This window comes from Hesperophylax consimilis, chromosome 6 (assembly GCF_061612785.1).
Source record: "Hesperophylax consimilis isolate HC1 chromosome 6, BYU_Hcon_1.0, whole genome shotgun sequence".
Classification (NCBI taxonomy): domain Eukaryota; kingdom Metazoa; phylum Arthropoda; class Insecta; order Trichoptera; family Limnephilidae; genus Hesperophylax; species Hesperophylax consimilis.
In genome coordinates this window covers 30,195,404-30,772,119 of record NC_142841.1, presented here as the reverse complement: position 1 = coordinate 30,772,119, position 576,716 = coordinate 30,195,404, and the positions used below count along the sequence as shown (strand labels likewise).

The following is a 576,716-nucleotide window of genomic DNA, read 5'->3' as shown; positions in this document are numbered from 1 at the left end:
AATAGGTGAAAAGCTTCCGTTAGTTGGGATAATTTATTGATTATATTATCCATGTCAATAGCGAATTTCTCGGAAAGATTTCAAAAACAACGATATAGAAATGAGCTACACCTAGTCTATAGGCCGGAAATCAACCAATATTACAGACACAACACGTGTACGAGGAAAAATAATCAAATAATTTTGCGCAATAATCTACATCGCCGAAAATCATTTACGGGAGGGCGCCCGAAAGTCAGGTCACCGAGTGCGGGCCTGTACCCGTCTCGGCAGGTTGGGAGGTGTTTACCTCAAATCGGGAGGCGGGAACCAAAAACCCTGAAACGGGATTATGCAATTCTAAACTTAACAGGAAGTGAAACCTCGAATTCATAAAGGCGAAAGTCGCACAAATTTTAAGTCGATTTATTCGAAAAAACATTATTAAATAGCGTTGTTTGGAGGAAATCGGGGCCTTTTTTCGTTTTAACTTGGTTGGAGTCGGTCTTCGAGAACTTTAAGTCGCGACAGTTTTGTGTGCTATCTTTAAACTAAACTGATAGAGTTTTAAATATAGTGAAGTTGTGGTTTTAATATTAATTGAAATAATTGAAGTGTTTTAAAATTTAATTAGATTCAACCAAAAAAAAGGGTAAACTCATAATTAGACGATACTAAATTCACGGGTTGGAGTCTCTTGGTTTAGACTAATAATGAAACGATGAAACTCGACTGCGGTAATGTTTAATAATAACGCGTGTGCCATTAGAGGAGGAAAAAATAGAGAACCATAATAATTATCAAATGACCAGACGAAAACGGCTAAGTCAGAGTTCCAAATTTATTGTGAAATTGAAGAGACAGTGTTTTTCCTTGCGAGCACGGGGAGGATTTTAACGGTTTACACGATATAATAATTTAGTGAAAAAATCGAAGTGAACGTGGCAAATAATATATGAAAGGTTCTAGGGAGGGGGAGGGGGTCGGTGACCCTCCATAGGAGATTGGCGCTGCACAAATTATCGATAGTTTGCAATAAAACACGGCTGAAGTTACTCCCGCGTTTTACACGCTCATACTCAAAGGGGTAACGAAATACTAGCTAATAACCTTCGAGAGTTGCTTACGGGAAATAAAAACAGGGTAGATCTCGGCAAATACTTACTTAGATACTCTGGGATAGTCGATAGGGAGGGACATCTAGACTAGGTACAGTGGAGGCCAACAAATACCTATGCATGTCAACTATCAATTTACAGTTAGAAAAGGAAGAGACCTCCTATTGAAAGAAAAAAACGCTTAAACATTCTGAAATCTAGTATCCGGTAATTTACGTGCTATCCACGGGGCGGCGTATGGAAGTAGGGATTTTAGCTAGAAAAATTAGATTCAATATGGTTATAGTTTCTACTGGCGAGTAGACGGGTGACATAGAAAATCGGTTTCGAATTTAATACGAACCCTTAATGGTTTAGGGGCTTTTACCCATTCCTACCTCATGAGTTCCTGGACGTGGATTAATGTACATGTCGTCGATATCCCGACTGGACTGGTAATATAACGACTTTGGGTAAGTGATCTTGCATGAATATATATTTCCAGAACGTTAAAATTGCGACGAAGATGGGGCTGCAACCAGCAGCTCGTACAGAGCTGCGATACTGATAAAATAGTATCACATTTAGAACTGTTGCTTGCTTCTAACAGCTGTGTTTAGCACGAGGCCAATGACCTACTTATTTGTAAGCAGTTAGTGGCGACACACGACCCAAAAGGAAGAAAAGGGACCCCCATAAATCACTTGACGTCCGTGTCTGACGACAAAAGTCGTACACTCTACCGAGTTGGCAGCCGCGCAGAGGCACCTCAAATCAACATGGAAGCAACTAGCTGCAACCAACTCATGCTCAAAACAAATAAAAAAATAAAATTAATAATATTTGTATAACCTTATATGTTCACTAACAAATTCCTAAATACCTTTGGCCTCGGCTTAGAACTCACCGTTGGAGTATGTTGTCCGTAAGCTGTCTTGGGAAAGCACACAACTTCCTCGGCTCAGAAGATTTTCTACTTTCCTCATCACGCGATTTCGGGGCGTCAACGTTGTATGGAGAATCACGAAGAGTTCGGAAGGTCATCCCTTTTCGCGGAGCCGGGTCGGGTGAGAGGACACGAGAGGCAGTATAAAAATTAATGTCGAGTTGGAATGTTTGGGCCTTGGTTCGCTGCGAAGGCGTTTAATTGAACGGGCTCCAAGTCTTTCAAAATCGCGTGGAGGGGACGTCGGCGTGATGAACGAGGGTTCAAAATCGGAGGACGAACACATACTAAAGCGGGGTTTACCCGGAGGTTGATGCAACTCGACTGGAAATCCCTCAAGATCCTTTGCAGCAGCCTTCGTGAGGTGGATAGTAGGTCTGGCGGCTAGTGGACGTTGAAAGCCCCACCAGAACAAACCTACTTGAAACATGCACGCGTTTAGCATCATGACAAGGGACCCAATGAAATCCCCCTTTTACAGTCAGTAACGTAGTCCGTCGGAGGAAGCGGGGCGGGGTGATTTGGGATATTCCAACAGGTGCATTACCTCTCCCTCTGACGTGAGCGGTCCGGAGGTGTCAAGGCGACTATAAGAAGAAGTTAGACCAGACCTCGGGGAAAGCCAGACAGTATTGGTTCTTGGGGTTGTGCATTTGGAAGAATAGCGACCATCTCATTTGGGGCAGTGAGGTGCCGACCCAGTTTGCAAAAAAAACCCTTTTCTCGTCATTCAATCCGTTCCCATCTCCTTTTCTCTCTCGTTTCCACTTCCATTCGCAACACCCAAAGTTTACTAACCACAGCTAAATCCATCTATCTAGTTTCAGTACACCATTACAGAGGTCGACGAGGGAGTCCCAGTACTTATGCGGAAACAACACCCCATTCAACGAAGGGTTTAACAGCACGTACACAAAGGGGGGGGGGTACGGTCCTATGTCACAATCTAGAATTTATAAACACGGGGACATTAGGTAAGGGCGGGGATACAAGGAAATTGTAGAGATATGACAGAAACAACTAGGTCAATTAGCAATAGGGTCCAGTATTCGAAAGTTAGGTGAGACACGTACTCGTTTCTTGTAGTACTCGCTGAGGGTCGATGGACGTTTTCCCCACACTTTGGCTAAAAAGAACCGGGAGTTACCATGGAAAGGAGACATTAAATACCTACCACCCCATAACGGTGGGCTTCGAATTAACAAATCACACAACGTGAAGTTAAGGGATTTATTGTAGATCAACCCTAAAGCGAAGGCCTTATTTTAATGTGTGCAATATCACAGGGGCGGGGGATATTCAGAGTTAGCTAGACTCAGCACGATATCATTTTGCAAAAGCGAACTGAACGCTGGGGAGAAAGAGGTATAAAAACCTCATTCAAGCGAGTTAGGACAATTAGGAGGTCGAGTCAACACAATCTCCAACCTTTAATAGTGCAGACTTGTAAACAGATTACAGATTTGCCGTGCCTACATTATGACTCCCCAACCTTTAATAGTGCAGACTTGTGAACAGATTACAGAATTGCCGTGCCTATGTTTTGACTCTAAAATCTTTAATGGTGTAGACTTGTGAATATATAATTGCCGTGTCTACGTTATGACTCTCCAACATTTAATAGTGCAGACTTGTGAACAGATTACAGAATTGCCGTGCCTACGTTATGACTTTCCAACCTTTAATTTTAGTAAAAGCTAATCTAAGCGAAGGAAATATGTTTTTGACAATGCCAAAGAATATTCATTTAATAAAATGTGATAAATTACATGTGGGCGGATTAACCCCTATTCAACCGGCGACGTTTTGCAAACACAGGAAGGCATGTAAATATGAGGCTGTATTTGCGTTTCGGACTACTAGTCAACAAACAATTTTAGGAAAACCCGCTTTTCTGAAGGGACCATTTTCTAATTAAAACATGTATGGCTTTATGTGAGAGCGTTTAGCGGTGGTAAATATTGTATTTTGTGATGTAAACAAAATTCTTCTGAAATCGTCATTACTTCGTATGCCATCATTCTGAGAAACTTTTGGTTTTTGTTCATAATATATGCAGTACAAACGGATAATAAGAGGATTTACACACTGTCAAAATAAAATAATATATCAACTGAGTAATCATTTTAAAGATACCCTTGTTTGTGTAGTGGTGTATATACAGGATGGTTACAAATGAATTGATTTAATAATAATAATAGTTTGATGCCCGTGTACGAATACCATGATACGGGCATGAGCCTAGTATCGTAGTCGAGAGTTGTTTGTTTTTGCTTGGAAAAATTATTTCATTCAAATTTCAAATAATTTGCCTGTATTAGTAACTATTTAGTCTCGATGGAATTTCAAAACTTTTTTCCATATTGAACAAATTAATGAAAGATAACTAACTAATTAACCGCTATGCCGTTTCTCCAGGGGTAAGTGGAGAGGACAGACCGCCAAAAAACTCAGTTTTGGTACGCACTTCTTTCTTCATTTACAACCATACATCGTCTCATATATACTCTTCTGTTTTTCTTACTCGTCACATGGCCCGATTCAAGTACCTGGTTCACTTGATCGTGTCGTTCACATTCGCATCATATATTCACCATACACTCCTTTCTCCGTTCATTTGCTCTATGTTTCTAAACTATCTGAGCGTCCCTATCTTAATCATAATCATTACGCTTATCAGCCTTGTATTTTTCACTAATTTCTCACACTTTCATACATGGTTTTACAATACATACGCCTCGGGGATATCAATTCTACAGCATTCAGTCTACTTTCGTTCTACTTCTGCCACTCCAATGCCTCACTGTCATACATCAGGGTGGGTACCAGCAGTCTATTGTGGACTGATAGTTTCGATAGTGAAAGATATGCATCAACAATATACAAAGAAAACGTTATTCATTAATACATACAGTAACTTCTAAATTCGAAAAATCTTTCTGCACTTCGACGGTAAGAGGTTAAATTTTATGTCGATAGAAAAATTTAAGTTAAACGTTTTTCAGAAAATCTATGTGCTGAAACGGAAACAAAAACTCTCAAACTGTAAGGCAATGTGCATATAAAAATATGACAATTTTCATCACTTAACCAGTCAAAAATAGTGGAAAATCCCTATTAATAATTCTATCCATATAAATAGTTCAATCAACATTGATCAAAATCTCTATTAACGTACCGATTTTGAGTATTAAATCTAACTTCTGTTATCGAGCTCAATTTGTAGAGCTCCATTTAAATATAACTTCATTAATGCTATATCCCCTTTTATATTAACTTTAACATTATATAAATCAATTCTGAGAAGTATTCTCGAATACGCATCAACAATTTGGTCTCCCAATTATGAGATTCATAATTATAGGATTGAATCCATACAAAGGAAACTAACCCGTGTAATTGCTTATCGTGAAGGTTTATCAGGTTAATTTGGAACATATAATGACCGAATTTTGCACTACAAACTACACTCACTGACGGTCAGACGTAAACTTTCTGACGTACTGCTCCTACACAAAATTATACATGCATCAGTTGATACACCAAACATTTTATCCCAAATTAACATCAATATTCCATCAAGAAAATCAACAAGGAGGATGAAAGACATTTTCTATATTAAAGCCTACCACACAAATACAGGATATTTTTCCCCTGTACCGCGAACATTAAGAAATTATAACATTATACATGGCTCTTATAATGAAATAGACATTTTTAATGACCAATTTAAACACTTCAAAATTTTTTATATTTTTGGTGTTTAAACTGACAGTTTGATAATGGCCTCAAAAGCCGAAACAGCTGTCACATTAAAAAACTGTAAAAAAAACAGAAATACTTGCAGAAATTAATAATTATTAAAACATTATTAAATTTGATTTATTTTAAATTTATAAAAATAAAAATAAAATGTATTACCTTTTATCATATTAAACCGATATTGTGATGAAGCCTTTATTTAAATGAAGATTTTTATTTAAAGAGAAGCAACATTGTACCTACCTAATAAGTGTCTCAACAGTACAGGTGCGACAATAACAAATCGTTTATGAACATATTTGTACGTACCTTTTACCCATTATTATTTGTTATTTACTTCTGCATATTTAGCTTATTCATTTTGTTACTATTTTTGTTATTATTATGTATTTAAACATCCATGTATGTAAATTCTTGGGTACCATGCCTGTTTTATGTACTTAAATAAAAAAAATAATAAAATATGTTGAGTGTTGTGTTGTCTGATTAAATATTTCATTTAATGTTTTCGTATTTATCATTTAAAATTATCTTCACTTTTCTTATCTCGATGTGTAGAATCTTTAACATCAAATTCGCGTTTGTGTGTCACCTTTCCTGTCATCTTTTCTATGTATTGCCTGTCTATGCTCCGTTTTATCTATGTATATTTATGTCAAAACAACTGTATTGGGTTAAAATGTGCAAATCATTGTGAAATTCTTGTATCATTACCTTTTACAAAATTCGCTTTCTTTGGAGATCTAAAAGCCTTTGAGTTAACATTCGACACCTTGAAGCCTCTGAGCTAACAACTAGAATTATTGCAAATTCATCTGAATTAAAACGCAATAAATCAATCTGTTAAAACAAAAGTGTTTTAATAACAACCATCTCTCAACCATCCATCTATCTCTGTGCGTATCCCTGCGCAAAGAAACGAAGGACTTCAAGAAAAGCAGCTCGCCTTACAACCGACGGTAGAAGTCCTGGAAACTATCGCAGGAGCGTAAAATATTTATTAAATTGTGATATATTGTCGTAAACCCCCTATAGACCAGTCAATTTGGTTGGTTCAACCATTGTTTATCAACCGTTGAGTGTTGCGTACGCACGACACGATGGATAGTTCAATTTCATCAGTCGCTCCTCTGGGAACACACTCAGTATGCCTCCTACTTTATAAAAAAAAACAAAAAAATTGCGAACGCTCTAGTAAAAAAACGACGCTTAAAAATAACTCATGGGTCAATGATGCTACTGATATAATAAAAAATAATCTTTTTACGGTTTCATTCACTGCATCATTTTCAAAACATTTGAACTACTCCAAGATAATCACACGAGTTTCGTTCCTGGTATCTTTATCAGAGTACATCTTGCTTGTACAGGGTTTTCCAATAACAGATGTTATTTTGAATAGCCCGCTATTTCGGTAGGTGTTACTTTTGAAGCTGTCATTTTTTGACATTTGACAATTAAAAACTACGCTATTAATAAAAATGGAACGATACATGCTTCAACAACGCATTAAAATTATTAAAATTCACTTGAGTGAATCAAATGCAAATCATATTGAGTGATGAGGCCCATTTCCACCTCGGTGGCTTCGTCAACAAGCAAAATTGTCTTATCTGGGGCTTGAAAAATCCAAGAATTATTGTTGAAAAACCTCTATATCCTCAACGTGTGACTGTTTGGTGCGGTTTATGGTCCGGCGGAGTCATTGAACCTTATTTTTTTGAAAATGAGGCTGGAGCAATAGTTACGGTGAATGGATTGCGCTATCGAGAGATGATTAATGATTTTTTATAGCTGGAATTGGATGGTATTGATCTAGACAACGTTTACTTTCAACAAACCGGCGCTACGTGCCACAAAAGCAACGATCCTTTACGATTGAATATCAAAATAACACCTCTTATTGGAAAACCCGTAGTATCCCAAAAGCAAGTTAAATCCATATATAATGTAAAATATCCGTCAAAACTTCACGATCATTATTCATGTTTGTCATTTTATTTATTTTTATTCCTTAAATATACGCTTACAAACAATTACACAATTACGGCTAACTTAGCAGACTGAGTAATGTTGATTTAACCACTCAACCATGCTACAAATGATTCAACTTGTTGGATTGGGTTGTTGGATGGTGGTTGGATGATCTATCGGTACAACCGTTCAACTCGATAGCCACGCCCCCTTATCGCATAGAACGCACACGGTTCAAATTTACGTTCAACTCAACCAAATTGAATGGTCTGTAGCGCCCATATGACATCTTCAATTACACCAGTATAAGCCCTATACAATAAATGTTTTGTTTACTTTTCACTCGCAATTTTTTGTTTTCATACAATTTTCTTAAACATTACTCTTTTACTAGAAGAAAAGTCACAAGGAGGAAATCCATAATTGGTTTTATTTTGGCTATACTACACAAGTACAAACTGGCTAAATGTCGATTTTACGATATTGAATAAATAAGTTAAGTTTTTTAATGATATACTGAGACAAATTAAACTTTTTTCACTTATTCTATTTATGACCATTACCGGTTTCACCAGTACCAGCAAAAAACAATTAATGTTTTTTTTTAATTAACAATGATATTATTTTATTTCCTGGTTGAGGAAAATACTCCTTTGACTTCTCCTGCCGGACTCTTTCGACGAATCGCCTTACACCGCAGTGAGAGGGATGGATTAAAACCTCCGTGACACATGGACACATTGACCCCCAGATTCCTACCCATCCCTAATACTTTCTCCTTCCCAGAACTTCCTGTCCTTCCTTTCCCTAAAAATACCCTCCACACAGCCACCCCAAAGTCATCTTTAGGGCCACACAGATTTTTTTCCTCGAGGCCTACAGTATATATATTCATGTATTAAAACTCATATGTTAAAACTGTGAACACAGTTTGAAATGGCCTTGAAAGCCGAAACAGCTGTAACAATAACATAAATCAAAAAATACTTGAAGAACTTAATAATTGTATTATTAAGTTTGATTCTATTTAAATTTAAAAAAAATTAAATGCAGTTCACAAAAAACACAAAAACAATAAATACTCGGGAAGATAATTATCATAAATAACACAAAATTTCCGTAATTTCTTGTTTATTCGAGTAAAATAGTGATTCATGGCTTATCAACATGTATTGTGCTTCTTTTTACTTCACAAATGTTAAAATCGTCATGATATAAGAAGCCATTTGCAAAAACAAGTGCATCTTCAGATAGCATGATGAATTTTGCACCACCTTTTAGTATGAATATTTGTTTTATTGAAGGCACTCAGCGTAAGTGATACATTGTTTGATGTGGCGTGCGGTGGTACCTCTACCCCGCGTTTAGTGCTAGTACTTACCTTCGGGGAAATTTTCCTAAGTTGATTATCTAATTAGTTGGGCGAGGAGTTGAGTTCCTATATAGGTGCATATTATGTAAGAGGCCTAGCCAATTATATATTACACAGGGTGTAACAGGATGTAACCGACATATTTCCAAAAGAGTAAGGAAGAATTAATCTAGATGACAGAAATTTTGATATCCGGTGACAATTTTTTTGCAATTTTAATAATAACATCCAACAAAATATTGACTGAGCATAGCAAAGTACTTTTTTTAAATCTCCATTTTTATATTTTATCTGTTTGTTCATAAATTAATTTGTTACGTTCTGGTTCCGGTTACATAATCGTCGCCGTTTTAACCGGTCTATTTGTTTGTCTACACCATAGACATATGAATATTAGTAGACCTGCCCTAAGTGATTAAAAGCGTATTATCCCCACTCCCCATACCGGTTCCATTGGAGCCGGCTGTGCTCGCGTATGGCCTCAAGTGAAATTTGAAAACGTGACGTCATCATTCTTGTGCGAACTATGGTCGAGGCATCATCGGTTCATTTTACGAAATAACACGGCAAAATGTTGACTTGTGCTATGAAAACTTGTAAAAATAGATGTGAAAAAGAGAACAAACCCAATTGTCGTATTACATTCCATATATAAGCATTATTTTACTTTATTTTAAGCATATTCACATCGTATAATATGGATCAGTTGTAGAAACATATACTATCACATCGAGAAACGTCTGGACGCGAAACACAAAGCTGGTTGGTTGCTGGGAAGTAAATTATGAACATTTATAAAAGTGTCTTAACTAAATACTTAAACGAAATATTCGACTCTGAAAATAGAAGAAATTTTTTGCCGAATTTGGACTTCGCAAATTTGTTCATAACGTGGCGAGTAATTTGCGCTCCCATGTAAAAATGTCTATTCATTCAAAAGCAGGTTTTACTTTTAAGAAGTAAATGGTGATATTATAATGCGAGATGCCTATTTACTGTCAGATTGATTTATTGACGAATCACAGTCAGCTTTACCCCCTTCGTTCTTCAACAGTTGATTTTACCCCTCGCCATTATCTTCTCGTCTATTAATTCCTATGTCTGTGGTCTACACTATTTTTAAGATAGATTGGATGCAAGCCACGAAATCACTAGTCACGTTACAACACTAATCACTGCACAAACACGGCGATCATCAAAGGTAATGATTATATTTTCCAACATTTAAGGCGGATTTTATTAGTAGTTACTTATATAGAACTTAAGATATTCAAAATGAAACTTTTTACTAGCGATACATTCGTTGGTAACTCTCGTGAAAAGAATGACAAAGTCCTTTGCTGACTCATTAATGCAGGCGGCGATTTATACAATAATGCTTAGACCCAACATATAGCTTGGGATTGGCGGGGAGCAGAACGAAGCTAGCATAATCCGATGGCGTCACGAAACATGGTAGAAATATATAAATAATTTGAAACCAAAATTTCTTCTGAAAACATTAGATTTGTGAGTGGATAATTAAATTCCTACGTACTTTATTATAAACCAAAAATGTTACTTTTTTTAAATTTTCAAATTCGGAATTATAATTATTTTCCATATAAATGGCACCTTTTCCATGACATTTTTTTTTCCAAACATTCGTCAGGCTAGTAGAAGGAAGCATGATAAAAAGATAGTATACAACACAGCCACCATATTGAACCGGAACCGAAACGTAAAAAAACAAATTTACAGTCAAACAAATTTCTAAATAGTCGAGTTGAAACAGGACTACTCTCAGTCAAAAATTTCTAGGTGACCAAAAACACGTGATTTTTCAATACTTCGCATTGGGTAGATACAATAAATGATATTATACTAAGACTAGAAACTACATACGACCCAATTGGCATAGTTTGTCGCACGTTTATTAAAGCATCTTACTTTTCAAAAATCATATTATATATAAATAAATGTTAACTATTTATTTATTCATTAACGTACAATTAAAGTAACACAAAATTAGCAGAAAAATGTAAATTGTGACTAAAGGACGGTACACGGAGGAAGCAATTTCAAAAAAACATAAGAAAAAAGTGACAAGTAAAGTCATCGCTAGAAGTTATACAATGAGGAACTGCAGTTCACGTTTTATTTTATTTTTATTAATAATAATTTAAATACCAGTACATTTTTTACTGTTATATTTAGTATAAATAGTTAAAAAAATTTACAAAGTGTTAATTTTTTATGTTTCCAAAAACGCATCAAATCTGTGGAAGTGAGTGTGACGTCCACTTCCACAGAAGACCAGTCAAAAAGCCTCCTACAAAATACATCCGGCGTTTTCTGAAGGGTTTTCCAATAAGAGGTGTTATTTTGAATAGCCCGCTATTTCGGTAGATGTTACTTTTGAAGCTGTCATTTTTAATTTATATACATAATAAATTTTTTTTTTTTTTTTTATTAAATATCAAAATAATATACAAAAAATCAAAAAGTCCCAATAAACTACTTTAAAGTAGTTTGTCATTGTCAATGAAAGAAGTAATAAGAAAGTGATAACAAGTGATGTGTAGTTTGTGGCAAGTGTGTGTTTGTGTATATAAAATAAATAAAAAATTAATTTATATACATAATAAAATAACACCTCTTATTGGAAAACCCTATATTTTGTACGCGAGTCGAGACGTTATTTATTCTTACCTGATAAACACTTTACCGGTGTTTAAAAGCCCGCATCTAAATATTTTTTATCGGTTTAAATATTAATATGGAACAAAGTTGTCAATGGATATGTTTTGAAATACACCCAAAAGATGAAGAGATTCAAATTCCCCACAAGTTCATCTACTATTCATTTTTGGATTTTCTCTCTCGTTCAGGCTTTAAATATAACTTTTAAAAATAAAAAATATAGTGCGTTCCCAAAATTATTTTTCCGCATAGTTGGACAGTTAAGAAAGGCCCAGAATTACCTCATTTTCCCCACAAACAGTTCTTCTCGCAAAAACCCAATTCTTGAAAAATCCCCGCTACTTTCCACGAATTTGCAACCCTGATGCAGAAAATTTACACCATAGATTTTTACGGACGTAGACTTGTTGTTATTAATCAATAGATCAGTCATACCAACCAAACGGTGTATTTTTCGTTTTCAAATGACGATTCGTAAATTCTAAAAATTATAAAATTATGTATTCAGAATCAGAGTTTATTGATCTATATTTCTTCGGATGAAAATAAGCACCGAATCAATCCAAATCCGTCAGACCGCATAGTAAGACGGTATATTTTTATTTATTGTTTTATTGATCTCGATTTTTTACAAACATATATTGTTATGTGTTTTGCAATGGCCAGTAATATTTATTTCAATTTAAACGGTTCTTGTGAAATAACTGTTTACATTAAAGTCCTTCTTGAAGTGTATTGGTCCCTATAAAGTAGAAACCATCCTTACCAACCACTCGCACCATTCAGACGTTCCTTCAAAGTGCAAGGTTGCACCACACGTAAGGAACGAGCTTCTCTCCAAAATACTGAAATACGTAGTGCGCTTTCAAACTTTAAGGCAAAATATGAGAGCCACTTTCTATGCCCACCACCTGGATGATACCCACCCAACCACAAAAAATAATTTGCTTTACCTCCTTTCTCCTTTTCATTTTTCACTTGAGGACAATAATTATAAAACTTTTTTTTTAAATTTCACCACGACGGAGAAAGAAGAAAAATAAGTTTCCAGCGTAAGTAAAATGTATTGTGTTGTATCTGATAAAACTGTAAAATACGTAAGCCCCCTGTGAGGCCTACATAATAAAAAAATGTTTTTTTTAAATACTGCTAATGATTCAGTAACAATAAATCAGGTTTAAGTACTTTGAGAAAATGGCTTTTTTATTAATCTTTATTATTAAGATTTTCATAAAATTATAAGTAATCTGGTTAAACGAATGAATTAACAGTTTTCCCAATAAAATTTTAGTAAATTTCTTAGAATACATTATCACGATGTCGGAATACGTGTTTGAACAGTGATAATATATTTTCTGTGCAGATATATACTCGGGAATGTAAACATTAAATATATAATCAGGTGTTCACTCTTTAAACGGTCCACTCTTCAAGACCCGTGAATAATCATGGGACTCGCGAAATTCCGGCTTTTTAAAAATGATAGACAATAAAAAAATTTAAAAAAGATTCCCGATCATCCGCTTGGAAGGCAACTATGCTGACCATTTTTAACACTACACACTATTGTAAGAACGGTGGCATAAATTCTTTATATGCCCTGAAAATTAAGAATAATGTATTTTAAAATTGCATGTTACGTACATATGAAATTACTTTGCTTACAATATAAAGGCCGTCGGCGGTACATCCATCGGTAGGTAGTGCAAGGGCGGGCCATTGATTTATTTATTTAAAATCATGCGGCACAACATGTGCCATTAAAATAGGTATAAACAACTACACTTTGAATATGTTTGAATTAAGAGTTTGCACCAACTATGTGGGTTTAATTTATGCATTAAATATTCTTATATAATATAATATATAATGTAAAATATATTATGTATTGTTAAATAATAAAAATAGAGTATACATTATTTAAATAAATCACGATATACATTTCTTACAAATCGCACGATCGATCTTATAATTGATTATATTGTTGCAACTGTGTGTTTTTCAAAATTTGATTAATTGGGTGAACGTAAACAGTTTGAAGTTATTATTATCGTAAAAAACTTTACCCTACTGAATGTTCTGAATTTAATTTAATTAAATGAATTGAATTGAAAATACCCACGCGGCACACGAATTTGTGATTTATTTTTAATTAAAAACATTGTAGACGAATTCGAATCAAAATACTTAGATTGTGCTTAACTCTAAGCAGAATTCTTGCCTGAACAGACTATGCAATAATTACAATAGCGTATTATCCAAGGTTGATATTTTCAGTTGCGAATTTACCAAATACAAGAGGTCCATAAAAGAATATTTCTCTGATGGTTTGTATTATTATTTGTTTATATCTCTATTATGATTTGATTTATATCTATAACCTCTCTCCATGGCTTGTTTTGTAAATTTTTCATTTAATAAAATCTTTGGTTTTGTATAATTTTTTAAATTCATATTCCTTTCTCACAAATTTAATTTACTTATTTCATATTATGCTGTCTCAGAAGAGGTAAAGTCACAAGGAGGAAATCCATAATTGGTTTTATTTAAGCTATATAATACGTATGTACAAACTGATTAAATGTTAGCTGTAGTTTTCCCGAAAATTAATAAATAAATGAATAATATAATAACATTCTCTCTGAAGTAAATATCTTCAATTGCAACGTAAATTAATGTAAAATATCTGTTAATAATTTATTCTTATCCCAAATAAACCAAAGTACAAGCATTATGGGGTAACTCTTGTTGTAATTTTACATAAAATGTACTGTAATGCATAATTATTGAATAAATAATGTGTTGGTAAAGTAGTGAAATTTATAATTAATTTCTCAGGTAAATAACACATGTACATATATAAACCAACAATATTATAAACTGTTGTTTACCAAATAAAAAAGAGATGGGTTGAGAGAAAGATTGGTGAATTGTGAGCTGATGACCTCTACGATGACCTCTGTATATAAAGATGACGTAATAGGTGTGAGCGAGAAAGTACTCAGGCTCTCGCGGTTTCGTCTTGTTACAAAACCAATCTAAAAACCTTTATCTAGCCTAACTGGGTCCTGCTGTTTTTCCCTCAAATAATCCATCTGTCAAAACCAACTGCTTCACTTTTGTTAAGTAAATTCTAAAAAAAGATTAAATTTAAATACGCGTACGAGGATATATTAGACTGGGTTGCATAAACATTAAAATTTTATTTTTTAAGCCTAAAGACATTTATATGCGATGCAATACATTTTTCATGAAAAATTACAATATAATATATTAATTGTAACAAAATATAAGTAACATAGAATAAAGCAGTTCTTCTTCTGGCGCTAGTAAACTTAGAAAGAATATTTATCGATATATTTTTAAACATAAGTATGTTAGTTGTATGTATTTATTTAAATATGTAAATTAAGACAGTGGTTATAGGCCTTAGTCGTAAGTCACTAGATATAAGTCTTAGACGTATGTCACTAGCTTTAAGTCAGTAGTTATAAACCTTAGTCGTAAGTCACTAGAAATAAGTCTCAGATGTTAGTAACTAGTTATTGTGAATACTAATTGTAAGCCAGCAGTATTTATTATTTAATAACTATATTTGTACAGCGCCCTTCAGGTGATTTTTCACGAAAAAATTATTAGTTAGCAAAATATAGGTTACATAAAATATCATAAAAGTTAACAAAGTATTGGTAGGTAACATAAAGTATGAATAAATAACATGAAATACAAATAATCTACCAATATGCTCCAAATAAGCGATAATTTTGATAAAAATGTACAAAGTGATTTATAATTTATGTTCATATAAAGCAGACACTTTGTGCTGTGACATTCTAATTTAAAATAAATAAATGACTTAATAAACACCACTTTTATTTTTTATACTAAATTAAGTACAAAAAATAAAAGTGGCGTTTACCAAATCATTGTTTTATTTTAAATGATTTATAAACTAGTAAGAAATATATATGATATGATATTTTCACAGCCAACAGTATTATAATGACTTATTTTGTTATTATTAATTTATTTTTGGAGTATGAAGATATGTTGTACTACCTCATTCTTTAGCCAACGTTTTAGACTGCATTACAGTGTCTATAATCAGATCATTACAATACACATAAGTAGTTCGCGGTGTTCGAAGTTTGAATTATTTTGAAATACATCCATAGCGTTTAAATATTTGCTACCAAGACTTTGCAATCTATAGGTGGAATTAGATTAGATAGAATTTGGGAAGTGGGTTTGGGTACCGCTGCCCTGGGAACCGTTTATTGGATAACTAACACCTCTGCCATAGGTCACCACGAGTGGTTCGCTACGACCGGTGATTTAGAAGGGGTGCTCGGGTTCATCGGGTCAGGTGTATTCAGGATGTGCCAGATCGGTAGAGGCTGGAGACCCTTTGACCTCTTCTACTGGTATCTCGACCTAGCGGCTTGCGCTGCAGCGGGAGGGATAGATTCATACGTCCGTAACTCTTGGACTCACTTATCCCTAGATTCCTACCCAACCCACATACTTTTTACCTTCCCAGGACATCTTCTCCTTCCTTGATGAAAGGAATGATGATGAGATTTGTGTTTTGAAGGTACGTAATCTATTAAATCTACTAAATGAACACTATTTTATTTGACGCAAGACAGCAGACAGAACCCAGGCTAATTTGGTAACAATATAATCTCCCACACACAGCATCCCCACTTCATCGCAGAGCTGCAGTATTCGCCGCGTACAGTAAACACTTGTGGTGGGTATTGTGACACCGCGCAATATTATTCACATTCAGCAGGTTTAAATTCAACATGAGGGGTGGGCGGCGCGGGCTTAGGGAGACGAGAGGCTTTGCTTGGTCGTGATACCACCGCCCGGTTGGCTGATACGAGTAGCAAGAATGAAGACGGGCATTGTGGCAGTTTGCTCGCTGGATCGGCGCCGGCGTTGTCACAACTCGCAGATTAAGATGTCCCAACTTCGGACGGGAACGCTGACTGTACAATCTGCGATTATACGAGTGTAGAGTTCGTGCATAGTCATTGAAGTGAGTTCATATCGTAAACATTCAAATTGATAGTTATTGTAATTAACCGTTTGAGTGCCAAAAAAAATCATACAGTTGCTTGTAAAATGCCACCAAAAAAACATTATTTTTTATGAAACTATATATTTTTTTAAAACCCCATAAATTCTTTGAATTTTCAAGGATTTCGATGATTTTTTCGGTGTTTTATTAAAGAATATTGGTTTAAAATCACGGGAGGAGGATCCCGAAGGCCAGGCGTTTCGAAAAAATGAGAATTTTACGTACAGACGTACGCGCGAATCAGAACACGACTGACGCAATCGACGGAAATCGACGATCGGCAATCTTCGTTAAAACACGAATCGACGAAAATCGACGATTGGCACCCAAACGGTTAAGTTGCCAGGAGCGGGGAGTTGCCGTCTCCTTTTTCATGATTTTTAATTAATTTATCTGACGGTTATTACGCTATTCGCGCTGTAATAATCACTATTTAGTCCAGGAAAAATAAACTATACTCACGAATTACTGACCCTCTTTACAATAGCGCCCAAATTACTGGCTTTTTAACAACAAATTTAACTACAAATCCCACATCGGGTAAACAAAGCTTCAGACTAGTTTCCAAAATTGAATATGTTTCTACATTATTTCGTTTACCCATCTCACTAATCTAGGCTCATCACTACGCTAGACTGTTCGAATAAAAGCAATCCTCCACCAAAAAGTCCCAAAATGGACTGAGCTTTTCTTTTCTGAGCAGGGTATAGTTATTTCACAATGTGCCCTCTTCGGCGGTCAACTTACGACTGATATTGTAGTTCAAAACACTCTCAAATCATCCTGATACCAAATATATTATCTTTGCCTCTAGCTCGTCGAAATGATACCTAAATTTCATGTCAGGGCAAGCCTATCAATTTGTATGTGTATGGTGCATACTCTTGAAAGAAACTATGCTGAGAGTTATGGTAACACGAGGCGGTTGCAGCAGCAAAAGATTCCAAGGAACACCTTTTGAATTCTTTTTGCAATTTTAAGATGAGAGCTAATAAATTTAGATCGCATGAATATGGATCATGGTTGAAGCCAGGTTATGCTAAACTCATATTTCGTACATCTCATCATTTGAAGTACATCTCATCATTTGGAATCGAAGATTAAGGACCTTTAAGGAGAAGGGAAGATATTCTACCTGCTCCACCTAAAATTTTTATAATACAAAAAAATATATAAAAAAATTGTCAAACTATCCAAGCGACAGGCAGACTAAACGATATTCTGCAAACTTATTTCCTGGATCAGATTCCTTGATTTATTCATATCAAATTACAAATAAATACAAATTGATATGTCGTTTTAGTTATTTGCAATTTTTTGTAAATTTAAAGTGTGATTAAGTGAGAATTCGAATATTTAAAATAATTAAATAAAACTTTATTGCAAAATTAAGCTATATAAATGAATATATCGTGGTAAGCCAAAAGTAAGTCAAAGCGAATGACTACTAAAATGATCAAATGAAAGAGCATATTCCCCAATATTAAGTTTATTAAAGAAACGGTAATATTTTTAAACATTTAATGATAAATGTTATCACAACAAATAAAATAGATTTTTCTTTGAGATATAAATTGTTGAAAGTACAAACATGTCAGGCATTCCTCTGCTTATTCAGTAATTTCAATTCATTAATTTATTGCTGCATCCAACAGAATAGTTTCCCAAAATTCAAAGATACTAATGAATTCAATGGCACAAGCCACAACCTCCAAAACTCCTTCATCATAATTGTTAAAGCGGCGCTTGGACGAACAATAGAAAATGTGGTTCGCGTTCATGTTGATATTATTAAATACTGTTCATGTTCATGCCATTCTGCTAAGTGTTCATGCCGCTATGTTCCCTGTTCAGTGCGGTGTTCGCACAGAAGTGCTGGTATCGGTGAAACCTGATTAAGTGTTTAGTTTGTAGTGTATTTGCGACAAACTGAATTGTTCCCAGCGTTGAACTATGTAACAAACTTGGGTATATTGTACCTACTGCCGTTTCAATAGTGTTTCCTGGGTTGATGAAATGGGCAATGTTCTCTTCCCCGGCCAACTTGTTGTGAATTTCCCTAATAGGGAGGGTTAACATAATATTTACTCGTAGAATATACACAGAACACATACCTGCATTGTGTAATTAGTTAGACGAAGACTAATCATTTCAACATTCTTGTAGTGGAAAATGTTTTTGATCCAAAGGTTTAATCTGAATAATGAACTAGAAAACGAGATTAAAAAGGTGTTTGTAAGTCGAGATTAAACCTTTTAATAAATGGCTATTAAGAAACACAAAATAATCTCAATTAAGATTTTCTCATAATATTTTAATTACTTTTGTCGTTCGGCTATTTACTTACACTATCACTTTGATTGATTTTTTTTTGTAATTAAAACTGTTAATTATTGTGCTACAAAATAGGATGGATGTTATGGATGGATGGAATTAACATAGAAAGTTACTATTGTTAATATTAAAATTAGATAGTGCTTATTAAGCCATAATTATACAGCGCCCTAGAGATGATTTTTCATAAAAACGATGCTTTTTATTATTATTACCGGCTTTACCTAGACTAACACTATTTTTAGAAACCTTTTTAGTTTATACACACTCGTAAGAAGAGATCATTCCATATGACGCCATGTAATATTTTTGATAGTAAAATGGAAATCCAATTAAGAGGAATTAGTGCTAAAAAAAAAATAATAATTTTTTGTCAGTTATTCAGGTACTCATTACTTTCATCTTTCATAATATTATGTGCCAGGACATCTGTCAAACGAAAAAATCTTACTGATATGAAATATTTTCAATTTATTAAAAATCTGGTCAAATTATTCGTTTTTCTGTTAAAAATGGTACTAGAGGCCTATAACGATTTGACAAATTTCATAACAAACTGTCGGTAAAGCACGAATATGTTATAAGCAGGTCGGAACACGTGCTCATCAAAATAATAATATTTTTGCATCTCATCCATTATCTTTATTTGGAAAAGGGCACCTGCGATATCACGCGTTCAGATTTATTCCGATTGCTAATATTTTTTAAGGAAATGGACGTGCAGATATTTTGATATTGATATAGCCGCACCTAATCATTTTTTCCGTGGTTATGCGTGTTATGCTAGAAAAACATCATGGCTTCTTCAACTATTACATATGCTAACATCTGTTGATGAGCGAAAAAACATTTATTTTTCTAACCATCGCAAAATGAGATAAACATCTTAACCGCAACCTCCTGTACTACAGAGAAGAATGGCGTAGTATATCGCTGTGAATTTAACAGAGTTAAACTGATACATGTACCTAACACCATTTGAAGGAGCCGCTCGCTTGTTTATGAAGTGTTTGCCAGTCTTCAGTCGGCTTTAACAGAGAGTCGGAGACAAATCTGTCTCTCAAAACGAATAGAGGATTAAACTGAGTATGATGCTATCCCCAGCTTGAGGTTGACGCGAGACGCGCTATTCATAATGTTATGAAGATAATGCCAACTTGCTACAACGCAGTGAATAATATTAGGACATGTTGATAATGAATTCGGGAGGTTAAGTACTACTAGCTGTCACATGCAAATATACGTCATAAGGCGAACACGTAATCAACAGGATTGGCGGTTTTAAAATTCTCCGAGAATCTTTGTGAAACGCTGATGATCAAATTTAAATAAAAAGGTTTGTTTTATTATTTATGTGTGTTCTCTCGATGACGGGAGATTTTTTAAATTAAAATCTCAATCAATTTCTTTTCTCATAAGAATCATCGTTTCATGAAATAAATAATAAACAATACCTCAAAAAATACAGAAGAGTAGTATGAGTAATTCACTCGTAAATACATATTACATATGGTTCCATGATAACGCAACACAGTGAAAATTCAACACACTTTTAAAAAGTGTTAAAAATTCATTGGAAACGATGAATTTTTTTTTAAATATAACCTTACCTAACCTAAACTAACCTACTTAACCCAGTTAATAAACTTTTTGTTTCATCACTTTTTATGACTTTATATAACTTTTTAAAGATGTGATGAATTATCATTTTGATGATTTATCCGGTCACCATTACATATATATATACTCGTAAATACATATTATATATATTCTCGTATATATAAAATTATTTTTAAATTGTGAATATTTTTTCACTCGCGGCATACAGCCAAGAACTCAAAAATGTTTTCAAAAAAGTCAATTTATTAAAAAGTATGTATCAAAATATGTGTAAAAAACCTTGGTCTTTTTCTGTAACTCTATGCAGTGTGGTATTGTTATGTTTTGAACTTTATATGTATGTTATATAGTTCTGCGACAAGATGCATTTAAGGGTTACCCAAGGCCTAAAATGAGGCCGTACGTACCTATTTATTTAATTTACACGCTCGCCTGATGAGATCTGTCATGATAAATATTTAATTATGAGAATTCTCAGAGGTGAAGGTAAACTATATGTAGTAGTGGTGTTATGGCGTATGGTAGAAGTACACTAGCTCTCTTGGCTGTGATGTGTAAAATCAGTCAACACGGAATTCCATTTCCACATCCCTTTTAGCATTCCCCTAGGGCGGATATTAATATACCGCATACCTGGACCCCCAGCCACCGGCTCTACGCAGACCTACCTCCCAGTAACTCCCGCCCTAGCCAGGGCATACCGCCCTCCAGCCGCCTTGCCAGCCGGCCCCAACCTTATCTCGGGGCGGGGAAGTGATGAAGAGATATAAATAAATGGATGTTTTAGATGAAGGTTCGGAGATGATGTGATGATGTTACAAGGAAACTATGATGAAAGGTTCTTACACAATGGAGAAAATTTCAATATTAAATATTTTTTTTCCTAAAAATTTTCTCTTATCATTAGCATAAGCGACCCTTAGGACTGGTTGTTTAACAAAATATGAACAATTCATCAAATTTGAAAGTTTATTTTCGAGTTTTGTGAAGGTTCTATTCATGTTCTATTATTATATCATCACTGGCCAGTTGCTTCACAAAACTGAAATAATAACAGAACTTGGATAGAACCTTCATAGAATGTGAAAATCCACTTAGAAATTTGATGAATTTTTCAAATTATATGAAACAACCCGCCCTAAGAGTTCATCAGAAGTTAAAATAATAAGTGGTCGATCAACGATAATGATGTATTTATTCCACCCTTGTTTAATAAAGGCTTTGAAGTTGGAACCTCGTCAAGTAAATATAATAATGCTGACTTTGCTTTCTTCATCATATTTTTATCGACTCATATAAAATAATATATTTTTTATTTAAATGTGTCAAACATTCGATTATTAAATTTTTTTTAAATATTTCTTCTTGAAAAATGATAACTAAAATCATTATTTGACAGAAAAAAAAACAACTTAAGTTTTTTTTAATTATTTGAATATCACACAAGATTCCCAACTGTCTGGATCCAGTTACTCGAATTTGAACATTAAACATGAATAACGCTGTTTCAAAGAATCTTTCTATTTTGAATTATGATCTTTCACCAAGATGACGTTATGTTCTGTCTGCTCTGCAACATCTTGAATACCGCACAAGAGTCCCAGCTGCTCCCAAACGTCTGGAGTCAGTGAGACTATGACATCCCAAATCGGGGTGTGTTATTTTTTTTTTTTTTTTTTTTTACAGTATTACCGCACAAGAGTCCCAACTGCTCCCGTCTGGAGCCAGTGAGACTATGGCATCCCCAATTGGGGTATGATGTGAGGCTGAGGGTATTGGGGAGGGGAGGGAGATGGGGAAGAGGAAGGTGGGGAAGTACCTGGCTATTCAGATCTGGTCACCAAACACGGCTAAAGCCATTTCAAGCAACGTTTCAATTCTGAATGGTGGTCTTACACCAGGGCGATACTGAGAGTATCTTCCACTCTGGAACGTGCCGCAAATATACTATATATTATTTTAAATTAATTAATTGTGAAATAACACAAATTAATCAAATAAAATTTATTTGCGCACGCCGGGTTCGAACCCGCGACCTTCGGATCTGTAGTCAAAAGCGTATACCACTAGACCACGCCGGCCGTCAATGAGACTGAAGGTAGTGGGGAGAGAAATTAGATGGAGTAGGGTACAGTGGAGAAGTACCGGGCTATTTAAATCTAGTAAAAAAACACCGCTAAAGTCATTACACCAGAGGTTACTGAAAGTATCTTCTACTCTGAAACTTGCCTCAAATGTACTGTATATTATTTCAAATCATTAAGTTGTGAAATAACATAAATAAATATAATCACTTTCGTACCACGGAGACCGCTATGGCTTATTTGTGCCTGTCCTAGGACAACCTAGTATGACAAGAAGAATGGTGCTATTGAAAGAATTTTTAAAATAATAGATTGATTACTCTTTAAATAACCTACCTTGTAACTTCCTAATAATTAAAAATGTTGCACTGTTAATGGAAAAATAATTTATCTTACCTTTAATAAATTAAATAAATAGTGAAATAAAAATTTTGTTTATGTTTAGACGGAATTTAATACTTGAAAGCACTATGGTTATTACTTCAATTGCGAAAGCCAAAGTCAGAGATGAAACTGATTCATCTACGTGATTGTAGTAGAAATGATAACTTTTTAAAGGTATTATTTGTTGACAATCCGGAACAAAGTTGGCTCATAGCCACAAAACATTGCCATGGTTTATTATTTACCCAAGAAAATCCATATCCAGCGGATATTGGATGTGATTCAATTTACCCGTAGACATTTCTATATTCAGCGATCCGTCAAAACCAAAACTATTCGAATTGAAAAACGGACGATTTAGGGATGGGGCCTAAAATTTGTCAATCTAAGGGCACTTGATTCAATTCTGGTAAATTCGGACGTTCAATACACGTAATATTATATTAAGGGGATGCCGACCCTATTACCAGGAGCCCAGAAGGCTGAGAGGAGTGAATATTGGGGTAGTGAATCCCACAATACGTAGTACTATCATTATATCGATTTGGCTACGTGATAAATAAAGAGGGATGTAAGATATATTTGAAATATTCACATAAATGTCATAGGTATTAATTATATTATGTATTGAATATTATAATTAATTAGGGTGGCGAAATGGGAACCGTTCGATCCAGGAACCACTTATTGGATAACTAACACCTCTGTTATAGGTAACCTCAAGTTATTCGCTACATTTGGTCACCAAGTAGGGTGTCCGAGTTCATGGAGATAAGGTTTGTTTTAACGGTGACCGGATAAATCAGCAAAATGATAATTCATCACATCTTTAGAAAGTTATAAAAAGTGTTGGAAAGTGATTGAAAAAAAACTTTATTAACTGGGTTAAGTAGGTTAGGTTACGTTAGGTTAGGTTAGGTTAAAAAAAATTTCATCGTTTCTAATGACTTTATATCACTTTTTAAAGGTGTGTTGAATTATCGATGTGTTGATTTATCATGGAACCGTTTTAACTGCGTTGCTGCCTTCATACTTCATACATTATATGTGAAATAAATAAATAAGTCACTTCTGAGCACACTGACCCCCAGATCCACCTTTCGTATATGTTTACTTCCCAGAAGTTCCTTTCCCTCCTTTTCCCAAAAATAATCTCCAAACAGTATCCTCAAAGATGACAAGAGCAACGAGGGAAATTTAAAAAAAAAGTAAATTTAACATGATAGAAAAATGTTAGAGTTATTCGAAAAACTATTCTAACCACTTCGACGACATCCGTGGCCGAGGGATTAGTTCCTCGGTTTAGGATTCAGAGGTAGGAAGTTCTAAAGCCTGCTTCCACAAAAAAAAATTATGTACGCAAGCTTATTTGGGTATATTACATAATAAATTACGTGCAGTTTAATTGTGGCACATTCCATTGTGGTAGATATTAAAGACATTGTTCTGATAAAACGTCACCATTCAGAATAGAAACGTTATTTGACGTATTTAGTGACTAGATCTGAATGGCCAGATACTTCCCCTCCCACCCAAACCAATGGCTGATTTAGACTTTTCTTAATACCAATAATTAAATTTAAGATCACATTTTTTACATTATTTCAAGAAAACCAGAGAAAAGAATACTCATCCCTCAAATATCTCCTAATTCAAAATAGAATTGCAATATTATACATCGAAATTTCGGAAAACAAATAACAATATTCAGTTCAGCTTCCAAATATTTTTCAATAAGTTTTACAAATTTTTAACCTTTCGTTTTATCGTCTCTAGTAGTTTTTATTATTTTGTAACTTGAAGGGTTTTACCAAACCACAGCAGATATGTAATTTCTTAATAATATTTGGATAATTTGTATAGCACCGCTTTTGTGCAAAAACACCTCAAGGGCGCTGTACAAATATATAATACATATCTACAGTGATCTATGTTATTACCAACTATATATGGGTTATAAATAATTTTTTAATCATTCGTTATCGTCTTCCTCGCATTTGCCTAAGTTTCCTTTCTTGGTTATACCCCCATTCATCGTTTACATGGATGGACCCAGCTGATACTGATTGAAGGCTTAAACCTATACTGGCCTTACATAATATTAACTGGTCCGTATAATCATAAACAATAGAAGTGTCCTCGTCAAATTAAGCCGGTCTTCATAGAATATTGCTGAGGTGTCACTGATTATATAATTATTGAAATCTTTCAGTACAAACATAAATATAAGACAAAATATGGATATAAAATTATGAAACCTTATAGAAGAAAGGAAAAAGAAAAAACGGTGAAAAAAAAAAAACGAGCGAAAACGGTCTTGTGATGGCAGCACTGCACTTCTGGCAGGGACCTATTTACAAGCGATGGAGCCAAATCCTGATGTCATAGATAAATATATATATATTTTTTTTTTTTTAAGATTTTTTCTTTAAAAAAAAAAAAAAAACTTTAATCTCATTATGTTTTTTTTTTGCATTATTATTATGGTCTTTTGTTTTCGTTTATTGTGTATGTATTATCTTACAATATTTCTTTATATTTACTTTATATATATTCTATGTATAATATGGAGCTCGTGGGATTGCACCACCCTCCCCGAGATCTGGAATAAAAATTTAAAAAAAAAATAAATAAAAAAAAATAGAAAAAAAATAATCAAAGGTACACTCAGTATTGTAAGAAGTCATGTAGGTATTTGATGAATTTTATTAAGGGTTACGATATAACGTAATATTATGCATGTAGGTACTAGTACCTACTTAAAAAAATAAATAATATTTACCTACTATTTACAAGCAATAATATTGTACCTTTGTTTTAATATTTTAGTAAATGGGCTCCCCAGTTAGACCGAGAGTATTTCTTTAGTAAATAGATTATTAAATTAGTTAAGACAAGACAATACTCTAAAAGAAAGTCAGAATCTTAACAAGGTAAGTGAAGCAGCCGTGTGTAAAAATGAGACGCACGGCCCTAGTGTATTGGACAAATCTGCGGTTGAATTTGACCAATCAAATCTCTAAAATAAATTGCAAATCTTAACGACATAAGTGATGAAGTCGTGTAAAAACGTTATACGGCGTAATGGACGGCCCTAAGGGCGACTTTGCCCTAGCAGGCCAAAAAAATCGTTTATTTTAATTGAACGTATAACTAAAATCTCAAACGTTTCTATAGGGATTTCTCGGGAAGTTACTGAATCATCGTCTAGAAAAATTATCATCAGGAGATTAGCGCTAATTTTATATTTGAAACCGTTCAAACCGTTTTACATAAAATATTTTATAGTAAGGTCCGGTTTTTATTAATTTTCGATAAAAATATCTTACACTTTAACAAATTATTAATTTTATCCTTTTAGTTTATAATTTAAATATTTATATTCATATTAATTATTATCAAAAATGAAATGTATAACATTGCATTTCCCCTGCAGACCTTCTGGAATATTTGATTTATTATTGAAAACTAATTATTAATCTTTATTTAATGCACTACTACAAAAGTGAAGTACTGAGCCCGTCTCCCCAGGAAATCTTGTGTTGCGAACAGGCGCAGTTCACAATGTTGAATGTCGTCCTATTTGTAATATTTAACTTCATTTCTTACCTGTCATTTTATATTTAAATTAATTTTGGTTAATTTCCGTCTATGGACTCTGTTACTGTAAATTTCATGTCTGTGTCACATTTTATGTTTAGTTTCATCCATAAAAAATTGTCTTTGTATTATTTTGTCTTAGCTTTTAAGAAGAGAAAGTGTCAAAAAAAAAAAAAATATGTCATCAATTATTGCCAAAACTCTTGCATTCCATTTGAAAAGGTCCCACAGAAAGCATCTAACATCATCCCACTTCTATTGCAAGTTCATCTGAACCATTTATACGCGATTTCAAATTATACAACTAATACTATTCATGGTTTTTTATTCGAATATTACCTACAAACTACTGTGTGAAAAACCCCTTGTTTGTAAGACGAAAGAAGTTACACCCGGAGCTCGATTTACACCCGACTCTCGATCGATCTCGATCTCCAGAGACCAACAAGGGACCGTATGCAAAACACTATGTAAGAATTAAAAAAGTCGATCAACATCGTACCTTTTAACATTACCTTCAATATGAAATAAATATCCCAACAATCAACATCGTACCATTGGTAATTTTTAAGGAGGTTTAAAAAAAATCTTGATGTTTTATCGGCTGGTGATCCAAAAATCGGTGTCCAATTTATATTTAGCGTAATTTGTATTCTGTCTAATGACCAGAGGGAATGCATGTTTAGTTTTGTTGCGAAGTATCTAAAATTTAGTAAAATGTTGTTTTAGTGAAATGGTTAAGTAAGAGACTATCCCTTTTGGATATTATGCAGTGTGCAAATTGTCAAATAGAGATCTTGTTCAAAGAGGTATGCTAATATGTTTTATAGTAAAGTTGCCTAAAATGCAATTCACATATTCAATTAAAGATTTTGACGGAACTGCTGGTGATTTTAGTTTATTAAATTACCCGCTTCTTCACCCAGCTTCACATTCTACAATTAGACAAGATTAAGAAATTACAATCCCTATCTCTTGAAATTTTTTTTTTTATTTAACAACGTCAGAACCAAAGATATTAGAAGAACGAGATGTGCTATGAGCAGTTCATACTGTGTGGAATTTTTTTGCCCAGTGTCGCCGGTTTTGTTCACTAATACTACTGCACACCTACGCTTACGCTAAGGTATCCGCACTAATACATAGAACAGATATCTGTGCGTACACGTCCCGATAGTATTCAAAGTACCCTAATAAGGTAGTACTCCGCCTAGGGTCCGGCGGCCAACATAGCATATCTCGTTCTTCTTATATCTTTGATTTTAACTAAGCGCGAACTGAGCTAAGACCACCGGTTCTTCTAATATCTTTGGTCAGAACTCATCGTTCGAGAGCTTTTGTTGATTAAGATAAACTTATACTTCATATTTTTGGTCCTGATTGAACCCATTGGTCGCTTTCAAATCCTTGTTAAATGATGCTAGTTGAAAAAGAGTTAGTCAACAACTAACCTACACTAATAAAAACGCCCGAAATAATGCATAATTTCCTTAAAATAGTCACTATTTCATCCCTAGTTTCCGTATGGGTCTAGTTACTAATGCCTTCGTATTAATTTGTTTTGTTGCATAATTAATATTAAAATATGACATCCCTTACGATTACGAGACACGCATAACACAGTCTCGTAGTTCCGTTAGAATATTTTACTTGGTACAACATGGCTTCCAGCTTCCCGGAGATGAAGTACCCCAATATTAAATCCGGTATTAGTGATTGCAGCGCCACCTGGCGGGATAATAAATAACTGTAATGGCTTCGTTGGCTTGTACTATTTATATTCCACATGATATAACATCTGCACGTCCAATTAAAGAATGGGACGATTAGTAACTGTAGTATGGAGAAATCTATGTTATTCCACATGGTTTTGCAGTTAAATTTACTACGTTTAACTAAATTAGCCATCTGGAATTTCTATATGTAGACCCTAGCGACTTTCTTGGGTAAAATAAATAAAAGATAATAATTAAATTTTATCAATACGTTCGCTTTTATCTTGGTGTAAGGATGAAATTAAATATATTTTGCATATATATATTTGCATTACTTATGCGGTGAAAATTATGTGTAGAGGATATTACACATGGAATGAATTACACGCGGTGAAAATTACACTCGTTGAAATTGATTAAAAGTTTGGATGTTGGATGTACTAAATATGTTTAACACGGGATAAACAAAAGGTTGGAAGTAAAGGATCATACGACGCAAAGGGTGTATAAAACAACTAAGGACATGCACTTTACAAAGTTTTAAACCGACGATCTCTAGGTACATAGCCCAGGATCTTACCACCAGGTCATCAATCTCTAAATAGTGTAAAATAAAGTCACTTTCATCGACTTAGTTCTTCTAAACAATGTAACGGATTTTGATAAAATTTTCATTATAATTTATAATTTTTTTCCAGAAGGTTTCCATATATAATAGATGCATATTATACTTATAGAAAGTAGAAAAAAATCGATGTTTAGTAAGCATGTCGTAAAAAAATATTTTAAACTCCTATCTCTTAAACCTTAGGAGATACATCATAATAATGTTCTACGGAATTCTATATCTTGAAAATGCCTACACGTCAGTTCAGGATAAAAAGAAGAAAAAAATTTTCAATATGTTTGTAAAGAAAAATATAATTTTCTTTAATTCAAGGCAATGCCGAGCTTGTCTCGTCATTTTGGCTGTGTGTGTCGTGGACTGTCACTGGCTGGATGTGCGCCACAGTACCTACACAGTCGACTCGATATTTCGTAATCTATGGTTTAAGACAAAGTAAAAATAGTCTACTTGTGACAAAGCAGCAGGGGCTTATAACTCTCGTCTGACCTTGTAACCCTGATGGGAGGAGTTATTCCGAACCCAAATTCTTATAGACAAAGCTGTTGTAGCTGAAAGCTCAGATCTCATTGGCTCAGAGCAAAAAATGTAGTTTGATCTCTCGCTCTCTACCATAGCGACTTGTGTAACAGAAAGAGAAGCTAAGCATGGGTTATGCTGTGACAAAAATTAACGGTAATTTCCAAGACGCCATTTCGGAAGTTGAAGCATGAAGTCAGTTGAAGTTTTTAGCGTAAATATTTTGAATTTACTCTCACCCATATAAAAATAATGTTGCGTGCTAAAATTCTTCAAGGTGATAAATTAATGCTGTGTTGTGTTATTCTGTCTATCTCCACCAATTGAAAGAAGGACCCGAACCCTTTGTTAAATACAGGTACTTACCTCTCGTTCTTTGATACAATGTTCCTAATTCCTGAATGTACTTCATTGGCTAATAATTTAATTAATTTTCCTTTTCAGACCTATCCGTATTCCGACGCTATACTATACCACGTATTAGGATGCTAAAACTGCTAAACAAAGCCACGATTACATCAAACAAGGTCATTTAAACCTATCCAGAATTGCATCATGTAAGTACCTTATCCAGCATTTTCCATAATGTTTGCTGACGACAAAGCTGTGGAAATTATATGAAACCCTTGCAGGAGAATTTGAATAACTTCTAGTGCTGTGAACTAAGCGCACCAAACAGACAGACGCTAATGTCACTTTATTTTATACTATTTACAGATATTCCACCACGAATTGTCAGTATCCAAATTAGAAATATTAATTACATATTCTTAACTTCTATTTCATAACATCTTTTGTTGTTTTACAAGCTATATTTCTCTACAAGCTTTTATTATGTACACGGTTTTTATTTCTTATATAATGGTTTATGTATTATGATTTAAATTATACCATGTAAAAGTCAAAAGGCGTTCCTATTACTTGACATAATGAATATCTTTCAACACGTTGAATGTGTATTTTGTGTATATATACTTGTATTTTTGTGCAAGGTCAAATTAAATCCTATTAAGTTGTTGCAGTAAGACAGATATCCTGGGTTCGATTCCTAGTTGAGACTGTTACTTTTTATTTTTCTGTGTCTTGTTCTGTTTCATGTTTTGTTTAGATGTATTAGTATTATCTTCTACTTCAATAATAAATCAATGCTCAATACATCGGTTGTACTGACCCTGTCTTGTATTACTGTCCATTGTCTTTTTGAAAATAAAAAATATTTTGATGTGTGCATAGCTGTGGGTTTTTTTTCCTGTTCCTGCATTCCAATATTTTTATTTTAAAAATATAACTTTTTTGGGCTAGTGAATGAACGATGTTAGCTGGGTGCAGTTATATTGTCTATGTTTGCACTTTTTTTAAATGGCCTTGAGATTTCTTTATGGTCCACGATATATTTACCTGTCTGGACCAATCGACCGTTTTATCTGTGGTCGTCTGTGGTTAAGGGGGTGACAAAATGGGGCCATACAAAAAGCCCGAAGATATCGATCTAGAGAGTGGTTTATTTATGCAAAGCAGATTGATGGGAATAATTTCAATAAATTGTAATTGCTATCGTGATTGTGATTAAGGAATTGACATAACAATTAATAACATTAAATGTCGTTTCTTTCCTTACAGGTAATGTTTTGTTATTGAATGCTTTTCTTTATGTAAATCTTGTGAGATTAACAAAATAAACCTTTTCTTTCCTTACAGAGAAACTCAATTGTGTTTTAATTGACTGTGTTGTTCAAATCACAAGGAAAATATCATTATATGTTTATTAAAAAGAAAGGTAATATTACACCATTTACAAAAATATATGACACAATGTAATAATAACTAAATATTATATACTCTTAATAAACGTTAGATGTACCCCCGTGATAAAGCTGAGCTAGGCTATATAGGGGACCAGGATAGTTATATTTTGAAAATAATTTTGAGATTCATAACTTATTTTTATTATTTGCTGGCTGCATATTCTAATTCACTCTGCGATTTAAGTCGATCCCAAAATAATTAGAAAAGCTATTTACCAAGAAGATTAAACTCAGGATTTCAAGTAGGGATTAAAATTCGCTGACGATGGCTTGAAACAAAATAAAATAAAAGTCCAGGATTACTGGGACTTTGGTCCTCTAAGTGTGAATGAAATTATTTAATTGAAAAGTGTCGACTCAAATTAACGAAGGATGATAAGTGAAGCCTCAATTAATAAACGTGGAAAAGAGATCAGTCTAGTGATAAAACACATTCGTGAGAGGGAGACGGGCATCAGATTATCCGGTGAATTAATTTGTACCCGGACGTCCGGAATATTGAAATTGATATTTGAATCGGACGTTTCCAAAAAGGACTTGGTCTGCTAACTTTTGAGGACTTTAATTACGTAAATTTTTCGATATTTATTTTGCAGAATAATTGGTTTGTTTTAATTAATATTTGTTTTGGATTTCATTCTGAGAATCTTTTCGTTTATAACGTTGTGTCCTTGGAACAGCTATAGACCATAATATAATTTAAGTTTTCAATTATTTATTTTTATTTGTAGGCACACCCATTAGAGAAGCATTAATTTATAATGATTCATTTCCACCTCGTTACAATCCATTTAAAAAAATCTATATATTCAATTCTGATAATGACCGGTCAGTGGTCAGGTGGTTTAGAGCGTCGGGTTTTAACATCGGCACATCACTGCAAAAGCAACAAAAAAAAACTAAAAAAATTAATGTCCGTTTTTATACAGAATGTAAAATGGAAACTTCAAAGGAACGTAATGTGTGCAAAAAGTTTTTTTACATTGCGATCAAAATTCATTAATTATTTATTGTTTCCTTAACTTTATGTTTTTATGTTTCATATCTGTTTCCTTCCCGGAACTTACTCTCCTTTATTTCCTTAAAAGACCCTCCACACAGCGTCCCCAGAGATTCCTTCCCCCCTAATGCGAGTTGATGTAAAATATATATTCTTAAATAATTTAATGAAAATAAAACACTTTGTGTACCTACACTACTATTTAATCAAGGTTCAATAAATAATCGACATGTTTCAAAACCTATGGTTTGTACGTCAGGATGTAAGTCAGAATGTGTTGTATCTTGACGAAGAAACCATTGGTTATGAAACATGTCGAATATTTTGATTAAATGGTGGTTTAGGTACACAAAGTGTTTTATTTTTTTAATCTATGCAAGTTATTTTTATGGTATAACTTAGTGAGTAAAATCCCAAATTGTAAATTGATTCGGTCGAATTAGCTCAGTGGTCACAGCACTTCACTGGCATGGAAGAATCTTTTTCCGTATTTTATGTTTCGCATTTATCGTTTGAGAGTCGTTAATATTGTTTTAAAATTTATTTTTACTATTTTAAAAATATATGTAATATTTTTTTATTTTAACTCCGCACAGGAGATCCTGGGGAAAATAATTTCCCTCAGGGCATATGTCATCTTTTGGGAATTATGTGTGGAGGGTCTTTTTAAGGAAAGAAAGGAGAGGAAGTTCTGGGAAGGTAAAAGGCGTGAGAGTTGGGTAGGAATCTAGGGATCAGTGTGTCCAGGAGTTCCAAAGTTCCCCAAACCAACCGCTCTCGATCTGGCACCTCACGCAGTTGGTGGGCAGGCGCATCCTGAACACACCTCACCCGATGAAGCCGGGCACTCCTGCAAAATCACCAAACGTAGCACGCCACTTGGGGTGACCTATGGCAGAGATGTTGGTTATCCAATAAATGTTTCCCAGGGCGGCGGTACCAAAAACCGCTTTCCAAATTAAAAAAATGATGGAAATACTCACATAATTAACACATTTAAGGCGATGCACTATGTCGTGTAATATTTTAAATTGAGCCGCTATCAATAACAACCCTTACGTAAATGGCGATAAGGTTTAAATTCCCGCTTAACACCATCCGCCTGTTTTGATTTATGCAAGAAAAAAACATGGCCAAAAAGTGCCTTTTATTTTATTTTGTGGATGTTCAGGCATAAATATTAATTTTTTTTTTCGATCATTTTATAAATAACTTAATTTGACACATTATACAATATAATGTGTCAAATTAAGTTATCATAACCGAAAATGGGTTCGTAAGTAGGAGATTTTGAACTTTAAAGCAGTTTTCATAGGCCTTTACATTATTTTTTTTATGGGTTTATAAAAATATATATCTAAAAAATACTCGATTATTTCAAAGGCCAAGATGTATTCTACTCGCAGTATTTAATTAAAGCATCTGAAACATTTCTAGGCGACCAGATTTTCAAACCAAAAACACATGATTTTGAATTACTACGTATGGCATCGCCTTAATAGTGAAATGTTGAAACTACGTTATAATAGGAATCAAAAACGGGTTACGAGAACCACGAAGTATAATTAGAGATTCACCAAATACTTAAAAAAAATATCTAATTCTCCTCGTTATATATAGCAGATAAATTTTACATAAATCCCAAAGTACCGGATATGGAGTTGGTCTTAATTCTCCTTTGTGGAATATCGATCCAGAAAACAAACGTTATAATCCGAAATTATTTATGCGTTGGGCCCCTCCCACCCCTTCGGTGGACTGTACGATGGCCGGGTTTACAACAATACTTGAATTTTACAATAGGGATAATAGTCTTCCAAAGAGGGAGCGTGGCACTAAACCTTCGGAACAATTATTATTTAATAATAATGTAAGGATGAAATTTATTAGTCTGGATTAATGGCAATTGAATAGACAATTCTGCTCTGGTTAGGTGTTGACGTTAACATGCGTATATTAGGTAGAAATCAGATAAATTCGAGTAAAAATTAATTGAAATTTACGAGTTTGTACTTTCCTTTGTTAAAATATTATGGTGATGTAATAATTAAGTGTAAGATGAGGTTTATGCTTTATTAAGAACGAGAGTGTTATTGTTATGAAATCTGGGCCTGGCTTGATTTCGATGAATTGTTTACTAATTCAATTAATGATTTTCAACATAACTTGCACTTACAAAATAAGGTAAGTACCTACCGTAACACTTTGGCCCAGTTGTTTTGCAGAGATTTACTTGTGACAAAGTTATTGAATGGCCACTCAGCGCCATTTTGAATTATTGACAAATGAAGGATTCCCGTTAATTGCTGACACTTATTAGCAGAAGAGGAAACTATCGTACAGGTAAGCTTGTCAGCTTATTACAATATGATAGAAAGCTGAAACTCATCTAGAATCGGCGTTTGACGGCGTGTAAAAAATTAGTACTGAATGATCATTTGATGATAACGTTTGTTTGTAATGTATGATTTTAAGCAAAGCAACTGGGCCATATGGTTACTTAAATTTAAAATTTGACGAAAAACACATACCTACTTAAGGGTGACCGGATAAATCATCAAAATGATAATTCATCACATCTTTAAAAATTTATATAAAGTCATGGAAAGGGATGAAACAAAACTTTATTAACTGGGTTAAGTAGGTTAGGTTAGGTTTAAAGAAAAAAAATTCAATCAGACTTTATATCACTTTTTAAAGGTGTGTTGAATTGTCGATATGTTGATTTATCATGGAACCCTACTTAAGATTGTGTATATTTGTGAAGTATACACCTGTTTTGCTTACGCCTACGTAATGTTAATAGCGAAATACTTTTCGATCATTGAATTTGATTATTAGAATTTTTATGGTTAGGTTGGGCTTAGTGAGAGGTTAGGTTACGTTAGATTGCAATTTTTAGTTGATTAACTTGTTACAAATAATTGAATACAAACAGTCTTCACAATATATATTTTATTTTATTTTGTGAACTTTCCGATGTGAATAAAATTGTGGGCGGTGAATTTTCCGCGAGGTAAATGTTCCACGGTGAATTATGGACGGTGAATGTTCCTAGAACCCAAAAGTAACTAGGTACCTACCGTGTATCTAATCTAAATAGTCGTAATATGCAACTTTTAAGACCCCTAAGGGAAAGAAATAAAAAATATTACGTATGATGACCAACCTTTTATCGTTGCGTCTTCGTTCAACAACATTAAAATTCAGAAAAATAGAAAAAATCGTTGTGCAATAACGTAATAGTTTATTTGAAATTAATTTTCTTTTATATTTCTAATAGGTTGGTGAGAAATAATCTAGAGTACAATTCGTCAATCTGGGTTCCGTTTTATGAGATTCATCAACTAAAAATTGTGAGAGTGCAGCCTAAGTTTCTGAGATTTATTCATTATAAATTAGGAATTACAATTGAAGATCTTAATTACACTTTTTTGGTGGTCTTACTAAACTTAACCAACTTATCATCAAGGTGCACAGTGAGTGACATATTCCTACTTTTATTTTTTAAATAGCGAGTTGCAGATCGGACGCAATGAATTTAACGATTCTTATTACCTTGCGTGTACCTAAGCATGACACACGACTGAATGCTCTGGATAATATTCCAAAGTCAGAAAATTCACCTATTCAAAGGTTACACAGACTTGTTGATAAATACAGTACAAACGATGTTTATATCTTGCTGTCATATATCGTTATTATATTACGTACATTATACACTTATTATTGTAGTCCTCAACAACTTACTTACGGTTCCATTATAACTCAACACAGTGACAATTCGACACACCTTTAAAAAGTGATATAAAGTCATTAGAAACGATGAAAAAAAAATTTAAACCTAACCTAACCTAACCGAACCTAACTAACATAACCCAGTTAATAATTTTTTTGTTTCATCACTTTCCATGACTTTATATAACTTTTTAAAAATGTGTTGAATTATCATTTTGATGATTTATCCGGTAACCTATTACCTCCGGTCATAAGCAAAATATAAATGCAAATAGTCTCGCTTATTTTAAAAAGCAAATTAGCAATAGATTTTGAAAGTTTGTTTGTTTTTTTATTTACTCTATTTGTTTTCTCTTTATTTATGCCTTTGTTCACGTTTTGCTGTTAATATTTTTTGTTAATACATAGTATATAATGATACTTAAACTGTGTATGATGTGGACATTTTTAAAAGGACTGTGGCATCTACGCTTTTTGCAGCGCTAATCGAATGACTTTTTCGTGTTAATAGTCATGTTCATAAACAATAAATAAACAATTTGCCTTTGGCAAAACCTCCAGGGCGTGAATAAATAGATAAATAAATAATGTATAACATATTTGTCATTTATCTCGTATCTCGTTTATCCAACGCCCTTTGACAGCGTAGGCCAATAGTTACAAATTGGTGCACTTTCAATAAACGCCGTTCAATTCAGTGCCGCCTCGCTGAAAGTGTTGTATGTTTAGACTACAATAATGCCGCCCCTGTTTGCTCGCCGCTCGCCGCCCCCGGGCCCCGGCAGATGGCGGTGGACGTCGTTTTATTGCAGCGGCACTATCGGTATTTGCTTGCTGCTCTTACGAGGAAATTGGGAATGCGAGTCGTCAATTGGCAACCTGATGAACTGTACCACGTTAGCTCAGTTAGCCAACTTAACTGATGTAACGATAAATAATAGGTAGGTACACGGAGAAAAATTAGTATCAAATTATTATTAATCCGGTTAAGAACGGGATTGTAGCTCTTACGAATAAATTAACAGGTTTTTCATCAAGATGTCCGAATCAGAAAAAAATATTTTAGCATTTTATTATGATATATTATCATCAATTCCGTTTTTAACTGGAATTACCAATAATTTGAAGAAATTCTTAATTTTTTTATGTGACACCTCACAAGAGCGCCCCTGTCGATACAGTGTTAATGCAGGGGATCTATGTCGCCACCCGGTTGGGCAGAGTTGTGAGGCGGATTAAGGTAGGGGCTGTAGGAAGGGATTATATAAAGGAGGAAAAACAAATGTCAGGAACTTGATAAATTAGCAATACTCATTTTTCTCCATGTATAAAAAAACCATTTTAAAGAGGAAATGTTTGAATGTATTTAAGGACACCGATATAATCACTCCCACCCACATTCTCTAGTCACCCTTTAAGTCAACACTAATATTTATGATGAAAAGTAAAAAAAAATCATTGTTAGTCTGCTTTATCTCAAAGATGGCTCCATTTTAACTCAACACACCGATGAAAACAACTATCCTGTAAAACTAACCAATTTAACATAATTTTTGTTTCATCACTTAATAACTTTACATCACTTTTTAAAGATGTATTGAGTTATCTGGTCATCCTCAAATACAATCCTCAAAAAAAACAAAATTACAAAATAAGTCAAGTGTCTCAATCACTTTACCCGAAGGCTATCGCAAAATGATGTTAAGTAAAAGATTCATTGATTTTCACCCTTAATAACATTATTTATTTCCTCGGCGAGTTGCCGCCAGCACCCCGACCTGGCCTAGTACCTCGCTGAACAAAGAACCCTGTTCCGGGAAATTGGGAGAGTATCGGATATAAAGAGGATAATGGGACAAGCATTTGTTATGCAGATTTATTGGCTCGAGAGCGACCAGTCTTTTAGATGGAAAATAGAAATAAACTACAAAAGATTTTATCACCTTTTTGAATTACTTAGGATGGGCTGTTTCTGAAAATTTGAACAATTCTTCAAATTTCATATTTAATTTTCAAGTTCTGTTATTATTTCAGTTCTGTCGAGCAACTAGCCTATAATGATATAATAACAGAACTTGAATAAGACTTTCATAGAACCCGAAAATGAACTTTGAAGTTTGATGAATTGTTAATAAACATTTGATAAAGTTTATGTGGATTTTCTGTTTAATGATAACATATTTTTGCTTCCAAATGTTTTGGTGTCTAAACGTCTTTGTTTTTTGCTATATTTTAGAATCAGTATGAAGATGGTAACCCAAAATTTAATTTATTTTATTTTTTATGTAAATCAGCACAAGACTCCCAACCGCTCCCAGTGAGACTATCGTATGCCCAATTGGGGTATGTTATGAGGCTGAAGGTAATGTTAAGGGGAAGACGAAGGCGGGAAAATACCTGCATATTCATATCTGGTCTTCAAACACGGCTAAAGCCAATTCACGCAAAGTTTATTTCTGAATGGTGTTCTTATATCAGGGGGATACTGATAGTAAAAATGAATAAATGAAGTATATCGAATCATTAAAATAATATTTACGGCCACCGGATTGCTAGTCAAAAGCTTTTGACCACGGACGCACGTGTATATATCATTTTGCTGAATTACTTTAAAACTTTGGTGTTACTTTAAAATATCAGTTCGTAGCGAGATGTTATATATAAAATCAAACACGTTATGGGAAAATTGCATATGAAAATGACATGTAAATTTCCTTGCCATAAAATGCGAAATGCCGTTCCTGTCAAAGTTAAATAAATTGAACGCAAATATTGGAATATTTTGCCATTTGGAATTACTCCTAGGGAAAATCTGAAAAAATATTTGTGTGTATCTATTTGCTTGAGTTTGTCTCAAATCAGCGCGCTGCTACATAAATTGGAAATATGTTCCAATTTGGAGATTTGTTTAAGGCACATCTCGTGCCGTGTTTGTACTTCGGCATTCGCTGGCATTTCTTCGAAAAAAATGCGTCTGAACTAATGCGAACTTGTGTTACACGGAGCAAAACAAATTAATTATCTAGTTAAGATTTAAGGCGTACTTTTTGAATTTATTAAGTTCTTCGTAGCTTTTTCTTTCACTTGACATTCTTTCAAAATGTAAAAGATATAATAGCTAATTTAAATATCCTATTTTAAAAAATAATGAAAATAATCTTTTGATAACGTGATTATGAAAGCTCCATAGCTCTCGATTATCATCATTTTTTTGTGGCAAATAGAGGATAATATAGTATAATAAAGTAATTATTGCTGTTTTTAATAGTTTTTTTTTTAAATAATTATAAATATACTATACGGTGTTTTTCGTTCAGTTGAGAGGTTTCGGTTTTAGTCTAAATGGTGTCAGTAAACATCTATTTCTGATAAAATTATCTGTTTTATATCCAGTTTTTTATTAGAGATTAAAATTTTACAATATTGTTATGAGTTTTGAATGAGAGTAGGATTTTGTTTTAGAGCTTAGTACCGTGGTAAAGAAAGATTTTTTACCGAAATGTTGTATTTGTAGTTGCTTGTTCGATATGTTTTTCATCCAGAGATCCAGTGTTTTCAATATAAGTCTTAGTCGTTATTTCTCGTGTTTTGTATTTATAAACGTAACTGAATATTGTTTAAGAATAGAGTTGTTTGACATGATCTTGAGTGTGTTGAAGATTTTGTCAATTCCAGTTCTTATATAATAAACTTTAGTCAATAAGTAATTTTAGGATAATGCCACTTGCACTGCCCCATCCGATAATATTCTACATTCTGATAATATTAGAACATAAAATGTGATTCAATTTTATGATGTCGTAACTCACTGTATAAAGGTTTTATTATTGGAACAGAGAATAGATTTTTTGGCACTTCCTAAACAGATAAAATTAATAAAATAATATCTTAAATATAATTATACTACATACTATGAAAAGTATGCAAATGACACAATCACGCAAATGTGAAAGGTAGAAGAAGTCCGAGGAAGACCTGGCAAGATCAAGTTAACCAGATACTTGAGTAGCTCATGTCAAGAGTGAGAATAATAGAAGACTATGTATGAGACCATACATGCATGTGATTGAGGCAGGGGTTTGTGACGAGAACGAGTTGTTTGGCGAAATATCTAACATTATTTCAAGTTAATTAATTTTTAATTTTCAAAATTGGAACCACTTATCTTATCCGAGTTACCAAAATTACCAAAATTGCTTTATAGATTGAAAATTCTTAATTCCAAATTCGTTATTGGTTTTGTTCGAATGCTTGACAGATGCTAAGATGAATCAAATACCCTGTAATATTAAAAATACGTCCAATTCCAGTAAAAATATTGGCAGTATCAACGCTGGCCGCTAGAGTCACTAATTGTGCATATTGACATTGAAATTCCTTTCAATGGCGGTAAATTGAATTTATTTAGTTTTGATGGCAGTATTTGACGTGGTATAATTTGTATTTGGTCAATATTGTAAAAAAGCAACATTTTCTGCTTACTGTAGTGGTTGTCAGGTTATTCGTAACCCGAAATGTTTGTCTTTCTTTAAAAAAAAAAACTTAAAAATAATACCGCAGCAGAAGGGATAGATTCATACTTCCGTCACTCCTCGACTCACTGATCCCTAGATTCTTACCCAACCTTCATACCTTTTACCTTCCTAGAACATTCTCTCCTTCCTGTCCTTAAAAACGACCCTACACACAGCATTCTAAAAGATGACATAGGCCTTGCGGGATATTATTTTCGTTAAAAAAAAAAAATGAAATCCAAATGTGTGAAACAAAACCAAGTTGAACATCTCATGCTGCTAGGAGACGCTAATATACCATGCTGCCATCAGAATCTATGGTAAATGTCAGATCTTGGATGTATTATTGATATTATAGGGTATTTGAAAAAATTAGTGACGATACGAAACTGAAACAACGCGCGTGGTTTCACTGAACTAGGTCCAGTGGACATACTTTAACGGCCTGTTCATATTCTTTGAACGGTTATCCTTTTCAAAGGCGGTGCTTCATTTTTTGTTCGATTAGTATGAATATAACGTATCATATATTTTTATAATGTCATTGGATAGGTGTCGTAATTTCTCAAATTAACTAACACTCGGTAGGTATTTTTTTCTTTTGAAAAATAATCAATCAAAGGCAAATAATTTCACACGGAGAAATCTTATTGATTTGTATGAATACTATTTATTGTTATTAAGTTTAATTTGTAGAACTCCATTTTAATTTTTTTTTATATATTTTCAATAATATTATTATTGGGTTTGTAAAAACAGTTTATTTTTAAACAAGTTCTGCTGTGTAATTATTATTACGCATGACAGCTGTTTCGCGCTCTGAAGGCATTATCAAACTGTATGAATAGTGTTAATTTATTAAAAATCTGGTAAAATGATTCGTTTTCCTTTTAAAAATGGGACTGCATGCCTTTAACAAATATTAAATAGAAAAAGTTCGTAACTAAGTATCAGAAAAGCGAGTATTTTATGAGGAAGGTGGAACACGTGTTCATACAAATACTGATGTTGATATACTGATTCCGTCATGACATTTCTTAGGAAAAGAACACGTGTTCTCGATATATTCTGATTACTTATTTTTTTTATTTTTGTTTATTACAAGCATCCGAGTAAATACTTTAAATGACTAATATTTTATCAGGAAATGGGCTTGTTATCGCTTTTTAACAGGTTCATTTTTCTCCGTCGATCCTCACAATTATAACTATTGTATTGTGTCTACAATTAAAATAACCCGTGAGTTAGCCATTCGTTCGGGTTTGCACTAGAACATATTATAATAACTTGAAATATGTTTTATTTCTCTTCAGCCGCAGTATGAAATATAATGAGACGAAAATAGCTATTCGCTCTCCGGATCTCTTCGCTCTTTCTTTTAAATTGTAGAAAACGCTCCCAATTGTATTTTACTATAATTGGACACACAATACCCTGCGATATACCTACCTATCATTAGTATTTTGATACTTTCTTCTGCAAATAATGTGGAGTAATTTTGCTAACGTTGATTTTTCACCAAGCGAAGCAAATGTTTTTTGACTTATTTTTCAGTTTGTAACTTTATCGCATTTTCGTTATTTTATCGATTTTTTTAAATGTGAATACCGCACAAGAGTGCCAACTGCTCCCAACCGTCCGGAGCCTGAGACACTAAGTCAACAAGAGTGGGGAGGGGAAGGAGATGGGGCAAATAAAGGTTAGAGACTATTTAGATCTGGTAACCAAACACGGCTAAACCCGTTTTAAGCCATGTTTCAATTCTGAATGATGGTCTTACACCAGAGCGAAACTGAGAGTATCTTCCACTGTGAAACACATCTTCAAAGATACATAAATGAGTTGTGAAATGACAAATTCATGAAATAAAATTTTACTTGCGCAGACCGGGATTTGAACTTTTTTGATTGATTTATCTGTGGAAGATACATGAATAAGTTGTGAAATGAGACAAATTCATAAAATTAAATTTTACTTGCGCACACCGGGTTTTGAACCCGCAACTTTCGAATTGCTAGTCGAGGGCCTAACCCTTCAACCACGGAGGCCATATATATAATGATTTAATCTATAATTATCATTTAAAATATAACATGATAATACAATGTTTTTGCTATATAAAATGATTGTACGGACAATAAAAAACTATAAAGGTATACACCTACAAGTATAAATACCTACTGAGAAAACCCCGCAAAAATGAGTTGTTATCTATTTTTTAAATATAAAACATATTTCGCTTTAATATACTAGACCACGCTATAGGCGCGCTATATTTTTTGTCGCTTAACCTATGTCAGCATATCGCTCGCCATTCATTTTCATCAGTAGTATATGGCGAGCCAAATGCTGAAATATGCTAAGCCATGATGCGTATAGCCATGTGTGTTGTCTACCTTAATCTTCCTCTGATTATTTTTCTCAAATCATTTCCATATATTTATTTAATTAAGTAATAACGGTATATTAAATACAAATAATAATGTTTGTAAAACATACACTACTTCCAATGAGTTAACAGGAAATTACTTTTACACAAGAATACGAATTTAAAGGGAGTTCAATGAAGAGTGTAGGTACATAGATTTTAAAACTACTAGACGGACAATTGATTCATATTTCATAAATTCACTAAGAAAAGGTATACAGAAGTTAGCGAGTTCCAAAGAGAGATTTAATCACTGGTGACATGAAGCTGCTGAAAAAATATATATTTAAGAGATATGATATTTAAGAGCTTTTGCTAATGTTTTTTGTTTGTAACTGTAAGTTTCAGGTTACTAGGTAATGCGTTGTATTGCATTTATGCGATGTAAGGAGTTGATTTCAAATTTACACCTTATGAATACAAGATGATAAGTGTATTTGAATTTCCGATTGTGTTTTGTACTGGTTTGTGTTGGAATTTAAGGCTGGTTTAGTGTTGGTGTATGAGTGTGGAATTATTTGTAAAAGGAAGTATTCGATGATGATTATTTAAAAAAATAAGTATTTACACTTCATAATTTCTACATATTTTATATATAAATGTTTACATATAGAAATATACACCATAGACGGGTTATTGTCTACAAATCAACATCGATACAGAACAGAAAATGAGTAAATAGTTCGTTGCCAATAATCCGTTTCAACGAATTTAAAAACAAGTAGGATTTTTTTTACAAGGCTTTCAACGAAATAAAAATAATAAAAAAAACAAGAAAATTGACATTTCAGAACTCCATAGCTCGTAATGGAAATGATTTTGAGAGCTCAAAGGAGTAACATTGTCCAAGACAATTCGATCCGAAAAAACTGTATCACTTCTGAAATAATCACGTTTCGCTTTATTGTTAAGAAAATATTGATAGGCCAAATAAATCAAAGTGAATTGAAGAAGCATTTTAAGATTTTAATTAAATTTCGAGAATTTAGAATTCAATCGGTTTGAAGAATTTTATTAAAATCTTTAAAACAAGCTTCGGAGAAAACAACTAACATTTCACTTCAATAATGACGGCCTCTAAACCATCTAGTAAATTAATGTTTTTTCTCTCGTTACAAAATTTTATCGCAATATTCACATTCAATTATGTTCAAATTGACAACACGTAATATGAAAAATTATAAACACATCAAATTTATAATAGAAACCACTTGAAAATGGTTGTGTTGCATTTTGTTATAGGGTAAATACGAGTAGGAAATAATAATTAATATCGGAAATTAAAAAAGCACACATCCCCGGAAATGGAATAGTTATTATTTCATTAATAAATTAATTGAATTGCGAGTTGATACTTCTCCTCAAGGACCCCAGAGTTTTAATAAATTATCTATTGGTTTCAATTAAGAGAGTGGGTTAAAAATATATCATTTTATTAGTTTTACAATTTTATTTGATTGGAATGGTGATTGGTTATTTAATAACTAGTCGATAGCTATTAGTGTGGGATAAGGGTACGAAAATATGGACAAAACTCACCCCAAGCACCTGAAGTTAACTATGGTACAGGTTTTGTTTCAGTTTCCACACCCAACTCCCAAATTGAACTGCTCGTTCTTTATCCGAAAGCTCTAGAGCTGTGGTTAGGTACATTGATTAAAACAATTATTTATTGATCATTGACTATGGAGTCTGTCACCGCACTTGCATGGTGAAAAACGAGTATGGCTGATTTATTGAAATCCTGTCATAAACGTGATTGCAATCTTTTTCCTGATAAAATCAGCCCATTCAGAATATATCGGAACACGTGTTCATGCAGGCGTCCTTAAAAAATATAATGACAAAATACCACAATATTAGAATTTGTACGAACACACGTTCCACCGTCCTCGTCGTTTTAATGATACTTTGTTAGGAATTCTGTCAATTCATTCGTTTCTGGCCTGCAGTCCCATTTTCAACAGGAATACGAATAATTTGATCATATTGCTGATTTATTAACAATAAGACGAAATGGGATAGATTTATTAACAAATTATCAATAAAAAGCAAATGAGTATGAAGATGTCGGAACACGTGTTTATAAAAATACTAATATTTTCCCATTTTGTTATTACATAGTAAAATAATAAGCTGCATACATGTGTTCCAATATATTATGAAACCACTAATAGTTTGTTGGGAAATGAAATAAAGAATTTTAATAAATCAGCCATAGTCATTTTTCTCCGTGTAATATTTTCTCCGAGTTTATTCGCCTGCATTACTCCAAAAGAGATATTATTCTATGGACTTGAAATATCTGTGCTTTATTGAATTTCATAGTCGGTTTTCCCCCCACTGAACAGAGCCAACCACTACATAATAATATTTTGCACGGGGAAGAAGATCCAAGCCAAGTTCCTTGGGGAACAGAACCGAGAGGAACTTTAACCACGAACATTATAATACAAAACAAATATTAAAAGAATATTAGCATTGTCTGATTCGGAGACTATTTACCTATAGTTAGTTACCTTTGAATATACAAGAATATTGCGAGTCTTCTGTAGGTAAATTACACTTAGTATTCGTTAAATTTTTAAGGGCTTTACATTTTCGGAGAGTTGAAACCAGGTAAACAGGTTACCTGTTTTAATATTTTTGCCACAAAGCACTCTTTTTGGGGTGAATTGCCGTATAATATTTTTTTTTCTGAATATTTCGAGCGAGATTTTTCTGAAATTCTTAGTATTTTTCTTATCACTATCTTGAACCATCTTAAATGATTGTATAGAATTTGGGACACTCTCCGAGCATTTTTTTAGCTGTACTGTATTCTATGCTTATATTTATATACTTAACCTATATCCTTGAAGATTTATAAAAGACAATAGAAGAAACCTTGATTTTTTGTTACATACATAAGTAGACATAGATTTTAAAAATTGATGCCGTGACTTTAGCGGTAAGTAGGTAAAGTGGAAATCAAAAAGTTAATAATTTTTCTTGTTAGATAGGTCCATTCCGCTGATATTCGACACAGAAATAGCAATACTATTTTTCAAATCGTTGCAGTAACGTGTGTTGTTTATATATTTATGATTTGTTGTTATTTATAAATGTTGCGAAAGTTAATTATTCAATCACATTTCTAGTCACTTCTTTACGCCACTGTCCCACATTCCAAACAGAATTGCTGTCAAGACTTCAAAATAAATCAACACGCTTTTATAAGATACTCTAACGTAATAAAATTAATCTTCTTGATAATAATTCGAGCATATTTGTAGGTGTTTACATGAAAACATTTCAGCGTAAAGCAACGTACCGAACGTGTTTGCGTGCGGCCCGAAAAGTCTGGAATAATACGAGAAAAATGCTGAAAAATACTCTTTTATTCGGTGGTTGCCGCATTCGCATTCATGTGAAATATTGTGTTCTGGGATAAATGTTATTGCATGCAAATTGAATGGCTATATAAGTCTGAGAAAATGAAAGCAGGAGAGAAACAGATGGAAGTTTAACAAATCTCTTTCGTGGAAAAAGAGTTGCATTCAAACCGAGGTTTGTGTTCAAGAAACACAAAGGAAATTGTGGTACCAAAATAGTTCTCAATACTATTACTATGAAAACACACTTTTAAAATAACTAATTCTACTTAAAACATAAGAAATTATTAATTCTGATGCAGAATCACATAATTAATACGCTTGCAATTGAATAATGTCGTTAAACAAACTTCCACTATTAATCAATGTTTTCCACGTTATTGTGATATAATTTGAAACGCTTATAGTACAATGCATAATGCAAGCATGAATATCATTATTGGATGCAGAAGTGAGACAAAATCACAACGAAAATATTAAAAACACGTTTAAAATACATGAGAAATTTGGTTATTTACAAAAAGTTATTGGGTAAATAAACTATGCTAAGCACTACACTATTATCAAATTTATTCACATTGGGTAGGCATAGAGATAGAGGATGGGAACAAGTAAGCTCATGTAAGCTCTGTATTATATTATTCCGACTCTTGACGTGAACTGCCTCAAGATATTGATCCATTTGATCATGCCGTGTGACGTTACTGACTACCACATGCCACTTGAAACATGCTTTAAACATTCCTTAGTAATTCTTCTTCTCGTTAAAAATGTGTCATTCCTAATCTTATTTACATGTCTTAAATTCTCGATTTACGTAATACGAGTACACCTCAGGGATATGATTGTTTGGCTAGTAACTAAAATGAGCATTGCTAATTTATTAATATTTTCCATTTGAACGAATTCATAGGTTTCCTGATAAACTTTTATTAAAATACGTTTAATTTATCACAATATCGAAACACGTGTTCAAATAAATCCTAACATATTTGCATTTGTCATTAAATATTATCAAAGCAAATGTAGATGCATTAACACATATTCTGAAATATTAGAAATTTACTAAAAAATTATCAGGATAAGGCCTGAAATCCCGTTTTTAACCGGATTACCAATAATTTTAAGAGATTCTTAATTTTTCTAAAGTTTTCTTCGTGTAAATTGATGTATTTTATCACTGATAACATCAATAAAGCATCTATCATCGTGGATCTAGAACTTCATTCGATGACAAAAACAACAATATTTTAAATAAATAAAGCAAATATTAATTAACCGTGCTGTAAATAATATATTTCTAAACTCAAACATTGACATTTTTTCGGACTCACTGCCCAAATTCAAACGTAGCATCATGTCAATAATATAAACTGTTTAAAGCGCATACATACATAAATTCACACATTTACACGCGCGTATGCACACACACACCTATAAACAATACACGTCACCTGGTAATTAAGGCCTATACATACCACTTACAAGACATTACAAGGAAACATATCATAGGTACCCAATAAGTAATATTTATATAAATATCACTATAACGCATGTACTGTTTGTTTCTTTAATATCAAATAAATAAAAACATGAGGGTGATAATTTCCGTCCATATTTATTACAACACTTTACAAATTACTTGATAGGTTTTAAAAACCTTTACTTTATTTAACCGCGATGAGTACCTATAGCATAGGTGAACTTTAGACAAATTGGACAAATGAGTTCAATCCACAAACCACAATAAATTACCGTTTGAATTGTGAATGTTGAACTGGGTAACGCAATAAATCAGAATCGAATGATTTTTTGAAATGAATTCACAATACAACTCTTGAACTTTTGAAACACGCCTATGCACGCCCAAACAATATTACCAAATGCAAATAAAATAAACCAAATGCAAAGCATTTCTGTACAGGAGCGTAGCGGAAACAAAGTTATTCAAAATATAATATAAATATATCCTTCTTCAGTTTCCAATTGACAAAGTTTTCGCTTGTGGGAACGGAAACGAGGAGAAGTCAATATGAAACAACATTTAAATATTTGCTGGAAAGACCGCAAAATTCTTCACTCGCTTTGTTCAGAGGGAACACTGAGAAAGACATAAGTCAAATAATCGACTGGCCAGACATATTTATTTTCATGGACGAATCTCTTATGGGTCCCACCCACGCGTCGTGAGTTCAATTCCTCGAGCTGGCTTTGCTCTCCATCACGACACAACTTACATTTTCCGCTTACTGTGGTGTTAGTTTAAATATTGTCAGGTAACACAGGAACTTTGGTCTTTCTTAAAAAAAAAAAACTTTCGATAACTCTAAAATCTCTCATAATACATAGGATTGCAATATTTCACATCAAAGTTTTAAGAACAAAATACCATTTTCATAAAATTTCAAGATTTAATTTAACTTAATTAGTTTTAGTATTTCATTAATAAATATTCGTTTTTATCGCCTCCTCTGAAGTTTAAAATTTTGGCTTAAAGGGTTTTACCAAACCACGGACAATGCGTAGGCCTACAGCGTGTACACCATAAAACACCATTAGATATAAAACAATCCTTTATTTTATTACTTTATAAATAACAACCTTCTTTCTTTTCTTTACCTTATTTATACTGTAATGGCACTACTCCCCGACTCAAACACGAGAAACATTTTTTCTCTATCGAATTGGGTTAGTTAAAAAGAAAACATTTTATTGTAATTAGTTTTTAGAACCATATGTTTTTCTTCGGTAAAGCTGTCATATGTATGTATTGCTGTAAATATATACATATAACAGATATGCGGTAAATCTGTCATATGTACTGCATTCTGCAAAAGGCTTTTTAGGTAATTATTAAAGCAGGCTATATCAGGAACAAAAATAATATAGTATTAAATAGAATAACAACTATGGAGCAATAAAATTCTGAAGAAAATGACCAGCACGAAAAATAAATATGTTTTCTCTCTTTATTACGCTATGGTGTATTTATATGATTTTTTATGTTGTTTGCTAATATTACACAACCTTTCGATTTGAAAGGAACCGGAAATCAAACAAGTAAACATATTTTGATATTTGTTGGTAGCTGGTAGAATCAATAAGAAATATAGTTTTATCTCACCTCGTAAATAAACTATTTGTCTCTTGGTGGGGTGGGTGCCTTCCGGTTTCCTTCAGAAGGTCTGTAAAAACAGAAAAAAAGATTATAAGCTTTTGTTTATTATATTTAAAAAAAACACTTGTATTTGTATTGATTACAGACCCCAAGGTCACGATTACAAATAAAAAATCTATCAATTTTTCTTTAGCTTCACAAGATTTCACCAGAAGTTTAGAACGTTTAGTTTCATTGGTTCCGGATGGTTGTGAATTTCGCCTTAGATTCAGGTATCTACCACAAAAGGCTGAATTAATCTCCACCTCATCTGATTGATGATTAAATTGACTGTTAGCGCCGTTTTGATTAATTTAACATTTTTATATGGTCCCCATTAAACACTGACTCTCGGTCCGTAAATATATGTTTTATAAACTTCCACGGTAATAATTGGACAGAAACTTTTCGAAAGCAACTGTATGTATTTCACTTATTTCAAAATGGTTAAAATACAACAAACTTGTCTTAAACTACAGCAAAACATTTTACTTACCTTTTTTATAAAAACATAAAAAACAAACCAAAAAATAACCTTAAAATTAGAATCTTGCAATCAAGAAATGTGCTTCCTGTGCAACGAACTCGCTAATGTCAAAAATATAAAATATTTAGGAGTATCAATAGATATTAATCTTAATTGGAAATCACATATTAATCAAACCACTTCTAAACTAAGATATCTTACATACATATTTTATAGACTCAAGGAAATTTTAAACGCTGAAAAATAGAAAATGATCCACTTCTCCCTAGTGCAATCTGCAATCACTTATGGCATAATAGGATGGGGTGGTGCACCTGATACATTTATTAAGCCCCTACAATTAATTAAAAAACACATAATTAAAGTCATATATAACAAAAATAAAACATTTCGACTGACCTATTATACAAAGAATCTAAATTATTTAACATTCGTAAATTATTTATATTACAAACTATGAAATATTTATTTAAAAACAAAAATAATTTCAAAATAAATGAAAACAGAATGAGCAAAAGAACAAATAATATATTTTACACCTCCCAAACAAACCCTAAATTAATGCAGACACATATCAGTTTCATTGGTCCTCGTACATTCAACCTTCTACCACTACAAACTCAAATGATAATTAAAACAATAGAATATGTTAAGGAGGTAAAATTATGGCTGAATGACGCGGATATTGAAACGCTTTTTATATACATTTATTGATCCTTTCTACAACTCACTTGCTGAAACTTTATAAACTATTGTACATAATTTTTTCTCTTTACTTTTATGATAACTATAAACAAACAAAAAAAAACTTTTTCTACTCATATATATCACACTTAGGTACTTGAAATATAGTAATGGTTTTATATTACCCACACTCAGGCAGTGCCTTAGTGGATTTTCATTTCTTGTGTATACAATTAGGTAATATATATTATGTTATTATTTACTGTCTATTAATATGTATAATATATGTAAGGAAATGAAAATAAATAAAGTAAAAAAAAAAAAAATGGTACACGGCTTTCCAGCTTATAACAATTTCATCAAAAGCAGACACATCGATAATCATTCAACTATCATAAAATCAAAATGAGGCAAATTGTCAAATATTTCAACCTTAGTAGTATACTTCGCAACACATTTTAGACCCAGCGAAAAATAAAATGTCCAAATACAAATAATATTTTTTGATAATTATTTTTTTTATTTCTTGCTAGAGACGGAAGGAACTTACACCACACAGGTGGGAATTAATTGGTACAATTTTACATTGGTATTTTGATATCCAAATTATATGTTTCACATACAAAACAGTACAAAAATAGAAAAAGGGAAGTTAGGTTGAACAAACAAGAAAAAAACAAAAAAAGAAACAAACAGGGATATACACATAAGCACAAAGCCTAGGTAGGAATTTACAAAAAGGTACTAAAGGTAACCCCTAATAAATTGGTAAAAATAGATTATGCTCGATTAGAAATACAGAGGATAGGAAAGGAGAGAGGATGAAACAACACGACAAGAATTACGTGTTTCAGTTTTTAAATTAAAAAAATATATATATTTAAAAAAATTTTGTACATGCTGGCTGTTTTTATGTATATCTGGAAGTGAGTTATAGAGTGTGTAGGCAATATAGTTAAGAGATTTTATCCCATATTTTGTAGTGTGTGTTAGAGGAATGCGGATTGTATTGTTATTCCGAGTATTGTGTTTGTCGATGTCTTGATTGTAAAGTAGCTTGATGTTAGTGTGGGTTGATTGTTGGGTAATTTGTAGGATGGTGCTCGGGAAGGACTGTGATTGGAAGGATACCGGAAATTGAATACATGTCCTTGACATGTGTGTCTCATGGAAGACCAGGAACATTTCTGAGAGCTTAGTTTAGGACCACCTGGAAATTAGCTATCAGTTTCTTTGAGGCAAAGCCCCAGATACAGCAGAGGTAGGATAGGTGTGAATGTATCATGGAATAATACAGTTAGTAAATGGGTTGTAATTCTTGAAGCTTATATAGTAAACCAGTTATGGGGGTAGTTTTCGCTTTCACCTACTTTATGCGGAGATTCCACGATAACTGGGAATCTACAATCAGGTCCAAATATCTTATACTGATTGATTATGTACACACCATAATTACACTTTATTTTAATATGATTTTAGTCAACCTTCGTTTAAGAATGTGAGAACGTTTATTGGCTGACGGTTAATATGATATTTGTATGCGCGACGAGTAAAATTGTAAGGTTATAACTATGTAATCCCTGTTGAACTCCAACTGATGCTAACGCCTTCCTGCCATACTGAAATTTGACCTGAATAATATTATGTTCCACGTGAAGTTAATAGTTAACGTATGTAACGAGAGCTTGAACCTCCCGTCTTCGAACTGTTGTTTTTTGTTAGTAGATTTAACTCGTTAACTCGTAACTAGGGTTTAAGCCCCTGATTGAAGCGGGTCTTCCAATAAAGTTTAAAAGTAATCTGGCGGGTGGGATTAGCAGTAGGGATCCTGAGCTATACTTTAAAACATATAGTTTGCTCAGTGATGTAGTTTGTGCATCGGGATATAATATATAATTACTCCTGGATCTATCATTGTTTGTTTTCAAGTTTTCTAACAAACTGTTTGTTTGGGATTATTAGTGAGAATCACTTTATACATTTTCACTAAAGGCAAGGTTTTGAATATTTTATTAAGACAGTGTATTTTTAGATATCTTATTAAAAATATATATTAAATATCTAACAAAATGAATTAAGAGGGGACAAACATAAATAGAACTTGAATAGAACCTTCACAAAACTTGAAAATCAACCTCGAGACTTGATGAATTGTTAAAATTCTCTGAAACAACCCGTCCTTATTGAATCATAAAGATATTTCAAAATATTAGTCCCTTACGGAGAAAAATGACTATTGCTAATTTATTTTAAATATCTTCTAATTAATTTTAATTCCGGTTAAAAATGGGATTGCAGGCCTTATGAATGGAAACTTTTAGTAAATTACGAATATATTATATAAGACGTGTTCATAAAAATGCGAATATTTTTGCGTTACAGCGAAAAATCTTTGTATCGTCACGATATCTTATCAAGGCAAATCGATAAAGCATTGTCAAATTGATGTTTCATTAATAAGGCCTGTTAATTTATCGCGAGTCACGCATTGATTTCGTTGCGTGTACAACTCGAATTCAGTGGGACTATGACCTCTGATTGAGAAGTGTTGCAGGTCACTTCTGATACACTGATCCCTAGATTCCTACCTACCTCTCATACATTTTACCTTCCCAGAACTTCCTCTCCTTCCTTTCATTAAAAGAGGCCCTACACACAACATCAAAAAAAAAAAATAGGCCCTGAGGGACACTATTTTCCTCAGGGAGAGGTTAATGTAAAAAAGGATGAAAATATCTCTTTAGACAATAGACATGTATTAAGATCTTAATATTATATAATAACCTGCTTAGTAACGACCACATAATTATTGATCTAGATGTGGGAAACGATATATTTTACAGATAGTTAAATTTAAAATATACAGGGTTTTCCAATAAGAGATGTTATTTTGATATTCAATCGTCAAAGATCAATGGTTTCGTTGCTTGTGTGGCACGTAGCGCCGTCTTGTTAAAATTAAACGTTATCCAGATCAATACCATCCAATTCCGGCCATAAAAAATCATTAATCATATCTAGACAGCGATCCATTCACCGTAACTGTTGCTCCAGCCTCATTTTCGAAAAAGTAAGGTCCAATGACTCCGCCGGACCATAAACCGAACCAAACAGTCACACGTTGAGGATAGAGAGGCTTTTCAACAATAATTCTTGGGTTTTCCGAGCCCCAGATGCGACAATTTTGCTTGTTGATGAAGCTACCGAGGTGGAAATGGGCCTCATCACTCAAGATGATTTGCATTTGATTCACTCAAGTGAATTTTAATAATTTCAATGCGTTGTTGAAGCATGTATCGTCCCATTTTTATTAATGGCGTAGTTTCTACTTGTCAAATGTCAAAAAATGACAGCTTCAAAAGTAACATCTACTGAAATAGCGGGCTATTCAAAATAACACATCTCATTGGAAAACCCCGTATATTCATTTGGTCCGATTTTGAAAAACATGCATTTTTTATAAAATATTACCATGAGAGTGCTCTACAGAGCTAGAATTGTAGACTGTAATAAGGTTTGGGTTTATTTTCAAAAGTATAAAAATGACAATTTTGGTAAATAAAATAGCTATTTGATAATGCATTTATTGAGATATGGGTTAGATCGACAAAAAGAGATTTACTTTAAGGTGATGCCATCCGTAGTAATGCAAATGTTTTTGGTTTGAAAATTTGGTCGCCTAGAAATGTTTCAGATGCTTTAATTAAATACTTCGAGTAGAATACATCTTGGCCTTTGAAATAATCGAGTATTTTTTAGATAAGTATAAGGCCTATGAAAACTACTTTAAAGTTCAAAATATCCTACTTACGAACCCATTTTCGGTTATGAGTTTATTGTATAATATAGCAAATTAAGTTATTTATAACATGATCGAAAAAAAAAATTATGCCTGAACATCCACAAAATAAAATAAAAGGCAATATTTGGCCATGTTTTTTTCTTGCATAAATCAAAACAGGCGGATGGTGTTAAGCGGGAATTTAAACCTTATCGCCATCTACGTAAGGGTTGTTATTGATAGCGGCTCAATTTAAAATATTACACGACGTAGTGCATCGCCTTAATACTAATAAATATTACTGCGCATTTAAACATTTAATAAATATTAATTATGTACATGCGCTGTTTTTTAAGAGACAAGCATAAGAAACACATATTATTATTATAATGAATAACACTTCCAAGATACATCTAATTCTAAACACAAAATATTATCCCGGTGCATGATACTCATTTTTTTAGTTGCAAGAAATACGAAAACAACTCCGCAAAGTCCCGATATAATTTTTAAGCCCACCGGTGCAGAAAAGCCCCACGCAAACTGAGTTTTCGATAATCACGTGTAAATCTCCCACTTGCAGAGTCTTGTTCCTGCGATAAGTACTCCGTGAGCATATGTCGTGCATCCTTCTGGAACATTTCATAATTCAGTGGCGTCAAACATTGGTACTTCTTATTATATTAAAATCATACTAGGCATAACTGAATAACCTTGGTCGTTTGCAGTGAACAAGTGTTGCGTGCTGTCGGAAATATACAGTTAGGACAAAAGTAAGGTAGATATACACCATTCACTCGGGCAAGACATTAGTAATCAAATCCACCTTCTAGGCAAAGTTATTACACGGTATATGATTTACAAATAAATTACTGGCCTCCGTGGTCAGGGGGTTAGGCTCCCGATAACAACCTGGAGGACGCGGGTTCAAATACCAACATGCGCAAGTAAATTTTATTAAATCAATTTTGTGTTATTTTACAATTTACTAATTTAAAATACTCTTAATATGTCGTGTAATTACGGCACATTCCAGAGTTTCGAAATGATGAAAATAGTAATTGTTTCAAAGTAATACCAGAGCATTTAACTGCATAATTAGATAGAAGTTGGTCGATCGATCCGGTGGTCGCGGGTTTTTATTGGATTGATTCGTGTTATTTCTCAATTGAATAGTAATTAATATTTATTTATTTATTTTGTGAGAAACAAACAGCTATTACATAATATACAATGATAGATATAAATATACAAGTTCTGAACTGAAGTCAAGCAGAAATTTCATATGCTAAAGTTCATTGGAAATGAAGTTTTAATATATTAAAATTAATTTGGTGTTAAAGAAAGGGAGAGGAGGAGGAAAATAGGAAGAGGATAGGAGATGCTCCCGATACATTCCATACTCTCATATTAATAATCCATCGTACACATTACTTCATATCTATATTTCTTTAGGTTATTACCAAAAATGTCAATGCTGTAAAATTTTGTATTATATTGTGCACATATTCAAGGAATTGGGGAATTTTTTCGAATGTTTGTTCTACACGAGGGTAGATAAAATAAAACAGATTGTCGGGTTTGTCTAGATGGAATATGAAGATTTATTAAATTGGTAAGTTCTGGTGAGTCCAGACCATTATTTAGGATTTTAAACAATAAGATTTGATCAAAAATTAGACGTCGTGTTTGAAGGGAGTTAAAATTATGAAATTTAATGGGTTCGGTATAATTAAGTGTAGGTTTAGTTTATAATTTATGTAAGTAATTTTTTTTTTTTTTATTCTTTCTACTCTTTCGATATGGGCTTGGTATAAAGTGTACTTATTATTAGTATCACCCTGGTGTAACACCACCATTCAGAAATGAAATGAAATGGCTTTGATCGTGTTTGGTAACCAGACCTGAATTGCCAGGTACTACCCCACCTTCCTCTTCCACATCTACTTCCCCTCGCCACTACCCTCAACCTGACAACATACCCCGATTGGGGATGCCATAGTAATACTGACTCGAGACGGTTCGGAGCAGTTGGGACTCTTGTGCGGTTTCACATCAAAAAAACTCTCTATTTAAACATTTGCTGCTGCGATCCAGAAAAAAATTACAATTATTTTTCTATTGATGTTCACTTTTACCTCTTTATTAATCTCAATATGTATCTTTATCCAAACATATGAATCAAGGCTAAAGAATTTAACTACATCTGATTCAGCTTTGGCTTACAATATTTTTGTATTCCAAGGAATCCATTAAATTGTACTATATCAAAATCCTGACTTACCAAGTAATAACATAATGCATAGTAACATTCCGTAGCAATATTTGATTCAGTTGAGCCAAACAAACTTCACGGGAATGTAAATTCAAAGGGCTTCCCAGACTGATTCCAAATGAAACACCTGGTGAATCAATGTTCTCTACCCCTGCCGGCCAGTCCAGACGCTTTGTTTGATGTGCAAACAACGAGAGAGCGGAGGGGGATCGTGTTGTTGTGTCGGAAGTCTGTGTATTTCTAGATAAATCCCGTGTAAGTTGCTTATAAACGGAATACAAACAAACACGGGATTTCTGTTCTCCTGGTATATTCATATTTTGGTTCACTTATTTTCTTCGTTTTTATTTGTAACTAGCGCAGACCCGTAAAAATCACAGGATTATCTGAATTCTTGAAAAATCAGTTCCAATGTCTTCCAGTGGCAATCAAAATAATTTTCTTTAAAATTTTTTTAATTATAGCTAAAATAACAATATAAATGAAGAGGCAAATGTTTTTAAAAAAACAGTTTAAGTGCCGGGTTGCCGGGTGTTTATTTTATTGTAATTTTACGTAGTTTTATTTATATGCCTCACTAGACAAAGTCTCTTCTGGTTGTTAACATATTATATCATAAATGTATATTTTTTATTATGTGTGAAGCGTTTTTTTTGTAAGTAATTTTTAATGCCTACTGTACTTAGCGTGTAACTTTATTGCTTTATTATTTGTAAATTATTATATACTTGAAATAATTTATTTTTTAAACATCTTTTAAACCATAATGACGCCACTCCCCAATTCAAATAATGAAAAAAAAATTAACCTAACCTAACCTAATCTACGTAACCCAGCTAATAAAGTTTTTGTTTCATCACTTTCCATGACTTTATATAACTTTTTAAAAAGTGATGAATTATCATTTTCATGATTTATCCGGTCACCATCTGAACACGTGTTCAACGCAGGTGGCATGTCGAAAATGCGAAAAAAGGCCAGATGCGAACATATTATTATTTTGAAGATCAGGTGTTCCGACTTCCTCATAACATGTTCTTACTTCATTGAGAGTTTGTTGTGAAATTTGTCAAATCATTCGTTATAGGCCTCTAATCCCGCTTTAAACAGGAAAACGAATTCTTTGACCAGATTTTTAATACATTAACAATATTTCAAATCAGTAAGTTTTCTACCTACCCATACTATGTAATCGCTCCTTGCCCTAGGGGAAACAACCAATTAGCAAATTGTTCAATCTCCATTTCAATCTAAAAATAATGTACCAAAAATGATAATTAGTCAATTTACTGAGAATTATTTAAGCTAATGAAATCTTCACCCATACGAAAATAGCTTCATATTACATAACTGTCATAAAGTTTAATTGGAATAAAAAAAGAAAACCTCCTCTCCCGAATATGCTTATTAGTTGATTGTAAAATTAAGCACTAAGGCGACGTACTGTACAGTGTATATGTATTATTTTAAATTAAAAAAAAATAGATACATACAAAATTAACACGTAAATACCTACTGTAGCACTTGCCTGAATTCTTCACACAATGATATCCAATTTAAAAATGTCACTTAAATTCAAAGCAAACTGAGTTGATTGAACCAGATTTCACGCAGGACTTACGCAAAGCACAGACAACCAAAATTAGTATCTTTCATTCGGTTCTGTTTTGGTCACAATCTTACTTTTTCGGTTCCTTATATTTTCTAATAAATTCATGTTAGAACTTTAATTTTGTTTAATAAATAATGTCAAAGTGAACCGTTAATCCTTGAAAACATAATTTCTACATTTTAAATATTATATTTCATTCGATGAAGATAGTCTATGGTACTTATTATTTATAACATAAATATGTTATAAATAATAATAAAGTTATTCCAAACATTATAATGATTAAATTATTCCAAAAAATAAATATTCATTCTAGACTTGCAGAAAAGTCAATAGATGACGACATTAAAATAAAAATAAGATATGTTTATCTAAAGACACTGTCTTGATTGCATTTAGTTTGGGTTGAATCTTGCGATCGTACACAAAGATAGTTGCTAATAAAAATGTGCGGTGAGAAAATGAAAACAACGTTGGTAGTTCTTATTCGAAGTATGATATGACCATATAGAAGTTAAATATGACCTAATAATAATATTATAGGGTCCCATAAGCTCAGTTCGTAGAGCGGTGCCCTGGCAAGGCAAGGGTCCTAGATGTGACCGTATCTTTTTCTGATTTTTCTGTTTCAGATTTTCGTCCAGGAATCGCTAATATTGTCTTCAATAATTAAACATAAATATGATTTTATGAAGTTCATTTATATAAATTTCTAGGACAGCTGCAAGAAATAATAATAATATTTGGCTAATTTGTATGGCGCCGTTTTTGTGAAAAATCACCTAAAGGGTAAATAGGCAATAAAACATTAAAATATAAAAAAATATAAATAATACATTTGTCGGATTGTCAAAAAAAATTGTTTTGTTTGCTTTTTATAAGCTTTGAAGTTGTCTTTAACGTCCTGGAAAAACGTTGTTCCAAGTTTTATTTGTAGGGTAGATATTTAACGAGTTAAAACTAGAAGTAATATTTTAATAGATGGCAAGATGTCGTGATATCAAGACAAAAGAGTTTTCAATTATTGCACGATTTATTTCTTTGACCTTTTCTTATTTGAATCTTAGAAACTTTTAGAAGAATTAAGATTCAGCCAATTTACTTTCATTTAGCTTTCACACATGTGGAGTGAATTTCTCTGAACAAACACGGTTATTTATGGTATTGTTTTGATACGTTAAATAGATACCGGTGTGAAATCCTATTACCAGTCTGAAGCCTTTAGTTCACAACATGATTTCTCGGGTCTTGAAGCGCCGTCGTAATATTTTTTTACGAAACATATTTCTATGAACATATATATTCGAAAAATTTCCTCCGGATGCCTTCGCCTTATTACTTAAAAGGGATTTTTAATAACATTTTTTACCTTCACTGCGCCTCATAATATATAATTCCACGCTTTTATGGAGTGAGGCATTTGAAAAGCCTGATCTCGCCACGAAATTTTTGTAATGAAAGGAACGTTATATTTTCCATTTTTTTTTCCTTTAGAATCTTTTAGGATCTGACTCATTGCTGTCTCGTTGAATAGATTTTAATTATTTTCATTGTATTTTTTTGGTAGTAAAGACAATTGTCAAAAATTTTAATCAACAAGTAAAACTAACTATTCATCAAATCGTTTTCCCTCAGATAATTTAATAATACATATCTGTTTTTATTCGCGTCATTCGATGCGATATTACGGTCTAGTCTCCATTGAAGTAATCCGAATCACCGGGTGACATCGGTGAGATGGTTGGTTGGAAAACACAAGACATTAACTATTGTAGAACAAAGTGTAGTTTTCACGGAAGTTTATGTAAATTGCCTACTTTTATCAGTAGAGGCTTCGATGAATCATCGAGGGATAAGGAACGTCGATGATATTTATTTATGTTTTATTTTTCTATTTGATATTATAGAATCAAACGAATTATTATTATGAAAAAATTTACATATATGATATATTTCATGTTGGGTACCTATGATATGTTTCCTTGAAATATCTTGTAGGTGTTATGTATATTCCTTAATTACCAGGTGACGTATGCAGTGTATAGATGTGTATATGTGTGTGTGTGTATGTGTGTGTGTGTGTGTGTGTGTGTGTGTGTGTGTGTGTGCGTATGTGCGTGTGTGTGTATGTATGCACATTGAACAGTTTATATTATTGACACGATGCCACGTTTGAATTTAGGCAGTGAGACGGAAAAAATGTCAATGTTTGAGTTTAGACAAATATTATTTAGAGTATAAAGATCGCGGTTACCTGTGCGAATTAGATGCTGCATTTTTTTTGTAATTATGAGTGTGGAATAGAACTGTATAAAGTTTATACTATATTAAAATTAATAAGTGACAGAAGTACGGCACGGTGGTATTATTTTTGTTATTATTTTTTATTAATTGATAAAGGATTTTACACAATCTAAAACAGTCTGGTAATGTATAAGAAGGATTTTAAAAGTTACAATTATTTTTTTAATATAATATTTGTATTTTTTAAAATAAATACACTATTTCGCATTTTTTAAAGAGCTGTAAAGGAAAATCATAATAGCTTATTCACATTATAAAGACAAATCTCTTGTGTTTGGTGAGTGAATTTTAGGTCAATTATATAAAATCATGAAAGTAAGTAATTAATAAAATATTGTACATAATACCAAAGAGATAAGTTAGAAAAACGCAAGATTTATCAATAATAGATTTTAAGATTTAAAAATAATATAATAACAGACATCGACTCCTACAGTAATTTAATCTGAAAATGATGAATATTTTGTATGAATTTTAGATTTAATGAGAGGTTGTTAAATTAAGTTATATGTAGATAGAGATAGGTATGTTGAATGTGTTCAAATTATTCTGACATCTTGCTATTCTGATATATTAATGTGCAACTTATTTAACTGCAATTCTTTGAAAAATGGTAGTTTTGAATATTTTTTAATACATTTTGTCTATTGTTTTTTAATTTGTAAAGAGGTTTTTTTAAAGATAACCTTATTTATCAATTGTTTAACTATTTTAATACATTATCAGGTGTTCCTCCCCAGCCAACAATACCATATCATAGTATATATTGCACAATTGCACAGTTCGCCCTTTTAGGTTTTCTAGTCTAAGAATATAAGTCTCTTAAATATGTGAATGCATTTCTTTTGACAAGTTCACAAATACATCTTTTGCATTTAAAATTTTGATCTATATACAGGGTGTATCGGCACTAACCCGACAAACTTTAACCAGCTATTCCTTAGAACATTTGGAGAAAAATATGTTATAGGCACTTTGCTGTCCGGTAGCATTTTTTTTCAATTAAAAATAAAAATAATTAAAATTTCCACACTACATCACTGTCATTGGCATTGCGTTTCGTGTTCAACAGCTGTTATAAGCAAGTATGTCAAAAAGCGTCTTCGCTCTTTCGCACACACTAAAAAATAATAGTTAAAAATGAGACGAATGGTGCCGTGCCATTTCGTTGTGATTGTAAAAGTGCGCCAATATAGGTACACACGTGCATTATTCAACTGCACGTGTTGCAACTGTTCGGTTTTAAAACTTTGACAAAGGATAAAACAGTGGTGACATGTGGTGAAAATATGAATAGTAAATTTTTATTAAAAAAAACGTTACCGGACAGCAAAGTGCACACAAGATTTTTTACTCCAAATATGCTAAGGAATAGCTGGTTAAAGTTTGTCGGGTACGTGCCGATACACCCTGTATACACCAAAATATTTAATTTTTGTTTTTTGTTTAAGTTGGACTAAGTATAGAACTTGCTTGATTGCAATTAGTTTTGCTACATTTAATTTGGTGTATTAAAATTTTATTTCAGGTTCTTATTTAAGGCATCAGCCCACGTTATCACTTTTTTGATAGATTACCAAATTATATTTTTTAAATTTCATAAAGATCAAAGCGTCCTAAAAAATATATTTCCGAGTTAATTTGAGGGCGCTCTCCGGCTTTCTTTCACTTGAGCGAGCAGGTATACGTTAGCCCAACTGCTCTGCCCCTTCCTAAGATTCTCAGCTTTATGTAAACAAACAGCCAGATGAGCAGAATAGGAAAATGAACTGTTTGAACAAGCGGAAAGTATCCTGTATTGTGCTGGCACGCTGATTAGCTGATAGATTTTTCAGTAAAACAATATTTTTTCTCGACGCCACTTATTTTCTTGCTTTATAGTGATTTGTTTTTGGGGTATTTTGCCGTATTGCGCTATCTTCTTCTTCAGCCAACGTTTTGGACAGAATTGCAGTGTCCATCATCAGGGCAGATGTGCAATCAGGAGAGAACAGATGTGGATTACCCCACACATCCACATCTGCCCTCCTCTGATTACACATCTGCCCTGATGATGGACACGGCAATGCTGTCCGAAACGTTGATCTAGTTATAAAAATATCACAGAAGTGCACGGATGCGTGCATTAATTATATATTATATAAGATATTATTCAGATGTTCTAAACAAAATATATTTTTTTAAAAGATAGAAAAATCTAAATTGAAAGCATATTCCACAATTTATTGTTAAATTAAAGTTATAGTGATTTCTTTTTTTTTTGCGATTTATGTTTTTTGTAATACCTCTATTAAAATTGATCATGTATTGTACTTTTGGGTACAGAATATTTTTTCACTCACACCTCCGACACGGCCATTTCCTAAATTTTCTGGAGAATAACGTCGGTACGGCCTTCCTCCAATTTTATTAAAATTCCTTATGTATTTTTGTGGCATGTCCGAAGTCACCCTAAAAAACACCATTTTTTAAAATTGGTAGTAAAAAAATACGCTAAAATGCAGATATTTTAACTTTCTTTAAAAGTGTTCAAAAATATTCAATGCTGCATTTCAAATGAGAAATCTTATTTACAAATTCTGACCTTCACAGTGGTTAAAACACCACACTTATAAAAAATCACAATTTTAAAACCTCGATAAAAGCGAATTTTTAAACAAACTCAAGAAAACTGGCCATAAATTAACAACATACGTACATCGGTCACGGAAGCCGTCATCCAACTTATAAATGATATCCGTAAACCCTTTCTTCTCGAGGGCACGTGATACATGAATGTCATGCACAATGCTCACGTACGGAGTCACTCGCTCTATCCGAAGTCACCTCATTCTACGGTACCTTCGATTATTATGATAGTTTCGTCAGAATATAACAAATTTCGTATGAATATGTCATTTACATAGATGATAAACAGTAAAGGTCCCAGGACTGTACTTTGAGGTATGCCGAAATGACTCGTTTGTGGCTGACTAAGCACCTCGTTTATTTTAACGACTTACGGAAGTTTGAAAAGGTAGCTTTTTATCCATTTTATCCAGCTGTACCATTTTATCTAATGTTTCATAATTGACCTTAGTTTGTCTTGTGACGTGCTGTCAAACGCTTTTTTGAGATCTATGAAAATTCGAATTCATTTTAATGAATTATGAACAAGGCTAGTTAATTTTGCAATTAAATCCTATATATACTTCTAGTGTTCATAATGCCAATATTAATTAATTTATTATACTATTACACTTCATAAAAAGGTTCATTTTTTAACTAGTTTTTCATTTTTTGCCATATTTGCACTAACTAATATGGATCAGAATTGTTTACTTCATCTCGGTTATCAATTTTTAATATAGAAGTAATGGTAGTTTGTGTCAAATGTAAGAAAAGTTTGCTTTCGGTAACATAAATAGCGCACTGACCCTAGTAAAACAAATACATTTACAATTAATGTCCTCTAATATAGCACCATGGTGATTAAAATGGGGAACTTTATAAAAAATCTACTCGAAAATAATTAACCTCGCGGAAAAATAATCTGCGGTCATTAACAAATGGGATTAGTCTTCTATTGGCATGTAAAAAAGTTCGAAATTCGATTAAAGTAAGTCTGCACGTCTATTCGTTTTAAACTACTTGTGTTTTTATTATATAAATAAATTAGCAATCTACAAAGTTTCTTTAACTGAAATGAAATTCGAAACACTTAAAGCTTATTTGAAAATGCTGCGTATAAATAATAATAAAAAGCATTAAAATTTCTCAGTTGAAGAGGATCAGTCCAAATATTGCGAAGTTCCCGGAATTATTTTGGGTGAAGAACTTTATATTGAAGCCAAGTCATTATAATATGTTTTTTACAAATCAGAAATTTCTTTCAGTATATGTAGATGAGGCATGGGAGCCTTAACGCGCCCTAAAAGCCTTTAATACGGTAGGACGGTGCCAACGATAAGTAGGGAACCTTTTTTTGAGTTACCAACCAAACCAAAGTTAATGGTTATGAATTTTAGACCCTTTTATATCCAGGTTATCAAAAAACCATTTCTAAAAATTTACAGATTGTTTTTTTGTGAAAAGGGTGGTCAAATTAGAAAATAATTTTTATTTGCTTTTGATATTCATCTTTTAAAAAGTGTATTTTATGTAGGCAACTACAAGCCAATATTATTAATAGAATAAACAAAATCAAAGTTTAAAAAGCAGAAACCTATTAATAGCGTGTATTACAACAGTATTATAGGAATAAATTATAAGACAACATCAGAGCATAAGGGTACTTGGGAACACTTGACATAAAATAGTCAACAAGTTGAAAGTAATGTAACGCAGATTGGGTACAACGATAAACGGTAAATGAAACAATGCAAGTTTCTGATGATGATTTGAGATTTTCACAGCAAAAGGTATTATGCCGTGTTGCGCTACCCCCTTCTTTAGCCAACATTTCGGACATCATTACAGTATCCATCATTGAGGTAGATGTATAAAGACGTACTGATGATGGACACTGCAATGCTGTCCGATTTGAACGTTTTAAAGCAAACGTTTTGAACGTTTGCTAAAAAATGAGGCAGCGCAACACAAACCCCAAAAATAAATTAGTAAGATTCAAATTTTTGTTTATTTTATATAATGTTCACATAAAATATTATGAAGGCAAAATTAACTGTATTCATTTATTTTTGAATAAATTTTGTTCAAATGAATTATGTAATATATTTTTTACAATTGTTACTAGCTTTCACCATTCAAAAATGTTCTAGGCCATCATTTCTGAATTCATTTATATATTTTGTTCAAATGGGCAATTTCAATATTGCAAATTGGTGTCGAATTCAGACTTAGAAGAGATGAGATGTTGAACGGAGGGGATGTAATTTTAGATTAGGCTTGATACAAGGGAGGATATTTGTTTAGAGAGGGACAACAAAAATATATGATATAAGTTCCATCTTCTAGACCACAGAATGAACAATCTGAAGAGGCAATCACATGAATTTTAAAAAGATGAGAAGTAACGGAACAATCCTCATTTGAATAAGAAAAAAATTTTTTTAGGATAATGGGGGAATTGTTGAAACCACGGTTTTGATGGGATAGTCCTATATCTATATTTGAGGATGGAAAAAATGTCGGATAGGGAAATATAGTTTACGAGGGTGGCAATAGTGTTAGATGCTCCTTGTTTTACCAAGGAATCCAAATCAGAGTTACGGTTTTACCAGAGCTTTGAATGGAGGCTATCAGCACTCGAATAAGGCATACAATGATCATCGGGATGAATAAAAGGACTAAATTTAAGTATTTGGGGGGAACTGAAAGAGTCAGAGAGAACAAGGTAATGTTCAAAACTATTTTTGATTATAAATTTGAGAGATTAAATTATTGTAATGCACTCGGCTGAAAATACTTAAAATTGGTTTGAAATCGAAAGAAATATTCTGTAATTTTAAATATTGTGGTAAACTTTAATACCTGTACTACAGTTAGAATAGTCTGGAGATTTGGAGCCATCATTTGGAGCTTTTCAGGATGCCGATCCATTCTTAAATTGCTGGGGATTGGATGAAATGACTATATATTAATTTGTATAGGGGAAGATCATTTTGGATTATTTGAAGATTTGGAGATCTGAAATTTTTTTCAGATGGCAGGAAGAGGTTTAGTTCAAGCTCTGATTACGTGAATGGATTAAATCTGGTAATTCTACTGTCGAATCAAAGTTGCATTTATCTGTGCAAGTGGAAATTTGTATGTTACCGGAACATTTAACGGACACTTTTTTCTCGTTCGCAACAATAATTTCCTTCGTGTAGTTTTCGTAAGACGCATTTACTATCCAGTGTTCATTTGTTGTCAAATTTACGCTAGCTCCCGAGTCAACATACCAGTCACATTCATTGTCATACAACATAGAAAAACAGCACTAAACACATTAGTTTGTTTTCGATCAACATCTTTGGAATTTGTTGTACTTGTGCATTGTTTCCGGTAATATCCCAATTGTTAACATTTGAAACATTGAATTTTCGACTATGTCCACCATCGTCTTTTTCGCGACTTTTATCTTTCTCTATTTGCTTGACATTTTTCTTATTTTGGCCCCATTTTTCTGTTGAAAAATACCAAACTCAAAACTATCACTTCCACTGATTTCCGATTCCATATCTAATAATTTAGATTTAATGCCATCCGTTGTAATGGACAATCCCGAATGATCTATGACCACAATCACGGAAGAAAATTTTTCCGTTAATCCAGCTAGCAATAAATGAAACGATCCATTCTTCATTAGTTTTGGAACCAGTTCCCGCCAACTTCTTACTAGTTTCCACTAACTAGGGGTAATGTAGGAATTCATGGAGAGTCAATTTTCAATTCTAATTGACATGAGGTTTCTCAACAAACTTATCCTTCTGGTAAATCTCGAATCATCATTCAACCATTTCAATTTATACCATTTATATGTTTTTACTTCTTTGATATGTACGTAAATGAAGGGATCTATTGTCAATATCAACTTGTCTCTGGTCTTGGCATCTTCTGCAGCTGAAACTTTAGCTTGACCTTCATCTTGCTTAATGTATCTTAGCGTTACTTAAAACACTAAGAAATTTTCTGCCCCAAAACATCATTTACTAGTATTTTGGGTAGGCTTACGACGTTTTCTCACACACTGCGCAAACACAACACAACGTGCTGATAACATACTGTCGCGGAGAAACTATTTGATCGAGCCAGGAACGTCCTGGGCCCATAACCTGTTAATAATATGACATTATTTAGGTTCTGAATGAAACAACATACTTGTCTAGGCTGATAAAACGGAAAAACTTTTATTTATTATTATAGACAAGTTTACACCGTTAAAAACAAGTATCTAAAGGAATGGTATTTTGCGGATATTAAAACAGACCACTTAAAGTCAGCTATGTGTAAAGGGCATCCATGGATTCATTATGATATTTGATAACAGGTTTTTGGATGATAAGAAAATAGCCATGTCATCTGCGAAATATTTTATTTAGATTACCGTAAGTAGTTTTAATTAACCGGGACAGGTTGTTTTATTGCGTTGTTCCTAAAAATTATCCTCAGAAAATTTCATTCCGTAAATAATTACTATATAATCATTCTTTTCCACAAAGCTTGAACAACAGGCATTTTAAAACGCTCATTCCTGAAAGCTCTCTCTGAAAGGGGTGGCGGGGGTGGGGTGGAGGGTGGTGGAGTGTTTATCTGAAAGAAGTCTGGGCATTTCAAGCGGCGTCGAGCTTTCATTCATCAGCGTCGCGGCGCTGGCGGCGCTTTTACGAGCTAGGCTAGGGGCTGCAGGCTGCACGGATGTCGTCATTATTGTGGGATGCAGTATACTTGATGACTGAAGACTTCTAACTCCTACCTTAATACTTTAAATATCATTTTTTTGTGATGCAGGGGATATTATATTTTAAAAAACTATTGAAGAAATATACTTATTTTATTGTGGGATTCGTCCAGTGGATTACTAATGAATACATGGTACTGTAAATTTCAATATTTTGAGATACATTACCATATTTGCCTATGCAATATGACTATAAATGTGATTTTTATAGGATAAAGTACTTGTACTGTCGTTATATGCCTGAATTCTTGTGAATGGCAGCAGCACGCTTTAGGACACTTCAAATTTTAAATCAAACCATGTTACGTCATATTAAAAATACTGATTAACTAACTAACTAACTAACCATCACGCCGTTTCCCCGCAGGAGTAGGCAGAGAGGACGGACCGCCAAACAACTCGGTCTTGGCACACACTTCTTGCCTCATACACATTCATACATCGTCTCATACATACTCTTCTATTATTCTGACTCTTGACATGGCCCGATTCGAGTATCTGATTCACTTGATCGTGCCATGTCTTCCTCGGGCGTCCCCGACTTCTGTTACCATTCACATTTGCATCATATATCCTCCTTACACTCCTATCTTCGCTCATTCGCTCTACATGCCCAAACCATCTAAGCGTCCCTTTCTTAATCTTACTCATTACGCTTACATCAGCCTTGCACTCTTTGCGGATCTCCACATTCCTCACACGATCAAACATGGTTTTAACACACATACGCCTCAGGGATTTCATTTCAACAGCATTTAATCTACTTTCATCCTTTCTTTGCCAGTTCCATGCCTCACTTCCATATATCAAGGAAGGTACCAGCACTACGTTGTGGACTGCTAACTTCGCTTAATTGGACAATTTTTGTTTGCGCCAACGGCGTTCAGTCCTCCATTAAAGGAATTACCGATTACTGATTATTTTAAACAAATTGTCAAAAACCACTCCTACAAAAAATTTTCATAGTTTTCACAAATGTATCATATTAATTAGAGCATGCCGAAGATGGAAAATTTTTAATGTTTGGAAAATACTAAATAGAAAGACATAAGACGTCAAAATGTTGTGACATCACGGTATGTGTGCGGTGGTACTGCAGCACTGCAGCAATTAAGAATTCTACACTGAATCTTGTCTCGTGTGACGTCACGAGATACGATTGTATTCGTTTTACTAAAGTGCACTTTGGAAACTCATAACTTCGTAATATTTGGAGATAATAAAAAAATAACTCTACTACCGTTTTTCACTTTTCTTATATAATTAAATTATTTAAATTACGTTCACTACTTTTGCCGCAAATCTTTATATTGTCTGATACAAAATACAAGAAACAGATAAATAGATTGAATATTGCAATGTTTTCAAAATCTCGAATTGATTGGTTCGACCTCTGATTTACGGTAGTAAGTTTATTACGTTGTCAAAGTATTAATTCTTTTGTTAAAATTTGAGATCATTAAATTTTAAACAGATTTCGCTTATTTTGCTCTTCTTCTTCAACCCTTCTGAAAATTGGGAGGATTCCCAACCCCTACTTAGAAACAGGGGAAAGAAGCGATGATATTATTTATTGTTCGTGAAAGTATCTGAGTTTTCAAGCCTTCTCATTTTTTTTTACTTTGGATTTCTTCTTAAGAGTATATTCTTGAAATATTATTCTTTTATTGCTAGATTTAAAAAATACGTGGCAGTAAAATTTTACACGTAAGTTTTCCATACATACCTTTTCTTAAATTTGTTCAAATTCAAAGTTTTTTTTTGCTTTTTTATTTTTTAATTTTATTAAAACATTTTACAAATCCCTCAGCCAGTGATTTTTGACATATTAGGCGAAAATTGCAAAAAGGTTTTGAGCGACCGCCAGCAGTAATGTTCAAAATGAATATCTGCCCGTTCTTCATTGGTAAATCCAGGTACTGTCGCAATAATTAAATAACAAAATTACGCTGAAAAATCACAATTTTCACAGTTAGGTATAACTATATATAAAATGTAAGTCTGGAGGAAACATGCTCTGAAAAAATTTGTTTTTTTTCAAAGTAAGTCTTAATAAATACACGTCAGATACTACATTAACAAGTTTTGATTATAAAAATCAAGTTCTTAAAGTAAAAAACTGCTAGGTACATTAAATTATCCGATCACTTTGAGAATGAAATACAAGTTATTGATACAAAGCACGGTATTCATTGAATTTAATACTGATTGTGGGAACCAGCAGTAGGCGCGGAGCTGTAGTTTGGCAAAAACGCAAATAATAATGCCAGCCGCACACGTTTGATCAATTTTTTCTTTTTCATGAAAAGTACCCCTTAAAGTTGGAATATTGAAATAAGTTTTTTTTACTTGTACTATCATGTAGAATCACCTCTCGAAGTTAGTGCACTTTACCCCCGGACACCCTATATAGGTATGACACCAATCATTTGAGTGTTTTTTTATTATTTATTTAACGGCAATATAAAGTAAAGTAAAAATATTTGATATAAGTGTTTTTTTGTTTGTTTTTTTTGTAAGTGACCTTGAAACACTCGTTATGTTGTGCAAATGAGAAAATTTCGCTAAAATGAATTTTGTTTTATTTGTGTATTTTAATATCCCCATATCGTTAATATTTCAGCACATCTAAGAAGCAGAACATTTCAATGAAATGACAAATCGGGTGCTTTGGATCACAGGGGCCTAGCTAATAAAACAGGGGTTTCAGTTAAGCTTGGCTTCAGTAATACCATAATAATATTTATTAGTGAAACAAGGCTGTTTATTCTGTAAAAAGCCAATTGTGTACATACAGTTGCGAATACCAATTGTGCATGCAGTTGGGCATATGAGCATTCCAATCTTAATTTGTGTTTACCTCAAAACCATGGATTTTTAGATTGGTCCCTGTGATAATACTCGTAATTCTACAAATTTGGTGTGTAATTCGACGTAACTATGTGTAAATTGAAGGAGATAATGAAAGTCTTTGTTTGAACAAAACCACCGCACTAAGGAGAAACACAAAAATGGAAGAAAAGAAAACTTACCGCGCACTATCTCATCGGCACTGGTAGACTTCAAAGCCTCTATTTATGGATAGCTTACTCGATGGGTTTACTTGTGTAATAAAACAAACAATTTTACACGCTTTTATCGCTTCTCGATACCTGATGAACTTAGTGGGTCGCTGTAGTTTTATTCTGCGGAAAGAGGCTGACGGGACTGTCGTGTGGGCGAGCAATGAGAGATAGATATGTGACAAGGTATTTGCGATCACGGAAATAACCTAACCTACTTAATCCAGTTAATAAAGTTTTTGTTTCATCACTTTCCATGACTTTATATAACTTTTTAAAGATGTGATGAATTAACATTGTGATAATTTATCCGGTCAAGGTGTAAATGAGATGAGTAGGTAGTGTATAAATGGCATAGCCACATGTTTATAAAAATCTATGAAAGGTAATTGCCTAAACGAAAAAATATACAAAATTGTGTAAAATGAGTTTTTCTTACGCAAAAGGGCCAAAGAAAGGAAAATATTTTTTTTTTCAATGATACCCCTAGATTAATGTTTTTATCAATAATAAATGTAAAAATATATTTTTAAATCTGAAGTGAACCTCTTTTACGCGAAAAGGTCCGAAGAATGGAAAATAAAGTTAAATTTATTTTCAATGATTACACCCAGATCGTCAATATTTAAGCCCACTAAAGAAGCTTAATCTTGTTATTAATGCGTTTTAAATATATCAATAATAAATGGCGAAATGGAAACAGAAATTGGCACCAGAATTAAATCGTTCTAAATAAATCCGTTGGTCCGCAAAGTTCCGTAAATTTTAAAGCACTCACTGAATACGTAATACACCCGACCGTGATACCCACTTGTGAAATGGTCCAGTGCTCCCCGGAGAAGAAATCTCTTCAGAAAATCATGAATTCCACAAATATTATTGAAATATTCAAATAACCTTTCTACACAACGCGAAGACGACGGTGGGCGAACTGCTTTATGTTCAATTCAACATTGATCACTCTTGTCTGTTCTTCAATGTGTGCTGCTAATTTCTATTGATTGTTTTACAAGAAGATTATTATTTGAAACTAGCTGTAGTTTCCGGCGTTGCCTCACGCTCAGTTCCATATCAAATGTAGTCAGTAATATGTGCAAAATTTTTATCAAGTAACAACATTATGCTTTGAGGGGTGGGAAAAAGGGATGGGGTGGTTTTTAGAAATATCGTGTAGACAGTGACCTTCCTCTAGTTTCAAATGTCAAGTGTGCAAAATTTTATCACTCACAGTTACATCATTCAGAGTTATAATCCCGGATTATAACTGTGAATTTGTATAAAAAACAAAATCACCCAAAAACACTCGTTAAATTTGAGTGTTTCCGTTCTTCATTCAATTATATTTAAAAAAAAGGTGAATGATGTTTTATTTTTATATTTCTTCCACAGAAACTCAACGAGAGAAAATTGTCGTTTTTTGAGATGATGTGTAAAAGAAGTTGAGAGCTGAGGAATTAATTTGAGTGTACAGGAGAGAAGAAACACTAAATGCAAGTAGTTCTGCGGCCTTGCCCTTGTACCAGAGGCACTGTAATGCAACATAATGTATTGTTCAACATTCCTCCGTCTGAGCAAGTAGATCAGAACACATTATACGTGTGTGTTTTTTTACTATCATAACCGGCAATCAGAGTTTGATGTGTGGTAAACGGCTACTTAATATATTTTTGTTACACTTAATGGAAAATCAATATGAGGTTATCATCAAAAACAGAGGCTCTAATAATGATAAAACGACCAATTTTGCATTTAGCAATTAAGAGATAAAATCACCTCTATACATTGACAACTAAGCCCACTGTTCGATCAATGGTTGTAAGTTAGCTTTGATATGCGAATCTAAAAGCCAAAAAGCATCAAATCCCTTCTATGCTATACCCACTGGATCTGCTGTAACCTTGTTTCCTAGGATTTTACAAAATTTTGTTATGAATGTCGTACATCAAGTCCCACTGACAGAAGCCATTTGGACTAATGCCACCCAATTAGGAAATGTAGTTATTTGAAAGAAACTGGATGAAAAAGAAAGATAGAATGATAAACTTTGGCAAGTATCTGGCTATTCAGGTCTTGTTAAGATTAAGCCAAATCAAGCAACCTTTTCCTTTTAAATAGTAGACCTCAGCACTTCCGTATTCCACTTCTAAACAAAACCCACTTAATTTAAATGATTGAAATAGGTCACGGGATAAATCTTCATAATTATTCATTAGAAAATTAATTCTACATTAGTTACGATGTGATGTTATGACATATAAATGAACTTTGCAAATCAAATTCTTTCACAAGATAACAATCTTTCCTTAAAATTTTAAATTCAATTCGTAAATACTCGTATTGATGTAAATTGGCTAGTGTTAAGACATGTTTAATTTTCCTCAATTAAATAATGAATTTACCAACCCTGTAGGAAATGTATATTCAAACATTGTTGGAATTGCTAAAATGGATCTCTTGGCCTCTTTAGTAAATCAAGAATTTTGCAAGATATTATTGAAGCATTGAAATAACCCAGTCCCCATATGCAGCAACACCGCACTGCAAGTGGCTTTGTTGTTTCCGAAGAAATGCACTCGGGAATTTCTCAAGTTACGATGCATTTAATCATTCTAAGTAAGCCACCTGGCGGTCTAGTATTGGAGCCATCGTTGGAAAACTTTTACCTTGTCAAAGCCAACTTGGAATTATAACAAAATACTTTAAGTCCCGTAATTTTGCAAATGCTGAGTTATTAGTTTAAAAGTAACTCTATTTTATCATCGATTTATTTCCTGACAAAGTGAGTTTATTTAACGGCCTTTCGAATTTCACTGTCGTAAAATGGGTTTAAAAAATTTGGTAAAAAACAAAAAAAACTATGATTACCTACGAAAGTGTTAAAGATATTAAACTGCTGGATTAGCAATGATCGTAATGAGAGAGTTAAAATTTCAGACTGATTTTGTAAATACCTAATCATTACCACAATATTACGGTTGAGTTAAATCATATCAAAATATTATCAAATTAGTATTGGGTCATATATATATCTTTATCCGATTAGTATTGTGTCACATATATATTTATCCAATTAGTATTGTATCATATATATCTTTATCCAATCTTTTAAGTCATATACATTTGTAAAGTGACTTATTTTTTTAATATAACAATTAAGATCTGTGTTACAATCTGAAATTCAAATATTAAGGTAGGTACTGATATTGCCATAGAGCAAATGATAGTCAATATCTTTGTAAATCAAATGAAATTGATGTGAATTATTTCTATCGATCTTTTCATTATTTCTTTTGACTTTGACCTCATTCCAGTAACTGATGAACCCTCCTCGCGGTACTGCACTGCACTGAGTACTGTGCAATTGAGATTTGATAATTCACCAATCTGTTACATCGCAAATCTTCAATTGATTCCCCTGTCTTCAAATAAAAGAAATCCTATGTTTCTTAGGAATCAAATTTAGCGAGCATTAACGTGTCAAAAATATCTAATAATAATCACTCTATCCTGAGAATTTTATAACTAGTGTGAAGATTGAAATACAGTCAAATCCAAATCGATTGTAATTTGTTTACAGCGTCTTTTAATAATTGTAACATTTTGATGTTTTGTGTTTTAATAAAAATCACCTCACAGGCGCTGAACAATTTCTATTCATTAATTTTCTCCAATGCTCTGTCTTACTAGTAACTATAGAACATTAATTACAACAAGTTTTAACGGAAGGCAAACAGATTCCATCTATCAAGTCATCAGTTAATAACGTAAAAAATAATGTACAATATTTCACCAATGAGCGCGATGATGTATAAAAATAATCATTTATAATCATATTAATTATAATCGATTTATAATCATATTAATCATTTATATAAAGTCAGGTCACTTTATTGTGGTTATGGAATTTTAAATATAGCTTTGTAGGCAGGGGACATATTACTTGAATTTTTTGTGTGTAAATTTTTTTTTCATACCTATCTGTTTCACAGTCTTGCTCACAAATTTTTCACACATTTAATTGCTCGAATGCACTCTTTTCCACCACCTATGAAACACTTCTGCCCATATTTTGCTTACGAAATATAATATATTATCTTCGCAAGCAAATAATTTTTAATACCGATTAAAAACATCCCCTTACGGAAAACGGAAAAACCGTACAAAATTCAGTATTTGTAAAAATTCAATTCCGGGGTTAAAAATTGCTTCCATACACAAGAACAAACGTATAACAAAACACGATAAAATTCAATCGTGGAATATTGAATTTTCAAGCAAAAGTTTTGTTTAATCTTTGCAGTTTGGAAGGGGCGATGGAGATCACGTGGGGGGGGATGTGGGAGAGGGAGGTAGAGTAAAGAGTGGGGGGTACACCCTTACCCCTTACCCCTTCTTTCCCCGCCTGTTTTACGCTGACTGATTCTCGCCCCCTTAACAGAACTCACCTAGCAGACATCTGTACGTATAGTCGATGCTTTTACAACCCTTTTAAATCAAGAGTAATATTTTCTCACTGTTTCCGTGCGCCGTGCCGTGGGACGGGTTTAATGAGATAAATTCGATAAAAAAGCGACAATAAGTGTTGGAAAAGCGCTGTAGAACAAATTATGAACAACACCCTTTTTAATAAAGTTACGAACTGCCGGGGGATTCGCGAAAAACAATCATAAATTTCTTTTAACTGATTAATAAAATTCAACATGTTGTCATTCGATCTGAGGTGAGTGTAGGTGTGATAAAACTATTTAATGAACTAATGAGTGTACCACTGACCTAAGATATTATAGTTTAGTGTACCTGATCAGGTGATAGATGACAGAACATATCAGAGTGGATCAAATATTTGATTCGCGTCACATGTAGTCAGAAGGGTGACCGGATCAAAATGTAAATTCAACACACGTTTATTAAGTGTAAACGTCATGAAAAAGTAATGAAATAAAAACTAGATGAAATAGATTACATATTTTAGGTTTAAAGGTTTTTTTAATAATATTTTAACATAATTTTCATAATGATCTGAGGAGCTTACAGTAATATTGTTTGTTGCATATTGTTAAAAAATTCGATAGGAAATGGATTTACAAAAAATAATTTTATTCTTCGGGGGGTACATGGCGAAAAACGAATATTGCAGATTTATTTAAAATCTCTTGAAATTATTCGGAATCCCATAAGTTAATTTTTATTAAATTGATTTAACTTTTATTAAATGTTTCGTATCAGTAAGTTTTCTCCGTGTATGTAGATATTTAAGCAATTCAAATGTGTATAGTTTATAAATATATTACATATTCACTTTTCGTTTTCTTCGTAAAAAGTTTCACTCTACATAGTCAGTTTGTAGTGAATAAAAATCAAAATGAGTCAATGTTGTTTTAAATTTAATTTAACTGCGCTACATTCCGAGTTGTAGCCGCGGATTTTGCGCGGGGGATGTTTGTAAATCTAGCCTCTCGTGAAAGCATGGGGAAGAATTTACAGGGAAGCTTTTAAGGGTAGGTTCAGGAGTTGGATCAAGGGGAAGGGGAAGAGGAAGGTACGGGTACCTACACGGGACGCAGCCCCACCGTCTGGCTGCTGTATTGTTGTTGAGGCTTAATCCCGGTTTCTTTTTTATCCTTTTTTATACTAATTAGTAGTAGGTAGGTGCTGGCATTTCTGGTCCAGATCTACAATCTTAACCACTATCAGAAATCTGTAACTGATGCAACAAAAACCTTTGAATAGTAGGCGCGCATTCTAAAATTTGGACAACATTTTTGGATGATTTCAAGATCACTGTTTTCAGTTTTTTTTAATTAGTTTTAATGGCAAAGTTCATAAATTTTGTAGGTATAAAGCATAATATCAGTATTTTTTTCACGTTCTTCCTCACTAGGGTTTTTGGTTCTGAGGCAGCCGGTACTTTTTACAAACTTTTGTATTTTATTTTTAGTTTGAAACTTAACTGTGATCGCGAGCAATAGAGTTTTCAATGTATTAGGATTAAGATAATGAAACTAATAAATCTCATCGTAATATTTAATCAAGACAGAAGATAATACTAATGATTCTCGTCCCTTTTCAGCGTTTGACAGATTTTTGATAAGTCGTCAAGCATAACAGCATGACCGTTATGCTTGACGGCTGATCAAATATTTATCAAACGTTGAAACGGAGCAAGATTTGGCGGTCATTATAATGGGGACGGTTAAATATCAAATTTTCAAATCGACAAAATCTTCTAAAGTGGGTTCAAACATCTTAACCTAACTATGTTACGCAAGTGTGTTATGGCGTTGACTGAAATACAATATTGAATATCACCAAAACGGCTTTATAGTTTTGTCAATGAATTGACTTTTTCAAAGGGAAAATTCTAAGATCATCAGTTATATTATATTCATAAAAATTTGTTTATATTCCAGCGTTGTTGTGTGGGTTGTGCAAATCACAATTCGGCAAAAGAAATACATAATAATAATAATAATCACAAGGATGAGTTAATTCCGGAAGGTTTGTGCAATACCACACATCCCAAAAAACAAATGTAATGATAATACAATAATACTATACAATTAGAACAACAAAAAAAAATACTTCAAGCATTAGATTGACGGGGCCAAAAACTTTCTCCAGCATGCCGCGATGCTTGATTCTTGACTCTGGATTTTTTGAGTTGTTTTTCCTCTCCCTTAAACCTGCTAGCCGGACTCTTATCAGGGCTACAAAACTTGGTACTAGCCCTTCTGTGAGCATGTTTGAAACACTGCATTATATGGGGAGGCCAAACATCATTTGGTAGGCGCTGTTATACTGCACAAGTAGCTTTTCCGTGCTGCTCTTCTTAAAGTTGGCCCTAGCTCACATAAATATGCACCAAATCCACAATTCCGGTTGTAGGTGCATGGGTAAGCATTAACATTGTAAGCCTGCGTGATGAATAAAATTATTAAAATTCAAATAACTTTAGATTTCAAAATTGGAACTCATAAGTATAAATCGTTCCAGTCAAGTGTAGGTACCTACAATGTAGGTACCAAAATTATGTTAATAATTTGGAGAAGCAGTCGATTTAAAATTTAATTTATAATTAGTGTGAATTAATTTTTATAGTATAAACATAAATGAATTAATTAATTTTTAATATATAATGGACAAAAGAGACATATCTGGTCATTTTTGGATGGATTTTTCTCTGCAGGTGTGATAACTGATTACCGACATCTTTTGCATTGATCAGATGGATTCATCCAGTTTGTATCATTTGTCAAAAGAGGTCTATTGAAGACTAAAATGTTTGAAATATTTTTTGACGATAAATGTCACAAATCACGGCAGTACGTATTATTGCAATGTGCTGATTCATCATTAATAATTCTACTCTCTTGAGAGCTGGTGACATTATAATCTCCTAGTGCGAACTCAAATATATTTTGTGTTGATTGAAGATCAAGGAGCAAAACTTATTGCAAGTGGGATTCTCTGGTGAGTCTTTTCTGTTCATATGTATTTTGGTGGCTGGCTTAAGTTATTTTCTCCCTGCAGAGTGAATTCATTGATCAATCAATTTTTTTTCATAGGGATTTAGAATATTCCCTGATGGTCTGTGCTATTTACACGCCAGATTATCAACCATAATTTATAATTCTTTATTTGAAATGTGAATATATTTTGTTTAAATTTTGACAGATTTACCCATCAGATCAATTCAGAAAAATGCAATTGTACTAAAAAGTTTAAGCCTAGAAATTATACGGCTCTGCGTGCAGAGTATCGCTTTATTAAAAACACTGCAAATTGCATGATTTTCAGTACTATATTATCCTCTAATACTATTGATGTTAAAATTAGATTACAAGTACAAAAACAATCACTCCGTAAAAAATGAAGATTTTTTACTATAAATTACATCTTTACTTTTTATTTTTGACAAAGGATTGAACCTTTCTCCTCAGGGACTGGCTCTTAAACTGAAGTGATATTTTAAAATGTGTTTTAATTAAATCTTATATTTGATTGCCTGAAGATCCAAGGCAAAGGAAGAACCCAAAGGTCTGGAAATGAAAAAGGTATGAAAGTTTGGTAGTATTCTGGGTTTTAGTGTGTCCAGGAATGACTGACGTATAAATCCATCCCTCCCACTGTAGTGTGTAATGTTTTCGCCTTTTCGCCATTCTTTTATTTTGTTTCAAACAATATAGAATTTTCTTCTCTCTTGGCTATGACCGATGTTTAATTTTTTTTCTCTAAGGCTTTGCATATGTGTTCGCAGGGATGGAAAATTCCTCCCCTACAACACATAAGCCTCCATGAAAATTGGACCCTCTTCTTTGATATCTACAGAAAGCTACTTAAAGCTCTCTTGTACTATATATCTTTATAGACATATGTACTTAACTAATTAATACGTTATTTACGATCTTGAACGCAAATATACCCGTATTTATATTGTAATTAAATTCCATCAAACGTTGTGTAATTTTTTTGATTTATGATATAGGATTTTAATTACTTTCATTTTTTGTGGTAACCCTCTTGGTTCTGATCGAGGTGTTGAGTTCAAAGTTGAATTAGTCTTTCTATTGCAAACCTAGACTTAAATGAATTTTCTGAATGAGCTAACTTTCCTATTGTAATTATTCTGATTCCCTGCACCCTAACAAAATCGTAGTTAAACGCTGATAAAAGATATTATACATGTTTATTTGGACAGGTAATTAAATATAACTCAAATGGTTAATTGTTAGTAAATTTGATTTTGGTGAACTTTTGTGTCTGTGTGGCACCACTCCTTTATGATTCTGCTGCTATAAGGTACATGTAAAGATTGATTTAGTAGGTTAATGTAATTAGTTAATTGCATATTTGACGAACTCGGAATAGCCCATTTGCTGGCATAATTTGGCTCCAATCCTCCATCAAGTAAACGAGATGATCGGGAGTGGACTAGAAATTTGCACAATCCTTTGACACGGCTCCTTGATTGATACCTAAGTTATCGTGTCCCAAGAAGCCTTCCACGTCATCATGTACTTCATTCAAGTTTCCCCCCGGGTCCCGATACCCCCAAATTCCGACCCCTCCTTGGACTACAATTTACTTAGGGCGAACCGGTTTCGTCCTATATACAATCATATACTCACGGTTGGTGTGGACTTACGGGTCGTGAATCCTCATTCCACGTTTACGAGAAAATGCGAGGGTGGTCTATAAGACCTAAAATGCAAGCTGTATGCAGGTCCGCATTCTCCAGTAAACAGTACATACGAATAAGTATATGTATACATACAGTTTGGGAAAGGTTTATAACTCGCAATACGAGGCTATCTACCTCGCATCCCGAGCTCGGATCTCGCGCCAAGAACTCTGCGAAGCTCTAGGTCTGGTAACCGAATATATACGTACTAATAAGGTGATACTAATAAATACTAGTAGAATAAGGTCATATTTGATAGTTTGTTTTGGAGAGCTATCGAACTCCAAGCTTTTGTTTGTTTGGTTTTGACGTTTTTATTTAAGAGAATCGTCATCTCTATTTGGTTTGGTTAATGGTCTTGTTGTAGGAGCGACCACTGCCTCCTATTGATGAACTGTATTTGTTTTAAATTTTACCTCCAGGGTTCAACATTAATTTTTGTTCATCCTATCCCGTGATTTTCCAATTTTTTCAAGTGGTTGATTGCCACATTAGAGAGTACTCGACCCTCAAATATCTCAGGCAACTGATGGGGTTTTGTATGAGCACCCAATCAATAAAATTCAAATGTTTCGTATAATTATTCGATATAAATCTGGCTAACCCGTGATTTTTCAATTGTCGATTGTGAATGATAAGTATTTGTAAGCACGCAGCTTCCAGCTGTTTCAGGTAACCAATAAAAACTGTGCGATTATCTAATCAATGGTATTCAAATGTTTCATGTAATTTTTTGATATAAATCTGGCTAACCCGTGATTTTTCAATTGTCGTTTGTGATTGATAAGTATTTGAGAACACGCATCTTCCAGCTGTTTCGGGTAATTAATAAAATCCTTTGTGACTAACTAATTATGGCCAAGGTCGTTTTCAAACTATGCGGTTGACCCAATTCTCCAGTGATCCTTTGTTTTGTAAACAAATAATATAAACATCTCCTGACACACTAACCTAAATGTGAGATTTGTTTATTTTAAAATTCCTTAGAAGTCATTTGTGCCTCCTTACTTTTATTGCGCACTATTTATTAAAATATTTTTAAATCTTTTATTGAAGTTAAATTATTTATTTCATTTTCCGAATTTAGTAAACTTACTAGGTTTAATTGAAGAATAAATATACATATATAAGTACACATATCTCGATTATCAAAATATGTTAAAAAAGAGTACATATATTAATAAATAAATATAAAATATATGATTCTACATAGTCTGGAATATTAATAAATACATATTTTCTTTTTCAATAATATAGATATGTTCTCGGGTAGGTATTAAAAATCGCTACCATTTCGATGTTTCGATTAATAAATAAAATACATATATATAATTACATTACTCATATATATATTCTTTATATACAATATTTTATTTTATATTTATAAATATATATACAAATATACAATATACATATATTAATGTATAATTCTTTGTTTTGTTGTTTTAATTTAATATTCAATTGATATACTTCCACTTCACAGCCCTTCTGTGTCTCCTGGGACCTGAAAATTATTTATAAAAGGAAAACTCACCCACGTCAAGGTATTTCCGGTCGGGTAGTACACAACAACCTTGATGAAGAAATCCTACCTAATTAATTGTATTTTTCAACTAATTTCAAAAAATAAATCTTTTCGACTATTTATTCCTATTTAATATTTTATTCTCGCTTGAATCGTATAAATTAGCTGATATTTAATTTTTCTTCCGAACGAAATCCTAATTCAGAAAACCCGTTGATTTAATAACACTTTTCTAGTTTAGACTTTTTGAATGATAGCTGTTAAAATACTTTTTTCGAAATGGTAGATTGATGTTTAGAATTCCGGTTAAAATGACAAACACTTTTAACACTGTCGCTATACGCACGATGGATTTTAATTGAACAATTTATTAATTCTAAATTTCTTTTTGTATAAATTGTTAAGAAAATTTATTCCGAATTGTGCAAACTTTTAATTAACTTCTTAATAAATTAAATTTTTTTTCCTCTTACTATTAATTTTAGAACAAAGGTTTAAACGTTTATTATTATCGAATCCTTTTTTTTTGTTTTTGTGTTTCTTTTAACCTAAGATGAAGTATTTATTACTATTATTATTATTTTTTAACCAAATTGACGTTAAATTATAATCTATTTTTAAATATCAATACGCGATCACGTTCACTTTAGATTAACGATAACAAACTCTTAAATTTAATTTGAATGTTTTCACTTTGAATGAAATAATTATTTTTAAATTTTTAATTAATTCACAATTCACTTTTTGCACTTCACTTAACACTTTTAAGCACTGAGTTTAAATTATATTTATTTTCACTGTTTAACCAAATTAAACTGATTTAACAAAACTTCACTGGTGGGGTTTTCAGAATTTAGAAACTGAATTTAAGACTTTTTACAAAACTTTCTAAGTCCAGGTACTTGTTCAGAATTTAACACTTAGATTATTTCACTAGAATTTTACCAATAGACGTAGCACTGCCATGTAACAACTTTTCAAACCCTCGGCGCGACTGTCCCAAAACTGGTGTGTACCGTCACTTTATACCCCTCTCAGGTTCCAAAAGACGTATCTGAATTTCTCTTGATGCTTAATTCTATCTCCTATCAACTCGTAAATCCAAACACCCCTTCCATCAATATCGATCGTTCCTACATACGATCTTCTGTTTTCCGGCTCAAGGCGGTGTTCAGTTTCCATCTCACAATTCTAAATCGATAGGGTCCGAATCAGGTAAGTCTGCGTTAATCGCCCAAGCTCCCTTTGTCCTCTGTTCATACAAAAATGTAGTTAAAATCTCATGATTTTGCGTTCCTTTTTTTTCTCAATCCGCGATAGGTCCGTCCTCAATAACATATATATAGATCTCAATTTTATGCATCTCGTGCGAAATTGTTTAAATCCATGCTGAAATCTTTACTACGCATTTTTGAATTTCGATTTGTTTAAATTCTACTTAATTTTATTGTTACTTATATGAGCTTTTCCATTTCCACTCGTACTTTCTATCTCCATGACGCAGATTTGAGTTTTTCCTTTATCTTTGAATTTTATTTTTATCCGCGACGTTTTCTTGCACAAATTCTTCTTGATTCTTATGTCATTTCTCATAACTCTTATAATTACTCATTTTCCAAGTCGTATTTATTAATTTCACGGATAAATTCGAATTGTATCACTTTTTTCCACTTGGATTATTCTTTATCTCCGTTCTTTACCCTTCCTTTTATCTTTTCTCCACTTTTCCCGATGTGTGTAGTCTGCTGGGAAATTTCATACTTCATTTATTATTAATTAATAAATAGTTTTCCACACTTCCATGGGAGATATACCTAATTAGACTCTGGGATATCTGTCATTTTTATTGCCTGACCCAATCTCCGCCCAATTTTCTATCTTTCTCATACCAGGATTCACATAAAACATATGCATTGACATCTGTTTATGTTTAAAATTTTGGTACTAGACTCGTAAATTTAGTTTAATTTCAAACCTATTAATTTTTATCTCTTTTGTCTAATCTAAATACTTCCATAAGGTCCACGTTAAAGTTAATCGCTTTTCTAATCGTTTATTACCTTAACGTAAATAAAAATCATGTTCAAATTCCAATTGTTTATCCTTCAAAATATACATGAGACCGCCAACCTTTTATCTTGTTTCGACCCCTCCGTAATATTGGGTAACTCTAATATATATCTAACCTAATAATCATGAAAATGTCTACTTTTCCTGAATCTAATCTATCGATATATGTTTAATTTTACTGTCTTCTTCTAATACTCAATTTTCATTTTCCTAGAACCTTCGTAGCAGTCCAAAATATCTGTATTAACCTTCCATTCGATCGCCGCACTTTTCTAAAAGTGTATTTTTTTTTTGCGAGATTTTTCATTCAAAATTGATTTACCAATATGTCCGTTTCATCTTAAATTGATAACGATTAATTTCCATTGTTTCCAAAACTCTCACCTCTCTTTAGTACGATTTTTATCGAACATGACACCCTCCTTCTATCATAAATAATTGTACTACAGTTGAAAATTCTGCCAGTGATTTTCCTTCGCTTTTCCCGTCCTTTTTTATACTATCACGTTTATAGTTTTTCCATTGCATTTTCGTGTGTGTGTTTTTCAACTTGTAAAATCTTCAAAGCACTCGATTTCAATGGTTCGCCATCACCTAAATGCCTCAGTTATTGTAAACATTTCCAGGAGTTTGTCACCTTGAAAGTCGACGTTGACCCTAAAGTGCGTTCACCTCTAATTTCTGTGGGAAAGAAGAAGCCATTAATTATCTTTTTTTTTTGCCCGATCCAAAGTTTATTCCTTTGTCCGTCGTAGACACACCTCCCTCCGCTCACTGATTGGTTACTCAAAATTTTATAGCTCTTTGTTCAGATCTATTGGTTGACAAAATTCAATATTTATTTATAGGCCTAGGAAAAGGGGAAGTACCAGTCGTCCTAGACGATTTTACGACATCTCTGCTCTCGTCCCGGAACCTTGATTTAATTTCAACTATTACAGGAGTCTACTGCAAGCAAGCTGGATCAATTCTTTCTCCGCCAGATGTCGTTAGCATGTCCGTTTTCATAAATAATTTGCATATTTTCTTGCAGCTATGGTTTATCTGTTTTTTCTTTCACTGTGATTTAAAGCCTTTCATCACAGTTCCCCCCTCTGAACTCAATTTTCTGTGGCTAACGTTGTATACTACTTTAGACATCGAAATTGTGTTCAAAATGTAGTCTAGCTTTTCTCCCCCCTTCGTTCTGTTATTCCTTTTCCTACATCACTTCCTGTTATTTCCTTTCTCTACCTCACTCTATCATTCCCTATCCCTCTCTCCATTCTGTTATTTCCTTTCTCCCCCCCCCTCATTCTGCTATTCCCTATCTCTCTTTCCATCCTGTTATTTCCTTTCTCCCCCCCCCTCATTCTGCTATTCCCTATCTCTCTTTCCATCCTGTTATTTCCTTTCTCCCCCCCCCCTCATTCTGCTATTCCCTATCTCTCTTTCCATCTTGTTATTTCCTTTCTCCCCCCCCCTCATTCTGCTATTCCCTATCTCTCTTTCCATCCTGTTATTTCCTATCTCTCTTTCCATTCTGTTATTTCCTATCTCCCCCCCCCTCATTCTGTTTGGATTGTTAGCAACCTTGACTCTGAATCACATTGTATTTTCTATTTTCTTTTCGCGTAGATTTTATTTTATGGAATTTTCTCTAATTTTGATAAACTCAAAATTAATCTCTTTTTTTTTTCTGGGAAAAAAAAAAAAAAACACGCCCCTCGACTCGCGTGTTTAGGTGGTCCTCAACCTGGTTGGACTAAGACCTCCCTTACAATGATTCAGGTAAAGATTGTTTGCAATCTCGCGGTCTATTGACCAACTGAAGGGCGGGTGGTCTCTTGGTGTGCAAATAATTGTTTGTTTTGGTTTTGTAAGTATTATATTTTTGTGAAATGTATATCTTTGCACGACCTCACCCAATCCGACAATCAGTGGTATACATGTTTCATTTAAACTTTTCCAGCATTTTGTTTTTTTTTTTTTCTCTTATTCGCTAAATTTTTTTTTTTTGTGTAATTTCTAATTGTCTTTTCATAGATCATTCAAACAAGTTGTCCTAGCCTAGGTGTTGTCCATCCTAATTTTTTTATTTCATAACTGTTCTTAACCAACCTCCAATTTTCTCATCGTTCCTGTTTCCCTTTAAAATTTTTTTTTTTTTTGAAAATTTAACCTATCGATATCGTAATTTCTAATGTTCCCTTTTTATCTTTACCTAATGTCTACTCTAAATCTATAGATAACCTTATTTCAAGTTTTCAAAAAAAGTTCTAACTCTATGCATTGTCAATTTAAAATCTTGTTTTATAAAACGTACCCTATCCTATTTATAATATATATATATTTTTTTTTGTTCCTTTTGTGGGTATATAACTCCCATACGCTTTCCTTCTGTGTTCTTACTTATCTAACAAAAATTTTCCTACGCACTAACACACAATTTTTTTTTTCTAAACTAGAAAATCAATATTATCGAAAAAAATTTTCTCTTACTCTATTAGTAAATTAGAATATGATTGTCGCTTATTAAGAAATTTGTTCACTCAACCTTAAAGACTTAAGGACGACCCGCCCCTCGCAAACAAACTGATAGTCTAATATTTTAGTAATTTTCTTTCTCCCTCCCTCCTTAAATTATATCGTATCCTAACATATTTTTATTTGTATTTCTCAATCGTTTGTTTATTTAAAGTTTCAAATATTTGTAAATTTCGCATTTTATTCGTTGATTTCCACTATCTCTAAACTCGGTTTTTGTTCCTGATTACATGTATAGTATTTCGCTAAATGAATTGCGCTATAATCTCCTTTTATTTCCCGAGTTACCGGATCAATTAGCGTATACGTGTTACTATAAACTTCTGACCCAATTACATAAGGTCCATCGTAAAGCAGATTGAATTTTTTTATTTCTTTTTTGAGTAGGTTTGATTGTGTAAATTTTTTCAACTTGACCAGGGTCCCAATCTCATAAGTTATTAATCTTTTATTGAGATTATAGTATTTCTGTCGATTTGCAGCGCTTTTCTCTAAATTTTTCCGTGCTGCTAATCTTATTTCATTTATTGTTTTCGTAGATTGTCCGCAGCCTTGAGTATACCTGTCTAAACTATAAGTTGGTGATTTCCCAAAAGCTATTTCATTAGGTGAGAATCCTGTTGAACAGTGTATCGAATTATTGTAGGTTTGTTCTATTTCTTTAAGGAAAGCCGCCCACTTGGTATGTTTTTCGTGACAATAAATACGGAAAATTCTACCTAATTCTTTATTCACGCGCTCTGTTATGTTCGGTCCGGGATTTCGTATTGAAGTATGTACGATTCGTATGCCCATCCTATTTAAGTTGTTTTCCCATTTCTTCGATGTAAATTGAGATCCGTTGTCAGTTAACAAAGCCTCTATTTGTATTGTTTTATTAAAATCCTCTACACAATTTAACACGGTCTTAGTACTTGCTATCCTCAATTTATATAATTTTACAAATCTACTGAATGAATCTTGGATCACGAAAATGAATTTAACCCCTCCTATTCCTCTCGGTAAAGGTCCGTATAAATCTGCCATAGCTAATTGTCTTACTTCTTTGGTAATTATGGATTTACTCGGCCCTACAGTTGGTCGAATTTCGCGCTTCGCCAGCTGACATAGGTGACACCCTCTCACTATGCGTTTTATATCTCGGTGCATGCCTGGCCAATAATACCTATCTCCCAAAGCTGTCCCTGTTTTAAAAACTCCTCCGTGTCCAATTTCTAAATGTATCATTTTTATTAGTTCTTCAGTCAACTCTTGTGGTACTGCTAACACCGTTTTGTTTAGTCCTGTTGTGTAATATAAAGTCTTGCCTATTTTTTTGTAATTTTTCAAATACCTATTAACATCTTTTGTCGGCGGCCCAAATTTTCCCTTGCGCAAATATCCGGAAATTTCTCCCAAAAATGTGTCTTGTTTTTGTAGTTCAGTTATATTTTCTAAGTGTTTTCGAATATGTTGTCTACCTTTCACTGCAAAAGCTGCTATCTCTGGGCACGTGTTTTTCTCCTCCTGTACATTTTTTGCATCACAAGAATAACGAGATAAAATATCAGGCCCTATATTTTCCTTCCCTTTGACGTACTCTACAGTGAAGTTAAATTGATTTAAATATAAAATCCACCGTGTTAGTCGGCCACTGTACATCTTCCAGCTCTTTAAAAATGTCAATGCTTGATGATCCGTCCTAATTATTAAGTGTACTCCTCTTAAATATGTCTCAAATTTATGTAAAGCATATATTATCGCCCATAACACTTGTTCTGACGTGGTCCATTTCAACTCCGGTCCTCTTAAAGCTTTGCTAATAAATCCAATAACGTGGTGATTCCCTTCTTCATCCAACTGATATAATTCTCCTCCTATGGCGAACCCCGAACTATCTGTCTGTAAATAATAAGTACTATTTGGGTCATGATGATGTAAAATAACTGTCTCTAAAAATAATGTTTTCACCCTCTCAAATGCGCGCTGTTCTGAGTCACCCCATCGCCAGGTTCTATTTTTCTGAAGTAAATCGCACAAAACCCGTGTTGTTTCCCCATATTTATTCGCGAATCTACGGTAATAATTACAAAGTCCAAGAAAGGCTCTAACTTGTTTTATTTTCTTGGGTACCGGAAAATTTTTTATGGCGTCAATCTTTTCCGGATCCATTTGAACTCCCAAAGGCGTTATAATATGTCCTAACATACGTACTTCTGTGAATAAAAATTGACATTTTTCGAGTTTACAAGTCATGTTTGCTTCCTTTAACCTCTCAAGCACTGCGTTTACATGTTCAAAATGATCTTCTTGACTACCACACGTATATATTATTAAATCATCTAAGTAATTAGCGCAGAATTCCCTCACCCCTGGTCCTAGAATTTTGTCCATTCCTCTTGAAAAACTCCCTACTGATGTTTTTAACCCCTGCGGTAATACCTTGTATACGTAAGATTTTCCATTGTATACAAATCCAGTATACTTGCGACTTTCTGGACTGATAGGTATTTGAAAGTAAGCTGAATTTAGATCTATTGTGGTTATGAATTTTACACCATGAAAACGCTGTATAATTTCTGAAGTTAATGGTGGTTTTTCTACTTCCGCCTGCATTCTGGTGTTTAAGAATCTAGCATCTAAGAGTATCCTAACCGTCCCATCTTTTTTCAAGGTAAATGTTAGAGGACTAGAAAACTGCGTGGCCTCTCTACTGATGATTCCTAATGACTCCAATTCTCTAATTTTTTCATCAATCTTATCTCTGTAAGCAAATGGTACTGGGTAGGATCGCTTAACGAAAGGCGTCTCGTCCGTCATTCTTATTTCGTGAGTGTACAAAGTAGTTAGGCCCGGTTTGTCTATAAATACATTCTTATGTTTAATTAAAATCTTTTCTAACCCTTCTTTTCCTTTTGAATCTAAATTTAACTCCGACACAAAGGTCGTTATTCTACGCTCGAGGCACGCCGTATTATTTATTTCAGGGTTTACTTCAATACTAATTATTTTTCCACTTGTGAAATTTTGATTTCTAACCTCCTGTTTAGGTTTCCTATGAATTACGGTTGAATTTACTAACTCTATTTCCTTCTTCCCATTTCCTGTTTTTATTTTTAACTTTCTGTTTTCTCCACATTTAAATTCAGCTGTATATTCGTCTAACCAGTTGATACCCAATATAATTGGCCTAATTAACTTTGGTATTATTAAACACGGCGTATTTATTATAACATCTCCAAATCGCAATGGTACTAGAACCAACCTAGATATTCTCTGACTTTTGTGTCCTATCGCTACTTTAATCTGTATAGTCGTTACAGGCATAATAGGATAAATTGTTTGATCATTTAAATAATTTTCATAAAACTCTTGAGAAACGCACGTGATTTGACTTCCGGTATCTATTAAACAGTGAACTTCCGTGTTATCTATCTGTGCTTTGGCTTCCGGTAATAACGGTAAAGTGCTACCCTTTTCTACTTCCTCATAATCTCTGTCTTCGAAAATGTTGTTGAACCCACTAATTTCCCTGCTTGTTTTCTCTTCGTTCACTTTCAATTGATTCCATTCATCCGTTATTTGTTGTAAAGAATTGACACATACTTCCACATCTATTTCCGCTTCCGTTCTCGTTTCTTCCGCTCCATCCTTTCGTCTTCTCACATTCCTTTCTGCTTTTATTGGGGCAATCATACCTTGTTCATTTTTTCCCAGTCCTTTCATTGGATTCCACCCCCATTTCATCATAATCTTCAATGCAGTGTTGTGTTTTGGTGCCGGCGTCCCTCTCCCTGTGTGAGTCGTATTCATGAGGGCTAATGAATCAACCCTCGGCCGTTTCCCGAATTGTTTGCGATGACTAGCTCCTTGCCGCTTGTAGTTATTGTAGAACCTCCCTTTGAAGATGTCGTAGTTTCGGCACACTTGCTGCAGCTAGCGCCTCCTTCCACACTCTCTATTGCGTGAATTCTCTTCTTTATAGCGTGGTAACGGTCACGGTATTTGTCCTTCTTGGCGAACTCCTCCCCACTCCTTTTCTTTGTATTCCGTTCTTCCGGTGTGCAAACCATTGTATCTAGTTTTCGAAGAAACTCAGCAGCGACAATCTCATCTCCTGACTGCCCTGAAAACCATAGCGATTGAACTTCTTTAGGGTAATGTCTCATAATTTCGTCAACTACGCCTAACGGTGCTTCTGTGATTTTTAATGCTTTCGCTAAATCCCAATAATTCGCGAAATGAGTGAGCATGGATATATCTCTCTTGGCATCATATACCCCTTCTGCAAGACGACGGCGAACCTCATTCTTCTTTATGTCTCCCCAATAGGTAGCTAAAAAATCTCTTTCGAAATCCAACATTGTTTCCCATCGCTTGTTGTATAGTTTGGCCCACGTTTTTGCTTCCCCTTTCAAATTCTCCCGCACGACAATTAATGGATCTGTACGTTTCACTTTTCTAGTGTATTCTTTTATATCTTCTAAGAAACTTATGGGGTTTTGATTTCCACCGGAAAATGAAGGTCGTTCTTGCTGCGGTAGCATTTCCACTACTTGGAGAACGTTTTTCGGCGCACTATCCTCTCCTGTCACCGCCACTGTTGTTGGTCTTCCTAATTGTTTCTCAAGTTCCTGCATTTTATCAACAAGCGGTGCTAAAGCTGCTTGAATTATTGTAGTAATATCTCCGATGTTCACTGCTGACGTCCCAGCTGTAGCATTTTCCTCGATTGCCGTCACTAAAGCTTCTGTTTGCCTCCCCATTCCACGTTTTCCCACCATTTTCTTAGCTCTTCCGAGTGTTACCGGCTTATGTATCTATATTTTTTTCTTACTAAGCGACAACCCTAATATTCCTATTTTAATTTTCTTAATTATTTATATATGTTGCCTTTCTTATTCTATATTTTTTTTCAAATTTTCTCGTTTTTCTTATTTTTTTTTGTTTTTCTAGATTTTTCTTGTATTTCATCACCTGACTGTTCCTGTAAAATTTCAAGTTCGTTTATGATTTTCACATCACTCTCTTGTATACCCTCGTCTTGTTTGATATCCGAATATGTTCTAGCCTCCCCCTCTGACTGACCCATATTTTCAGGTGCCTTCAAATTCTCGACTTGTAACGAACTTTTTCGCGATCGTTTGAATATTTCTCTTAGTTCATCAACTATAGGAACAGTCTCGGTGCTTACCTTCGCGTCATCGATTTTTCTTTTCTCCGCCATATTGATTTATTGTTGAGTTCAAATCTATATTCAATTTGCAAAATTTGCAAATTCTATTATGATTTTTTTTGAAATACCTAACATGATTTTTTTCAATACCTGACATGAATTTCTTTTCAATAGATATATATATACACATATATATATATCCCATCATAACCATTCGTCAACGACATTAAAATCTCGAGCCAACTCTGAATTGTTTTTTTTTTCTTTGAAATTGAAACTCGAATTCTCAACTAACACTTTGTCTTTTCAAAACAACGTTTATTTGTTTGGCCTATACTTGAATTCTTTATCGAATCCATTGACTGGGTTCTCTGTGTCTTAAAATATGTTTTATTAGTCAACAACCTGATCCGAATGTCAACAAAATTATCATGAGTAAATCTTACGTTATTTCAACTTACCCGTTTATATGGTAAATTATATTATGTAAGATTAATCTTACCTCACAAAACAAAACATCAAATGTTTCACCCTCATTAATGTCTCTGCCGATTATCGAGATTTGTGATCCTGACAACAAGTATCTACATTGGCGGCACGTAGCGCGACCATTTGAATCTAACACGTGGTCCTAATGAGTAACTATGATGTAATACAATTACACTTTTCTATTTTGATATTATTGTTATTATAGATCTATCTATCACATGATATGGGTGTAATATTTCCGCTATTTATTATGTTATAACATGATCATAATAGATTACACCCCAACATCTCAAAATAATTGTTTTTCTTTTGTTTTATAATGATATTAATGTAAATCAAAAAAAAAATATATATATATTTTTTTTTGTTAATCAATTGATATTAATCAATTTTATACTCTTCGCAATTACCATTTTTGCAAAACCAATGATATCTAGTAAGGTACATTGGGTGTTGCAAAACATTAATCAATTTAATTTCTCTAAACCTTTCTCATCTTCTAATAATTCTGTCGAATGTCTAGCGATAAAAATAATAATTTCTTTTCCTGACTTTGTGAATAATTTGTTAAGTTACCACAGACCGCCGCTGGTCTGTATTTTCGGATATAAGATAAACAATAATTGTTTACGTCAATACTCCACGATATCCGAACGCAATGTTTATGTTATATTTGTTCCAGCTATCTCGTTTTGTGTCATTGTTTATTTAATCTCGACGTTTGTTATTTAATTTTTTGTTCCTCGGAGTGATACGTATTATTCAACGATGTTTCCGACTTTTAAAATCTCGATGTTTATCTTATCAATTTTTCGATGTTCTTTGCTGTCACAATACGTTCGATGTTTTTCGTGTTAGTCTGTTTATTAAACTTGCTTCATATCAACATTCCGATTTGTTCGGTGAATCCAAAACATAAACAATGTTTTTGTTTACGGAACGCATTCCTCTCGAGTGAATGACATCATTAACCCACATATCCTTTTTTATTGTTTATATTATCGTATGAAAAGAATTTTTATTGACTCTAAAGTTCACGGTCATTTGAATTAACACATTTTTATTTATAAGGACACTTTTTGTATTATAAGATTTATTCGTTAACACTTTCTTTTTGGATTTATTGTTTGTTTACGTTAATCTATAATTATTTTTAAATTTCACTGTATATTTATGTAATGTCGCACTTTTCTGATAAAATTTTTTTTTTTTTTTTATTAACTCTTTAATTAATTTCGTCCTATTTATTATTATTATTTTCTCCGTTTTTGCAATAGGTTGACCAATAACTTTGTTTTTTTTCTCTCAAAGACTTATAAAACCTGAACCTCCTGGTCACGGCACCAGTTGTAATGTTTTCGCCTTTTCGCCATTCTTTTATTTTGTTTCAAACAATATAGAATTTTCTTCTCTCTTGGCTATGACCGATGTTTAATTTTTTTTCTCTAAGGCTTTGCATATGTGTTCGCAGGGATGGAAAATTCCTCCCCTACAACACATAAGCCTCCATGAAAATTGGACCCTCTTCTTTGATATCTACAGAAAGCTACTTAAAGCTCTCTTGTACTATATATCTTTATAGACATATGTACTTAACTAATTAATACGTTATTTACGATCTTGAACGCAAATATACCCGTATTTATATTGTAATTAAATTCCATCAAACGTTGTGTAATTTTTTTGATTTATGATATAGGATTTTAATTACTTTCATTTTTTGTGGTAACCCTCTTGGTTCTGATCGAGGTGTTGAGTTCAAAGTTGAATTAGTCTTTCTATTGCAAACCTAGACTTAAATGAATTTTCTGAATGAGCTAACTTTCCTATTGTAATTATTCTGATTCCCTGCACCCTAACAAAATCGTAGTTAAACGCTGATAAAAGATATTATACATGTTTATTTGGACAGGTAATTAAATATAACTCAAATGGTTAATTGTTAGTAAATTTGATTTTGGTGAACTTTTGTGTCTGTGTGGCACCACTCCTTTATGATTCTGCTGCTATAAGGTACATGTAAAGATTGATTTAGTAGGTTAATGTAATTAGTTAATTGCATATTTGACGAACTCGGAATAGCCCATTTGCTGGCATAATTTGGCTCCAATCCTCCATCAAGTAAACGAGATGATCGGGAGTGGACTAGAAATTTGCACAATCCTTTGACACGGCTCCTTGATTGATACCTAAGTTATCGTGTCCCAAGAAGCCTTCCACGTCATCATGTACTTCATTCAAGTTTCCCCCCGGGTCCCGATACCCCCAAATTCCGACCCCTCCTTGGACTACAATTTACTTAGGGCGAACCGGTTTCGTCCTATATACAATCATATACTCACGGTTGGTGTGGACTTACGGGTCGTGAATCCTCATTCCACGTTTACGAGAAAATGCGAGGGTGGTCTATAAGACCTAAAATGCAAGCTGTATGCAGGTCCGCATTCTCCAGTAAACAGTACATACGAATAAGTATATGTATACATACAGTTTGGGAAAGGTTTATAACTCGCAATACGAGGCTATCTACCTCGCATCCCGAGCTCGGATCTCGCGCCAAGAACTCTGCGAAGCTCTAGGTCTGGTAACCGAATATATACGTACTAATAAGGTGATACTAATAAATACTAGTAGAATAAGGTCATATTTGATAGTTTGTTTTGGAGAGCTATCGAACTCCAAGCTTTTGTTTGTTTGGTTTTGACGTTTTTATTTAAGAGAATCGTCATCTCTATTTGGTTTGGTTAATGGTCTTGTTGTAGGAGCGACCACTGCCTCCTATTGATGAACTGTATTTGTTTTAAATTTTACCTCCAGGGTTCAACATTAATTTTTGTTCATCCTATCCCGTGATTTTCCAATTGTTTCAAGTGGTTGATTGCCACATTAGAGAGTACTCGACCCTCAAATATCTCAGGCAACTGATGGGGTTTTGTATGAGCACCCAATCAATAAAATTCAAATGTTTCGTATAATTATTCGATATAAATCTGGCTAACCCGTGATTTTTCAATTGTCGATTGTGAATGATAAGTATTTGTAAGCACGCAGCTTCCAGCTGTTTCAGGTAACCAATAAAAACTGTGCGATTATCTAATCAATGGTATTCAAATGTTTCATGTAATTTTTTGATATAAATCTGGCTAACCCGTGATTTTTCAATTGTCGTTTGTGATTGATAAGTATTTGAGAACACGCATCTTCCAGCTGTTTCGGGTAATTAATAAAATCCTTTGTGACTAACTAATTATGGCCAAGGTCGTTTTCAAACTATGCGGTTGACCCAATTCTCCAGTGATCCTTTGTTTTGTAAACAAATAATATAAACATCTCCTGACACACTAACCTAAATGTGAGATTTGTTTATTTTAAAATTCCTTAGAAGTCATTTGTGCCTCCTTACTTTTATTGCGCACTATTTATTAAAATATTTTTAAATCTTTTATTGAAGTTAAACTATTTATTTCATTTTCCGAATTTAGTAAACTTACTAGGTTTAATTGAAGAATAAATATACATATATAAGTACACATATCTCGATTATCAAAATATGTTAAAAAAGAGTACATATATTAATAAATAAATATAAAATATATGATTCTACATAGTCTGGAATATTAATAAATACATATTTTCTTTTTCAATAATATAGATATGTTCTCGGGTAGGTATTAAAAATCGCTACCATTTCGATGTTTCGATTAATAAATAAAATACATATATATAATTACATTACTCATATATATATTCTTTATATACAATATTTTATTTTATATTTATAAATATATATACAAATATACAATATACATATATTAATGTATAATTCTTTGTTTTGTTGTTTTAATTTAATATTCAATTGATATACTTCCACTTCACAGCCCTTCTGTGTCTCCTGGGACCTGAAAATTATTTATAAAAGGAAAACTCACCCACGTCAAGGTATTTCCGGTCGGGTAGTACACAACAACCTTGATGAAGAAATCCTACCTAATTAATTGTATTTTTCAACTAATTTCAAAAAATAAATCTTTTCGACTATTTATTCCTATTTAATATTTTATTCTCGCTTGAATCGTATAAATTAGCTGATATTTAATTTTTCTTCCGAACGAAATCCTAATTCAGAAAACCCGTTGATTTAATAACACTTTTCTAGTTTAGACTTTTTGAATGATAGCTGTTAAAATACTTTTTTCGAAATGGTAGATTGATGTTTAGAATTCCGGTTAAAATGACAAACACTTTTAACACTGTCGCTATACGCACGATGGATTTTAATTGAACAATTTATTAATTCTAAATTTCTTTTTGTATAAATTGTTAAGAAAATTTATTCCGAATTGTGCAAACTTTTAATTAACTTCTTAATAAATTAAATTTTTTTTCCTCTTACTATTAATTTTAGAACAAAGGTTTAAACGTTTATTATTATCGAATCCTTTTTTTTTGTTTTTGTGTTTCTTTTAACCTAAGATGAAGTATTTATTACTATTATTATTATTTTTTAACCAAATTGACGTTAAATTATAATCTATTTTTAAATATCAATACGCGATCACGTTCACTTTAGATTAACGATAACAAACTCTTAAATTTAATTTGAATGTTTTCACTTTGAATGAAATAATTATTTTTAAATTTTTAATTAATTCACAATTCACTTTTTGCACTTCACTTAACACTTTTAAGCACTGAGTTTAAATTATATTTATTTTCACTGTTTAACCAAATTAAACTGATTTAACAAAACTTCACTGGTGGGGTTTTCAGAATTTAGAAACTGAATTTAAGACTTTTTACAAAACTTTCTAAGTCCAGGTACTTGTTCAGAATTTAACACTTAGATTATTTCACTAGAATTTTACCAATAGACGTAGCACTGCCATGTAACAACTTTTCAAACCCTCGGCGCGACTGTCCCAAAACTGGTGTGTACCGTCACTTTATACCCCTCTCAGGTTCCAAAAGACGTATCTGAATTTCTCTTGATGCTTAATTCTATCTCCTATCAACTCGTAAATCCAAACACCCCTTCCATCAATATCGATCGTTCCTACATACGATCTTCTGTTTTCCGGCTCAAGGCGGTGTTCAGTTTCCATCTCACAATTCTAAATCGATAGGGTCCGAATCAGGTAAGTCTGCGTTAATCGCCCAAGCTCCCTTTGTCCTCTGTTCATACAAAAATGTAGTTAAAATCTCATGATTTTGCGTTCCTTTTTTTTCTCAATCCGCGATAGGTCCGTCCTCAATAACATATATATAGATCTCAATTTTATGCATCTCGTGCGAAATTGTTTAAATCCATGCTGAAATCTTTACTACGCATTTTTGAATTTCGATTTGTTTAAATTCTACTTAATTTTATTGTTACTTATATGAGCTTTTCCATTTCCACTCGTACTTTCTATCTCCATGACGCAGATTTGAGTTTTTCCTTTATCTTTGAATTTTATTTTTATCCGCGACGTTTTCTTGCACAAATTCTTCTTGATTCTTATGTCATTTCTCATAACTCTTATAATTACTCATTTTCCAAGTCGTATTTATTAATTTCACGGATAAATTCGAATTGTATCACTTTTTTCCACTTGGATTATTCTTTATCTCCGTTCTTTACCCTTCCTTTTATCTTTTCTCCACTTTTCCCGATGTGTGTAGTCTGCTGGGAAATTTCATACTTCATTTATTATTAATTAATAAATAGTTTTCCACACTTCCATGGGAGATATACCTAATTAGACTCTGGGATATCTGTCATTTTTATTGCCTGACCCAATCTCCGCCCAATTTTCTATCTTTCTCATACCAGGATTCACATAAAACATATGCATTGACATCTGTTTATGTTTAAAATTTTGGTACTAGACTCGTAAATTTAGTTTAATTTCAAACCTATTAATTTTTATCTCTTTTGTCTAATCTAAATACTTCCATAAGGTCCACGTTAAAGTTAATCGCTTTTCTAATCGTTTATTACCTTAACGTAAATAAAAATCATGTTCAAATTCCGATTGTTTATCCTTCAAAATATACATGAGACCGCCAACCTTTTATCTTGTTTCGACCCCTCCGTAATATTGGGTAACTCTAATATATATCTAACCTAATAATCATGAAAATGTCTACTTTTCCTGAATCTAATCTATCGATATATGTTTAATTTTACTGTCTTCTTCTAATACTCAATTTTCATTTTCCTAGAACCTTCGTAGCAGTCCAAAATATCTGTATTAACCTTCCATTCGATCGCCGCACTTTTCTAAAAGTGTATTTTTTTTTTGCGAGATTTTTCATTCAAAATTGATTTACCAATATGTCCGTTTCATCTTAAATTGATAACGATTAATTTCCATTGTTTCCAAAACTCTCACCTCTCTTTAGTACGATTTTTATCGAACATGACACCCTCCTTCTATCATAAATAATTGTACTACAGTTGAAAATTCTGCCAGTGATTTTCCTTCGCTTTTCCCGTCCTTTTTTATACTATCACGTTTATAGTTTTTCCATTGCATTTTCGTGTGTGTGTTTTTCAACTTGTAAAATCTTCAAAGCACTCGATTTCAATGGTTCGCCATCACCTAAATGCCTCAGTTATTGTAAACATTTCCAGGAGTTTGTCACCTTGAAAGTCGACGTTGACCCTAAAGTGCGTTCACCTCTAATTTCTGTGGGAAAGAAGAAGCCATTAATTATCTTTTTTTTTTGCCCGATCCAAAGTTTATTCCTTTGTCCGTCGTAGACACACCTCCCTCCGCTCACTGATTGGTTACTCAAAATTTTATAGCTCTTTGTTCAGATCTATTGGTTGACAAAATTCAATATTTATTTATAGGCCTAGGAAAAGGGGAAGTACCAGTCGTCCTAGACGATTTTACGACATCTCTGCTCTCGTCCCGGAACCTTGATTTAATTTCAACTATTACAGGAGTCTACTGCAAGCAAGCTGGATCAATTCTTTCTCCGCCAGATGTCGTTAGCATGTCCGTTTTCATAAATAATTTGCATATTTTCTTGCAGCTATGGTTTATCTGTTTTTTCTTTCACTGTGATTTAAAGCCTTTCATCACAAGTGCAAGGCGATGGATTGAGAGAGAGTCTGGCAGGAGAGGTCAAAATGTCTTCTTCAACCAGTCTCTCCCGATCCGACCCACCACGCAGTAAGGTGGGCAAACGCATTCTCCGCAAATACCAAGACAAACTATACCTCATGAAACCAGGCACGCCTACTAAGTCACCAAAGTAGCGGGCCGTGGTCCTTCAGCGACGTAAAAATAATTTATTATTTTTACTCTCTATTGACCCTAGAATCAATTTTTTAAAGATTTTAAAAGTTTTTTTTTCAATTGTCTGTTAGAAAATGTAGGGATGGTACCTGCAGCAGATAGCCGGAGATGTGCGGTATAACATATTTATTTCCGGAAATGGCTGAGTTTGAGGCAAAATGTCAGTCTCCATTTATACTTACACTATTCGATAAAAGCTTTTCTGTCATTTATAAGCCCGGAAATCGGAGCAATGCACTCACATGAATGAGTTTCTCACATACTGTAGACATGTTTCTCACATACATAAAAATAGTAAATATTCAATGTAAATATAGTAAAATACTTTTGGATATTATATATTTTTTTTGGATATTTAATCTAATACACAACACGATAAATGCATATCACTGCTTCAAGATAAATTAACTTGAGATTATAATGCAACTGACTGATCTAATATTTTTTACAGAAAATAATTCACGTATAATTTATGTATAAGTAATATTGAAATAAATGTTCCCAATTCTCTATATTGACGCCATAGCATGTTTCACTTGAATACATTTAAAAATAATATTGACTATTTTAGTCCTCTTACTTTAATGCATCGAGTATATAATAAGAAAGAGTGTATTGAAGTAGACATATTTGTCGAAAAAAAAAAGTTGATGTATTGCTTGTGTCTCTATTTGTGTCTCTTGTATCTCCATTAATGTCTTCTTTGTCTCTTGTCATTAGAGTGAATTTTAAATAATTTTGATTTTTTATTTGATTTTGTTATTGAATCAGGCCAGATGCAGTCAAATTAATGTATCCTAAATCTGAGCAGATTTTTGTAATTGTGTGTGTATTCACTAAGATTTTTTAAATGTATTGTTCTCACATAAGTGAAAACATCTGTAAAAACCCAGTACCTATAAATAAATAAGCAAGTAACAATAATCGTTTTACAAAGTTCATCGTTTCATTCTTGAACATTTTGTACTTCTGCGTCAGGCAATTAAATTATTACTATTTACAGTATTTCTACGTAAAACTATTTAAAAAAGGAGAAGCTTGTAAAACGTAATGAAAAATTCAATTAGGTACGCTGTTAAAAGCTGCAATAAACTGAAAAACGTTAATTTGTGAAATCTGGAAAGCAGTCATTAAATTGTCATTTAAAAGTCTCGTTAATTGAATTTGAATTTTATTTTCTCATAAAAAAGCAGTTGGTACCAATTCTAAGGGTGCGTATAGAAAGGACAAAATCTCCGCAAGCCAAACCACGAATTAGGGGAAAGGAACAAAATTACGGGAGAGAAACAAAACAACCTTCATTCTTTTCCCATGATTCGCGGTTTGGCTCGCGGATATTTTATCATGTAAATACGCGGCACTAGATTACTTGAGATTGATTGAGCAGTTAGAATTTTGTCAGTAAATTTGTTCATACGTTCCGTTTCCGGTTTAAGATGGTGGCCGTTTTCATGGTTCAGTTAAGATTATTTTTTAAATGTGGAATCGTCGTGTTTATTTAGACTTTCTTATACGCATTTCTTCAATATTATATGGTATCTACCCGCCTGAAGGAAATTTGAATAACGAATTGTCAGTGAGCTCGTGAAGATTGTTTGGGTAAATCGTACAATTTCTTATCTGAAAATTGACAAACGAACGTGTATGTGGAAACCTTACTTTTTGAAACGTAAAATAGAAACGTACATAAATTAGTTCATGGAAAGATACATAAGATGTATTCATTGCTTGTCCAGTCAAAGAGGGTTATTTATCTGTTGTATAAACTTTAAATAATAATAATTTCAGGTATTTTTCGAGGTATTTTAAATTTCCTATACATTTCTTCATTTTGAAGATGTCGTAAAAACAAATACAAATTTGGAAACTAAATAAAATTACCTTTTTGTTGTTGCATTTAAAATAATTCCATGATAAATCAACACATCGACAATTCAACACACTTTTAAAAAGTGATATAAAGTCATTAGAAACGATGAAAAAAAAAATTAGACCTAACCTAACCTAACCTAACCTGCTTAACCAAGTTTATAAAGTTTTTGTTTCCCACTTATCACTTTCCATGACTTTATATAACTTTTTAAAGATGTGATGAATTATCATTTTGATGATTTATCTGGTCACCATTCACAATATGACATCATTGATTGATTAAAACTGACAAAAAACACAAATAATAGTAAATATATTAAATTATACTAATATAGGTAATAGTGAATTGGTCATTTATCAAAAAGCGTATCTGGTTCTATTTAATTTCTTATTTAACATGTTAAAGGTATGAAAAAAATCACAGTGTTTCCTTAAATGCTAGTTAAGAAACTTGTCTAGAGATTTATGCTCTGTTTTAAATAAGTCATGCTTTAAAAATATTTTCGCTTACATCTATTTATTACCGTCGGCGTCATGAAAATCGCACATCTTCGAAAATAAGTTTCAATCGTAAGTTTCCACTTTCGATTTGAAAGTACATCAAATGACCTCTTATTTCAAAAATAAAATATAAGGTATTTTAAAATGTTGCCTATATACTCTTTACAGGCGACACAACTTGTGTCATCTTCCTCGGCTATCAAAGGAGCAGTGTCAAAGTCATTCACTATCCGAACGTTGAAGAGAACACACGTGAATAATTAGCGCTACAAAACAACTCCTTAAAATGTACACCACTACTGATGAAGCCGCTCAAGTGGTGGCACTACTGCAATCAGGGATGCGATAGTGTGATGCTTTTCGGCAACTACACTTATTTTACCCTCAACCTGGTTGACCTCAAACCGTAATGGTTTCAAAAGACTATTGGCTTCATTTGGAGGCGTAGATCAGGGCGACGAAGATGCACATCCGAAAGAAACGGTCGCTTTATTGTCTCATAAGATCTTGCAATAGGTGCGATTGTTATGAAGCCGATTTTATATATTTTTGTTAAGTAATATATATCTTTCTTTTAAATTATCTTCTTCTTTTCAAACTCTTACTACGAAGCCTTAAAATATACCTTTCAGATTCCAATAGCAACGTCAAAAACAGAGCCAGTTAAAAATAAATAACTGCAATTTATTGTATTCTATTATCATAACGCATCCATCAGAATAAATACACTATAAATTAATGAGAAAGGGTTAATATTGGGTCTTACTACGGCAAGTGAGATAATAAGAGCAGGAAACGAACATAAATAAAGAAAATATTAAAATATTTCTGCATTTTTGATTCGTAAAATTTTTCCTTTTTGTCATTTCCTTTCACAGTCCTTTCATTCCGGTACTTAAATTGAATCATACAATACTTTCCGTAATGCACCTCTTTCTTATTCTAAAAAAAAACACGGGTACAGAAATACAAAGTGGTCATAAAGTCCGTACTTAATGTTTCAAAGAACTCTCAATGCAGTATCATTAGTCTCGAAGACTCCGACGAAGGAGAAAGTTTTGTAAAATTTGTATAAGCGTGTAATCCTTACTGAGACTCCTATTTCCCATTAGACAAAACGGAATATCATGGATTCAGACAGAGAATATAATACAGACAATGGCGAACACAGCATCCCTTTGTGAAGGATATAACATATTGTCACGGAAATGTAGATGAAAAATCTTCAACAATTTTTGAAGTAAAGCTGTTTTGTTTTGTTTAGTTTCTTGAGAGAAAATACTTTGCTTAATTTTTTTGACAATGTGACTGGCTTTTTTTTGTTAGCAAAGGGACGAGATTTTTTTTTAAAGAATTTAATGTTCCTGGTAAATTACATCTCAAACTTTTATAATGTTATTTTACAACATTTTTGTCGCCTTCAGTGGTCGATAGAAAGACCTCTCGCAGGTCCAAATCCTGGCGTGTAAAAGTAACTTTAATTTAATTTATTTGTGTTACTTCACAATTTACTCATTTAAAATAATATATTGTATATTTGCGGCACGTCAAAGAGTGGAAGAGACTCTCAGTATCTTCCATTAGCGTAAGACCACCATTTAGAATTGAAACTTTGTTTGAAATGGCTTTAGCCATGTTTGGTGACCATATCTGAATTGCCAGTTACTTACCTTCACTACACTACCTTAATTTCCTCCATCTCCTTCCCCTGCCCACTACCATCAGGCTCACAACATACCTTAATTGGAGATGCCAGAGTTTCTGGCTCTAGATAGTTGGACATTTGTTCGATTTCACATTAAAAAACAATAATCCATATAAATAAATATATTAAGGTTTGTTTGTTCAAAATCTAAAATCTTCGAAAGCCTCAAACCTATAATATATATATGTCACCTGTGATATTTCAAAACAGCACTATATTGTTGGACGTAAAATCAAAACGCGCTATCGTTTCTCTATCTGCACAGACAGACTGAGCCACGGCAATGCGTGGCGGGGTCCACCTAGTGAATAATACAAATGTTTTATTTTTGTTAAAAATTCAATGACCTGGATAACACAGGAATTATTTTCATTTGGGAAAACACAAAACTATTTGACAGTATTATATTTTTATGTGTTTTAAAATATATACTCGTATTAGAAAATTTAATGTTACGAGGGAAAACGTGTGGCTGAGTTACGTCCAAGGCTCTTAGAGTGCAACAAGCTAGAACATTATTATCCAGCAAAACCTTTCATTGCTCTTTGATAAATAGGTTCCATGATAACTCAACCCAGTGACAATTCAACACACTTTTAAAAAGTGATATAAAGTCATTAGAAACGATGATTTTTTTTTAACATAACCTAACCTACATAACCCAGTTAATAAAGTTTTTATTTCATCACTTTCCACGACTTTATATAACTTTTTAAAGATGTGATGAATTATCATTGTGATGATTTATCCGGTTACCGATAAATATGTGTAATTTTTCTAGTTCGGTGGGTTGAATATTTGAAAATGTCCATAATATTATCACCTTCCGTTGATTTTTGTGGCCATCTGCATAAATAAAATTACTGAAGAAGTTCCTTACCTATTTTTATATTTCAAATATGATTATATTTCTATATGGTTAATTTTTTATGATAGGCACAGCTTTTCAGGCTTTATGCGCTGTACGCCACTGCTACCTAGGTTACTCTGAAATCCAAAAACTCAAAAAAAGGTGTGTAAGCTTGATTCAGTCGCCAATGCTTCGAAGCAGTTCGATGAAAAAACACGGCTTACCGAGCCTACAACACCTCTCGAACGTCGAAACGAACAAACGAAATGGCAAAGAAAAGCTAGAAAATTATAAAGACTTTATACATAAATGAATCGTTAAATTGAAAATATACGTAACCCTATGGATTTTGCTTTTGACAACTTATCGATAGGGTGGTAACGTACTACTTTACAGTAGCCGACTATAATAATTTATTCCACAATATTGATAACTTTCTGAAAACGAGTGGCTTTTTCATAAAGGTTTGCTTTTTCACGTGCACATTATGCGATTTAAAATTAATTTCTATGAAGTCAGCGAAAATTCCTTTTGTTTTCAACCGACGCTTTTACGATATATATCACTGTGTTGGTGCATGAATGCAATTGTGTGGCTTTGCTCCTTTGAAAGACTGTTTTATTAAAGTTTTTCAGCTCTCGGCTGAAGGCTCTCACGATAAAAAGCCTTAAAATCCGATAAATTCATTGGTACTTATACTTTAATATTTAACTTACAATTTTTACTTCTTTTTATGCATAATTTACGGTTATTAAGCATTTTCCATCAATATAACAAAGTGTGATGTGGATGGTAGATTTTGTTAAAATGTTGATTTGCAAGCAATTTATTGACTGTTCGCTTATTAAATAACATAATGACGAACTATGTGATCTAGCGGTTAAAGATCTTCGACTACGAATCCGGAAGTCGCGGGTTCGAATCCCAATAAATTTGATTGGAATAATTTGTGTTATCTCAATTAATTAATTATTTTCAGTAAATTGGTTGCAATGTTTTAAGCCGTGGTTGGTGACCAAATTTGAAGAGTCAGATGCTTCCAAAAATCCCTCTTCCCCATCTTCTCCCATTCAGCCTTACGAAATATCCCACAGGCTCCGAACAGCTGGGAGTAGTCAAGACCCTTATGCGGTATTCTAAAAAAAAAACGAATAAACATGCTGATTTGTTTAGAATATTTTTAGTCATTTTCAAAATTGGAACTGATTGTCTCAAGAATTTAGACAAGTGTCTACCTACCTTTAAATAATTTTTTTTTTCGTTTTCAAAATTGGAACTGATGTTTAAAAAAATCAGGCATAAAATGATAACTAAATGAAATGAAAAAAAAATCACAAAAATAATAAAAAGTTGCTGCGGTTAATTTATTTACATTAACCCTACACAGGAGCTCATGTGGAGGATAATTTTCTTGGGGCCTATGTCATCTGTCATCTTTGGGGATGCTCTGTGGAGTCATTTTAATGAAAGGAAGGAGTGGAGGTTCTGGGAAGGAAAAAGTATGAGGGGTGGATAGGATTCTAAGGATCCGTTTGTCCAGGAAAGTTATTTCCGTCCCGCTACGTTGTAATACGATGAGTCGAGAAAGACCAGTTAGAGAGGTCAAAAGGTCTCCCAAAACTAGTCTCTCCCGATCTGGCACACCACACAGTTAGCGGGCAGGCGCATCCTGAACACACCTTACCCGATGAACCCGGGCGGGCACCTCTGTTAAATCACCAAACGTAGCGAACAACCAGGCACCTATGGCAGAGGTGTTGGTTATCAAATAAATGGTGCCCGGGGCGGCGGTACCCAAACTCGCTTCCCAAATTACTATGTGAATAGTTTTTCTACATCATTCCGCAGAAATTATTCTTTTTGTAAACTTCAGCTTCACAAATCCTACTATTATAATAGAATTAACTAAAAGCACAAAAATAATATTTAAGAAAAACGTTTCTATCGGAATCCAGTTAGGTACCCTGCTGCAGGTTTATACCTAAAGAAGCCTTATTTTATCATCGCTGAAAGTAAAGTTTGTATTTGCACGTCTTAAGTTAGACAGCGAACATATTGTATATTACTTTAAACAGTAAAATAGGATGGCTACCTATAACAGATCCCGCGAGGAAATCACTATTGCTAACCGCAGAGTTCAATTCAAGATGTTTACATTAATGACAGATAGAATTTCAAGAATACGAAAGAGTTATGGATGAAAACAAAAAAAAAGTTGAAGGACTGATAATAGAAGCTACCCGATTTATTTTGAAATGAAATATCTGAAGTTGACGTCATTATCGATATTAAAACCCTTTTTCGAAATATCTGCAAGTTGATAAGATTGGTCGAGGGACAGTGCCGCATTATCCATATGGCAAAAAAAAGAATTCGTACTTCAAAATAGAAAAGTCAGAAAAAACTAACAAAATAAAAGACGGTATTTGATTTTATCCTCCGGATTCGTAGTTAGGAGCTTTACCCCTCAACCACGGAGGCCGTCATAACTTCCTATGAAGTTATATGGTGCTATCCTTGTATTAATGTTTACCACAATAATTCTAATGATCGAAATTTCACTAAATTTAAAAAGAATTTTCAATATTTTCAGCCGAATGCATTGCAATATTGAATCTCTCGAATATAAATCAAAAATCATTTTTAACATTTCCTTGTTCTCTCTGAATTTTCCTCCAAAAATTAAACCTAATCGTTTCCTTTATCCTGATGATCGCTTTGTACGCCTTATTCGTGTTCTGACAGCCTCCGTTCAAAGCTCCGGAAAAAATCGTAACTCTGATTTGGATTTCTGGACAGGTGGACATCGTGGGGAATTTTGCGGACTTCTTGATAAAACCCCTATCTGACATTTTTCTATCCTCAAAGATAGATCCCTCGATGTTTGGGTAGAGTAGTGGCACATTGATAGTCAATCTGAGGGAACCTGATATGCCTAGATAAAAAAAGACTATTCCATCAATACCGTGGTTCAACATTTTTCCAAAAAATAAATTTCCCCACTTATTCGAATGAGAATTGGACATTGTTCCATTCCTTCTCACCTTTTTTAAATTATTGTGTTTCACTCCCCTGATTATTCTTTCTAAAAGTGAGAACTTTAGATCACATATTTTTTAGTTGTCCCTCTCTAAACAAATATCATCTCTTCTATCAAACATTGCCTAAAATTCCACCTCCCCTCCGTTCAACATCCAATCTCTCCTTGTGAACTCGACTTACGTCGTCTATATACTAATGAAATTCGCACATATAAATACAATTCATACATAAATTCACCTTTTTTCTATCCATAAATTGAAATGATGGCCTAGAACACCCTTGTAGGATGAAAGCCAAAAACATTAAAAAAAACAGTTAAACAGTAAATGTTATTTTATAAAAAAATGTAAACATTCCTCATTGCTGACGAGCCCCGCTTCACAGGTGTCCGCTGAAAACCGTTGAAAAATAATAAAATGGCTTTCCGTAAAAGTCTATGGTAATAAAAACGTTTTAAAAACTAGTACAGCTAGGCGCGAGGAGTCTAACCCGACCCTGTTAAGGGATAATGTCACAGCGCCCTCGCTTTCAGTCCAGTGGTTATATTTTGTTGCCAGCGGCCCAGGTTCAATTCCCTCCCTCCGGTCTCCAGATAACGTCATACAAAGCCCGCGGCCCCTTTCATCTGCTGGACCCAACACAAAGTAGGGATTTCAGTCAACCTTTGCGAGATGAAATCACTTTTTGTTATAATTCTGTTAGCATCGAGTGAGCGGACTCAGAAATGCGATCTATTCTGTCACATATTTTTTTTACCATTTCCGAAAGTAAGCGATTTTGTAACTATGGGGAGTGAACATTTTAAGGAATCGGTTTAGTAGATATCTTTTGTGTCAAGGGAGTTTTAATTTAAGGTAAAAGTCTTCGAATTCAAATTGATCAATTCAAGTGATACAATTTAGGATTCAATAGTTATGTATTTTTTTAATAAAAGCAAACGTTTGCATCTTGTGTCAATATATTATTTATGTAATATAGTTTTCAATATTATTGAATTCAGGACAGTATAGAAATGAAGTACTAGTTTTTGATATCGTTGAGGTCAAACGTAATAAATAAATATGTTCTTTTTCAGGGGCTATTTCGTGGAATTTTTGTTTATTAAATCTTACAAAGTAATTTTAAATTTCTAAAGGCGCCGTAATTAGCAAAAATTAATGAGAATAAAAAACACTGAGTTTTGTAATAGCAAGCTCAAATGAAAAATCTCAAATTGTCAAAGAAACCAATCCCGATTGTAGATTTTTTTAAACTCAAAACATCAAAGGATAAGATGACTACTTGGTTACTCAGAATTGATTTTCTGTTTTATTATGCTAAATCTTTATAATATCAATTTACTTATTTCAATCAAAATGGGTAGGTACCACGCTTTACATGTATTTTCTTAGGATGTTATGAAAATGAATTATTCAGTGAATAATAAAGAGGTTAATGATGAGGTAAATAAATATTATTTTATGGCAGGTTGCTGGTATTTATTTTTCTTCTTGTCGGTGTTCTGTTTTTAAAAAATAATTTTTACACCAGAACCCATCACAGTCAATGTAGTCTAAATGAGCGACATTTTGATACGGAAAAACCACTCTCCAAAATTCATTAGTCCTTTGTGTTTCGAAATCCACATTTCTCGAGAAATATCAGAACTACCTTAGTAACCATTTAAATTTTTCGGTTGTGCTTTTGCATTGGTACTAAATTTTAGAGATTATGGAATATTAACCAAATAAGGATGATGTATAAATTTTGTGAGTTAAATTTGTCAATCTTTTAGTAAAATTTAGTCATTTCGGAGCTTGATTAAGCGGGGGATGTGAATACAGAAAGGGTATGCAAAAGATAGGCGCTCTCCTAGTTATTGCTACAAAAAAAAACTTAATAAATACGGCTTTAGTACTTTTTTATGTGAATACCGAACAAGAGTCCCAATTGATCCCAACCATCTGGAGACTATGGCATCCTCAATCGGGGTATGTTGGGTAGAGGATGGTGGGAAAGTACCTGGCTATCCAGGTCTGCTCACCAAACACTCTCCTATGTTTAAAATGTTCTTTTTCAAACTTTCTTTTATAGACCTCTATATTTGTTACCCGATCAGAGAGAGTTCTTAGACTTACCTATATTATTTTCTGAATTATGTTTGCTGAACTTTAAAACCTTGTTAGTCTCATAACATGTCAGATGGTAAAAAAACAATGAATATTTTGTCTACACCGGCAATATGAACTGGGACTTTGATACAAGCCATCACTTTGTGCATTCAGACCATTCAGAGATGTGAAATGAGAGAATTACACAATGTTAATGGATATTCCTATCATCACCCTTCATAAATGCAATTGGTATACATAAATCAGGATTATGTAAAAATTATTATATAATAATAATTTTTAGCCTAAAACACCAATATAAATTGATAAAATTTTCCGAGAGTAAATAAATGCCGCCGACGGGAATAGAACTCGCACCTTCTTAATTATTGCTTATAATATTTTTTTTTATCTTTTGTGGTTGCATAAAAACCTTGTCTTTTAAATATATGTTTAGTAAATAATAACAGGATTATGTTATTAACGAAAAGCTTATTTTGTTTCTTAGCCAGTTATGATGAATCCTTCAAATACCCTTGTGTAGAAAAATTATCTTCAACAGATAACCAACAATAATAAATAATATAATAATAATAATATAATAAGGAAATGAAATAAAAAGAATTTGGCATTCTCAGACTATAAAAATATTACCATTCGTTATTTCGGCTACTGGCATTATACCTAGCTCTCTAATTAAAAAATTAGGCGTATTAGATCTATCAAAAAATTTATATATAAAGATGCAAAAGTCGGTCATTTTGAATACATGTAGGATAACAAAAGATTTTTTAAATATTTATGTTGAGGGATCAGTAGGATTTATAGGCCCTGTTAGAAGTTCTACCGAGCCGAACCCTCTGATATGAAAATATCTGGAGACGGTGAATTTTTTTTTCCCATTTGATATCTGGTGATTTGACGTGTTGTTGTTCTTGTATTGTTTTGTATTTATTTTACTTATATAATGCACTTACATAGTGTTGATTGACTAGCTGATCATTTGTGGAAAAGTGAGTGGAAGGGTTAAGTTTTTCCTTTGGGGAAGACTTAACCCGGACAACTAAATCGGAAGTTTAATAAAAAAAAAAAAAAAAAAAAAAAAAAAAACAACCTACATTAGATAATAATTCGCTATGGTAAAGCGGTAGCTACCTACTTTCAAAATTATAAGTACTCTTGAGGTGATTTTGCACAAAAAAGGCGCTGTACAAATCATCAAAATATTATTATTCTTACTAATTTGTGGTAAAATTCTGCAAATTAGTCTTCAGTGAAGGTTCATTTGCTTCTCGGTTGATTTTCTCTGGCTGTTAGCACTTTAATCGAGTATTAAATTGCTGAAACTTTCGATAACAGTAAAATGTAACATAATATCAGATTAATTCGACGTACAAGGCGATATTCCAGTGGGTGAAAACGTAATATTAGAAATTAAGTTTAAAAAAACAACACATTTAGTGAAGCAGCATGACTGATCAAACTAATATGGTTTTAGTCTCTTGAAATATTATTTTTGTATTTGAGTTTGTGATTTGGCCATTTTGAACAAAAGAATACAACAGCAACAAAAGCAACAAACGCAACATGTCTTGGGATTCATTAAATATATTTTTTATTTGTTTCTTTGTTTCCATTATTCTTACATTTTCTTTTGAAATCTTATCTCTCTTCCGAGTTTTTTAAAAAATATTAGTGTTCTGTAATTTTTTCTCAGTTTCATTTAAGCAATGTTTTTTTAGTTGAGTAAATTTTTTGAAAAAAGTATATGTTTCTAAACGCATTGTTTCATCGCTAGCTTCGTTTTGTTAGTTCCTCAATTACAGAACTGGGGGCTCATACCTTTAACTTGAGTCCGCACATTGTTGCACGTACATTCGCCTGCGGAAATAAGTCACCCAACGGCTTTTGAACAGCCTTCTCAACACGAGAGATTACGACAAATGTACTGCCGGTAAAGTGCTCCACTTTACATATCCCAAGTTCTATATCAGTAACTACTGATATTAATCCGACTTAAACACTGTGGAAAATATAAATATTGCAAGTGATGATTGCCGTGCTTGTTAAGTGATTAGTGTTTACGTGATTGGTGACTTCTGATCCACTTATCTAGCAATACTAAAGTGCGAGCCCCAATAACTTTCATACATCAAGAGGGCCTAAGTTGGTGAGTACAAAGTGCATAGTAAGAATCTTGTGCTTTACTCTTGTGGTCGACGTGACGTCAACAACACCATATTCACGAACAAGTGTCGTTTATGTCGTTGTGGTGGCAAATCAAAAATGGCACATTTTTGAATCGTTATAAAAACTTTATTTGTCAACACAAAAATAAAATAAAAATTTCAAATTTATAATAGTATATTTTTCTAAAAATTGACGATAATAAGACGTTGGGGGCAGCGCAATTTATTGGAATCACAAGTTTCACTAGGCAGAGAGATATAATCCCTTTTTTGACCCCGTAAGTGACGCAACATGTAAACGCGTCACCGTACAGTTTTGTTCCGTAAAACATTATATATGACATTATTATGCATGAAGTATCTGGGAAATTATTATATACCTACGAAACACCTATTTTGTGGTGAACAAAAAGCATGTTTCAGTTGCTTTTGACATTTTACTCCAAAACTTTGTTTTCATCAACTTCCACCCTAGGGTTGGCGTATCTTAACTCCAACGTAGAAAATCTGTTTATGTGTGATAACATCGGATAGGAAGCAGAAAGAACTTTGAATACTGTCATGTAATAAACACATTTTTGTCAGAATGGAATTTTAAGAAAATTGCATCAATTTAGAGCTTGCAAAAGTCATTTAAAACTAGAGGTTAAAGCATTTATTTTATGTTTATCAACTGTGCAATAAGGAAAAAAATCGTAGAAAAAACTTCTAAACTCGGTTCACTAGGCTTTTACAAGGTTTTGAAGGCTTTTACTTCATAAAGGCATCCACGAAAAATTAAGCGTATCGCAACGCAACTTGCATTCAAAATATCAACCTCCCGATAGTACCAATATGTATAAATTAATGTAAGTACGAGTAAGACTCTATACATATTTTGTTGTTAACAACAAAATTAAACTTTTTACTTTCCTTGTGCACGGATAAAATTGAGTATTGCACACCCCTTCCAGTAATCCGGTTAAAAACGGGATTGCAAATCGATTCCTGATAAACTTTAAGTAAATTCCTAATATATCGGAACACGTATGTACGCACGTGCATTTGCCTTAGTAATAAATAATGACGTAATGCGAAAATATTAGCATTTTATAAACACGTGTTCCGACATCGTAATAGTATATTTTTCATTTACCAAAAATTTATTAGGATACGTATATATACATCCGTTTAGGCCTGCAATCTCGTTTTTAACACGATCCCCAATAATGTGAAAAGATTCTTCATAAAATTGCAATACTCATTTTTTTCCGTGTGCATACGTGCGTTGGTTCTGGAGAGATAGTTTCAAAAGTTAATTGGTGTATGTGATAAGAAGGTTATCACATTTTACTAGACAATTATTTTTATTCTATATTCGAAATGTCTAATATTTTTTTGACGCCTACGGCTGAAACAAAATGATTCCGTTCTTGGCAAGTCAAGATACACATCTCACATCCCATCGTAAATCACGGGTCTTTTTTAAAATGGTTGATTGTTTCTGGAGAGAGGGACATAATATTTCACATAGTTAGTTAACTGTTTTTTTTAAATTTCAATAACAAATAATCGATCTTTTTATATTGTTTTTGGTGTTTTGTTACTACATTTTCTGCTTTCAGAACATTCGATAGCTCTTAAATAAATAATTTACTTTTGTGCTTAAAATATAATAACCGAAATAAATGATAAACAAAACGAAAGGAAACAAATTTCTCTGAGATAAATCAAAGGGCGATTAATATCTCATACAGCGTGGAATTGATTTATTGTGCGTCTTACGGAGTTCCGAAGATAAGAGATGTTTTCTATATTTTTTCCTGCCTTCGCTGAAGCATTATATTGTGAAAAAAAAACGCTTGTAATATGTAGTTATGTGTGATTTTAATTATAATGATGAGGTAAATTTATGGTTTTCTCCAATGTAGGTAGGTATTTGACGAAACCTTAAACCCTCGACTCTGTCCAGAAATGGGATGTCATTTGATACATTTTCCTATGTTGACAAACGTTTTGTAATTTTTAGACCACTGGCGTCGTGTGGGAATGCTGTCCTCGTTCCACCGGCATTTCAATGCTTCGACGAACTAGGGTCATTCCTGATTTTTTCGGTACGGGTGCAGAGTCGAAAAATACAATAAAATTTTTAAATAAATTTTTGCAATTGACATTTGTCACATGAGAACGGATCGTTTCCACGACTTGTTCTTTAGTTCGACGGCTCGACTTTGGAATGATTTTCCAGCCTCTGTGTTTCCTCCCTCCTACAATAGGGATCTCTTCAAGACCCAGGTTCACTCCTGTCTTTCATGACATAGGTTCTGAGAAAATATATTTTCATGAGGGCCTCCTGTGTGGTATTAATGTGAATCAAAATTAAATAGGCATAAAAATATCAAATATGAGAAAATAACGACAAATTATAACGCGAGTCTTAAATGACCCGCTTTATAATGCGTAATTTTTTCTCCCTGAATATCGTCACCACGAGATTGCCAAAGATGTAAAACTACCATAAGAAGATGAAATGATTTTCAGTTTACTAATGAATACTCACGAAACTAAGAAATTCCACAATATTCCAAACATCTGTCAATTTCTGAAAGATCTATCTATAAACTCCAAACACTAAAAACAAACTGAAATGGAGGTTCAATTACTTCGTGAATTTTCGAGTGGATCAAACAAAACATGTTGCTTCGCATCCCGACCGCACTATACAGCATATATACACAGTACATAGCCCTATTAGGGGTGGAGACTTGCGGAGAAACGCGGCTAATAGCGCCCTAACAACATTGTAATTCGATGGTTTCGCCATTCTGCCGGAAGGAAATGGATGACCGCGGACGAGGCACCGAAACAGCGGAATGGGAAGAGAGAAAACTCCAAGGACCGGGGGTGGAAGAATGATAGACAATAAGATAGACGAGAGCAATGATTACAGTCCTGAAATAGAGGGTTAGATGTTTCATCGAGAGTTAATTAGCACAATAATATAAATTAATATTTATTTTTTCACTGAACGCCAAAATCCAGAAATAGAATACACACCAGTAGGTACAATAAAAACTTATCATTTACCAACATAATATAATATAGAAATACTTATCAATCTTTAACACAAATAATATTGTTTTGATGCAGACAGAGAGGTTTTGAATATATCGAAAAGGTGTTTTGTGTATTGGCAGTTGGTGAAATCGTACTTGTGGCGAGTGAAATGAATAGTTATTGCTGTGGTTGTCACAGTGGAAAAGATGTTGGAGTCGAGTTGATTAAAGTAGGGATACAAAATAATAAAAAAAATATATTTTCATTAATGTTTAAGAACCGTGTTTTTTTTAATTCACACTACGAAAAATGCATATTTTACCAGTTTCATCGAGAAAAGGCTAGTGGCAGAAACATCCTCGAAAATTTTCATGACCTCGATTCTTCGAACAAAGAGTGGTTCGACCCGACTTGTGACGTTTGGCGTACGTAAGTGTGTACTTTCAACGAGACGCGAGAATAAAAATGTCGACCAATGTACCTACTTTTGATGGCGATAGCGAGCGGCCTGGATTGGAGAATCTATACCCAGTACTAACGATATTCAGAGTTTTGGGTGACTTCAAAAACCAAAGGAATCAGCTTTTGTACAAGTATAATGCAGCTCTCTACAGGGGTTGTTTTCCAGTTTAATTTCTAAACATCAGATTGTTCTTATTGTAATCAACTTTATATTTACCATCGATACAATTAAATAACCAGACTCGGTAGGTAAAAGTCAGAGAATTCGAGCTCAAAACTTGCACTCGGTTCCGATTTTTAACCTCTCTTTTCAGATAAAGTATTTTTTGTGAAAATACTTGCATTAAATAGCTTAAACCTATAAGATTAGATAACCTTCCATTAGAAATAATTTGTATTATATAATTTTTTTGTTTCTATTTTTTTTAAAGAAAGACTAACATTCCCGGGTTACGAATAAATAGCAATATTTTAATTCTCCTACTACCACAACAGTAAGCGGAAAATATTGCTTGTGTCGTGATGGAAAACTGGAGGGGGTCGAGGAATTGAACGCTTATTTTAAGTATGCTCGGAATGAACTATCTACGGGTCAGGATGTATTTTAAAAACGCATTAAAATTAACAACTTGGTAATGTTTTTAAAATTAATAAACTGAAATGAATTGAATTGAACACACGACGCCCGGGTGGGACCCATACGCGATGCCAACTCACCCACTGACCGGTCTAGTTATAATAATAGGCATTATAACGCGATGCCAACTCAGCCACTGACCGGTCTTATTATAATAATAGGCATTACAAGAATTACACCAGCTATCTTTTCGGTATAAAATTATAAAACATACATGCGTACTATCATTGTCAGCTTTCTTTTCACGGGAGCACAGAAAACGCCGGGGTTAAGGTATTTCGGTAAGTGTTCCACGTGAAATAATGAGGAGATTTGGAAGGGAATTGAAAGATGGGGTGAATAGCTATTGTGAAGTGTTTCTCGAGTATATTGTTAGGGGATGTGGTCTTAGTATTCACCCTCAAGCTGGAACGTGACTATTTTTATAATTTGGTCCAACCACCGACTTGAAATGTCCCATGAAAAAAACGTTGAAGTGTGTTTTTAAATGCAAAGATTATATTACGATAGTCTTTTGTTTAAAATTTGTAACTAATTAACCAACTTCTTGCTTCCATCACATACATGTGGAGGTAAAAACAGACTAAACGGATTATTGCCCATTATTAAACTTTTGGCAGCTTCCATTGTATATATTGGTTCCCATGTTATTTAGGAACTGAGAGTATCCGAGAAACGGATGATTAATAAAGTGATTCAAAACTTAACATCTTCTCATTTAAGATTAATTAATTGTAAAAAAAAAACTTTTTAAATTTCACAAATTAGGTTTTAAACAAGCTGTATGCGAGCAATGCATTTGTAATGATGAGTAAAATTTAACTATGAACTCCTCTGTAGCATATTTATACTTTTCATTGTTGCACTGTGATACAAGTTAATAGCTGGAAAATAAATGTTGAATAGACGAGATACATAAACATACCCTTTTAAACGTTCGGCAAAATCGTGCACGAATACACAAATGTTTCTTTCAAACCTTTAGACATACGTTCATTACATTTAGTAGTACTTTTTTGGCTCAACTCTGACTGCGCTACATATAACTAGGCTTAAGTTTTTTTTTAATTTGCAAGAATCTGTTTCCATCCACATACGTATTAAAAATAAATTTATATTCTTTTCGAGGTTCGTGTCCACGCATCTAAGCTTCCCTTTCTATTACGTTATATTCATCACACATACCTAAAAGTCTTCTATTCCTTTGTTCGAATTAACCTCACATAAGCCTTTCCTGCTGCATTCGGTTCACCTTTCTCTGAGTTTTCTTATTTTTTATTCTATAAAAATCCTGTAAGTCGCTCTGATTCCCATACATCCTCCGCTTCCTACACAAACCCCATCCATTCCCTTCTTCTTGTGGAACATCCCGTCTCTACACTCTGATGACTAAACACTAATACATACGTACCTTCGGTTCATGTTGTTACTTTATCCCGTGCGAAGAAGGATGTAGCGGAAATAAAAAGTCAGTTTAAAAATATTAATTTAAGAAATCTTAAAATATTACTGTAAAGCAAACCCCCGGCCCAACGGCTGAGTTCCTGGGTTCGATTCCTAGAAGCGAAATATATTTTTTTTCCATTTTTTCTTTTAAATATTCCATTGGAAATCGCTAATAAATATAAATAATGTTTTATGCAAATAGTTTTTTTTTAACTTCTGTAGAGATATATCTAAGTGAATTTTATTAATTTAAGCTCAGTTTTTTTTTTCTCAACATGTTAATCTATTTGTAGAGGTAGGTACAAAGTGAAAAATATTACCATGGCAATACCAAGCAACTAATTTCCTCTTTATTTGAGGAGCTTTGACCTGAGTGAGCAGTTTTAAGTAAGCCCAGCTGCTCTGCCCCTTCTTTTGCCTCTCGGATTTATATAAACAAACAGCCAGAATGAGCAGAGGAGGTGCCAGAGTTGAATAAAATAAACTGTTTGAACAAGCGGAAGGCATGCTGTATGTTGCTGGCATCGCTTATTAGCTGATAGGTTTTTCAGTAAAAAAACTTATTTCTTGAAACCACTTATTTTCTTGGTTCTTTGATTTTTTTCTCCGGAACTACTGAACCGACCATTAAAAAATTTTAACTACACATTTGCCACATGCATGGCTCTTGCTAGAACTAGAATTATTTGAAAATTTTGATTTTAGGTACTTTATAAAATCATTCAAAATAGACTTATTTTTGTGGACTTTTTTCAACAGCCGCCATTTTGCTGTTTTTAATGTTTGAATCATAATTCTCACTTGGACTGTAGTCACAACCATATTAAACTTGAATCTTTTATTTTTGTCTTAAAGATAGATTTAAATAACAATATCATTAACATCAACGAAGCTTATGTAGCTTCTTTTCTAGGGGCTATGCGGATGCTGCTACCATGGAGAAATATATTATGTAAAATAAATAAAATAAAAACTTTCACATATGTTATGAGGCCCGTGAAGATTTTCATCAAGATCTTTTATGGGAACTATTCAAAAAATACCTAATTTTTCAGCCGTCACTCATTTTAATTAAGTTATTAATTCATTGTTTCTTTTTACTTAAAATTAATAAGCTAATAAATAGTGCAACGCGACATTTAAATGCACGGTAATTTTCAGCAATGTTTAGCAGAATATCGAGCGAAGAACTCGTTTACACTTTAGAAGATGTTTACAAACGAACAGCGAAGCATGGCTTTATTTCGTTTATTAATTAATGTGCAGACAGACAAAGGGTTATTAAAAAAATACAAAGACATTACAAAGGATGAATACCAACTGTCCATTAACGGTGTTGTGCAAAACAACAACAAAAATGACAGAAAATATAGTCTGAGTCAAGTTAAAATTAGAGATCCTAGAAATTTAATAATGTTCTGGGGGCTAGAGCTAAAATGAGTCTGGAATCTGGAATCTGTTATACTTTTGAAAATTTGTGATTTTTTCAGACAGTTAAAACCAAGTAGTTGCATTCATATTTGAGACAATGCTTCACTTTCGAGTTTCACAGTTAGTGGTAAAAGAACATCAACGCCCAAGGAAAAAACGTTATACATTATTTTATTTATTTGTTTTTGATCTGTGAATTAAATTAATTTATCAAATTATTTTATTAACTGATAAGTGGCTAGTTCAATACATTCATTTCGGAAGTGCAATAAAATCGCCTTTCCATGCAATTTTCTTCCTTGCAAAGCATTTAATATTATTAAAAAAATTTAACACATAATTTTCAGAGAATAATAATGATTTGAGTAAAATATAAAATATACTCGTAAACAGGTATATTCTCTTCTTAAATAAAGTTTGTACTTTCAGCAGTTTGAAGTATTAAATACATGAAGCTGTTGAAAGCTCGCTTATGCACAAGATTGTTGGTTTACTACTTGTGTAAACTACTTTCAAAGTTTACCTCATTTGGTAATTACTCACATTTTATACAATATCCTAAAAGCAACTGTAAGTGGGTAGATTAATCATTTTATATCAAGTACCACTAACCACTATAATATCTGAAATCCTAGACAAAATTCCAATGAAAATAAACTTATGTCTGTATCTATAATCCTGTGTTTAAGAGTTTTTAAAACTATCAAAAGAACATATTTGTACAGCGCCCTTGGGTGATTTTGCACAAAACGTCGCTTTACAAATCATCCAAATATTATTATTTATTATTATAACATGAACAGAGCAAAATGTATCCTATTGGAAAATCTGTCTGGAAATGTGTGGAAATGAGAGAAATTATTCTAAGACCAACAATTGCCCAAAGTAAAAACATGTTATAATATTCTCAAATATGACACGTACTGATGATGGACACTGTAAAGCTGTCCAAAATGTTGACTTAAGAAATGGGAAGCGAAACACGGCATAATAACCAAAAATGTATCACATAATGACTTCGGTTTTGAAAGTCGAAAATAGCCTCCATTGCGATCTTAACAATGGTTCACGCAGTCATAGATTTATTTATGTTAGTATAGTCTGGAAAAACGTGCTGTGGTGGTAGAAGTTCACAGATTCAGATACTGGGCACTAGGCAGACCGGGCCGGGAAAAGAGGTTCGTAACTTTTTTGGATCTCAACATCAACACTCAACTCTTGATCGCCCTTTAAGGGACTTTAATCGCTCAGCGGTGGAAGATGTTGCCCACATTGGAAATAATAGCTCTAGACCGTTACAGACCCTACAGTTTCTGGAGAAATAGAGGAATACCGTTGAATAATGATCACAATCTTCAATCATTGGTGTTTTTTTTAATATGGCTCCTACAATCCAGCTTGTATCTTTCAACTTTATTGTTTCCGGCAGCGCATTTTAATATTGTATTCCTTTGTACAGTAAACTATTTTGTGTATTGGCTTTCTCCTTTTTAGTAGCCTAATTTAATTGCTCGTTCTTGTATTATGTTTGTGAAGGTTTTTTTATGTAAAATTTTCTTTGTAAAGTATTCCGGTGGTATAGGTGGTAATAGGTGGTGGTAATAGGTGGTATATTATTTAATGTATAAATATCATCGTGTTCAAGGTCAGCATTTGTTAACCAATTTTGTTCCTTTAACATTTTAAAATCTATTTCGTGAAAGTGTTATCACATTGCTTTATTTTGGAGAATTTGCAACTTATTTTGTTCTCTTACGTAAGAAAAAATCGCTAAGCAGTTGTTAAAATTTTGAGCAATAATGGAGTTGTATGTAGAGATTGTAGTTTTTCTGGATTTTTTTTTCTGGAAATCTTCTCAAAAAAAAATCTTCTTTCCAATTTTCTTTTGTGGATACTCTGCATGTTTAGTAAAGATAAGTGTTGAATCTAATATAATTCCCAAGAATTTCAAATCAGTAACATTTTTAATAATGTCAAGATAAATTTCAATTTTTCTTTCTCTGCATATCTCCTTATGTCCAATTATAATACATTTCGTCGCGTTTGGATTTAAGTTTATTTGTTTGTAGGCTGTCGTTTAAATCGATCGACTAATTTCGATCACCAAATCACCAAGCTAAGTTATTTAAATACTCCTATAGTGCAAGACGTCATTTGGCATCCTACTCCTTTGGCAAGGCACGAACGGACGTCATGTAACGTTCATGTTCCCGGAAAGGTTAAGTTAGTATAGACATGCAGTATAAATAAAGAACTACTTCCTGCCTAATACAAATCTTGTAAGTTGTTATTTTTGTTACCTGAATCTTTTCGAGGTGCATAAGATTCAATAAATAATTTGATGTGATAAATAATGTTGTAACGTGTTCTATTACACGTAAATGAACTGTAAATCAAATCCACAATAAAAATTCAACAATGGTTCAATTCAATTGGTTTTGAAAATCACGGGAAAAGTGGAATGAAGGATCAGCCTACCTTTAATTCCCAAGAATCCCGGCAATAGGGCTCTCGACGAACTTGCACTGTTCACAGGGTGAAATTTCCTCCGAAACGAGATAATCTTTAATCTGATTTTGATATTTGCAAACCGAGCACAAAGCATGTGAATAATACGACGAGGACACTACGATTGCACCTTCTTGCTACACGACACGAATTCGAATGTTGTACTTGCGACAATTTACAATGCAACAAATCATCTTCTTCTTTTCATGTGTGGGTAAGGCTGTTTTTAAGGAAGGAAATCGATAGTAGGTATATGATGGGAAAAATAGTAGATATTATCCAAAACTGTTTCAATACTAAACAAAGCAAAGTTATATATTCGTATATATATAAATGCACATTTTTATTTTACATTAACTCTGCACAGGAAGCCTCGAGGAAAATAATTGCTCGCAAGGCCTGTGTCATCTTTGGGGATGCTGTGTGGAGTGCTTTTTTTAAATTTTGAACCTTAGGTATACAGCGATAAAACTTTTAAACTCAAAGAGAAAACTTGGTGTCCCCCTTTCTAAAATTGTTTATACCACATGTCTGAATATAATAGAAAAAAAAACGAGTTTTATTAGAGACATGAAGTCGTGATGGTTGGTGACAGATATATCACAACTTGACTCAACGGATTTTGATGTTTCGTGACAAATATAGCACGAACTATGTGACCGGAGCGGTTAATTAATTCAATTCTCGGTACGAATACCGATACCTTATTCGTGTCAAGACGACAAATGTTCGCTATAGTGAAGAACTCTGCACATAAAAAAAATCCAGATGAGCTAAATTTACTGCAGAAGGAAATGGAATCAAGTATACACTAGACTCGGCCAACTATTTCGGGCAAAAGTATCCGTGGTACGTCATGCCGCCCACAATGCATAACTATTTTATCCATTAGCCAGAAATAATAAAAAGTGCATAACTGCCGATACGTCAATTGATGGAAGAGGTTCAACGTTTACGATTTTTTTTTTATTTCATCAAAAGCTGACCACACTCGCCTAAGAAGCGGTGGAACTCCTAACAGCCCCCTCATTATAGCCGAAAAATGGAAATTATCAAAGTACTAGTGGTTAGATAATTATGATGACGATGATCGTGATGATGATAGTCTTGATAATGTTGATTAAAAATGTCAGACAAAGAGAAATAAAATCATTTTTTTGTTAGTTATTTAACTGAATTGTGTAAACATAACACATGGGTAGTATAGTTTACATATAATACATACCAAAATTTTTCTTTTTATAAAATCTTCCTTGCCACATTCAAATTTTTACATCAAAACGTCCCTTTAAATAAATGGCGCTTTTCAACACTCTTGCTCCACGAATAATAATTGCAACACCAATATCAGGATCGAATCATTTAGCTACTCGCTCGATTTAGATTACATGCAATTGGCAACACTTTCACAAAAATTGTAAATGTTTTCAACTTCACGGACTGTAGTTACAAGAAGGCTATAGTAAAATACCTTAATAATATTAATAATTAAGTATAGCATAATACTATTCTTCTGCAATGAATTTCTTTATAACTAATACCAAATTTTACTTCTTGATTCCTGTTGCGCTAAACTATTATGTATATCAAATGTTTGTAAAAGCTCGTGTGGATATAAACAAATAATAATGTAATAAGTGCGATGGTAGTATAATTAGGTAACTACACAACTTATACAGGTGATTTCCCAGTGCGGAGAACTTTATGTGCTTTTTATTAAAAAAAATAAACACATGTTGAAAATAAATAATTTGTAAAACTTCTAGCAAGAGCGCAGAAATTGAGTTAATCTAACGATTTTAATTTGCATGAATAATTCATACATGCTGGATAAAAAACTGAGCTGATTTGAGTGCTGTTTTTAATAAAGACTCGGCTATAATAAACTAAGTGCATTTAATCCACATTGGATTAAAAGGCATTTTCTCGGAAAAGCATTGGGTGTTTTTTAAACTTTTTATTTATTTTTTTGTTTCTTTTGTACCGTTCTAAAATACAAAGTAACTTATATAAAATTGGAATACAAAAAACAAAAATAGAAATAAATCGCTTACCCTCTTTTCATGACTAAATAAGAAGATTTACAGGCTGTTTATAACTAGTAGATAAGTGAACAGTAAACATCGCGATGTGTTGATTACTCCGACTTGAAAAAGGTATCAGTTACTATCAAACGGATACAAACTTTAAAAGATTGACGGAACACAGAAATAAATTCACAGAAAGACGAAATGCAAATGAAAACAGGATTTCGCTACGTTCAGTCAAAAATGGAGTTTCAATCGATGAAGTAGATGATTATATTAAAAATAGATTATCGGTTTTAGAAGAGAGTTAACAACACGTAAAGTTAAACCGGGTAAGATGATGGGGTGAGTGTCATTTGGGCAAATATTTGTTATTAAAACCTTGTGATGACGCATGAGGCTTTGAAAAATATGTTAAAGGTATTCAAAGGGGATAGAAGAAAGACACCTTCTGTTCGACTGACAATTCAGAAAGCGTGCATAATACGATGTTAAAACAGATCACATGCCGCTTTAGTCCTGCGCCGTAGCCACTGAACGGAAGCGGGTTACTGGTTAGCCTGTCAAAGGATCTGGGAGGGTCACTGTTGTGGTAACACATCAAAGGCGAATAGCTGATCATCTCATCATCTCTGTGAGCCTAACAAATCACATTACACCGTTCAGCTGTGATCGTATGTGACCATTCGTGATCATTTACCAGGAGGGTTTAAAAATAACCTCGGAACCCCTTCAAAGGCTTCGTAATCGGTGAAATTTCACAGTTAGAAGGGCAATTGTTTATATATTATATTATGTACTTACCTACATTGTGTTGCCAAATGTTGAGGATGTTAAAATATTCAAACGTCTGTTCATTGAACTGTGGCCTGGGGATAATTTCAAAGGGGTGGAAGTTACCGAGATGGATTTCTGGAGATATTTACCGAATCTGTTAAAAATGATGCCTAATGTAATGAAAAACTTGAAACTTCAAATGTTTGCCTAATTTTAATGTAAGCGTCTCAAAATTTTGAACATCGTAGATAACAAACGATTCTATAAATACTTTATTCTCATTGAATTGTGAAAATAATAATGTTGTGGTTTTTTAATAAGTCGGAGAAAACTTAGTGATATACAAAATATTGCTAATTTATTAATAATCTCTTCATATTTATGTAATAACGGGAGTGTAGGCCTTTAACGAGTGAGTTGACAGGTTTCCTAGTAAACTGTTAGTAAAACACGAATGTGTTATGGCGTTGTCGGAATACGTGTTTATAAAAATTCTAATATTTCGCATTGCTTCATTATATTTATCAGAATAACTGCATGAACACGTGTTCCGATATATTCTGAATGTACTAATATTTTATTAGGAAAAGGCCTGCCATCACATTTTAACAGGATCTTAATAAATCAGCCACACTCATTTTTATCCGTGTACTAAAAGTTTATATGCTTATAATAATTTTCAAAATTAGAATTTTAATTATTAAATAATTTCAGACAAGCGATAAAGTAGGCATAATTAATAATTTGTAAAAAATCTAAATTTGAAATGTGAATTTCTTTCTTCAGAGTTTTTAACAGATTTAAATCTGAATATTGATTTTTAAAGTTTACTTATGGTCAAATGGTGTAACCGGTTTAAAAACGGTGTAAACTCGGCCACCCTGATTAATCGGCAATTGCCTACCATCAAATTAATAAAAACGACGCGCGACGGGGCTAACGTCAATAGTTCTTGGTATACGATAATTGACGGCCACACCAAAACCAAATGTAAAAAACAATGAAAAAGCAATAATTGTTGAATGAAATACTGGTATATATTGCATTATTTGGAGATTAAAAATAAGCCGACGTAGCACAGTGGTTTTGTGCACCTGACCAGCAATCAGATGGTGCGGGTTCAATTCCTGTCGGCAGCATTTATTTTGTCTCGGATGATTTTTTCAATTTATTTTTGTGTTTCTGGCTAATAATTATTGCTTTAAATAATTTGTAAAATTATAATGTATTACCAGCTCTTAGATGATTGGAATTAGTGACATGATATCACTTCTAAAAGCACACACTTCACCACAATCTTTATTATGAGATTCTTTTATCAATTTAATATTTTTTACTCATAAAACACATTAATGTAAGGTAAAATCAACCATTAGATGGTAATAGTAATAAGGCTAAATGAGCCGCAGTACTAGATAGTTAGACTCGTGAAAGGGTATTGTTATAGGCCCTAGCTAGTTAGAGTATTCCAAAAAAATCCATAAAATAAAAATTTAACACACAGACACAATCTTTACACATCTGCCCTGATAATGGACACTGTAATACTGTCCAAAACTTTGGCTAAAGAAGGAGGTATTGCAACACTGCATAATACCCCAAAAATTAATCATTATAATTTAATAATGGTGTTTAATCGAATGGGAAATTTCTGATGGTTAATTCCTTTTTATGCAAATATTTTATAAATGCTTTCAGCTTCACAAATCCTCCAATTACAACCGTGATTTTTTACGGGCTTGCACTACTTAAATTATAATTTCATATTTACCAATTCGTTTTCTTGCTATTTTGATTTCAATGGAATCTGAAACAAAGAAAAATATTCATTAGAACTGCAGTATATTTTTCTAACGGAACATTAAAATTTATTTTTCCCAAGTATTGATTAAAAATTTTTGTGCCTTGCAACAACAAAAACAGGTAAAATATTATGTGGATAACTTTGAAGTCAGTGACATCGTTAGTGTAGATTTTTTATATACAAAATAAATTCAACAAAGAAATAAACAAATAGTAAGGCTGTATGTATATTGTATAAGCCCAAGGTTCGTAGAAAATATGTATTTAACAAGGATGTCTCATCGAGGGGGTAGGGCGGTGATTGGTTAGAAAGTCATTTTCCACTGGGAGATATGAATTTACTGCAATACAAGTGGCCTCAAGCGACTAGACGCATTTGAAAATGATTTATTATCGTAATTTTGACGTGCTTCCCGACTATGCACTGGTGCTAAATGATATTAGTTTCTTGGAGCACCTTCTACTGAATAGTAGAATAGGGACATCATTCCCACGTGACACCCCTTGATGAGATTGCTATCCGTTTGTTAAGACAGTGGAATCAATCAAAGGAACAGTCCGTTTCTGTACGGGTCGGGGATTTTTTTCATATATTTTGGGGCGCACGCGGAGGTGGCTGCCAAATTCAACAGTGGTTAAAAGTATGCAATGGTGTTTCATAGTATGTAATGGCGATTCAACGTATGTAATGGTATATACAAACCTACATAAGTGCGTCGAAAGATATACCAAAAATAACATTTAATATATTAGGGGTTAGTATTTATTTCACTTGATTGCGCCATGTCTTTGGGCGTCCCCGACTTCTTAAAACATTCACTAATATATACCACATCATTACTGTTGAAAAAACTACAATATATCTATTTCAATTCGACTCCGTTTACCATTTCAGTGCAGAGATCATGCGATTATCTTCTCTGTTATCATCCAAAATGGTTAAATAATAATATTCATATTTATAATTAGTTTTAGATTAGAAATTCACATTGTAAATAAATAATCATTACTTATTTTATATTTAATAACCAGCATGTCTCACTTTTTCACTTAACTTCAGTTTGTAACCTTTCACTTTAAAACTTCACTTTGAAAATTATCACATCAATATTTTTTGTTCTATAACTTTACACAATAATATACATGTGTAAATTTTTACTTAAATTCAGTCTGAAACCTTTCATTTTAAAACTTCAATTTATAATTTTTCAATTTAAGCTTCGCTTTGAAAATTATCGCTCTATAACATAACAAACATTTTTTTTGAAATTTTACACAATGATAAACACTTTATTTATTTATTTATTAATTTATGAATAAGCGACACGAGATTAGGGACAATGTACAATGCAAAAGTAAAAGATGGTATATAAAAGCAGGGACAAACAAGGAAAACATAAGAAAATAGAAATTAAATAGAAGTGTCAAGTCAAGTCAAGATCTTGCTAAAACTAAGTGATACAAAATATCATCAATTGCATAGTGAGCGACAAAAAAACATTCTGACTTATACCAAAAAAATCAAGGTCTTGACGAGAGTTGACCATTCTACATATTCTGGACAATGGTGAATTATAAGCATATTTAGTCGAGTGTTTATTGAGGAAGAGCAGTTCTTTATTCTGAGTCTACGATAAGGTATATTGAATAAGATTAGTTCTAGTAATGTAGGTAAGTCAATAATATTGTATTGTAACATTGATAATTTTAAAGAAACAAGTTATTACTTCTAACTAACATGAATGTGTAATCTTTTCACTTAACTTCACTCTGAAACATTTTGCCTTAACAAATCACTTTGTAACTGTACATTTTAAACTTTAAACTTCGCTTTGAAAACTATCACTTTTTAAATTAATTTATTAATTTTTTGAAATTTTATAACTTATCACAATGACATGCACAAGTAGTTAGTAATATGTATGTAAGCTTTCCTCTTCTAAACACAAACACCAGCTTTATCAAGAGATTATATGTTGTTATATAAATTAATTGTGTTCAAATAAAATGAAATGGAAATAATAATAAAAAATTTAAAATTAAAAATCCTTCATCGGGTGTCCTTGATGTTTTTACCATTTACTACCGTGTACCTCATTGTTGCTGTTAAAAAACACATTTAATTGATTTCAATTCGATTTGTATGAACAAATATAAGTCCGGGGAAATTAAGGCGATGCAAAACGTAGTAATGCAAAATCATGTGTTTTTGGTTTGAAAATTTGGTCACCTAGAAATGTTTCAGATGCTTTAAATAAATATAGCGAGTATAATACATCTTGGCCTTTGAAATAATCGAGTATTTTTTAGATAAGTCTTTTTATAAGCCCAGAAAAAAATAATGTAAAGGCCTTTGAAAACTGCTTTAACCCTTTCCTAACGGCTATGAGAAAAAAGTACAAAATTAATGGTTTTATATGAGATTCTTAATAATATGTTGTAAAGGAAACACATAAATTTTTTTTAGATTTTTATTTGCATTCTAGGTATTATTACTGTGACCTGGACTAATTTGTACCGTCAGGAACTTTGTGTATCATAGTAATGTGTGTAATAGGAACTTTTAAAACATAGTTTTTTTTTTAAACTAATTAAATCGTTAAATAAATATTAATAGTTATAAATAATTAAAAATGAATCTCGTGGTATTCAGTAAAGCATTTTTTCTTTTCATTTAGACATAAGAATACATTGCAGTGAGAACATTTTGAGTGAGGCTTTGACTGTATCTTCTTGATGCTGCATACTTCGCATCTGCCTCTGTTTTCTACAAAAGTAGGCAAGTGTATGCCTCTGTTACCCAACCTAACATCTTTCAATGTCGAATAGTTTGCTTTGCGCCTTTTAGATGGGCCAGGACTGGGTTGGTTTTCCCTCGATAACCTTTTTTTCTTGTCAAGATCTTTTTTTGTCATCAATCCTTGTGCAACTGACCGTCTAAACTCTTTTACAGAAGTCTTTTCAAGTATCAGCCCATGAACAACATATGCATTTACAAAAGCTATATCCAGAACTCCCCAAAACAATCTGTGCCACCATTTTGGAGACTTTCGGTCTACACAGTACAAGGCCCTCAATCTGTCAGCTGTATCTACACCGCCCATGTAAGAGTTATAGTCTTTGATAGATTTTGGACAAGATACTGTCGATTTGGATCCATTTTTTTCTTTGCGAGTTACAGTTTCTTCTTCGTTGCCATGAAAATTCGAAGCAATGTTTACGACTCTGTTGTCCTTCCATTTCCAAAACCCGATGCCCAAACTAGAAAATCGATAGTCACATTCTCCACGTTTCAATTTAGAGTCAGCTAACAGATTGTTGGGTACACCCTTACGATTAACCCTCATTGTTCCACATCCGTAAGTTCTTTCAGTCTTCAGTTTCTCCAGTAGAGCTACCGATGTAAAAAAATTGTCGAAGTAAACTACTTTATCCTTCCCCCAGTCAGATTCTGTCAATTCCAAAACCACTCTTTCTCCTAAAGTGCAATCGGAAAATTTTGCATTCATTACTTCGTCTTTTCCTTGATAAATCATGAATTTTTTTATAAAACCTCTTTGGTCAGTCAGACACCATAGCTTATAGCCTCTCTTTATTGGTTTCATCGGAAGATATTGTTTCAAGACTGACCTTCCCTTGAATTTTATCATTGATTCATCAACACTCACTTCTCTCGTTCCGTGGTAGCACCCTTGAAATTTTTTGTTCAAAGCATCAACTATAGGTCTGATTTTGTATAGTTTGTCTTTGCAGTTAGGAAGCAGTTGAGAGTTATCATTGCAATGGAGGTTGGACAAAATAATTGCAAATCTATCTCTGGGCATGGTCTTGCTTACCAAAGGATTGTTCAAATCAGGGGCCGACGAAAAATGGTCTGTCCATGAAGGTCTAGTATTGTAGGCCATGTAAAAGTTCATTCCAATAAAAGCCATCAGTTCTTCCTTTTTTAGGTTGAGGACCTTATCATGTTGGACTGCATATAAGTTACTTTGATATATAATTATATCCAGAATATCATCAATGAAAACTAAAAAAATATCGGTGGGTGTATTACATCCAGCAAAACATTCTTCGACCACACCCGTATTTGTAGAATATTCTGGAAGATAAGTTTCTAAATCGCGTTTTTTCCATTTACGATTCGGCTCAATATTCTTCTTCTTTTTAGATGGTATCAAAGCGACAGTTTCTGAAGAACCGGAGGGTAATGCGCATTGACTTACTTCTCCATTTTTTTCTTCGATCTCATTTGTAACCTCAAGTTCAGCTTGATCTAAAGATTGTTCCAACGCTTCCTCGAAAATTTGATCAAACGTTCTAGATGTATGTAGTTGCATATTTTCAATATTTTCTTCTTCAGACAACTCCACATCTGAATTCGCATCGCAATCCGGAAGGTCTTCTAAAAGTAATGCTTCAATCAAAGCATTATTTTTTGAAATATCCATTTCGAAGACCTGAAAAAAGCGTAAAAAAATTGTACGGGACGGTTGTATAAAAAAATTTATTTTTAAAATACCCACATGAGGTAAAAATTGCGAGGCGCATATGACGCCGTTCTATTTGTATAAAGAACATTAACTTTAAATTCAGTAAATTTAAATGATTCACCTCTTCAAGGCATATAAGAATCTAGTAAATCAAAAAAAATATATAAAAAATTGTTGTCTCATATGCATTCGTGGACTTGTTCGATATAAAAATAATAAATTTCACTCATGTCTCAAACAAATAAAGTATAACAAGAAGTTACTGACGGTACTTATTAGTCCTTAACGATTTTTCGAGTTATTCAAACACTAATAACTAGAATTATGCACTAAAAACACATTTACTACATAAACAAAACCTTAATTTCCAAGTGTAATAAACAATAATGGCACTTACCAAGTAATATCTATTTTTAAATATTTTCTAAAACAACAGCACGTCACCACGCATTACGGTCGTCGTTGCGAAGACTTATTATTTGCCCTACTTGGCGCCAAATCGCCGTATGTCAAATACTTTGCTGTTATTGGCTAGCTAGACGGTACTAGAAAGTATCGTCAGGCTTAGCAAAGGTATAGACGATAATGCGGCATAGATTTTAGGCAGGAAATCAACAGGTACAAATTTGTACCGTCAGGAAGGAAAGGGTTAAAGTTCAAAATCTCCTACTTACGAACCCATTTTCGGTTATGATTTTATTCTATAATGTGGCAAATTAAGTTATTTATAAAATGATTGAAAAAAAAATATTTATCCCTAAACATCCACAAAATAAAATAAAAGGCACTTTTTGGCCATGTTTTTTTCTTGTATAAATCAAAACAGGCGGATGGTGTTAAGCGGGAATTTAAACCTTATCGCCATCTACGTAAGGGTTGTTATTGATATCGGCTCAATTTAAAATATTACACGACGTAGTGCATCGCCTTAACTTAGATTTACCAAGAAATAATATCATGTTCCTAGTAAAAGGTAAAGTAGTTCATTCTATTCGGATTACAACAGGAGTTCGACTAACTTCACGAGCTTAACCTTGTGAGCGAACCTTGTTAAATATATTTTATACGAACCTGGTAACATATATGATGGTTGAATATGTTACAAAATTTGACTGTTTTCTTAACTAAAAGGACGAGCACGTTATTTGTATTAACAACAGTATTAATAGCGGAGTATTTGGGCGGTAAAGGAATTAATGAAGTTTGCGCCTCATGGCGACCGTTAACCACAATCCGGAAATTACAACTTCCCGCATCCGAGGGCGAAAACCGGAAACTGTCCACCATATTATTGGGCACTACGTGCAACGTTCTACTTTACGCGCTGCGACTATGTCACAACTAATGAACGTCAATTCGAAAGCATTCTTAATTATATTCGAAAACAGTATTTGATATTATAAAACCAAATAAAATGATTTTATTTTGTATGTTTTTTTATTCATCATATATTCATTCTGTCCCTGCTAGCTAAGTCCTCTATCATGTTTTATTTAGTGTAGAAAAAAATTACGTTTTTTTATGTCATGGAATAAATAATTTTAAATAAATATGCCATTTTCGGTTTGATGACACGTTCGCCATTTTGCAAACTGTCACTGCTCAATGGCGCTGACTTGATCACGTGACACGTAAAAATCCGCCATGGTCAAGGTTGGCCTTTTGCCAAAGTTTGAAAGAGTAGCCGGGTCTCGGTACCAAATGCTTTTTAAATCAGTAAATTGACAAAAGTGTTAAAAATTAACAATTCGTGTGCATCAGAGCCATATAAAATATCTACAAATGTCCAAAGCATTTTTAACAGATTTATAAAAATAACCCTTTTCCGCTTACATTGCTAAGAGCACGTAAGATTTCAATATTTACAAGTAATTTGTAACCAAGGGATTCTAACCTTTAAAAAAATTATTTCCTCCTTCCATAGTTCTCAGTACATTCATTAACACATTATTTTTTTTAAAGTATTTTCTACGTAATAAAGTAGAGTGTCCTGGTGTGAGTTTCTACGGATTGGTGAAACTTTGCACACTTGACCTTCATATCAAGAAAAAGGTCACTGTACATTTAAAATAACCGCTCTATCTTCTTTTACCACCTCTTAAAGCAGAATAAACGGCAACGCTGGGAACTTCAGCTAGTTAAACACTGGTAAACACCAGTCTAGATTCTCTGAAACTTAATACTTCTCTTTTAATATTCTTGGTTAGGCAAGTGAGGTCGTATTTGACAAAACTTACCATAGCGAAAAATAAACATGCGAACGCGCTTGTAAATTCGAAAAAATCGTAAGCAGTACACACATTTAACCAGTAGGCACACGAGACAGTAATTACACTTTGGATAACGTAATATTTAAATAAGAATATTTGGAAAGCGTGTTTACATTCTGAAACTCAACTTTTGCAAAGCCAACATTATAAATAATTAACACGATGGGCGTGCAATCCATATTGCCACAAAAGCCCTGCCTACCTTATCTCACTCACATAAAAATATAAATAATAATATAAAAGATTCATAAAAAAATTACCGCCTTACTATAACGTTTCAAAAGCAGGAACTAAAGTATCCAAAATTACACAAATGACATATCTATTCAAATGTTGATTGTATTCTACAAAAAAATGTTGATAATTTCACAACGCGCATTCAAGGGAAGGGAAAAAATGCCTTTAGCTACATATCTCATTATTAACGTTAAAAAAATGTTGAATTAGTTTTCTTTCGTGCGGCAGAAAAAAACATGATTTTTTATGTGTCCAATATCTGGCTTGTGATATGAATAAATTTAGAAATTATATGAATATTTAATTGGTAATCTTAACCAACATCTCCTAAAGTCTACAGCTTGGCCAATCTTAGTGAAAACTTGCCATGTCTGTAGAAAAGGATAGGTTAATTCACTGCTTTTCCAACTGCTTCAAGCCATCTGAAGCCAGTGAGACTATGGCGTCCTTAATTGAGGAGGGAAAGAAGATGGCAAAGAGGCAAGTGGGGAAGTACCTGGCTATTCAAATCTGGTCACCAAACACGACCAAAACCATATCAAGCAACGTTTCAATTCTTAATAGTCGTCTTACATCAGTACCATACTGGCAGTATCTTTAATTCTGGAACATATCGCAAATATAGTGTATATTATTTAAAATGAGTAATTTGTGAAATAACACAAATTAATTAAACAAAATTTACTTGCGAAATCCGGAATTAGAATCCGGAAACTCCAGCTTGCTAGTTAGCCTTGCCCATCGACCACGGAGGCCGTCAGTCAATATTATAATATTAATTAACGTTAGCATAATGCTATTCTTCTGCATGGATTCTATATAAATTTAATAGCAAATTATACTTCATGATTACTGTTCCACTAAATTATTATGTATATGACATATTTGTAAAATCTCTTATGGGCGTATAGAACAATTCAATAAGTTATGGGGATCTATTTTTTGATAAGAGATTAACCTAAAAGAAATTTTTAAAAAACCAAACGAATGATATATTCTGACCCACAACCGCAGTCTACGTATCTTCATCATTGAAAACATAGTGACTATTTAATAAACAGATATTTCACAAGCTAATTATTGAGTGATTACTTACCACAATTGGATTAACAGCAGTTAATCAGATACAATGATTACAATAATTTCTACACCCCAAATACCCTATAATATTAATAATACCTCCAACTTCTGACATATCCCATTCATTTTGATGGCAACCTGCTACACTGCCGCCTCCTAGCGGCATAAGTTGTGTGCCTTGGTTTTTCTCATACATTTTAATGGATTTCATGTGAAATTATATTCTTTATTTTACGTTAGTAAATTATGGAAGTAGATTTTTTTTACAAATTAGATATCCCACATAGGTACAACCTTACTGCTTTTTTGCTAATGCATTAACCCAAATATGAAAGCGACTATTACATTACACATGAAGAGAAATTTTACGGAAAGATATCAACATATTTAATAATGTTAATGTATTAAAAATAGCTCCATAAAAAAATTAGTTTTGAAAATCAACATTGACGATGATTATAACATCAACTTGAACACAAAATCATACATGGAACTAACACAGCCTTGTTAAATTAACCTTAAATTTGTTAAATTATATTTTCATGGTTTAATCTACGTTTTACGTAATCAAAAACATTTTATTTGCTAGTATTTAACGAAATCATTTCACAACTATAACCGGTCAATGTTTTTTGGCATCCTGAAAAACCACTTGGGAGTGTTGTTACTGTTCGTAAATTAAACTCGGGAACCCACTGTTTTAAACATTTTTTTATCAAAATTGATCAAAATAAAAATTAAAAAGCGCAAAATACTGCCACCAAATGCTAAATAAATTCAATTTGCCGCCATTGAAAGGAATTTCAAAGACCACATTCTACACTAGCTCCATCTAGCGGATAGAGTTGTTGAAATTGCCACTATTTTACTGGAGTTGGACGGATTATTATGATCATAGGGTATTTGCATTAACATGCACAAATAATATTGATTCCCAACCAATTAATTCCAAATCCAATAGATACATATCCTAATCAAGTGAAGATACAGTGTAAGGAAATACGAATAGCTATTGAACTTGCCATGTTCAAACACCTAATCTTAAGCAGCAAGAGTAGGAACCCAGTCGAGTGCATTCAGCTGTAACTTATTTGTTTGAAGTTTGCGGGGAACGTAATTGATAAAATAATCAATAGTTTACGTTTTCATAGATGAATCGGCACAATGAAGGACAGAAGGGGTGAGACAGTACTCGTGGCAAAATGGTCAACACTTTCAATTTTAATTGGGAGGTTGCGGTTTTATTTCACATAGAGAACAAATATAACAAATCGACCTGTGTTATCCTCGGCATTAAGAATTTGATTGATGTCTTATGAATCATATTAAATTGGCCTCGAGTGCATTCGAGAAGGAACAGCGATAAATAGTATAAATAAAATTAAATAATTACTGTAAAAGTGTTTTATTTATTTTTACATAATACCTAATTAATTACCTTATTCCCACCACTTATTGCTATGATTTTGTCTAGGCATAGTCATGTCAATTTTTCAGCATAATTCAGGTTCCGAAACATGTTGATATTTCTTATTACAACTACAGCAGACCCGTAAAAAATCCCGATATGGTAATTGCGTATCTTTTCGAAAATTTTTCCACTATTATCATATCAGATTCTTAAGTTTCCGGTCTTTCGACTTTACAGCGTTGGCGGTCAAATTGGACTAAGTAGAGGAAAAAAAAGTGAAACTATTTTTTTTTGCTTCGTTTGTCATCTAATTATACTACATCACTGGGGATAGTTGGAATTCTCGACAAATTAGTTCCAATTTATAAAATTGTCATTAAAATAACTTTCTGTTTAAATGTTTTATCGGGTATGGTTGGTTATTTATCGTTTCTTTGGATTCTCCAAAACTTTGAAAACGACGACATAATTCAAAACAGGGGTTTCACAGAGACAAATAACCGCAATTTGTATATTTAATTGTCGTTTTAACCACGTTACGTCTTATCATTTAATTAAAATAAATATTTTTCTTAGTTAAATCCTTGTTTGATGGATTCAGAACTGTTTCCGTCCAAATGGACATTCATATATAGAGTTAATAAATTTGAGTCCCTAATAAAAATGGTAATGGGGGAATTGAAGTAAAAAATTATACAAACATTTGACCGGTCAGTGGTTGAGTGGGCATAGCGCTTGGGTCTCACCCGAGCGTCGCGTGTTCGATTCCTCGGCTGGCTAAGTCCTCCATCACAACACAAGCAACATTTTCGGCTTTCTGTGATGGTAGTAGGAGATTTTCAAACATTGTTGGGTTATTCGTAACCCGGGAATGTTTGTCTTTCTTTTGAAAAAAAAAAAAAAAAAAAAAAATTCTTATAGAACCACAATCGCACAAAGGTACTTTATTGCCAATGGTTATTAATGAATACGTAAAACATGTTAGTACTTATTTTGAAAAATGATTAAAAGATGATGCATAAGGATCTAAACGCCTCCGTCGTCAAACTATCCTGATCGGGAAGCCATTGCTGAGTAAAACTTCTAATCTAAAAAGATTTACAACCATAATGACATCACCATCCTTGTATTTCGAATCCAGCCCGTTTCAGAACTAGTCAGACCGTGGACATGCCAAGAAAAAACAATAGTTGACCGGAATTATGTATCTTGTATTTGTACGTAATATTCAAATTAAATAAAGAAGAACATATTATGTAATACAATCTGCTTCCTAGATAGCATCAGACAATAAAATTCGTAACGAAAAGGAACTTGAGTGATTAATTCTGAGAGTCATCAAAAGCTCTACAAATCACAATAAATCATTATCATAACTTTGTATTTCAATATATTCTATATTTTTAGGCCTATGAGGCCCTTTATCTAAGCGAACCTGCTATAATTTAAGAATATTATAAACAGTCTGCACAGGAAAGTAGAGAAAAATAAAATCAGAGTAGCGCTTGAAGCAATAAAATATTGTCTTTTCAAATACTGAAAACAAATAACTAATTAAACAAGGAAATTTTTTATCTTTCTATTAAAGCAAATCATTGTTTGTTCTAAGCTTTTTACGTTCATTCCCTTGTTTAGGGGTGGGTATAAGTAGTTCAAAGAAAATAATATATTTTCAGTGCCATCTTCTTTTAAATTTGTTAGTATTATATTATTTTTCAATTATGTAATACTTTGATGGGTATAACCTTTTAAAGTTAAAGAAAAGTTGTACCAATAAAAATTTAAAAAAATGAAAAATTACAGGTATTTTAGAATATTTTGATCACCCGTAGATAATGGGTTCCATGATAACTCAACACAGTGACAATTCAACAAACTTTTATAAAGTTATATAAAGTCATTAGAAACGATGAAAAAACATTTTTTTTACCTAACCTAACCTACTCAACCCAGTTAATAAAGTTTTTGTTTCATCACTTTCCATGACTTTTTATAACTTTTTAAAGACGTGATGAATTATCATTGTGATGATTTATCCGGTCACCGTTCTCTGGACCTAGATAAGTGAAATAACACGCGTTGTCTCAGTAAATCATCTTCACTCTAATAATAAAATTGTCAACCATTTGAACAAAATAAACGCGTTTCGTGTAAAAAATTAATATTGATTCGGTTGCACGAATATAATAGTTATACTCTAATGGAAAATTAACAAGGGGTGTTGCAAAACTACATCGCTGCTAAAAGCTTTGCCTCATAGGTCATGGAACATTTTGAAAGTTGGAACTATTCTATAACTTTTTTAAAAGTCCAAAATTTATGCTGTTCTGCACGGAGAAAAATGAGTAAGGCTTTTTTTATCAAGATAATGTTAAAAATGTATAATCATTTCACAACAAAATATTAGTCATTCAGAACATATCTGAAGACGTATTTTTTTTTTTTTTGTATTAGGCAATTCACCCTAAAGAGAGTGCTTTGTGCCGATTGGGTTAAGATATATGGTTAAACTGATGTGAATTATCTATAAGGGGACTGGACATAGAAGACGTATTCATATTTTGATTTTAGTACTTTACTGATTTGTTTTTAGTTTGGTATGAAATTTTTCAAATCATTCTTTATAGGACTCCAGTCTTATGTTTACCAGAAAAACAAATAACTTTACCAGATTTTAAATAAATTAACAATATATCAAATCAGTAAGTTTTCTCAGTGTAGACGCCATTTGGTTCAGGGTCGAGGATGACCAACCGAAAAATATTACTAATATTTTTTAATCATTGAAGAAGAACATAATACTAATTAATATAATACTAGTAAATGAAACAGAACAAGACACAGAAAATAAAAGGGTAACTGGAAATCGAACCCATTATCCATGGCTTACCGTAATAACGTCTTTAACCACTCTGTTATTGAGATCTGATTATTTTGCGTATTTTTTAAGATAAAAAACAGGTAATGGTCGCGACCGGGAATTAATAACATTATTTAAAAAGTATACATCAAAACCGGTGACCAGATAACTAATAAAAATGACATTTCAACACACCTTTATAACGTGATATAAAGTCATGAATAGTGATGAAACAAAAACTAGGTTTATGGATTAGATTTATATCGCTTTTGATGACTTTATTTTATGGCTCTGAAAATTAATTAAACCATTAAAAATCAGTAAGTTTAAGTTTGAATGTGGATGTTGATAAAAATAATCATAAAAGGGACTCAAATTTCTTATTATCTGTATCCAAAACCATTTTCGTATAAATGATTTGAAGTTGTGATGTTTTTTAGATTTTGGTTGGAGTGGTTGGAGTGGAGTTGGAGGTTTTATTTATTTGTAGTTGGTTAGGTAAGCCTTTGATTCAATGATTATATTGGGCTATTATTCTGGTTGGTTTATGAAATGTTTTGTTTTTTTTTTTTATTGTAAAAGATTGTCGTTTATTTATTTAGAATTATTTGGGTGAATATATTTTTTGTAAAATTTTTAAAGTAATTAGATGGTAAAAACTAGTTAACTAATTAACAAATTTTATTTTTTAATTATTCAATACTAATTGCATCCGCAACTCGCTTTAGTGAACAGTGATTATTTAGTAGGAAGACCTTTTACAAATATTATCGTATGGTGTATAAGTCCAAATTCACCAGTTTTCCGTCAAAAATGATTATATCAAAGCGGTCGATTTCCCACTGTGCGCCACCAAACAAAATATTTACCCATAATAATACCGATAATTTTTTTCGTCACAGAATTTGTTTGAGTGGTAAGTTTGATCCCGTGGTCAATTTTTTAATAATTTGGTTTTACGTCCAGACGGTCTTAGATATCTTTTTTAACGACAGATTATACTTAGTGATGTATCGAAATTTATACACAGAGTTTTTGAAGCATGAAATTTAACTGAAAAACTTAAAATGAAACAAATATTAGAAAAACCTGTAATACTAACATAAAATAACGTAGAAACTAGAACAATACTACGTATAAGACATACGTAGTATTGTAAAAAACTACATTACCGACCCTACCATAATTTGTAGGTTTCAAGAAAGTTCTGGTAGAAATTACGCTTAGTTCTACAAATGGTGTCATTAAAGGTATCAATAGTACCTCCAAACTTGTTGCCCAGATCATGCATCCTATTGGTTAGTGAGTGTGTCTGATAGTTGGTTTTGTATGTATTGCAGAAAAATGTTACATTTTGTCTTGTGTTCCTCGTCGGTACATGGAATTTAATAGTGGCAACGATGGCAGGTCTGTTAATTAAGTTGTTAATAACTCAGTGAAACACAACCAGGTCTGACATAATTTAACAAAACATTACGTTAACACAATTAAAAAATTATCTGACACAAAAAAAAGTTATTAACCTTAACAAACCTGAAGTTAAATATCAAGTGTCACCCGAACGGAAGTCACTAAGGTCCCCACAGCATATCGCGAAGCGATCGTGTCTCTTAATATTCCATTTGCCTTTTCTAGCATTACTCAGATATCAGTAACTGTTTTTACTGCTTTACAAGGACATCGCCCATATTTGCATAGCAGTTAATCATTAAGTAATTTGAAATAGTCAAAGAGATAATTCAAAATCGAGCGTAACTCATACATATTAAGTAGAATTTATTGTCCTTTCAGGTACAAAATTATACAAACAAAAAGCCGCTGTCCAAATGTACAAAGAATATTTCATTAAAAAAATCCAACCATTGGATTCAGTTAGCGATAGAATCAAAACAAAAGGTTTAACATGCATCCCAATGTTGAGAACCACTACGGCTCAGCATAATTATCATTTTTTACAAGGCATGTGGCACGACTGATAGATAATCTTCGGAGTCCACAATATCTTCGGGCAACGTGCTCGTTTGGTAAGGAGAAGGAGACGTCCCCAAAAAGGAGATGGTGCTGACGATTTGAGCCACAGGCATCGGATGGGTGGAAGCCACTAAGAATCGGCCAATTAGAATTATTCGAAATTTTCATAAAGAAGAACGGTACATAGATTTTTTCAAAATTGTAAATATTAATAAAACAATTGAAAATAACCTAAAACTTTGATTTAACTTTGAAGAAAATGTCAACTTAACCTCCTTAGAATTAACTATTTAAGGCACTGGTTCTAAAACTTATTTCGACTACCGCCCATTTAGAGATTTAAAAAAATCTAGTAATATCTTACCTTTTTACGTTACCATCTGGTATCTTAAAAATAGTTATGGCAAATTTAATTTTAAAACATGCATTATTTTATGGACAGGATAGATAGCGTGAGACCCATATCCATATGCGATACGCGCTAAAATGCTAATGAAAATGAAAAAACAAACAATCACTGCCTTTATATAGATTTAGAAATGTAACATACATCGACATGGACAAGACAAACTTACAACCACTTGTTTACCGGCGCTTTGCGCGAGAAAAATTTTGGCGCCCCTTGTCAAAACCAGTAGACGCTCTAGTCATCATTGTAATCAATAATGTTTGGTAGATTAAAAAATAATCTTAAGGGTGATGTGTTAGGTTATGTATTATCAGCGCCTTGGCGCCTAGGAAATCCGGGCCTGCGAATTCGTACTGTGCAAGTTAGAAAAAGATAATAATAATATTTTAAATTTTATTTTAATAATAAAAAATGGTGGTTTTAAACAAAATAAATGTTTTATTTTATTAAGATAATAATACTCTCAGATTCATGTATGATTGAAAAAGACGCGTTGTTCAACAATAACTTGATTACCACAAACTTTATTACTATTTAATTCAGCTTGATTTTCTCGGATTTTTATAGATAAAATTTGTCTACCGTCGCCCCTCTAGATTTTCTTAACACTCCTCTTAGTTTTCTTTGAGCCTTCTAATGCCCCCATGAAAGCCATCAGCGCCCACAAGGGGGCATTATTGCTCACTTTGAGAAAGACTGAATGGTCTAGTGATAGCCATCGACACTGAAATTTCTCTACGTAAAGTGGAAAATAATAATTTAACAAAACACGTCACGGCAGTTATTTTAGAAAAAACACTAAAATCGATAAAAAATAAAAATAAATATGCTGTCAGTACAGAAACCCGAACATTGAAAGAAATTAGAGATAAAATTAAAAATAATAATCTAACTATAACCAAAGCTGACAAAGGTAACTCAATCGTTATTTTAGATAGAATTGATTACATCAGTAAGGTGGAAGACTTCTTGTTACCAGAAGATTTTAAAATTTTAACTAAGGATCCAACCAATAAAATTGTCAATAACGTCAACATCCTTATAAATAATTGCAATGCCATATTTCCCACCGAATGGTCAAAGAAAAACGTAAGGGTCATGAACCCAAGAGCCCCAGCTCTGTATGGCCAACCTAAGCTCCATAAAGCGAATAATCCAATAAGGCCCGTAGTATCTTTTATTAACGCCCCTACATCAAACCTGGCTAAAAGACTTAACTTCATCTTCAAAAAATTAACAAATTTTTCACCACGTTACAGTGTCAAAAACTCGATAGAACTAGTTCATAAAATAAAAAATTTTAATCTCCCGCATAACTGTAAATTCATTTCTCTAGACGTAAAATCCCTATTTACCAACATCCCCATTAAAGAATGCCTAATAATAATTGAAAATATCTTGGAAAAATGTAATATCAATCCGGTAATAAGAAAAGAGTTATTCCAGCTCATAAAAATCTGCGTAGATACAAATTATTTCCTTTTCAATGATATATATTACCAACAACATGATGGTCTCCCCATGGGGTCACCATTAAGTCCACTTCTAGCGGAGATATTTATGGATTATATTGAAAATATAATTCTTAAATCTCCCCTAGCTAAACATATAGTATATTATGTCCGATACGTAGACGACATCCTTATATGTTGGAATGGTACCAACCGACAGTTAGATATCTTTACTAATTGGGCCAACACCGTTAATAATAAAATCTGCTTCACAGTTGAACATGAGATTGAAGGTAAAATAAACTTTTTAGATCTGACAATTGGTAAAAGTAATAATAAACATACCTTTGAAATATTTAGAAAACCAACTATTACAGATACAACAATAAATTCAAATTCAAATCATCCTTGGTCTCATAAATTATCAGCGTACCATTCAATGGTACATAGACTCATTAACATTCCCTTAGACAATAAAGCTTATGTAAAAGAAAAGGAAACGATAAAAACGATCGCGATTAATAACGGCTATGAGGCAAATAACATTGAAAAAATAATAAAAAATAAGAAATATAAAAATAAAATCAATTTAATATATCCGGTAAATAACAAAAATATAGAAAAATTTGCATGTCTCGAATTCCTCGGCCCAATATCTGAAAAAATTGGAAAAGAAATTAAAAAATGTGGTTTAAATATAGCTTTTCGAACAAACAATAATTTAGGAACAAGCCTTAAAAACTCTAAAAGTAAAATCCCTATACTCAATAACAGTGGCATATATGAATTAAAATGTGACCACGCCGATTGTAACGCCACTTACATCGGACAAACGGGGAGGGCATTCTCAACTAGATTCAAAGAACATATACGATGTTATAATAATAAAAACACATCCTCAAAATTCGCAGAACATCTCTTGGTGAATATTCATAAACCACCACTTAACAACAAGGGTCCTAAACCATTGCATATAGAAAAAAGGGCATTAGATTAAATTTACTTGAACAATTAGAAATCAATAAACGAACGAATGACCCAAATTTAACACTAATTAATAAAGTACGGAAAATAATTTACTCACCACTTCTCAGTATTTTCACAAAACCCAAGCAGTATAATGCACCCAAATAATTCATAGCAATAAATTCATTAGTAAATAATTAAGAACCCATTACCATTTACTGAGGGGAAAACATAGATTGGTTTAACCAACAATAGATCATGTCATCGGTGTAACCAATAATAAATCAATGTATGCACCTTCAAAATTTACATTTGAAATAGTATAAAAACGTCGTCTCAATGTGGACTAACCACAGTTTGAAAATGGCCTTGTAAGCCGAAACAGCTGTCACAATAATAAAAAACTAAAACACTTGCAGAACTTAATAATAATATTATCAAATTTAATCTAAATTAAATTTATAAAAAAATTAAATGGAGTTCTACGAATTAAACACAAAAACAATAAATATAAAAATAAAAAAATAAAAAAAATGAATGGTCTTTATTACAATAAACGTATTTTAAATTTTGCACAACAGATAAACCACCATTAATTTAGGGTAAATGGTTGTTTGTCAGATGGTTAAAATTTAAAACAAGTTTATTAGTAAGGTGTGGATGCTAAGAACGAAGTTTACATTTGCTGTTTGTAACTTGAATTGAACTATCTAAGTGCGTACTTATTTTCAGAAAAAATCGTTTTTGGTTGGACCTGTAATTTCCCATAAGCTTTATACAGCTTATAATTATATATTTTATAACTGTATGCTATTATATATTCTATAACGATCGATTTCAAGAAGAGTACGATCCTCGTACTCTTACTGAAAGTAAATTTCACCTTAGAATACCTCAATACATATACAAGTGACAAGACAATAGACAAGTAAGTTTTTTAAACGAATTGTGTTGCTATTTTTAATATCACCTGAGAATTGCTTCAAATAAAAGTGGGCGCCTTTGCTCAAACAAACCCTGTCCCTAAACATCCCAGCAATGCTCCCATATTGGCCATGGAACGCCTGTTGGTAAAGCGAGCTGGTCCCCGTGACGCCCGGTAGGGTTTATTCCCCCTGACTGGGCATATTTATGTTTTTAAATGTATATGAAGCACCGTACAAAGGATTTTCCGCTGAGCCGATGGAAATACGACCCCTCTTTCAAGTATTAATTTTTGAGCACGGAAAGCTTAACAGGAATGAAATAAAAAAGTGAATTGTCAACCTAATAAGTATTGTCGCGACAGAAGACCGTATCGCATCGCTATGTCGTGTAACTCATGTAATATAATTATAAACGAGTGTCTTACGTTTATTCAAAACAAGGCAGACACTCTGGATGAGATTGCAATTACACAATTATGCATCTCTACTTACTCCGAAGAGGAAATAAAGGAGGCGAAAACTATCCTGTTTGAAAAGCTTCCGGATAAACGTACTTTGCGGAAAGGAGATGGCAGAATCAGCCGAGACCTCCAGGACATCCTGAGAGCATTGAAGGAGACCGATCCTGATAAGCTACCAGTATTCGCTGCTAAACAATTGCATAAATTACCTCCCATCAACTTCGACAGCATAGATGTGTCCAAACTCCTTAAGGAACTCAATGCACTGAAAACGGAAATAACTCATATAAAAACCGAACTAAAAGATTCATCAACCACAAAAAATGAAGACATAAAACAAGAACTGGCACTAATAAGAGAGCAAATTGCAAATATTCAGGTCCCAAACAAACAAAGTGACTTAACTGGGAATTCGGAAGTAATTATTAACCACTTAACTGAGGGTAAGCCACGATTTCCAAATAGTAAACAAATACCGACGGGCGGCGCATCCTGCTTATCGACTGGTTCTAGCAATGCATTGTCAACCACACACACAAAGACAATGAACGAACACACTCCAAATAGTCCAGTGCAGCCGGGAATGAACTTTGCACATGCTTTAAAACAAAATAATAAACAGGCATCGCGCGACCACGGCCCGCGGCCTCGGCCTCCTGCGGAAGATGAGAGAGGATTTACATTAGTAACTAGAAAACCCAAACGCAACTTGAGAGGAAAAGCAACCTCAACTACACTGAAGTCGGCAGATTTAATTACGTCTATTTATATTTCAAGGTTTACCTTGGAAACTACCGAGGACGACGTAAAGACCTACCTTGTAGATAATGGTTTCGAAAATACTAAGATCGAAAAAATTAAGCCTTACCGTCCCACGCCATTTAACACCTTTAAACTTTCTGTAAAAGCAACTGAGGGACCGAAATACCTGGTGGAAGAACTATGGCCGGAAGGAATTGTATTCCGTAAATATATAGAATCGCGTGCATCAACCAAAGATCAAAATGACAACCGATAAATTAAGAATTATTTCGATTAATTGCAGATCGGTCCGTAGCTCCGAAAAATTTATTCACGATCTCTGCGAATCATATGACATTATACTACTCCAAGAAACATGGCTACTCCCAACCGAGATTGAATTTTTGTCAAATATTCACCCGCACTTCAATAGCTTGGGCACCTCTGCCGTCAATATAGCTAACGGTCCCCTGCTAGGTAGACCGTACGGCGGAGTTGGAATAATTTACAAGCAAAATTTAAGGGTTACCACAATCCCGATGGACAATTGTCGTATGGCCGGAATCGAGGTGAGTCTGAATACTGAAAATTTAACCATCTTCACAATCTATATGCCGACTTGCTTAACTGACAACTTTGAGGAGTTTACCAACTGCCTGGCCTCCTTACAAACGATCATTGACGACAAAGATTATATCAATTCAATTATTATCGGAGACTTCAACGCTAATCCCGACTCACTCTTTGGAATAGAGCTAAAATCTTTTTGTCAAGAATTCGAATACATTTTTGCCGACACCGAAATTTTACCTGAGAATTCTTACACATACGTCAGTGACGCGCATAGTACTACCAGGTGGTTAGACCACTGTCTAGTTACGAAAAATATTTACAAACAAATTATCGAGATGAAAATACATTACCATGTTGATTGGACTGACCACCGACCCCTCGAACTAACGTTAAATACGAATGGAATAGTAACATCGGAAGTATTTTCATCTACATTAAGGGATCCAGCATTATGGAATCCGAAAAATAGACGTGATATCGGAATTTATAACTCATGTTCGCAAACTTATCTAGCTAAAATCAAACCAAAAAATACATTTCATGAGGACGGTGGCAACCCTGAACGTGCCAAAATAAAACACCTCTACGGATGTATAGTACAAGCATTACGATATAGTGCCGCTTGTATATTTAGAAATACTACTACACCAAAATATAAGCAAGTCTGTGGGTGGAATGAATTTGTTGCAGACAAATACGAAAAATCAAGACAAGCAATGCTCACCTGGATTGATAATGGGAGACCGCACAATGGTCCCATAGCGGAGGATAGAAGGACAAAGCGTGCCGCTTTCAAAACAGCTCTAAAACAATGCCAAAGGAATTCGACACAACTCCAGATGGATAAAATAGCAGCGGACTTAGACAATCGGGACTTCAAATCATTTTGGAATAAATCTAATAAAATGTTGAACATGCGTTCCAAAGTCTCTTGCAACATAAACGGAGAAACGAATCCTGAAGTAATCGCCAATATTTTCAAAAAACATTTCGCGACTACCACGCCGACCATCTCCTCAAACGAAACGCATTTGAATGCCTATGATGACATTGACCCTATAGTCACTGCAAACATGGTGAAAACCGCCATTAAAAACATGAAATCCGGAACATCAGCAGGACATGACGGCTTAAGTACCGAACACGTCAAACATGCAGGGGTAGCGATTCTGAAACTACTGGCAACATTGTTCACCGATATCATAAAGAGTGGTTATCTACCCAAAGACATGACAAAGACAATCATAATACCGATAGTAAAATCTAAACTGACAGACATAACTTTACAGGAAAATTACAGACCGATATCCATCGCCACCGCCACCGCCAGAATATTTGAACGAGTTCTCTTAGATCAAGTCGGACTCCAATTGAAAACGAAAGACAATCAGATGGGTTTTAAAACAGGATGCTCCACGGACTCAGCCATATTCTGCGTAAAACGGACATTGGAATACTACAGGAAGAGAAAAACAACAACTTACGCATGCTTTCTGGACCTTAGTAAGGCCTTCGACAGAGTCTACCATCCATTATTGTGGACCAAACTAAAAGAAAGAGGTCTACCATGGAAAGTAGTACGAATTCTCGACACATGGCACCGTCAACAAGAAAACTTCGTTAAATGGAAAGATGGTTTCTCAGAACCCTTTTTCTTAAAGAGTGGGGTCAGACAAGGAGGTTGTTTGTCCCCAGTACTGTTCAACATATATATGGATGAATTAATTCACAGGTTAAATAACGCTGGGGTAGGCTGCCATATTGGAGGAGAATGCATCAACAACGTGAGCTACGCAGACGATATGGTGCTGATGGCACCGTCAATAAGGGGACTAAGAATTCTCTTAAAGATCTGCGAAGAATACGCACTCGAAACAAACATGTTATATAACGCGAAAAAAACAGCACTGCTGGTCGTCAAATACAGAGAAGGACCAAAAAAGATTCCCCCAGCGTTTTTAAATGGAGAACCTCTCATAATAGTAGAAACAACGAAATATTTAGGGCATATCATCACCAACAACTTAACGGATGACGACGACATCGATAGGCAGAGGCGAGCACTGAGCATAAAAAGTAACATGCTCAGTCGAAGATTTCGACTCTGCAGCCCGCAGGTGAAAAGGACGCTATTCTCAGCTTTCTGCACTACCTTGTATACTTGCGAGCTGTGGGCCAATTTCAAAAAGCGAACCATGGAAAGGCTTCGGATTCAATACAATAATGCCTACCGCATAATGTTCGGACTTCCAAGGCACTGCAGTGGCTCCTCGATGTTCATGGAGGGAAGAGTTCCCGGCTTTGCTGCCCTAATGAGATCCAGGGTAGCCGGAACGAGGGGAAGGATCAATAACTCCAGAAACATCCTCATCATCGAATCCCGCCAGACCTCAGGATCGAGCATCGAAAAACATTGGAGAAAAATATTGGCCCCCATAATTATCGCTCCGATGATAAGCTTACAAGATATTTAAATGTTTTATGTTAACACTCTCCATTCTATATAGTTCCTTTTACTTTTTCTTATATTTTATTTGCTCTATCAAACTTACATTTTAAATTATTTGTACTTAATTGTATCTCTGTATATAACATTGTAGTTATATTTTATGGATTGTGTGGGATTGCACTAACCTCCCCACATTCTGGAATAAACAATTATTTATTTATTTATTTATTTATTTATAAATAAATCGCGCGACCATGTATCAAAATACATTACTCTTTATTCACTGCATGCCATGTACGTTTTTCACAGTGAATATTCAAGCGATTTTATTTATTACATCTTGCATAACGTATACGTGTATTACGATGTTGTTCACATTACACACATAGACACATAGTGGGTTCTTACTTACTTTACACCTACGACGGTGTCTTTAAGATTCCCAATGATAATAATAATAATTGGATAATTTTTAGAGCGCCGTTTTTGTGAAAAATCACCTCAAGGGCGCATTGATCACATGATTCATTAGTTTTATATATTACATCTTGTATAAGGTATAAGTGTATTACGATGTTGTTCACACTACACACATAGACACATAGTGGGTTCTTATTTACTTTACATCCATAACAGTGTCTTTCAGATTCTTAGTGATTCATTATTTTTAAGGATGTTTGCTGTCATTCGTCCGCAGTTTTCAAGGTACTAATGTGAATCAATAATAGTAAATTACAACTTCGATGAGTTGATTTACAATATAACTAATAACAGTGATAACTTAAAAACCTGAACCCAACTCCATACGTCCAAAACACAAATAACTCTATGGATCCTTACATATGCAATACAATTCAAGCAATACCCATACTCATACAATACAATTCAATCAATACTCATACATTTTACACTCTTACCAGAAAATCTCCCTTCATCGTTCCCATTCCTTATTCAATTACCTCAATTAAATTATCATATAAAATATTTGTAACAAAATTTTATTTGTATAATTTAATAAAAATCATTATTAAAAAATTGAAACTGTGAGCTTCACCCGCCATAACACAGGGCCATCTCTAGCACGGCGACTGTAATCCACTGTGAGAGAATTAAAAAACAACATATTTTATGCTTTGAAAACTTTGTAATATATAGGAATATCAAAGTCACAAAAACTGAAATTCTATGATAGGATGCATCCCGTGTGCTTTATTTAATTAATTTTGCAAATTATATTATCTTATCCTAAATTAATGTTTTAAAAAATTGCCAGAAGAAAGTCGTAAACAGCGAATATTCATTATTTTAACTGACATATCGTTTAATCAATTCGACACTGAATATCTTAGAAAGTAGTGGTCAGAGCTCAATTAAAAATGTAGTGATTTATTTTATTTTTTGACCACTAAAAAAAGCAATAAAAACACTATTAGAACCTAATAATAACACAGTATATTTTTCAAATGATGTTTAAGATTCTCGCTGCTGTCTGCAGGATGGTTACCATTTCTCAAAATGGTAACAAACCTTTGATAGAAGATAGCGTAGACTAGTAGTTCTGTGATCAGTGAACAGCGTCCAAAATGTATGCTTCTATTTTCTCTTATTTAATACATTAAAATCAAAATCTTAAAATTTCCTCTGAAACCATTTGTAAGTAGGTACCTACTTTAATACCTACCTACTTAATTAAACCATATATTTTATGCAAATTTATTTTTCGTTTTAAATAAGGAATAACACAATTTGTTCAAATATTCTTGACAGATCTTCTTTTTTAAAATTTTCTTCAGTCAGGTAGACACAAATATTGTTAAAAATGCGGATAACCAGACGATTTGACATTTCAAAAAAATTCTTTACTGATCCGTCAATACAGCTACCATCTTGAACCGCATAAGGAATTTATTACGATATTTACACACAGAGGAAATGCAAAACAGTTGAGTTAAAACAGAACTTTGCTACGCGGAGTCAATAAATCTTTCTTAACCTTTTTATGAAAACCTTCTTTTATATAGATGTGAGGTGTCAGCGCTTTATTAGCAGCAGACACATACCTGGACGCTGTTGGTGAACGCGGTGGACTCTCTCGCTGCAGCAGCTTGTCCAGTTTCTTCACTACCTAGGATTCTTGCTGCAGAGTCTCCATTTTATATTTTCGTGTCACCTGTTCCTATACTTCATTTTATTTAACTTAACTTCACTTTATTTTTGTAATATTTATATTTTTTGTAAAACCTGCATCAACTGTAAAGCGCCCCTGAGGTGATATCTCACAAAAGCAGCGCTATACAAATTATCCAATAAATAATAATAATAATAATAATAAATACCTAGATGCACCTAATAAAAAAATAACTTATATTATTTCTACTTCAATCAAAAATGGTAAATTTGAAAATAACGCCCACACGATTTTTGTCAGCTGTCCTGGTGTTGCATTAGTAGGGCGATAAGTTACGCTAATCTCATAAAAAGCAGGTGTTCCTAATATATCCCCACAGCTACCAACGTTATTTAATACTTTGATAAAACTGCCGAAAAATACGTTTACGTAAAAGAAAGTTTTCACAAAATTATTTACGTTGTGAATTTTTCGTGTTTATCTTTAAAAAATACCACATGGGAATAATGGAGTTCCATTAAAAGGCCATGATATTCTGCTAAAATGTTTAAAATTACCAGATTCTCAGCGAAATTGGGATTAAATATTTGGGTTTAGCTTTTTAAAGTTTATAAAGCATCACCGTAACAATGCATACTAATTACTAAGAGGGCGTAAACGCAAAGTTACTTTACAAGATAACGGTTATTCACAAGTTAACTGTTTCTTTACGGTCTTTTCAGTAACGACTCACTGTGTGGTTAGACAATGATAATATTAGCAGCAATTTTCGCCATCGTTTCACCCTAAAATAACCGGCGCGGGTCACTTTTACCAGTTAACCTTTTTAAAAACTTCTTAATTATTCACTCGATTTTATATACGATTTACACTATCAGCTATAATGATTTATTCTAATAATCCTAGTTAGAAATGATTTTATATAATCGTTTAAATTTAAATGTTTCAATTTTGTTAAGAATATATTATTAAGTTCTGCAAGAACCTATTTTAGTTTCTATTATTGTGACAGCTAATTCAGCATTAAAAGTCGCTGGGATTGTAAAAGCCACTAAAAGCAATAACAATAAATGTGATTTTATACCCACAATTTTATGATTCTTCAAGTTTTATTGCTGGAGCTTCTACCTAACACCTCGAAGAAGTTATTCCACTCGAACGAGTGGTTCGACCCAATCGTTGTGCGAGTGGAATGACTTTTGAAGTTTGGGGCATGTAAGTACGTACCTTCGACAAGACTCAAGAATAAGAATGTCAACCAATGTATGTAATTTCGCTGCGAATGCGAACGGCCTGAGTTGGAAAATCTATACCCTGGTTTGACCCGAGTTCCAGCATCTCTTTTGTCTAAATTTTTCTTTCCTTTTAAATAATTTGAAAAATAATTATCGAATAGTACGACTTTGTCATTTCGATTTGCATTTTCAATTTAAATCATGCCGCATATTGTTAATGATCTCGACGATAAATGACTTTTCTCACCGTTCGAGAGGTTTTGCTGCTTCAGAAATTATATGCTTTGTGTCACGATGTTCATGAAATTGTTTGTTTTTGTTAGTGTAACATTTGTTTGTCATAATTATTCTGCTTTATGTTACGTTATTTAAATCGAAAAAAATCCCAACCATACCAAATTTAAAAAAATGAAGAAGATTAGATACTTACTTATTAAGGCGATGCACTACGTCGTGTTATATTTTAAATTGAGCCGCTATCAATAACAACCCTTACGTAGATGGCGATAAGGTTTAAATTCCCGCATAACACCATCCGCCTGTTTTGATTTATGCAAGAAAAAAATATGGCCAAAAAGTGCCTTTTATTTTATTTTGTGGTTGTTCAGGCATAAATGTTTTTTTTTTTTCGATCAATTTTTAAATAACTTCCACATTATACAATAAAATCATAACAGAAAATGGGTTCATAAGTAGGAGATTTTTTAACTTTAAAGCATTTTTCATAGGCCTTTACATTATTTTTTTCTGGGCTTATAAAAAGACTTATCTAAAAAATACTCGATTATTTCAAAGGCCAAGATGTATTCTACTCGCAGTATTTAATTAAAGCATCTGAAACATTTCTAGGCGACTAAATTTTCAAACCAAAAACACTTGATTTTGCATTACTACGTATGGCATCGCCTTAATGAAATTCACTGATTAATGAAATTCACTGATTAATTAAATTTCCTGATTTATGAAATTCAGTATTTCATGAAATTTACTGATTTTTTTACTGAAAAACGTGTATATTTTCATTGAAATTCGATTTATGTTGATGAAACCATCTGGTTTTGAACCTGTAACAAAACTAAGTTTTATTCCTTCCCAAAAAACATTTTTGTAAACAAATTTCGAAAGAAATTTATACATTTATCTGGAGTACAGTGTCAATTTCATTTGAATAAAGAATTAAATTCAATTCCATCCTTTCGGATTTACCAACATCTTGAGCCGAGTTAGAAGAAGTTTTTTAAATTTTTTGATTTCTGCTTCTTCTTTCAGTTCTTTCTCCTACCATAGGTCGGCTATCATCAGGGAAATATTCAACATGTAGTTTGTAGTTATAAAAAACTCAACGGAACTACATTCGTACCAGTCACGTAGGTTTTGAATCCAATAGGAGCGGTGACTTTCGCTATTGCATTTTTCATTAATTTGTTGTGCCCTGAATTATCATAGCAGTAATGATAATACTTGAATTAATTAACATTGCACCATTATTTGTGAAATATAATCTAAACGGTGCAAAAAAGATAGATGACAAAAAAAACCTTTAGGTAAACTTATCTTCAAAATGCTATAATTCCAAAGATAGAAAATAACGAAAAAAAATTGACTAAAATCGATAAAAAATCTTTACCACTCCTGGCTATTGTAATACTTGTTGGTCTTCGTGATGTGATAAAGTCATGGGTTAAGGATATAAGGGATTTCTAATTTTTGATCATGGGAGAATTATTTTAGATAAATTTTCGTAGAAGAAATATTTCAAAATTATTAGTGTCCATTCAGCAAAAAACTAAACTAAAATAAATTGTATACTCTATCTACTTACTAGTGTCTGCGGAAGTACTTTCAGGAAGTGCTTATAATATCTACATTTAAAAGGCAATCTTCCAATATCACGGTGTAATCGACGTTTGCAAAATTAAATTTCATCAAGCTTTTCAAGGCGCAATATAAAATTTTTATTTTTTTTAAATTTTTGTTTATCTAAAATTTAAATTTAAAAACATTTTGAATTTTAGATATTGTAAGTAATAATTGTATGAAACCGTAACCATCTTATAAAATGTTTAAGTCCCGTTAGCGAATAGGAAATGAAAACAAAATTAAAAAATATTCCTTAAATAAACAAAGGGTGTTTACCTTGAATTTCAGGGTTGTATTTTAATGACAAGAGGGTAAAAGTGTATGCTTCTCGTGTACGCGCACACGTGAATGCTCCCAACTGCTTATAGCCTATTGGCACACTCCCCTCACCCCTCCTGGGGTTTGGTGACGTCGCTAATGGCACAAGATTATGCGTGTTATAATATGACAAACCAGCTTTATAATAAGGGTCCCTAAATGCGAATACAGCGCGAAGGAAATACTTAAGGAAGGTTAAATATAAGGTTTATTACGTAACGCACATTAAAAGAGCTTTTACCAGAATGTTGAATACCTTTCTAAAAGTTGAAACATGAAGTAGTACCTAAAATTTGGAAATATGTTCACAAGTGCAAATAAAATATTAAATACCTCAAGCGCATAGAATATGCCTGCGTTATTTGGTTTCCATTCTATGTGTGATGTTCACTTTAATCATATCGAATCCATACAGCATGCTGGAGGTTAGGGCTAGAAATAGGGGATTACTCATACGATGTACTAGAAGTATAATTAATCCCCTTTTTCTTTAGAAGAGCGTAGGAAAGACTTTGATCTCATCTGCATTTTGACAGTAAGATTGACTAACCTACTTTGTTACAACGACGATTGTAGTATAATTGACGATTGGAGTATAATTGACGCTTGGAGTGTAATTGACTGTTGTAGTAAAATTGACGATTGGAGTATAATTAACGATTGGAGTATAATTTATGATTGGATTATAATTGACAATTGGAGTATAATTGACGATTGGAGTATACTTGATTATTGGATTATAATTGACAATTGGAGTATAATTAACGATTCTAGTATAATTGACAATTGGAGTATAATTGACGATTGAAGTAGAATAGCCCGATATTAGGTATATTTACTATAAACTCGTAAAAACCCTTAATCACCTGTTCAAGTGACGGTTTGTCCCAGTAGACATAACTTGGTAACTAATTTGATATCACCTCTCTCTTTCTCTCTATCACTATGTAAGATGTTAATTTCACTCTATCACTGTTCCTTTATAATATGTTTTGTCTCTTTCTATATGTTTATAAGCTCACACATTGTAAATTTTTGATCAGTTTAGTTTTATAGTTGTGTTAAGCGAAACCGGTCGGTATTAAAAATTAAAATAAATCGTGGTTACAAACAAAGTAATTGTTTTATTTCAATATCATTATTACTTTATAAAATCCACATTATCTCGATTGTAATTCAAATCCGTATCTCTTTCCAGTACATCGATAATGCGTTGAGTCTTCCTCGGGCGTCTCCGACTTCTTGTATGGTTAAAACCACTCTCTAAACATTCCTAACACTAATAAGAACAAACATTGAAATTTCAGCGTAATCTGTCCAGTAGTTTTGAGTCTGCAGGGGACAAACAAAGAAGTAATATATATATTACGTTAGGTGTAAACGCAATTTCTGTATATATTTCTAAAAAAAATTATAAAATTTGCAATTCCCTCGCAGGGCTTGCAGGGCTATGCGAATTTGAAAAACCAACTATAAAGGTAACCCCCTCCCAACTCCACATAAACTAGTTCGCAAAAACAGCACTTCAAATAGATTTTTCGGCGAACGCATCCTTCGGCAACCTTCAATCAAACATTCAATTACGGCCTTCTTTTGTCCCCGGGCCGCGTTTTATAATCGAAGTTTTCCCATTTGAATATCCCTGAACCTCCCCGCAAACGCTGAACCGCGGACAACCAACGCGCGACGGAGCAATCCGGTCTTTCAGCGTTCAGATCCATTCATTAAGTCGTACAATGGACGATGGAAATTAATTTTCGATTTTCATTTGACCCTTTTTAATTGTGCTATATTTGATACGAGGCAGAAGTTTTAATTAAACTCGGAAAGTGCACAACGCTAAAAGTAGTACCAACTGTCTGTTGACAGTTTCAATTTTGTTTCATGAATTTCGACTTCTAAAAGAAAAATGGACTGAAATAATTTCAACGAAATAAAGATTTTCAAAATATGTCTATTACGAAATGTAGTCTAACAGATTCGATACGTAACGTGTCCCTAAAGTCATTTATTCAAAAGTATTATTTTATTTATTAAGACAACTTTACGCCAAAACTGCTCTCCTACACCTCATCCATAATAATCTTCATATTTAAAATCAACCAGAAGCCATAATAAAAACCATGTCCTCAACAAATAACACACTGAACATTCCGATAACACATACCACACATAGACAAAGACACTTTCAATACTACGCAACAAAACTTTTAAAAAAACATATCGTAGCCTGGATAAAAAATGAACATATTCACTTTATTCAAAAGATTATAATTCCAAACCAAACATAACCAATATATAATAAGTAAAATTAAATATTTTACATATTCTTCAAGAATTATCCAAAAATACATACACTCACATATAAATGTGTGTTTTCATGTTTCAATATATGTCTGTGATAACAAAAAAAAAAAATAACTTTCTACCACAACACATAAATTACCTGTCACACTTAATCACAAACACGTTATCACCCCAACACAGTGAGGTGTTCACGTAACATACAATATCACCCACACACAGTTTTACCTATATCAACCTTTGATCTTTATTTTTTATACCTTTTTTCTGTACTTTTTTCTCTGTATTACAATATAAACCACTGTAATCATTTGTAAAATGTGTATTCAAGAATAGACATAAATAAATAAATTAATTGACTACGTCCAGACTAAGCCGCACGACAAGCTTCGATTCGTTCCAAACTAGAAAATAAATAATTAGGCAGTCAAAAGGACAAAATGAAGAATGAAATCAATTATTGTGACTCTAATCGTGTATTCCGTTTGATATATCCCAGCTACGTTAGTAAAAAAAATTAGTTCATAGTAAGCAATTTCTTACGCATCTATATAAAAAAACTAATATAATTATTCTCGGTCACAAATCATTTCATACATTCTTTTGACCTTTTGCTGCAAGGTCTGTAGCCATTTCGAAGTTACTAATATGGAATATTTTTTATTATTAAAGCAATCGCGGTATTCAAACCGGAAATAATAATAATGTCAATGTAGGAAACTGAAAGAGTCGAAGAGGCTAATCCTTTGATGGGAAGGACAGATTACACTACTATAGTCACAATTGATTTCATACACTTTACCGATGCCATTTTGAATGCTCAACTATTTATTTGGGTGCTAATTGGGAACGGCTCAATGCGTCGTATGGACAAAACCAGTTAACAGAAAATCAATAGAAGTGTGATCTTTGCCAAATTGTAACAAAACTGGGGTGGCCATTTACCTCTCGACTACTAAGCCCTACTTTGACCAACGTCATGATGATCATCATGCGTCTTCGAGCTGTATTTTGGTATCGCCATATAGCATCATTATTTTTTCTTCGTGTTAAAACAGCTCCTGACAGTTTACAATGTACAAGCTTATAGTAATAGATAACCCTGGGTTTAATCGTCGTATCACCAATAAGCTGCAGTTTCATCTCTAGGGAAATCATGGTTGGCTACGAATTTTCACAACAGATAGATATGAGAAAGCAAGCTGTGTGGTTTTAGTTTAAAATTCAATAATGTTAACTTTTTCAGGACAGATGTGGTCCTTTTTTATTTTGGCAATCTATGCAACATTTACTAACAATTTTGGCTTTATACGTAGTGTTGAGAGTCTGGATAGTGGTCGAGTGGTCCAAAGCGTCAGTTCCCACCCAGACGGTTTCACCCATAATAATCAATAATAATGTTTTTATGTGAGTACAGCACAAAAATTCCGACTGCTTTTAATTGCTAGAGCCAATGAGACTATGGCATCCCCAATTGGGTTACGTTTTGAGGCTGAAGCAGGGCCAACCCTATACGGACGCAACTGGAGCAGTCCGCTCCGGTCGCCGAACTGCCAAGGCTTCAAGGCGCCAATAATATCTAACCTAACCTCTTTTATACGTAACACATCATGCTTGAGATTATTTTTCATAAAACAGTGCTACACACAAATGCAAATCATTCGAATATTATTGATTACAACGATTACCTAGGCGTCTACTGGTTTGGACAAGGGGTGCCAAAAATTTTATCGGCGTCGTTTGGCTCAGGGCCGACCCTGGCTGAAGGTAATAGAGAGGGGAAAGAGATGGAGAAGAGTAAGATTTGGAAGCCCTAGCTATTTAGATCGGGTTTATTCAAACTCGGCTATAGCCATAACATAAATGTATAATTTAAAATGCATTTCGGTTACAAATTAACCGAAAAGAATTAGTTACATTATGTTAATATTCAAATAAAAATGTATTATCAGTGTTCACGTCAAAAGTCTTGTTTAAATATCGAACAAAGAAATAAAATAAAGTTGGATCGGAAACAAAATGTTATTAAATAAGGCTATGATATTACAGAACAAAATGTAGTTCTTAATTAACATAATTTTATGTTGCAAATCGTTTTTACTTAATATTTTTAGTGTTTGATAAAAAAATGTTTATAAATCCTGCCGACACTCCAGTGAAAGTGAGTTCCAGATCAGAGATAAGGAAGATTAGCGGAAAACTGAGTAAACGATTAAAAAAACCTTCCACAAAGTAAATAGATTGAATTGGGACTCCGCTACGAAAACTGGCATCGCCCCATCCATTAGCGAACGGCGATAATAAATAGCTCGGAGGGAAAATTCATTAATCGCAATAAAAGAATAAAGTGGGAAAGCGGCGAATATAAGAAACGGCCGTCTGATGCTAAGCCAACCAGTTTATTTAGCTCGTGATTTCTGACCAGAACAACCTTGTTATCTTCGTAAAAAACTAAACATTTTAATAAATTCACTGGACAAAAATATTTTCATAATTTAAAAATAAATTAAAATTCATTAAAGTAGAAAAGTGTTATGTCTTAAAATATTTGCGTGTTTGATTATGTTATTTATCAGCAGAGAACTTTAAAAAATCGTGTTTGCGATAGCGCGATTTTTTTGGTATACTTCGTCATAAATTTTCATAATCACGGAAATATGTAGGATCTTGTTAGTGTGACAATGAAAGATAAGGATGGTGTTGTGTCACAGTGTTTATTTTAAGTCAGTATAATTGCGCAGTTGGGAGATGGCTCTTGTCCGATGATGATGATATTAGTTGTAGACGACGATGCGTTGAGCACTGATGAAGACGTGGGGTCTTCCGGTTACTCCAGTGTGAACGAGGTAGGCGAAGATGCGAAGGACTGTTCTGCAGATGAGCAGAAGATGCTGACCGGCGAAGATGCCACGGGGCCGAGGCGCAGACTAACGTTATGCCAAGTCGGACTTGTTGACTGGATTGATGATGTACTTAGGTCCTCCACCGCATATATAGCTGCTGATACCTTTGTTCTTGTCTGCCACGGGTTGGAGTAGCGTCTTTACGTCGAACCGGCAGGATCGCTGACTTGGTTCATTGTATAAACGTTTGGATCACCCTGTATGCAAACATTCTCTTATCAGCAGCTTACGTATCGCGGTCCCAATATTTCAATTGAAATTTCGTAAGTCTGATTGTTAATACAGCTTTTTTACTCGTGCGGTCTGGTTATGATATGATGACCCTAGGAACGGTGACGTAACCTCTACAAATATGTTAAAATAATATTTAAATGCAGATAACTTCCATTTAAAAAAAATGCTGTTAAATACTAAAACTTTAACATAAAATACTTTTTGTTGCATAATACCACGTCTTTCTATGTATACAACATATAGCTTTAGGAAAAGAGATAGAATGTTAGAAACCTCAAAAAATACTAAAATAACGCGAATTCCGTCGAAAAAATGTGAATTTTTAGATCTCTATTTATCAGTGTTCAATATAAAGTAATAGTTACTAAAATGCTCAGCAAATATGTTTGATCTAAATCTAACATCTTTACCTACGTACAACAATGAAAAACTTAAATCTTTTTAGGCTTGTTCTTTACTAAACTATTACAATTCGAGGATATTTATAGTTATAATTACAAAATTACTCAATTATACATACGTTATAAAATACAAATAAAAGGTATTAATTTTTTATTTATTGAATAGCGAAGACACAAATCTCTCCAGTCCATTATCTTGTTTGATATAGTTTGACTGATGGCCAAACTAGCTGCGGAAGTACGAAATATCAAACACTCGCAAATGTAAGTAGTATTACATTACTATTATAATAGATAATCAACTCAAATTTGAATTATTACCTAGTAAAATTACAAAAATCTAACATTTTTAAGAAGAATAAGGAATAAATTAGATGTATATAAATACAAGTAAATTAATTTATAATAGTATCTCATTTAAATAACTGCACTAGTGTTCTTTTATTGTGCAATCAAACACAAATAAAGAAAAAGCAAATAATTCAAAATAGAGGCGTTCGAGCAATATTGAATTGTAGTAGATATTCCAAGATAATTATTATCCAAAAAAAAACTAGGAATTAAAAGTGAGAGATAGCGAATTTACAATACCCTAATACTTATATTTAAGCTAAAAAATAAGGTGTTCCCGAAATACATGTTTCAGAATGTAAATTTATTTTTTTAAATCATTTTTTTGTTTAATTTCGCAAACATGGCTACACCATAAGAAAATGAGGAGATTTTAGACTTCCAAAAACAAATTTTTCGGGAAACCAAAATATTTATTTTACAGAATTTTAATGAATTACCGACAGATGTTAACCCTAGATTCATAACCATTTGTCCCACAGACCGCACAAAACGTAAATTTGTTTCTAGTGTCTCGAGTGAAAGAGATAAAATGATGACCTCTCAAGTACCTTCCTAGATCGCTTGTTCATTAGTAACGCGGGTGTGCTTGCCTCGCAGTGAAGTCTTGTGGACAAGTTATAGACCTTTGAACGTCTGAGAGACAAATGTTTATGAATAGTGTAACTTTTGACGAAACTGCAAGTTATTTTGAAAACATTGTTTTTGATGAGTTCTGGTTATACAGAGTAAAAATAAGTATATGATATTATTCTATATGAGTTATTATTTATAGTTACATCTTATTTTATCGTTAAAAATGTATTATTGTGTGTATTTTACATCAAATCTTTTTATTTTATTTTAGAATGGATGATCGGCAAATTGATGACTATTTGAATCGTTTATCTGATTCTGATGATGATGATTTTACCAGTCAGCAAAAGGACGTAGAAATCAGTGATGTCGAAGATCATGTTGAATTAGATGAAATGGTCCCGACAGATTCCGACAGTGATTACGTAAAAGACACGAAATGCCAACTTTGAAGAGATGCCTAAAAAGGAAAATCGCCGAAGTTTTAGATGAAATGCCTACCATTGCCACACCTGGTCCAAGTGGTACTCAAAAAAAGGTTTGTGGTTATTGTGATTATAAAAAACGGCATATGACAAGGTTCCAATGCAAGCAATGCAAAAAGTATATGTGCATGGACCATCGCGGCTTCATGTGTGTGGAATGTACCGATGAAATTTAATTTTGACTCGTTTATTATTTTTTTTGTTACCTAATTAAACATATTAAAGTGTGCCATACTTAATTTATTTATTTTATTTACAAGTACCCCAAAACTCGTCATTTAAATTTAGTCGTCTGTGAGACGAATGTTTATGAATAATGTTCCTCTTAGATAAGGTTATGAATCTAGGGTTAAAGAAGCTAAAAGCCTTGCTGCTTTTCGTGGGTTATGCCTAAATACTATAAATAATAAGTTTAAGATGTATTGTAAAATGTCCTTAATGTCATAGAAATAAGTTGTTAAAGGGTTTTTACTGGATATTAAAACGTACATGTTTTATAACTTAATACAATTATACAAAAAGTATATACAAGAAAACATTAGATGAATAAATAGATACATGAAGTGGCGCATTGTGCATTCATTTTTGATATTATACTCGTGGCATCCAATAAAAAGCCTCGAGATATTACGCTATGGTATTGTCATTAAAATCACCCTGTTGTTATTCTCAACTAGTCAGTAAACCATAATAAGATCATTAGCAATGCCGCGCTCAGGTGAATACCCCGAGCAGAGCAGTGCGCCACAGGAGCCGTTAATATTTGAAATGTTAGTGCCTTCTGGCCCAGCAATAGCATCCTACCTAGCAGAGTGACTAATCAGAAATAATGGTGGGTGAATTCCCATTGCTCCTCCGCAAGCCGCAGCAGAGTACTAGAGAGCTTCCAGCGGGACCCGACCTCACATACACGGATGAATTACATGTGTACTGTGCATTTTTTTCCCTTTATTTATTTGTTAGGTTTTAGCGAGATTTACTCTGTAGTCACGAGATGCAAGCAGGTTTCTGGATGCAAAACGATACTTCTACTTCGTAAATCGAAAAAGTCTAAAGTTCCTCGTTTAAACAATTCTGTATTAACTAAAATAAATAAAAATGACAAATGAGGAAATTACTGGAAATCGTAGGAGAGGTTTTAGCATTTCAATTATTGACAAAATATTGAAAAAAAAATAACAAAATACAACAAATATTACTCATCACAGAAACACAAGAAACAAACATTACGCATCACAATAAAAACGGTCGAAAGCCATCGCCCCAAATTTTAAACACACTGTGTTTCTATACGAAAACAAAAATACACATAATTCTTACAGAATTGCTTTAACGGTACATATTCTCAGATAAGGGGGTCCACGAAAAAGTAACAAATATAAGTAGATAATTTATTCAGTAATTTTATCTGCAAGCTAAGTACATATTTAAGGATGTTTAAAAAAACTAACTGTAAACTAAACTAAACTGTTGAAGTTACCTACAAAAGTATCAAGTATCAAAATCTTTCTCGATAAGACAAGACTGGAGAACTCGACACGACCCATTTATTTTACGTATCATATGATATCCAGAACAAAGACAATCGAATAAGCGGAACTCGCTTTCCGTAAGCCACATAATAATATGAATGTCGATAGACTATAGGCCACGTATTTGATACAAGCATGCATATTTGAATTCCAATAAAAGCGAATAAATGAAAGTCGTCACGAAATTATCCTAGTCACATTGAAGGCGGAGAGAAATCATTTTAGCCATTAACATTCAGACTTGAGAGAAGGTCTCGTGCCAACCGCTGAATCCAGTGAATGCCATATGGCTGTGTTTGTGAAACCTTTTTGGTTGTAGGGGTGGTTGATGAAAAAGTGAGAAGTATGGACTCTTACCGTCACGAAAATCATTAGCTGCAGACTTAGTTTTTGCGTATTTAAGAAAAAACAGTTTAAAAGAAGTTAACTTTTTTTAAATGTAGACGGTAATGGCATATTTTAGGTGTCATATTCGTATTATAAATTATAGAAAAAATTCTCTCACTTTCAGATACTTTTTTACCCAGCTTTTGACATTTATTTTATACGAGTTTAGGTTTTTGCACATCTTGGTGGAACTCGGCAAGGAATCAAACAATTTTGGGCCAATATAGTTAATGTGTCTTTGGGCTAGCCTAGTTTTGCAGTGAGGTTGTGTCTCTGGCTAGAACGATTTGGATTTTTACAGAAATTATAAGGACGAGTGTATATAAATTTAAAACTTTGGACACAGTAGATCCGCCTTAGTTCCATAATGTCAGTTTCCTGAAACAATTGATCGGTGTGATATGTCTTGGTCTTCTGGTGCATTATCTTAATGATAGACTTCTGAATAATTTCTAGAGGTTTCACATGGTTATTGTTTGTTCCTACCCAGGCTATTATTCCGTAGGATCTAGAATATATTTCTTCATTAGGTGCCAAATACTGATAGTTCTTATATGAAATACTCACACTACAGCACTTCTAAACTTCAGTTTTAGACTATTTCAGAGAATCCATCTCGAATCACCCATACTTCCACGATAATATATGTATCATAGAATACAACGGTATTTTTACATAATTTATTTATAAACTTATCCATTCATTGGATAACCAAGTGCCCGGATTTATCGGGTGAGGTGTGTTTGCCCACTGCGCCTGCCCACCAGCTGCGCGGCGTGCAAGATCTGGGAGACCCTTTGACGTCATCAACTGGTATCTTGACCCATCGCCTTGGGAAGAATACATCTCGAACATATTAATATATCCCTGGGACATATTCATATGTCACTTTTCGACACACTGATCCTTAGATTCTTACCCGACCCTCATAACAGTCATAACTATTACCTTCCAGAACTTTATCTCATTAAAATATGAAAATGTGTTATAAACACTATTTATATGCTTGATATAATACCTCAAAATAAATCTCGCTTGTATTATATTGTATCGGTGCATGAAATAGTTTATATTAATATAAAATCAGCTAAAAATAGTAACTCTCACATTTCAACAAAATATATTTTAATTTTTTTTTTAAAGAAAGACAAACATTTCCGGGTTACGAATAACTTGACAACATTTGAAAATCTCCTACTACTACCACAGTAACGGAAAATGTTGATTGTCCTGTGATAGAGGACTTAGCCAGCCGAGGAATCGAACACACTACGCCTGGGTGGGGGACCCAAACGCGATGTCAACTCAGCCACTGACTGGTCGAAATATGATTTAAACATAAGATGAAGTCGGCTGGGTGTTTAAAAAATATGTCGTAGTTTTTTTTCCGTTCGTAGGTCCGTAAGAAGATCATTGAATAGTTTTATTCCTCTATACACAAAATGATATTGGACTGCTTGTTGTACGTAACCGTGGTACCGTAGTCCTCCTGTGGTGTTATTTCTAACACTTTTATTTATTTCTGAATATATATTGTTACTGAGGTCTTTATGCGTCTGAAATAAAGCTATATTGTAATATATTTTGGATAGCGGTGGAACTGAGAAGAGTTTGAAAATATTTTTTGTTGGGAAGTATAATTTTTATTAATATTCTTTTTCTTGTTTCAAGTGCTAAAATGATCTAAGGCCTCAGCACGGGTAAGCCACCCAGTGAGGCCAACATTACTGGATAACTCTGAAATGTAAAAAAATATTGTATCAAAATAAAAATAAATAAAAATGATTTATTAGAACCACACCCCCCGGCCAATTATCGTGTACTGAATGGGCTAATGCGAAGTAATATTTTTTTTGATAAGTTCTGTGATACAGTATTTCTGAGCCTAAAAAATAAGTAAATAAATAAATTCATTAATAACGGATTTATAACTAACCAAGTTTTCAGAATATTTATAACTCTGTTTGTTGATACTATAATTGATATGCTGATAATAATTTGTTCCATGTATGTATCATCAGCATAGGATATAATATTTCCAACCAATTGGGAATTAAAAGATAAAGGGAAGGGAACGGGAAGGGAATTAAAAAAAGGATGGGACCTAAAATCATACCCTGCGGAATTCCAAAGTCTATTGATTCTGTTTTACTAAATTTATTTAAACTTGTTTTATCCTTTAGTGATCATAGATTTTTTTCCATAATTTTATTCGGTTATTCATATACTGTTTAGTTTATTTATTAATTTTGAATGTGATACGCCTCACGTAGGTCTATAAAAATACTTAAACATTTTTCCTTTATAAATAAATGCTTTATAAATGTATCTAGTTAATTCTGGATCGCGGCCACTTTTTGCCTAGCTTTTCTCGAATACCATATTGTTAGAGTGTAATAATTTATTTGCTTCAAGATAAATTCTGCTATTTTTTTTTGACGATAGTTAGTCAAACGACATTGGACTATATTTAATGGTTTCTTGGGGATCTCCTGATTGAAGTAAAGTCGAGACTATGAATTTTCGTAATTATTAATTAATTAATTTATAATTTTTTGTTAAGATATCCGTAGTTACATGATCATATCCTGGTTCCGCCCCTTTTTGGGGATTTTATTATGCTCTCTATAGGCTTTTTGTTGATAGTTTTAAATTCGGATTATTAATAATTATGTCATCATTTATTTCATTATGTGTGTAATTTTGGTTGAGTTTTAAGCAAGATTTCTCTCAGTGTTTACAAAAAATGTATTAAAAGTTTTTGCATATTTTTCTAGTTCATCGTTAGAACTAATTAAGGTTCCGTTAGTTTTAATAATATTTATCGATGACTATTTTTATTTTGTTTTATATTATTTCATGAAATGTATTCCAGGTCATTTATATTTATTTTGTTATAAATTGACTTATCTGAAAAATGATTTCCTTTTTAAAACTGAACGGTTAGTTTTTTCAATATAATATTGCGATTTAACACAATGATTCACGATTCACAATTTGTAAAAATATTTCATTAGCACGCGCTGAAAACAAATTTTTACGGAAATAGATTAAAGTAATTTTATTTGTCCACAGTAATTAATCATTATCAAATTATCAGTTAACGGTTCCCTTTTGCCGAATTTCACCATATCAAGCCGAAAGCAATCAAAATGACTGACGTGATGAATCATTAATAAAGCAGCGAGGATGTCCGGGGCAGTTAGAGCCTTCCCGGAGTTGCCGCGGGACATTCAAGTCACCCTATCCCACCCCACCCACCCCCACCAACCCCCACCGTCATTTAGGCAGGCTTCGGAGGTCTCGTGATCACTCTGGTGTTTGAACAGCCTCATAGCAACATCAGTCAAGAACTAGCTTTACAGGACCAACTTTTGATCCTTGCGGAACACCGATGTTTGTCAATTTATGTAAGTGCTTCGACAAATTGTATTTTTAGATGCTGTCACTCATACTACAGACGAGTAGTACCGGGTGTGGCTTGGTAACTACGAGGGTATTTGACAATTGGTGAATTTAAAATAATACAAATAATCAAGTAAAATAATGTCGCTATTCTCTTGAGTGAAACGGTAAAACAATTTTTGGACCGGCTTATATTATGTCAAAAAATTAAAACCTTCAAAATTTTATTTTAATTTTTTTCAGTTCAAATTAATAACCTTATCTAAATACTTCTAACTATTTATTGATTTTGGCAACAATGGCGGATTTCTAAATAAACATATGCCAAAAATCGACCAACGAAACATGTATACTCAAAAATAAGTAATGTATCTTTCCCAAAACAGTAGACTCCTAAAGTCCTAAATTTGGGTGTGGAAGAGAAATACAAATCATTTGACTGATTGCATGAGATGTGCGACAACATACAACAACATCATACGGTTTTAGTTATTTGAAAGCACGTACGAGTAGGAAGGAACACACCTCATTATATATAAATATCTTTAATGTGAGATACGATATCGCGAAATACTTTTTAGAGTGAAATTGGGATGTGATTGCTCCTTCAAAAAGATCAAAGAAAGTAAAAACCTTTCAATAAAAGATTGGGAAAATATTTCCAATGCGTATTTTGCTGGAATTTTATGTCGATTCTCAAGGAACTTATTTGTTTGTTTTAATGTTTCTAAATGCCACACAGGACTCTCACTAGCAGAAACCAATAAGGCTATGGTAACCCCATATAGTGAAGTATGTTTAAAAGATACAAAAAAACATGGGTAAGTTTCAGGGAAAAGATGTAGGCTGAGAAAGACCTAGCTAATCAGATCTAGTTACTTTATAAAAATAGATTTTTTTTTCGCCTTGGTGAAGTCAGGGATATATCTTGCAGAGCTTGGTGTGGGAGAAGAGACATTGATCGGAAGCCCCCAACTAGACTAGGGAAATGGAAAAAAACGATGATAAGTTATTTGTTTAAAGATTTTACTTAGTTTGTTCATCTTGTACAATACTAATCAATGATGATTTCATCGACTTCTAAAATTTTTCTTTAGGGTAGGCTACCTACCACATACCAAAGGAAAACGATTTAAAAGGTCGAAATGCCCTTTCATGTTTCGAGGCTTTGTTTCCAGGACTGTATTTCAACTAACAATGGTTTTCAGGTAAGTCTTCAAACGTTTCTTAACAAAGAATCAAGGGTGAGTACATCACTTTTAAGCGAAGTTCAAGTAATTTTATCACGTAGTATTTTTGCACAGATCTAACAAATCGTGATTTTTATTTCTTAGAATTTCTTAGAGTAAACCAAGTCGCATCATTAATAAAGTTCTTCGTATCAATGTCGATCGAACATGAAACTCAATCCTGGCAAAACATTTAAAGCACGGATAGTAAAAAAATGTATTTGTGATTCTTTTAAATTGAGTATATGTTTATATGGGTGGTATCCTAGATACCACTAACAATCGCGGTATCTAGGATACCGCAAATTATTCAGGGATTGAGTGTCAAGTCGTGTGAAGGTCAGCGTTTAACAAATATATTGAAGAAAGTATTAATGTATTAATTATATATATAAATATTGTTATTCGGAGCCTGATTTATTAATTATCTGGATATAACAGTTACGTAAAATGGCCATGATGGTTTATATAAAAAAAACCTACACATATGTAAGTTAAAAGTGGTTAAAAAATAATGTGTGGAAACTATTTGCTTACCAACCTCAAATAAATTACACCAATTTTCGGCATAAGCTATACTTTCTAGAAACTGTTTCTAAAGTTAAGAAAGAGTTGGTGCTGGCTGAGTTGGTTTCACTTCTGGTTCTCAAGCAGTCATGAGTTCTATTCTCCTGCTGGCCAAGTCCTTCATTACGACATTAGCAACATTTCCGCTTACTGTGATGGAGATTTTCAAATACTGTCATGTTGTTTGTAACCCGGGAATGCTATTGCTTTTTTTTAAAGATTCATCGATGGCTCAGCGGTCTATAGTGCACTGTAACTAAGAACTGAGTTATTACCAAAATTAGCAAAAATGAGTTCTCGTCTTTGGTATTAAAAAAAAGATTTTATCGCAATTTAACCGCTCTCGGTAAGTAAAGACGCCGTATTCCTGTTTCTGTAAGTAAATACACAGTTCCTTCGTTGAAAAGACTGCTTGGATACTTACATTTACGAACACACTAAACATATGTTTTCTTCTACCATCTTGAAATACGGACTAACCATACAGCACTATATTTTACTCTACGGCTTAAATAATTGGTGTTATTTCGCATAATTATTAATTCTAGATTTGTGCGCTTACAATCACCAAACCATCACAACAAAAACCAGTACAACCATCACCAAAACTATCACCAAAACCATCACCACAACCACCACCACCACCACCACCACCCCAACAACCACCAAAATAACTATCACGAAGAGCACAAGCACAATCACCACAAAAATAAAATAATAAACAATTTATTTGCTCTTTTCCCTTCCCACGCCTTTCGCCTCACAACATAACCGATCGGGAATGACTAGGTCTTACTGGCCAGGTACTTCCCATCTCCTTTCCCTTCCCACTCCTATCGCCTCACAACATACCCGAATCGCGAATAACTAGGTCTTACTGACTCAGGTACTTCCCATCTCCTTTCCCTTCCCACTCCTATCGCCTCACAACATACCCGAATCGCGAATAACTAGGTCTTACTGACTCAAGTACTTCCCATCTCCTTTCCCTTCCCACTCCTATCGCCTGACAACATACCCGAATCGCGAATAACTAGGTCTTACTGACTCAGGAACTTCCCATCTCCTTTCCCTTCCCACTCCTATCGCCTCACAACATACCCGAATCGCGAATAACTAGGTCTTACTGACTCAGGTACTTCCCATCTCCTTTCCCTTCCCACTCCTATCGCCTCACAACATACCCGAATCGCGAATAACTAGGTCTTACTGACTCAGGTACTTCCCATCTCCTTTCCCTTCCCACTCCTATCGCCTCACAACATACCCGAATCGCGAATAACTAGGTCTTACTGACTCAAGTACTTCCTATCTCCTTTCCCTTCCCACTCCTATCGCCTGACAACATACCCGAATCGCGAATAACTAGGTCTTACTGACTCAGGAACTTCCCATCTCCTTTCCCTTCCCACTCCTATCGCCTCACAACATACCCGAATCGCGAATAACTAGGTCTTACTGACTCAGGTACTTCCCATCTCCTTTCCCTTCCCACTCCTATCGCCTCACAACATACCCGAATCGCGAATAACTAGGTCTTACTGACTCAGGTACTTCCCATCTCCTTTCCCTTCCCACTCCTATCGCCTCACAACATAACCCAAATGGGAATGCCTAGGTCTTACTGGGTCAGGCACTTCCCGTCTCCTTTCCCTCACCACTCCTTTCAACTCACAACATACCCCAATCGGAAATGACTAGCCTAGGTCTTACTAGCAATAGTTGCGACTTTTGTGACGTATTTCTTCTTACTGCTAGTTTTACTTACTGGCGCTACCGTTGATAAGTAAAAACAGAAAATCGCAGATTTTCAACAAATGTTATTTTATTTTACACACTTATTTATAAATAAGACAGAAAAAGTGTGACAAAAAATAATTACAATATGCCAATTATAAATATGCTAAAAAGTGAAACAAACAAAGTTTACCCTTGATTTTCGAGAATTACTGTGTATTTACTTTCCACGTCAGTACGGCAGTCTCGGAGTCAATGGAAGGTCATGAAATTTAAATACTTCCGTACAGTTTCATTATTTGTATATTAACACTCTCATAAGATAGTATATTGTGTTGAAATAGGATAAAAAGACCACGTATATTATGAGAGTATATAGCTCTCGTGTAATACTAGCTTTATTCCGACAACCCGCCGTTTCCTGTTAGATATTTATTCAAAAAGATTTATTTTTCAATAGTGACTTTAAAGTTACCTTTTGTTGAGGTTGTATCATACTTACGTAAAATAAAATCGTAAATCTCGGAAAACTAACATTTCTACTCCTATTGTAGCAGACTTTCGTTGTCAATAGAATCTTGACATTTTACCGGAGTAGCAGTTCGCTCAACAGATCGAAAATATATGAAAGGCTACAATTTTACTTGTGGTGGGTACTTCAGTATGTCATGTCTCTCAGATTGATTAGATTTCTTCGCGAAATGTTCCTACAGCCCGTTTCACGAGTCTATTTGCAGTATTTTTTAAAAGAATCCTTCTGTTAGTGAAATACATTTTTCATGATTAATGTATCATAATTTATTTATACTGGGATTTTACAGACGACCTCACTTACGTGAGAACAATCCATTTATATAAACTCAGTTAATACACAAATAGGTACAACAATAGCGAAAAAATACTCAGACGTATAATACATCAAAATAAAGATTAAAATATAAAATAAATAAAAATACAATTATGTAAAATCATACTCAAATAACAAATAATACAAAAAAGTAAGAGACAAAAGAGACACAAATAGAGACGCTATTAATACATTATATAATGAGCCCAATATATATTTTTAGCAGTTGCAGGACATGTTTTCTGAATTATCGACAAAAATGTCTACTTCAGCACACTCTACCTTATAATTTAGTCGACATATTTGGGTCAGAGGGCTAAAATAACCGATAAAATACTATATATATGAATCAAAACATTCTAATTTATGTTGTTTATGATCGTTAGCGTTAGTTATTCCTGCATGAAATTATTCAAGATCAATAAACTCAAATTTGTAATACATTTAAGTATCATATTAAAAGTTGGAACGGACTGTGGGAACAGTTCAAATAAGAGATAAAGTAGGTACCTATCCACCTATAATTAAAATATTATTTTATTTCATTTTTTCTCTATGTAAAATGTGTATTTTTTTATTTAAATGTTTGATAAATTTGATGATTTTTCAAGCTTACTTTAGTGTTCATTCAAAATATAAATGTATATTTGTGAACAAATGTTTCATAAGTACTTTCAGCATCATAATCCGACCATTATTGATTTTACGGATCTGACTTATGCACAGACGCAATGTGGGCATACTGAGTCTGTTCTACATGTATTTTATTTGTTCCCAGTGCTCCGGCGTACGTGCGTGAAACTCGACGTACACAAGCGGAACACCCGTTCACAGTTGATGGCTTCATGGGAACGGGCCGCTTCTTCGACTCGTATGTGGAACGAGTTACGGGAATCTGTTTTTTCTCCTTCATATAATCCGGGCCTCTTCAAGACCCGTATTAATAAATCCCTCTCTACAGCCCCTATATTAACCCACCTTACAACGATGCCCAACCGGGTGACGACATAGCTCCTTTGCATTTACACTGTACGGTCAGGGGCACTCTCGTGAAGTGTCAATTTTCTGAATTTTTTTAGGCAACTAAAGCAATTTTAATTTATATTGTAATTTCCATCATGAGCCACAGCGCTTTAAAAACAAGAAGAACTTCGCAGAAGAAGAAAAAGTTCAATTCTTGAGTCACATATTTAAGCGATACGGAAGATATTGAAAATAAAATACCTATACGTATTTTATTAATTATATTATTAACTTTTTATGAATGTATCAAACATTTTAAAACTTAATGAAGGTACCTTCTCTGTTTTTAAAAATTGTATACAAATGTCACGTAACACATATATAACCGCTATACAGCGTAATGCCTATGACCTTAGGCCTAGGTACCAAAAAATTTCAACCTTTTTTACACCAACCATCCTGAATTCAAGGATACTATAATACATCTGATTATATTCGTTATAATGATGATAAGGTGTTTGCCTCATTACCCGACGCGTTCTTTGAACACGGAAGTTTGTTTATTAAACAATGATATTACCTACACAAAGGACCGGAAAGTCTCTCTTGCTTCCACCTCTCTCCTCACACCTTCCACACTTTCATAGTTGCATCTTCCACTGCAACACCTCTTCTTCAGACAAGAGTAACGTATTGGGTTTGCTTTGATTATAATTAAATGTTAACCCGGGGTTGGAGCTTCGAACTTTCTCGCTGGGAAAACTTTTATTCGCGCTTGACGAAATATCTACCCCCACAGAAGAGATAAAACGATAGAAATATTATGCAGGCTGTGTGTTCAAAGAATATTCACTTTAGTTGAAATGGATCATACGTTTTTAAATATCGAACTTATTTATTTGAAAGGCCATTCGTTTTCATTGGCTTATTATGTGAATCAGTGATCAATTAAATCGGCATAGAGGACACTTCTTGGGTAAATCTAGTTTTGCCCTCACGATAAATTAACAGACCTTACTAATATAACATCAATTTAAAAATGTTTTATCGATCGCATTGATAATACTTCGTGACGATACAAATAATTTTCGTTGTAATGGAAAAATATTCGTATTTTCATTAACACGTGCTCAAGATTATGTTTTCGTAATTTACTAAAAGTTTATCAGGAAACCTGTTAATTCATTCGTAAAGACTGCATTCCTCCTTTTAACCTGAATTACCACTAATTTGAAGAGATTCTTAATAAATTAGCAATAGAATGTCTTCGTGTATAAACATATTAAATGGTTGTTTAACGTTTAATCTCACACCCTTTTATTAATTAAAATAATATTCAAACAATGGAATACCCTCCATCTTCTTCGCAACCTGATCGTTTTTCTTTTCTGTCCATTTCTGTTTCACAGTTTTGAAATATTTTTTTAATTTTAATATCAGGCTCTCAAGAGTTTATTTTTTTCTCTCGTTTATTTTGTAGACCACTTGATTATTTAAAAAATATACGTATTTGAAATTCTACTGATAAGACTTCGATTTATAGGCCTGACAACTTTTCATCTTCCTAAGGCATTATCAGACGCCGGTGAAGTCTCTGGTAGAGATCTAACGATAAAAATATAATAAAAAATACTAATTTCAGTTGGGCCTCAATCTGTTACTCCGGGTTAATGAACTCGGTAGAACTCAATTTGAATTTAATAAATTATTTTCAAAATTGGAACTCTTTGTTTGAACAAATATGATTTGTCTTCTTCAAATTACAATATCCTGTAATTTTTACGCGTCTGAAGTCTGAATTCGTAGTCACGCTCACAAAGATGACTTTCATTGTGTATTTATTTTTTGTCAACCATTCTTTAAAAAAAGGTTGATATGATACGCGATTTTAAAAGAGAGAAAACATTTATTCTATTAGTTCCTAGAAAAATACTCAAAACTTTGTAAAAACAATAAAATATTACCTGTTCAGTTATGTATTGGGATTTAGTTAGAAATGTGGTGACTTTGGTAACAAACCACAACTAAACCAAAACTCCCACATCTCGTGCAGAAAACGCGGGATGTTATTAATTAATGATGAGATTAACAATTACCAATAATTGAGTATTCATCTAATAATATATTGTTATAAATTTCTGTGAAACTACTAGAACGGTTAGTAGGATAAACAATATATTAAAATATCCACTGTGGATAAATACCAATGAGGAATAACCAATTTATTATTCAAATTCATCAAATTTCAAAGAATAAAATATTCAAGAATTAAGTAACCAAGTAAATAATGTGTTTTTTAAGACTGTTCACGTAGTTGTAATTATGTTTGTTTTACAAAAACTCTGCATAGTGAGGTGTTTTAAATGCATTGTCTGTAGATATTAAATACAGCGAGTTTTCCAACCTGAATTCCGATCGCGTGATATCCATCAGTGATTTTTCGGGTGATATTCTGCAACTCCGGCTTGATGTAGGTTGCAAGCCCATGTTTTGGGTGTCCCCGCACTGCCGCTAGAAGGTAGCCGGGAATATCCAAGCGTGGTGAGTCGGTTTCTACGATATGAGTTTCCTGGAGTAGCAAAATATCGATATTTCTGTCAGTGAGTATTTTTAATAAGGAATCCACCTTTGATCGAGAGGTTCCCTCAATATTCAGGGACAATATTTTTAATTGTTCCCCGATATTTTTTTGTCTAGCTGGCTTCAGACCAGGCCGTAACTGCTGCGATCAGGTGTTAGCACTGACAACACACATTGAATCTGGTTTCCAGAAACGGCTGAAGACTGCGGCAGCGTTCATTGATCTCTCTGCGGCCTACGACACGGTGTGGCACAAAGGCCTCCTTGTTAAACTGTACGACACCATAGAGGATGGCAACACAGTACGACTCATTGAGCAACTGCTAACTGGCCGTACCTTCAGGGTTTTTCTAGGAGGGCGAAAAAGCAAAAAAATACCCCTCAATAATGGCCTTGCCCAGGGCTCAGTGCTGGCCCCATCGCTATTTAACATCTACACTCGAGACCTTCCTCACACTGAAGGAAGAAAATTTGCTTACGCAGATGACATCGCCGTCACAGCTCAAGCCAAAACCCTTAAAGCAGCAGAAGATATCCTCAATTCTGACCTAAAGGCTTTGGAAGAATATTTCCTCAATTGGCGACTAAAGCCAAATGGGTCGAAAACAGTTGCGACAGCTTTTCATCTTAGCAATTCACAAGCGGATGCCAAACTCTGTGTTCAGTTTGATGGAAAAAATATTTACCATGACCCCCACCCCCGCTATCTCGGAGTTACTTTGGACAGGAGCTTGAACTACCGGCAACACATGGAAACAGTGGGTAAAAAAACCAGGACAAGGCTTAACTTAGTTAATAAGCTAGCTGGAACTAGCTGGGGATGCGACGCCAACACGCTCAGAACAGCATCCATTGCCCTGGTTTTCTCAACGGCTGAATACTGTGCTCCAGTATGGGCTAGAAGCGCCCACACTTCCATGGTAGACTTTCAGCTTAATGCCACAATGCGAACCATCAGCGGGACTTTAAAATCTACTCCTCTCCCTTGGCTCCCCGTACTTGCAAACATAACCCCGCCAAACATCAGGCGAGAAATTGCAACACTGAGGGAATACAAGAAGGCGCTGCAAAAAAGCGCAATACCTCTACACGAAGATGTCGTCTCCCACCCGGCATGCCGCTTGAAGTCCCGAAAGCCCTTCTGGGCGGAAGGAGAGAGGCTCCTCCGACTACCTCTCACCCCAGAAGATAGGTGGAAACTTGAGTGGCAAAGGGCCAACGTGGGAAATGCCCATCTCATTCAGGACCCCACCGAGAGACAGCCTGGGTTCTCACTGCCTCGCAAAACCTGGTCCGCCATCAATAGGTTAAGGTGCTCCCATAGCCGCTGTGCCCACATGATGCACAGATGGGGCCTTAAAGAGTCGGCGATGTGTGAATGTGGTGCGGTGCAGACTACCGAACATGTGGTCAACGAATGCCCGCTCCATTCATTCCCCGGCGGGATTGATGAGGTTCACATGGCGACGCCTGAGGCCCTAATATGGCTCGCAGATCTAGATGTCCCCCTCTGACCCCCCACCATACGAAAGAAGAAGAATGCATTGTCTCGTGGAATATGAACATATTAGAATTTTTTAACATATTTTGTATATTATAAAACAGACATAACGTCAAAATTAAACTGAATTTGTCAATTATTAACTTGTGTATAACAATGTATGATAAAACAGACGTGACGTCAAAATTCAACTCAATATATTTATCAATTATTAACTTGTTTTCCTAATGTAATATACACAGCAAAATGTTTGCAATGCAAAGGTGTAAAGCGGTTGCAACGTTGGTTAAAGCGCGACGAACTAGCTCAACTAGCTACCTCATATTATTATTGTCTCCACAGAACAGGAATAGCAAGTTTGGTGAAATAGAATTATTATCTCGGAGTTTAGTGCAACCATAACAATGTATATCACAATCCGAACTGAGGCTGATAGAATTATACTACGTACCTCCTCCACTTAAATGGATTTGCTTCGGGTAACTTTGCAATAATAATTGTACCAAGAATGGGAAGACGGATTACGCGGTAGCGATAAGCCTCTCATGATTATTTGAAATAGATTCTGATTGGTTTCAAATGTATTTTATTTGAGGTGATTGTACGAAACTGTAAGAAATTATTGATATAAAAAAATATGTATATTCCAGAATCTGAACAGAATCAGAATAAGTGATATTATATCGTTAACAGTTAGCACTCAATACAGACGTTGTAGTCCGCTAACCAAAAAAACAACGAATGATTTATCTGTAAATTCTAAATGGGAAGATAAAAAAATGTATATCTAATGTTTGCGGTGAAAAATTCCTCTGACTGTAATCTTTTAAGTTCTAAATGAAATACGTAGGAACTGGAATTTAAAATAAAACAATTTTTAAAATTTTTGTTATGTATTACCATTGAGTTGTATAAATAGAGTTTAAATTCCTTGCAACATCGGTGTAAAATATTGTTTCCGTGCGGGAAGTAGGAAGGGGGAGTGTGGCAGCTATCGATGTCGCCCGAATCCTTCCGTCCGCGAACGAACTAAACGAACGGAGTCGCGCATTTGAGTTACCGGCCCGCCTACTTCAAGTACTTGTTACATTAGAGCTTATTAACGTAACTTATAGTTATAAGTTGTTACATTAGCATTCCAGCCAAGTAATATGCTATATATGAGTGAGTACACAAGCTGAGCTTGTACTCCAATCTCCAGGGTGTGGATTATATATAGTCAATTTCCCAAATGAAACAAGTCTCTTGATATGAGTTTTTATTGTACAGGTAATACAGGTAATACAGGTTATCAAACAGATCTACAAAAGGTACATAGCTCTTTAAGGCCTGACTTGTTTCTAGCAATCTATTGACTCTAAGGGCTCTGATTGACAAAGGTATAATATTAGCTCACGTGTACTTTACGGTGGATGCGGTGAACGATGATGCTGATGCCATAGGCGGAATGCCTAGGCTGATGAAGAGCGGGAATACGACTCCTACAGGGCGGCGCATAAGCGGCGTGGGCGGCTGACGGCGAAAGGGCGGCAAACGAGGGCACAGAGGCGGCCTGGGGCGGCCTGAGGCGGCCTGGAGCATGGTTGGAAACACGTGGGCGGCTCATGGCGAAGGGCGGCACAGAAGCAGCCTGGAGCAGTGGTGGGCGGCTCATGGCAAAGGGCGGCACAGAAGCAGCCTGGAGCAGTGGTGGGCGGCTCATGGCAAAGGGCGGCACAGAAGCAGCCTGGAGCAGTGGTGGGCGGCTCATGGCAAAGGGCGGCACTGAAGCAGCCTGGAGCGGCCTGAGGCGGCCTGGAGCATTGTTGGAAACACGTGGGCGGCTCATTGCGAAGGGCGGCCGTGAGAGCACGGGCCGCGGCCCACGGATATGACACAATCATATCCATGCCAGTGTGGTTGGCTGAAGATTGTCCTGACATTGATAAACTGAATCTAGTGACGCGGCACATTATAAAACGAATGCACGCCGGTCCATATTATGGGCGCCTTTTGGCGGTAAAATGCTAATTACGAACTCGTCTCGAACATGTTGGTTGCTACGCGTCTGTCGGGGAACTGAAGCGTGGGCCGGCTTGCGGGGGGAAGCTTGTCCCTTCCACCTCTATTTTAGGTGCCTGGCCGATGCCCATATAAGGATACGTTTTGCATCTTAGCCATATGATTGGTTGTAGGTACTTATAGGCCTACGTGACCAATATCAGGTCGGAGACATCGCGGATGTACGTGTATGTATTGGTGTTCACCCGATTGTAGACATGCCGAGATGCGTATATACTAGTGTGTTTACACGCTCTGGGTGTATGATCGAATTCCGGCAACGCGTGAGCATATATTTAACTTTGCAGTTAGCTCTTGCAAGCTTTGTGCAAACATAACACTACCCTCCTTGTCGATGAAACAAGATCCCAGGCAACGTGGCTGAAGCAGGGCAACGTCCTCTTGTTTGCCGTACGAGAGGTACAAAGCTACCTCATTTCACAAAGATTTAAACACTCCCTAACGAGCCAAAACAAAAATTTAACTACCTGAGAGCCAAGTTGAACAATCCTAACAAGTACACTGAACAAGGGTTGCCAAACCTCTTTCAAAAATAATTGCAGAAATGATCTCCAAGGCGCGATACAAAACACGCTATGATTTACATACACAACTTTTTTCCAAACAAAAGAAAACACATGGCCTTCTTCCCAAACAGAAAAGAATACATACGATTTTTCCAAACAGAAAAGACTACACATCACCTTCTTTCCAAACAAAAAGAATACACCTGGGTTCCTTTTTTTTTTTCTTAAAAAAAAGACAATACCAAAACAACAAATGTAGCATACAATGTGGTATTACCGAATGGATGTACACAATTTACCACCAGGCCTACACTTTCCATCAAACCACAAAAGAAGAACAATTAACAATGTTCACAATTGTACAATGTTATACAAAATGATATTCTGGTTAGAGAATATTATACGCTTATGCGATTGACCAAAATCAACCCATATTTCGCGTTTTTTACAATGAAATTCTTAAACTAGACATGTTTTTTTTTATACACAAAATTCCTGTTATGGAATGTGTACGCTGATTATATCATGCGATTGATCGAAATCAACCCATATTTGCGTCTTTAACAATGAAATTCTTGACACTATACAACACAAGTATCAATACACATGTTATGTTATTTCTTATTATCCATTGATAATTTTGAAAAACGGAAAACAACAAAAATTCTACTCAAGATTTTAACAATATATTCTCATTTAGTCATGGTTTGTCTGGTTGCTAATAATTCTTAGGCATATAGACCAATCCTCTCGTATCGCATATTGATTATACAGGTCAACGCTACCAAGACCTACCATGTAATTAATTATAAGGCTAATATTATCCTATGACATTTAACGATTTATTTCCTATAAACCGTACAGCGCTGTACCAGGTGTTAACAAGAAACACCAGCACGTCGTAACGAAAACGTTCGACAAAATTTTCAGAACACTCATAAAGTGTTCTCACCAAATGACCAGACAAAACCCAAAATGACCTTAAGTGCAATTATTAACCCAATTCATTGGTTAAGATTCAATAATGTCCCAAAATGACATAAATATGCAACCACCATTTGTCCTTAATGACCAACAATTTTAGATTTCCAAATCTAAGACATAATTACGTTATCTTTACAAAAACTATTTCTTCTTACCGGGTATATATTATAATTCATCTTCCTATGAGAACATACACACCACACTTGACATGGCGTAACACATATTACAATTACACAATTTTATTTCGTCTCGACTTTATGAAGGACTTTACACGTTATTTCTTTTTATTGATACCGAGGCAATCAAATACGTGTTTACAACTAAAAAAAAAAATTTACACCATAATTGACATGGCATAACATATAATACAATTACACAATTTTATTTCGTCTCAACTTTATGAAGGACTTTACACGCTGGTTTTTTTTTTCCATATTGATACCGAAGCAATCAATTACGTGTTTACAACAAATTACAATACACAACCCATAACTAATTAATAATTAGTTAGGGAACAATTTACACAATTATAATTTACAACATATTACATACCACTCAACAACTACTGTGTGTGATAATTCAATCTCTGTTATATAAGACTTATTCGAGTCTTTTTAATTTAAAAATCGAGAACTACATAATCCGATTTCTAGAGATTGACTTCCTTAAAAATAACGACACGTATTCACTGCGCAAGAAGGAGAAAAGAAAAAAAATTCCAGAAAAAAAAACAAATAATTGGTATGTAACCAATTAAATACAAAAACAATTGACATAATTTTCTATATAAGAGAATGTCTGAACAAAAACCACATACGGGGTTTCTCATTTGAACTATACAATTTATAACACAAGATATTTGAGTTATATTTACAAAATGGGTTCCTAATCTACCACTGATAACTTTAAGTGATGAAGAACGAAATCATCACTTCAAAAGTACAGGACATTTCTTACGCCGTTTCCTGTCAACGAAAAGAAGATTATATATACAAATATAACCTTAATTTGTACTAAAAATTGGTATATATTCTTAGTACAATAATTCCACGAAATATAAATTAAGTTTATTTTTCGGTCCCGGGCAGGATATTGAATGCTTAAGGCGGTTTTTTCCTTACTATAATAAAAAAATTCCACTAAAACTTAAGGTTCTTGAATTTAACCCTCAATCAATGTAACGTGTCGTGTTTCGTAAACGGAATATATACATATATGTATATTTTAAATATAATTTTATATTACTTATGTAGTTATTTCATAACTACAATGTATTAACTTTTATTTCAATATAATTACTATTGTTATGAATGAATTTGATTTTTGCTATACGCTATTGCAAATCCAGTTAAAAAAAAATTACTATGTATTCCTACTAGAAGGTCTGCAAGCGTCCTTGACAGCCAACTTAATAGATAACAAACATCAAAGAAAAACAGCGTGGTTATTGTGTCAATCGGCACAAGATTCACTCAAAGGTTCATGACGCCCTTGAGTTTATACAAAACGAATGACACCAACCTCTATTATTCAGCTGATTCTACTAAAAAAAAACGCGAACGAAATAGTATTCAATAATTATTACGTATTTTAAATACAAAAAAACATATCATACAACTGCTTCGCGGCGAGCTTTGACAAATCTTTGTTATTATTATTATGCGTAAATATTGTCTGTTGCGACGCGGGAATAATAATTCTTTTGTCGGTATTTTAGACGTGAATTATTATGATATCTCAAGTTACTGCTCGTAGCGTGTTTTATATTTTCTACCAACAATTTAATTTCTGTGTAATATTTTTCTGTTGCGAGTTTTTATTCTGATCCATGATTTATTTTCTGTTATATTACTTTTGCGGCAAGTTAATAATAATAATTCCTTGTCGGTATATTATTAACAGTGAAATTGTTAACGATATTTATTCTCAGACCGGATGAGCAAAGTGATTGTAATTGTAATGACCGCCGTTGCCTTTTCAAAATTTAAAATTCTACCAATATTGTGAGGATCCATGATTTAATAATGGGAACGACCGGTAAAGTCTATGGATCTTAATTTACAAACAACCAATACGATATTTATTAAAGAATGTGAATTAAAATAACTGAATTTAATCCTATCGCAAATTGACACTTGGAAGTTCTTTATAGTATTTGAATTATTTCAACTTATTATAATGAAACAGATAAGCAAAGCTTAACCTGACAAAAAGAATCATTTCTATATGAAACAATTAAATTGCATTTCAAAATTGAAATAACACCTCTATCTCTTGGAAACAACCACATTTAATGTTTATTACGCCGTAATTTCTCGTATTTGTTTATTGCGTATTTAGAAATTGGAACTGCGCATTACGACTACCGACGGCACCTATATACTGCGTACGTGTACCGGGCGACGGAACAAACACTCCCGGATCAGAAATGAATTATAACACACAGCTGTGGATAAAAACATTAATACACAAGAATATTACAGTAACACATAACAAGAAAAGACACATTCCATCGGGTAATTGACTATCCAGGTTGGGCGTCCAGTGTTACATTAGCGTTTATGCCATGTAATATACTATAGGTGAGTTACACAAATAGCCATCGCCGCACAAGGCAGGCGGCAGAGCTTGATACTCCAATCAGGGTGTGGATTTATAGTCAGTCTCCCAATGAAACATGTGTCTGCGATACAGTATGTTTATTGTACAGGTAATACAGGTAATACAGGTTATCAAACAGATCTACAAAAGGTACATAGCTCTTTAAGGCCTGACTTGTTTCTAGCAATCTATTGACTCTAAGGGCTCTGATTGACAAAGGTATAATATTAGCTCACGTGTACTTTACGGTGGATGCGGTGAACGATGATGCTGATGCCATAGGCGGAATGCCTAGGCTGATGAAGAGCGGGAATACGACTCCTACAGGGCGGCGCATAAGCGGCGTGGGCGGCTGACGGCGAAAGGGCGGCAAACGAGGGCACAGAGGCGGCCTGGGGCGGCCTGAGGCGGCCTGGAGCATGGTTGGAAACACGTGGGCGGCTCATGGCGAAGGGCGGCACAGAAGCAGCCTGGAGCAGTGGTGGGCGGCTCATGGCAAAGGGCGGCACAGAAGCAGCCTGGAGCAGTGGTGGGCGGCTCATGGCAAAGGGCGGCACAGAAGCAGCCTGGAGCAGTGGTGGGCGGCTCATGGCAAAGGGCGGCACTGAAGCAGCCTGGAGCGGCCTGAGGCGGCCTGGAGCATTGTTGGAAACACGTGGGCGGCTCATTGCGAAGGGCGGCCGTGAGAGCACGGGCCGCGGCCCACGGATATGACACAATCATATCCATGCCAGTGTGGTTGGCTGAAGATTGTCCTGACATTGATAAACTGAATCTAGTGACGCGGCACATTATAAAACGAATGCACGCCGGTCCATATTATGGGCGCCTTTTGGCGGTAAAATGCTAATTACGAACTCGTCTCGAACATGTTGGTTGCTACGCGTCTGTCGGGGAACTGAAGCGTGGGCCGGCTTGCGGGGGGAAGCTTGTCCCTTCCACCTCTATTTTAGGTGCCTGGCCGATGCCCATATAAGGATACGTTTTGCATCTTAGCCATATGATTGGTTGTAGGTACTTATAGGCCTACGTGACCAATATCAGGTCGGAGACATCGCGGATGTACGTGTATGTATTGGTGTTCACCCGATTGTAGACATGCCGAGATGCGTATATACTAGTGTGTTTACACGCTCTGGGTGTATGATCGAATTCCGGCAACGCGTGAGCATATATTTAACTTTGCAGTTAGCTCTTGCAAGCTTTGTGCAAACATAACATACTTCTTGAGTTTTTTAACATTAAAAGAAATTTTGACTATGGTAAAACCTTATTTTCTTATGAAAGTTTTTTTTAAGTACGGCATTGCTTTTTTCAACTACGACAGCGTGTCTGTTGGCGTTTAGAAGTTATCGCCGGAGACTAAGCGCGGCGAGCGCTTGTAACCGACTGAAACCCGTGGTATCTCACAATAAATTAACCAATGTTTGTGGCCCATTCTTTGAACGCCAATGTTAGCTCTATCTATATAACTCAATGCTATTACATATAATTTAAAAAATCACAGTTTCAGGTATTTGTCAAGGAGAGATATTTTATTTTGTAGTATTCTTTTATTCTTTGAGTTAGCAGACTACAAATGTATGTACAGAGTATTTTTTTTAAATTAAGTCTACAATCACACCACATGATGGGAACCGAAAAACTACATAAAATAACTTATCAAGGAAAGTACCATGCATGTTATCTCACAAATCGCAAACCCGCGTCTAGACTTCCCCAAGTCAAAATACGTCAAACTGGGATAATTGGCTTTGAATTTATGGCACTTTCAAACTATATATCACTACAATCATTGATAAAAACTTATTGTGGAACAGCCATATCACAGAGCTAATAAAGAGAATAAGGAAAATAAATATGTTAAATGTGAAAATAATCATCAATGTGTACCATACCCTTGTTCATTTTTTGCTTATCTACGTCATTATTTGTTCAGGAGGATCCTAGAACAACAATCGAAACTCAGTAAAAGAAACTTCAAACAAAACCAATTTTCAAGCAGTTTTTTTTATACCACACGTTTTTTTTTTAAGAGAAAAAAAAAGAAAGTCAAACATTCCCAGGTTACGAATAACCTGAAAATATTTGAAAATCTCCTACTAGCACCACAGTAAGCCGAAAATGTTGCTTGTGTTGTGATGGAGGACTTAGCCAGCCGAGGAATTGAACACACTACGCCTGGGTGGGACCCAAACGCGATGTCAACTCGGCCACCGACCGGTCTAATGATAGTTGATGATAGTATGTGTTTATACTATATTTATTTATAGTTTATATACGCAATTTTAGATTTTTAAAATGTTTAGAAATAAAGGAAAATTCAGTTTCTTAAAGGAAATTAGAAATTCTACAAACTTACAAGAATGGAAACCAATTTACAAAACCTAATTTTAAAACAACCCAAATGCAATACCATCAACGAATTATTTATCAAATATGAAGTGTATTCAAGATCAATCAGAACAAATAAATAAAAATTTATATTATCAAAAAAAAAACTTATTAGTTACGTAAATCTTAAGAAACATTTCGTGAGTAGAACCAAATTAAATATTATGAATTAACCTACCAAATTAGGAATCATGGCTTCCTTATCAGGCATATGAACTCTTTTCTGATAGTATATACATGACCAAAAATGTCCCAAAATCATATATTTTGTAAAATATATTACGTACAATTTTTGTTTATTCATATTGCAATAAAAAGTTAGAAAATTAATAAACTCGTTATTATTATTATTGTAGATTATAACTAAATTAAATACGTTATATTGGTTAGGTTAGGTTAGTAACTAGGCTTATTTTCAAAATAATAATAATAATAATAATTGGATAATTTGTAGAGCGCCGTTTTGGGAAAAATCACCTCAAGGGCGCTGTACAATTTATTTCCTAGGATCTACATTCGTTATTTAGAAAAGATACCAATACATACTTACCTGGCAAGTCACTTCCGACAAACACACTTATAGTAAAAAGTTTATGAATAAAACTGCACTGCATATCAAAAAACACTGGTCATCGCATGACCTTAAGTCTGCTATAGTTTTTATTTTAATTCAACTGTCTTAAAAAGCCTACAAATTGTTAGTTGTTATCATTTTTATTTATTTATTTTTAATTATTATTTCTATTTATTTTATTTTATTTTTAGTATTTTTTACATTTTGTTAATTTAAATTGCCGTCGACTGTGAAAGTGGAGGTTTCTGAAATTATGGATACGACTGTCTGAAAAGGTGCGTTTTAAGTTTAGACCTAAATTCTGTCGAGTCTGCGATCATTCTCAAATCATGTGGCAGTCCATTCCAGGCTTTAGGTTCTGACACGGCGATTAAAAACAATTTAACAATTTAAAACGATTTGTGTTAAATTGCCCCTCTCCTGAGGTGCCATTGAACCTCGTTTACCTGTTTCACCCATTTTGACTGATAGCAGTGTGATTGTATTTTTTTTTGTAATTTACGCAACTTATCTTCTATCCTGCTTATGGAATATCTCACAATAAAACAACTCTATTATTATTAATTGTTGTTTTATTAATGACAGAAATCAACAACAGATTTAAAAAAACACACGAAAATGTTCAAAAATTATTCTTTTTTAATGGGAAGTACCCAAAGCTTACTCTTCTTAGTATGTGGAAAGTATGATGTCCCCCTATTCAGGTTATTACGTCCCAAAAGGGGAGAGTTGGGCACATTATCACCCGGATAATCGTACGCCAGCCTTAACAGCCGTAAAACACCAATTAACCCCTAACCACCCCTTCCTATCGGAACTCTGTCAAACCGACTGCAAACTACAAACTTGGGGGCCAGACGAACCATGGGTGGCGGTTATGAAATTCTAATTAAAATTTTGCTGAAAAAGCATCGGACAAATGAAAACCACCCTTTTTAAAGTGAACCTCAAGGATTGTTTTCGTATGCAGATTCGCTGATGCGTTGGTTAAAACTAGCAGCACAAAATTTGAAGTTGCGACTAATATCAAGTGCAAGTATAATATATATAGTTGGTGTAAACACAATTACAATTTAAATAACTTGTGATAGTTTATAGTTGTGCGAAGGCAAAACTTAAAAAATTAAAATAAAAAATTTTGCAGAAAAGGCATTGCGATGAAAAAAAAGCATTTTTTAAAAACGAAAACATTGATTTTTTTTCTGCGTATGGTTATTCGCAGATTATTATTTCTCAATTCGCAATTAATGAATTAATTTTGAAAAAGGTTAAAAGTTGAACAGATCTAAACGGCTTGGCTTGGCTCTGACGTCATCTGAATCTGACTGAGAGCCCTTTGCGGAGATTTTGTCAACTATAGTGACGTCATCATTTGCATCAACCGGTTAGTGGCTGATTTGGCATCGCATTTTGGTCCCACCCAGGAGTCTTGCGTTCAATTCCTCGGCTGGCTAAGTCCTCAATCACGACACAAGCAATATTTTCCGCTCTCTGTGGTAGTAGTAAAAGATTTTCAGATATTGTCAGGTTATTCGTAATCAGTGAATCTTTTCGATCAAATCGAAAGATTGGGTACATTTAATAGTAAAAATATGAAATTTCAGTTAGATAAGTCGACATTTTACCATTGAAGATTGATATTTTGTTTTATACCTTCACCAAAAACTCTCCCCCGTCATACGAACAAGAAGAAATATTTTTTACATTATAAAATGAATTTTCACTGATTAAATATAAATCTAAATGTAATAAACGTAATATGTTGTTCAACCCTGATTAAGAATGGTCCTGTTTAATAGTGTCCACCCGTGTTAATAGCCGTTGCGGGTTGTAAGGGGCCATTGCGGTAACATTTCGGTCATCTAGTCATACCGTATGACCCACTGAGGGACAAACTACCCGATACCGGTCCGTCCACATTATTAGATATTACCATTTTCATAATGGATACGCCCCGACATCCAAATACCCGTAACATTACATCCCAAGTCGGCCATGTACGGCGGTGATGACTTTCGCTCTTCATTAATATTTTAGCTAACCCAAGATGGCTAAACAAACTTGGAATATGTAATATTTTGCTAAATTGGGGTATATTAATAACTCTCTATTTCAGTGTTCTTCAAAAGGTGGTACGCAACGGATTTGAAGAGCTTTCATAAAAATAATGATAAAAAACTACCGACTTTTTAAGACTTTTTACTAGCTTTGGGCTTAACCTGGCATTTGGTACACCATTGAATTTTTTTTTTTCAGATAGATGCCTTCACAAAAAATTGGAAGAACTTTATTAATATTTTTTCGACACCAAAACAAATAATCTTAGTATTAGGACAGGTTGTTTCACAGAATTTGAACAATTCATCAAATTTCAAAGTTGATTATCAAGTTCTGTAAAGGTTATTTTCATGTTCTGTTGTTATTTTATTATTGACCATTTGATTCAAAAAACTGGAATAGTAATAGAACTTGAATAGAACCTTCACTGAACTTGAAAATCAATTCTTTGATTCAACACAAAAATTTGATGAATTGTTCAAATTCTTTGAAACAACCCTTCCTTAGTGTTATATCCAAAACCAAGAAAACTTAAAGATATAAAATATTGCTATTTTATTAAGAATCTCTTCAAATTATTCGTATTTCGATCAAAAACTGGACTGCACGCCTTTAACGAATAAATTGACAGGTTTCTTAATAAACTCTCAGCAAAACATGAATATGTTATGGGGATGCGGTGTTCATAAAAAATCTAATATTTTCGCATTTCGTTATTGTGTACTATCAGGATATAGCAGGTGCATGAACACGTTTTCCGATATATTATGAATGTACTAAAAGTTTATTATGGAACGACATGCCATTGCGTTTTTAACAGGATTTATAAATAAATCAGCAATACTCATTTATCTACTTACAGCCACTTACATGTTATTGAACAATTACTATGAGTAATAAATACATGATTTAATTGGGATTTTTTCAAATAAATATTTCTATATTTTTAAGCGATGCACATTAGAGTGTAAAATTAAAAATGGAGCAAAATCATACACTCATAATAATATTCAAATTCTGGCTTAACACCAGCTACCTGTTTACATATTATACAAAATAAACATCGCTAAAAAGCATGTTTTCTTTTATACTGTAATGTTCATGCACGAAAAAATATTAAAGTGGTTTCTAGTCATAATCTAAAGAACTTAGTTTGCCAAATAATACAATAAGACATGTTCTAGCAAGCTAGAAGTGTGGGGACCGCGCCACCAAGCATTCAGTAGGCACATGGCATCCGTAACGTGTGTACGAGGATTTGGTGTGATTTTTGCTCCAAAAGTAAAAAAAGGCGATCCACTGCTTTTTTGAAAATAGATACCCAGGAAAAAGGTACCAAGTCAAGGTAAATCAATTTGAAATTGGTTTTTACTTAACTGTATCTTATCAATTGTAAAATTGTAATTCATTTAGTGGTATATGAGTTATCCGATGAAATTTGTAATAAAACGTGGGTGGGGCTAAATGAACCATTTGGTTCAACTTGCCCCATTCAGATTCCTTACTGTAATTTTATACGTAGTGCATTCATTTCATCGTCAACACATCAATAATACCGATTTTTTAAAGTTATATTCTAGATGCGTACACAGTATACCGATAACAGGCAAAGATAATGTTTCTCCCAATATCAACAACCATTCTGTAGCATCTACATCTACAAGTAGCGTTTACTTTTCACCCGACACCGTTAGACCATTTCCAAAGGCAGAGCCTAGAAAACAGCGAAGAAGAAAAGAAGAGCAGCTATTTTAACAGACACTCCTGAAAAGGATTCTCTAAGAAGCAAAAGACAGGAACAGATAAGGGGAAAAAGAAGGCAAGAAGAAAAAAGACTCATCATCCGACAATTGTGAAGAATATGCTTGCCTAATTTTTGATGAGATTTATTCAGAGAGCTTTCCAGGAGAAGAGTGGGTTCGTTGTCACGCTTGTCTAAAGTGGGCACACCAAAAGTGCACATCTGGAACTATTCCAATGTACATTTGCCGATTTTATCGATTAAATAATTCTAAGAAAACTTACCTGTTATACTCGTTTTTTTAGATAAAATAATCGTTCTGTTACCTAATTCTGTATTTTTTTCATTATTTCAATATTTCAATAAATTTACTTTAATATTTTAATTTGTTTTATTAAACCTTGAGTGTGAATGATAATAAATATATGACACTATATTGTTCAACAAGCCCCTTGGGCTGGTTCAACCAACCCCACCTATGAGGCAAGTTGACCCATTTCTCCTTCTGCGTGAAAATTAAAATATCTTGCATAAGATCAACGTATTATATCATTTCATGAATAAAATTATAAAGCCAGATAATGAACCTATCTTAATAAATTTAAAAAACAAAAATATCTATAAGAGTTTCGAGTCTGGGGTCAAATTAGCAAAATCGTGTTCAACTAGCCCCGCCCTACCCTTCACCTACTACGTACATTTAAAAAAAAACACAAAATAAAATGACCATTTCACTTAATTTTTTTTTTAAATAAATCATTTAGACGGCTACCATTTTCAACCGGAAACGGTACGTACAAACAAGACCGACGTTATGCAAAATGGTCGAATTAAAATGTTATGAGGAACAACAGATTTGTTAATCCAGGTAAAAATTGATTGAAGACGCCGCACTTCGTGGCTTCGAAATTTACGTGACTGGTACAAGTACAGTTTTACGGAGTTATTCCGGGCTGTAGTCTGAAGGATAAATACTGTTTTGTTATAGCCAACCCCCAATTGGAAAGAGCACCAAAAGAAAAATAATACGATCTAAAACGATTTTTACGAATATAATTGATAATATTCCAGACAGCTTTGCCAGCATAAATTCATGTAACACAATGCGTACTCTACATCGCGTCACGAGCCAGACACTTCTGAGCAACTTACGTAGTATGTAATGTTCCACCGTGCAAAAAAATGGTGCAAATTTTGCGTAAAAGCGCTGAAATTGTTTCATTAAAGTCAAACATGTTATTTGATGAAACATGAATTTGGTTTAAAGCTCCCGGAACAGGCATTTTCCTACGTAATTTAAAAATACCTTGTACATATGCCTATATTGTCGGTCGGCCCGGGAAACCCACGCATTGCATATTTTCACAAATGGGAATAATCTCATGGCGTTTTCATAAAGCACATTTGAGTCAGGGATCGTGTAATTTAATGAATCGTTAGGTGTTAGATAGGGTAAAGTTAGGTGAGGTTAGGTTGGGCGTGGTTTCCACCATATTACGTCGGTAGATGTCAGTTAACTGGCAAGGTATTTTCCATACTCCACGTTACAAAGAACCTGTATATTTATGATTAAATTGTAGGATGAGGGATATACGAAAGCTTTTTGGTTAGTATTTTGCGATTCTCCGATCAAAGTGACAAATGTTTTAATGACGTTTGTCCCCGTATTGTAGTGAAGTGTATTAAAAACATTTTAACTTACTTTTCTTACAAATTTTCACTTTTAAGCTCTCCATTATGATGTTCTGCGTACCGCGGCGTTTTAAAACCTTAAATTTACAGTTGTCATTTTAAGTTAGATATACATGCAATATGAAAACTTATATTAAATAGAATACTATCATTAATATCTATATTTTAACTATGCAATTAAAAATACCTCTGTGGTAGAGGTGTAAGGTTTTAGACTACGAATTCGGAGGTCGCGGGATAATTTTTGTGATTTCACAATCAATTCATTTAAAATAATACAAAATATATTTGCGGATCAGAATCACCGTAATGAAAGAGCACGAATCAGGTTTGAAATTTTGCTTGTAATGGCTTTAGCTGGGTTTAGTGACCGGATCTGTATAGCCAGGTATAGCCCCATCTTTCTCCTCCACATCTCCTTTCCCTTCACACAAATCTAAGCCAATTTGTGATGGCATAATATAACTGACTTCAGACAGTTGCGAGCTGTTGGGACTCTTTTACGTTTTTAATTTTTATTTTAAATTAAGTTTAAAAATAAAGTAACCACATATGACACGATCAATGCGGTAGCAACCCTGAGCAAGCTTCGTGTCATTTTGAGTGGATTAAACAAACAAAAAAACACTTTTAGCGCCACAGGCCTAAATTTGTCGGATTGTCACATTGAAAACAATGAATCTGAATTCATTCACTGAAATGGAAATGATAACGTTATAACACAATAGATCCGCCACATTGTAACTTTTTTGTTTTTTATCTGTCTATTAAATAAAATTTTCATTTAGAAATAATCTTTATTTCATCGTCAACACGTAATGGAAAATTTGAAACGAGGTTATTTTTCTACTTATGAATAGTATCGAATTTAAAATACTAATTTCAGTTGTTGATTAATGGATTAGTAATGTGAAATATTCCTGCGAATTCTAAAATTATTCAAGTTCAATGAACTTTTAATTTTCAAAAATTGGAACATTTTATCATTCACTAATCAGAGTAGCGATAAGGTAGGTACCAAATTTATTTTATATATTTTTAATTCTTTTTTCAAATCGTATTTGTTTTGTCTAAATGCTTTTCAAATACCTATATGAAATTAGAATATTTTTTTCAAATGAATACGTATTGAATAATACGGCATCACCAACATGGGTATTTTGTGAGGCTGAATGTAGTGTGGAGAGGAAGGGAAAGGGAAGAGGAAGATAGGGGAGTACCTGGCTATTCTGATCTGGGCAGCAAACACGGCTGAAGCCATTTCATAAATGATATTCAATTAATAAATTTTGAAATACCAAATTGATCATATAAAATTTACTTGCGCACGCCGGGATTAGAACACGCGACATTCAGCTTACTAGTTGAGAGCCTTACCCCTCGACCACAGAGGCCGTCAAAACGTGTTTGGTTTCAAATAACTTGATCAATTTAGCTACCCGTTCATATACATGTCCTTTTTATAAGCGATGCGAATTTTTCCGTTCGATTAGTATGAATTTTCAATATTACTAACATTTGATGGGTTAATTTATTATATTTTTCTTATAAATACTTTTAGCTACACAAATCCTACAAACATAGTGATTTTCATAAGTCTTTGCTAATACTAATAAAAACTTGACGTGAATTCATTATTTGGGATACGTGGAAAATATGGATATCGCAGCTATGATGATGTGAACATAGAACCTACTGAGACAAGTTGCATTGATTCAAACATCTTATTTGACTTTAGTAAAGAAATTTTTAGCTTGGCTAAAAATAAGTTAAATTTGAATATAATAAAAGAATACAATGTAAAAACTCAAATTCTATGATTGTATACAGTTACTGACCCGATTTTCTCTGATAACAAAATGCAGGCATAAGGAAGACATAACGCTGTTTCTCAGTTACGCTTCTCCGCCAAGATTTTGCTGCCGAAATCGAATACAGACAAACCAGTACACACATGTATTATTAGCATCAACACTAATTGCGCGACCTTTAAGAACAGTAAGTTTCCGGTTAAAAAAGGGATCGCAGGCCGTTTCTTGATAAATTTTTAGTAAATTCCAAACATTTCGGAACTCGGACCGGTCGGTGGCCGAGTTTACATCGCGCTTGGGTCCCACTCAGGCGTAGTGTGTTCAATCCCTCGGCTGGCTAAGTCCCCCATCACAACACAAGCAACATTTTCAGCATACTGTGGTGGTAGTAGGAGATTTTCAGATATTATCAGGTTATTCGTAACCCGGGAATATTTGTCTTTCTTTAAAAAAAAAAAAATATATATATATTTGTTCATGGAACTGCATTTGCCTTGATTATAATGACGAAAAGCGAAAATAATGGAATTTTTTTATAATAATAATAAAAACGTTTATTTGACAATAATTTTTACATGTTTGCATATAGCTAGTATACATACATTTAGATGATTATATTGCCAAAAGGGCAACTGCTCAGCTGTACATTCCGGATTTCTCCGGGAATGTAGCTGGTTTTCAGCAGTGCCTTTAATATAATGTGTTATAAATCGTTTAATTTAAATAAAACATTTTAATTAATAATAATAATAATTTAATTTTTCAAATAATAATAAATTTAATTTAATTTTTAATTAATAATTTAAATAAAACATCAAAATTCAAACTAATTCAATAATTCAAATATAAAAAATACAAATTTCTTTAAAATAAAATAAAATATAAATTCAGGATTAAATTTACATAAAATACACAGATAAAATAAAAAAAAAATAAAAAAAAGTGGGTGTGTCAAGCCTACGCAAGACAGAAGTGAAACTTCTAGTTTCAGCTGATGCTTGGCGTGGCGCAGTTCGCTGGTGTCTGAGAGAGAGGAAAGAAGAGAAGAGAGAGAACGTTCGTGAGCGGCTCCCCCACCTCAACAAGGTTTCACTTCAAAAATGCCACAGCCGAGAATCGAACCTCGCTTAACTGATTGAAAGCCAACCACGCTGAGCACCAACTGTAAGCAAAGCCGCATAAATTGATTATATTATGTAGGTTCTGAAAATATGAGAGCTTGTTATGTTTTATAATGTTACCTACATCACACCCAAAATATAATATATTTTTAAAAATAATGTACAATGTACAGAAATAGAATCCCACACAAGATCGCGTAGTGCGCTCTAGCGAACGGATATTTTATCAGAGGGAGATAGTTTTAATTTTTTTTTCTGTAAATTATTACATATTATCAAAATAAATAAATTAATTAAATAAATGTAATACAATTATCATAATATACGGATTAGATAATAATTTTAATCCAACACAATAACGCAAAGCGCGCTCTAGCGGAGTAATGTTTTATCACAGTGAGATAAGTGTTTTTATTATTTTGCAATATTATTTTCTTTTAAAAAATGTTCTGACCTACTAAAAAATAAGATATTGAATGAAAAAGGCGTTAAAAACAAAAAAATAATGTGCGATGGCCGAGAATCGAACTCGGATCAACTGCTTGGAAGGCAACTATGCTGACCATTACACCACCAACGCCAGTTGTCGGGATGAGCTAAGAAGCATTTATATGTTACTTCAAAACTTTGACTAGATCAAATGAACTTTAATCGGTGGTGGGGGTACCCGCATTTTCGTTTCGGTCATGAGTCGGTTTTACTCCGGTCCTCGAAATTGCATGACGCGCGTAAAGAAGTTTCACTTCAAAAATAATCACAAGTAGGTGTCCCTTTCATTTTAAATTCGATCAATTATGATGTTGTGCGGTTGACTGTGCTGTCAGCAACCATTTTCTTCAGCTTCCAGCAACCAGCTTCTTAAAGCACTGCAACAATGTTGATGTTGGAATGGTAGGAAGGCAGTGGTATTTTATTCCAGCATATAATCAGATGTTCCGACAGATTTACCGAAAAAAGGTTATCAAGAAACCTATCTCTTCATTCGTTAAGGGCCTGCAATCCCGCTTTTAACCGGATTACCAATAATTTTAAAAGATTCTCAATAAATTAGCAATAATCATTTTTCTCCTTGTATATGTACATACGTGATGTTCCCAATACGGGATACTCTCTCATACCGCGAGTGGGATGTATGAGGGGGTCGCCCCTAGTAATCTAATAAAATCACGTACAGACTTTTACAGGGCATTTTGTATACTTTCACGAGCATTTGGCACAAATTCAATCCCCAAGAGGAAATATCGCGCTTGAATAAATCACCCCGTATTATAAGGGAATTTGTTCAATAAAAAAATCCATTGGATTTCTCAAATTCAAGTAGGTACCGGGAGTCAAAGTGTAGGGATAGATATGATGTTTGTCTTATTTTGAGATAACAGATACATACTTAAAATGTGCTCATGAGCAATCGGGCTCAGTGTTGCCAAGTTTTAAATTTGGCATAATTACTCCATGTTTAACATAACTATTATGCTTTTAGCATATAGCATATTTATTTGGCTTATTTTTACAGACATGAAAATAATAAAAAAAAAATTTTACCTAACAAAAATGACATCGATTGAAAAACTGGTGTCTCAATGGAGAAACATAGTTCACATTAAATGGGAATCCTTGACTTCCACTGTAGAGTTTTGGAATGAAGTCATGCAATATAAAGATGCAGCTTATAATAACCCCTTCGGTGATTTATGTCAGTTTGCAATGTCTATTTTAACATTGCCGCATTCAAATGCGGACATTGAACTTGTATTTAGCCAAATGAGTCTGGTCAAAACAAAACTCCGAAATCGTTTGGCGGTGAGAACCCTGAATGCCATTTTGTACGTGAGATTTGGCCTAAAGAGAGCAGGAAAGTGCTGTTATTCTTACACTGTTCCTGACGAAGTACTACGCTGCATTGGGACCAAAGAAAGTTACGACTCCGTCTCTCAGCCTTCCACATCAGCTGCTGTTAATGAACAAGAAGAAGATGAAGATGAAGATATTGATATTTTATTTCACTGATTTTATTTCTAAGTTAAATTTATGTTAGCTTTTTTTTGGCATTTTTTAAAGTAATTTAGTTTTTTTCTGGCATATTTTTCCCATCACTCTATTTCTCAACAAATACTAAGTTAAATTTATGTTGGCTTTTTTTGGCATTTTTTAAAGGAATTTAACATATTTCTGGCATATTTTTCCCATCACTCTAGCATATTTTGAAGTAGTTGAGTTGGCAACACTGATCGAACTTAACCCTTTTAATACCAGATTTCCTTCTGAGAAACATTAGCAATTTTTTGGTCAAACAAATCGCCGGGGAATTTTGCGTATCGCTTGTGAAGCATATTCCTCTTGGCGTCTATTTTTTTATGCTAGAAAAAAAATTGCTAGGTTGCAACCTTTATTCCAGCAACAAATACTTTAAATATAATGACAGGTCCCGTTTTGGCTGTTTTGCTTGGACTGGGATTCATTATAATTATATATGTACCTACTGTAAGTTTTTTTAAAATTATTTAATTGTCTTTGAGATTTTTTCCTTACTGATAACAAATAACCCTTTGTGACAATAAATAAAAATCAGAAAAAAATAGTTTATTTTAGTGATTAAAAAAAAGGTTTTGCAAAGATTATCAAGCTTAAAACAAAGTCTACATGTGGAAATAAACGCGCGGGCTGAAAGGGTTAATAACCATTCTTTTGTTAGGTTATTTCAGATCATTTATACCATTATATTAATGATTTAATAAATTATTTCATAGACGACTCCTAAATTTTACCTGTAATTTATTTATTTATTGGTAAAGGTAAGAGACAAACAGCTTATACATAAAATATAAATATAAATATATACATGTTAAATACAGTCAAGCCAAAAAAGTCTCCTTTATTAAAATTGATTGGAGGTGGAATTTTATTGCATAAAAAAAATCTCACTAACAATTATTTAATTTAAAAAAAACTTACAGTACATAAATATTATAATGAATCCCAGTCCAAGCAAAACAGCCAAAACGGGATCTGTCAATATATATATTAGGTGAGCAGGGGAGGAATAGGAATTTAGGATGAGGATAGGAGATGCTCTGGATACATTCCAAACTATTGTATTAATTTTCGATTATACGTGTTACTTCTAATCGATATTTGTGAAGTGTATTGCTAAAAATGTTTTGAAATTTAGTATTATATTGGGCACATATACGTGGAATTGGTGATTTTTTTCTAAAGTTAGTTCAATATGTAGGTAAATGAAGCAAATGGGATTGCCGTGTTGATCTTGTTGGAATATGAATATTTATTAAATTGGTTAGCTCTGGTGAGTCGAGGCCATTGTTAAGAATTTTAAATAATAAGATTTGGTCAAAAATCAAACGACGTGTATGAAGGGAGTTAAAGTTGTGGTAATTAATAGAATCGGTGTAATTTGAGAAATGTAAGTTTTGTTTATAATTAATGTGTTTAAAATTTTTATTTTGAATTCTTTCGATTCTTTCAATGTGAGCTTGGTAAAAAGGAGTCCAGATCGGTGTGCAGTGTTCTAGGTGGGGACGGATGAACGCTGTGTAAATGGAATATAGAGTCTTAAGGTTGCGGAAAGGTTTCGTTAAACGTATTATAAATCCTAGCATTTTGTTGGCTTTGTTGATGATTGCATCAGTGTGTTGAATGAAGTTTAATTTCACATCCAGTATTGCCCCAAGGTCTCTGATTATTATGATGTGTAATGAGGACGACGATTATTATATCTATGATATTTATTACATCGGTTGGGTTAGCAAGTGGCCGTTAGATTTTACGGTAAGCGATAAATAGTACATGGGCGTTATAGAACATTATAATAAAACAGACTGTTAACAGCTCAAATAAACTCATACTAATTAATATTAACCATCACAAGAGCAAGAACGTGGATTCTGTACTAATTGGTATACTTTGTACACGTGAATTTATAAAATACTATATTGTAGATGCGCAGGATCTGGCGCACAATTACCGTCATATAGTCAGTACTAACTATAAACTGAAACACCACACATTCCGTCCATTCTTGGGCAATAACTTATTAATTATTATTGATCGGTTAATCGAACCAAGTCATCTGAAATTATTGCCATACCGAATTTATATGCCACATCTTATTTAAAGGTAAAGTTTGTTTTGTAATGAAAACAGGTCTAGTAATAACATAAAAATACTTAGTATAAATATGAATATTTATATGCAGGGTGTTAAGATATACTTTGAATTATTTGCGTTAAAAACAAAAATGAAATTTTGATCTCCGGTGACATTTTTTGTAGTTTTATTTATCAAAATCATTTTTTTCTTGTGTTAGTTGAGTAACCGTCCAATCCCACACCCCGACCCTATATTTTTAATTTTTTTTAAAAGAAAGACAAACATTCCCAGGTTACGAATAACCCAACAATGTTTGAAAATCTCCTACTACCACCACAGAAAGCCGAAAATGTTGCTTGTGTTGTGATGGAGGACTTAGCCAGCCGAGGAATCGAACACGCGACGCTCGGGTGAGACCCAAGCGCTATGCCCACTCAACCACTGACCGGTCGAAATCTGTATGTTAAATACATACAGATTTTTTTGTTTTCGGTACAAAAAAAAACACCGGTGACAACACTTTTACTCCGAATAACTTCAGGAATTTCTAATTAAAGTAAGTCAGATAAATCTCTTAACAATAGATTTTCTCTGTATAATAATAGATTTTTTCCAATTAACTATTCGTTACTTTCACAAAAATGTTATTTTACATTGTTTTATAATTATTCTTGTGTTTTTTCTATCGTGTGTAGGAATCTTTCTGATGACTCATATCATCTTAGGCACTTAAAACTGTACCAATATTGGATATTATTCACCCAGTTCAGTGTTCGCTTATTTTTTAATAATCATTGTATTTCTAATAATATTAAATAAAACAACGAACAAAACAAACAATCACAAAACAAAAATATTTGTTGTGTTTTTTACAGCTTCAAAGAAAAGAAAAGATGCTTTAGGTGTTGTTAATACGTGGAAATTTCAAACAATATATTTTTGGTCAGATTTACTCAGAGGGTTCTAAAGACTCTACGGCCCTACATAAGCCTAAGCAGATAAAGATGAAAAAAATTATGAAAAGATTCCATAATCTGATTGCTTTCCTTTCAAGGAAATAACACAAAGCTTATTTATTTTCTTTGCTCTAAAAAGAACTCAATAACACATTCAACGATCAAATTCATCAAGGTCATCAAAGATTTAAGCTCCAATCACAAAAATTAATTTTCTTTTGATTTTTATGTGTTAATTAAATTAAATTGAATTAATGTTAAGAGATTTTAAGGCAAAGACGATCACGGAGAACAAGTATGGCAACCCTAATCACGAACTAGTGAAAGTTGATGATAGGTGAAGATCGTATTGTGAAGATTTATGCAAAAAAAAGAAGATGAAACTGACCCTGACCAATTAATTGAATGATTTAGAGCTCGACAATTTTTTTTAAATCAAAGCAGACAGCCATACACAAATTGAAAACAATAAATCAATAGGTAGTGATCGGATCTCAGATGGGTTACTCAAACTCACAGGTGACGATGGGATCACCAAAATACATTCACAAAGAAATTAATATGATGATTTACTAAAAATCGCTTCAAATTATTGGTAATATTGTTGAAAGCAATCTGCTTCTTGATAAAATTTTATTAAATTTATGATAACATCGAAACGCGTGTCCATTCACCTCCGTTTGTAATATATAATGACGAAATGCAAAAGTGCTTTTAATCAAGATACTGTTTAAAACGTGACTCATGACCACTTCCTAATATAATATTAGTCATTCAGAATATATCTGAGTACGTGTTCACGCATGTGCCCTTGTCCGAATAAATATAATCGACGACATGCGGAAATATTATTATTTTAATTATATATATATATATATTCTTACTTTAATAATAATTGATGAAATTTATCAAATCATTCGTTACAGGCCTCCGGTCCCATTTTAATTAAATTTAATTCACAATACTTCATATTAGGATGTTTTCTCCGTGAATGTTCAGACATCGCGACAAAAAATTAGTATTTTACTTAAAGTATTTCAGGATACCTATCAATTCAATCGTTAATGACCTACAATCCCGTTTTTAATAGGAATACGAATAATTTTAAGAGATTCTTAATAAATTTGCAATATTTTTTATCGGTAAGTATTCTTCGTGTGGCCAAGGATTGGGTTGAATCAGTTTTCATTCAATTAGACGAAAGGGTTCAACTAAGAAATGCGGGAACTACAAGACTATTTCCATCATCTCACATGCCACCAGGGTAATGTTATACATTATTAATAAGCGTCTTGAGAGTTACCTAAAATGACAAATACCACACGAAGAGGCAGGGTTTGTCAAGGATCAAGTAACTCGACAGCAAGTACTCAATTCCAGCAACTTTTCGAGAAATGTTGGGAGTTCGACTTGCCTGCTATGCTAAGTTTCATTAACTGATCCAGACCATTTGACCGCGTATATTGGAAACATCAAAGGTAAGTACTAAAGGTGGTAAGAGTTCCTAAGCACCTCATATATATCATTAGAAACTGTACACGGAAGGACACGCGTGAATCAAGACACCCTGACACCCAAAAATCGGGCACATTTAAAGTTAAGAAAGGGGTACATCATGGATGCATCCTTTTACCGATGTTATTTAATATATATAGTGAATATAAAATGCAAAAGGTTGAAAAAGAGGAATAAACATTACCGGCAAAATCTTAAATCTTCAATACGCAGATGACACTATCCTCATCGCCTCTTCTGAAGAAGACATATATCACCTCTTTGCTAAAATAGAGGAAGAAAGCCGTAATTTGGATCAACTTATTTAAAAAGCCAAAACAAAACGAAAGATGATCTACACGGCAAACAACTATGTAATAACAAATGCTCTCACAGTCTTAGAAACGATTAACGACTGCATATACATGGGCTCGTCTATAAGTGACGAATGAGGCTGTGAAACAGAAATAAAAAATAAAAAAGAATTAGCATGACAAAACTACATACTATACCTATGCATTAAAAACCGCCAAGATGACTCATTCAGGCACTGATTTTTCCCATATTTCTATATGGTGTGGAAACATGGTTATTAGAGTCAGAAAAAGGAAGCGGAAAAATGTCAGGATTCCATGGATTAAGGTGCATTAATATATCCATTCCGGAAGAACTAGGCATCCATACGCTTACATATGCATACATACGCTTTCAATTGTCTGCCTACATCTAGTTTTAATATAATTTAGACACGTAGCTCGCCAAACTTAGGACTCTAACTCCTTCGATCATATTTAACTGTATGTATAAATATAATGTTGGTAGTTCTTATTCGAAGTATGATACAGTTAAATATGACCGAAGAAGATAAGGTCCACTAGCTTAGTTGGTAGAGCGGCGCCCGGCAAGGCGAGGGTCTTGGGTTCAAGTCCTAGATGTAACGGTATCTTTTTCTGTTTCAAATTTTCGCTAATTTTATCTTTAAAAATTAAAGTAAATTTCCTCACTAAGCTAATAAATTCTACAGTTTTTTATTATTATTTTCCTAGACCAGCTCTCTACGTCAATTTCCGGCAAATATTATAAACATTAAAAATTGAAAAAAACCTATTTTAAATCAAAATTCGTAAATCACTTCCTCGGTAAGCCCATCCCAGGTTTCCAATTTTCAAAAGATGACGAGATGTTTTCCCGGAAAGATTAACTTTTTAAGATTGTTTTATAATGTGATTTTTATCGTTTCTGCTTTGGAAATTGATTCTCAATCGAGCATCTCATGATTGTTTTAAAGAAAACTCAAATCAGGAGATTTGGAAAAAATACGCCCCCCTAAGTTATACGAACCGTGTCAACGAATACTGATTTGTCAATGTTGTTTCTAAGAACGAGGAATAATTACTATTAGATGATCGATATTTTATATTTCTTCCAATACTGGTTGATAATTTTTTTTCCACGTTATTGAAATGAAATCGTGTTTTATCATGATAAGGTATGTTTTTTTTCTATTTATTTTACGCCTGTAGGGCTTTTACATAAACTATATGTGGTATATTATTTTGACATGATGCATAATTTAGAAAATGAGAAAGAAATTATAAAATAAGATTACAATAAACTAAATATATATGCATGAAATAAAAAACAAGATTTTTTTTTAAAGATACAGTGATCAAATAGGTTAACAAAGAGACAACTAAAGGTTCAAGAATAGGGTTGGAATAGGTTTTTAAAATGGTCCCTTAAATTCACAATGTCAACATTACACTTGTCAATATCACCTAAGTATTGATTTCACATAGAGTGAAATCTCTGTATCGGAGAATTAGCAATGTAGTGGAATAGAGTATTGTGTCCTGTTGTTCTAGTGGGTATGTTTAAATTTATAAGTTGCATGAGTAAAGAACAGTCTTATTTAGAGTTTAGTATTTTAAATAAGAAAAGTAAATTGTTTATTTAGCGTCTGTCTTCTAATGTTTAAGTGAATACATTTTTCTAATGAATAAAATAAAAGTGATTTATTTTTGGAATATAATGCCTTGTTGCTCTACCTCCTTCTTTAGCCAATATTTCGGACAGCATTGCAGTGTTAATAATCAGATCACACATCTGCCATGATGATAGACACTGTAATACTGTCCGAAACATTGGCTAAAAAAGGAGGTAGCGCAAGACGAATAATACATAAAAAAATCACTAAATAGCGACTAATAACTTTAAAAGTGTTGCGTAATCTAGAATTCAATCGAAGAACCAAGCTTTAAATAGGAAAAATACAAAAATGCAGTTTTTCTCTCCCAACATTTTATTTAGTTATTTATTTATTTGTGTTCTCCATAAAACAATTACAAATTTGAGGTAGATTTGAGTATAAAGGTGATGGGGACTGTTTTACTATTTTGTGACACGTCAGAAGATGGTTGCTGAACTGAATCGATTTACTTTGTACCTTGATTCGCTACGTACCTTATAATGCTTATCTTTAAATTTACCTAAATTAGTCATAAAGAAGTCCAATATAAAGGGCCTCACTAATCAACGTGTTTTAAATTTAATATAACTAATAAACGTAGGGTAATTGATGGTTTTTCAGTTGTTTAAGAATGTTCTATAAGGGGAAAGTATTTCGCGAACATAATTTAGAAAAAAAAACATGGATATCGATTGACAAATGTATTTTTGTTTGGTAGTAGTAATGTATGTACAGACTGATATTTTAATAGTAGACAGAAATTGATGGCGCTGCGCTCGTTTTTTTAAATGGCAACACCAAGATGGCTCATAGGAAAATTAAAGTAATTTTAAAAAAGCACAACGGTCCTAGTGTACATTTTTTTACATTAATCAAAATTTAGTGGAATCTACTTTTCAAAAAGAGATGATTACATATCGTATTTTAAGACAATTTAATTTAATGTTTTAGCTTTTTCATTATTTATACGGCAAGGAAAGCATTATACGAATCTGTTCATAGATATTTTGAAGCTTTTTCATTATTTATACGGAAAGGAAAGCATTATTTATACGGCAAGTAAGGAAATAATTTCACGAAAGTGCGAAATTTTTTGTATTTATCAAATTTATGTTTCAAAATAACCATTTACTTTAGTAACATCTATGTTATATAAGAATAAAATTTAATTTAACGATTAAAATTCTTAATTTCAATACCGTTAAAAATCAAGTTATATCACCGCTATCTTCATTTTTTAAGCCGTGCTGTATACTTGGTGGGAACAAAAAATTCAAAGTAAAAACACATATTTACCCAAGAAAGCAAAAAGTAAAAACAACATTTCAGTCTGGATTTTAAAGATTTCAATAGAAAATATTGGTGAATTTATCTATGAAGGCAGTAAATATACGTAACTTTTTTCTCAGACGTGTACTAGACAAGGAAGAAAATAAAAACATTTTGCAATAATTCAGTCTCTACTTTTCTGAAATATAGCTTGCTGGAGACTATTATAGAACCACTTAATATTGCGATTCTAAAAGTTATGTGTAAGAAAAAATTCAGATATCTTACACAATTACTTTATAAGGAATATAATGTCAAAAATTTAAAACAACTGTTTATCTTACAAACGCTTTGCAGATTTTTCAACAATTTTAGTATTGCAAAAAGAACTCGGCAAATTCACACTAAGAATTAGCTCTGATCTGAGGTTTGTGGCAAATTCACACTAAATCTTCATTTGGTAAAAAATCATTTGTATTAGGCTCCACTTCTATTTAATAGTCTTCCAGAACACATTGAGTCATCTAATTCCTTGTGTACTTTTAAAAGAATGTTGAATTATTTGTGCTAGCCGAGGATTGCCAACACATTTTTTTCATCTTAGTCTTTTAAAATTAATGGCATAATGAGTTGTAAATGTATATTTTTCATCCTTGTCTTTTATAATGTTTTTTTTCTTTATGGTTCTTTTTACAATAATAGTTTATTATGTTTTTTTACAATCGAATTATCAACACTTGGTCACCTTACATGTTTACTACACTATACCACGTAGGTACTCAATTTGTAGAAACATTAATGTAACAATATTGTTCTCTCAATATATAATCTTTGGGTATTATTTTATAAAATTATTAACCTCAACACAGGCATATCCTAGTGATGTTGAAAATTTGAAGGTAAAAAAGATACAATGTAATGAAACAGTAAACAATAAACAATTTTATTTTCAATATACGGAAGTGAGGCATGTAACTGGCAGAGGAAAAATGAAAGTAGACTTTAGAAATGCTGTATAAATTATGTCCCTGAGGCGTATGTGTGGTAAAACCGTGTATGAGAAATGTGGGATCCGCAAAGAATGCAAGGCTGATGTAAGCGTAATGAGTAAGATTATGAAAGGAACGCTTAGATGGTTTGGACAAGTAGAGCAAATGAACGAAGAAAGAAATTTTAGGATAATATTAAACGCAAAATTGAATTGTAGAAGAAGTCGGGGACACCCGAGGAAGACATGGCACGACCAAGTGAATCAGATAATTAAGTCGGGCCCTGTCAATAGTCAGAATAATTGAAGAGTATGTATAAGACGATGTATGTATGATGGTTAGTTAGTTATATAATAAACAAATTGTAGTTCGATATTTTATTCGACTTTTTATCTTAGTGACAGATTCTTTGAACCATATTATACATTCAAAATATCTGAGCTTAATGTTTCTACATCACCAACAATGTATTTTTAATAATTTAGAATAAAAATATTAAATAAATGGTTTCATTCATTCGCATGAACTCTGGCTGCTTGCAAAATTCATACTAAACCCATAGAACAAACGGTCCAACGAAGTCCAAAAACAGATATCTCACTTTACTCTCAGTGCATTTTCTAAGGTGTGGCTTGAAAATAAAGATGGCTGTAGTTATATTGTTTTACCTTGTTTGAAACGAACAGTTAAAACTCAACAGTGAAGAAATTTGAATGTGAATTACAAATTTAAAAGACAAGGTGAGTAGTTCGGTGTTGTCATAGTAATAAAAGTTTTTAGTTCGAATTGAATGTCTACATTTTTTTGCCAAATTATATTAAATTACTATATTGATTTACAGATGAATTCTTAGTCTAAGATATTGCCAATAATATTACAAGGATTTGATCGTTGTGAGTAGGGCCGGTGAACACAGGGTGTTGCTGAAAATAAAACTAAATGCCGTGAAAGGTTCGAATTGAAATTCGTCACAAGAATACTGGTAATTAATGATCTGAACACCCTTTACTTCTGGCAGTTAAGCGTTCGGTAAGTCGCGGTATTCTCACCCCTCGGCAGATGAGCCATTGGGTGTGAATTGGCAAAACGCTGACAAGTCGCAGACAAAATCCCGCAACGCCTGCCGGCAAGTTGGTAAACAAGCCATCAGCATACAAATTGATTAATTTGCTTAAATTTGCATAAATATGCTGAAAGGGCAGTGTCACGGGTCACGGGGTCCAGGATCAAAAGGTCTGCGGAGAGACTCGGGGTTGCTTCTATCTACTCGTGTATCTTATCACTAAATGCTTCGAGAAAACACAAACATTGTACCTAATTATGTGCATAATGTTGATGACAAAGGTAAAATTTAAGATTCGCCTTGTAAATTAATTGTAAACAAGATATAAACTCTATTTGAAGTAACTATATATAATATAAATAAGTAAGTATTTGTAAAAATGGTTTATATAAACATGAATTATAGTAAATGGCGTAATATAATATATTTATTAATTGTTCACATAGCACTCTTTTTAGGGTGAATGGCCTAATACAAAAAAAAAAAAATTGTTCGCCATCTTTGTCTGAGATTAATTTTAGAGTTCCAAGCTCAAGAAATAGAGACAAATCAATTTTTCATCTTTATAAATGCTTCACTGTAACAGACAAAACGCTTTTATAATCAGAGCGTGTAACTTATTTAATAAGAATTTTAATGATATTAACATATTTTAGTGTAATTTAAAGATATTTAAATAATACATCTTAGCTAACATTGAATAATTTATATTTTTTTATTAACATACTGCAAGTTATCATGTTGTTGCTATGAATCATGTTCCATTGCATACAATTCATTTTATAAACATTTGTTCAGTTTTGTTGTAGGTATACATTATTGATTATAGCTGTTGTTAGTGTAGTGAGAATAATTTGTTTTTATATATTTTCATTTCTTTGTTTTCTTATATATTACTTTAATATTAATCTAATATTTGCAGTTTTGAATTTTTGTAAATATTTTTAGCCAACGTGTAATGGACCATTAGTTTTTTGTTATAATTTGATGTTTATGTGAAAATCTGTCATTAGATTTTATTTGTATTGTCACAACTTTAATGTAAAAAAAAAGTTTGTTTTTCTAAAAAAATAATCACAATTTAGCATCTTAAAGATAATGTTATTAATTCTCATGAAACAATCGGATAAACATGTTTTAACTATTAAATTGATTACGACAATAAGATTAATTTAAAATTAAGTGTACCGATTTTTTTATGTAGTATTATTCCGTGATTTATTCAATGGTATCCCGAGGGAGCTTGAATTATTAATTTTTACTGTGTTTAATTTGATGAAGATATATTTTTTTTAATTATTTTAAAGCACATCAACAAAAATATAAAATAGCAAGAATGGCAATGAGTTCTTAAAAACTTCTTTAAACCCGGACATTAGGAATACAAGTTGTTGTTGTCAGTGGTATGATTATAATATAAACAGGTCTACTAATTTTTAAAAATAAGTTTTTAAATGCCTTATGAAACTAGAATGAAAACAGCGATCTGTTCTTGATTGACTGCAAAAACAACGACAATATATTCCCAAATTGTAACAAATTGACGCCATTAGTGCCATATCGATTTACCTTATTTTCTCTCAATTTCTTCTTGAAGCACTCCCATTTATTAAAAGCGAATTAATAGAATCAATTATTTCCCGAGGAGTCGCAATATTAGGCCATTATTAGAAATAATGTATAGGGTAGGGCGGTCGGAGCAAGACGGCGCACTGGGTAATATATTTCATGATCAGGGGTTCCTAACAACGCTTGCCCCGAGCGGCAAGGACCCTACACATCCCACAGTTAATTATAATTCAACCTACCGTAGGAATACACCCTAGTTTCTTAGCGACATGAAAATTAAACAACCTCGATGCCGACGCCCGGTGTGAACTAGGCCCTTTTGTACTGCCTCGCGTATACAGGAATACCCATGATAAATTGTCTGCGTGTTCCCTCGAATATTTATGTTAATTGACTTATTCGCCTGAATAAGTAAAGCAAGAAGAAGTTGTAATAATGCAAGGTTAAGAATAATTTTAAATGTAAAATAAATGCTCGAAATATTTTTATTAGATACTGCTATAAATATTGCAACCGCGAGTATGAATAATAATCTACCGGTGAAATGCTTGACAGTGAGCGATAAAAAACAAATAATTGAAAATTTTTGGAAAGAACACATTTCACTCTTCAGATCGTGGCGGCCGGCATAGTCCAGTGGTAACGCATTGGACTGCCATTCCGAGGGTCGCGGGTTCGAACCCGGCGTGCGCAAATAAATTTTATTTGATTAATTTGTGTTATTTCACAATTAATTAATTAAAATAATATATAGTATATTTGCGGCACGTTCCAGAGTGGAAGATACTATCAGTATCGCCCTGGTGTAAGACCACCATTCAGAATTGAAACGTTGCTCCAAATGGCTTTAGCCGTGTTTAGTGACTAGATCTGAATAGCCAGGTACTTCCCCACCTTCCTCTTTCCCTTCCCCACTTACCGTCAGCCTCACAACATCCCCCAATTGGGGATGCCATAGTCTCACTGGCTCCAGACGGGAGCAGTTGGGACTCTTGTGAGGTATTCACTATAAAAAAAAATATAAAAAAAAGTGTCACTAAATGTAGTTCAATCCGTTATAAGAAACGCTTCAATTCGGAAGAGAGGTCAATACTGTAAAAAAGCGTCACAAATATAACACATACCTATTTAAAAAAAACGTATTTTACTTTCTCCAGGACAAATACCCAACATTTAGGTGTCTTCAATGTTTAAATAAACTTGCTCAGTACAGTTAACAATTCTCAATACATTTTCTTTACGTTCGGATTACTTAAAAGAATTATTTTAAAAATAAATAATAATGTTTTCTTTTAACCATGTTGATTATATGCGAAAATTTAATTTATATTTATCCGTAAAACAATTGATATTGCATGAGGAAGTGAAAATGGAAATAAACAAGTCTTTATATTTTTGATAGTAAAACAATATTATTATTAAAATATATCCAAAGAGGTACATCAAAAATAAAAATAAATTCATCGTCATTTAGAATAAATTCATTGCCAATTTTAAAGAGAATGGAAACTAATATATCGCACAGAGTTTTGGCGGCCGGGCGGAAAGAGCCGAAGAGTCACGATCTTGCTTCATTCGGCCAGCCTCATGACTTACTAGAATGGCCGAATGAAGCAAGATGATATGCAAGAGCGTCGTCCCGTTTTTGTGCAAGAGCGTCACCCGTTTCCGTTCAAGAGCGTCGTCCCGTCTTGCCACGCTTGCTACACAAGAGTCGGTTATAGGCCCCCTTGAGCGCGCCGAAAGATGTTTCACATCAAAAATTGAAAAAAAAAACACACGTTTCAAGTTTCTTCTTTATTTAGTTTACTGGGTATCTATTCTAAAGCCAGACAAAGGTGAGGTTTCTAGTGAAATTCAAGCATTTGAATTAAAATAATCTTATACTTTCTTCTAACTACTTCAAAACATTAATCAACCCTCGGAAAATAATACAAGTTCTTGAATTACCTTGTTTGAACTAAGCGGTTTCTAACGTCAGTATACTGGGATATTTATTAGCTGCCTTCGTTTGAAGTTTTTATTTTTGTAAATTGCTTATTACAATAATTACTTACTAATTAAACAGTAGTACCTAATTACATTACTCAAGACCTCTTCAGATTTTTTTTAATAAACATTTTTTTATTTTTTTTGGCTATCGATCAATTATCAGAAAAACTGACTAGTAGGTTAAGAACATTGACATGAAAATACTGAAAAACCCTACCATTTAAGTTCAGAAAACCCTCTATTCAAAACCTAGTTCGTCTCAGAGCAGGATCTCCTGGTGGGGATGACTGAGAAAACATTATTCTGTTCGTCCTTCACCATCACATTATAAGAGTATTATAATGTAATATTTTACTGGTAGTATTTTAGTGTTCAAAATTTCAACAATCGAAGAAAAAACTGTAGATTTTGCATAAAAATGACCATGAAAATTACCATGAAATGATCAAAAATTTATTGAGTAGAGCCAAAATTCTGTTCTAAGGATGAGTAAAGGGCATGGAGGTTGTTTTCCATAATCTCATATGACATTGACGTTCCTCTTAATTAAAAGGTCAAGTTTGTAAAATTTCATCATCCTCGGATTGAACTATAATAATAATAATAATAATAATTGTTTATTCCAGAATGTGGGGAGGTGAGTGCAATCCCACACATTCCATAAAAATATATACTATATATTTGTTTACAAATAAAAGCCACGCTGGGACTATTCTTTATATATGTGGAAGATATTAATGGAGAATATAGAGCTGGTCTCTCCAATTTTTTCAAAATTTTCGAAATCAGATGAAATAAACGTTCATTTAAATTTTGAGTTGTCAAATTTACGTTAGAGTTGACGATTATTAAACGATTAAATGGTTTTTTGAATTTTGAATCAAATAAATAAAGTGATAATGATGACTTTAAGAGCCAGTTGTTTCATAGAATTTAAACACTTCATCAAATTTGTAAGTTGTTTTTCAAGTTCGGTTAATGTTCTATTCAAGTATTTTTTGATTTCGGTTTTTTTAAATAACTGGCTAGTAATGATATAAACATAGAACTTAAATAGAACGTTCACAGAACTTGCAAATTAACTTTGAAATTTGATGAATGGATCAAATTCCGTGAAACAACCCCGTCCTAGTAAAGAAATCAATGGTGATAAAATAAAAAACACACATCTTTAAAAACGAATGAGTAGAAATTGGTATAGTAATAGTAAATGATACAATACTGGAATGATAAAATACTATAAACATGAGAATTCCGCTTCACATTTAGTGCGCAAAAAATATAAATCGCATATGGTTTCAACAAAATTACCAAAAGAAATAATTATTTATCTCGGGGATATGGTAAAAGATGCACTAAAATTACCTTTTTTCACAATCAGTTAAGTTTGAAGGTTGGGAAATACGTATAAATTATAAAAATAATCCAAACCAACAACCTAAAAACCTATTCTGTGCATGTTTACTGAAACCCGATAATATTTAAGCTATAATTGTAAATGAGAAAATATTTAATATGAAATCAAGTATTGTTGTATGCAGCAGAATTCGACAAGCTTACCAAATACCGAAGTGCTGAAGTGATTATAGAAAATAAAAGATTACACTATGGATGAAAGAATGATCATATTTTATAAAAATATAACAATAAGTGAATGATAAAATGTTCAAATGATGGAATGTAAAATTATAGGAATGATAAAATAAGGGAATGATAATCATCTGACACGCGAGCGGCCATTTCTCCGGCTTTTCCGAATTTCCTCACCTTTTGGGGCTGACCTCGGCATACCATAAATTCGCCGGGAAATTTATTGCGCAACACTGACCCAAAATATACTCAGACATAAAAGCAAGGCCGTCACACTGATAAGTGGTAGCCCCGGGCGAAATAAAAGATTGCCAAAGACATTCTTCTTCCACTGCGGGGGCCGGTGAAATATCATGAGTGGACGCGTGTTATATTATTCCACTTTCTAAGTGGAAGCATTTATAAAATACTAAACAAACATCATAATTTTATCGCGATTAATTTTTAGATTATTTTTCCTCCTCCTTCTTTCGCCTTGTTGCAAGCATTAATGCTGTTATGGTGGTTTTCGGCGTTTAGTTTTGGTTTAGCAGTAAATAAAATAATAACTAATTCCAAATACCAATAAATATTCTCCGTCGTCCATAATAATATTAATGGGGTTTTTGTGGATTTCAATTGCCTCCGTAACAATTTGGCTCGTTTGATACTTATACAATTGTTCATTGACTAATATAATATTGTAGGTTTTTTGGAAAATTCAATTTTAAACAGATTTGTAATTACACATCTAAGCTTTTAAACAGAAAAGGTTTAAAAAAAATACATAAATGAGAGGGCCCATAATTTTGTGAAATGAAAAAAAAGTGACTATTAAGTGAAGTATGTTGGCGCTTTGCGGATATCGAACCCATATTACTCCATAGGACTTGTGAGATTACATGTGTTTATTAGACCATAGTGTGTTTTGATAACCGAACCATCCTCCACCACTTCTCCTTCCATAGCCTAACTGGTTTCTGGAAAATCAAAATGACAATTCAAAACACATATAAAAAGTGTTGTAAAGTTATGAAAAGTGATGAAACAAAAACTAGGTTAAATAGGTTAGGTACATATGTAACTATTTCACATAGTTTTTGTTTCATAACTAATAACTTTATATCACCTTAGGTGTGTTGAGTTATTATTTTGATGAGTTATCATGGACGATGTCACATAATTTTGATACTAACAATAAGGAAGATTTTGGCACATTTTTGACTTTTGTCAATAATACACCTACCAAATATATTCGATCTCTAAATCTATATTTATATTTTTAATGTATACGTTAAGCTCAATATGAAGAGTTACAAAATACATCATAACTATTATCGAGTACGAACAAGAGTTGTGATGGAAATCTGTTTAATAATCAATAAACCACTCCATCCTGGCCATACCTAATAAGTTACCTCTTAGACAGAGGTTCTCAACCTTATCTGACCCACCGCCCACTTTTCAAATGTACTTTTTGTCAACGCCCCCCGCAAATTTTTAAATTCATTTGACCGTCGTTTCAGCATTTCATAGCTCCCTAGGAGCATTTTACTGCTCATTATTTGTCCTCAAGGCAACCACCACCCCCACTTCATCTCACCAACGCCCCCAGGGGGGCGGTACCGCACTCGTTGGTAATCACTATACTAGGAGATCCTCGCTTTGAGCGCCTCTGCTAGCTGCTGAAAGGTCTCTTTATTGAGCCAAATTCAATGTAAATGTTTGGTCGGATATTCCGTCTTTTATCCGGTATGTGGTATCGGGTATCCCCAATATAAATAAACCTAATCTGCTGCATCCTCCGCGGGCTTAATCCCGAGCAAGCCTTTGTGGTTTGCACTTCAGAAGAGTATTAAATATCTTATTATTTTTAATCAGGAATCCTGGATATAATATAGCATTACAAATATGGATCATTAACGATATATTCACGTTCATATTTCAATTCACAATCAATTCAACGTCCCTCTGCACTAACGATTAAGAGCACTTATAAGTATTGCGAAAACAATCAAAGGATTATGCAATAAATCACAAAACACCGATAATATTATTCTAATTGGTAGTTTAGACTTCTATGTTCAAATTTCTGATTTATATTTCTGATTTTATATTTGAGTGGTTATATTCCTTAGAAAGTCACGGGTCCAAATCCCGACCTGTGCAAGTAACTTTTATGCGATGAATTTGTGTTATTTCACAATTTATTCATTTACAATAATAATTCGATTTATTTCAAAGCCTTTTCGGAAGAACCTAATTGAAAGCATAGCGGCACATCTATTGCCCGAATCCCAAACTAAAGCCACCGGGTTCCGAGCTTTAAGTACCTTATTGACGCAACTATATGCTTCTTCCTCTAACATATGCTCCTGCATTCCCCCAAGTTTTCAAATTTGCAAGTGCTTCTGAAGATTAGGAGTAAGTCAGACCTTCTTTCAAATTCTAAATAACTGTAAACCAGCTATCCCAACTAGTTTGTTTTTCAATTTAATTTTTTTTTAAATATTGATTACAGTCGACCACGAACTGATTCGCAAACAATGTGTGACCACACACCTACTCATAACGAAACTAGCATTTTCTACCCGGTTTTGCCAGAGTTTTAAAATAATTGTCAAACCATTTTTTGATTGAATATATGGAACGTACAATATTAGATCCTCTCTTATTTTTTCACACAGAAATTGATATATTAAAACTCTACAACTGGTCAAACTAACGTAATGAGCTAAAAAGTACTGCGTGTGATCTGTAAGATCTAGGTAGAAAATGTGTGAAAATTTCTCAATACTAGAACTGGCAAATTGATTTTTTTTTTGACATTGACATTTTTCTGTTTTTCTGCTCCATAATAAGCAACATTTTCATCGATAAAAATTAACAAAAGAACATATTCATTCAAAGTCCCGTAAATTCCACTAGCAAATAATGTATTCAAATCTATTTGAACAGCAATAAATTTTTGTAAGACTATTGTTTTTTTGCTGTTTTTACACAAATTCACTTAGCAGTCTGTTTAGTCATTTTTTTATATATTTATACAACGAGAAAGGAGAAGAGGGATGGAGAAGGGACGAGCTCGAGGGAATAATCATGTGATTTATGCCGGCAATTTATTCCTCGCCACGCCACTGAATTCTTGAGCCACCCCCTTCCCCCTTCCCCATCCCTGCCATCTTCCAACGACGATTCACAAGGAAAATTATCGCAAAGAGACGTCTGAATTTTTTTTTCTTAAATTGGCTATTATAATTATGTGAGCAACGTTTGCACAGAATAATAAAGTGTTTTACATTGCGAATAAATTATCAATTAAAACCTTTTTTTTGGAATTTTACAAATCTTTCTTAGGGGTATATTGGTGTGAATAACTTATTTAAAATTAATTCATGAATTTAAACTTTAAACAATTGAACACCGTAAATTCTGCCTTTAATGAATTTATTAAATTTTGCGAAAAATTTACATTGTTTCTGTAATTTTGAGAACTAACAAGCTTTCATTTTGAAAAACAGATTTTTGTGGGTATCGTTTATTTTTCTTTGCCATAATTTTTGCGAATCAGTTAGAAATCCATCAATCCTCCAGTAATAAGTTTTTTTTTCATAATCCAATTGATCAGTTGGAAGAAATTTTTATAATAAATCCCCAATTCCTGATTGTTTCCACTCTTTTTAACTATCCCGCAGTCAAGTGGGTGAGTAGGTACCCAAAATTACTATCCTCTTTATATTATCCTTAATACTTGACATATCATTTTAGTATTTTACGTATTTCTGCGTAAATACATAAGTTACCATTAATAATTGACTGAATAATTGGGATTTCTGTAGTTTAAAAGCCAATACAACAGAAATATGATTACAGACGTTTTGTTCGGATTCTTTTCCTGTCAATAGTTAAGCTAATAATTTAATGCAATATAAATTATTAATAATTTTATGAGATCAGGACAAGATATTATCGTTCCTAACGCAGTTTTAAACAAAATGTAGAAGTAAAACCATATTATGCGGAAACTGAATATAAGCTACTTTTGAAGATAATACAGATTTTGCGTTAACCTTATAGATAGGTACTGTGTATCCCTGTAATTTATTAATTAGCAAGATATCCCTATTGTGGTATTTTTGTAATTGTATTGTGTTTTTAGACTATTGATCAAACTAAGTCCTACTTTTATGTTTAGATACCTACAGATATTTTCAACAAGCATAATTTTGTTCTGAAAGGGGAGTAATTCAGTTTTTGCTGTGGGAGTCTACAATTGCTAACCGAGGTAGAACTAGTTTTTTTTGAATAGGGAACTCTATGGTGATTCTGAATATATAGGTTTTATTATATTTTATAAACGTAGAATTTATAAATCGTCATTTAAAAGTGAATAAAACACAATGACATTAAAACATCCTGTTTGGTTGATACGACTGAATCTGTTAATAATGACGTCACGGAGAGCACATTTATTCACATTTCATTCTGGTTTTGTGTGTTTAAATTGTTGTTTCTAAAAGATTTCATTATTTTTATTTCACAGTGTCGATAGAATTGAAATTGAATTTCGACACCTAATGTTTATGACATTTAAAGGCGGTTATGGGTGTATTATTTTATAAAAGCATTTTTGAGGTTAATAAGTTATAACTAAATACTATTTATATAAAAATATTTGTCTATTGAATTATCATTTTTTATTATCATAATTGTCACATAATAATGGGTACCAAAAATTTAGAAACAACTTATACCTCAATGGTACCACAAAAGAAAAATTCTAGAAACTCTCATTAAAAATCGAAATAAAATATGCAGATAAAACACCAAAGCGTAATCAAACTTAGAAGTAAGATACAGGTTAATCTCGTAGTCAACAATCAGAACACCTAAATTAAGCTATTGTTCTTGCATCAAAGTGATCCTGGCAACAAAATACAGTTGAACTAGGTGATAAAGAAACACTTTCTTATTTGTTAGTTTGATGGCGTGACACCATTTTTTTCGAAGTAATGCATGTTTTCGAATAATGAAGTTAGGAATGAATTATCAGGAGCAGTCACGGATATTTTTGCATTTTGATGAAGTACGATAAATGTAGTAAAGAGATTCTGACATTTTACTTAGCGTTCTTCAATATTCAAATGAAAACGTCTCAACAGTCTCGACGCCGTCATGCAAAATACAGTGCTTGTTAAAATATCACGTAGGCTTTTTATTACTGGTGACTTCAAATAGACAAACTATAGATTTAGAGCTTTTTCTGTAGACCCCAAAGATGGAAACTTTGAAAATTATTATGACTATTAAAACAAACTTATAACAATAAAAAATATCTGCTGGTATTTAGCTGAGAAGGTAAATTGATAAAAAAAATATTAAAAAGGACTACAGTTTCTTATTGTTGTAAAAAGAGTTCATAAATGCACGAAGCCCGGAGTCTGTGATTTTTTTATTTATCAATAATAATATTTAGGTAATTTGAATAGCTTCCTTTTTGTGAAAAATCACCTCAAGGGCGCCCATCAATTTTTTCAAGGGTAATATATGAAAAAAATGATATTCATAAATGTATACAAGATTTTAAAAATTCCATTACAAAATCTGGGTAGTAAAACTAGTAACTTTAACTCCATCAAATTAAAATATAACAGTTTTGCAGGTACTTAAGCTTAAAGCACTATAGTCGGAGTAACTTTCATATAATATATACACATTCATGACTTTAGTTTCTGACCTGTCGCCATAATCAGGTAAGTTAGATGGCACAAACGTAAAGCTGGATCACGTTACGCAGTTCGCAGATATTCCGTCATACTCAAACGAGAAATTAACAGTCGCTCGTGCCCCCAACTACAGTTAAGTTTCGAGCAGTTAAACTCAGGGAGCGTTGTGATGTTTCGAGCCAAAGTTTCAGACAAATTTGTAGCAGATTTTCAACTCACTTCCATACTACATCACCGCAACCCAAAACATACAGATTTGTAAGTTTGCCGCGCTGCTCTAGGAGTGTGCGCGTTTTCATTACTAAACACACTGTGATATTGATGGTGGGGCTATTAGCATTGTGGAAGTTCTCATTTAACGTCACTGTTCGCATAAAAACATAATACAAACAAAAATATAATACATACAATCAGCCTGCTTATGTTTGTGCTCGCAAAACTCAAAAAAATATCACTGAAAATTTCAAAATTTGTTCTTATTAGTACCAGGAGTGTTTAAGGAGTGGTTTTAATGGTAGAAGAAGTTAGGGACACCCGAGGAATACTTAACACAATATCTCTATCTTGGAATGAGATACGGAGTCGAATCGAATCGATGTAATGTATTTTTTTAACTACAATGTTACTACATTGTGGTATACAGTATTGAATCGTAGAAGAAGTTGGGACGCTTGAAAAGACATTAGCAATAGCGAAGCATTGCGGGGTTCACTAGTGCTTATATATGTGTAAACATTTACTATTTTTCTCATACACATTATATATTTTTTGAGAATGAGAAATATGTTATTAAGATTAATAAATTCATACTCGTACTTTCAAAACTCTTCTAGTACTTTTTTGGATTTGTGATATTTGAGCATTGACTTTACTCACACACATGCATAACTTATATACAGCCTGTTTTTTTTAGAATTTAAAAAAATAAAAACAATCTATGATATATAAGCTAAAACGTGTTGAAGTCGGTTGTATAATAGAATTAATTTTGGCATGCTGAATATATATAGGAAAATAGTTCATCTGAATGTGAAAATCTTCAGATCTGAATTCAATTGGTTAATTAATTGATTATTATTGATTATTATTTAAATTTAAATTTACGAATCTTTTGCGCGGTTTTATTTCGATTACTGTATGATAATGACTAGCCATTAAATAAAGATTCGAAATTTTAAAATTGGAAATTCATGTCATACGGCATATATTCTGGTCTAGTAATGTTTAATTTCTATCACCTAAGAAATTTTGAAAATATAGTTCTATAGGATTCATATGTCTTATACTGATTTATAAATGTGGAAATTCTAACTATACAATTTTAAATGTTCTCCAAAATGTCCTGGAAAGAATCTCAGACTTGTGATGTCCCGAAAGAAACCATTCATCCGTTCTGAATACAATTACTAATGTTATCCAAATTGACCCTGGTAATAAATTACATCTTTGCGATTCTTTCAAGGATAATGAAACCATCCTGTCACTTCGAATGCAATCAACTATGTTCCCAGTATTTGTTTTGACAGCATCGCCATTCCATTGTAAGAATATTATGTACTAAATACACAATTTGGCTGTCCTGAAACGGGAATCCTTCCCAGTTGGACAGAAAAGGTTCATTTTGTTTTGTATTGTTTGTAATTTATATATATAAAATAAATAAATGTTAATAAATTTGTGCATCAACCATTGTCTTTATCATGTAAAAATTGTACAATATTAACTAATTTAGAGAAAATATGTTACGATTTACATAGAAATCATTTCACCTGTTTTTATGAATAAGATGTGCCACGATAATAAAGCTAGGCGTATATATATATATATTTATTAGTAGTATACGTAGTCCAATTACCAAATGAGATGAAAAGTAAAATAAACAAAACTTTAGCAGAAAAACTGATACAAATAACTCTATTAATGACGATGACAAATTAAAATTTTGAAAACTGAGTTTTTTCGAAATTCGAACGTTTTAAGGCAATTTTTATGAAAAAAAGTTGAATTTTGTGTGGGCAAATACATATTCTTCTTCCGAAAAATATTTTTGTACGTGAAAATAAACATTGGAATTTCAAAAAACTTATTTATCTTTTTTACTTCTACCATCATATAGAATCACCTCCCTTACATCCTGTATACACCAGAACTCGAAAAAAAAATTATGCCTATATTTTGTTTTATAAATTTAAAGTTTAAAATTTGCCTACCTTTTTTTCCTTGGGATCAAGTGCTCGAATCTGAAAACAAAAATTTTGCGTTAATATTTATAATAACTTAAATCCCAATTTTATTTGTGGTGTATAGATAAACAACACATTTCATTAATAAACATAATTCCGAAAAAAAATTGATGAAAATGTAATTTTTTTTTTAGAACAAACCTTGGTCCCTATGCGATCTAATTACATTTTTTCTACCCCGTTTCCACGCCATAAGCCTTTTTCCCGAACTTTATCTATAATCTTATTATTTTTATAACATTATTTAAATAAGAGAGCCTACTCGAACAAGGTCGCCTACGTGGACTATCCACCCATTCAACCATAATGCAATTAGTTCTCAGGTTACACATTAAATTAACCTGAAGATTAAATTAACTACCTTTCCGATGCAGCCCCAGAAGTTAAATTTCAAAATTTTGTTTCCAAAATTTCTTGTATGTAAAGTACAATATTAAAATATAGACTTCATCCCGGCTACCCTTATAATTTTCGGCTCAACCCTCGTCTGCTTTGAATTAACATTTTGTATACCCACACCCAGTAGTATTTATCTATTTAAAATCGTATCCCATATGAGATTAAACAATTCAATTAAAATCACTTCAATAATATGGAGTGGCCCATATTAATACAGACAAGGGTTTGCTCGCATTAAAATTAAACCGCTTCTTGATAAGTCATGTAAATTATATGGTAGATCAACAAATTTAGAAAATGATATGGAAACATTTTACCATTTTATCATTCTTTGTGATGGAATAGTTAGTATTAACATACTTCTAGTAAGTAATAGAATATTTAACAACAAAACAATTACATTATGAAAGTGAAAAGACAAAGATTGCACGTGATGGATATTTTTTTGTTCAATACACTATACAATTTTACACGAATGAGGTTGTGACACCATCGAGCGTATTTTCGTCACATAATTATTGACACGTAATTTTCACGGGTGTAATTTCAGCTAGTGTAATTTTCTCCTCTGTAATTTCCTCCTGATATCCAAATGATAAGTAATTCGTATGTATTTATAACAATTCACTAACACGCTAATTCTAGACTCCGCAAATTACTGTGTTAAAATTCGGCTACGAGACTTTTTACGCGGGAGTCGGCGCTTTGACATTAGCACGAGCGATAAACGCTTTTTGGTCAGTGCGATGTTAGCATTTTGATTGTACACGACGATCAGCAAAGAAATAGCTTCGAGATAGCGACAATACTATTTATACCTGAAATGTAAAAAATTGAATTCCTAATCTAAGGATAAAGACAATTTTCAATTGAGGATTGTCTCCAAATACCTATCCACCAAGGCGAAATCAGGGGACTACAGCTATATATGTCCGTTGTACGGTATCAGATTCCTATGCGATGTGATTCCTAACACTACTTTTTAAGCAAGGCAGTTCTGACTATAAAAATAAATAAAAAAACCAAAAAAAGACAAGTATAATCGTAGTTTGACTCTTCCGAATAACGGATGTGTTCTGATAACAAGACGGACTCCTTCACATTTTAAATCTTAAATAGAAAAGCTACTTGCTATTCCTCTAAGAAAAAAGCTGACCGAGTGGGAAGAAATTATAAATACAGAAGTGTATTTATGCAAACGCTTTGTAAACCACACAAAAATAATAAATTTATCAATTATTATATATCAGCACTTTTGAAAAAGTCTTCATTTTTTTCATATAATTAGTTAAAAATCATCACCCTTCCCTTCCCTCCACAACGACTCGTGCTATGAGTGTGGAACACGGTTTGTATGCATATATAATATTATAAAATCATTATGTTAAAAGGGGTGCAGAAAAAAATATTTACCCAAAATCTTTACTTGTTCCATAAAACCTACATATCGTTATGGTTACCAGAGAAAACAGAAGCTGTGAAGGTGGCAAAGGAGAGTGGGGGTAAAGAAGATCTATAGGGTGAAGCCGTTTAGATGGATTCTTACCTTCAGACAACAATTCCGTTTAAGAAATTCTCACAACGCGAAGTCTTGGCATTCTAGCATTTGCTTTTTTATTAAAACCCCTTGTTTTTATCATATCACAGAACAACTTTGACTTGAAAGATTCCATAAAAATACATATTTATTCTACGTATTGCTATTTCTTGCCAACCTTATATTATGATTATGAAAACAGACTTAAATTTCTGTGGAAATATGTTGTGTGGAATGGGGAAATTTGGCAATTACCTGCATACTATATTGTTTTCATTTCTATTATTTTGCGTTTAATTTATTTTCTATGATCTATACGCCATAAATTAATTTTAATATTCCCTTAATTTTCTTGTTTAGTTAAACATTTTCCTGTAAATTATTTTAGTTACCACACACCGTGTTCAATAAATCAGTTAGCTAATATTAAGATACCTCGTGAAAGTAAATAAGATTCTGAACATTATGTAATGCAAATATAAAATGATATATTAGTATGCCTACGATTTATGCCTGTGACAGACCACAGCATATCGTTCGCCAACTGAAAATTTCCATTCGCCAACTATGAGCAATATGCTGAAATAGGCCAATTCTTGGATAGTTACAGAACCTTAAAAGGAATTTCACAAAATTTGAATATTATCTTTGAAACTTGATGAACTTTTCAAATGAAACCCGTCCTTTATTTAAAAAAAAACTCAGCTACCCATTTTAGTGTCTTGATTTTTTTGCGAGCTTATTTGACAAATTTAATATTCTACATACCTTACTTTATAGAAAGTGTATATTTCATTTGCAATAAAGCTTTGTTTTTAAATTTGATATTAGTTTTCTCTGATCTTAATTTAAACATGCCTCTTTGAAAGGACTTTTGTTACATCCAATTTTGTAATCATTTTTGGTGTTCACTAAAAAATAAGTTTTTTTCATTTTCAACATGTGCGCTTTATTCGTATACTTACTATTATGTAAGTACTATACATGTATGTGTGCACACGAAAAATAAACATTTTTCTTAAGGTTCAAGGCTTTTGCGCAAATAAAGGAACAGCCAAAATTAAGTGTCTCACTTCACTCCATTATCCTTCAGTATAAATCCATATTACAACACACACACAACCTACACACTGCTAATTCCCTCTCGATCCTTCTTCATTGTTTTCGCAGGGGTTGCAAATACCGTTAAAGCCTATTAATCCACGTGAAGCTGAGATTAGGTAACGATATATCCTACAAGTGAATTTCAACCCCACGGTTTTCAAACTTAAGTTACACGTTACACACCTGAACAAGTTTTACTTGTTTCTTGTCAGGCAGAGTCTACCTACGGTCACAAGAATTATGCAAGTAAGATAAAAATAAATAAAAAGGGTGTTCTAAATTACTGTCATGTAAGTACAGGTAAAGTAACCAGTAAAATCTCAGTAAAAAACAGACAAATATTTATGATTATGTTGTAATCTTGGGTTATTTTTACTAGAAATAGTGTAGATAATTATAAGTTATTTAATCCGGAACATGAAAAGCATTACTTTAAACAAACCAATGTTAATTCGTTGTGTAAATTCAGTTTTTTCATTACTTTCAATGGCGAAGTTTGAACATGATGTATTTACAAAACATAATAAAAGCATAAATTTAATGTACAGTTCTCCTCACTAGGGTTTTAGATTTGTTCATAAAAATAAATTCAATTGAATTCGATGATGCAGCATTACTTAAATAAAATAAAATTTTGTGCGACGTTATACGACAAAAAAATATTCATTATTCACCGTCCTGAAGAGCTGAAATATAAAATCGTTGCAACGACTTCAAACCAAGCGGAATCCCCGTTCAAATTCCACCGAAGAGATCTGTATTTCAGATCCTTAGCCAAACGTGACGCTTCAGGATTTCCGTGATTATTTCTGAGAAGATATGCATGGATAATTTCAGTCAATTTACATCTACTATCCCGCAGTCTCCTTCCCCGTTTGAATGCCATCATAACCGTCACCCCCGAGGCTTCATTCTGCCCTGGTAGCTATGTATTTTATTTTAAGAAAGTGTGCTCTTTTCAAAACTTTCAATTTATTTTTTAATCAAATTAGTTGGTTTTAACGTTTATCATATTATTATTTTTAGTTTACGCCACACAAGAAAATGTCATGTGCTATCTAAAGGGATGCTGTGTTGAGGCTTTTTTGATTAAAGGAGGATGTAAAGAGACCCATATTAGATGAAATTTTAGCAAACTAATTTAAAGAAAAAGTCTATTTTATTCACTTAAAATAAAATGATCAAAATAATAAATAAAGATAAAGAAATTACAATATGTATTTTCCCTGGATGTACATATTCTGGGTGTCATTAGCTCTTGATACTGTAAATTACACAGTTTCGTAGATCAACAATTCAAATGATGCCAAAGTTCATCAAAAATACAGTTAGAGAATATTTACTGCTTCGGCGCACAGACTTTCTGCTACGTTAGTTTTTTGAGGCTTATTGCAAAATACAATAGCCTGTTGCGTTTAAAGTCCCTCCTACTATACATCTACCAAAAGGGAAGAAAATTTTGTTGCGTGCTGAAAAGCACCCTTGTGTGCAATAATGTAACAAAGCTGGACGTGGCACTGAGATTCAATAAAATTACATTTAAATTAATTCAAATTATAAGACAACTTCCCTTTCAGTAGTGTTGATTGGATAATAATGTACACTATGTACATGAATAAAGTGATAACTGTGAAGGAATATCTGTTAATGTTTCGTTTTTATATGACACAAATATGAATGGTACAAAAATTCGGGTCGCCCGAGATAATAGAAGAGTATGTATGAGACGATGTATGAATGCGAATGAGGAAAGAAGTGTGTGCCAAGACTGAGTTGTTTGGCGGCCCGTCCTCTCCGTCTAGTTATTTAAGTATTTTGACCAGTTCATAAAAGAAAGATATAAATCAGAATTTATTAAATATGGAAGCGCATAGAAACATGTTGCGTTATCTACAGTAGGTACGCTAACATGTTGGAAAAGAGAAAATACTTTGTAATATTGCATGGTATGCTTCATTTTACCTCATTCGTGAATAATAGCGCATTCTGAGAAAGGTGTCAATGTAATTAATTTCAATGCTTGGAATACCTGGCGTTTATTACACTATGATTATTTTAAATAGTAAAAGCTACGTCAAATGTTGTGAAAAACTTAGGGTGCATTTAATATTTTTAAGAATTAATCATTTACATTGTAATAAGATGAAAAAAAAACGCAACAACTGATAAAAAATTAAGTTTAAATAACTTTAATCGGATAAAAGAAACTATAGATGGATTTTCTTACGGGCAGTTCAGTTCATACTAAGATTAACGTCCCTTCACACCTTTGCAATTTGAGTCTTCCACGGTATTTTCAATTTGGGAGGCGGGCTTAGGTACTGCCGGCCCGGTAATCATTTATTGGATAACCAACACTTCTGCCATAGGTCATCCCAAGCTGTTCGCTCCGTTTGGTTATTTAGCAGAGGCACCCAGTTTTATTGGGTGGGTGGGTTCAGACTGCACACAAGCTGCGATGCATGCCAGATCGGGATAGGCTGATTTGGGGAGAACATTTGACCTTTTCAGCTGATTTCTCAACCCATCGCCGCTGTCTAAGTGAGATTTCAAAAACTATCCCACCCCCGTTTCCTACCCCTGAAGAATTTCGTGACATTTTGCACACTTGATGTACAAAATAAGAGGAAAATATTATTGTCTACATCTGAAAACTAAAAACTCTGCAGCCCGGGAAACGCCGGAATCCCAGCTCATTAATTCAGCGACTGAGAAATTTTAAGATGTTTACAAGGTTGCGTATAAACAGGACAAAATTTGCGCGAATCGAATCATGAATTACGGGAAGGGAACAAAGCAACCGCAAGCGGTTTTTCGCGCCGCTTGCGGTTTCGTTCTTTTCCTATAATTCGTGGATTGGCTCGCGAAAATTTCGCCCTGTTTATGCGCAGCATTACGTATTTAGTGAATAAGAACTGCAAACTAAAACATAGAAAGCACTACTAAAACGTATTTATGTTGGAGTAGCATTGCTGGAGTTTTTATTTATTGTTTTGTGTTTAATTTGTAGAACTCTATTTAATTTTTGTTCAGTTTGAAAATAGCCTTGAAAGCCAAAACAGCTGTAACAATAACAAAAACCAAAAAATACTAGCAGAACTTAATAATTAATAAGCTGGATTTTTTATTTACTTTTTCATTTTATAGCAATATACTTATACTATAGTAATATAATTCGTAATTGCAATAATTTGGTCACCACTGCGGGGAGTTGTTAACTGATTTCTGATTTTATGAACTACCTTTATAAAGAAAAAACGAAGAATTGATGATTCAAGTAACAGCAAAATTATTATTTGTTATTTATTGCATGTCCATTATACGATTTGGATTCGAAGAGTTTCGGAATAATCTCTAGAGATACGAGTCGAGTAGTATTATACTTGTTTACCCTATGAGTATGAGTCACAGTTTATGGTCACATCATATTTTTACTGTAGCGCCGTTTATGTGCCGAGTTGTTTGTAAGGCGAGAATAATGGAGATTCCGCAGAATAACGGCCCACCCCGTAAATTCTGCGAATAAATGGAATACCTAGGGGCAGCTCGGGGTGGCTAGAGGTGGCTAGAGGTGGCTAGAGGTGGAGAAGATAATGCCTATAAGGCTGTTAAAAGAGTTGGCAATTAAAAATTTTATGTCTCTTAGTGTCAAACTTTACGATCGATAGTTGAAAAAGGCTTTACTGCTTTTTATACATCTAAGATAATTATTATTCTATTTATTTTATTGAAAAATCAGTTTTATAATCGTAATTAAAATTTTAATAGTTTTTCATATTGACTTAGATGAATTACACTCGATATTTAAATTACGCTTAAAACGGTAATTAAAATCATGTAAACATCCGCCTTCTCTGAACAACAAACTTTAAAAGTAAAAGCATAAATAAACGACTCACAGTAAAAGTAATTCATTACAAACATCAGTTTCAAACATCTCTCAAGAATGTAAACAAAAGAAATATACATTTCAAACATAGAATTATCAGATAAATATACTAAAATAAAGTAAAAATTTTACCTATTTTATCGCTTGTTTGATACGATTTAATTATTTTCAGGTTCAAATTCGACTTTAAAATTTAACGTTTTACGCAGGAATGCGGAGGAATATTTCACATCAACCATGCACCGATAGCCGAAATAAGAACATTTAATAATTTTTATTTGGTTTATGATATAATATCCAATGCAACGTTTATTTATTACAAATTATGAATACATTTTTGTAAATGTTATGATCCCTTTGTGTCTCAAAAGTAAAATAAATGCCTTTGCGGGATGAAATAGTTGCATCAACCTAAAAATTTCTTTCAGAAACAAGCTGTACGAATTTCAAAAACCCGCAAGCATGTAAATTCGTTGAACTTTAGTTGATTAATTTTATTCTTATTTTATTCATTTTCATAGTACCCACGAACAAGCAGTGCCTTTGTCCCTCAACTTACCTGTTTTAAACATTTATAAGTATGGAATTTTTCATATTGAATATGGCTATGTAACGTATGACGTGTAAAAAATTATTCGAAAAATAAAGGAAAAAAAATAGTTCAATTGTTTTTTCGGCTTCTGACTTTTTGCTTTATATAACATTATTTAATCTATTTTTATTTTTTTATTTACTCCACATCCATCCCTCCCCCCCCCCTCCCTAAACACGAATTATACTCAATTTGGGAGGTATTTATCAACAGTCTGGAACATATACTATACTATATACCTACATAATGTTTTATGCATATTTTAAAATATTAAATCATTATCATATATGGGTTGTTTTATTTTTTTGGTGTCACCCGTTTTATTTGTGATTTTGTATTTTCTTTTTACTGCCCTGTATCTTATAGCTGTTCCAATGTATTAAAAAAATCTAAATATAAAAAAAAACTGTTAAAAAAAAATATATATACATATATTAGCAGTGTTTATACTACCCGTTCACTACGACTGTCTCACTAGGGATATCTTGTGTGGAGACAGGATACTTTACAAATATTTTATTGATAGCACTTCTATAAGTAAGGTTGACACCACCCGTTTAATACGACTGTCTCACTAGGGATATCTTGTGTCGAGACAGGATACTTTACAAATATTTTATTGATTGCACTTCTATAAGTAGGGTTGACACCACCCGTTTACTACGACTGTCTCACTAGGGATATCTTGTGTCGAGACAGGATACTTTACAAATATTTTATTGATTGCACTTCTATAAGTAGGGTTGACACCACCCGTTTACTACGACTGTCTCACTAGGGATATCTTGTGTCGAGACAGGATACTTTACAAATATTTTATTGATTGCACTTCTATAAGTAGGGTTGACACCACCCGTTTACTACGACTGTCTCACTAGGGATATCTTGTGTCGAGACAGGATAGGTTACAAATATTTTATTTATCGCACTTCTATAAGTAGGGTTGATACCACCCGTTTACTACGACTGTCTCACTAGGGATATCTTGTGTCGAGACAGGATACTTTACAAATATTTTATTTATCGCACTTTTATAAGTAGGGTTGATACCACCCGTTAACTACGACTGTTTCACTAGGGATATCTTGTGTCGAGACAGGATACTTTACAAATATTTTATTTATTGCACTTCTATAAGTAGGGTTGACACCACCTGTTTACTACGACTGTATTACTAGATATAAATTGTGTAGAGACAGAATACATAATTTACAAATACTTTATTTTAACTATAGTACCACATTTAAGTTAATTTATGCAGGTACATTTTTGATCATTTGGAAGATAAAATGATTACATGATAATGTATTTTTTTATAATAATGACTAATTAATCACATCTAATTATATTATATATATTTTGGTGTACATACTTCTTTATGTAATTTTAAATGTTAATTATCATTATATTATGTTGATTCTGACGAAGAAACCATTGGTTTCGAAACATGTCGATCCCTTGTGATTAAATTGTGGTGTATACAAAGTATTTTATTTTCGTATAGTATTTATTAATAACAATACGTCGTGTGATTTTTTTACCAGATTAAGAAACAGGTTTACATATTCTCTCTTTTAATTTGATCGATAAATGACATCATTAAATAATACGTAGCGATAATAATGACGATGAATATCTCACGCTGAAACTGTAGAATCACGCGTTTCCGAGAATTTTGACTCTATCCACTGCTTTGACATTAAGTCAGTTTCATTTACTGTAATACTCGTTTCCTTCAAATTAGATCACTCCCATACAAAGTCAACTTTTAACTTAGAACCTGGACAATTGAACAGTGAGTTAAATTATGAGTTATTGTAAAATAATTTAGTATTTAGTAATTCAATGTGCATAGTTTTCCCTCGTACAAATTCAATGTTCATAGTTTTCCTCGTCCAAATTCAACGTGCATAGTTTGCCCTCGTACAATCTCAATGGGCATAGTTTGCACTCGTACAAATTCAATTTATATAGTTTGCTGTTGTACAAATTCAATGTGCGTAGTTTGCCCTCGTAATAATAATAATAATGATTATATATTTGTAGAGCGACGTTTTCATGAGAAAATCACTTCAAGGGCGCTTCGTACAAATTCAATGTGCATAGTTTGCTCTCATTCTAAGTTTAAATGTTCTCTTAAAAAATAATCTTTTTGTGATATTTGATGTTTTCTCCCCAAAATTTTAAAATTTTCTATAATATTTCTAGGACAAACTGTGAAATTATTTTATAAAATTTATTTTGCAAATTTGATAGTTTAATCATTTATCTGCTAGTTAGGAATATATGTACTTCGTTGTTGGACGGTATGGACGAAAATAATATTGATCATCTCGTGGGCACTCAAGAAAGTCAGCCATAAACTGGTGTGAATACCGCAAAGGAGACCTAACTACCCTGAGCCATTGGGACTAAGTCATCAACAAATGAGGTACGTTTTGAACAAACATGGCGAAAGCCACGTTTTTCCCCGGGGAAATACTTCAAGTAGTACTAAAACTTTGGAATGTGCCGCAAATAAATATATCTTCATTTTTTGTGAAAAAAAAACTAATATGAAAATGATTTGCTCAGGACGGGTATCGAACCCGCGACAGCCAAGGATTTCAATCACTCGACTACGGAGATTGTCAAGTCGAATTATACGGGAATATCAAAATAAATCAACATATTCGTGCGTTTCGATCGATTTTCTTCGCGCTTCATTGTATTTGTATTCGGGTCGTCTCCAACCATCGAGTGGACACTCGAGCCTCATTCCGTCCGGAGAGAGCGAGTCAAGCGCACTTCATCTCTTCATCTGGCCAGGGCGCAGCGGGCAGAGAACGGAAAGGTGAAGGGGAGGTTCAGGGGGAAGCTGCTGTCAGCAATTTATCACTTGTTTATTCCCTGACAAAGTGGTTAAAGAGGAACCTAAAGTGATGAGCAGGAACAATGCGGTAGGGGCGGAAACTTCCGACGGGAATTTCGACTGAAATCATGTCGGGCTGATTAGGATACACAGTTATCAACACAATAATGAAGTGACAGTGGACACTAATTCCGCAAAGATTTACACAAATAAAACTTCAGTGAATAGAAGGCAATCTGGGAAGAAATGCCGAAGGAATAATAATATTCATTCTGATTCATTACACGTATAACTTTAAATAACATCTTTCTGCCAAGATGCAAAAGGAAGCACTAAAAGTTTAGTTTTGAGATTTTTTCACGTTCTGCCATAATTATTTATAAATATACAAATCATCGCGTGGTTCTAGTAAACTATACGATTTCATAAAGTCCGAATACCGCACAAGAGTCCGAACCGTCTGAGACCAGTGAGATTATGGAATCCTCAATAAATGACTTATGTTATGAGACTGAATATACTGGGGAGGGTGAAGGAAATGCCAAAAACAAAGGTGGGAAAGAGAAAGGTGTAGTGCAGAGTTACGTAGTCGATAATCTATTCATTATCACGGTCACGGAAGTAGTCAGAATCTTATTCTCCTCACGTCTAGACGAAAATATCATTTCATCAAATATCTCCGAAATTGATATTCAATTTCAAATACATTTGCTGTCTTTTAACGTATCTTAAAATGAAATACTGATTTTGATAACATTTCAGATTTTAATATTACAAACAAACAAATTATATTTTTTACGCAAACATTTAAAAAGTTTGGAAATCGCTTACTGGTGTTTTTTTCTTCTAAACTTTATTTGCATCTTGATTAACTTTTTTTTAATATTTGCTTACCTTGACCAGATAAATTGTTAAGCGATTTTCTAATTATTTAACTATTTCAAATTATACGAGGACATCTACGGTAAACTTTTGAATGCAAATAAAAAGCTTGGTGGTCTCTCCTTCTGAATCTGTATAAGATATAATATATCTGACCACAAAGAAAATAGAACGAGTTTTATGAGGATTTGTCATTTGGTGACAGATATAGCACTCTGTGACCAGCGTTTTTCGAATCTAAAATTTTATAATCTATTTAATTTCTTTAATTAAATATTATCTACACTGAGTTTAAATCACGTTTATTGTTTAAAAACTAACATGTTTCGTAAGCAGTGCTTCTTCAGGATTTCTCGCAACATACCCTAATCGGGGATGCCGTAGTCTCACTAGCTCCGGACGGTTGGGAGCAGTTGGGACTCTTGTGCGGTTTCACATAAAAATAAAAATAAAAACTGAACCCTGAAGAAGAAAGCAATGCTCATGGAACATGTTTTTTGAAACAATAAAAGCGATTAAATATGGTGTTGATTATTTTTAATTAAATGGTTCCACAAAATAGGTTTTGCAGTGTTTGAAGAAATATTAAATTCTTTTAAATTAATCTTGAGTAAAACTAATCTCTGATTTATATAATGCATCGTATTTTTATTAATTAGCATAAAATCAAAACTTCTTCAGCGCCGTGTCAAGCATCTACTTATAGTTTCCCAACATTCCGCTAAAAAAGTTACCCATGCCCGAAACTACTAATTACTCAGCCGTAATTTTTTTCAGGGGCTTAATTATTTCAGTAATGATTATGAAAAGCTTATTCATTCCGTTAATTTATCCTGGAATTTCCAGTTTCAATAAGCACTCTCTCATTAAAAGATGCATGCACAAATAACTATTCCCTTTGGTAATAAATACAAATCGGATAATGGTTGATATGCAACACACTCGTGCCATGAGTTTTGATATGGGAAAATACATATTCCCTCTGCGCCGGTGATATTCCATTTAATTGATTTATGTTGGTAATATAAATATTTTTATGACAGGACTTTATGTATTATATTAATAAAGGGGTTCTTCATTTCAATTATGTAAGTGATATTTCTTAACCATTATGATAAAACTCCATACATGTAATATTTTATCAGCGCCTTTGAAGTGATTTTGGACAAAAATGGCGCTATATAAATCATCATTATTTGTATTGAAGACAATATTAACGACTCTCAAACGAAAGATGTAGAAAAGAACTAGATTCAGTCGAATCTATTAATTGAACCCATTACATTTTTGGTCGAGTGGTAATGCTCTCAACTGGCAAGCTGGATGTTGCGGGTTCAAATATTTGCATACGCTATTCAATTTAAGTTGATTAATTGGTGTTATTTCACAAATCACTCATTTTAAATAATATATAGTATATTTGTGGCACGATCCTGAGAGGAAAATACTCTCAGAATCGCCCTGGTGTAAGACCACCATTAAGAATTGAAACGTTGCTTTAAATGGCTATGGCCGTGTTTGGTGTCAATATTGGAATAGCCAGGTACTTCCCCTCTTTCCTCTTTCCCATCTCCTTCCCCCACCCACTACCTTCAGCCTCACAACAAACCCCAATGGGGATACCATAGTCTCACTGGCTCCAGACTGTTGGGAGTGGCTGGAACTCTCGTGCGGTTTCTCAAAAAAGTACCTTTTCTTTGCCGGGAAGTGCTTTGACCACTGAGCTAATTCTACTACACCAACTACCGTCATTTTCAACTGTATCTTCGACTGAGAGCTACCAACATTATCTTTATTTTCTGAACGCATATTTTTTGGCTGATATCTTTACGTATGATTGCAATCTAGATAGTTTATTGTGTATATATACAGGGTTTTCCAATAAGAGGTGTTATTTTAAATAGCCCGCTATTTCGGTAGATGTTACTTTTGAAGCTGTCATTTTTTGACATTTGAAAATTAAAAACTACGCCATTAATAAAAATGGAACGACACATGCTTCAAAAACGCATTGAAATTATTAAAATTCACTTGAGTGAATCAAATGCAAATCATCTTGATTGATGAGGCCCATTTCCACCTTGGTGGCTTCGTCAACAAGCAAAATTGTCACATCTGGGGCTCGAAAACCCAAAAAGTTATTGTTGAAAAGCCTTTCTATCTTCAAAGTGTGACTGTTTGGTGCGGCTTATGTTCCGGCGGAGTCATTGGACCTTACTTTTTCGAAAATGAGGCTGGAGCAATAGTTACGGTGAATAGATTGCGCTATCGAGAGATGATTAATGATTTTTTGTGGCCGGAATTGGATAGTATTGATCTGGACAACGTTTACTTTCAACAAGACGGCGCTACGTGCCACACAAGCAACGAAACCATTGATCTTTTACGATTGAATATCAAAATAACACCTCTTATTGGAAAACCCTGTATATTAATTTTTATATTAACGTGCCACATCTATTGACTAGCCAATAAATGTCGCTTATTAATAAGTCTAGGAAGAATATTTTCACAGTGGAGTAAAATCTAAAATTAATAAATAAAATCCCCATCTGCTTATAATATTGGCTGTACATACTAAAACAAAACTTTTTTCTCTTCGATATATCTATTTTCAATTCAAAACGTTTGTTTCCATGTATTCCACTTGTCAAAATAAAATAAATAAAAACATATCAAAACAAACATGTTGAAACGCTGTCGAATTCTTCTAACAAAGCAGCTTTAAATATCGACATAACATGAAACATTAAAAAATAACTGATACTTCTTAGTAAGTAATGTGAAATTTCAGGTAAGATATAATACACATATGTTTACAATAAATCAAAGTACGTATTATTTCTCGACATTCTAGGAAAAATATTGATAGGATCAAAAAAGGATTCTCATTAAAGCCAAAATTACTTATCGTATAAACAAAATTTTGAAGTCTTGATTAATTAATTTACTGAAATGAAATTTGAAGTACTTCCATTTTTCTATATTTATATACCTACTGATATTCGTTATACTTCTGTATTATGTAAATTATGTCTTGTTTTATGTCGGTAAAAACCTTACAAGCGTTCAATAAATAAATAAATATTAGAAAGGTAAAAAATTGGATTTTAATTAAGAAAAAAATGGTATAATTATTCACATTTTGTCTGGGTTAGAGACAAAAATTGTACTAAACATAGAATTTACCCACTGTTGCAAAAAAAATCATTACACTATAGATATTTAGTGTTATGATTTAATTATTATTTTTTATTTGTTACAATATTTTTTACATTTCAAAGTTTTCCAGTAATGTTGGCCTCACTGGGTGGCTTGCCCGTGATGAGGCCTTCATTTTATAATATGAAAATATAATCTACATAATACATTTAAAGAGAAAAATCTTGTGTGTTTGTGAGTGATGTGTGTTTATATTGGTTTTGTGTGTTGTTACGTGTAGGTTTTATTTTTATTTTATGCTATGACATTTTGGTAATATTGTCTTTTTTGTTCTTTAATCCATTTTGTAATTTTGTGTGTGAATTTATTTTTATTTTCCTCAATTTTAATTTCAAGTTTTACACTGTTGAAAGCTTTTATAGCACGGTATTGTCTTTGTCCAAAGCTTGAATTGACTGTCGGTGTTTTATGTTTTCTTTGTACGCTTGTCTAACTGGTCTGTTTGTGTTATTTTGTGTATGTTGAAATTTTTTTTTGTCATAAATGTAATTTAGTAGTGTTTTAACGTATAATTGGCGTATATCTAGTACGTCACAGCTGTTGAATATTTGGTCTGTATCAGTCAGTCTATGTTTTTTTAGTATTACCTTTAAGATCGTTTTCAGTGCGGTTTCTATGTAATTGATAGCCGAGTTTGTTGCTCCTCCCTAAGCAATAATTCCATATTCTATTATTGATTGGCAAAGTGCAAAATATATTGTTTCCAATTGTTTTATTTTATATATGTTTCTTATGTTTAGGAAAATGTGTATTGTTTTGAGAAGTTTATTTGTGATTTGTTTGATGTGAGATATCCATCTCAGGTTATGGTCAATTACGATTCCTAGATACTTTGTTTTTTCTAGAGGAGGGCAATCGCAGATGTTGTTGGTGTTTAAATATAATATATTATAATACTAATACTAATTTTCTTCAGTTGATTCATCTTTTATCAAATATTTCCCCTCAATTTGAGATAAAATTAATATAATCGGACATGGTTCAAGTGCATTGTCAGTATCATTGTATATAAAAACGCACACCATCGCCAGTCAAAATGCATCGAAACTGCGTCTCGCTCACTCTAACGCAATCGATATTTACTATTTTAAATTTTACAATTCGTCAAATACAGTTACCGTTGGACCTTTGGTAAGATGTTGCTTACGTTGTGTTGATAAATATTTATTAAATATTTTAATAATTTATAATATATATTGTTACACCCATTTATAAATATGCAAAAATGATATTAATAAGTATCGACTAATACATCGGGAAATAAATCATTGGCATTTTTTATAGACCTGCCAAAGGCCTTTGATACGATAGACCATAAAATCCATTAAAAAAATTAAAACATTGTCATAACACAACACTAAACCCGTTTATAAGTTACATGTCAGAATTTTCAGTGTCTTAAAATTTAAAATCGAAGCACAAACTTCTCCCATCACATACGGTGTACCGCAAGGAAACGTCTTAGGACCTTTATTATTTCTTATACATATCAATGAAATCTGCATCTTACACACTAAAGACAAAAATAATTAGTTTTGCCGGCAAGACTGTCGTATTTAATTAAATTGATTAGATAACCACTTTTAAAAAATCAGAACAAGGGCTTGTCTTTCTGTAAATATGGCTTAAGTAAAACTCACTCACACTAAGTGGTAACAAAACTAAATATTTAACATTTTCTTCAACGGCCAGAAGACAACCAGTTGATGATAGTGCTCTTAAATTTCGAGGGAAAAAACTTACAAGAAAGAAATACAATCATGAGAATTGCTCCACCATGACACACGCATAAAAAAATATCTTGGCATAGAAATCGATGAAAATCTTTGATGGCACTCTCACATAACAAAGAAACTCACGAAGCTGGTGTACTACTTCAGAAAAATAATCAATATACTAATAATTATACCATATCGGATGGGCATATGCTCAAACATCCACGTGAATCAGCTCATTAATACGTAAAAATAATAACAAATAATCATGAAAGTAACCATAAGAACTCCATCAAACTAAATACTTTCATATTTTAAGTACCTATTAAAGTAATCTACTTACCAACTACACTATAAAGGTGGAAACCTCAAATTTACAGAACATTCCAAAATTAAATACACCTTTGGCAATAAAAACTATAATTTCCATGGTACAGAACTGTATTGTTTAAAATGAAATTAAAAATTTTAAAAACTTCATAAATATATGGTTAATTGACACGAATATTAGGAAATCATTAAAATTGTGAAGTAACATAAACACAACTGTCATCAAACATGAAGATTTCATTATTATGCTTTTTTTGGAAATGATCATTCCTGAAGATTAGGAAATCATTTTGTAACTCCCTTACAACAACTACAGTCCTCCTTGGAACAGGAATACCTAGTGAGGAGAAATTTAAATAAACTTCTTTACTATGTGCTCGAATTTTTAAAACAGTTATTTATAAAAATAACTTTACTAATCACGATAAAGGTTTTTGTTTTAAAAATTGCCAAGGGAAGGATATGACCATGTAGATAATGTTATTTACTACTTTTAAGGAGATGGTGTATTAAATAAGTACCTGTATTGTTGAAATTTTGTGTTATTAAAAAAAATGTATTTCCACTAAAGATCTTTTGATAATTTTCCTATAATTCAATTCAGCGAGAGAAAAACTTTTCTGTTATTGAACACGCTTGCCGATTTCACGAGTAGAAAATCAAACAATATGAAAACCTACTACCTAAAGGCAAATTCCGTAGTGTTTTTTTTTTAAACACTACGGAATTTGTACTAACTACGGTTAAAACTGGTGAATCAAATAAATAAATAGGCCATAATAGCTAGGGGCGCGAACGGGTACAATATTCACGTCATTCAATCGTCCATGTACGTTAGTATTAAATGAAATACGTAATTAACCACCCCATCCTCCTCCCCTAACAATCTATTTAGCAGTTCGCTTTGTTTTGTGAACCATTGTTCAAAACAAGTATTTTTTATCACCCCATACAAACACAGTAACAAGGACATCCATCAAAAAGTTGTTTGGTTTACAGAACAACGTTTCAATAAAGTTTGTAATTGATATTATAAAATATGAGCAGGAAATCCTTGGCAGTTGGGTTTGCGGCAGTAATTATTATTATAATTTCATAGCAAGTAGCATCTGCACTTATCTTAAATCTTCCAACTCATATCAATTTATCATCTGTTACCCAAAGAACTGTGGTTTCCCTTGAAAATTGTATTAAAACACACATGCTTTATCATTGTATAATAAGAACAAGGAAAATGGAACGTGAGTTTATGAAACCAAAGGCACAAATCATTCCAATCGCCACTTTGTTTCTACCAATACTATAACTTAATACAATAATTTTATTGTTATGGACTAAAATTTGGAGTAAAGATATAAAACATAACGAGTCAAGTCCCTGGATAGAAAATGAAGAACTCAATTTTTCAGGCATTGAACAAATGAGTTTCTCTAATATATCGGTTGAATTGTCAACCAAAATTATTAAAAATACTCATAATTGGAAAGCCACGGGTTGCGATTGGATATATAATTTTTGGTACAAACGTCTAATAACTACTTTACATCCTCTTTTGGCAAAAAATCTTTCAAAATTTGTCAGTCAACCACAAAATTTTCCAAATTTTCTAACTAAGGGCATTTCTTATATGTTGCCCAAAAGCGAAAATATTAATAATCCCTCTCAGTACAGACCCATTACATGTTTACCGACAATATACAATATATTAACCTCTTGCTTGACAGATTTAATATATACTCATTTAGATGAAAAACAAAAAGGTTGTCGCAGAAAACATATGGGATGTAAAGAACAATTAGTTATTGATTCTGTAATTCTAAAACAGATTCAAGCTAGAAAACGTAATTTACATACTTGCTATATAGATTACCAAAAGGCTTTCGATAGTGTCCCGCACTCGTGGCTGATCAAAATATTAAATATATATAAAATTAACCCCATTATTATTAGCTTTTTGGAAAATATTATGTCCTTTTGGAATACCAATTTACTTATCAATTTAAAAGGTAAGAAAATAGTAATACCGGGCATTTCAATTAAAAGAGGAATTTTTCAAGGAGACTCATTGAGTCCTCTTTGGTTTTGTTTAGCATTGAATCCTCTATCTAAAATGTTAATTAAAAGCAAGTTTGGAATAAAAGTTAAGGATAATACAAGGGAGAGTAGTACAATTTCGCATTTATTATATATGGATGACATAAAATTATTTTCGAATTCTGAACAAAATTTAGAGAAAATGATCGAGGTAGTTAAAAACTTTTCAGATGATATCAAAATGACTTTTGGTTTAGATAAATGTAGAACGATCCATATAGAGAAAGGCAAAATTTTAGATGGGGACGAGAGTATATTTAGAAATTTCCAAATTACTAGTATGAAAAGGGATGAGGTTTATAGGATGAAGTATTTAGGATACCCACAATCAAATAGATTAGACCATAGTAGTATTAAAAATTATATTAGGATTAAATTTCAAACTAGGATCAGGAAAATTTTAAAATGCAATCTATCTGCTAAAAATTTAGTAAAAGCAATAAATACTTGGGCAATACCTCTATTAACGTACTCATTTGGCATAATTAAATGGTCTAATACAGATTTAGATAACTTAGAAAGATTAATTAGAACTACGCTAACAAAGTTTAATTGCCATCATCCAAATTCAGCTATAGAACGAGTTAATTTACCTAAAAATTTAGGAGGTAGAGGTATAGTCAAAATAACTTCTTTGAAACATAATCAGCTAGAAATGCTAAGAACTTTTTTCCATAGGAAAGCTCATAGCTCAGAAATGCACAAAATAATTTGCAAGGCAGATATAAATATTACTCCTTTAAATTTATACGATGAGAATGCCAACATTTTTATAAATCCCAACCAGGAATTATTAGATTCCTGGTCAAATAAAATTTTACACGCAAAACACTTCAATTATCTCAACCGAACGTATGTTGACAAAATTTCGTCAAACAAATGGTTGAGTATTGGAGAGTTGAGCGCAGAAATAGAAGGATTTATGCTTGCCATTCAGGATAGAGTCATTAATACTAAAAATTATAGAAAGCATATAATCAAAGATACAAATCAAATTGATGATTTGTGTAGAAAATGTTTGGCTTTTCCGGAAACTATAGAACATATTATATCGGGATGTTCTATATTAGCACCGTCCGAGTATACATTTAGGCACAATCAAGTTTTAAAAATAATTCACCAAAATTTGGTAATTAAACATAACTTGATTGCCTGCCGTAATGTAGTACCATATTATGAATACGAACCAAATTCATTTTTAGAAAATGAATTTTATAAAATATATTATGATAAAACTAAACTAACAGACCGAGCGATTAGTCATAATAGACCCGATATAGTTTTACATGACAAAATTAAAACAATAACTTATATCATTGATGTCGCTATTCCAAATTCCTGTAATATTCAAAAATCTGTTAGTGAAAAAATAAGAAAATACACAGATTTAGGAAATGAAATAAAAAGAATTTGGCATTCTCAGACTATAAAAATATTACCATTCGTGATTTCGGCTACTGGCATTATACCTAGCTCTCTAATTAAAAATTTAGGCGTATTAGATCTATCAAAAAAATTATATATAAAGATGCAAAAGTCGGTCATTTTGAATACATGTAGGATAACAAAAGATTTTTTAAATATTTATGTTGAGGGATCAGTAGGATTTATAGGCCCTGTTAGAAGTTCTACCGAGCCGAACCCTCTGATATGAAAATATCTGGAGTCGGTGAATTATTTTCCCATTTGATCTCTGGTGAGTTGACGTGTTGTTCTTGTATTGTTTTGTATTTATTTTGCTTATATAATGCACTTACATAATGTTGATTGACTAGATGATTATTTGTGGAAAAGTGAGTGGAAGGGTTAAGTTTTTCCTTTGGGGAAGATTTAACCCGGACAACTAAATCGGAAGTTAAAAAAAAAAAAAGTTTAATTTGTAGAACTCCATTTTATTTTTTTATTTTTTTATATATTCAATAATATTATTATTGGGTTTATAAAAACAGTTTATTTTTAAACAAGTTTTTAAATAAATGTTTGATAATGCCTTTAGAGGGCGAAACAGCTGTCACGCGTAATAATAATTACACAGCAGAACTTGTTTAAAAATAAACTGTTTTTATAAACCCAATAATAATATTATTGAATATATAAAAAAAAAAATTAATACAATAACTTTCCTTCTTGATAGTCCATGAAGTTATTTCGCAGCTCGGCGACATTCGGCTCGCTTCCATGCCATATTTCCTGTTATTTCTCTTATCTATGGCAAAAACGTTCAACACTAACACTAACAAGTTTGACCATAATTATCATATAGCTGGCCAACTACTCAAAAAAGTTACACAAATTCGTGATCTAGGTGTTATACTTGACAGTAAACTTACATTTGAGGCTCATATTGATATGATTGTTAAGAAAGCCCTTAGAATGCTAGGATTCTTATTCCGTATTGGAAAAGAATTTAATAATATCATAACACTTAAAATATTGTATTTTTCTTATGTTCGCAGTCATCTTGAATTCGCTTCTCCCATATGGAATCCTCAATATAATATTTACATAAATCGCATTGAAGCCATCCAAAGAAAATTTGTCCATCATTTAAATTTCAAACTAAATTCAAACCTTGACGTAAACAGCTCGATGGACCTTTATGGACTTAAGCCATTAAAAACTAGAAGAGACTCCGCAGATATAATATAGGTATCTCCATAAAATTATCAATGGCTTTATTGACCGTTCTCCCCTTCTGTCTGAAATTAATTTTAGAGTCCCGAGCGTTAGAACTAGAGAAAAATCACTTTTTCATCTCCATAAATGTTCTACTAATATAAGACAAAATGCGTTTATATTCAGAGCCTGTAGTATATTTAATAAGAATTTTAATGATATGGACATATTCTCAAGTAATTTAGGAACCTTTAAAAGATATGTAATAACTAACATTAAATAATTTTAAATATTCTACTTGAAGTTATCATGTTATTGCTTTGAATCCTTTCCAGTTACTTACCTTCCAATTTATACTCATGTGTTCAATTTAGTTGTAGGTATACATTTATTATATTGTTATTATTGCTATTGTGTAGTGCTTTTATTGATTGCTGCTGTGTTGAAATTTTACAATACATTTTGTTTTGAATTTTAGTTGGTTATTAGTATATCAATTAAATTTAAATTTTTGAAATTTAGCTGGTTATTAGTATATTAGTATATCAGTTAACTTTAAATTTTAATTTATTTGTGTTCCTAGATCTGTTATTATTTTTTATTTATTATTTACAATTTTGTATTTTTTGTAAATTTCTCAGGCCACGGGTACAGAACCCTTAGTTTCTTGTTTTAATATTTTTTATTATTATTATAATTTTAAGTGAAAATCTGTTATTGGATTTTATCTTTATTATTTAGTTTATTCTTATATATGTAAATAATCTGTTGATTTTCCCAAATAAATAAAATAAAATAAATAAAATAAACATGGTTCTAAACTTCAGTTACTTAATAATTCAGTCTCATAATAAAATAATTAAATGCTGAAAAGTTAAGAGAGAGTTATTAGTTCTGTTATTACAGTAAATTGATGTTTTTTTAAAGAAGCCAAAGCTTAATTTCAAAGGCAATTTAATATTCTAAACGCAATTATAAATACACTCTTTGGGGAAATATCTTTAGATTGAGTTTGAAAAGAGTGGTTAGTGGTTGCATACTTTACTGAGCATAGCGAAATTCTTTTTTAACTCGACCATTAGGAATTTCGGTTGTCTGTAAATTTGTTTGTTACGTTCCGGTTTCGATTCTAGATGGTAGTCGTGTTGGAAACTATATTTTTATCCCGCCATAGTTCACATTTATCATCGAGATGGCGACGTTTCCTTGGACAATTGTATAATTCCTTGTTTGAAATTATTGAAATGTTACATTAAATATTTATGGTTTATTACTAGGGGGTAGGTATTTCAGTACCTACTTAAAAATCTTATGATTTCAGATATGCTTTGCATGCGGCCAAAGGAAGAACTAAAAAAGGAACCAACTTTTCTTCATCGTTTTCTTTTATATCCACAAAATTTATAGGTACTGGTTAAGCTGTATCTCTGAATATGTTTTCGTTTTCTTTAAATCATGTAGATGTACCGTTAACATATTGATTATGTAACTGTCAAAACCCTTGCAAACTTATTGTAGGATTGAAATCGTCGATAATGTTCATAATGTACACCAATTCGTTATAAAGATTTATCAAAATTGCGATTTAGCATTAAGCTTTGCCTTAACTAAATATCATGGATTTTATAAATAAAATAAAATCGTTCAGAAATTGTACATGACTACGTTTATTCATGCGATACTTTGAGATATAAAACATAATAATAACGTCATACTCGTATTATTATTTGTTGTGAGTATTCGTGTTTACCAGTTCGACGAGTATGTGAGAACGGAGCGACCTCGGTGCCCTCTGTTTGCAGTAATACTTTTCCTCTGGTTATTAATGACATCGTTTGCGGTTAACTTACGTGGCTATGGGTCGCGAGGAGTTGTGTTCTGTGTTCATAGCTCAGTGGGTGACGGTAAGCTGACACCTGTGGTTTCGCTGTAACTTGATTTCTTGCTGCTTTTCTGTCGCTTATACATTTATCAGGTATCTGTTCGAAGTATCTGCGATTAAGTAACACTCTTTGTAAGGATTGAGAAGCGGGATTGTATTTTGATGAAGAATACATAAACAACCAAAACTAATCTAAACTAATTTACAAAATTGTTTACACTTAACAATTATGTAAGTGTATACAATATTGTTGGATAGGTTCAACAAGAAAAGAGTGTACGCAAAAATATTCTGCTCTGCAAGAGCCGCATTGAAACAACAATTTTCATGAAAGTGTGTGATTTTTATCAGTAATGTCAGACAAGAAATACTTTGCCAACTTTCATTAGTTGGTGAATTTTGGCATGAAGAAACAAATTAATGAAAAACAATATGTATAGCCAATATATAAACCAATATAATATAAACCAATCCAAAACCAGACGATTAATTATGTTATCGGAATTTAATTAATTCACCACAAACTATCTGAATAGCTTTTGTTAGGCAAGTGCTTACTCTTAATTTTTACTTTAAATATGTTTTACCAGTAATCAAATATTTAACATGGTACAGGAAAATCATTCATAAGATATCCTTTCCTATGTATTTTGGTATTGGATGGATCAACAAATAATTAAAATTAATGAAAAAATTGTTTTTGAAGTCGGGCCTCCAGCGACCAAAAGTTTTCAAAACATCAGACAAATACAAAAACATTGTCCGGGCTATATTGTTTTATTTTGTTTTCCATCGGACACGAAAAATTACAGGACATAAAAGCATTGTGGTCCTGACCCAATGTTTCATGCTTGCACAAACATTTGGTTTAATGTTTTCGGTAAAATTGTCGCTTAGGAAGTTGAAGAACATTTTTGAAGTGAATCGCGAATCTAAATTTAAATGGAATTGGTAGATGTCGTGGACGTCGCTGGACGTCGCTACGCTTTTGCGGAAGGATGTTCCAAACTAGTTCGCCAAACTTTTCGAAACTGTCAATACTATCGGTTTACCCAAATATATTCAAACATGTTGTCTTTATAATGATTTGCCTTTAATTATCAGAAAGCGAGCGGCAGAGTGAATTTTCGTCATATTTCACCGAATATCGTTTCTAGTTCGCTGAAATTATTTGCCACTGAAAACCACTTTTAGCCAATTTTCTCTCTAAAGTGTATGGCCCTTTCAAGTTTGCAGAATGTTCTAGCAAGATAATACATTAGGGGAAGGTTGTGATTAAAATTGATAGCTAATGGGACAAGTACTTACTCTGTTAGGTCACAGTCCATAACTTTAGGTGCGGAGCCTTCTTGTTTCATTATCTCCCTCCATACTCTCCGTAGGTACGGCGGAGGAAGTGCTTTATACTTACAAAAAGCTCTCCGTTATTCCGTTAACATTGTTTTTAGCGGGAATTCAGTATTTCAGATACCCTCGATGATGATCAACTGTCAAACGCCTTTTTACTATAATAGCTGTGAATAGACATGGCACAAGCTAGATAACATTTTTTTGAATCGATTTACATTATTATTAATAGTTTTCAATTAATATTTACTTTCAAACGAAATGCTACATGTTTGTTATTTGTTTTTGGGGTATTATGCCGTGTTGCGCTAACTCCTTCTTTAGCCAACGTTTCGGACAGCATTGCAGTGTCCATCATCAGGGCAGATGTCTGGACATCTGCCCTGATGATGGACACTGCAATGCTGTCCGAAACGTTGGCTAAAGAAGGAGTTAGCGCAACACGGCATAATACCCAAAAAAACATATAACAAAAATACTTTTGGCCGTGAAAATCTTAAATCATATTTGAAATGCTACATGGTTCGAGTTATTTGAATTGTAACGCAGATGTAAAGCAAAGTTTGTAAGGTCCATACAACCAAACAATCTGCAAAATCCACACCTAAGCAATTGACCTAAGTACGAGGTAGTGCAAAAGTAATTACCCTAACGGAAGAAGCTCTCATTGTTGAAAATGGCGTCGTATGTCATTACGACTTTCACTTTTGTGAAGTAAACAGGAACAAAATACACATCGACAAACCATGGATCGCTATACTTCTCAAGATCTCAAAATACTAACTTTGTCTAAGTTTTTGAGAAATAATCGATGGATGGTGTTGACTCAGTGTGAATTTCGTCGTCGATTCGTGGTCGTGTGGCACCAGCTAAGCAAAAATTGCGGAATTCAGCCGCTCGCCTCGAGGATACTTGCTCAATGCAGGACAGCAGCAGACGTGGCTGGCTTCGGAACTGCTGTTCGGTCGAGAATACCGTTGCTGTAGCTGCATAAAATGTCAGCTGAGGAAAGGTGATTGAACCCTATTCTTTCGAAGATGGCGTTGCTATTGTGACTAGTGAGCGCAACATAACCATGGTCAACCACTTTTTTCTGCCACAAATTTACGAATTGTGGACATTCTGAAACAAGCGTTTCTTGGCCTGCAAGACCGCCCCATTTGATCGGTCCATAATTCTTTTATTGGGTTTTTTTTTAAATCGCAGGTATAAAGATTCAGCCACAAACCTTGGCAACAACTATCTTATCTTCACAACTTAATATACAAAAACTAATTATGCACAATAAAAAAAATCAACAAACAGAACCAATTATTTTTTATTTACAAACATAGTTATAGCCTTGGGAAATCAAGTGAAGACTTTTACGCCACCTTTTTTAAACTTTTGTGTGCGTTTTTTTTTTTTTCAATTTTTAATTTTTTTTTTAAATTATTTTTTTTTTTTTTAAGAAAGACACACATCCCGGATTACAAATAACCTCACAAATCTCCTACTACCACCACAGTAAGCGGAAAATGTTGATTGTGTTGTGATGGAGGACGGTGTTACATATTCAATGTGTTTATGTTACCTATAAGAAACTACTTGTGTTTACATATAAAGTTTTTTTTTCACAAATCAATCATTCGTTTCTTTTGTACTGTGCAATATAAGACTATAAGTATCTATTTATATTTATGATATATTAACAGTCAAAGATTTGACACAACTATTGAGGTAGCGGTTGTTAACAGTTATAATTGGAAAGAGATTCTGAATTTCCATTGATCTTTGGCATACGTCCTGCTTTAAATCGATATCATGGCCTTGAGGGACACTGTGGGTGATCACTTCCTAAGCTTCCGTAATAAACTCAAATTAAATGAACTGAAGTTGTTGAACTGTTCACTGCAAAAGTTTTCTTAACAGACTGTAATTTAAAATAAATTGTTGCAATGATGTAGGTATGTAGGTACTACATACCGTCGGACAGGGAATGTTAATTAATTAACCCATAATTGGGTGAAGGAATGCAGGAACATAAGTTAAAGGGACATACAAACTGTTGCGTCAACAGAGAGTATGTATTAGTAAAACTAAGGAAAAAAAAAATTCTTTACAGAATTGCTTTCATATTCGTAGTTTATTGAAATTCTCTTCCAGATATACTAATAAAATCATCACGTAAGAAAAATTTGTTCAGTAAAATAATGTAGGTCTTTTTAGATAGAAGCACGGCGAAACCAAGAAATAATGAATATCGCAACGGGTAACTAAAAGTGGGTTCCATTGAATCTGGCACAAAGGAGGCCAAATCAATCTAAAGATTTCTGTCACTGAGTAAAAGACCGGCCTAATTCTTTTAAACGAGTTTTTAAAGTTAAGACAACTCTTCAAGATATTTTTCTTTGTGTAAGGAGGGCTGTCGGAAGGATAAAATAATAACCTTTAAATTTAGAACTTGAATGTAAAAAGAAATGCAAATTAAAAACGAATCTTTTAAAAATACACTGTACAAAGATTGATTTTGTAAATTTAATTTAAATTTTAAAAACGCTTTTTCGTTAACTAAGCAACGGTTATGCGGTTGTATAAAATTATCGTCGGGGTAACTTGGTACACTTAAATAATAAAAATAGGAGTGGTTGGTTTTAATTATTTGCGATTGGTCTTGTGAGAAAGTGCTTTTGTGATTTAATTTAGAAACCACATTTATATTATAACGAATCTTACTTAACGCTTGATATATATGCTGTTTTTCATTATGGTTGTGATAAAATAAATGGATCTCCAAAATAACTATCTAAGGAAAATAATAATTTCCTTCGGGGCCTTTAAGGATGCGGTTTAGAAGGTGTTTTTAAGAAAGGAGAAGAAGTTCTGCTGAAGGGCAAAGGTATGAGGGATGGGTGGGAATCTGGGAGTCAGTGTATCCAGGAGTGACGTATGAATACATCCCTCCCACTGCCGTTGAAGACGTTCGGTGTGGAGGGTCCGGCTGGAGAGGTCAAAGGATCTCCCTCAACCTGCCTCTCACGAGTGGACAGACGTAACCACCCCAAGACTTGTACAAACCTCGAGGTGACCTATGGCAAAGGTGTTGGTAATCCAATAACGTTTTCGGGGTACATCTTCAATGAATCTAAAATAAAATTTTAAGATAAATTTATGTACCTATGTGAATTCTGTCCAAGAGTACCAACTGCTCCCGACTACCCGGAGCCAGTAGGCTTATTGATTTCCGAATTGATATGTTGTGACGCTCGGGGGATTGGAGAAGCTAAGGAAATGAGCGAGAGGAATATTGAGAAGAAAATGCGGTCACCGAACAATACTAAAGGTTTAATTCCCAAACAAGACTAAAGAGAGTAATTATCGCCCTATATCTATCACAATATTATAATATTATACAAACAAAGCATATATTTTCATGAAATTGACACATGATTCAATTCGATGTACACTAAGTTGTAGTAGTGACTACGCACTCAAGGTAAAGCCGATTTGGTTTAAAAGTTACATTTTTTTGAAATAATCTCAACATTTAGGATGGGTTGTTTCGGAGAATTTGAACAATTCATCAAAGTTCTTTTTTGGTTAGTAAATTATTATAAGAAATAATCAGTCCTTTGTACTATGCATAAAAACTTATCTTCTGTCTTATAAACATTAATTTTTGATTAAAAAAATAGTTCATTTTTGGGTTATGTGAAAGTCCCATTCAAGTTATGTTATTGTATCATTATAGGCTAGTTGCTTGACAGAATTAAAATAAAAACAGAACTTGAAAAAACCTTCAACAGAACTTGAAAATTTACTTTTAAATTTGAAGAATTGTTCAAATTTTCCTAAACAACCCGTCTTTGGTCTTGTAAACAATGAACAAATTTTCAATTTTGATGTTTTTAAACTCCCAGTTTCGGTGTAGATAGGTACAAATTTACTATTACCAAATCAGTTAGAAACAAAATCTTTTTAAGGTACAATCGCTAACCTTACTTTAACATTGTTAAAAAACGTTCAACATTGAAAACGAATTTCATTCAAAAAGGATTCCACCCCTTTCATATAATATTATCCCCTTGAAAAATTGCCTTTGTGTTAAAATTTCCCCTCTAAATTGCCTAAAAATCAATACACTCTTCTAACATTTTGTGAGCCTCCATTATTAAAGAGTTATGGCAAGTTGAGTGTTGTTTCGGAACTTGATTCTTGTCTTATCTAAGACTCTTAATTAATTGTTTGATAAACTCGTCTCCATGTAAATGGCTGTTTATTCAAACTAACCGGTTTGGGGTTGAATGGCTCAGAATCAGTTCATTTATACAAGCATAGAAAAGTTAAACAAATAAATTTAGCGCTAAAAATATTTCATTTACAATGTTACAAAAAGATGTAATAAAATGCTATTCCGGAGAACAAATTACACTTAATGAGGTTAATTACATTTTATTGCAAATTATCGTAGATACTTTATTTATGTATTAGATTCTAAAAAATACAATTACAGAATAATGAAGCTTTGACTGTTCGACTGAAAAGGTTTCCCGTTTCAGGACAGTCAAATCGATATGCTTAGTTCATATTAAGTATGTTGGAAATGTAACACAAATACATTACAATAAATTCAACACTTTGGAGAAATTACTTTTTACTTAACATTAAATTCATAACATTGTGGAAATTACTTTAATGTTTACAACGTAAGAGATACGTTAGGGAAGCCTCTTATTTTTTTCACTATTTCTATGATATGTTTATAGCACAAATTTATTGATTTTGTGAAGTGTGGTGGAAATTTTAGGTCTAGAGGTTAAATAATTATATGAACGTACTAATTACATCTGAAAGTAAGCATATATTCGCTCTCGACTCTCCAGAAGTCCAGAAGTCTATTTTTATTCAATTTACGCCGAATGTGTGCATTTTTCGATTTCCATGTATCGAGTATAAGGTTAAACATTTTGGCTCTAAGTAAGGGTATTGCCTTTGAACAAGGGAAGGTCTAGGTGTGGAAGTAGTAGGTGGAACTAATGGACTTCTCCCTATATGATAGGTGTCGTGAAGATGGTCGATTGAAGAGTAGTGGTGACTTATATTCTTACATTCTATGAAAACGTTATACCATGTCTATGGTTATACCATATAAAACGTTATGAAAATTGCACTTAAACTAAAACTGACAACTGAAATTGTTATTACGCAGAGAAAATATTAATTTATTATGATTTAATGAACATTGAAATGTTATTTTAAGAATTGAATGTAAATTATTATTTAAAATGTAAGACATAACTAATTCGTATTATGATTCTGTCCTGATGAAGATTCGGTTGTATTGAAAAGATGCTGTCGTGTTATGGAATGATAATTTTTAAAAATATACTTAAATTAGTTAGTATCACTGAAGAAGTAGTTAATACTAGTACTAATAAATCTAAACAAAAAATGGAACAGAACGAAACACAAAAAAAAAATAAAAAATGTTTTCAACTATGCATCGAACTCAGGATCGAAACCACTCGATCATTGGGACAAATTTATTAAACTTCATATTTTTAGATCTCATTTTTCAAATTCAGCACTAACAATATCATCTACAACTAACTTTTCCCATGTTTGTGAGACTAGATGACAAAAGAATAATTATTAAATTTATCCTTTGGAAACAAGACGACTTCCCAACTTCAGAGATATTTCGAGAATGTAATGTACCAACTATCAAAGAATTGTATTAAAGATAATGAATCATCATTTATAATGAATTCATCAATAAAATTCACCCCTTAGATAGCATACGCAATATATTCAAAATAAAAGGCCATCCCAATGCTAAGAACGACCATGGCTCAGCAACACTACTTGTATTTAGGTGTGAAATGGTATAATATATTATAGTCCAAAAACAAAATTCAAGGTAAAGAAAATTTGAAATATGAATAATTCAAAAAGCAAATTAACTCACTAAAATGGCCCCTAGTATACTCATACATAATCTATTCTATCGAACATTAAAAAAACTATTGGCTATTGTTATAATACTAATTCTCTAAAATTGTGTATATTGAATTATGTTTGTGGTTAATTTGAAGAATGAATTAATTTTAATGTGTATGTTGAATTACGTTTGTAGTTATTTAATAAGACCTTGAATATTGTTTACACATCGCCTTTTAAGCATTATTTTATTTTTGTATGTACTTATTCCTCCCATAAACACGAGCTCCTGGAGCTCACCTTATGGAGTGGTAGAATAATTAGAAAAATAAATATTTTGCACAATTTGAAATCTTGTGTTATTTTGTATTAAATAAATGCATCGGTCCCATATTTGAGTAGCTTAAGACGACTGTCCCGGTATGACAAGAGGTCCTTCAAAATAAATTAAAGAAAAAAATCGTTCCTAATTAGTTATCTTTCATTTAGTTATTTTATTTAATAATCAGCTGAATTCCCCGGCGTTACCCGAGTTTAATGAAAAAAAATTGAAATCAGATGTAAATAGTAATTTTCCTCTTATTTTAAACGTCAAGGGTGCAAAATTTCATCAAGAAGCATCAAAATTTTGCTTGAAGGGTTGAGAAAAGGGTGTACGCTGGTCGTCTTTCAAAGTCTCATGTAAACAGTCACCTTCCTCTTATTTTGAAGGTGGATTATTAAACTGTGGATTTGAATTAAGAACAAAGTCACACTGCTCTCCACAGACTCTCTCATTTTAATATACTATATAAATAAATATATGTGAGACATAAAAATAATGTAGGATTTACAAAAAAACAATTAAGATGTCCTGCAAAGCTGCCACATGGATGCTCGTATGAAGGTTATACTTTTTTCTTAATTAACAAAGAAGGGGCATTACAATACATCATAATACATTATAGGTCTTGTAATAAAATGTGTCATTTTCAACTGGTCAAACAATATAAAAATATAGGCAATTGTTAGAAAAACTTTACCAAATTTAAAAAACTCAAAATACGAGCTTAGAAAAAAACCAACGCTACTTTTTGTAAAAATAATAAAACATAATTTTATTAATAGAAACTATAACTTAAATTAAAACATTGCCCAGGCGTCGTGGATTCAATCCTTTTCCAAGTCCTTTATAGCTCGAGCAACGTTGTTCGATTATTGTGATAGATGTAGGACGTATTCAAATATTGTCAGGTTTGATTTGAAATTTTCACGGCCAAAAGTATTACAGTGATTTGGTTTTGGGGTATTATACCGTGTTGTGCTGCCTCTTTCTTTAGCTAACGTATCGAACAGCATTTTCAGTGTCTTCGGAACCACAACAAAAATACAAGACTTACTTTGGCCTGCAAACAGATGGATTTTACAAACTCAGCCGGATGTGACAAGGTTTATGTAGGTCAGACAGAACGGACAATCTCCAAAAGCATATCTGAACACTTCAAAGCATGTAAACTCGGCCACCCCGACAAATCGACAGTTGCCAATCATTTAATTGAAACCGGACATTACTTAACTCTTGGGGAGACCCGACACATATAGAGCACGTCTTATTACGGAGGGATTTAATTCCGTAAATATTAAAAGAGTCGATGAAGCTAAGCTCAGTAGTTCTTGGTATCCGGTAATTGACGGTTAGACCAAAACTAAACGCAGAAAACCACTTTAAAATTATATGTCAATGTCAGCTCTTAGAGGGTTGGAGCTGGAAACACGGTATCGCATCTTCATATTAAGCACATAATACACCACAACCTTAGATTACTCATCTTTCCTAATGATGAACACTGCGATGCTGTCCGAAACGTTGGCTAAAGAAGGAGGTAGCGCAATACGGCATAATACCCCAAAAACAAATCACTATAATTAATTGTCAGGTTATTCGTGACCCGGGAATGTTAAAGTTTCTTTAAATGTAATGGAGCGACATCACGTAAAAATTGTACAAATGATTCAGATGGAAGGAAATGAATCACATCTCTGCAGGGGAGGCCCATAAGTCGTCATTTATTAGAATTTAGTTCATCCCTACCAAGGCCCACCTCGTTTAGTTTCGCATATATTTATAGACAAAGCATTACAAGTTAGTCACACTACTATTTTTATTTACCTATTATTTTCTTATCTTCAAAATGAGTTAATTTCTCTTATAATTTTTATTTTTAATTACAGCTATTTGAATTTCGATTTTCTTGGAAAATTAACCCACTTCCCGACATCCGATTGAGCTGATACTCGGCAGAAGGACTCGATGACAGATTGTCGATGACAATGCATTAACTAAACACAATGGCACTCTTGCATATATACGTATTTATCTGAAATTGAAGGATAGTATAATAATTTACATATACGAAATAAATCTCGATACCATTAACTTATGATAGCGGGGTTCATTCATTTTAGTGAGTCCCTGGGAGGAAGGCTCAATCCTCAGTCAAACCAAAAAAAAATGTTTTTTTTTTTACTTAAGTTACTTTCGTGTTTTCATGATCTTACTTTTACATTCATTATTGTATTTTGTCACTACATGTAAGTGAATAATGATAAAGAATGTACTTTCGTTTAATTTTTCTTAAATATGTTTACTATTACGTAAGTATCTACTACAAGTAGATACTTACGTAATAGTAAATTTCTTTTATTCTCACTATGAGAATTTATATATTTTTATTACATTGATATAATATATCTATATAATAAATGCATACAAATACATTTAAATTTTTATACACCACCTCACTAGGCAGAGATCTTTATATTGACATTTCATCTTTAGTACAGGTATAACCTAATGTGTTAGTCGAAAATCATTTATAAACTTTTCTACAAAAAATAAATGAATGAAGAAAATAAAATAAATAGTGAAATATCAATAATGATAATGTGAAACTACTTTCTTTACCTCGTAAGCAAGTCATGGTCTGCTAACGTGAAATAATTTTATTTAAAGAAAAGTAAATCCCCATATAATCAATTTCTTATGTGAATTCATCGAGGGAAAAAAAAGAATGTGTCACCGTGGAAAGAAGGTCCCGTTTTTACCCAACGTGATCTCTGAAGGCGGCTGTAATTTATTTTTTATGTAAATTATTCAAGGCGGCAAAGTGTTTTAGGAGCAAAATGCTAAAGACAAAACCAAAAAGTTTCCCGCACACGGGCAATGCAAGAAACTTTACATATTACACAGCAAGAACTTTGGGAAGTTGAGCGACATATACAAATAATGTATTCACGAAATATTATATCAGACCGAGAAAAAATTCAAATTTAAGATTAATAGACCCATGTAGGTTCTATTCTATTCTATTCTAGGGAAAAAGCTTGAAAATTTTTGAAATATTTTTAGTACCTACTAATACAATACTCTATGTGGAAAGCGCAAAGAGCTGGAATACCGTTGACTTGTCTCTTTTTTCTTTTAAACTTAAATTATTGATAGAAACTTTCTGGTTTAAATTACGATAAGCATCGCGGAACGTCCATTGCAATTAAACATCCCCCGAATTAATAAAATTTTGTTATGCAGTGAGATTGGTAATTTGAAAAGATTATAAAAAACATACATTCACACAAGAAATCATAAAAGTTTGGTCACATCAATGTATTTATTGTGTCATAGGGAAGCAGACATAGAGTTAAGGGTTTTCCAATAAGAGGTGTTTTTTGAATAGCCCGCTATTTCGGTAAATATCACTTTTGAAGCTGTCAATTTTTGACATTTGACAAGTAGAAACTACGTTATTAATAAGAATGGAACGATACATGCTTCAATAATGCATTGAAATTATTAAAATTCACTTGAGTGAATCAAATGCAAACCATCTTGAGTGATGAGGCCCATTTCCACCTCGATGGCTTCGTCAAAAAGCAAAATTGTCGCATCTGGGGCTCGGAAAACCCAAGAATTATTGGTGAAAAGCCTCTCTATCCTCAACGTGTGACTGTTTGGTGCGGTTTATGTTCCGGTGGCGTCATTGGACCTTACTTTTTCGAAAATGAGGCTGGAGCAACAGTTACGGTGAATGGATTGCGCTATCGAGAGATGATTAATGATTTTTTATGGCCGAAATTGGATAGTATTGATCTGGACAACATTTACTTTCAACAAGACGGCGCGTGCTACACAAACAACGAAACCATTGATCTTTTAAGATTGAATATCAAAATAACACCTCTTATTGGAAAACCCTGTAGTATATGTAAGTAAAATTGAAGGAAAATGATCATTAGGTAGGTCAAATATTCTAGATCATAAGTTCCCAACCTTATCTGGCTCACAATTAAACAAGGAAGACAATTTTTTTTTTAAATAAGTGAAAGTTAGATGTTTGCAATGGGAAGATCATCACACAATTTTTCATTATATAACCAACCGGTTGGTAGTGTGGTAGTTTTTTTAGTTAGTAGTGTGTTGGATTAGTCCAACATCATTGCACATTCTCCGCTGATAACGATGGAAGTTGGTGGATTTTAAATATTCTGTGATGAGTTGTCATCCGGGAATGCTGTTTTTCTCTTGGAATTTCATAATTTCTTTTAAAGATTAAATTTGAATATGAAACAAAAATCTTTAAATAATAATCACTAATTGAAGGGTTCATCCGCAATGTTGTTGATTTCATTATATTTTTTTTTTAAATTTCCTTTGAACCCCATTTCAGCCCTTTCGCTCCCTTTCGCACCTTTCGCTGTCCCACTTGAATCTCATCAACGCCCTCAAAGCGGGACGGTACCCTCTCCCCTGTTGGGAATCACTGTTCTAGACGAACAAGGATTATTCGATGGTAACATTCGATAACGACTCAGAAAGAAGAAAAAGGTAATTAGATTTTTTAATTCAACAAAAAACAATTTCAAAATTTGTAAATGCGATTGCAAATAATATCAAAGAAGTATGGCCCATTTTAATAGTTCAAATTTAGTAGAAAAATTGTAAAACATGCTAAAGGTCATATTCGCGTAGACCAACTTAGTGATTCTTCTCAGGAGCACCAATATAAGCATTAAAGTTTCTATCAATTCTAGACATTCTGGCTCAAACAGGATGCTACATCACTAATAATTCCACACGAGGCCGCCAACACAGGCTTCCTAATCTTCCCAGTTGCAGTACTAATTTACCAATGCTGATGTCCCAGGAAAGATTTGGTTAATTAACTGGCTTAACTGTAACGTAAAAAATATCCTATCCAGGAAATGTGGACATTTTCCAAGCAGAAAACTTACTGATTTAAAATATTACATTTTTTTAAATCTGATGAAATTATTCGTATTCTTATAAAAAATGGAAATGCAAACCTTTTGTGAATAAATTGACACGTTTCCTAACAAACTGTTGTCGGAACACGTATTCATAAAAATTTTAATATTTTCGCATTTCATCTTTATCTGTATTAGGGTAAACGCAGCTGCATGAACACGTGTTCCTTTATATTCAGAATTTACTGATAGTTTATTAGAAAATGGCTTGCCATCACGTTTTTAAAAGGATTTTAATAAATTAGCAATAATCATTTTTCTCCGAGTATGACGAAGATTCCTTCAATTAGGTATGTGTAATCTCGTAACTAACCTTACATTTTTATTATGCCTATAATTTTATTTACAGTTTTTGCAATGTATTGGTTTTTATACAGTTTTTGCAAATAAATAAGTTGATCCTACACAAAGGAAGGATCTGGAAAAATCCGTGTTGGCGTCCTCAGCCAGAATATCGGGTATCGACATGATAGGTTGTTCTATGATAACTCAACACAGTGACAATTAAACACACTTTATAAAAGTGCTATAAAATCATTAGAAACGATGAAATTTTTTTTTTAACCTAACCTAACCTTCTTAACCCATTTAATAAAGTTTTTGTTTCATCACTTTCCATGACTTTATCTAACTTTTTAAAGATGTGATGAATTATCATTGTGATGATTTATCCGGTCACCATGATAGGTATCGTTCAGAATTTCATATGTCATAAACAGTAGTGCAATATCTTTGCGAAAACTGAATGAATTAATCTAATCATCGATAAAATAGCTCATAACGGAATCGTCTATCCTTGAAAAGATGAAGTGAATCGAATAAACCAAATAAACTACTCTAGATTTTGACCAAACATATTCAACAAACGACTATTTCAAATTGATTTTCTTTTAAACATGTTCATCCCAAAACAGTGAATAACTTTCAGAAGTTTTAACTAGAAATGCAATTAAATTGTTTCCCGTCAGCCTCCAACTACCCTTTACCAAACAACTGTTTGTATGGTTGGAAGCTAGCGGAAATTTGTAAGCCTTCTTTAAAAGTCGATAATGGATAATAATGTTCCCCATCCGGAGGTCAAATCTGGAGAATGTAGGGGGGAATAGTTTTATATCACGAGATGTGTAATACGATACAACTAGCAAGAAGTAAATTGTACATTAAAATATTGGATAATACAATTTATTTCACCTTGAAATCGAGATTCCTTCAAACCTACAATAATTTAAGGCTCTTTTTGTGTTTCCATTAATCATTCGTAAATTACATAATTACTCAAATGAAAGCTTTAAATCCAGAGATTGCAGGTTCACATCTTTGAAACTGTCCTTGTTGGGAGAGGAGAACGGATAGAGATAGTTGAAGTACCTACCTAGTTATTCAGTTTTTGGCACTAAACTAAGTATAAGGTCTAAATACTAAGGTCTTTTCAAGCAAAATCTTTTTTGAGAGCATCTGGTTTGAATCGTGACTTCTGGGTCTATAGCCAAAAAGCTTTCCACTTTTTCATTTAACTGATAGTTGTTTCATTAGTATTTTATCGTTTATCATTTATCGTTGTGATGTTTTATTGACCTTACAAAAATGGTTTCTCGTTTTCCATCGGCTCATGTACAAGCAAATGCGTATTTCTTGTAATTACTTGGTGATTTATTTTATGAAATCTGTGTAAATGAATCTGCGCTCCAATTATTTCAATTTCAAATCGGAGATCAGGAAATCTTATTTGCATCCCCTTTGCACCTCTTTTCCACCCCTTAGCACCCCCTTTGCCAAATAAAAGCATCGCCCTTGCAGCCTCCCCAACCACCTCACCACCCCACCACTCTCCCGGCGCCCTTGGGCACAAAAGGTCTGGGGTTGTGACTATCCCTTACCGTGCAATTGAATTAAGGTTCTATACAGTGGAAATCACGCTCATTTTGAAGCGAGTAAATTTATGTAATAAATTATTCCATGTGGGGTAACGAAATGAGAGACAAGGTTACCTGAAGGTATTCCCGTCTCATGATGGAACACACAGAGAAATTGAATAAAGTGATCAATGAATATTCATTGGAATTTTCAGGCCGGTTGAACTCACATTTGTATGCACTGTGTCTTATGTAAAGACCCGTATTAGAAAACCAACAAACTACAATTCAAAGCGGTAAGAGCTTTTCCTCATAGGTCGCCGGCTTTATACCGTGTGATGTCTGCTTTGATAAAACTTCAATTATATCTTCACTTATTCTAAGGTGGTTCCAGCGTGGGAGATACTGTCAAATTCGGTTACATGGCAACTCATGACAGTGGCGATTCAACACACTGAAAAGTGATATAAGGTCATTAAAATATATAAAAAATGGACTTTGAACCTAACCTAACTTAACCGATTTAACCAAGTTGTTTTTTTTTCGTGACTTAATGTACTTTTCAAGAGTGTGTTGATATATATGAGTATTTTGTTTTTAAATTTTTAACTATTGGACCTCGCAATGCTTCGCTATTATATATTTATACATATATATATTATCTTTCTCAGGTATCTCCAACTTCTTCCACCATTCACTACTGTATACCACAATGACAAACTAAATTACATCGACTTTAATTCCACTTTGTATCTCATTCCGGTACAAAGATATTGCGTTAAGTATTCATCGGGCGTCTCCGACTTCCTTTTCAATTCAAACCACCATCTAAACATTTCTGGCACTAATAAGAACAAACTTAATTTTTTTAGTGATACGGGTAGACAAACTAATTTTAGAGTTTTGATAGTTGTAAATGATTTAGATTTTAATGCGAGAAATAAACAAAATATATTTTGTAGAAACAAATAATAAAACAAGAAGGAAAAAAATATATACGAAAAAAATACACATTATTATAAACCATAATAGAACTAGAAAAATATTAATCTGAAAACAAAATAAATTTTTATTTTATTTTAGTACAATATTTTACATTTCATAGTAAAATCCAGTAATGTTGGCCTTACTGGGTGTCTTACCCGTGCTGAGACCTCCATTATAAATAAAAAAGAAATAACAATTAAAATATTAAAAAGTAAGATTAAAATACTTGCAAAATTACACCAGTTGAATTACCACTATCCTGTGAGAAGCCCGGTTACCGTCAGATTCGACCTGGAATGATCAAAACCTTAGTATGCTCACATAAAGCGTTTTGAAAGTCAATGAAATTTGAGCTTTTTAAAAATGGAAATGAAAAAAGACCTCGAAGTAAGCTTTTCAAAAGGAAAGCTTTATTAAAATTCCTCAACTCAGCAAACTGAATCGGATATTTAATCGCGATGTTCCGTGGCAACGGAGGCAGCAAATGTTACTCGTGGGAATAATATTAGATAATAATCAATAAATATATCTGATGCCTTATTTTCTAACGTTTAGAGTCAAAACCCAACGTATATTATTAAAATCCACATTGCCGACATTATCCTTGAAATTCGTTGCAATCATTATTATGATATTAAGAGCTATACCTTTTATTAACATTCGTTGATTTTCTTAACCTCACTTAAATTTTGTATTCATGATTTATTATTTTCATTTAAATAAATTACTGTGATAAATAAGAATCATTAATAAAACATCTGTATTAATTTAAATAATTAACTGTGATATAGGGTACTCATTAATTCAACATCTCTATTAACTTAAATAAATAACTGTAATATAGCAGACTCATTAATTCAATATCTTCGTTAGCTTAAATAAATAACTGTGATATAGGAAACTCATTAATTCAACATCTATATTAATTAAAATAAATAACTGTGATATAGGAGACTCATTAATTCAACATCCTTTTTAACTTAAAAAATAACTGTGATGCAGGAGACTGATTACTTCAACATATACATTAACTTAAATAAATACCTCTGATATAGGAGACTCATTACTTCAACATCTGCAACAGAATTTGAATGGAACTTTCACAGAATTTAAAATTAACTTTGAAATTTGATAAATTTTTAAAATACTATGAAACAACCCATCTTTAGAAACCTTCAGTTTTAGTTTGCTTCAAATACTAATAATGCCCTCATGTTAAAACCTTATTTAAGGGATGTTCCTCTTCAATCCACAAACGTTGCAAACGCAGAAGTAGAGTTATTTTTAAATGTCATCATTATAGATACATAAATAATATATAACGTGCCACAATTCTAGGAATTTATCAGACAATTTGAATTGCCAAATCAATTGACAAAACAATGAGACACATTTGAATATTTACATTTTCAAAGAGCGAGCTTCATCGTATTGAGATTGTCTCTGTTTACCATCAAACACAAAAAAATTTCTTTCAATTATTTTCCAATCGCACCGATTGATATTTACGTTCTCGCGATATCCTCCCGAATATATACAATTTTCTCTCTACTGGTTTATTCACAAAGGTTAAGAGGAATTGTAATATCAGACTAGTTAAAAATGAATAATGTAGGTACATATCTTTTTTTATAAATGTGAATACCGCACAATTAAAATATTAAAAAACTCAAAACAGTAAAAAAGTCTCAACTGCTCCCAACCGTTTGGAGCCAGTGAAATTATGGCATCCCCAATTGGGATATGTTGTAAGGCTGAAGGTATTGGGGAGGAGGTGGAGTTGGGGTAGAGGAAGGTGGGGGAGTATCTAGCTATTCCGATCTTGTCATCAAACACGGCCAAAGACATTTGAATAGTGGTCTTACATCAGGGAGATACCGAGAGTATGTTCCACTCTTCAACGTGCTGAAAATATAATATATATTATTTCAAATGAATAAGTTGTGAAATTAATCAAATAACATTTACTTGCGCACGATGGGATTTGAACCCGCGACTTTCGGCTTGCTATCAAATAGAAACAGAAAATGTACTTGCACCATTGATGTGTTGTAATTAGTTGATGGCTCGCACTATATATTTAGGTTACGTTTCAACAATTCACCAGTTTTTAGTGTTTGTTTGTACAGAATTATGCCGTAACAGCTAGAAATATTCAGTAGCTTTACTGACAGGTAAGCTTGAAGCTAATTTTTCGTGATATGGTTTTAAGAATTCAGGAATTTACTTGCCACTCTTAGGGAGTTGTGGATTAAATTTTTTTATTCAATCAAGTCTATCTTTTAAATGTCGGATTTAAAAAATATGCTAAGTATGTTACTTAACTAACTATTCAATTCGCCATAAACGTCATTTGTTGGATATTTCTCGCACTTTCTTCACAAAGTATTTTATCGCTTAAGGGAAAATCAAATTTAGGAAATTCAAATGGATTTCAAGCCACGCTCAAATGTGAAAATTTTTAGACTGGTTTGGAGATGTAGTATCAGAAATTCGAGACATTTAACCCAGCGTGAGTGAGGTAAGGTATATCATACCCGAGATGTTTTTAAAAGCAGATTATTTAGTGTTATTGAAGCCATACAATTCCTGACGTCACAGTAGTTATAGGAAAGGAAGTGGGGGGCAAGGTGCAGTGCCGAGTTTAGTGTCGTGCCGGCGCACAGTGGGCTGAAAATCGCCTTTCTTTTGTTAGGTTGGCAGTAATACATTACACGCAAGTGTCATATCTGTATTCTTCCAAAATGATGTGTCAGCTTGCAGATTTTCGCGTAAATTAATATTTACGTAAAAATATTAAATAGCACCATTTTTCACAGTCGTAAATGCAAAAAGTTGTTGTTTGCAGTCATTAAATTTGAAATTCATCAAAGGTTTGATTTCATTTTAAATGCGTATTAAAAACGGAAGTTGTAGTTAAAAGTTTACCGCTATTCCAATAAAAAAAACGTTTTTCAATCAACATGGTATTTTTTACTCAATCCCAAGTTAAAAAATACTTAATACACAGAAACAAAACAAAAAGAAAAACATAGAAACAAAAAATCAGCATCGAAGTTTCGGTTATCTCCAACCCGCCTCACAGCTGGTGTAACAATTTCTCACCTCATTCATGCCAGGTTAAACACATTAACGTTTACTACTGCAGGCCCATTTTTCATCAGGCACCCCTAATAGGTGAGGAATATTTATTTTTTACGCGAAAAATCTCTCCGTCTGGAAAGTGAAATAAAGGCATTCGAATGGTATTTGTGGGAAAAATATCCGCAAACGATAAAAATATTAACAACAACGCAAATTATACCAGCACTTGTATAATTGAGTTCGAACTGCACATTGTATATCATATACCCCGATAAGAATAAAGTGAAATCATACAAATGCCCATCATTCTTGTGTACGGCAGATTACTCCGTTTTCCCTTCCGACTCTTCACATAATTCTCTGAAACCATATAAAGTTACAAATTTAATAATTCTTAGCCAGGAGTGTGTGCGTGACTTTCTTTCTTAACCAATCTAGGGAAGCCCCAATATGCATGGAGATCAATATTATACATTCTCCCTATTAGGGATGGGATTAACCGACTCGATATAATATGTAATAATCGTATGATCAGTATTCGAAACATCATGACAATCTAAAAGTTTTCGAATTAGTATTCTCTTGAAAAGAGGTAATGAGTATTACGATATATTTTTTTAAAATTTTTAGTTAGGTTATACATATTTTTGAATATTTCGCCTGCCATTTTAGGGATATATCTTTATTAAGATGGACGAAATGGTAATTTAATTTTAATATCATTAAAGAGTGTATACCAAAGTTATTTATTAAACAATGCATTACTGTATAATGAACTCCATACAAAATATGAATGGAGGTGGAAAACCGATTAAACTTTTAATAAATCATAAATTGCCCTCTATACAGCATCGCCTAAGATGATATTATGAAATTATTTTCCCTCAAGGCCTATGCTATTATAAGTTTACAAAAAAATCTGCCATCAGTTCCATGCACAAACAAAACTATTTTACTACGAATGGTTCAATTCATTTGCATAATGATTAATTTTCTCCTAACGAAGGCATTAAGTAAAATAAGCCTTCGTAAATATCAAAACTGTGATCGCAGTGCTAAAGTCAGAATGTCAAATTGGGATGATTAACTAGAGTGTACTTTATGAAATTAATAGTATTTTTTTAAAATTCATTCAGAATTGGACTTGAATATAACAGGGTGCCAACAAAACGACCTCAAAACAAGATTCAATCGGCAATTGCAGAAGGAAAACTTTCAGTTGGTCATAAAAGACCTGAGGAATACAAATGGAAAAGATACAGTTGATCTACAAAAGATGCTCTAGACGGGAATGCACTCTTTCGAAACAATGGGTTTAAAAAATAGAAGAAAATCAATCATTTCGAATTGAAATTATACTCATCGCAACATATCCCTCCCTAAATATGAAAAATGTCTCATGTTTCAGGAAAAATAATATTGTATTCCGGATCACGAAGGGATTCCGAGAGTATATAAAATAATTATTTGTGTTCACAATGTCTGAGTAACGACAAGGATTCCTTTACGTATTTTGGATAAAGAATTATTAATGTTATAAAAGCCATTGCTTGTCTCTCTGTGAGCGTATTCTGTTTTATTGTTCTGCTTTCAGCTCGCATGAATATTGTTTATTTCGCATATTTTACAAACATGTAACGTCAAACAATGCGGCTTTATAATAATGTAAATACAATTTTGTTTAAAACCCTATTCATCCTTTTCAACGATGCATTGTGTTTGAAATGAAAATTTCCGCTAGTTTGTATCTCCGGAAAATAAGTTATTTAAAAAAATATAAATTAAAACGATATTTTTAAATTTAATTAACATGACAATATCATTATTTTTAATTTTCGATGGCCTTCTCTTTAAAAGAGCTTTAGCGTCAATGATGATGAATAACTACTTCCTAAAAATTCCTTGCTTTGCTTTACAACTAAAAGTTTAAGCAACCCAAAATAAGACGAAGTATTCCAACACTTCTTCTTGGGCATAACTATCGACCAAGATATTTGCAAAACGAAATAATATTATATTTAAGTATTTAATTAATTTCTTATTACAAGTATCTACCCTGAAAATAATTGTCAAAATTATCAATCCCACACGTCCCATATAGATAAACACATCTGTTGTACAATATTTATGTAAATACAAATATTTTTTTGGAAATACAAGTAAGTCTAAAAAGTTACAAAAAATAAACAGTAATTATGTGAATAAAGCATTTTTTTAAGATATACTAGAGAGATCTTACAAAAATAAAAATAATAATGAATTACGTGAATACAGTGAACTTAACGAGATACAAGAAAATCCATAAATAGTTTAAAAAATAGGCAATTAAGGATAACTATGCAGGGTGTGGTCTTGAGTGAGCTTGGGCCCAGCGCTCACTCAGGTGTGGCGCTTGGTGCTGGCGGGCTGCGGTCACCACCGTGTGGTCGGAGGCCATTAGCCGCATCCTGGCTCCAGTATCTCATCAGGCCGGCAAATTCATTCAGTCCTAGTTCCGTGAACATTATCAATGCGCTGCTGTATCCAACTATGATTCTGCAGGCGTCGTTATGTTGGATTCGGAGTCATTCCATCGAGCTAATTCTGTAGTGACACCATGTCCCACACTATACAGGCCGGTAAAGAAAGCGTTCACAATTTTTTTAACATCGTTTGCGAAATCTGTGAGCATTCATATTAGACACTTTGCTGAGGCTTCTTATTTGTCATTCGATATCGCCATCGTCCGATGGGTCTTGATTAATAATGTGCCCCAAGTATTTTACGTCCGTACGTGTATTTATTCTTGCCTCGTTAAAGCGTACGGGGAGCATTTCACTCTATCTGATTTTTTCCGTAGTGGAACGCAATCAATTCTCTCTTCTGCGGGTTGTACCATATTCTTCACAAATATTTAGTAGTGATCTCAATCCCTTGATCGACGGAGAATGAAGAATCATGCCGTTCGCGTAGTTTATATGATTTATTCATACATCAGCGCCCTTGAGGTGATTTCTCACGAAAACGGCGCTATATAAATTAGCCAAATATTATTATTATTGTTAATACGACAACCCGCTCTGATATCCAGCGATTTGACAACTCGTCTATGTGTACAACAGGATGGGGGACATACACTTTCCTTTCCTTACTCCTGATCGCAAGTATATCAGCTGGGAGTAAGTATTTGCCCACCGTACAACATTTTCCTGCTGGGATTGCCATCGGGATAGTGTGAGTATATTCCTGGTTTTCAATATCTCCCGTAAGGTTTTATGACAAACCCTGTAGAAGTCTTTACTTAGGTTTAAGTAGCACCCTTATTAAGTAGTTTTTCGTTTATTGTAAATTTGTTTTGCCATATTAGTGGATAATCTACTTTTAAAGCCCATCTGCAAATAAAACTAATTTAACACTTTTACTACGACCACGGTGGTTTGAGGGAAATTCTACATCTATGGTGTAGGGGCGCGCTCTGCCACTAGACGACGGCCTGCTCAAGAGTGTTTTCTGATCTCTGAGCGCTGACTCGTCCCTGCTAATTTGTGGCGCATCAAGGCAGCAAAACTATGTACTCTTCCCTCTGCTAACATCTGGGAGGCACTCCATCGCCAAGGGAGGACGAACAACGCCCTGCATTCGTGTTTATACTGTACTCGTAGTGTGTTCATGACGCCTTGTGTGTACTTTGTCCGTAGTTCCCTAATGTAAAAGGTCATTTAGTATGTTTGGAATAGTTTCTTCTTCGCCGGAGGACTGCACCTGTTGAATCTCCTGGCGAGCAAGTTAGCTCGCACGCTTAATACTCTTCTTTGGCGTTCTATCATTTGTATCGTTTAGGTCATCAGTGATGACATCACATTTTATTTCACTGCAGATTTTGAGATTAGCTCCGCCGCTACATATGGGAAGAATGACAGCCGGACAAGTATTTGCTTTAAATATCAGCAGTGATGATTTTTTGGTATTGTACATTAGCCAGTAACTATAAACGTATCCTTCGTATATGGCCAGAAGTTTCTTCATTGTATATATATTTAGTTAGCCAAACTACATATAACTCCGTTAAGTTATCTCTACTTTTGTCATTATTTGACGATCTTTCTCACACAATAGTATAGATTTTAATTTAAAACGTTTCCGTACCGTGCCTACGATAACTTGCAGATTGGGTCACACTGTTGCAAAATCTTCATAGTTCACGACAACCTTCTTATTGACCATAAAACATGCGACATCACTGGATAATTGATATTACCATTTCATGATAAATCACGACCAGATTATTTGCACCACAAATAATTTCATTATATCTATTCATACGCCCTTTTCTTTTCTCTTAATGTTCATAAATGACTGCTGTCATTGTAAAATCGTTCTGACTGCTGTACATTCAAAAAATTTCAAATTTTGCCCAGTCTTTGGAACATTACAAATTATTACGATGAACACATAATGTAAAAAAATGCTAAAATAACCCTTTTTTGCATTAACGGGAATAATAATAAAACACGTGTTATGAATTTCTCAGAATCAATGGCCAAGAAAACCCTGAAAGGATGAATTTTATTATATTAACACAATTGTTAGATTTATTTATTCTATGGATGTAACAAATAAAATTTCTTTATTCATTGGTAAAAGTCACTTCAAGGGCGCATGGCAATTATTTACATAAATTCTGATTATTTTCTAAATTGTCTTTTCACGTTTTATATGTTTTTATAATATACTAGCTAATGTGTACCTAGCGTTACTCGGGGACTTATTAGGATAAAGTTTTGAAGATTTGAATTACCTGACAACGTTTTAAGGTGGAAATTTGTATTTCTTATTTTAATAAGAATTTGTTTTACTTGATCATGCTATGTCTTTCTCGGTCGTCCTTGGCCTCTTTAACCATTCACTTTAAAAATTTTGGAACACATTTTTATATGTATAGATGATTTTAAAATATGTGAATTCAAATAAGATAAATTTATGGAACACATGTTTATATGTAATAGATGATTTTAAAATATGTGATTTTAAATAAGATGAATTTCTGAAACAAATTTTTTCAAAAGTTTTTGAAATTAATCTTCCATCAATAACTACAAATCAACGTCAAAAATTCGTCTTCGAATTCATTTTCCAACCTCAAAACTAATTTTCTGGAAATTAAGCTCTTTTTGTCATATTTTTAAGAAACCTGGAGTGAGAGAGAGGAATTAAATGCTCCCCCTTGACAAATTGTCAGAGATATGGGCGATATTTTCTTCTCTTTCTTTTTCTAATAAATGAGCAAAGACTGCTCTCCTTCGTATTAATAAGTAAAAAAAATACATGCAATGGTTTTAATACCAATAGGTACCAAGCTCAAATTGAAAAATCAAACATTTACTTTACAAAGATAAAGCTTGTTACAATCAATTAAATCATTTTCCAAAACCGTCACTTTTTTATTTAAAAAAATGTGAAACCGCACAAGGGACCCAACTGCTCTCAACCGTCTGGTGCCAGTGAGACTATGGCATCTCCAATTGGGGTATGTTGTGAGGCTGGAGGTAATGAGTGGGAAAGGGAAATAGATGGGGAATATGAAGGTGGGAAAGTACCTGAATATTCATATCTGGTCTCCAAACACGGCCAAAACCATTTAAAACAACGTTTCGATAACACAAATTAATCTAATAAAATTTACTAAGCACGCCGTGATTTGAACCCGAGACCGCCAGCTTGCTAGTCGAGAGCCTTATTCTTCGACCACTGAGGCCGTCAGTTTACCGCTAAGTTACAAATTTCCGTGGCCTACCTATTCTTATTTCTTAACTAAGTACTAATCTAATATACAGACTGTGGGAAGATAATTATTTGGCATTGCCAGCCCATATTATCGCTAATAAAGGTTAAAGCCGTGTCTTTGTTGCTGAACATCAAATGAGATGGACCTTTATTCCAAATAAAACGTACATTTTTATACAATATCATTATTTTTTAGGGCTTTTCAGTTCAAATTACAGAAACAATATCACTGGGATGCTCGAAAAATTGTGAATGTAGCTTACTGTAAATGGCATTTATTTTCATTAATTTAAGTTTCTTCGTTAATTTGGTATTTTCTAGAAATACTTACAGAAAACTATTTAAAATAATATTCAGTAAATCATTTTGATAAGACGAAAATGTGGTTTCTAAAATCTAAGTTTTTCCAAACATGTTATAAAGTTAGTTGTTAATAAATTCCAATTTTTACAGTTTAGACAATATTAGCGATTCCTAAACGAAAATCTGAAACACAAAAATCAGAAAAAGATACGGTCACATCTAGGACTTGAACCCAGGACCCTTGCCTTGCCGGGGCACCACTCTACCAACTGAGCTAATGGGACCCTATCTCCTTCGGTCATATTTAACTGTATCATACTTCGAATAAGAACTACCAACATTATCTTCATTTTTTTCACCGCACATTTTATTGGCAACTATGTTTATGTATATAAATGTTTATGTATAAAAAATGTGCGGTGAGAAAAATGAAGACAATGTTGGTAGTTCTTAGTATGATACAGTTAAATTTGACCGAAGGAGAAGGTCCCATTAGCTCAGTTGGTAGAGCGGTGCCCGGCAAGGCAAGTGTCCTGGGTTCGAGTCCTAGATGTGACCGTATATTTTTCTGATTTTTGTGTTTCAGATTTTCGTTTAGGAATCGCTAATATTGTCTTCAATAATTAAATATTCAAAAAATAATCACCACATATCTTTAACCTACCTTAGTTTCTAAATACAAGATTATTTCATAAATAGAAAATGATTCACATTAGAGAATTTCTATTTACTGCGGACCCTAGATCCTTTACGCGTAAGAACTAATGTGAAGTGCCAGTTGTGATAATTGATTAGGGATTCCCCTAAACGGAAATGGCTGTCCTATAGTCTCTTTCCGTAGTGTTAATAATATCATATATTGAATTACTTACTCTCCGAATAGACATTTAAGCCTTGACTCGAATGATAAATGTTTAAGATTATTAAAAATATAACCTACATATTATTCAATAATAATAATAATAAGAGTTTATTCCAGAATGTATGCAGAAGTAGTTCAATGCAATACATTACATATATTGAAATAACAGACCTAAAAATAAGAATAGAACTGAAAAAAGTTAAACAGAAAATTTTTTGCACGAAGGATATTTGAACATCTCCTCCATGATTGTGTTGTTTGATTGGCGTAGTCTGCGCCAAGCTTTCCATGTGGTGCCAGAAAAGCGCTCTGAGAGAGTGCACTCGTCCCTCCAGGAAAATTTCCGTAGCGCTGCAGTATCTTGGTAGGCGGAATAGTTGCCGATAAGCATTTTTGTAAGCTTAATAGAAATAATATTAACTAATTCTAATACTGAAAAGAAATGATTTCCTAACGACGTGTGAACGTAAAAATGAGATAATTCATTAATGATTAACGTATGTATAAAACAGAAAATCTGAAACGTCATTAACTTTTTCTGTCAACGCTATATTTTTTACCATATTTTTTTTATCAAATGTTAAATAATTAAAGTTTACTTGCATCGTATTAAGTCGCAGAGTTGTCGACATCAACTCGATAGCGTCTCTGGCGGTATCGGGTGACGTCAGAACTGAGCCGGAGAGTTTAAATGTATTCGTCTTTACATCTCCATAGTTTTTCAAAAATCAAAAACTGATTGAATGCAGAATCGGCATTTGTTATTCTATATAATGTACATGAACCGCGTCCTTCTCGAACCAAAGCAGATTTCTGACAGCCTTGCAGCATCCGCGAACAGGGCACATTTATAATGACGGTCGTGGTTCGTGACTTTTAATTGAGCTATAGTGGTAAGATTAAAAAAATACGATATTAGTGATGTTGCTGTAGCTGAAAAGTTTTTTTTAACTTACTTAAACAGAAATAATCCTGAAAATCTTCAAAGATAAAATGAAAATATGAAGAAAAAAAAATTGTTTTCAGCTACAACATCAATAATGTCGTGTGTTTCAATCTTACTGCTCTAGCTTACTGAAAAATCGCGATCCATCACCGGAATAAATACATTTTTTTTAAAGCGATACGAACTTCTACATCGATCCAACACTTGTTGAGCTTTTAGTTAATTATCTATCTATTTAAATAAATATTTTTGACGAAATTAAAACTAAAAATAACGATCAATCTTCCCTTTAATAATTTTATTTATTGTTCGTACGGAGTTATGAAACGTTCAACAATAGCATTGATTTAGTATGTAGTGAAATCAGAACAATAATAATTTCCTTTCCATAGATTACAGCATTTGGGGGTGAGTTCCTTCGGCTTCCTTGTCCGTGTCAATGTTGACAGGAAATTTCTTCCTCCCCGCCGAAGGAGCACAAATAGTTCTCATCCCACGAAAGATAATATTAATTAAAGCCCTGTTAATTAATTACCCACCGCTATCAGTGTTATTTGCCAGCTTAGAATGGGAATTGTTGAATAGTTTATATCATTGAAATCTGATTTTGTAAACGATACATACAAATTGAAATCTAAGTTATAGTCGGTTTATAGTCGCCACTCGGTAATAATAATTCTAATACTTTAATTTATTTTTTCGCTTCTCTTTTGAGGCATTAGGAAAGATAATGTAACTGCGTATACCCTGTTATGTTTGCACAAAGCTTGCAAGAGCTAACTGCAAAGTTAAGTATATGCTCACGCGTTGCCGGAATTCGATCATACACCCAGAGCGTGTAAACACACTAGTATATACGCATCTCGGCATGTCTACAATCGGGTGAACACCAATACATACACGTACATCCGCGATGTCTCCGACCTGATATTGGTCACGTAGGCCTATAAGTACCTACAACCAATCATATGGCTAAGATGCAAAACGTGTCCTTATAAGGGCATGGGGCACGCGCCAAAGAGTGGGACAAGCCCCCCCCCGCGAGCGACCAACGCAGGTCAAGTACTCGCGGCCAGCTACCCACGCTTCAGTTCCCTGGGAAGCGCGTGGATTGCAACATGCTGTGTTGGTTCCGAGTTAACTTTTGCCGCTCAAATCTGTGACGCCGTAAAAATGGACCGGCGGAATTGTTTCACCTTGCGTGTCGCCTCTCGAGTACCAGTTCTCCACTTCAAAGGGATCCCCAGAATCACCAGCACCATTACATTATAGAGCTGTGTCCTGTCTCCATCGGCCGCTGGCCACCAGCCCCATACGTTGTAGAGCTGTGTCATGTCTCCCTCTGCCTGAGGCCCACCAGCACGTAACATTATATAATTGGGTCATGTCTCCTCCGTCCGGGCCACATGCTGTCTACGGCCCAGACACCTCTGCTCACCACAGCCGGGTCGTGAAGTACCCCTTTGGCGAACCGACCCGTGCTCCAGCTCTTCCTCGCCTGTTGATGCCGGCCGCCCTTCCTACCGTCCACGCCAGGCTGAGAACAGTGAACTCATAGACCCCTGCCTCAGTCCTGGGCGTCTGCCGCTCCAGCCTGTTTGTGGGGAGCCCCTTGGCCCTCCAACCAGTGCCCCCGCCCTGCTCCATCGTCTCTGCGCCTCCAGCCGCCGCTCTGGCGTCCTTTGTCGTCCAGCGTGGCGTGCCCCGGTGGCAGTCCTTCGGCTTCCGTCCTGCACCCTGCCTAGGCCCCTGCCTATGGCCCCTGCCGACCGTCTCACCGCATCCGCCGTAATCTACACGTGAGCTATTATTATACCTTTGTCAATCAGAGCCCTTAGAGTCAATAGATTGCTAGAAACAAGTCAGGCCTTAAAGAGCTATGTACCTTTTGTAGATCTGTTTGATAACCTGTATTACCTGTATTACCTGTACAATAAAAACTCATATCAAGAGACTTGTTTCATTTGGGAAATTGACTATATATAATCCACACCCTGGAGATTGGAGTACAAGCTCAGCTTGTGTACTCACTCATAGCATATTACTTGGCTTGAATGCTAATGTAACAACTTATAACTATAAGTTACGTTAATAAGCTCTAATGTAACACTGGCGCCACAACTGGATAGTCAATTACCCGATGGAATGTGTCTTTTCTTGTAATGTGTTACTGTAATATTCTTGTCTATTAATGTTTTTATCCACAGCTGTGTGTTATAATTCATTTCTGATTCGGGAGTGTTTGTTCCGTCGACCGGTACACATACGTAGTAATACGCGCTTTGTCCGCCGGGTTACGCATGTACGTAATGCGCAGTTCCAATTTCTAAATACGCAATAAACAAATACGAGAAATTACGGCGTAATAAACATTAAATGTGGTTGTTTCCAAGAGATAGAGGTGTTATTTCAATTTTGAAATGCAATTTAATTGTTTCATATAGAAATAATTCTTTTTGTCAGGTTAAGCTTTGCTTATCTGTTTCATTATAATAAGTTGTAATAATTCAAATACTATAAAGAACTTCCAAGTGTCAATTTGCGATAGGATTAAATACAGTTATTGTTTATTTCACATTCTTTAATAAATATCGTATTGGTTGTTTTTAAATTAAGATCCATAGACTTTACAGGTCGTTCCCATTATTAAATCATGGATCCTCACAATATTGGTAGAATTTTAAATTTTGAAAAGGCAACGGCGGTCATTACAAATACAATCACTTTGCTCATCCGGTCTGAGAATAAATATCGTTAACAATTTCACTGGTAATAATATGCCGTCAAGGGAATTATTATTATTATTAACTTGCCGCAAAAGTAATAATACAAAAAATAAAATCATTGAACAGAATAAAAACTCGCAACAAAAAATATCACACAGAAAATAAATTGTTGGTAGAAAATATAAAACACGCTACGAGCAGTAACTAGAGATATCTTAATAAGTCACGTCTATTAAAAATACCGACAAAGGATCCATTCCCGCGTCGCAATGAACGATATTTACGCATAATAATAATAAATATGAATTCGTCAAAGGTCGCCGCTTTCATGTTGATACGTATATTTCATTCTCGCACCCAGTTTAATGCGATATATTATGTAAACTATAATACATATTTCGTGCATTTTTAATAATATTATTTGAATAAACAAGGGGCTATGTGTCATTCAATGTTTATAACTCAAAGACGTCATGAATCTTTGAGTACATTTATTTTGGCTGACATAGTAGCCACTCTGTTTATTTTATTATGTTTCTGTGAGATTCTGACTAGCTAGCAGACATCTTATAGAAATACAATATAATTTTTTTTTTTCTCTCTCTTTTCACCTCTCTCTTCCATAACTATAACTCGTTTTAAAGTAATAATAACAATAAATCGAAACTCAGACACCTTTATCACAGTAAGTGAGTATTGTGTTATAGAAGATATAAGTTGTAGTTATGAAGTAACTACATAAGTTATATAAAATTATATTTAAAAATATACATTTTTGTATATATTTCGTTACGAAACACGACACGTTACATTGATTGAGGGTTAAATTCAAGAACCTTAAGTTTTAGTGGAATTTTTTTTATTATAGTAAGGAAAAAACCGCCTTAAGCATTCAATATCCTGCCCGGGACCGAAAAATAAACTTAATTTATATTTCGTGGAATTATTGTACTAAGAATATATACCAATTTTTAGTACAAATTAAGGTTATATTTGTATATATAATCTTCTTTTCGTTGACAGGAAACGGCGTAAGAAATGTCCTGTACTTTTGAAGTGATGATTTCGTTCTTCATCACTTAAAGTTATCAGTGGTAGATTAGGAACCCATTTTGTAAATATAACTCAAATATCTTGTGTTATAAAAATTGTATAGTTCAAATGAGAAACCCCGTATGTGGTTTTTGTTCAGACATTCTCTTGTATAGAAAATTATGTCAAATATTTTTGTATTTAATTGGTTAACTACCAATTATTTGTTTTTTCTGGAATTTTTTTTTTCTCTCTTCTTGCGTAGTGAATACGTGTCGTTTCTTTAAGGAAGTCAATCTCTAGAAATCGGATTATGTAGTTCTCGATTTTTAAATTAAAAAGACTCGAATAAGTCTTATATAACAGAGATTGAATTATCACACACAGTAGTTGTTGAGTGGTATATAATATGTTTGTAAATTATAATTGTGTAAATTGTTCCCTAACTAATTATTAATTGGTTATGGGTTGTGTATTGTAATTTCTTGTAAACACGTAATTGATTGCCTCGGTATCAATATGGTAAAAAACCAGCGTGTAAAGTCCTTCATAAAGATGAGACGAAATAAATTGTGTTTTTGTATTATATGCTACACCATGTCAATTATGGTGTGAATTTTTTTGTTGTAAACACGTATTTGATTGCCTCGGTATCAATAAAAAAAAACCAGCGTGTAAAGTCCTTCATAAAAATGAGACGAAATAAATTGTGTTTTTGTATTATATGCTACACCATGTCAATTATGGTGTGAATTTTTTTGTTGTAAACACGTATTTGATTGCCTCGGTATCAATAAAAAGAAATAACGTGTAAAGTCCTTCATAAAGTTGAGACGAAATAAAATTGTGTAATTGTATTATATGTTATGCCATGTCAATTATGGTGTAAATTTTTTTGTTGTAAACACGTATTTGATTGCCTCGGTATCAATAAAAAAAAACCAGCGTGTAAAGTCCTTCATAAAGATGAGACGAAATAAATTGTGTTTTTGTATTATATGCTACACCATGTCAATTATGGTGTGAATTTTTTTGTTGTAAACACGTATTTGATTGCCTCGGTATCAATAAAAAGAAATAACGTGTAAAGTCCTTCATAAAGTTGAGACGAAATAAAATTGTGTAATTGTATTATATGTTATGCCATGTCAATTATGGTGTAAATTTTTTTTGTTGTAAACACGTATTTGATTGCCTCGGTATCAATAAAAAGAAATAACGTGTAAAGTCCTTCATAAAGTTGAGACGAAATAAAATTGTGTAATTGTAATATGTGTTACGCCATGTCAAGTGTGGTGTGTATGTTCTCATAGGAAGATGAATTATAATATATACCCGGTAAGAAGAAATAGTTTTTGTAAAGATAACGTAATTATGTCTTAGATTTGGAAATCTAAAATTGTTGGTCATTAAGGACAAATGGTGGTTGCATATTTATGTCATTTTGGGACATTATTGAATCTTAACCAATGAATTGGGTTAATAATTGCACTTAGGGTCATTTTGGGTTTTGTCTGGTCATTTAGTGAGAACACTTTATGAGTGTTCTGAAAATTTTGTCGAACGTTTTCGTTACGACGTGCTGGTGTTTCTTGTTAACACCTGGTACAGCGCTGTACGGTTTATAGGAAATAAATCGTTAAATGTCATAGGATAATATTAGCCTTATAATTAATTACATGGTAGGTCTTGGTAGCGTTGACCTGTATAATCAATATGCGATACGAGAGGATTGGTCTATATGCCTAAGAATTATTAGCAACCAGACAAACCATGACTAAATGAGAATATATTGTTAAAATCTTGAGTAGAATTTTTGTTGTTTTCCGTTTTTCAAAATTATCAATGGATAATAAGAAATAACATAACATGTGTATTGATACTTGTGTTGTATAGTGTCAAGAATTTCATTGTTAAAGACGCAAATATGGGTTGATTTCGATCAATCGCATGATATAATCAGCGTACACATTCCATAACAGGAATTTTGTGTATAAAAAAAACATGTCTAGTTTAAGAATTTCATTGTAAAAAACGCGAAATATGGGTTGATTTTGGTCAATCGCATAAGCGTATAATATTCTCTAACCAGAATATCATTTTGTATAACATTGTACAATTGTGAACATTGTTAATTGTTCTTCTTTTGTGGTTTGATGGAAAGTGTAGGCCTGGTGGTAAATTGTGTACATCCATTCGGTAATACCACATTGTATGCTACATTGGTTGTTTTGGTATTGTCTTTTTTTTTAAGAAAAAAAAAAGGAAGCCAGGTGTATTCTTTTTGTTTGGAAAGAAGGTGATGTGTAGTCTTTTCTGTTTGGAAAAATCGTATGTATTCTTTTCTGTTTGGGAAGAAGGCCATGTGTTTTCTTTTGTTTGGAAAAAAGTTGTGTATGTAAATCATAGCGTGTTTTGTATCGCGCCTTGGAGATCATTTCTGCAATTATTTTTGAAAGAGGTTTGGCAACCCTTGTTCAGTGTACTTGTTATGATTGTTCAACTTGGCTCTCAGGTAGTTAAATTTTTGTTTTGGCTCGTTAGGGAGTGTTTAAATCTTTGTGAAATGAGGTAGCTTTGTACCTCTCGTACGGCAAACAAGAGGACGTTGCCCTGCTTCAGCCACGTTGCCTGGGATCTTGTTTCATCGACAAGGAGGGTAGTGTTATGTTTGCACAAAGCTTGCAAGAGCTAACTGCAAAGTTAAGTATATGCTCACGCGTTGCCGGAATTCGATCATACACCCAGAGCGTGTAAACACACTAGTATATACGCATCTCGGCATGTCTACAATCGGGTGAACACCAATACATACACGTACATCCGCGATGTCTCCGACCTGATATTGGTCACGTAGGCCTATAAGTACCTACAACCAATCATATGGCTAAGATGCAAAACGTGTCCTTATAAGGGCATGGGGCACGCGCCAAAGAGTGGGACAAGCCCCCCCCCGCGAGCGACCAACGCAGGTCAAGTACTCGCGGCCAGCTACCCACGCTTCAGTTCCCTGGGAAGCGCGTGGATTGCAACATGCTGTGTTGGTTCCGAGTTAACTTTTGCCGCTCAAATCTGTGACGCCGTAAAAATGGACCGGCGGAATTGTTTCACCTTGCGTGTCGCCTCTCGAGTACCAGTTCTCCACTTCAAAGGGATCCCCAGAATCACCAGCACCATTACATTATAGAGCTGTGTCCTGTCTCCATCGGCCGCTGGCCACCAGCCCCATACGTTGTAGAGCTGTGTCATGTCTCCCTCTGCCTGAGGCCCACCAGCACGTAACATTATATAATTGGGTCATGTCTCCTCCGTCCGGGCCACATGCTGTCTACGGCCCAGACACCTCTGCTCACCACAGCCGGGTCGTGAAGTACCCCTTTGGCGAACCGACCCGTGCTCCAGCTCTTCCTCGCCTGTTGATGCCGGCCGCCCTTCCTACCGTCCACGCCAGGCTGAGAACAGTGAACTCATAGACCCCTGCCTCAGTCCTGGGCGTCTGCCGCTCCAGCCTGTTTGTGGGGAGCCCCTTGGCCCTCCAACCAGTGCCCCCGCCCTGCTCCATCGTCTCTGCGCCTCCAGCCGCCGCTCTGGCGTCCTTTGTCGTCCAGCGTGGCGTGCCCCGGTGGCAGTCCTTCGGCTTCCGTCCTGCACCCTGCCTAGGCCCCTGCCTATGGCCCCTGCCGACCGTCTCACCGCATCCGCCGTAATCTACACGTGAGCTATTATTATACCTTTGTCAATCAGAGCCCTTAGAGTCAATAGATTGCTAGAAACAAGTCAGGCCTTAAAGAGCTATGTACCTTTTGTAGATCTGTTTGATAACCTGTATTACCTGTATTACCTGTACAATAAAAACTCATATCAAGAGACTTGTTTCATTTGGGAAATTGACTATATATAATCCACACCCTGGAGATTGGAGTACAAGCTCAGCTTGTGTACTCACTCATAGCATATTACTTGGCTTGAATGCTAATGTAACAACTTATAACTATAAGTTACGTTAATAAGCTCTAATGTAACAACCCTCGTGGCCTATGCTTATTTTAACACTTTCACTCTCTACTGTATTTGTGTACAATTTATTTTTTAGTCATTGGGAAGGATATTGTTAATGCGTATAACCTCGTGGCATATGCTTCTTTTAACACTTTATGTAACTCTCTAATGTATTCGTGTTCAATTTATTTTGACGATTCTATTTTGAAGCATTGGGAAGGATATTTTAAATGCGTATACCCTCGTGGCCTATGCTTATTTTAACATTTTCACTCTCTATTGTATTCGTGTATAATTTTTGTGTACTTTTGACGTTTTTATAAACGTTGTTTTCGTGTGTATAAGTCCATTTTGTATATTGTAGATTAAAAGGCATATGTTTATTCATTCTATTTTCATAAAGGTCATCTCTTGGTATGTTTTTTTTGTTAGGGTATCTGGGTTATAATTTGAGAGTTTAATTTTTTTTTTTAAATTTATTATTTAACAAATGTTTACATGTTACATTTTTTGTCATTTTTTAACTACCATATTAGGCTAATGCCCGTTTTGTGGTAGTTAAACATGAAATTATAATAAAAATAACATAAAAGAACCAAAAACTACTTTTTCATAGAAATATAAATAAGCAAGTATGAATCATACATGAAATAATAAAAAAGTAACTTAAAAAAATTAAAAAATACTATTTTATAGAAACATAAGTATGCAAGTATGAATCACACATAAAATAATAATAAAAATAACTTAAAAGAACTAAAAAATACTATTTTATAGAAACATAAGTATGCAAGTATGAATTATACATGAAATAATAATAAAAATAATATAAAAGAACTAAAAAATACCATTTTATAGAAACATAACGATGCAAATATGAATCATACATGAAATAAAACTAAAAAAAAAAATATATTAAAATTAATAGTAAACTGAAAAATAAAGAAAAATTATATGTATATTTAAAAAGATACAAATAAAAATTAAAAATATAAAACTTTTATTTTTTTATTTTTACTATCAATATAAAGTTTTTTTACAGGTTTTTTTTTTCGAAGTCTGTCTCACTAGGATAAACCTGTGTCGAGACAGACGTATTTGATACATGAATTAATGTTTACATATTTTTTGATACATAAAATATTTCATTACATTAAATGACATTGTGAAAAAGGTACAAAATAATAAATGATAAATTTGTTAATCAGCATCTAGTTGAAGTACATACTTATGTAGGGATTTTTATAAAATTTTTGATCATGGATCTGTCTTGGCTGATGATCCAAGACTTGATGTCTGTTTTATATTTCAAAAAAAATTCGTTCAGTCTAATGGCTAGTGGGAGAGCATTATATAGCCTTGTTGCAAAATATCTAAAATTTCTCTGGACAAAAGTTGTTTTAGCGAAAGGGATTTGTAAGAAATTATGTCCTTTGGTTCTAGTATCACGAGCAGTTTGGATATTGTCAAAAGTAGTTTTGTGTTTGAAGAGGTATGTTAATATGTTTTTAGCATAAAGTTGCCTAATGTCCATAACACAGATTTTCCTAAAGATTTCATCCGAACTGCTTGTGATTGGTAGTTTGAGGATAATCTTTATTATAAGTTTCTGAGCTTTAGATATTGGATCATTAAGATTAAAATATAAACATAATTAATATAGATTGTTTAATGCATATAATTGTTTGTGTGCATGTTTATTTATCGTAGGTATTATCTATAAGACAACATGTTTATGTTCAACACTTAATTTTAATTTTCGTGATATTTATTATATTATTTCGTGATATTATTTCGTGACTTTATTTTGTATTATTTGCAAGTCTTTTAAGTATGTTATGTGTGTGTTTCCGTATATTTCTATATGGTTATTTAGATGAAGCTGATTTGGGCTAAAATATAAGCTCTTCTTTACTTTTGCTGTACAACTTGAATTTTTGTAAATAACACAGAGTCTCTAACTGGTCCAAACCGTCCAAAGTTAGTGCCTACGGCCTTTCCGATTGGGGTATGTCGTGAGAGTGAAGGGGGTAAGGAAAAAAAATATACGAGAATTAGGAAAATTTTGAAAGTATTAATCTATTCTGATCTGGTGATTAAAGTCATTTCAAGCAACGCAACATTTCGATTCTGATTGAGAATATTTACTTTCTACCTACCATTAAACCAAATAAAAATTCTGTAACGACCAAAGATTAACCTAATTCTGTAATATTCTAATATTTAACTCAAACTCTCAAGAGCGTAATGTCTTGGTAAAGAAATATACGTTTTTATCTCGCAAGAAAGAAATTCTGAAGTGTGGTATTATCCACAAAGCCCCGATCAGATAATGTTATGCTAGTTTTTCCATTAAGTTTCGCGCATGATAAAACTTTCAGATATAAATCGTGTTTTCATCATAAAACTTAAAGGTATCAATCTTTTTTCGAAATTTTACTAAATCACTTGAAAAACTTTGATTGAATGTAATATTTCATAAAAAAAATCTTCGTAATATCTTTTGTTGTGTAGAAAGTATTAAAATTTTCACGAAACACACCGTTTGATAAATTACTCAGGTCATAAAACACAGAATTTAGTTTAAAAAATTCTTCTTTAGTTAGACGAGGGCTTTTGCGAGTTCTTTAAAAAAGACTTAATTATATTGTTGTTCATTTACTGTATCGTATTTAACAACATTCTTCTAGAAACTTCGAGCAATAATAAAAAGATTAACATGGAACTTATTTCACTAGGAATCATTGAAATTCAGTTAGAATGCGGTATTTAATTGATATCATGATCATGCATAATTTAACAACTCTGGTGGTGACTTCCTGTACTAGAATTTAATTTCTGATTTTTCTATAATAAATATTAATGTAATATTGAAAACATTCATATTAATAAGTTTTTTTAAAGATAAACAAACATTACCGGGTTAAGAATAACCTGACAGTATTTTAAAATCTTCTACTACACAGTGAGAGGAAAATGATGCTTGTTTTGTGATGGAGGAGTTAGCCAGCCAAGGAATCGAACGTACGACCCAAAAGCGATGCCAACTTAGCTGCCCGGTTGTATTAGGTACATAATAACACATTTATTGTATTCATTCAAGTTAATTTGTTTTAAAATCTATATACTCGTATATGGTATCCTCTGTGGCAGCGAGACGCGTCCTCCGACGCATCCTCCAACCGCTCTTTGTTTTTTTAGTATTTTCAAAGGAAATGTTGCAATATCCCTTTGAAATTATTTTAAAAATCAAAATTTAATCAACATTTTAAATAAACTTAACAACCAGTTATTAAAACTTAATAGTAATGGGATTTAAGTGCAGTGGGTTAAAAGTGCATAGTCGGAAATTTTGCTCAAATATTCGACATTCGCTCGCGATAAACGAATGTGGATCGGTAAATGCACTTCAGATGTTTACAACGTAATTCTCGGAAACTCTGAAGGCCCTAGCAAGTGATTCGCTACGCCCAGGATAATTTATTATCCCGACCGTCGCTTTTTGCGGGCAGAATGCAGCACTTCAACAATCACCAGGAACAGGTTTATATGGAGATGAATGATGGACTCGCCGAACGTCACAGCCGATGATGCCAGGGTCTCTTATCTATGTGAGGATATTGTGTCAGCGCTTTATTAGCAGCAGACACATACCTGGACGGATGACGAAGCTCGTGCTTGCACTGTTGGTGGACGCGGTGGACTCTCTCGCTACAGCAGATGGTCCAGTTTCTTTTTGTAATACCTGCATCAATTGTAAAGCGCTCCTGAGGTGATATCTGACAAAAGCGGCGCTATACCAATTTTCCAATAAATAAAATAAGAATGAATGCTAGTTTGTGAATCTATAGGGGGCAAACAAAGAAACATTTGTTTGTCCCCTGACACAAACTGCCTGACTGATTTCGCTGAAAATATCATAGCTTATTCTTATTAGTTTCGGGGGTGTTTCGAGAGTTGTTACGAGTTGAGACGAGATACGGAGTTGAATTAAAGTCGACTTAATGTAGTTTTTCAACAGTAACAATGTGGATTTAACGATACTGCGTGAATTGAATGCCATAAAAGTCGGGGACGCCCGAGGAATCAAATAATTATTTGTGATAAAATTATGATGAATGAAGAGAGAGGCATAAAGAGAATTTTTAACTTAGAAGTGAAGAAGTCGAGGGTTGAAGAAGTTGAGGACGACAGAGGAAGACATGGCACGATCAAGAGAAACAAATACTTACTAAAATACAATAATATTATTTCCGCCTCAAAAATGCACCCAGTTGTCAGGTTTACCCCGAACCATTCATAAATCCCCGAACAACGCCGGGTACGTGTCAGCTAGTCAGTTTATAAATTATCCCGGCTTATAAGTTTATTAAATTATTTCGTATTATTAACCCGGAGATAAAAGACCGATTATAATTAAATCATATGCATTTGAAAACAAATACATGACCATTAATTAAGTAGATCTGTTTTTCCGGTCAATGGCTGAGTTGGCATCTCGTTTGGGTCCCACCCAGGCGTAGTGTGCTCAATTCCTCGGTTGGCTAAGTCCTCCATCACAATAAAAGAAATATTTTCCGCTTACTGTGGCGGTAGTAAGAGATTTCCAAATATTTTCAGGTTATTCGTAACCCGCGAATGTTTGTCTTTCTTTTATTAAAAAAATAATAATAATAGTAAAGTGAATTTAGGAGGCAAGTATGAGTACCGCCGCGCCGCCCCAGGAAGAAGTAATTAACTACTTTTGGTGACTTAGCAGTGGTACCCGGGTTCATGAGGTAAGTTTTGTCCTAGCAGAAGATGCGTCTGCGCACCGAGAGGGGAGTGATCGAATCATACGTCTGTCACTCCTGGACACATTGAAAACCTGATTCTTATCCACTCCTCAAGCATTTTCCTTCCCAGAACTTCTTCTGGTTTCTATCTCAGAAAATACCCGCTGCGCAGCATCCCCAAATACGACCTAAGCCCAGAAAGAAATTATTTTTCTGAAGGCCTCTTGTGTATATTTACTGATTAAAAAAAATATTTAGTCACTTGGTGTTAGTTCACAGGTTAATTTCAATTTACTTAAATAAATATCGTTTTTAAGTAAGTATAATAATAACAGTGTTGCCACCAGAAGCACAAAAAACGTTTCTGAAAGTACACATTAATCAAGTAAATACATGTTCCATCATACTTAAGAACTGTCATCAGGTGAAGTTCCAAATATTGCGAACAATGTCTCCTAATTTACATAAAACTTGGGCTCCTTTTCTTCTTTCCTCAAATTAAAAAGTTTTAATGGCACAACAATTATATGGCGGTTTGTTTAATTTACATTTTCGGCCCTTAAAAACGAATATTTGACCGGGAAGCGTGGCTAGGAGCTTCCCGGGAAGCCTAACTATCCCGGGAAGATTCGGTATTTATCTCGGGAAGACTCAGTATTTATCTCGGGAAGATTGGGCTTGCCCGGGGCCGGGGTATATTTGCACGAAATACTTATTCGTTCTAGAGACGCCCCAATGCAAAAAGTTGGTTCGAAAACTTTTGACAGTTTTCTGCTTGTTTAAAATACAAGTTTTTAATTAAGGCACGGAGTAAACCAAATTCTTCTATGGTCGTTAAAATTCTAAACAAATAAAAATATTTTAACATTATTCAGTTATAATGATTACCAGGAACTTTGCGCCATTCTTCAAAGTTCATGGTGGCCTCCGTGTTTAGCGCTTTCCTTTGCCTGTAGAGTAAAAGGTGTTATGGTATGTTTTTAAAGAGTGTAAAAAATGTTTGTCGAAGGAACTTTAATGTTAGTGTAATTACCATTGCACATAAGACAATAATATGTTGTATGGATAAGGAAGGACACACCATTAGGAAAAAGGCACTCGTTTTTTCCTGTCTATCCTCCTCAGATATCATAGCTATGGCACTGAACACAAGGCGGTTTTGCACGAGACGTAAAATGTATGTAGGTAAAGCAGTTCATAAATATGTTTCAGCTAGCGGTTTAAGCTATGATAAGATCGCGCGGGAGCGGTTTATAGACGAACAGTGCTGGTTATTATAAGCGACTAATTACACAATGTGCATCAAAAAGGTGCAGGAATAGAGGAAGGTAGGACAAGGAACAACAATATTATCTCAGTACAGTGGTCGCATGTATGTGTGCATGAGATGTGTGTGTAAATAAATGTATAATACGTAGTGGCGTAACAAGCCTGTGAATCCAAGTTATCACGGATTTGCAAAACTACAGACCTGAATTTTCTCATGAGTGTGATAATTTTCTGACCTTTGAAAAAAGAGATCGATTAAATTAAGACTAAGGACTCATTAAGATCCATAAAATACTCGAATCGCATCTATGTATTTAATAAACTAAGTTATTTTTAATACCATCTCATGAGTAATCATTGTAACAACTTTTAAAGGTTAAATCCAGCAATATAAAATATCATTGAAGAAGAAGATATACTTACAAATCTAAACAAAACGATAACCGTCTCAACTGGGAATCGAACCCACGATCTCTGCATTGGACAATGTCTTTATCCAGTAGACCATTAAGACCTAATTATTATACGTAATATTTGAATATTTCTATTTCTGACCAAAAAAAATTCAACTAGTTTCGGGGTTGGTAACTGCGTTACAATCTAAGTAACCACTATTCATACATACATATACTATCAAAAAGCTCAAAGAAAACAAAATCAAAGGCTTCAAAATTGATGGAGATTCTGAACTGAAAAGTAAACACGTGACAGCTCGATTCGTAAACCGGTAGAGAAAGTATTTCGTTTAATAAAACCACAGACAACGTCAAAGAAAACTCTCCTACAGGGCTTTATACGGCAGTACGAGTTACTGATGTGTAGGATCGAAACATTTACATGTCCGAAATATTTTGATGGAAACATCAAAAGAATCGAATAATCAATCGATTTAGTTGCCCGGATTTAAGCCCCCGCATACCCCATTTCTACCAATTTATAACAGGTTACTCGTTAGCTTTTTATGTTTTTAAGTTCCAAAAAAAGTGTTATTTTTGAAGATAATATCTATATATTTGCTATGCCTGTTAGTACAATCATCTCCAGAAAAATTCCCACAAAAAAACTCAACACATAAACACGCTATAAGGTTCACAGAAAACTTATTAATCCCAAAAGCAAACAAAACTGTTTTTCAAAAAGGACCACACTACATGGCCATTAAAGTATATAACAACCTTCCACGTAGCATCAAACAAATAACCGACACACTTAAATTTAAATCAACACTAAAAACATTTCTTTTAAACAAATGTCACTACACCTTAAATGAATACCTTACATGAATTAAATACCTCTGTTTTTTAAACTTTTTTTTACTGTTATTTATTTTTATTTATTTGTTAACATGTTGGGTTATGTAATATAATGTGTATTTTTTGGGTTAGCTGGAAGAAATGGGATATAACCTATAAGCTATACCCTTTGTACTCTTTTTGTGCAATAAATATTTTTTGAATTTGAATTTGAATTTATGCCGAAACGTTAATTATATGAAATTCCCTTCATAGAAAACATCGCAAAGTAACCTCCGAAAAAGATTTAAAACACGTTTTGTTCTGTTTTTCTAATATATTATAGGCGTGAAAATTTTCAAAATGTATCTTTAAATGCAAGTAAATCATTTGTCCAGAGATTTTTGCTCTATTTCAAACGAGTCGTGTTTTATTAAATATTTTCGCTTAATTATTATTGTTTTTAAGATTAGCGAGCTCCCTCTAACATTCGTATTTACATATTTCCGATTCAAGCCATCTTTGAAAGCTCACTATGGGGCCTAAGCGGGAGCAATAGCTGCGCACTGTTAATGGAATAAGCAGAGAGGGGGCACATAAACAAACTATTGTACATTGTTATGGCAATATTTTGTTAGGTAAGTACTGCGTTCGGAAAAAATTGGCTAAACCAGTGTCTTCATACTGGTTTATTGTTTACTTGCAGATATCAACGTGATGATCGTATTATTATTATAATGACTTGAATGCCCACGAATTTGTATTCGTTTTATATGACATTACAAAAAATAATAATATTCACTAAATGCACGGTCCTCGTTAATCCCAAACTATAATATGTTCACATATTCGTAGCTTCTTTAGTTGGTAGATAATATCAAAATTAACGTTTAGTAATTAACAAAGAATAATTGCGTAATCCCAGTTCTCGGTTCATATCAAATCATATTAGGTAGTACGTAACACAATGTACCATGAAAATAATATCTCTTTTGTCAAGTAATCCGAGATATTTTTGACGTTTCTCGGAGATGTGAATCGATTTACGTTTTCGAGTGAATACTGACCGATGACGTGACGGCTGTGGTTTCGAATAATTTTCAAACCGAATGTGTAATGATTTTTGACAGAATCAATTCCTTGTTCGATGACGTTTCAAAAACAATTGTCTCGGACTGTGTGATGATTTTTGACAGAATCGATTCATTGTTCGATGAAGTTTCAAAACGATTGTCTCGGACTGTGTGACGATTTTATAGAGAATCGATTTGTCCATGATAAAAAGATCGAGTAAATTATCGATGATTAACCAATTGTGCCCATCTCTAGTGCTATTGTGATATGTCGGTGGCAATCACAGACATCATGTATCTATGGTGTCAATATAGATGCCAGTAAGTCAAAACGGGTTATGATAGGGCGTCATAAAAATATTTGACAGATTTATTGCCTGGTATTTGCACTATATTCAGCTCCCAAAGTCAATTCGATCACAAGCTTTGAAAAATTAGTTTAAGAGTAACAAAATAGAAGTCGTCATTCAAGTAAACGTTAATAAAGTAATTTAACGGTTTTTTAAGAACAATCAGTTCAGTTCAACAATCAGTTGGGATAATCAAGCTCTGTAAATAGGTACTACCCAATTTAAAACATAACAAACATTTACTAAAGTGAAGAAACCTTTCCCAAAAGATCTTAACTTTAATTGTAAACATTTTTTATTGAAAGCAATCAATCAAAATTTCATAAATTTTCTTTTTTCGTAGGAAGCAATCACTTTGTGGTTAGACATTATATATTAAATCAAATAAAACACTTTGTATATGAACCACGATTTTTTATATTATTACATCTACCGGTTTCGCTTCAGTCGAGCTTCATCAGGATGTGAAATATAACTAAAAAAATATATAATAAAAAATAAAAATAAAATTTTTAGTTATATTTCACATCCTGATGAAGCTCGACTGAAGCGAAACCGGTAGATGTAATAATATTTAAAAAATCGTGGTTAATAAACAAAGCGTTTTATTTGATTTAATAAATCATAAATTTTCGTTTGTAAAAATTTATTAAAGTAAATTTTAGAAAAAAATTTCTTACGCTCAAGCAAACTTGCCTTCAATGGATAAAATGCGGCAAATTCGTCAATCATAACTAACTTATCAAATAACCTAATCGACTTAAGTTTCATTGTATTTGTTGGGCTCATTAATTAAAAGTTTGGACAATTTCTAAGTAGAGAAACACAATATTACATAGTGGCAATTATTTTTAGTTTCCGGGAGTTTGTCATAACTTAGATGGTTCTTGGCATTGACATAAATACAAAGACGAGCTGTATTCATACTAATCGAACAATAGATATGACACGTTCCTGTTATAGATTGAAATCGAATAACGAAACGCACGAGAAAAGAAAAGCCACAACGAATTTGTGTGAATGAATTAAATGGCTACAAATAACATCATATGTAGCAAAATTAACGGAACGCATTAGAAAGAGAAAGCCAATCAAATAATATGTGTATGGGTGAAATGGCTATATTATTATGAACGCACCTCGTTTCTATTGCCTCCTCGCGTCTGTGACGCCATGTCTGCGGCAAGCATGGCGTCACAGACAAGCTCAAGTCAGTGGGGCTCTTTTACCATCATTCTTGACGAACAAAAAAGCGAGCAGAATCGTAGAATACGACGTACTGTCACTAGGTTGTCCTTCGTACTCTTATGTGTTTATGCGTTTGTAATTAATTGTATTTATTGAAATAGTAAGTGATTTTTTAGCACATGCGAATAGAAAGATTCTCCATCAGATTTGGTTTTCAGATAGTTCCAGAGTGGAAGATACTCTCAGTATCGTCCTGGTGTAAGACCACCATTAAGAATTGAAACTTTGCTTGAAATGGCTTTAGCCGTGTTTGGTGACCAGATCTGAATAGCCAGGTACTCCCCCACCTTTCTCTTCCCTATTTCAATCACCACTACCTTTAGCCTCACAAAATACCCGAATTGGGGATGCCATATTCTCACTGGTTCTCAGACGGTTGAGAGCAGTTGGGACTTTTGTGCGCTAATAAGCTAGTTCCCAATGGGAATGTATGGCGAGCAATATGCTGGTATAGGCCAAGCTCACATTTATACTTAAAAGGATTTTTATATCTCTCGTCTGTTTCCAGGTTTCCAGCAAAAAATATAGTCTAGTAGAAGTCTGACAACGTTTTGTGCGGGAAATTCAGCCATTCGATTAAAAAATTAACAGTCAAACAATGCTAGGTTAGCAACATGTTCACTACACAGCCCCGGCAGTCAAGTACCGTAGTTGTTACTTCGTGTGATAGAATTCTTTCAGCATTTTCTTTGAAACGAATTCAAAATGACTAAATCGTAAACATGGTTACCTACGTAGTATATTATAATGAAATTCCACCATGAATTGTCAGTTTAAAAAATAGAAATATGAAAAAATTTTAACCTCCACCTCTACTCAGTCTGCCAAATGAAAATATATTAATTATTTATCATTACCTATAATGATAATAATATTGCAATAACCAGTGAACTTACCCAAGTCTAGCGAATTTCGTGTAAAATTATAAGAGTAAGTAAATAGTTTTTACAGGAACTCCGATGCTATATGATGTATTGATAAACTATAGACAGTGTATTAATTAATTTTGTTCAAAGTTCTGCCTCTATTCAGGTTCGCCTAGTGAGGTAGGTTATGTCCAACTTAAATGTACCTACACGGAAAAAAATATACTGATATGAAATAATACTGCTAATTTATTAAAAATCTAGTCAAATTATTCGTTTTCCTGGTGAAAATGGTATAGTATCAGTTAAAAGCCAATGTTTTATGAGCACAAAGGATCACGTGTTCATACAAATACTGATATTGATATACTTGATATTATCTCATTCTCATTTTTTTTAAATAGGAAAAAACTCGTGTTCTCGATATATTCTGAATGACTAAAGTTGGCATGCTGTTACTTTTTTAACAGGATCATTTTTCTCCTTGTACCATTATTATCTCATTACTTTACAATTATACATTTTTTTTACTACAGAATTTACAGTATCGTCGGTCACTTTTTTAAATGGTTTTTTTTTAAATCACCTTACTGGCTTTTTCACGTTTTTGTATTGGATTGAATATTTTGAAAGACAATTAAATTAAAATTACTTGAATATAATCAGAAAAGCTAAAAAATGCATAATATGAAGAATAAAACATTTTTCAGAGACAGTCTGCGGAAGTGCTTAGCTTTCGTAAGCACTCAGGCCATAGGTCTATTTCTCCCACAATTCACCGTATTGCTTTGACAGTGGCCATGTCCCCATTAAAGACATAGTAGGCTATTCTACCAGTGGAATAACGAGGAAACTTTGGAGTTTAATTTACTGAGGGCCAGTATAATTTCAATAACAGCAGCTCAAAACTAACAATATATTATAGTAAGCGAGTGCGAATGACGTTTTGGTACCCAATAGACTTGCGGTTATTTCAAATAATAAGGGCCGCTTCCTTCAACACATAGTTCAATTCAAGCGCCTTTAATATAAGCGTTTTGGTAATTTTATGCAAATTATATAATGGCTCAATTGATGCACCTGATTTAATAAAGCTTTTTAATAAATGATATTATCCTAATGATTTAGTAAACGAATACCTACTCATGGCACGAAACTTCCCGAGTTGTTCTTTGTTCATTCGTAGAAAACAAACTATGTCATTAATTCCGTTTTCCAACGGCTACTCAGACTTGGAAATATTTTTTTTCAAATTCAGAATTAAATTTGATAAATTTTCACTTTTTCTTTAAATTTTCGCGATTTCCTGTAGGTAGATATCAATGCTTTTTATCTCTTTTCTTTGTATGAGTATTCATTTCGTTTCTGTCTTTTGTTTTCGTCATACTGTTTGTTATATTGCTAATATAGACACATAGCTGAAAAAAACATATTAATATTACATAATAGACTTATGTAATTAAGACTTGTTTTATGTAAAATCCCCAAGGGTAAAATAATTAAATAAATGTTGGTTTCCCTTGTACGCAGTAAAGACAGGTAGTAACTCCCGAGGCGACCCACGAAAACAAAATAATAATCTTACTTAGAAATCAAAATGCGGAGTAAGGAAGAAATGGTGTTTGAAATTCTGAATAGGTTTGTAAATAGCAAAAAGTGTAAGACCTACGACGTGTTATAAACATTCATAATTTATTATTAATAAAAGCATCAACTTCATTTATTTTACAGCACGACTTTGTTATTATCACAACTTTTTAGGTGTCACTTTTCGTTGCTGTGAAACAATGCAAAAAGACAACCTCAAATAGAAAAATAGAAATGTAATATTCTAAATTCAAACGTAAGCGTGGTTTTGTTTTCCTTCGTAAGTTTCGCTAATATCACTAAGGTACCTACTTATAGGGTAATATACTTATACGAGTACTATAGAAGATTTATCTCGATTACGAAAACAAAGAACACTCATCTGGTGTGCTGTAATTTCATTTTATGCATGTGTAATGTCAACTTGCATATAGAAAAATGAAAATTGCTAATTTTATAAGAATCTCTTTAAATTATTATTAATTCGGTTAGAACCGGGATTGCAGGCCCTTAGCGAATGAATCAATAGGTTTCCTAATATACTTTTAGTAAAATACGAATACGATTACATTATAATGATGTAATATTTAGGTGCATGAATACGTGTTCTACTATATTAGGAAATTACTAACAATTTGATCGGGAAACTCTTCTGAAATAAATTAGCAATACTCATTTTTCTCAATTTCTTATAACAAGTTCATATTTCAAAGCAAAAACGTATACGTACGATGCATCCACTGAACAAGTACCAAATCCATAGAAGCGCGCTATACCAGTATAAACAACAGCTGATGTCGCCAATTTTAATAAAACCTTTCTACTCTTAGAACTCAAATAGGCCAATAAAATTGATTCTCTATTCGGGAAAGAATTTCAAATTTAAAAGTCGAAGTAAGATAAAAATAACCTAACTTCAGGTTTGCGGTAATGATTACATGACATTTATATTGGTTACCTCTTCAGTGGTTGCACACTAGTTAGGCGTTTTGTAATTTTCTTCCGTGTAATTAACTCCATACGAAGGAAAATGAGTATTTATGATTTATTAAAAATCTGTTAAAAACCGGTTAGTATAACGTTTCCTAAAAAACTTTTAGTACATTCATAATATTTCGAAACACGTGTTCATTTACCTTTACCGTGTTCGTTTGTCCTGATATCAATGACGAAATGTGAAAATATTGGAATTTTTATTAACACGTGTTCCGACATCGCCATCTAAACATGTAAATTCATTCGTTAAAGGCCTGCAGTTCTATTGTTAACTGAAATACGAATAATTTGTAGAGATTTTTAATAAATTAGCAATATTTTATATCTCTAAGCTTACTCCGTGCACGTGTAATTTCCGCCTTTGTAATATCATCAACCATTCCAACCGTACAACAAAGCCATAAAATGAACACGCACGATGAAGCCATACCACAATACAATGCGACAAAACTCATACCGAGAAGCCATACGACAAAAAAAAAGATACAAATCATTTGTTGTTCTTTCGTCGTTCGCTGCATACCGGCGAAGGCAAGCCGACGTGCACACCGCCACAGCTCGCACATCAAATGTCAGAAAGTCGAGTTGGCACAGTGTAGCGTGTCTGTCTGTCCAGTGTTTGGCAAACTGTCGGCCAGGCCAGAAATAATCGCGGTAAATAATTCAGTGGTACAGCGAACGCCACTTAGCCGCTCATTAACACCCCAGAACGGCGGAACTTTGGATCAGTAGGGGCTGGGCTGGCGACGCGACGGTTTGAAAGGGTTAAAACTGAATAAAACTTATTTTTGTATCGTTTAACCTAGATATTTATTTGGAGAAACGATTTTATGTTAAAATTTTTCGGTAAAATGTATTCAACGTGTAGATTTCCAGACAAAAAATACTTATTAGAAGACCTCATGGCAGAGCAGTATGATCCTTCCTGGCTCTTATCACAGATATCACTATCATTTCAAGATGTATCTAGAAGAATCACGTAGATTCCTGAGATTCCTATCATTTTTTTCGGTTTTCACACACGACAATCAATAGTAAAAAAAATATTCGAATGGCTGATTACTACTAGAATGTGATAAAGATATCAAGATGGGTACATACTTTCTTACAAAATAAATAATAAGACCCTACAACCATGAAGAACGGGCTTCGTTTTGAACAATCTTTAATAAAACAATCTAGTTTTATTTAGTAATACTATCAAAAACAAACTGTCGGTGAACGTAAAAAAATTAAAAACAGACAATCATTCCGGGGTTACGAATAATCTGACAATAAATTTAAAATCTCCTACTGGTGTAGTGTAGTGATGAGGACTTGGCCAGCAAAAGAATTGAACTCACGATGCCTGGGTAAGACAAATCAGTCACAGACTGGTCAAGTATAATATTTAATTGGTCAGGTAACTGTTCTGCTGACATTCTGACCTCAAGTTTATGACATTTTTTCTGGGATTAAGTTCAAAAGTACATCATTTAGATTTCTCAATATAATAAAAATGTAATTAATTAATAACTAACCAAACCGCAATAAATCAGATGTGCCCCGGTTAGAAGTATGTTCATTCTTTACTATAAAAACAACCTCAAAGGGTTTGGTGGGGCCAAAAGCGGCGGTCCCCGTCCCAGACAACCTGACCCCAGTTTGCCATCCCTGGCCCGCCGTAAGACGTGACGTCACATAAAAACTGCAAGAAATAATATTATTATTATTCTCGCCGAACGTGAGCTCAAAATGTATGACAGTTTTATCATTTCTTTCTCGCGGAAATATATAACTAACGTAGGGGTTTTTTTTTTTGGTAAATGTTAAATTTGTAGGGAGGGATAACTACGGTAATTTAAAATTACCATAGATAGATGGGAATTCGTTTTAATTCATTTAGATTTCTTGATGAGAGACGGTAAATGCTGTCAAAAGTATTTTTTACCATTTAATTTACAATAATAATAATTAATTAAATTTTTTATCTTTTTTCGTGCACGATTTACGCATTTAGCTACCTATGCATATGTTCTAAAGCGATACATAATTATGACATATTGTTGAGGCTGACAGATAACGCGATAGGCATATATATACAAATATAGCGCGCTTATAGCGTGGTCTGTCATAGGCTTGAAACAATTATAAACTTGTTACACTTTTTTTTTTATTTTTGCACCATTACTGGTTTCAGCTTATTATAGCCACCTTCAGACTGATACAATTATTCTTTAACCTATAATTTATATACATAATATTTGGAGGGGTAGTAAACAATGATTTTATCACAATTATATGGATTTTAGTATCATTGTTGCAATTTCGTGTTTCATAGCTGAATGTAAAATTATTTGATTACCAGCTGCCATAATTACCTCGTTTTTATAGATTAAATAACTGGAAATACTTTATTTGGGTGGTTGTCAACCATTTACAGTTGTCAGACAGGTGTCCGATGTAAAATATGGTGACCCTACAGTTGATCCCTGACAATTGGTCCTACCAGTTAACATCAGGGTATCTAGCACAGTCGATCAATAAAGGAGCATGACTTCAGATCGCTAACTTTTAACATTTCACGTCGAATAAATTAAAAATACTTAATCGTTATATAGAGTCATGCTTAGGAACGATGACAAGTTACCGACATTAACTATAAAGTACCTATTTAATTTTATTTTTTTTGGTAAACTAATGTTTAAAACAAGATTTTTTATGCATAGCACAAAGGGTAACAATTATTTTATAAGCAATAATTATTAGCCTGAAATACTCATCCACATTGAAAAATCTCCTGATAAAAGATACATGGCGCCAACGGGACATTATCTTCATCTTAAACATTAGTTTACCAAAAAGATAATAATTAATATTTGACAATTTCTAGTAACTTCACCAAAAAAATGTAGACAATTTAACCATCTAGTGAGAGAGTTAGCACTTACAATGCCTTTCTCATATAAAAATAAAGATGGTTGTTTCAGGTGAAAAAATGTAACAAGCAGTAATTGTTGAATGAAACACTAGTATATATTGAATTATTTCGCGGACAAGAGATAAGCCGCCATAGCTCAGTGGTCAGAGCTGTCGACCGGAAATCGAAAGGACACGGGTTCAAGTCCCGTTGGCGTCATGTATCTTTTATCAGGAGATTTTTCAATGTGGATGAGTGTTTCAGGCTAATAATTATTGCTTATAAAATATAAAGTATTTATCTACTAGGTACCCTAATCAATAACACGATATTAAAAAAAATGTCGGGGGATCAACTGTCGTAGAATCTTTAATATGTTACTATTGAAAGTCTATGGAATCTTTAATATGTAACTATTGAAAGTCTATGGAATCTTTAATATGTAAATATTGAAAGTCTATGGAATCTTTAATATGTAACTATTGAAAGTCTATGGAATCTATAAATATGCAACCATTTAAAGTCTATCTACTAGATGCCTGATCTATAACACGATATTCAAACAAACTGTTGAGGGATCAATACTTTCAGCAGTCATGGAATCTGTAAATATGTAACCATTCAAAGTCTATACAAATGTCAATCAAAAATCTTATGTTACTGAGAACATGATAAAAATAGCTATGTACACTTTTAAAAAATTCAGATATAATTTTTATTTTCTTCGATGCTGCGAATCAATATCTCCGTATAAAATGTATGTAAGAAGAAATAATGTTACCAATTTGAATAGATATTTTTTTTATTTCACAAAACCTACGGCATATTGTCTTGTTAATTTATGATATTATTTTTTTTTACATTCGTCTTCTAAGTTCATTTCATTTCATCTTTCCGAAAAGAGAACTGTCAGGAACGAAAAAATGGAAATTATTTACAGATCAATCATTTTATTTGCAAACATTCTTCGTCCTTAATTACCATGAAATATATTTTCATGGTAGTAAATAACATCATTCTTATGAACACATTATGTACGTTAAGAAGTATATGAGCGAAAAAAAATTTCAAAAAAAAAATTGTCGTACATGTTACACTACTTTTCTATAAGCATAAGATTCCCTATTTTTAAATGATAATGTAATGTTTATATGACAAGGTTTAATATGCTCAATTTCAGGCGATTAATTATTGCTTATAATAATTTGTTATTCTTTGTGCTATGCATAAACAACCTTGTCTTATAAACATTAGTTTATCATAAAAAAAAAATTTGACAAGTCAAAATATTTGACCAACAAATTTAGATATAATATGTCTAGACGCCATCTAGAGGGAAATTTAGCACTAACAAAGCCTTTCCTACAAAATAAAGAAGATTTTTTACAGGTGAAAACATATAATAAGCAGTAATTGTTGATTGAAGTACTAGTACATACTGAATTATTTAGCGTGTTGGAAATAAGTTGACGTAGCTCAGTGGGCAAGAGCACCTCACCGGACATCAGAAGGTACGGGTTCAATTCCCGTCGGCAGCATTTATTTTTACTCGGGAGATATTTTCAATTTGTATGGATATTTCAGGCGACTAATTATTGCTTGTAATAATTTGTTATCAGATTCATTGGTTGTATGGATTAGAAAACATATATGTATTTATCTAAATAAAATTTAACAAATTATATATTTATATACTTTATTCTAACATCAAAAGTCACGAGGGATGATAAACACCCGATCAATCAACTGATGGAAAAGGTGGTAAAGGTGCAATAATGGAGGATAAGGCTAACAGAGGATTGAACCCGCGACGACTGGGTGGGAACTCGTCACTTTTGGCTAACTAACCGATCATTATTTATTTATTTATTTTTGTACTCATAAATAAATAAATAGATGATAGTTGAAAGAAATACAAATAAAATGTAAGATGAAGTAGTAGATTGTAAAATAATTAAAAAAAAAAAAAACAACAGTTGTTACTGATTACAGTAACAGTATGAAAATGGTTGAGTAGTTATGTTTTGTGAACACCTCACTAGAAGAACCTGTGTCGAGGTGTTCGCATGTTGTAGATAAAGTGTTATTGTATATTAGGTTTGTAGGTACAACATAATGAAGCAATTAAGACGAAAAGAGAATAAAATAAATCAAAAATTGTGGATGGTAAATAAGTATTTAAAAATTGTTTATGGATTAATTGATCATTAGTTAAGTAGATCTAATTATAAAATTGAAATACTAAGGGCCTTACTAATAAAAGTATTTTAAATTGTGTGCAACTGTTATTCAGTCATTAATTTATGAAAAATGGTTGTTAAAACATTAGTTTTCGACCTCCGTGGTCAAGGGGTAAGGCTATTTGACTACGAATCCGTTTGTCGCGGGTTCGAATCCCAGCGTCCGCGAGTAATTTTTATGTGATCAATTTGTGTTGTTTTACAATAATTTCGTTTAACATTATATTTCTATAGCATATTTGTGGCATGTTCATGACTAGAAGATACTCTCAGTATCGCCGTGGTGTCAGATCACCATTGAGAATTGAAACGTTTCTTGAAATGGCTTTAGCCGATTTCGGTAACCAGATCTGAATAGCCAGGTACTCCCCCAACTTGCCTTCCCCAATACCTTCAGCCTCACAACATACACCAATCGGGGATGCTATAGTCTCACTGGCTCCAGCAGTTGGAACTGTTGGAGTAGTTCCAACTGCTGGAGCATGTAATGTCATATCTGGTTACCTAATCAAAATCAAAAAAGCTGTCACGGATAACAAATACACTGCATATCTAGTGATTCCATTGAACGGATCAAATTTTCTATGTGACATCCGCTAGATGACGGACTGTTACGAGGATAGCAGTGGGGGGCAGAGGGTACTTAGTATCCACTTGAAGTTGATCCGTCACCCCAGATTTCGAGTGGTCACTGTTATATTACTCGACTCGAATTTATTTATGACTATTATAATTTATGACTTTGAATTTATGAGAGTATTTTTAAAAAATCACTTCCTTTTGAGAAGCTCACAGAGAAAAATGATTACAGCTTTTTTTGAGAATTCCGGCTGAAAAGGGGATATGCAAGCGGAAATGAATTAACAGGTTTCCTGATAAACGAATATCATATCACATGTCAGAACACGTGTTCATGAAGGGAAATGCACCTGTATTTTGCTTTTAAGTGGAAGATACTTTTATTCGCCCCCCTTGGTGAAAGGCAACCATTCTGAAACAAAACGTTGCTTGAAATGTCTTTACCCGTGTTTGGTCTACAAACATGCTGCACAACCCAAACAAACAGCATATCAACAACAACAATAGTGTATCACATATGACAGGGTCTGAAAAGCTTTCCACCAACTTCCCTGAACGGTGAGCTTCTGAAAGTAGTATAGAAAAAAAGTATCTAGGGCACATCACCAACAATAAGCTGACGAACAACGATGACATCATAGTCAAATATGCTCAGTTGAAGATTTCGGCTTTGCGTTACGTTTTGTAAATCATTTTATACGTGCGAGCTTTGGACCAACTTTAAGAAGAGCAGTATGGAAAGGCTACGCGTGCACTCTTACAACGCATACCGCATGATGTTTGGCCTCCCCAGATACTGCAGCGCTTCCAATATGCTCATGTAAGGGTGAGTACCAGTCTCATAAAGGTTTGGGTAGCAGGATTAAAAGAGAGGACAAACAACTCCAAAAATTTCCTTATCATAGAATCCCTCCAGAGTCCAGATTCAAGCATCGCAGCGCACTAGAGCAAGTTGTTGGCTCAGTCATTTTTTTTGTTGTTCTGCATTGTAATATAATTGTTAAGTTAAGTGCATATTGTAATATTATTGTTTTTTATTGTATATCTATAACCTCCCCACATTTCGGAGTAAAAACATCATTATTATTATACGAATGCAATTATTTTCAGAAAAGTGCATTTAAGGAATTTGACACCACCAACTTTGAGCACGCGAGGAATGTTCATACATAGAATTAGTTATTACGCAGTATAATATCGGGGGTTTAGGATCACAGAGGCCTATCTACAAAAACCTGGTTTTGAGATAAACGCAAATAAAGATTTTAATGCTTTGAAACTCGGAAAATAATTAACATTTTAGTGAAAGAAATTTTTTTATTTATAGATACATTATCTAACTCCTTAAAACACATATATTTTGGTAATTATTTAAGACCTATGATAATTAAAAAAATATATTTACTAAAAATGAGTGAGATGTGCCTGTGTGTTCCTAACTATTCAGCAATAATTGACCAGGGACGTAAGTATCACAGGGACCTATTTACAAAAACATTGTTTTCAGATGAAAGTTTTAATGTTATGATACCCAGAAAATAAAACACATGTGAAGGTAATATATATATATTTTAATAATAATATTACTTAAAACATACATATTACACAAAACATACATATTACACAAAAATTAAAGACTTTTGATAAGTACAAAAATATTTTTATAAAAAAATGACTGAGATATGCCTTTGTGATCCTTAATATATTCATCAATACTTTACATGGGTTGTTTGAGATCACAGGAATATCAACTGAAACAAAGATTTTAAAATGCTTTTTATTGATTTATAAACATTTTTAGAAATATGCATTCTTCATAATATTCTTTCTCAACTACAGAGCCATAATAATAATTTACAATCATGAAAAAGGACTAAATTCATCTTGATTGACAGAGAAATAATACAAAATTTATGAACTATCATCATCTTCCACGGCAGAGCTAGTTAGCAAAGAATTATAAAAAGTATGGTATTGCTCGCGAATAATTCCCATTGTACACAAATCCTTCAAATCTTTAAGTTTTTCCTCCGTAATTGGGATTGGAGAATTATATTTTTGTACAAGCTCTCCCAATACGAATTGTACCCGAGGAGCTCTTCGAATGCATGGAAGGATTCTGAATTCTTCATCAAAATTATATTTAAAATGAATCCTATCTGGATCATCTTTTCGGTACTGAAACCATTTTATTTTTAGCCAATTAATGTTTTGTCCTTGTGAATCGACTTTTTTATTTTTTATTAAACATTTTTGAATTATGCCAAAATCAATGAAATCTTTTTGATTCATTTCAATAACACTGTAATTTTGATTGGCCATCTGCACAGCGGAATACCACCCCGTTGGATGAAAAATGTCTAATTTTTTTGTTTTATTTTCTATCCTAGCATGAACAGAGTCACATTCCATTTGGGAATGGCCGGATTCGAAAAACATATGGTTGATGATTGGGATGTCAAATTTTTTTACCGCATACATGAACATTGCTGACATATTAATATTTCGGTTTTGACCGCCGCATGTGTCTGAAAAAAAATTCCACTCCTTGCCATCGGAATACTTTTGTAAATAATGGTAAATGCAAGAGGCAATTTCGGTAGAACCCCGTCTTGCAGTTGCTTCGTCCCACATATAGCAAGATGCTTTTTTATCAATATTATAGACGGTTAAGTTGTATACCGCCAACTTTCTACGGTAAAAAAGAGCCTTGGCATTCGTCTTCGGGCAATAACATACCGCTTGCAAATCAAATTCTGCTAAGTGGCATTCATTGTCCAAAGCCTGTACTTTGATAGAATTTTTCTTCTGTCGGGCTGAATCCTTTCTGAACATGTGGGCATCTTGTTCTTCCTTTTGGAGAAGCTTTTCTTCATCGTTCATGTGCGAATATTTAAAGCACGTATCGCATATGTCATTACGTGGCACATGAAACGACAAATTGAAATCGTTATTGAAAATTTGACGATAGAGCCAAAGTTTTTCCGGGATACGGCTCTCCTCCTTGCACTTATCTGAGTACAGTTCGTACATTATCGGTACGTTGAGGTCTTTTGCCAAGTATTCCTTGCTGGAATCTTTCCTGGCATAATGAGAGGGCATCTTGGGAAATGATTTTATATGATTTCTAATGAATTCCTTAGCTTCATCTGGTATTTTTGAGGAAGGGGGGTGGCGCCCTCTTTTATCAATTGCAATAAAATTAAGGGCATTTCGTGCCGACAGGACACTTCGCAAAAATTTTGAAGAAATGTCTAATGTTGAAATTAAGAATCCCTTACAAACTTGTAATTTTACTCCTAAATCGTTCATCAAATAATATTCATTGCTTTTTGATCTCCTGGAGACTAATTGAGCTGTTCTTGTGCTCTTTTTATCCCCAGATTCAATCAAAGAATTTAAAAATAGCTTCTGTTTTTCTAAATCTCCAATAGACCAAAATTCAGTAAAAATACTTTGTCGCAAAGGTTCGGAAAAATTATCATTGCAGGATCTGGGACATTTACTGCAGTCTTTTATCTTCAAACTTCTCCCCTCGACGCTTTTACCCCTCATGGAAATATACGGTAATCCACTTTGTCTTCTGATCCTACGTTTGTTATTTTTCCAATCTTTGGGATCCGCTATTTTGCGTCGTTTCCTCGGGTTGGAATCTGCTGCAACAGGTGGATTTGAAGAGCTGCACGGTAAATCTTCTAGCACCAGAGTATTCTCTAATCCGTCATTGATCACTCCTAATGATGGCAACATAACATTATCTATCGAAGAGTCAGATAACAAATATTCAGGGTCAACATCTGAATTAGCAGCAGAAAAATCTCCGTTAACATTAATTAATTCCACTGTACTAGAAATATCTGAAAGAAAATATAAGTCAATGTTGAAAACATAAATGGCAAATTACTATTGTATTGTATATGTATTACTACTAACTTTTTATTACTGTGTATAATTTACAACAGTAGTTACAACAGCAACTGTAGTGTTTTATCTTTAAGACAATAATGAAGTCCTGAAACTATACAATTACCTTGATGTACTATTATCGATCTTTCCACTTCTGGGTCTTCTGGCATCGATAATTCATTTGCAGATACGTTCCTTTCTTCTGCGACACAAACATCTTGAAGTTCTATGAGACAGAGATTGAAATATTATCACCTGCGTTAAAATCTACTTGATGATATACAAATTTGTTAAAATAACACCATAGTTGAACATATTTGAAAAACAAAACAATTTAAAATTTACGCAAAACAGAAACTATACAATTACCTTGATATACTATAATCGATCTATCGAATTCTGGCTCTTCAGGCAGAGATAATTCATTAGCAGGAACGTTACGCTTCCATTCTTCTGTGACACAAACATCTTGAAGTTCTATAAGATAGAGATTGAAATATTATCACCTGCGTTAAAATATACTTGATGATATACAAATTTGTTAAAATAACAACATAGTTGAACACGTCATTAAAAAAACAGAAGAATGTAAAATGTACGCACAACAGAAACTATACAATTACTTTGATGTACTATTATCGATCTTTTCCATTCTGGCTCTTCTGGCATCGATAATTCATATGCAAGTACTTTATGTCTCCCTTCTTCTGCGACACTAGCATCTTGAAGTTAGAGATTGAAAACTAACATGAATATTGTATGAAAATAAATTTGGGCACGCGAAAACCTATCCTCCAAATTTTTATATGCACATGTTTTTCACTATTATTTAATAAAGTATTGAAAGTTGTTGGTTATCACTTACTTGGTTTACGTGCAGCATCGTTCTTCACCATTTCCACAAGCTTTCTACCCCTTGAAAACATTTTTATCGACTGATTAAAATTACAGTGACAGTGGATCAACCAAGTTTCGCGCGGTCCTAACAACGTAGTGTAGAATAACCATAGAAATCCGTAAGTCACACAGAAGCATAACAGCTGTTAGATCAGTGTGGCCCTTGTAAAAATATATTTGTTTAATATCACAAAGGCATAACAGCTTTTAGATCCGTGTGGCCTTAAAAATATATTTTGTTGGTAATGTCACAAAAGTATAACAGGGAATATGCCTTTGTGTTTCTAATTGTATAATTTAATTTGTAGATACGCCCAACCGTATCTCATAAACGGCTCTGTGTACGAGATAGCGCTTTGTGTCACTAATAAATACGATTCTTACATTGCCGAAACCATGCTTAACTCAAAACACGCATTTTTGTAGTTAGGCCCCTGTGATCCTAAACCCCCGATATGACCCCTGTATGTCGGCTGTCATGGTGTAGGACTGTTATACAGCCTGCAAGGGGTAGAGTGGGGAAGGGATTCCACTGCCTGTGAGGCTTGCAAGACGACACTAACTTAATTCTTTGTATGCCATTTCGTATTGATAAGTTATTTCTCATCAAATCACTGGGAAACATAACGCGGAAACTAATTTAAAATGTCTAACACAATGATAAAGACGATATCATCAAATCAATTATGATTATTTATCAAAGACCCTCGTAATGTACTGGTCACTGATTTATCTGGAATATTATAGTAAGTTTACCAATTATGCTCAAAATTACATTTTTTGTAATATCAGGTAAGAACGATTAATGGTTTTCATGTTTTTAATAATTAATTTTAGGTAATAGGTAAAATGATCCTAAACAAAATTATCGTAAGCAAATAGAAAGCAGATGATTATAACAATAATAGTTTCTGTGTGTCATGTTAAAGGAAAACGATTTGAAATAATTTTGTACTGTCATTTATTTTAAGAGATAATGTACGGTTTACGATCAAATGGTAATATATGGTCATTTACGATCAAATGCGTTTATGATCAAATGATAATTACGATCTTTTGATTACGATCTTTTTGCTTACTATCATTTGATAACGATAAAAATGTCGGTTATCAGCATTTTGTTGGAATAACATTTGGCTGTCATCAGTTGTTTTGTTTTGCTCTATCTAAAATTAATTTTTTACCATTCTTTTTTGTTTTCTGGCAAAAAAAAGTGTAGTGTGTTGTGCCTTGAGGTTTCTTCTCCCTCCTGATCTTCCAGGAGTCACTTTTCGCTGCTGATTTCCAGATATTTATAACCTTTTTTTACTTCTGTCATTTTCCATACTATTATTGTAGTTGTTTACTGTTGTATGGAGGAAGATTTCCCTCCTGGACCCCCTACAAAGCCCCCAGATCCCTCTCCAGACCCCCCAGACGGGGAAAATGTAGAAATTTCTGACAGTGATTCTGTCATCTTGACTTCTACCAAAAAAAGGAAATTTACTCCTTCTTCCCCAATAAAACTTGACTCTCCTTCGACTTCACAATCCCCACCAGCACTTTCTCAACTTCCTCCAACAAACTTTTATTCTCCTCATTCCCGTGGCCCATTCATAGTATACGCCCAAAAAACTGAGCAAGGAAAAACCATCCACCCTCTTGAATTTGGCAAATTCCTATCAAATAGCAAGAACCTTTCAATCAAGCCTGGAGGTGTAAAAGCCGAGGGTCGCTTCCGAATCTCCGTCGAATTCCTCTCAGGGTCAGCTGCCAACAGTTTCATCAAAAATATCTTCATTTCATCTAATTCAAAGTTCAAGGCATATATCCCTACTTTCAATGTCACTCGCATGGGCCTGGTCAGAGGTATCTCGACCGATCTGTCCATCGAAGAAATTCTGTCTTCACTTTCAACCCTCCAACACATTGGCAATCCCATAAAAGCCAGGAGGCTAAATTACAAGGACTCCTCTGAGGGTATAATTTCCTGGAAGCCCTCCCAATCTGTAGTTATCACCTTTGAAGGTCAATCTCTTCCCTCCCATATATATTTATTCTTCAACTCATTACCAGTTGAAATGTATACTTATCCCACCACTCAATGTTTCAATTGCTGCCGTTTTGGTCATACCAAAGCTGCATGCAGATCTCAACCCAGATGTTTTAAATGTGGAGAAAACCACGCAGCTGACCAATGTCCTTCTTCCTCCTCACCCAAATGTTTTAACTGCTCAGGCTCACATACAGCTATCAACACTTCTTGCCCAGAACAATCTCGCCAAAAAAATATAAAAATTTCTATGGCCTCTCAGAACTTGTCTTTTCTGCAGGCTTCTAAACTATTCCCGCCTGTCAAAAAATCATTTGCTGAGGCTTTATCCAGCAACTCCTCATCCAACCCTCTTCCCTCTTCTACAGCAACTTCTTCTCGTTCAACTAAATTCACATACAAAAACGATATCTCTAAACCGGCTCCTGGATACGATCAGCAACAGCACAACTCACTGCTCTTAAATCCCAATGGTTCACCTCTTTCAAATGCCACAAATGGGTGTGCAAATAATTATAATCCGTCCTCAATGAACTCTCCAAAACTTTCTGAAAAACTCTCCCAAGACAATTCTTCATTTATCCAAACTCTCATTATGCTTCTAATTGACCTTATTTCTTCTCAAACTAATCTACCGTCCAACGCTGCTACTATTATTTCCACATTAAAATCATTTATTCAAAATGACTCTTCAAGATTTCAAAATACTTCAGTGGAATAGCCGAAGTGCTATTTCTAACAAATCTGATCTCCTTAACCTATTAAATTCCAACTTTATTTCTTTGGCTGCTATCTCGGAGACTTGGTTTACTCCATCCACCCACTTTAATGTGGGAGGGTATTCCTGTCTCCGCGACGACCGCCCGGAAGGTTCGGGCGGCGGTGCTGCCCTTTTTATTAAGAAATCCATATCATTTTCCCCAATAAATAATATCAAACCCCCCAATGCTGACTTCCAAATGGTTGCAGCTAAAATAAAGGACACATCCTTTATTTCAGTCTATCTTCCCCCAACAGCCCACTTCAATAAACAAATTTGGTTGCAAATTGTAAGTCAACTAAGCCCTCCTTTCTTTATATTAGGCGATTTTAATGCCCATTCCCCCGTCTGGGGTTCTGCTTTCTCCGACCGAGATGGTCGAAGTGTGATGGATTTCCTAGATCAATCCAACCTTTTCCTTTTGAATGACGGATCTCCTACTAGGATCTCTCGCCCCAGCACAAACCCCAGTGCAGTGGATCTCTCGATATGTTCTACTAGTCTGGGTTCTCTCTCCTCTTGGGTGGTGTCCCCCGACCCTTGCTCCAGTGATCATTTCCCGATCACCATTACTTATCAAACTTCTTTCCAATCGGACAAGTCTCATATTTCGACAAAGATTAAAACGAAACACACCAAATGGGATGAATTTAACTCTCATATGGACAAGTTCCTACTAAATTTACCCAACACCAATATATTTTCCGTCAAAGATGACTATAATAACTTCAAATCAATGCTCATAACTGCAATAAATAAATCAAATCCTCCCCCTAAAACTAAATCTCTTTTAAAAAAACTCCCTCCAACTCCCTGGTGGGATGAGGAATGTTCCAAAGTAGTAAGAATTCGGAAAGCTAAATCTCTTTCCTATCGTTACAATATGACTATGGAGAACTATCTTATATACAAAAACGCTGAATCCAATGCCAAAAGGGTATTGAGGTCAAAAAAAAGATCTGGGTGGTACAACTTCTGCAGTTCAGTATCTCCGAACACTCCAATTTCGGAAGTTTGGTCTATGATCCGAAGATTTCGATCCTCCTTCAGTTCTCCATCTCCTCGAGCGTCTCATTCTAAATGGATAGATGAATTCTTGGACAAAATTGCCCCCCCTTCTGTACCTAACTTAGATGAAATAACGCCTATCTATAATACTCCTATGTCTAATCATTGGCTAGACTCTCCATTCACCTTAATTGAGCTGAAAAATTGTTTATCAATAGTCAAGGACTCATCTCCAGGCAGAGATGGTATACCTTACAGCATAATCAAAAATAGTAATGATAATGTTCTAAACCACTTCTTAAGCATCTTAAACAAAATCTTCCAGACTGGTATAATGCCTGATGACTGGAGTTGTCAAATAATCATCCCTATTTTAAAAACAAACAAATCACCAAATTCTGGATCCAACTACAGGCCGATCGCTCTTTCATCCACCCTCAGTAAACTTTATGAAAAATTAATTAAAAACCGATTAGAATTTTTTGTCGAGAGTAAACAGCTTCTCTCTCCATCTCAATTTGGATTTAGGAAAAAAAAATCCACTCAAGATAACCTTGCCATCATCAGCACTGATATTAATTTATCAATTTCTAAACAGGAAGTTTGTCTTGCCGTCTTTATAGATATAGAAGGCGCCTTTGACAATGTTTCCATCCCAATCCTGAAAAAAAAAACTTCTAGGCCTTGGCCTTCCCCCCATGTTTGTCCAATCTATTATTAATCTATTTCTAGATAGAAAAATTTTCATTGAACTTCCAGATATTTCTCCTCAAAGTAGGTCTGTTTGGAAGGGTTTACCACAAGGCGATGTATTGTCCCCCTTACTGTATAATATATACACATATGATATGCATGTCACTATTCCCCCACAAGTAAAAGTTATTGAGTTCGCAGATGACATAGCTTTCTTCTTATCATCCAAAATCATCCCTCTCGCCGTCAAATATCTTAACGAAGCCATGAATGCCCTTTGCACATGGCTCACCTTAAATGGTTTTGAACTTTCAATCCAAAAGACTCAGTGTGTCACCTTCTCAAACCGCCATAAAAACCCCCCCGTTCAAATTTTATTTAAAAATTCTCCAATCCCCAACGCTTCTGAAGTAAAATTTTTGGGAGTAACATTTGATAGGAAACTTAAATGGTCTTCCCATATTAATAATTTAGTTACTAAATGCGAAAAAAATTTAAATATCATCAGATCCTTATCTGGCGTTTGGTGGGGAGCTCACCCTACTTGCATTAAGTTGCTTTACAACGCACTTATTCGAAGCCATATCGATTATGCCTGCCCACTTTTTAGTACTGCCTCAAAAAATGTACTTAATAAATTAGACAAAATTCAATCTAAATCTTTGCGAATTATAACTGGAGCGATGCAATCGTCACCCATCAATTCCCTTCAAGTAGAATGTTCTGATCCTCCTCTTTATTTAAGGCGTCAACTATTTGCTGACAAATTTGTTCTTAAATGTTTAAATTCTAAATGTCATCAGATTATCCCCAGCGTCTCGTTGTTCATTGACTCAACCCATTCATCTACAATCAGAGCTTCAACTAAACCTCTTCCTGACATCTGTAAAAATTTTAAGTCTCTCTCAGAGCTTCACATCATCCAAAATGATCTACTTCCCTTATACAAATTAAAATATAGTCACGTCACCCTATCCCCAACAATATTTGAAGGGATCGGAATCCTTAAAAGTCATTCCAATCTCCCGGCCCGAACTGTCAATAATATTTTCAATGACATTATTTCATCTAAATGGCCCAACTTTTCTCTTTTATTTACTGATGGATCCAAATCTCCCGACTCTCCTAACTGTGGTATAGGTATTAACGTTTACCACAATAATTCTAATGACAGAATATTTCATTCAATTTCAAATCAATTTTCAATATTTTCAGCCGAGTGCATTGCAATAATAGAATCTCTCAAATATATAATCAAAAATAATTTCGAACATTCCCTCGTTCTCTCTGACTCTCTCAGTTCCCTCCAAAAACTTAAATCCAGTCCTCTTCTTCATCCTGATGATCACTATGTATGCCTTATTCGAGAGATGATAGCCTCCATTCAAAGCTCTGGTAAAACTGTAACTCTGATTTGGATTCCTGGACATGTTGGTATCATGGGTAATGATATTGCGGATGCCTTGGCAAAACAAGGAGCGTCCAACCCTGTTGTTACCCTCGTAAACCACATTCCCCTATCTGACATTTTTTCCATCATCAAAGATAGATCCCGCAATGTTTGGACAGAGTATTGGCACATTGCTAGTCAATCCAAGGGAGCCTGCTATGCCTCAATACAAAGAACTATTCCATCAAAACCGTGGTTTCAGCAATTCCCTCATTTTTCCAAAAAAGAAATTTCTTCACTCATTCGAATGAGGATCGGACATTGTTCCGTTCCTTCCCATCTTTTTAAAATTCACGTTGTTGACTCCCCAGATTGTACATTCTGTGGTCTAGAAGTGGGAACTTTAGATCACATATTTTTTGGTTGTCCCTCTCTAAACAAATATCCTCTCTTCTATCAAGCCTTATCTAAAATTGCCTCCCCTCCATTCAACATCTCATCTCTTCTAAGTCTGAACTCGACTCCAATTTTCATTATAATTTTGAAATTTGCCCATTTAAATAAAATTAATATTTAAATTCACCTTTCATTTCTCAATAATTTTAAATGATGGCCAAGAACACCCTTGAAGGGTGAAAGCCAGAAATAATGTTAAAAAAAAAAAAAAGCATTTTGTTGGTAAACCTTAGTTGGCTGTTCAGCTGCCGCAAACATTTTTTTTTCAATCGTGGGTTAGAGTAAACATGCACAAAATAGGTTTTTAGAGTATATTTTGGGTTATTTAAATCATTACATATAAAAATAAAATATTTATATCCTTCAAACTTAACTTAAAAAAGTGGAACTGCACCTTTTACTATCTCCCACCGCATAAATAGTTATGTCTTGTAGTACTTAAGTTGCAATTTATATTTTTCAAGTTTATCCAAATTAGAAACAAACAAAGAGATATTCGCACGTCATGGAAAATTAACGCATCCTTGTTTTTTTTTTGTTACGAGTCCTATTTTTGTGCACGAGATGTCATGAAGGTTAGCGTTGGCAACGTCCAACTTCTCAATAAATCACTCGGCTTTTTGCTTCCGATTTAGAAATAAGAGCCGCAAACCGACGGCCATCTCGCTAAAACCGATTATCCAATATATTCCAATCTGATCCACGACCATTCCCGATACAGACGCTGCATACAACTTAAGTAGATCGCAAACTTATGCCGAATTGAATTAAAACCTTCAAGTCATGTACAGCCTTTAACACTACTCTGAACTTTAGGAATCGACATTTTCAGCAGATAAGATATTCAAAATATTTGCGTTGATTTTCACGCCGGCGCGCGTCCGACGACAGGAAACGCACAAGAAACAGTTTTTTTCCACAGAAATTCAGAGTTTTTCATTGATGGATGTGGTTAGGCAATTGTGTGACAATCCATGGAGATTTACGTGTCTTTTTTTCGGTTCAAATTTTCGATCGGAGTTAATCCATCCGCTCATGGGGCAACTGAAACAAAACTGAAAGTGGTTGCCAACTGCCAATTGCAAACTGGTTATCGATTTTCTCTCACGGCGTAACTCAAGTTTACAATTTCACTAATTATCTAAGCTTGAGGTAGAAGAAGTCAGGGACTCCCGAGGAAGACATGGCACGATCAAGTAAATCAGATACTTGAGTCGGGCCATGTCAAGAGTCAGAATAATAGAAGAGTATTTATGAGACGATGTATGAATGTGAATGAGGCAAGAAGTGTGTACCGAGAGCAAGTCGTTTGGTGGTACGTCCTCTCTACCTACTCCTGCGGGGAAACGGCGTGATGGTTAGTTAGTAATTTATCTAAGCTTGTTTCACCATGGAATGAAGAAGAACACTTTAGCTCTCATCTGTCACTATCTAATGGGTTAAAAAATGTCTACAGAATCAACTATAAAAAATAAGTGATGTTACAGCCGCCATAATTTTTTTTCTATTCTTGCATAATCAGAAAGTCATATAGTCGTAAATATACGGGAATTTTTCAACCTCCTGAACAAATTTAATGTTTTCCTGCTCGGACCCATGCCCATATTGTAATCTTACAGCTCTTGAGGCATGAACAAATAGTCAATTTCTTGAAAACTAACATATCTATCGGCAACTGAAACGAGCAGGTGATTTGCTAGTGACTGGATGCGTCGTCATTGAAAACTGGTTGCGCCATGTGCGGACCGCCATTGAAATACACAGGATAGCAACTTGAGTTGCCAACGGTTTTTTTTTAGTTTCCCCGTAAGCGGATGAACTTATATCCCCCGCTCAGTTGTAAAAATGCAATGATAAAACACTGTTTGCGTTCGTAAAGGCATAGAGAAAATGACACAAAGAAAATATTTACGTAGATAATTTTAGGTAAAATGAGACACAGATCAAAATGTCGATAGACGAAAATTCAGAAAAATACGAGTTTCAACATTAGAAAGGACGACACAACCACTCAAAAGTATGTTTTGAAAATCGATTTTGTTACATTAAAAATGTCTATATAATTGGTATATTTATTTGCTATGTATGCGAGAAATTGGCGAGTATGTTAAATAATTTATTTGTGAATAGTGACATTGAAATAGATCATTATGCTTAGTGTGGCAAGTAGGTACACTTATGTTGACCAGACTCAAAAGTTCGCAACAGTCGAGCTCTGATTTTCCAAATTGGAAAACATATCACATAGCCTTGACTCCAAATAATGACAAAATGGTAAAAAAAATCTCGATTATTTTGCACCAATTTAATCTTAAATATACCTAATATATTTTTCGAAGCTTCTTAGTATCTAATATGTAGATTTTCCATTTTATTCGTGTAGTGATGTGATTGAAACAATTTAAATAAAATATTGTGATTGTGCCACAAAGCGGAATAAATTATTGAAACATTTAAAGCATTCGAGTGATTTTCAAAAGATTTCATTCGACTTCGATTTCAAAAAGAAATATTCAAAGCGGTACCGATACAAAGACGAATCTCTTTCATATATTTATTTTTAAATGTAATAAGGTACCTATTTGCTGCGAATCAGGACTCACTGAAACGTGAAAATGGCGTATGAATATATTTATTTTATAACATTTTCAATTGAGCACCATTGGAAATAAATTTCTTAAATTGTAGACGAGCGTATTTGCGAAACGGAGAAGTTGTTAGGTATTATTTGTTTTCCAAATTGCGAGTTCTTACAATGTTTCTTATTTTTTATACATAGCCATTGGGAGTCTTTTTCAATACTGGCTTACCCATAAGGAAAAGTAGATGATAGTTAAAAATAACCAATGTTTATATTCAAATTTCAATATTCAGATCTTGTCACTAAATGTAGCAAGAAAAAATATAAACAATTCTGAATTATGATCTCTAACAAGCAGTTGCCGCTCTTGACTTTTGGGTTTACTAGAATGCTAATATTACAAAAAATGGCATTATTGATGTTGTTGTAGCTGAAAACGATTTTTAATTTTTGTTATAAAATTCTATTCGGTATGAAGATTTTCAGTAAATTTCAGTTTAGCCGTGTGCCGTACGGATTTCCAGAAAATCTTCATACAAAAAATCAGTTTTCAGCTACAGTGACATTATTAATTCCATTTATTATAATATAAGCATTTTAGTACACCCAAAAGTTACGAGGTGAAATTGCTAACAAGGATGAAAATCGAGGTATATTTCTCTCTAGGACGATGAGTAAATGTGGTGAGTTTTATAGTAATTTATTTTTGGGGTATGATGCCGTGTTGCGCTACCTCCTTCTTTAGCCAACGTTTCGTACGTACAGCATTACAATATACATCAAAGATATTAGAATTTTTTTTATGTGACACCTCACAAGAGCGTCCCTGCCTGTGCAGTGTACAGACAGGGGAACTATGTCACCACCCGGTTGGGCGGCGTTGTGAGGCGGAATAAGGTAGGGGCTGTAGGAAGGGATTTGTTAATGCGGGCCTTGAAAAGGCTTGGATTATAGGAGGGAGGAAAAACAGATGCCGGTAGCTCGTTTCACATACGAGCCGACTTACACAAAAACGAGTCGTAAAAACGGCCCGTTCTCATGAAGCCAACGTCAACCGTGAACGGGTGTTCAGTTCGTGTCCGTCGAGTTTCGCGCACGTGCACCGGTGCATCAGGAATCAATGCTGCTAGCTCTTTGGAGCAGGCTCCATTGAAATACCTATAGAACAGACACAGCATGCCTACATTGCGTCTATGCATTAGAGAAGGCAATCGGTCCGTTAACAACGGATTGTCAATCAGACGGATCGCTCTCCTTTGCACAGACTCAAGCAGGTTTATTAAGTATTTTGGGGCACCAGCCCAAAGGTGGCTCCCAAATTCAATAGTTGGGTGGACTTGAGACTAGTACAGGGTCAGCAGCTGGTCACTGTTGAAGAATCTCCTAGCCCTGTAGAAGACGCCCAACTTCTTGGAGGCCTGATTAAAAAAGTTTATATTGTATTATAATATGTTTGGTATACATCATCATGGCAGATATATAATTTGATAACTGTGATGCTATCCGAAACTTTGACTAAAGAAGGAACTAGCGCAACACGGCATAATGCACCAAAAATAAATTAGTTTAATAGTTTTGAAAACGTGAAAACCTCACATCAGCATGGTGAATTTGAGCTTAATTCATAATTAATTTTAAAATATATATGTCGGCATTTCGAACAAGCCTCTGCCATGGAGGCGGTCAGGTCGGATTATGATTTCTGTCGAAAATGTGCAGAATATTCTACTGTTAAAATAATTTTAATTACAAAACATGTTTCGAAGGCTACATAATAGGTTTAAATTCGTGCTGACTCATGTGGTAATAATTATTATATTTCCAAGGCCTTTTTTAATACACTGAAACCGAAAAATAGCTATTCATTAAATTCCGTCTTTATTAAAATCATACATAACCCAACAATTTCTTTTCTTTAAAAATAGTACAAAATCTCAATTCATTCAATCCTATAGCAAATTGTGGCGTTAGGTAGAAAAGTGCGATAGTTTTGAAAGTTGGAAATTTGTTTCCTTGCGGATTTTTTATTATTTAAACAAACCGACTATAATAATGTCTTGTTTTATTATTTTTCACTGATTGGCAAAACACTTGGATGACCGGTAGTTTTCAATAACAGTTCGTTTGATTCCGAGATTACGGGTAAGTTTATTATCGTGTCGTATTTACAATGAATTCTACAGGATGCTATTCTGAAGCGGGTGAATCGCTCCTGAAGATGCTCGCCTGGAGATCGGCGAACATCGGCGATCTTCGTAACGATTCGGGTATTAGACACAAACGTTCGACAGTTGTCTTTATCATGTGGTACCACCACTGACACCTATGGAGACACCTTAAAACTACATAATACTATATATCCCAACGACATCTATCGAGAGACATTGAAACTATATGTTTATTTACAAAAACTACAAATACCAATATGAAAATATCGACGCCGGAAAGGCAAAAGGGCGTAAGCGACAATATACGCCAAAATCAATTTAACTCACAGTTTTGATTAGACAAAAATTCTAATCAAAAAAAAAGTATCATTAACTCATATTTGACTAAATTGTCGCTTACGCCCTTTTGCATTTCCAGCGTTGAATCTGCCAAGTTATCACTAACTCAACAATAATTTTCGTGGCAAATTAGGGATGGGATATGTTTATATGATGTCAAATATGCGTCAAATTATGTAGGAAAATATCCACATCAGTGATCACACCAGAATAAACATGTAACCTACTAAAATTCACCCAATTTACTCATTCCTGTGTACATCTCAAGAAACATTACACAAATTCATGAATAAATTAAAGCGTCTGGCATATTGAGGACTGTGACGCGGGGGAGCGTGTACAATTACACATCGCGATATGGTGAGGAAAAAATGTCTGAGCTGTCACTTGACGGGGACCTGTCTTATTAATGATCCCTTCTCCAGCACGTAGGAATGCAAATGAGAACCAAATTACATCAACTTGTGTAATGAAGTGTATAATGTACCTTCATTATTCAAAGTTTCCAATTTAAATTTTCCCCTCTATTAAGCTTTTTTTTTGCACCCTTACGCAGCAATTTTTTTTCTGTAGTGAAGAAATTTAATTAACAGTGAAAAAATTATGTCTTTTTTACTGTTATCTGACACTTTTGATTTTTTAATAAGGTTTCCGTTTGCACATAGTTACAATTGTAAAATCTTTAAAATTATTTTGAATATTTTAGAATAAGGGTTACCTACATAAAATTACATGGAATCGTGAAAGAGACATTTTTAACAGTTTAAATATATACTAGACTTTATAGAAGTTTCACATCAGTAAATGTATTATTTAAAATGCGTATTGTTCTTAACGGAAACAAAATTTCGTACTCAAAATAGTTGAGTGTTTTACCAATTGCTTCACACAGGAGGCTTTAAGGAAAATAATAGCTCATTTTATCTTTAAGGATGCTGTGTAGTGGGTCTTTTAAAGAAAATTGAAGGAGCGAAAGTTCTGGGAAGGAAACAGGTTGAATCTGAGTTAGTATGACCGGGCGGCAGTACTCATATCCGACTTTCTATTAATTTCAACAAACCATATGCTAATTTGCCATAGACCAGGGTTCGGGAGTTTTTAATGTGACATAATGAGGCCTCTTCATAATCAAGGTTAGGATAAATCTCACTGCCGCGCCGGTAGCCCGGGTGTTATTTTGTTTTCTCTTTGATTGTGACAGTGTGTCATTTGTATTTAAAGATTTATTTATTTTTAACGTTGAAAAAAAAACGTTTATTTTTTAAAATTCACTTCATTCAAGATTTATAGCTTTGTCACATTAGATCACTATGCTAAACAGCTACCAGCATATCTACGGTAGGAATATAACTGAAATACGTATCTATTTCCTTAACACCTTAACGAAACGCGTACGGAAATAGGGGCTTCTCAGGTAGGTTCAAACAAAAATTCATTATGCTTTACAATCAAAATGTAGGTACACAGATATATAATTTTTAAAAAACATGCAAGTTAAACGGAAAACGAAATTATTTTTTCACGTTCTGCGACTCAAAAAACGTGATCAAATAATAAAAAACCTTTACTCAGTTAATCCTCTTAGAATAGGTTTCCAATTAGAAAATTGAAAATGCGAAAATGAATTGTTGGCACAAATAGAATTCATGAATATCAAATACTGAAGGAGAGCCACTCATAGGTTCTGAAGCTGCACGATCGGGAGAGGTTTGCAAAGAACTAAAGAGAAATTTAAATCACAGAGTAGGTACTACTCAGAAAATAATTTTAACATTTTGCTTTTGTTACCTTACAAAACACAATTTTTCTTTGAACTAGTAGTATCTACTCTGCATGATGTAATCAGAAATCTGAGGACATTTCCGTTTTTGTTTTATGTTTTAAATTTCATGGTTTCTCCAGCAATCTGTTCTACTTTTGTTTCCAGTTTTTCTTTTTTTGCCACTGAAGAGACAAAACCAATGGAAGTGTTGGAAACAGTACATTTTACTGTAAATAGGGAAAAAATTAACTTATTTCGGCAACGACACATAAAAAATTTTATCTTGAGAAAATTGATACATGATACAAAATTTTAGCAAATCGTTCGATAGAGTTTATTTTTTCCTTTTTTCTGGTAAAAATAATTAAATATTTTTGAATATGTGTACCTATCTAAATTACTTCCTAAATTTTATACTTTTGGGAGCAGCTCATAGAAATTGTTGTGTCTCCCTTACTTCCATGATTAGAAATATGATAAAAGCAGTTTAGAAATAGAAAACATCGCACTTTATTTTAAAATCTAGAATTTAACCACAGAAGAATTACAATTTAATGTACAACCCCTATGAAAATGGAGGTTCCGACCATAATTTGAAAAAAATTAGTGAAACTAGGTTATTTTTTATATGAAAAGAAAAAAAGTAGGTGATAATTTTTATTTATTTATTTTGTTATTGATTCAAAGAGAAATATATATATATATATATATATACCTGCTGTAAAAAAATCATCCAAAAAAGCACCTAAAACACCTAAAAAGACGAGCAAAGAAAACAAGTACAAAACAGTACAAATAAAGATCTTGAACCCAGATAAAATTTCATATGAAAGGAAATTCCCAAAAACAAATGTATATATATAATGTTGTGTGTTTGTGAGTGATGTGTGTTTTATATTGGTTTTGTATGTTACGTGTAGGTTTTATTATTTTATGTTATGAAATTTTAGTAATATTGTTTTTTTTTGTTCTTTTATCCATTTTGTAATTTTGTGTCTGAATTTATTTTTCTTTTCCTCAATATTATTTTAATTTTAATGCTTTATATCATGGTATTGATAGTGTCTTTATCCAAAGCTTGTATTTACTGTCGGAGTTAATAATGTTTATAAGACGATTGTCTAATACACGGTGTGCTTTTTGGTATGAGTATTGTTAGTTCAGTGTTTAGACGTAAAAAAAGAACCATTCATTCGGATGAAACCATTTTTTATGTTTGTGTCCAAAAAAAATATTTCAAAAATTGTTTGTTTATTTCCAATAATAAAATTTATAAACTTATTTCACCACCTTTTTAAAATATTCCATTTAATTGTATTTTCACCAACCTTCTGGCAGAAAATGCCAGAGGCCCAAGAGGTTAAACAGATAATCAATTTCATTCGCCTGTCTAAATGATGCATAGAAGTCAAAAAGGCTGGAGGAAGGAAAATTGGCTAAATCAGAAATCTTTCAAATCGGTACAGATCTTTCTTTTAGGTAATTTTTGAAGTGAAACTTCTTTGCGCGTGTCATGCAATTTCGAGGACCGGAGTAAAACCGACTCATGACCGTCACGAAAAACCGTGATCATTTCGCTATAGGAGCCTAGCTAATATTATATACCTAGTTTAGGTCACTCTCCAGACTCAGCTTCGCGTTCTAGAGGCAGAGCGCCCGACTCTGGTCGTGAAGAACCGAGGTTCGATCCCCGCTTTAACTATTTTTTTTTTCTTTTTGTGATTTTTTTAATACGAGGAAAAGTGATAAAATGCTCTCGTGCTGCGACTTTTAGATATTTTGACTATATGATATTTTGGTCGAAATATAGCTTACAAATCGAGCCGGTAGAGTCGCTCGGTATTTTGATTAATTATTTTTAATTTGAATCATTAAAATTACTAATCAAGGCCGATAACGCGACTAATTACCCTCGCAGACGTGCGTGACAAGTTTTTTTAGTAAAAAACACAGTCGTAAGTGAGTTTTTCAAAATTTAGAAATGTTTTTCAAATTCAGACTCCATACGGGTATGAGACTGTTAAAACACGATAGATCTTTTCCAAAACGGACAAATATACGGAAATATTTTGAAAAACGACAGATATGACTTCACACTGCCGATATACCTTCGATTCGACCCTATATAAAGCGTTAACGAGACGTTATGTGATATTATTTATTTGCCGTGTTTGAAAACGAAAACGAAAAAGAGGAGTACACGTTGTATACCCGGTTCTCGTCGCGCGAGATACCTCTCCTCGCGGTCTAGAGGCAGAGCGTTCGACACTCGTTATGCAAGACCCGGGTTCGAATCCCATAATTTTATAACTTTTAATTTTTTTTTATCACATGCTACTTTTAAATATGTCAATATTAGGAAGCTAGTTAAACGTTCATTTGTTAACAACACGCCTATAAATAAATTTATGCTTTTTAAAACTATAATGTACAGCATTCTGAATAATAATAATATGAAATGAAAATAGAGTGAGAAGAATACTAAAAGTTTCACTTCCGTCGTGCGTAGGCTTGCCACACACTGTATTTTTGTTCAGTGCATTCAACCCTTACGTTTAAATAAGAAAACGAACACACAAGTAGAAAAGAAGATAACAGAGGAGATCTTATTGTATAGGGCCCGCAGATACTTTAATAGTGCAAAATGTTGACCCTGTACAAATCGCTGTTGAATTTGGCAGCCACCTCTGGTCTGGAGCCCCGAAATACCAGAAAAAAACCAATGACTCTTTGAAATACGGGCGGTCCATTTGATAGATTTCCCTCTCTTAATAAACGGATTTCAATTCTTAAAGAACAGGCTTCAGATAGAAATCGCTAATACTGTCTTCAATAATTAAATATTACAATTTGAGGTTTTAATCAATAAACTTATTCCAAAAATAAAATTTTTAATTAATAATTAATAATTCATTGGAAATGTAACAAATACATTGACGTTTTTATCGGTGATGCTTGATTTAAAAAAAAATCGAACAACTATCTGAAATTTTGCATTAGAATATATTTTCAAGTATTTTTATACAATTTTTATCATTTTCCAATTCGTATTTCAGAAAAGGCTTTGACTACAATTTTCGAGGCGCGAGAGGGTGGAGAAATGACTGGATCGGAACAAGCGGGTGCTCTTGTCAAAAACCGGAAGTATCTTCCTCGATTGTGGAACCTCATTTCCGGACATTCTTTGACCTGTCTCTCCACTGAACTCACTTTTCTAACGTTTATTCGGTTCCAAATTGATTTTTTTTAATTTTCAAAAACAGGAATGGGGTTTATTTTACGATACATTAAAATATTGATTTCTGTTCAGCAGGCGATGTTTTATCGTTAATTTTCTAACGAGAACCATTCGAGGTAACAACATGAGCATCGTAATTTTTCTAAGATAAAAATGAAATTTGAGGATAATTATTTTACAACCCAAAAATTCGGACTAATCTGATATTGTTATTCTAAAAGCCAGTTTAAAAATGCTTACCTTATAAAGCAGTCCCTTTCCAGCGAAAATAGATGACTCAGCTTCTGCGAACAAAGAATTTTATTTTGAATGCCTTGCATAATAATTATTGGATTTTTTAAACATACAGAAAAATCAATACTGAGATTGGTGGGAAACAAGGTTCCTTCCTTCCTCTACCTGTAAAAAAATAAAGAAATTTGACAATGTCATTGCTTGCCTTTTGAATCTGAAGTTAATTGTAAGGCAATAAAATCGTGTACCTATTATGATTAATTTTTGGGTTATTATACTTTAGCTTTCGGACAACTGTGTAGTGTCGGGGGTTATGTATAATTTGTGGGGAATTGTGTGTTTACTTAGGAGGAAACAAAATCAATCATCTAATGACCGATATTTCAGCAAAGTATTTAGTTATTTTATATGGTTTAAGGTGTTTAATTTTGGCTTTGCTGTCATGTACATATTAAGAACTATTAAGGCATCATTAGCGCCATCGTTTTTATTAATATTAATGAGGTTTCGTGGATTATAATTACTTCCGTAATTGGAAGTGCTCGATGCGTTTTAAGTCTTCTCACGACTTCAGGAACACATTAAAAATAATGGACATTTTCAATTAAATGCTCGGCATTTGCAGGTTTGGCTGGATGAGCGGCTAACTCGTAAATACCAGACGCGTTATCCGTTTGTAACATTTCTAACTGATGTAAATATCTGACGTATCGTCACGAAGCGTCGGCATTTACCCCGAATAAACGCATCGGTTAGTTTTACAAACTCCGATCCAATTAACGGTTCGTTGCGGAGATTTGCATTGACTTCCATCAGGAAAAATGGTGACACAAAACTATTTCGTCTTTGACAAAGAAAAAATATTATCAGTGAAACCGTACAAAGAGTCCCAAAAGCTCCAAACCGTCAGGAACCAGTGAGACTATGGCATCCCCAATTGGGGGATGTTGTGAGGCTGAAGGTAATAGGGAGTGGAAAGAGATGGAAAAGAGAAAGGCGGGGAGGTACCCGTCTATTCATATAAAGTCACCAAAGCCATTTCAAGCAACGTTTCAATTCTGAATGGTGGTCTTACTCCAGGGCGATACTGAGAGTATCTTCTACTCTTATAACAATAAATTATTTAGGTGATTGCGTACATTGTGAGAAAAGAATTTGCGCAGCTATCTATTTTGGTTATTATTTGTTATTTTTTACGTTTTTGAAGTTATCGATGGAAGATAAATTTAAAAAATGTGTTTCAGAATTTCATAAATTAACATATAATTAAATCATCCATACGCATACAAATGAATTTTTCTTTGTTTATCCGTATGTTTTGTCCGTATTCCTACATCATTCATCCATTTCGCTGAAACTTTCAAGAGTTGTTCTTATTAGTACTAGTAGTATTTAGAGAGTATTTTGGATGATATTAGAAGTCGGGAATGCTCGAGAAAGACATGAATCAAATTGTTATTTGTGTTAAAATGAGACGTAACTGATGAACTGAGAAATCTATGTAAACAGAATGTATGCCATGGAAGTGAATAAGGAAGACATGGCACGATCAAATGAAAAAAACTTTTAAACACAATAATATTATTTCCACCTATTTTGAAGGTAGAAATAATCACCTGGTTGTCAGGTACTCCTAGAATTCACAACGTCAAAACAGTTATAAGTAGACTATAAGACCTAAGTCCACAAGCGACACCGAGTATACGTCAGCTTATATGTTATTAAATGTTACCACAAAAAGTAGTCTCTATTAAAGAATAGAATATTAGCAGTGAGAGCATTATGATAGTATTACGATTCAGGTGGTTGCGTACATTATGAGATAAGTATTTGCTAGGCTTCAAGTCTGTGGAGTAGAATGATCTCCGTGCAGACGAGTTATCATCCCTCTGCAGAATGGGTGGGGGAGCGAGTCCGGGTGGGGGATGCGCTTCCTTTTGTGCCTCCCAGACGCGTCTGATCAACCCCCAAATGAATAGGGATGACTTACCCTTCTTCCCGGCAAGGATTGTTTGGTCTATAGGATTTGCGACATCGGAGGAAATGCGCAATCCTGAAAATGGTTTATTGTTACAAATGATCTCTTCAGTGATGAAATATTAATATTTGATTGAGTATCTCAAGTCGTATTTGTAACTCCTGCGCACTTATCGATGGAGATAATTCATCTAATTTTTTTTTCAATACACAACAACAAAGACCAATTATGTGTTTTCATGTAAACACCGCACAAGTATTCCAACTTCTTCCAACCGAGCCAGTGGGGCTATGACATTCCCATATGGGGTATTTTATCGAGGAAAGAGATATGGAGAGAAAGGTTAGAAAGTACCTGTAAATTTAGATTTGGTGACTAAATGCGGTCAAAGCCATTTCTAGCAAACGATTTCATTTTCATTTTCATATGTACATGTATTGTTAGTTTTAATAAAATTGTACCATAATTGGACTTACCTGTCTGTCGTACAATAAAAAAAAATAAAAAATAAAAATAAAAAATTATTAATGGAGGCTACTAAATAAATAAAACATGTCCATAAATTTGAGCTCAGGTACTACTAATCAAAAATAAGCTTTGGTGATACTGAAATTGTTCTAGTAGCTCTCGTTAAGCTTTATTGATGAAAGCCTACCGTTAGACGCCTTTGGTTTTGGGAATAAAATAAATATTATTTTGGTTCGTAAGAAAATAATTTAAAAGAAAAAAAAATCCTTCCTAAGTATTTAGGCACTTTTTTCTGATATTTTTGTAAGCAACTTTATATTCATAATTCAGTTCAATATGCAAACGCAGCGAGAATACTTTGCATTACTTTCATTGTGTAAAATAAACACCAGTCAGAACATTAAGGCGATGCACTACGTCGTGTAATATTTTAAATTGAGCCGCTATCAATAACATCCGTTACGTAGATGGCGATAAGGTTTAAATTCCCACTTAACACCATTGAGCCTATTTTGATTTATGCAAGAAAAAAACATGGCCAAAAAGTGCCTTTTATTTTATTTTGTGGATGTTCAGGCGTATATATTTTTTTTCAATCATTTTATAAATAACTTAACTAGCCACATTATACAATAAAATCATAACAGAAAATGGGTTCTTAAGTAGGAGATTTTGAACACTAAACCAGTTATCATAGGCCTTTACATTATTTTTTCTGGGCTCATAAAAAGACTTATCTAAAAAATACTCAATTATTTCAAAGGCCAAGATGTATTCTACTCGCATTATTTAATTAAAGCATCTGAAACATTTCTAGGCGACCAAATTTTCAAACCAAAAACACATGATTTTGCATTACTACGTATGGCATCGCCTTAAAGTAATTAAGTTAAATATTAAAAGAGTGCATTTCATTCAGCTTTTATAAATAAAATCTCGGTATTGGCCCCGACAGCTTTCCAAAATAATTTTGATAAAAATGCACATGGTAAATTGAGAATTGAATTTTCTGCAGCAATAATGAATTTCAACAGTAAATTATATTTAACTAGTGTGTAATCGGAAAATTTTATTTATTTTATAGTTATTATCTTCTTTATATAATCACACAGATAACGATAATCACTAAATTAATAGCATTATATTTGTATCGTATTAGTTTTGAGGTTAAAAAATTTCATGTCACTAAACTAGTGTAATCGAAAAATTATATTTGATATTATTATTTAAATAACAACATCAAAATGGCTAAAAGGAATAATAAAGTTTAAAAAAAATTATGGTCCAAATGAGTACAAATAATGCAAAATTTTAACACTTACTTACTTTACTTTTTTGTATTTTGCAATGAACATAAATAAAGTAAAATCCAAGAAGGTATTTACTTTATTATTAATCAAAATAAAAATGAAGAAAAGCACATTTTTAGCTACACAAAAATAAAAATAAGAAAAAGTAATTCCTCTATTTTTCCTGTTAATTTTCAATCTGTCTGATTCGGAAACCAAATATAACCTCAAAAAACAATTTTACTTTGTGTTGCCATCTAAAAAATAAGAATCGGGTTATATACAGGTTGTCCGGAGTGAAAGTGCAGTAACTTCGGCAGGTAATTCTATATGATGGTAGAAGTAAAAAAAAAATTTTTTTTTGAAATTTCAACTTTTTGATGTAATTTTCAGCTACAAACGAAAAATTGCGCCGGCGTGTGCGTACTGTATTATTATTATAGAACAGCTGTGATTTTTTTACTTTAAAGAAATATTATAAACAAATACCTCACATTCAATATTTACGAAGCTGCAGATGAAATACACAACAACGTACGAGTTGTAAATAATATCACTTTACGTTTACATACTTGCATGCAAGCTGAAGGTGGACATTTTGAAAATCTGTTAAATTAGTAAAAAAGTGATGACATTAGTTAAGTGTTTAAAAAGTTATTAATATTTTCAATCGTTAAAAGTGTAAATTCGTATTATTATTTTAGTGAAGTTCTCTTTTTTCTTCGAATTTGGTTTAAAAGATCATAAAATAGAAGATTTTTAAAGCGCATTGTTATAATTTCGAACCCTCGGTTTACGCGTAACTGACTAAATAAAAAAAAACGTCACCAGTCTTGCGCTCGACAAGCACACAGCGAATTTATCGGGTAAGTGTGTACCTCCACTAAGGATTTTTAGTAGGAATGTCTTTTTGTATGGAAAAAAAGTAGGAATTTCGGAAAAAAATTATTTACCCTTTTTGCTCCTACCATCGTGTAGAATCACCTACCGAAGTAACTGCACTTTGACCCCGGACACCCTGTATATATTTTTGGCTGTCTCTGTTTTATCGTCTTATATCTTTCACTCAAGCATTTAAGTATTTAGCCAGCAGGTATTTATGTATTTATTAATACTGCACTGAAACGAATAAAAAGATGACGGAGTAGTCAAATGCATTCACATCAAGTCAGGGCCGGCCCTGAGCAAAACGGCGCCTGGCGCGAGTGTAATTTTCAAGGAAGCGCCTAGATGGGTCATTACTGTAATCAATTATATTCGGATAATATGTGTTTTTGTTAAAAATAAACTCAATGGCGATGAGAACTGTTAGGTGTTAGGTGTTATCAGCGCTTTAGCGTCTTGACAATTAAGGGCCCGGAGCAGACTGCTCCAATTGCGCCCGCATAGGGCCAGCCCTGCGTTATGTCGCAATCATGATTTTTCATTTTTTTTAAACATTCCACAAACAAAATTAAGTTATGGAAAAGAAGAAAGAGGCGATATTTCAAAAAATATACATGTACAGTACTCATATTACACACAACCGTACCAATAATAGCTGCACCCATATCATTTTTTTTATTACTGCCCTAATTATTTTATTTTCATTACTTTATTTAATTATTATTTTATATTGTATCTTTTGAAATTGTAAAATGAGGGCCTCAGCACGGGTAGAGTAGCCCAATAAGGCTCAAATTACCAAATAATGTTTTTTAAATACTATCTAAATTTATTTTTATTGAAGGAAGTGAAAATGAAAGCTAGCAAATCCTTATATTTTTGATAATAAAACAATTATTTTGATACTATTATAATATACACAAATGATAATGTTGCAAATTTATAATTCATCATCATTTAGAATAAATCCATCGCCAGCTTTAGAGATGATAGAAGGAAAAATACCGCACAGAGTTTTGGCGGCCGGGCGGAATGAGCCGAAGAGTCACGAGGATGGCCGAATGAAGCGTCGTTCCTTGAAATAGCGTCGTCCCGTCTTGCCACACCTAGCTACGCGTTAGTCGGTTTTACCCCCCCTAGCCGCTTTAAAAGATGTTTCAATTAAAAATATTATTAATAATCAAATTAATTTTGTGAATAACCCTATCCTAAACATATTTTCATTGTAATTTTTTTGTGTTTGATCTTCTAAGTTCCTCCCCTTTCCACCTCTCTTCCCCCCTCCCCTTACTTTCATTTCTACCCACGCTTTTTTTATACTTATTATAATTAGTTTTAGTACAATTTATGTCCTGATGAAGAGAACATCGTTCTCGAAACATGTTGATTTGTAAAAAATAAAAATTATCGTGATAAAAACAAAGTATTTTTAATTATTTCATTGAAAAATATTTATTTTCACCACTCGTTCAAAAAAACTCATTCTGTGTATCATTTTTTTACTAACCGCATTACGCGTGGCCCTAAAATCTAGCCCACTCTCGGTACTGTACACTATTATATATATAAATACTTTAGTATATATAAATATACTTATATGCTGCAGTGTACAGAGTACCTACGTTTAGCACGCTCACGGATACGTGAAATATTGTGTGTGTTTAAAACGCGGAAAATATGCAGGAATAATACGAGTATACCAGCCCGTTAGTTGCTAGTTAGGGTTGGGAAGGCAGAGCTCGCTCTGAATAGGCCGTGTTTCATTCAAGAGGCTGCGACAATAAGCACCTCTGAAATGAAACTGGAATCTGAACACAGAGCGCTGAAACTGGGTTGAAACTAAACAATATATGTACGAAAGGCTCGTTGCAACCAAAACACAGCGGAATAGAGCGACATCTAGATAAAATATTTAATAGATAAATAATACCTTGCTGTTATTTTGTTTAAACGTCAAACAATGTATTATTTTCTTTGTGCTAGTCCATAGAGCAATAGTTATAGGGGCTACTGCGTACTAATTATCTTGTCGAAATTTATTCCACTATTAGAACGCGATAAGCGGTGCGCTATGATTTTTCTTTTGATTTTGACTTGGTTCGGTTTCGTTGGTTTTAGTTGGGAGCGTTGGAAGAGTTAATGGTAAAAAAGCGGAACCTATTTTTTCGCTTCATGTCTCATCTCAATATAATACATCAATGTACTAGTCCTATATACATTTCATTGAACAGCTTAACAATGATGACTTTACAGTGGCCAAAAGATGAACAAACGTAAGAATGTACTCTGTTTTTTGGATTGGACAAAAACAGTATGAGGTTGCAACACACTGCGTAATAGACTATCAGTTCAAAATAAATTCATCGTCTTGCTTTATGCTGCTTATCTAAAACTACTCACAATACATCACGTTTTTGATAAAAAAACGACAAGATTTACACGCTATCTGGTTTCGACATTATACGTGTCTTCATCAGAGATAATTTTTTTTTAAATCGAGAATATATCTATAAAACTATGTTTATCCTTAAAAGGAAAACATAAGTAAATGACAAGTGATCTATTCAGACTACGATTAAAAATAAAATTTATAACTTAAAACAATTAATGAAATAATTAGCATACATTGTTGCTGATCTGCGTTGTTCAGTTTAACTTCAATAAATGTTCAAATACAATGATCAAGCGTCACAATTTAAAAAATATATTTTTTGCACTTATTTTACGAGCATTTGCTTGAGAATATATTCGGATTTTATTTTACTGAACAAGTGTTCCGACATCATGATTGTGTTATCATAATTTATGAAAACTTTCTCAGAAAACCTACTAATTAATTTGTAAGGCCTACAATCCCGTTTTTAACCAGATTTACCAATAATTTTGAAGAGATTATATATTTATTTTACAGTTCATATAACTAGGTATGATTATAAGAATTCTAAAGCGCTAGGTTAAAAATCATTTAATTATTATCCTTAGGTACTTTACATCGTCTTGGATTCTTTTAAAGAATTCGTAAAAAAAAGAAAATATGTCTTTTTTCTGAAGCATGTTTGAGTATAACTATGGGAAATAAATAAACGTCTCAAACATAAATTCACATGAATGTTTCGTATCCATAAATCAACATTTGAAACAAAAAGAGAACATTTCCCAAGCGGGCTCGAGCGAACATACGAGTGAATACAACGTTACATCTATCTCAACGGCTCTGTTCATAACGTTTGTTTTTTTAACTTTACTTTACTATGTTATTTTTTACATGTTTTAGAGGATATGCAATATGTAGAGGATGCAGGGTGGGTTTAAGGGAAGTCGAAACAGAAGTTTAACAGATGTTTTCTGTAAGATTTATGAAAAAAAAAAATATGAATATTTATGTCAATCAATCTTAGCAATTTATATACCCCTCCACTCGACTCCTCATAGAGTACAAGGTCTTAAACATACGAAAACTCCACCTAAAATTATCGCTAATACATTTCCTGTTCTAATATAAAAAAACAAAACTCTTTTACAACACAACTACACCACCATAACAATAACCAACGGTCACTACAAAGTACCTTTACTACATACCACGTCAGCTCAAAGACAATTTTTCTTCCTAGCTACTAAAATCTTAAACCTTATCCCTGAAAACCTAAAAACCGTGAGTCAACACCATTCCTTTAAAAAACAAATTACGAAATGGATCCTTACACACGGAATACATTGCAACTACAGTACCCATTCATTCTACACTCTATCAATTTAATCACCTTTCAGACAAAACATAATATATATCCTTATTTCATAACTTAGCGGTATAGTATATGATAACTCTACTCTTTCAAGAAAGGCATACAAATGCAATATTGCATTGGTAATATAATCCAAAAATGTATTTGCATACCTTATTTGAAAGATTTGAGTTTTTTATACGGACAAAACTACTTAGTCATATTCGTGTTGCCTGTATACTTGCGCAAACAAATAATTCATCTAATAATTTTAAATCATAACTTCTAAAGTGTATTTAAAAAAAAATAATCAAATTAACGCCATCTACAACGCGTAGATTATAACGTACGTTGCGTTTAACCATAACTTTTAAGCATTAATTATTAAGAGTTAATCAATGGTTTTTTTTCTTACGTTACATAACAGAATAATTATTTTGTAACATATTTCACATTCAATGATAAGAAACTGAACACGAGTATTCGTGGATAATCGCTAGATATAGAATATTAATTATATGCATGTAAATGATACGTTCCAAAGTGATTGTTTTCTTATTTATACAAAAAAAATTAAAAGCAAGCCAAATGAAATGTTTAGCTGTACTAGGATTTGAAAGCGATGTTTGGCGTTTGGATGACATCAAAACCGCAAACCAATGTACCGTTCAATAAATATCATTCACGAGTATCCATTGCCCGCCCGTTAAGGTATTATTACAAACTAATTCAGTTCAAGACTCTCACAATGATGAATAGTTGAAGGTAATGTGATTCCATCTCCTGTTCTGCAGAATATGTCACTCGACCGGTTATTTTGACCGCTGATATATCAGCGTAGCAAACAGTTTGTACTCCATATCAAGAATAAAAATAACTCTCATCGAATGAGAAGATAGCTATGTTTATTGGAATACATGGTGAACCTTAAATGATGCCTCAACATTAATTTTAAAATTGTATAGACACGCTTTAAAAGGAACAGAATTAATATCTTAGTACAGTGACAATCAAATGCTTGTGAAAAGTTTACGGTTCTAATAATCATTTAAATATCGGAGCTATACATCGGAACCAAATCGAAAATTCAGCATACATGATTGAAGATTTTCACGGCCAAAAGTATTTTTGTTATTTTTTTGGGGGTGTTATGCCGTGTAGCGCTATTTCCTTCTTTACAACACGGCATAAATCTTCAAAAACAAATAACAAAAATAATTATTTTGTCTTTTAATAGGTCGACACTGCAATAAATTATTGCAGTTTTCGTACCACATGAGTATTGTATAAAATGAATATTGCTAATTTCTTCAAATTATTGGTAATGCTGTTAAAAAGTGGATTGCAGGCCGGTTCCTGGTAAACTTTAGTAAATTTCCAACATAACAGAACACGTGTACATCTACCAGCATTTGCCTTGATAATATACAATGACGAAATGTGGAAAAATACTATTTTAATGAACACGTGTTCCGACATCGTGATAATACGTTCATGACCGGTCAGTGGTTGAGTGGGCATAGCGCTTGGGTCTCACCCGAGCGTCGCGTGTTCGATTCCTCGGCTGGCTAAGTCCTCCATCACAACACAAGCAACATTTTCGGCTTTCTGTGGTGGTAGTAGGAGATTTTCAAACATTGTTGGGTTATTCGTGACCCGGGAATGTTTGTCTTTCTTTAAAAAAATATATATATATATATTACTAAAAGTTTATTCCTTAAGAGCCTGCAATCCCAATATTTCAACTGAAAGTCAAAGTAAAGCGAAAAAATCAATTAATTCATAAATTATTACACCATTTATAAATCTACTAAATTTACATCAAGCAAAATTTTTTTCGCATCAACCAAGTCAGTGCTACTCTCATGAGACAAATTTTATCGTACTTATGTATTAATAATTTATTATTTATTTCCAGGGTTAAAGAAAATTTTCTTGAACTTTTTAATCAATTCGGCAAACTTACAGAATCTTTCTTCAAATGCTCTATTTAATCCAGTTTAAAAAACATTTTGAATCGCCTTTGTAATAATATCTTCAGTCTGTCGACATTCTCTCTCAAGAACTTTGCGGCAAATGCAAACTGGATTGTGTGAACCGGCTTTGGAATCAAGAGCAACAATTCGTGTCAAAGCCAAGAGTTACAAGTGCACAAACTTCCGAAGTGCATGTTCAGAGCTTTAAGTTCGGGCCAATTCTTTAACAAGCTTATTTCTTGGACATCAACATTGGAGGGTGAAGGTTTTGATAATTTATTGGAATTTAAAAGTAGGTATTTAATGAAGTAAGTAATGCAATTTCAACGCCGGCGTCGCATTGTAAGTTGTTTTGTTGAAACGGAAATGGGAGATGATTTCAAGTCGTTGACATTTCGTATTATATACCCAAGCTGAGCACAATTTGACAAATAACTTTGCAGGTGGCTAGAAGAGGAGCTAAATATATAACGTTTTATAGCTTTATTGCATCTGAAAACTGCAATCTCTGGAACATTGTTTATCCCATAATCAAAAATAGTAATTATGTTTATTTGTGTAACCCTGGTTGAACGAACTCAAATTTGCTATTTAATTAAATTAATTAATTTAGATCTACAAAAAGCATACGACCGAGTCTACAGGAAAAAGCTATGGAAGGTGTTGTCCAAGTATGGAGTGAATGCGAATCTGACTCAGGCAATTGCGTCTCTATATGAGGGAAGCGTTGCATGTGTTAGGGTGAACGATGGTTTTACGGGGTGGTTTGATATCACAAAAGGTGTTAAACAAGGCTGCGTAATGTCACCATGGTTATTCAATCTTTACATGGATAATTGTATGCAAGAATTGAAAGAGGTGGGATTGGGCGCGAATTTGAGTAATCTGAAAGTATGTTGCCTGTTGTATGCTGATGATGCGGTGCTGATTGCTAATAGTATGGATGATCTGCAGTATCTCGTGTCTAGGATGAACGAAGTATGCGTGAAGAATGAGTTAATGATGAATGTAAGTAAGTCTAAAGTAATGGGGTTTGAAAGAGAAAGTACGAAAACAGTGTGCAATATAGCTGTGAATGAGGAATATTTGGAGCAGGTGGATGTATTTGTGTATTAAGGAAGCATGTTTACGAGGGATGGAAAGGCTGACAGAGATATTGAAAGAAGAGTAAATGCAGGTAACTCCATTAATGGAGGACTGAACGCAGTTGGCGCTAACAAAAAATTGTCCAAAGAAGCGAAGTTAGCAGTCCACAATGGAGTGCTGGTACCTACCCTGATGTATGGAAGTGAGGCATGGAACTGGCAAAGAAAGGATGAAAGTAGATTGAATGCTGTTGAAATGAGATCCCTGAGGCGTATGTGTGGTAAAACCATGTATGATCGTGTGAGGAATGTGGATATCCGCAAAGAGTGCAAGGCTGATGTAAGCGTAATGAGTAAGATCAAGAAAGGGACGCTTAGATGGTTTGGGCATGTAGAGCGAATGAGCGAAGAAAGGAGTGTGAGGAGAATATACGATGCAAATGTGAATGGTAGCAGAAGTCGGGGACGTCCGAGGAAGACATGGCACGACCAAGTGAATCAGATACTTGAGTTTCGCCATGTCAAGAGTCAGAACAATAGAAGAGTATGTATGAGACGATGTATGAATGTGAATGAGGCAAGGAGTGTGTGCCAAGACCGAGTTGTTTGGCGGTCCGTCCTCTCTGCCTACCCCTGCGGGGAAACGGCGTGATGGTTAGTTAGTTATTAAATTAAATAGCAAATTTGAGTTCGTTCAACCAGGGTTACACAAATAAACATAATTACTATTTTTGAATGTGTAATTTTAAAATTTTGAAATGATTGTTTGATGAATTCAGACAAGCGACAAAGTACCTACCTAATAATAATATTTGAACAAGAAAATATTTAAATTACGTCATTTTCAAAAGCGGTACTGATTTTTGAAGAATTGAGACTACCCCGTGATTTTTCACTGGTTACGCTGGTGCCACATAATTTTGATAAAATTTTCAGAAATTATACATTTTCTAATAAAACCCAACTAAAATATTATTTATGTAAAACAAAAAATATATCTACGTATACATTAAGTAGGTATATGGGAAATATTATATTTTGACATCACATCAATAAAAGGCTCATTAATAATTTTATAAAAATACAAAAATAATTCATTACTATCATCTAGCCAAATATGAATCATGTTGGATTGTACATTTTATGGTATTTAAAAGTTTTTTTTTTCAAGTAAATCTTATATCTCATGTTTTTTCGTAGACATGTGAAAAAAACTGATTTATTACATTTTTTAAGTGGATTCTTCTGGCAACGTCTTCATAAATGTCATCAACACTACATAGTACAAGTAATTGAAATTTGCGCGTAGGGGTTGAAAGGTATACTATTTATTAAGATGGATAGATGAGCTTGTAGTGCTGTTTTTTTTCATATTTTTGTGTATGGTATCCTTTACAGAGTTAATGAACAATTATAACAAGAAATAATTATTATAGATTGTAACTGTAAATTTTTTTATGTGAATACCGCACAAGAGATCAAACTGCTCCAAACCATCTGGAACAAGTGAGACCAGGGAAATCCCGATTGTGGTATGTTGTAAGGCTGAAGGTTATGCAGAGAGGAAGACAAATAAGGAAGAAAAAGAATAAGAATAAGGGGAAAGAGACAGGAAAGAGGATGGTGGGGAAGTCTGGCTATTCAGATCTTGTCACACAAACACAGCTAAAGCCATTTCAAGCACCTTTTCAAATTAGAATGGCGGTCTTATTACGGTTAGTTAATATTATTTCATAACTTATATTATTAATTGATCATCTTTGAAAATTTGCATTTGGATGGAAGTGCCATGACGTTATGTATGCATCCTAGCAAAATATTAAATTATTTCCATACTAAATAATGTATTCTTATAAATCCAGGTGAACAAATCGTTGGTTTTGAAATATATTGATAATTTTTATTAAATAGTAGCATACACGAAGTTAGTTATTTTATTTTATTTTATCATAATGATGTCACACAGGGTTTTTGCGTTATTATTGAAGAAGTTTTATTTGAACATTGTCTTCTTACATACTGTATGTACATGTCTAGTTCACACGAGGACAGGGCTATATTGTATTGTCCCAACTCAGCACCCTTGCCAATTGTGAAAAAAAAATTGTATCTCCGCAGTGTCCGCAGAAAAGTGTCTTAGCACACAACCGTGCCCGGCTGCATTTTCCGCATGTGAACGCGCTTTTACAAGACAGTGCCAGTGGGACAGTAGTCAGTCACTACTACGCGAAGTATCTCAGCTGTCAGCGCTCTCGGCACTCAATTAAATTTAATTGAGCAGCTTTAAAATGTTGTGTAAATGGAACAACATAATCTTGGTATAAAAATGGCATGGTATAAGAACTCGCTCACAACCCGCGTCGAACTTTTGGACTGTCCCATTGACTTATCCTGCACGGTCGAGCGTGTATGGGACAGTACTTGTATTGTCTTCGTGTGAACTCGGCATGAAACTATTCTGTTATTGCAGCTAGAGTACCTACTGTGTTATTACCTCTATTGCTACATGTTTCTCTTGGATGTCCCAGACCATTTGCGTATTTCTCCATCCATCTCCATTTTAAAACTATCGATACATCCCTTTAGGTGTGTTTTCGTTTACTTTGTTCGTTACATTTTCATTTGCTTTGCACTATTTCTGAAGCCGCACTCGCCCCGGAAATCTCATATATACTGCATTACATTTACAAGTACATTTTCGTCCTTTCTCTACCACTATGATAATATACTCCGGTATGATGTTTACGAATGCTCGACACAATCGTTTTTTTTTACTTTTTTATTCCAGATCTCGGAAAGAGGGGTGCCATCCCACGAGTTCCATTGAAAGTAATGATAAAAATATTGTAAATAATTTATAGAAAAGAAAAAGAATAATATATGCACGAAAAAATATACAGTGCCTCCGGGGGTAAAGTGCACTAACTTCGGAGGGTTATTTCACATGGTTTTAGAAGTAGAAAAGATATTCAACTTTTTTTGAAATTTCAACGTTTTAAGATAATTTATAGGTTAAACAAATTAAAACTGTTTGTATGGTAAAATAAATATTCTTCTGTAGAAAAATATTTTAGTAAATGCAAAAAATGTAATGTGTTGGAATTTCGAAAAAAAAATCATTCATCTTTTTTATTTCTATTATCATGTAGAATCACCTCCCGTTAAGTTATTGCACTTTACCCCCGAATACCCTATACAATAATACAGAAAAACAAGAAAACAAACTTTAACTTTTAGACATGCATTAACATCATGAATTGGCTCCATTGCTTATAAATGGGACCCTGCCAGTCTTGTCATCACAAGAGCGTTTTGGCTCATAGCTAGTCGCATTCTGTAGCTGGTGATCCGTTTTCTGATTTGGGCTCAGAATCTGGGAACACGCTCTTCTTCGAACATCTCAGTGGCACTGCAGTACCGGGACAACCCAAAGAGCATTTGGTACGCGTTGTTGTGTTTTACTCCCATTCTTTGGAAGTAAAATACAAGTTTACGGTTGGTTCACAGCTCCACAGTATAGTAGCTGGTGTAGTATATTGAATTAAACAGTTGAGTTTTTTATTCTGGGCTAAATTTAATAAATCTTCGAGAGATCATATTTGCCCTAATGCATAGTGATTTTCTTTGTCTCTTCGCTGTTATGATGTGTCCTAAGTACTTGAAGTCTGATTTTTCTGTTATTCTCGTGGCTGACGGGTAATACTTTTTAGAGCCTGCATCCGACTTGAACCCTAGCAAAACAAATTCAATCTTCATTAAAATTTATCGTCGTGAAAATCCGAATGAAATTACATATGTTTACTAGTGAAGGAAATTCGATATGAATAGGAAATTAAGTAACTTGAGCCTAAATTATAAATTGTTTAGAGTACGTTCAATGTATGTGGCGGTAATCAAGGCAGGGGTGTAGTGATGTCCCCGCGTGCCACTTAACAGAAAATACCTAGAAGCGTAATCTGTGCTGATTTAAAAATAAGCTGATTTTGTTAATTAATGATAGATCTTTCAAATCCTACATAGGCCGGAGAAATTGTTTATTTGTTCAAGAAAGAATTTTAGTGTTTGAAAATGTTTCGTCAATTTCACCCGAAGTGAGAGAAAAATGCCTTCTTTATGTGAATACGGTACAAAATCCCCAAATACTTCTGCCTGTCTGGAGTCAGTGAAACTATGGTATTTTGGTCCATATTGTGCATCGGTAGAAGGAAGAGGAGAGAGATTAGGAAGAGAAAAAGTACCTGGTCATTCAGATATTATCACTAAACACGACTAAATTCATTCCAAGAAAAGTTTCGATTCTGAATTGTGCTCTTGGCCTGAAAACGTACCACATGAATAAACCAGGTAACTCCATATTATTTTATAGTATTGAAATGAGAGATAACCCGCAACACTTTTTTTCATAATTATAAGAGCTCGCGGATTGTAATTTGACAAGATTTTTCGCTGAGGAAATTTCCCTTATTTCGGTACACAAACACGCCCACAACACACCTCTATCCGTGCATCTCTACAGTGCGCGTATGTACCGGCAGGATGTTCAGCGATCGCGTTTCTCTCATGTTGAGATCCGATATTATGTGCTTATGTAATTCCACAATTAATGTCTCACGGGGGCATTACTTTCCCGATGCCAATATGCAAATACCCAAATTTATGCAAACCACCCGGTTAATTCGTAGGAATTCCATATAACGTCTAAATTATTATTTGTAGTTTGTGGAAATTGAATGGGTGGAAAAGCGTGTTGGTAATTAATTGTTTGATCTTACAAGCTGAATTAAATACTGATGGATGACAAGTATTGTTGTATTTATGTATGTTTGTCATAAAGAAATGTTTTATATTTATATTATGTAAACTACGAAAACTGTATTAAATATTGCCAGTCTAAACCGAATAGCGAAAATCAATAAATTGGCCGTTATATTTTTATTTATTTAATTTTGTGAACAACAACTTTTGTAATCGACCATTTACTGTATAAGATTTATCATTTTCAAAAAAAAATTGTAAGATTATTTAAATAATATTTAGATATATTTTATATTATATCTCTTGTTTCAGAAATGTCACTAAATATAACCATTCTTCTAGTCATGTTCTACTGTGCTAGACCCTCTGTTTTGCCATGTGGTATTTTGAACAAGTCGTGGCAACGTCTATACATGAGGTTTTCAGGTACCTACGTATCAGCCGTATCATTCCAAGAGTAATGCTTCATAATATTGTAGAATTTGCAAAACGTCTGTTTTCTAGGATAAATCTATTCGCTGCCTCAAGGACTCACGTAAGATCATACGGATCATGAACCTCGGATAAATTTCTTGCGTCGGCAAGTTTTTTTTTTTTTTTTTTACAGTATTACCGCACAAGAGTCCCAACTGCTCCCGTTCCCAGAGGAAGGTGGGGAAGTACCTGGCTATTCAGATCTGGTCACCAAACACGGCTAAAGCCATTTCAAGCAACGTTTCAATTCTGAATGGTGGTCTTACACCAGGGCGATACTGAGAGTATCTTCCACTCTGGAACGTGCCGCAAATATACTATATATTATTTTAAATTAATTAATTGTGAAATAACACAAATTAATCAAATAAAATTTATTTGCGCACGCCGGGTTCGAACCCGCGACCTTCGGATCTGTAGTCAAAAGCGTATACCACTAGACCACGCCGGCCGTCAAATTTACCCAAAAAAAATTCTGGTTTGTTCCAGCATATTCATGTATTTTGTTTGATGCGGACACTTTATTCCACACGCCACTCGCATAGATACTCCAAATTCTTATAATGCCATCGATCTTGGCTATCATTACAACTGGGTAATTAAAGGTTTAGAATATCTAAACCCCCGAGGAGTTTGTAGCAAGCTGGAGTGATCCCTGATATGTGGTCCGAAAACGTTAGTTTGAGATCAAAGATGATACCAAGATCCGAATTTTCTTTTACATTTAGCTCCACGCAGAGGAAAAAAAATCCCACCGGGGCTTATTTCATCTTTGGTGATGCTGTGTATAGGTTATTTTCAGTAAAGTTCCATGAAGGAAAAATGAATGAAGGGTGGGTAGAAATCTAGGGATCAATGTATCCAGGAGTATCGGACGTGTGAATCCATCCTTCTCACTGCGGAGGCGATGAAGAGGTCAAAAGATCGCCCTCAAACAGTCTCTCCCGATCCAACCCGCCACGCAGTGGGTGGGAAAATGCATCCGCCGTCAAAACCTAGACAAACATCACCCCCATGAACCCGGGCACCCCTGCTAAGTTTATAAACGTAGCGAACCACTTGTGGTGACCTATGTCAGAGGTGTTGGTTATCCAATAAATGGTTACCTGGCGGCGGTACCCATAACAGCCTTTAAAATGTAAATTGTTTAATGCTGAGTGTGGCCGGAGTATACGATAAGTAGCTAGGAGGAATGAGAAGGAAACAAGTAACAAGAACGTGAAGGTCATAGAAGGCAAGGACTGAAGGAGAAAAACCCTATCTGACCATAAACCATTTTACAAGAGAGAGGAAGACGCTTTATATGGCTGATCAAACGGCGAGTATGAATAATTTATTTTAAACCGTGTCAAGCGGTACATCAAACTATAAACTCAGTTATCTCAAAACCAATTGACAGAGACGAACAGAGAGAATTTTGAATGCTTCAAAAAGTTTGTAAAGTCCTGGGTAGAGAGATGGCCTGTGCTTAGAGTTGCTGATTTAGATTAAAATCATCTTTGTTTCAGGTGCCAAGCGTATTGTTCCTGTCACTCCACGGTTACTCCTCTATAACAACTTTAATATTGTTTGTGCGCGATTGCTTTGTGTTTTATTTTTATATACTCATTGGTTTTACTTTTTTTGTCTTATGGCATGATCGCAATGCATTTATTAATTTAATTGTTTGTTTTATTATTTCTTTATCATTTATTGTGTATGTTGGCTTTTTACACCGTTTTTGCCCGTTCTTTACACTGTTTTTTTTTATGCACATTCTTCCTTTTACTTTTGAATTTGGGCATTATTTATTAGGAACGCGTTGATAATGATAATACTGTTTATTTTTGTTTTTTTAGCTCTTTAATACTATATTAATCTTTTTTTCACTTCTTTTTTTTTCTATTATGAACGGTCAATTTGTTGTTGATCACAACTTATTTTCTACCTTTGTTATTTGCCTTTTTATTTGTTACTAACAAATTGGTTTATGATTAGGTTGTCGAACTGAACTCTATCTTACTGTGTTGTTCATTTCCCCACCATGGGGGCGGATAGACCCTGTTCCTGCTTCCAGTAAGGTAACATTAATCCGGTGCGGCTGTCCCACGAACCACGGGTGCCTCTCCCGGCATCATGAGCGGGCCTGGGGAATGTTTGCGCGAGCCCGGTCCCCTTCCGTCCTGCCTCCAGTGACCTGAGGCTCACTTCATTCCCTAGGGTCTTTGGAAGTATCTCCCCTCCCCCCCCTCCCCCCATTTACGTTTCTTCGAGGGTACTCTCGGAAAACTGGCTAAGGGACGCAAGTGCTTGGGATCGTTGTGGCCAGGCCGCTTGCCACGCTCATTCTTGCCGGGACTGCCCCGTGATAGTGGGGTTAACTGCCCTCGATACGCGGCTTGTATATTTTTATGTTTCAATCATACTTCCACTTGTAAATATTGTTCTCCTTATTTATTATTTAATTTTAGATGCCAAACCACTAGGCGAACACATTTCAGATGTGTTCTTTTTGTGTTACTATTAATGTAAGTATGCATACATTATTTCGTACTAACAATCATGCATGCAGGGACATTGGAGGGTCTAGAATCGTTTAAAATAAATTTAGCTTCTTTTTACAAAGAAAAAATTAGAGTCCTGAAGTGTGCGGCTAAGGAGGTTACACAATCAGTTTCCTCACATGCCGTTGGGGAAGGGTGGGTTCAATGACCGATTGAGTTCAAATTTTGAACATACCTTCAGTATATTACTGTTTTTTGAATTCTAGCATTAGAATAACGTTCTTAACTCTTGACATACCAAGATGCCAAACAATACATCTGTAAACAAATGGGTCTTCCGAGGACTCCATGATTTTCCTGTTTTATGGGCTTTTAAACAATAAAAATCCCAATTATTCAGTCAACTATTAATGGTTACTTATGCATTTGCGCAGGAATATGTAAAATACTAAAATTATATGTCAAGTATTTAAGCTTATATAGCGAGGATAGTTATTTAGGGTACTACCTATTCCCCCACTTAGTTGCGTATAGTTGTACAGTTAACTCATAACTAGGATAAGGGGAAAAAATGGAGCAACAACAAAACATTATTTAGAATGCCGCTGTATGAAAAAATAAATGTATGGTCGAATCTGCTACCTACGATCGCAAAATTTAAACATCAACATGTTTTTTCTTCAAATCCCTACAACATCCGGAAGACCGGTTACCATTAAGCCGTACTTCCTGTTCATTGTATTAAAATATACGAAACCATACGTCAATTAATGTATATTTTTCTACAAATGTTTCTGTAGGTATAATAAATATGTGAACATTTGTTTATAATTTGCTTAAACCCAAAAATCATCTCAAAAATAGCGCCCTTCAACAAAATACCACCTTCTCAAAAAGTTATCATATAATAGTTTTGGTTTTTGAATAATTAAAACGAACGGATGTAGTATTCGGACTTACGTACTATTCGTTGTTAGTGAGAGCATTTTAATATGTTGTGTTATGTTGCACTTAACAACTCTTGAACCAATGCAATATGCTTGAATAGCTTAGAATAAATGTGAGAACATTTGAAACGTTACATGCACACCTGTAAAAGAAATTATGAATACACAACATTAAGTTTTAAAACTAGTAGAAGCGACATCGCCTGTAACAACGCGATCTGTCCTATAACTTGAAACTACGATTCCTGAGTCTCAACTGAAAGCTGTATTCGCTTCAGTATCTCCGTCACGGCCCACTCATTTGAAAGATTACAACTATGTGCAATGAGCTATTTACTGCCGGCACTGAACAGTTCAGTCGGACGCATCTCTCTCAAGACATTACAATAGGGGAACGTCTCTATATACCGACCCTTATAATCTAATGACCATGCCGCCGCTGACGTCCTGCTGGCTACCTATGCTGAAGCCTAAAAGCTAGTCAATACCTGCTGGCCACAGATGCTGATAACCTAAACCTAAAGGGTGACCAATTCCTGCTGCTTCTGACTGCTGGTCTCCGATGCTGATCATCTAAAGGCTGGCCAATTCTTGATGTTGCCGACTGCTGCTGATCACCTATAGGCTGGCCAATTTCTTCTGCTGCCGATTGCTGGTCACTGATGCTGACAACCTAGAGGCTGGCCAATTCCTCCTGGCTACCGACTGAACTATCCACTTCTGCAGCAGTCACTTGCGCCATTTGCTGTATCATATGGCACGCTGATGCACAATGTGCTCCTATCTGAAATCATCGCTGAAAGCATTCCAATTGTCACAGTTTTTATCTGTGTATTAAAACCGAGTTGTATTGAAATACATATAACTATTTCTTGTGAATTGAGTTGGCTATAAGAAATAGGAAATACCTGTAAGCTACACCCCTTTGCACGTTCTGTACAGTACAATACATGTGATTAAAATGTTAATTTTGATTTGAATCGTCTTTCTTCTATGATGGTTTGGATAGAACACCTCACGGTGTTTTACTTAAATCACTACCCAAGTTGAGGGCTGATGTGTGCCGGTGCTTATTATTTACAGTCTTTTCTTGTACAGGCAAACACATCCCGTACAGTTATATTGATTTGAAAAGTCAGGAACCATGTCAAAACGTTAGCTTATTCTATACTCTACATATCTGTTCTTTGAAATAGGAGTTTAAATTTCTTTAACTGGTTTATTTAAAATATATCTTCATCTGGAATGGTATTTTTGTATTTGAATTCCGCATACGTAATTCATCGGCACTCGAGCATTTCTTATTTCTTATAAGCTAATAAAATTATCATACGGACTATGAAAAGAGAGAAGAAACATGAACGTTTCGTGCGGCAAAGAATCATTTTATAATATTGGTACATCAAATTTATGCTGACGATTAAAATTCAGCTTCACATCAAAGCAAGTAAAGTAGCGAGTGTATTATGGGCTATAAGACAATATATACCGTTAGTTCAGTGAACACTAGACCTCACGTCCAAAAATTATTTATATTCTCCTATTATTTAACAAACAGTCAAGTGTGAAAAATATTATCAAACTCAGAAAAAATGGGATATGAATAACATGCATAACACACTTCAATTGGGGATGCCATAGTCTCATAAATCATATGATTGGGAACAGTTTGAACTATGTACTACTACTTGTGCGGTGTTCACATTTAAAATTAACATCTAATATTTATTGAATTATTTCCGGAAAACGAAAAACACTTTCAAATACACGTGCAATTATTTCCATAAGAATCTTCTGACAAAACTTAGGTACCTACTGGTATGTTAAAGCTTTTTTCAACATAAGATGAATTTTGTACCATGTAGCTTTTCCTTTCTGCCATGTCGCAGTTAAAGTATTTCAAATACGAGTGGCTTTTTGAGTACTAAGAAGATTTTTTATTTATTTATAGTAGGTACCTACTCGCGAAAACTATCATGTTATGTAATCGTATGGTATAATGTATTAAGTACTTTTGATAGTTTCTACAGCTATATAGTTATCAATTATAAATAAATAAAACAATGTAACTTTGTTTGAATCACTATATATAACAGTTATATTTGCCACCCCTGCAATTATTTATGCAAGAACTGTTACTTGACTTTGACTGGCCACAAATGCCCATACAAGAAGGTTTGCGCTACTCGATTGTTGGTGATTAAAAGAAGAAGACGTTAGCGTGTGGCTGGAGAGCTCGTCCGCAACCACGGAGAGGTCAGTTCTCACCGGGCGGCCAGCTGAAACTGACATTTCTTTGAGATTTCTGACAGGTGACCTCATCGCGTCACCGATTTTATTAATAAACGCGGACCGGTTTCAGATTAGCCGTTCCTTCCTCAGGGCAAAATATATACTAATTACAAAACAATGGGTTAATATAATACATTACTTAAAGTGGGGTTGTGGGTGTGGCTAGGGGTTAGTGAAGAGTGGGGGGATGGACCGCACGGTAAAAGGGAACATGTCTAAGATGGGACTGTTTTTTATTCTATTTCTGATTCTTACCTCAAAATTACGAGTTTTTTTTAGATATAAAATGAGGAACAATTATTATATTATAGAAAATATATAGCGAAATTAGTTATTTTACGTTATTATTGATAAAAAAAATTAAATATTATTTCTTGAATATTTTTTTTTAAAGAATGGCGTTTATATAAGTCAAGGGTTATGATAAATAAAAATATATCGCTCGGCTAGCAGATCGAGGAATATCATCTAGGCTACGCCCACGCGTAATACATAATTTATCTTACACCTCGGATACGACTGTACGGGATTGTATGGCGAATGATATCATATTTGTCTCTCATTTGTGACTAGCTTTAAATGTGCAGTTCTATCCTTCATTAAAGAAAACAACGAAGTACATTAAACTGAGGATAAATACTTACTAACCCGCATTCGGCAAACGTCTAATGATCAATTAACAGCAGGGCTTTTCGATGTAATTGCGGTTATCTGACTATAATTTTCCCGCCAAATTGCGTCTGAAGTACTTCCGACCGCATTCGACACCCGCAAGGGAGCATTTGACGCGCGCCGCGGCGCCCGACGCTCGGCGTCGTGTCAACGCAACCAGCCGTGCAGCCAGGCAAAACAAACAACCAGTGCGATGGTGGCGCACGGCGTGTCGTAACATGGATGGCTGATCAGAACTGCGTAACATAGAGAGGCTTTAATGTGGTTTCATTGATATAATTTTTTTTAAATATCCGAAATTTATTAATTAATTCGTTTAACTACCACGCTAAGTTGATTTACTTGAGCGAATACTTCTTAATACAAGTATAAATATGTTCAAAGGTATTAGGAACTAAAACGAAAAATTCTGCCTCAACACAGGCTAGCCTAGTGAGGCGGTATTTGAGAAACCTCAACTGTACTTTTATCATCTTTTTACCTTCACAATATTATGTTTGTATTAATAGTACTTCATTTTTGTTAATTTTATAACCTTAAATATAAAAGTTACAATAAAAACACATAAATTTGTTTTTGACCACGATAGTTTTATTTTCACTCTACCGGTTTCGGAAGATCCCTTCCTTCGTCAGGAGAATATTTAAAACTCAGTTTTAAATATTCTCCTGACGAAGGAAGGGATCTTCCGAAACCGGTAGAGTGAAAATAAAACTATCGTGGTCAAAAACAAATTTATGTGTTTTTATTATAAATTATGATGAGCCACAAAGTGAATGCTTTTTACAATTACATAAAAGTTACAAATCAATGTACACCATAATATGTATGTATAGTTATAATGTGTAAACTTTCCTAAAAAAATATTATTATTATAGTTCTGTGAATCCTGATTTATTTCATGTGTTTATTGTGAATATAATTTTCGTTTTTTTCCATATTTATATTTCCCTGAAAATTTATGAAACAAAATTATGTTTTGATAGAAACGAAAAAAATACGAATCAAGTTATCGTGTTCTATTCTCAGAATTTTTCAACCCTTTTTAATAATTATTTTACATTATTTAAAATTGCTTTAACTTCCGCGGTGATATTGGTATCTTAACTATAAGTCAAATAATTTGTACAATATCGCTCTCATAAAATTTACGTTGCTATTTCTAAATAATGCATTTCGTTTCCATCGTATTCTTCATAAATATTATAAACCTTCAAGACGTCAAAGTTTTTAATTTTTCGAAAATAATTGGAATGTTTTTTATGTGAAACGGAATTATGTCATCCACAATTGTTGTGAATCTAAAGGTAGAGAGGAGAGGGAAGAGATGGGAAAGAGGAAGGTGGGGAAGTACCTAGCTTTTCAGATTTGGTCACCAAACACGGACAAAGTCATTTCAAGCAACGTTTCAATTCTGAATGGTGGCTTTACACCATGCCTATTATATTCATGTCTGTATAAATTCGGCGACGAATAATGCAATCCTTTTATAAATTACATTTCTACCGGTAATTTTCATAAATACGATTTTCGACATACATACCTACTATCAGTCGTGTGCACTTTCGGTGTGAATATATCCTTATCCCACCAACGACTAATGTGATATTAATCACATTGGATCCGATCAGAAAGCGGTGTACTTGTACCAGGGCAGCAGCAAACGGGATAAACGCAAACGATGTGGTGTATAGTGTACACAGCTTATCTGGTGCAAACACTAGACACGTCTATCATTACCTAATTCGTGTAAACTAAGTGAATACTGAAATTCTAATACATTATCGTAGGTATTTATCAGAGGCGATCTGTACATACAAGTATAATTTAAAATACAATCATAAAATACATCAATTTTAAAACATCAAATTTGGGAGGCGGGTTTGGGTGCCGCTACCCCGAGAACCATTTATTGGATTACTAACACCTTTGCCATAGGTCACCCAAAGTGGTTCGCTACGTTTGGTGATTTAGCTGGGGTGCCCGGGTTCATTGGGTGAGGTGTGTTCAGGATGCGCCTTCCCACTCCGGTATTCACAAACTGGTCTCTCGACCTGTCGCCGCAGTGGGAGGGATATATTAATATATCCGTCACTCTTGGAGACACTGATCCCTAGATTCCCACCCACCCCTCATACCCTTTATCTTCTCAAATCTTTCTCTCCTTTTTTTTCATAAAAAAGAACCTCCCACAGCATCCAAAAATATGACATATTCTCCGAGGGAAATTATTTTCCTTAGGGCCAGAGAAATTAGTGAAGCCTTTTAAGAAAGTTTGTGGTACATAAAACTATTATTTTTTAATAATTTAAACATTATTCAATCAAGGGACAACCCAAAGGTCGTGAATTCCAGTCCGGCATGCGCAATTAAAATTTATTTGATGGTTATTTCACAATTTTTCATTAAAAATAATGTACAGTACACTTGCGGCGCGTTTCAGAGCGGAAGATACTCTCAGTATCGCTCTGGTGTCAGACCACCATTCAGAATTGAATCGTTGCTTTAAATGACTTTAGCCGTGTTTGGTGACCAGATCTAAATAGCCAGATGCTCCCTCACTTTCCTATTTCCTTCCCCACTACCTTCAGCCTAACAACATACCCCAATTAAGGATTCCATAGCCTCACTGACTCCAGACGGCTTGAAGTAGGTGAGACTATTGTGCGGTATTCATATAAAAAATAAAATAAATGATTTTAAAAATTACAAGTAAAAAGTTTGTTAATAATTCAACATTGCCTGTTTAAATGTACTTTAAAATATAATCTAATTTCACATAACAATTAGCAATAAAGGAATGCATTTATTTACCGAAATAAGATATAGGGTGCCGAACATGTTACTTCCCCTTTGACTCCGGCCATTTTCAAAGTTTCTCGTGTAACTCAAAAGTTCACTAACTATCCCGATATTTATTATGTAATAAATCAAAGTATTCGATGACAATAATAAAATCAATCGGTACACAGATAAAATACGTAAACAGTTTTCAACGTTTCAGAAATGATTACAAGGATCGATCCCCATGACATGTTCCTATGAATTATTTTGTGAATGATTGTATACATTTCTTGGCGGAGCATACATGTAAATTCTAGTGAATGATTTGAGGTATAATAACATAAGTTAATAGTTAAGATAAGTATTGAACATGTTTGTGTACTTTTGTGTCTGGGTTGTGTTTAGAAGAGAGTTTTTTTCTTAAATTATAGTAGGGATGATGAAAATTCTAAGGACGGGTTGTTTCGGAGAATTTGAACAATTCTTCAAATTTCAAAGTTGATTTTCAAGTCCTGTGAAAGACTTTTTCAAGTTCTGTTATTATTTCAGTTCTGTAAAGCAACTGGCCTACAATGATATAATAACAGAACTTGAATAGGACTTTCACAGAACTTTGATGAATTGTTCGAATTCTCCGAAACAACCCGTCCTAAATATCAATAGAACCATCAAATTTGAATGAACTATGACATTCCAATTTCGACAATGTTGTACGCCCGAAATAAAAGACAAAAATTAAGGCTGGAATTTACTTGGCATATAAACACAAAAAATATATACATTTACAATTTTTGTTTGTCCTAAGACGGAAAATTCTTCCTAGTTGGATAGCCAGATAAAAAAAGAACCTCGAAGGTGGAATACTATTCTTGCATAAAAAAATTTTAACTAAGTGTAAATCAAATAAATTAAATTAAGCTAAATTACATATGTTTCTAGATATTAATTAATACTTCGCTAATTGACAATTACTCGTGTTTATGGAGGGACTTGATGGGTGATACCTTGATTTTTATACATTAAATAGTATTACTAAACACAAGATGAGTAATATATACAGAAAAAAATATGAAGGATATATGTTTCATAAATAGAAATCATTATCATGACTATCAAAATTACTAATTTCGGGAGTGTTTCTGTCTGCATCGCAATAAACTCTAGAACCTATATATAATAAATATTTTAAATACAAATATATTTTAATTGCCATTTTTTTAATCGGAACTATTTTGTAGAGAATTCAGACGGTACTGCGCTAATAATCAAATAAAAAGTAAATTAATAATTTATCAAATCAAATATGATGTATCGGTATTACGTTTAAGCCTATATGGTTTCGTATTTTTAAAATAAGTTTTTACTGTGGTATCCCCGATGTAGGAAAATTTGTGAGGCTAAATAAAGGAAATAATAAAGAGAAGGGAATACTTTTCAGATCTTGTAACTTAAGATAATTAAACCCATTTCAAGAAACTTTTTATGTTAAGTGTTGGTTTTTCGTTCACCATGAATCGATTTATTCTACTGGTATGTCTTAAAAGTGTAATACTCGTAGGGAAGGAGTAACCCCCACTTTCATCATGGAATAAAACACAAAGATAAATATTAAAATCGAATTCCACGAATAACAAATAATCCATAAATGCAGGCCTCAGCACGGGTGATGCCAACATTAATAAATTTTAATAAGAAATGTAAAATAATGCACAAAAAAAAAACATCTTTCAATCACGAATCACACATACAAACTACATGATACAAAATCAATTTGAAATCTGGCCATTAATATTACGTGTGTAGATTGTGTAGTTGTGTTCTCATAAAGCCTGACACACGAGTTCCTCAACCTGGTTAGCTTATCTGTTTGATGGGTCCTGTCTACCTACGTCTTCTGAGTTGAGATTACCTTTATGTGACACTACACGCTTTGATATTGTGTTCTGGAAAGTAAGAATAAATCCAATTGAAAGAGATGTGGGTAGAGGGTTAAAAGTAAGATAAATATAAGTCTAATGTTAGGATCCACGCTGTGCTCTAGTTATGAAATGAATATGAATGTTTGGTTTAAAAAACCTTTTATCTGCAGAAGTAAGCAGAGAGGATAAAATACAACACAACTTATTTTTATACCCAATCATATACATGTATTGTCTCGTACATACTATTTTGTAACCGTTTGACTAAAACATATAAACAGTAACGTGTTATAAGAAAAAACTAATACGCTTTAAAAATGGCTAATTTCGAACCCTTTGACGTAAACATGTAAACAGTGACGTTTTCAAGAAATTCTATAAACGATCTATCTTTTTTTGTATTATATTTTTATTATTAAACATAAATAAAAAGAAGAGTGTCTGTGGGTTTGGTTTTTACACAATCTACAGTTTTATTAAGAAATTGATGAAATTTTTCACATTTCACCTTCTAGCGAAAGATTGCCTTCTACACCTCTTAAATCGGAATAAAGTCCGGGCAAGACCGGGTCCTTCAGCTAGTGCACATAATATGTAAAACACACAAACGTAAAAGGATGGTACATTTTTATAGTATTGATATTGAAGAGTCTGAGGTAGGAATGATGGGTATTGTAAATTACTATATATTACAGGCATATTATATAATCATTTACATTACCTTGCACACCTCAAAATCAATACCATAAAAAATTATGTTCTATCCTTTTAAGTTTATCTGTAAACTGTAAAGAATTAAATAATCTATATATTAGGTATATGCATATAAATATGAGATGGGTTTGTTTTTAAACAAATCTACACTTTTATTCCGAAAATTATGAAATTTTGCACACTTGAAACAAGACAAGAGGAAGTTCACTGTTTATAGGAGGTTTTGACAAACTACCTCCACCTCTTAAAACAGAATTTTGATGCTCGATGTAATTTTGCACACTTGACGTTCAAAATAATAGGAAAAATCTGATTTCGAAAACCTAAGTAATACGAATAGTACCCGGGCAACGCCAAGGGCTCGTAAATAAAATATTTATAAATAATTCCAACTTCTAAATCAGCTCAAATCAAGATTGTCAAAAGACTCCCCTCCCAATTTTTGGTGATTTCCAACCCCACAAAACGTCTGACGTCTACTAATTAACAGACCAATATTGCATTCTTAAGTATTTGTTAATTTAACGGTAGTTGTGATGTAGTTTGAAGCAGTTCTTCAATTACTCGACTAAGGCGAGCGGATGATGCTATTAGGGAAAAGTTTGTGGGAAATTGACGAAGGGAGATTTTGAGAACGTGGGGAGATTGATGGATAATTTGTAAGATAAGATACTGTTGTAAATCAGGTCCCTGGGGATTAGACTTTCAGCGAAAAGACGTACTTAATCGAATTTTGGTTTCTAATTCAAAACTTTTTCAACATTCTTTAAAATAAAACAAGGCAATTTTCGCTTTACGATGATTACCCACATTTTTTAAATTTACTTAAAGTAAAATTTATAGGCGTTTTTTTTTAAACTTTATATTAAAAATAAAGTAAAAATCTTTACATCTAATCAGAGATATAATGCAAAATTAAATATAAACAATATTATTTTTACTGTAACTTACGTCGGCAAAATTCCATCCACAAAAACATCCATAAACAAAAATTAAAATCTACAAAAATATGACATTTTTGTTTCTAAAAAATATGTTTCTGTATAATTAAATGACAATGTTTCGTAATTTTTTACACCTATTTTTCCACTAAATGCAAGAAATTTTGCACAATTTTCAATTTATACTTCGTTTTTCAGTTCCTCCTATAATACCCAACGCTCGATAGTGTCTGTCTTTGAAGTACAAGGTCTGGGTTTTGACTCGCCATCTTGACAATCTAACAGGAAAAAAAATATTAAATACGTAAGAGACATCATCGACCCCGATCAGATGTTTAATGACTCTCAAAAAATTATTTTTGTTGCCAAAACATGGGAAAAACAGTATTTTTGGGGGTTCTCTTTGATGTAGGTTCACCAGATTCTAGTTTGTTCTACGAGTTTCAGGATACGGTGTATAATTATTGTTTAGGCTTTGGTGACTTTCCGCAGGGCCTGATTTTCTGAAATCTCAAGTCATCAAATGAACAAGCGAACGGCTGATTCAATTTATATCTCATTAAAATCAGGGCGGATTCGAAAGATTAAAATGTATTTTATCTCATTTTCAATTTATTTCCGATTTCGTCAATGCCAACTCACTCGAACAGATTTTACAGATCTGACATTTGAAGTGTCTTCCCGGGGAATATATTCCATATTATATTAACGCTACTTGATTCGAGAAAATTAATTTTATTGAAAATACCAAAACACGATAGTAATTTAAAACATTTAAGTCCATAAACCTAACAAACATTAAAAAATATATTTAATTATTGAAGACAATATTAGCGATTTCTAAACGAAAATCTGAAACAGAAAAATCAGAAAAGGATACGGTCACATCTAGGACTCGAACCCAGTCTTTCCGGGACACCGCTCTACCAACTGAGCTAATGGGACCCTATCCACCTCGGTCACTTTTAACTGTATCATACTTCGAATAAGAACTACCAACATTGTCTTCATTTTTTCACCGCACATTTTTACTGGCAACTATCTTTTATGTATGATCGCAAGATTCAACCCGAACTAAATGCAATCTAGACAGCATCTTTTTAGATAAACCTATCTTATTTTTTTTATTTTTAATGTGCGACATCTATTGACTTTTCTGCAAGTCTAGAATGGATATTTATTTTTCGGAATAACTTTATTGAATAAAACCTCAAATTGTAATATTTAATTATTGAAGACAATATTAGCGATTTCTAAACGAAAATCTGAAACAGAAAGATCAGAAAAGGATACGGTCACATCTAGGACTCGAACCCAGGACCCTTGTCTTTCCGGGACACATTTTCGCTTAGAAATCGCTAATATTGTCTTCAATAATTAAATATTACAATTTGAGGTTTTACTCAATAAAGTTATTCCGAAAAATAAATTTAAAAAAATATTTCTACAAATAATATTATTGTAGATTCGAGAAAATCTACAATAATAGATTATATGAGTAATCAACTTCTCCTCTAAGCATTTACTGTATACCCAATATTTATGTTAAGAATGTTATATATTATATTAATTAAATATATTCATATATTTCTTATCATAGCAATATTGTATTAATTACAGGATCTCATTGTTTGCTTTGTTATATACAAATGTTCTTAACTTATATTGTATAATATTGTTTTATTACACACGTTCATAAAGGTTGTTATTACATACACAATTCACATTTAGACATTTTTCAACTTGAAATGTTCTTTACTTATTATATATTAAACTTATCATACATAAACATTTACTGCGTGCCTCAGCTTTATCTTAAGTTAGTTACATATATATTTTTTTATACATTCGAATATATACATTTTTATTGGATTATTGGATCTCCTAAATAGGATCTCATTTTGCTATGTTATTTGCACGTTGTACTGAACGTCTATTATTATATTTTGCTATTTTATACGCTCTAAAGAAATCTTTAAAAACAAAAAGGCGTTAAAGATACAAATAGTCGTATTATGTAAAAGCCGAAACGCGTTAAAGATATAAATGTCGTATTATATAAAAGCGAAAAGACCTTAAAGATACAAATGGTCGTATTATGTAAAAGCCAAAGGGCGTTAAAGATACAAGTAGTCGTAGTATGTACAAGCCAAAAGGCGTTAAAGATACAAATGGTCATATTGTGTGAAAGCCAAAATGCGTTAAAGATACAAATAAAAATATAAATAATAAGGTTGTTTATGAAACAGAATGATTCCAATTTTTTTCGAAGCAAAAATTTATTATCATGTTCACCAAATAATAATGAATTAATCAAGGAAAATTAAATCGCTTATAAGAATTCCTTCATAAACTTTTTTATAACCAATTTTCCGTTCGTGGAAGCCTTGGCCTGTTTATTTTACGCAGCGTTAAAATACATTCAATTTAATGGTTGCTATTGAAGAATAGCTGCTAGAGGAATCTGGAATCTGACGCGGATATTATCCTTGCGTCTGTGTTTGTGATGGAAGGATTCCCATTTACATACCTATTGATCTGAAGATAAAAGTAATCCGAGAAAAGAAAATGGATTATCTAATTTGTTCCGATCAAAGCCGTGAAATTACGCAGATCGGCAGCGCACAGCGAAAAAAATGTCAATAGCGCGCGTATCAATTTTAATGGTATTAAATTGGAGAAAAGTGTCCCTTTTACAAACCCACCGAGCAGCGCACGAAGTAAAAATTATCATAAAGTCTCTAGAATTGAATAAAGGTATGAATGAAATATGATTTCGGGGTAATATAAAAATGTTCCCCCTCAATGGCCCATATAAAGAGTATATCACTTTCCCCCAGCTGCGAGTTGCGCAGTGTTTTTCACTAAACTATAAACCTTACGAGACCTGAATTTTTAATGTCGGCTTCCGTGCGGAAATAAATACTCTCTTTCATCAGTTTGCATTGGAAAGGAGAACAGTCCTCCCTGAATACTTTATCGAAATTTGATAGAACCACATTCCGCGCTTTTTATGCTGAACCCAAATTTCTAGCCGTAAGTAAACCTAAATAACATACCCCGTGCTGAAGTCTACGTGTTATTTTTCTCGTAAGGAAACTTTCAGAGTCACATACATCTCTTTTATGAACCGGGCGCGAAAGCCCCGTGTTTAAATCCAATGAAAGCGAATAAGTTTACTGAATTCTCGGGGAAAGATTTCGAGCGTGAAATGAAACTTGTTGCGAAATGTGTCTCTGAATTTAATTGTGCGCCTTAATAATATGTGAGAGAGTTTTTCTTGTGTGAAAGTACCGTTTCCTGGTAATAACTTTGCGTAAAATATGAGGTTCAGTGATAAATTTACTACATAAGTTTATTCCAGTTATTTTTTAGAAAAATATAGCTAGGAAGATACTAAATCATGCACCACAGCATAGTAAAACATACTTATTTCGATTCTCTGTACGTGGTTGTTTGTCCTCGTGAAATCTGGCGCAATGAACTCAAATTTTCTATGAATTTAGGTGTCATTTTCAAAATCCAAATTGATTGTGTGAAGAATTCAGCCAAGTGATAACTATAATATAATATTTTAAGAGAAATATAACTTATTTTATATATATAAATATAAACAAATTTTAACATTATAACGTGAGATAGTAACAGAAAGAAAGAAGGCAAACTGATAATTTGGTGTACATATTGGGATAAATATTATAGTTTTTTCACCACCTAGGATTCTTGCTGCAGAGTCTCCATCTTCCATCTTCGTATCACCTGTTCCTGTACTTGTACCATTTTAATTAACTTAACTTCACTTAATTTTTGTAATATTTATATTGTTTGTAATACCTGCATCAACTGTAAAGCGCCTCTGAGGTGATCTCACAAAAGCGGCGCTATACAAATTGTCCAATAAATAAATAAAAAGATAAAGAGTCCCTTGAACAGGTGATTAAGGGTTACTGTGAATTTTATTATTCTAAAGGAAATATACCTAATATTGGGCTTTTGGACACATTTTATTGATTATTGAGCATTTGGGTTTTGATTAAACCGCTTTCTTTATTTAAATACTAGTACCTTTTTTGATTAAATTTTTATGATTGTTTGTGATTTTTTTATGACTTTTTTTTTTATTATCTTTAAAGCTATGAACATCAAATTATAAAAAAAATAGCGCAGACCTGTGAAAACCCATGGGATATAATAATTCCAATTTTGAAAAAGATAATTAAAACAATTTTCTGTTCTAGTAAAAAATATAAATTATTGCATACATATATTTCACAGAACACAAAACACCGAAATTATTATGTTTGATAGAGTTTGCCACTCAGATGAATCAATATCAAAATATTATTTCTTCATTGGTGTTATTTTTACCCTATTCTCCATTGTTTTTACCCGACAAAAAAAAACGTGGGATTCATTAATTCGGAGATCAACTCTCAGAACGCAAAAGTGGAATTATCAGAAGTAACTAAGAAACATAAGTACCTAGTAGGCATACGATAATGTGGGTGTTTTTCGTTGGTAACCAGCTCGTAGCTCGTATATTAGTAAAATGTATGCCCAGTCCCAGTCCCAGCCAAGCCCTGGCCTCCCGGGCCCGAGAAGCCGTCAGATAATTTTCTCCGCTAATAAAACGATCTCTTCTCCGCCCTGAGAACTCCCCGTCATTAGGCGGAGTTTATGGGTGGAAAAATCTACACGAAATTTAATTACGCACCTACTGATTACCGTAATGAAATGATCATACCGAAATTCGTTTTAACCGAATGATTAAAAAATTGTGGAAGTTTTGTATTTCTTTTCGGTTTCTAGATGTTTTCAAATGTTTATTGAAATTTTTGACGAAATATCTATGGCAGAGCGACAAGCTATTTGGCTCCGGACCCAGTGTGTGAGTATTATTACACAGTTATGGTTCTTATGTCGTTCTCACGGTAACTTTATTCCGGAGCACATGCGGAGCTTGTGAAATGCCATGAAAACTGTATTGATATTAGAGCATACCTACATACGAACACAAAAAGTAAAAGTTAGAATCAACAAATTGAATAAAAATTACCCTAATATTTGAAGATATGAAATAATAATAATATTTGGATGATAGGGCGCAATAGGTATCTCGTTATTTATATTTCATTTGATCTTTTAGATCGGTCACACTGAATCAAATCGTCTTAATAAGTTTTTTTATTTTTTTAATAAATAAAACATTTCAAAATGTATTGAAAAATAAGAATAAATTGAAAAAATATAAACAATATTTTATTTACAATGTTTTTGGATACTTTTTCTAGATTTCTGAATTTATGGATTTAAACAGTTTTTTCAATCACACAAGAAAATTATTTATTTGTCATCTTTGGGGATGCTGTGTGGAGGGTATTATTAAGTAAAGAAAGGAGATGAAGTTCTGAGAATGGAATGGGAATGAGGAGTGGGTAGAAATCTACTATCCGTCCAGAAGTGACGTATGAATCCATCCCTCACACTGCGAGGCATGGCGTTAGTTCGAGAGAATCCGGTTAGGTCAACGGGTCTCACTCTCACCACCCACCTGGTGGGCAGACGCATTCGCCACCAAAACCTGGACAAATCTCCGGTTGTAGCTTGCCACTTGGGCTGACCTATGGCAGATGTGTTGGTTATCTAATTAATGGTTCCTAGGGTTGAACACATACCCGCCTCTCAAATTTAAAAAAAATTGTATCACTTTATTTATTTATTTATTTATACTGGGTTTTTACGGATGATCTCGCTTACATGAGAACGATGCTGTTATAAAAACTCAGTTAAAATACAAATAGGTACATACAATTACAAAAATCTACTCTAATTAAGATTCAAAAACAAAAGACATAAAAATACAAAACTATTTTATTGATACATTATTCAGAGAGTACACGTGGTTTTTGTGATATTTCACCCTCCATGCTGAGGATGACCCTGTGTTATGGAGGGTTAATATTACAGTTTGCGGACATAGAATCTATACATTACAATGATATAAAAATGAAAAATGATGTATAGCTAGTTTGGGTTGCAAGAAGAGGATGGAGAAGTTAGAGAATTATAAGAAAATGAAAAATTTGAGAAATTAATAGTAAATATATCACACTAATTAATTATGTACATACTATACCGCTAAGTTAAGGAATAAGGATAATATATTATGTTTTGTCTGAAAGGTGATTAAATTGGTAGAGTGTATTATGAATGGGTATTGTAGTTGTAATGTATTCCGTGTGTAAGGATCCTTTTCGTAATTTGTTTTTAGGAGCTAGGAAGAAAAATTGTCTTTGAGCTGACGTGGTATGTATTGAAGGTACTTTATATTACCACTCGAATGATTTTCGGCATATTGTGCCGAGTTTTCAAAACGTCTTGAGTGATTGCAAGCCATGATATGCCATTTTGACTCGCAGTATTCGCGGATTTACGATATTTTTATATATCCTTAAAATATATGATTAACGGTAAAATTTGGGTTAATTCAGCACTAAAAACAGTTTATATGATTTTTTTTAAATGAGGGCATGAAATTTCTAACTCGAACGCCAACTCAATGCCACTCAACTCACATTCCGGTTGTTGACGCAATCACTCGAATGGCTAAAAGCTAATAGCCAAAAATACTCATAAGAATAAATTTGTATAATCTGAAAGAACTTGTCGTTATTGTAATATATTTTCATTCCTGTCCTGCATCCTCATTACTTTCTCCTAAATCTCGACGACGAATCTTGGTCGACGTTTACGATGAGAATATTGAAATTTATGCGCTAGAGAAAGTATCTTGTTATTTTTTATTCTTACAGTTATTCGCTGCTCGCGAGTTTTCATGTAACTAACTAGATAAAGGGAATTCCAGTGATTAACTGAAATTGGATTCACAGAATTATGTATTCCTCTAGTATAGCAACGTTTCTTCCACAGAATGTGAACGATTTATACGTTGGAATTTTTTAATTAAAATACTAAACGCAATAAGGTGGCTAATAAGCACCTCTGTCTTTTAATGAGATTTTTATACGATCACAATGGAGATAAAATTAGATGTTAAAAAAAGGAAAGCCCTTTTTTATTTTCCGGAGGTGTTAGTATTTTTTACGAGTTCTTAAAATATTTTAGTACGAATTCAAATACACCCTGACTGGCAGTGTTATTTTTTTAATTTAAGAAAATAGTATCAGCATGCTCATACACATCTTAAGTCTACCTTTTAAGGAAAGCTGTCATTTTCCTTCTGATTGTAAATCATCGTAGCTTGAAGTGCCTATATCTGGGATTGGTGAACAGTTCTGAATAACTGGGTACTTCCCAACCTTCATCTTTATAATATCTTCCTTCTCTACTACCTTCAACTGTACAATATACCCCAATCGGAGATATTATAGTTCACAGGCTTCGTGCAGTTGAGAATTTTATATTGAATATCAAATATAATTCAAATATATATGTTCTTATCTGATAAAAAGAACTGTATATAATCCCTTGATTCACGTAAATAAATATATAGATATTGGATAATTCAATCATTTTTAGTTAGAACGAGACAAGCCTAAATTGAACGAATATTACTTTTACAAAACCTGAATTGATCTAATTTTCCATTAGCAGAGAAATTTGAGAAAATATTGCAGACATCTTCATAATCGAATGATATTTTGAGATAATCCTTGGAATACATACGATTCAAACTAGAAACGACGATTCACAAATATTTTGACCGTATTGAATAGTATTTTCAATATGTTAAGATTTTAGCCATTTCCTCCACCTCCTCCTATTAGGGATGCCATAGTCACACTGGATCCAGATGGTTGAAATCAGTTGGGACTCTTGTGCGCTACTCGCATAAAAATATATTTTAAAAAAATAGCTGTCTGCCTTAAAAATTATTTTCTAAAATATAAGGCGTTGCTGGGAGCTATCCTTAGAAGGGTGACCGGATAAATCATAACATCTTTAAAAAGTGATATAAAGTCATGGAAAGTGATGAAACAAAAACTTTATTAACTGGGTTAAGTAGGTTGGGTTAGGTTAGGTTAAAAAAAAATTTCATCGTTTATAATGACTTTATATCATCTTTCAAAAGTGTGTTGAATTGTCACTGTGTTGAATTATCATAGAAACCCCTTAGAAGATAGACATTTACCAATTTGGACGTTTATGTAGGCCTTTTTAAGATATACAATTCCGTATTACATTATTTTGATGTATCTTATAAGGTTTGTCCAGCGTTAGCAATGTAGGCGCCCGAAACTATTTTTTACTACTTGATTACAAAACATTGGCTGTTATCTACTTTTTATAAATATAAAATGCATGTATTATATATATAAACCGTCTGAAAGAAATTCTCTAAAATAGTAATGAAAACTGTGTCAAAATCCGTTTTTTCTTGATTCAGAAGAATTATGCACAGAAGACAGACGCGAGTAACAACTTCGTTTTATACTATTTAGAGAATGCGTTGAAAACCCACATCTTTAACTAGATACCTAACAAAAGTTCTTCAATTTACATCCCTCTCTAATAACTGCGCTGAAGAATTGTGGCCGACAAGAAATTTTGGTGCTAAATTATGGTCAAATAGTCGTGGTCGTTCCGGACACCCAATGTTTCATCCAAACACAATCATCTACCATTTTACTTTATACATTGTTACAACATCAACTAAACAAGCCCGTCAAACAAATCTATACCGCAAAATCAATAATCGAAACAGACCCAAATTCGAACTTGTTCAGAATTATGGCTATATTTAAACGTAACTTGGAGGAATATTATTCTTTGCCTAATTATTTCGCTTTAGTTGGGCTGTTTTGTTGTTTCATTGTATCCGTTTTTTTGGGATGCGCACTTTTTTTTAGATTTTCAGTTTTGAATAAGTGTAGACGCAGTCTATAAAAAGACAACCCACTTTAAATCCAGTCATTTTTCTAGTACTTTTTCGGTTGAGTCAAATGTCAAAACTTCTAGAACTGACAACACCTTTCATTGGTTCATCATTCCTCACAAAACATTTAATTAATTGTTATTCTTAAGTAATTTTTTGGTGAAGCTTTGGAGTAACTGGACACTCTTAGTAAGAATATTTTTTTAAAGTCTACTTCGATTCAAATTAATTCCTATGAAAGATATTTACATCGAGGAGATAGAAAATACTAGATTTCAACAGCTAGTTCATTCTTAATTGGCATAATTGACGTATTTTGTTCATGACGTGATATTTACCCGATTTGGGATTTGTAGTTTTTTACGCAGGAAAAATTATTGTAAAAATGACTGGTATTGGATTGGATTGGTAGTGGATTAAATAGTGATATTATAATTCGAGTTTCATTTATTGACAAATTACACAAAGGGAGAAAATCACGCCCCCCTGCTTCTCGCAACTTGGTTTTTCCCTTCTCCCGGTGAGCTAGTCTATTAATTTGGATAAAACGGGTATATTTTGGCTGCTTTATTAATTAAACCCCGAAAAAATGTTTTAACGTTCGTAGTTTGGGATAAATAAAATAAGTTAAAAACAAACCCTAAAATTGTTATATAAAAATAGTGGCCCCCAAGTTGACAAACAATCTTAAGATTTACGAAATAACTATTAAAATGCAGTATTTTCCATCTCACCCGTCATAAATAGTTGTATTTTAGAGTAATTAAGTTGAATCTAGGTGTTCATTCAAAAAAAGTTTCTATTAAGCCTATTGACTTACTCTAAAACAATACCATTTCTCTTTAAGAGAAGAGATTGCGCCGAGCTTCGAATATTTCATAATTAATCACAATAAATACCTACCAAATTTCATTATAAAAATTTAACAGAAATCAGAAACCAAAATCTACCTGCGACCAAGTATTACAATTTATTCAGCATGTAAAAAAAGATCAACAGTTAGAACCTTGGTATGAATCAAAGATATCCAAATTAATAGACTAGCTCATCGGGAGAAGGGAAAAACCAAGTTGCGAGAAGCAGGGGGGCGTGATTTTCTCCCTTTGTGTAATTTGTCGATAAATGAAACTCGAGTTGTAATATCACTATTTAATCCACTACCAATCCAATACCAGTCAATAATTTAAATACATTTAAATACATTACAATAATTTTTCTTCGTAAAAAACTACAAATCACAAATCGGGTAAATAAAAGGACGGGATTTTCTTCAAAATTGAATATTTTGTTAGACCGTTTATAATGACTGCAAAAAATTGTTCAATTCAAGAAAACATTATTCTAAAACTGTGAAAATTTAAATCCTTGAAGCTTAAATCAGTTCACAATCTTTGAAAAAAAGCCTCGCGACTGGACTAATTTACAGGTTTTCAAAAATGCAAAAATTATAGTATTACTTAATCCTTTCTTTCAGAAACGAAGATTTCACATTTGTAAATGATGTTTTAGGATTATCTAAAATATTGATTTTTTAAAATTTAAATACATAGGTGAGATGGAAAATATTTTCCATGGAAAACGCTTTTTAAAAATTAGTAGTCACTATCTGACTTAAATACTATTTTTTATACGAAAATGTATTTGCAAATAGCACCTATTGTATTTTTTCATAAAGAAAATTTAATTTTTCAGTAAAATATTCTTATCTTTAAATGAATCAGCGAAGAGATTAAGTATACCTTCAATACTGTCGCAGATTTTTCTTTTGGGTACATGTGGGTGGTAAATCCAGACATTTTTACAAATAAGTTATAACATACCCACCTATCTCACTTTTAGGTAACCCGGTATGAAGGCGGTTCGGTGAAAAACGAACATTCAGATCCTGCGTTCCCACAATATACTGCGCTGCAAACCGTTGCCTTCCTTTAGCGAACTTTACCTTTCTAATCAGGGTCTGGATATTTCAATGTGTGCTTTTCGGCGGCTAACGTAAGACTGATGTAGTTTATTTAAAGCATTCTCGAACCCTCTTGGTACCAAAAATATGGTCAAGCTCATCAACATGGTTTTTGGATGTCTATGGTTTCAATTAAAAATTCAGTCGCAGACAACCTAACCTAAGTTAAATATTTGTAATATTACATAAAGTGTAGCTATTAGAATTTCTACGCCATTTTCCGACCAAACAACATCAATAACTCGATCGGTATTATGTACTTGAATAAGATAGTCAAACCACAAAGCTGTGAATCTAATAATTAGCGGAATCATAGGAAGCGGTTTGGTGTGTTATTATTTGTCCTTACAACTTCCAGAGAATTCGATGATTGCTTTTCATGGTTTCAGAAAGTTGAGAGCGAGTTTTGGGTTTCAACAATAATACTTTTTGCTTTTTGGTAGACCTTTATTGCTTAACTTTGTGGTCCTGATAATTGAAGACCGAGAAAAACACAACAAAAATATTGATTTATTTTATTTATAATATCGAAAATCTCTCATGATGTTATTTGGAGGTAATAATTATTATTTTTTCTAATTCATAATTAAATAATCTATATAGTAAATGAACACAGAAGTAAAAAAAAAATGTGAAAATGAATAAAATAACCTGTTATTTTATTTCGAAAACTTTCAAAACAGTTCCCTTGTCCCGCCATAAAAAATACCAACGTTCCGAGTTTGTCCCTTACGACTATTATAACCTTCATCCTATTGCGATTTTTTTTATTTTCTATTTTTTATTGACAAATACATTTCTTTTGTATATAAACATAAATGTGTTATACTGAAAAAATAATTACAATAAAAATGTTTTCTTTTTAACGAAACTACCCAATTCAATAGAGAAAAACGTTTCTCGTGTTTGAGTTGCGGAGTAGTGCCATTACGATATACATAAGGTAAAGATAAGAAAGAATGTTTTTATTTATAAAGTAAGAAATAAACAATATGTATATAGCATGATAACAAAAGTATAGATAATGAAAATGGACTAAAATAGCAGTTACTAAATTAGATACACAGTAAATGTAAATAAATTTAAGAATATATTTATTTATATTTGACAAACACATTAATGAAAAGTAAATTTCGTTCTGATTAGTACTATAAGTGTTTCGAGAGTGGTTTGAATTATAAGTCGAGGACCTTCGAGGAAGAGTAAGCACATTACTTCTGAACTCCAATTTAAATCGATATAAATTTATTTTTTAATAGTAACAATACGGTATACGGTACTGCCGTCGTTAAGAGGAGAGTGGCCTCCAAGAAAGGAAATGTTGGCAAAATAAAATACTTTCTGCCACCTTAAAAAATACAAATACACAGTTTTTTTTACAATCTATTTTTAATACTACAATTTATGAGATTTTATAAAATAAAGAAGCGAAACTAGCAGTCCACAATGGAGTGTTGGTACCAACCCCGATGTGCGTAAGTGAGGGATGGAACTGGCAGAGAAAGTAGACTGAATGTTGTAGAAACGAGATCGATGAGGCGTATGTGTGCTAAAACCATGTATGATCGTGTGAGAAATGTGGAGATCAGTAAATAGTACAAGGCTGATATAAGTTTAATGAGTAAGATCAAGAAAGGGACGCTTAGATGGTTTGGGCATGTAGAGCAAATGAGCAAAGAAAGGAGTGTAAGGAGAATATACGATGCAAATTTGAATGGTGGCAGAAGTCGGGGACGCCCGAGGAAGACATGCCACGACCAAGTGAATCAGATACTTGAGTCGGGCCATGTCAAGAGTCAGAATAATAGAAGAGTAGTTTGAGACGATGTATGAATGTGAATGAGGCAAGGAGTGTGTGCCAAGACCGATTTGTTCGGCGGTCTGTACTCTCTTCTTACCCCTGCGGAAAAACTTTCTCATATATTTTTTTAAAAAGCTATGAAAACAATAACAAAAAACTGTGACCCATTGTTAAAAGGTGGCTTTTGAGGATTTGCCACTTTCAGTTAGAAAAAAAACTATATATTCGTAAGATACATGACATATTATTATGATACATAACTATTTGAATCGTTAGTCCTAGATGTAATATGTAAACAAATTAATAATATTATTGTACCCAACCAGCATGGCTTTATCACAGGTAAATCCACCCTAAGTAACTTGATCATATACGAAAATTACATAACTGATTCTCTTGCCTTGAAGCATCAAGTGGATTCAATATATACTGATTTTTCCAAAGCATTTGACAAAGTTAGGCGACATATCCTTGTACAAAAATTAAGTATGTTGGGTATCAAGGGTAATCTGTTAAGTTGGATTGAAAGTTATCTTAGTAAAAGAGAACTATGTGTCAAAATAAAATCTGTGGAATCTTACATTTTCGAAGCCACAAGTGGGGTCCCTCAGGGGTCTCACCTGGGACCAATTCTTTTTTTGTTATTTATTAATGATATTGTTAGCATATTTAAAGATGTAGAAGTTCTTCTTTTCGCAGATGATTTGAAAATATATAAAACAATACGCAGTTTAGACGATTGTTATACTTTGCAACTTAATTTAGATAAACTATATCGTTGGTGCATCATCAACTCTCTGTTTCTTAATATTAAAAAATGTCAGGTCATTCGTTTTTGTAAAATACGAAATCATACAATTTATGAATATTCGCTTAATAATGTAAAATTGACAGCTGTCACTCAAATCAGGGACTTGGGTGTTATATTTGATGAACAGTTAACATTCATTCCGCATATAAATGAAATCACAAATAAAGCCCTAAAAATGCTTGGGTTTATATGTAGAACCGCATGTGACTTCAAGTCACTAGAATGTTTGAACACACTGTACACATCTTTAGTAAGAAGTCAAGTAGAGTATAATTCGCCTATTTGGTCCCCGTTTTATAAAGTACATTCCAACAATATTGAAAGGGTACAACACAAATTTTTAAGATTTATTAACTTTAAACTAAATATTCCAATCCAAAATATAAATTATATCCAACTCATGCATCAACTAAATTTGATTACGCTATCAGATAGGCGAATTATCTCCGACCTTGTTCTACTAAATAAAATTATTAATTATAGAATCGACAGCCCTGAAATTCTTGCCACAATAAAATTATTTGTACCTTCCAAAAATACGAGACAAAATTCCACCTTTTTCTGTAACAATTTCAAATCTAATTATCATGCGCACATATCGTTAAATCGAATACAAAATTTTGGTAATAAATTTGGTAATGTTGTTGATATATTTAGAGATTCCGTAGCAGTGCTCAAACGAAATCTACATAAACACTTTGCTGATATGTATGACTTCTCCACTCCATAGTAAAAAACCCATTTTTTAGCTTCTGTTTTTTCACTCTTTTCTTTTATGACTTCTTTTATGACTTTTTAACTTTAATATATATGTTTTAACTTTACAAATTAATATTGTAATTTAAATAACAATTCGAATATGATTTTAAGTCCCTATAAATGCTGATTAATTTCAATCCATTTATTTTTCTAAGTATGTAAAGAAAGAAAAAAAAAACTGTTCTCCATAATGGTATTCTGTATTATTTGTAAAACATTTATGTACTACAGATATAATAACTATTTTATTTATATATGTACGTAAACTTTTCAATGTCACATAGTTAATGTAATAACACTAATAACAATGTATGTAAAAGCCCAATGGGCGTTTAAATAAATAAATAATAAATAATAATAATAATAAAAAGTAACATTTTATGATTTGCCACTTTTAATGCAAGATTATTTGACTTAATAAGGGGATATTACATACTTACGATTCATCATAAAGATATAAAACACATTTGGTAGAGCGGTGCCCCGGCGAGGCGTGGGTCCTTGATTCTAGTACTAGATGCAACCGTATATTTTTCTGTTTCAAATTTTCGTTTAAAAATCGATGATATTTTCGTCAATAATCAAATATTACAATTTGAGGTTTTACTCATTAATATTTTCCAAAAATAAAAAAAATATTCATCTTGCGAAAAGTCAATAGATGCTCATTAAAAATTAAAAAAGGACAAATTTATCCAAGACACTCTCTAAATTGCATTTAGTTCGAGTTGAATCTTGTGATCATACATAAAGATAGCTGCTTATAAAAACGGTAAGAAAATGAAGAAAATATTGGTAGTTCTTATTCGAAATATGATACAGTTAAATTTGACAGAAGGAGATAGGGTTCCTTTGGCTCAGTTGGTAGAGCGGTGCCCCGGCAAGGCGAGGGCCCTGGGTTCAAGTCCTAGATGCGACAATATCTTTTTTCTGATTTTTCAACGTAAAAAATATATTTTTCCGGACTTCCTCTCAGATAAACTTCTCGGTTAGAGAAAATCAGCACCAAACGTGGTATTGGAAACGATTATTTAATATCAGTATCAAAGTTACAATTCAATTCAAGCCCGTATCATTGAAATGGAGCCTGGAGTTTTGACACCTGCAATAACTTGCAATACAAAAGGCAACCGCAATATTTGCAACACGAACAAAATAAACGCTTTGTTTCTAAAGCGCGCTTTGTTTATGAAGCCATTTGTAGAATGACAAAAAAATGGTGATGTTAGGAAAGGAATTTTTTCCGACATCGCACGCGTCACACTTCCACAACTGCCAAATATCGAGTGTTTTGGGTTTTTCAAGTGCTTTTATAAATGTACTGCTTTGAAAGAACACCCAGCAAAAATACTAGTTATAAAACTAACTTAATGATTCGAGTAACAAAAAGTATTTTTACATATATCAGTATTACAAAAATAAAATATTCATCCAAGACTTGCAGAAAAGTCCATAGATGTCGGACATTAAAATAAAAATTGATCCGTTTATCCGAGACGCTATCTGACATTTTTTTTATGTGACACCTCACAAGAGCGTCCTCTTCCGTACAGTGTAAAGGTAGGAGAGCTTTGTCGCAACCCGGTTGGGAAACGATGTGAGGCAGGTTAAGGTAGGTAGAAAGGTATTTATTAATGTGGGTCTCGAAGAGGCCAGGATTATATGGAGGGCCGGTAACTCGTTTCACATACGAGCCGTCCAAAAAAGCCACAAAAAACGAGTCGAAGAAACGTCTCGTTCTCATGAAAACAACATCAACTTTGAACGGTCATACATAAATATAGCAGCCAATAAAAACTACGTTATGATAATGAAGATAATCTTGGTAGTTCTTAGTCGAAATACAGTCAAATATGACCGAAGCCAATAGGGTCGAATTCGCTCAGTGGTTAGGGTCCTGGGTTCAATTCCTCGATACGACGATGTTTCTGTTTCGAAGTTTCATTGTCTTAACTAACTAACTAACTGACCACCACGCCGTTTCCCCGCAGGGGTAGGCAGAGATGACGGACTGCCAAACAACTCGGTCTTGGCACACGCTCCTTGCCTTATTCACATTCATACATCGTATTATTAAATATTACAATTTGAAGTTATTCCAAAAATAAAAATAAAAGATTCTTTCAAAGTTATCAAATTTCAATCACCGGTGGCGATTTCACCTTTAAGTGGAACATAATTGCAAAAATTGATTTGTTTAAGTGCCACATGAAGCATCATAAGCTGTTTTAGTTTTTACGTTACCACGCTCAATTTTCAACAGTTACAATATCATTTTTTTCGTATTAAACCATATAAACCAGCAGTTCTGTGTAAAGTAGACCGCGACCCAAAAAAAAAGATGTTTTCTATTTTTAGGTACTTAATATTTTTTTTAAAAACCAAAATCAAGATTTGTAAGTAGGTACTTAAGCATCTACCTACTGACGTATACTTGTAAACCATATATGTTATATGATAGATATTTTATTTGAAATAAGAAATTACACAATTTGTCCAAAGAAACGTCAGTACTTTAATAATTCTTTTTTCAAACTTTCTTCGGGCAGGTACGTACCATAATAAAAAAAATGCGTTCAAGAAAGTACAAATAAACAAGACGATTTCATATGGAGAGAAGTGATCCTGTTAAAAAGTGATAGCATGCCGATTCCCTGATAAAATATTAGTCATTCAGAATATATCGAAAATACGTGTTCTTTTACCAATAAAATTAAATAGATTTTTTCAAAATCAATATCTTCATAAAATATAAGCTTTTAACTGACACTTGGTTAGGAACTCTGTGAATTCATTCGTTAAAGGCCTCCAATCCCGTTTTTAACCGGGAAACGAATAACAGTATTTTATGTCAGTAATTTTTCTACGTGCACGTTTGAAAAAATAATCTTTACTGAACCTTATGGTCACCTAAGCCGCCTCCATCTTGAAACGGAACGTAAAAACAAATTTACAGTTAGACGAAATGCGAAACGGTAGAGTTAAAACAGGACTACGCTTCCCTAAGGCAATGATAACACACTTACTGATTTAAAACCCTTAGTTGGGCAAAATGGTAAGTAAACACATACCAGAACTCATAGGGAGAGTTTTAGGAGGTTCAACAAACAGAATTCTACGGTTTAGTTGATTTGATGATGTATTTTAGTACAGTTGCAATGCCAATGTTTCTTAGGACATAATTAAAATGATAAATTGCTTATGTCTGGCCATGATGAACATTTTTCAAAAATATACCCGCGTTCTTGATAGATTTTAGAATAGGGGCATTTTCCTGTTCCTCAATCACCAGCTTACTGGGAACATACATATTTGTGTACGTTTAACCATAATATAGGTAACTAGGAGTATTTATCAGGAGTGTGGAACTCAATTTGTGTTTCCGGTTGAGGTAAGTCTCAAAGGAATGCGGCACCGAATGCTACCCCATAAAAAGAGGTTTTCAACGCTACAAACAACATTTTAATAGTACCAAGAATGTTCACGAATTCACGATAATGCGAATAAAAAAACGGTAGTTTATTTCATTCACGCACCAATGCCAATTTATTTCAATTCACATTGCATGTTTTTAAAAGCATAATATATCTTAGAAAGTAAAGAGTAAAACATAAAAATAGAGCAACTAGATTCATATATAGAAGAGTAGTATTAAAGATTGTCTTTATTGCTAATGTCTGTTTTTATTGCTAATGTCTGTCTCGGGCGTCTCCGACTTCTTTCACCATTCGCTACTGTATACCACAGTGTTACTGTTAAAACGCTACATTACATCGACTTTAATTCAATTCAATTCAATTCAATTCAATTCAATTTGTTTATTCCTTTAAAAACATTACAAAATTACATTTTATTTCGTTTTTAAGTACATTTGTAAAATGGTATTACATAATAGTTAGCGGTGTATAAACTATACCAGCATCAATAGAGCTTGCCTTTTAAAGGCAGTTTCACCGATGCTAAATATGTCGATATCCGAATTAATTGTGTTCAACAGCAAGACTGCTCTCCCCACCGGCATGACCATTGGCAAGTTGGTCCTGCAGGCCGGGAGATAAAACAGTCTATGCTGTCGGTGACGGAGATAACCATCAGGAACATAGAGACTAATACTCTCCATGATAGTCGGATTTTAAAACCATCCACGAATCAGTTTGAAGAAGTGTAATACAATATGCACATCTCTTCTGACCCGTAGATGGTTCATACCGAGCATGCCCAAGAGAAAGTCAGTAGGATAGAGCCACGGGTAGTAGCCATACTCCCTCAGGTAGAGGAATCTCAGAAATTAATTCGACTCCGTATCTCATTCCCGTGCAGAGATATTATGTTAAGTATTCTTCAGACGTCCCGACTTCTTCTGTCATTCAAACAACTCTCTTAACACTCCTGATACCAATAAGAACAAACTTTGATATTTTCAGCGATATCGGTGGACTACTTTTAGAGTTTTGCGAGCTCAAACATACGCAGGTTAAATTAAGAAGAATATGAATATATGCAAATTACATGTATTAATCGTCACTACAAAGAAGAGCAAATTTTAAATATAACAGAAACATTTAATTCCTAAAAGTAGATACTGAATTAATAGAAAAAAAATCTCCCAGATATGAACATAAAATATCTGCTCACGATAGAATTTCCATATTTAAAAATGTTTTGTTAAATTATTCCTCAGAAAAAAGAAAAAAAACCGTAAAGTCACGTCCACAACTAAACATACAGCAATGAGTTGTTTTTCTTCTATACTACAGAATTTTTAAAAGAAAATTTTGGTTTTAATTTTACTTATTCGCTTTAAAACTGTATGAAAACCCCTGCTGTGAAATATCTACGCGCGACTAAGACCCATCCATAATTCCTCACAATTTTGAATGAGTTACAATGTAGTTTGTCTTATAAAAAGGTTGTTTGTATGCAGCTCTTGTACAGTGCCGAACGAGAGCTTTCTATTAAAAAAACACTTACTTAACACGCTAAAACCCGGCGTAGTTTCAAAACAAAGCTGTGTTTCTGGATGACCATTCTCAACTAAAGCCCCCAAAGCTGCGTGTATCCCCAATTTTGTGTAAACTTTCTGTTGTTTTAGCAACACAACAAAACGTCACTGTTGTGATGTGACGAAAATGGGAATATTTTAAAAAGACTTACAAAGGATTTAGTTGAGTTTGCGCACCTCTTTGGAAAATTTTCTACATTCTTTCTGTATTTATTAGTTGATCAGTATTAAATGGAAAAATATTATGACAAGAGAGAAAACTTCCATTTTCTCGAATGTAAATCTCAAGCTATTAAAAACATTCGCAACTTTTTTACGTTTATTTAGAAACCTGTATAATTTTAAAATGTAATTGATTTCTATTAGAAAGTACAAGTTTTACATTAGTTGATTACTTTCATATTCTCCCTTATTGAGAAAGCATTACATTTCACTTAAGTATTAATTACATATTTCTATTACCACAGGATTCAATCGGGTTCGAATGGGTCAAAAGTTCTTGCTTTGTATTTGATTTACAAGTTGGAGCAAATAATATATTCGACAGACTGTATTGTACTGTCGAAACAATCAAAACTTTTAATTAGAAAAAGAGATGAAAATAAAGACTAATTTATTTATAGCTTCGGTGAATATTTTAATTGTATTTTGTATTCGTAGAACTTAATTTAGTTAATTTATAGCTGATATTCGACCACATACATATAAACATATCGAATTTTATAATGTTCTGTAAGTATTTTAGATCATATTATTGTGTTCACTGAGAAACAGCACTTTCTTTTGCTTACGCTTACTCATTGACACTAGCTAAAAAGGCATATCAGGTTTTCGTATGTACTGATTTTAAACATTAGAAAAGGTTTTACTATGCAAAACTTTTTTAGGTTCAAATGAGGTTTCCTTCATTTCTATTGGAATTTTCTATTTTGAAGTCGTATAACAAATTTTAATGATGTCATATATATGCGAGCAATGAATCTATTAAGTACTGTGTAACTCAAAGGATTAAATATACAAAGTAAAAGACATTTTCTACATTAAAGCTTGCCTCACAAATTCAGGTTATTTCTCTCTTTTACGGCGAATATTGAGAAAATACAGTATTATTCATTTCCACTTTAATTATTAAATAGGTATTTTTATGACCCAATTAAACACTGTTAAGGCTTCTAAAAAAGTTCTACTGTTAATTACTGTTAATCTACGGTGATAATGTGATGAAGACCTTTTTTAAGATAGTTAAGTTCCAAACCACTGCAGCAATGCAAATAATAAATCGTTACGTAGGGTTCCATGGTAACTCAACACAGTAACAATTCAACACACCTTTAAAAAGTGACATAAAGTCATTAGAAACGATGAAAAAAAATTTTTAACTTAACCTAACCTAACCTACTTAACCCAGTTAATAAAGTTTTTGTTTCATCTCTTTCCATGACTTTATATAACTTTTTAAAGATGTGAAGAATTATCATTTTGATGATTTATCCGGTCACTGTTACGTAGGTAGGTATTTGTGTACCATTTACCCTCTTGTTTGTGAATTACTTTAATTACTTATTCTTACTCCAAACATTCATGTATGCAAGTTTTGGGCGTCGGGCCTGTTTTATGAACATTCTTATTTACTTCTTCTAACACAGCAAACTTATTTTGTGGAACCATTTTAATTGAAATTAATAAAAACTAAGTATTTTATTAATTTTCAATATTATTTAATTTTAACAACCATGACAACATGTTGTGATAAACTTGCTTACAGAAAATTCTCGTGAATCTTCAGTTTAAAAATAATTATTACATATGCAAGCCGCAGTAATACGCTTTCCAAGAGGAGAATAAAGAAGATCTTTCATAAACTTATTTAGTATTTAGCAGACATGCAAGTTACAGCTTATCATGTCGGTAATCTGTTCTGCCCCGGTGGGGATTTGTACCAACTCATATACTTGGTACTGTAAACCTACCAGAGATCTTATGAGAACATGGGTTGCTGCTTTCGTACATAGGTACCCGCGTTGTACTTCGCATTTCAGAATTATGAAAGGGGATTTACTCAAATTATTAATATATTTTCCAGGTAAAGGAATTATTTATGTTGCTGGAGTCCTTGCACGCAAATGCATTAAGCATTTTTACTACCGCTGGTTCGCAAACATTGTGCTAATCAAAAAGCTGTGTTTAATTTTATTGGAATAAAATATATTTAATAATTAAAGAAGAAGATAATATTTATAACTCTAGCTAAACATACATAAAATAAAAAGGTGGCGGTCGCAATTGTCTTCATTAATTCTGAGTTTGAAGTATGTGATCGAAAAAATTACATTAGGAATAAATTTGGTTACAATAGCTAGATCTTTGGTTCGATTCCCAGTTGCGATTAACTATTTTCTGCATTTTATTTATATACCTGTAATATATACACCTGCACCTACTAACAACCTAGCATATTTGCATTTATCAAGAATTGTACAATAATTCATATACTTATGCTGGGATCTGGGAGCAGTATCGAGGGAGTCGTATGGGGGGAGCCGTATCGGGGGGGGGGCCGTACCGGGCAAGCCGTATCGGGCGAGTCGTATCGGGCAAGCGCAATATTTTCATTGCTCATACGATCTGAGCTCACAGGTCCCGTTCAATTGAGCCATCGTTCAATTAAGTCGACTCTTTGAGCCATACGAAAATATTGAGCTGGTACCGTGGTTCCCGCTCTTAGTAAAATAAGTCATACCCATCGTTATAGTGGACTAAAATGGGGTTAAACTCACTTTAATATGACTATCAATAGGACACTGCCACCTCATGAGACCTGTAGGAAATGTTAAAATGATAAAATATCACCAGTTCATCAAGTAAATGTACAAGTGTCCCCTCTTATCATGCAAAGAAAGCGTTAACCTTAATTAACTGTTATCATTTCCAAAATATTCATAAACTATCTAATTTTGAAAGAAACCAGGCGACTAGTCAACATGAAGAGGAACTCACTCGATTCGACTATTAACAGGTCATTGTGAACTTAGAAGATATATAACCATAGGTAGTAGAAAGCACCAATAGCTGTAAAAGGGATGAAATAACACTGATTCATCGATACTACTAATGTCTCGAAAGAAAGATGCAAAGAAAGCTCAGATACCAGGGATCCATTACGTTGCGTAACCAATAGAAATTTGCAAACACCGAATGACAACACATGTAAATTTCAGTGAAAAGACAGGACTAAATATTTCAATTGAATACCGTGACATATAGGAGATAACACAATCGTTCTATGGTCTGAGGGTTCACAGTTGTTATGCTGGCGACTTACTTTTCTTAAAAAAATAGCCTTTGTTGGACAATTACTTATGAGTGCAAAACATACATAAATTAAGAAGTCATGTTGTTAATTAAAGACAGTCAGACAAAAATCTTTTTGAATCCAAAAAAAAGCAACATTTAACAAAATTGAATGTAGTGTAGTTAAGAAATTAGCATATATTAACTTATCATTACAAACATTCCTTGGTAATGTTATCATAACCTAGAACCTAACCTATAAAATTTGATATTTCCCAAATTCCATGATTAAAAGCTTTTCCAAGCCAAGTCATCTTAAAATTTTAGCTTGTCATTATTATGTTGGATGATTTGACTTTCAGTGGAATAAACTCGCCAAGATTGAGAGGAACCGGATGCTTTAGCCCACTCGACCACAAGCCGATGTTTCACTAATCACTTCCTTTAATAATAATAATAATAATAAAGTGTTTATTCCGGTATGTGGGGAGGTTAGTGCAGTCCCACACATTCCATATAGAGATACAATAAAATATATAATCAAAAACAAAAAGATAGAACAGAAAACCAAAGAAAAGAAAATAGAATAAATTGAGAATAAAATAGAATAAAATGATAAAATAATAGAATAATAGAAAGTTGAAGCCTTTAGGGAGCCGTGACTATGTTAGGAGCTAGTATTTTTCTCCAGTGTGCGTCAATGCTGGAGGATGGAGTGAGGCGGGCTTCCATAGTGAGGATATTTCCAGAGCTTCTTATCCTTTCCCTCATTCCTGCCACCCTGGATCTAATAAGGGCTGCATATCCGGGAACTCGCCCCTCCGTGAACATACGGGAAGCGCTGCAGTATCTGGGGAGACAAAACATTGTGCGGAAGGCGTTGTTGTACTGGACCCGTAGTCTTTCTATACTACTCTTTTTGTAGTTTGCCCATAGTTCGCACGTGTACAACGTTGCGCAGAAGGAAAGGAAGAGCGTCCTTTTTACTGCGGTACTACAAAGGCGAAATCTTCTGCTGAGCATGTTTGCTTTAACGCTGAGAGCTCTCCTTTGTCTATCAATATCATCATCGTCCATCAGATTACTGGTGATTATGTGCCCAAGGTATTTAGTTCCTTCGGTCACCTTCAAGTTCACACCGTTCAAGGTAGCTGGAGGAATATTTTTCGAGCCTTGCCCATGTCTTATGACCAATAGAGCCGTTTTAGCAGGGTTATATAACATATTTGTTTCTTCAGCATAATCTTCACAGATTTTCAGAAGAATGCGCAGTCCCCTTATAGATGGTGCCATCAGGACCATATCGTCCGCATAACTGACGTTATTCAGACACTGTCCTCCGATGTGGCAACCTACTCCTGCATTGTTTAGCCTTTCGGTGAGTTCGTCCATGTACAGATTGAACAGTATCGGTGACATGCATCCTCCCTGTCTGACGCCACTCTTTAGGAGGAAAGGTTCGGAAAAATCATCCCTCCATCTTACTAAGTTTTCCTGCTGTCTGTGCCACGAGTCGAGGATATGTATGACCTCCGATGATATGCCTCTTTCTCTGAGTTTAGCCCATAGCAGAGGGTGAGAAACCCTGTCGAAGGCCTTGCTCAGGTCTAAGAAACATGCATATGAGGTAGTCTTTTTATTCCTGTAGTATTCCAGGGTTCTTTTTACCGTAAAAATAGCAGTATCGGTAGCAGTTTGCTTTTTGAATCCCATTTGGTTGTCATGGGTTTCCAGACTGGGTCCGATACTGTTTAATAATAGACGTTCGAATAATCGTGCGATGGTGGTGGCAATTGAGATAGGTCTATAGCTGTCTTGAGAGGTAGAGTCCAACGATTTAGATTTGAGAACAGGTGTTATAATAGTTCTTGTCATATTAGTTGATAAGTATCCGTTCTTCAAGATGTCGGTAAATAAACTTGCCAGCAGTAGAAAAATCGGTCCTCCAGCGTGTTTGATGTGTTCGGTACTCAGTCCGTCATGACCCGCTGATTTCCCAGTTTTCATTTGTCTCAGGGTAATGACCATGTCTGCTGTGATCAATAAGCCGCTGTCTTCATTTGTTAAACGACTCAGTGGTGGTTCGCTTGCGGGGATTGGAGAGGTCGGAGAAGAGGTGGCGAAGTGTTCTGCGAAAATGTTAGCAATAGCTTTAGTGTTCGTTTCTCCATTTATATTGCACGGAATTTTACATCGTATGTTGCAGTGTTTGTTTGTCTTATTCCAAAACTGTTTAAAGTCACGGTTATGTAAAGCTCCAGCTATTTTGTCCATTTGAATTTGTTCGGAGTCGTTTTGACATTTTTTCAATGCTAGTTTGAACGCTGCACGCTTTAACTTTCTTTCCTCCGCGATGGAGCCCTCATGGGGCCTACCATTTTCGATCCAGATCATCATAGCGCGTCTCGATTCTGCGTATTTTTGCGCGACGAAGTCATTCCAACCACATATTTGTTTATGCCGTTGTGATCTTTGTTTACGATTGTCAAATGCTTCAATCGCAGCGTGTCGTAGTGCGTCCACTATGTGGGTATATAGTGCCTCGATGTTCGCAATTGCAGGGTTGCCAATTCTCTCATTCGATATTAAATCTTGTTGAATATTTTGTAGAAAAATTTGTGAGGTTATATTATAACTCTGAATGTCACGTTCATTCTTTGGATTCCAAGTTGCTCGGTCAGTTTTCATACATGTATATATTTCGGTAGTTGGTATTCCTTCCGTTTGTATGGTAAGTTCGAGAGGCCTATGGTCTGTCCAGTCCACGTCGTAATATATTTTCATCTCTAGAATCTGCTTGAAGATATTTTTTGTCATCAAGCAGTGGTCCAGCCACCTAGTGGTGTGGTGTGCGTCACTGATATATGTATATGAATTTTCTGGTAACATTTCGGTATCAGCACATATAAGATCATATTCTTGACAGAAGGATTTAAGTTCTATTCCGAAAAGTGAATCTGGATTTGCATTAAAATCTCCGATAATTATGGAGTTGGTGTAATCCTTTTCGTTAATAGTTGCTTGCACGGTGGCGAGACAGTCAACGTACTCTTCGAAGTGATCTGCTGTGCAAGTCGGCATGTACAAGGTGAAAATGCATAAAGTTTCGGAAGTTAGGCTTAACTCGATACCCGCCAATCGGCAGTTACTCAACGGGATCGTGGCAGCCCTGAGACTTTGCCTGTACAGCACCCCCACTCCTCCGTGTGGCCGGCCCAACACTGGCCCTATCGATGTATTGACGGCAGAGGTTCCCAAGCTGTTGTATTCCGGGTGTATGTGGGATAAGAATTCTAAGTCCGACGGGAGTAGCCAAGTTTCCTGAATTAGAACAATATCATGTGTATCACACAGGTCATGGATGAATTTTTCTGAGCTGCGAACGGATCTGCAGTTCACCGATACAATTTTTAAATTTTTATTATGCATTGTGGTGATTGTTATGTACGCGTGATTCTTTATATCTTCTGAAAACAATTCCCTCAGGCCACAGTTCCTCTTCCAGATATTTCTTTAATTCATTTGATTTCACCGCAAGTTTGAATGAATTAAATGGAGTTGTGTGGAAGGGTGTTTATTAATTCTACCCTGACCCCATCTAGGCCTTTGTCTTTTAGGTAAGTTGTTACGTCATTCTCGTCGTATCAGTCGCAAACCTTGATATGTATACTGATGCGGTTATATCCGCAGATTTTAGTGCAATTGATTGCGCCTTCCCTCTCATATTATGAATACGTTTCTTCTTACGCATGACTAGTTTGAACCCATTATGGTCGGCAGCGCCTGTTTGCGGCCCTTGCATGTAACCCGCCTGCTTGTTTTCGGCGTTAGCTGCACCGGCGGTAGGTGAGTTTGTGTGCGCAGCTCGCTTGTTCTGTGTGTACAGATTATTCACGTCGTTGTTAGTGTTAGTCGGCGCTTGTGGAGTACTTTTGCAAGCATCTACATATGATCCCGATGCTGCATTTGTGTGGGTATTGTTTATTTTCGAATTACCCACATGTTTGTCACCACTCTGTTTTGATTGAATCGGAGTTTTCGTCTTGCACTCATTGTGAATATTAATTTCCTTAATTTGATCACGTAGTGAACTAAGTTCTTGCATTATTTCGGCTGTGTTTGTGCTCGATGATTCCCTTAGGTCGCTTTTAATTTGCAAAATTTCGGATTTCATGGCATTGAAATCTTTTAGTAAACGGGAAACGTCCACACTGTCAAAGTTAACGGGCGGCAATTTGTGTAACTGTCTTGCGACGAATATCGGTAGTTTGTCAGGATCTGTCTCCTTCAGGGCCCTCAGAATATCCTGAAGATCGCGGCTGATCCTGCCATCTCCCTTCCGCAGAGTACGCTTCTCCGGAAACTTATCGAATAAGATGTTCTTGGCCAGCTTTATATCCTCCTCGGTGAAAGCGGAAGTGCACAGTTGTGTGATTGAAACTTCATCTAGAGTGTCCGCTTTATTTTGCATAAATGCAAGACACTCGTTTATTATTATATTGCACGCGTTATAAGTCATCGCGCTACGGTACGTGCTTCTGTCACGGCGGTTACAGAAAAAAAAATGCTAATATGCTATGCCTTTAATGCTATCGAAGTCTCGATTAAAATTCTTTGAACCGAAAACCAAATGGACAAAAAAATGTTTCACCATAATAATTTTTGGACTGCAAACTATCGGATTCAAAAAAATCAGATGCCTTTAGCAGGATACAAAATTAAATTAGTAAAAATATCGAATTGGGTTGGTTTAAAGAAATTTTTTCATTGATTTAAAGAAATACATACGATAAATTGGTTTAAAGAAATTGTAATTAAATTTAGCGATAAGCCATTTTTTTATATTATGTAATTAAATGTTAATGAATATGTTTTTGCTTTTAACATTGTCTTCAGCGTGTAAAGCAATTGACAACGTTAACTTATTTAATCATGGTCTAAATACATTTCTTATTCAATGTAGCTACACATCTCTCCCTTTAATTCGTGTTCTGTTTATACCTAAGTAATCGTATAATCTTATCTCTTCCTTTGCACATTAAACGTTATCTTAATTACAATATAATTACAAACGAGTTATTACTAGCATGTAATTACAATAAGTACGCGATGAAGAACATAACAATGAGAATAAACCTGCTTTATCGCCTAATTAAAACCAGATTTTCATCTGCCGAAATTGGAAAGTTGCTATTTTTACAAGGTTCGTATAATGAATTTCAGACTTCCATTCGTAGATGACTTCTAATCTTTGAAATATCCACTGAGACTCGGATAAAAGAGATGATGCAGCACCGGTTTAATGAAGTTTATTCATGAGCCCGTATGCATCACGTTACTTGCCACTTGAGACCCGTGACCCGTATTCTAATATACAGCCATTGATGTTCCCTAATTGAATTCATAAAAGACACCTATCAAAATATGATCAAAGGGGTTTTCACAAATTCATGAAAGCAATATTTTTAGAGCTGTTTTAAAATTCATAAATAGGTCATGAAATACTAAATTTTATTAGAATTTATTTTGAAATTTATACTTATCAACGTAATACATCATTGATAAAGACAATAATACTAATTAATCTAAGCGAAACATGAAACAGAACAAGACACGCAAAATAAAAAGGTAACGGTCCCAACTGGGAATCTAACCTAGGATCTCGGTTTTACCGGGGCAATGACTAACCACTCGGTCATTGGAACCTAATTATTTCATATTTTTCATTTTGATCCTGGGTCAATTCCCAGCTGAGACCGTTGTGCTTCATATTTAGATTTATTAGTATTATATTCTTATTTAGTGATATAAAAATATTTAGTTATTTATTTACGGATACATTTATACATAACTATTTTTTTTAAGTCTGTCAAATTTTTTTTGTATGTACTAATTTGGTGATATTGAAAATGTCTGCTACTTCTGCATATTGTTTACCTTAGCTATGTAAGCTTGATATAAGAAAGTTTATAAACAAAAGTTGTTGCAGTGAAAGATTTTTTTACTTCATATGACTCTATTAGGAACACGAAATAATTTCATTTGCAATAATGCAGGGATAAAGTAATATGTAAAATTGTTTTGATGATTTGAAATTGACAATCCTTGGATGTCATTATATATTATGTAATGTGGTATTATTAATTATGTGTGTGAAGCAAAAATTTAGATGAGGTAAACTATAATTTTATTATGTATCTACTTTTTACAAAAATACTACCCTGCACTTCTGTAGAAGTTATAAAGAATTCGTTTTCATTGAATTCTTTGCGTTTTGTGTGTTTCAAAGAAAATCTGTCTGAAAACAACAGCACTACAACGCACGATTCCATCATTTAAATCATCAAATTTGAAAGATAATTTTGAAATTCTGTGAAAGTTCTATTTAAGTTCCGTCATTATTTCAGATCGGTGAAACTACTGGCCAATAATGTTATAATAACAGAACCTGAATAGAAGCTTTACAGAACTTGAAAATTTACTTTGATATTTGATGAATTGTTAAATTTTTCTGACACAACCCGTTCTAATATTCTTAGCATTTTTGCTGCGCTTTTATAATTTTCAATAAGGCCTTATTTACTAGGTAACGAAGGTAACTATCGAAATTAACTTAAGGGAACATTTTTGCAGCCTTATATTTGGATTTGAGGACAAAACACCCAACTAAACTGAAAATTTATTATTTTAATCGAAGGGTGTTGCAATAATCAGTAAGGATAATACCTATTATATTTATTTGTGTTTCACATTATTACAAAGGCCAATTAAAAAATAGGTATTTCATTATCTCAGAGGCAAGTTTGGCAATTATTTGTAACTTAGTGGTAATTAATAAAATAATAATTTTCTAGCATGCAAATATAATGAAATATAAAAAATTAACCATCAAAATAACTGTTTTGATGGGTCTAAATTTAATTTTTTCAAACGATGATTTTCGTAAGAACACAAATTTCTTAAATATATATATTTTTTTAAATTCCGACACAAAAAACGTCTTTTTTACGTTGCTTGTAAAATCGTGAAAATTCAATTATTAAATGACCTATTTTTTTTAATTTTACACATAAATAAATGTAAAATAGTACGTATCCGTGTAGGATATTTGCTATACCTTTTGATAAATGATTCAGTGTGGAAAAGTATTATGGCCTCAAACCCAAATTTAAGTTTTGTATGTAGAAGGCGCACAGCCGTTACCCTTAAGGTTTATTTTCAAAGTTAAATTTCTGATCGTATCCCCAATTTGTCAACAAAGATTTATAATTACGCTATAAATATTATTTAAAATATTTGAATTTGTAAGTTTTAAAAAGATAAATCTTGGAGCAAATATCTAATAAACACTTTCAGCTTCACAAATCCTGCAATGATTATTATATCTCATGATTTTTCACGAGTCTGCGCTAGTCAAACATAATGCTTTCGATTGTCTGTGTAGTGCATTAAGTCCTGCGTGAAATCCGGCTCAACGATCTCAAAATTGCTCTGAATTTAATTGTCATTTTTAATATTGGAACTGACTGGGTGAAGAATTCAGACAAGTGCTAAAGACAAGACAAAGGACCTTTAGTCCAGTCAGTGGGGAGTTTTACCTTGCAAAAGGTTAGGTAGTAGCGATTTTGATATATGTTGTTAAAATTGGGACTCTAAGGAAAAAAAAAAGTTTTCGACCTTGGGAGGGTCGAGCTCGACCCGCCATCTTGGATTGAAGGTGCCAAAATTTTTTTTTTTTTAAATAATTGTGAAGTGGTCGTTTTTACAACCAACTTGTTGAAGGCAAACTTAAAGACAACTAAATTACCTACATTTTTTGTAGGAAGTTTTTTTTTTGTAAGTCTAATAGATAACGAGTTACAGTGGCGGAAATGTGAATATTTTTCTAAAAAATGATGAAATTCCCAACTTTGTAATTTTTTCGGGTTATTCATTACTTAATTATAATAATTTTGTTAACTCATTTCCACACCACCATGAGGTAGAGAACATTTATTGTGGTATCCCCATTAGGTCTACTCCACAGATATACCAGCGATGGAAGATTTCGAAATTATGTTACATTACTATGAATTATGTTACTATAAATTATGTTACTTAATAACAGTATTCGTCATCAATGTCATCATCTAACTCATTGCCTGTGATACTGAGATTCTGGGCTTCCATTGACAAAATCTCTTCTTCTTCGTCCTCGACATCGATGTGAACCTCTGGCGAATTTCGGCATGTTTGACCATTACAGCACCCACATACAATAGAACACTTCAATCCAGCTTTCCTGCAGCTACATGCAACGCCGCATCCTTTTTTACAATTGCATGAAATAAATTTTAATAAAGTCTCGGGTGCTGGTTTCTTTTTCATTCTTACTGGAACAAGCCCGTTGGTGTCACGTTTCCAGCCCCAGTTTTCTGGATTTTTTTTGGATTCCATACCTTTTTGATCTTGATGGTACGTTCTAAATGCATGGTACCGTGCAGCGTCGTTCGTTGGTGGCAAAGAGGCAAGATTGAATTTGCTTTTTGTTGTCGACTTTGCGAAACGTTTGTAGCGGACTTCTTCCAAGGTTTCCTTATCCATGTCACCCCCGTACAAAGCAACAAGAAAGCGTGTTCTTGCAACTGCTATGTCTTCTGGTGTTGCATCATGTTGTTTGAAGATTCCTATCATGGCATTGAGTCTTGTGTCGTTTTGCACAAGCGAACGAAATTTTGTTTTTCCTTGGTTGAAGAAGGACGATGTTGTATCGCAGCCGCTAAAGGCATGAAGAAACAGAATATTCTCAGCCGCCTCTTTGTATTTCACACTATTCGCGAAACACAGTCTTTCAAAAGTTTAGCCTCTCCCGGGTTTGCGAAGATATATACTACCTTTGGGTGGTGCTAATGCTGTCAGCAGAACTAGGAGATCAACGTCTTCGCCAATAATGAAAACAGCGTCATATGATGAACACAAGGAAATCTCAGTTTTGACAATCAACTCATCAGCATCTTCTTCAGCCTGCTTAAGGCGATGCACTACGTCGTGTAATATTTTAAATTGTGCCGCTATCAATAACAACCCTTACGTAGATGGCGATAAGGTTTAAATTCGCGCTTAACACCATCAGCCTGTTTTGATTTATGCAAGAAAAAAACATGGCCAAAAAGTGCCTTTTATTTTATTTTGTGGATGTTCAGGCATAAATATTTAATTTTTTTTCGATCATTTTATAAATAATTTAATTTTCCACATTATACAATAAAATCATAACCTAAAATGAGTTCGTAAGTAGGAGATTTTGAACTTTAAAGCAGTTTTCATAGTATACATTATTTTTTCTTTAAGCTTATAAAAAGACTTATCTAAAAAATACTCGATTATTTCAAAGGCCAAGATGTATTCTATTCGCAGTATTTAATTCAAGCATCTGAAACATTTCTAGGCGACCAAATTTTCAAACCAAAAAAACATGATTTTGCATTACTACGTATGGCATCGCCTTAACTGTAAAATCATCCTGTATAAATTGCTTTGTAAGCATCGAAATCAGACGGATTTTGTTATTTTCATTGGCTAAAAATCGTTCTTTTGAAACTTGAACAGGCATTGTTTCATCGAAAAGAACATCTGCAGACATGAGCATCCAGGCAACGTCCTGTAACCAGGACTCAATCAGTGTTGCCAAGTCAGCTGTAGACTAGGATCCCACTACAACAAATCAACGTCATCGAGCACACGGATGATGCTATATAAGTATATTGTAACGTAGAAATACGTTAAAATGATATTGTGTAATATGTTCATACAAAATTTATCAAGAAAACTGGAGTTTTACAATTTTTTGTCAAAATTTTCTTCTTTCAACCGCTGTAACTCGTTACCTATAAGACTTACAAAAAAAAACTATCTACAAAAAATGTAGGTAATTTAGTTTTCTTTAAGTTTGCTTTCAACAATTTTGTTATAAAATCAACCACTTCATAATTATTTTGAAAAAACCAAATTTTGGCACCTTCAATCCAAGATGGGGGATCGAGCTCGACCTCCCCAAGGTCGAAAACTTTTTTTTTTCTTTAGAGTCCCAATCTTAACAACATATGTGAAAATCGCTACTTCCTAACCTTTTGCAAGGTGGAGCCCTTTTTTATCCCCCACTGACTGGACTACTTCATAATACATCTAATATAATATCTTAACGGAAATTTATTTTCGTTAGTATTTTCATTATTATAATTTCCAATAATTTAACTATCCCTGAGTACATTCCAAAACCATAGTCGAAATAAATGCCCAATTAAATTATTTTGCTGTGTGAATTTCTACCAACATATGCTCCAAAGCATATTATTTCACTTTATAAGTACAAGTGGTTATGGTGGTGGTTTTAACACATTTTCAAAATATTCTACAACGGTTTTGCAGTTTGGTGAAAACTGCCATCATTGCGTTACGCAACTGAAATGCATAATATCACCGGTATAATATCAACAGCGAATACCGTTGATAAACAAAATGGATATCAATTTACATTTGTGGATATACTGTTATTAGTTTATCCAATAATAATCGTGTGCTCCTGGTATATGACTAATATAAATATGATTGCAACCTCGCATGGTATTTGTAAAATAAATAAATACTACATCCACTTTTATGATGGTTTTGCTTTGTCCTTATGTAAGCATATTATCGGAGGAAATTATGTATCATTGACGGCCTCCGTGGTACTAGCAAGCTGGAGGTTACGGATTCAAATCCCTACTACCTTTAGCCTCACAACATACCCCAATCGAAGATGCCATAGTCTTACTGGCTCTAGATAGTTGGGACTCTTTCACATAAAAATAAATTAAAAAATCATGAACATTATTGCATAATTTTTAACGAAAAGCATAAGTATTTACCTCTCGGTGAAACATGAATTTTGGTTGTTAAATACTTAATAGTTAATAATTAACTACATTAATGGAAATCTGAACATGATTGGCGCTAATAAAGAACTGTCCACAGAAGCGAATCTAGCAGTCCACAATGGAGTGCTGGTACCTACTCTGATGTATGGCAGTGAGGCATGGAACTGGCAGGGGAAGAATTAAAGTAGACTGAATGCTGTAGAAATGAGACACCTAAGAGATATGTGTGGTAAAAACATGTATGATCGTGTGAGAAATGTGCAGATCCGCAAACAATACAAGACTGATGTAAACGTAATGATTAAGATTAAGAAAGGGACGCTCAGATGGTTTGGACATGTAGAGCGAATAAACGAAGACAGGAGTGTAAGGAGAATATATGACGCAAATGCGAATGGTAAAAGAAGTCGTGGGTGCCTGAGGAAGACACGGCATTATCAAGTGAATCATAATAACAGAAGAAAATGCATGAGACGACGTATTAATGTGAAGGAGGAAAGGAGTGTGTACCAAGACCGAGATGTTTGGCGGTCCGTCCTTTCTGCCTACCCCTGCGGAGAAACTGCGAGATGATCAGTGAGTTAAACACAACGCTAGACATTCATTTTACAATTTTAAGATAATATTTAAAAACTTTTGGAATTAATGATATTTGAAATTCCTGGAATATTTGATAGTCGAAATAGAGTGAAATTATAATTTTCTGCAAAAAAGGGGCCTTGTCTCATTGCCTTTTAAAGACGATACAGCTGTCACTCCCAGTCGCGAAAACGAATCTAACTGTCAGAACTAAAAGATCACAATTTTCTAAATAAATAATTATATCTACAAAATATGAATAGTTCTCAAACCCATCATGAAATTGTATCATCAAGCATCGTGATTTTGGTTAATGGCATGTCAGTGATTGTAATTCTGGTTGAACAAACTCTGATTTGTTTTGTATTTAAGTGTAATTTTCACAATTAGAAATGATTGCGTCAAAAATTCAAACCAGCGATAGGAGACGGAGGATTTGTGAGGCGGGTTTACGTTACGCCGCTCCAGTAACCATTTATTTGATAACCAACACCTCTGCCATAAGTTACCCCAAGTGTTTTGCTACATTTGGTGAATTAGCAGGGGTGCCCGGGTTCATCGGGTGAGGTGTGTTCAGATTGCGCCTGCCCACAAACTGCGTGGCGTGCCAGATCGGGAAAGGCTGGTTTGAGTAGACCCCTTGACCTCTACAACTGGTCTCACGACTCATCGCCTTCTACCGCGATGGAAGGGATATATTCATATGTCCGTCACTCCTGGACACTCCTCATACCTTTACCTTCTAAATCTTCCTCTCCTTCGTTTCCTTAAAAAACTCCTCACAGCATCCCCAAAGATGACATAGACACTGAGGGAAATTATTTTTCTCAGCGCCTCTTGTGTGGAATTAATGTTAAAAAAAGGTTCCTATCTACTCGTATAATACATGTAATATTTTTTTACCGGAAAGTTATTTTGATTCTTTATTTGAAATGTGTTGAAATCTGTTGTTTAAATTTCTTAGGATTAATCTTAACAATGAGTTAGATTTCGTTACTTTTTCAATGGTATATGTTCAATCAATTTTTAATAATAGGTTATTTACTAACTAAATATATTTACTTACATAATATTCCCAGATTTTTTGCAAGTGTCCGCTAGTATAACATTATAATAAATATGCCTACATACGTCACCTGGTAATTAAGGAATAAACATACCACTTAGCAGACATTGCAAGGAAATATATCATAGGTACCCAACATGAAGTATCTTATTCCTGTATATTGTTTCATCTCTGTAAATCATGTACTGTTTGTTTCTATAATATAAGGTACATAAACATCAACAAAAAATATAACAGATAGTGCCAACCCTAAATATTAGGTTGGTACATTTTTGGCTTCGTTAGTGAGTAAAAGGTCAGATGAAGTACGAGTAGGTAAGTTGTGTAAAGTCCAACAAACCAATTATCAGCGACCATCATATTGTACTACATCAAATTATGTACAGAGGTTTTCGGTCAGGTACATTAACCGATGTATGTTTAGGGTTGGTAGCTATCAATTCATTTCAATTCGTAAAGGGTTCTTCATAAATCAGGGGCTGAGTGGCGCTGTCAAATTGTGACATAAACATGGCTGCCTTTAAAAAGTTTGAAAGCCGAAGCAGTAAATTTATCCGGAAAGCGTGATAATGTCGAACTCGATTCCGGAATAAAATTTATTGCATTGTCAGCGCCCAATAAAAAAGGTGTATTTTGTGGTTACACAATCGCAGGTTAATAACTAACTCTCGTCTCGCGGCTTTCAGAAGTGAATGAGGAAGCGTTAAGAGGAAGTTATTCTTGGTATTCCTTATATCGTCACGAATAAAGGTAATAGGCATTAAAATCGCTTGGCAAACGGAGTCTAGAAACGCTCGATTTCAAGCGAAAAATTAGTTTTTATATTTATTGTAAACAATTTTATAAGAAAGCAAAAAAGTAAATCAAGGTAAACGGTTACAGATAATTTTAGCCACAATATTATATTTTTTTAAGTTGTTTCGTTTATGTGTTCATACATTTCTGTTGAAAAAATACATTGTTTAGTAGTTAACAAAGTTACTTCCACAGAATTTTCAGTGGGAACTTTTGCGCGACACACTGAGAAAAAAATCCAGTTTCCAGAAAAAAGAAAAAGGTCAGCAGTTTTGAAATATTATACTAGTAATATCTAATGGCGCTAATACATTTGCGAGCTGAGCCTCGATTAAGGGTAGGGAACGAAGCAACAGCAAATGGCGTGAAACGCTGCTTGCGGTTGCTTCGTTCCTTTCCCGTAATTCGAGGCTGGGTTCGCGTTTCGGCTCGCAGATGTATACGCAGCATAAAATCTCTATACAATACGCCAATCTCCTGCGACCAACTTATCGGATTCAATGAAACCCCCGTGCATTAGTTGGTCACTTTCAATTGGTGGCTGGTTTTAATGATTTCTCCAATTCAAGGAGTAATTAACACAAGAAAAATTTTGGCTGTCTTTACAATTTAAAACTTACTTGAAATTTAAAACAACAACTCATATTAGATCGTTGGAGGGTTTAAATGTTTGGATTAATTACCCTACTTATCTCATAAGGAAGAGTTGCATTAACAAACACCGTCACGTTCTCAAAGAATTTACAAAGTCGACCTTTAATCTAAATGACCATTATGTGACGATAAAATAAACTCCTATAATTTCACAAACTCCAATAGAAACAACGCCTTTATTGCCCAGAAATAATAAAAGGCTTTTAACCCGACAATTAAAACAAATTTATTCTTCTACTCTAGGATCTGAAATGTTTTCTAATTGCCATTTCATTTCAGCTGGCCGTTCCTTGCAGCTTTTCAGCCCCTGAAAACGTATACCTACCTCTTTTAGGGCTCCTTTACCATGGCCCGGAGCAACGGTGCTGTATGTTGTTTCAACGATCTGTTAGAATTCCCTTTCAACGCTTATTCCTTTTCGTGAAAAAAATATTACCGAATAAAGGGAGTAATTTGATTGAAATAGATGAGATGGTTATCGTCTACGTTACCATTATTCAAGCTTTTGTTACATTTTATGCTTTCCATTACATAAACATCAACGCTGCTGTAAGAACAGTTGGTGGCTTTAAATAATGTCCTGCCAAATAGCATTTCCATTAAATCGGTACATCTATTCCTTAAGAACTTTATCCGTCTTACTTATCATCTCGGTATAAATATTATACGGTCGTATAAAGTCAGGATTGTGGAAAACGATACTCATAATCGCTGCGAATGCGTAAACCGGCCATAGCGTAGGCAAAATTATGTATGAATTATATTTTTTCGAGAAGTTTAACAAATATCGATCTGTTGCGTAATAAAAATGTAGAAAAAGAGTAATACCCATTTGCAGCACTATCGGAGGGGTATTTAAAGTTGAAATATCGATTTATTGGCCAAATTTTGATGCAAATGAAAACAGACCGGGTCAATGGCATTACGAATGTCAGCTGAAGAAACGGAAAGTTGCAAAAAAAACGCAAAATGCGAAATGCGAAATGCGTAATTGACCGTTTTTTTGGGTTTGGAACAAGGTGATGCCTGTATAAAAAAAGTCAGGACATTATTTACAGCCACCAACCGTTCTTATAGCAGCTTTGGTGTTTATGTAATGGGAATTACTATGAGTAACGATTTAACCCGAACAGTATACGGTCCTCTTCCTAGTTTTGCTAAACTAACACTGCAACGGCTTATTAGGTAATCTTTTTAAGTAAGACTGGCAAGAGTATGAAAGATTTTTAATGAAAATTTATTTGAAGTACGTACTTGATTGGTTGGTTTAAAAAAATATTTAAATACCGAATTCCACCGGCTCACAAGAGTCCCAACAGCTCCCAACAGTCTACAGCCATTGTCACTATGGAGTCCCTAATTGGGATACGTTGGGAGGCTAAATGTAGTGGGGTCGGGAAGAATATTATAAAGAGGAGAGTAGGGTAGTACCTGGCTATTTAGATTTGTCAACATTACGGTTCTGAATGTAGTCTTTCACCAAGATGAATTAAACTCACTAAAAAAACACTCTCGTGGTTGGATTGTGTTAAATTCACGGTTCTTAGTTCAACCGGCATTCACAAAATAAAACAAAAAAAATCAATGTTTTACATCAACAAAATAATAAAAATCTATCGTTCGGCTAATATATGACATAAAGTTCAGAATTTTATTCGTTATTTCAGCCAATGTTTTGTGGTAATTTTTAATCTGCATTTCAATTCAATAATCACATTTTCATCTGCATTCGAATAACATATTTGTTCAACTGGTTTTCAAAGGATTTACAGGTAACTCGATTCGTAAAACCGTTACGGTCGATGGGAAGTGTAATAATCGAAATTTGGTTTATGAGGTGCGAATATTGATATTAGGTTTTCTGATAATATCTCCACGTGTTTGATTTGCTATTCAATGAATAAATTAAAGAAAAATGAATAGTTTACGGTTCACATACTGAAATAACCACGATTGCAGTGTTTTACTGTATAGGCGCATAAATATGCGCCTATTCAAAATATAGAAGTTTTATTCAGAATAAATATTCTGAATAAATTTAACTGTTTGCTCAAAAAATATACGAAATAAACAGATTTTTGATTGGCTTGAAAATATTCATGCGATTGTTTTTCATCCATTTTGCTTTTCAGGTAAAATAATTTTATAGATGGTGTTATTTTTTATTGAACTGCATAAAATGTGTTTTCTTATCTACATAAATATTGAAACAGTTTCAATATTACCCCTGCAACTTAAGGTTGACTCATCCATAGTTGGAACTACGGACCGCCTACCCATCGGTTGTATAGCCGCCTATTTTGGAAGGGAAGCTAGCAGCGCCACACGCGGAGAACTAGAGAACCAGTACCAGGGGGGTATAACTCCGAGAAAAAAGTGGGTCAGAAAAAAAGACACGGTAATCTCTATGGGTGACTTGTGACGTATATTTTCCACAAACCAATACGAACTTCATGCATGTTTATAGGCCGCTGTCACGAACTTCATACATGTTTATAGGCCGCTGTCATTGGCCGATTTTAGGCTAGCCAATGGGTTGGCTCCGAATGAGAATTATATTGTCTATGGTTACGCCTTTTTTATAGTTTCTATCCTAGTCGATGGTGAGTATGTGTAGTAGTGACGTATATTTTTCAGTTACAGACTTTTATCTATGGCAAACATTAGGACCCATGGGCTCAGTACTAAAAACCCGAAGATATTGATCTAGTGAGTGGTTCATTTATGACCAGTACTCAACGGGAAGCAAGGAGGAACGGTCCACTGAAAGGTTGAGGGTGAACTCCAGACGACATTATGGAACCTGTTAGCTAGCTGATGATTGCTGGACATCGTGCTTAGTCATTATAAATTTTTCCAATTCTAATTCTTGAATTTAAATGGCGCCCTTCATATGTAACAAGGTCAGATCTTATTGTCATATTTAATGTCGCACTTATACGTTCATGCTTTTCATGTTCAAGTGATTCCTCAAACCTTGCACGCGCTCTGAGATATTATTCAATCTTAAATTATAGAGTCTCTTGTTGTCTTTATGTTCATCATTATTAGCATTAACATCTTAATTTCTGGCTAATTTGTACTCTTGCTAATAAATATTTATATCTTTGATTAATATCTACAACCTCTCTCCATGGCTATAAATGTATTTTTTGTAAATTTTTCGTTTTGTATAATCTTTTTAATTCATATTCCTTTCTTACAAATTTAATTTACTTATTCCATATTATGCTTCCACAGCAGAGGTAAAGTCGCAAGGAGGAAATCCATAATTGGTTTTATTTTGGCTTTATAATACTACAAACTGATTGAATTTAAACTGTCCATTTTCCGAAAATTAATAAATATTACCTAGATTATGACTTCAACCTTATTTTATTATGCAACCTCCTACAATCTGACCAATCCAAGTGTGCACTTGCAAGTATGTTCTTGAAGCGTATTGCTGGACTGCATCTTTGGTGACAAAAATGATGTGCCTTAAATTTTCCAAATTTGATTTCTCATTGCCGCTATACAAAGATGCAAATTATTCGGCAGCCAAAGTGATTGTTTCTGGTTTTGCTTTTGGATCTCGAAATACACGAACAAGTTCATTCACTGAGTGGTTCTTGAGAAGAATATTACAAAATTTGTGTTTTCCTTGACTGAACGGAGCTCCAGTTATATCGCAACCATTAATGGCATGAAGGAATAAAATGTTTTCAACTATTTCAATGTGTTTAAAACATTTGTTCGAGTACAAAACGTTAGGTGATTTACCTTTACCAACTTTTTGGTAATATTCATTGGGAGGTGAGAGAGCTGTGAGGAGTACCAGCAGGTCAATATCCTGACCATCAATTATGACTGCATCGTGTTGAGATGACAACGACTTTGCTGTGGTTACTATAAGAACGTCAGCATCCTCTTAATAAACCGTGATAGATTTTCTGTGCGTACCTACCTAGATTTGTTTATACTTAATATCGGTAAAAAAAAACTATATAAACACAAAAATTGCACATCTTTTTGGAAATTTTATGTTCTACATAATTGATATCTATCAATAAAATTTTCATGAAATTCCACTGGAAACGAGGTATTTACTAAAAACCAAACCTGGTCGCGCAAAAAACTTGTTTTTTAAAAAATATACGCACATTAACGACTTTCTACCTCGGTACCTATTAGAGATAGAAGAAAATTGTTTGCTCAAAAGTTGTAGGTAATTGTATATTCTATTGTACTTGTCATCTTACTTTAGCCGAAATTTGCATTGGAAATAAGATATTTGGGAGAAACTAGATTTTGGTGCCATTTCGGCCGTTTTTTCAAAATGGCGGCGCGAGCACAGGCGCGCCAAGGTCGGAAACTCAGATTTTATATCAGGGGATCAGTTTATAAAACATATAAAAAAAATTAGGACTACCTTAATAATTACGATCGCGACCCCCTTTTTGGCGCTAATTTCACTGGCCTATTACCACTGTATCTCTGCAAAGGAGCTCACAAAACAATCACAGTAGAGTGAGTCACTATTACTATTACCACAAGAAGCACAAAACACAATCACAATATAGCGACTCACGTTATAGTTATTGTGTTGTGTGCTCCTTCGCAGAGATACAGTGGCAAGTGATTGGACTTTCTTTTTTCGCTCCTTCCATTCTTTGTACATTCCTAAACAAACTATCACCGAATTCCAGCAAACACCAATTCATTAATAAAACGAATGGCGTTAAAGAAACACACTAACGAAACTATAGTCAATTTCCTTTTTTGTAAATCCAAAACAACTTCAGTTTTCAAAACAAATGCACCCGAATTTGCACTATGTTCTTGCCGTTGTTCCAAATTTCAAATATTTTTCCAGCAAGGTGATGGCTAGGGATAGGTAGGAACTGGATAAATATCATCCCGGTAGGAACTAAGCATATTCTCATTACAAAACCAAACGATGATTATGAGCGAAAAATGTTGCTTGTGCAAAGATAAAGGACTTAGCTAACAGAGGAATTCAATTCATAACGCCTTGACAAAAACTGGATTATCACCGCCATCCTACAAAAAGTTCAATTATGGCTCGTAATATCATAAAAATCAGTGTGCATAGAAACTGGAAACGAAAAAAAAAGAATAACATGAATAGGTGAATATGTTCATACATAGGCATTATAAGTATAAAGTGTTTAAATGGATACCTAATTATCAAATTGACCAAATTCAGAATCCACTTCGGAACCCATTAAATTTAATAATTTTAAAATCAGTTCAAATATTTCATAGACACCATTTGGAACATTAATGGAATGACAAAATTCAATTTTCGAATCTATTTATTAAAGCCAAATGCCGTCAGATGAATTATGCGAAGCGCCCGGGGCGGGCATGATGTTTGTATATTCCATGTAGTTAGGTAAGTACCAGCTACCTTCGGGCAAACAGGAATATTCCGATATGTATGTATTATAAATAATTAATTTGCGTGACAACACCGAAATATGTTTGTCAGGGGGCGGGTGTTCTGGAGATGGCTTTGCCAGTAAGCTGATCATATGCATGCTCCATATTCAAAATGACCAAAGGACAACAAATTATTTTAAGTAATAATTAGTCGCCTGAAATATCCATAAAAATTGAAAATATCTTCCGAGTTAAAATAAATGCCGCCGACGGGAATTGAACCTGCACCTTCTGATGTCCGTTCAGATGGACCACTGAGCTACGTCGGCTTATTCCCAACACGCCAAATAATTCAATATGTACTATTACTTCAATCAAAAATTACTGCGTATTATATTTTTTTCATCTGTAAACAACTTTATTCTGTAGGTAAGGCTTTGTTAGTATTAAATTTCTCACTAGATGGCGTCGAGACTTATTATCTACATTTGTTAGTGAAATATTTTGACTTATAATTTTTTTTATGATAAATTTACGTTTATAAGACAAGGTTTTTATACATAGCACAAATTATTATAAGCAATAATTAGTCGCCTGAAATATCCATAAAAATTGAAAATATTATAAAAATAGCGTCATTAAAAGAATTCAAGTATTGATTGTTATTACATACTTATAGATGTGAACGGCATCTGACAGTCCGACATCTAGACTTAGACGTAAATGCATACCTACACCTACTAACTACCTAACATATTATCATCTTATCCGGTACCAAGAGTCGTACGATCATTGATACGCTTACGCTGGGAGCTGGGAATATGAAAATATTCGTAGCAAGTACCTACTGGTCACGGAAAAATAGCATTCCAAGGGTTAAGGTGGTATGAGGATACTTCATTTACTAAAATAAAGAAATTTAAAATCACGCCCCTTGCATTAGATCCTGCCAAATGAGGAATATATGATTGATCGATCTTTTTCAAGCACAATCGAATTTTGACACCTTTTTACGGGTGACATCACAAACAGTTACATTAATGAATTCAATTAAAGTGCGTAAAAACTAAAAACTTAAGCCATTACAAAACAGTATGATGTCTGTGTCACCCTCCATTTAGAGAATATTATGGTGAAGATCAAGAAAGCGGAGATGGGTGGGGGATTTGTGAAAAGCTCAGATTTGACGATGCGGGGAAACAAAAAGGGCGTCATATCTAATCTGTACTTTGAAAAACATCAATATTTAAAGCCGACTTAACAGCTGATGAAGATAAACAATTACGAGTATCTACCCTTATTGTTTAAAAATCAATATAAACATATTATATCGGTATCTAGAAGAGTGTTTGTTTGTGGGTTTTTTTATAGAAATCTACATTTTTATTCCGAGATTGTTGAAATTTTACACATTTTAAATTTTTAAATTCATTAAAATACGAAGACAATATCTGTCTGCATCTAATGTCCAAAAACTTTGCTTAGTCCGGCTAATAATACCTAGAAATCATAAGCTTAGCGGCACATCGAAATGGAAAATCGATAGAAGTGGGATCTATACAGATTTAAAAGAAAACTGGTGTCACCAATTTATCACCTTTTGACTCCTAAGCCCCAGACATGAATGACTTATTCAATCAATAAAGAATATTGAGATATAAAAATGTTTAATCAATTCCCCCTAAATGTGAATAAATTACATAACTTTCGGAACAGACAACAAACAAACTTCTATCGAATTTATCCATTCAGTGAGTGGCGGATTGTATCCGGCACTACCCGAGATTGAGAAATCGAATCATAATTCTCAAGGGTGCTTTTGTTTTCTTGTAAAATTTTGAAATTCGTGTGAAAATATAGACCATAAAAAAGTCTAAATGAATTTTTCAGAGCTACTTTTTAAACTATAAATTTAATTTCCATCATAAACCCTAGTTTTCAATTTATGTAACCATAAAAAATACATTATATAGCGTTTTTACTGTTTTTTAATTGTTCAATGAGTTAAAAAAGTATTAAAAACTTCAATAAAATTTACGTAAATTCACTCCTGACAAACAATAATTTATAAATACCGTCGTTTTAGTAATAATTCGAATAACAGTCTGACGATGAATATACATAATGGGTTGAAACCGGTTGGAATAAAGTATTAAACTGTTTTGTTTTATTCATTACGATAAAATTTCACGAAGAATAAACAATTTCAAGAGTAGAGATGTAGAAAAAATAGAGTAGTTAATACAATTGAAGTAATACATCTGGTTTTAACAACAACAAAAACTGTCTCTGCACTACGTAAGCTATTAAAACTAACGGTGAGTACATAATTTTGCATACGCTGGAGAGGGTGAGATTCTCCGTAGGGTGTGGGACGATTGTTTCCTCAGGGTCTTAGAATGCAACTGTGCGAAATTTTGAACTGATGACTGCCAAATATAATATAATTACATCTATGTACAGGGGATGAGGGTGCTTGGGAAACAGGAGAGTGCCTTTGGGTTTTTAAATAAATTGATATTATGAGTGCAATCCAGAACACCTTTAAATTTTATTTTGCTTGCTTTGAGAACCATCAATTATACATTCATTTTTTTAACTCTATGGAATGAACGCTCGAGTCAGCCGGGATTACAGTGCGTTTCATACGTACTAACTATAGATCAAACTCAATAATACAGGAAGCGTTTTATGTTCCGGGTCGATTTTGTTTGGCCGTCATTTTGGTTTGGATGACATTTGACAGTCGTAGAGAGATATTTTTTGTGAACACCTCACAAGAGTTCCAACTGCACCCAACCGTCTGGAGCCAGAGAGACTATGGCATCACCTATGGTATGTTGTTAGGTTTAAGATAGTGGGGGGAGTACCTGGCTTTTTCAAACCCGGTCACCAAATACGACTAAAGCCCATTTCAAGTAACGTTTTAATTCTGAATGGTGGTCTTACACCAGGGCAATACTGAGACCATCTCCCACACTGAAACGTGCCGCAAATACACTATATTTTTAATTAACAAAATGTGAAACAACACAAATTAATCAAATAAAATTTACTTGCGCAAACTGAGATTTGAACCCGCTACCTTCGGTTTGCTAATCGAGAACCTTACCCCTTGACCACGGAGGCCGGAGAGTGGTCCATATAATTTATTATTGAGCATATAACCCCGCAACAACGTATTAAAATAAATATTTAAACGTTTTATTTGAATAATTGTTCAATTGTGAACGCGGAAAAAATTACGTGACTATCCGATTAATGTCCAAAAGTGGTGATACCGATTGGCCCCCATGATCCCCTGATTTGACCTCTCCCGATTTTTTCCTTTAGGGGTACTTGAAAAAAAAGTTGTACACCAATAAACCAACCACAACTTTGAAAATGTAATGAAAAATGTGCTTAAAATGTCACCTTTGCGCCACAGTCAGACATATGACCATATGACCTACATAATATTCCATATATAATTATTAAAAAATAATACAAATTATTAAAAAAACATCCACCTGGATCATAAAATGCACCTGTATTTAGAATTATTGTGAAAACATTATACTGACCGTCCGGAACATACAGGAGTTCTGAAGGCCTCCTCTTGGATTCGACTGAAATAATTCGCTACTATCGAGGACCCTTAACATAATAAATATATGTACCTATAGTGTAAAATGTTAGTATCGTGTACATGAAACGCAATTTACATTTGTGATTGAACGGTATATTTAGTGTAGTTGACATTTACAGTGAGAATGTAGAAAGACAGAAGTAAGCGAGTGGAACCGAAATGAGCAGAAAAGGTGATTTGTTATCTGTCAGTTCTCGAGTTTGTTATCCGTCAAGTAATATATTATAAGTACATTATTATTAAAATAGCCAAGCATAATTTAGTGTGGCTGCGTCTAAAGACGAATCTTTCTCTCTAAGTCGTTCGCAAAATCTATTTAAAAAGGGTGATATTGTAAAATAAAATATGTGAGATGAAAGAAGTCCGAATGCTGAATAAATGAGGTTTCTGAGCTGTATGTGTAGTAAAACTATGGATGACAGTGTTACAAATGTGGATATCTCAAAAAAATGCAAGTCTGATGTAAGCGTTAGGAAATACAGGGTTTTCCAATAAGAGGTGTTATTTTGATATTCAATCGTAAAAGATCAATGGTTTCGTTGCTTGTGTGGCACGTAGTGCCGTTTTGTTGAAATAAAACGTTGTCCAGATCAAAACAATCTAATTTCGGTTATAAAAAATCATTAATCATCTCTCGATAGCGCAATCCATTCACCGTAACTGTTGCTCCAGCCTCATTTTCGAAAAAGTAAGGTTCAATGACTCCGCAGGACTATAAACCACACCAAACAGTCACACTTTGAGGATACAGAGGCTTTTCAACAATAATTCTTGTGTTTTCCGAGCCCCAGATGTGACAATTTTGCTTGTTAGTCACTACGAAGTCACCGAGGTGGAAATGGGCCTCATCACTCAAGATGATTTGCATTTGGTTCAATCAAGTGAATTTTAATAATTTTAGTGCGTTTTTACAGCGTGTATCGTTCAATTTTTATAAATGGCGTAGTTTTTTCTTGTCAAATGTCAAAAAATGACAGATTTAAAAGTAACATCTACCGAAATAGAGGGATATTTAAAATAACACCTCGTATTGGAGAACCCTGTAGATTGAAAGGGACGCTTAGATGGTTTGGACTTGTCTTTGGACTTGGCGAGTGGATGAAGAAGGTAGTGTATGTAAGAAAACAAGATACTTCAGTATGTAAGAGACGGTTTATGATGTGAATATAGCAAAAATTATATGCAAGGACAGAGTTGTTGGGCAGTCAAACATCTCTACCTACCCCTGCAGAGGAGAGATGCTTTGTTAGTCAGACATTAAAAAAATATTTAAAATCCACTTAAGCATAGATTTAGGTAATGTAGCGAAAATATATGTTTTCAAAAAAAATTCCAAGGATAAATAGGACGAACCCCTGTGGTGTTATTACCGGTAAGCTCGTTTTTATCCATGCATGGTTCCAAATGTTATTTTCTAAATTATGCAAATCAGGTAAATGCTTTCAGATGTCAAGCCATTCATAATATTTTCCTGTATGATTTAACCATGAAGTACTGACAAAATCCGTAAAAATTATTTTTTTTTCCAGTACAAAGAAAGGCGAGGAAACCAGTAAGTACTTTATAATAACGTTACTTACAGATCAATTGGAAAATTCGTTTATATTTGACAAAAACCCTTAATTAATAAACCATAAAGTATTTTAAGATAAACAACAATCGTCAAAGTACTCCGGAATATATTATGCTTTGATATGACCGGTCAGTGGCTGAGTTGGAATTTCGTCTAGGTCTCACGCAAGCATCGTGAGTTCAATTCCTATGCCCTAGGTCATATGGCTATTTCCTCCATCACGACACAAGCAAAATATTCCGCTTACTGTGGTGGTAGTAAGTGATTTTCAAATTATTGTCAGGTTATTCGCAACCCGGAAATGTATGTTTTCTTTAAAAACACTAATTCATCTAATGGTCATAACAAAATTTCACAGGCGTCAATATCATAAACCAATATTATTACGCTGCTAGAATTACACACGGACAGAATTATACATTGACGAAATTACACAAAGAGAGAATTTCAACAACTTAACTCCAATAATATTACTTTCGGTGGCTAAGTTGACATCGTGTTTGGTTTCCACCTAGGCGTAGTATGTTCAATTCCTCCAAAGGCTAAGTCCTCCATCACAACACAAAAAACATTTTCCGCTTACGGTCGTGGTAGTATGAGATTTTCAAATATTATCAGGTTATTCGTTACCCCGAAATGTTTCTTCTAAAATTAAATTTTAAATTGAAAAATATCTTAACGCCCTTAAGTTTAAATGTACTTTATAATCTTTGAATTTCAGTGTGATTTAGAGATAAATAAATTTCATATTTAAAAAGAAATATAAATTTGGTATGTGTAAATAATTCATGAATATTTTTTGGAAGATTTGTATAGAGCCGGGTTACACTTTATGTACGTTATGATCTACGGGTTTATAGATGGCGTTAAAATATTTTACTAAAATACACTTTTTGAAAGTTATATTTGAATATATTAAGACGAATTATAAGTAATTTGAATATAAAGAAATAGTTTTCTGACTATAAAACCTCAAAAACAAATACAACATTGTATGTAAATTTCAAAGCTCTGCATCTTTAGTAAGGTTTTCGAAAAAATTGTGTATGACCAGATGTTTTCGGCCTTGAGATCGTCACTCAATAATAATCAACATGGATTTATGAGGGGGAAATCTACAACCACTAACTTAACGGCATTCACCGAATTCTTACAAGATAATATGGATCAGCGTATACAGGTAGATGCAATATATACAGATTATAGTAAAGCTTTTGATTTAGTTATTCATGATATCTTGCTGAGAAAACTTTTACAAATCGGTGTACACGGAGACCTCCTCAGATGGCTCTCGTCCTATATTGCAAACCGTAGCCAAGCAGTAGTCGTCGGTGGCTATAAATCAAACTGGGAAACCGTGCCGTCGGGAGTACCCCAGGGGTCATTATTGGGACCATTACTCTTTAATATATATATTAATGACATTGGGAAATGTTTTCACCACTCCAGAACTTTATTATACGCAGATGACATGAAAATATTCTCCCCTGTCACGTGTATCAATGAGTGTACCCGCGTGCAAGAAGATCTAAATCGCCTAAATATTTATTGTGCAGAACACAACCTGCAAATAAATGTAAAAAAAATGTGGCACCATCAGCTTCACCCGAAATAAAAATCCCATTTCTTTTAATTACTCCCTTAACGGCACAATACTGAGTAAAATGACAGAGGCTAAGGATCTGGGAGTAGTGTTAGATCCGAAATTACTTTTTGAGCGCCATATCGAATCCATGGTTGCAAAAGCTTCCAAGGTACTTGGCTTTGTACTCAGAACCTGCAAAAATTTTGAAAAAGTAAATACCATGAAAATGCTGTACTTTGCTTATGTACGCAGTTTTCTGGAGTACGCCTCTCAAGTATGGAATCCCATGTATAAGTCACACATAGAAAGGATTGAGAAAGTGCAATATCGTTTTCTACGATACCTTGATTTTCGGGCCTATCGTCCTTATCTGAGTCACGAGGAGTCAGCAGCGTTTTTCAGGATTTCGTCACTGGAAAGTCGTAGAAACTCCGCAGACGTACTATTTTTACAAAAAATTGCCACCTCTGTGATAGATTGCCCGGAATTACTTGAAAGAATTCAATTAAGAGTACCCATCAGACAAACCAGACAAAATCACACATTAAACATCTCTCAATGTAACACGAACTCAAAACAAAATGCTTTTATTCACCGTGCTTCATACAATTTTAATACTTCATACAGTGAATTAGACTTATTTAACTCAGCACCCCACAATTTCAAACCTAAAATCAATAAATAATTATATTATCATTTTTATTTTTTATTACGTACATGCTACACATTACACAGACTAGATCCATCCCATACCCCTCCCTTCCCCATCCCATCCCTATAGGCTAATGTAACTTTTTTTATTACATAAATATTATATATTCACTAAATAATTAAAATACTTAAGTGAAAACCTATTATTGGTTAAACAATTAACACTTAATACACCATACTTTGTAATTATTATAACTGTTGGTTTTCCAAATAAAATAAAATAAAAAATAAAATAAAAAGTAAAGCATTTCTTGAAAGAACTGAGTTTTTATATATTCTGAGAAACCGTGTCACACTGGTATGATGAGTCAAATAAAGACAACTAGTCCTAATGAAAAATGAAAAAAGTAATATTTAAATTTAAGTTGTAATATATTTAGAAAGTATGGATTCAAAGGAAAGTATTCCCTCTTTTCTCTGCATTTTTTTGGTAGACACAGCCTCTTCTGCCTCATTGCATAAACCGCCACTGCCGTTTATAATAAAGCTGTAAAAGGCGATAAAAAAATTAAGTTTATTTTGGGTTTGATCAAAGCTACAAGAAATGCATTGGATAAACTTGATATTATTTTGTATGGAACAAAAATCAATTTTTAAATTCATTCAACATTCGAAGAACAGGTTGTTCGGGTTCTTGTATCTGCCCGGAGCGAACATTATTATTCAATTTACGAATTTTTGTAAATAAATATTATATAAAGTTACAGAAAAGTGGAAAATGACAGAATTGGTCATTTTCACGGATATTTTTTAACATCTTGAGTATTTGTAAAAAACATCATTTGGATCGGATAAAAAGCAGAAATGTTTTTTTTTATTATGCAACGGGCGTTGTATTCTGTAGGCCAAAAAGGGGATATCCATTCTCGTTTTCAAATCCTTGGTAGTACCTACAAAAGTTGAGTAGTCCTTGGGCAATTTGTAAGTACGAACACATTCAGAACATGTTGTTTACGAAAATTAGAAGAAAAATTCAAGAATATTTTTATTATCTTTATAAAAAGCCTTCCGGTATACAGGGACAAAACAACATAACAAAAACAATATTGTATGTCTTATTCAACGCCAAAAAACCCAAAAGACGTACATCATAATAACTAGCTGACGTATACCTAACCTTGCTCGGGGTTATGAATGATTTGTAGTTTTATTGGGATTGTGAATTCTACCTAGAATTGTACATGAAAACTGGGTGTAGTTTTAAGATGGAAATTAAGAATTGAAGAATGCCATGTCATGACTTTTTTTACCGTTCACTTCATCTAGTATCATGTTACCGTTTAAAATAAATTACATGATATCGATTTTAATTCGACCCGTGTCTCATGCTAGTCCAACAGAGATTATGTGTAAGTCTTCCTCGGGCGTCCAGACCTTTTTTACCACTCATACATTATTCCACCGTTAAAAACTACATTACATCGGCTTTCATTTGACTCCGTATCTTATTCCAGTTCCGATGTAATGCGTTTTAATGAAACAGACATCGCATGGCATCGTTACAAACAAATTTCAAGATGTTTACTGATCCCAAATACGCTGATCGACTCTTTTTGTTTTCACTTTAACGAGTTCTGAAAATGAAAGGAATGTGGTTTTGTAAGGTGAACAATCAAGAAGTTAAATTCTCGGAGCTGGTGAGACCACCGCATTTCAATGGAGAGTATTGTTATTCAGAAGTAATTAGAGAAGAACAGGGAAAGATTAAGAAGTAACAGAGTATTCAGATATATTTAGGAACGTGTCTGTAATCTCGAGGAATTGACTAACACAACAAAGCTTGTTTTAAACGATGAGACGAAATAAACATTTCTACAGTGCAAATTTTTCAAATAAGAGCCCAAGAGTACTATCTACCCCGAGGGTCATCGCCATTGGCTTTCCCAGTAGGGGTAAATATGTTGTGAGACTGGCTGGAGAGGGGATTGAAAGGAAATAGGAAAGAGAAAAGTTGAGAAGTAGCTTGATATGCAGATCTGGACATTAAGCACGGTCGAATCCGTTCCATGCAGTATTTTGTTTGTTGAAAGATGGTCTTTAATCAAAACGATTCCGAACTACCTGAACGATACAACTCGAGTTGTAATAACATGTAGTTCTTAAATATTTTCCATTCGGAATGGGGATTATTTAAACTAAGAGCGTAAATCTCTCATAAACCCGACGATATCTTTCGTAGACAGCTTCGTCGTAACTTTTTTGGTAAATGTCATAAAATCGATAACGAAAACTTAAATCTATGACGACATGGCTTCGTATATCGCATCGGATAACGGATGGTTGGCTTACAGTTGGCGAAAACTGTATTATATTGAATTGAAATAACTTCCGGCTAAGGTATTATATCTACGGGAAAAGTCAGGTTCAAAATGTCTGGAGTTCTGAAACAAGTTTACTCAATACATCCTTTTTTTGACGAGGTTTTTCATTTTTTATTTTTTTTCATTGTAGTATTGCCAGCTCACGGTGTGGTCTGATTTATACTCGGAGTATTTTTTATTTGTTTTCATTGTAGTATTGTCACCTCACGGTGTGGTCTGATTTATATTTGTGGTATTTTTTATTTGTTTTTCATTGTAGTATTGTCACCTCACGGTGTGGTCTGATTTATATTCGTGGTATTTTTTTATTTGTTTTTCATTGTTGTATTGACACCTTACGGTGTGGTCTGATTTATATTCGTGGTATTTTTTATTTGTTTTTCATTTTAGTATTGCCACCTTCTTCATCGTTCTAATTTATATTAGGAGAAAGAAGAAAACCGATTAATTATTTATACTACATATCATGTTGCCACTAGTAACTATAAAAATACTTTTACAAGGTAAGGGTAAGTTTCTTGTAACCCGTATTTTGTTAGATATAATTAAGTAATACAAACGATAACCTTTGCCTTTTGTCCTCAAGAAACAATGTTAGTCGGTACCTCCACAAAAACACGACACTACGAGAGAAATCTACCACATAATTTTAAATATATTTTTTTAATTATATTATAAATAAATATTTTTCCAACAACCTCTTATTAATTCGTTCGGCTATTTTTTAACAACAAACACACACACCAACAAGTCATTTTGCTATGGAATTATGTGAGTTTTTTAATATTTAGTTATTCGTGCCCTGTAGGCATTTACATAAAAATATATATTTAGGACGGAGAATAAGTATATAAAAAACAGTAGGTACATAATTATTTTTTCTGGAGTACTCAAGTTAATTTTATTCCGATTTTTATGAATAATAAATTTAAAATAAATTATGTTATATTTTCGGGATGTTCCAGAGTGTAAGATAGTTTCATTACGCCCTGGTGAAAGACCACCATTCCTAATTTGCTTTAAATGGCTTTAGCTATGTTTGGTCAACTGAATAGCCGGCCACTACCTCACCGTCCGCTACTCCATCTCTTTCCCCTCTTCAACACCTTAATGCGCACAACATACCCCAATCGGGGATGCCATAGTCTCACTGGCTCCATACGGTTAAGAGCAGTTGAGATTCGTATGCGGTACTCACATAAAAAAAAATTAAAAGAGTGCAAAAGAGTAAGATAAATAGAAACAGAAAGTTGTTCCGACTAAACTAATTTGTTAAATTCTTACGAAATTAGATTTTCAATCCATGATCTAAGCTATCGATTAAAACTCATAATATAGATTTTCAGGTTAACGTTTCTAATTAACATTCTGGAAATACCTCACAATAAATATCTTATACCTACAAACTATCATTTTTAGATTTGCTTTTTGCTTGGTTTTATATGTCTTATGGTAAATGTTATATTATTGAAAGACAACAATAATACCGCTGTACAGAAACACGCTGTGAATTTTTTTCCTGTTTAAAATCAAACAAGTAAATATTCTAAACGTATTTGACAAAAAATATTGCACTAATATATACGGAATTGCAGTAGCAGTGTAGTAAAGAAGTGTCAAGCTGTACTAGTACATCTGTAATAACCTAAATCCGAATTTTTGAAAAAAAAGTTTGCTCTCAAAACATTTGATAAACAGCGATTACTCGGTAATAGGCCAGTGTTGAACTCAGTTTGTGTGTGTGTGTGTGTACGTGCTACGACGTTCGACCGCCGACCAACATCGTCCACGCAGGGCCGCTAAACCTTTTACCGCTCTACATTTCGAAGCAGTACCATGGACACCAGTGACACCTTTTCTTTCATCTCTGCGGCAAACCAAATTATAAATTCCTTACAAAATACTATAATGGACCCAAGCAATAAGTTTACAAAAGAACAAATGGGGAAATTGTCACCAAAACTCACAGAACTGCTAGGGAATATAAGCCTTGTTGCTACCAAAATGGGCTTTCTGGAGAATAATCAACCTGCTGATATAAAAAAACAAAAAAATATAAAAAACAAGTACAGTATCTTAATTACTCCAAAAAATAAAGATACATCAACAGAAATACAAAATAAAATTCAAAGGCACTTTAAAACCAGCCAATTAGGAATATGCATTGAAGGCATTAAAAAAATCTCCCAAAATCGAATTGTAATCGATTGTGTTAATAAAGAAGACGCTAAAAAACTACAAACTTTAATTACTAAAGATCTACATGATATTGACTGCAAAGAATTAACAAAGAAAAAACCAACAATGATATTCAAGGGAATTTTCAACGACTTTATCAAAGAAGATTTTACTGACGATATCTTGAACAAAAATGAGGATATCAAAATTGTAACGCAAGAAACAGAAAAAAATTCTATTTTTAACATAAAAGCAATAATTAAAAACAAATACAATGACACCGCTAACTACATAGTAGAAGTAGACAGCACAACCAGGAATATTCTATTAAATAAAGAAAAAATAAACATTGGCTACCAGCGAGTTACGGTTGGCGACGCCTGCCCAGTAATACAATGCTACTTCTGTCTACGTTACGGACATACATCAAGAAACTGCAACCAGAAAGAGAAAAACAATTCGCCTTCCTGCTCGCACTGTGGAGCTGCTCACTTGTTTAAAGAATGTGCCTCAACAAATCAACCGAGGTGTGTAAACTGCACTTTTCAAAATGACAAATTTCAACTGTCATTTCCTACCAATCATAATGCGAATGATAAAACCAACTGTTTATATTATAAAAAAATGCTGGCATTCGCACAACAGAAAATTGAATACTAATTTGGATTCAAGGTATATTTTTCATAGTAACTGATGTTTATTGTCAATATATTATGCATGTACCTGCACTTTCAAAATTTTAAAAACTAACAAAATTAATAATGATATGACATATTCTTTAAAAAAACATGATGTTCCCTATCAATCTCCAGTATATAAAACAAGTATACTTACTATTAAAACTGAAAATTCTAAGAAATATTCAAAAATGATACTAACAATTAAAAAAAAAATGTCCATAATCAAACTAACTGTCAATATTACAAAAAAATACTTGCTCTCACGGAACAAAAACTGGAATATTGTTATAAATTTTAAAGATGTCTATAAAAATATTTCATATCTATTCTCAATGTCTTACAAATACGCATGTACTTTTGAATATCCACAAGCTATAAAAAATAATAATAATATAGTCTATACATTAAAAAACCGACAAATCTTTCATCATTCTACATACTTTAAAGTCAGGATATATGTATTTAAAACCAAAAAATTTAAATCATTCTCTATATTGAAGATAAAAAACCTAAATATTTTCTTCATGATAACACATCTCTACTTACTACACTTTTATGTTTATTTTTACAATTCATTACATCCACGTTCTACATTTGTATATTCCTACCAGAAAATAGAAAATACAATAACAATCCACAACTGCATTTATCGAATGCTAGTAAATTACAGAATACTAAAGTCTAATTATAGATATATTAATTTGTCAAAATTATTATTATATACATTACTAACCCATATATCATGCTGCCAATATTCTATATGCAATAAATCTCTACACTATATGTTCACTTGTACTATTGATATATTCTTACAAACGCTATTTTTTATTGTAATTATTATAAAAAGAAGAACGAATCAAATTAATTATAGCTGTCAATTAAACAAACACTCACTATGTCTCCGAGTATTATCTAAACATAAAATAAATCTTATAGAAAAAATCAAAACCTACAATTTTAGATATGAACTGAAATCGAGCAAGAATAGTGTTACACTAATTATGAGCATTATTACTTATTCATTTACTCGTAGAATTTTATATACATATTTTATCACACCTAAATAAATACAATGGAAAATTTTAACTTAAGCGAAATTGATAAAAATTTAAATATAGAAGAATACGTATGTGAAGCAGCCAGTGAATGCAATAAGATCTATGACAATATAATAAATAGACTAACAATCTTGCACCTAAACATTAGAAGTATAAATAAAAACATGGATGAACTTTTGGTATCCCTGAATACATTATGTTCACAGCCAGATTTCATACTATCCGAGGCGCACATACATGCAAACATAAATATACCAATCATCCCAAACTACAAAAATTACAATACAAATTATCAGATTAATAAACATAGTGGAATTGTAGTATACGCTAAAGAAAAATTTACTGATATCAATATTACCGAAATACACATATGCAAAGCAAACTGTTTGTCATTAAATTTTGTTTTAAATAATATGCCATTCAATATAATCTCAATATATCGAACACACAGTTCTGATGTACCTTTATTTACAGAAGAATTAAAAAAAATACTATGTAACAAAAACCATCTAAATTGTATCGTAATAGGTGATTTAAATATTAATATTGGTCCTAATAACCACTGTAAAAATAAATTAGATTATATAAATGCTATGAATGAAATGAACTTTATATCATGTGTAAATAATTTCACAAGAGAATTTGCAAACCAATCGCCATCATGCCTGGACCACATATGGAGCAATATTAAACACACAGAAAAAATTAAATCTATTATATGGAAAAATGATATAACAGATCACCATACAAATATTTTTATTTATGATTTCAATAAAAACTTAGGATTAAATGACTCTAGAAAAAATATTAACATAATTTCCAAATTGAACAATGTAAAATTAAACAATAAATTAAGTAACGAATCTTGGTCCTCAATACTAAATTGCCAAAACCCAGACATGTGCGCAAACTTCTTTGAAGAAACTTTAAATGCTCATATCGCAGACTGTACAACCTTTATAAATAATCAACCAAGTTCTAAATTAAGGCAAATCAAACCATGGATTACGCAAGGATTACTCATATCTATCCGGAAAAAAGAAAAACTTTTCATAGACACAAAAAAAAACCCTACCAATAGCCAAGTAAAAAACGAATACAAAATATTCCGGAACAAACTCATTAAAATTATCAAAGACACAAAAGAAAAATATTACAGGGAGAAAATAATCCTCACAAAAGAAAACCCTAAAAAAACATAGAACACTATACATGAAATAATGAATAAAAATAATAAAAATAAGTCTACAATAAATGTCATAAACAATAATGGAACTAAAATAAATGCTATCCGTGAACCAAAAATGTGCGCAAATATTTTCAACAAATTTTTCGCTACCGTCGGTTAAAAACTTGCATATAAAATTGACCAAAATTATCAACCTGATGACATACATGAAGATAAAATAACAAATAGCAATCTTTCAATTTTTAAACCGACTTCAGAAAAAAATATTGAAAACATAATACAATCACTTAAAAATGGTAGTGCGCCAGGATACGACGGTATAACTACAGAAATCTTGAAAAAATACTGCAATTTTCTAACCAAACCGATTACGCATATAATTAATGTAAGTAATAAATACGGAATATTCCCGTCTAACTACAAAAAATCCATTATAATCCCAGTATATAAATCCCGAGATCCAAAAGAAGTAAACAATTACCGCCCAATATCCTTATTATCCAACATTGCAAAAATACACGAAAAAGTAATAAAAAAACAAATTACTGATTATACAGATAACCAAAAAAGTATTAACCCTAGTCAATACGGTTTTAGAGATAAACTTAGCACACAAGACGCAATTGCAGAATTAACTAAGCTTATTTACAAAACATTAGATAGAGGCAAAAAATGCTTAAGTATATTCATTGACCTCAGTAAAGCTTTTGATAGTGTCTCACATTCAAAATTAATTAATAAAGTAAATAATATAGGAATTACTGGCAAAGCTAAAACATGGTTAAAAAGTTATCTCTATCAAAGAACTCAACAGGTTAAAGTAAACAACGAATTAAGTGAAATAGAAAATATAGATTTTGGAATTCCACAAGGAACTGTTTTGGGACCTTTACTTTTTATATTATATGTTAATGAACTTTTTCAACTCCCAATCATTGGAAACATCATATCTTACGCAGATGATACAGTTATAACTATTGAAGGAAATTCATGGAATGAGGTCGTAGTATCAGCTAATAATGCAATAAATATCGTTAAAATATGGTTTGACGAAAATTTATTGACACTGAATGTCGAAAAAACCCATTTTATACCTTAGAGCCTAACAGGGAATAACTCAAATGTAAATCTAAACATAAAAATTCACGAAAGAAATTGCCTCCTTAAATTCGCACCCTGTAATTCAAACTGTATAAACATTAGTAGTAAAAAAGAAATAAAATATCTTGGAATAATTATTGATAATAACATTAAATGGAAAAGTCAAATAAATTCCACAGTAGACAGAATGAGAAAACTAATCTATATATTTTTTAGACTAAGAAATATTGTATCATAAAAAATACTAAAAGATATTTATTATGCATTGGCGCACTCTGTCCTACAATATGGAATCGTGGCTTGGGGGGGTGCATATAAATCATCCCTACTCCCACTGGAAACTATTCAAAAAATACTAATAAAAATCATCTTAAAAAAGCCATATTACTACCCAACTATAAATGTTTTTCAAGATTTCCCGGTTCCCCCACTTACAAAAATTTATGACAAAATTGCACTTCTACAAATACATAAAGATTTCTTTAGTAAAAATAATTTACCACAATTGAATATTAGCAAAAGAATAATATCTGTTGGAGGACTAACAGTGCCACTAGCACGAACCACAACAGCACAACATCACTATATATTCAAGGGTGTAAAATTATTTAATAAATTACCCCTTGATATACGATTGGAAGAAAACTACGAAAAATATAAAAAAAAAATTAAATTAAAATACTCTTGTACCACCTCATAACTTTACTTATTGTTTAGAAATATGTTTTTGCCTTTTAAATTCTTTGAATCATTTATTAACTAACCTATATTTTTATTACTTTTATTGTATTTATATTTTTACTTTTATTGTATCTATATTTTTATTACTTTTATTGTTATTTTTTGTGTTATTTTTTGTTTTATTACTAATATTTTTTGTTTAATTTAAACAAATGTAAAAATATTTTTGTTGTCCTCTCCTAAACACAAGCAGCTGCTTTATTAGGAGAGTGATTGATATATTGGTGTTTATATTGTTAAAAAAATTGTAACCTTGTTTATATGGTTCAATAAAAAAAAAAAAAAAAAAAAAAAATTATTGCTTTACTATTAATCTATATTTATAATCTGCACAATATTTTTTTATATAAACTATGTAATATGGCTGACCGATCGCCCTCGATTTAGCAGACCACTACAACCAGTCAAACGCAGTATATTTGTTAACAATACTGCCAATAATTATTTCGTTAGCTTTCTAACTCAAAGGCCTCATACACTATGTGTCGTATTGTATCATGTTACTGCTGCCACTACCTAGCATTTACATATGAACTTTACATTTCTTATTAACTTACTTAAGTCTGTATAACTTGGGAGTAGGAATATTCTTATTTTTGTACTATTTACTTGCTGTTTTAATATGTCAAATGGATATGGTTATACGTATTTTTACTATTACTTTTGTGAACTTGCAATCTTCAGAATATTATTTTTTTATTAACTATGTATGTAAAAGCCCAATGGGCGTATAAATAAATAAATAAATAAGATATTGATATATATCGATAGCAAAATTTATTTATGTAAAGTTAGATTTTTTATTTAACCTCCACACTGTGAGAAAAAAAAATCCAGGGCCTATTTCATCTTTGGTGATAGTATGTGGAGGTGGAAAGGAAAAAGGCATGAAGGGTGGGTAGGAATATAGGGTCAAAGTGTCCAGGGGTGGACGTATTAATCCCTCCTTCCCACCGCGGTGCCACGTGATGAGTTGAGAGAGTCCGGCTAGAGAGGTCAAAAGGTTTCCCTCAACCAGTCTCTCCCGTTTTGGCCCACAGGAGGTGGGCAAACGCATCCGTCGCCAAGACCTAGACAAACCTCATACCCCATGATCCTGGGCACCCCTGCTAAGTCACCAAACGTTGCGAACCACTTGAGGTGACTTACGGCAGGGGTGTTGGTTATCCAAAAAATTGTTCTTGGGGCGGCGGTACCCATACCCGCCTATTTTAGATTTGTTGAAATTTATAGCCAAGTTGTTCAGTTGACTCTCAGATTTCATAATACTTTTACAACAATTCTGTCGCTAGAACGGATATGAATTATTTTGTCGTTCTGAATGCTGACTTCGTGCGATCCAAGACGTGACTCCAGTGTGTCATTGAATTCTGACTGCTGACTGCGTGCGATCTATGACGCGACTACGTTGTACAAATTAATTCTGACTGCTGACTGTTTGCGATTTATGACGCGACTCCGGTGTACAAATTAATTCTGACTGCTGACTGCGTGCGATCTATGACGCGACTACGTTGTACAAATTAATTCTGACTGCTGACTGTTTGCGATTTATGACGCGACTCCGGTGTATAAATGAATTCTGACTGCTGACTGCGTGCGATTTATGACGCGATTCTGGTGAATAAATGAATTCTGACTGCTGACTGCGTGCGATCTATGACGCGACTCCGATGTATAAATGAATTGCGATTTTTTTTTTGTTTCGTGACATCATAATTTACTGCTGCTAAACGAAATACCTGCAGGACGTGTCTAGAGTTATAGAAGAAATGGAACGGAGGAATGCCTCGCCTGCTCCTTTTTGTTTCCAATAACTAGTTCCTACTGCTCGAGGGCAAGCTACATGCGGCATTATTAACTTCAGCCTTGGGGGACATTTCCTGACAAGGGATCAAGAGAAGTTCAACGCTGCACACACACCAAACATGTGTTGTATTGAATATTACATAAGATATACGCTGAAAGGTTTCCTAATTCTCAAACAAATTCAAGAACCCATACAACGTCCATTCATTGAGATATGTACTAAATTTTAAAATCCGGTAAGAGATATTTTAAAATATAGAGATAATTCACAAAAGAAGTGCGTTCCACGTCGATTTAAAAGAAAACCAATGTTGCCAAAGATATTTTCTTCTTTCTATACTAGCTGACGAGTACTCTGCATTGTTCGACGACTTACAAATGGTTAGGGTGTATTTTAAGGTGGGAATAATACTATTGTATGGGCCGGTGGATACCATAAATCCAAATAAACCTTTTTTTTATTTAATAAATTTTTATACGTTACATTTTTAGACATATTTTTAACTACCATACTAGGCTAATGCCCGTGTTGTGGTAGTTATACATGAAATAATAATAACAATGACATAAAAGAACTAAAAAATACTATTTTATAGAAACATAAGAAAGAAGTAAAGAAAAAAAAAACAAATTTAATGATAAATAAAACTGAAAACAAACATATTTAAATAATAGTAAACTGAAAAATAAAGAAAAAGTATATGTACATTTAAAAAGATACAAATAAAAATTAAAAATATTAAACATTAAGATTCAAATATAAACATAATTAATATAGATCATTTTCAAATGTGGCTGAAAAATAGATTGTATGGGAATTGTCACATCTGTTTCACCTTAATGCATATAATTGTTTGTGTGCAATTTTATTTATCGCAGGTATTATCTATAAGATAACATGTTTATGTTCAACACTTAATTTTAATTTTCGTGATATGAGACAAGTTGGAAAGAAGTTTTTATAATTTTTTTTTGTGTTAGGATCTTATATAATCTTTTAAGAAAGGTCGTCCCCTTTCAAATATCCATTGATGTACACGGACAGTAAATATGGATATAGAATTACTTTACTTTTGTTGAATGAATCTTTGTTGAACCGTTAAAACGGCCACCATCTTGAAACGGAAACGGAACGTATAAATACATTTACTGACAGATGAAATTCATAATGAGGTAAACCTTTTATGTGGAAGACAATATTAGTAATAAAAATGTAATATTTGGGTGCTACTGTATTTTCTTGAATAATTGAATCTTAGTTTTTTGACACTTCTTACTTTTGAAATTCGATGCTGTTGGAGGTTTGTTAACGCGAGGGTTGCGATCCCGGCAAAGTAGTATCCAAAGATAAATATGTTACGTCACAGATACCTGGTAGTTGGTAGTTGATGGGTACATGGTAGCTGGCTTAGGGGCTAGGGTAGGCCCAGAAAGAACATTCGTGTAGCTTACTCGGATCTCCGGGGTCTGGAATCTAATCCTTTGGGGGCATTTCCATTATCCTCCTTCAGCCAGGCCGTACGGAAAATATCCACGGAGAAATTTCATAAAGAAAGCTGCGTGCTAAGCCACAAATCCGACCCACATTTTATACATATTTCGTGTTGGACCATTTCCCTGGGTGCAGGGAGTATTCTGATAAATATACATTATTTCGACGGTCCCGAAGAACAAAGTCAGATGTGCGAATTTTTCGATTTGCAGTAGAGCTGTTTAAAATTTCATTTCGATATTTAAATTTCGACATTTGGTGAAAAATTGGTTATCGGAAAAAAATATTTACTTTAATACGTATGAAAAATGTTGATTCTGTATATATAAGATGTAAATTATAACTTGTAAAAATGTATATGTAACTAAACTTCAAGCACCTGTTGACAAGCCAATTCAATCGGCTTAGCATTACTTGTTTGATATTTTTGCAAAAATAACAAAATGACAGTTGTGCTTTTCGATGATCACAATTTATTCAAAAGTTAAAATTGACCTAAAATCTGACCTTTCAAATGCAAAAAAAAAAAACATAATGTTACTGATACATTTGAATTTTTGTGAAACACCCCAACCTTCTTTCACACACACCATCAAATTTTAATTTTAATTTTTAAATTCTGTGAATGGTCAAGTTCTGATATTATTTCAGTTCTATAAAGCAACTGTTTCATAAAGATATAATAACAGAACTTGAATGGAACTTTCCCAGATACTTGAAAATTAAATTTGAAATTTGATGAATTGTTCAAATTATGTGAAGTAACCCGTCATTTTAGTATCGTATACAGAGACTGATGGAAGAGCGAAAAAAGAAGGCTGAAAAAATTCAATTCAAAAACATTTCTTCGATTTAATGGTGAACATTAAATTTATCATTTAAGGTTTCATCTTATTTGCTAGTGATTATTTTTTACAATTTCTCTGCTATTATTTATATTTTTTAAATTTTTTATTTATATGTATTTAAAATCAAATTGGTGAATTACAAACTGTATTACATCCTGCATTACGTATTGATTAATATTTGAAATGAATAAAGCTCAATTTGGGAGTAAATAAATAAATAAAATATTAATAACGTTAATAAATCGACGATATTTTAAAAGTAACATTTTAAATGGATGTCACAAAAACTGTATTTGCCGCCATCCTGAGCGATAGTCTACTAACAAAATGCTTTTAGCCGTCCGTCGTGATAAAAAATATTGTTATTTTTTTCCAATCGACGTGAAAATTGTCGAAACTTCATCGCAATATAAATATTGTTTAACATGTAGGTACTATGAGGTAAAATGTAAGTACAATATTTGTGAATTGGCGATATTTTCAACATTCGAGGAGCTCACTTTAATAATATATTTATACCTCGCATAAAAGTAGTTGGCAACTTCGGACTACTCTTTCTACCGCAGGGACTCAAGTTAGGAAATTTTATTAGGAAAAACTCTCTCCCCTATTATGAACAAGTTTTAATATAATTATTGGCTGGAACTTATAAAAATTACGAAGCATAAGTCGGATTAAAGCTACCCAGTTATATGAGTAACGCTCAAGATTTCTGATATCTTTTGTGTTCCTGGTCTGGAGAAGAAATTAAGCTATATTTAAGCTCTTATCCCTGAGTGGATACTAATCGGGAGTAGAATAGAGGATTTCTTGATAATATCAAAGAACAAATCAAAACAATTATTGATAATGATAGGTCTATGAAATATTTTTATACGGATACAGTGATAGCAGGATTTTCTCAATTTTGTGAAGGAGAAATCATCTTAGGAAGCTGTTTAAAAAGTGTTTCCGTAAACAGTATTGATCGAAATTTTAAACATCAAGAAACTCATCGTCCAAAATTTCGATCACATTTTTTACTTTGAATAAATATAAAATAATAAATATAAAATAATAAATTTAATAAATAATAAATGTAGGCGTTATTAGATCTGTCAAAGAATTTATACAGGGCTTTCAAATAAGAGGTGTTATTTTGAATAGCCCGCTATTCGGTAGATGTTACTTTTAAAGCTGTCATTTTTTGACATTTGATAAGTAGAAACTACGTCATTAATAAAAATGGAACGATACACGCTTAAAAAATGCATTGAAATTATTAAAATTCACTTGAGTGAATCAAATGCAAATCTTCTTGAGTGGTGAGGCCCATTTCCACCTCAGTGGCTTCGTCAACAAGCAAAATTGTCGCATCTGGGGCTTGGAAAACCCGAGAATTATTGTTTAAATGCCTCTTTATCTTTAACGTGTGACTTTTTGGTACGATTTATGGTCCGGCGGAGTCATTGGACCTTACTTTTTTGAAAATGAAGCTGGAGCAACAGTTACGGTGAATGGATTGCGCTATCGAGAGATGAATAATGATTTTTTATGGCCGGAATTGGACGGTATTGATTTGGATAACGTTTACTTTCAACAAGATGGCACTACGTGCCACACAAGCAACGAAACCATTGACCTTTTACGGTTGAATATCAAAATAACACCTCTTATTGAAAAATCCTGTATATAAAAATGCAATAATCCTACATGTATTTAAAAAGTCATTTTAAATACATGTAGGATTACGAAAGATTTTTTAAATATTTATTTTGAGGGATCAGTAGGATTTATGGGTCCAGTTAGATGTTCTACCGAGCCGAACCATCTGATATGAATAATATCTGGAGGCAGTGAATTATTTTCCCATTTGATCTCTGGTTAGTTGACGTGTTGTTATTGTATTGTATTTATTATGCTAATATAATGTACTTGCATAATGTGGATTGAATAGATGATCATTTGTGGAAAAGTATGTGGAAGGGCTTAGTTTTTCCTGTGGGGAATATTTAACCCGGACATAAAATTGGAAAAAATATAAAAATACTGGTTAAAGTAATTTAATTACAACCCTTAATACCCTGAACATATAAAACAAAAAAAAATTCTTTAATCACTATATTATAATAACTTTGTTACATTTTTCATAATGAACAAATAAATTTTTAATAATACTTTTTTTATTAGAACAACTACATGCATCAATGTAATATATTATTTAAGAAGAAGATAATTATGGTTGAGTGGCTAAAAACGCAGTCCCGGTAAGACAAATATCATATGTTCGATCCCTAGTTGTAACTGTTATCTTTTTTTGTATCTTGTTCTAATTTCATGTTTCTTTTAGATTTGTTAATATTATCTTTTTCTTTAGTGATAAATTTATATTAATAATATATTTCTAATGAGCTTACATTAAATAAGATATAAGCATTTAGTGCATCTACAATAAAGAGAGATTGTTGGAATATATTTTTGTATGCCAATAGTGTGTGGATTGTGAAATGAATACTGCTTACAAGAAAAAAATCGTCCGTTTTAAATAAACGCTTTTCAAAAATAAAAATGCTAAAAACATTTATAAGAGAGAGTATCGGCGAGCAAAATTGTGTGTTTAGCAAACTTTTTTCTTTCTAACTTACAAACACACTTATAATTATATAATATTTACTTTAGTAAGTAAAACACGATTTCGCTGAAATTTAAGCCAGACCAGCGTATATATTTAAAAGTTTTGCCAAACATTGTGCTGATATTATAGGCGAACAATGTTTAAATCTTTAAGGTATCAATATTGCCTTATCTTTAGTAAGTTTAAAAAGCTGCCTTCGAGAAGGAAAAGGGCCTTTGAAATTTCATCCGTAAAAGCTTAATTTTAGTTTATTTTCAAGTAAGTAATAGAATTTATTAACATCAAGTTACTTTACATTAAGATCAAAAACATTTTTTTCTTCTCCTGGAAAAAATGTTAAGCATTTAAAAATAAATCTGTTTACCGCTGACGTTTTTGAATTGCCGATTTTTCAAGGAAGGGGATTATTTTTATGTCGGAGATTACTATTTTATATTCTGGATAGCTTTCATACCCGGCTTCACCGCATACAAAAACGCTTCATATAAAATAAAATAAAAATGTCTAAGGCTTCATTTCGAATAAGGGGTGATGAATTTCTTTTTTTAATTTAATTTTACTCAAAATAATATAATTGATGGCTTCTAATCAGTGACTTTCCGAGCCCTCAAGCAAGGTCTCCATTAACATATACACAATGTTAAATCAATCGCTAATTTATTAAATAAAGCACCTTTACAGTCAAAAAATTTGATGAGTACCTACTTCCTCAGGTCCGCGAGCGGCCATTGATTTAATAAATCAAAAAAAGAATTTACTGAATGTACTCTTTTCATTTAGTGCTAACTCTGCATATCCTGAATTCAAAGTGGCCACAACATACCTGTATACTACCTTATAACGTATTATTAAAACGTACCCACCCAACTAGTTAACAAGCCCATTCATCGTAATTATACAATAGGTTGCTTATCTAAGGACAAAACGTTCGTCCTAAAAGATAACTATCCCTCGGGTCTAACGAGCACACATTCGCCAAGGATTACGCCTAAATCCCGGATTTCCCTAATCGAATAAAGGGATAATGATTTTACCTTGTTCCCGCTGTTACAGATCCGTTTAATGACAAACTCAAGGCTTTTTATTGGACGAAGTGAGCGTGCATTGTACACGATACTCACTCCGAAGATCCTTTGTCTCAAACTCGGTTTATTTCTTGATCTCTCTTATTTATTACGCTTAATTAATTAAACGTACGTTTAAATCAATGTTATTATTCATTTTATAGACTTCTTTACGTTTTACGAGTTACTTTCTTACGTTGATGAGGATATATCTCTGAAATCTCGACTTTGAAATAACTTTTTCATCTGCTTCAAAATAGAAACAAAGACTTACAACGGAAATTTATTTTCACATCATTTTTAAGACAATCTGTAATCCGGTTGTTTTTTATTTTTTTTTTATATAACAACAAATATTCCTGTCTTACTAATAATCTGACAATATTCAAAAAAACTATTACTATCATTATAAGCTAACGTTATTTAACGCGACGCCTGGGACACACAACATTATTATTTATAAATGTAAGATATTTTTGTGTAAAATTTATTTTTTAATTATATAGATATATTATATAAGTATTTATATGTTCCCTTTTTGTAACATTACTAAGAAATAATTATGCACGATGGGTTACATTTTATTTCTTATATTTTATTAGATGCAATAGATTTAAATCTGATTCTGATTCCGGGTACAAAGAAAGTTTCAACTGCTCGCCATAAAAAATCGGTATAAACATCCCCTAAATTCCCATGTTGATCATTTATAAGGGTTAATGTTATACTTTACGAGTCCAAAGTAAACATAATTTACGAAGTATAATGTGAAGGTAAATTGAGATAAATAATTAAAAACGGCGTGCCGGCAAGATACATGTGGAAAGTTAGATACTACATGAGCATTTAAAATATTCTTGTTTTTCAAGAGCAGTAAAACTGTTAATTTTCTGTGAAAGCATTGGCATGTAATTGTTCTATAATTTTTACATCTTTAAAAAAGAATGTGACTTTACTGGGGTACCCCGTTCAAAGGTCACATTGTTCTTAGTTATTTGTGTGAATTGTTAATTTGGTCAAGTTTTATTATTAATTTTATTTAAGTTTTTGTAAGAGTGTAAAAATGTAACAAGAGTTAAATTATAAAGAAAAATAATAGAATAAAAACATTACATTTTACAAAAAAAAAATATATAGCGGAAAAACAAACAGAAGAAAAACATGACAGCATTGACCCATAATATTTGAAATTGTGAAATATCTCAAAAATATAAATAATGGAAAATTCTTGATATATTTTTTTTAAATTACATTATTTATGAACATCAAAAAATCTACGCTAATTAATGCCTCATTCAAATCAGCTTCTGAAATGCACGCCTCTGTATCTGTGCAACCATAAAATATAAAAATGTAATAAAGTCTTGGATAAATACCATTGATACAAACATTTACTTGCTGTAATATCTGACCTGCTGTAACATCTGAACTGATGTATCTTAACATTTTCTTTTCTTTTTTTTATACTTTTCTAATCTTCTTAATGTATGTGACTAAAATTTTTAACTTTAACAAATGGTTGGTTTTTTTGTTTTTTGGTTATTTTGTTAAATGAGTTTTACTTTACTTTTTAACTGTTTGATAAATCATATTGAGTCTTGGATAAATACCATAGATACAAACATTTACTTGCCGTAACATCCGACGTGCTGTAACACCTGACCTGATGTAACTTAACATTTTTAATTTTATTTTTTATATTTCTCAATCATGTCTTTTGAATTGTAATTCAGTAAACAATGATTTTAGTTTTTCCAATATTATTTTCTAATCTTCCACAAAGATAATGTATGTATATGAGTAAAATTTTAACTGTTAATAAACACAAGTATACCCACGAACTGGTGATGCCCTTTGTGGGATTTTATTGGTTAATCTGCTAAATGTATTATTCTTTACTTTTTAACCGTTTGTATAAAAAAAAGTTTGTCCTTTATTGTTAAATTATACCAATTTATTTACCAGAAAAATTATTAATAAAAAATTAAAAAATCTAATTGATATTTTATTACGGAAAATCCAAAAATCGTTGAATAAAGTTACGCCCTTCAAACCTTTCTCATCAAATCCAACTTCTATAATAATGTCTAAAACTAAACACAACCTTTATTTTAAAACCCATTTTTGTTAACTGCTTTTTTCTAAATACATATTAATGATAAAAAGCAACTCAAATGATAAAAATAAGCTTTATTCCAACTTTACGCAATGAATCTGAAAGTATTTGAAAGGAAAAACAAGTTATTCATGTCCTAAAATTATTATAACTATCTAACCACGGCGTTGTTCCACACCAATATACACGGTTAAATTATTTAAGTTAGTAAAGCTTATGTATTTCTTCTCACAATATTTGAATAAAATTCCTAAAATTACTTACCTTGAGAACGCTTTGAGTTTTAAAAATCAAAACCTTTTTATACGGTGCTTCCGGTAATAGATCAAAAAAGGAATTTCTATAACACAAGCTTTTAATTCACTTAATTCTGTTCGGATGTTTAGAAAAAAAAACGATACCCATTCCAATATTTTAGAAGAATATGAAATATTATACATGTCCAATTTTGTCGGAGGTTCCGTTTCAAATATAAAAAAAGTATCATTTCAAGTAAAAGAATAAATGCTATTTAATTTTGAAATAAATCCGCCTTAAAAGTGAAAAGCTAAAACAAGCGGAAGGAAAATAAAATATGAAAATCTTACCTTCAGAATTGTAAAGATGTCTTCTCGGTAAAATCCCCTGACGCGAAATCAAAATCTTCCTCACAGTTTTAATGTTCCTCTCCCTTACAAGTGTTTTATTTAGCTTTTAATTTGAATGTCGGCTCGCGCTACTGAAAAAATCCGAATGGCTTTTCTATGAAAGAGTGAGTCTGTTTGTTGACTACGTGCGTTTATAAGAAATTAAACCCTTAGAAGCAAAATGTTTACACAACTTTCACAGGGTTAGATAGTCAGTTAACTTAATATTACTACGCCTAGATTTACAATTTTAAATTAACATTCAAATACAATTATTTATTATTAATTTACTTATAAATAAGTATTCACTACACACAGATATATTTTAAAACACGGAAAGTTTCGAGGAGGTAAAGTCTAACAGTTTAGTGATGTGATAAAGTTCTTGCGTCTCAAACAGTTTTTAATATCTTCGATAATTATTCTTCCACACACAAGTCGTATAAAGTTCGGCTAATACCGTCAAACTGAAGAGTTTCAGTTTAAACGTTATTAAAAGGCGTAAAATTAAAACTTCAGTTATAAAGATTTCTCACGATGGTGTCACACATAAAGTGGTCGTAACAAATGAGGATATGTTGGAGATATGGTCAAAAGTTTATATGGATGATGACACGTGTAAAAGATGCGATGTTACTCGTATTGCACACAGAAAGGAGAGCCGAGATGTTTATCAAATATCAAACGCCGCTTCTTGTTTCACACAAACGCTTTAAAGCGGGAACTGAATTCAAAGGGAATACGTAGAGAAGAAGTTTGATGAGAGGTTAATATCAATTTCCGGCACAGAATCGAGGACAAATTAGTCAAAGTTTTTAAAAGTTTTGTTTACTTTGGCACGGGAAACTTTCTGCTACAACTTTGTTTCCGATTCGAGGGTATTTGACAGCCTCTCAAGGCGTCAAAATAGGTACTTTTGTAGAGTGCAATTGCTTTCAAATATATTTTCATAAGTTTGGTTAAAAAGTTGCGCAAGTCCGACGACTTTTAAAATCTTGATGAGAAGGATTCGAGAAATGACTGCAAATCAAATGGAGTGAGAAGAGGATACCGGGAGATCAGGCGGGTCGGGTGCCAGGGATGGCTGGGTGACTGGATGCTGGATGGCTGGGTGACTGGATGCTGGATGAGGCTGGACTGGGCACTTTGGCGCGCTAAGTCTTCAGACGAGCACACGAGACCACTTGCTTCAATATCGCCCCTTATGCGACTGAGCGCCGAGAACTTAACAAACCGACAGGGGGGAAGTGAAAACGCCGCCGTCGCGAAACGACGTAAGTCGCGACGGGCGAATCTAATCCTTACCCGCGCTCGCGAAACAATCAAATTCGTCAATCACGGTGAATACACGTGAAAACTGTCAGGCAACTCTATTCGCTTAACCCTTTTAACTTAAGGGTCAAATTCGCGGGGAGGCGGCCGCTTCTGTTTCCGCTTTTCAGAACGGCGGAGAGGGATGGAAGTAGGCCCACGCGCAGTTTTCCCGCAGCGCAAAAGGGACGGAAAGCTCGGTGAGGTGTTTACCTGTTTAAAATGTGAGTCCGCCGTCGACCGGCGGCGAAATTGAAGTTTGACGTTTAGGTAAGTGATTCTCATCCCGCATCGGCCGTCTATCTACATCGTGCGGCATAAAAAGAGATAGACACGGGGACGTGTACACGTACCTGCTACCTGCTACTTGGTACCTATACCGGTACCGGCGCGTTTCATTATGAATGAGGCCTTTTTGTGCGTTATTTGAATGTACGAAGGAGCCTAGAATATTGACTTTATTACGCATGTAACATATTGCTTTTGCCCTTTTCCAATTACCTATTGGAATGTGTATCGGGCCTCAGATTAATGAAACATTCCTACCGCCTTTTCACTACTCTTGAATGTATTTATAACATCCACAGAACTTAAACCGATATTAATATTTTTAATGTATTCTAGTGAATGATTGATTGAATAGTTAAGAGCTATGAATCTTCAGGTTACTGAGCCTCTTTTTCGGTGTTTCAATACATACATAGGATAGAGCAATGGCTCTTGTAATGACAAGAAACGCGTTTTGAATCTGAATTGTGGTATTTATTAGTGCAATACTGAGAGCATCTCACAATTTGGAAATAAATGGAAAAATAAGTAGGGAAAATACAACACGTTTTACTGTAAAAAATATATTCCATTCCTCATACTTCATTTTTAATCATGCATTAATTGCCTTTGAGACACAAAGGAAATATTGATAAAATATGTTCAAAATTAACATAAATCCTCCTTGACTAATAAATATGTCTATACCTATACAGCATGCAATGTATATCACAACTTATAATAATAATAATAATGATGATAATAAGTGTTTTATTATCTTTTTTTTGTGTAACAAATAGATATAATGATATCCTCACTGGGATCTTCCGTGCTGAGGATTTCATTTACATATTATGTATAATTTAATTATAAGAAAATTAATATTACATCAAAGTTACAAATAAATTTAATTATGAACAAATATCATGCAATATAATTTTTTTTTTTTATAATTTTAAATTAAGTAAGATGTTTTTTGATATATATATATATATATGAAATATATATATATATATATATATATACATATATAAATAATAATAATAATAATAATATAAACTCCTAAGCATGTACGCAGTTTGACAATTTATTTCACAACTAATAATACTTATAGTACGCAGTTTAACAATTTTAGCCCTCGTCAAATAAAACAAGTTTATCAAAATTAATTTTATAAAAAGTTTATTTTTTCGTTCATAAGCATGTTTACAAGCTTATGTTTTGGTTCATAATTATATTTACAAACATAATCCACTGTTTTTCGGTAAAAACTTCAAGCCAAAAAATCTAAATTTTACAAAAGGTGATACAAACGTTTATTAGATAGATAATATTTATTTCTTTAAATTATGTAAAAATATTGTATTTAAAACAGAAATATTTAACATAAACAAAAAAATGTTGCCTGACGTGTTTGACATTACTTAATTTTAAGTGCAAGTACAAACAGTAAAAATAAAGGGAATAAGGAACATTGAAATTATGTTGATTTTTAACTGAAATCAATTTTGGAGACCTCCACTCCAGTGAGAAGATGCTTGCGTGCTTGCGTGAGAAAATGAAAAAGCCTTTTTTTACTGAAATTCTTTTCATATTATATTTAGTAACTTGATTGGAATATCAATTTCCAAACTCTCCCTAGTCCTTCCCACTGTACGTCGTCCATCTAGATTGTGTCACCTCTAATTCCATTCGCCTCACTGCATTCCTCCAAAGGGGGTTCCCTAGTCGATCTAAATACAAAAAACTCTCCCCAAAAAATCAATCTAAGGTTTGAATTTTCCCATAGTTCAGTCTATCGTCGGAGCATATCTAAAGAGAATAAAATAAGGTTGCTATCCGCATCTGTCTGTTTGTGCGCTTAGTTCTTCTGAACTACATAACAGATTTTGAAACTTTTTTCACTATCATTTAGAAAAATTTTTCCGGATGGTTTACATATACATATAATACATGGTCCCATGATAAATCAACACAGTGACAATTCAACACACCTTTAAAAAGTGATATAAAGTCATTAGAAACGATGAACAAAAAAAATTAAACCTTACTTAACCTAACCTACTTAATCCAGTTAGTAAGGTTTTTGTTTCATCACTTTCCTTGACTTTATATGACTTTTTAAAAATGTGATGAATTATCATTTTGATGATTTATCCGGTCACCATATAATACATGCATATTATATTTACAGAATGTAGAGAAAAGCCGATGTTTTATAATCAAGTCATAAAAATATATTTTCTGTCACTACATTGTTAACGCTGGCTAAATATTGTATATCTTAAAAAGACCTACAGAAAAGTCCACCATGATATATATCTATATCCTAAGGATAACCCCCCAGGAACGCCTGGTACACGTCAGCTAGTATACGAAGATGCTCGAAAGACTTTCAAACATTTTTAGATTTTTTTATGACTTTATTTTTATTGTAAAGAAAATATTGCATCCTGAATTCGATTCTGGATCTACTGCGGTCAAGGAGTTCGTGTTGCCAACTAAACCGCATTTACCCTTGTAAAACTTCACTATATTTCCCCACTACATTTTTATTGCTGGCAATACTGTTTTTTTATAAGAATACACTCTCAACTTTACTGTACGGAGCCTGTGACACTGTGTTACCCCCAATTACAATATGTTTTGAAGCTGAACTATTCAGATCGGGTTACGAACAAAAAGCCATTTCAAGAAAAGTTTCGTTTCTGGATTATAGTCTCTCACCAGGGAGATTCTGAAAGTTTCTACCACTCTCTAATGAGCCGCAAATATACTTACTATACATTACTTTGCAATAATTAATTGTGAAATTATACAAATATAATCAAATTGTCCTCAGGATTCGTAATAAGGATCATAATGATTACTCGACTACTACTACTACTACGTCTTCGTTACACAAGGTTATCCACCTCTTGTCACCCTAGAGATTATTTCCTAATTGATATCGTTCGTTTAAAAATCGTTAATACTGTTTCACATTTTTTCCGATTCCGACATCTCCCGAATGTTATTATCGTTTCAATAATTAATATCATAATACTTATTAGGAGATCAAATTCTAAAAATAAATTTAAATTAATATCGCTATGATAAATAATATTAATGTAATATTTGTGCGCGTTCAAAATCATTCCCACAGTAGGTTTTCAAATTCTAAAAATAAATACAAATTAATATCGCTATGATAAATATTATTAATATAATATTTGTGCGCATTCAAAAACATTCCCACAGTGACTTGAGCTATTTGTAGCCGTATCAATCCACTCGCCACTGGACATGTATGATGGCGTTTCCATTAAAGCAGTATTCCCCAAAATGTAGCGCGCACCACCACGAGGATAATACGCAAATCATTCGTTATTAATATTTATTTCTTAAAATATTTCAGGATGATACAATGACAACATATTGTGATTTGACCAGAAATGCAGAATTTTTATCTCCTTCTAAGCATTTTGCTGGTATCCGTTTTGCATGTACGTTATAGGTCTCCAGTTAAAAACAAAATACAAAAATACTCCAAATATATTATCCTATTTGAGGATGTCTTAGTCCCACTGACAGCTACTCCTGGAAATTGGAATTAGTGAAAAAGGATTTATAGAAATTTTGTTTTAATTTAATAAATTTCTTGCACTTTTTTCCCTTCATGTATGTATACGGATAAAATTACTAATAAAAAGTATTGCAAAATTTATTAAGAATTCTTCAAACTATTTTCTATCCGGTTAAATACGGGATATCAGGCCCTGATAGGCTTCCTGATAAAGTTTTAGTAAAATACCAATGTATTTTCACAATGTCGGAACACGTCTTCATGAAAATCTTTTTCGCATTTCGACATCATATTTATAAGATATAGTCATCATATTTAAGACAAACGCAGGTGAATGAACGTGTGTTCATATATGGTTACGAATGTACTAAAAATTTATCAGGAAATGACCTGCTAATCCATTTTTAACCGGTTTACTAATAATTTGAAGAGATTCTTAATAGGGAGTTATATCAAAGTAGGGAAGTCATGTTTTAACACGACCATTTGGCATTTCATCTGTCTTTAATTTATTCATAAATACAAGTATTTAATTGACATTTACAAGACATTGCTACATTGAATCACCATACTAGGCAACTGCCTGTTTCATGGTGACTAACACATTAAAATTTATTTGTTACGTTGCGGTTCCGGTTCCAGATAGTGGCCGTCTTGGATACTACTTTTTTTCCGCAAGAGTTCGCGTGATCGTGCTTCCTACTATGAACTGTAAAATGGGAATAATCAATATTATGGAATGGAAAAAGTATTTTCATTGAGATGTGATATTTCAGTGGACAAATTTCACAATTCCTTTTTTTTTTTTTTTAAATGTTACGTGAAATATTTATGGTTTCTTATTAGGTAGGTAGGTATATAAGTATCGACTAAAAATCTAATGATATTAATGAAAATTATGGTTTTGGTTTATTCAATAAGAAAAAACATAGAAACATACTCTTTTGGAGGCGAGGTCTACTAGCTAACTATAAAATTATGATAAGGGGGCGCATGGAGAGTTGCCGTATAGTTAGGGTGGTACAAATATATATATAATTTATTTTTTTTATTATAAATATGGTTGAGAAACACTGCATTAAAGGTTTGAATCCCGGATAGGTATTGTCATACTGTCAAAGTGTATAAAGTATAGAGTTATAGACATACCGTAGCGCGTTGCAGCAGTTCCACTTCAATAATGCGGTTAGCCGATATGACGTTTCCAATCACTTGGCTATCATTGATATGACGGGTGCTCCTGCAATAGTGATGGCCGCGATCCGCATAATCGAAAAATCAATTTTCTAACAAATGTATAAAAGTTATTTCGATTTAATCGCATGCATAGCATACGGGCGACGTTGATTGGTAATTTATGAGTGATTTGAAAAATGCGTGTATAAAAACGAACACCAAATTTTTAAATGTCCAATAAAATTTGCTTCAGCTATGCACATGATAAAAATCAGTTTACTCTTCATGTACTTTTCAATAGTTCCAAAACTACTACGCATTCCTTATTATGTGTGTACATATCGCATCCGAAACACTAATAAAAAGGCATGAAAACTTAGTACACAATACACTGATAATGAATAAACAGTAAAAAGTGCCTGCAATAGGCTATCACGGATAGATCAACTAATATACGCCATTCGATTCAAAACCTTTCAAAATATTTCTGAACAATGTTTTAATTCGAAGCTTAATGCCAAATCACTATTTTGATTGGTGTACATTATGAATACCAAAACATACGCTTTAGATAAATTGAAGGTTTTTCTATCGCTTCGCTTGAGAAGAATACAAATAAAAAAATAAATTACTTAATAAAAAATATTCAATAGAAATGTATGAACGCGTAAAGGAAACAACTTTTAAAAAATACAGTATTATAGTTAAGATTATCTGTGACAGTTTCATTTGATTAACATTTTTGGTTTCTTATAAAATTATTTACAAAATAAATATAAACCAGTTTTGTGCTTGAAATCGAACGTTTCTAGACTCCGTTTGTGATGCGATTTTGATGCCTATTACCTACGATATAAGGTATACCAAGAATATACACATTTTTGGCTTGTAGCTTCCTCTTAACTGTCAACATTTCTATAGTTCGTAGAAAAAAATCTTTACAGTCAACAAATACAGTATGGTGAGTTGCTAAATAGATAGAAAATGGTTTGTTTTAATTGGTTTATTTTACTATATAATACTTATGTACAAACTGATTAAATGTAAACTGTCGATTTCCAGAAAATGAATAAATAAATAAATAACCCAAAAAAATTGTTGTTGGTCATGACGTAAAATACTTTGGACAATTATCACACTTTGGAAAACTGTGGACAAAGTTCAAAACTGTCTAAAAATTGCCGAATTAAGCGTAATCATTGTTTTTATCGCTGTTTGCATGAGTCCAACAAGCCCAATTTATCAAACTTCTAACATATCTCATATGAATGGTAAAAATATTTTTATAAAATTTAATAACTGAATTTTCGATATTTTTTATAATCAACCGTTGAATTATAATCGATTAGATCAAATATATAATTAAACTAAGCCCATCACTAGTCGGTAGTGTCTGCCCGCCTCTCTTCCGTCAGTCGAGGATCCCCACACCACAAACCCCCCACAAAAGTTGTGGGGAACTGTTCGGCATAGATGGAAATGTGGGATCCGAGAGAAGAGATGGAAAATCTTTACTAAAAAGTACTTTATCAGCAGAGAAATACAACATTAAAAACTTGGAAAGTTAAACAAACTATCGCCAGACTGTCACTGACACTTGACTGCCACTATCATTGGGAGATTTTCGTTATGGGTTGTGTCTTCGCTCTAGTTATAGAGAACTTTGTAAATTCCTACTCAACCCTCAATTACATTAACATAATACGCCTTTACAGTGCAAATATCATGCCTTTGGAAGGAACTGCCCACCGCAGTTGATGCACGGTGTAACGTGTCAAACGCCATCTTCAAAGCAGAATTAAAGTGGCTCTATCTCTTCTCACTAGACTAATGCTCCCCTTCCTTTAACATTATTTTATTTAATTCATACCACCCTATCCTACCACATATAGTAAAAAAATATTTAGCAGTGTTACTGTTTGCCCATGTAAAATCATGGGCTTTTATTACTGACATGACATGACTTGACATGCCAAAATAAAAACTGAGAAGCTTTGTTTCTGCAGAATCTAAACATATCAGTTGAGTTAAGCCGCATCATTTTAAAGAAATTTACAGTGATAAAATCCATGACTTTGAGGGTTCTAGGTTCATTGATTCTATGATTTTGGAATAATTTCTAAAAACTCGCAAATTAAATTCTTTGAGGCGGGGTTAAGTTTTTGCACCGGAACAAAATCCGGTAGTGTAGAGAATGAAGTAGGGTTATTGAAATTTTTTCCCATCCTTATGGAAACCTTCAAGGCCAGTAAGCCGCACGTGCTTGCTAAATTTAAGTGTTTGTTCCAGATTCCTAAACCAACAAGTTAATAAAAATTTCTGTTAAAAAATACAAGCACCGTTAAAATTATAGCGAGAGTATTTATTTTAATTTACAAGAAACTCGTACTTTTAGATCTTCAAAAAGAAATTTAGTTTTTTATTAGAATACCGCACAAGAGACACAACTGTCTGAAGCCAGTGAGACTGTGGCATACGTTGTGAGGCTGAAAATCTTCATTGAAAATCTTCTCACAATCGTGAGGAGGGGAAGAAGATGGGGAAAGGAAGGTGGGGGATTACCTGGCTATTTAGATCTGGTCACATAACAAGGCTTAAGCCATTTCAAGCAACGTTTTAATTCTGAATGGTGGTCTTACACCAGGGCGATACTGAGAGCATCTTCCACACTGGAACGTACCGCAAGTATACTCTATATTAATTTTAAACACAATTTAATCTAGTAAAATTTACTTTCGCACGCCGGGATTTTAACACGCGACATTCGGCGTGCTAGTCGAGAGCCTTACCCCTCGACCACGGAAGCCGTCATCCTAAGCAAGAAATGAAGTCTAAAATTTTATTTTCCTTCTTTTTAAGCCTACAGGTTTTTTTCTTCTTAATTTCCGTAGCTTTTATTACTGTTAACTCGATCCCAATTACTTAACTCATTTTTCCGCTACGTCTTTTTGCAAGCATCAATCGTTAAGAACGATCACATTGATACTTTCCTTACGTAAGATAATTTTCTGCTTAATTTTATTTTGTATAATATCTGATGTGTTCCCAGTATTGATCGATGTTATCAATAATTTGTATTAATTTTTAATGTATTATTTCGCTTTTCACTTATTTGTCTGTATTCCATTGTAGGTATATTTACCCTTTCTCGGGTTTCAAATAACTGTATGAATAAATGTCTCATCCAAATTACCTATTTAATATGATTTAATAAATCTGATCAGAGATGATACAAGACATGCTTAGTCATAATAATAATAATTCCTATTGTTTATGTCAGTTGAATAGGGTAGTGGATGTAATGCGCTGGCTGCCATGATTCATATAAAATAATAAATAAGATTAATATAAAAATAAAGAAATTATTTTATTTTTTTATTATGACTATCAAATACCAAATATTAGCTTAATATTAATGGAGACGACGGGGTTGAATTTAATAGGGTAATTTTTGGATAGGGCCTGACACGCTTATTACGAATATTTTTTAGAAAAAAACTTTATATTCGCCTTAATTACTATAAAAGAAAACTTTTTGCATTTCGGGCGGAGGAAAATTATGAATTTTAATTTTCAATTGCGTTAACCAAAATTCACTTCGCGAATCGATGCGGCGGCAATCAGCTGCCATTAGGTACGTCACTGTTATGTTGGTATCCCTGATACATTGCGTAGATACGACTACGGCTAACTTCGTGGAATACAAATGGATTTGTATCACAAACCATGTTACACAAACCTAGCGTAGCCGGTAAACTACTTGAAAACTGGGATTTTTTTCTTGCCTTGACGCGAGCAGGCGTTATTAAGGGGCACTTTCTTTTGTATCACAAACCATGTTAGACAAACCTCGGTATCCCACGAAGATAGCAACGGTCGTATTTAGCTCTTGTTAATGCATCATTGATACCAACAAACAGTGCGTTCCTAATGGCGGCGCGTTGTCGCCACATCGATTCGCGAAGTGAATTTTGGTTTTACGCAATTGAAAATCAAAATGTATAATTTTCCGCCGCCCGAAATGCAAAAAGTTTTCTCTTATAGTAATTAAGGCGAATATAAAGTTTTTTTCTAAAAATTATTCGTAATAAGCATGTCAGGCCCTATCCAAAATTTACCTTTAATAGTTGGTATCCGGTACTTTACAGCTACACCAAAACTAAACGCCAAAATCAAATTTTATATCTAATTAGTACAGCGGATTATCTCCTGCAACACGGTATCACGTCCATATGCATAAACTCACACTCTACCACAATCTACACATTTTGCCCTGATGATGGGTGATTGAATGCTGTCTAAAAAACAAAGAAGAGCAACATGGCCTAATACCCCAAAAATAAATCACTTTAATACTTTTGACTATGAAAATCTTGAATCATATCTGACTTTACTATTGTTTATTTGTTCTGTTTTCAGTGTCCTGTATACGAGTATTTACCGGTAGAACCGTTTTGTCAAATACTTTCCATTTTTGAAACCAAATTTTACTCTGAAATCATTAGATTTATAAGTAAATACCTAAATACCTACTTATTTGATTAATAAACGATTTGTTTATTAATCAAATAAGTAGGTATTTACGATTTGTTTGTTAATGGTTCAACATTTGAAAAAAGAATATTTAATGAACCATTAACGGCCAGCATCCTTCCATCCGTCATCCATCCGGAACCGAAACGTAATAAACAAATTTACAGAATGACGAAATACAAAACGCTCTAGAATTCCAAGTACATTACAGTTACCTACAGTCGGCCGGCATAGTCCAGTGGTAACGCATTGGACTGCCATTCCGAAGGTCGCGGGTTCGAACCCGGCGTGCGCAACTAAATTTTATTTGATTAATTTGTGTTATTTCACAATTAATTAATTAAAATAATATATAGTATATTTGCGGCACGTTCCAGAGTGGAAGATACTACCAGTATCGCCCTGGTGTAAGACCACCATTCAGAATTGAAACGTTGCTCCAAATGGCTTTAGCCGTGTTTAGTGACTAGATCTGAATAGCCAGGTACTTCCCCACCTTCCTCTTTCCCTTCCCCACTTACCATCAGCCTCACAACATCCCCCAATTGGGGATGCCATAGTCTCACTGGCTCCAGACGGGAGCAGTTGGGACTCTTGTGAGGTATTCACTATGAAAAAAAAAAAGTGAAAATAATGAAGAAATTGAATAAATTAAATACTTCATCATTAAAATAGACAACAAATTAAAACTTAACACTAACTTTCAAATGTTAACTAAAAAATAACTTCTTAAGTAGGATGAAGGGATAATTAGACTTCAAAACAAGGACATTGGTCTGCCAATGTATCATTCTACTCGAATTACTACACAAGCGTAATTTTTCTGAGCAATAAAACACAACTTAAAAATGAAAATAATTCAGAACAGAGGCATGATGTCTATATTGTACTGTAGCAGATATACTAGGATAAAAACAACGCAAAGCAACGCCAACTCAATCTTCTAAATGTGTGGCAACGGGTTCCATGATAACTCAACACAGTGACAATTCAACACAATTTTAAAAAGTGATATAAAGTCATTAAAAGCGATGAAAAAAAAAATTTAACCTAACCTAACCTACTTAACCCACTTAATAAAGTTTTTGTTTCATCACTTTCCATGACTTTATATAACTTCTTAAAGATGTGATGAATTACACAGGTCTGCAACATTTTTTTTTTCTTTGAAATAAGAGGTAATTCCCATGTATTTTTGGTTGCTGAATTCGGGAAAATTATCAAAAAAATTCCATCACGTAAGGTTTTTCCGCAAAACGCAAAATACTGTGGGATTGCCTATCTTAAGTCGCAAAACGGGGTTTATTGCGGAAATATATATTTTTCATTATTTAAAACTTATTATAAGATAATATTAAGTTTTATAGACCGAAACAAAACATTTAGTAACTCATGACGATAAAATTAGTCAGCTTTGAATCATATATATTGGGAGAAAGCCTCGAAACCACAGCGATGACTGCTACTTTTGTTCGTGCAATGTGCAAGGGTATAATACCAAAAATAAAAAACAAATTCGCTACCCAAACATAGATTTGGCACTCCGCCCAGTCCCTCACAGACCTGGCATTCCTACACCACAAGAACTCCAAAGCCTGGACGATTTGCCATCATCAGAAAGTGAATCAGAAGAAAGTTCTACTGACGAGTTTCAAGTAGGCGACTCCAGTGGACCTCAACAATTTTCTCAAGCTGAATTAAATGACCTGATCCGAGATTTAAAATCTTGGTGCAGTTAGTGAGAAGCAAGGTGAGAGGTTTCACCAAGATATCAAGGAAATGGAGAAAAGGTATCAAGTTAAAAAGTAAAATGTTAACAGTAATATGGATTCGAAGATCTGGGCAATCGTATCGATGCGTACGCACACAACTAGGTGACAGCACGTGGGTTTTAAAAAAAAAATCGTTTTAATTTTATTTTCAATTTATATTTTTTAAATGATTTAGTTATTTAAAAACAATTTTTTTTTATATTGTCATACAAGTTAGGAGGCTGATTTGATTCAGTGTCCCGGCCTTGTGATCTAGGAAGTTTTGGTTTCGACTCGTTAAGAATCAATTAAATTATTTAGTATTTTTTCTTATAATTTTTTTATTTATCATATGGCATATTTAAATAATTACTTGTTTATTATGTTTAAACAAACTGACGCCCTATAAATTCATTAATTATTCGACTTAAATTTAATAAAGTGGTGATATCTTTTAACTTAACTCTCAGCAATTATCTTCGAGTTTCTGACCACTCTTGAGATTGAAATGAAATAAATATTGAGTCCTTTTATATAACTTCAACCATTAAATGATAAAAATATATTTCATTATATCAGACTTTGATTTTCATTACTTTCTTTTAATAGAGCATATCCTCATATCATTTCGACTACTACTATTGTATTTTTTTTATATAATAAGACGTCCGTTGAACAAAAGCTCCTGATCTGTGTCCAGTTTTGTGTCAAATTTGAGCCATTATAATTCCTAATTCTGATCAGCTAGACTCAATTCATCAAATAATATTTACCGAATAATTTAGAACATTATCTAATGTATTGTTAGTAAATCCCGTTAATATTTAATCCATATATTTAATAGTTCAGTTGGTTTGAGTTAACAGATTCGGATTTGGGCGCCAGCTTACGGCTTACGTCATGGGGCGGCCCGGAGCGTATTGCATTTAATAAATTAGCGGCGGATGATTGATTTTCAACTATCGCATCATATTTCGGCGCCGTGTTCCGAAAACCTTTTAATTTTGGTGTATTTCACGCTCTGCCGCAGCTTGTAGCAAGTGTTATTTGTGCTATTAGTTCGGTGAATTAGTTACTGATCTGATTCATTCATACATGGAGATACTTACTCAGGTTTGACGTCAGTTGCCTGCTACTGACACTGCTTGTAGCACTGAGTTGCATTATAATCAGCTATTCGTTTGACAGAAATGACTTCAGAACATGATTTGATTGTTAAAATTGTTCTGGAGTTAGAAAAAAATCCATGTTTATAAAACTCAAATTTACTGGAATACGTTAGAAAGGATTTAGTGGAGAAGGCGTGGATTGAGGTTAAAAAGAATGATGAATTTGACATCATTCTCACGCAGTTCCTTGGCGGCCACGAATGTCCTAAAATTAACATTTATTTAGTTGAATGGCTGAACCCAAAATCTTCTTTCAAATCGTTTTTGTGCTTGTAAATATAAAGAAGAACAATAATATTGTCTTCGTCGCTAGAGTCTAAATAGGATCATATTGGTAGTCTTCGTGTAGTTGCTTCACATTCACTTAGCTTGTAAGTATCTCCGTGTACGAAGGGCCTTAAAGTTATTGATTTTTAATTTTTTGTACGTTAATTGTTTGTTTCAAATAATTAATTCAATTTTAACGGATCCGTAAGGTCCGTTCTGGTGGCAGAGGATTTGCAATCGAATCCTGGTGATAAGCCGATAATATACAATTAAAATATAAACTCTCTCCAAAAATAATAATTCGCAATGTTGCTTAATTTCCCAAGGGCTTAATTACATAATTCAATATTCATTGCATATTTCAATGCAATCAAGTGAAAATAGTGTGAACAGAAAACATTTCGCGTGCTTTATTATGCCATTCATTCACATTAGATGCATTGTACCAACCCACTGAAAAAACAATCACTAGAAGAGCGATACATTCATTTCGATTTCAACCCTTGGAACGCCAGGGAATCCACGGAGGATTTGCTAGTAGTAAGTACGAGAAGCTTACCGCACTTCGCCTCTATTTTGTAGTATTTTGAAACCTTAAGAAATCCTCGTAGCCTACTAAAATTAAATGAAATTAGTTGGAAGAAAATAATTTATTTTAATATTATTCCAGCTTCTCGTTTCGTCACTGCAAGCATTGATTTTTTTTCTGTGAAAAAACACGTGGCAAATTCCATTTAAAATATCACAATCTTTCTCTTTCAATAAATATAAAACTGTATTTATTTACAGGAAAGCATCATATGACTTATTTTTTTGTGAAAAACGCTTATTTAGCTGGAAAATGTAATGAAACTGAAAAATATGTTCGTATTTATTTACAATCTGGAAGGCAGGCTTGGGTACCGCGACCCCGGGAACCATTTATTGGATAACCAGCACGTCTGCCATAGTGGTTCGCTAAGTTTGGTGATATAACACGGGTGCCGGGTTCATCGTGTGAGGTATATTCAGGATACGCTGGAGGTAACTAACTTACATAAGACCTTTTGACTTCTAAGCGACATAACTATACTCTTTGCAAGATACTCTTACTTATAATTACTTATACTCTTTGCAAGATCCATCTTAATTAATTTACACCAAAACAGCAAAACACTATACAAACCAACTCAAACGATACACAATACCCGAGCCAAAAATAAAGAACTTCTTCAAACTCCTTTTGCTAGAACCACCTTTGGGCAAAGACATTTTACGTACACAGCTTGCAATCTATATAATACACTACCAGCCACGATTAGACAAACAGAGTCAATAACCAAATTCAAACATGAAATAAAGAAATGGATAACAAGTATTGGGCGTCCCACTATCGCAAACATCTGTAAACCAAATTACGTAAACAATAACAACAATTCAAATACAAAATATAAAATATTTGAATCAATAATTTTATAAAAACCCCTTTTTAACTACGACCTTCAACTAAATGCATTTATTTTTTAAATATATTTATAATATTGTCGTACCTGTACCTACTCTTTCTATTATCTATCTATTGACTCCATAGTTTAAAGTGTATACAACTTTGTAATTTGTATTTTGATTTTGTTATGCATGTAAATATTCTTTAAGTATCTGTATACGTCTGTCTCGACACAGGTGTACCCTAGTGAGACAGATGTCGATAAATAAACGTAAAAAAAAATTATATTGATAGATAAATAAATAAATAAAAAATAAAAAAAATGGTCAATTTAATCAATTTATCCATTTAAGAATTTCATTATATCCACTCAGGCAATTTCGACAATTTTTAATTTTTATGCTTCCGATTTTGTTGTCCGGGTTAAATCTTCCCCATAGGAAAAACTAAACCGTTCCACTCACTTTTCCACAAATGATCAGCTAGTCAATCAACACTATGCAAGTGCATTATATAAGTAAAATAAATACAAAACAATACAAGAACAACAACACGTCAACTCACCAGAGATCAAATGGGAAAAAAAATTCACCGACTCCAGATATTTTCATATCAGAGGGTTCGGCTCGGTAGTACTTCTAACAGGGCCTATAAATCCTACTGATCCCTCAACATAAATATTTAAAAAATCTTTCGTTATCCTACATGTATTCAAAATGACCGACTTTTGCATCTTTATATATAAATTTTTCGATAGATCTAATACGCCTAAATTTTTAATGAGAGAGCTAGGTATAATGCCAGTAGCCGAAATAACGAATGGTAATATTTTTATAGTCTGAGAATGCCAAATTCTTTTTATTTCGTTTCCTAAATCTGTGTATTTTCTAATTTTTTCATTAACAGATTTTTGAATGTTACAGGAATTTGGAATAGCGACATCAATGATATAAGTTATTTTTTTAATTTTGTCATGTAAAACTATATCGGGTCTATTATGACTAATCGTTCGGTCTGTTAGTATAGTTTTATCATAATATATTTTATAAAATTCGTTTTCTAAAAATGAATTTGGTTCGTATTCATAGTATGGTACTATATTACGGCAGTCAATCAAATTATGTTTAATTACCAAATTTTGGTGAATTATTTTTAAAACTTGATTGTGCCTAAATGTATACTCGGACGGTGCTAATATAGAACATCCAGATATAATATGTTCTATAGTTTCCGGAAAAGCCAAATATTTTCTACACAAATCATCAATTTGATTTGTATCTTTGATTATATGCTTTATATAATTTTTAGTATTAATGACTCTATCCTGAATGGCAAGCATAAATCCTTCTATTTCTGCGCTCAACTCTCCAATACTCAACCATTTGTTTGACGAAAATTTGTCAACATATGTTTGGTTGAGATAATTGAAGTGTTTTGCGTGTAAAATTTTATTTGACCAGGAATCTAATAATTCCTGGTTGGGATTTATAAAAATGTTGGCATTCTCATCGTATAAATTTAAAGGTGTAATATTTCTATCTGCCTTGCAAATTATTTTGTGCATTTCTGAGCTATGAGCTTTCCTATGGAAAAAATTTCTTAGCATTTTTACCTGATTATGTTTTAAAGAAGTTATTTTGACTATACCTCTACCTCCTAAATTTCTAGGTAAATTAACTCGTTCTATAGCTGAATTTGGATGATGGCAATTAAACTTTGTTAGCGTAGTTCTAATTAATCTTTCTAAGTTATCTAAATCTGTATTAGACCATTTAATTATGCCAAATGAGTACGTTAATAGAGGTATTGCCCAAGTATTTATTGCTTTTACTAAATTTTTAGCAGATAGATTGCATTTTAAAATTTTCCTGATCCTAGTTTGAAATTTAATCCTAATATCATTTTTAATACTAGTATGGTCTAATCTATTTGATTGTGGGTATCCTAAATATTTATAAACCTCATCCCTTTTCATACTAGTAATTTGAAAATTTCTAAATATACTCTCGTCCCCATCTACAATTTTGCCTTTCTCTATATGAATCGTTCTACATTTATCTAAACCAAAAGTCATTTTGATATCATCTGAAAAGTTTTTAACTACCTCAATCATTTTCTCTAAATTTTGTTCAGAATTCGAAAATAATTTTATGTCATCCATAAATAATAAATGCGAAATTGTACTACTCTCCCCTGTATTACCCTTAACTTTTATTCCAAACTTGCTTTTAATTAACATTTTAGATAGAGGATTCAATGCTAAGCAAAACCAAAGAGGACTCAATGAGTCTCCTTGAAAAATTCCTCTTTTAATTGAAATGCCCGGTATTACTATTTTCTTACCTTTTAAATTGATAAGTAAATTGGTATTCCAAAAGGACATAATATTTTCCAAAAAGTTAATAATAATGGGGTTAATTTTATATATATTTAATATTTTGATCAGCCACGAGTGCGGGACACTATCGAAAGCCTTTTGGTAGTCTATATAGCAAGTATGTAAATTACGTTTTCGAGTTTGAATCTGTTTTAGAATTACAGAATCAATAACTAATTGTTCTTTACATCCCATATGTTTTCTGCGACAACCTTTTTGTTGTTCAGATAAAATATTTTTTTCATCTTAATGAGTATATATTAAATCTGTTAAACAAGAGGTCAAAATTTTGTATATTGTCGGTAAACATGTAATGGGTCTGTACTGAGAGGGATTATTAATATTTTCGCTTTTGGGTAACATATAAGTAATGCCCTTAGTTAGAAAATTTGGAAAATTTTGAGGTTGACTGACAAATTTTGAAAGATTTTTTGCCAAAAGAGGATGTAAATTAGTCAGACGTTTGTACCAAAAATTATGTATCCAATCGCAACCCGTGGCTTTCCAATTATGAGTATTTTTAATAATTTTGGTTAACAATTCAACCGATATATTAGAAAAACTCATTTGTTCAATACCTGAAAAATTGAGTTCTTCATTTTCTATCCAGGGAGTTGACTCGTTATGTTTTATATCTTTACTCCAAATTTTAGTCCAAAAATCGCGCATATCTGATTCAGATGGCAATGGAATATTATTATTCGAAATAATATTTTGTTTATCGTCAAGTTTGGAATAAAATATTTTTTCATTTTTCTGGAATAATCTATTATTTTTTTTTTATTATACGTATAATTATATCTTTTTAATCTACTAGCTTTTACCCCTAATTTTTGTTTTAATAAATCCAATAAATCATTGATTATATTTTCATTATTATGACTATCAATGTTATAACCAAATTTTCTACCAATTTCATCTACATGTCTCAAAATTTTCCTACTTCTATTTCCAATTTTATATTCTATTACTCTAGCTATGTTACTTCTTAAAAATACTACATCATTTTCTAATCTGATCTGCCATTCTGGTTTACTATAACTATACGATCTATCGTCAGAGGATGATAATTTAATTCCTAACTTATTACAAACAGTAATCGCACTAGCGTATACTATTGTATGAAGATCTAAAAAACTAATTTCGTCAAATATGATTTTTGGTAAAATTATGTTATTTAATTCAAAAATTAATTTAGATAATTTCTTTGACGTATGCAATTTCGGTAATTTTGGTCTAACTGTTGGCTCTACATCTATATATCTGTTTATATTATTATGAAGTAAGTTAGCTAATTCTACTATATTTTCATCAACAAAGTTTAAATTTGCAATGTTGATTTCCCTAAGATTATAAATAACGTCTAAGTTATTTGAATCTACTGTAATATCATTGGACATTTCGACTAGAATATTATCCAAACTATTTACATTCAATGCATCTGATATGACATTACTTGTGTTAATTTGTTCTAAATTATTTCCTCTTTGCAATCTATCTGCTACTTCTCTTTTAATCTGTTCTAATGTGACTACAGAAATTAAATTATTTTTGAAAATAGCTCGCTTTTGGTCTGCTAATCTTTGTTCGCTTACTTGGGCAATCGGATAATTTTGTGAGAAAAGTAAATGTAATTTTTTCCTGTATAACAACATATCTGTTTCTACTTTGGTTACATAAAAATATGAACGAACAATGAACATATTGACATCGTTCGTCCATTTCATACGCTGTCTAGGAATACCTGCTTTTGTTTTTTGGGGTCTTAGACTATCCATGTTCATCTGTACAGATGACATAATAATCCCCTGTTCATCTAAGTTGGTTGCAAATGACATTGTCATTTTGCAAAACAACTTGGAGATGATTGTATCTTTACTACTACATTCCAGTAACCAAATCAATAAATAATTTTCAATGTGACTTAATTAAATATTCTAATCAAACTACCTTTCGACATAACAAATCTATAATTTCCAATTCAACTACCTTTCAACATTACGAATCTATGATATATTATATTCCAGAAAAACGTTATCAACATAAAAATATACCATTAAAATATATTTTTATTTTTTTCAAATGAATGTCAAATATTGTTGTTTACCTTGGTTACTGGGGTCCTCAAAATTTTTTTATTTTTAAATCCTATTTATTTACCTAAATATCCTATGGCTTACTGGCAGTTTATTTAATGCGTTATCTGATATACTCTTCTTTAAATATTTATATTTTTTGGGATCAAAGCTAATTTAATATTAAAATTAATATTTTACTGAATGATATTATTTAAATCGAATGTACAAATCGAAAACCGAACATCAATCGCTGATATGAACGTATTTAATGAATTTCACTGAAAGTAAAAAAAGGGAAAATTGAGCTTACTTTATCACACGGATGAGTCTTCAACACGCTTCTACCGGATTACCTCTTCAGTGGTTGAACCATATTATACAGTCGGCAGAAGGTTGTACTATGGTGACTGCACGAGGGTGATAAATCTAAATAGTGATGCGTCAAACCCCTTCTGTCATTATTGTCCACTGACATTTTGATGTTGTGACGAATATGCAGAGTTAACATACCTACACAGTTAATGTTTAGTATGGTAAATTTTACACTCCAACAACATATTTTTTTTACAAAAAAACAGCTAACTACTTATTTTTATGACATTTAGGCAGACTTTACACTAAACATAAAACTCATTATTTATAAGATTCAAAAGAAAAATGGTCTGTTGAACAAGGCAAAAGAGATTGCTTACATGAGATTGCCCGAGATTAAAAATATTCCGATGTCATTTTGATTAGGTATAGATTTTTCTCAGTTTGCTCCAGATTTAATGTTACCATCGGTTAAATCCATTTTTTAAAAAGGGCTTCAAACTTACAATACATACTGCAATTATTACATAAACATATTTCCACCATGCAGCATATTATAGATATTAATGGTATTTAATGGTATGCTGGTAAGCTATAGACAATGTTGAGTCCATAATGCTAGTGGCAGACCACGCTATAAGCATCAAAGTTTTTTTGGGCGTGACCTGTACAGAATAATTTTATTTATTTGTGTAATGTTTCTTTACATGTGATACACTGTTTTTATTATAATCATTTACCTCAGTAAGGACTAGTCTGTATCGGAGTTAATAATTTTACATAGTAATATGTATATTTAAAAAACAATATTGTTGCATGAAAAATGGGTACCTACTAAGCTGAAGAAACCTATTTCAATAAAGTCGTAAACATGTACGGTGACCATTTAAAATGAATTTTGCTAATAATTTATATGTTGAGAAGTCACACTACACTTCTTCCTCTCCCTATGGCGGGGGAGGTGGTCAGATCGATTGGAGAGCTGCCGCGGAATATCATTTATTTGTACTGGATTTGTCACCTTGACAGCTGACAGATGCGTGATCACGGTGGCTCCCTAAATTGATCTGAATTGATTAGTAGATCGCAGCATATCACTATCGCCACGCCCACACTTATAGGTGACAGGTCGGTATTGGATTGTATGGTGAGCGATATAGAGATATAGGCCACACCCAAAAACGCTTTGATGTGTATAGCGTTATGTGTCATCACCAAGAACATAAACAAGCCCCTACAACTCGAGCAGACATTTCAAGTGAGATGGGTAACGCACATGTATTAAAATTCTAATAATGATACAGACTCGTACTATATAATATTTTAATTAAGATCGGTAACATAGAGCAGTGTCATATAAATTTGCTCACCCAGGATATCTTATATAATTAAATCTTCATCGTTGCATTTCACGGGTATCTCTTTGCTCGGGAAAAGACAAAGTCTGGAAATTTTACTCATTAAGGCGACGTCTAGTTTTCTCTTTATCGAGACCGCGAATCCGAAATTGCTGTTCCAACTTTACATCTCCCTCCCCGCCGCATCAATTTGCAAACACCTTGTGGTTGGTTCCTTGTAGCGGGAGTCTAATTTGTCAATCATTAGGATATTTAGAGCGTCAAACAAACATAGGTAGTTGTAATTCTAAATCACACATTGGCATGATAATGGATTATTGGTACCTTTGAGATTGCGGATTGCATTGATTGCGGATTGAATACCAATGAGGTTTTGCTCCCTTGAGGCGTTTTTCTCAGCAGAACGGCGCTATAGATAAGATATTATTATTATTTGAGAACATGATGAACGAAAATTATAGATGTATGCAATGATTTGTATAGCACCGTTTTTGTGCAAAATAACCTCAAGGGAGCTGTACAATTTTATTATACATTTCTACGATGATCTATCTTATTACAAGCTATAGACTAGTTACAAACAAAAATTAGTTACAAACTGTTATCAATTTATGGCTAACAGATTGCATCCACCAGTTCGTCGATCACTAATACAAAACTATATGTACAATGCACGTGATGCTAGAATGTGCTTATACTGTCATTATTATTTTTTTAATATTTTGTACAAGCAAATAATATGCAGGAACATATTTGCCTGGTAGGTAACTGTTGATAACCTAAAATATATTTTAACAAGTGGCGTCCCGGCAAGACGAGGGTCCTTGGTTCAAGTCCTAGATGTGACCATATTTTTTCTGATTTTTCTGTTTCAAATTTTCGTTTAAGAATCCCTTATATTGTCTTCAGTAATAAAATTTGTTTCTTTAAAAACAATTTTCCAATCCAGACTTAAGATTAAAGCTGCTGCCACACGCAAAGCTCACATCAAAAGTTAATGTACAGCGTATCATCTTTTCTACCGACACACGACGCTATCAAATATTTCTTCATATGGTAGGAGAGGGTGTCAGTTGAATTCGAGAGCGGCCGAGGAACATAATTTCATCTGTCAAAGTGACAACTTTACTTACTGACAGCTTGAGCACGTTTTCGAAATGGATGATACTTGTCGCCTATTGCTGGATCTGTTGGACAGCTCATCCTCAGATGATGATGCCGCCAACTATATAATTATAAATGCTATTTATAAACTTTTTAGATTTTAAACAATCTGCGCGTAAATAGCGCATTTTCACATAACCTGACATAACCTCTCCGTCGAATCAGGAAATTCGCAGTTCGCACGCCGATCGACGAAAGCGACATATAATAAATTATTGTAAAATAACCTTACGTCGATTTCCAAAAATGTCGAAGGCAAAGGCGGCAAGGACCAACCCCAGGGCAGGGAACGAGAAGAGAGCACGAGAGCTGACGAGAGCAAACCAGATTACCCAGGAAAACAATTGAAAACAATCAACAAACGAACAAACTAGAAGCTTCTCTATGTAGGTATCAGGCCGTCCAACTTTATCAAAAAACCGAATGATATTACCATATAAACATACTGAGATTAAAAATATGATTAATTTTGAAAGGGCGAAAATTTGTTTACTTCAAATTCAAATATTGATTATATTTATATTTTAAATATAATGTTAAGTATGTTTGCCAAATAAAGTTTTTTTTTATGTTTCTAAATTTACTAGCACACATGACGATATGAGCTAACATAATAAATAAGAAATGCATTATTAGGCTGCTTATGTCATGGCTGTCAAAGGGAACACGGAACTTAGTTGGTAGCTCCGTAATTAAAATGACCCCCTCTCCTTTTTACGGCGGAGAGGGGGACGCATAACTTTTCAAATATCGCGTCCGGAGCGGTTACGTAAAATAAATTCGGTTAGCGAAGTTCAGAACCACACTTATAGCGCGTTATCTTTTTACGTGTGTCGGGTCTGTATGGGATTGTATGGCGAGCGCTATTGTGCTTTATATTATCTGTTGATGTGAGCTTTGCGTGTGGCAGCAGCTTAAGTCCCTATCTACATGTAATATGTTTTTACCGTGCGATTATTTTTATTTCATACTGGTGAACACACTTTCCCCTTTCCTTTCTATGAAAATACCCTCGACACAGTATTCCCAAAGATGATACAGGCCCTGAGCGAATTTAGCACTTTAGGCGATGCACTACGTCGTGTAATATTTTAAATTTGAAAACAACCCTTACGTAGATGGCGATAAGGTTTAAATTCCCGCCTAACACCATCCGCCTATTTGATTTATGCAAGAAAAAAACATGGCCAAAAAGAGCCTTTTATTTTATTTTGTGGATGTTCAGGCAAAAATATTTATTTTTATTTCGATCATTTGATAAAAAACTTTATTTTCCACACTATACAATAAAATCATAACCGAAAATGGGTTCGAAAGTAGGAGATTTTGAACTTTAAAGCAGTTTTCATAGGCCATGACATTATTTTTTTCTGGGCTTATAAAAAGACTTATCTAAAAAATACTCGATTATTTCAAAGGCCAAGATGTATTCTACTCGCAGTATTTAATTAAACCATCTGAAACATTTCTAGGTGACCAAATTTTCAAACCAAAAACACATGATTTTGCATAACTACGTATGGCATCGCCTTAAATATATTTGTTGGCTTAAAAATTTCAGCATTGGTATAGTCAATCCGGCCTTAAGAGGAAGCTACAAGCCAAAAATGTGTTTATTCTTGGTATACCTTATATCGTAGGTAATAGGCATTAAAATCGCTTGACAAACGGAGTCTAGAAACGTTCGGTTTCAAGAACACAGCTGGTTTTTATTTATTTTGTAAATAATTTTACAAGAAAGCAAAAAATTTAATCAAGTGAAACTGTCACAGATAATCTTAGCTATAAAACTGTATTTTTTAAGTTTTTTCCTTTACGCGTTCATACATTTATATTGCAAAAATATATTTTTTAGTAGCTTACATTTGTATTTTTTATTGAGTAATTTATTTTTTATTTGTATTCTACTCAATCGAAACGATAGGAAAACCTTCAATTTATCTAAAGCATATTTTTTGGTATTCATAATGTACACCAATTCGTAATCAAAATAGTGATTTAGCATTAAGCTTCGCCTTAAGCCCAGTTTCAGACTAGTTTAACCTTACCTACGCCGCACCCTTGTAATAAGCAAATTAACACCCAATGTCTGTCCTCTTCGATTCATTTACGATACGTTAATCCGATATCCGTAATAAAATAAATTGAATTTAAAATTTTCAGATCGTCACTTACAAATGTTAATATTGAATTACGTATTTTTTATGCGAAATGAATGAAATATGGTTTGCGTCCGAAGTGCAAATTAAAATAAGATTGTAGCCTTTAATTAAATTATCCATTTCTGAAAGATGAGAAGATAAAATTGATGGCTAAGCAAACTAGGAAAAGTCATTTATATTTTTCCTCCTTTTCTGTTATTTTACTTCTTTCCAGATCGTATTACCATCCTACCTTAGAAATTTCTTCACAATTGAAAATAAGGTTAAGCCACTATAAGTTTGAAGCGCTGTTAGACGGTAGAGCTCAAAGCCATTAAATTTAATAAAATATTAAATCTTTTTGATTACAATGATAAAATATTGTAATTACAGAATATATCAGAAGATGATTATGTGGTTTTATAGTTCTGAGTTCCAAGGCATGCTATAAACTCTAAATATAAAAATTTGGTCCCCGTATTAGCCATGGTATTGATTACTCTATTTTTTACTAAAAATACAAGAAACATTTTTTATAAAAGATACAGTGATCAGATAGATTAACAAGAGACAATAGACAATAGTTAATAAGAGACAACCAAAGATTGAATAGAGTTGGAATTGGTTTTTAAAAAGATCCATAAAATTCTCCAAGTCAACATTAAGCATATCAATATCATATATATATAATTTGTAATGCAGTTTTTATTTGGTTTTAGGAATTTCACCCTGAAAATGTAATGTAGTTGCGCTTCTGCACACTGCGGTGTAATATAGTATTGTGCCTTGTTGTTCTAGTGGGTATGTTTAAGTTTATAAGTTGCTGAAGTTTGGAACAGTTAAATTTAGTATTTTAAATAAGAAAGTTAGATCAATTATGCTGCGTCCGTATTATGGCATAGAAAATGATAACGATTGTGAATGGTTATAGTATTGTATGTAGCATCCGTTGTGTCATTTAGTATGATATAGATTGGTTATAGCATTGATTATGGTATAAAACGCCAAAAGAAATTGTGGTATCCTAAACGGTATTAGATGTAGTATGCACCAACCTGGCAATTGTGGTATTCATTCACTTATAACTAACGGTGAGGTCTTTATCAGTGAAACGGCGGGTGCGTTATTGTATTTTTAAATATTGATGGAAAACAATAATAGAGTAGTTTTTTATTGAAACAAAGGTTAGAGAGACCGGCATAAAATAAATAATAATTTTTCAATCTCGGAAGATTTTTCAATCAATTTTTCAATCTCGTGGCTTAAAATTATATAAAGTTAAAAATTACGTGGTTTTTATGAAGGTAATTGGTGTTTTTTTTTAATTGATTATTTTATTGCCTATATTATATTTCTTAGCTTTGGTTTCAGCTTGGAAAAGCAAAGACGGGTCGAGCATGTATGCTTATAATTTTATTAATTAATTATTACTTTTTTATCGACCCTTTATGCCACGGTAATATGACGAGCGCCCGCAGTGCGCCGGCTGAGGGCCCGTTCCCACTTCCGTTTTCAAATCGGAGGCGGGTCCCGTTTTAAAAACGGATGGCCAATGGCCCTGTTCACACTACCGTTTTAAAAACGGACCATACTCTACGAAAAAAAATAATTGTCGATTCAACAAAAACATGTTATTTGCTCATTCTTCACTAATGGTGCGCAATGGACGACGATGAAGCTCTTGTTGTCATGTTGTACTTATTAAAAAGAAGGAAAAAAGTGAAAAGAAAATTTTGGGTACACCCAATCATAGCCGAATGATTTTCTGTAGGAATTTTCCAAGTGTTAATTGGTGAGTTAAGAAGTGATGAACTAAAGTTCTTTAATTATTTTAGAATAATAATGAATGGATTATTTATATAGCGCCGTTTTCACCATGAAAAATCACCTCAAGGGCGCTTAATGGCTTAAGAGAATGTCTATCACTTCCTTTAACCATCTACTGGAATGAGTTTCAGAGAGCTTAACATATCAAAATACAAAATTGAGAAAGTGCATTTGTCCTGAAGAAAGGCTATCGATATTTTAAAGTAAGAAAACAATAACAACTCAAATATTTTTTATTATGTGTTTATTAAACTAATACGCTCTTCCGTGCATCTCATTAAAACTTTAAAATTTAAAAAAAGTAAACTTAAAAAAATAAAAGTAAAAATTTTGATGTACAAAAGTTGTGTACACCAAGTGTTTTGTTTTTATTTAGTTGAAGATAAAATATTACCATACTCTTTCTTCGATCAGTGGTATTAAATTTTCGGGATTTATTTCCTTATCCATTATTGTAGTTTTGATTTATTTACTTAACAAAATAACCAAATACAAGCACGCAGCGTGCCTGCTTCCTTGCGACTGGGAGCGGGCGGGGAGGGATCGGGGTTTGGCGGGGACTCTGCCGGAACGACTGGACGACAAGTGTGAACAGCTCCATACAACACTATGAGCGAGCGTGTTCCGACACGATTTGAAAACGGACGCGCTGCGTAGGCGAGCCATCCGACAAAAAATGTCGGATCCGTTTTCAAATCGTGTCGGACAAGTGTGAACAGCTCCATACATCCACTACAGCCACTAGGGCATCCGTTTTTAAAACGGGACCCGCCTCCGATTTGAAAACGGAAGTGGGAACGGGCCCTGACACTATTATTGTAATAATTTATTTGTTTTTGTAAAATTACTCTTTTATAAATATTACTGCTATTTTACCAGAAAATGTAATTTTATTTGAATGCATATATAATTAATTATTGAAGACAATACTAGCGATTTCTAAACGAAAATCTGAAACAGAAAAATCAGAAAAGGATACGGTCACATCTAGGACTCCGGACCCTTGTCTTTCCGGCACACCGCTCTCCTCCGGAAAGACAAGGGTCCTGGGTTCGAGTCCTAGATGTGACCGTATCCTTTTCTGATTTTTCTGTTTCAGATTTTCATTTAGAAATCGCTAATATTGTCTTCAATAATTAAATATTACAATTTGATGTTTTACTCAATAAATTTATTCCGAAAAATAAATATGCAAATATAATTAATTAAATTGTTTCAACAAGATCTGACTTTTGAAAAATCGGAATTATAATGTTTGGAAACGTAATTTCCAACGAACCTTTTCAAAGATAAAATAAATATGCTTGCAAGTGACAAAACGTCAAGCTAGAAATCTATTAAGATATAGTATTTCCTTGCCAAGCTAGGAGCATTTATGAAGGTTCAAAATACTATAAAATAGTGGATAGTCAAAACCTCCTAGATCATACTAGAAGGTTTTGGGCTAGTGCGGTGAACTACTAGCAACCTAGAGGTTACATGGTGTTTTATTCTATCAAAAATAAATAAAAATATTTTTCATCCTTCAACGCAGTACGCCTGCAAGCCTCCTACTTAGAGACCAATTCAAGCGGATTATATGAGAGACACCGCTCCTCACGCTCCATGTTCCGCGCCCCACGCCTCGCTTCTCCTTGCCTCGCCACGCCTCGCCTCACGCCTCAGAGTTCTCGGGGGAGTGTATATTTATGAATCGTCTCGGCTCTCCCGCGCCAATTCCAACTCGACTCTGTCTATTATCCGATTGACTTACCTCCAAGGATAATACATTTTTCTTCGGTGGAGTCCCCTTAAGTTATCGCAAACCTAAAATAAGTGACATTTTCGCAGTGGTGGTTTCGATAAAATAAATGTATTTATAATCTAAAGGCTTTGTTATTTAAACTGATATCTCAAAGCTCTTTGTGAATTGTTTACTTATATTTAATGAAACAATTTCAACGTAAAACGTGCTTTGAAATTTCACAGATTTATTTCGCTTGAGTTTATCCTTTTTTACAATTTACTAGGTGATGTTTACCCGGCGTTGCTAGGTGACACATTTACCACCGCTGACTATTCTGTAGGCCTTTTCAATATATAATTTAGGTTACTCATAAAGTTTAGCCAACGTTTAAATAATATAATATAAAATACGCAAATATATTTTTTTACGACTTGATTATAAAACATCGACTTTTCTCAAGTTTCTAAAAATATGATGTGCATGGATCATATATATAAACCTTCCGAAAGACATTCTCTAAATGATAATGAAAACCCACTGGTTGCTTAGTTTAGCAGAACTAAGCGCGCAAACATACAGACATGGATATGAATTTTTTTTATACTATTTATAATTATAATTAAAGATATTGACTAGCTCAAGTCCGTGAAAGATCGTGGGATATTGATTTCTTGACAAATCAGTTCCAATTTTGAAATAGAAATAATTAAAAGAAACAGTTAAAAATATTATTTTATGAAAATTCCATTTTCCAGTTCCATTTTTGAAAATGACACTAAAATCAAAGAGAATCTCAGTCTTGAATCAGAGTTAGGCAAGACGCACAAATAACAGAAATTATTGTTTTTAATAAGGCGAACTGCCGCCATTTACTTATATCTCATTTAAAAACCAAAACCAAGGCAAACATTTATTATTTAAATTTATTTTGTATCAATATTGCGAATTGCAGAACATGTTATTGTCACACTGTACTATCTAAAAATATGTCCTACTATTGTATCTAATATACTTTTCGCACCACTCAAGAGTCCCATCTGCTCCCTATCGTCTGGAGTCAGAGAAACAATGACATTCCCCATTGGGGTATGTTGTGAGGCTGAAGGTAGTGGTGTATGGAAAGAGATAAGGAAAAGGAAGATGAGAGAGTACCTGGCTATCCAGATCGGGTCACCAAACACGGCTAAAGCTATTTAAAGCAATTAATGGTGGTTTTAAACAAAAACAATACTTATACGAGTTTTGACTCCGGAACGTTTACATTATTTTAAATGAATGAACTACGAAATAACACAAATTAATCAAATAAAATTTAGTTGCGCACGCCTGGATTCGAACCCGCGACCTACGGATTGCTAGTCGAGAGCTTTGTCCGCCGATAACTAAGGCCGTCAAAATGTATTATGAATATGATTTTTTGTGGATATTTTATACAATGTTAAATTATTAGTAATCAATATATTTTTTTTACAATCGGACTTAACACCATACCAAAACATAAGATCTATTCTGCGAACCTGTTTCGATGTAAAAAATCAGTGTTTTAAAAATCATCACTCCACACAACACCGAAATGTATTTTTTCCCCTTCTTCACTAGTCACATCTCCCCAGTAACATTTGGAATTTCTCTTCGTATTCATTTAGTAGCTATTATTAAATTTTCTTCTGCGCGCTGTTGGTAACAGCTTTATATCACTATCTCATGCAATTTGTTCATAAACCAATTTAGGGAATATTTCATACTGAAAGTATGGTAAACCAATAACGAAATTCGAGGAATAAATCCAACAGATCCACTGGAACGTACTACCTATTGTGTATTTAATTACACTGCCTACTGAAAAAAGTAAAAACCTAAGATGAAAATTTATAGTTTCTCATGCGTGCTTTTTAAAAAACTCTGAGAAATTGTCTGAAAAAGGGATAAAATCTTGGGTAAATACTTACTTCAATGGTAATTTCCTTGGCTCTGAGGTATAATGGTATATCTCAAATTTTGTGCATATGGACTTAACTTTACAGATCGAATGCAATTTTTTATCTTCATTTCAGTAAAGGCTAATATCGGTATTAATTTCTTTAAGCGGAATACGTGTATGTCAAAAAGAAGTTATTAAATTTATTTCTTAAATACAGAACAAAAATTTCCAAAAAAATATATTACTAAACATTATACAGTGTAAATACGGTACAAACTGATATATTAAGTAACTAATTTTTTTGAAAATGAAAAAGTTTTTTTGTTTTAACCACTTTATTTTAAAATAAAGTGGTTTAAAACAAAAAAACTTAAATTTATAATCAGGATATAGGAAACAACATTTATTATTATTTTTAAACATGTTAAATGTTTTTTGTAGGTTCTTTCGGTGCCTAACATAAACTTTTTATGCGTGGTATAGGGGAGTTGGTATTGCAATTATTATTGCAGCGAAAGATAATTTTAGTCAGTGTAACTCTATTAGGAACGTAAATGAAAACATTTACAATAATGCAGAGCTGTCAATTAGAGAATTTAATGATTTTAAGTAGAAGAATGACATCAAATACCAATCTTCTGTCGGACAACTTTTTGTAAGACAATTGTAGATTATATTTTCAATTGGATTATTATGTTTATAATTTATTTGTTTTTAAAATTTGTGCTGTATTTTTTCAATAGAATCTGAATTAACCTATAATGCCGTGACCAAATAGGTGCAAATAATTAATGATATATCTTTTTACCCAAATCAACTCCTAAAATGAATAATAAACAAAATAACTTGTCAGTTGAATCTCTGGCCATATTGACGTTTAACCTAGCGCAGCAACACATGGATGAATGAAGTTTTATCTAAATCCACTTGTTAATATTACAAATATAAGCATAAGCCATATATTTGGGTAAAATGATGCAGGTGAAAGATTTTGCACTTGTTATATGCATAAATAAAAAGGTATTTTCATTTCCAAGATTCTTTCGAAGTACATTAATCAATAACGTAGGAACGTTTTTCCTAAGAAAAAAAAACAAAGTTTTGAGTATCACTATCAATGGATCAAAAATATTAAAAAAATACGAAAATGTAAAATGTGATTAGAAGATTTTTGTTATTAATTTTCTATGTTTGGTGACTAGATAATAATATTCAAGTACTCCCCAACCATTACCTTTTCTCTGTTTCTCCTAGATTTGTATTCATTTCCTGAAAATTACAATTTTACGAACATGTACCATTTTACCCGAGAGCCATGGACTGTAAATGAATATTTGAAAAGGAACACGTACAAGTACAAAACATTAATGTGTTATTTTGTATCGAATAAATACCTAACGTAGAGTTTTACAAATTAGAATAGGAAAAAAACACATATCTATTTTATCAAAACAAATTAAATTCGTATGACCAAAAATTGAAAAATGTGACTAAACATTAAAATAGAAAAATTAAAAATCTTGGTCTTGCGTGAATGTAATATTCAATGGATAAAGCAGGAGGTGACGGAAGACATAATAAATGAGAAAATTAACATCATGGCTTTGAATTGTATGTGACAGGTAAGAGTTATTCAGAGTTGCAGTCCATAAACTATCTACAAGTAAATATTGCTGAAATTCTAACGAACTCCCGATAAGAGAGGGCAAAGAATTAAAATAAAGATGATATTGTAGAAAAAATTGACCATTACTTAACCCTCTAACCGCGGGAAGGATATTCTTACCCTTTTGCCGACTCATCGTGAGGTCTAGTTAATATTTACGAATAATTTTAATGCACTTTTCGATTTCATATCAAAAAAAAAATATATATATATATATATATATATTGACGATGGCTGATATGGATCCAGAAATGGACGCTTCAAATTTCAACGTTCAAAAAAATTATGATTAATGCGTGTTACTTCACATTTGTTGGGTAAATTAAAGCAAGCTACATTTAGCACTCAACGTACGACATGTGCGAAATTGTTCCACTCCTCTTCATAGGAGTGAGTTATCGCACTATGAATCAATAAATCCATAAATATGTTCTCTTCTCTATACCTTGATTAAAATTGTTCTCTACTGTGAATTTGAAGTTTGTGTGCATGCATGTAACATTTTAAAATATTTTCATTTTATTATATTTAAATGTTCAGTTTTATTTTTCTTACAGTTAATATAATATCTTAATCTACAAATTTTACTGATTACATAGCCAAGTATCACTATCGATGGAGCAAAAATATTAAAAAAATACAAAAATGTAAAATGTGGTGAGAAGATTTTTGTTATTAATTTTCTACGCTTAATGACTAGATAATAATAGCCAAGTACTCCCCAACCATTATCTTTTCTCTGTTTCTCCTACCAGTCTCTTCAACTTCACAACGTTTGCAAAAATAAAACAAGAAACTATAATAGCACAGGCTCCGGGCACTTGGGAGTCTTGTGCAGTATTCATATATCATTTAAGAAATCATGAAACCCGTAATGGTTACTAAACAGAAACATTTATTTAAAAGTTTTGATGACTTGCGAAGATATGTAGATTAATTAGATTATTGGGTGCAAAACTGGTTGTGATTTTAAAGTTGTTATAATTTTATTGTAAATGTAATATCATTAAATAGTTTGTTTTATTTTTGTATCTCTTTCATTTAATCGTGCCATGTCTTCCCAGGGTTTCCTGAACTTTTTCTTATCATTCACTTCCTTCTCATTGTCACATACGCCTAATCTTACCGTACATAAATATGTTTTTTGAAATGATTTATTTATTCAGTTGTTTATAAATTTGTATTTTGCATAGTCTTACAAAACTGAGTGGTATTAAGTTTAATATGTAAGAAATCTCTCAATTCAATTTTTGAATATAAAAGGTAATATTATTAATTTTTTCTTTTAACAATTCACGTGATTCACTTGATCGTACCATTTCTTCTTCGAGCGTCCCTGAATCCCTTCCACCATTATATCCAGATCATACATAATCTTTACACCCTAAAGAAGTATTTTATTTATGTCTTCCTCGGGCGTCCCTGACTTTTTCTGCCATTCACTATTGTATACCACATTATTACTGTAAAAAAGTTTAAATCACAAATATGTTTTAAAGTAAGACAAACATTCCCGGATTACGAATAACTTGTCGATATTTGAAATACTCCTACTACCACCATAGTAAACGGAAAATTTTGCTTGTGTTGTGATGGAGGACTTAGCCAGCCGAGGAATTGAGCACACTACGCCTGGGTAGGACGCAAACGCGAAGTCAACTCGGCCAAATTGGTCGAGTAGTATCCACACCCTGCTGAAAGATCGCAATTAGGAATTTAGGCCTCAGCACGGGTAAGCCACTCAGTGAGGCCAAGATTCCTGGATAACTCTGAAATGTTAAAAATACTGTGCCAAAATAAAAAATAAAAAAACAAAATAAAAATACATCTTAGAATGTTGTTTTTAGCAGTTTTTGGTGACCAGATATAAAAATTAGATGGTTTCAGTTTTGCTCCGTTCCATTTCCTTCTCCCCTCTACTTTGTTCAGACCCATAACATTCACCAATTATTAGGGATGCCAAAGTCACTTGTTCCTGTCAGTTGGGAATCTTGTAAAGTATACATAAAATAAAATAAATAAATCTGTACCAGTAAAAAACAGAAAATTTAATTACAAAATAGGTACTTTTAACTTTCGAAGATACGTCGATTTAAAAGAAACACCCACAATTTATTCAGAGACCCCTGTTTTAACCCGCTACAGGTAGTAAATAGGCAGGAAACACATGTCCTATTTTGCTTTACGATTGAGTGATCAGACTATCGGATCGTATGAACGAAATACAAGTCCGATTCTCGTGTCTGATGTTTTGTGGTCTCAGTCGTTGCAGAACTGTCTACTAAAATACTACAATCTAGAGGCGGGTCTAGTGAAATTTTACTTGCGCGTCTTCAGACGATCAGATCGATAGTAAAACAGGTTCCGATTCTGATAGTCAGATCGGATGTGCATGGACTCTCTCAACGAATGTATGGCGCGAAGGCCTTCCGATAGTCTGATCAGACTATCAGACTATCGGATGGAATAATCGGACATGTATTTCCGGCTTCAGCTGGGAAATCGCCCCACAAAAAACTTCAACTAATTAATTTCGGAAAATTCAAACTTCTGCGTAAGCCTCTAAATATAAAATCCCAAGGGTAACTTCACCAATTTAAATTTAATTTAAGTTTAAGACCTTTCGAAAAAGACAGACCAATAAAATGATTAAATATTCAAAAAAGAATTTCAACGTTTAAAAATGTTTGATCAATTTCATTCTTAAGACGAAATAGACCTTCCTACACAACACGCTTTGAATCCCTTTACGTCTTCAGTGGCATAAAGACAAACATTAAAAAGCATTATCGAAGCCATATCATTAATAACAAAAATTACGCTTATATTACAACGTTTTACAGTTTCTGTGGGACAATAAAGTCAGATCCTTGACTCTGCCAGAATAGAGTGAGACATGTGTATTATAGTTGTATAAAAGCCCATGTTTTAGTTTAATCTTTGTACTCGGTTAACAACAAACAAAATAATCAATCTAGAAGTATCATTATATTATGAATAATCCCGAACCTATACTAATAATATTGTAGCTTACAAACGATATAATAATAGTTAAGAACGTTTCTTCTTCTATATATATAAGCTTACGTAGACTCAAAATAAAGCAAGCTACATACTTAAGATTTTTAATCGACTGAAAACGGAATTACCCAAACGTTTTTCAATGAACGTATCTATTTTAATAACATCCGAACCCCTTCATAGGTTTGTAATTACCCTTCTAAAAATACGCAGAACCCAACCCCGTAGGTTGTGAAGCAGCACACATTGATTACTTGTACTTGTCAATCAGTCTGTAATGGAATACAGAACCCCTTCAGATCCTGTTCTAGTGTAAATTGATGGATGTTCTCGCAGGAGATCAATCGTACTCGTCCCTGTCAGAAATCCTGTCGGTTAACTAAAGGATGAACAAAATAAAGCATTTAAGTAAAAGGTTCTCTGTAAGATGGCCAAATTGGTTTCTCGTAAATAAATTGCGAGATGTGATTAAATTGATTATTATGTGATCGAAATCTTTACTTCATAGAGCTGCATTCGTACAAGTGATATGAAAAAAATATTAAAAATTTGTTTTCCTGTCTACAATATTTTAATCATTTTTCATACGTATTACTTTATTGCTAGGGTCATACTGAAAAGATGCAAAATATATCAGCGAGATTTAAAATGCTCTATGGTTATTATTCCATGTTTTCCAGAGATTGTTTTTTTTATGTTGTATAATTGATTTTATCTACGGGCGTACATGGCCCATCAAGTTTCTATTGTATTAACAATATAAAATTATTTTCATAAATTGCATCATGTGCCCGGAAAAAACTACTTAATTAATATGGAATTTTGTTCATTGAGAATATGTATTTTTGTTATTTTTATAAAATATTTACCTACTTCGAAAAAGCAATAATTTTCGTTTTCAAAAAAATATTTTTTTAATTTTTTACTTATTTTGTAAGCAATAAAACGCATATTCTCTGATAGACAGCAAACGGAATTAAATTCTGAATAACATACAAGAAATGTATTAAAAACTCATACTGATATACATTAAATAAAAAAAAATTGTAAACAATTTTATTGATGAGCAGGTGGGTATTACAAAAAAAAACAAACCTACTCATACATTTTGGATATTGTGCTTTTGAAGGGTTCAGGCTCTATCTCTACCTCTACAGTTTATAACTAATTCTCTTAATCTTACAGGTTTCTTTATATCTGTTTCCCAAATGCAATACCATAACTTTCCTCTAATTGATTTATCCAATTTGAGGGCTTATCCTAAAATTGCTAGTGGAATAGCTACAAAATGTTGAAGTAAGACAACGATGAATTTATAATACTCTTCCAAGGTTGGCTTTTAATAAAAGTATGAGCACAAGTGGACAAACTCTTTTAATATTTATTTGCAAAACCCAGCTGAAATCATCGCAGATCCCTGTAATATCAGCATGGATTTTAAATGCAAGTAACAGAATCTGTCTACCTTTAAACACGTGGTTCTTGCAACATATGGTGAACGTGTCGTTAGCTTTCGTCAGGGTTACGAGAGCCTCGCACATCCTCAGCATGTGCAGAGTAAGAAAAAGTAGAAACCATAAGTATTGACATACAAGAACAAACAAACTTACATTTGCCCTGTGAAAATTTCAAATCATACTTCGTTACTTTGGTCCAATCACGTAGTAGTGGATAATAAATGACATACATTGTTTTATTATGGATTACCACACAAGAGTCACAGGATGTTCGGGAATAGTATATTACTAGCGTAAACCTGTGAAAAATCACGGGATATTATAATTCCTATTTATAAAAACATTATTTTTTTTTTTTTGTAAAATATTATATTTTAGATACCTAGGTACCTACTCTATTGCTTTTTTGAATTTTTCACACAAACATTTCCAATTTTGAAAGCGACTGTTATGATGATTTTAATGGAAACCAATTACGCTACTGACTTAGTACCTTTTGGTTCTTGACCGTTCAGCACGCGCTTTGCCTCTCCTTACACAGCCTGACATTGTGTATCGCTATTCCATTCGATTAAAATTAAATATTTCAAAATCATGATGTGTAATGTACATTGTCAATTGTCTTCTTAAATATGAATACGCTTTATGATGTATGCTATGTTTTTAGTGGATACCTCTGTCCGTCAAGGATAACGAGTTACTTTATTATGGTGAGATACTTACAATGAATATCTAGCAGGAGATGCGTCGTTCTATAGTAGACTCTAAGTTATTCTGGCGAGGAAAGGAGCTCGAACTGAACTGTCGGCCTGGGGATCGGCTAGCATTGACTGTACTTGTAATCATTCGGGTACAGCCGACATGTTGACTCTGTCATGTAGCGGTACTACCGCCACCTATATAAATATCTTAAAACTGCATAAATTGAATTTCAATAACTTAGATCTGTACACTCTACCGACATCTATAGGGCGGTGTTGAAACTGCAACTAATTATCGATATTACGTGATGAAATGATTTCCTGTATTTTAAATTTAACCTTTAACTATGGACGTCGGGTCTCAGAGGCCCAACCCCTTCTTCAATTTCTCGGAATAAACACCTTCCCCGCGCGTGCCATCCCCGCGCGTCTCAGTAGCTTCAGTTTTAGTTGTGTTATGACCAAGGAGGGAGAAGGTCGCGTCATCCGGCACTTATTACGTGAGTAATAATCATTTAAAATTTGATCAGGGCCTGGGAGACCCGTTGACTATAATTTCCATACAAATATACTCGGGCCTATGTGACCCGTCTACTATAATTTTCTTACATTTTAGTATTATAATCTTTTTTAATTTATTCTAGATTTAAAAACAAAATGGCGGACAGTAGTGAGCCAACTACATCAGCTGTGAAACGTGGTGCCCAACCAACAAATGAACATTGCAGGCGTAAAGTAATGTTTGTAAATGACATGCAAGAAGCCAGTTTGTCTTCAGTGTTCCAAGCCTCTATGTTCTGAGTGCCAGTAATTTTACATAAGTTTGATCCTTGAGAGAATTTTTATTTTATTTCTTTCAGAAGTTTTTTTTATGAATTTTTGTTACTGTTTCTTTTATTAGCTAGGAAAAATTATTGGTTTTGATTTTTGTAATACCTACTATAATTAAGGAGCCTTAATATGATCTCAAGTCAATTAAGACTGAAAACTGACTAGGTTTGTTAAATTTGGAGATAATTATTAAAATATGAATAAAAGTTGATTATTTTTATTACTCGATCTTTTATTTATAAATACTTTATACATATAAACTCCTTGCTAAAGTCAGATTGGTCCAGGTTTGAAAATTATAAGCATTTTATGAAGGGGTCTGTGTGACCCGACGTCCATGGGAGTGTGATTTTTTTTCACGTCCATAGTTAAGGGTTAAGCTATGAATGAAAAATGATCAGACTTTGGATCTCTAAAGTACTATGATCGTAGCATATGGAAGAAGTGAACATTTATAGTTTACTAGCTGATGTGTACCTGTCGTTGCTGGGGGTTATCTTTAGGAGATAGACATATTATACCATCACTGTCTCAAGGCCTACATATTTTTGTTAACCTATTTAAGATATTCAATTCTGTAGTACATTATTTCGATGAATCTCATAATTTTTAGCCAGCGTTAACAATGTAAGTACCCGAAAATATTTTTTACGACTTGATTACAAAACATCGACTTTTCTCTACTTCTATAAATATAATATGCATGTATTGTACAGGGTTTTCCAATAAGAGGTGTTATTTCGATAATCAATCGTAAAAGATCTATGGTTTCGTTGCTTGTGTGGCACGTAGCGCCGTCTTGTTGAAAGTAAACGTTGTCCAGATTAATACCATCCAATTCCGGCCATAAAAAATCATTAATCATCTCTCGATAGCGCAATTCATTCACCGTAACTGTTGCATTAGCCTCATTTTCTAAAAAGAAAGGTCCAATGACTCCGCCGGGCCACAAACCGCACCAAACAGTCACACGTTGAGGATAGAGAAGCTTTTCAACAATAACTCTTGGGTTTTCCGAGCCCTAGATGCGACAATTATTCTTGTTGACGAAGCCACCGTGGTGGAAATGGGCCTCATCACTCAAGATGATTTGCATTTGATTCACTCAAGTGATTTTTAATAATTTCAATGCGTTTTTGAAGCGTATATCGTTCCGTTTTTATTAATGACGTAGTTTCTACTTGTCAAATGTCAAAAAATGACAGCTTCAAAAGTAACACCTACCGAAATAGCGGGCTATTCAAAATAACACCTCTTATTGGAAAACTCTGTATTTAGAGATAACCTCAAATAGAAGAGTGACAAGAGGGAACGTAAAAGAATTGAAACGTTTTAAATTAGTCATACCCTTTACTGATTTTTGGTGTAAAATATAGTATTAATTTTCTATATGTACATAGATAATTGGTTTCATAGTCGCTATAACAATTGCTCGCCATGATAGGGCCAGTTAATTAGTATCTTGTTTATCAATAATGTACATGTTCATGTTCATTGAAGTCATTTAAAGTGTGCGCACTAATTATTATTGTAGAACCTAGTCGTAACGCTGAGTAAACTGAAATTTCCGACGTAATTTCCTTCGTACAAAGCAAAGTTACGGCTTGTATTATATTACGTTGCGTTTCTCGCTTCTCGTACTCTTTTCTTTGATTGTTTGCTAATTTGTTAAACTGAAATATTTATATGGGTTCGTTTTTTTTCATTTGATAATGTAAATTAAATTGATGAAAATTTTCAATGAAATGAAAAGGTTCAGACCTTTAATCACACATTTCTACGGGAAAAATTTGTGAAACCCATTTGGGAGACAAATTCGTATTTATTAAGAATATAATAAAACCCTTCGTAGTACATATTATACTGAGAAGTAAGAATTTTAGTTTCCAGAAATACAAAAAATGCATTTTTATAATTCTTTCGATAAAATCGATTGTTCATTTGGCGGCCATTGATATTTATGAGTTTAAAGGATAGTTTTTTCTTCTTTTATTAACCACGAAATATGAACCAAAGAACCTATTTTAAAATCTAGAACCCAAAATATGAACCTAAGATTCTAAAATAGGTTCTTAGGTTCATAGTTTGAGTTTAATTTAAAACTTGCCTAAAAAAACTATTTTTATATTAAAATAGGACGTGAATAAATATGGATTTTTTTAACGAAATAGCTACTTTATTTTTTTTCATTATTTTCTTACATTATTTTCCATTTCCGAAAATTCATTAAAATACTAACTTCTCGTTATAATCTAACTACCTTTTAACCTAGCGTTGCTGGACTTTTCTCTACTTTCAATAAATACAATATCCATGTATCATAGGTTGGGGAGGATCTTATAAAAACAACCTAAACTCAGTAAAAATCTCGCAAAAAATTATTATAAAGGTAATACTTAAAAAAAACTCTACTTTCCCAACAAAATTGCTTTTTAAATTGTTTCCAGTACCAAATATAGATGATATATTTAAGTAAACTTCAATTATAAAAATGTGTAAAGAAAAAAATAACACAGAATATCAAGAATTTTAAAAACTGATGAGAAATGGAAATCAATTTATTACGCCAATCTTTAAAACAACTCAAATGCAAAACCATTATATTTTCCAAGCCATAAAAAACTACAATAATCTCCCTTCCGAATTGCGCTGTATTACGAACCAACAAGAACAAATAAATAAAATCAAACTTTTTTTCCAAAAAAACTTATAAAAAAAATATATAAATATATATATTATAAAATATATATTATATTTATATTTTACACATAACATAATATTATAACATTGAATCTAACTAAGAATCGTGGCTCCCTTATCAGGCACAAGAGCTCCTCTTTTCTGATAAGGTATACATGACCAATTATGAACCTTAATATTATATTTTGCAAAATATGTATGTATTAATGTAACTATGATCTATATTAAAATAGATCATAGTTACATTAAATTTACATATATATATAATACATTATATATATATGTAAACCTTCCGGAAGAAATACTCTTAAGTGATAGTGAAAACTGTATCAAACTCCGTTACATGGTGTAAAAGAACTAAGTGCTCAAAGAGATAGATGCGGATGGTAACTTTGTTTTATACTATTTAGAGTTAAGTATTTTTAAATAAAATGAACGTATTAAGCATGTCCCAATTTTCCAACATTTATAATCACAGTTTAGATTTATTTATATGATATGCCTTTACAAAAATCTTAGTAACATGTACAGTTAAGAACATCTCTCGATAAACTATTATTATATAATCAAGAATGCCATTGGTAATAATCATTCAAATAAAATAATAGTCCTATATTCGATTTGTTAAGTTAACCCCCGCTGAAATTATTCCCCTTTCCTATACTACCCCCTCCTCTATCACAGGTATTTTATATAAATAAAAAATTGGATATGTTAATCTGATACCCTTTCTAGATTAAAAACTAATTCATTAGAAATTTGTTATCAATAAAAAGTTAGCTGCCAAAACATAGTCATATATATCCGTTATTTTTTTCTGAATATTGTTCTTATTTCGTGCTTCTTTTAGATTTTTTAATATTATCTTCTTTTCAATGATATATTTCACATTGATTGATATAACCTTCGAAAAAATTGAAAAAAAATGAATATAAGTTTAGGAAAAATTAAAGATATTCAACATAAATAAAAATCGGATATGTTTATCTGAGACACTACATAAGTTAAAATCAAATTCATTAGAAATTTTAGATCATCCATAAAGGTAAAATTTTTTATTCTAATTTTTTATATGAGATCGACAAATATGAAGTTTAATAACTAGTCATAATGGAAGTGGTTAAGACGCTGTCCCGGTTAAGACAAGAGATCCTGGGTTCGATTCCTAGTTGTGACCGTTATATTTTTATTTTCAGTATCTTGTTCAGTTTTATGTTTCGTTTAAATTTTCCAGCATTATCTTCTTCAATCATTATTATTTTTGCTAAATTAATTATATAAGGGGAAATCAATTATTAAATATGTGGTACGCCACTACTCGAGTCGGACGGTGTCAAGTACTACTAAGTAGACATTGCCATGCGCTAAGGTACCTAGGCCGTCATTGAAAATACTGGAAATTTCGGCCGTTGCTCAGCGTTACGGTTGGCAATGTTTGTAGCCGTAGCAACTAGAATGTTCGGGAACGTTCTTAGTCGCAACTTGAATTGCATTGGCACCTTATATAAGCGACAAAGGGAAGGTACTCAGTCAGTCTACTATGCGCTACGTTTTATAAAAATGACATACTCCTTAATCTATTATAAAATATTACATGGTTTACTTTCAACACCGAACACATCTTCAACCTTTCCAACAAATGGAACACAAGTTTCATTTTGTTTTGAAGGACGTTGTTTCATCAAAAAGTTAGAAAATTCCTCAAATTGTTATTATTTTATACAAGTATCGTAATTCTCACATCATTTGAGGTAGGCCTGTGTCCAAAAATGAATGAAAAATGGCTTTGAAAAAAAATATTGAAGTTATTTTGCACCTGGAAAGGCCGCTGGCAAAGAATTTTTCTGGAGGGTAAAATGTTCTGTGCTTATGTTTTGACTCCATAATAATATTTTTCTTATGAAATTGAAATATAAATATTTACGTTTCAAGAAAAATATTCGGATTCACTTTATATGTGATAAAATATGGCCCAATTCACTTAAAATGTAGGTAAAAGAATGAATAATCGATGTAATAAAATTCCAAAATTGTTGAATAGCATGATATTTCTACACGAGATTGATGGCATTTCAATTCAAAACCTGTGTAACAGTTGATCATTCGAAGTGCTCCGATTTTTCAGCATCTTGGAAAATACTTGAAAATAATCCTGTCGACAAATTGATATTGCTTACATAACATCATAGGTGTTCTGCTATCAGAAAAGTCATTTGAAGCTATCACATTAATGAGATAAAATTTGAAGTTGGTAAATAATTTTACGAAATCCTAATTTCGAAAAAAAACGTACTTACCAACGCTCGTAAAATCATTTTAAAGGACCTTTGAAGTTAGAGGATATCAAATACCGTTAGTTTCTTGGAGTTTTTCGTATGTATGTACTCGTACATATGCATTGCTTGCACATAGCATCTTACAAACGTATTGTTTAACTTCAAAAATTTAAATAATTCAAGATAGAGGCATGCGAGCAGTATTTAATTGTATTGGGCATTCTAAGATGCATGTGCAGAAAAACTAGATATTTTAAGTGTTATATACATTGTATAATTTACAATACCTTAATTTCAGCTCAAAAATAAGATGCTCCCGAAATACATTTATAAAAATGGAAATTTTCATTTCTAAATTAATCGCTACACCATGGAAATCTGTAGAGATTTTAGACTTGAAAACAAATTTAACGGGAATAGAAAATAATCTCTATTTTAAAGGATTTAAGAGATTATTTTCTCTTCCTTGAAAACAAATTTAACGGGAATAAAAAATAATCTCTATTTTAAAGGATTTAAGAGATTATTTTCTCTTCCTTGTAAACAAATTTAACGGGAATAAAAAATAATCTCTATTTTAAAGGATTTAAGAGATTATTTTCTCGTCCTTGAAAAAAAATTTATCGGGAAGAGAAAATAATCTCTATTTTAAAGGATTTAAGAGATTATTTTCTCTTCCTTGAAAACAAATTTAACGGGAATAAAAAATAATCTCTATTTTAAATTATATTTATTGTTTTGGTGTTTAATTCGTAGAACTCCATTTAATTTTTTAAATAAATCAAATTTAATAATGTTATAATAATTATTAAGTTCTGCAAGTATTTTTGTTATTTTTACAGTTTTTAATGTGACAGCTGTTTCGGCTTTTGAGGCCATTAGATCCACAGTTTGATAATGGCCTCAAAAGCCGAAACAGCTGTCACATTAAAAACTGTAAAAATAACAAAAATACTTGCAGAACTTAATAATTATTATAACATTATTAAATTTGATTTATTTTAAATTTATAAAAAAAAAAAAATCTATTTTAAAGGATTTAAGAGATTATTTTCTCTTCCTTGAAAACAAATTTATCGGGAAGAGAAAATAATCTCTATTTTAAAGGACTTAAGATTTTCAATAAACTACCGACAGATTAAAGATGCTAAAAGCCTTTTTTGCTTTTCATGGGTTATGCCTAAATGCTATGAAGAATAAGTTTTAGGTGTAGAGTAAAGTGTGCCTAAATGTCAGAGAAAGTTGTAAAGTATTTAGTAAAAATGTAATTTAAAAAAAACATCATAAAAGTTGATTCCGGTGAAAATAAAAAGTTTGGTTTTAAAATATTAAATTGGTTGAATAACTGTAAAAACTTTTCGAATATTTAAAAGCTATTATCGTTGGCATACGTTCTCCCTTTTTTCGTTAAAAACAATAATCAGGAGTCAACAACACAAAAGGTTGATTCTCTGTGACATTTGGCGAGAACATCACTCTAGGAAGTGAATACGTAATATGAACCATTAGCTACATAGATTACAATCCATAGATATATGATCCTAAGTGTAATTGCGCAACACGAATTATTACCAAGCAACTCTGCGGGTAATTGTGACCTGATTCTTAGTATTAATATGATTTTCATGTAATTTACTTTTGAATTTAATAAATTTTATGAACTTAGTAACATTCTCTCGCTCATACGAAACAACACAGGTATTTAAAATGGTCGCACATTAAAATCTGGCCGCAATCGGAAAAGTTAGTAATGACGACCGGACCGCACGAATGTTAAATCAGTCGCTGCCACTGAATAGGAACCGATAGAAGTGTTTTGGATCTTATCTGATATGCTCAAAGTAGGGTAAAATTTCGCTTACTATTTTTACTCACGCAATTTTTTTCTTGGACAGATAACCAATTCATTAGTGTGTATGGGGGCCTCTAGCACATCCACGTCAGTTTAGAGATTTAGTTTATCAATTTCACTATTACGCTCGCCTAAATATAGATAAATTAATCAATATCGAGAAAAAATCGCCCTACGATGTCAACAATAACAAAATTTACCCGTTGACAGATTTCTAACTGTCAAACTTAAAATTCTTACGATTATTTTTGCTAAGCTGATTTTAATTTAAATAATTTAAGCAATAGCCATTTTGTTCTTGAATAATATTTGAAAAATTACTTTACTACTATTAACAATTATTTTAATAAAAAAAATATCTACATGTTTTAGAACCCAGGGTTCCTTCAGCAGGATACAAAACATTCTGAAAACTATAAATACCTATGAGAATAGACAAATAAGCATAAAAAATATTCACATTAAGGCAATGCACTACGTCGTGTAGTATTTCAAATTGAGCCGCTATCAATAACAACCCTTACGTAGATGGCGATAAGGTTTAAACTCCCGCTTAACACCATCCGCCTGTTTTGATTTATGCAAGAAAAAACATGGCCAAAAAGTGCCTTTTATTTTATTTTGTGAATGTTCAGGCATAAATTTTTTTTTTCGATCTTTTTATAAACAACTTAATTTGCCACATTATACAATAAAATCATAACCAAAAATGGGTTCGTAAGTAGGAGATTTTGAACTTTAAAGCAGTTTTAATAGGCCTTATACATTATTTTTTTCTGGGTTTATAAAAAGACTTATCTAAAAAATACACGATTATTTCAAAGGCCAAGATGTATTCTACTCGCAGTATTTAATTGAAGCATCTGAAACATATCTAGGCGACCAAATTTTCAAACCAAAAACACATGATTTTGCATTACTACGTATGACATCGCCTTCATGTCGGTTGCTCCTTGATTCAGTAGTTTGAATTTCGTTAAATAATTATCTTATAACAATTTGAATTTGATAATTATTTTGATTAAATAGGGTTGTACACAAAACGATATATTTTCATTGAAAAAAAGACATTATAGTTAATTAAATACTGCAAATTTATTTGCTCACGCCGGGGTTTAAACTTGTACCCACGTCCTCTGGATCCTTGGTTATTATTCATCAATGGATCCATACATAGATCTTATCAATGTTTTATTCAATCAATTTTGAAGGTATTATGTAAATTGGCCACAAGAAAATTCTTTCATATCGGTATAGGTCACACCAGTGATTTTGTGTTCGGTGTTCACGGAATCATGGGATAGGAGGTGGCTGGTGTGTGTTTATTTCGGCACATCTAGTTTCATTTCCTCCAACCGCAGCGCTGGGTGACCGGCGCGAGCGGCTAATTAATCTGTGCGCGCCAATTTGAACTTTGCTAGTTGACAATATAAATAATTCCGTATCACATATAGGTACCTACCGTTAGGCCAGCGCCACACTTGACGGAAATTCCGTCGCGTAACTTCCGCGGGAGTCAATCCGTTACCATATGTTGCAGCCACACTGAATATTCAGTGGCGGATTATCAGTCGACTGCCAACGCTTATACGGTGTGATCGTAATGGATCCGATAGAAGTGATAGTTATTTATGAGGCATTAGAAGAAGAAAGAAAAAGAAAGCGTAAATATTGGGTTCATCCCATAAATACTCTTCGACTAGAAATTGGGCAATTTCATACCTTGTATATGCAACTAAGAAATTATCCAGATAAAGTATTCGAATATTATCGAATGTCCATACAATCATTTGATGTATTGCTGAATTCAACGAAGGACTATATTACCAAGCAAAATACAAAACTTAGAACGGCTATATCTCTCCCAAAGGCAAACTCTATTTTGCACTTCGATAATAAATCTTTCAGTGTCGAACATCCTGTGCGTTCGTCGTCGCCGCGTGTTATCCGCCGAATGTGGCGCGATGCATACAAATACTTGGAATGCGACTTTGCCGATCTTCCGCCGACGGAAGATCGGTGCGCGGAGGACGGAACAGACGCGAGTGTCGGCGGTCCGCCACGGAGCGACCGATCGTCCGCGACGGAACGACCGATCTTCCGCGTAGTGTGCCCGCTATTTGTAATTTATATGTAATTACATGTATTGGCGTTCCGTCGCGGAAGTTACGCGACGGAATTTCCGTCAAGTGTGGCGCTAGCCTTAGTGTACAGTGTACCAAGTACCCTGTAGCGTACACCGTGTATTGCTCGCTTGTAGCTGCGGCGTGTGGCGGCGGAACATAAAGGCATTAAAGCGGCAAAGGGGGAGAACTGTGGTTACTGGGATGGATGTGACGATGGATTGCCTGAACAACGCAATGGCTAGAACCATTAATAATCATTCTGAGAAACTATCAGGCTTTTCAGATTTGGTAATTAAAGACGGTTTAAGCCATTTCTAGCAGCAATACAAGTAAAATTATTTGTACAAACCGATAGAGGATCAAATTTATTCGAAATATTTTGGAACACCCTCCCGCAGTCACCACTAAACAAGCAAGAATCTCTTTTAAATCATTCTACTGTTCGATTTTCAACGGCGGTATTTCACCCAGCCGATATTTGGCCATATTTTGGACGCTATAATATAATTTTGATCACTAGACGAATTGCCGGAAGCAACGGTTGGACTTGAACTAGAGGATCGAGAGGCCAGGGCCTTAGGAGGGGGGGGGGGCGGTCGTTTACAAATATTTCAACATTTCCAAGGGCCCCAAACACGGGACAAAAATATGTATAATTTCTAACAGGGTCCCAGCTAGATGCCAAAATGATACATTGAGGCCCCAGGATTAAGAAAACAATATTTCACCCGAGGAAGACATGACACGACCAAGTGAATCAGATACTTGAGTCGGGCCATGTCAAGAGTCAGAACCATAGAAGAGTATGTATGAGACGATGTATAATGTGAATGAGGCAAGGACTGTGTGCCAAGACCGAGTTTTTTGGCGGTCCGTCCTCTCTGCCTACCCGTGCGGGGAAACGGCGTGATGGTTAGTTAGTTAGTTATATTTCACATTTTTTAATTATCGGAAAATATCTTGCAATGATGGGTAACTAAGCTAGCAGATTGAACTCACATCTTCTAAAGAGGCTAGTAAAGCTGATATTTAGAGATACGTATTTTTTACAGTAAATATACTCTTTTTCTCTATGTTACACAGTAAATAAAGTACAATATATCAACAGCCCTTCTTCAATGTAAATATTTTCCTCACATTTTGCGCCTATGGGGGTATTTATCACTAAAACGGCTTAGAAATTATTCAATTATTAATATTATTAAGGCTCGTGTGAGGAAATTCTGGCTTAAAATAATGAAATCATGTAACTAAGTAGTAATAAAGAAATTGTGAAAAATAAGTATTTATCGATGCAAATCAATTTTTTTGAAGTGAAACTTCTTTAGGCGCGTAATGGATTTTCGGGGACGGAGTAAAACCGAGTCAGGATCGACACGAAAATGCGGGTACCCCCACCACCGCTCACCGTTCACTGTCCCTCTCTCACCATATGCGCTTGTTGAGGTGGGGGAGCCGCTCACGAACGTTCTCTCTCTTCTCTTCTTTCCTCTCTCTCAGACACCAGCGAACTGCGCCACGCCAAGCATCAGCTGCTTGGTTAGTATACTGCGTCGTGAGTGTAATACGAGTGAAATACGTAATTGATTGTGGTTCATACGGTTTGGTACAGAATTTCAGTGTTAAAAATGAGTAGTGACGAGATAGAGGTGATGAACACATCATTGTCATTGTAATTTCTTTGTAATTTTTAATTGTAATATTGTTATTTATGTAATATTGTATACTTGTGAATAAATTGAAAATTTTTGGAACTATACATTAATCGAACGTCATTCATCTATAAGAAAATATTAGAAAAAGCAAATCCATGCTTCGTCGTTGAATTATTTAACCTCTAATTTTCAAACTAACCTAAGAGAGAAAATAGAGATGATGAAATGAAAATAGAGAGAGAGGAATACTAGAAGTTTCACTTCTGTCTTGCGTAGGCTTGACACACCCACTTTTTTTTTTTAAATAATTACAGATATGAAATATTAATTTTCGGTAATTTTTGATAATTAATTGGTTTGACTAGAAAAAGGTTCATCTTTCACTCGCTTCGTTCTCATCAATTACAAGCAGTTATTAGCTACACATATAGCATCGATTTAGATCAACTTGGTCAATAACAAATAGGGGCAGGGTGAAATAATTCTTTGAAGAGTAAAGGTTTGGTCTCTTTTCCAAATGTTCACGCTTAGATGGTGGCCCAATGCTTAGATAAAACCTTGAGAGACAATCTCAGGTTTTTTAACAGAAGTCACAAGAAAAAGGGGTAAATTTTATTTTTAATTTATTTTAAAAAATTTAAAAAATTATATCTCATTCATTATACGGTGACGGCAAAAGGAATGACTTTAATACGTGAGATGGAGATGTAATGATTGAATCTTTCCTTTTAAAGAAGCAGGCGTAAGTATTATTTTTACGTGAACGTTTTATTTTCAACAGCTCTTTCTTACATACTTATAGCATTATTGTGACAAAGACCGTCCATTTTATGTTTTTTTTTAAACCGTTGCCGTAGGAATTTAAAAAGCGCAAAATGGTTTATGAAAGCACTCAAAAAATGCACTCCAATCGTCAGAACTCCGCGGTTGTAATGCAATTTCACCACCTTTTCGTTTATGACTAAGTTTGTGGATGTATGGCGCCAGATGACATATCTCTAGCGGATAATTGACGGTGAGTCGCAATCATCATTTGATGTGCTTTTGACGCACAAATACTTCACCAATACATACCCACAGTGGTGTACCTACGATTTTGTAGGAGGGGGGAGGCGGGTTAAAAAAAATATATAAATATTTTATGCATAATTATTATTTTAGTTTCAATAAAAGTCATTAACATAAAACACTGGTTTTAAAGATGTTCTGACGTACACGTGAACACAAACCAATTTTAAAAAGTCAGTATGCATAATTGGGAACAAGAATTGTACTTGTACTTGTAATTTCGTGTGACGCCACGAGATACCACTGCATACTCATAACCCATCTTAACATTTTTGAGATATCAAAAAACCAAATTCTTCGTCAGTATTAAGTCATTAAATAAAATATATTTCATAAAAATATTTTTTTTAAATAGGAGATAGGAGAGGAGCGGATTTTGTACTTTGCGTATAATTTGTTTAAATCGAATTTTAAAAAAGGACGCATTTGGGGATGCTGTTTGGAAGGTCTTTTTAGGGTAAGGAAAGAGAGGAAGTTCTGTGAAGGAAAAATGTATAAAGGGTGAGTAGGAATCTGAGGGTTAATGTGTCCAAGAGAGACGGACGTATAAATCTATCCCGGTGCAAGGCGATGGGTTGAGAGATTCCGGCTAGAGAGGTGAAAAGGTCTCTCTCAACCAGGCCCATTTATCGGATAACTAACACCTCTACCATAGAGCAACGTAAGGGCAGGGAATAAAACCTACAACCACTTAAAATTGATAAATTGTTACTCTTTCTTCATTTTTATATTTTGCATTTTTCTTTAACCCTGTGCGTAGCCAAACTATACTTGCCATTTTTCATTTTCTTCTACGAATATGTTGCACTTTATATAAACATCAATTCAGTTTTGCTGTGCTTGGACTAGCTATATGACAAGAATTTGAAACACAACTAATCTTATTATTTTGTATTTTTCTTCACCCCATCGAGGGGGTGGACTAGACCCGATCCCGGCATCAACCGAGGAGATGACTCCCAAATCGGCTCCTGCATAACCTGCCTGCGCTTTCGCCGTCACCATGAGTGGGCCTAAGGATCGACTGCGGGGAACCGGAGCCTTTCCATCTTACCTCTGGTAACCTGATGCTCACTTTTGTCCCTAGGGTCTTCGGGTTTTTTATCCACAACCCAATATATTCTTCGAGGGCATACCCGGGAGATGGCTATGGGGCACGGGCGCCAAATCACGCTTGCGGCTGATAAGACTGCCAGAAGATTATAACTTAGCTGCTTTGGTCAAGTCACAATCTCATCTTAATATTTTCTTATAATAATCAAACTGGTTTCGGAAGTTGAATCAATGAGAAAGAAACTAACCAAAAAAGACAAAACAATAAAGAACCTGGAAGTCAAATTGGCAGAAGTCGAGCAAGTAACTCATGAAGACACCCTTGAATTTGCAGGGATTCCAGTAAAAGAAGGTGAGCAGCCTTCAGAAGCGATTAAACGGGTGGCCGTAGTCACAGGAGTCGAAATAAAAGGCGATAACATCCTCGACATCAAGAAAATTCCAGACCGACGACCTAAAGTCCCCCCAAAACTCCACGTCAGATTTAGTAACCCCCAAAAAAGACGACAGATTTTACTGAAAAAAAAGCAACTTAACACAATCACAACACAAAGAAAAGGATTACAGAAGATTTTTGTTGGTGAAATCCTTGGTCCCTATGTTATGAAGCGGTGTTAAGTCTTATTTAAAAGTAATTATTTAAAACACCTCTTCAGAACAAGTACCATTGTTAGCATTAATTTCGATTAAAATTATAGAGAGCACGGTCTGGCAACACATAGACCGCCGGGGAGTCTATTGTTTGTTTCCGTCTCCTTTTCTTTGGTACTCTGGAATTGTTACACGAGCGGGGCGGCCGTGTAATGATCGTACAGTCATTTAGATTATAATTCATTTTTACCCTGGATGGGCGATCGTATTAAATACGTGTACATCAGTATTCCTGATGCGGGTTATTCGGTTTTTTTTACAAAAACCAAGTCGGTGCAGGTTCTTTTAAATAAACGTCCGTATAATGGTTCACCGTGTGTATGCTCGTGAAAATCACAAATGTTCTACTGAAGATTATATACGCGATCCCTCGCAAATCGGTATTCCGCGGATTCCGCGAATTGAAGCATTTACCTCAAGTGGCGCTATACAAGCCGTATTTTTCTAAACGAGAAACGGATAATAAAATCACACGCCCGGACGGCACCCGCTCAAGTAATCTGCCGATCAGCTCCTCAATTGATGGATCCGCTCCATAAACGCTAGACCCGTTACGCTCCAGAATCGCTTATCAGTCACCTTGTCGGAGACGCTGGACCCGTCTCCTGGACACGTTACTCTCGGACCAAAGCCCTGATGGTGCCAGCTGGATCCGTCTGGGACAGACCACCGCCGGCCGGATAGAAGCTCCCCGCTCACTTCCCGTTATTCAGTGGTTAGTCAGTTTAGATAGAATTAAAAACCAATTTTTGATCCCTGGGGGTAAGTGCCGACTCATTATATGTAACATGTTAACTTAAATATATTCTCCATGATTTATAATGTGCAAAAACAAAACTATCATCTTTCATTTCACTACAATTAGTAGAACCTGTAATCCTTTGTGTGCCCATGCCTTGGTGACAGTTTCATGCTCTGCCCATCCCGAACATTACTCGAGGACCGAGTATTGGCGCGCAGAAAATCTGCAAAGTTCTGGATGGCATTAATATAAAATAGGACCGGTAACAAATTGGCGCCTCAACGTGTTTTGGCTCGTGGTGATTGCTTGTTGTGCTGATTTTGGTGAAATGTTTCATGATTAATTGACATAATATTGTATCACATATGTCTAGTGATTTGAATATTGTTTCATAACCTCAAATACACTCAGTATTCTTGTAACGATAATTCATAATTTGCGTTATTCTATGGTAAAATCTTGCGTAAACTTTCATCTTTCATGAAATCTATGATTTATCTATGCTTTTGTTGCTGTCAAATTTTATGTCAACACTAATTGGTAAACAAGATGATTATATGGGAGGTTATGTCAAACTGTCTAATTCATAATTATTTACGATTATTTTACGATGTCATTCACTTGTTTGATCAAGCATATTTGCGTTTTATAATATTATTAGATTTTAACGCTAATATACATAATATTAAAAACATTTATGTCGGCGTTCTACAATACAAATTGTAAGTCCACATTACAATCGATATGCGTTTTAATTACTCGTAAGTCAACAAACACTCAATATTATTTATATACATACCTACGTCATTTTTTTTTTTTTCGCCCAAATTAAATGATATCTTTGATCGACAATTACATTAGGCCGACGTTTAATAACGTTTCACAATATAATAGGGTGGTCCATTTTTCGCAATTCTCATTAGGGTGGAGCATATTTTTTTTAACAATTTTTTTTTGTTTTTTTTCACAATTGTACAATAGAAGTTGAGCTATTATTACGTCTAATGATACTACAGCCGTCAATGAAGAGTTTCTTTTGTTTTATAAACAAAAAATTAAATACCTTAATTTTTTTTTTTAACAATAATTGTTTTATTTTTCTCTTCCTTTACTTCTTTCTTTTTATCTGAACATCAAAGAACGTAATCATGTCTTCACCAATACCAATACCAAATATCAATGGGGCTTCGAAGGAGGTTCTCATTAAAGAACTTAAAGACAGGAATATTGATCCATCGTCGACTTCTCATGAGTTACGTTTACAGGCGCGCGCTTATAATAAAGAGATTAAAATACCTGCTATAAGTGAAGTGAATTCTGAATCATCGGATTCTGAATTAGACGACACAACCATTAAGAAAGCCCACATAATTAAACAAACAAAGATTATTTATAGAGACTCACACTCAAATAACGTAGACGGTTGGAAACTGAAATATGACGGAAAAAGTAGTGTAAGGGAATTCTTACTATTAATTGAGGAGAAATGTAGGACAAAAAATTTTAACCAGGATCATCTTGTACGCGTTTTTCCTGATCTTTTAGAAGGTTTAGCACTCCTGTGGTTCAGGTCTATTTACACTCAGGATTTGAAATGGGACGATCTTTCAAAACTTTTGATAAGACAATTTGAAGCAAACGACCTTCAAACAGATCTTAAGGTAAAACTATTTAACATGACACAACCTAAAGGTATGTCAGTGCTAGAATTCACTCTCAGAATGAAGTCATTAAACAATATGCTTGAAGCTAAACTACCGGAATTAGAACTTTTGCGGTTGGCAAAAAAAGCTTTATTGCCTATGTATACAAATTTACTAGTCTCAAGAGATATATCGACATTCGATCAATTGACTACTCATGCAGGCAACTTGGAATCTTATGCAACACTGTCGGATGATTTCGTATCTTTCAACGTTTCTCAACCAAAAGTAGACTTACCTGTCACTAATAAACCTGAGAAATTTGATAGTACTGCTAGACAAACACCTAATTTTAATAATAATAATATTCATGGACACCAAGGTTATAGCCATAATCAGTACAGAAAACCAAATAACAACAATTATTCCAACAACTATACTAAAGTTAGTCTTGGAAACAAAGATAATAATTATAAATACAATAAACCGTCTTCTTCTACTTCTAACACATATACAAAAACTGCACACGAAAATTCTAGAACGTTTTACAATAAACCATTCTGTTCATATTGTAAACTATCGGGACACGTTATAGAAGATTGCAGGAAGAAAAATTCAAGGTCTAACAATCCTAAAGTGGGAGCTATCAATGACAAAGCTCATAAAAAGTCAAAAAACTAGGTCGGAGTCTCTCTTGCTACAAGCCGTCCTTGGCGCAGAGGAAAAGCGAGTGGGAGAGTTGGCTCCGAATAGTTGATAAATTTCTTTCATCCCCATCAACCGGAACAGTGGGCCCGCTGCCACGGGAGATGGCTATTGAAAATGATAACCGTCCTTATACTTATGTACATATTATAAATAATTTCTACAGCGGAATGCTAGACAGCGGCGCTTCATTGTCATGTCTAGGAGGCAATAGTTATAAAATTTTTAAGGAATTAGGTATTAAGTTAGTTAAAGTTAAGTTTAGTGTTTATACAGCGGACGGTTCAAACCAACCAGTCTTAGGGACAATGTCATTGCCGGTCACGTATAAATCATCCACAAAGGAAATTCTTTTCTACGTCATCCCGACATTGTCGCCTTCAATTATTCTAGGAGTTAACTTTTGGAAGGAGTTCCACATCGCACCGGAACTGTTTTCGAAAGCTACTCTTCCTGTTTCGGAAGGAAATATTAGTGGGTTGCGGGCTATTCGGCCAGCCTCATCCCTAACTATTGAAGAGAACAGGGAACTCTCTAAAATAGTTAAAAAATTCGAGTCAATTTCTTTTGAAAAAAAGGGGTTAGGTCTAACACACTTAGTTAAACACAAAATAATTACAACAGGACCACCCATCAAACAGCGGTATTACCCTCTTTCACCCGCACGGCAGAAACAATTAGAAACAGAAGTTGATGAAATGCTAAAATTAGGGGTTATTCAACCTTCTCGTTCACCATGGTCCAGTCCAGTAATAATTGTAACAAAAAAAGACGGAACAGCTAGATTTTGCCTTGATTCTCGAAAAATTAATAACGTCACGGTACGTGATAGTTACCCTCTTCCCTATATTGCGCGTATCCTAGATAAACTGGGCGGTGCCAGATATGTTTCCTCGATTGACCTCTCCAAGGCATTTTGGCAAATAGCCTTGGACAAAAAATCATGTGAAAAGACAGCATTTGTTGTTCCTGGGCGGGGCCTCTTTGAGTTCACTCGCATGCCGTTTGGTTTGAAAAATGCTCCTAGCGAATTACAAAGACTAGCGGATGCATTGTTTGGACCTGATTTCGATGATAATGTTTTTTGCTATTTAGATGACCTTATATTAGTATCGGAAGACTTGAAATCACATTTAAACTTGTTAAATCGGGTGTACAAACGTCTACGAGACGCGGGTCTCACCATTAACTTAAAAAAGTCAGAATTTTGTAAAGCCGAGCTTAAATACTTGGGCTATATGGTAGATTCCCAGGGACTTCGCACTGATCCAAGTAAGATAGATAGTATTAAAGATTTTCCTATACCGAAAAATGCTAAACAAATTCGGGCATTTATTGGCCTGTGCGGTTACTTTAGACGGTTTATCAAGGGATTTTCAAGCATTGCAGCTCCTTTAACAAGTATTACTGGTTCAAAAAAGGGAATTAGTAATTTTAAATGGTCACCGGAAGCTGAATCCGCATTTATTGCACTAAAGCAAGCACTTACTTCTGCCCCAGTCTTAAGTTGTCCAGATTTTTCGAAACCCTTCGCTATACACTGTGACGCAAGCTCCGTAGGCATTGGGGGGGTATTAATTCAAACTATAGATGGACAGGAGCACCCTATTGCTTATTTTTCGAGATGCTTAAACGTTCACGAACGTAATTATGGAATAACTGAGCGTGAACTTTTAGCCGTACTAGACTCCGTTACACACTTTAGACCATACATTGAAGGAACTCATTTTACAGTTGTAACCGACCACTCAAGTCTAAAATGGTTAGGTTCTCTGTCCAACCCCAGCGGTCGTCTCGCGCGTTGGAGTTCACGCCTATCCCAATTCTCGTTTGATGTAATCCATCGTAAAGGTACTCAACACATAGTCCCAGATGTCCTTTCGCGAATGGATCTTGCCGAAATCTCCATTATAGATTCAGGAAATATTCAAGATGAGTGGTATCAAAATATTTGGAAGGGTTGTCAAGAATTTCCCCAACGTTTTCAGAACTTCCAAATTCGGGAAAACGAACTATTTCGTCACACGAAAACTCGTTTAGCACTGTGTGAAGACACTGCGTGGAAAAAAGTAATTCCTCAAGAAAAAAGATTAGACATTTTAAGTAGTGTTCACGAGTCTATTCGATCTTGTCACCCCGGCGTTTTTAAAACTTATAAAAAAGCACAATTACGGTATTTTTGGCCAAATATGTACAGAGACATTAAACAATTTGTAAATCGCTGTACGGTCTGTAAGGCCCACAAAATCAGTACGGCCTCACCTAACGGTATTTCATCACATCCAAAAAAAGTTACACGTCCAATGCAAATGTTATCGTTGGATTTGGTAGGTCCATTACCGAGAAGTTACTCTGGTTTTACCGTTATTTTATCCTGTGTCGATGTTTTTTCAAAGTTTACCTGGCTGTTCCCGTTGCGCAAAGGTACCGCGCGAAGCATTGTGAAGAGTTTAGAAGAAAGTATCTTTCTTGTACATGGCGTACCGCGCACCATTGTTTGTGATAACGGCCGTCAGTTTGTATCCAAAGAATTTAAGGACTTATTAAATAATTATAATATACCACCTCCGTTTTATAACTCTTATTATACCCCTCAAAATAATGTGGTAGAGAGATATAACCAAACTTTGGGCACCGCATTATCGATATTAGTTGAATCAGACCACCGTAATTGGTCAAAATTTTTACCACAAATACAATCAGCTATGAACAATTCCGTAAATTGCGCTACGGGTTTTACACCTTATTTTCTAATGCATGGTCGGGAGCAAATATTAGACGGTGATTTGCATCGTAACCCTATAGCTGATACGGAATCTAATTCACAAAATTGTACTAGTCAGAGAACCTACGCACAAAAATTAGAAGAACTGTCATCAGTTTATGAGCAAGTCTCAGATGCTTTACTAAAAGCTTACCAAAAAGGAGCAAACCATTATAACCTGCGGAGAAAACATGTTAGTTTTCAAGTCGGAGACAGGGTTTGGCGTAGAAATTTCGTCCAATCAAACGCTTTAAATTACTTTGCACAGAAACTAGCTCCACGCTTTGTGCAAAATATAGTCGTGAAGAAAAAATCAGACTTAATCTATACATTAGCAGACCTCAAAGGTAAGGAAACTGGTAACTTTCACGTGAAAGACATCGTCAAGTCAGAAAATATACCGGATTAATATGTTTCTGATAGTGCTTTGGTAGGTCTGGCCACCCTACCAAGTACTCTCAATTAATTAATATTTCAAATATTTTTCAATGCACGGGAGCACAAAGCGGCTTGATCACCCGAGTTGGAGCGACCCAGCATTATGACAGTCCTTAGTCCTGTCCTAGTTAATTTTCTTTTAGAAAATATAGAAATTTCGTAAAATGGTTAGTATAATAACTAAAAAAAAAATAATTAAAATACAATAATTAAAAAAAAAAAAAATAAAATAAAAAAAAAAAAAAAAAACGACGTGAAATATGGCTTTGACTAAACAAGTGAAAGTTAGGTAGCATGGGATATATAAACTGCCCAAATCTTGGAATGCACGGTGATACTTTCCCACTATCCCCGTATATTCTAGGTTTCTTAATATATACTTATGTGCATATTGTATACGTTCGCCCGTTACTTAGAAAGTGAAGATGTACCGGTCCAGTACATCTTTGTTTTCTAAGCAGTTTTTAAAATTTTATTATTAAGAATTGAATTTTACCAAATATATTTTTGTTTACTTTATTATAATTATCTTGTCATGTTTGGAAATGGTATACTTATGGTAGTACTCTTGATATTTTGTTTAATAATTTCATAGTAATTAATGATACAATTATAAGAGCTGGTTCAGCATATGTCTTTTCCGTAAATTCCTTCTATAACTTTAGTTATATTAAGTAAAAGTAGGTTTTATCTATAAATTAGTACAATAATACAATTTCCTACCAATTGCACCATTTACAACAATGGATGTATACAATTTTCTACCAATTGCACCATTTACAACAATGGATGTATACAATTTTCTACCAATTGCACCATTTACAACAATGGATGTATACAATTTTCTACCAATTGCACCATTTACAACAATGGATGTATACAATCTTCGACCAATGACACCATTTACAACAATGGATGTATACTACTACTAATTGCACCACATCTATAAGATTGGTTGTTGACAGTTCCACTCGATTAAACCACCTTACACACCTGCGTGCGTGTAAAGGTTAAAAGTTTTTCTACTATTACGAAATAATGCTTTCCAAGGATGATTATTTTGTCTTATTGTATAAATTCTCTTCGAAAAACTTACCCAATAACCAGGTCAGGTAGAGTAGATAGAATTTCTTCGAAGTGTGTTTTATCTCCAACGGAGAAGTAGACTCAGTGAAAAGTGAGGGTTGGTTTACCTCCCTAAAAAAAGTGTTGCCTGAGTGGCTTATCGCCCTATTAAAGGGCCAGTGAAGCTTTAACGCTTAAGTTGTTTAGATGTGTTGAGAAGAACAATAATATTTTTTTTATATACCTACAGGTTTACCTACAATTTTGTTAAAGAATATTTTCCGTAACAGATGTAACGCTAACGGCAGTCTTCGACAATCGTCAATTTATCATCACCCGGTATTCCGATACTGTGGGTGCTTGCAGACTCCGTTCACGTAATATCTTCTAAAATTTGTAATTAAGTTACATTAATCTTAAGTTATCTTTAAGTTCTAGAATGGCTGAATCGCAGGCTCAACCATCCGGCTGCACGCTCGATGGGTGCGATTGGAGCTGCGGCACACCCATTCATCATAAGTTTTGCTATCCAAATCGTAGATTTTGTCTTATTCCTTACTTATCTTACAAATTATGATGCTCATGTATAATTGTTGATTGTTTTTTTTTAGAAACCCAGAGGATCTTTTCAAGCTTAGTTATTGCAGTTGTAGTTTTTTTTAGGGTTGTATTAATGTTTGGGGACAAACATTTGTGTGGCGCGGGGGGTAATGTTATGAAGCGGTGTTAAGTCTTATTTAAAAGTAATTATTTAAAACACCTCTTCAGAACAAGTACCATTGTTAGCATTAATTTCGATTAAAATTATAGAGAGCACGGTCTGGCAACACATAGACCGCCGGGGAGTCTATTGTTTGTTTCCGTCTCCTTTTCTTTGGTACTCTGGAATTGTTACACGAGCGGGGCGGCCGTGTAATGATCGTACAGTCATTTAGATTATAATTCATTTTTACCCTGGATGGGCGATCGTATTAAATACGTGTACATCAGTATTCCTGATGCGGGTTATTCGGTTTTTTTTACAAAAACCAAGTCGGTGCAGGTTCTTTTAAATAAACGTCCGTATAATGGTTCACCGTGTGTATGCTCGTGAAAATCACAAATGTTCTACTGAAGATTATATACGCGATCCCTCGCAAATCGGTATTCCGCGGATTCCGCGAATTGAAGCATTTACCTCAAGTGGCGCTATACAAGCCGTATTTTTCTAAACGAGAAACGGATAATAAAATCACACGCCCGGACGGCACCCGCTCAAGTAATCTGCCGATCAGCTCCTCAATTGATGGATCCGCTCCATAAACGCTAGACCCGTTACGCTCCAGAATCGCTTATCAGTCACCTTGTCGGAGACGCTGGACCCGTCTCCTGGACACGTTACTCTCGGACCAAAGCCCTGATGGTGCCAGCTGGATCCGTCTGGGACAGACCACCGCCGGCCGGATAGAAGCTCCCCGCTCACTTCCCGTTATTCAGTGGTTAGTCAGTTTAGATAGAATTAAAAACCAATTTTTGATCCCTGGGGGTAAGTGCCGACTCATTATATGTAACATGTTAACTTAAATATATTCTCCATGATTTATAATGTGCAAAAACAAAACTATCATCTTTCATTTCACTACAATTAGTAGAACCTGTAATCCTTTGTGTGCCCATGCCTTGGTGACAGTTTCATGCTCTGCCCATCCCGAACATTACTCGAGGACCGAGTATTGGCGCGCAGAAAATCTGCAAAGTTCTGGATGGCATTAATATAAAATAGGACCGGTAACACCTATTTCAAAGATCTTCTGTGGAGGTCGAAAACAAAGGCAAAAGAAATGGACTTCAAATGTATCTGGTACAAAGACTGCAAAATAATAATTAGGGAAAATGAAGGTGATAAAGGTGGCAAATACACTACATCAAACATTCGGATGATCTTAAAAAAATTGATTAGTTTCTTTGATTGAGAGCCAGATTTTTTCCGGTATTTATTATATATTTATATATTTTGTATGCTTATTTTGACTTGTTACTGGAACGCAATTCCTGTTTGTTTTTCTCTTTGTGTTATAATATTTAATCCAGAAACACCGATTGGCGGAGATGAGAATATTCCAGTTAAACAACTAACCACATAATCGGGAGAGGCTGGCTTGGGGAGACCCTTTGACCTCTTCAACTGGACTCTTGACTCATCGCCTCGCACCGCAGTGGGAGTGATACATTCTTATATCCGTAACTCCTGGACTGATCGCTAGATTCCTACCCAAACCTCATAACTTTAATCTTCCCGCAACTTCATCTCCTTCCTTTCCTTAAAAAAAAACACTCCAAAGGGCATCCCAATTGAAAAAAATATATTTTTTTCAGAGCCTGTGGGGTTAATATTCACGAAAAAATGTGGGCAAACGTATCCGCCACCAAAACAAACTTCAGCCATGTGTCAGGGCTCAGTAGGTGGGCAAACGCATTCGCAACCAAGAAAAAGCTCAGCTATGTGTCCGGGCTCAGTAGGTGGGCAAACGCATCCGCCACCGAGACAAACCTCACTCATGTGTCCGGGCTTATTAGGTGGGCAAACGCATCCGCAACCAAAACAAACCTCACCAGTGTGTACGAGCTTAGTAGGTGGTGAAACACATCCGTAGCCAGGACAAACCTCAGGCTTGTGTCTGGGTACACTAGGTGGGCAAACGCATCCGCCACTAAGACAAATTTCAGCCATATTTCCATGCTCAGTATGTGGGCAAACGCATCTGCTACTAAGACAAACCTCAACCATGTGTCCGGGCTCAGTAGATGGGCAAACGCATCCGCCACCAAAACAAACGTCACCAATTTGTACGAGCTTAGTAGGTGGTCAAACACATCCACAGCCAGGACAAACCTCAGGCTTGTGTCTGGGTTCACTAGGTGGGCAAACGCATTCTCCACCAAGACAAACTTCAGCCATGTTTCCGGGCTCATTAGGTGGGCAGACGCATCCGCCACCAAGACAAACCTCAGCCAGGTGTCCGGGTTCACTAGTGGGCAAACGCATCCGCCACCAAGACAAACTTCAGCCATGTGTCAGGGTTCAGTAGGTGGGCAAACGCATCCGCAACCAAGAAAAACCTCATCTATGTGTCCGGGCTCAGTAGGTGGGCAAACGCATCCACCACCGAGAAAAATCTCACTCATGTGTCCGGGCTCAGTAGGTGGGCAAACGCATCCGACACCGAAACAAACCTCACCAGTGTTTCGAGCTTAGTAGGTGGTCAGCCAGGACTTAGCCAGGACCAACTTCAGGCTTGTGTCTGGGTTCATCAGGTGGACAAACGCATCCGCCACCAAGACAAACTTCAGCCAGGTGTCCGGGCTCAGTAGGTGACGGGACTCAGAAGGTGGGCAAACAAGCATGTGTTCAGGCTTATTAGTTGGACAATGGCATCCGCCACCAAGAAAAACCTCAGGCGTGTTTCCGGGCTCAGTAGGTGGGCAAACGCATCCGCCACCAAAACAAACGTCACAAATGTGTACGAGCTTAGTAGGTGGTCAAACACATCCACAGCCAGGACAAACTTCAGGCTTGTGTCTGGGTTCACTAGGTGGGCAAACGCATCCGCCACCAAGACAAACCTCAGCCAGGTGTCCGGGCTCAGTAGGTGGGCAAACGCATCCGGCATCAAGACAAACTTCAGCATGGGTAAGGGCTCAGTAGGTGGGCAAACGCATCCGCCACCAAGACAAACCTCACTCATGTGTCCGGGATCAGTAAGTGGGCAAAAGCATCCGCCACCAAAACAAACGTCACCAATGTGTACGAGCTTAGTAGGTGGTCAAACACATCCACAGCCAGGACAAACTTCAGGCTTGTGTCTGAGTTCACTAGGTGGGCAAACACATCCGCCACCAAGACAAACCTCAGCCAGGTGTCCTGGCTCAGTAGGTGGGCAAACGCATCCGCCACCAAGACGAATCTCAGCCATGTGTTCAGGCTTAGTAGTTGGACAAACGCATCCGCCACCAAGACAAACTTCAGCCAGATGTCCGGGCTCAGTAGGTGACGGGACTCAGAAGGTGGGCAAACAAGCATGTGTTCAGGCTTATTAGTTGGACAATGGCATCCGCCACCAAGAAAAACCTCAGGCGTGTTTCCGGGCTCAGTAGGTGGGCAAACGCATCCGCCACCAAAACAAACGTCACAAATGTGTACGAGCTTAGTAGGTGGTCAAACACATCCACAGCCAGGACAAACTTCAGGCTTGTGTCTGGGTTCACTAGGTGGGCAAACGCATCCGCCACCAAGACAAACCTCAGCCAGGTGTCCGGGCTCAGTAGGTGGGCAAACTCATCCGGCATCAAGACAAACTTCAGCATGGGTAAGGGCTCAGTAGGTGGGCAAACGCATCCGCCACCAAGACAAACCTCACTCATGTGTCCGGGATCAGTAAGTGGGCAAAAGCATCCGCCACCAAAACAAACGTCACCAATGTGTACGAGCTTAGTAGGTGGTCAAACACATTCACAGCCAGGACAAACTTCAGGCTTGTGTCTGAGTTCACTAGGTGGGCAAACACATCCGCCACCAAGACAAACCTCAGCCAGGTGTCCTGGCTCAGTAGGTGGGCAAACGCATCCGCCACCAAGACGAATCTCAGCCATGTGTTCAGGCTTAGTAGTTGGACAAACGCATCCGCCACCAAGAAAAACCTCAGGCGTGTGTCCGGTTTCACTAGGTGGGCAATCGCATCCACCACCAAGACAAATTTCAGGCGTATTTCCGGGCTCAGTAGGTGGGCAAACGCATCCACCACCGAGACAAACCTCACTCATGTGTCGGGGCTCAGTAGGTGGGCAAACGCATCCGCCACCAAAACAAACGTCACCAATGTGTACGAGCTTAGTAGGTGGTCAAACACATTCACAGCCAGGACAAACTTCAGGCTTGTGTCTGAGTTCACTAGGTGGGCAAACACATCCGCCACCAAGACAAACCTCAGCCAGGTGTCCTGGCTCAGTAGGTGGGCAAACGCATCCGCCACCAAGACGAATCTCAGCCATGTGTTCAGGCTTAGTAGTTGGACAAACGCATCCGCCACCAAGAAAAACCTCAGGCGTGTGTCCGGTTTCACTAGGTGGGCAATCGCATCCGCCACCAAGACAAATTTCAGGCGTATTTCCGGGCTCAGTAGGTGGGCAAACGCATCCACCACCGAGACAAACCTCACTCATGTGTCGGGGCTCAGTAGGTGGGCAAACGCATCCGCCACCAAAACAAACGTCACCAATGTGTACGAGCTTAGTAGGTGGTCAAACACATCCACAGCCAGAACAAACTTCAGGCTTGTGTCTGGGTTCACTAGGTGGGCAAACGCATCCACCACCAAGACAAACTTCAGCCATGTGTTAGGGCTCAGTAGGTGGGCAAACGCATCCACAACCAAGAAAAACCTCAGGCGTGTGTCCGGGTTCACTAGGTGGGCAAACGCATCCCCCACCAAGACAAATTTCAGGCGTTTTCCGGGCTCAGTAGGTGGGCAAACGCATCCACCACCGAGAAAAATCTTACTCATGTGTCCGGGCTCAGTAGGTGGGCAAACGCATCCGCCACCGAAACAAACCTCACCAGTGTGTTTGAGCTTAGTAGGTGGTCATTTGAAGGTACACCCACCCTGTCCCACCCCGGTATAGGTGACTTATGGTCACCCCTTCGAAGCTCTTGCATGAATCTAATTTTTTTTAATAAAAGGCTCTACAATTTATATAAATGAAGCTAGGCCTTCAAAGTCCCCGCATACAGTGTTATGAAGCGGTATGCAAGCGCTTACAAGTACTAAACTAAAGACAACACAGAAAAATAAACAACAAAACAATCAAGATTAAGTGTCAGGCAGATAGTTGGTGGAGGGGACCCACACTCCAGTACCTGTAAACACATAAAAGTAAAGTAAACAATAGAGTGAAGGGGGAGTTTCGCCGAACCACGACTGGCAGTCCTGTTGAGAAATTGGTGGTGGTTGGGGCGACTGGTGCAGGTCAGGACTTCCACACGCCTTAGCCGACCACCCGGTGGTGCCTTGAAGATAAGTATTGGAAAAAGAGGGATAAAACCCTAAAGAACCTAGGGGAAAGAAGCGTCAGGAGGTCGGAGGCAGGGTGGAGGTTACCCCAGCCCGCACAGTCACCCCTCTGACCACCAACGCTCATCAGGGGTGGCGCAGGTGATTGGCGGAGTACCCCGGTAAGAAAGAATAATAAGAAGCTCCAGTCGTGCATGCGGGGACGAGGCCCGTTATCCAACCCCTAATGGGAAAAATAAACAAAACAAAACAGACAACGGAGTTCAGTTCTCGCCTGTAAACTCATTGCTGTTAGTAAAAAAAAAAAAAAAAAAAGAAAACCGCAAAAAATACATGTAAACAGAAGATAAAATAAGAGGAAAAATGAAAAACAATAATCAATCCAAAAAGTGCCACATAAGGGCAACGGTAAATAAGTAAAAACAAAAGTAAAGGTGTAAAAATAAGAGATGGTCAGCCAGGACTTAGCCAGGACCAACCTCAGGCTTGTGTCTGGGTTCACCAGGTGGACAAACGCATCCGCCACCAAGACAAACTTCAGCCAGGTGTCCGGGCTCAGTATGTGGGTAAACGCATCCGCTATCAAGACAAACTTCAGCCATGTGACGGGGCTCAGAAGGTGGGCAAACGCATCCGCCACCAAGACGAATCTCAGCCATGTGTTCAGGCTTAGTAGTTGGACAAACGCATCCACCACCAAGAAAAACCTCAGGCGTGTGTCCAGGTTCACTAGGTGGGCAAACGCATCCGCCACCAAGACACATTTCAGGCGTGTTTCCGGGTTTCAGTAGGTGGGCAAACGCATCCGCCACCGAGACAAACCTCACTCATGTGTCCGGGCTCAGTAGGTGGGCAAACGCATCCGCCACCAAAACAAACGTCACCAATGTGTACGAGCTTAGTAGGTGGTCAAACACATCCACAGCCAGGACAAACTTCAGGCTTGTGTCTGGGTTCACTAGATGGGCAAACGCATCCGCCACCAAGACAAACCTCAGCCAGGTGTCCGGGCTCAGTAGGTGGGCAAACGCATCCGGCATCAAGACAAACTTCAGCCATGTGTTAGGGCTCAGTAGGTAGACAAACGCATCCGCCACCAAAACAAACGTCACCAATGTGTACGAGCTTAGTAGGTGGTCAAACACATCCACAGCCAGGACAAACTTCAGGCTTGTGTCTGGGTTCACTAGGTGGGCAAACGCATCTGCCACCAAGACAAACCTCAGCCAGGTATCCGGGCTCAGTAGGTGGGCAAACGCATCCGGCATCAATACAAACTTCAGCCATGTGTTAGGGCTCAGTAGGTGGGCAAACGCATCCGCCACCAAGACAAACCTCACTCATGTGTCAGGGCTCAGTAGGTGGGCAAACGCAACCGCCACCAAGGCAAACTTCAGCCATGTGTCAGGGCTCAGTAGGTGGGCAAACGCATCCACAACCAAGAAAAACCTCAGGCGTGTGTCCGGGTTCACTAAGTGGGCAAACGCATCCACCACCAAGACAAATTTCAGGCGTGTGTCCGGGCTCAGTAGGTGGGCAAACGCATCCGCATCCGCCACCAAAACACACTTCACCAATGTGTAAGAGCTTAGTAGGTGAACAAACGCATCTTCAGCCAAGACAAACCTCAGGCTTGTATCTGGGTTCACTAGGTGGGGAAACTCATTCGCCACCAAGACAAAACTCAAGCTTGTGTCCAGGCTCAGTAGGTGGGCAAACGCATCCGCCACCAAAACAAACCTCACCAGTGTGTTCGAGCTTAGAAGGTGGTCAGCCAGGACTTAGCCAGGACCGACCTCAGGCTTGTGTCTGGGTTCACTAGGTGGGCAAACGCCCTCGCCACCAAGACAAACCTCACTCATGTGTCCGGGATCAGTAAGTGGGCAAAAGCATCCGCCACCAAAACAAACGTCACCAATGTGTACGAGCTTAGTAGGTGGTCAAACACATTCACAGCCAGGACAAACTTCAGGCTTGTGTCTGAGTTCACTAGGTGGGCAAACACATCCGCCACCAAGACAAACCTCAGCCAGGTGTCCTGGCTCAGTAGGTGGGCAAACGCATCCGCCACCAAGACGAATCTCAGCCATGTGTTCAGGCTTAGTAGTTGGACAAACGCATCCGCCACCAAGAAAAACCTCAGGCGTGTGTCCGGTTTCACTAGGTGGGCAATCGCATCCGCCACCAAGACAAATTTCAGGCGTATTTCCGGGCTCAGTAGGTGGGCAAACGCATCCACCACCGAGACAAACCTCACTCATGTGTCGGGGCTCAGTAGGTGGGCAAACGCATCCGCCACCAAAACAAACGTCACCAATGTGTACGAGCTTAGTAGGTGGTCAAACACATTCACAGCCAGGACAAACTTCAGGCTTGTGTCTGAGTTCACTAGGTGGGCAAACACATCCGCCACCAAGACAAACCTCAGCCAGGTGTCCTGGCTCAGTAGGTGGGCAAACGCATCCGCCACCAAGACGAATCTCAGCCATGTGTTCAGGCTTAGTAGTTGGACAAACGCATCCGCCACCAAGAAAAACCTCAGGCGTGTGTCCGGTTTCACTAGGTGGGCAATCGCATCCGCCACCAAGACAAATTTCAGGCGTATTTCCGGGCTCAGTAGGTGGGCAAACGCATCCACCACCGAGACAAACCTCACTCATGTGTCGGGGCTCAGTAGGTGGGCAAACGCATCCGCCACCAAAACAAACGTCACCAATGTGTACGAGCTTAGTAGGTGGTCAAACACATCCACAGCCAGAACAAACTTCAGGCTTGTGTCTGGGTTCACTAGGTGGGCAAACGCATCCGCCACCAAGACAAACTTCAGCCATGTGTTAGGGCTCAGTAGGTGGGCAAACGCATCCACAACCAAGAAAAACCTCAGGCGTGTGTCCGGGTTCACTAGGTGGGCAAACGCATCCCCCACCAAGACAAATTTCAGGCGTTTTTCCGGGCTCAGTAGGTGGGCAAACGCATCCACCACCGAGAAAAATCTTACTCATGTGTCCGGGCTCAGTAGGTGGGCAAACGCATCCGCCACCGAAACAAACCTCACCAGTGTGTTTGAGCTTAGTAGGTGGTCATTTGAAGGTACACCCACCCTGTCCCACCCCGGTATAGGTGACTTATGGTCACCCCTTCGAAGCTCTTGCATGAATCTAATTTTTTTTAATAAAAGGCTCTACAATTTATATAAATGAAGCTAGGCCTTCAAAGTCCCCGCATACAGTGTTATGAAGCGGTATGCAAGCGCTTACAAGTACTAAACTAAAGACAACACAGAAAAATAAACAACAAAACAATCAAGATTAAGTGTCAGGCAGATAGTTGGTGGAGGGGACCCACACTCCAGTACCTGTAAACACATAAAAGTAAAGTAAACAATAGAGTGAAGGGGGAGTTTCGCCGAACCACGACTGGCAGTCCTGTTGAGAAATTGGTGGTGGTTGGGGCGACTGGTGCAGGTCAGGACTTCCACACGCCTTAGCCGACCACCCGGTGGTGCCTTGAAGATAAGTATTGGAAAAAGAGGGATAAAACCCTAAAGAACCTAGGGGAAAGAAGCGTCAGGAGGTCGGAGGCAGGGTGGAGGTTACCCCAGCCCGCACAGTCACCCCTCTGACCACCAACGCTCATCAGGGGTGGCGCAGGTGATTGGCGGAGTACCCCGGTAAGAAAGAATAATAAGAAGCTCCAGTCGTGCATGCGGGGACGAGGCCCGTTATCCAACCCCTAATGGGAAAAATAAACAAAACAAAACAGACAACGGAGTTCAGTTCTCGCCTGTAAACTCATTGCTGTTAGTAAAAAAAAAAAAAAAAAAAGAAAACCGCAAAAAATACATGTAAACAGAAGATAAAATAAGAGGAAAAATGAAAAACAATAATCAATCCAAAAAGTGCCACATAAGGGCAACGGTAAATAAGTAAAAACAAAAGTAAAGGTGTAAAAATAAGAGATGGTCAGCCAGGACTTAGCCAGGACCAACCTCAGGCTTGTGTCTGGGTTCACCAGGTGGACAAACGCATCCGCCACCAAGACAAACTTCAGCCAGGTGTCCGGGCTCAGTATGTGGGTAAACGCATCCGCTATCAAGACAAACTTCAGCCATGTGACGGGGCTCAGAAGGTGGGCAAACGCATCCGCCACCAAGACGAATCTCAGCCATGTGTTCAGGCTTAGTAGTTGGACAAACGCATCCACCACCAAGAAAAACCTCAGGCGTGTGTCCAGGTTCACTAGGTGGGCAAACGCATCCGCCACCAAGACACATTTCAGGCGTGTTTCCGGGTTTCAGTAGGTGGGCAAACGCATCCGCCACCGAGACAAACCTCACTCATGTGTCCGGGCTCAGTAGGTGGGCAAACGCATCCGCCACCAAAACAAACGTCACCAATGTGTACGAGCTTAGTAGGTGGTCAAACACATCCACAGCCAGGACAAACTTCAGGCTTGTGTCTGGGTTCACTAGATGGGCAAACGCATCCGCCACCAAGACAAACCTCAGCCAGGTGTCCGGGCTCAGTAGGTGGGCAAACGCATCCGGCATCAAGACAAACTTCAGCCATGTGTTAGGGCTCAGTAGGTAGACAAACGCATCCGCCACCAAAACAAACGTCACCAATGTGTACGAGCTTAGTAGGTGGTCAAACACATCCACAGCCAGGACAAACTTCAGGCTTGTGTCTGGGTTCACTAGGTGGGCAAACGCATCTGCCACCAAGACAAACCTCAGCCAGGTATCCGGGCTCAGTAGGTGGGCAAACGCATCCGGCATCAATACAAACTTCAGCCATGTGTTAGGGCTCAGTAGGTGGGCAAACGCATCCGCCACCAAGACAAACCTCACTCATGTGTCAGGGCTCAGTAGGTGGGCAAACGCAACCGCCACCAAGGCAAACTTCAGCCATGTGTCAGGGCTCAGTAGGTGGGCAAACGCATCCACAACCAAGAAAAACCTCAGGCGTGTGTCCGGGTTCACTAAGTGGGCAAACGCATCCACCACCAAGACAAATTTCAGGCGTGTGTCCGGGCTCAGTAGGTGGGCAAACGCATCCGCATCCGCCACCAAAACACACTTCACCAATGTGTAAGAGCTTAGTAGGTGAACAAACGCATCTTCAGCCAAGACAAACCTCAGGCTTGTATCTGGGTTCACTAGGTGGGGAAACTCATTCGCCACCAAGACAAAACTCAAGCTTGTGTCCAGGCTCAGTAGGTGGGCAAACGCATCCGCCACCAAAACAAACCTCACCAGTGTGTTCGAGCTTAGAAGGTGGTCAGCCAGGACTTAGCCAGGACCGACCTCAGGCTTGTGTCTGGGTTCACTAGGTGGGCAAACGCCCTCGCCACCAAGACAAACCTCAGGCTTGTGTCTGGGTTCACTAGGTGGACAAACGCATCCGCCACCAAGACAAACTTCAGCCATGTGACGGGGCTCAGAAGGTGGGCAAACGCATCCGCCACCAAGACGAATCTCAGCCATGTGTTCAGGCTTAGTAGTTTGACAAACTCATCCGCCACCAAGACAAACCTCACCCATGTGTCCGGGCTCAGTAGGTAGGCAAACGCATCCGCCACCAAAACAAACCTCACCTATATGTACGAGCTCAGTAGGTGGGCAAACGTATCCGCATCCAAGACAAACCTCAGCTTTGAGTCCGGGCTCAGTAGGTAGGCAAACGCATCCACCACCAAAACAAACCTCACCAGTGTGTACGAGCTTAGTATGTGGTCAAAGGCATCCGCAGCCAAGACAAACCTCAGGCTTGCGTCCGGGTTCACTAGGTTGGCAAACGCATCCGCCACCAAAACAAACTTCAGCCATATGTCCGGGCTTAGTAGGTGGTCAAACGAATCCTCAGCCAAGACAAACCTCAGGTTTGTGTCCGGGCTCAGTAGGTGGGCAAACGCATCCGCCACCAAGCCAAAATTCAGCCATGTGTCCGAGCTCAGTAGGTGTGCAAACGTATCCACCACCAAGACAAATCTCAGCCATGTGTCCGACAACAGTAGGTGGGCAAACGCATCCGCCACCAAATCAAACCTCACTTATGTTTCCGGGCTCAGTAGGTGGGCAAACGCATCCGCCACCAAATCAAACCTCACCCATGTTTCCGGGCTCAGTAGGTGGGCAAACGCATCCGCCACCAAGACCTAGACAAACCTCACCCTATGAACCAGGGCACCCTTGCTAAGTCACTAAACGTAGAAAACCACTTTGTGTGTCCCATGGCAGGGGTGTTGGTTATCCAATAAATGGTTCTCGGGGCGGCGGTAAACACACCTTTCTCCCAAATTGAAAATAATAAATAAAATGTCCTAGCGATCATTGCCATTTGACATACTGTAATTTTCTCCTGTCTGTTCCACTCATGCGTCTACTACCTACGTTCAAATTAAGCAACTTTTTCATTTGCATGATGAACTTCGCAACATATAACGAGATTTCACGCTTTCACAGCACCACAGCAAAATATACAGTATAGAACATGTAATAGAACGTATGGTACGAGCATGCAGTAGGGAAGCATACGTAGAAACACATGGAAGCAGGGTACATCTAGTAGTTGCTTTCTAAATGGAATTCAAACACCAAGAGATGTACAGAAAGCCAATTAAAAGTTTTTTTATTAAATAACCACGCTAGTGTACGTAGGACCCTTTCCTGTGTTCCCGTTCCAGTACACCTTGTTAGTTGTTGATAGTACCAACTATTCGGTTTCGTGAACTGTTGTTCATACGAATACGTGAAAGTACCTATGTTAAAATCTCCGTTTTTTCTGATATTAAATTATGTCTGTAAAGGTCAATTAATACAGTATGACTAATCGCACGAAAAAGTAAAATATATCTGCATTACTTTCAATTTTTATACAATATAATATATCTTCATTGCCTTCAACTATTATACAATATAATACAGGGTGTCTGGGTGTAAAGTTCACTAACTTCGGTAGGTGATTTTCGATGATGGTAGAAGTAATAAAAATGAAATTACTTCTTTTGAAAGTTTCCATAGAAGAATATTTATTTTCCCAAATAAACAATTCAACTTTTTTACTTCAAAACTACCCTAATGCGTTAGAATTTCTAAAATAATTAATTATCTTTTCTATTTCTAAAATCATGTAAAATCAACACCGTGAAGTTTGTACACTTCACCCACGGGCACCCTCTTTCTTTATTGCCTTCAACTATTTATTATACAATATAATATATCTTCATTGCCTTCAACTATTACACAGTATAATATATCTTCATATCCTTCAACTATTATACAATATAATATATTCATGCTGTTTTCAATAAAATGAAAAGATTTTTCAGCGAGTTAACTTACATATAACGTATATTATAAGGAATCAAAATAACTATTTTTTTCTCCGATTTTACAAATTTAAGCTTGTTATAAACTTACCAAGTACTCGTATATGGTATTTTATGCTTTAATTATTAATGTTATATTGGGATTATTTTTAACTTACCTTTGTTAAGTTTAAGTTACAGTTGTTTTTAATTTAATTTTTAATCTTATTGTAAAACCCAATAATAAATACATAATACATGATATATATTAAAGTCTTATTTAAAAAATTAGTTTGACTGAGGATTGAACCTTCCTCCCTAAGGTCTTGAATCCAACGTGCTAACAACTGAGCCATATACCATTTGGGTAGGATCTACATATATTTCGTATATTAACTGCTGTAGTATCATCCAATTATAGAAAAATGCATATTTTTCCGAGTGCATGCGTCATTGATAGAATGCACTGTGATACTATTAAATTTATTCATTTATTTATTGAATGCCTGTAGGGCATTTACAGACGTGTTTCAGGTCAAATAATACATAATACAGATATAATAAAGCAGAAATGTAATAAGTTAGTACTTATAATACATATCCTAGGTTACAATATAAGCTTTGTATTTTAAATTTGCATAGGAGTACAACAAGTTTACAATTTTATATATTTATTTTTTTACTCCATAGACTATAGTAGATTTTTACATGTACATTTGTAAATTTTAAACAATAAATTCTCAAACATAAACGAGAAAAAAGGAAGAGAATTTTCTTTAATTTATCAGACATTAACCAACTTCATTTCGCACATCCAAAGTTAAACCTTTCCTCTAAATAATTCAGCTCTATTAGAACACGAGAAGCGTATTAAGGCGATGCACTACGTCGTGTAATATTTTAAATTGAGCCGCTATCAATAACAACTCTTATGTAGATGGCGATAAGGTTTAAATTCCCGCTTCACACCATCCACCTGTTTTGATTTATGCAAGAAAAAAACATGGCCAAAAAATGGTTTTTATTTTATTTTTTGGATATTCAAAATATTTAATTTTTCATCAATAATTTTATAAATAACTTAATTTGCCACATTATACAATAAAATCATGACCGAAAATGTGTTCATAAGTAGGAGATTTTGAACTTTAAAGCAGTTTTCATAGGCCTTATACATTATTTTTTTCTGGGCTTATAAAAAGATTTATCTAAAAAAATACTCGATTGTTTCAAAGGGCAAGATGTATTCTACTCGCAGTATTTAATTAAAGCATCTGAAACATTTCTAGGTGACCAAATTTTCAAACCAAAAACACATGATTTTGCATTACTACGTATGGCATCGCCTTAAAGCCAACTTATACTGCCACCTAGTTGACATCGACAAAGAGTCTATCTGCCAAGTTTTAGCTCAATACAACATCGGGAAGCGGGTTAATTTCCACTTCCAAGATTTCATTTAATTCATATATATTTTCATTCAAGAAAAAGAAGTAAAATAGATACAGGTATTTAAAAATATTTGTTAGGTAACGAAAAACCTAAACATTGTTTATTTTTCCAAATTCTTATTTACATCATACTGGTTTGAAAATAACATGAAATTTTACATTTATATTTTAGCATTTTAATTCAATTAAAACATTTGTGAGTGTTCATCCAATATTAGTTCTATACTAACAACTTTATAGGCTTTTCCACCTTTACAGCGATATAATTTATGTACTTAAAAACGAGTTTGATTGTAGGTTTACATTTTGGGTAAAGCTGTTTGCAAAATATATCTGAACTCCCCTGGAGCCTTAAAACCTTTCAGGGATAACCGGAAACCATTTTAAATTACGTTAGTTTGATAGAGGTTGTATAATGATATTAACTTCCCATCGAATTGGGAATCACTCTATGTTTCTGTCCATATCGACCTCCGTTTTTTATAAAGGTTTGTTTACGATATGACCTAGGTCCACTCTAATATTCTTGAAGTTTTGTATATTGCGGCAAATATTAACTCTTGTCCACTTTAAAGTCAAAAACATTTTTAAATGTCTTCAATAATTTTCATGGAAACACTTGTCAAATTAAGCAGGTTCTCAGTCGATAAAAATATCTTTGTAAAAAATAAATTATTTTGTTGGATTAAGGATTGAAGATTCCTCCCCAGGGACTTAAGTCACCGCGCTAAGAACTGAACTAAATTCCAATGGGGTAGGATCTACATTTATTTCATATTTTGACTGCTAAAATGTCATCCAATTTCAGATAAATGTGTATATTTCCGCGTGTGCAATGTGTGCATGGATGATCGTCACCAAAAGTCGATAGAATACACTGTCTTCGACAACGAGTCTTTCTGCTAGTCAATACTTGAATGACAACAAACTATTATAAGCAATAATTAGTGGCCTGAAATCTCCATACAAACTGAAAATATCTAAAAATAAATGCCGCCGAGGATTTTTACTCGAGAGATATTTTCAATTAGTATGGATATTTCATGCGAATAATTATTGCTTATAATAATTTGTTATCTTTTGTGCTTTGCATTAGTCTATCATTAAAAAATAATGTACTTAATAAATACATGTGAATAAAGTAATTAGAAATATAAAATCATATTTTTGGAAACATAAAATGATTACATTTTTTTTATACATAGTTAAAGGATTAAAAATATTTCACTCTCTTACTACAAAAATTCAGCTATATAATATGAACACACATGACAATAATAATTACCTAAACATAATACATCATGTGTACAGTTATTCTCCATTAGGGGACTCTGTAATTTTGTTCATTTAACTTATGATTGAACAGTAGTTGTTTTTTTAAATTTATTTGTTCGATTTTCCGTTTTCGATCTACCGGGAAGGAGAGTATATAATAATAGTATGAGTCTTTACTGTATTATTGTTGAATTTGTTATGTTTGCTTGTACTTGTGACGTTTTTATAAATGTTGTCTCCATTTTGTTATGTTGGAGTGTACTTATGACGTTTTTTTATAAATGTTGTCTCCATTTTGCTATGTTGGCTTGTACTTATGACGTTTTTATAAATGTTGTCTCCATTTTGTTATGTTGGCTTATACTTATTACGTTTTTATAAATGTTGTCTCCGTTTTGTTATGTTGGCTTGTACTTGTGACGTTTTTATAAATGTTGTCTCCATTTTGTTATGTTGGCTTGTACTTATGACGTTTTTATAAATATTGTCTCAATTTTGTATTTTGTAGATTAAAAGGTATATGTTGTATTCATATGATTTTCTAATTTTCAGTAAGTTAATTTTTTGTATGTTTTTTTCGAGGTGGTATCTAAGTTGTAATTGAAGAGTCTTTTTATAACTTTATTTTATGTTATTTTTAAATCATTTGAAATAACTATATGTCGAACTTTTTTTATGGAAAACCTTTAAACTACATTTTTTATTATTATTTGAAACCGAAAGAAAGTATAGCTTTTTTCTCAAATTTAATATTCTGTAAAATTAAAAGTATTTCGTCATACAGTTACTATTTTCTAAAAAGTACGTATATGATGTTCAAACACCTGAAACTTTCAAAATGTATTTTCTTTCAATAACTCAATTCCACTTCACGCTACGCAAAATCACTGACACCTTTCCCGTAACTCTACGACAGTTGAATAAATACCAGCCAAAGCTACCCGGAGCACAGAGCTTCATAGAAGTAATGCTCTACATTGAAATTCTGCGCATGCTGTACTTCGAACCGATTTTCATAGCACTCTTGTTCGGTAGTGAAAATTTTATTCAATTGATTAACGACCATGTATTTGAAAACATTGCTAATATATAAACTGACATAAAATAGTTCATGGAAAGATGTATACATTTTTTACACGGCCAAAAGTGGTTGTTTATCTGTTGTATAAACTTGAAATTTCTCAGCGAATTTCATAAATGTGCTATATATTTCTTCTCGATGAAGAAATACCATTTTAAGAAGTCATATAAAAATTAATGTTTAGATTTAAATTTCAAATAGATTTTAATATTTATAAATCAAAATTGATAACGAATATATATTTTTACAACAAACGTCGAAAAATTGAAAGAATGCGAAATTTTGAAAACAAATTCCTTTTATTTAGGGAATCTGCAAGAAAACTGTCACCTCACATTTAATCTCATTAATACACTAAAAAATATTTATATTTTAATAACAAAAATTAGATTGTGAATTCATTGTTAGCGCAATATTTACGTTGTTTCTATGATTTATATTTATTTTCACGTACAGGATGGGGCAAAAGTAATCACCCTATTGGAAAACGCTATAACTTTTGCAAATGGCGCCAAACGTCAATTTGGTTTTGACATTTGTAAAGTAAACAAACGCAGAATACAAATAAACAAGACAAAAATTGGTTTTAAGAATGCGGAATAACAAGCAGTGCTAAAGTTTATCATAAAAAAATTACAGCAAAAGAACATCGGATGATAACTTTTGCCCCACCGTGTACATTAAACATTATAAATAAACATATACAAGTTATTAAAAATATCACTTTCATAGAATTTCATTCTTAACTCTCCCAACCGTCTGGAGACAGTGGGACTATAATATTCCCAATTGAGGGAGGAAGGTGGGAGAGTACCAGGTTATTCAGATCTGGTCACCAAACATGGCTGAAGCCATTTCAAGCTACGTTTCAATTTTGAATTGTGGTCACTTGCTTATTTTGTTATTGCTTTTAATAACTGGCGAACTCCTTCTCGACTATTACCAACAACAGAAACCAGTGGTACAACTTATTTTAATAATATTCGACATATTGATACGATCATTCTTAAATGCAATATTACTTTAATTACTAACAAAAGTGAAATTAACTTTTTAAATGTTATTGTTTTTAGTTCTGCGAACAATAAGAATTTTTGGAAATATTTTTTCTTGTATTACTTAACCGTGCGTTATTTTTATCTAAAAACAATTTTTTATCTCAAAATCATTATTTAAAAAATAGAAGACATTACAAATTTATTAGATAACATCTCACAGATTCAATGTATCGAAACAAATAGTGCTGTAGAAGTTCGACAAATCTTAAATCAATCAAACTTTAAAATATTTTCCATGAATATCGGATCAATTAATAAAAATTTCAATGAACTCCTTATACTACTCATAGACCTTGATTCAGATTTTGACTTACTTATCCTGACCGAATGCTAGATCAAAGATAACTTTATTCCAAAAACTATAAAAGACTATAATCAATACAGCACACAGAATAATAAATCTCAAAATGATGGCGTAATCATTTTCATAAAAAATCACATACAACACTCTGTTGAAGAAATCTCAATCACAAATTTAAAATTGTCTTAAACTCGAAATAGAAAATAGTGTAACAATATTATCTTTATACCGATCACCGAGTGCGTCTAATATAACACCATTCTTAAACTCACTTAATCAATCCTTATCGTGTATGAGTGATCGTGAAAATGTTCTAATTATTGGTGACCTTAATATTAATATCATAAATACGATGCATCACCAAGCAAATGACTACATGAACTTACTAACTCTACAAGGTTTTATTCCAGCTATTACGGCCCCCACTCGGGTATCAGAATTATGCGTCAGTTGCATTAACCATGTTTTTGCAAAATGTAAATTGAATACCGAATCTCTCGTATACCAATGCACGGTTACAGACCACTATGCCACTATTACCTCCCTTTCACATGCTATTAAAAAATTACCTGCATCGAAAATACCCACAAAGAAAATTTGCTATGACACTCTTTTTAAACTGGTTTCCAAGGAAAACTGGTCAATTTTTTATAAACTCACCGACCCAAGCATAGCGTGCGAATTTCTTATCGACACCATACATAACCATTTGAAAAGTTCCACATCCAACACTAACGACAAACAAAGTAGTCGCAAAATTAAACTTAAGCCTTGGATAACAAATGGCATCTTACACTGTATTCACAAGCGTAATAAACTTCGCAAATTTTGTAAAAACAACCCCAATAATCACGAATCTCTCCTATTTTACAAACGATACAGAAATGCTTGTAAAAAAATAATCTGCAGAGCTAGAGACGAATATTATAGGAAACAGATCAAGGAAGCTGCCAATGACAATAAACAAATCTGGAATATTGTCAAAGAGATCTGCTATACCAACAAAACTACCGCACCTATAAATAAAATAACCATTGCAGACCAAACACTAGATACAACAAATCATTAAAAAAAAATCGCAAATCATTTCAATAAATTCTTCTCCACAGTCGGATCAGACTTAGCAAATAGTATTTTAGATAAAAACGGAAAGACAGAATATAACCTTGCAAATAATATATCGATTGAAAATCTTTGTTATGATCCATTTAATCTCACTCCTACCACAGAACAAGAAATCACTGAAATTATTTCATCACTCAAAAACACACATTCAACTGGAATCGAAAATATATCCACTAAATTGATCAAACGCCTCAAACCAATCATCACAAAGCCCCTTAAACATGTAATAAATCTAAGCTTTCAAACTGGCCTCTTCCCGAATTCTTTAAAACACTCAACAATTATTCCTATCTATAAATCAGGGGACAGATCATCAGTGAATAATTATAGACCAATATCTTTGCTGAGTCCGATATCAAAAATAATTGAAAAAACGGTAAAACGAAGACTATACAAATTTCTTGAAGACAATAACATTCTTTCAGGAAATCAATATGGCTTCCGCAAAGGTCGTAGTGCCGCAGATGCAATTACAAATTTTACAAAAGAAGTCTTTGATAACCTTGATAAAGGCCGCAAGCCCCTTGCTGTTTTCTTGGATCTAGCCAAAGCCTTTGATACTGTCTCTCACCGCATACTTTTGAAGAAACTCCTTCAGATAGGAATAAAAGGTACTCCCCTTAAATGGTTTGAGAACTATTTAACAAATAGATCGCAATCGTCTCTTATAAATTCTGCTAAATAATATAGAAGTACAAGTTTACCAATCACGTACGGTGTGCCTCAAGGCAGTGTATTAGGCCAACTTCTCTTTCTAATATATATAAACACTGTATGTAACTTGGCAATTGATGGAACTATAATTTCTTTTGCTGAAGATACGGTAATCATCTTTGAATCTGATAATTGGAACTCAACTATGGAAAAGGCAAATAAGGGCCTAAATAAAGTAAAACATTGGTTAGACGACAACCTTCTGACTCTTAATATTGACAAAACAAAATACTTACTTTTCTCCATACGCAAAGTCACTACTCCTCAAAACTGTCCTAATCTTATCATTCACTCATGCTCACAAAACCATATTACCCCTACGCCTCTCCTCAATAATTGCTCATGCACCAACCTAAAAAAATCCGACCAAATTAAATATCTAGGGGTTGTTATAGATGATCAACTACGTTGGGAGGATCATGTCAATCTCACAACAAAAAGACTCCGCAAATTGTGCTATATATTTCTCTCTCTCAGATCAATCCTGAACCTTCAAACAATGAGATGCATATATTTTGCACTTTTCCAATCAATAGCTACATACGGTATCGTGGGATGGGGAGGCTGTGCAGCTTCAATTAAATTATTAATCCCATGATCTTAATTCAAAAACTGCTACTAAGAATTATATTAAAATATCACCCATCTCACCCTTCAGACCCACTTTTTAAAAAATTCGCAATCCTAGACATTAGACAATTATACGTTAAGACAATTCTTATACACATAAGGAAAAATGATTTAACACTCAAAACTCAACACAATATTTGCACCCGCTACTCATCACACCAAAAATGCAAAAATTCCTCCAACAAAAACAGCCTTCGCCCAGCGACAGTTCTCTTATATAGCGCCTAAAATGTTCAACTTACTGAGTATTGATATTAAGAAATCGAAAACTGATGATCTTTATGCCATTAGTGTACAGAACTGGTTATTTGCTCAAGGAAGGAAATATTATAAAGAATGCCTTACAACTTAATAGTGTTCTTATTTTTCGAGTAAAAATTTAATCTCTAAATTAACTTTCAACAAAAACTTTATGTTACGCTGATGCGATTATTTTTATTTTTATTTCTATTATCCCTAGCATTATCTATTATTTTTATTTGTATCCTACCTTATTTTTATTTTTATCTTTATGTTTACAAGATTCACCTACTCCAATTCCTTTCCTGTATGTGATCATGTACATACTATTATATATTCAGTATTGGTTATTTATGAAGGGAAAGAACTATTTTAAAGAATACCTGACATCATTTAATAAGTTCATTTGCTTTATTATTCGTTTTTTTTCATTTCAATTCTGTTCGAAATTTCTTTTTAAAATAATTATTTAATTTATCTTTATTTACATCGCTTTCTTATTTTCAGTTAAACCTATTTAACCTATACCTATTTTACAACTGAATGAATCATGTATTACGTTTATATAATTATTAGACATCGGATTATATGCACTAACAAAGTGCCAAAATATGCACTAAAAAAGGCCGAAATATGCACTAAAAACTCTTGATTCGCCCAAAATATGCACAATGCAAAATCAAAAAACAATTTATATTTTTATATATTTTAATTGAAGACCGTACAAAAACAGCGAAATATTCTTAAAATTATGCATAGTTTTTGTCTCAATATACAACTAAGTATTTTTCCAAATTTTCGAGCTCAAATTTGTGACGTTTGTCACCCAGTGTTAATTTGTACGCCGAAAACGACCTCTCTACGTCAACTGACGTCATTGGACAAAATGTAAAATTTGGCGCCATTTCTGGAGATATCTGTTTAGGCAGGGTATGCTGTTGATGTAGGCATTAATGTTCTTCATATCTTCAAGACTCGGGTTTTTAAGCAAAATAGAGTCTAACTTTTTATGAATCTTTTCTGATATTGAATTAGGAAGGACGTTGGCGAGTTCGATCATTGTTTCCAGTATTTCTATTGCTTTAATTAGAGGAAGGTTTTTTGTTTCCAATTTTTTTATGGTATCTGGTAACTTGTGAAAATGTGTTGAGACGAGGGCGATATTCTGTTTAATGGATGCGTTTTCAAATGCTAGCTTGCTTGAATGAATTGCAATGGCCTCAGAACTGTCAAATTGCCCAACTAATTGTTTTACGGCCTCAAAATAGAATAATACTGCCTTTAGCCAAGTACCCCATCAAGTAATTATGGGTTCTGGCGGCAATGCTAGATTTGGCAATTGCTCTTTATAAGACTGCACACGCGACGGTGCTTTTAAAAACACTTTATTTGTAGAGGAAATCAATTTATTAACATTCCCATACTCTTGCCGTATCTCTTCTGCAAGGCGATGAAACCCGTGAGCTAAGCAGGTAATGTAGTAAATTTGGATAAAAAGGCTTGGCCAGCTTTCACCATGTATGGCGCAGCATCAGAAACAAACATGCAGATTTTTTTTATCTACAGAACAATCGGGAAACAAAGATCTTATGGAATCATTTATGAAACGAGCAACAGTTGAATGATTTGTTTTTTCTAGGATTTTACAGGGAACCAAGTGGGGAATAGAGGGCTCCTTTGTTAGTTTTCCAACTATCGAATTCGCTATATATCGCTCCCTATACGTAGATGATACCTCCCGCTATTAAACGAAATATGCACGATTTGGGAAAAACGGCTGAAATATGCATTAACGTCGTAATTAGAGAGTTATATGCATTTGCATATGCAAATATGCAAATGCATATAATCCGATGTCTAATAATTATACACAAATTTCGACTACCATAATACGGACATGTGTCTAGTGTGGTAGTCGAAAAGCATGTAAAAAACCTGTATCCAAATATATTTTTATGAATAAAGAAAAAAAAAAAAAAAAAAAACAGCATACTTTAAACCTCTTATCCTACTCCAATTATCACGCTGGTGAAAAACCACCTTTCACAATAGAAGAGTTGTTTGAAATATCTTTAGCCATGTTTGGTGACCTGATTTGAATAGCCAGGTACTTTCCTATCGTCCTCTTCTTCATCTCTTTCCCTTTCACACTCTCTTCAGTTTCACAACATTCACACACTGGGGATGCCACAGTAAGTAAACATCTGAATTTTAAGGTCATCGCAAATTATTTTCATCAAGTGATTGATTACCATTCTCAGTACTGGATTCCACACAATAATTTCAAATCCATGGGGGGTGGCTAGGGACTTTTTTAAAATTCCCCGAAAAATTTTCGTGTCCTCTAATTTCGAAATTTTCACCGAATGTATCAAAATTTCCCTAGAATATTTAAAATTTCCCCGAAATTTGACATCATCTCGTCAACATTTCCCCTGAAATCATAAGATTTGTGTGTACCTTAATACCTATTTTTATTTTTTTATTTAAACGCCCATAGGGCTTTTACAGATAATAATGTACTTATTTATTTATTTATATTTTTTTTTAACTATACAGATCTTATATCTCATATGATAAATATAGGTTATATAAAAAAATATCCGAGTTAACAAAATATAGGTACAAATATTTGAGATGAAAAATAGAGAATCTGCCAAAATCCTCCAAATCAATGTTAATGATTATAGGAAAGTATAAAAATAGTTTGTAGAGTAGTAGAAATAGCTAAATACCATCCTACTTTATCAATAAATACGACGCCACGACTGAAGTGTTCACGCATACTGCGATTATAATATTATCAACCCGGGTCTGTAGTGACCCGCGAGCCGTCAGGGGCTCTATTCCTGAATCGAGGGCGCTCGTAATCGCCGTCGAAAGTACGTAAGTTGGTCGTCGTTGCTATTCCCGAAATTGGTCGAAGGTACATACTTTGACGCCAAACGTCAAAAGTCATTCCACACAACATCTACTGGGTGCAACCAGTAGAAACAGGGCAGCGAGTGGTAGGTTGTTGGCGTTTCTATGGAATTGGCTGTCAAAATCTAGTCTAGCTGTCAATTTTTGTTTTACCGCGCGGATTCCGCAAATGTAAAAGTGGGTGAAAATTTCCCACTTACTAAGTCATTATCGGAGCTTACAAGCTTAATTAAGAGTTGCTTTTGGCAATTTGTAATATGACCCGCAGCCATTTCTGTTTTGAATAACGAATAACTGTTGTCTGTTTGACAGTCACACCATAGAAATCCCAAAAACATCAGGAACATAGACAATATTCACAGGGGTGCCAATATAATCATCTCTTCGACCAACTTCGACCGTTCGACGCTCAAGAATACGTAAAATTGAAACATTCGAAAAAGTTAGTCGCGACGACTAGTAGTTTTTCACTCGAAGACGGCGCATACGAAAACGATTGATCGTTTAACTCCAGAATAGCAGGCCAGAACAGTTTAAATCACACGGATCTCCGCTCACCGAGTTACCGGCTTACCCCAAGGTTCATAGAACGTGTCTTTAACAAGGTTAGCTCATCCAAGGGGTACAGCAGTGATTGGCTAGAAATTCGTGACGTAGCCAGAAGCCCAGTTTCCACTTGGTGATTTAAATTTACTGCAAAACAAGCGACTCGGAATCCACTCGCAATTATTTATTTGTAATGCTTTTGTAATATTAAAATAATTATTACATTAAAACTAATGTTTCGAATAAAGGGAAAATCCCAAGAATATTTGCAAGATTACTTGTGCGTTATTATTTTATTTAGCATCATATTTTTTAACATCAACTCCACACAAGAGGCCCCAAGTAAAATAAATTCTTCAGGCCCTATGTCATCTTTGGGGATGCTGTGCGGAGATCTTTGTGATGTGCTAGGCGCGCGTTTGTCATGTTTCCCGACCATGGATATACCGGTAGAACCAAAACAGCATTCCGACCTGACGGCTGTGCTCTAAAAAATGAATACATTTGTTAAGAGGAAGCTAGAAGTGAAAAATGTGTATATTTTTCGTATACATTATATCGTAGGTAATAGGCATTAAAATCGCTTGACAAACGGAGTTTAGAAACGTTCGATTTCAAGCACAAAACTGTTTTTTATTTATTTTATAACCCTGTAATTTTATAAGAAAGCAAAAAAGTTTGTCAAGTGAAACTGTCACACATAATCTTAGCTTTAATACTGTATTTTTTAAAGTTGTTTCCTTTATGCGTTCATACATTTCTATTGAAAAATATTTGTTTTAGTAGTTTACATTTATATTTTTTATTGAGTAATTGATTTTTTTATTTTTATTCTACTCAGGCGAAACGATAGGAAAACCTCCAATTTATATAAAATATATTTTTTGGTATTCATATTATACACCAATTCGTTATAAAGATTAATCAAAATAGTGGATTTGGCATTGAGATATAAGGAATCTATCATAACCGTTTCTGCACTGAGACAAAAGATTTTTTTCAAGTATTATGGGTCTCCAGACCAGAGGTGGCTGTTAGATATAATCAAAGCATGTAGTGGTATGCACCAACCTACATAAGTGCGTAGAAAGGTATACCAAAAATTATATTAAATAACTGACGTTTACCCGGCATTGCTCGGGGTTATGAATAGTTTTTAGTAAAGTTTTGAGGTTGTGAATTCTAGTGTACCTGAAAACTAGGTAGATAAGGTAGAAATACATAATATTTTTGTTAACAATTGAAAAAATTTTACTTGGTCTTGCCATGTCTTCCTCGGACATCCTCTACGTCTTCTACCACTTCCACATCATACATTCTCCTTTCACTCCTTTCTTCGGTCATTAAATAAATAAATAAGTCTTTTTTTCACTTGATCGCGTCATGTCTTCACCGAGTGTCCTCGACTGTTTCTACCTTTCATTATACACCACATTTTTACTGTTAAAAAACATTATAACGACTTTAATTCGAGTCCGTCAATCACTCCAGTGCAAAGATCATGCGTTTAATCTTTCTTGGGCGTCCTGGAAGTTTTTTACAATTCACTAGTGTATAACACATTGTTACCTACTGTTAAAAAATCTTCATTATATCGTCTTTAATTCAAATTCCAAAGGTTTCAAGAATATTTCAACATTAAAATTTTTGTATACATCCCTGGTTCGTAGTCAAGTCGAATATAACTCCTCGATCTGGTCCCCCCACTACAAATTACATTCAGATTCAATCGAAAAAATTCAACATAAATTCCTAAGACACATTAATTTTAAACTCGGTATTCCCATTGAAAATATAAACTATAATTACTTGATGAAAAATCTAAATTTATTAAAACTCTCAGATCGAAGAATTATATCCGACTTAATATTTATGTTCAAAATTGTAAATGGTAGTATAGACAGTCCTGATTTAATTAACCTCATTGAATTTCATATACCCACGAGAGCTACTCGTTCTAAAATTTTGTTTAAATGCAACAATATCAGGACTGAGTATTCCAAACACTCGCTTGTACCTAGGTTGCATGAAGTTAGTAATAGATACGCAGATGTGGCAGATCTTTTTAACTGCACGCAAGGTAGGTACAAGAGGGCTATGCTATCAAATCTTTTCAATCAATATTAATTAAATCTAATTCTACCTTATTTGCACTATAGAAACTTATATACTTGTATCTCTTGTTTACTTACTCTCTAATGTCATTTCACATTCAAATGCCACATATATTTGTAATTCTTTTTTAAAAATATTTCTACGATTTTAACTGTGACATGTTATCATTGTTTATGGTATATTTATACCGTTGATATTAAATAAATAAATAAATAAACTTCGATATATCCAATGATACTTCAAACCTGCTAGGGATTGTCTACTTGTTTGCCTTTACCCGGATTGATTGCGTTTTCTGGAATCTTTCAAAAGACCTTTTCAGGCTGAATAGAATGATAATAGCGCTTCCTTTCTACGTTTGATTCTGCTGTGGTCCAGTATCAAATTTCGCAGTCTTACATTTCATATATCGTGATTTACTGAAATTTTGGTGTTTTATTGTGTAAAATATACAATCAACCAAGACTCATTAATACATATAAATAATATTTTTCTATGTACATAGAACATATGTTTTTTTGTTTCAAAAAGGCAAACATTCCAAAGTTACGAAACACCTGACAATATTTCATTTCTCCCCACTGACATCGTCAGATGCTGAAATTTTTTCTTTTGCAATGAACCCTTAGCAGGCCTAAAAAAGAAAGAGTTCTAAATTCGGATATTAAAACTTTCTTAAATTTATAATATTCTATAGGACTAATAAAAATATCCTGATTTTTTTATTATTTGCAATTCCAAGAAAACTGTGAATATTACGAAGTACATGTGAATCTTTTCCACATTAGAAGCAAGAAGTAAGAACTCTTCATTAAATTTTAAATACATAAATATGTAATTTTGTTCAAAATATAAAAATGTTTTAATTTATTGTAAACTTTTGTACCTATTGAAACGTACAACTTCGATATTCTGTACGTTGCTCTTGCTTAAAATCTAGTCAATGAACTAAAATCTGCTTTGAATTTAAGTGTCATTTTGAAATTTTTTACTGATAGTGTGAAGAATTTAGACGAGCAATAAGTACCTATAATATAATATTTGAACAGAAAATTATATTAACTGTATTTTCAAAATTGAAATTATGTTCAAGTCCCCGCATTCCCAATTTTTACCGATTTATATCAAGTTTCTGTTTAACTCTTTATGTTTTAAGTTCCAAAAAAAAATTATTTTTGAAGATAATTTCTATACATCTGTTATGCCGAAACGTTAACTATATGAAATTCATTCCGTAAGTAAGCTCCAAAAATTTAAAAACACGTTTTGTTCCGTTATTTTATATTTTATCTGCATGAAAAAATTCACAAGTGTTTATTTAAATGCAACTAAAGCATTTTTCGAGAGATTTCAAACGAGTCGTGTTTTAGTAAATATTTTCATAATTTTTGCTTAATTGTTATCTATTTTTAATATTATACGTGAACATATGTATTTACTCCATTTTTAACCATCTTTGACCGCTTACTACGGGGTCTTAAAAATGACGAATGCTTTTAATCTACTCGAAATCAATCCATTCGCACACACACTATATTATAAAACCTTTAAACAAATACTTTTATTTGTAAACAACGAATCTTCACAATTAAACAAGGTACTATTTATAATTTGTATTTATTTTAATAAAAAACTTTTATACATTACATTTTTCAAAAGAATACAAAAAAAGATTTTTATTTATTTAAGCATAAATAAAAATGTTTGAATACACAGATTGCAAACAAACTTCACTTAAAATATCAATTGACACTTTGTTTGCTTTCATCCCCACAACAGAGCAATACGTACCACTAACCTGTAGAATGTAGAATTTAAAATTCAGAATACGTCCTTCCCACCCCCGCCCCCACCCGTCGACCCCCTCCAAGTGCTCCAACCCCCGCGGCTATCGTGGTGAAAGTGGCTGTGGCTAGTGGCTACATCGAAGGAGACCAGGGGGATGAACGAGATATGAATTTAATTTCCGGCGCCCACTGAGCCGGAATTAGATTGGTACATGTGTAACGAGAAGCTTGCACTCACCGTACGGATTAAGTGGTGCGCCTCTGCAGTGACACAAAACTTTCCTTTCCTGTTTGGTCAATATGTATAAGATAAACGTTTTAATTTAAAATACCTAAATCAAATTTATTAACCTGTTACGCAATCTTTCTTTGGAACTCTCTAACTTCTGTAAGTCTTTCAATGTATATTTTTCAATTAACTGTGTTGTCTGTTTCAAAATCTATGTATACACTCTTGATTGAACTCCCTTTAAATTCGTATTCTTATGTAAAAATGTTTTCCGTTAATTGTATAATTTAATGTTGTCTTTTCGGAAATGAGTTTTACTGAATTCATTGGGAATAATGTGTTCTAAATATTGTTGTTATTATTTTGTAATACACTTTCAATTAAATAAATAAAATTATTTACTTATGCAAGTATTTCAGTTTATTATGGTGACAACTCTTTCGGCGTTATAATCCATCGAACTGTAGTTAGGCCTAATGAAGGCGACATATTTAGATGTTTTTATTTACTTTCACTCTATTTTTATTTGTTTAATGTTTAAAATGATTTATTAAGGCCTTGTTTGACGGCCTCGGTGGTCGAGGGGTAAGACTCCCGCATCTCGACCATCGCAACCTTCACAACTCTCTTCTGCTGAAGGTGGTGGGTTCAAATCCCGGCATTCGCAATTTATTTTATTTGATTAATTTTGTCTAATTTCACGGTTTACTTAATAAAAATAATATGTAATATATTTGTAGCACGTTCGAGAGTGAAAGATACTCTCAGTATCTCCCTGCTGTAAGACCACCATTAAGAATGGCTTTGACCTTGTTTAGTATACAGATCTGATTAGCCAGGTACTTTCCCGCGTTGAAATTGCTCTAAATCAAGTTCAATAATGTAATTATGTTCTGCAATTGTTGATACGACGTATGTATATATATATATATATATGATTTTAATTCGTAATCATTGAAATTATTTATTCTTTGAGACACGTATAGTCCAGGATTTCTTGTCACATCGCTGCCTTAGTTCTTGTATGTTCAATAGACCATTTAGCAAATTTTACAGGAGACGTTTTTTTTGTTTTTACAGGCAAATTCTAAAAAATTCTCAATTTTGGTCATTTCGTTTAATACATATGAGTAACAGGAAATTATTAAAGGTCATTTTTCGAAGATTGAAGCTATAATATGCCCATATTATGACTTTAAAGGTGGACGTTGAACATGGCTTGAAAATTATGAATGATTATTTTGGATATTGAACATATCGTCTTGAGGTTAGTTTGAGGTATTTTTTGTTCAATTAGCCAATTAGTGGTAAATTGTATATACAGGGTGATTTTCAGATTTCAAACACTTTACTTTTATCTTAGTTAGTAGTTGACTTTTGACTTAGTTAGTATTACTTTAAAATATACAAACAGAGTCCTTGAGTTGATTTTTCACAAAAACTGCTCTATATAAATCATCCAATATTTTGGAAGTTTGAAAACAATGCACAAGTACAAAGGTACCTACTGCTAATATACTACTATCGGTTGTCAGTGCATGCGTGATGTGAAATATTCTTACATCGTACGTGTTACGGCCTCCGTGGTCTAGGGGTACTCTTGACTAGAAATCCGGAGGTCGCGGATTCAAATCCCGACGTGCGCAAGTAAATTTTATCTGATTTCTGTTATTGCGCAATTCGTTCGCTTAAAATAACGAATATTGTATTGTGGCAGGTTCCAGAGTGGAAGATACTCTCAGTATTGCCCTGTTGTACGACCATCATTCAGAATTGTAACTTTGCTTGAAATGTCTCTAGTTGGTGACCAGATGTGAATCGCCAGGTATTCCTCCACCTTTCTCTTTCTCATCTCCTCCCCCTCCCAACTACCTTCAGCTTCACAACATACCCCAATCGGGGATGCCATAGTCTCACTGTCTCCAGATAGTAAGGTGCAGTTGGGACTCTTGTGACTCTTCACATAAAAATAAAAACAACGGTAAATTATTTTTCTGGACATTTTAATTCTACTACTTCTGATAACATGTTAGTCGACTGAAAAGGGTACATTTTTAAAATTTCAATAAACAGTTTTCAGAACGTGGCAGATTTATAGCAGTAATTCCTTAGCTAATTGGAGTATAAAATTCATATGTCATTTTGCTCCGGCGACATTTTTTTTTTAATTAACAAAAAATCTATCACCCCGTCACTAGATTCACTCTAAGGGACCACAAGATAAACGCTCCGTCTTACTTCAGCAGCACCCAACACTTGTCACGAAGCGTGTATCACGTGATCCGATAGGGTGTATCCAGTGACGACGCGTGATAGAATTTTTTTATTTGAAAAAACATCATCGCACTGCAAAATAATATCAGTTTTGCTCCAAATAAGCTTAAAAATCTAGTGGTACGTCCTGATAGACTCTGAATAAGTTTTGCGAAAATATATTAGATTTTAAAACATGGAATTTTTTATTTAGAAAGCAGATATTTTCCTTATCGTTTGGATCGCAATTCTTTAAAAATTTTGTCACCGTTTTGTGTTCGTTTAAAGAGATTTTTAAAAAAAAATTACATTTGTACTTTCATTTTATCTAAATACTACCGAGTTCAATCAAATCACAGTCCCAAATTGAAAAGGCTCACTGGGCTTATATTGTTTATAAAATCAATTTACATAATAAATAAATAATATACGTACTTGGTAAGTTCGTATAGCTTGTATTGTCATTTGATGGTACTTAAATTAATTGAAAAAATGGAACATACATCTGTTTTAAAATAATGAATGGTTTTTAAATATAAGCAAATTGTTTTCATTTCTCTTCAAATTTCAGTTATTATTGATGAATCGAATCCATCACAATTCAGACAAAATTTTCGATGCTGAAATAATGAGTGATATCCATTAGTGATGAAATACCACTGCATTGCATTAAAAGCAATAATTCATACAGAAATATTTTTTCGTAACTACATTCATCTCGAATAAAAAAAAGATAAAATAAACACGGTAAAATAAATTCAAGAACTGTACTGGAAAATACAGAGCCTACTGAAATACTGAAAATACCGAACCTAGGCTGCCGAAGGAGCTCAATATTATTTAATTTAGCACACAGATAATAATAAACTGCTATAAATACTCTTTGGCGTGGAAATAAGGCCCAGCTGCTATTATAAAAAAAACCTGTGTTGTATATTCCACAGTCATGTATTTGAAAATAAGGCATCTGCGCTTGCACTGTTTTTAAAACCTCATATTACAGGAAGAGGAACATTATAGAACAAAATATCGCTTTACTAAGAACTTCTTTTTTTACTGCCAGCTTTCGTTCGTGATTTAAAGTACACAATGTCTTTCGATTTTTTTATAAAAATTTTATTAAAAAAAAAAACTGATAATTTTTAACAAATTATTAATAAGCATTAATTACTCACCTGAAATATGCATAGAAATTAAAAATATTTCCCGAGTAAAAATAAATACAGCCGACGGGAATTGTTAAGCCTTGTTATCCTTTGTGCTATGCATAAAATGCTTGTCTTATAAACATTAGTTTATCGTTAAAAAATATATATTTAATTTGTAGTTAGGTATAATATGATTACATTTATGCCTACCTACCGGAGGGATCTTAGGAAAACAATAGGTTATACCTACATGTAACAATACATTTAATTTATACATTTCGTAGTACGCGACTAAAAAATAAGAAAATAAAAGTTAATAAATAGTACTAAGAATGAGGAAATTTCAATAAGAAAGTAATTCAAATTTTAAAAAATTAGGTAAAATCAAATAATTCTGAAAATAACCGTATTGCAACGCAATTACATATTTCACTGAAAAATGCTGAAAGAAAATTGAAAAGATATAAATGACGTTGAGTGGTTAAAATAATTAGTCATTTTCGGGAAACACATCAAACAGGTTCCCAATATTTTACACGGCTTACATTATTTGTCTCATGAGAACGGGTCGCTTCTATGACGCTGAATTCAACAGCTCGGCTGTGAAACGATTTGACGTCCAAACACTTTGGACGTCAAATCGTTTCACAGCCTTCGCACTCTTCAAAACCCATGTTCACTCCTTCCTCTCATCAATAAGATCCTTCACACTTTACACAGAATCCCTATTTGACAGAAAAGAAAAAAAAGAGACCAGAGAGGAATTATTTTCTTCCAGACCTCACGTTTGGAAAGAATCTGCCTCGTGTATAAATTGTAGAAAAAGAGACTGTGTCATATTTGGGGATAATATATGGAAGGTTTTTTTTACGAAAGGAAGATCTTGGAAGGAAAAAGGTATGAGGGGTGAGTTCGTCTCTATGGTCAGTGTGTCCAGAAGTGACGGACGTTTGAATTCATACCTCTCGATGAGTCGAGAGAGTCCTGCTTGAGAGAATAAAAGGTCTCTCTTAACCAGACTCTCCAAATCCCATGAACCAGGTACCCTGCTAAGTCACCAAACATATCGAAACTCTTGGGGTTACCTATGGCAGAGGTGTTGGTTATCCAATTAATGGTTCCCGGGGCGGCGGTACCCATACCCGCCTTCCAAATTACGAATACATATTTTATTTTTTTGAAATATCTTATTGAGTATAACCTCAAATTATAATATTTAATTATTTAAGACAATATTTCTCAGTTGGTAGAGCGGTGACCCGGCAAGGCAAGGGTTTTAGGTCCATGTTCTAGACGTGTCCGTATCTTTTTCTGATCTTACTGTTACAAATTGTCAAGTCTCAATAATTATATATATATAATTTACAATAAAATTCCTACCAACTTTTTTACAAAATAACAAAATCACCCCATAAACTAGTATAATTATTATCTAACGTCAATTAAATTTTTATCAGCAATAATTATTTTAGTCGGCGGGTTTATATTTCAATCAATCTGTATGAAATTCATCGCATTTATTTGCTTTCAACAAAGTGGCTTTGCAATCAGGTTATCCACTTAGCAAGGCGGGTGACAAGCATACTCCGTTATATTTTATTCATGCATTGTTGGTTGATCGAGTTACACGAGTGTGTGTGTCTGTGTGTGCCTGTGCAGTGGCGACAAGGACCAACGTCGGGTATACACAGTCAAAGGTTTTATTCATGCACACAATTTTGCTTTAATAACCTTAATGAGTAAAACCACAAATTGTAATATTTCAACGTAGAAAACAATATTAGCAACTATTTAACTAAAATAATAATAATACACAATTTTAATTTTAATTAAATTATACACCATTTGAATTTAAAATAAATTATCCACTATTTAAATTTAAAATAAATTATACACTGTTTGAAATTAAAATAAATTAAACACTATTTAAATAAATTGTAAGCTATTTGAATTTGAAATAAATTATACACTATTTTTTTTTTTAAATCAGCGTGTTTCAGAATCAAAGGTTCCTTCGTCAGGATACAAAGATATTTATTTTCATTAATATAATTATTCTTATTATGACTTAATTAATTCAGCACTTACTGTTAAAATGATTTTAATAATGAGAATTCTGGTGTTTATTATTTACCCTATAAAAATGTGTTCATACTGTCCACATGGACATTATGCATAATAATGGACGGAATATGAATAAATAGGACGGATTATAATTCTGTATTGTCTAAAACAAATGTAATTTGTCCATTATCATCTAATTTTTTTATAAGCTTTCTGTAAACATATTGGCTCCCAAAAGAGCGCTCCTGTCTGTTCTCTCTTCACTCCTGCATGCAGGAGTACTAAGTCTACAGACAGGGGTACTAAATCGTTATCCGGTTGGGCAGCGTTATGAGGTGGGTAACGGTGGGGCCTATATTAATGAATTTATTATCGTTCTGAAGATGCCCGTATTATACGAAGGAGGAAAACCATATTCCAGTAGCTCGTTCTACACACGAGTCGACTTACACAAAAACGAGTCGAAGAAACGACCTGTTCTCCTGAAGCCAACATCAACTGTGAACCCGTTTTCCGCTCATCGCTCATCACCGGAGATCTGCTTGCTCCTTAGAGCAGGCTCTATTAAAATACCTGTAGAAAAGACTCAGCTAAAGCTTTAATACTGAATTATGGTCATTTTTCGGGCGATACTAAATGTTAATTAGCCACTCGATAAAGTTACTATTGCAAATTAAATCCTTCGATTAAAAGATGTACAGCCTTATTCACATTTCACTGTTTTTAAACTGCTGAACTACACAATGATGTAGCAACAAAGAGAATATAAACATACAGACGAAGTAAAAGTTGTACGAAACGAACAGTAAGGCAACTATCTACAATAGATACCAAAGTCAGAAATTTCCGACAGCAGAAATGAACCTGTTAGTTTTCCATTTGAAAACTTTCCAATCCGATCCAAAAGGTTACATGTCACACTAAAATTTCGATCGTTCGCACGATTTATTTCCAATCAAATCTGTCTACTAAGAATGCATTTCTCATACATTGTTTTATTTCTTAACAAACTAAGATTACATTCGTGCAGCTACTATTATCATAATGTTGGGAAGTAAGAGCTTCATAGATGCACGCACAGATGGCAGTGCATAGAGCTTGCGTGGAAGTCCGCAGGATGGAGCTAGTGGCCAGTGGTCGCCAGGGCCAGTGGGAAGGCTCTCAGAGAAACTCACTGTTTCAGATTCCAATTAGCCAGCTACTAGTTAGGTCGACTATCGAGTCGCCTTTATAATACGCGGAGTATTAATAAATCCCTGATTAATCTAAAAGAACCACTTATTTATTAACTTCTTCCAAGAAGAGTTGGGGACCTGTTTGTACAAATACATAGCAAATTTAATGACGAATTGGGAATATATCAGAATGTTTATGTTCCAACACACTTTCAATTAATTCGTTAAAGGAGTTTAATAAATCAGGTTTTTAATAAATCAGGATCAGTTTTCTTTGTGTACGTCACTTACCTGAAGGAATTTTAATGTGCAATTAATGCATTAGATATTGTTTTAGACCGGATAATATTAAATAAAATTACTAATTGGATGATAAGTTTTGCCACAATCTACTTAAAATATAATTACAGACTTTTTTAACCGATGGCGGTATAGTTAAAGATATTTTTTTAGTTTTGGAATAACTAGAGTAAAACAATTTAAGGTTCGACTCATGAGGTTATTCAAAAATAAATAAAATATTCATCCTAAGCTTAGATATCTTCAGAATTCAATAGTCAAACTGATAACACATTAAAATTATTTATCAAAGCCACTATCTAGATTGTATTTAGTTCCGGAAGAATCTTGCAATAATACATAAAAACATAGCAGCCAATATAAAGATGCGTTGAGAAAATGAGTATTACGTTGGTAGTATTTAATCGAAATATGATACAGTTAATATGATAATGGGGTCGAATTAGCTCAGTGGTAAAGCAAAGCCCAGACATGGCTGAGGTCCTGGGTTCAATTGTTAGATGCGACCGAATTTTTTTCTGATTTTCCTGTTTCAAAATTTTGACAGTCGCTTATATTTTTCTCCAATTATTAAACTTTTTTTAATTATTTTAGAATATTTTTTATATTTATTTGTTACCCTCGATTACATGTTTCCATACTGTTTATACGTTTATTGTTAGATAGATGATGGATTAGTATTTATTACATGTGTATAAATACTAATCCATCATCCGCATAGACATTTTAGTAATTTCTGCTCTTCAATGACACTTGAGGATCTAGATTTGTTATAACATAAATGTAGCGACGTTTAGTTAAAAAAAAATAGAGTCCTTGTAGTGCGCCTTGAAGGAGTAAACTTTTGTTACTTATAATAGGGCGGGAGGGCGTTGGGTCCCCTCAACTAAATGTAAATCAAATCCACAATAAAACGACAATGTAAAGCTCATTCAATTGGTTTTGAAAAATCACGGGAAAAATGGAATGAAGGAAAAGCCTACCTTGAATTCCCATGAATCCGGGTAGTAGGGCTCTCGATAAACTTGCACTGTTCACAGGGTGAAATTTCCTCCACAACGAGATAATCTTTAATATTATTTTGATATTTGCAAACCGAGCACAAAGCATGTGAATAATACGACGAGGACACTACGATTGCACCTTCTTGCTACACGACACGAATTCGAATGCTGTACTTGCGACAATTTGCAATGCAACAAATCATCTTCTTCTTTTCAAGTGTGGGTAAGGCTGTTTTTAAGGAAGGAAACTGATTGTAGGTATATGATGGGAAAAATGGTAGATATTATCCAAAACTGTTTCAATACTAAACAGTCCTTACTGTCCATTTGCCCAAAGAAATAGCACAGATTTCAGGCTTCCGAAAGCCAATTATTCTGAAACTCCAGTATTAAACTAAATGTTTATAATCATTCAAAGTTGGGCTTTTTTTATGTAAGGTTTCAATGTTAGGCTGATTTTGTTATTTTTTTTTCAATTCATACATTTTGTTATTGGATATAAACGCTACGGTCGCAGAATGGTTACGGTTTTTTCTAGAGAAATAAAAACAATTGTTGCTGAAAATATTGGTACTCCTTTAAGTTAACACCCTCAGAACACCCAGAACACACCCAGTTAGCACACCCAGAACTTGAAAGATAACGATCAAACTTTTGAAATAAACTCAACCTGGGTACAGTAAAAATCACGAACAAATTTTTATTTTCTTTTTAAAAACTAGCGAGGTTCATCCTTCGTTATACCCATTGCGAGCCGCCCCTGGGTTTGTACAAGTAAGTACATCACATGTATGTGTGTGGGGGGGAGTGTAGGTGGCGCCCGCGCTGAAAATAATCAACTTAAACAATGCAAGGTGTCTGGCGCCATCTCTCGGCTGAATAGTAAAATCATAATTGCATCAGAAATAATTTTGTTAATAAAATCCGACGCAATTTTCACTGTCTGACTGTATGCAAGCTGTAAATGAGTAGTTAACTTGATCATTTCAACCAACTCGTACTTCATGAAACCTTTAGCAAACAAAGCTATTCCAATCAAATAATAGGGATATTTTTACCTGATTTTTTTAACCGACCTATTACTGTTCTGAACCAAAAATTGCTTAAATCTATAATCTTAGTCCGTACATCATTATATTTCTTTGTATATATTTATAAAACAATATTTTCACCACGTTTTAGAGTAAGGCTGTAAATGTTTTACTACGGCATAGAAACAATTTTTGCACACAATAAAAAAATTCAAACATTTGAAGAATTTGGAAATTAATTGTTTCGCCTTCTGTTAAAATGTAAAATTTTAATTAGATTTTCCGGTTTAAATTATTTTCATGAAATAGATGGAGAATGGTTTTATCTTTCATATCAAATTACTGAGAGTCATTTTAAAAACACTTAAATTAGCTTATTCAAACACGAATCATGCTGAATCTGAAACGTCAAATTAATTAGCGCTGTAATTAACTATTTATTTAGAAGCTACTTTTTGTACTTCTTTGACTCGAGAAAAAAACATCTAAAAAATAAATTGTAAGAATAATGCACAAACCATATTAACAGATCAACAGATCAGATCAAGTCTACAAATGAAAAAGTATGTGTCTTTTTAAATACATTTTAAAGTTACATATAATTTTCCAAAACCTCCAATAATGTTTATTGTATGTGTGTGTTTGTTCAAACTAAAGCACGCGTGGAACACAATAAAACAAATAAAAAAGTTTACTGAAGTTATTATTAAAACTATTTTTTTTCTTTAACTTTTTTTAAAAGTTTTACCCAACACTTCAATATATCATTGAAGAAGAAGATAATACTAATAAATAAATATAAACGAAACATGAAACAGAACATGACACAGAAAAATAAAATGATAACGGTCACAACTCTCAAGGGGATGGAATTTCAACAAGGGTAATTTCATCAACTTGTATGAATCAATGAGCCGGATGGACTGGCAAAACCTCAGCACTTTCTGTACAGTAGATGAGGCGGCGCAATATTTTTACAGATGTATTTATGACGTATTTGATTCTTGTTTTCCCAAAAAACGTGCAGGCGGTGGTGGTCGCAAGTATCCGAAGTGGTTCTCGAGAGAAGTCATCTCGAATATAGAGATCAAACACGCCCATCATAAGCGCTGGAAAGCTGGACGCCTTCAGAGTGAATACGATCTGTTTAGTTTTTACCGAGCGTTAGTTAGGCGCGAGATTCGAGTGGCCTATCGAGCCTACGTGTCTGAAATTGAGGAAAACATCATGCATGATCCCAAGATGTTTTGGCACTATATAAAATCTCTTCGGAAGGATGGTGGTCTCGAAGACACCATGATGAAAGGTAATCAGGAATTTCGTGGCTTGGGTGTGGCAAACGCATTTGCTGATCATTTTCAATCGGTCTACAATAAAGACCCTCCACTTCTAGATATTAATAATACGGCCACATTTAATACCAAAGGAGCTTCAAACGTCGATTTAGGTATACTTACTGAATCTGACGTTATGAGTGCCATAAGACTCATGAAGAACTCGCACTCTATCGGACCAGACTTCGTTCCCGTATTTTTTATTAAAGGGTGTGCCGAGTTCCTAAAAACACCACTATGTCTTATCTTTAACTTAGCTATAAATACTTCAACTTTTCCCGAAGTATGGAAAACTTCAAAAATATGTCCTATTTTTAAGAATGGTTCGAAAAACTTAATCGAAAACTATAGACCAGTTGCTATACTATCAGCTCCTGCTAAAGTATTTGAAAAATTAATTCATAAATTCATTATGCCTCAGATAGACGCATACATTATCCCAGAACAGCATGGTTTCCGGAAAGGAAGATCCACTGAAACCAACCTGATGGTTTTCACCGACTATGTTGCTAGGTCCCTAGACAGAGGTTACCAAGTAGACTGTTCGTACAACGACTTCTCCAAAGCTTTTGACACCGTGAATCACGATATCTTACTCATAAAACTTGCCCAGATGGGTTTTTCACTTCGGATGTTAGAGTTTTTTAAAAGTTACCTCAAGAACAGAAAACAATTTGTCACTCACGGAATCTTCCAATCTGCCGAATTTCTTGTTTTTTCTGGGGTTCCCCAAGGATCGATCCTAGGGCCTCTTCTTTTTTCCATTTTCATTAATGACATTGCTGAAGTCATTCGTTTTTCTCGCTTTCTGCTGTTCGCTGACGATCTAAAATTATTTCTTCTAATAAGAAATATTGAGGACTACCTGCACCTTCAAGCTGATGTTGATAACATTTCAGAATGGAGTCAACGAAACAAGCTTCATTTCAATGTCATGAAATGCGTAGTTCTGACTTTCACCAGAGCATTTAGTCTCACATACCACAGGTACACTATGCTCGGTCATAATCTCAAACGAGTTTCAAACATAAAGGATCTTAGGATTATGTATGAGAATAAGTTGACATTTCGTCCTCATATCGAAGGGGTGTGCCAGTCGGCCTTAAAAATGTTAGGGTTTGTTCTCCGAACCGTCAGAGTATTTCGGGATACCCGTGCTCTGAAGATTTTATACTTCTCCCTGGTCCGCAGTAGGCTGGAGAGTGGTTCGCTTATCTGGAATCCTCATGAGGCGGGGTGCTCCCTCATGTTGGAGAGGGTTCAAAAAAAGTTTCTAAGATTTCTTTACATGAGGGAGTACGGCCACTATCCATGGCTCTACCCGACGAACTTTCTTCTGCGCATGCTGGGACTTCACTCCCTGCAGCTCAGAAGGGAGGGGTATGCCGCTACCCACTTATTCAGACTGCTGCGAGGCTATATTGAGAACTCAGCCATTTTGGAGCGCGTGAGTCTCTATGTTCCAGATGACTATCTTAGACAACGTCATCATAGATTATTCTATCTTCCTGCCTGCAGAACTAACCTGCCAATGGTTCCCCCGGTAGGGAGGAGTATATTGCTCCTGAACCAAATCTCCTCCGAGATTGATATATTTGGCGTCAGTGAGGAGAGATTCAGAAGGGAAATTCTTCTGATTCTTGAAAGAGTCTCTCCACATTGACGAGATCTTTCACCACTGCCTGAATTTTTTTTGGAAATTCCACATTTCTTGAAATTTCTTTTTCTATGTATAAATACTTAAAACCATCTTTTGTAAAATTTATATAACCTAATTTCTTATATGTATTAAATCCTAATTTGTAATTGTGTAAGAAATTAATAAAAAATTATTATTATTATTATTATTATTATAACTAGGAATCGAATCCAGGATCTCTTGTATTACCGGTACGAGCGTTTAAAAAAAAAGTAGCATCCAAAAATATGAGAAAATTTAGTTGCGTGATGATACAGTCAATTCTGAATTTGAAATATGATAAGACAAATATGACGTTTAATAAATAGGTGCCAATGGTCGAGTGGTTAAGACGCCTGATATACACTCGACTCCTCATGGAATAAGGTCTTAAACATACGACAGCTCCACCTAAAATTTTCGCTAATACATTTCCTGTTGAAATATAAAAACAAAACTCTTTTACAACACAACTACACCACCAGAACAATAACCAACGGTCACTACAAAGTACCTTCACTACATACCACGTCAGCTCAATGACAATTTTTCTTCCTAACTCCTAAAATCTTTAACCTTATCCCTGAAAACCTAAAAACCGTGAGTTAACCCCATTCCTTTAAAAAAAAAATTACAAAATGGATCCTTACACACGGAATACATTACAACTACAATACCCATTTATTCTACACTATCAATTTAATCACCTTTCAGACAAACAATAATATATCCTTATTCCCTAACTTAGCGGTATAGTATGTACATAATTAATTAGTGTGATCTGTTTACTAATAATTTCTCAATTTTTTAATCTTATAATTCTCTAACTTCTCCATTCTCTTCTTGCAACCCAAACTAGCTTTACATCATTTTTCTTTTTCATATTATAGTAATGTATAGATTCTGTACAAACTGTAAAATTCACCCGCCATAACACAGGATCATCCCTAGCGTGGAGGGTGAAATATCACAAAAACCATATGTACCCTCTAAATCATGTATTAATAAAATAAATATTTATGGGTATAACAATATTCTTAAAAAAATGTATTTATTATCTGTTATTATACTATTACCGTATACTTTTCTAAGATACCTTTCAATGTCTCATTATTTTATTACTTGTATAATTTATTATTATTAACAGATCGTTCTTCTATATATATTATTCTCCGAATATATCTGTACAAAAACGTACATATTTAAAAAGTTTATCAAAGTCTACTATTGGTTTTTGCAAAACGGTAGGTATAAGTCACGACATGCTTCTGTTACTTATTTTATTATTGAAGACAATACTAACCATTCCAAAACGAAAATTTGATACAGAAAAATCAGAAAAAGATACGGTCACATCTAGCACATGAACCCAAGGCCCTTGCCTTGCCGAGGTACAGCTCTACCAACTGAGCTAATGGGACCCTATCTCTTTCGGTCATATTTAAGTGTATAATACTTCGAATAAGAACTACCAACGTTACTTCAATCTCGAAAATTCAATCTAGACAGTGTCTTGGATAAATATATCCTATTTTAATTTTAATGTGCAACATCTATTTGTTTATTCTGTTTCAAATTTTTGTTTAGGAATCTTTAATATTGTCTTCAATAATTAAATATTACAATTTGAACTTTTACTCACTAAGTTATTCCAAAAATAAAATATTCAGTGACTTACTTTCTGTTTCTGTTAATACTCTGAAACATGTGTGCCATGTTCTCCTCCAGTAACATCAATCCCTTTTGTCCAAATTTTAGACACGGGAAGGTGTCTTTTTATCAAAATAATGTTCATCATCCATGTCTATACTCAATCTATGATGTCATTCATCTGGTATAAGTCTGGCACGGGGCGGTATTTCAAGTTAACCCCATATGGCAGGTCACGTAGGGGTTTGGGGGAGGCGGTTAAGGGTTGTTTATGATTAATTATATATAATGAATCGATTTTCCTACATCTTCCGGAAGGGTGTGAAGGTATCGTGTAAAGCGTGGAGAAGTTTTAACTTTGCGAAAAGTTTGCCACTGTTTTATAAACATGATTGATTAAAATGATTGAGGGTAATTAACCTTATTTCTTTATACAGGATTTCTTGCCGAAGTTAAATTTTGAGTACGAATTCCGCAACATGGTATTTATATAATATATGTTTATGTTAAGGCCACGCTGTTTGTTTTAAAAATATTGTAATTTAGCTTGTGTACAATCAAAAAACATTTAGCAATAAATTTTTATTTATTTGTTAACAAGTTTAATTTGAAGAACTCCGTTGTAATTTGTTGTTTTTTTTATATTCAATAATATCATTAATACAAAATATAAAAAATAATATATAAATCCTAGAAATATATATTTTTTTAAATAATATTTTTTATGTTTATTTAAGTTTTTGATTTAATTGAACGGCGAATTGATGCAGTCTGAGTAAAAATTACGTTTCACACAAAAACGCAAATGGAGTTCTAGCATTTGTAGGGTAGTATTTAAACTAGGATTTTTCCGGAGTTATTTAAGATTTCCATTTGTGCTATACATCTTTTAACATAACAATAAATAGAAATTATAAATTTTTTGTATTTGTTTGGCATTCACTATGTAACAATTTCTAGACATTTTTTGTTTTTAATGAGTTTTTATTATTCACAATGTACATTTGTTACGTATAAATTTATACGTAACAAATGTACATTGTGAATAATAAAATCTCATTAAAAACAAAAAATGTCTAGAAATTATAAACATTACAGGCTCTCAGATAAGTTCAACAATTTGAACGTTTGCGCCAAACGACTTAGTCTGAATGAAATTCTGATTTCCAAACTTTGTTTTTATTTTATCATCGAATTCAGAAGAAAAATATATGCCGTTGGGACCTCAAACTCGACCCAATCCATAATCAGCACCATTTTGAATTTTTGACGTTTTAACTATTCTTGTACAGTCTTTCGGCCCTTTTCAGCTTTTAATCAAGTTTTTATCATCCGACCAGCATAAAAGCACAGAATTGTTTATTTATGAATATGAAATGAGAGCTATTCGTACTGAGCAAACCCTATTTTAGTTGTTAAACAAGTTTTATGTTTGTGTTTCGTTTAAATTCGTCATCTCTTTGTATTTTTGAATAGAAAATTTCAAACGACTTTAGCAAGGTTGGCAGAAACTGTTATATGCTGTCCGATAATAGCGAGCGAAATAGTTAGCAGCTGGAAATGTTACATATCCCGCCTTGAACTGATTAAAAGCATATAAGTTTTTAGAACTATCGAAGTGGAATCTCATATATAATATATTTTTTATATACCTAAATAATATATGTTACATACTGAATATTAAGGTACACACTGGACTGGTTTCTGACATTATTTGAAGTAATAATTTTATACGAAATGTTCATAAAAATTTTCTCATGTTTTTTTAATATTTATTGTGTGAATACTACACAACTGCTCCCAACTATCCAGAGCCAGTGGGACCATAGCATCCCCACTCCGGGTATGTTGTGAGGCTGAAAATAATGAAAATAAATTTTCGGATCTGGTTACTGTAGTGTTTGGTGTTTGCGTTCGGGCAGCTTCGAGTTCTACCGAACATAACCGAACGCTACCAACAGCCTCGTATTACATTGCCGGGTGACGAGGAGCCATTCTTTCGCTAGACGGCCTTTAGGCAACTTGTTACTTGTATTGTCAGTTTATTATATTCCGAATTAAACAACCTCCGTATATAAGTATCTACGACTATTAATAGATATATTACCAGATCCCTATCCTCGTTAAAATACTGGAGATGAAGGGCCCAGTATTCTATCCTGTAAAACATCAATACGTTACAGTTACCAAATACGGCTTAAGCCATTTCAAGCAACATATCGATTCTTTGGTGGCCTTTCATCCGGGAGAATCTACCACTCTCGCTTGTTTTGAAAATTAAACAAGAAACTGCGTTTCGTACTTTTTCTTTTCACACAGTAACTAATTATCAGATGAGCTAGGCAGAAGAATTGACCGTCTTAATACACACTCCTTGTTTCCGCAACATTCTTACATAGTCTCTAACATACTCTTACATTAAATATAATACAATACAAAATTTGATGGCATATTTAACAAAAATGTGTAAAGAAATAGTCAAAGCGCAAAAAGCCTTAATTAAAGTTATCACAAAAAAACTTTACAGATTCTCGACAATACAGTTATTTAAGGACTTCACCGTACTGAACATACAACAACTATACACAAAAATTATAACTCTTTATTACCAAAAAGACAAATTTAACCATCATACTGTACAACACAATTACGAAACAAGAAACATACATCAACACATGACCCCGAAGATAAATACCACCTATGGACAAAGACATTTTCATAATCTGGCCCCAAAAATTTTCAATTTAATGGGAAAAGATATTAAAGACCTGGCAACAAGTGTAAATATAAGACACAAAATCCACAAATGGATAGTCAATATATTGCGGACAGATAACATCTACAATACCATAAATTATAGCACACTCCACGCCTGAATTTTTCTCTTTTGTTCTCATTCATTTATCTGTATTTTCATTATGTCTTATGTTTTTCTTTTTAAAATTCTTATCTATCTAATTATTTATCTTTTTTAATTGATATTTTCTATATATCTTTGATTCTATGTAAATTCGCACTATCTAGTTTGATCTAAAATTAGATTAAACTCCCGCCACCTCGGAACATGCTCAGCCTAGTGAGATGGATTATACCAAAAAAAATGTATGTTAATTTATTGGTTAATAAATAATAATAAAATAAAATAATTTCATAGAATATCAAAAATTCTATAAAGTAATGAGAAAAGGCAATTAATTTATTACACCTTATTTTAAAACAACCCAAATGCAAAACCATCATATTTATCAATATATAAAAAAAATTATAATCATCTCCTTTCTGAATTGCGCTGTACTATCAACCAATCAAAACAAATAAATAAAATTAATTATATTTTTCAAAAAAGAACTTTCAAAGAAAAAATTATATTTTATGCAAAAAATATTATTATAAATAACCAATGTAAGAATCGTGGCTCTCTTATCAGGCACAAGAGTTCCTCTTTTCTGAAAAGGGCATAAACAACAATGACCTTATAATATTTTGTAAAATATAATGTACAATATTACTCATATTCTGTATATTACAATAAAAAAATAAAACATTTACGCAAAAGCATGAACAAATTACTTATTGAATTCAAAGATTTGTTGTAACCACAATATATAATATAATCACTTTATAAATATATAAACCAACCGGTTTCTGTCCAACTTGAACTTTCCTCAAGGTTTCATAAAAACATTTATCAAATTATAATTATGTGTAGCCGCAAAGTGATTGCTACCTGTGAAAGTGTACATAATATGTAGGTACTATCTAAATTCTGGATACTATCAAAAATTATGTATTTAACCACTCACCGCCTTACTAATAAACATGTTTTAAATTTTACACATCTGAGAAAAAACCTTTTACCTAACCTTAATAGTAAGACCGTAACCGTTTAAATAGTAATCCCTTATTATTATTCAACGAATTGTGGTTTTAAAATGCCAATCAAAATAGCTAGGTATTTAAAAAAATAAACCCCCTGTAATGAATAAAATTCCATCAAAATTCAAAACGTACAAATTTACTTACTCCATTAAAGCTAAATATTTCTTTGAATCTACCGTAACCGCTTCCGGTGGAAAATTCGTCTAAATTTGTGAATCGGCTTAAATTTTGAAAACCGATCGGTGCCGTTCTGCCAATTAATAATGGAGGCAGAACCGAATCTAAAACTGGAGTTTCCCAGTCTGGAGAATAGGCAGTTTGGTAAACTCGGCCAGCAATAATAGTCAGCATTATAACTTTTAACTGCAGAATGGGCGTTATACGTAATATGGTGCACGCCCTAAATGGTTTATTGGGAAAGTGGTTTATACATAATATTGTGTGGCTTGTAATAAATAAGATGCTATGTATACCTATATATAAAAAAAGGTATTTATATTATTTAATCTCAAATATAGACCTTATATCTCGAGAAACTAATGAATATGTATTATACGATACCTACACGCCCTAATCCAAAATGGGATAATAGTTTTGTGTGGCTTATAATAAAGTAGAAGATGTTTATTTATTCTTCAATAACAACTACAGGGTTTTCCAATAAGAGGTGTTATTTTAAACAGCCCGCTATTTCGGTAGATGTTACTTTTGAAGCTGTCATTTTTTAACATTTGACATTAGAAACTACGCCATTAATAAAAATGGAACAATACACGCTTCAACAACGCATTGAAATTATTAAAATTCACTTGAATGAATCAAATGCAAATCATCTTGAGTGATGAGGCCCATTTCCACCTCGGTGGCTTCGTCAACAAGCAAAACTGTCGCATCTGGAGCTCGAAAAACCCAAGAGTTATTGTTGAACAGCCTCTCTATCCTCAACGTGTGACTGTTTGGTGCGGTTTATGGTCCGGCGGAGTCATTGGACCTTACTTTTTTTAAATGAGGCTAGAGCAACAGTTACGGTGAATGGATTGCGCTATCGAGAGATGATTAATGATTTTTTATGGCCGGAATTGGATGATATTGATCTAGACAACGTTTATTTTCAACAAGACGGCGCTACGTGCCACATAAACAACATAATACCTCTTATTGGAAAACCCTGTGTAATGCTTATATCTGTAGAAACTTACTGAATAGGTATTATACAACACCTACACGACTTAGGGGGTATTTCACTATGTCGGGCTAAATATCTGACTAGCTAGCCGTTGGCTGGCTTTAAAGATCAGAATAACTTCGTTATTCAACGGCGACCGTTTCACCATTGTTGCCGAGCCTCCGGATAGATAACACTCGAAATAGTCTGGCAGCATCGCAAAATGTTTGCAGTTACCCAATCTACTACAACGGCTGTCATGTTTTGCCGCAATGTCTATGGAATGCTAACGTTAACGCCAATTGACAAGTTTCCCGCCACACCGCAAAGTGTGCATTTTTTTGGTTATGTTATGTTGATTATCAGGTCATTTTAGGTAGATTCGTGTCGAATTAATACATTGTTTCTTATTTTGAACACAATCAAATAATTCAGGTTGGATCATACAAGCATTCAAATTCATTCGAGCTCTTAAAACTCGCGGCCTTTGCATCGCCGCCCTTTCACCTGCTTCTGTAAATCAAAAACCTCGGTATCCATAATAATTCGCAACAAAATTCGACTCACTTCTCCGCTGTCAAACTCGGAATGTTTTGACGCCATCTTTGATTCGAGGAATAGCGCCTAACGTGAGGTTCGAGCACTGATAAGTCAAATCGAACTTTAACCCGAGCGTTAGCGTTATTCAGATATAGTGAAAACGAAAAAATGACTAATCCGCGGATTAGTGCTTAGTCAGAACATAATCAGAGATAGTGAAATGCCCCTTAATCCTAAATGGTTAATATTGTGTGGCTTCTAATAAATTAGAAGAGACAGGTGCCTGTATTAAGACAATTTTATCGAGAATCTACTATAGAACTTTTAATTCTTTACTTAGAACTCTGGTGTAACTTTTGACTGATTGTGTATTGTACAGTACACGTCCTAATCCTAAATGGTGTATACGGAAAGTGGTTTACATATAAAATTGTGTGGCTGGTAATTTTAGATTAGGAGTGTCGACAACAATGTTTGTTTCTTCTACTAAATCGACTGGCGAATACAGAAATTATGTTCTGGAGAAAAATCAGTTAAGGCGATGCACTATGTCGTGTAATATTTTAAATTGAGCCGCTATCAATAACAACCCTTACGTAGATGGCGATAAGGTTTAAATTCCCGCTTAACACCATCCACCTGTTTTGATTTATGCAAGAAAAAAACATGGCCAAAAAGTGCCTTGTATTTTATTTTGTGGATGTTCAGGCATAAATATTCAATTTTTTTTCGATCATTTTATAAATAACTTAATTTGCCAGATTATACAATAAAATCATAACTGAAAATGGGTTCGCAAGTAGGAGATTTTGAACTTTAAAGCAGTTTTCATAGGCCTTTACATTATTTTTTTCTGGGCTTATAAAAAGACTTATCTAAAGAATACTAGATTATTTCAAAGGCCAAGAATTCTACTCGCAGTATTTAATTAAAGCATCTGAAACATTTCTAGGCGACCAAATTTTCAAACCAAAAACACATGATTTTTGCATTACTACGTATGGCATCGCCTTAACTTTGACTGCCTAGGCATTAAACAGTACACTTTCTAAATGGTTTATTAGGAAAGTGGTTTATACGTAATATAAAATTAGATAGTACATATGTTTGTTTTTTTTTATTGCCACTTCAATATCGACTATAGATTTATGAACTATTATTTTAAAGAATAGACAGTGAATGAGCATTGAACAATATGTGGTTTGTGTCCTAAATGGTTAATTTGCAATGTGGTCCACACTTAATATTATGGGTATTAGATAAAGCATATAATATTTGGCCCATATTCAGTTTTTTATTCATTATTACCTATAGAACTTATTAAAATAAAATAAATCGATAATATATATAATCGATATCACCGGGGGTTTACTGCGCGCAGTGAAATCGATAAGTTTACAATATCGGATCGATAGGCGTAACTGCCGATGATTGTAAGCCGATTTCTCGAGCACGGTCACGTTTTTAATAGCCAAACCGATATGGATAATGCAATAAATAAGAAATCGTTTTACTCTGGAAACATTTCTCTATAAAGCGAATCTGTCTATAAATCGTCATTTTTAACAACCGCGGCCGCACAGCTCCGAAAAAGTTTAAAATACTAATAAATTGACAATGTCTAATTGAAATAATAACTTTTAAATGCGTTGGAAGGCCACGTGTACTTAGTTCATGAGGGCTTTAGTCATAACTAGCAGCTTCGGTTTCTCCAAGATGGATTCAATTGATCGAGTCTCAGATAAATTAATTAAGTCTATGGATCGTGTAGACTGTAGACGCATTCTTTCAACTTTAAGAGCTTAGTTAGTTCACTTCCATTCATTCATAAGCCAGTTATTTTGCATAACGAACTACATTATCCAAAAAAATTGTGCATATTGAGAGCTTATCTGACACCGGGGAGGCCGCGCTAAAAGCGACGGCTTTCGTGTACTGACTGTTGGAATCATATTCTAACCGTGTTCGCAAATATCGTTAACTCACCATAGATGACGGATATTGTCAATATCGTAATGATATAAGATTTTATCGATATACCGTGTTAAATACCCAGGTTTCGCTACTATCGTAGCTTCTTCAGGGCATCATAATCCTATTATTAACCTGTATAAGCTACGGTAATAGCGTAAATTGATTGACAATAATTATGGAAAATAAAATTTAGTGTTTTTTGTTTTATTTTTAATTATTATGTCACATCATAAGCCATCTGCTTCATGTGAAAAAAATTGTATTTTATTTACCTACCTTTTACGTGTAACAATAGATATACATTTTTTCGACGTAATGTTACAATTTTTATTTCTCTTGTGAAAGCCAAACAATGAGTCAGAGGCGTTGATGCATGATAGCGCAAATATTTATTTAGGATCACGATATATTTGTTTGCTTGAATTCAAATTAACCTGTAGGGACAACCTTTTTCAAAGGGGAAACCCTTATATATTTTCTCTACAAAAGAAATTTTCTGCAGGCAGTGGAAGTTATTTATCGATTTAATATATTATTAGTGTTCTTTCAATAAAGGAAAGACAAATAATTTAAAATATCTGTGGCAAAATAATATTTTATAACATATAACCAAACACATCGATATCACCACATTTTTTCAATCAAAAATTATTGCTTATTATATTTTTTTCACCTGTAAACAGCCAACTTTATTTTTGACCACGAATAAAGCCTTTCCTATAAAAAAATACAGGTGAAAAAAATATAATAAGCAGTAATTGTTGATTGAGGTACTAGTACATTTTGAACATTTTTTCAAGTACAATATTCTCCTCTTCAGGATTCAATCATATATTATACTTTGTATCTTATTGCAAACAATTTATCCTGTGAAGACAATCTAATAGATAAGTAATAGCCAAATCACCTTAGCCAATACTTACATCTTCAAACATAGCAAACTTATTTTGCTGCACCATTTTAATTAAAAATAATCAACACTAAGTGTTACCCACAAGCCCCAACTAAGTGTTAGCCCCAAGCCTTTAGCACTTTTCGTAGGACATGTGCTTTATATGTAAAAAATAATTTTTGATTGTTGAACATACTCACCAATATTATTTTAGTCACCTAGATATCTTATATAATATAATTTTGTGTATTTATCTTTTTCTCTTAAAATGTAATTGTTATTTTTTTGTATTTTTAGATGTATGAAAAAATTTGCGTACATCTAAATAAAGATTCAAAAACAAACAAACTTTAACTGTATAAACAAAACCTATATCTTTGGTAAGCAATTCCCCCCTCATCTTCTCCCACTAGATCTTTAAGTCTAACTAACCAACTATGGGGGCTATAACTTTCCTTTACAGCGCCGACCATTTAATGTGTGTTGAGTGGATTGTGATAAAGTAAAATATGTAGTTGGATAATTAATATTTATCAAAAGTACTGTGCACTACAACACGAGTTTTTATCAGAAGGATTTTTTAGGAACCAAGAACTGTCAACTGCCAAATCGGACGTGAGAAACAGGAATGGCCGCCGTTGACCAAAACTGGCGAGAGCTCTGTTTTCGGGTGGCGATCCCTAAAACTGTGTTTCCATATAAAAATATTATTTGAAGTTATTTGCCAGTTCTTGACTCCACACAACTAATCATCACGCCGTTTCTCCGTAGGTGTAGGGAGAGAGGACGGCTCGCCAAACAACTCGGTCTTAGCACACACTCCTTGCTTCATTTACGTTTATATATCGTCTCATAAATGCTGTTCTTTTATTTTGACTCTTGACATGGCCCGACACAAGTATTTGGTTCACTTAATCGTGCCATGTCTTCCTCGGGCGTCGCCGACTACTGCTACCAATTACAATCGCGTCATATATACTCTCATTACACATCTTTCACAACTGCCCAAGCGTTTCTTTCTTAATCTTATTCATTACGCTTATATCAGTCTTAAATTGTTTGCGAATCTCCACTATTCTCACACGATCATACATAGTATGGGGCACTATTGTCTTACCTTTTATAGCGCTGTCCATTAAATGTGTGTAGTGTAAAGGGTTGTGATAATGTAAAGATGTAGTTGGATAATTACGTTAATATTTATTGAAAGTACGGTACACTATTAGTTACAAAAAGAATTTTTCAGAAGGGTTTTATGAAGAGCTAAGAACTGTCAACTGCCAAGGCGGACGTGAGAAACAGGAATGGCTGCCGTCGGCTAGAACTGCCGAGAGCTCCGTTTTCGGGTGGCGATCCATAAAAATATGTTTCCATTATTAAAAATATAAAAATTATCATTTGAAGTTATTTGCCAGTTCTTACCTCTACAATAGTTTTACACATGTTAGCGTCAGGGATCTCATTTCCACAGAATTCAGTATCCTTTCATCCTTCCTCTACCAGGTCCATGCTTCCCTGCCATACATCAGGGTAGGGCACTCCATTTGTGGACTGCTAGCTTAGCTTTAGACATTTTTTTTTTCGTTAGCGCTCATCGCTTTCAGTCCTGTTTTAATAGGGTTTCCTGCATTTATTCTTCTTTCAACCCGTACGTACTCGTAGTTTAGTAAACTCTGAAGAAGCGAACGTAAGTGATACGAAATATGTCGATTTTATTTAAACCATAAAAGTGGTTAAAACTAAGTGTTGATTATTTTTAATTGATAATTACAGGAATTATTTTTCCATTTTTGGGATGTATTTTCAGGTTGAAAGTTATGGTGAAGTGAAGGAGATCGGAAAGCTGAGATTAAGCTTGGGAAGAAACTGAATCTTTATATCTGATCACTATACACAGATAATACCATTTCAAACATAGCAATATTTATATTCATCACCAGGGCGGTACTGAAAGTATCTACCACTATGATTTCTATGCAACGCATCACGATTGTTGTAACTAAATTATATCAAGATAACCTATCTTTGATTTTGATTTCAATATGCCTTTGGCTTACTTTGAATAATTAAATACTATAAATATGCATCGAGTCTCTACTATCAATGGTCAGGTAATTTCTCGAATCTGAAATAGATTTTAGTCGCAACTTGGTCCATATGTAATCTTAAGTATTTATTAAGATATTTCAGCTATTAATAAAAAAATAATACTTTATTAATTAATATAACATTTTTCATACACAACATAGTAAATTAAATCAAATTAACTATTGCTACAATTACCTAAAAAGGCTTAAGGCGATGCAATACGTCATGTAATATTGAGATCGAGCCCCTATCAATAACACACCTTACGTAGATGTCGATAAGGCTTAAATTCCCGCTTAACACCATCCAACTTTTTTGATTTATGCAAGAAAAAAACATGGCCAAAAAGTGCCTTTTATTTTGTTTTGTAGATGTTCAGGCACAAATATTTAAATTTTTTTCGATAATTTTATAAATAACTTAATTTGCCACATTATACAATAAAACCATAACCGAAAATGGATTCGTAAGTAGGAGATTTTGAACTTTAAAGCAGTTTTCATAGGCTTTATACATTATTTTTTTCTGGGCTTGTAAAAAGATTTATCTAAAAAAAAACTCGATTATTTCAAAGGTCGAGATGTATTCTACTCGCAGTATTTAATTAAAGCATCAGAAACATTTTTAGGCGACCAAATTTTCAAACCAAAAACACGTGATTTTGCATTACTACGCAGTGCATTGCCTTAGTAACTTTACTTAAATTAAAATATTAAAATATATGTATAATTGTAGCACCTCATTGAGAATGCTGGAATTTGTTAGTAGATACGTATTAAGATTGTTTCTAGCCATTACACATCAAACTTTACACATTTATTTACTTTCAACGGAATATAAAATGTTTCAGATTTATAATCGTAGGTACATTTTTAGTACACCGGCCTCCGTGGTGGAGGGGTAAGGCTATCGACTAGCAATACGGTCAAGGCCGCGGGTTCAAATCCCAGCGTGCGCTAGTAAATTTTGTATGATTAATTTGTGTTATTTCATTATGTATTCATTTAAAATAATAAAAAAAATTAAAATTAAAATACAAAAAAATCGAGAATGAGCATGAAATCAATGCAAATTAGGCTTACAACTCTACCATTAATTTATGGACATGACTTTTTTAAGAGATGGTTTTTACGTGTCACATTCTTAAATTATGTAGCAGTTCATTTCAAACTCTGGGGCTTCCCACTCCGAAAGCACACCCTCCGAATTTATTTATTCAATTCAATTCGTACATTTTTTTATTATAATTGTGACATTTTAAAATCGTATTGCAGTGCCAAATATCTTGTAAGTGCGTTATAGGACATGAAAAACATACAGATCTTTTGATCAACTGCATTTATAAACAAATTGGTACGGCTGGCTTTGCAGTAAGGGGAGTTCTAGTGACATCATCTGGTACTAATAAATTTCGTATCTGGTGTCCCCATTAGTTCCTACAATCTTCAGACGGTTGATTAACCTTCAAGTATCTTCAAAATAGAATTTGTTTATTTATTTTTATTTAAATGTACATTAACAGTTAACATATCCAATAATATATAAGGAATGATTATGTTTAGAATATATTATCTTCCAAGGCTTTATATTTTTCTTTACCCAGTGCCATGGTTTCAATCGATCAGGTCTCCTTGACGTTGAAGTCACAGCAGATGCCGGTCAGCAGGAGATAAATTTACATATGTTTACACAGAATTCATAAATTTATTCAATTTCGCCATCTCCCACAGAAAAAGCTTCCGTACAACGTTGAATGTTTTGTTAGGGAATGTTTTACTATCTAGAATTTCAAAACCTTTTTAGTCCTTCGTAAATATTATTTTTAAAGGGCTTAATCAATTATTCACTGTTTTATCATAAAAAAGCATTCAATAATTTACCGATGGTTTTATCTCCGATGAATCTGATGTTAGTTGAGTAAATATTAACATCTACGGTAAATTAGAGGAAAAAAAACAAGTAGTTAGTAGGTGGGTAAATATATTTTAAATAATTGTTTTATTTTTATCCGATCATTTATGACATTATACACAATGTTAACTCGATATCGTTTATCGCATAATTTTCTGAAAAATATTTACTGTACTCCATAAATGAGCCATTTCTAATACCCAAAATATTGGTATTATGTTTCATATCTAAGCTACAGTCATTCTCCGGACTGTGGGACTCTATATTTATGGAAATATTTATGAATAACAGTTATGTAATATAAACACCTAGTATCAACATACTTAGTGTTTGTAATGGCAGTTTTGTAATATAAACACCTAGTATCAACATACTAGGTGTTTGTACTAAAAGTTATATAATATAAACACCTAGCATCAACATACTAGGTGTTTGTAATAGCAGTTAATAACAATAGCAGTATAAACACCTAGTATCAATGCACTAGGTGTTTGCAATAGCAATTATGTAATATAAACACCTAGTATCAACATAGCTTAGAGAGTTTCTGTTTTGTTCTGACATGATCTTTCAGATTATACATGGTGCTTTTGGCAAAGGGGTTACTTCCCTTGACATTTTTTTAATACACTTCAATGAAATCTCAATTTCTAAATGATGTTACAATGGACAATTTCCTATTTTTTTATGAAATAAATATCGTGGATGATGATTTCACCGAAACAGTAATATATCACAAAGATTACAATATTTCTCATGTAATTTATAAAAAAAAAATACAACTTATTTGAAGCAAGAAACATTGTCATTCAAATTCAATTGCAAATTGAATATTCTTGAAGCAATACTTCAAAGGTAGGAAGATGTGTAATTTTCTCTGTACAGTTTTAAAACTTGTGAACATCCAAAGCATCGACGTGTGATTTACTATGGTCGATGATCCAAACGTTGAACCTTTCGTTACAATGTTGTTATCCTGATTAACTCTCGGAGTGTGCATCGGCGCACCGCTTCACTTTAACGATTTAGGGTTTACCCAGTGACGCTATTATCTCAGATATCTTTCATCTTCCATTTTCAGATCTCCATCAAGAGATATCGGGAAGCTGCTCTCTATATCACGGGCTTCATTGTAACAATTACCACCAAAGCCAAAAATACCTCACAGATATTCAAACATTGTCTCCTGCTCAGAGGCAGGACGTTTTGACAACTCTATCTATCTATCCAGAATACAACGTTCTGGCAGGACCGAATGAAGGTTTTTTTTTTCAAATCGATTCCTTGTAAGATTCTGCCTAACAACTACAAAGAGAGGTAAAAAAGACCATTTTAAATGGCAGGAGGGACTTATTGGCCCGGTACCTCTGTAGGCCAAATTAACCAAACTTCAGAGAAAAGTGGCGTCCCCAATTTCCAGGATGTTGGAAGTTTAGGTTAGCAAATCATATCTGGCTAAAGGTATTCTAACATAACCAATTAAAAGTCAATTCAAGCCACCTAGCATTTGAACACCTCATCAGAACTGTCCTCAGTGTATCTTCCACTCTGAAACGAGGTTCAATTGCCAACACTATGTATTTTTTTTTATTTTTTTTTTATAGTGAATACCTCACAAGAGTCCCAACTGCTCCCGTCTGGAGCCAGTGAGACTATGGCATCCCCAATTGGGGGATGTTGTGAGGCTGAAGGTAAGTGGGGAAGGGAAAGAGGAAGGTGGGGAAGTACCTGGCTATTCAGATCTAGTCACTAAACACGGCTAAAGCCATTTGGAGCAACGTTTCAATTCTGAATGGTGGTCTTACACCAGGGCGATACTGGTAGTATCTTCCACTCTGGAACGTGCCGCAAATATACTATATATTATTTTAATTAATTAATTGTGAAATAACACAAATTAATCAAATAAAATTTATTTGCGCACGCCGGGTTCGAACCCGCGACCTTTGGAATGGCAGTCCAATGCGTTACCACTGGACTATGCCGGCCGTCAAACTGTAATGTATGCATAATGTATGCATACAAATGTATGCAACACCCATACGAAAAAAACTTTATCTTAATTCTGTTTGGAGAGGCTGGGATATATAACTGAAGCCAATTCAAGTATGTATAATTATGTGTAATTAAATATGTATAATTTCTGAATGGCAGTCTCTTTCCAGCAAATGAGTTGCAAATATGCCACAGAAAGATAACTTGTGAAAGCGAAGAATTTTAAATAACTCGGCTTAGATGTTAAAAATAATTATTTTTTATCTACTTTGAGTGCAATGCTGCGATTTTAGGAAACGTTAAAAATGTTTTAATTTAACTATTTGTTAAAACTTAACAATTGTGAGATATTATTTGAGATTTTCATGGCCAAAAGTACTACATTTTTGTGTATTATGCCGTGTTGCGCTACCACCTTATTTAACCAACATTTAGGACTGAATAACAATGTTCATCATCACACTCTGTGTCCGTCACACATCTGCCCTGATGATGGACATTGTAATACTGCCCGAAACGTTGGCTGAAAAAGAAGGTAGCGCAACACGGGGTTTCACCTCAAAAATAAAACAAAATAAAATATATATAAATGGCTTATGAGATAGTTTTCATTCTATTTTTGTCGCGATCGCAAAATACATAGGTCTCGTGCTATACCTAATCTACTGTCATGTTAATATGTCCGTTCAAATTGCCAACAATAAATTCATAATTTCAATGTACAAAATTGAATTAATTTTAATTTCGCTGGACAATATTTCGGCCCTGCATTGTTACAGGTCAGAGGTATTTCCGCTCTCCAGTGGCTCAGCGGACCCTTTTCACGTGCGATATCGGCTGACGCCACTGATCTGTCAATACACGTCCATACCCGTTAACAATATAATGACATTACATTGTCCTTGTTTTATGATGTTGCTTCCACCCTCCGAACGCTTCTGAGCGAGCTAGTCCCAGTAGATTCAGTAGTTGGGGAAAACGACCACCACAAAAGGATCAGAGATCTTTCACGGCTTCCACCTAGCCTCGCTCAGGAGGACGTAATGGTAATAACTATAGCGGAAGTGGACGAGATAATTAAGGGCTTTGGTGAAAAGAAGGCACCAGGCTTTGACAGACTGAATGGAATAATTGTGAAGAAAGTGTGGCACTACGCAAAGGATGAGATGTTTCAGGTATTTCAAACGTGTATGAGGAGGGGAGTTTTCCCCTCGGAATGGAAGAAGGGCGTGCTTCGGGTCATTCCCAAGGGAGGAGATAAGCCAAAAACAGACATCAAGGCCTACCGGCCTATCACTCTTCTTCCAGCTTTCAGCAAGATCCTGGAGAAACTTATCAGAAAGCGCCTGCGAACTACCCTGTCACCTGCATATGAGAGGCAATTTGGTTTTGTCCCTGGGATGTCCACCGAGCACGCCATTCAGAATGCGCTTGATTGGGTGAAGGTTTGTAATAAGAGGTATGTTATAGGAATCTTTTTAGATATCACTGGTGCCTTCGATCATGCGTGGTGGCCGATGATACTGTCTAAATTAAAAGCGCGTAATTGTCCTAAACCTCTTTTTAAAATTCTATCCGACTACCTATCCAATAGAACAATCGAAATATCGTATGGTGACGTAACCATCTCTAGGCATGTCGACATGGGATGTCCTCAGGGGTCGGTCCTTGGACCTGAACTCTGGAACATCCTGTTCGATGATTCCTCTAGGTTGCCCTTGCCTGAGGGATGTATCTCGGTAGACTACGCTGATGATAAGTTGTTTTTGGTCTCTGGGGACAGTAGGTATGAAATTGAGCGTAAGGCTGCTGAAGGTTTGAAACAAATTTTAGAATGGGGAAGGTTAAATAGGTTAAACTTCGCTCCCCATAAGACCGTAGGCTTGCTCATGAAGGGTTTCCTCAGTAGAAGAAGAAACCCCTCGATCAAAATGGGCAACTCTAGCATCAAGTTTGCGGAAGACACCAAGTACCTAGGCGTTACTTTGGACCGCTCATCATCTTTCCTGGCACACGTGAAAAATGTGTCCAGCAAGGCCCAGACTCTTTTTATGAAATTGAGGCGAATCTCAACTGCAGAGTGGGGATTACGTTCTCCGGCTCTGCGTGTTCTGTACAGAGGTGTATACATATCACAGGTGGCTTATGCCGCATCTGTTTGGGAGCACCGTCTGGATAACGTCCTGATCCACTCTGCACTTAAGAGGGGTCAGCGAGTTCCCTTGCTGGCACTTTCGGGTGCATACCGTACAGTGGCCTCGGACGCGTTGCCTGTTCTGGCGGGCATTTTGCCCATTGATTTAGAGATAAGAGAAATACAAACTAAAAAGAAGCTGACCAGAGGAAGACCAGCCAACCACCTAGGGGTTGAACTAACCCCCGGTGATGCTGTGTCTCTCCAAAGCCTTCTTCGAGCGATGCGAGAAAGGACACTGAGCGAATGGCAAATGCGTTGGGATAGTTCGAGAAAGGGAAGATGGACTCACTCCTTCTTCCCATCAGTTAAAGTCAGAATGAAAGGGGCACACATTAGGTTGGATCACCACACAACCCAGATTCTAACCGGACATGGTGAATTTAGAGGGAGGCTACATAGTCTTACCTTGTCCCCACACCCCACCTGTGCGTGTGGTGACTCCAACCAAACCGCCGAGCACATTCTGTGGCATTGCGAGATACTGAAGGACGCTAGAGAGGAAATGCTTAATGGTTTGAATGTTTCAACGAGACCGATCTTGAACGTAGATCTCGTATCGGATCAGAGGAATTTTGGATGTCTGAAGAAGTTCGTTAAGGTTTGGGTTGAAAGGTGGCCTGTGTTGAGAGTCGATGTTATTTAGAGTAAATTCAAATAATTTAGCTCGGCCGAGTGTACTGCTCCTGACTCCCCTGGTTTCTGATCTTTATACTCTTCTCTCACTCATACTATCGCCAATTTATATATCATGTTTATCTTTTTCTTTTTTTTTTCTGATCAAATATTTATGTTTCACTGTTATATCTTACTCTATCTTATTTATGTATCGCTATATTATTCTATTACTCGTAATCCTTTTATTATTTTGTATCTTGTTGCTCATTCTTCTATGTTACATTGTCTCCTTTTCAGGTGGGAACTGAACTCCCCTTGTGTTTTGTCTTGTCCTAGCCCTCTTCTTGGGCGAGGCATAAAGACCCCAGTCCCTGCATAAAGCCCGAATTTTCCAGACCCCCGGATAAGACATTGTGTTAGATAATCGGCTTTCCCCCAATTGCGATGCTCTGGCTCGTCGTGACGTCCGCAGTGAACTACATAACCTTCCCCACCCCCCGTTGACGTGTGACGCTCTTCTTTTAGTTTATTTCTCTTCGGTTAGCTCACAACCCATCTGTTCTCCTAGGGTCTTCGAGCATAATCACGCCTCGGCGTGGGGTGGGCGGTGATGGAAACTCATCTGTGGGCTGATCGGCGACCGGTCGCACGCCTTTGGGACTGCTGAGGACCTGATCACTCCTAATATATCTTCGTCTATATATATTTGTTTTGTGCTACTAACACGCATGTGCATGTCTAACACAACTAACTCGAGCATCCTCTGCATAGTGCTCGCTAACACAATATGCAGGGACATTTAAAGGTCTAGAGTCTTTTATTGATAATTCGAATCCTTTAATATAAAAAATTAGCTTCTTGCGAGAGTCCCGAAGGGGTGACAATAAGTCACCTATACCGGGATGGGACAGTGGTGGGTGCCTTTAAATGTCCTTGTTTTATGAGAATAGAATAAGTTTTTTTTTTTAATTTTAGTTAAATTATAATATTCCACTACCTAACCATCTCAAGATTTTAGGTCACACAAACTCCGTGCTTCATTCACATTCATACTTTATATAATTTATATGATATTATCATCTTCTACTTATCCTGCTACTATTCCAATTTGTAAAGCATAGCATGAAACAAATTCAATAATAATAATTTAAATTTAAATTAGTTTTTCAAAATTTATAAGTTTTCGTTACTCATTGTCTATTTTGTACACACAATTGATGTTTGCCATTTAACAGGCAGTGGTGGCTCGTGACTTTTGTTGTTAAAATGTTGTTGTAGCTGAAAACGTTTTGTATATATTTTCTAAAATTCGATTTTGTATGAAAATTTTCAGGAAATTTCAGTTTGGTATATATTTCCTGAAAATCTTCATACGAAAATTGAAAAAAAAATAAAAATCATTTCCATCTACAACAACATCAATAATTCCATTTTTTGTTATATTAGCAGTCTAGTGCACCCAAAAGTCACGAACCACCACTGCTAACAGGCCTTAATAATAAAATATCAATTTAAGAATGTTTTATCTAGTTGCCTTGATAATGTACCATGAAGAATGAAGATACAAAGAATTTTGATTGTAATGCAATAACATTCTGATTTTCATGACCACGACTTATTTTTTAAGATTCGTCATTTTGATAGTTTGTATAAATATTAGGTAATTTCATTATGAGAAAAAAATGTACCTATCTTGTAAATGCTTCCTATTCCTAAATTAGACGGGAATTGATAATTTGTATGGGGAGCAATATAATTTTTTCCCTGACTTGAATACAGTTGAACACTACTTAAATGTTTTCCCTGTTGAGAACTTTACGAGCACTGTGTACCGAAAATCATAAAATAACTGTCTCAAATTCACTCACCTTTCGTTCACATTTCACATTGAAAGCTCTAAAGATCATCGTATCAGATACTAACTGCTTTATTATTTAAAAAATACTCTATTTTGAATACATTATCAATGGATTCAAAGCACGAAAGCTCTCACTTCTCCGTTAAATAAAACGATCCAACACGAAAAATCCATCTCCACCAAGTTACATTGTCAAAGAAAATTCACTTCTTTTACCGGAACTGACAGAAAAAAGTTTTTCTCACATTCCAAGAAACAAAAAAAGTTGAATTCGTAAAATGAAAATGTTTAAGATGGACGGTTATAAGATGTAAGCATTACAAACTGTGAAATGATATAGCGACTAAAGAAAATAACGCTATGAAAAACAAGCAAAATTAATGCTTTCCAAAAAAGGTTACATTTTGTATTTGAATCAATCGGAGAATTTAATGGTACAGGGATGTTTTTTTTACTAGGTTTCTTGTTGCTGCGAACGTATGATAGTGGTGTCAGAATCAGGTGTAGGGTGCGCCATCCCCTATATAAAGGGTAAGTCTGGAGTAGTTAACTTGTGACACGCGTCCATACTGACGGAATAGTTACCGCAAACCGCAACGCAACGTAACACATTCATTATTTGTACGAAATATTTTTTTCAACATGTTAGTTTACATCAGGAATCGTAAAGCTGGAAATACACGGCAGAGCCAATGGGCCGAATAGCCCCGCGCCGAGCCAAAATTCTTTGTGAAAACTCAGGTGGCTTGGGGTGGGTCGGCAGCCTCTGCTTGATACTCGACGAGTCCAAAATCCACCTAAATCAACAAAAATCGGGATTCGGCTCGGCCGTATGTGACAAACCCCCGACCCAATTGATCGCCGGCTTTGTCGTGTGTATGCAATCCCCGACCCAAAATCCGCTCAGTACGAATTCAGACTTCGAGACGGTCAGTACGGCTCACGGAAGAAAGAGGGAAGAAAGAAAAGAGAAAAGTGGACGTTATTTTGTTCTGGATTAGACCTATATTATTTCTGGCTACTTCATTTTGACAACTATTTTATATGTACGAGTACATTAATTTTTAATACTCAGTTTTGAAGAAAGTTCTTTGTTGAATATTTTTTAAATAAATCTATTCTATTGACCAATATTGGTTAAAGTAAGTCAAGTAGGTTGCTTAACATCCTTTTTTGATATATATTTTCAGGAAAAATATATTTATCACTCAAGTTCGTTATTAACATTCTTGAGAGAAATACGTTGTTATCAATTTCTCATGTTTGACAAAATTACCCAGTCGTGACTGGCCATAATACCTATATTGGCGGAATTACTACCTTTATGTGTAATTTGTAACTTTCTACGGCCTCCGTAGTCAAAGGGTAAGGCTCTCAACTAGAAAGCTAGAGGTCGTGGGTTAAAATAAATTTTATTTTGTATTTGAATTTCACAAATTTCATTTGAAAGAATATTTAGTATATTTGCGACACGTTCCAGAGTGGAAGATACTCAACCATTCAGTATTGAAGCGTTGCTTGAAATGGTTTTGGCCGTGTTTGGTAACCAGATCCAAATAGTCCAGTACTTCCCTACCTTTCTCTTCTCATCTCCTTCCTCTCCCCACACCCAAATCGAGGATCATAGTCTTACTGGTTCCAAACGGTTGGGAGCACTTGGGACTCTTGTGCGGTATCACATAAAAAATATATATTTAGCAAACACTTAAACTCCTTAAAATAAATTTAAAAAAAAAAAAATTTTACGTGTTTTTCCAGAAGGATGTAATTCTCTCCAAGTGCAATTCCGTCCAAGCGTAATTAATTACGCGTAGTATAGTAATATTGGTACTTTTCGTCCATGTGTAATTCTGGCAGTGTAATATTGGAACTTGTAATTTAATCGTTAAGGAGGTGTTAATTAAATAAATAAAAATTACTATATATTCTGTAAATTATGTAACATTATTTTTTGTAAATAATTATACCTATATATAAATGCATGTGTAATTCTGGAAGTGTAACATTGGTGCTAGTAATTTCTTCCATATGTTATTCTGGCAGTGTAATATTGATACTTGTAATTTTGTCCATGTATAATTCTGGCAGTGTAACATCGGTACATGTGATTTCGTCCTGAAACCTGAGATATTAACTATAAAAATCTATTCCACCTTAATCTTGCATGACAAAGTATATTTCTTAAGTCTCAAGACAGTCTATTTTTAAAGATGTCCCACCTCTGCCGGTGCATACAGTCCTTCTCCCCCACTCCCACTCCAAGCTCCCGTTGCCTTTCATAATGTATTCATAACCCTACATTGTTGGCAGCAGTGCTCCGGATAATCGCAGGTATTCGCTCCGGGAGGCATTCCACTTATGTCTGAAGAAAGATAGGAAATGAAACAGAATGCATAAACGTTTTATGACATTCTGGCAAACTTTTGCTAAGTCCCGTATTATAATGTTGCACATCAAAAAAATGCTGGAATTTTGTTAGATATTTAATAAGCCAAATTTTAAATAAGGTTATTTACCTTTTTTTATTGAAGTCTTGATTTATCTCAATTTCTACACTTTTACTTCGACAAATACATTGATAAATAATGACATTAACAATAACTGGTAAAATAGGAAGATAAAATATGACGTTCTTACCATATATCAACATTTTTACAAAAAATCTTGTAAAAATGTTTCTATTTTTTTTACTTTAAATTCACATAGGAGGCTCTGAGTAAAATAATTTACCTCGGGGAAATTTCTCTCACACATCTTCTCTCTCTCTTTTTTCGCCACTATCTTTGGGGATGCTGTGTGGAGGGTATTTTTGAGGAAAGGAAGGAGTGAACCTTGAAAGAGGGAGGAAATACAGATGCCGGCAAATCATTCCACTGCCGAGTTGTCGAGACGTAAAAACGACACGTAACAAAAGTCACACTGCTACAAACCGTCTGAAGTCAGTAAGACTATTGCATCCCCGGCCGGGATAACACATTATGTTGTGATACTGAAGATATTGGAGAGGGAAAGGAGGTGGGGAAGTATTTGGCTATTCAGATCTGGTCAAGAAACAAGTCTAAAGTCATCTAAAGCAATATATCAATTCTGAATGGTGGTCTCCAGGGTGTCCAGGGCGATACTGAGAGTATCTTTCACTCCAGTAATATTTCTCAAATGTTCTATTATACGTTATTTTTTTATTAAATAATATATTTATATATTTGTCCTTTACTGTTGAAATGGAGGTCTTAGGAGGGCGGTTGTAAAAAAGATGAGTTTGAATATTTATTGCTTTTTCCAGGACGAGAATTAATTTTAGTCCTTCGTACATTATATTTTGGAATAGTACAATAACTACCCTGTACGAATTTGAACTTATTTTGAAAAACCAGATAAAAAATATCGCTTAAGATCCCGTTTTCCGAATTTCTACTGAAATATAACACGCTTTCTTTCAGTTTTTAAGCTCTTAAAAAATATGTTTCATTTTTAAGATATTCTTTATTCATTAATGAAATTACCTCGACAGAAAAAAATTGCAAAGTAAGCTCCGGAAATTATGAAAAAGCACATTTGTTGCTTTTATTTAATACGTTATTGGTATGAAAAAATTCAGTGTTTATTTAAATGCTAATTAAGACATAAATTGAGAGATTCTTACTATATTTTAAATAACTCCAGTTTTATTCAATGTTTTCACAATTATAATTGGTTTTTTTATACATATAAGCGTGCTCCCTCTATCATTCGTGTTTACATAATCTTCCTTTCAAACTTAGCTTACTAACGTAGATATATATTAAGACACTGTTTAAAACCTGTGTTAATTTATCATCAAGTATATGTCATAGAAAGTCTGGGAGTATTATTCTAATATTCAGAACCAGTCAATCGAAAATAAAATAAAATCAATAAAAGCAGGTACTTAAAAATAATTTATGAAAATTTTACTCGATGTCTGTTCATTTGGAAAGGCGGGATACTCGAAAATATATGTTTATTCTGAACACAAACGATATATTGCACGTACCAACAATTTACCTATTAATTTAGGCCGCACTCCCCTGCCGTGTGCATTCACCTGTAAATGAAAAACATTCAGATATTTCAGCTGCGGGATATAACCAATTTGCAGCCGAAATTTATGAACATATTGGAAAAAGAAATTCTGTTTTTTTTTATGTCGGTGAATGTGTTTTGATTATGTTTGACTGTTTTCAGAGAGGTATATTCATTAATTTAGTTATTGGCTATCAATAATACTTGTGGTTTTTTCAAATCACTTGTATGATTTGGATTCATGCATATGATTTAGTTATGAATTAAACTTACGCAACGTTTTTTAGAACTAATTTTAGTTAAAATTGTAAACTGTAAGTTATTATTTAGTTTGGTAGGAAAGTTGTATAAAACCGTGTGATCTTGCCATAAAAAAAGGTTTTCTTACTATTGTTTTTCATTCGAGATTTGTTGTTCTTATTCGGTTTACCGATAGCAGAAAAACAAACACTATTAATAGTGGTTGTTTTTCTGCTATCCAGTGGAGCTGTTTTGTTCGTTTTGTATTACGTATTTTAAAAACATCGCCAATAAAATTTGTCCAAGAACTTCAAACAAACAATATTATTTAACAAACTAGTTGAAGTTTCGGCGTTTTTCGGGCTTTAGACAACGTTTTTCTAAATCAGGTGTAGACAGTAATTTTTGTCTTATTTTGAACGTTGTGACAAAAAATTTTCTTTCAGAATTATCAATATTCTGCTTCAAGGGGTGGGAAAATGGGATGGAGTGGGTTTTTCCATAATTCATGTAGACAGTGATCTTCATTTTGTTTTAAATGTCAAGTGTGCGAAATTTCATCAATCTTAGAATAAAACTGTTTATTTGTATCAAATCATATCCACGCCCAGCCATTTCCTTTAATATTAAAGAATATTTAACTTTCTGAGTCAATAAAATGGGATGGGGTGAGTTTTTCAATATCTCATGTAGACAATGATCTTCATTTTGTTTTAAATGTCAAGTGGGCAAAATTTCATCAATCTTAGAATAAAACTGTTGATTTGTATAAAAATCATATCCACGCCCCGCCCTTTCCTTTAATATTAAAGAATATTTAACTATCTGAGTTAATAATCGCAATAGCAGTGCTTTTCCACTGTGAAACGTGCCGGAAAACGTTTCTGGCGCTTACTTTCGATGGATTTTCAAACGTTTAAAACTATATATATTTCAACAAAAATATGTGAAGCATACTATGAATACCATTCCAATTCTTCAAGAAAATTTGAACCAGAGTTCTCGCAGAGGAATCTTATTATCACAGAGACGAGAGCATCGTTGAACTCAAAAACAGTTTCAGCACTTTTATTCTCCAAACTAGTTAGAACACCTCGAGAGATTTTCCGGTCGTAAGTGTGCACATACAAACATAACATCGATATATAAGTGTGTGCATACACTAGAAACCAACAATTTACCATAGATATTAACATCAAAGTAAGCAGTCGAGAATTTATAAAGATGCTTTAATATTCATAAAAATAAAATAAAATTCTCATTCCAGTTTAAGCGGTTTTTCTACGAAAAAGTACTGGATATGGATATCTTTCTTATACTGGATATCTTTGTTCGTGTTTTGTTGATAATGGTATCATCTCTGAACTATGCGTCCCGGAAAACACTGGTCTGAGGCAGTCAACTCTTAGATCAGCAACATCATCAGCTGTAGGCAGACTGATAGAATCTAAGCGCAAGCCAAATACTAAGTTTGGTGATCGCGCTTTCGGTGTATCTGGGCCGAAGGCTTGGAATAAACTCCCTCCGGAACTAAGATCCATAACAAGTCCAACAGAATTCAGGTCTAAACTAAAAACTTACCTTTTTAAGCTGTCGTACCCTTAGATTAAATATACCATTCCTAAGAGAAAGTCCAGTTATATTCAATTTTTCAATTAAGTCCTAAATCCTGAATCTAAATTTCGCCAATAAACAATTAGATAATGTTAATTAAGTGTTAATCTCAAGTGACCTACCAGGTAAGTATTGTACTGTATATTTTCTCCATAAATAGTTAAGTAATAATTATTGTATGATAATGAAATAAAATCACAAATTAAGACTCCAATTACTATTAAAAAAACCACAAATATTGCCACTTTAGAGAAAAAATTGAAAGCAGAAACTTGGTGTACGATACTACAATCTAACGATGTCGAACAATGCTCAAATATGTTTGAAAAACAAATTATGGATCATATTGAAACCTCCACAACAGAGGTCTCATTATACACGAATTCAAAATTCAGACGTATAAAACCTTGGATCACTTGTGGCCTAATAAAATCTATCAGAGAAAAAGAAAGGCTATATAAAAATACAATTAAAAATCCACACGATGAAAATGCTAAGATAGTTCTCAAAAAATATAGAAATAAATTAACAGCTTTAATTAAAAAAAGTAAAGACGACTACTTTAAAAAAATAATCTCTACTTCAGAAAACAATCTAAAAGTTATTTGGAAAACGGTAAATTATGCAATTGAAAATAAGAAAAAAAATAATTCTATAAAATATTTAAAACATGAAAATAATATCATAGATGTATCCAAAGACCCAAAACTAACAGCAAACATTTTTAATTCTTACTTCTCTAAAGTAGGAAACAATCTCGCTGATAAAATCACTAAATCTGTACACACACCAAAAACTATAACAACTAATACCCAAAAACAAAATACACTATCCACTTTTAAAAAAACTACCGAAACTGAAATACAACTTGTAATAGAAAGCATGAAAGACGGATCCTCTCCAGGTTTTGACCACATTTCTGTGAAAATTCTTAAAGAAATGAAAATGTATCTACTGAAACCACTAAACCACCTTATCAATCTCAGTCTGACTAAAGGCATATTCCCAGCAAATTATAAAAAATCTATAATATCCCCTATCTTTAAAACCGGCGACCCGCAAAATGTTTCAAATTATCGACCGATATCACTAATATCGAATATAGCAAAAATATTTGAAAAGATTGTGAAAAAAAGGGTTGTTGATTTTCTAGAAAACAATAAAATATTACATTCCAATCAATTCGGATTCTTAAAAACAAAAAGCACACAAGATGCAATAGCAAATGTAACATCATTTATATACTCTGCACTTGATGAAGGAAATAAATGCGCAGGAATATTCATAGACCTAAGAAAAGCATTCGATAGTATCTCACACGCAAAGCTTATCAAAAAACTGAAATTAAATAACATCAATGATAAAGCCGTCCAATGGATAGAAAGTTATCTGAACAATCGTGCACAATTTGTTAAAATAAATGACCAAACTAGCGACCAAGAAACATCAAATTTTGGTATCCCACAGGGCACCGTGCTTGGACCAATATTGTTCATTTTGTATGTAAACGACATATTTATTCAACCATTGCATGGCCAAATTATCTCTTACGCTGATGATACAGTCCTTATAATAAAAGAAAAAACTTGGGAAAAAATTAATCTAAAAGCTACAGAAGACATAAATAATCTAAAAATATGGTTTGACAATAACCTCTTGTCGTTAAATAGTGATAAAACATATGTCATTCCTTTCGAAATTAACACTAACATTGTACCTCCAAATCTTCAAATATTCTTACATAATCATTCTCTCGCACAACACGATACTAATCACTGCCAACAAAAATGTTCACTTCTGAAAATAGCGGATAAAATTACATATCTTGGAATAATCATAGATAAAAACCTAAAATGGAAAGATCACATCGACCATACAATAAAAAGAGTTAGGAAGTTAATTCATATATTCTTACGGATACGAAACTTTTTATCAACGAAAAACCTATACTCAATATACTACGCATTAGTACAGTCTATTCTTCAGTATGCCATTATCAGTTGGGGAGCAGCTTACAAAACTAATCTGACCCCCATAGAAATTGTTCAAAAACTAATAATAAAAATTATACTAAAAAAACCTCCTGACTTCCCAACTGACAGCATATTCGAAGAATTCAAAGTTCCAACATTTAAAAACTTATTTATAAAAAATTCAATTATACAAATTATAAAAGAAAAAGATAAATACGCATTCATAACTGAAAATCGTACTAGACTTAAACATGTATTTGTGTGCCCCAAATTAAACACTTCTTTTGCACAACACCATTATACTCACCAAGGAAAATTCTTTTTCAATAACCTACCAATAGAAATCAGAAGCATTAGGAACAAAATTCAATTGTTGAACTCCATCAAAAAGTATTTTAGAGAATGTCACACTAAAAATCTTACTTGTTTTTCTTCTTACTGAATACATATATGTTTACATATTTTAGTTAACGGGTCTGATTGCCATGTGTCTATATTACCTACACATACATATATATTGAAATACATGATTATAGTAAATAGTAATTATAATTATATGAAATGTATTAACTGTATTAACTGCATTGTATTAACTGTACACATGACTTTATTTGTACATAATATGTGAAATGTTAACTCTTCTTCCATCCACAAGCTAAGGCTTTTAATGGAAGACCAGTAAAATTATAATATACTATTATGTTGCCTTAATAAAAAAAAAATAAAAAAAAATAAAAAAACATAGATCCCTGTAGAAATGTATTATAAGTTTGTACAGCGCCCTTGAGGTGATTTTGCACAAAAACAGCGCTATACAAGTCATCCAATTATTATTATTATTATTATAAACAACCAAACCAATGTTAATGCGAATTACAAAGATTGCTTCATGGAAATACCCATAATAGCCAACTACCATGTTTTGTTTCCACCCGCTTTGAAGAGTTTTTCCAAGAATCACTTGACTTACCACTTTTCATATTTAATGTCTACATAATACCTCTGCATATCGAAATGTCATTTAGATTCATTAGTCGTAGTATTTCGTGTCATATGACACACTTCCAAAAACTTGATCATTAAACATAAAACAAAACTAAGAAACAAAATACCATGGGGTATTAAACTGTCCACTATCCACGGCATCTAGGTACCCGTCATAAATTGCAAATGGTTAAATGACTACAAAACTATGCCGTCTATTTACGAATCTATGCAAAAACCGGATGATAAATGTCTCAATCCATTGTTAATTAATTAATATTGTTTTTTACACGACTTTATCACTTACGTCATTATGATTTTCACTTTATTTTAGAGATTTGTTAGAGCAAATTCAACCGCGGGTCTGTCCAATATACCAGGGCCACGCGTCGCATATTTTTGTGCACGGATGCTTGACTTATGTCATTAAGATTCTAGCTTTATTTATCTTAAAATACATATTATTTCTGCCATTTGTCAATAGTACCTACACTATCCACGGCATCTAGGTATCCGACATAAATTACAAATGATTAAATGGCTACAAATCTATGCCGTCTATTTACGAATGTATGCATAAACCGGATGATAAATGGCCCAATCAATTGTTTGATAGATAGATTAGCAAACTTTGTTAGTCAAACGATAATAATTAATAATCTGGCCTGCCTAAAATAACTCATTACGCTGTTAAGTGCTTTGATGCAGGCAGGTACCTTATTTAAGTCGATAATTCCTAAACCAGGCCAACAATGCATCGGCCGTCTACTTAATTTAATCGAATTTACTGAGCATGAATATATGCGTACATACAACGCGAGACATCCGAGGCAGCCAAAGATATTAGAAGAACGAGATATGCTATGTTGGCCGCCGGACCGTAGCCGGAGTACTACCTAATTAGGGTACTTTGAACGGTATCGGGACGTGTACGCACAGAAATTTGTTCTATGTATTAGTGCGGATACCTTAGCGCAAGCGAAGGTGTGCAGTAGTTTTGGTGAACAAAACCGGCGACACTCGGCAAAACAATTCCACTCAGTACGAACTGCGCGTAGCACATCTCGTTCTTCTAATATCTTTGGAGGCAGCCTACCGGCGCATACCCTAACTCTTTCAAAATGGTAATATATTATAAAAGAGGGTTCCGTAATAAGCTAATAAAAAGAAGAAGAAGATAGTTAGAAAGGGAAATATGTAAATACGAACGTTAAAGGCAGCACGCTAAAATGAAAATAAAATTTTTAAAAAAACGATAATATATTTCGTAAGCGAAAATATTTGATAAAGCACGACTTGAGAAAAAATCTATCGACAAATATCTAAAGTAGCATTTAAGGAAATAATGTGATTTTTTTCATACAAATAACATGTTAACAGCAACAAATGTGTTGCTGTTAACATGTTATTGGGAATTGCATATAATTAATTTTTCAACTCAGTATATCGGTAAATGTACAAAGATTGTCGTAAAAAATAACACATCTTTTTATAAGAACTTTAATACTTTAAGTGTTCAAGGGAAATATTTTATAAATCCTAAATTAAGTTTTTTGTTACGAGGGAATATTACCGTCTCTCCAAAGGATTTGCTCGAACTTTTTATATTGTGTTTGGATACATTTGTCATACCGGATGAAGCTATTTACGGACTCGCTTAGAAGTATTCCATGAAACTTACCACATATTTCTTCTGGAGGAGAAAATTCGAATTTCGATGTAACTGAGAAATCTTCATGCAATTTGGGAGGAGGGCCAAGAGGAAGGCTTTATTTTGTTTAGTGGTATTTTTAAATGGCATACGGAAACGTATCTCCAGATGGGACATACTTGTTAGTTGAAGTCTTATTGTTGACTTGTAAACGGGCGCACACCGCCTCGCGGAGATGCGTCCACACAGCACGAGACGCACGTTGCTAGACTGCCTCCCACCTGGTAAACGAAACTATTGATGCACAATGGCGTGAGGCCTGTCCACTGCTTCATCATTGGAGAACTGGGATGCAGGTAGATAGGGTTAGGGGTGAACTCGTATGGACGGTTGTTCTAATGGGCGGTGATTCTAATAAGTGTGATTCTAATTGACAGGTATTGTAGACTCAGATAAATAAGACAATGCCTGTTTTCACTGCTGGCTTCGAATTATAAACCATCATTTAAACTTAAATTGATAACCCCCAATAAAATATCAATATATTCATAAATATTGGATAATTCCTTTTCCCTCGTATAAAATGGAAAGCCACGTAGCGGGTACAGTTGCTGTAATTTGATTAGGGATCCACTGAAACTATGGCATCACACCATCTTGGCCTGTCAGCGTTTTGCTAAACTTTGATGACCATATTGTTTAATGGTCCATTATTTTTGGAATGCTATAGCTTACACGTGCCTGAAAACTTCGGCCTTAATTCTAACAACGACTTGTTCAAGATACCACATGGCAGAATTGATGTCCTAGCACAGCATAGCATGACAGCAGAAATAGTGCTACTGAATGAAATTTCTAAAATAATAGATACTCTTAATCTGACAACTTTTTCGTACACCTATATTCCCAAATGTTTTAATAGGAAATCTTGTAAATGGATAATTAATCTGTGGTGAAATATTTTAAATTAAATAACCGGTCAGTGGCTAAGTTGGCATCGTGTTCGGGTCCCACCCAGGCGTCGTGTATTCAGTTCCTCGGCTGCCTAAGTCCTCTACCACGACACAAGCATAACATTGACGCACGCAAAAATCAGCGATTAATGGGAACCGTTCAAATGTCGCCGGTTGATGACAACGTAAAATGTGGCGGGAGTTCAAACAACTAAACCTTACTAACTCTAAGCCAAAGATGCGAAGACTTCTATAAAACGTAATTTTACTTGGATCACTTCGAAACAGTTGTAGAATATTTTGTCCCTACCTAAAATCTCACGGGAAGTTCCAGAGCCTGCTAGCCCTTGCAGGTAGTGGGGGGAGGTGGAGAGGGCAATACCAGGAGAAGCGAAAGGGGTAGGATAGGTCCGGTAATTGAGATGTCAATGGCAGTAGCTTGGGAAACCAGCTTATCATGACCCCACAAGCCCCGCACAAAGGGATGATGGGGATTTAAAATCCGCAACACGTCTGACTGTTTGATGTTGAAAAATTCAGCTTACAAATTTAAATCTCTAATTGTGGGATGAAGAAAACGTTTCATTTGGTATTGAAATCATAGTTCTATTTAAATTAATTACCTGTTTATGAATTCAGAGATGTATTTAAATTAGTTACATATTTATGATTCAGAGATGTATTTAAATTAGTTACATATTTATGAATTCAGAGATGTATTTAAATTAGTTACATATTTATGAATTCAGAGATGCATTTAAATTAGTTACATATTTATGAATTCAGAGATGTATTTAAATTACTTACATATTTATGAATTCAGAGATGTATTTAAATTAGTTACATATTTACGAATTCAGAGATTTATTTAAAATAGTTACATATTTATGAATTCAGAGATGTATTTAAATTAGTTACATATTTATGAATTCAGAGATGTATTTAAATTAGTTACATATTTATGAATTCAGAGATGTATTTAAATTAGTTACATATGTATGAATTCAGAGATGTATTAAGATTAGTTACATATTTATGATTCAGAGATGTATTTAAATTAGTTACATATTTATGATTCAGAGATGTATTTAAATTAGTTACATATTTATGAATTCAGAGATGTATTTAAATTAGTTACATATTTATGATTCAGAGATTTATTTAAATTAGTTACATATTTATGAATTCAGAGATGTATTTAAATTAGTTACATATTTATGAATTCAGAGATGTATTAAAATTATTTACATATTTATGAATTCAGAGATGTATTTAAATTAGTTACATATTTATGAAATCGCAGTTTTATTTAAATTAGTTAAGTTCGTGTTTATGAAGTCACAGTTTTATATACATTAGTTAAGAACCTGTTTATGAAGTCATTGTTTTATTTCAATTATTTAGCTGTTTATCTGAAGTCATGGTTGTATTTAGTTACATGTAAATGAAGTCACAATTTTGTTTAAATTAGTCACACTTTTATGAAGTCATAGTTGCATTTGAATTTGGTACGTTTTTATGAATTTAAAGTGGTATTTTAATTATATCAGCTCTTTTTCCTCCTTCATAAAATCCAGGCTTCTTCAATACCCGCATTAATAAATCCCTACCTACCCAAACTACCCTACCTGCCCAACTGGGTGGTGACATAGCTCCCCTGCCTTTACACTGTTCAAACGGGGGCGCTCTTGTGAGATGTGACATAAAAAATCAAAATTAAAATGGTGAAGGTTCAAGGATTCAGATTCTAAAAAACCCTTGAAGTGATTTTCTCACGAAAACAGTGCTATACAAATAATCCCACAATAAGACTGTCCAATCTTTTGCGACCTCACAGTTTCTGTCCTAAATATATAATCATTATTACTTTAATGCATTTTCGTAACATACTTGAATTAGTTACAATCAATGGTTACAATGATTAGCTTGATAATGATACCTTTTCAGTAGCCTACCGAGGAATTAACGGAAAAACTTTATTTATTTTGAAGATTTTTTGTATCCACAAAATCTAGACTAGTAAAGCCAACGAACGTAAAGTTTGATGTGCTGTGATTTGGATTCAAATAGCTACCAAGGCAAAACTAACACCCGGCACAATACCTAGATTTTCAATTTAAATATTTATTAGAAATTTAAAGTATCTCATTTGAGCTCCATGTTATGCTCATAGCAGAAGCAGTGTTAAACCCATTGAATTATATTTAAACCATAATTGGACATTTCACGCCAGCAAGGTAAAACAAACAATAAAATGGTTGTAGCCATCGATTTAAAATACATGAGGTAGGCCAACACTGTCACCAATAAAAACCAAACTGACACTAAGGACGGGTTGTTTCGGAGAACTTGAACAATTCTTCAAATTTCAAAGTTAATTTTCAAGTTCTGTGAAAGATATTTTTAAGTTCCGTTTTTATTTCAGTTCTGTCAAGCAACTGGCCTATAATGATATAATAACAGAATTTGAATAGGACTTTCACAGAACCCGTAAACAAACGTTGAAAATTGATGAATTGTTCAAATTCTCCGAAACAACCCGTCCTTAGTAAAATTTTACACTCGCTAACTGTTTAAAATGTACGAGCTATTAGCTAAGTTCACAACCAGTTATTTTACAGGCTCCTGCCTAGCACCTAGCGGTCAGAATTAAAACTAGGGCCTATAGATAAAACAGGTGTTTTAATTACCAATTGGCTTTTCTTTGACAGTGTTTTGTTTTGATAATTAGCTTGTCAGTGTGTGTTATTTGATTAGGTTATAAAAAGCCTCGCCGAGTGGATTTTTGACTTCTTCTCTCCAAAAAATAGTAACAGTCAGTCATTATGGTCAACTGACCGTTAGTAAAAGTGTTTTGCCCAGGTCGGGAATAATTTTTAACTCGTGACATTAAATAAAGTTAAAATGCAGTTTGTGCAGTAAAAACGAAAACCATGCGTATGTTATTTTGAAGACTTCATCAAGCCCCAAACTATTCTCAACACTATCCTTTTGGTTAGCTTTTGCAGAAATCTTATGCTTTTTCATAATACAAGGGTGGAAACAACGTAAAACTACACAAAATTTGTTTCAGATCTACGCTTGGTTGTGAGGTAATTTATGAAATTCGGTTACTTTCGTCGGATAACGTGGCTGTGCGGTAGGTAGGCGTACCTACCAAATATACATTACGTAGGGATACGGGATAGACCTATACCATCACGGACTTTTCTGTAGCACTTTTTAAGATATAAAATTCCGTGGTACATTATTTTGATGTATCTCATATGGTTATCCCAGCGTTTGCAATATAAGTGCCCTAAAAAATTACGTTGAACATCAACCTTTCTCTACTTTCTATAAATATAATATGCACATAGGGGCCGTTCAAGTATTACGTAAGCAGATTTATTACAATTATTTACCCCCTCTTCCCCCTTGTCACCAAAAGTAAGCAAAGCTCTTACCCCCCCCCCTCCCATGCTTACGTAAAAATTGGTACCTATATGCATTTTTCTGTTAATGTATTCTGTTTTTTTATTGATTCATAAGCATCACTTATAAAATAGACTTAGGATAGAGGACTTTAATGCACATCATATTCATTTAAACAAACTTATTGACACAGTGGGAATCCCCGAATATGTATTCGGTTTTCAAACATAGACAATGTGTGGGTTGCCAATGTGTAAAAAGAAAATAACTACTGCTGAGCAGTGCTGACGTAATCACTATCTAGACCCCCCCACCCCCCATGTCATCAAAAATAAGCAAAGCAAAGACCCCCCTGCCCCCCTATAGTGCTTACATAATACTTGAACGGCCCCATATCATACATATTTTCTTCCGGAAGATATTCTCTAAATGATTCTGAAAACCCTATCAAAATCCGTTGCGTGGATAGAAGCGGATAAATACATTGTTTTATACTATTTAGAGATTTCTTCTTAGATTAAGACCCTAATAACGTGGGTTTGTTCGACGCTCACATTTTAATTATTTCTGATGAACGTATTACAAAAATCTCAAATGTTTCTCGAGTGATCTTAAAGGAAGTTACTTATTTTAAAAATTAATAAAAGCAGGACCTTGCCATTAAAATATTTTATGTAAAACGGTTTGAAAAATTTATAAAACGTTTTTCAACTATAAAGTTTGCGGTAAGCACCAGATTTTATTTTTTAGACGACGAATTAGTAACTTTCCGAGGTATCCCTCTAAAAACATTTGAGATTTTAGTAATAGGTTCATCAGAAATAATTAAATTAAACCCCACGGAAAGATCGATTTTCTAAGCCTGCTAGCGCAAAGTCGACTGTAGGTCCGTGTATTGTAATATTGTTTTCTACACGACTTCATCACTTACGTCATTAAGATTCTCAATTTATTTTAGAGATTTGTTAGGGCAAATTCAACTGCGGGTTTGTCCAATACACCAGGGCCACGCGTCGCTAATTTTTGTGCACGGCTGCTTCACTTATGTCGTTAAGATTCTAGCTTTACCTATTACCTATTTATATGACTATTTTATTTTTGATTTATATTTTAATTTCATGTTTGGGTAGCTGCCTAATTTTTTTTTCTCTTTGTTTTATCTTATTTCCATTTTTATAATTTTTTACTTTATTTTATTGTTTCCCTGTTTTACTGCATTTCATGTAATAAGGCAGACTGTGATCGCACTATCCTCCCAGTCCTGCTGGATTAAAACTTAAATAAAAATAATAATAAAATTTAATTGTCTTAATACATATTATTTCTGACATTTGTAAATAATACCTACTACACCAAACTTGACCTTGTTGAAATAATTCCATTAAAATTTCCACACAATATTTTCATTAAAATAGTTTTAAAAAATCGAAGATTTTCTAGCATTTATAAAAAGATTGCGAATTAACTGGATTATATTTCGTGATCAAATTAGAAAATATGAAAAATACGAGCTAATGTGACCGTATTAACTTTTCATTTTTAAATCGCTGACATTATCTTCAATAAATAAATATTACAATTTGAGGTTTTACTCATTAAGTTATTCCAAAAACAAAAAGTTTTTTTTTTTAATTTGAAACGAGTTATTCGTATTTTTTAAAAACATTGCTTTAATTTAATTTATCATTATTGTAATTTTTATTTATCAGTTCATTTATAAAACGCTGTTCGATACAATAAATCGATATTTTGTTTTTCAACTTTATTTAAAACGCAATTCCTGGGTTACCTGTATATTTCAGTGAGCTTGGTGCAGAAAATAATGCACACGGCCTTTGGTGGTAATGCAAATCCATTTTATGGAAATTGCATCGTAACATGGTTTTATAAAGCAACTCATAATATTTTCATACCTCTGCCAAATGGTCCCGTGGAATAATGGGGTTATAAACCAGAGACCTCCGACAAACTGCGTTAGGTCGTAATTAGAGGTGGGTAAAATTACGTGAAACAATTTTTTCGTAACAGTTATAAAACCGAATCGGTTACAGTTTTGTGAATTTCGGGAAACCCGAACGAAATGATTCCAATTGAGCGCAATTCGTTTAAATGTTTAAAACAACTCGCCGCAATACTTTACTAAACTTCTACACCCGACCGCAACGCTATAAAATCCTTCTAAACTAAAACCGTTACAAAGAAACGCCTCGCACTAATAAATACTAAACTACTACAAAAAAATACAGTGTGTGGCAAGCCTACGCACGACGGAAGTGAAACTTTTAGTATTCTTCTCTCTCTTTTCATTTCATTCTCTCTACACGCTTCGGTTGTAGGCACGACATCCCTACATCATATTTCACTGTTAGTATAATCTCGCCAATATGTTAAACAATCCTATCATGCTATTACAACAACAATACTATTTTGTGAGATATTTATCCACTCTTCTTGGTTATATTTACCTTACGTTAATGTCATCACTGTGTGAATCAGACTCTTTTCTTCTTTGGTGATTTTCAGGGGATATTTCCTCTTGTGCCACGAATGTTTTTCTCACTTCTATATCGTCACTACTAATTTTTGACACTAAAACTCTGTTCCAAATGGAATAAACCACAATCAATTACGTATTTCACTCGTATTACACTCACCGCGCAGTACACGAAGCAAGCAGCTGATGCCTGGCGTGGCGTCGTTGGCTAAAGAGAGAGGAAAAGAGAGAAGAGAGAGAGAGAACGTTCGTCAGTGGCTCCCTCAGCTCAGTAAGCGACTACGGTGAGAGAGCGACAGTGAACGGTGAGCGGTGGTGGGGGTCCCGTACCCCTACCAAATGATCACGGTTTTTCGTGACGGTCATGAGTCGGTTTTACTCCGGTCCTCGAACTGTTAAAGTACAGCCGCAGCTGTATTTTAACAGTTATTAGAACACGCGTATGTTAAGTGAAGAAAACATTATGCTATAATTATTGCAATTATCTAAAAACCCAATTAGACATAAAAAGTATCTCTAAATAGTATAAAACAAATAATAAAAGCTTTCCGCGTCTGTCTATTTGTGCAGTTAGTTTTTCTAAACTACGCAACGGATTTTAATAGGGTTTTCAATATCATTGGAAGGTTCATATGTATAATAAATGCATGTTATATTAATTGAAAGTATAAAATGTCTCGGAGCAACGCCGGGTATTGAATTTTCGCTTCCAATTCATTACTTGTTTTTTAAGAGTTTTTTTTAAATAAGAAACAGTTTCGCTGTTTTTGAAAAAGAAACAGAAACGCCCACCTCTAGTAGTAATGTATCCTATTATCGGGACATCTGACGAAGTTAGTGCCGTCAGAACTGTTTTTGCATTAAATGACGATTAAAATAATTAACCTTAAGGCGATGCAATGCGAAATGGAAATTCATGTATGTTTGGTTTCAATTTTGATGCTTTAATTAAATACTGATCTTTATTATGCTTTTCTCAAAAAAATGCTTTGAAATCCAAAATCTTGTCTACTAATCCTACTTACGTACCCTTTTCGGATATTTTTTAATTAGAATGATTGGGAAACATTTTAATATTTGTGTCTGAACTGCACAAAATAAAACAAAACTTACATATTTTGAAAGTCATCCTAAGAAAACCATCGATATTTCCAACCACGGAGCTGTTTGACTCGTTTAGGGTTCTTAGCTTAAACAAAATTTTTAAAAAGAATGCACTGTTACAAATTCATAAAGACCATTTCAATTCAACAATTTCTACAAAAATAAGTAACCGATCTAGATCACGTGGTAACTTAGAAATTCCTAAATGTAATACTAGTGCTGGTCAACACCGTTATAATTATCAAGGTATAAAATTGTTTAATGCCCTTCCGGATAAAATTAAAACTGAAAAAAATTACAAAACTTTCAAATCACAAATCAAACAACTTTTAGATAAACCCAACGGTAATCACAAGTTTTAATTTCATTAGATACATTTTTCAAATAATTGTTTATATGAACTCATTTGTAATTTTTATTAATTAAATTTTCCTAAATTCACGTTATGAATTTAGGAAAATTGATTAATGATTAATAAAAAAATATATATATAAACAAAATTTAATATTTTTAAAAAAATACATATCCTCTAAAGTTATATTATCCGCTTCCTAATATGTTCTAATATGCGTTTATTGTTGTTGCATTTTATTAAGTACCCATTTCATACAAGATTGCCAGCTCGGTCTTTGAACAATTTACTACCAGTACTGTACCTACCTACTATTATTTCGTACCTAATAAGTACATTTTTATTTTTATATCTTATTTTTTCTAAGTTTAATAACTATTATATTATTTAAGATATATTTTTTATTTTTTAGTTTGTAATTAAATTTCTTATTTTCTTAATTATATAGTGTTATCAAATTTATCATCTAGTTTTATAGCTATTTGTTAATTTTTAGCTACATCAACTAGTGAAATTTTACAACCTATAAACCATAATAACTCACAACACTCCCCAACTCAAACACGAGAAATAATTTCTCAATTGAGTTGGGCAATTTTTTGTTAAAAATTTCTAATTTTTTCGCAATCAGCCTCGAAATATCTACATTTGTAAATTATTGTAATGTGTTAATATATTCAATAAAAAAAAATATATATATATATATATATTGGCTATGTTTTTTTGGGAGTAGGTTATTTCGTCCGATTCCAGATGTTTCATTAAAAACACGTCGAGGTGGATCGCCTTAATGTATAAACCTAAATTTAATGCATAAGAACCTTAAGAAAATCACGGTCACGTGCTTCCAAGTTCCACATTTTTTTACATTAGCTCCACACAGGAGACCCTGAGGAAAATAATTCCCCTCAGAGCCTATGTTATCTTTGGGGATGCTGTGTGGGGGTCTTTTTAGGAAAGGAAGTTCTGGGAAGGAAAAAGGGTTTGGTAGGATATATATATGAATCCAACCCTCCCACTCAGGAGAGTTTATAAGGAATCCCTTAACCAGTCTCTCCCGATCCGCACCCCTGCTAAGTCACCAAACATGGCGAACCACGAGATGTTGGTTACCTAATAAATGGTTCCCAGGGCAGCGGTAACCGTACCCGCCTCCTAAATTGTATAAGCATATAACCATTAGGAGGACATCTTTAAAAACCTAACCAGTGAAATTGAGAGAGAATTTTGTATAAGCTTAAATTCATTTGGACAAGGTTTAGTAACTATTATTTATTAAATATAAATACTTTTCTAGTCAAGGTTACAAGCATAATAAAGTCCAAATGTGCGGGGAAAGGTTTTTTAATTAACATGGTTTTTTAATTCGATGTTCGGACTCCCCAGGCACTGCAGTGCCTCCTCGATGTTAACAGAAGGGCGAGTTCCAGGATTTATAACTCTGTTAAGAACCAGGATTGCAGGACTGAGGGAAAGGATAAACCATTGCAGAAACATTCTTATCATAGAATACCGTCTGACTTCAGGATCGAGCATTGAAGACCATTGGAGAAAGATACTTGCTCCCACAATCTTAGATCCGATGGATTCCCTTGCTTCTCTGCTTTAATTTCATTTTTAATTTAATTTTTAATCTCTTTTTATTTATTTTACTATATGTAAATACTATCTGTACTTATATCCTCTATGGGATGTGTGGGATTGCACTAACCTCCCCACATCCTGAAATAAAGAATTTATTATTATTATTAATGTGAATAAGAGTGCCCAACCGCCCAAGAGTCCCAACTTTCCAGGATCCAGTGGGACTGTTGCATCCCCAATTGGGCTATTTTGTGTGGCTGAAGGGAGGAAAAGAAATGTGGAGAAGAAGGTTGGGAAGTTTGACGACCTGGTTGAGTGGTTACGATTCTTGGCTTTGAATCCGGAGGTTTCGTATTCAAATTCCGGCGTGCGCAATTAAATTTTATTGGATTAGTTTGTGATATTGCACAATTCATTCATTTAATATAACATATGACGATTTTGCGGTAAGTTCCATAGTTGTAAATACTATCAACGCCTTGTGAAAAACCGTCATTAAGAACCGAAATATTAGATTAGCCAGGGAGATCCCCATCGTCCATCCCATCCCAGCCACACGACATTCCTCAATTAAGGATCTCATAGTTAAAGGGTTGGGAGCGGTTGAGAAAAACAAAATAAATTAAGTACCTACCTGGCTGTCTTTTTAATCTGAATGATCGTCTTTCACCGGGGCGATACCGAGAGTGTTTATTATTCTGTGTGTTTGTTTGTGTTTTACCCCAAGGGAATAAAATTCCGTGAAATTTCTAGCTAAATTGTTCTGGTTGCGTTATCTGTACTTCATGAAATATTCAACGCGTACAGTCAGTCTCTTTGCCACATAAACCAGTGCAGTTATGATCTGCAATGTATTTATTAAAAATGCATGAGATGATTATGAATCCAACCGCTGACGACTTCCTGGGTATTATTTGTGAAAATGGAGTTTCTATATTTCAGTGGTTCTCTTAAGTACACTCCATTTCCTTAAAATATATGGGTATTATAAATCCTATAGCAAATAAAATTGACACAAAAAGCACAAACGTAGGTTTTAACATTCGCTGCAATACCATGCAGGCCTCCGTGGTCGAGGGGTAATGCTCTTAACAAGCAAGCCGAAGGTTCAAATCCCGGAGTGCGCAAATATATTTTATTTGTGTCATTTCACAATTTATTAATTAAAAATAATATTTAGTACAACTGCGGTACGTTTTAGAGTAGACACTCTCAGTATATCACTGCACAACGTTGGCTGGAGAGAAGAATGTATTTTTCAGTCGAGTCCGCATGGACCCAGTGAAGCACTTAAGGGTTAATGTAACAAACAAATGAGTGGAGTCTCGGACTACTTGCAGATGTGTGTCAACCATAGACATATGAATATTAGTAGACCTGCCCTAAGTGGTTAAAAGCGTATTATTCCCCACTCCCCATACCGGTTCCATTGGAGCCGGCTGGGCTCGCGTATGGCTTCCCGTGAATCTTGAGAATGTGACGTCATCATTCTTGTTCGAACTAGCGTCGAGCTATGGTCGAGGCATTTTATATGAACACGAAATAACACGACAAAATGGTGGCTTGTGATATGAAAACTTGTAAAAATAGATGTGAAAAAGAGAATAAACCCAATTGTCGTACTACATTCCATATGTAAGCATTATTTTAAGCTTATTCACGTCGTATAATATGGATCAGTTGTAGAAACATATACTACCACATCGAGATACATCTGGACGCAAAATACAAAGCCGTTCGCATAAGAATCAGGGATGTGCCTTTGCCTTTTGCGCTTTAGGTACCACGTGTTAGGTACGCGCTTGTTTCGTATGTACGGTACTGCTGGAACGAGAAGGAGTGCATATCACGTAATGCGCTAGGTTATACCGAGTGGCGATGTGTGATAGAAAATCATGTTTTTTGTTTTTAATTGAAAAAATGTCATCGGAAGGCAAAATGATGTCCAAATTTTTACTCCAAATACTCTTAGGAATCGCTGGTAAAAACTGTGTGTATATAATTTCATTTGTTTTTTTAGTTGTTTTACTTTTCTTTCTTAAAGATTTCAATATTTTATTATTAATAGGAACATAGCGGTTGTGACAACCCTCCAACATTGGTCGAATGTAGCGATTCCCAAGTGTGCGCATCGTTTTTACTGGGAAGTAAATTATGAACACTTATAAAAGTGTCTTAACTAAATACGTAAACGAAATATTCGACTCTGAAAATACAAGAAATTTTTTTTGCCGAATTTGGACTTCGCAAATTTGTTCATAACGTGGCGAGTAATTTGCGCTCCCATGTAAAAATGTCTATTCATTCAAAAGCAGATTTTACTTTTAAGGACTAAATGGTGATATTAAAATGCGAGATGCCTATATACTGTCAGATTGATTTATTGACGAATCACAGTCAGCTTTACCCCCTTCGTTCTTCAACAGTTGATTTTACCGCTCACCTTTAATTTCTAGGCTATATATTCATATGTCTGTGGTGTCAACGGTGTTTTCTATTGATAAGTTTCATTTTACAATTTATTAATTAAAAATCATATTTACTACAACTGCGTCACGTTCCAGAGTAGACACTTTCTGCATATCCTTGCACAGCGTTAGCTGGAGAGAAGAATGCATTTTTCAGTCAGAAACTTTGAAAAAAGAATCATATAATAATTTTATAATATTTTTTTGATTTCTTAAAATGTGCATATTACAGTACCTACCTACTTATAAATCTATGGTTTCAGAGGAAATTTTGTTTATTATTTATTAAATAAAAGAAAATTCGAAACTTGCTTAGTGGCGGAAGTTTACTGTTCACAAAACTACTAGCATATCAAATCTAAATCATTCAAATCATTTGCAAGGATATGCTTCTCACCAAAAATTGGGAGAGTTAAAATATTGAATATCATAATCAGAGTCATACGTTGACATCATTAATACCCAAAGAAACCACCATTCGACATCACCCCACTTATTTATGTCATAAATTATCCTCCCCCCCCCCCCCCCCACACTCCCAACCACACCCACAGCCTCCACCGAGCTGTGCGATATTTCGGGAAATACATCGAATGCATCAAACTTCAATTAAACCACAAATCCGCACATTCCGTATAAGAGGCGACATCGTCGTTAGAGATTATATCTTTACCAGGAAACCGAACCATATCGGGTATAATAGCCGTTAACGATATTATAATACAGGGTTTTCCAATAAGAGGTGTTATTTTGAATAGCCCGCTATTTCGATAGATGTGACTTTTGAAGGTGTTATTTTTTGATATTTGACAAGTATAAAATACGCCATTAATAAAAATGGAACAATACACGCTTTGAAACAACGCATTGAAATTATTAAAATTCACTTTAGTGAATCAAATGCAAATCATCTTGAGTGATGAGGCCCATTTCCACCTCGGTGGCTTCGTCAAGAAGCAAAATTGTCGCATCTGGGGCTCGGAAAATCCAAGAGTTATTGTTGAAAAGCCTCTCTTATGGTCCGGCGGAGTCATTGGACTTTACTTTTTCGAAAATGAGGCTGGAGCAACAGTTACGGTGAATGAATTGCGCTATCGACAGATGATTAATGAATTTTTTTGGCCTGAATTAGATGGTATTGATTTGGACAACGTTTACTTTCAAGAAGACGGCGCTGCGTGCCACACAAGCAACGAAAGCATTGATCTTTTATGATTGAATATCAAAATAACACCTCTTATTGGAAAACTCTGTATAATTTCGCTATGCTGATAAAGCATTTTATTTGTTTTTTATGTTGATTTTATTACTTCCAAACACTTTATTAAAAACACGGTTTTTAAAAGTTCTACCTTCTGAGGGCATTGGTCAAACTGTGGTAAAGGAACAGACAGACGATCTATTTATGTCAAGCCTAGACAATAATGTTTAAATGTATCAATACCAGGGTTGAGCATTGGAAATACTCACATATACCTAAATTACATGAAGTTAGTAATAGATAAGCAGATGTGGCGGATCTATTTAACTGCAAGAAGGCTATAATATCATATATTTTCAATAAATATTAATTAAACCTAGAAAGTCTACTTAGAAGTTTTGCGTGTACCTGCATCTCTTACTTATGTAATATCATTATAGAGTTTCTGATCATTTTATACTTTCTGATGTCATTATATTTGATTTATTGTTTATGGTATATTTATACCGTTGTTATTAAATAAATAAATAAGAATCAAAAGATAAGTAATTAAACATACATTATTTTCTACACTATCGTTACTTTGATAATTGATAATCATTTATGTTTGGCATAGTCGACAAATAATTATTCTACGTCATTATTAACAATATATACATTTGTTTCTTGCCTTTTATACTTGTTTTTTGTACTTTATTCTTATTAATTAACTTAACTTTATATTTAACATTACACTTTACATCGTAAATTACACCTTATACTTTACACTTAATACTAAACTTTATATTTAACCTTTTACACTTTTTACCGTATATTATACTATAAACTTTATGCTGTATACTTTATACCTTGTACTTTTTAACTTTATATTTATGTTAATGGCATATGTCGTACCGTTTGTATTTAAATAAACTATTAAGAAAATATTCCAAACTAGCTTTTAACTGCGGCTTAGCTCATGCGGTATTAGGGAGAAACTGTACAAAGAATTTTCCCACTGGTATTTTTTTCCGAGATGAAAAGTAGCCTATATCACTTCCCAGTCCTCAAACTAATTCTATGCAAAAAATTACGTCGTTCGGTCGCTCCATTGCGACGTGAAAGAAAAACAAACAAACACACTTCCACATTTATAATATTAGTTAGGATTTCAAAGTAATACGTTACACGTAGGACGTCATACTCGTGGGTCGCGCAATCAGACTGTCTCAAACAGTACAAACTTGGAATTACATGTTTTGTTGGATATTAAGTACTCACTTCTGACAGTGATGTCTTTTCCAAACGTCACTGAGGAACAAAATTTTGTCATGTTTACACCTGCTTATTTCTTTTAGTGAGAAAGGGATAACAAGTGTAATACATTGATCTAGTACTTACCGCACATGAATATTCGAAAAGTTTTGGTACACCAGGGTACAGAAAAGACGTTACCAAGTAGCTAAACCACCAAGATTTCTTTTTATATGAAGCTTAAATTTGTATTACAGCTAATACTCTAATCGTGCAAACGTGATGGCTCCCTATTCGTAGTGGGTTCGTTTGTTTTACCTCAAAACTTACCCCAATTAAGTGTGCCATAGTCTCGCTGATTCTAAACGATTGGGAGCAGCTGGTACTTTTGTGCGTTATTCACATAAAAGTACAGGAACACGCATAGTTAAAAGCATATACCTGTCTAAAATTGAACTACGTACCATCAAAACCTATACTAATTTTCCACTGGTGCTTATAGTAGACGCATGCAAGTAAGGCACCTACCCCCAGAATCGATAGCGGTATTAAATCGATTGGTTCCTTAATTGAAAATTGGGTCCAAAACAATAACCTTTCAAGCTCAGCTCTGGGGGCAATAGACATAGTCATCCTCTATCAGCCGACCCATCAGCGCATTGTCAAGGCACGTAACGTGATTAGAGCGCTCGCCCACACTACCGAGGCATCGCTGGGCAGTGGAAGGCTTTAGAGTTGGGTAAAATATCGTGAAACAGTTTGAACTCCAAAACGGTTAAACAATTCCGCAGATATTGGCGTAACCGTTTAAAAACAATATATAATATTCACAATTCTTTCGAGCGAAATGCCACACACTTTGACACTTTACAAAATGCTACACCCGTCCGCAACGCTATTTGCTAAAATACTTGCAAAAAATGCTGCCCACGTAAAGCTTTACAAGAAAAAATTAGCAGCTGCATACAATGCTCTGCCCCAAACTCCTTCGCTGACCGCACAACGCCTTTCAAAATGGTTACAAAATATAAAACGCTCGCCTACCACACCATATGCAAAATTCTTTGACCGCTAATTTTACAGTTAAAATTTAAAATCTATTTTTTACAAAATTTCAGAAAAAATGTTTTGAAGGTAAGGTACTGTTTTTAATATTCTAAAATAAAAATAATTTAAATTCTGTGGACATTCGTGAAAAAAGAGATTCGTCGGAATTAATTAAAATTTGAGCTTCGAATAAATTCTTGTGGCGACTTCAAAACCGAAACGGGAGAAATGTAGCAGCTCTTAGAACAAGTTAGGTACGTATTTAAAAAAAATATGTTTGCTAGGTGCACGAAAAACTCAGTTAGGTATAATGATAGTGCGATAACACCATGATTGCTTTGTATTTCGAAAATATTACGTTATTTTTAAACGGTTTCTTTTGTGAAATCGACACAGTCTCCATTGAAAGAAACTGAAACGTCCATCTCTGTTGGGCACTAGGAACTCCATGGCCGACTCTACTGCATGCTTTTGCTCGATAACTGGCAACAGGGCCGGTGTCCATTAGGCTCCGTGCTTTGTGCCCGAGGGCGGCGAGCCTTTTAAGGACCTACTCCTTGTACTAATGTTGAATTTTAGTCCGCAGAGGCACTGATAGTGAAAATGAACTCCGTCGTATCGCACAACTTACATTTCAAATAGATACTTTAAATAAAGGAAAAATTTAGTTTTTTTTTCGGAGAATACATTAATGCTGCTAAATATATTATCAGGTGGGTCACAATTTGTATACAATAAATTATAAATTGTTCATGTGAACGTTTATGCATTAATTATGTCATGTTGAAATTATTAATCTAGCAAATAACATCCTAAGCCTAAATATGATAATACTCGACTTTGTTCATGTTAAATACTGCGATTATATTCTGAATACAGACATTTTGTATTGAGCGAAATGAATAAATATATATATATATATAATATTCGCATTTCGCTTTCTTAACTTAACTAAACTACATTATAGTATTACATATTTTAGATAGAATTGTCTTATTACGTACTATTACGTAGTGCCATTCCCTATTCAGAATATTCCTTGGTGAGAGATACCATCTCTGTCTCTACCCGATTGGAGTTTTACCTACCATTAAACCATTATTATATTGCCTTCCTTATCCAGAATATTCCTCATCCCCTCTCTGGTAAGACTAAAATTGAATAAAATGGCGTCGTCGTAGTTGATTTCACGGAGGGACGAATCGCGCGGCAAATGGCACGAAATGTGTGAAAACAGTGAAAAAAGTAACTACCATAATACGGACATATTGTGTCTAGTGTGGTAGTCGAAAAGCATGTAAAAAACTGTATACAAATATATTTTACGAATAAAGGAAAGAAAAAAAGTTAAGAGGAGAAGAGAAGCTGAAATCGGGTAGAAACAGAGATGGTATCTTTCACCAAGGAATATTTTGGTTAAGGAAGGCAACATAATAAGAGTTCTAATGGTAGGTAAAACTCCAATATTCTGATCCACAGTGTAATTATGTTACTATCACACAGATTATTAGTAACTTACATAACATTATATTGCTCGAGATATACTATAAATATATTATTATAATCCTTTATATTTATTATTCTATCTACAATATTATTATAAGTATAAATTATCATTTCTTGTTAAATAATCTAAAAATACATACATTAGAAGATAGACGTAAAATAAACGATTTAACCTGTTTATTCAAAATATTAAAAGTTATTAATTATTTACTAAATTATTAATAATAAATTTAATTTCAACTGTTGCGAACTCCTGCAACTAATAAACCTGAAAATACCCACAATACACAACCTGAAAAAATATACTATTCTACTGCAGCATACACAAATACAACTATATTGCTCATTCTAAAGCTAATTGCTCATTCTCCCTATAAAGCGGCTTCTCACTATGAGAAACCAATACTGACATATTTAATGCTAACTTGAATGAATCACCTAAAATATGTATTCCAGCACTACTCTTAAACATTATTTTGTATTTTTATAAATCTATTTGTCACTTTTTATTTTTGTTTGTTGTATTTTTTTATCTATTGTAATTATATTTCTTCTTACGTTTCAAAATTATCTCTCATCTTAAGCTGCACTACCTACTTGTAAAGCCCTCTGGTCGTTAAATAAATAAATAAATAAATATTGGTCCCTTATTTTCAGAGTGAACTTTTCTTTAAAACGTATTTAATCGCTTGTCCGTTTTAGGGCGATTGCTATAGGGCAGGAGATTGTATACGTGTTCTGTGTACTATACATCCCCATTGCCTATGTTTATTTTACCACTTTCTATCTTTAACGTATTGGTGTATAATTTATTATGAACAATCTAGACAACAGTCCTGTGTAGTATTTGCGTACTTGTGACGTTTTTGAATAAATGTTTTGTTACTGTTTATAGGTCCATTTTCTATTTTTTAGATTACTAGACATATATTATATTTGTACATTTTTTCTGATTTTCAGTTAGTTAATTTCTTGGTATAGTTTTAAATTGAAATCCTCTTTGAAGATATCCTGTATAATTGATTTTGAGTGAAACCTCCAAACCTCAAGATGCTTAGGGCTTTGCAAGAATAGAGACGGCCCTGGCGGGACTCCTGCGGTAGACAGAAGTCGCTTAAATTAATTGGGGGTACAATATAAAGAGCCTCACTAAAGGCTACATTCTCCTATATAAGATATCTCACATAAATAGCCGAGCTTCACTACATTTAAGTTAAGTTGAGTAGAGTTCGTCCTTTTTTTTCAGAATAAACCATAAAATATTTTCTAGACTTTATTTTTTTAAATACAGAGAAAATCTGAAAATTAAGAACTTCTTTGAAGTTAACTACCTACATAATTTTTAAATCTACATTGATTAATTTCTTTTCCCCTACATCAAAACGGAAAACAAACCTTACAAGTGGAAAATAGAAAAAAAATATTTTGCGCAACCATATAAGAATAAAGCCTGTGACAGATCACGCCATAAGCGCACCATATTTTCGTGGATTTGCCTATTTCATACATTTCCATTGGTAGTGTATGGTGAGCGATATGCTGAAATAGGCTAAGCCATGATGCGTATAGCGTAATTTGTCGCCTGCCTAAAGAATAACACTAGACGTGCCATTCATATATATTTTTTAAGGCGATGCACTAAGTCGTGTGATATTTTAAATTAAGCCGTTATCAATAACAACCCTTACGTAGATGGCGATAAAGTTTAAATTCCCGCTTAACACCATCCGCCTGTTTTGATTTATGCAAGAAAAAAACATGGCCAAAAAGTGCCTTTTATTTTGTTTATGTTATTGTTCAGGCATAAATATTTAATTTTTTTCGATCATTTTATAAATAACTTAATTTTCCACATTATACAATAAAATCATAACCGAAAATGGGTTCGTAAGTAGGAGATTTTGAATTTTAAAGCAGTTTTAATAGGCCTAATATATTATTTTTTTCTGGGCTTATAAAAAGACTTATCTAAAAAATACTCGATCCTTTCAAAGACCAAGATGTATTCTACTCGCAGTATTTAATTAAAGCATCTGAAACATTTCTAAGCGACCAAATTTTCAAACCAAAAACACATAATTTTGCATTACTACATATGGCATCGCCTTGAGGTAATTTAAGGCCCTGAGGAAAATAATTTCTCTTAGGGCCTGTGTCTTTTGGGATGCTGTGTGGTGGGTTTTTTTAATGAAGAAAGTAAAGGAAGTTCTGGGAAGGCAAAAGGTATGAGGGTTGGGTATGAATCTACGGATCAGTTTGTCCATAAGTGACGGACATATGAATATATTCCTCCCACTGCGGTGCAAGGCGATGGGTCGAGAGACCAGTTGGAGAGGCCAAAGGGTCTCCCCAAACCAGCCTGTCTTCATCTGTGTAACTGAAACTAGTGTTCCATTTTGCCTTGCTTATTCTCGCCTGACGTCATAAATCGTAGATTCCCATTCGAATTTCGTAAACACAGTTTTGTATTGGAAATTTAAGCCTCGATTAGGCATGTTTGAATCAATACGCCCACAAGGAACTTATTTTAATCTTTCTTCTTAAATAAATATACCCTTTTTACATAACACAAACTATAATTAGATGGTCAAGCGGTTGAAAACGTCAAACCATTACCCAGGTGTCGCGGGTTCAATTCTCTGCCTAATTTAGTCCTCCACCATTACCAACTTAACACAAAACGCACATCTTAAATATATACAAAATTAACATAGTGAAATAAATAATATTATGGGACTGGTATATGACAAGCATACGGTTCAGCAAAGGGAAAATCATTTTCAGAAAACAAAAAAAAAAACAAATTAATTGTTAAATTTAGAAAAAATAAATATATTATATTATATTGAAAGGCACTATTAACTATCATATTTTACGAGCGTTTTACATACGATCAGCAAAATTAAATAATTTTCCATTACATTTTGTAATAGTATATCTACCCACTGACCATTCTCCGGGAAACTTACACAATGCACAAAAAAAAATTCTCCCAATATATAAAAGTCAGCAGTACTTTGATGAGTGTTGAAGTCTTGGAATCTTTACACTCTCTAGCATAAATTATAATAACGACAGAGGCGTCTCAGAACCTTTTAAGGTATAGAACGTCACTTGATCGTATCTAGCCGTCTTACCAGCACAAGGTATGTTGATTTTTCCCTGGTTGAATAATGTATCTTCTTCCCAGTTCGCGCGTCGTGCCCGACTTGGTAAAAGCTGCTAAAAGCTTTCTCTAAAAGCAATTAATTGTATTTTGCTAACTTCATTTCACAACACTTTGCGCGCAGACGGGGGCAAAGGTTGACAGCAGGTACAGGAATGTACACAATGGGTACCCGGTACCTACCCGGTGTCCGCAGAACCGGGACGAGATATTTAGTCGACGAGGTCATCCATTCTCAAACGCGCCCCTCAACAAAGTTACTTTATTTAACACTCTAGCGACCAGGGGTATTAACATTTTTTTTCCTTTTGTGTCTTTTATTTCGTTCAGTAAGGGGTCGGGTTCTAAAACCACCCGTACCACTAATATCGCTTATGTTAACCGCTCCTTACTTTGATATCGTTGTGTGGAGGAGAGAATCCATTACTCGATCACGCAGGTTTCTCATAAATACCATGAAAACAAGTATTACCGTTAAGGCGATGCCATACGTAGTAATTCAAAATCATGTGTTTTTGGTTTGAAAATTTGGTCGCCTAGAAATGTTTCAGATGCTTTAATTAAAATAAATACTGCGAGTAGAATACATCTTGGCCTTTGAAATAATCGATTGTTTTTTTAGATAAATCTTTTAATTCATTTTATAAGCCTAAAAAAAATAATGAAAAGGCCTATGAAAACTGCTATCTCCTACTTACAAACCCATTTTCGGTTATGGTTTTATTGTATAATGTGGTAAATTAAGTTATTTATAAAATGATCCGAAAAAAATTAAATATTTATGCCTGAACATCCACAAAATAAAATAAAAGGCACTTTTTGGCCATGTTTTTTTCTTGCATAAATCAAAACAGGCGGATGGTGTTAAGCGGGAATTTAAACCTTACCGCCATCTACGTAAGGGGTGTTATTGATAGCGGCTCGATTTAAAATATTACACGACGTAGTGCATCGCCTTAAATATCGTGAACTACCAAGAAATACCGTGAATGCTATAGCTACGCCACTGCATTTAAACACATGTTTTATCATGTACCAAAATGGAAGAGGCCCTAGAACATGCATACTCGCCTTTTTTCCTTTTATAACCTTATTTCACATCCGTATCAGTGACATATGTTCCCGTTTATTATCCATATAGTGCACAAACTTCGGGAGGTGGTAGTACAAGTAAATAAGATTAATAACTTTTACGAAATTTTAACGTGGACTGACTCTCCAAGACTGACTCTCCGAGACTGACTCTCCGAGACTGACTCTCCGAGACTGACTCTCCGAGACTGACTCTCCGAGACTGACTCTCCGAGACTGACTCTCCGAGACTGACTCTCCGAGACTGACTCTCCGAGACTGACTCTCCGAGACTGACTCTCCGAGACTGACTCTCCAAGACTGCCTGTCGATGCTCGCGGTATTCGCTCTTTAAATACAAAGAAACACATTTTTTAAAGTTGACCTTTCTAAGGCTATTTTCTCCCACGCCTTGGTTGGCGTGTGAAATACATTTTTCTTAAGACTAAAAATAATTTCTGACATGAACAGTAGAAATATATTTACTGTGAATCATTCCTGTGATTCATTTAAAATTTTCAAACTCTATTTTATTTTTTATCATGGGTCTACAATATTAGCGTTGCTTTGGTCAAAGTAAGGCATCCTTGCAATTATTACACCCAGTGGGCAATAAAGACGGACCTTTCTTTAGAGCTGAGTGCAACAACATTTAGGAGATCTAAAACTAAACAAACAATATTCAAGGGCTTCGGAAAGTAGGTATAGAGTACTGGTCAATGCACACGAACGGACACTTAGGCATACATTTTACAGTGAGAAATAATGTTTAATCCTAGAATTCGTGACATCCTTGAAGGACATTGTGATTATAAAATAGCTGGATAAATTATTTTATTTGTGATTTTACATTGCAGATGGGGGAAAAATATATTTTGTGATAATGTTAAAAATGGTGGGAAAATGAATCTTATGTATAAATTATTTACAATAGGTATTGTCGCATTCATTTTGGAATGATCAATCATGAGGTATCACTTTCCGAAATTTGTGCACTTTACCCCCGGACACCCATAAAACTCTCCAACCTACGTTCGTTACAATAAACATCATAAAATTCAATAAAATACCAGTGACTACCACAAAATATTATCCAAGAAATATCCACTACGTTGCGCAATTAGACCGTAAGACCCCCAATAGCTGTAACATAAGCATAATAAATATAAAAATTCTAATGCATGACTAGATGTGAGTTTTTTATTACAATATTGATTACATTTTATGCTTTTGACTGTCCAATTAGGAAGGATTCCCGTTTTAGGACAGTCAAATTTTTTCAAGTTATCCTAGACGAATACAGGATTTAAGACTAGATAAAAAGTATGTTAAAACGAAGATACATAAAAGATACATTAAAAGATACATAAAAGGCGTTCGTGATAAGTAATTATCAAATTACATTTTTAGTAACATTTCGGAATCAGTCCTGCCTAGATCCAACAATCATTTTGTAACTCTTGGACCGAAGAATGACAATTCACACAGTTTCAGCTGAGAGGGGATTTTATTGTATATTTTAGGACCGAGATATAAGAATATTTTTTGATTTTAGCCGCTCTGTTGCTTGTTGGAACGGAAAGGTCATTTCTTCCCTTACTTCTGGTTTGATGTTTGTGTTCGGCTGTTTTCATTTTGTTTTTATTTTTATGAACATGGATTACTAAATTCCTTGAAGAGAGCGTCGCTCGAATATCTGAAAGGTTTCTTCATAATAACACGTAAAATATATTTCTATGCCTTCAATAACGGGTTTAATGTTGTTCTTCCTGTACCTCCCCACCCAATGCAACCGTAGACTATGATTGAGTTACACAGCCCGTAGTATATGTTTTTTGAGTCTAGTTGCGTATTTGGATACGTAACTTCTGTACCCCTGGGGCCCTATACTTACAAACCCTCTGCAGTGCCTGCACCATGCACAAAACGTTTCAATAACCACATCGCGGCTGCGTCCCCGATTCTGCCTACCCAACTTATTTAAGCATGATTTTAATTATATTTTCCTAAAATCGATCGTGATGCATGAAATAATATTTTAATTAAAACTAGTAATTTGTCTTTATGTTAAACGCGACACCCGTTATACTCTACGTATTCATAGATGGCGTTAATTTATTTATTTTAATAAAGTACACTTTTTGTAAGGCATTGCTTTAGACAAATTATTTGTTTGCGCATACAAGACAATTTTGGATTGAATCATCGGTACAATATTGTATTTGAATGCTTTTGAAGAATTGGGTTTTTAAACGAACAAAACTATTTATTCATATTCATATTGCGTATGTACGGGCGTAAACAAGTAATTTGTCTTAATATTGTAAAGCTATACCTTCCAAAAAGCGTATTTCAATAAAACAAATTAATTAACGCCATCTATGAACACGTAGAATACAGGGTGTATCGGCACGTACCCGACAAACTTTAACCAGCTATTCCTTAGCAAATTTGGAGTAAAAAATGTTATGGGAACTTTGCTGTCCGGTAACATTTTTTTTTAATAAAAAAATTTTCATTCTTATTTTCACCACATGTCACCACTGTTTTATCCTTTGTCAAAGTTTGAAAACCCATCTGGCAATATTTTATTCGAGTTTCGTTGAATAATGTACGTACGTACATTATTCAACGAAACATTATTCAATAAAAAAAGCGCGCCAATGAATAATGTACGTACGTACATTATTCATTGGCGCGCTTTTACAATCACAACGAAATGGTATGGCACCATTCGTCTCATTTTTAACTATTATTATTTAGTGTGTATGAAAGAGCGAAGATGCTTTTTGACACACTTGCTAATAACAACTGTTGAACACAACCAATGCCAATGACAGTGACCAGTGGCGGTTCGTGGTTTTTTTAACAGGGGGTTCAGAAATTCAAGAGAAGATAAACATATCTAATTAAAATTTACTTACTGTTGTCCTACGTCAAATAGTCGAATACGGCAGCAGTCACACAACTTAAATAAAGTTAGTGGGAGGGGTACCTACATATTATTGTTTTTAAATCACTTTACCTAGACACAATTATTAGATAATGAGAAAAGTTTTATAGGAATTAAATTGTTTAATGTTTTTATAGCACTCAATGTAGGTACGTTGCTAATTATTATTGTTTTTTAGAGAAGAATAATTTCGTAGAATACATAATAGATATTTTAAAACATCAAAAAAACAAATAAAGGTGGCACGAAATAAATTTAAAAATAGGTAGTAGATTTACAAATGCCATAAGCAAACGGTTGGAGAAATGCAGAAACAAGAAAACAAAAATATGTACAAAAATGACTACAAAGTTAAATACCATAATATAACATAAAAAAATAACACTTAACTTGCATCCCTATGGTTCAAAGGTTAAACGTCGGCCGCGAAGTTCTCGGGTTTCTTCGGTTACATTCGTCAATGTTCGGAGGTCACGTGATATCACAACGCGTGTTCGGCGCACACAATTTGTCTTATTTTTGCAAAGAAAGACCAAATTTTGTATATATCACCGTCATAGGGTCTGTACCGGCTAAGATTTTTATTTGTATGGAGAGTTTGGCGCGGATTTTAACTCGCACAAATTTGGAATAGGCATCGTATTTTTCGGTGGCGCGGGTTTTGAAGGCGAAATTTTAATAGCGTGCTATCTATAATGTGCTTATATTATTATAAAACAAGGATGTTTTATTTTCTCATATTTTTAATGGGGGTTCGCCGCACAAACGCACTTTAGAGAAAACCGCCACTGACAGTGACGGAGTGTGGATTGTTTTATAATTTTTTGTTTTTAATTGAAAAAAAAATGTTACCGGACAGCAAAGTGCACATAACATTTTTTACTCCAAATGTGCTAAGGAAAAGCTGGTTAAAGTTTGTCGGGTACCTGCCGATACACCCTGTATAACGAGCGTCGCGTTTAAACTTAATATTTTTATTTGTGTTTAGTAACTTTTGTATTAATTGTGGGTGAAATAAGCAGCGAGCAAGTACAAAATACAAGGCATGCGAAGGGTTATTCTTCATCATAATAAAATGCCACGTCGTTAATGAAATTACGTTTTTTTCTAACTTAATACTTATTTAAAATCAGCACTTTTATCGTTACATCGCATGGCTTTGTTGAGTAAAAATATGGTTCAATATTAATAAATTAGTATGATGTTAGATTAGGGTATGTTCGGGAATCGCGATTATTTTTCCAAACAAAAGAAGGGTGCACGATTCTCGACGAAGTCATTCCGTTCGACGAGTGGTTCGACACACTTGTTGAACGATTTTCGAAATATCTTTTTAGGTTGCAAATCAAAAACAAACAAAAAAATCAAGAAACGTAACTGAACTGAATTGAACATATTTGTACAGACAAATAAATAAAGTTTTTAATATCTATATTGTAACATTGTGGTACACAGTAATGAATGGTGGAAGGAGTCGGAGGCGCCCGAGAAAGACATTAGCAATACTGAAGTATTGCGGAGGATCCACTATTAAAAATGTTAGTGTTCGTTTGTTCAAAATCTTAAATCTCCGAAATTTCTTCACAGATTGCTTTGAAATTTTGACATAATATTGTAGTTGAATGCGCGTGTGTTTTAATATAGGTACCTAGCTTAACATATCGCCCTCAGGATTATTGTTTATAAAAACCTCTTTACATTAAAATACAAATAATCCAATTTCATTGATTAGAGTGATCGTCCCCCTAACTAGACCTGAGGCATCTACTGCTTTTGACAAGGGGCGCCAAAATTATACTCGCTCCGGGCGCCGATTGGCTCAGGGCCGGACCTGCACATTTCCTGTTATATTGTATTTTCATGATTTTTAAGCTTTTTCAAAAAAGAGGAAAGTGTCTACTTATGGGCATGTGTAACTGGACACACCGCGACAGTATTGGCAGTCAAGTCAAATAAGTATATACATGGTAAATTTTCGCGAACCGAGCCACCAATTATGAGAAAGGTACGAAGCAACCGCAAGCGGTGTTTCGCGCCGTTTGAAAAGCATTTTTACAGTTTGTAAACAGAATATTATTCATTGGCCGGTAATACTTATTTACGTTTACTTTTTTATCGTATTACCTACTATTATCAATAAATTATTCCCATTGAAATCTATTTGCTTTATAAGCATTAACCGTCCGACGCGAAGCCGACGTCGGAAAATTTTCGAATATAGCAATTTGTGAAATTAAGCACGGGCAAAAAATTTTAGACGGCACGTTTGAATGTGTTTGTGCATACCGATAGTATCGAAAGTTTAAAATGTTTGGAACACCCGCCCGCAGGCCCCTCATACGCTCTTACCGCTCAAATGCTCAAGATACTGGGTGCGTAGCGACCATGGAGGAATAATATGTGAGGAGAGAGAACTATAAAATTACCCAACTTATATGCTGATTGATAAAATTTCTCTCTCTATAAAAAATTCAGATAAAAAATACTATCAAATATCCTTTTTTAATTATATTTATTTAATTAAAAAACATTACAAAGTGTGATATACATATATATTTCACTAGTAATAAGATAAAAGATATTATGATATGATTAATATTTATTATTTTTCAATGTTCCCCCATAATAAGCAATTGCTTGTGTGTATGGGATGAGTTATTATTTGTTTAGTTTCTTAGATTTTTATTTTATTTTTTTATTTTTTTGTTTTTGTTTTTCTTTTATTTATTTACGTTCTTTTTATTTAGCTTAGGTTTTCAGTATATTTTTTTAATTGTGTTTTGAATTCTTTGAAACTATCATTTAGTGATCTTATATTTTCTGGCAATTTATTGAAGAAATTTGTTCCTAAGTATTTGTAGTTTTGATGACCCAAAGTTTTTTTACAAATCATGTATTTTTGCCTGAGATTTGCTGTGTTTTTGAATGGTACGGTTTTGTTTAGGATATCATCTTTGTAAACTTCTTCCAATAGAAACCGAGGTATGAAGCCCTCCAAGATAGCGACAGGGTCAGCCTTGAGCCAAACAGCGCCTAGTAAAAACCTAAAGGGCCTTTTACCAGCGCCTTTGCTTCTTGGCTCCTTGGCGCCTTACAAAATCGGCACCCGGAGCGGAGTGCTCCAATTGCACCTGCACAGGGCCGCCCTGGGTAGCGACATCTACCAATTCAGTTTAAATTTAGACTCGCGATTCAATTCGACAATGTATTTTTATGTACTTTTTGTCTCATTCTTCAGCTTCCACAAAATTATTATTAAAATAATAATTATCTAGTACATAGTAGGTACACAGGCAAGGGTTTCTTTAGCATTCCTTATTTCATAATTAAATGTAGCTTCGTTTTAAATGACAATGATACAAAGGAAAAGTGGTTGAGCCCCTCCAATGTTCCATCCTATATTATTAAATTATCTGCAAAATAAATAACATATGTTTCATGAAAGAACTTGTAAAAAAAGCGTGGAGTTAGAAACGAGGATATGTGTAAAAGTAGTAATAAGTTTTTAATATTATCATAATATTATTTTTAATAAAAATGTTTAAAAAACTAATTGCCAATGTCATCTATGGACACTTTCCGTAATCTTAAATGGCTACGAGCAAGGTTCGTAGAAAAAATATATATTTTTAGTACAATTATTTTTTCTGCATAGCTTGGTCAAAAGGTGCCTGTAAACGATCAAATTTGTTTGTCAAATTTTACGTTTGCTCGTCACGTGTTTGATGAGCAAGGCCTGGCAAGGCCGCAAACGTTCAAATGAAGTTTGTCAAATATTAGTTCATTTATTTACAGCTTTCGCCGGGAATTGTCTTTTGACGTTTATTGTATCCGGTCTGAAGTGGGGTGAATAGCGAAATATTTTGTGTTGTTAAAAATGACAGATGCGGACAAAGCATTTCTTGCGTTGACATTAGCTCTGTGTCTTAAAAAGAAAAAAAGAAGGTGTTGGTCTAGAGAATGGCTAAAATTAAGAGCTAATTGTTGTTTTTATTCCTATGTTTCTTTTATTCTTGTCCATATAGTCCCTGCATTTTACTTTCCACAGTTGCGGCAGATCGCGATATATGGATATAAAATGTAATAAAAAGTCTCTTTCACTTATAACATTCGATGACGCAGCACTCTCCATAGTGATGGCAACACGAAACTGACGTTTGTTTGATAAACACCCCCGCAAACGTTCAAACATGTTGTCAAATATCGTTCAAACTTTCCGTCAATCAGAATTTCTGACAAACACGTCAAACACGTAGTTTGTTTGACAAGCACATCAAACAAGGCCGCAGACACCTTTAAAGGTGCCTGTAAACGATCAAATTTGTTTGTCAAATTTACGTGTTTGTCAAATTATTTGAACGTCTGCGGCCTTGTTTGATGTGCTTGTCAAACAAACTACGTGTTTGACGTGTTTGTCAGAAATTCTGATTGACGGAAAGTTTGAACGATATTTGACAACATGTTTGAACGTTTGCGGGGGTGTTTATCAAACAAACGTCAGTTTCGTGTTGCCATCACTATGGAGAGTGCTGCGTCATCGAATGTTATAAGTGAAAGATACTTTTTATTACATTTTATATCCATATATCGCGATCTACCGCAACTGTGGAAAGTAAAATGCAGGGACTATATGGACAAGAATAAAAGAAACATAGGAATAAAAACAATAACGGATTTATTAAAAGTATTTCGCGCCAATATTACGGAAGAAGACGTGAAAAAAATATATATTGGTATATTTAGCTCTTAATTTTAGCCATTCTCTAGATCAACACCTTCTTTTTTTTCTTTTTAAGACACAGAGCTGATGTCAACGCAAGAAATGCTTTGGCCGCATCCGTCATTTTTAACAACACAACATATTTCGCTATTCACCCCACTTCAGACCGGATACAATAAACGTCAAAAGACAATTCCCGGCGAAAGCTGTAAATAAATGAACTAATATTTGACAAACTTCATTTGAACGTTTGCGGCCTTGCCAGGCCTTGCTCATCAAACACGTGACGAGCAAACGTTAAATTTGACAAACAAATTTGATCGTTTACAGGCACCTTAAAGGTGCCTGTAAACGATCAAATTTGTTTGTCAAATTTACGTGTTTGTCAAATTATTTGAACGTCTGCGGCCTTGTTTGATGTGCTTGTCAAACAAACTACGTGTTTGACGTGTTTGTCAGAAATTCTGATTGACGGAAAGTTTGAACGATATTTGACAACATGTTTGAACGTTTGCGGGGGTGTTTATCAAACAAACGTCAGTTTCGTGTTGCCATCACTATGGAGAGTGCTGCGTCATCGAATGTTATAAGTGAAAGAGACTTTTTATTACATTTTATATCCATATATCGCGATCTGCCGCAACTGTGGAAAGTAAAATGCAGGGACTATATGGACAAGAATAAAAGAAACATAGGAATAAAAACAATAACGGATTTATTAAAAGTATTTCGCGCCAATATTAAGGAAGAAGACGTGAAAAATAAAATATTTTTATATTTAGCTCTTAATTTTAGCCATTCTCTAGACCAACACCTTTTTTTTTTTCTTTTTAAGACACAGAGCTAATGTCAACGCAAGAAATGCTTTGTCCGCATCCGTCATTTTTAACAACACAAAATATTTCGCTATTCACCCCACTTCAGACCGGATACAATAAACGTCAAAAGACAATTCCCGGCGAAAGCTGTAAATAAATGAACTAATATTTGACAAACTTCATTTGAACGTTTGCGGCCTTGCTCATCAAACACGTGACGAGCAAACGTTAAATTTGACAAACAAATTTGATCGTTTACAGGCACCTTTAGAGTACGAGCTGTTATATAATATTTTTCATAGATGTCACTGTAGGTTCATGTTAGGAATCCAAAAAATGATATATTATGCGATAGTAAACTCTAAAATACATTTCTCTAAAGCCCTTTATTACACGACACTGCTTTATCAGATGGGACTTTTTCCTTCAGAAGGGGTTGGTTTGTCGATTAATTGGCTCTGTTTACAATCAGTAAAAATGACGTAAATTTCAAAATAACGTTTTATTATAATATTTGCACTGCCAAGACAAATTACATTGTTTGAAGCCGAAACAGACGAGTTAATAAGAATTGATCACAACACTGAGCGAATTATGTGACTTCCGCTGAAAAGAGGTACTTGTATAATAGATTAGATTGCTATCAAAACAAATTGTATAACAGTTATTACTATTGATGATAAAGCACATTTGTTCAAGAACTTGCGACAGAACTACCATTGTAGAGAGAGTGATAGTGACGAACTGTCAAACCATTACTTAGTGATAACGATAACAGTACCTAGGTAGTTTTAAAGACATGTGTATTTTTGTAAACAAAACTTTATATAAAAAACGTTAAAATGTTTAGTGAATACGACAATGTTTTCACAGAGCAGACTATGGTTAAATTGGCTAGTGATTTTTCGCGGCTTAAAGGTTCGTATTATAGAATAGGTAGGTACCTACCTATGATTGTCATGTATATAATGTGCATTGTCGAATAAGTTTTTCTATCAAAACAGCACCCTCCA

At 33.8% G+C, this 576,716-nt stretch overlaps 1 long non-coding RNA gene across 1 annotated transcript; it reads right to left on the bottom strand.

Moving 5' to 3' along the window:
* Positions 1–125,966: 125,966 nt before the first annotated feature.
* LOC149423193 (uncharacterized) lies at positions 125,967–414,888 on the bottom strand. Its single transcript, XR_016302309.1, has 4 exons — positions 414,715–414,888; positions 316,142–316,185; positions 218,290–218,319; positions 125,967–125,999 (listed from the first exon to the last, which is right to left on the bottom strand). It is a non-coding gene; the product is annotated as an uncharacterized LOC149423193 (long non-coding RNA).
* Between the last annotated feature and the right edge of the window lie 161,828 nt (positions 414,889–576,716).